Source organism: Bos mutus, chromosome 4 (genome assembly GCF_027580195.1).
Source record: "Bos mutus isolate GX-2022 chromosome 4, NWIPB_WYAK_1.1, whole genome shotgun sequence".
In the NCBI taxonomy this organism is placed as follows: domain Eukaryota; kingdom Metazoa; phylum Chordata; class Mammalia; order Artiodactyla; family Bovidae; genus Bos; species Bos mutus.
In genome coordinates this window covers 25,553,334-26,130,049 of record NC_091620.1, presented here as the reverse complement: position 1 = coordinate 26,130,049, position 576,716 = coordinate 25,553,334, and the positions used below count along the sequence as shown (strand labels likewise).

General features: G+C 41.8%; 6 protein-coding genes and 2 pseudogenes across 29 annotated transcripts; all 8 read left to right on the top strand.

Annotated features, from left to right (window-relative positions):
* Positions 1-59,746: 59,746 nt before the first annotated feature.
* Positions 59,747-79,453, top strand: TSPAN33 (tetraspanin 33). The gene is made up of 8 exons (XM_005905265.3): positions 59,747-59,988; positions 73,271-73,328; positions 73,998-74,125; positions 74,440-74,514; positions 75,925-76,020; positions 77,550-77,678; positions 78,079-78,240; positions 78,428-79,453. Exons 1-8 carry the CDS (start codon positions 59,887-59,889, stop codon positions 78,527-78,529), a joined length of 852 nt encoding a protein of 283 aa, XP_005905327.3. The 5' UTR covers positions 59,747-59,886; the 3' UTR covers positions 78,530-79,453.
* A 19,451-nt stretch (positions 79,454-98,904) lies between these two features.
* Positions 98,905-123,699, top strand: SMO (smoothened, frizzled class receptor). 2 transcript variants are annotated; one of them, XM_005905266.3, is made up of 12 exons: positions 98,905-99,777; positions 115,093-115,298; positions 115,975-116,184; positions 116,427-116,599; positions 116,935-117,154; positions 117,250-117,373; positions 118,804-118,896; positions 119,550-119,658; positions 120,587-120,772; positions 121,188-121,336; positions 121,844-121,978; positions 122,196-123,699. In XM_005905266.3, the coding sequence occupies exons 1-12, from the start codon at positions 99,453-99,455 to the stop codon at positions 122,606-122,608; spliced, it is 2,343 nt and encodes a 780-aa protein (XP_005905328.3). In that variant the 5' UTR covers positions 98,905-99,452; the 3' UTR covers positions 122,609-123,699. The 2 variants fall into 2 exon arrangements, with proteins under 2 accessions (XP_005905328.3, XP_070225350.1); XM_070369249.1 differs by lacking the exon at positions 98,905-99,777 and adding an exon at positions 114,306-114,410.
* Positions 123,700-133,121: 9,422 nt separating this feature from the next.
* Positions 133,122-323,680, top strand: AHCYL2 (adenosylhomocysteinase like 2). Of its 5 annotated transcripts, XM_070369251.1 has the most exons (18): positions 133,122-133,241; positions 133,487-133,837; positions 274,003-274,114; positions 282,493-282,636; positions 283,069-283,169; positions 291,330-291,432; positions 297,529-297,623; positions 300,192-300,298; positions 303,181-303,297; positions 305,256-305,319; positions 305,799-305,887; positions 308,906-308,976; positions 311,082-311,176; positions 316,373-316,471; positions 318,398-318,466; positions 318,587-318,665; positions 320,075-320,195; positions 320,593-323,680. In XM_070369251.1, the coding sequence occupies exons 2-18, from the start codon at positions 133,595-133,597 to the stop codon at positions 320,597-320,599; spliced, it is 1,716 nt and encodes a 571-aa protein (XP_070225352.1). In that variant the 5' UTR covers positions 133,122-133,241; positions 133,487-133,594; the 3' UTR covers positions 320,600-323,680. The 5 variants fall into 5 exon arrangements, with proteins under 5 accessions (XP_070225352.1, XP_005905329.2, XP_070225351.1 ...); XM_005905267.2 differs by lacking the exon at positions 133,122-133,241 and having other exon boundaries at positions 133,425-133,837; XM_070369250.1 differs by lacking the exon at positions 133,122-133,241 and having other exon boundaries at positions 133,426-133,837; positions 274,006-274,114.
* LOC138987650 (heterogeneous nuclear ribonucleoproteins A2/B1 pseudogene) lies at positions 177,286-181,224 on the top strand (annotated as a pseudogene).
* On the top strand, positions 292,744-294,608 carry LOC102267170 (zinc finger protein 512-like; annotated as a pseudogene).
* Positions 323,681-328,819: 5,139 nt separating the features above from the next.
* Positions 328,820-377,669, top strand: STRIP2 (striatin interacting protein 2). Of its 8 annotated transcripts, none has more exons than XM_070369243.1 (21): positions 328,823-329,008; positions 334,030-334,099; positions 337,431-337,505; positions 338,434-338,698; positions 340,070-340,190; positions 341,164-341,226; positions 341,424-341,530; positions 342,218-342,345; positions 343,230-343,433; positions 344,770-345,005; positions 345,258-345,323; positions 345,999-346,062; positions 346,863-346,934; positions 350,267-350,341; positions 351,000-351,097; positions 351,531-351,657; positions 354,139-354,239; positions 357,984-358,050; positions 371,435-371,539; positions 372,365-372,569; positions 375,213-377,669. In XM_070369243.1, the coding sequence occupies exons 1-21, from the start codon at positions 328,923-328,925 to the stop codon at positions 375,461-375,463; spliced, it is 2,586 nt and encodes an 861-aa protein (XP_070225344.1). In that variant the 5' UTR covers positions 328,823-328,922; the 3' UTR covers positions 375,464-377,669. The 8 variants fall into 8 exon arrangements, 7 of the variants coding, with proteins under 7 accessions (XP_070225348.1, XP_070225347.1, XP_070225346.1 ...); XM_070369242.1 differs by having other exon boundaries at positions 341,158-341,226; XM_005905270.3 differs by having other exon boundaries at positions 328,825-329,008; positions 338,564-338,698; positions 341,158-341,226.
* A 6,412-nt stretch (positions 377,670-384,081) lies between these two features.
* SMKR1 (small lysine rich protein 1) lies at positions 384,082-391,063 on the top strand. Of its 6 annotated transcripts, none has more exons than XR_011463957.1 (4): positions 384,082-384,341; positions 384,709-384,760; positions 386,471-386,677; positions 390,375-390,504. XR_011463957.1 is itself a non-coding variant. In XM_070369239.1 (3 exons), exons 2-3 carry the CDS (start codon positions 384,758-384,760, stop codon positions 390,567-390,569), a joined length of 198 nt encoding a protein of 65 aa, XP_070225340.1. In that variant the 5' UTR covers positions 384,102-384,341; positions 384,709-384,757; the 3' UTR covers positions 390,570-391,063. The 6 variants fall into 6 exon arrangements, 2 of the variants coding, with proteins under 2 accessions (XP_070225340.1, XP_070225341.1); XR_011463958.1 differs by lacking the exon at positions 384,082-384,341 and adding an exon at positions 384,615-384,633; XM_070369239.1 differs by lacking the exon at positions 386,471-386,677 and having other exon boundaries at positions 384,102-384,341; positions 390,375-391,063.
* A 49,174-nt stretch (positions 391,064-440,237) lies between these two features.
* Positions 440,238-571,024, top strand: NRF1 (nuclear respiratory factor 1). 7 transcript variants are annotated; one of them, XM_070369237.1, is made up of 13 exons: positions 440,353-440,383; positions 476,563-476,639; positions 485,500-485,731; positions 493,038-493,152; positions 499,182-499,308; positions 511,523-511,663; positions 524,724-524,882; positions 525,914-526,111; positions 527,831-527,932; positions 533,776-533,933; positions 540,762-540,886; positions 563,774-563,815; positions 566,084-571,024. In XM_070369237.1, the coding sequence occupies exons 3-13, from the start codon at positions 485,509-485,511 to the stop codon at positions 566,245-566,247; spliced, it is 1,554 nt and encodes a 517-aa protein (XP_070225338.1). In that variant the 5' UTR covers positions 440,353-440,383; positions 476,563-476,639; positions 485,500-485,508; the 3' UTR covers positions 566,248-571,024. The 7 variants fall into 7 exon arrangements, 6 of the variants coding, with proteins under 6 accessions (XP_070225336.1, XP_070225338.1, XP_070225337.1 ...); XM_070369236.1 differs by lacking the exon at positions 440,353-440,383 and adding an exon at positions 469,005-469,067; XR_011463954.1 differs by lacking the exons at positions 440,353-440,383; positions 476,563-476,639 and adding exons at positions 479,841-479,861; positions 551,315-551,418 and having other exon boundaries at positions 566,084-566,158.
* Positions 571,025-576,716: the final 5,692 nt, after the last annotated feature.

Genomic DNA, 576,716 nt, shown 5'->3' with positions numbered 1-576,716 from the left:
AGCATCCCCTTAAAACACTGTTTTTTTGGGCCCCACCCCTAGAGTTTGTGATACAGTCGGTCTCCTCAGTGGTCCAAGGGTCTGCTTTTCCAAGGGTTTCCAGGTGGTGTTAATGCTTCAAATTAGGAATTTTGTGAGGACCCTTCCTCTGGGCCAGTTTCAGCATTGATCGATTTTTTTTTTGGCCAAGCTGAAGCACAGAGCCTTAACCACTGGATGGCCAGGGAATTCCCAAGTAATTCCCAAGTCTATATCTGATCAATTCCCCCCCTTCTTTTTCTCAAACTTTGAGGGCTCAACAGGCTCAGCCCCACCCTAGTGGTACATGGGTTACATGAGTCTGTACTTTTTTTAAAAATCCTGGTTCCTGGGACTTGGGTGCTATCCCCAGATCTTCTAATTTAATTGGTCTGGCACGTGGCTCAAGTCTCTGGATTGATTGACTCATTATTTTTGGCTGAGCTGCTAGGCATGTGAGATCTTAGTTCCCCCACCAGGGATCAAACCTGTGCCTCCTGCAGTGGATGCATGAAGCCTTAACCACTGGACTGCCAGGGAAGTCCCAAGTCTGTATCTTTCTAATAAACTCCTCCTCTTCTTTTTCTCAAATAGCTTTCAGTTCAGTTCAGTTCAGTCGCTCAGTCGTGTCTGACTCTTTGCAACCCCATGAATCGCAGCACGCCAGGCCTCCCTGTCCATCACCAACTCCCGGAGTTCACTCAGACTCAACGTCCATCGAGTCAGTGATGCCATCCAGCCATCTCATCCTCTGTCGTCCCCTTCTCCTCCTGCCCGCAATCCCTCCCAGCATCAGAGTCTTTTCCAATGAGTCAACTCTTCACATGAGGTGGCCAAAGTACTGGAGTTTCAGCTTTAGCATCATTCCTTCCAAAGAAATCCCAGGGCTGATCTCCTTTAGAATGGACTGGTTGGAGCTCCTTGCAGTCCAAGGGACTCTCAAGAGTCTTCTCCAACACCACAGTTCAAAAGCATCAATTCTTTGGCGCTCAGCCTTCTTCACAGTCCAACTCTCACATCCATACATGACCACAGGAAAAACCATAGCCTTGACTAGATGGACATTTGTTGGCAAAGCAATGTCTCTGCTTTAGAATATGCTATCTAGGTTGGTCATAACTTTCCTTCCAAGGAGTAAGCGTCTTTTAATTTCATGGCTGCAGTCACCATCTGCAGTGATTTTGGAGCCCAAAACAATAAAGTCTGACACTGTTTCCACTGTTTCCCCATCTATTTCCCATTAAGTGATGGGACCAGATGCCATGATCTTTGTTTTCTGAATGTTGAGCTTTAAGCCAACTTTTTCCCTCTCCTCTTTCACTTTCATCAAGAGGCTTTTTAGTTCCTCTTCACTTTCTGCCATAAGGGTGGTGTCATCTGCATATCTGAGGTTACTGATATTTCTCCTGGCAATCTTGATTCCAGCTTGTGCTTCTTCCAGTCCAGCGTTTCTCATGATGTACTCTGCATATAAGTTAAACAAGCAGGGTGACAGTATACAGCCTTGATGTACTCCTTTTCCTATTTGGAACCAGTCTGTTGTTCCATGTCCAGTTCTTACTGTTGCTTCCTGACCTGTATACAGATTTCTCAAGAGGCAGGTCAGGTGGTCTGGTATTCCCATCTCTTTCAGAATTTTCCACAGTTTGTTGTGATCCACACAGTCAAAGGCTTTGGCATAGTCAATAAAGCAGAAATAGATGTTTTTCTGGAACTCTCTTACTTTTTTGATGATCCAGCAGATGTTGGAAATTTGATCTCTAGTTCCTCTGCCTTTTCTAAAACCAGCTTGAACATCTGGAAGTTCACGGTTCACATATTGCTGAAGCCTGGCTTGGAGAATTTTGAGCATTACTTTACTAGCATGTGAGATGAGTGCAATTGTGCTGTAGTTTGAGCATTCTTTGGCATTGCCTTTCTTTGGGATTGGAATGAAAACTGACATTTTCCAGTCCTGTGGCCACTGCTGAGTTTTCCAAATTTGCTGGCATATTGAGTGTAGCACTTTCACAGCATCATCTTTCAGGATTTGAAATAGCTCAACTGGAATTCCATCACCTCCACTAACTTTGTTTGTAGTGATGCTTCCTAAGGCCCACTTGACTTCACATTCCAGGATGTCTGGTTCTAGGTCAGTGATCACATCATTGTGATTATCTGGGTCATGAAGATCTTTTTTGTACAGTTCTTCTGTGTATTGTTGCCACCTCTTCTTAATATCTTCTGCTTCTGTTAGGTCCATACCATTTCTGTCCTTTATCGAGCCCATCTTTGCATGAAATGTTCCCTTAGTATCTCTAATTTTCTTGAAGAGATCTCTAGTCTTTCCCATTTTGTTGTTTTCCTCTTTCTTTGCATTGATCGCTGAGGAAGGCTTTCTTATCTCTTTTGCTATTCTTTGGAACTCTACATTCAGATGCTTATATCTTTCCTTTTCTCCTTTGCATTTCGCTTCTCTTCTTTTCACAGCTATTTGTAAGGCCTCCCCAGACAGCCATTTTGCTTTTTTGCATTTCTTTGCTTTTTTGCATTTCTTCATAAATAGCTTTATGGAGATATAATTCATATATGGTACAATTCCCCCACTTAAAAGTTCCAATTCAATGATTTTTAATAGATTCACAGATACGATACGTACAACTGTCACCAATTTTAGAACAATTTTCATCACCTCAAAAGAATCCTCATCCCCTTTAGCTATCATTCCTCTCCCCAAGCCCTCTTCTCCCCACCCCAGCCCTCAGCAACCACTAACCTATGTTATCTATATGGAGATTTCCCTATTGCGCAGATTTCATGTGAATGGAATTATGTATTTATGTAGCCTTTTTTGACTGGTTTCTTTCACTTGGCCTGAGGTTTTCAAGATTTATCTGCACTATAGCATGGGTCAATAATACTTCATTCCCATTCAGAGCCTTTGCTCATTTTAAATTGGGTTATCTTTTTCTTTCTTTCTTTCTTCTTTTTTTATTTTTAGGGTTATCTTTTTTATTACTGAGTTATAACAGTTCTTTATATATACTGGATACAAGTCTGTCTTTTTTAAAAATCTTTTTATTTTGTGTTGGGGTATAGCCTGTTAAAAATGCTGTGATAGTTTCAGGTGAACAGCAAAGGGACTCAGCCGTCCATATACATGGATACAAGTCTCTTATCCCATATGATTTGCAAATATTTTCTTCCACTCTGTAGATCATCTTTCACTTTCTTGATAGTGCATGCTGAATATTTGCACCACTCAAAACTCATATGTTGAAATCATAATGTTCATTGTGATGGTATTAGAATGTGGGGCCATTGGAAAATGCTCAGGTCAGGAGACTGCAGCCCTCGTGAATGGCATTATGCTCTTATAAAACAGACCCCCCAGCTCCCTAGTCCCTTCTGCCATGTGAGATCCCAACAGGAAGTCTGCGACCCATAGAAGGGCCCTCTCCCAACCATGCTGGCACCCTGATCTCAGACTTTCAGCCTGCAAAACAGTGAGGATTTCTGTTTTTTTTTTAATAAGCTGTTCAGTTTGTGATAGTTTGTTATAGCAGTTTGAATGGACTAAGCCAGTGTCCTTTGAAGCGCAAAACTTTTAAATTTTTATCAAAGTCCAATTTGTCTACTTGTTGCTTTTGCTCTTTATGTTTTTTGGTGTCATTTCTAGGAATCTTTTGCCAAATCCAAGGTCATAAAGATTTACCCCATGTTTTCTTCTAGGAATTTAATAGTTTTATATTTTACATCTTATAAAGGAAATCAGTCCTGAATATTCATTGGAGGGACTGATGCAGAAGCTGAAGCTCCAATACTTTGGCCACCTGATGTGAAGAACTGACTCATTAGAAAAGGCGCTGATGCTGGGAAAGATTGAAGGCAAGAGGAGAAGGGGACAACAGAGGATGAGATGGTTAGATTGTATCCCCAACTCAATGGACATGAGTTTGAGCAAGACTGGGAGTTGGTGATGGACAGGGAACCCTAGCATCCTGCAATCCATGGGGTCGAAAAGAGTCGAACATGGCTGAGCGACTGAACTGAACTATATAAGTTGGCCAGCCCCAATGATTGTTCTCTTGCTCCCTGTTCATCCCATGCTTGACCAGTCCCCGCCTCACCTACACCTTACTCAACTGAGTGACTTTCCCTCTTAATCACAGAGCCTAATCAGTAAATACTTATATTGTCACCCTGCTTATTTAACTTATATGCAGAGTACACCATGAGAAATGCTGGGCTGGATGAAGCATAAGCTGGAATCAAGATTGCTGGGAGAAATATAAAAAACCTCAGATATGCAGATGACATCACCCTTATGGCAGAAAGAGAAGAAGAACTAAAGAGCCTTTTGATGAAAGTGAAAGAGGAGAGCAAAAAAGTTGGCTTAAAACTCAACATTCAGAAAACTATGATCATGGCATCCGGTTCCATCCCTTCATGGCAAATGGATGGAGAAACAATGGAAACAGTGACAGACTTTATTTTGGAGGGCTCCAAAATCACTGCAGATGGTGACTGCAGCCATGAAATTAAAAGACACTTGCTCCTTAGAAGAAAAGCTATGACCAACCTAGACAGCATATTAAAAAGCAGAGACATTACTTTGCCAACAAAGGACTGTCTAGTCAAAGCTATGGTTTTTCCCATAGTCATGTATAGACGTGAGAGCTGGACTATAAAGAAAGCTGAGCCCCGAAGAATTGATGCTTTTGAACTGTGGTGTTGGAGAAGACTCTTGAGAGTCCCTTGGACTGCAAGGAGATCCAGCCAGTCCATCCTAAAGGAAATCAGTCCTGAATATTCACTGGAGGGACTGATGCTGAAGCTGAAACTCCAACACCCGGAGTTTGGCCATCTAATGTGAAGAACTGACTCACTGGAAAAGCCCCTGATGCTTAGAAAGATTGAAGACAGGAAAAGAAGGGGATCACAGAGGATGAGATGATTGATTGGCATCACCAACTCTATGGACATGAGTTTGAGTAAGCTCTGGGAGTTGGTGATGGACAGGGAGGCCTGGCACGCTGCAGTCCATGGGGTCAGAAAAAGTTGGACACCACTGAGTAAATGAACTGAACTGAACTCCCCTTGGCCCCAGCTAGTGATCGTCCTAATCTTTAGATCAGAACTATCTCCACTATGATAGTTTCCTTGGCAATTGATGAGCCAAACTGATATCAATTCCCCCACAACTGGAAAACTCCCTCTTCCTGTGGTAGTGAAGACTACTCCCTTATCCTGCCTGCTATCTGCTGCCTGTGGTGGGGTGTCACTTGAGCTCCCTCATCCATTAAACTCCTGATGTCTCTGTCACCGATTCCTGGATCTTTTTTCTGATCTTGAAGTTGGGCAAGTACAGGCCTTGCAGGCCAGTGGGATGCAGCCCAACACATCCATTTTGAGCTAATTTTTGTATGTCCTATGAGAACTTCATTCTTTTGCATGTGATTTTTTTTTTCACAATAAGAATGGAAGGCTTTACCATATGAGCCAACAATTTCATTTTTTGCCCCCCCCAAAAAAAAACTGAAAACAGGAACCTAAAAACTTATTTGTATACCCATGTTCTATTCTTAACAGCCAAGGGATGGAAGCAATCCAAATGTCCATTAACAGATAAATGGGTAAACAAATGTGGTATACACATACAGTGGAATATTATCCAGCCTTAAAGAGGAATTCTGACACATGCTACAACATGGATGAATTTTGAGGACACTGAGCTAAGTAAATTAAGCCAGTCACAAAAGATAAATACAGTGTGATTCCACTTATGGGAGTAACTAGGATAGTCAAATTCATAAAAACAGAAAGTAAAATGATGGTTGCCAGGAGCTGGGAAGAATGTGGAGTTGCTTAATGAATACAGAGTTTCAGTTTTGCAAGATGAAAAATTTCTGGAGATTGGTTGCACAATGATGTAAATATAGTTAATGGTACTGTTCTGTACCCTTAAAAATGGTTAGGATTTTATGTCATACATTTTTTTTTTACCACAATAAAAATAATTTAGAAATGTTTAAAAGTTTTAGAAGAAGACCTCAGAATTTGGTCAAAGGAAGCCAATTAGTGTCGAGATTTAGCTAGAGCTAAGTACACGTCCTAGGTTTAATTTCTGAAAATGTTTTTATTACCTTTTAATTATCCTGTAGGGACCTCTCTGCTCAGAGAATCATCCTGGTCTCCAGGCCAACAGTAAACAGTAAGTGAGACAAAGGAACAGACCGCAGGACTCTCAGTGTGTTTCTGTCATGCCATGGGAGCTCTTCCGGGTCATCACCTGCTGTGTTCCAGGATTTAGAGTGCATTCTAAAATACCACTCAGCACTGGTGATGGATTAAGCTTTACTAGGGAAAGAGAACTCTTTCAAGGCTGGGGCAACAAGCAAAGGGAAAGCAGAGAGGTGAGCTGGGGTAGCGTGCTCTGATGGATATAGAGTTCTACCTTGTTTTCACAGGGCTGATGGACTATGATGGAGTGAGTTAACAAATTTCTGACCAAAAAAGATGGCTGGAAAAACAGTTTTTGGAGTGTACCATTCCCTGCTGCTGCTGCTGCTGCTGCTGCTTAGTCATTTCAGTTGTGTCCGATCCCATGGACTGTAGCCTGCCAGGCTCCTCTGTCCCTGGAATTCTCCAGGCGAGAATACTGGAGTGGGTTGCCATGCCCTTATCCAGGGCATCTTCCCGACCCAGGGATCAAAGCTGGGTCTCCTGCATCGCAGGCAGATTCTTTACCACTGAGCCACCAGGAAAGCCCATACTATTCCCTGACCCGGGTTCATATAACAACAAATGTTGAAAGGCTCAGAGCATATTTCAGTTCATTTTCAGTTCAGTGTGATAATCTTGTTCCTGTGCTACCGTTTCACCTCCTTTTAGTAACAGGTTCACCATGCCCTCAATGTTTACCATGGAGGGAAAAACACAACAAACAAAAATCACCAATCAGAATTTTTAACAAGAGAAGGGCCAGCAGCAATAGACTCTATCACAAAGAGAAAACAATGATGAAGCTATTTCCCAAACAGCCTGAAAGTTTTTTCTCTCCCAGAAATAGCAGCCTAAACAATTTTTGGCAAATCTCCAAGTTTGGCAAATCTCATTCCAAGAATAAATAATGGCAAAAAATTGCCTATGCTTGCATGCGTGAGTGCTCAGTCACATCAACTGTGTCCGACTCTTTGTGACCCCGTGGACAATAGCCCGCCAGGCTCCTCTGTCCTTGGAATTCTCCAAGCAAGGATACTAGAGAGGGTTGTCATGCCCTCCCAGGGGATCTTCCCAACCCAGGGATCAAACCTGGGTCTCCTGCATTGTAGGCAGATTCTTTACCACTGAGCCACCAGGGAAGCCCTACCTGTGTTTACCATGTGCCGAGAACTTATCTAAGAATCTTACATACGTTACCTCATTTAATCATCACACCAACCCTACAAGGTGAGCACTCATTTTATGCCCCTTTTATATCGGAGGAAACTAAGAAGAGGTGGCAAGAATACACAGAAGAACTGTACAAAAAAGATCTTCATGACCCAGATAATCACGATGGTGTGACCACTCACCTAGAGCCAGACATCCTGGAATGTGAAGTCAAGTGGGCCTTAGGAAGCATCACTACAAAGTTAGTGGAGGTGATGGAATTCCAGTTGAGCTATTTCAGATCCTGAAAGATGATGCTGTGAAAGTGCTGCACTCAATATGCCAGCAAATTTGGAAAACTCAGCAGTGGCCACAGGACTGGAAAAGGTCAGTTTTCATTCCAATCCCAAAGAAAGGCAATTCCAAAGAGTGCTCAAACTACCACGTAATTGCACTCATCTCACATGCTAGTAAAGTAATGCTCAAAATTCTCTAAGCTAGGCTTCAGCAATACATGAACCGTGAACTTCCAGATGTTCAAGCTGGTTTTAGAAAAGGCAGAGGAACTAGAGATCAAATTGCCAACATCTGCTGGATCATCGAAAAAGTAAGAGAGTTCCAGAAAAACATCTATTTCTGCTTTATTGACTATGCCAAAGCCTTTGACTGTGTGGATCACAATGAACTGTGGAAAATTCTGAAAGAGATGGAAATACCAGACCACCTGACCTGCCTCTTGAGAAACCTGTATGCAGGTCAGGAAGCAACAGTTAGAACTGGACATGGAAGAACAGTCTGGTTCCAAATAGGAAAAGGAGTACATAAAGGCTGTATATTGTCACCCTGCTTATTTAACTTATATGCAGAGTACATCATGAGAAACGCTGGGCTAGAGGAAGTACAAGCTGGAATCAAGATTGTGGGGAGAAATCTCAATAACCTCAGATATGCAGATGACACCACCCTTATGGCAGAAAGTGAAGAGGAACTAAAAAGCCTCTTGATGAAAGTGAAAGTGGAGAGTGAAAAAGTTGGCTTAAAGCTCAACATTCAGAAAACAAAGATCATGGCATCTGGTCCCATCACTTCATGGCAAATGGATGGGGAAACATTGGAAACAGTGGCTGACTTTATTTTGGGGGGCTCCAAAATCACTGCATATGGTGACTGCAACCATGAAATTAAAAGACGCTTACTTCTTGAAGTAAAGTTATGACCAACCTAGAGAGCATATTAAAAAGCAGAGACATTACTTTGCCAACAAATGTCAGTCTAGTCAAGGCTATGGTTTTTCCAGTGGTCATGTATGGATGTGAGAGTTGGACTATAAAGAAAGCTGAGCACCAAAGAATTGATGCTTTTGAACTATGGTGTTGGAGAAGACTCTTGAGAGTCCCTTGGACTGCAAGGAGATCCAACCAGACCATTCTACAGGAGATCAGTCCTGGGTGTTCATTGGAAGGACTGATGTTGAAGCTGAAGCTCCAATACTTTGGCCACCTGATGCGAAGAGCTGACTCATTTGAAAAGACCCTGATGTTGGGAAAGATTGAGGGCAGGAGGAGAAGGGGATGACAGAGGATGAGATGGTTGGATGGCATCACTGACTCAATGGATCTGGGTTTGGGTGAACTCCGGGAGTTGGTGATGGACAGGGAGGCCTGGCGTGCTGTGGTTCATGGGGTCACAAAGAGTCGGACAGGACTGAGTGACTGAACTGAACTGAACTGAAGACATAAAGGGCTTCCCCCGTGGCTCAGTGGTAAAGAATCCACTTGCAATAGAGGAGTTGCAGGAGACTCTCCTGGGTCTGGAAGATCCCCTGGAGGAGGACACGGCAACACACTCCAGTATTCTTGCCTGGAGAATCTCATTGGCAAAGGAGCCTGGCGGGCTGCAGTCCATAGGGTCGCAGAGTTGAACACAACCTAAGCAACTTAGCGCACACAAGGTCCCGATAGGAAAACCAGGATTGGAACCCAAGCTGTCTGTCTCAGAGTGTGTGCTTTTAACTATCACATTAAACAGAACTGAAACACTGGGCTGAATTCTGCAAGCGCCTCAAGTGTGCACTGTCCTAGGACCTGGGAAGAAGTAGGGAGAGAAGCACCAATAAACGTGGCAGGAGACAAGGTGTGTACTGTGATAGAGTCAAGTGGGACAGGAGATGTTGGAGAACACAGTGAGGGTAGAAGAGCAAGATAAATGGGGAAGGGGTGTGGAGTCCAGTTGGGAGGGAGCTTTCAGGGTGAAGAAACAGTGACGTGACAAAATGAAGCAACAGAGAACTGTATAGTCCCTTGGATTCTTTTAAAATAGCTTTGAAAAGTTACTGAAAATCGCTTAGTTGTGTCAGACTCTTGGCGACCCCATGGACTATGCAGTCCATGGAATTCTCCAGGCCAGAATACTGGAGTGGGTAGCTGTCCCCTTCTCCAGAGAGATCTTCCCAACCCAGGGAATGAACCCAGGTCTCCTGTTTTGATGTAAAGAATTGCATGCAGATTCTTTACCGTCTGAGCCACCAGGGAAGCCCAGTAAACTGTACATATTTAAAGCATATAATTTGATAAGTTTTGATTTACATATATACTCATGAAACCATCACCACAGTGAAGATAACAAAAATAAACATCATCCCCAAGTTTCTTTGTACCAAATTTGTAAACCCTCCCTTTCTGTACCTCACCCTAGACTCTCCCTGCTTTCTGTAACTATAGATTATTTCACATTTTCTAGAATTTTACATAGTCTACAGTATTTACTGTTTGGTCTAGTTTCTTTCCCTTTTCACTTGGTGCAATTATCTTGAAACTCATCTGAATTGTTGTGTATGTTAATCATTTATTCCTCTGATAAGGGACTATATCTACACTATGTAAAGAACTCTTAAAACTCAATAATAAAAGACAATCCAATTTTTTAAATGAGCAAAGGATCTAAATAGACATTTCTCCCAAGAAAATACACAAATGTATATAGAAGATGCTTAACATCATTAGTAATCAGGGAAATGCAAATCAAAACCACAATGAGATACCACTTCTCACTCACTAGGATGGCTATAGTTAAAGTCAGATAATAGGAAGTATAAGTGAGTATGCAGAGAAATTGTAACTCATATACATTGCTGGTGGGAATGTAAAATGCTTCCCTGGTGGCTCAGCTGGTAAAGAATCTGCCTGCAATGTGGGAGACCTGGGTTCGATCCCTGGGTTGGGAAGATCCTCTGGAGAAGGGAACAGCTACCCACTCCAGTATTCTGGCCTGGAGAATTCCATGGACTATTAGTCCATGGGGTCACAAAGAGTTGGACACAACTGAGTGACTCTAAAATGGTGCAACTACTTTGGAAAACAGTCTGGTGGTTCCTCAAAAAGTTAAACAGGGACTTAGGATTTGACCCAACAATTCCACTTCTACATTTATACCCCCCGCCAAAATGAAATATGTGCATATGTCTTTTACACAAATGTTCATGGCAGCATTATTCATAATGAAAGTGAAAGTCACACAGTTGTGTTTGACACTTTGTGATCCCGTGGACTATATCCTGCCCTGCTCTCCTGTCCATGGAATTCTCCAGGCAAGAGTATTGGAGTGGTTTGCCATTCCCTTCTCCAAGGGATCTTCCCAACCTGTTGATTGAACCCAGGTCTCCCATTGCAGGCAGATTCTTTACCAACTGAGCCACTAGGGAAGCCTATTATTCATAATAGCCAGTATATGGAAACAACCCAAATGTCCACCATATGATGAATGGATTAATCAAATGTGATATATTCATACGATGAAATATTGTTCCGCCATAAAAGGAATAAAGTACTGGTACATGCTACAACATGGTTGAACCTGGACACATTATGCCAAGTGGAAGAAAGACACGTACACACAAAAACAATATTACATGATTCCATCTCTTAACGAAATGTTCTGAATTGGCAAAGACATATATAGAGAAAGTAAATTAGTGATTGCCTGGACCTGCAGGCAAAAGTTGAGGGGAAATTGAAGGTGTACAGCTTTTCTTTGTGGGGTGATAAAATGTTCTCAAGTTGATCATGGTGATGGTGGCACAACTCTGTGAACAGAGTCAAAAAACTTTTGACTTTTATACATTAAATGGGTGAATTTTAAGGTATGTGAATTACCTCTCTCTCAAGCTGTTACCAATTTTTTTTTTACTTTTTATTGATGATTAATATTCCATTATATGAATATACTGAGGTTTTCTAATCAGTTTACCTGTTGATGGACTTCTGAGTTGTTTACAATTTTTCGCTCTTAAAAATAAAAGTGCTATGTACATTCACACGCTTTGTGTGGACACATACTTTCTTTCCCCCTAGGTTAATGGATAGGAGTGAAATGGCTAGATCGTATGGTAGGTGTGCCTAACTTTTTAAGAGACTACCAAACTGTTTTCTAAAGTGATTGTACCATTTTATACTCCCATTAACAATTTATGAGAGTTCCGGTTCCTCCACAGCCTTGTCAACTCTTGGTATGATCAGCCTTTTTAATTGGGCATTCTAATAAGTATATAGCAATATCTCTTTGTATTTTTTCTCTTTCTGATTTCAATTTGCATTTCTTTAATGACTAATGATGTTTAGCATCTTTTCATGTGCTTATTTGCCATCTTTATATCTTCTTGAAAATATCTGTTCAAAATTTTTTGCCCACTGAAAAAAATTGAGTTGTCTATTCTTATTATTGAATTTTCAAAGCTCTTTATATTTCAGACATTAATCCTTCATCAGATATGTGTTTTGGAAATATTTTCTCCCAGTCTGCAGCTTATCTTTTCATTTTTCTCACAGTGTCTTTTCAAGAACAGAAGTTTTAAATTTTGATGAAATCCAATTTATCAAAATTTTATTGATTGTGTTTTTAGTGTCTTATTTACAAAATACTTGTCTAATGAAAGGTCACAAAGATTTTCTCCTATGTTTTCTACTAGTAGCTTTGTAGTTTTAGATTTTACATTTAGGTCTATGATGTATTTTGACTTAATTTTTGGTATGAGGTATAGATGAAAATTTATTGTCCAGTCTCATTCATTGAAACAACATCATTTCTCCATTAAATTGTGTCTTTGGATATTTTTCAAAAATCAGTTCCACATATACACAACACATCTACATATAATTTTATAAGAAGTCTTAAAATTCAGTAGTCCTCCAACTCTATTCTCTTTCAAAGTCATTTTGGCTATTCTAGGTCTTTTGTATTTCCATAAGAATTTTAAACAGCTTGTCAATTTCTACCATTGCTTTTTCTGTAGAGCAGAGACAGAATATGGCATATTAATGAAAAACCCAGGGCTCTGCAGTCAGTCTGCATAGGTTTAAGACCCAGACTTACCTCTTCTTAGCTGCTTGACTTTGGGCATGTTACCCAACTTCTTTGCAACTCCACTTCTCATTCATAAAGCTGAAGTAAGAATATTAACAATCTCATGGGATTGTGATGGGGCTTAAATGAAACACTGCAAATATTGCAGGGATGGAAAATACAGGCAGACAATGGGCAGATCATGTATCTGACCCACAGCAATCACTCCAGGAAGCCAAACCACAGCCTCTGCAAGAACTGACCCAGAACAGTCAGGATTTGGTCAAGTCATGACTGCAAACGTCTCTCATATTTGCCCTGGCTTCAACTCAGGACCAATCAGAGAAAGCCACATTTGCTCTCCAAACCAATCACATAAGATACCCCATTGTTAGCCCACCTCCAGCCTTCCTAAGCCAACAACCTCCTCTCAGGGTTTCCCTGAAGCCTTCCCCATTCTGACTACACATTTTTTCCACTCCCCTGCCTGCCTTTGACTCTGCCAAATGCACCTGATGGTGGTTGACGCCCTGGCTATAGCAAAGCTCTGAGTAAATAGCTTCTTCTGCTTCTCATTTGGGTGATGGTCGGGAAGATCCCCTGGAGAAGAAAATGGCAACCCACTCCAGTGTTCTTGCCTGGAGAATCCAGTGGACAGAGGAGCCTGGTGGGCTACAGTCCATGGGGTCACAAAGAGTCGGACACGACTGAGCGACTTCACTTCACTTCTTCACTTCATTTATTTTTACAGTGCTTAACATTGTGTTCACAGAGCTTAATCAGTGCCCACTAAATTTCATATAAGCAGCAGAATTGTTTTGTCAAATGAAGTTTTACACAGAATCCAAATATATATAAAACAGGAAAAAAAAAAAGTTTATTTTATTTAAGCCAGTCAGTAACAGTGGGACTTTGTGGTGATTAAATGGGGATAAAGGATGACAATTGCTGACATGGTATTTAAACACACACACACACAAACACCCTGATTCACACTCTTAGTTAGTTAGTGCTAGTTGCTCAGTCGTGCCCGACTGTTTGTGACCCCATGGACTGTAGCCCTCCAGGCTCCTCTGTCCATGGGGTTCTCCAGGCAAGAATACTGGAGTGGGTTGCCATTCCTTTCTCCAGGAGATCTTTCTGACCCAGGGTCTCGCGCATTGCAGGCAGATTCTGTATTGTCTGAGCTACCAGGGAAGCCCCCAGTTCTCACTAAAAGAAGTTGCAAATGATAACAGGTTTTTTTTTTTTTTTTTTACTTTTAAGCAGGTCACTTTACAATCAAACATTTGTAGAACTCCCACAGCACTTCAAAACTCTAGGGCTCTCAGAAAAATGAAGGCTACTAGTGTGAGCTCAGGGTTCAGGGTCTTAAATTACAAGGATGATGCAAACCAGCTGGGTAATCTTGGGCAAGTCAACTGAAGTTCGTCTGTTTTGTTTGCTGCTGCTGTTAAGTCGCTTCAGTCGCGACCCCATAGATGGCCTCCCACCAGGCTCCTCCGTCTCTGGGATTCTCCAGGCAAGAACACTGGAGTGGGTTGCCATTTCCTTCTGTTTTGTTTCTTTCACCGTAAATTGAGGAGGCTGAACTAAACAAGAACTCAGCATTCAGTGTCTACCATTATCTTCATGTAGTGCAGGGGACTCTGTGTGTGTGCCTGTTTAAAAAAATTCAGGTATCTGGCCCAACCAGTGGATCTAACTCAATAAATCTGGGGTAGGGTCCTGTCTACATTTTAAACAAGCACCTAACTGATGATGGTTATGCTAGTGATCCTTGTGCATAATTTGAGACACAAATGAATAAGTGATCTTTTAGGTTCCTTCTGGCTCTGCTTTGTGTGATTTATATGGAGTTGGAGGGGAGAAGTCACAGAGCTAGATCATGGGGAAGGGGGAAAAGAGGGAAAGAGGAGGGGAAGATTGCTCAACAGTTAGGGAAAATGTTGATGGGAAGTCTTTTCAAAAAAACCTATCGTAACAATATTCTTCTTTTGAAAGTCCCCATGAAGCCGGTCCATAGAGACTTGGACTCTGCAAGGAGTTGCTGCAAAGACTGTCCTCCACTAAAATGCAGGAAAAAGCACTCCTGAACTTCCCAGCCCTGTGCCCTACGTTTGAATACACCAGAGAGTAATTACAACGTGAAAAAAATGCTTCTTTGCCCTCCAACTCCTCAGCTTCCTGATAGCTCGCTTGGGGCAGGGCGGGCCAAAGCAGAATTTGCCCATTTGGGTGCCTCAAAACCAGGTTAAATCCAGGCCATTTCGCCAGAGCTCAGAGCAAAAATCCTCTCCATTCTCCAGTTGAGACCCCAGCTCAGTGTAGCAACACCGCCCTCTTGCGGCGGAGAACGGGACTCCGCCTGTTGAGGAGAACAAATGCCAGGGGCGATACCGCCCGAGAAGGCCCAAAGTTCTCCTGGGTCAGAGGGAGCAGGTAAGAGAAGGAAGAAAATAAAGATATTACCGTTTTTCCTCATTGTCTCTTTCTACTTTACAATTCCTTTCTGCCTCCCCAAACCAGTCCTCCCACTAACTCTAGTATTATTTGCTCAGTCGTGTCTATTTGTGACCCCATGGACATGTGTGTCTGCCCTGCCAGCTTCCTCTGTCCATGGGATTCTCCAGGCAAGAATACTGGAGTGGGTTGCCACGCCCTCCTCCAGGGGATCTTCCTGACCCAGGGATTGAACCTGGGTCTCCTGAATTGCAGGTAGATTCTCCTTGCCCTCTATTAATAATTTATTTTCCTAATGCTTTGCAGTATACAAGGTGTTTTCACAAACATCTCGTGTGGTCCATTCTCACTTCCTTTCACATCATCCGCCCACCTAATTCCAGAATGAGAAGGGAAAACTGAAAACTAACAACCTATGTAAACGCTCTTCTTGTATTTTGCGTAAGGGTGAACCTGACCTCCCCTTATTCTTGAATTGCCGGACCTTGTATCGGACTTTGGCCCCTCTAAGAGCCCACTGAGCGACTGAACTGAACTGAACTGAACTGAAGAGCCCATTAACTTTTTCCTGCTGTGTGGTCACAAACGGAGCCTTAAACATGCCAGGACTTTTCTCCACAAGGAGATAAAACAAATCATATGACCAAAGCAGCACAAGCCTAAGTACACAACTATTTTTTAATTTCAGCACTCTTTAAAATTAGTCAAATTAAAATGGATATAGAAAAATGCACAAATCATAAGTGTATGTGTGCTAAGTGGCTCAGTTATGTCCGACTCTTTTTGACCCATAGACTGTAGCCTGTGGGTCTGCCATTTCCTCCTCCAGGGGATCTTTCCAACCCAGGGATCAAACCTGCGTCTCCTGTGGCTTCTGTATTGGTAGGCGGATTCTTTACCTCTGAGCCACCTGGGAAGCCCTATATATATAGGAGGGAAAATATATATATATATATATATATATATATATATGTAGGAAAATGGCAACCCACTCCAGTATTCTTGCCTGGGAAATCCCATGGAGAGAGGAGCCTGGTAGGGTACCGTCCATGTGGTCACAAAGAGTTAGACATGACTGAGGGGACTTAACACACACACACACATATAAACTTATAAGTATGTATGTATAACTGAATCACTTTGCCATTTACCAGAAATTAACACAACATTATAAATAAACTATACTGTAATTAAAAAAAAAAAAGAATGCTTCTGTGAACATTCTTCTACATAGCTTCCACATAGCTTTTGGGAAATAAAAGTCCACATTTCTGTTGGCTTTATAACTAAAAGTGGAATTGCCTGGTCGTGGGATTGCTTTCATTGACACTGCCAAACAGATTTTCAAAGTGTTGTAGGTGCTAATTTACATTCCCACCAGCAATGTTTGAGAGCTTCTGTTGCTTCATGTTCTCGGCAACGTTGGTATGTTGCTTTTCATGTTAGTCATCCTAGTAGGGGGGTGATGGTATTGCCTTATAATTTAATTTACATTTCCCTGATGACTAATGAAGTTGAGCACCTTTTCACGAGCCTATCAGCCATTTGATTTGGCTATCTTCTTTGGTCAAGTGGCCTATTCAATGCTTTTAGGCAAACAATTTAAAGCCGAAATGTCCTTGTACTGACTGAGAAGAGCACTGTTCAATAGTATTTCATCCCCCCAAAGCATGTACTGTCCATGGGCTACACTGAAAGATGGTCCTTACCTTTGTGTGGTATTTACATGATGTCATTTGGTTAGTACAAGCTCTCTGAAGAGTAGAAGGTTGTGCTCGTTTTACAGAAGAGAATGTTGTGCTTGTTTTACAGAAGAGGAAGCAGTTTCTGGGAGACTGTGAATTGCTCAAAATAAGTGGTAGGATCAAGATCCTTGACCAAGGTTTTGCTGTTTCCTGGTCAAGTGCTCATTCTACTACAATAGTTTAATCTCCCCACCTGTTTTAACAAATACTTTGTATTACTGCCCCTTTTTACCATGATGAAATTAAATCTATGTATAATTTCAAATGATAATCAGTATGCTACTCCCGTGGTATAAAGGAGAAATAAATGAATAATGGTTTATAGTAAATAATTGCTATTAATATAATTACAAATAAAAATAACAATCTAATCATAGTATAATTGCAAATGAAATGCTTGAGTAAAACTATACTAGAACATGTAATGAAATAATAGATGCTTAAAGATTAGCTATAAATTCGAACAGCCACAAATAGGGATAAACACAAGTGGCTGTAGTGACAACTCTAATTCACGTGTTGCTGTCCCTGACATGGTTTTCCATATGGGTGAACAACTTGAGACAAAATTCTGAACAAAACAAAGTACAATCAACCCTTAACTCACATAGTTGTCGTATTCCTGAGAAATTCACTGTATTTTTAAACCATGTAAAAAATATTTTTTGCTTCAGTGCAAAAGAGAGTTAGGTGTTAGACTCAGATAATTATGGACAGCCGGATGAATATTGATTCATTCAGAAGTTGGACAAGATGCAGGACACATCTTCATTCTGCAGGACTGTCACATTCATTGCAGGATAACGTAGCAGGCCTAGCCATTCCCTCTAAATGGCAGTTGTTGCTGCTGCTGCTGCTAAGTCGCTTCGGTCGTGTCCGACTCTGTGCAACCCCATAGACGGCAGCCCACCAGGCTCCCCCGTCCCTGGGATTCTCCAGGCAAGAACACTGGAGTGGGTTGCCATTTCCTTCTCCACTAAATGGCAGTAGAGTCACTCAATCATGGTGACAACACGAAACTCCTTGGAGTGGTACTGCTCCTACTGAGAACAGTACACCACATGTTCTGTACCGCACAGGCCCAGCCTGAAATATGGAATGTGACCCCAAAGCTGGGCTTTAGGCTGCTGAAGACCTGAGTTCAGCAGAGAGCTATTCATTCTGTAAGACCCTGAGCCAGTCACATAACATCTGTGAGCCTCTTACCTCCAGCAATGGGGCCGGCCTCTGCCTGCCACAGCAGTGACAGCAGTTGCTATGTCTCCTGTGAACTTGCGGCAGGCTATATGGAGACGGCCTCCATCCCTCACACCCCATCACTCAGCCCTCCAGTCCACCATCCACCTCGCTTTGCACAGTTAACCAGTTACACCCACTCCAATATTCTTGGGGCTTCCCTAGTGGCTCAGATGTTAAAGAATCTACCTGCAATGTGAGAGACCTGGGTTTGAACCCTGGGTCAGGAGGATCCCTTGAAGAAGGGAATGGTAACCCCCTCCAGTATTCTTGCCTGGAGAATTCCATGGACAGAGGAGCCTGGCGGGCTACAGCCCATGGGGTCGCAAAGAGTCGGACACGACTGAGTGACTTAATGCTTTCACTTTCTGCATGTAGTGCTTTTTTTGTTTTTGGCTATGCTCTGTGGCTTTTAGGATCTTAGGGCAGAGTCCTGACCACCAGGGAGTTCCCATGCATGTAGTGCTTTTTAAAATTTAATATTCATTTATTTGGCTGCACTGGGTCTTAATTGTGGCAGCAGAGATCTTCGATTTTTGTTGCAGCATTTGGGATTTTTTTCCCCTCTTTTTTAAGCTGTGGCATGAGAATTCTTACTTGCAGCATGTGGGTCCTAGTTCCTGATTAGAGATCGAACCTGGGCCCCCTGCATTGGGAGCATGGAGTCTTAGCCACTGGACCACCAGGGAACTCCCCACATAGTGCCTTTGATCTTTCCAGTCCTGTTGATAAATACATTCAACAGTAGATGGTATGGAAAATATTAGCATATCTTTCAAAAAGAAGTATCAAAATACAGGTCTCTTGCCTCAGTAGAAAATACTCCTCATAGCCTTAGCTATGCGAAAATACACTAGTTGACACTTTCTCAAGTCTAAATGAATTACCTCATCCTGGCCAAAATCTTGGTAAAAGTAACACCTTTCCATTGAGATTCCCAACTGCAGGCCTTGCTAACACATGCCTTTTTGAAATTGGTGATAATTGGCCTGCTTGAAAAATAGAAATCAAACTACTGAGGGATATCACAGTGGATTCAAAAGTATTACTGGAGCTTAAATTCAAAGCCACCGGGTACAGCATACAAACATAATGTAAATATATAAATTATACTGGCGTAGAGATTGTTTGGGCTTTTCTTGCAACTCAGTGGTAAACAACCCACATACCAGTGCAGGAAACGTGGGTTCAGTCCCTGGGATGGGAAGACTCCTGGAGAAGGAAATGGCAACCCGCTCCAGTATTCTTGCTGGGAAATCTCATGGACAGAGGGACCTGGCAGGCTATAGTCCTTGGGGTCACAAAAGAGTCTGGTATGGCTTATCAATTAAACAACAACAACAATAGATTGTTTAAAAATTAACATAAGCTTATGCAAATATAAAATTAACACATCAAAGGTTTTATTGAACTTATGATTAATGAAAAAACCAATAGGATGTTAAAATTCAAATGAGAATTTAATACTCTAGACACTGTGTTTTTTACAGTTCTATGAACAGAATCATTTGCATAACTGTGGACAGGAAGTATTTGTATTTCTCTCAATTTTCTACAATTTAACTTCTACCTCTACAGTTCATAGAGTCGGTAAATGTTATGAAAACAAACGCAAACAACAACAAAAGCCAAACCTGGTATTAGTTTTCTCCTGTTGCTATAACAAATTACCAAAAACTTGGTAGCTTAAAACAACACAAATTGATTATCTTACAGTTTAGTTGGAGTATCTTACAGTTGGAGGGAAGAAGTCCAAAATGGTTTTCACTTGGTTAAAAGGTATCAGCAAAGCTGTGCTCTTTTGGAAGATTCTAGTGGGGAGTCCGTTTCTTTGCTTTCTTCACCTTCTAGAGGCCATCCCCACCCTTTGGCTCCTGGTCCCCTTCCTTTATCTTCAAGGCAGTAATGGTGGGTTGAGTCTTTTTCATCCTGCAGCACTCCGAGTTCTCAGACTACATTGTCACATCTTCTCTGACTCTCCTGTCTCCCTCTTTCACTATTTATTTATTTATTGGTTGTGCTGGGTCTTTGTTGCTGCACATGGGCTTTCTCTGTTTGTGGCGAGCAGGGGCCACTCTCTAGTTGCAGTGCTCAGGCTTCTCATTGCAGTGGTTTCTCTTGCTGCAGAGCATCGACTGTAGGGTAAGCAAGTGTCAGTAACTGGCGAGTGAGGTTAATTGTTCCATGGCATGTGGTATCTACCTGGACCAGGGATCAAACTTGTGTCCTCTGCATTGCAAGGCAGATTCTTAACCACTGTACCACCAGGGAAGCCCTCCCTCTTTCACTTTTAAAGACCCTGGGGATTATCCTAGGCCCCCCCTGGATACTACAGGATTGTCTCCCCATCCCAAGATCCATCGAAGGTACAAACTCCTAGGACAGTCAAATGATCCCTGAAGAGTCCACAAGAGACCACACCCTGTGGTCCACTGAAAGGATGCCAGATAATCTCTTTTGCCCTTTCTCTAGTCGTGGAAAATCTTTCCTGATGATGCCAAGGCTCATAACCAAGGTGACTATGCAAAACACAAAATCAGGCAGCCCTGGATCACGTCCCTGAGCAGGGAAGCAGCCACCCCTTCGATCAGGCCGCAGTCACTGTCCTTGCCCAGTTGCTTTGTCTTGTTTCCCTTGGCCTCTGCTAGCACTTGAATTTTCCAATCCTGGTTATTGATCAGATTCCCTTTCCTCCACCCTGGAAGAATAGGAACAGAGCAGAAACATTTAGTCTACAAACTGGGAAAAAGTTAGATGGTGGCAAAAAGAGACAAGAGGCATATATTAATACGAAGCTGAACCTTAAACACTTTATGGTTTTGTGACAACAGGCCTTGTCCCAAGGCTGGGGCAGAGAGTGGGTGTGTTAAAGAGTGGAGTTGTCTCTCCTCACTGCCTTCCTCTTCCCACCCATTTGGCCCTTATGGAATAAGGTAGAGCCAAGGATTCTTCTGTCATTAAGTCCAAGGTGGCCTCATGCTATTCATTAAATGGTCACAGTAAAATAGGAAGTAACCAGCCATTCTTGATCAATCCAACAATTCTCAAATTACTCCTGCTCAAACTCCTGTTTAACACTGAATTTTCACATTGCCCAGTTAGTTACTCATCTCCTCTCTCCTAAGAAAATCCTCTTCAATAAATGACAGTCAACCAAGAGGGAATAAGAAACTGTCTGATGGAGGCCAGAAGGTCACTTCAGTCAAAGCCAAAGTAACTCGTTCCTTCCCTGAGCAAAAGCCACCTGAGCCTTTCTTGAGTGCAAAGCCCCAGGTCAGGCTCTGCTGGGAGTACGAATAAGTCCTGTCTTCAAGGAATGTCCAATCTGGGAGAGGGAGAGGTAAAGTTGAAGTCACATGTCCAAAAGCAAAGAAGGAAAGGATTCCAGGCTAAGGGGACGGCCACAGGGTAAATACAATGATGTTGCCACGGAGGGTGCATTCTTGACTGGGAACTTCAAGTAGAAAGAAGTTCAACCTGTTTGCTCAAGCTCGGGAGGAATGGAAAAATGCCATGAGAGATGAGACTGAAACAGGGGAGGAGGATCAGGTGAATGCTTGTATGCCTTCAGTCATGGGTTGAGTCCTTCATTCAAGAATTTTATCTGTTACTTTCTGTGCACCTAATGCCAAGTCAAACACTTCTAATGGCTTTACCTTCAGTAAGCCGCAGTCTTGGGAGGAGAAAGGCCTATGCAAATACTCTCAAAAAAGTGTTGTTGTTTTTGTTGTTTAGTCATGTCCAACTCTTTGCAACCCCATGGACTGTAACCTGCCAGGCTCCTCTGTCCATGGAATTCTCCAGGCAAGAATATTGGAGTAGGTTACCATTTCCTTCTCCAGGGGATCTTCCCCACCCAGGGATCGAACCTACATCTCCTGCATTGGCAGGCAGATTCTTTACCACCAAGCCACCTGGGAAATTCCCTCAGAAGAGAGATACATGCAAAAAGAGGTGTACTTTAAGCGCTGAGCAAGAGACACACAAACTCTGCCCACAGGAGTGAGAAGGAGAAGGAAGCCCATTCAGAAGATTTTGCAAAGGTTGTATAATTATTAACATAATTCCTGGGTAGCAAGCAGGAGATGAGGAGCAATGGAGTGACAGCTCACAGACAGCTGGTAAGCAGCTCACAGTCTGCTTCATGCTCAGAGTTGCTCTAAAGGCACAAAAAGCACATTCAGTCTAATCAGGTCCTTAATGGCTCTGTTCCCACTGCACCAAGACAGTCCAAAGCCGGGTTTAAATCCCACACAAATTCACTTCTCTCCTGCTCCATTTACCTGCCTCCTGCATCACATTCCTTGAATGTTTCTCTCTGCCCTGTAGCTCTACAGTCTAGCTCAGGATTTTGACCTTGGATTCACAGTCTGGCTGCAGCTCTTTAAATTGCTGATTCCATGAAAAACCTTAGGGTCACATCAACTGGCTCTCTACTGGTTACTCAGTAGCTAACTTGCAAACTCTGAGATTACCGGTCAGTCAAGAAGAAAGAGCTCCCGGGCACATGGCATTCGGTCAGCTTGGCTAACTCAGCATTGCAAAGAAAGTTTTTCCTTCCAGAGGTGAATTCCAGCTTGCACAACCAGTGGAGCCCACAGCTGGGAGCCCATAAGCACCATTGCCATCCTCCCCCAGTGCTGGGCAAGTCCACAGTGTTTTTCCCCTCACCTTCCCAACTACACCGAAGACCACGCAGTTTCGTGGCATCCTGCTGCAGCTGCCTAATTTTTGACCCTCCAGGCCCCAAAGATAATCGGTGATTTCTGTTTTCCTGCCTTACTGAGAAGCTCTGAAGTGGCCTGTGCCCCTTGTGCGGCCAGAAAGACCCTGTACAGATTCTTCACAGGATCATTTAGAATAAAAAAGACCCTAGCAGGCACTGGCTGATGACCACTGCAGCCAATGAAAAGATTAGAGAGCCTGTGTTTCGTGGAACCTGTTTCCTGGCTCTGGATTTGCTCAATCACTAGATCGTGTCTGACTCTTTGCGACCCCATTGACTGTAGCTCACCAGACTCTTCTGTCCATGGGATTCTCCAGGTAAGAATACTGGAGTGGGTTGCCATTTCCTTCTCCAGGGGACCTTCCCAGCCCTGGATTTCTTGTTGTTGCTTAGTCGCTCAGTTGTGTCCGACCCTTTGCGACCCCATGGACTTCAGCACGCCAGGCTTCCCTGTCCTTCACTATCTCCCAGAGTTTGCTCAAATTCATGTCCCTTGAGTCGATGATGCCATCCAACCATCTCATCCTCTGTTGCCCCATTCTCTTCCTGCCCTCAATCTTTCCCAGCATCAGGGTCTTTTCCACTGGTCTGAATTTGACCTGTGTGCAAATTTCCAGGAGGGGCTGAACATAATGATGCTATAAACCAGCTTGGATGCTGAAGGCGGTGGCCTTACAGGAATGGTGGTCCTGAAGGTAAGGCCCAGAAAGGCAAGCTGGCTAACCACCTACACCTGTTCACCAGTCTGGGCAAGCCTGGAATTTGGCTGGGGCCTGTCCAGAGCACAGAGCTCTGGGTGGATGACTGTAATTGTGTGCCTATGACCATAGAAACAGGTGTCATTGACACAAGTTTCTAAGTACTGAGTTGGGCTTCCCTGATGGTTCAGACAGTAAAGAATCTGCCTGCGATGCAGGAGACCCGGGTTTAATCCCTGGGTGGGAAAGATTCCCTGGAAAAGGGAGTGGCTACCCATTCCAGTATTTTTGCCTGGAGAATTCCATGGACAGAGGAGTTTGGCGGGCTAGAGTGCACAGGGTCACAAAGAGTTGAATACAACTGAGTGACTCTCTCTCTCTCTCTCACACACACACACACACACACAAAGGAATAGAGTCACCTTATCAAACAGGGCCAGTCCATAGGGTCCAAATTCCCTCACACCCAGACTTACCTGTTTTAACATGCTAGGGTCATGCCCTGAGACCTCAGGTGGCAGCCACTTCTTAACTACCTGCTGCTTGTCAGCACTGCTTACAGGCTTTGTGGTCTATAATTTACATGTAATTTACATTTAATTTACAGTAACAAGACCAGGCTCCCAGTCCCCCCTCACTTCCTGCTCCCTGCTCTCATCTAACCCCTCCCAGACTGCTGGCCAAACACCTGAGGAGTAAATAACACCTCATGGGGACAGTGGCTGTCTGTGTCATCACCTTTATGCCCACTGCTACTGATATTTGTATACACTGACCAGCACAGGAAAAGCACTGTGTATGCTCTTTATGGGCTTCCCTGGTAGCTCATAGTAGTAAAGAATCTGCCTGCAATGCAGGAGACCCAGGTTTGATCCCTGGTTCGGGAAGATCCCCTGGAAAAGGGAATGGCTACCCACTCCAGTATTCTTGCCTGAAAAATCCCATGGACAGAGGAGTCTGGCAGGCTACATACAGTACATGGGGTTGCAAAGAGTTGGACGCAACCGAGTGACTAACAACGTAATAACAGGCTCTTTATAAAAACTATTTTCATTACTGTTACGCTATATAGTGATCCCTAAATAGATAGTTTTTCAATTCTGGGACCATCTTTCTTCTAATTGTCAGTCGAACATCCCTCGTGTTTTGCCACGACTTCAAATTCAGCACAATTAACAAATCCCCTCCAAATCAGGTGTTTCCTTCCAACCACTCTACTTCTGTTACCATTCTCTCAGTCTTTGGTATTAAAACCCTGAGTCCCCCCTCCAATCCTTCCCAACAATCACAGCTCACATTTTATCTGTTCCCTGATACCTCAGATTCTTTTTGAATGCTTCCCTAACCCAGCAGTTCTCGCCCTGGTTGTACATTAGAATTATTAGAGGAACAATTTTAAAATTACAGACGTGGGCCTGGGGTGGCCTGGGGTCACCTCTCTCATGTGGTTGTGCAGATCATTCAGTGTAGCAGCGGGAGTGGGTGGTCGAGCCAGTTCATGTTCTGCCGCCTAAGCCAGCGGCGCTGGCGTGAAGTTACGTTTGATGAGAGGAAGGGGAGCCTTTGAGTCCACTCAAAGGTGCAATACAGACCGAGAAAGCCCTGGCCATCCTCTGAAATTCTGGCTCAGCAGACCTAGAGGTTTATATTTTAAATAGTTCCAGTGAAATAAAGACTTCATTCCTAAATAACTGCATCCACACTCTCTCTCTTTTTTGTGCTTTTATTGTCTTATATATTACATCTATGTATATTATAAACCCAGGAATACATTGCTATAATTATTACCTAAAGGGGCTTAGAGAAGGAGAGCAAGTATATACTACAGAGCTGTTATATTAACCTTCTGTTTCGCTCTTCTTGTTTCTCTTTATTTCTTCCTATGGATTTGAGTTTCTATCCGGGGTCATTTCCTCACTCCAATACAGCTCTGCTCCCACCTGCTTCCTTCATGCTGTTATTGTCAAATATGTTACACTTTTACATGTTCCAGCCCCAGCAATACAATCCTATATAAATAATTTTATGTCACTGCTTTTTAAAACAATATATAACTCAATACCATAAAATTCACCCTCTGATGACTATTAATGACTAGTGCTTGTTGGCCATTTCTGTATCTTCTGGGGTGAAATGTCGATTCAGATCCTTTGCCCATTGAGTTATTCCTCTTTTTATTATTGAGTTGTAGAATATTCTAGATACAAGTCTCATATCAAACACATGGTTTACAAATATTTTCTCCCATCCTGTAGATTATCTTTTCACTTTCTTCATGGTGTTCTTTAAAGCACAAAAAGTTTTTAATTAAAAAAAGCTTGAAATTTTGATGATTACAAGTTATCTACTTTTTTTCTTTCATTGCTTGTGCTTTGGTGTCATATGTAAGAAATGGTTTCTATTTCAGTTTATGTCTTTCCTCTTGCATTTGGTTATGAGCTATAAAGGGAAATCGGGTCATGCCTTGGATATGTCAACTAGTGCTTTGCATAAAGTTTGGAGTTTTCCAATATTTCTTTGAATATTCTTTTCTATCTCTTTCTCCCCTCTTCCTGGTACTACAGTTACGCATATGCTCGTATGCTTGATGATGTCCCACACTTCTCCAAGGCTCTGTTCACTGTTATTCATCCTTGTTTCTCTTTGTTCTTATGATTGCATAATCTCTATTGATCTATCTTCAACTTCACTGATTCTTACTTCTGACAGATCAAATCTACTGTTGAGCCCCTCTAGTTAATTTTTCATTTTGGTTACTGTACTTTTTGACTCCAGAATTTCAATTTGAATCTTGTAGTTTTTATCCTTTTACTGATATTCTCTGTTTAATGAGACGTTGTCATCATAAATCCTCTAAATCTTTAGGTATGGTTTGCTTTAGTTCTTTGAACATATTTATAATGGCCTTAGGAAGCATCACTACGAACTAGACTAGTGGAGGTGATGGAATTCCAGCTGAGCTATGTTAAATCCTAAAATATGATGCTATTAAAGTGCTGCACTCAGTATGTCAGCAAATTTGGAAAACTCAGCAGTGGCCACAGGACTAGAAAAATCAGTTTTCATTCCAATCCCAAAGAAGGGCAATGCCAAAGAATGTTCAGACTACCTCACAATTGCATTCATTTCACATGCTTGCAGGAGAAGGAAATGGCAACCCACTCCAGTATTCTTGTCTGCAGAATCCTGTGGACAGAGGAGCCTGGTGGGCTGCTGTCTATGGGGTCGCACAGAGACGGACATGACTGAAGTGACTTAGCAGCAGCAGCACATGCTAGCAAAGTAATGCTCAAAATTCTCCAAGCCAGGCTTCAACATTATGTTAACCAAGAATTTCCAAATGCTCAAATTGGATTTAGAAAAGGCAGAGGACCAGAGATCAAATTGCCAATATCTGTTGGATTATGGAAAAAGCAACAGAATTTCATCTACTTCTGCCTCATTGACTATGCTAAAACCTTTGTGTGGCTCACAACAAACTGTGGAAATTCTTAAAGAGGTGGGAATACCAGACCACCTGACCTGTCTCCTAAGAAATCTGTATGCAGGTCAGGAAGCCACAGTTAGAACTGGGCATGGAACAATGGACTGGTTCCAATTTGGGAAAGGAGTACGTCAAGGCTGTATATTGCCATCCTGCTTATTTAACTTAAATGCAGAGTATATCATGTGAAATGTGAGTTGGATAAACACAGCTGAAACCAAGATTGCTGGGAGAAATATCAGTAACCTCAGATAGGCAGATGACACCCATCCTTATGGCAGAAAGTAAAGAGGAATTAAAGAGCCTTTTCATGAAAGTGAACGAAGAGAGTGAAAAAGTTGGCTTAAAACGCCAACATTCAAAAAACTAAGATCATGGCATCTGGTCCTATCACTTCATGGCATGTAGATGGGAAAACTACGGAAACAGTGACAGCCTTTATTTTCTTGGGCTCCAAAATCACTGCAGATGGTCACTGAAGCCATAAAATTAAAAGAGGCTTGCTCCCTGAAAAAAAAGCTGTGACAAACCTAGATAGCATTTTAAAAGGCAGAGACATTACTTTGCCAACCAAGATCCGTATAGTCAAAGCTGTGGTTTCCCTGGTGGCTCAGACAGTAAAGAATCTGCCTGCAATGCAGGAGACCTGGGTTTGATCCCTGGGTTGGGAAGATCCCCTGGAGGAGGACATGGCAACCCACTCAAGTATTCTTGCCTGGAGGTTTCCCATGGACAGAGGAGCCTGGCAGGTTAGAGTCCATGGGGTCGCAAAGAGTCGGACATGACTGAGTGACTAAGCAGAGTACAGCACATGGTTTTTCTAGCAGTCATGTATGGATGTGAGAGCTGGACAATAAAGAAGGCTGAATGCTGAAAAATTGATGCTTTTGAAGTGAGATGTTAGAGAAGACTTGAGAGTCCCTTGGACTGCAAGGAGATCAAACCAGTCAATCTTCAAGGAAACCAATCCTGCATATTCATTAGAAGGATTGATGCTGAAGCTGAAGCTCCAATACTTTGGCCACGTAATGTGAAGAGCCTGCTCATTAGAAAAGACCCCAGTGCTGGGAAAGATTGAAGGCAGGAGGAGAAGGGAACAACAGAAGATGAGATGATTGGGTGGCATCACTTACTCAATGGACATTAGTTTGAACAAGCTCCAGGAGATGAAAAAGGACATTGAAGCCTGGTGTGCTAAAGTCCATGGGGTCGCAAAGAGTCAGACACAACAAGTGACTGAACAGAAACAACAAATAATGCTTTGGAGTCCTCATCTGCTAAGTGCACCATCCAGGTCCTTCAGGGCAGATTCCACTTTCTGATTTTTTCGCCTGTGGATGGGTCACACTTTTCTGTTTCTTTGTATGTCTCATAATTTTTTATTGAAAAGTGGACATTTTGGATAATAGATTGTAGGAACAATGGATGCTGATTTCCCATCCCAGAGAGTTGTAGCTCTTGTTGTTTGCTTCATCATCATTTGCTTGTTTAATGGCTTGACTGATGCATTGTTTAATGTTGCAAAGTTTACTACCCCTCTGATGTGCAGCCTCTGATGTTCCTGCTCAGTTTCCCCTTGTTTTTATCTTTTAGCCTGGCTAACTGAGGTCACCCTGGATTGGCCTCAGCTACTTACTGGCCGCAGGTTGCACTTGAAGCTCCTTAGCCAGTTATATGTTTACCCTTTATCATTGGATGTGTGTTTGGCTTGGAGGTTACTGTCACATTAAGGGAGTTTACTTTTTTGCCCCATGTTTGTCCAGATATAGCTTAGATATATCACTCTGATCAGATATCACTCTGATCACTCCTGATATGGTGCAGCCTTGGGCATGCCCATAGTCATCCCGACTGCCAGGTGTGAGTGTGATTTGACTTTTCTTAAAAAAATTATTTACACATTTATGGCTGCACTGGGTGTTCGTTGCTGCTCGAGGGCTTTCTCTAGTTGTGGTGAACTGGGACTGCTCTTCATTGCGGTGCACAGGCTACTCATTGAGGTGGCTTCTCTTGTTATGGAGCACCGGCTCTAGGCTTGGAGCCTCAGGGGTTGTGGCACACAGGCTTAGCCGTCCCAGAGGCATGTGGGATCTTCCCAGACCAGGGATTGAACCCGTGTCCTCTGCATGGGCGGGGAGATTCTTAACCACTGGACCACCAGGAAAGCCCTGATTTTGTTTTTAAGACTACCTTCCCAGGCGCTGTCCCTGGTCAGAGCAGCTTATTGTTCTGTCAGTGTCTGGTCAGAAGTTGTATTCGCGCCCCTTGTGTCATAAGGAGCCCTGTGTTAACAGCCAGTGTGTGTCTTGGGGAAGTTTTCAAGTCGGCTCCATGCCCTGTCCCGAGTGCCCCTGAGTGGGAACAGCCAGGCATGTGTGCTCAGCCTGTCTGATCCCTAGAGTTAAACAGGCTTCCATGAGGGCGCCCTTGGCTTCTTTCTCTTTCCCTGGTTCTCTATTAAATTTCTAGCCACAATGCTATTTTGCTTATATCATGGAGCTACCAGCTCCTCTTAATTGTTCTACGTCAAGACTCTGTTGTTTTCCACAACACCATTAGGCAGAATTCTCCAGGCTCTGTTCCAACACCGTCTTAAGCAGACTTCTGAAGCTCTTTGTCCTCAAGGGTTGCCTTCCTCCTTGGCAGAACCCACAGCATCAGAGCTGGGGGTGGGGCCCCTTTTTTCCTGAAGCAACATCCTGCTTTTCCAGTGGGTGGGGGTGGGGGTGGAAGCTACTGATCTTCTCTGCCTGCTCCTTCTGGTGTAGAACCCCCACTCTACGATGGGATTGGGAGAGGGGCATAAGACTGGGGGCCCCAGTATTCTCAGCCTGCCATGCCTATAACAGAGAACTAAGGGATGGAAATTCTGACAGTCTACTTCTCACAGGGTGAAATTAGCCACAGACTGGGAGCTGGGATGAATCTTCTTGTTAAAAGGAGAGCTCTCTGGGAGAGTTTCTATAACAAAAAGCTGGAAAAGGAAGGCTAAGAGAATAATGGGTCATGGCTCAAATGCTGTAGACTCTCATCATTCTTCCTAAAATGTGGGTTTCTTGTACAGTAAGTCCCCTACATAGGAAAAAGTTCCATTCCAAGAGCGTGTTCATAAGCCCAGTTTGTTCATAAGTCCAAAAAAGTTAGCCTAGGTACCCACTAACACAATTGGCCATAGAGTACTGTACTGTCATAGGTTTATAATACTTTTCATACAAATAATACATTAAAAAAACAAACACAAAAATAAAGAAAACATTTTTAATCAAACATACAGTTCCTTGAAAAGTACAGTAGTACAGTACAACAGCTGGCATACAGGGGCTGGCATCAAGTGAACAGGCAAGAAGAGCTGCTGACTGAAGGAGGGAGGGGAGGTGGGAGATGGTAGAGCTGAAGGATCGTCAGCAACAGGAGAGGGAGGGCAAGCTGCAATCTCACTCAACGCCTGAATGCACATTCACACCTTTGAAAGTTCGCAACTTAAGGGTTCAAATGAAGGGATTTAGTGTATATTTTTCTGTTTGCTCTATGCTCTTGGAGCAATTTTGAGTGATTTTTAATGATAGTGTGTGCTTTGTTTTACAGTTTTTACCAGTTAAGTTGTTTTGCTGGGGAGAGGATCCGCCTAACTCCTTCCTCTGCCATCTAAAAATTTCACTCTCCATGTATTGTATTTAGAACAGTGTAGATGGTGATTGCAGCCATGAAATTAAAAGACGCTTACTCCTTGGAAGGAAAGTTATGACCAACCTAGATAGCATATTCAAAAGCAGAGACATTACTTTGCCAACAAAGGTTCGTCTAGTCAAGGCTGTGGTTTTTCCTGTGGTCATGTATGGATGTGAGAGTTGGACTGTGAAGAAGGCTGAGGACCGAAGAATTGATGCTTTTGAACTGTGGTGTTGGAGAAGACTCTTGAGAGTCTCATGGACTGCAAGGAGATCCAACCAGTCCATTCTGAAGGAAATCAGCCCTGGGATTTCTTTGGAAGGAATGATGCTAAAGCTGAAACTCCAGTACTTTGGCCACCTCATGCGAAGAGTTGACTCATTGGAAAAGACTCTGATGCTGGGAGGGATTGCGGGTAGGAGGAGAAGGGGACGACAGAGGATGAGATGGCTGGATAGCATCAGTGACTCGATGGACGTGAGTCTGGGTGAACTCCGGGAGTTGGTGATGGACAGGGAGGCCTGGCGTGCTGCGATTCATGGGGTCGCAAAGAGTCGGACACGACTGAGCAACTGAACTGAACTGAACTGCATCAGAGGAAGTGCTTGACAAATGGTAACTGAAATATTTTGTTTCTTGCCATTTATCCTTCAAGATTCAGTGTTTTCCATCTTTAGTGAAGCCTTTCTTTGAGTGCAAAGCCTGTGACAGAAAGCCTGCCTCTGAACCCAGTGTGTGCATGTGTGCTAAGGGGCTTCAGTCGTGTCTGACCCTTTGTGACCCTGTGGACTGCAGCCTGTCCATGCTTCTCTGTCCATGGGATTCTCCAGGCAAGAACACTGGTGCGGGTTGCCATGCCCACCTCCAGGAGATCTTCCTGACTCAGGGATCGAATTTGTGTCTCTTGTGGCTCCTGCATTGCAGGCAGATTCTTTACCACTGAGCCACTGGGGAAGCCTCTGAACCCAGTAGCATTTATTATGTTCTGTTTTGCCCAATTACTTACCTTCTGTGGATGAGTGCTGCCTCCTTGGCTGGAGCGTGAGATGTTCTGCATTTTTATATTCCCGACACATCTGATGCTCAGTAAACATTTGTTAAGTGATATGAAACACAGAGTAGTATAAATTATAGAGGAACAGTTTGTACCTGACAACAATGTAAGTAATCCCATTGACACGTCCACTCAGTAGGCTATTTTTTTTAAATAATGGTTTTATTATAATTCTTACATCATATAATTCAACCATTTAAAGTGTCCAAGTTAATGGTTTTTAGTATATTCACAGAGTTTCACAACCATCAGCGCAGTTTTAGAACATTTTCATTACTCTCACTAGCAGGCATTCCCCATTTCCCTTCAATCTCCCACCCTTGGGCAAATCTACTCTCTCCACGGGTTCGCCTAGTCTAGACTCTTCATGCAAACAGAAGCACCGTATGTGACCCTTCTTTTCTGGCTTCTTTCACTCAGTGTAGTCAGGGTTCATCCAGTTTGTAGTGTTTCGGTACTTTGTTTCTTTTTATTCCTATAAGCAGTAGTTTGTACTACTTCACTGTATTGATATATCATATTTTGTTTATTCGTTCATCAGCTGATGGACATTTGAGTTGTTTCTGTCTTTTAGCTATTATGAACGGTGCTGCTTGTGTGCATGTGCAAGTGTGTGGACATGTTCTCATTTTTCTTGGGTATATACTGAGGAATGGAATTGCTGGGTCATATGTAACTCCATGTTCAAACTTTTGGGGAACTGCCATATGGTTTTCCCAAGCAACTTGTACCACTTTTCCCACCAGCAGTATACCAGGCTTCTCATTATTGTCTTTTTGATACAGCCATCCTAGTGAGTGTGAACTGGTGTCTTGTGGTTTTGATTTGCATTGCCCTGTTGAGCATCTTTTCATGTGCTTATTGGCCATTTGTATGCCTCTTTTGGAAAAATGTCTATTCAAATCTTCTGCTCATTTTAAATTGAGTGGTTTGTCTTTTTTATTATTATTTGTGAGAGTTTTAAGTTAATCCTAGATACAAGTCCCTTATCACATATGTGATTTGCAAAAAATGTCTCTCTCATTCTGTGGATTATCTTTTCACTTTCTTGATGATGTCCTTTGAAACACAAAAGTTATTAATTTTAATAGTATCTAATTTACCTCTTTTTTCTTTTTGTTGCTTGCTGTTATTGTTTATCCTTAAAAATTGTGGACACAATTTAATATTTTTTCATATGTCTCTACTCAGGCAAGGGAAACAGAAGCAAAAATAAATAAACAGAATACAACAAACTAAAAAGTTTTTTCACAGTGAAGGAAACTATCAACAAATTAAAAGGCCAGCTACTGAATAGGAGAAGATATTTGCAAACAACATATCCAATAAGGGGTTAATATCCAAAACTGACAAAGAACTCATACAAATCCACATCAAAAAATTAAACCATCTGATTAAAAAAATGAGCAGATCTAAATAGACATTTTTTCAAAGAAGACCTACAGATAGCCAACAGGTACATGAAAAGATGCTTAACATTACTAAACAGAGAATGATTAATGCAAATCAAAACCACAATGAGGTATCACTTTATACCTGTCAGAATCACTGGTATCAAAAGACAGCAAATAACACAGTGATGATGTGGAGAAAAAAGAACCCTTGTGCACTGTTGGTGGGAATGTAAATTGGTGCAACCATGACAGAAAACATTATGGCTATTCCTCAAAAAATCAAAAATAGAATTACCATTTAGTGCAATAAATCCAGCAATTGCACTTCTGGGTATTTATTCAAAGAAAATGAAAACACTAGTTATGAAAAGATATATGCACTTCTATGTCTGTTGAAGCACTATTTACAATAATCAAGTATGAAAGCAACTTAAGTGCCCATGAAAGGATAAAGAAGATTGTGTGTGTGTGTATACACATATATATTAATATATTCATATACACATTGGAATATTATTCAGCCATAAAAATGAATTAAATCATGCCCTTTACAAAAACATGGATTGACTTAGAGGATCTTAAATTAACTCAAATAAGTCAGAGAAAGACAAACCCTGTATGAGTTCACTCTTGTGTGGAATCTAATAAACAAAACAAACATAATAAAACAGAAATGAGGTTATAGATACAGAGAACAAAATGTGGTTGCTGGACTTCCCTGGTGGCCCAGTGGTTAAGAACCCACCTGCCAATGCAGGGGACATGAGTCCCACATGTTGCAGAGCAACTAAGCTCCTGCACCACAGCTGCTGAGCCTACACATCCTAGAGCCTGTGCTGTGCAACAAGAGAAGCCATTGCGATGAGAAGCCCATGCAATGCAAAGAAGAGTAGACCCCACGCACTGCAACTAGAGAAAAAGCTCGCACAGCAATGAAGACCTAGTGCAACCAAAAATAAAATTAATAAATTAAAAGAAAAAGTGGTTGCCAGAGGGGAGGGAAGCGGTGGTAGAAAATAAATAGATGAGAGAGATTAAGAGGTACAAACTACAGGTGCAAAATAAATGAGTAGGAAATATTTATTTATTTTGTAAAAATAATTGGGTATGAAAATACTGTGTGTGGAATATAGTCATTAACTATGTAATATCTTTGTATGGTGACATATTGTAACTAGACTTATCATAGTGATCTTGTTGAAATGTATAGAAATATGGAATCACTATGTTATGTAAAAGAAAGTGAAATCACTCAGTTGTGTCCAACTCTTTGTGACCCCGTGGACTGTAACTTACCAGGCTCCTCCGTCCATGGGGTTCTCCAGGCAAGAACACTGGAGTGGGTTGCCATTTCCTTCTCCAGGGGATCTTCCTGACCCAGAGATTGAACCCGGGTCTCCCGCCTTGCAGGCAGACGCTTTAACTTCTGAGCCACCAGGGAAGCCCCATGTTATGTAATAGGAACTAACATAGTGTTACAGGTCAATTTTACTTCAAAGAAAAACTCATAGAAAAGAGATCAGATTTGTAGTTAACAGAGGTGGGGAGTGGAAGGGGAGGGGGGAACTGGATGAAGGCAGTCAAAAGGTACAGTCAGCTCGCTGTACAGTTGTGTCCAAGTCTTTGCAACCCCAAGGACTGCAGCACGCCAAGCCTCCCTAACCATACCCAACTCCAGGAGTTTACTCAAACTCATGTCCATCAAGTTGGTGATGCCATTCAACCATCTCATCCTCTGTCATCCCCTTCTCCTCCCACCTTCGATCTTTCCCAGCATCAGGGTTTTTCCCAATGAGTCAGTTCTTCACTTTAGGGGGCCAAAGTATTGGAGTTTCAGCTTCAGCATCAGTCCTTCCAATGAATATTAAGGACTGATTTCCTTTAGGATGGACTAGTTGGATCTCCTTGCTGTCCAAGGGACTCTCAAGAATCTTCTCCAGCACCACAGTTCAAAAGCATCAATTCTTCGGCGCTCAGCTTTCTTTATAGACCAACTCTCACACCCATACACGACTACTGGAAAAACCATAGCTTTAACTAGATGGAACTTTGTTGGCAAAGTAATGTTTCTGCTTTTTAACATGCTGTCTAGGTTGGTTATAACTTTTCTTCCGAGGAGGAAGTGTATTTTAATTTCATGGCTGCAGTCACCATCTGCAGTGTTTTGAAGCCCCCCAAAATAAAGTCTGTCACTGTCTCCCCATCTATTTGCCATGAAGTGATGGGACCAGATGCCATGATCTTAGTTTTCTGAATGTTGAGTTTTAAGCCAAATTTTTCACTCTCCTCTTTCACTTTCATCAAGAGCCTCTTTAGTTCGTCTTCGCTTTCTGCCACGGGGTGATGTCATCTGCATACCTGAGGTTACTGATATTTTTCCCGGCAATCTTGATACCAGCTTGTGCTTCATCCAGCCCAGCATTTTGCATGATGTAGTCTGCATAAAAGTTAAATAAGCAGGGTGACAATATACAGCCTTGGCATACTCCTTTTCAAGTTCGGTACCAGTCTGTTGTTCCATGTCCAGTTCTAACTATTGCTTCCTGACCTGCATACAGATTTCTCAAGAGGCAGGTCAGCTGGTCTGGTATTCCCATCTCTTGAAGAATTTTCCAGTTTGTTGTGAGCCACACAGTCAAAGGCTTTGGCATAGTCAATAAAGCAGAAGTAGATGTTTTTCTGGAACTCTCTTGCTTTTTCCATGATCCAATGGAGGCTGACAATTTGATCTTTGGTTTCTCTGTCTTTTCTAAATCCAGCTTGAACATCTGGAAGTTCACAGTTCACGTACTGTTGAAGCCTGGCTTGGAGACTTTTCAGCATTCCTTTACTACGATGTGCTGCTGCTGCTGCTGCTAAATCACTTCAGTCGTGTCCGACTCTGTGCGACCCCATAGACGGCAGCCCACCAGGCTCCCCCATCCCTGGGATTCTCCAGGCAAGAACACTGGAGTGGGTTGCCATTGTGAGATGAGCGAAATTGTGTGGTAGTTTGAACATTCTTTGGCATTGCCTTTCTTTGGGATTGGAATGAAAATTCACCTTTTCCAGTCCTATGGCCGCTGCTGAGTTTTTCAAATTTGCTGGCATATTGAGTGCAGCACTTTCACAGCATCATCTTTCAGGATTTGAAATAGCTCAACTGGAATTCCATCACCTCCACTGGCTTTGTTCGTAGTGATGCTTCCTAAGGCCCACTTGACTTCACATTCCAGGATGTCTGGCTCTAGGTCAGTGATCACACCACTGTGGTTATCTGGGTCATGAACTTTTTTGTACAGTTCTTCTGTGTATTCTTGCCACCTCTTCTTAATATCTTCTGCATCTGTTAGTTCTATACCATTTTTTTGTCCTTTATTGAGCCCATCTTTGCATGAAATGTTCCCTTGGTATCTCTAATTTTCTTGAAGAGATCTCTAGTCTTTCCTATTCTATTGTTTTCCTCTATTTCTTTGCACTTTCTTACCTCTCCTTGCTATTCTTTGGAACTCTACATTCAAATGGGTATAACTTTCCTTTTCTCCTTTGCCTTTCACTTCTCTTCTTTTCACAGCTATTTGTAAGGCCTCCTCAGACAACCATTTTGCCTTTTTGCATTTCTTTTTCTTGGGGATGGTCTTGATCCCTGTCTCCTGTACAATGTCATGAACCTCCATCCATAGTTCATCAGGCACTCTGTCTATCAGATCTAATCCCTTGAATCTATTTGTCACTTCCACTGTATAATCATAAGGGATTTAAGTCATACGTAAATGGTCTAGTGGTTTTCCCTACTTTCTTTAAGTCTGAGTTTGGCAATAAGGAGTTTACAATCTGAGCCACAGTCAGCTCCTGGTCTTGTTTTTGCTGGCTGTATAGTGCTTCTTCATCTTTGGCTGCAAAGAATATAATCAGTCTGATTTTGGTGTTGACCATCTGGTGATGTCCATGTGTAGAGTCTTCTCTTGTGTTGTTGGAAGAGGGTGTTTGCTATGACCAGTGCGTTCTTTTGGCAAAACTCTGTTAGCCTTGCCCTGCTTCATTCCGTACTCCAAGGTCAAATTTGTCTGTTCCTCCAGGTATTTCTTGACTTCCTACTTTTCCATTCCAGTCCCTTATAATGAAAAGGACATCTTTTTGGTGTGTTAGTTCTAGAAGGTCTTGTAGGTCTTCATAGAACCATTCAACTTCAGCTTCTTCAGCATTACTGGTTGGGGCATAGACTTGGATTACTGTGATATTGAATGGTTTGCCCTGGAAACCAATAGAGATCATTCTGTAGTTTTTGAGATTGCATCCAAGTACTGCGTTTTGGACTCTTTTGTTGACTACAATGGTTACTCCATTTCTTCTAAGGGATTCTTGCCCACAGTAGTAGTTATAAAATAAATAAGGACCAGGAATGTAATGTACAATATGATATTAAATATAATTAACACTGCTGTTAATGTTAATTATAATGTTATATATGAAAATTGTTAACAGAGTAAATCCTAAGAGTTCTCATCACAAGGAAAACATATTTTTCCTGTTTCTTTAATCTTGTATTTATATGAGATGATGGGTATTTATTAAACCTGCTTTGATCATCATTTCATGATTATGTAAGGCAAATTATTGTGTTGTGCACCTTATACAGTGCTGTATGTCAGTTATATCTCAATGAAAATGGAAGAAAATTACAGACAGGAAGATTGTACAGAGAAAAACATGCTTAGGATGAATGTGCTAATTTTTTTTTACATAAGACATCTACCCAATTCAAATACATTTCAGCAGACAGGAAATTCATTGATCGTGAACTTTAAGAAAGGTCAAACAATTAAATTATAGAATGGCTAGGGTCATGGATCAACCTCAGAATGAGCTAGATCCAGAATTTCTAATAGCACCAGGGCTCTCTCTACAGCTCTTTTGTCATTTATTTTAGTAACATATCCAGATACACCATCCCTGGCAGCTCCCAAATTTTGCACTTGCTGTTCTAACACTAAGGAGGTGCTGCTCATATTTTAGGCATCCATACCCCAAACAGCATCAAATCTACCACTTGCCCAATCTCTCACAACACATGCCAACCCAGCCATGCACCCTATATCAAAAGCTATTTCCTGAAAAGATGTATAAGAGTTGACAGTGGTCACTGGGGATAAAGCTAGAGGAGAGAGACTGTTACCTTTTATTTCACACTTTTATCATGTACTTCAATTACTTTTCTTTTCAGATTTAATATAAAACAACCCTCTAATGCTTAGAAGGGGAAAATATGTATAGGAGAAAAGATGGGAAAGAAAATCTCTAAATACCAGCATGTGATAGATGCATTAAGAGGATGGAGTCATGTAGGAGTATTTCCTTTCTTTGGTTGTTTTTCCCAAGTCTTTTATAAAATGATTATACTATTTTATACCAAAGATGATCTTTAAAAAAAAATAGAACCACACAGGGAACTATATTCAATATCTTGTGATAAATCATAATGGAAAAGAATATGAAAAATAACATATATATGTATAACTTTGCTGTACAGAAGAAATTAACATAACATTGTAAGTCAACTATACTTCAATAAAATATAACATCGATACATAGTCACCTCCCAAATTAATCATTTCAGGGAAAAAAATCCAGATTTCTATATTTTATTTTTGCATGAAGCAAAGCTAACCCAGAGTCACTCTGCTCTTTCAGTGCTCGCGGTCATGACTGTTGCTGGCTAGTATGTGAGTCAGAGAACTGAAAGAAGAATCTTTTCCATGGTCTGTATTATCTCAAGACTGGTTCTGGGATAATAAACTAGGGGAAAGTGGTGAGGTTTTAGAAGCCTAGAGATGATGATAAAGCTTCTTTCATATAAAATAAGTGGGGTTTGGCTGTTCCAGTTTTATTGCTGGGCAAGGTCTGCATGGACCCACCCAGGTGCAAGAGTCCACTCAACCACAGACACGGCTGCAGAGATTACCTTGGACTGCAGTTGGCTGATAGATTTCCTTCAGCCTCAGCCCTAGTCTTCCCTCTTTCTCCTTCTTTCCAGTCATATCTCTTTTTGTATGGACCCCTTAAGTTTCCTTGCCACTAATCATTAGTAAGGCTAATCACTGATCTCTACATTGTAACCCAACAAATTTCTGTGGTGCTGCTCCTCTCCAGAGGGCTCACCATGGATTTTACTGCGTTGTCCATCAAATTGTCAGCAGGAAATGCAGAGGACAAGATGAGTGGACAGGAGAGGCCTGAAGTGACCACAGTTATAATCAGCGTGTTTAGGCATGGACCTCGCAGCTCCAAGCAGGATGAATCAGCAATTGGAAGAGTGCTGGCTCTTTCCCATTTCTTTAGCTCCTGGACTCACCATCCAGGCTGTGGAAGTAAGAAAGGACAGTGGACGGAGTGGTATTGGTTTTCCCTTGGATCTCTGGGCTAGTTTAGAATTCCAAACTTACAAGACACTTTTAGCTTTTAACCTTCCTTATATTTGTTTATTTGCTTTATTACTTCTCTTGGCCACCATATTTTATATGTCAGTGCAAACACCTTCATAGTTTGCCTATGTTTGTGTATTAACACCAATATAGGCCAACAAAACTCAGAGCATCTGATCACTTAAGGTTGTCCCCTAGTTGGGTCTGATTCTTCTAAACCTTCCCCTCAAAGAATCAAGCTGACTTCCAAGTGGAGGGATCTGGCCATCTCCTGTCCACAGGGACATTCTCAGCCTTGTGGGGAGTGGGTGGGACAAGGAGAGTGGCAGAGGGTACTGGCCTAGAACCCAAACTCAAGAATCCACAAGCAACTGGGATAGACGGTTGCTCCTTTGTAATGAAGAACTGGAAGCTCTGGCAACTCAGCTGGTCTCCTGAGATTAATTCAAATTTGGTTTTACTTAATGGAATTATGATCCCTTTCTCTGGTCCTGTTTTAAGGTCAGGCCATGGTGTCCTGGGATTAGGGAAGGGGGAGAATCTGTAATAGGCGTAGGATTGGTGTGTGGAGGGGCACAGGGCAGACAAATCTGAGGGGTTCCCAGGGGATGCCAATGTTCCACATCCCAGTATTAAGTTGTACAGCCCATATAGAGCCAGGGGCATCTGAGGCTGGGCCAGGATTTAAGGAGAAAGACAAAAGATCCCAGAAACAACAGAATAACTTTGTGAAATACAGAGAGGCTGACAAATGCAATGTGGCAGATCTTGTTCTGGGTATTAAAATTGCAGGTCTGATTATGAATAGGATGATTCATAAGACAGATTCTGCTGTCTCTGGGCAAGTCCTGGTTGGCCAGGCTGCCCTCCAACAGCTCTGACCTCACAGGACCCAGCCTCCTTTCCGTAACTGGAGGGACCAAAATGGCCCTTCCTTAAGGACAAAAATATTTCCCATCATAGGACTGATTTTGGACCCTGAAAACAAGTTTGTTCCTTTAATGGGAGTGTTTCTGCCAAATTGAATCCAATATTCCTGTTAAGACGCAAATACATATTTGGAGCAGTGACAAGGAGTGGTCAGTAATAAGCCTTAGCAGCTATCGGTACTTCAGCATACATTAGTTTAGGAACAAAGAAAAATACCCTGAGGACAAGTTACCGATCGGGATGGTTAGGGGGTTTTGCTGTGTTAGTGGTGGTATTAGTTGGTTGTTTTGTTTTATTGATGGGGAGGAGGCAACTTGAAGGAAGGCTCAGAGCCAAAACAGTGCTGATTAATGTAAGAGGCACTCTGATATATCATAGTCCTTGATCTCAAAGGAGACATCATTCAGGCACTAGGGAGATAAACCACTGATATTCTATTGTCTCAAAGTAGTCATTGGAAAAGGAAGGATGAGCCAGGATATATTGGAAAGTAGAGTCCTACAGATCCCTGTCCTGTTGCTTCATGGCAGATAGAAGGGGGAAAAGTGGAAGCGGTGACAGATTTTCTTTTCTCGGGCTCCAAAATCACTGCAGACAGTGACTGCAGACATGAAATTAAAAGATACCTGCTTCTTGGAAGGAAAACTATGACAAACACACTAGATAGCATATTAAAAAGCAGAGACAACACTTTGCCAACAAAGGTCCATATAGTCAAAGCTATGGTCTTTCCGATAGTCCTGTGCGGATGTGAGAGTTGGACCATAAAGAAGGCTGAGCATTGAAGAATTGATGCTTTTGAATTGTGGTGCTGGAATAGACTGTTGAGAGTCCCTTGGATAGCAAGAAGATCAAACCAGTCAATCCTAAAGGAAATCAACCCTGAATATTCATTGGAAGGACTGAGTCTGAAGCTCCAATACTTTGGCAACTTGGATGCAAAGAGCCAACTCTTTGGAAAAGATCCTCATGCTGAGAAAGATTGAGGGCGAGAGGAGAACGGGGCAACAGAGAATGAGATTGTTGGATGACATCACTGACTCAATGGACATGAGTTTGACCAAACTCTAGGAGATAGTGAAGGAACAGGGAAGCCTGGTGTGCTGCTGCTGCTGCTAAGTCACTTCAGTTGTGTCTGACTCTGTGCGACCCCATAGACGGCAGCCCACCAGGCTCCCGCGTCCCTGGGATTCTCCAGGCAAGAACACTGGAGTGGGTTGCCATTTCCTTCTCCAATGCATGAAAGTGAAAAGTGAAAGTGAAGTCGCTCAGTCGTGTCTGACTCTTAGCGACCCCGTGGACTGCAGCCCACCAGGCTCCTCTGTCCATGGGATTTTCCAGGCAAGAGTGCTGGAGCAGGGTGCCATTAGCAAAGAGTCGGACATGTCTTAGCGACTGAACAACAGTCTTACAGAAGGGGTCTGTGGAGGTGAGGGATCCATTTACCTCCCCACTGGGCAGAGTGTTTGCTGGAGGAAAGGAGGAAAGGGTTGTAGAGAGAATGTTGACTCCACAAGAAAAATTCTTGGGTTGGTCTGTTTTTGCTAAGTAGGGCCCACTACTCTGGCCTGCCAAGCCCTACACAGGCCATGCCTTCAGAAAAATGACAGGGTTCTACTTCCCTCTGTTCTAAGAACTATACTGACATTTGTGGCTCCACAGGCCACAGAGTTTTCTGATCAATCAGGAGGCCGGCACTTTGTGATAGGTGCTTATCCTTCATTTAACCAAATAACCACCACCAACCAACCACTACCCTCAGAGGCTGTCCTGAGGGAGGCTCTTGAGTCTCTGAAGAATCAGCCCTACTAGCTCTATGCCATACTGTGCCACGAATCCTGGCACCCTGGATAGGGGCTCCCCTCTGCACACCCCAGAATAGCAGCTGGCCTTATTAAAATGTGCCAACTTGCTTATAAATCAGTCCCTTTAGGCTCTTCTATCCCCCAAGCCGTATACACTCAGAGCCTTCAGGAAGTATCAAGGCCAACCTCCCCAGGAAATCTCAATGACACCATTTTACAAGCAAGAAATGGAAGCCCAGAGAGATTAAGGGGCTTAAGTCACACACCTACTTAGCGCAGATATAGAGCTAGAACCCAGGTTTCAACTCCCACTCAGGGCTCTTTCCTCTAGAATCTAGCCTCTGCCCTCTTCTTATGTTTGACATAAGAGAAAAGGATTATCTGTGGATCTCAGGAAAGCTTCACTCTTGGATTGAATTCTGATTTTTCTCCTCTCAAGGCTCATTGAAAGCCACATACAAAATTTCTCTGCTGGATATGAGTTTTGTTTTTTTTTAATGGCCCTGAAAGAAAAAAATAGCAAATCTGGTTTCCTAATGAGATAATGAATGCACAAGTACTTTGAAAAAGGTACAGCACTTCAATGCCTTTCCAATGTAAGGTATTATTATGCTCTTGAAAGAAATACATAGCCCTCACTAGTGTGGGGGTGGGGTGGTGGGGGCCTGGTAGAAACAGTGAATCATAGACTGTTTTCTCCAGAAAGCTGACTCATTTCTCGGTTGTCCCAAACTCAGAGAGTCAAACATCTTGGGGTTATTTCCCACCTCAGTAAGGAATTGGTGGTGGGTTTTTTCCTGGGGTCCAGCAACTGCAGGAAAAGCTGCCCACAGTACAGGGGTGAGTCATCTGCCTCTCCACTGCCCAGGCCTGCTTTGGTTACTGCAGTTAAATCATTAGCTGTTAGCATAATCAGCCTTCAGGACCCACCTTTTAAACAGCCCTGCTGTGTGCTTCTCTCTGCTGGAGCTGCTGAAAGGAGGTCATCAGGCAATTGTGCAAAGTCAATGTCTAAGCTATAAAGACAAACATCCTAGACCTGGCTACATCATGGGGATCTTGCATATGGGATGGATTCCTAAGAAAAGGCGAATATTGATAATATCTGCGAAACACAACAGAGTGGAATATCGGGCCACTCAGTCCTTGTCTTAGTCGGTTTGGCTGCTATAACAAACTACCGCAGACTAGACAGCTTATAAACAACAGACATTTCTTTCTTACAGGGGAAACCAAGGTTAGGGAGCCTAACAGATTTGGCGTCCGACGAGAATCTGCTTCCAGGTTCGGAGAAGGCTGTCTTCTCTCTGTTTTCTCCGATGGCTGAAGCAAAGGGCTTAGCTCTCTGGCTAATGGTACCAGCCTCATTACCTAATCACCTCACCAAGACCCCATCTCCTATTACCATTGCACTAGGCACTGGGTTTCAACATATGAACTGGGATTGGGGGAAGGGGCACAAATATTCATTCTAAAGCAATTCTTTCTCAATTGCAAGCTATTGGAAATCCCTTTGAACCTGACTTAAGCAAAACCAACTAATTTATTGACTCACCTAACTGAAAAGACTAAGGAGAGGCCTAATTTCAGGCACGATTGGATATAGGAACTCAAACAGGGTTACCAGGGCTTAGTTTCACCCCATCTCTCAGTCCTGTCTCCCCTCGATGTTAACTTCAATCTGTGCATGGCCCTCAGTGGCAGCTGTTCACCTGTAGTGCTAGGGGTCCTAGCAAAAAAGAGAGGCAATCTCTTTCAGTCATATTCCTCTCCTTTACCACATTCATTCTGAACTTGAATCACTCGCATCCATGTGTTCTGATTGGCCAGAACAGAGTCATATGCTCAACTCCAGGTCCCAAGAGTAGATGTTCCCCTTAGATACTTAGCCTGAGACAGAAGGTAGGGTAATTTCCCAGAGGGAATCTAGAATACTGGTTCCAGCAGGGGGAATGGGTGCTGGGCTTGGAAAAATAATGGACAAGGATTTAGTTCTACTCACACAAGCGTTTGAAACATTTTCTCCCTTCAAATCAGCTATGATCAAATTTCAAATTCCAGGGATTCTGTCTGAGCTTGATCATACTTTGATTTCTGGATGGTTGAATAGAAAGAAGGTATACAGAATAAATGTTTTCCAAAATGTATGACGTCTATGGTATGAAGTGTAGATATTGGGCTGGGTGTCCCTCCCGGGAATATTTGTTTTTAATAAATGAATAAACACCTTAATTTACAGCAGGATTAGATTATGATCAGATTAGAAAGCAGTTGGAATTTCAGGCAAGCTGGTAAGAGTGAGAAACAGAGGAAGGGAATCTATCAACTGACACAAAAATGAACAGTGCTCTATCCTTATACCACAGTGAGGCTGCTTCTGAAAGGAAATGTCTCTTTCCCCCAGTTTGCAGTCCACAGCTCAGTCCCAACTCCAGAATCACTACGTCCCCCTCAAGGTCACCCCTAGGTCAACCAGTTACCTCCATAGCCAGACCGTCTTCTACAGACAAAGGCCAGCTCCCTCTGATGTGCTGGTTAGGTTCTCCTGACCTCCCCCTGACCCAAATCCAGAGCTGCTGTTCTGACCTCTCACACCTACTCTAGCTCTAGGTTCAGATACCCTGCAGACAATATCTCCAAGGTCTCCAGGGCTCCAGATTCCAAACCTTATTTGTTTCTTGCTCACACAACCTGCAATCTTCAGCCCATCTTTTGAAAACCTCATAATCAGCCCTGGGGCTTCCCCAGTGGCTCAGTGGTAAAGAGATGCAGTGCAGGAGATGCAGGAAACACCAGTTCGATCCCTGGGTCAGGAAGATCCCCTGGAGGAGGGAATGGCAACCCACTCCAGTATTCTTGCCTGGAGAATCCCATGGACAGAGGAGCCTGGCGGGCTATAGTCCATGGAATCTCACAGAGTCCAACACGACTGCAGTGACAGCACGCACACACATATACTCAGCCCCAAACTTCTTTCTTGCTATTCCTCAATACAATCTGTTCTGGTTTTTTAAGGTCTCCCTAGGTCTCTGGGTCTTCCTTACTCCTAAGGCACACACAGTCTCACCTCTTCACCTTGGACTGGAGGCTCGACCTGCTGCCTCACTGAGTTCTGGGTTGTCACTCCTCCATCCTCTGTGATCTGGAAGGATGACTGTCAGTGGAAGTTGAGTACACCTGGAATTTTTCACTGGATTCTAACAGACCTCGGTGCTTTTGACTTCTTGAGAGAGCACAGGTGAGACTTCTCCTTTCATTGGCTGGTTTACAGTCCTGCTTCAGAAAGAACTACAAAGTCTCCCAGGATCTTTTGACAATTCACATGTTCATTGGGATCATCTTTTTGTCATTGCTACAACATGTTGCTTCCCTCGTAGCTCAAATGGTAAAGAATCTGCTTGCAACACAGGAGACCCCGGTTTGATCCCTGGGTTGGGAAGATCCCCTGGAGGCAGGCATGGCAACCTACCCCAGTATTCTTTTTTTTCCACTTCAGTATTCCTGTCTAGAGAATTCCAAGGACAGACATGGGGTCACAAAGAGTTGGACACGACTGAGGGGCTAACACAACATGTTAGATTTTTAGATTCCCCTACAACATGTTCCTGACCTGTGAACCTTGCCTCTATCCCGTTATTGACATGCCTTTAACTCTTTGAATCATTCTTTGTTGACTACTCGTTGGCTGTTTTACTCCAGCAGTACAAATTCTCTCCTTCACTTTGTCTCTGTCTCTCTCTCCAAGGGCTAGAGAGGAAGTACAGTTTTTGAAGCTGGCTGAATATATACTTAGGAATGGTGGAGACTGTGGCTAACTGGAGAGGGTAAGCCCAAGCTAAAGGCATTCAAATTAAAAAAAAAAAATTTAAGACACTGTGGGACAAGGAAAACTCACCTATTTTCCAAAGAAGCTAATGTGCAAACCACTGTTTAGACTTGCCTGGAAGTTTTTCTGTTTTGCAGGACTATTCCTGAGCAGGGCATTTCCTTCTCATCTGGTGGAGTTAGAACATACTGTTTAAAACTCTCATGGGAAATGGCAGTTGTTGGAAATGGAGATTGAGGAGGGGGTTGATACAAATCTTAGAATATAATCTCTTTACCACTTTTCATTAGCATTACATTAGTAATCATGAGTGAGCTATATGAAGACTTCAGTACATCCTGGAAACAATACTACTTATTTAATATCGGCCTCCTTTCCCTTCCTTAGAATCAGACTCTGGATCTTACATGGACCCAGACAGTTCCAAGTCACTGCTTCTTCAGATACTTTTTCTGTAAGAGGCAGTAAGGTTCAATGGTTATGAGCATAGTTCCAGAGCGAGTCTAGGTGGGTTTAAACCCAGACTCTACAGTTTCCTGGCTGTGTCTGTGTCTATAACCTTGGACAAGTTAGGCAACTTCTTTTGGCTTCAGTTTCTTTATTTGTTAAATAAGGACAATAGCACCTATTTCATGTCATCATTGAAAGGACTAACTGAATTAATATTTGTAAAACATAAAGTATATGGAAAATCGAGAAACAGAAAAAATTTGTTTTTAAACATTGTATTAAATTTTCAAATAACATCATCAATATCTTTTTTCAACTCTGGGACAACCCCAATTTAAAGCAATAGGTTCAATTTTAGTCTCTAAAAATACAATACACTAAAGCATGTCCAAAAATTCTAGAAATATAGGGAAAATTATATACAAAGTACCCTGGAGTGGGTTATCATGCCCTCCTCCAGGGGATCTTCCCAACCTAGGGATTGAACCCAGGTCTCCCACATTGTAGGCAGATTCTTTATTATCTGAGCCACCAGAGAAGCCCATGTGTGTGTGTGTGCACACGCATGTGTGTTTAACAGGCACGACTGTTATTGAGCGACCATTAGTGGTCCCTCTCAGCCATTGGTTGGCATCACAGTGGGCCCTTCTCCCCAAGAAAGCAACACTTAGTTAGTGATTGTTAGTGAGCAACTGATGGTGAGCAATTGTTAGCAGTACTGTTCAGCCATTGGTTGGCATCCTACTGGGCCCTTCCCCTTCCCCTTCTTGTATATAAAAGGACACTGAATTTGGACTGAGGGAATAATTTTTTTTTTTGAAACATTAGTTTGCCATCTTCTTGGTCTGTTAACTTTCTGATGAAAGTCATCATTCCTTGCTCCAACAACTTGTCTCCCAATTTATTGGCTTGTCATGAGACAAACAGAGCAAGCTTGGGCTTGGTAACATATACATATTTGAAAGAAACATTTTTTTTACATTAATAAATGTATCCATTGCTTCAGACTTAGAGATATTTCCCGGAAAAGATGACTTGAAAATTTTAAAAACTAAACATATTATTTGAAAAGCTAAATAACATACAATTTAAAAATCAATGTATCCTGTGTTTCCTAACTTTTCAGACATGCTGCACTTAGAACAGTGATTGGCACATTCTAAGTTAAAAATGTCATTTTCTCTTGGTTAAGTCTCATTACTTTTGCCGGAAGGGTTCCCTCCTCATGCTGAACCATTCTGGTCCTACATCCCCACTTTGGAAACTCTTGACGTAGCATGCCTCCAGAGAGCTTGGCCTGCCTACACTATTCCTTGCTGTTCTTGGAGGGTGGAGTGATACGTATAGAAAGAATATTATACAAAAAGAGTAAGTGAGCAAGTGATACTAGAAACCACTAATTTTATAAATAACCGGGAAGCTTAAGTATAGCAGATGCTGACCACTTTTTTTCCCAATAACTTACTATATTTATTTTATACATAGGAAATACAGTCACACGATTCATAGTCAAAAGAATGTGCAGTGAAAACTCTCCCTTCCACCCCCGCCCTCCAGCTGTTTTCTTTCTTGTGTGTGGATGGGGGAGGGGAGATGGGGGTAGGTTGAGAGGAGGAAGGGGAGGAGTAGTTTTGACTCACTCTTGTGTCTATTTCTGGAGATAGTTTATACACTCTCAGGTCCACAGGCCTTCATCCCAAATCCTTAGGGACAAATAGGTCCAGAATTCAAAACTTTTCAGATTTCAGACTGTAATAAGGTGTTTACAGCATTGATTCTGTTCCATTCCAGGGCTTCCCAGGTGACTCAGTGGTAAAGAATCCACCTGCCAATGCAGGAGATGCAAGAGACTTGGGTTCAGTTCCTGGGTCAGGAAGATCCCCTGGAGAAGGAAATGGCAACCCACTTCAGTATTCTTGCCTGAAAAATGCCATGAACAGAGGAGCCTGGTGGGCCACAGTCCATGGGTCACAAAAGGGTCAGACATGACTGAGCACAGCGCAGCACAGTCCTGATTTTAGCACTAAATCTCATACCTTGGGAATCCCCTTGGCCTCAGGCAAAACTGACCACTTTTTAATTTTTAACCAAGTGTTTCTTTGCCTTTGCTGCTTCTTAGGATAAACTCAAGATTGCTTTAAGGTCACTTTTTCCCTTTTCTGTTGATTTTTAGATTTCACCTCTCTTTCAAATCACTAGGCAAAATGTTCTGACAAACATCAAGATCTACATCAAGGTGAACACTCGTAAACAATTTTAGCACTTACTAAGAATTAACCTCAAAATAGCTACCTAAGTAAAATTAGCAGGATTACCAGGGGCTGGTTCAAAAAGTAATTACAGAACTCTTTCTCTTGTTCTTTAGAAATTCTAGATACTCTCCATGATGCTGCCTAGGTCTGTGGAAAACATTAAATATTAGACTTATTCCTGTGAAAAAATATCTATTTGTGTTTGTGCATTCATATGCCCAGAGAAAATCCTGGAAGACAGTGGGCTTACAGATGATTTTTATTTTCTTCCTTTTTATTGTTTGGATTTTTTGTAATGAATGTTTCTTAATTGCGTAGCAGTTTGAAGTGTTTTTTATTTGGAAGGAAGTGCTGGGATGTTATTTCCAGAATTATCTTGATTCTTTTCAAATTTCCTTTCTGTATTTATTAGTAAAACAGAGACAAATTCTGTTTCAAATCTGAACAATTTAGCTGAGCTTGCAGCTAGATTGTGCTTCTAAATGTTTGCCTAAGGCCGTATCTTTTCATATTTGTACCCCAGCATTCAGCACAATACTCAATGTATGAGTGCTCACAGCATGCTTGCTATACTGTGTTTGAACACTCCTATAAGCATAACTTCATTCTGGATGTAAGGATGCAAATTCTTTTCACAGGTTCAATAATTTAAACCTAATATCACAGATTTTTATCCATGGTGAGTACCTTTGTGATGCCATGGTCTGTAGCCTGCCAGGCTCCTCTGTCCATGGAATTTCCCAGGCAAGAATACTGGAGTAGGTTGCCATTTCCTACTCCAGCAGATTTTCCCAACTCAGGGATCGAACTCACGTCTCTTGGGTGTCTTGCATTGGCATGTGGATTCTGAGCCACATGGGAAGTCCTGTACCCTATTATACATACATATTACACACACATCACCTTGAAAAGGTGAGTCACAACTCTACTTTCAAGGTGACAGAAAATCTAAGATTAAGAGTAGTCAGAACTGCCAGTAGTGATCTCTACCCTAGCACCTGCTGTCACAGATACGTGGATTTCAAAATAGAATGAATATAGTCTATGAAATCCAATTTATATCCAAGCTCTCTTTTAAAAAATAAATAAGTTCCATCTGTTTTAATGTAATGAAATCTTATCTGAAAGAAAGGATAATACTTGAAATGCAAAGTTCAATTATACTTCAATATTTTAATTTATTTTTTTTTTTTTTTTTTTAATTTATTTTTTCTATACCATTACATTAAGAACTTGCTACAGACTCCCCTTGCTTGAAGAACTCATAATGGCCTTTACCTTGCAAGTGAGTGCAGGTCCTCCTAAGAACCCACTCCCATTACTTCTCGTTGCTTGTAGACCTATAAGATTTAGGTTACAGCATGTCCCAGAGGATGAGGTACAGAGACTAACCTGTGAAGAAGTGAGATATGTACTAAAGGATTATATTAACTTACCAATTTACATCAACTAATTCCCAAACTGGAAAAAGTTCACAGACTCTAAGCCTCTTGAGTAAATTTACCACTTTGTATCAACACAAGAAATATATATAGGAATAAATCCCAAGAGTATGAGATCAGGATGAAAGAAATATAAAGTTGAAGCAGGCCAAACTTCTTGATATGAGCTCCCAAAGTAGAGATTCTGATTTAATATGTTAGCTCAAGTTGCTAGAAATGGCTCTTAGAGTTTTTTTGGTTACTTAACTGAAATACAGAACTTAAGATGGCCCAGGACTGAAGTTCCTGAATGGACTGACTGAATTTTCCCTTGTGAACTATAGAGCAGGGCTTCTCCACCTTGGCGGTATTAACATTTTGGGCTGAGTGATTCTGTTTTGTGGAGGGCTGCCCGGTACATAGTAGGATTTCTAACAGCAAAGCCAAGACCGGGGTGAAGTGAGAGAGCAACTAGTTTTGGGCCCTGGGACCATTATTCACCCCCTCCTAGTACTGGCCCTGTTTAGGAGTATTTCTGGTCCCTATCCACTAGATACCAGTACATTTTGTGACAACCAAAATTGTCTCCAGATATTGCCAGATGTCTCACGGGGGCAAAACTGCCCTCAGTTGAGAACCACGGCTGTAGAGGAAAGGTCCCTAAAGGCTTAGGGAAAATTGGAAGGCTAAAGTAGATTTATTATGCAAGGTGTGCTCACCTACCCGTGACTATGTCCCCTAGGACAATGAGAAATGTATTTGTTTGGAGAGGTCCAGCTTCCTTAAATAACTCTATGGGTGGCTCTTCTCTGGAGGCCAGGTTATCACTAAACTGGGTTCCCTGAATTTGGTGGGCATAATGGGATCCTCAGGGTGGCAAGAAACAATTGGTAGCACCTAGTTATCAAAGATAATGTGGTTACTGTAATGGTCAGCAGAACCAAAGTAATATTCAGAATGGTCTGACCCACAGAGACAGTTGGCGCTGGCCAGTTGATCACAGTGTTCCTAGAACTGAAACTGATGGGCAGCCTACCAGTCTACTTTATTTGTGTAAGGGGGAAGCTTAGGATCTGGTGAACAGGATTCTGGCATGAAATTACCACAGTGGAAAATCTTAGCCCTTCAACCAATTCCCAGACAAACAAATTCATAGACCCAGAACCCTTGGCATGAAGGGGCGTCCAGGCCCCTTTGAAGAAGGAACCCATCACACAATCACAACTTTTATACTGTAAATCTTCCTAGCCTTCTCTAATTGGAACTGCCGCCATTTTCCTGGATGACTGTGCATTGTTGCATGTGTGCTCAGTCGCTTCAGTCTGGTCCAACTCTGCAACTCTATGGACTATAGCCTGCCAGGCTCCTCTGTCCATGGGATTCTCCAGGCAAGAAAACAAGAATGGGTTGCCATGCCCTCCTGCAGAGGTTCTTCCTGACCCAGGGATCAAACCTCCATCTCCTGTAGCTCCTGCATTCCTGACAGATTCTTTTACTGCTGAGACACTGGGGCATTGGTAAAGGGGAAATATACGGCTTAAGGAAAACTGGACACTGGCTCTGAAGTAATTCCTAAAGACCCAAAGTGTCCAAGCAGTCTAAAGGTCAGAATAGAGGTTTATGGTTTTCAAGTGATTAATAGGGTTCTGCCTCTGGTTTATCTCTCAGTGGGCCTGGTGGGTTCCCACAACTACCTTCTGGTTATTTTCCCAGTTCTCTAATGGAAAGTTGGCACAAGCATCCTCAGCAACTTGGCGGAATCACCACATTGGTTTCTTAATTCATGGACTAAGGGCTAATTATGGTAGGAAAGGCCAAGTGGAAGCCTTTTGAATGGCTTCTACCTACCAATACAGTAAAAAAAAAGCAACACCACATCTCTGAAATTGAAAGTGTAAAAGTGTTAGTTGCTCAGTTGTGATGACTCTTTTTGATGCCATGAACTGTAGTCTGCCAGGCTCCTCTGTCCATGGAATTCTCCAGGCAAAGAAACTGGAATGGGTACCCATTCCCTTCTCCAGGGGATCTTCCCAACCCAGGGATTCAACCCACATCTCTTATGTCTCCCGCATTGGCAGACAGGTTCTTTACCACTAGCGCCACCTGGGAAGCCTCATTAAGTATGTATTAGTGTCCTAATACATCCCCATTCAATTTGCTTATTTGGCCTATGAAGACACGTGAAAAAGCATGGAAGCAGTTTCATGTAAACTTAATCATATGGTGACTTTAACTGTGGCAGCTGTTCCAGCTGTGGTTTTTTTTTTTTGCTGGAGCTAATCAACCTGTCCCCTGGCACCTGGTAGGTAGCAACTGGGCTGCTGAATCCCTTTTTCTCTATTAAAGGCCATCAGAAGTCATGTGCTATCAAGCACTGACTAGTATACACCTTCACTGTTCTGCATCTGGGCTGTATCAGCTGTCCAGCACAATGTCATGATCTATATTCAGGGACCTTGATCACCTTTTCATGCCACAGAACATTGTTCAAGTCCATTACATTAATGATATCATGTTAATTGGAACCAATGGGCAGGAAGTAATAACTATGTAGACATATTGTTAATATACATGTGTGCCAAAGGGTCGAAAATAAGTTCCACTGAAATTCAGGAGCTCTCCAAAGTAAAATGTCTGGGGGTTCAGTGGTTTGGAACATTTGAATTAACCCTTTCACGATAATGAACAGTTTGTCCACCTGGTCTCTCCTGTCTCTGAGAGTGACACAGTGCCTAGCGGACCGCCTTAGATTTTGGAGGCAACATATACCTCATCTAAGATTGTTACTTTGGCCCATTTATTGAGTGACCTAAAAAACTGCTAGTTTTGAGTGGGACTTAGAATTAGAGAAGGTTCTGCAGTCAGTCCAGGCTGCCATGCAAGCTGCTCTGCTCCATGTCATAAGACCTAGCAACTATGATGGTGTTGGAAGTGTCTATGGGCAGATAGAAATACTGCATGGAGCCTTTGGCAGATTTCTATAGGCAAAACATAGCATAGACCTTTAGGATTTTGGAGCAAAGCTGTGCAATCCTCTGTAGATAACTACTCTCCTCTGATTTGCTACCGGGCCTTAGTAAAGATTGAATTCTTGGTCATGATCCACCTGATCTGTCCTGAGCTGTCCATTCATTGCATCCTATAGTTTTCTGGTGTATTAATAAGGATTATTTGGTTGAAACAAAGGGTAGCTTAAACTAGCTTAATAAAGGGAATTCTCTGGTGGCTCAGCGGTTAGGACTCAGTGCTTTCATTTCTGGGGCCCAGGTTCAATCCTTGTTTGTGGAACTAAGATCCCCACAAGCCTCACTGCACAGCCAAAAAATTTTAAAGATCACAGATTTTAAAAACTAGCTTAATAGCAGATCCTTTACCAACTGAGCTATTGGAAAGCCCTAATAGAATGTAGATTTGAAAGATAACAAAGTAACCCCTGGGACCCAAGGGCAAGCAGGCAACTGGGCCTGAGAAAGGGACTCATCCGGGAAGTGGAAAGACTCTTCTCTCCAATTATCTCTCTGCTCTTGTCTGAAGATGATTCATTCACCTGCTGAAGATCAATTCTCTTTTGCTCCCTGGTCCTTATGGTAAAAACATGGCTGTCCCTCAGCTACTGAATTTATCTGTTAGAGGCTTAACCACACAAAGAGAGAGTGATCATCTCTCTGTTTTGAGGGGGAAGGAACTAGTTGACCCAGCTTTGATGTCAGGAGCGTCTGGGTGGAGTGGATGGTGGGTAGGCAAGATCACATGGTACAAAATGGCTGCCACCATGTGATGAGATGGAGCGCTTAAGGGTAAGTGGGGACAGGGTAGATGGTCCAAAGGTTCCATTTAGAGTTACATACGTGCCTGATTCTCCAGCTAGATCATGAGCTCCTCAAGGACAGTAATAGTGGCTCATTCATCTTCACATGCTTTTTATGCCAAGAAGCGAATATTTATTGGATGAATTTATAACCAGTTCTGTTGACCTTAACTCACACATTAGGCTCACACAAGCATCCAAATTAATACACATAGACATATTCCAATAGACACTCTAACGTACAATAAACACTGGTGACAGATATTTTTCTAGCTTTCTTCCCATATCCTTTCTCCCCTTCTTTCTTTTTCTTTTTTTAGCCATGCCACATCACTTGCAGGATCTTAGTTCCCCAACCAGGGTTTGAAACCGAGTCATAGCAGTGAAAGCGCCAAGTCCTAACCACTGGCCCGCCAGAGAACTCCCTCCCCTTCTTTCTTAAAAATAGAGCTTCATTTCCCCCCAACCCCTTGGGGGAAGTAGTACATTAGTTAATAGTACTATTTTCCCAGACCCTTTGCAGCTAAGGCGGCAATGTGACCCATTTCTGGCCAATAGATACTAGTAGATGTTACTGGGAGACCCTCTGAGTGAAAGGGACAGGTATATCTGGGTTCTACATTAACTTGAATGTGTAATCAAAGACGGTCCAACCTCCTGAAGGGGAGGTAAATTGTCAGGCTTCAATAAGAGTATACAATTTTCTATGTGGTCTTCAGCAAACGTTCTGCTTTCTTTTTTTTTTTCCTGCTTTATCCATTAAGTTTGTTTTAACTAAAATTGCTAACATTGCCAATCATATTCCCACTTCATATATGCAGCTATACTCAGTCATATTTCAATTGTCTAATAAATTTAAAAGGAACGTAATCCAATATAAGTCTGATTTAATATTCCCTTCATTTAGGCATTCTTGAGTTATTAATTCTTCTTAGGCTCGGAATAATCTTATCCAATTTTGTCCTTCTTATTGTCCTAAAAGTTCTTCTTATATTAAAAAAACATAGATAGACACAATTTTTAAAACCCCAAATCTTGAGTTCAAGTATGACCTGAGGTCATTTACTATGTATCAACAGATATCTGATCAATTTTAGACCCCCTAAAACGTTCCTGACCCTATCTTTTGGAATCTCGCTTCTTAAAGCACCCCAAACTACAACCTCCTTAGTAGTCATCATGGTATCAACTCATTCCTGACTCCTCATCTTTGCTTATGCTGTTTCTCCCTCTAGCTTAGCCAAGCCCTAAGCACCTTTATAAAGCTTTCTTCAATTCCTCCAACTCACTCATCTAGCCCTCTTTAAATTCTTATTCTTCTCACCATTATTATCAACCTAGTTTCTAAGTCTTCCCAAAGGAGATTTTAGCATATTAGTATCCAATCAAAAGTCCTTCAATAAAACCATGTTTCGAACAATGAATACGTTCTAAGCATCCCACAAGGAACGTTCTGGTATGTGTCGGGGAAACACAGCCACTGTCCTATAGGCATTATGGGCTGATGGGTTATTCACATCTGGGACTCACTAGAATTCTCAAGTGCTCTACAAAGTGGACTGTAAACAACTTCAAGGCACTCCATGATCTGTCTAAAATTTCATTTTATTAATTCTATCCCCCATTATTCATTTTCTTTTGGCTAAAATAAATTAGGCTACTTGCCCAGTCTGTACTAAAACTGATCTCTGGGTGATCATCTAATAAAAACATTCAGCAGCTTGGTCTTTTTCTCAGCCCTCACCCATCTAACATCTGAAAATGGGTATCCACGCTTCACTCACCCATTTAATCTTTAACATCTTATAAAATGGCTTCCAACCATACCACCCCCTTCATACTGAAACTGATTTCCAAGTGGTCACCTTAACCTGTTAATGGCCAGTCTCCCAGTAATCGGGCCTTGGCTCACTTCTTTGACTCCTAGCCCTGATTCTCCTATCATCCCCATACTCCAACCAAAGAGATTCTCTTTTCCCTGTGTCTTCACTTCTATCCTTTCCTATCAGTTCCGTACATTACCCCTAAATCAGATCCTAATTTCTGACTGTGCGTGTGTGTTAGTTGCTCAGTCATCTCTGACTTTTTGTGACCCCATAAACTGTAGCCCGCCAGGCTCCTCTGCCCATAGAATTCTCCAGGCAAGAATACTGGAGTGGGTAGCGATTCCCTTCTCCAGGGGATCTTCCCGACCCAGGGATCAAACTTGAGTCTCCTGCATTGCAGGCGGATTCTTTACTGTCTGAGCCACCAGGAAAGCCCCAAGTTTCTGATTATCTAGACTATTGCAACTGATCTTCTAACAAACATTCCTCTCTTCAGTCTCTTTCCCATTCTAACTGAAAGGAAAAAAAAAAAAAAAGCAGGTCTTAAGTTATTTCCTTCTTCCAAACTCTTATTCCTAAATCAATTAAACACTAACTCCCCACTCTGATGTTCAAGTATTTCTAAGATTTTAACTCAGTTCAGCATGAATTAGCATCAGTCAGTGTAACCTTACACTGCTATACTCAGCATACTCTATGCTCCAGCCAAACCAGTCGGCTTATTTTTCACTAAACACACAGTGCTTGTGCTCTCCAGGCTCTGGTTCACCTTTTATTCACCTGGATTATCCTTTCCCCCTCATCTCTGCCTTCTAAATCTTGTGTTGTGTGTGCTTAGTCACTCAGTTTTGTCCTACTCTTTGCTACCCGTGGCCTGCAGCCTGCCAGGCTCCTCTGTCCATGGAATTCTCCAGTCAAGAATACTGGAGTGGGGTGCCATGCCCTCCTCCAGGGAATCTTCCCAACCCAGGAACTGAACCCAGGTCTCCTGCATTGTGTGTGGATTCTTTATCATCTGAGCCACCAGGAAAGCCCCAAATCTTATCCTCCCCTAATTTCACTTGCCATGATATCTTTACTAACTCTCTACCAAATTTGTGTAGTTATCATACTTCCTGACTGGATTCTAAACTCTGCTCAAACAAAATACTGCATTCAGTGAACCCATCTATGTGCCAACTTGTGCTAAGTGACTTGCATGCGTTATCTCATCTAATCCTCACATCAATGTTGTTAGGCCAGCACTCTCCCCATTTAACACCAAAGAAAATGAGGCTCAAGGAGATTAAGCATAGTTTGCCCAACTCATACAGATAACAAGGTTGAAGTCATTGTTTTAGTCTATTTGGGCTGCTATAACATAAATGCCATAAACCGAGTAGCTAACAACAGAAATGTATTTCTCACAGTTCTGAAAGCTGAGAAGTCAAAAACCAAGGCACCCTCAGTTCAGTGTTTGGTGAGTTCTCACTTTCTAGTTCATAGGCAGCTATCTTTTCACTGTTCTCACAGGGCAGGCAGGGTGAGGGAGCTCTCTGGGGTCTTTTTTACAAGGATACTTATGCCATGCATGCGAAACAGCAAAATGGTTGTCTGCGGAGGCCTTACAAATAGCTGTGAAAAGAAGAGAAGCGAAAAGCAAAGGAGAAAAGGAAAGATAAGCATCTGAATGCAGAGCTTCCCTGGTGGCTCAGAGGTTAAAGCGTCTGCCTCCAATGCGGGAGACCCTGGTTCAATCCCTGGGTCAGGAAGATCCCCTGGAGAAGGAAATGGTAACCCACTCCAGTATTCTTCCCTGGAGAATCCCATGGAGAAACCTGGTAGGCTACAGTACACGGGGTCGCACTGACACAACTGAGTGACTTCACTTACTTACACTTAAAGAATAGCAAGGAGAGATAAGACAGCCTTCCTCAGCAATCAATGCAAAGAAATAAAGGAAAACAACAGAATGGGAAAGACTAGAGATCTAGGCTGTATATTGTCATTTTGCTTATTTAACTTATATGCAGAGTACATCATGAGAAACGCTGGGCTGGAAGAAGCACAAGCTGGAATCAAGATTGCCGAGAGAAATATCAATAACCTCAGATATGCAGATGACACCACCCTTATGGCAGAAAGTGAAGAGGAACTAAAAAGCCTCTTGATGAAGGTGAAAGAGGAGGGTGAAAAAGTTGGCCTAAAGCTCAACATTCAGAAAACAAAGATCATGGCATCTGGTCCCATTACTTCATGGGAAATAGATGAGGAAACAGTGGAAACAGTGTCAAACTTATTTTTTGGGGCTCCAAAATCACTGCAGATGGTGATTGCAGCCATGAAATTAAAAGACACTCTTTGGAAGGAAAGTTATGACCAACCTAGATAGCATATTCAAAAGCAGAGACATTACTTTGCCAACAAAGGTCCGTCTAGTCAAGGCTATGGTTTTTCCAGTGGTCATGTATGGATATGAGAGTTGGACTGTGAAGAAGGCTGAGCGCCGAAGAATTGATGCTTTTGAACTGTGGTGTTGGAGAAGACTCTTGAGAGTCCCTTGGACTGCAAGGAGATCCAACCAGTCCATTCTGAAGATCAGCCCTGGGATTTCTTTGGTAGGAATGATGCTAAAGCTGAAACTCCAGTACTTTGGCCACCTCATGCAAAGAGTTGACTCATTGGAAAAGACCCTGATGCTGGGACGGATTGGGGCAGGAGGAGAAGGGGATGACAGAGGATGAGATGGCTGGATGGCATCACCGACTTGATGGACGTGAGTCTGAGTGAACTCCGGGAGTTGGTGGTGGACAGGGAGGCCTGGCGTGCTGCAGTTCATGGGGTCGCAAAGAGTCGGACATGACTGAGCGACTGAACTGAACTGAACTGAACTGAAAGGCTCCATTCTTATGACCTAAGCACCTCCCAAAGTCTCCATTTCCTAACGCTATAATCATAGGGGTTAGGATTTCAGCATATGAATTTGGGGATAAAATCGATTCAAATGTTCAGTCGACAGCATTCACGTGTGCGTTAGGTAGCCAGCCCAGTGTCTGTCACCTGTGCTGCACTGGTATGTGTCAGATCAGTGTGTTAAAAACGATGTCTGCTCGAGGATCTAGACTTAAATAGTGAAATGGGAATTGAAAGAGTAATGAATTAGGATGGCAGGATTGTTGGTGATGTTTCCAAATTTCCACTATTGGATTATAGTGTTTTTTGAAATAAGCATTTAAAATATATAGTTATTAAACAGGATAGCAGCTCCTCTTAAACAATCTTAATTGTCATGTGTAGGTTAGTTTTGTCTCTCTGATTTTATTGTCATCAGCCCCCTACCCCGGGGTAGGGGGTGGATTTCTTCTACTCTCTTGTATTCCCACGGCTTTCAACGCATTGCTTAACATATGGTGTATGTACTTGTTGATTTTAATGTATGTGTGTTTGCATATATGCACAGCAACTGGGTAGAGGACGTGGGTGTGTGATGGCAGTGTGCATTCCTTCTCATCTTTTTTTCCCTTGAGTAGCTGAAGCCTGGATGCTTTCCAACTCGAGGGAGGAGGCGGAACGGCTGACCCTTTAACAAGTTGTCCCTCACTGAACAGGTGTCTCCCCCGCCTCTCGGAAAAGAGGGATGGTTGGATACTTACTGACATCAGAGATCGACCAATGAGAAGTCAGGCTTCGGCAGACGAGCCAATGGGCGGTCGAGGGCGGGCCCGGTTTCCTGGGAGCCCGGCGCGCCAGGCTGGTCCTCCGGCCGCAGCGGAGTCTCCGCCGCTCACGCTGCCAGCGGCAGCTCCCGCGACTCCCGGCGGCTCCAGTGGCGGCGCCGTTCCCTTGCCCGCGCTTCTCCCGGACGCACGGCGCGGGCACCTCCCGCCGCAGCGCAGTTCCCCCGCCGCTTAGGCTCCGGCGGTGGTGCAGCTCATGCCTCCCGGCGCGGAGCGCGCAGGTGGGCCGGCCGCCGTGTGGAGATAGGCCCCCGGGGGCAGCGGCGGCTGGACCATGGCCCGGAGACCCGGGGCGCCGGCCGCCTATGGGGAGGACTTCTCCTTCGTCAGCCCGCTGGTGAAATACCTGCTCTTCTTCTTCAACATGCTCTTCTGGGTGAGTCTTGGGGTTATAGGGGCACCTGGGCTGCAGGGCACTCCCTGGAGGGTTGAGTGGGCTGCCATCGCTGAGGAGGGGTCGTTCCCGGATGCCCGGTTCAAGGCGAACGTGGTGAGCGGCACTGTCTAGTTTTCTGGAAAAATCGCACTTTGGGGTAATTTATCCTAGGCAGGGACACCCCAGTGGCGCCTTGACTGCAGAGGGTGTTGGGGTGGAGGGAATGCAAGAGATTCTGTAAAGCTTTATGGGTATTCTCTCGGCTTCGGATGAGGGTCTGTGTCAGGCTAAAAAGGTGGGTTTGAGCGGGAGGAGCGGGTTTTCCTGTTGGCCCAAGCAGACCCTTAATACATTCACGATTGGGGGATTTTTCAGGCCTGAGGGCTGGGAGGCCCTGCTGGCAAAGAAAAAAAGAGGAAGCGGGAACCCAGACCTTTCCTCTCCCTTCCCTCAGAGAGAATGGGTTCAGGGGCTTTCGTCTCTTCCTTTTGCAGGCCTCTGCCGCCCTCCCTCTTCCCCTTCCCTCCAAAGGCTGAGAAAGGACAGGAATGGCCTCCAGGTGTGGGTGTTTTTCCCAGAACTCTCCCAAACTTTGCCCACCTTTCTCAGGACCAGGCTCCATCCTCTGGAGTTTGATATTATTTCGCTTCTTTAAATAGACCCCATGTTGGACTGGGGGAAGTCCAGGGTCCTTTCAGAATCTTCTGATTGGAGCTGAAAAAGTAGAAAATGTCGGTCTGGGGCTGCCTCGATTCCCACCCCCAGTCTGCCTTCAATTGTTGACTTGAGTAACCTGGACAATATGTTCACCTCTTTGGGCCTCAGTCTCCTCCTCCATAAAAATCAAACCCAGCATGATCAAGGATGCTGGAAATTCTCTGCTGGAGCTGAGAATGCAGCTGGGCCAGATCATGAAATGCTAGCTCAGTCCTGTTTCATGTCTCGAGAGTCCCTGAGCCTCTCTGGGTTTGAGAATATGGGGAGATCCATCTCCACCCCCGTCACATTCCCCAGTTTCTCTTCCAGCACCAATGACACCAGAGCTGCTGCTGCTCTAGGAGTCCATTATACTTGCCCACCTCTGCTTGAGACCTAAAGTTCAGACTTGCAGGAGGGAGGAGTCTACGTTTCCTAGGAGAAGGAGCAGACTAGGCAGCTAAGCTAGTTGCTGGAAAGGTTTCACGGGGGCCATGGTGTGAACAGACACAAAGTACATAAGTGCCAGCCCGTTGGGAAAAATGAGAGAAATCCCAGAGGGTGGTGATGACAGCTCACTCTCAGCCATTGTACTGGGAAAAATGAAGTTTGAACTCCTAACAAATTCTCAGTTCGGCAACTGGAAAAAAAAAACTAGAAGACATCTTGTCTAGAACTCTGCGTTTTATATATAAGAAAGCCAAACCATAGAGATGGTCTTTTATCCTATGTCAAAAAGGGGGTTAGTGGGCTTGACCTGGTGATTTCTCTACTGAACCACAGGGGAAGTCCTTGGTTGCCGCTGTCGCTGGGGTGTTAGCAGTATTGGTAGTTAACTAGTCAACGCCAGTTTCAGCTGGTGGCCAGGGAAGAAAATCTCACCACCACTCTGTCAGGCTGGGGGATGTCCTAAGGGGAAGCCCCACACCGAAGGGCAAATTCCAGAGAACCCTCTTACATGCCCACTGAGCATGCCAGGCCAATGACACGCCATCTTTAGAGCCAGCACTAGCATCCCAGGGAACTCAGGTCCTTGTTCTAACTTCCTCTGTCAATCATGACTTTGTGTGAAACTCCGTTGAAGCCTTCGGCGCTTCACCCTTATCTGTGCACCCTAGCAACAACAGCTGGGTGCATCTGTTACACTTGCCTTCATGGTCATTTTCCTGGACTTCCCCCACTCTATCCTTTTTACCAGATAAGTGACTTTGGGAGGTCACAGCAAGGGAGAGAGTTTGGCTCCATAGACCCGTTTTTCTTGGTTCCAATGCTTCATTCAAGGTCAGAGGACCTGGCTAACCAAGCTGGAACCATCCCAAATTAGAGAAGCGCCCCTTCTTGGCCCTACTTGAGACTTATAAAAAGTCAGAGGCACTAGAAATAGCACACCGAAGGACAAGAGGCCCAATTTCTTTCTGGCACCAACTTACTGTGTGACCCCAAGCCAATATATGTGTGTCTCTGTCCTTAAGCTTTCTCCTCTAAAGGAGAAATGTTTTTCTGCCTCTGTGAACTATTTAAAGAGGAATGTCACTCTGGGGACTGTTTTCTTTCTTCAAGACCTGGGGCTAGCTCTAAGGATGCATCTTTCTTGTGTCCTGGGACCCTTGGGACATCGACCTTCGCAGGGGACAGTTTTTTTTTGGCATTACTGAATGCCACTTCTCCCCCAGGTCTGGACCCATAGAGTTAATCCCACATATGGTCAACTGGAGATGAAGAGCTGTTTCCCCAGATCAGGGGTCATTTTTCTTCCCATCCCCCTTTAGGGACTGATTATGGTGATTTCTTTTTTTAGGTTTCTCCACCATCTTAATCGGAGAAGGCAATGGCACCCCACTCCAGTACTCTTGCCTGACAAATCCCATGGACCGAGGAGCCTGGTGGGCTGCAGTTCATGGGGTTGCTAAGAGTCGGACATGACTGAGTGACTTCCCTTTCGCTTTTCACTTTCATGCATTGGAGAAGGAAATGGCAACCCACTCCAGTGTTCTTGCCTGGAGAATCCCAGGGACGGGGGAGCTTGATGGGTCCCACAGAGTCGGACATGACTGAAGTGACTTAGCAGCAACCATCTTAATCAAATTCCCCTTTCGTACTCAGGAGGCACCCATGGTTGGGATTGTCAGCCAACTCCTATTCCAGGCAGAGAGTGTTCTGGCCAGGCGCCGGGGAGGTGTGGATGGATGGTGTTTGCATCTGTGCCTGGGTCACATTGGGAAGGCATCGCCTGGACTCATATGCAGTGGTGATAGTGGTGACCGTGGTGGCAGTGGTTATCCGTGCTGCTTCTCTAGGAGCCCTGACCCTTGGGGCATTTGGAGTCTGACTCAGAAGGCTCCTGGCTCCTATGGGACCAGGACCTGTTCCTTCTGTTCATGCTTCAAATCTCAATTCCTCTTTTGCCTAGGACTTCTGGTTTTCTTCCCAGAATTGTGCAACTGGGTTACTGATTGTTAGGATTCCATGGCTTGGAGAATTGCCCCAGGATCACAGAAGTTATACTTTAGTCTTTCCATTAAGAAGTAGCTGACTTTCCTTACCTCCTTGTATTAGACAGCTCTGTGCAGAGGGAATGAGGGCTTTTCTAGTGGCTCAGTTGGTAAAGAATCCGCCTGCGGTGTAGGAGACTGCTTGCAATATAGGAGACCCGGGTTTGATCTCTGGGTCAGGAAGATCCCCTGGAGAAGGAAATGGCAACCCACTCCAGTATTCTTACCTGGAGAATCCCATGGACAGAGGAGCCTGGTGGGCTACAGTCCATAGGGTCACAAAGAGTTGGACATGACTGAACACAACCTTCTGTCTGTCTGTGCAAAGGGAAGACAGTGGGCTGATACACCACGCTTTGTCAGCTTGGGCATACGTTGGCAGGAGCATTTTCAGTGCTGCCCACAGCAACCATCTCCCTCCTTGCTGATCCTTTTCCCACCCAGGGCAGCAGTTGGCGTAACTTCTGAGTCAGGCAAAGCCTAGAAGCTCAGCTCTCCTGCCCCTGTGTCTCAGCTGAGCCTTCCTTAGAGGTGATGCCTCAGGACTCCCCCCGGGTACCTTGGGCACGTTTTGATCGTCAAATCTTTTTTTTTTTTAACCTGTGCCCCAATTTTGCATTTCTTTATGTCTTCCCCTCTAGGCTCCTGAGGGTAGAGACTGGCTTATTTACTTCTGGATTCTCAGCGCCCAAGCTGTGTTTGGCAGAGAGTGGGTACTTATTGAATGTTTATTGAGTGGTGAACGAGGGATCAGAGCCTATGGGGTGGAATCAGGATGCCCTTCCTCCCTTCTTATGGACACTAGTCTGTCAGGATGCAGCACAACCTTAAGTCCTCAAGCATCCTTAATTCTTAATTGGGGTTGCATCCTGTATTCTCTTCTGCAGTGGGCCTGGCACCCTTCCCTCAAGCTGGGTCAGAAAAAATGGCAGCCATGCCCTCCATCATCTCCCTCGGGGCCATGCCTGATGACTGCCCACAGCACACATGGGCCCATCCAGGTCTTCCCTGGGCTGATTCAGGGTTCTGATGAGGTATCTGATGAGTGAATCAAGAAATTCACTTTCCCGCCTACTTCCACTGTATTGGAATCCCCAGGGGATTCAGAATGCTCCCCTAAACCACCTTCAGCACTATCTGTTGTAGTCTGGCTCAGAAGCCACAAGGAAATGATCAGGCATTGAGCCTGGCAAAAGCCCCTCCTGAGTGCCCAGGTCCCTTCCTGCCCACGCCACCCCCACCTTTACCACCATGCAAGCGTGGGCACACAGGCACACACACACACACACACAACTACCTACACATGTTAGGAGATAGAGCCCATTTCCTCCCCCATTTTTTCCCTCCTTTCCCTATAGACTAGGCAGGCTGCAATAAACGAATTATCACATTATTTTTTATAAAACAACACCACCACCACCAAGAATGAAGACAGAACCACACTGTTTGTTGTCAGGTCACACACATGCCTTCTTAACTCCCTAAATAGCTCTGTTTGCCTTGTACCAAGTAGAAAATCATAGACTTCAAGCAGCTTTTAAAAAGGATAAAAGAGAAGCATCTCTTAGAGTTTCGATAGCAAGCTATGTGTCAGGCTGGCGACTCCAGGCTGTGAGTCTGAGTGTTTATACCACTATGAGCCCTTGTGAACTTCCCTTCCTCATTTATAACCTTGGAGAACCAAAACCAGCCATGGCCTAAAAGGAGCTAAAGGGTTGGCCCAGACATTGGAGAGGAAAGAGCTCTGTGGACTCCACTCCAGCCGAGGAAAGAGCCCTAGGGACTCCACTCCAGCTGGACAATTCCATCCTATCCAGCGGGAGAGAGCCAACAGTCAGTCCCACATGGAGAGTTGCCACCTTAGAAATCCCAGAACAGTGGTGCCAGGATGCCTGCTGAAGGACTGGTGTGTGCAGATCCCAGGTAGTGAGAGAGGGGGCCCTGCTTTAGGGCTTGCAAGCTATGATTTTTTTGACTTCATCCACAAATAAGGACAGAAAGGACTGAGAAGTGGGAGGTGCAGACCCCTCCCTCCCAACATCCTTCTGGCAGTGGGTGGAGGGGACAGTGGTTTGAGCCCCACGCAGGGAATCACTCTACTCCCAGCTGTCTCCCACTGCCACCATCAAGAAAAGAGGGGGAAAGATTCATTCCAAAGAAAAGGTGAGACAGATCCACCCAGTTCATGCAGACTAGGCTTTTTATTTTAATTTTTTAAATTTTTTTCAAGATTTTATGTGGGCCATTTTTTACTAATAAAAGTCTTTATTGAATTTGTAACATTATAATATCTGTTACGTTTTGGTTTTTTGGCCATGAGACATGTGGGATCTTAGCTCCCTGACCAGGGATTGGACCCACGCTCCTTGCATTGGAAGGCAAAGTCTTAACCATTGGACCACCAGGGAAGTCCCTAGATTGGACTTCAGAACGTGGAAGGTGGACAGGCCAGGCTTCCTCTCAGGGGCTGGTGGGCCCTAGTGGTGATGCCCCATTGGCCCCTTTCAGGCATGGCTCCAGGACTTCCCTCTGGGTCCTGCAGGGCCCTCCTGATGCTATTTTACTTCCCCGGCCTGAGCCCCGCCATTTGGAGATGACCAGCTGCTCACCCAAGACAACTGCAGGCAGCTCCTTCCCACCTCACACAAGGCCCTGAAGTGAACGCACACGCCCTGGAGCTGCTGTGAGGCAAAGCGGGAGGCAGCCATGTGACCAAGGTCATGAGGCTCTGGAGCCATATGGACATACCTTCCAGTCCCACTTTAGCCACTCACTATCTGAGTAAATTCTCCCAACATCAATTCTATAAACTGGAGATCCTACCACCCTCTTGGGCTTGTGGTCATAGTGTGTATACAACGCTTAGTCCAGTGCCTGGCCCTTTAGCCCTCGAAGAAAGGTAGCTATTACCATCGTTGTTAGAATTGGCTCGTCAAGGTCACCTATTGGGGGAGGACTTGGAGAGCTAGGATGAGTGCTCCTCCTGACAAGTGACAGGTGTGTGGGGACTCAGCCTAGGCCAGGGCCAACCTTGAACCTGACTTCCTTCAGCCTCAGATGCCCCTGCTCACATTCCTGCTGTTAGCCAGAAGGTGGTGATGATTAATGGTGTCGTTATATTTTAAGGTTTACAGAGATGTTTCCTATATATCATAGGAACAGAGATTCCACTGTTGTCCGAGGACCTTCCCCAGGTCCACTTCTCAGAGCTTTTCACATTGCATTGGTTTTAATCCAATGGAAACAGACTCAAGAGCTAATCTGCCTGTAATTATGGACATTCGAGCCAGTAGATCTCTTGTCCAGTACCTTACCTGGGGGCCCTTCCCACTTGGTGCTGATGGCTGTGAATTAGTGTGCCAGGGGCTGGAATAAGGCTTTTCCTTACAAACATCAGTTCATGACTGTCTTTTCCTGATTTACAGGGGGAAAAAAAGGTCAAATAATGGAGTGACTTTTCTCTGTTTTCTGTTATCTCCCATCTTCTCTCCAAGACCACAGCTGCTTATCTGCTGTCAAGGGCACAGGGAAGAGGACACGTTACCAGCAAGCCTTCTGGAAAACTAGGAAACTATTTAGAGTATTGCCATACTATTTTATGAGACGCTGAGACATGTGGCTAACAATCAAATCATCTGTTAGTAAAATTGTTCCTTATTTCTAGGGTAGAAATTAGTATGTCGTTTCCTCTCGTGACATACTGAAAAGGACACATTATCTATGTTAATACTCCTGTCAAAAATACATCATCTGGATCAGATTGGGAAGAAGCAATCCAACATCCAAACTGAGGGATGTTAAGCCAAACCACTGGCCTGGACTTATGGGGAAAAAAAAAAAAAGTCAGTATCAAAAGGAAAAATATCAGAACATGCATTGGCAATGATGTGGAAAAATTGGAATCCCGTACATTGCTGGTGGGAATGTGAAATGGTGCAGCTACTGTGGAAAAAGCTTGGTAGCACCTCAAAAAATTAAATATAGAATTACCCTACGACCTGGCAATTCCACTCCAGGGTCTATACCCAAGAGAACAGCAAACAGGATGTACTCAAACAAAAACCTGTACATGGATATTCATGGCAACACTATTCACAGTAGCCCAAAGGTGGAAACAACCCACATGTCCATCAGCAGATGAATGGAAAAACCAATTGGGTTCTATCCATACAGTGGGATATTACTAGGCCTTAAAAGGTAATGAAGTCCTGATACATGCTACAACACTGATGAACCTTGGAAAGGTTAGAAGATTGACACCAAGAGCCACATATTATATGATTCCATTTATAGAAAATGTGCAGAATAGGCAAAACCATAGAGACAGCAGGTCTGTGGTTGCCAAGGGTTGGAGGAGTGGAGGGAGTTGGGAGTGACCATTTAATGGGTACAAGAATTGTATTTGGGGTGAAGAAACTGTCCTGGAGCCTGATAATGGTGGTGGTTGCCCAGCAATATGAATGTACTTATGGCCACTGAACTGCACCCTTTAAAATGGTTAATTTCGTGGTGTATGTACTTTACCACAATTTTTTTAAAGTCAGTGTTTTAAGAAACCAAATACAAAGAAAAGAAAAAAAGCTGTGAAACTGTTCCAAGCTAAAGGAGACTTGATGCGTGGATCACTAACTACATGATCGTTGACTGGAAGCTGAATCAGAGAAAAAGGGGGGGAAAGCAGTTATAAAGGACATTATTGGGATAATTGGGCAAAGTTAAATATGAATATAAAGTAGATTGCATTCGGTATACCAAGAGAGCACTGCAGCTTCTCAGTGTCCTGTCCCCTGAACATTTTTAAGTTCTACTGCCATTTTTTGGTGTAAGGAGAAAACACCCTGATAAAGGTTGTAAAACCATAGGCAAGTGAATCCCAGTTTAAGAAAATATGATATTACAAACTGTGGATTTACACGACTAACAAATTGAGGGTAACTTTTTAAAAAATAGATTTCATTTTCTAGAACAGTGTTAGTTTTACAGGAACTTTGAGAAGATGGTACAGAGAGTTCCCATATACCCCACATCCAGTGTCTCTTGTTTATTAACATCTTACATGAGTATGATGCTGCTTCCCAGGTGGCACAGTGGTAAAGAATCTGCCTGCCAACACAGGAGACTCAAGAGACACAGGTTCGATCCCTGGGTCAGGAAGATCTCCCGGAGTAGGAAATGACAACCCATTCCAATGTTCTTGCCTAGAAAATTCCATGGACAGAGGAACCTGGTCAGCTACAGTCCATGGGGTTGGTCTCAAAGAGTCAGACACAATTGAGCACGCTCAGGAAAAATCTGGAATGAACTTTTCAGCCAACCCGAAACATTTATTACATTAACTTCCATGCTTTATTCAGCTTCCCTTAGTTTTTACTTAATGCCCTTTTTGTGTTCTAGGATCCCATCCAGGATACCAAATTTCATTTAGTTGTTATGTCTCCTTAGGTTTTTGTTGGCTGTGGCAGTGTCTCAGAATTTCCTTGTTTTTGAAGCCTTTGACAGTTTGGAAGAGTACTGATCATCTTGTCCCTCCACTGGAACTTGCCTGATGTTTTCTTATAATTATACTGGGGTTATGGGTTTGGGGAAGGAAGACCACGGAAGGGAAGTGCCATTTCACATAATCTCATATATCAATGACCTGTGCTGATGTTGACGTCGATCACCTGGCTGAGGGAGCCAGGCCTCTCCACTGTAAAGTTAGTCTTTCCCCCACCCTTTTGCAGTCTGTTCTCTTCGGAAAGAAGTTACTGTGTGCAGCCCACACTTGGAAGTGGGGAACTGTGTCCCACCTCCCTGACACTGCAGTGAGTGATAGTCGCTCAGTCATATCCGACTCTGTGTGGCCCCGTGAACTGCAGCCCGCCAGGCTCCTCTGTCCATGGGATTTCCCAGGCAAGGATACTGGAGTGGGTTGCCATGACCTTCTCCAGACGCTGCAGTACCTCCGTAAAATATTTGGAATTCTGTGTGAGAGATTTGTCTTTTCTCTCCCATTTATTAAGTCATTTATATCAGTATAGACTCACGGATATTTATTTTATATTTGGGGTAACAATTCCATACTCTTTTGATATCTCTTTGGCATGGCCACACCAATGTGGGGTTTTGTTTTTTTTATTTTTGAGCCTTTCCTTACCTTCTGGCACCACAAGATGCTCCAGACTTACCTATTTCCTGCCCCAGTCCTAGGATCAGCCATTTCTCCAAGGAGCCCAGAGGATGGCTATTTTCATTATAAGGTAGTTACTCACCTTACATAAGGATAAAGGTACTGGTGCGGGCAAATTATTTTATATAATTTGATGGACAACTCTTCAGGAACATGCCTTTGGCTGGACTCAGCTATTTTAAAAACTGTGTCTAGCGTTTGAAAGTTTCCAGTGAGGCTTCATTCTAGCCAGAATATGAAAAGCTATTCTAGGAAGAGAAGTGTCTTTATCTCCATTCTCATCATGAAAGGAGGTCACTGGTGATATTGTGGGATGTCACAAGGATTCTGCAGCAAAGACTGATGTGGTGTAGACGGTTCCCAACTGAGATCAGAAATGAGGTTTAGTCCAGATGATGCCACTGCACCCGTGTACACTTCGTCAAATATCACTTTGCTCTTTTGGCCTCATCTATTAAAAAGTGAGTGGTCGGGCTCATTCCTAAGTTTCTATTCAGCTCTCAAATGCTAAGCTAATAACAGCAGTACTCACTTTGGAATGGCAGCAGCTCTGAGGAATTCAGGGTGGGAGATGTGGTCAGGAATATAAGTGTGAAAGAGCAAGCTGTGACTCCAGGATAAAGGGGCAGATCAATGACAGAAATGCAGAATTTCAGAGGTAGCTAGTGAGCTTCCAAGTAAGCAGGATCATTAATGATATTAAATATTCATGATCATATTAATGTCTTAACTTTCTTTTTCACATAACCAGCACCTGCTGCTCTAGATCCCTGGCGAGTGTGCTTGAGGCTGGTGGGTCTTGAACTTGGCTGCATGTTGGAATCACTTGGAATGCATTCAGGAACACTGTGACCTGGGTTCCAATGCCAGAGATTCTGACATACTTGGTTTGGGGTGTAGCAGAGGCATCAGGAATTTTGAAGTTCTCCTCTACGCCGCCCCCCGCCCCCAGTCTAATGGCAGCCAACATCAAAAAGCACCGCCTTAGGCTATAGACGCTCTTGCCCCCTCCCACATAACAGATATGTCTCCTAAAGGGCAGGGACCACATCTTGCTCATCTTTGCAGTCTTCAGAGTATCTCCTACATAACAGCTGATGAATTGGATTTGGAGAGTGTATTTGTTTCCTGTTACTGTTGTTAACAAATTGCCACAAACTGAATGGTTTAATATAACACAAATTAGTTTTCTTATAGTTCTGGAGATCAGAAGTCCAAAACAGGTCTCATTGAGCTGAAATCAAGACGTCAGCAAGCATGATTCCCTCTGGAGGCTTTAAGGAAGAATCTAGTTCCTTGCCTTCTCCAGCTTTTAGAGGCTGTTCATGGTCCTCGGTTTACAGCACACACTTCAGGCCCTGCTTCCGTTCTCATACACATCTCTTCCTCTACTCTGACCCTCTTGCCTCCTTCTTATAAGGTCCCTTGTGATTATATTGGGCCAACTGGGATAATCTCCCCATCATAAGGTCCTTACGCAAATCACATTTGCACAGCCCCACCAGCCATGTAAGGTAACGTTTTCACGGGTTCTGGGAATTAAGACAGGATATCTCTGGGGGGGACACTGTTCTACCTACCGCAGATAGAGACAGAACAGCTGCTGTAATTACAGCCCACCCATGGAAGGAACTTACCCTGGGACACATGGCATCTCTTTACTTTCCCTTTCTTGTTTTAGCTGTGTGGGGATTTAATCAGAGACTGTCTCTGTGAAAAGTTATACACCCCAGTGAAAATTTAACGTGAAAAAACAGCGAGGAGCCTGTTTAAATAAAGAGCAGATACATATTTTTAAATGACTCAGTAAAGTGATGTTCAGAACCAGAATTGGCTGTGGCGAGTTTTAAAGGGCAGACAGAGATGCCTGATCGCTCTGGCAAAGGGCTTATGTCTCTGGGCCGGCGGGATGACTGGGATCTCTGTTGTGGGTTTTCCTCACCTCCCACCCACTGCCCCTTGCTCCCTGAGCCTGGCTGTGCTGTGGGACAAGAAGCCAGCTGGCACCTCCAGCCCCTCTCACAACTCTCTGCAAGCAGCTCCCTCGCTCCTGGACACAGAGTGTGAGGGCCAGCACATAACGCATGGGGCCCCGAGGCAGAGGTGATGTCAAACGACTGGGGACCAAGGAGAAGGGTCCTAAAAGACATGGTTTTAGACAAGGTTTTCCCATTTCCTGCTGAATGCACTAGCTGGTAGAGTTCACTAAAGAAAATCTCTCTCTCCTGAGGACTAGTCTGACCTGTTGTCCTGCTATAGGGGCTCAATTCCCTTCTCCCACCAAAGCCCCAAGATGTTTCTTCCCAACTGCTCTCTGTCTTGCAGGACAGCGGAGTCCAGCCAGCCCTGTCCTTCCCCACTGAACTGGTCAAGTTCCTGCTGAGAACTCCCTCCAGCCAGAGCGTGGCCCCAGCTATTGCCATGGTGACAGCCAGCTGCTGCTTAGCACCAGCCTGGGAACTGGGCACAAAGGAAGGGTGTGCACATGGGGTCACCCTGCACTCCTGGAGGCCTGCGGCAAGGGCACAGAGAAGGCCCCTTTAGGGAGCCCTGCTGGTCTTTGATGAGTTTGTTTTCTCAGAGAGAAGCCAGGAAGTTTGAAAGGTCTAAACTTCTCTGTTTCCGCACCCTGAAATCAGACTTTTATAAAGTTTCCTTTGTAAGGTAGTTCTGCTATTTTACACCAACGCGTTCATGTGCAAGCATTTTTTCATTCTGGTTGCACTTTCATTCTTACATTTGACACCACATCGACCTCCAAGAGGGTTAGAGATCTGGGAGCATCTACTCAGGCCTGCGTCAGCTTGAAGACCTTCCCTTTGAAGTAGCTGGATTCAAATTCAGAACTTCACAGTTTCTATGTGACCCTGAGCAAGTTAACCATTAGTAATGTTTTGTTGTTAGTTGCTGTTGTGTCTGACTCTTTTGTGACCCCATGGACTGCAGCCCACCAGGCTCCTCTGTCCATGGAATTTCTTAGGCAAGAATACTGGAGTGGGTTGCCATTTCCTTCTCCAAGGGATCTTTCCCAGCACAAGGATCAAACCCTCACATCTCCTGCTTGGCAGGCAGATTCTTCACCACTGAGCCACCTGGGAAGCCCCAATTAGTAATGATAGATAATATTTATTACTAGGCATTTTGTTAAATGCTTTTCATGCATTCTTTTATTTCATCTTCACAGTAATCTTATTAGGTATAGTTGTTTTAAATCCCCATCTTCAGGGACTTCCCTGATGGTCCAGTGGTTAAGAATCCACCTGCCAGTGTAGAGGACATGGGTTTGATCCCTGGTCCAGGAATATTCCACATGCTTCGGGGCAACTAAGCCTATGTGCCACAACTACTTAGCCCTCACTCTAGAGCCTGAGAGCCGCAACTACTGAGCCTGTGCGCCTAGAGCCTGTGCTGTGCAACAGAAAAGCCACTGCAGTGAGAAGCCCGAGCACCACAACAAAGAGTAGCCTCCGCTCACTGCAGCTAGAGAAAAGCCCACACAGCAACAAAGACCCAACACAGCCAAAAAGAACAATGACAACAAAAAACAAATTCCCAGATACAGAAACTGAAGTTCAGAGAGTTGTCCAGCGTGGGCTCAGATTCACCTCACTCTGAAGCCCATGTTCCTAACTGCTGTTCTGTATTAACCTTGCATTGCCTTAACTTCCTCATCTGTAAGATGGGAAGAATAGCTGCCTCACCAGATAACTGTGTTGTGAGAATTAAATGTGATCATCCTGATACAGGCTTTTCATGGAGGTAATGCTGTGCTGGATTCTATCAACAGTATCACTGGGGAGGAAAAAGATGCTCATTTCTGGTCCAGGAAGAGTCATCATCCTCCTGTCCTCCAAGGTTACTCATGGCTCTCAGGGCTCCCCGGTTTCCAAAACCTCAGAGTGTGGCTCCTTCCCTGTCTCCACAGGTGATTTCCATGGTGATGGTGGCTGTGGGCGTCTACGCTCGGCTGATGAAGCATGCAGGTGAGCTACAGTTCCTGTCCATCTCCCCATGACTCTTGCCTGCCCCTTTCTCCTCTGCCTCTTTCAGCCCTGGCCCTTCAGCCCTCCTCCTCACAGAAGCTATGGAGCTATAGGGGGCAGCCACCCTCTAGCCAAATCCTGGCGGCTTACTCCGCTGGCCACCCAAGCCAGTCCTCCTGGATTCCCCCGAGCTCCCGTGAATCTTCTGAGATCTGCCTGCATTTTAGGCTTAGGGCATATCTAGGGAAGAAGGTAGGCTTCTGAGTGCAAAGACTAACGAGAGGCTTCAGCCCTCCCTTCACTATGTTCCAGAGAAACTCAACCTCCATTCCTATTCCTCTACACGAAGTCTCCAGGAAACAGAATATGCAAAAGCCAGCAAGCCTAATGCCATTCTAATTCTTTTCTGGGGCGAAAGTGGTTCCTCCTCTCTCAAGCCTGGGAATAAAGGCTCTTACTTTGTTAGTTCCTCAAATTAAAGGCCACAGACTGTTCTGGGCCCTTGGTGTTCTCCCCGTGGGAGGGCAGTACTGCTGCCTGTAACCTTTACCTAGCCACACTGGAGAGTCCCCCACCAGGGGAGGAGGATAGTTCTGGGGGCACCCCACCCCACCCCTGGCACCCTGCTCAGTGGGCACCAGCTCAGACTGAGAGCCCCCTCCCCCCCAGAGGCGGCACTGGCCTGCCTGGCTGTGGACCCGGCCATCCTGCTGATCGTGGTGGGCATCCTCATGTTCCTGCTCACCTTCTGCGGCTGCATCGGATCTCTCCGCGAGAACATCTGCCTCCTGCAGACGGTGAGTGGTCAGGGGCGACCCCCTGGGAAGGCCCAGGCCCCTCTTCCCTGTGCTTCTTCCTGAAACCTTTCAGTTTGTTTTGTCCCTTGCTGCCCCCTGGTCTGTGCTGGCCACTCCTCCCTGTGGAGCTCAGCCCAGGTAACCCAGCAAGGGCGAGCACCCCCAGGACAGCGTCCCAGAGGCAGCTGGCCCACACTGTGGGGTGGGGGGTGTCCGGGAGAAGTGGCCTGTGGTCCCCAGGCGTCCCTGTGGCCCTGGGAAACCCCTGCCCAGCGCGGTAACAGACTGCCTCCTCTTGCCATGCTCCCCCACAGTTCTCTCTCTGTCTCACCGTCGTGTTCCTGCTACAGCTGGCAGCTGGCATCCTGGGCTTCGTCTTCTCAGACAAGGTAACTCGGAGTCACAGGCCTACTCAGATGTGAACCAGAGGAAGGAAGGGAAGGTTCCTGCCTGTGCTCAGCCTGACTAATTAACCACAGTGGTCCTTCCCCTGAGGAGCATTAGCCTTTGAAAGATTGTCCTTAGGGATGAATGAATGCCCTTTAAAGTCACCATATTTAAAGAGGATTTCAAGATTGTAAGGTGTTTTCCTCTGACAGTCTGAGAGGCCAACAGGGAAATAAATTCTATGAACCCAAAGTTAAAATAGTCTTTAATGGCAAATGATTGAGTAAAATTCAGTTATCAAGTGGGTCACGGACAACATGAAGAGCCTTTTATTTCTTTAAAAAATTATTGGGATAAACAAAAGTAAGAAATGGGGGAAGTAAACAAGACTTTGAACAGCTCTCACCATATCTGGAAGTGGTCTGCCATTCAGTGGCAGCCCTTTTAATTAAAAACTAGAATTTCTTTCCAAAAGGGCAGATGATTGCCAGGGGCAAGTATAGGACTATGGATAAGAAATTTTGAGAAAAGTAATGAAGCAGGAAGGAAGAGAGCATGCTTAAACTATGAAATTGAGAGCCACTGAGTCGATTCAGAGTGTCCTAGTAAAATCCTAAAAATGATACAGAGAAAAGATCTGTACTCAAAAACGTTGGAGAAGACTTTTGAGGGTCCCTTGGACTTCAAGGCGATCCAACCAGTCCATCCTAAAGGAGATCAGTCCTGGGTGTTCATTGGAAGGAATGATGTTGAAGCTGAAACTCCAATACTTTGGCCACCTGATGTGAAGAGCTGACTCATTTGAAAAGACCCTGATGCTGGGAAAGATTGAGGGCAGGAGGAGAAGGGGACAACAAAGGATAAGATGGTTGGATGGCATCACCGACTTAATGGACATGAGTTTGGGTAAACTCCGGGAGCTGGTGATGGACAGGGAGGACTGGTGTGCTGTGGTCCATGAGATCGAAAAGAGTTGGACACGACTGAGCGACTGAACTGAACTGAAAGAGATGCAATTCTTTTATGTCCACTAGAGGTCAGTGTCTTAGCTCAGTAAGTCCTTTCTACTAAAAAACAATCCACCCCCTCGACACACACACAAACTAGTTTCACTGCTTTACATCAGTCAAGTATTTTGTGTAATAGTACTCAGAAATAGATAAATATTGGCTTATCTTGGAATGCGGCTCTGAGACATGGCAACAGCAGATCAGCATTTTTCTTGCCCACAGGTACCAGGGAGCCCAGGGATGCATGGGCTTCGGAACTGGCCCTCTTCCCTGCTAGGACTTGGTTCTGACTTCAAGGTTGACTTAAAGAAAGAAAGATGAGCACCGTCTATTGCTGTTTCTGCAGGGGAGCAGGTTAGGGGCTAGTCCTGTGTTCTGATTCCCTCCTCATGTTCCTGGCAGGTGCGGGGCAAAGTGAGTGAGATTATCAATAATGCCATCGTGCACTACCGAGATGACTTGGACCTTCAGAACCTCATAGATTTTGGCCAGAAGGAGGTACGGGTTGAGGAGGAGGGTCGTCGTCTAGTGGTCTGGGAAGCTATGGGTAAACGTTAATGCTATCCCAAGAGACAACTCACCCTCAAGGTCTGTGGGCTTTTTCATTACCTGATAGGTAATGGATTCTGGGAAAGGGTTTGGCAAAAAAGCCACATATAGCTTTAAAAGTTATTTTACTGGCACAGAACAGTATATATAGTAATTTACCAATTGTGTAAAAGAGGAAAGAATGTGTATTCATATTTACAAAAGGAATATGGAAGGATATAAAAGAAACCATTATAAGTGGTTACTCATGGGGGAACTGGCAGATTTTTTTAATATCACCAATTAGAAAGTTACATTTTTAAAATTGTGGTAAAATATACATAATATCAAATTTACCATTTTAAGTGTACAGATCTGTAGCACTAAGTACATTCACACTGTTGTATAGCCATCATCACTATCCATCTCCAAAATTTTCTTCCCAAACTGAAACTCCATACCCATTAAACACTAACTCTCCATTTCCCCACTCCCCCTAAAAACCACCATTCTATTTTCTGTCTCTGTGAAATTCTGTCTCAATGAATACTGTTTGTCTTTTTGTGACTGGCTTGTTTCGCTTAGCATGTCTTCAGCATTCATCTATGTTGTGGGTTGTGCCAAAATTTCCTTTATAAGGCTGAATAATATTCCATCATATGTATATATCACATTTTGTTAATCCATTTGTCTTTTGGTGCACACTTTGGGTCACTTCTGTATTTTGGCTCTTGTGAATAATGCTGCTGTGAGTCAGAAATTATATTTGAAACAGAGGTGCTTTTGAGACCAGTGCTGAGTTCCCCTTCACTTGGTGTAACACCCTTAACTTGGATCCTGTTTGCTTTCATGGTGTAACTATGGGCCAACAACATTGAAAAGTCCCCTCCTGTGCTTTCTCTACATTAAGACAAATGTTTGTAGCACTGATCCTTTAATTATTTCAGCCAGTATTTTGGGAACATATCCTTTTGCCAGGCTCTATGCTTCCCTGCTGACTCAGTAGTAAAGAATCCGCCTGCCAATGCAGGAGACATGGGTTCAATTCCTGGGTCGGGAAGATCCCCTGAAGAAGGAAATGGCAACCCACTCTGGTATTCTTGCCTGGAAAATCCCATGGATGGATGAGCCTGGCGGGCTGCAGTCCATGGGGTCACAAAGAGTCAGACACAACTTAGCAACTAAACAGCAAATGCTATGCAAGAGTGCAAAACCAGAAACTGCCCTCAAGGAGCTTATAGTTGAGTGTGTAAAACAAAATATATACACAAGAAGTTATTAAAAAAAACATATAAAGTAATAGAAATTAAGAAGAGATAACTTCTTCAGGTGAAGGTCACTGAAAAGCTTGAGTTCAAAGTTTCAAGGCTGTGTTTACACACAACTTGAACTTACAAGTAGAAGCTTGCCATAGACTTCTGGTTGCTTTGAGAGTTCCCTGTGTCACCTCAGTGTAAGGGGTGGGGGATTTTTAACCCCTGTGATGGGCTCTGTTGCAGTTCAGCTGCTGTGGAGGGATTTCCTACAAGGACTGGTCCCTGAACATGTATTTCAACTGTTCAGAAGACAACCCCAGCCGTGAGCGCTGTTCAGTGCCTTACTCCTGTTGCTTGCCTACCCCCAACCAGGTGAGCACACCTCCCGCCTCATTTCCTCCCACAGTGATCTGAGTTACTTTCTGATTAGAGCAGCTGCCATCGGGAATCTCCATCCCCTAGGTCAGCCAGTCAGTTCTGCAGAAGAGCGGTCAGATGTTTTTCTTCACTCCAGTCTGATGGCTTTGTCAGTCTTTCACTTCTATAGCCCACTTGGCGGCCCAGAAGGCCCAGGTCTCTAAAGCAAGGAAAACTGAACTCAGACCGCCAGAGGAAGGGAAGTCTGCATTTAGCAACTTCCAACCTAGCATCCTCCACATATATTCTCTAACAATTTAGGAGTTTAGGAAGGGTGGGAGGCCCATCAGCTAGGGCCCCAGAGAAAAAGTTTTAGGAATGGGAGTCCCACTTGGCTTTTGAACTCTCTCCCCAGGCAGTGATCAACACCATGTGTGGCCAAGGTATGCAGGCCCTTGACTACCTGGAAGCTAGTAAAGTCATCTACACCAACGGCTGTATTGACAGATTGGTCAATTGGATACATAGCAACCTCTTCGTACTTGGTGGTGTGGCACTGGGCCTGGCCATCCCCCAGGTAACTTACCCTGTAAAACTGCGGTTCCACAATTCTGTAAAGACTCCTTTAGTTTGGGGGAGGGCACCTGGGACTCAGGCACTAACACTGCTGAAGGGCAGGTGCTGACTGCACTGGGAAGACTGAGTCAGAGAAAACAAGGCCATCACTCATGGCTGAGGTCTCAATTCCTTCTTACCTTTTCCAGCTGGTGGGAATCCTGCTGTCCATGATCCTCGTGAGTCAGATCAAAGATCAGATCAAACTACAGCTCTACAATCAGCAGCACCGGGCGGACCCATGGTACTGAAGATCCATCCTGCACCTCCTCTGTAGGGCAGCAGGCGAGCCTCATCAACCGATGGCAGTGGTTACAGCTGCCAGCACCCAGCGGAGATTGGATTCCAGCCCTGCAAGCCACAGCCCAGCGGGAGGAAGCAAACTCCAGGCAGCAGAAGGCAGGGTGCACAGGTGGCTCTAGTCTGAGAAGGATGTGCCTCCTCTCCTCATCCCAGCTCTCAGCATTGTTATTTTGTATTCTCTCTAACCTCAATCATTTGGGTTTTTGTTTTGTCTGAGACAGATGCTTGAGCAACAGCAGTTGCACAGAGTTGTGGGGGCACTGAGCTTTTCACCAAGCCATGACAACTGACGGCCCTACTAGGGCTGCTACTGAGCTTGACCAACATACTCAGATTCTTACTGTTGCCAGCAAGCCCTGCCTGGAGTCCAGTTGGCATGATACCAGCTCCAGAAGGGACTGGGGCGGAGCAGGCAGTGAGCCTGGGGGTCGACTGGGGACAGCAGTCTGTATTGGGTAGGAGTGGAAGGCGATGTGTTTACTAACTGCCTGTCCTGCCACCCTCCCAGGTAGTCAGAGTGAGCTACATCCTGCCCCTCCCTCATTTCCATGGAAACGTGGCAGCAAGGGCAAGGGGTACAACAGCAACCAAATTCATCTCTTCTCCTTTCCCTTAAAAAATGTTTGGAACCATAGTCTATATTCTGCAGCCAGCAGAGGTGGGACTGAGCCATAGGCGCCCTTGAATCCCACCCTGTATGGCCCTCCCTGCCCAGTAAGTGGATTTTCTTTTTAAACATTGGCAGTGTGCAGAGAAAGAGAAGTTAACACCCGCCCACCACCGCCATTCCTCTGCAGCAGAGCCCAGTGTAAGCAGGGATCTTGCTGGGGCTGGGGGAGCCAGAAATGGCAATAAAAGTTTGTTGACCTGGACTAGGCTGGACTCTGTGAATTTTCCATTCTGGCAACTAGAAGTTGGGGGGGTGCGGTAGAAGGACCCAGCCGTAGCGGGGGTGGGGTGCGGGGGGAGAAGAGGGAGGCCTCCCTCCAGGAGGGGACGCGACAGTCTCCTAAACGCTACTGTACTTCGCCCGTCCCATCACCCACCCCGCCTCCCTCCAGCAGATGCGTTACTTCCCTTCCACAACTTCGTCCTCTCCAGTTTAAATTAGATGGAGAGATTCCCAATTCGGATATGGGAACAGCGTAATTTTATCCCCAAACACGACGTTAATTTTTTTTTCCGAACGAAAATAAATTAATTTGCTACCCAAAACTTTCCAGATGGGTTAGGTCGATAAATCCCAGTCCAGCCCTCTCGCTGGGAAGGGAGGGGCGGGAGAATGAGGAGCAAGAAGGCCATCTCTTCACTACCAGTCTAGACCCTCTAGCCCTCTCTTCCATCTTTATCTGAAGGAGCTGGGTACCGCGGCCCATCCAGCTTTAGGGAAAACCCAGAAAAAAAAAAAATCTTCCATCCGGGCGTGGGGTTTCCTCGCGCGGAGAGGAGCTTGCGAGCCAGGCGGGCAGGGAGGCCGGGCTGGAGCGTCGCGGGGCGGGGTCGGGGCGGGGCCGCGCGGCGCCGTGGGTGGTCCCCGCCCCCGCGGCGGCTAGGCGGGCGCCTCCGCCCCCAGGCCTGGAGGAAAGTGTAGGGCTGCGAGGGAGGGCTTGGGGGTGGGGCTGCGTGACCCCACTACCCGGTGAGTGTCCCCCAAGTCTCCTCGCCACGCTCTGCGGTCGGGGGGCTTACGCTAGGGCCTTGGCCTGGCTGGGAAAGATGGGAGAAGCCGTCCCGCGCTGGGCAGCATCGCGAGCTGTCTCCCCGCCCCCAGTTTCCCCTAAGCCAGCCTTCTGCTCCTGGGAGGGCGCCTTTCCAGCCGCCGCCTGGGGCCCCAGCCAGTGTTTAGCTCCAGCTAGTAACAGAACGGAAAGAAAAAATAAAATCTTTCTTTTTTTTTTTTTTTTTTAAGTAAGAGCCTTTTATTCTGGGAGAGAAGAGTAAAAGCACGCTGTGATAGAGCCAGAGCGAGGCATTTTTTTGCTCTTTAACTTGATGATGCGGACCCAGAAGTCCGCGTTAGGAGCTGGGGTGACGCACCTTCCTGGTTCACAGACTTTGAGGAGCTACCTGGTTGGAGGCCGTTTGTAGCCTCTTGGAGGAAAACACCAGGAACGCTGGTCTGCAGAACCAGGATTCAAATCCAGATTTCTTGAACCCGAACTACTTAAGTCTTTACTGTCTCTCATTATCTAGCCTTCAGGCTTGTACAAAAGGAGTAAGGAATTTCCGACCAAGTACCAGGGCTTATAACACCCTGAGCATTAAATGTGCAGGAGCTTATAGTGCAATTCAGTATTTCTACCTAGATACCTTTCTCAGTGTCTTTTTAGCTTTCTTTCTCTTTGGTCTGATGCTGGGAGAGAAAATGCCTCAGTTTTTTAAAGGTTTCTCATCATTATTTCACATTTCAATTTAATTTGCTCCGTGAATTTCTATCAGTTTAATAACCCTAGTCTCAAGCATGTGGGGTTAACACGACTGTCTAATTGTTGTTCAGTGGCTAAATCTTGTCCAACTCTTTGCCACCCCCAGGGACTGCAGCACACCAGGCTCCTCCGTCCTCCACTGTCTCCAAGAGTTTGCTCACATTCATGTCCATTGAGTCAGTGATGCTGTTTAACTCATCCTCTGCCTCTCCCTCCTCCTTTGGCCTTCAATCTTTCCCAGCATCAGAGCCTTTCCAATGAGTCACATCAGGTGGCAGAAGTATTGGAGCTTCAGCATCAGTCCTTTCAATATTCAAGGTTGATTTCCTTTAGAATTGACTGGTTTGATCTTCTTGCAGTCCAAGGGACTCTCAAGATTATTTCTAGCACCACAATTCAAAAGCATCAATTCTTCGGCTCTCAGCCTTTCTTATGGTCCAGCTCTCACATCTGTACATTAGTGCTGGAAAAACCATAGGTTTCACTATATGGACCTTTGTTGGCAAAGTGATATCTGTGCTTTTGTAACATGCTGTCTGGTTTGTTATAGTTTGAATAGCTAGCAAAGCTAGGCTTCAAAGGTGAGTGAATGGAAGAAGATTGTTGGAGCGATGGAAATCCGGCTGGATGGGCAGAAGTGGAGAGAAAGACCCATCCAAATTATCCAGATCATCTCTCATCTTAAGATTCTTAATTTAACCATATCTATGCTGCTGCTGCTAAGTCGCATCAGTCATGTCCGACTCTGTGCGACCCCATAGATGGCAGCCCACCAGGCTCCCCCGTCCCTGGGATTCTCCAGGCAAGAACACTGGAGTGGGTTGCCATTTCCTTCTCCAATGCGGGAAAGTGAAAAGTGAAAGTGAAGTCACTCAGTCATGTCCGACCCTCAGCCACCCCATGGACTGCAGCCTACCAGGCTCCTCCGCCCATGGGATTTTCTAGGCAAGAGTACTGGAGTGGGATGCCATTGCCTTCTCCGAACCATATCTATAAAGTCCCTTTTACCATTACATATACAGATGTTCCAGAGAAGGCAATGGCACCCCACTCCAGTACTCTTGCCTGGAAAATCCCATGGACGGAGGAGCCTGGTAGGCTGCAGTCCATGGGGTCGCTGAGGGTCGGACATGACTGAGCGACTTCACTTTCACTTTTCACTTTCACGCATTGGAGAAGGAAATGGCAACCCACTCCAGTGTTCTTGCCTGGAGAATCCCAGGGACGGGGGAGCCTGGTGGGCTGCTGTCTATGGGGTCACACAGAGTCGGACATGACTGAAGTGACTTAGCAGCAGCAGCATACAGACGTTCTTGGGATTAGGCATGGACATTTTGGGGTGGCCATTATTCAATTTGTCACATCCCCTTCCCACTACATGCATGATTTAAAGATGGAGGAAATGTAGGAATGAACTGTTGTTGAATATTGGCAAGAGTTTGACATAGGTGTTGTCTGGCCTTCACCTAATTGTTACCTAACATTCATTGTGTACTTGCTATGTGTCAGGTACATATTTATTACAAAATTTGATGGGTGAATCCTTAACTGTTTTCTAACTTGTTCCCATTCCAAAGACCAGATTTTTTAACAGGGCCAAGGGCCAGTTTCAAAAAAGGGCAACAGCACATCTGTTCAGAGAGAGTTCTTCTGGTTCGTTATTCTAAAAAAGGTCAAGAACATTTTGTAAACCTATGCCCCCCCACCCATTCCCCCCAAAACATTAAGAGTAATTAGATATTTCCAAATTGCCATAGATAAAACACTCAGACAGGGGTAACCACACTGTAGAACTGAGGTTGGAAGTCAAGCTCTCTAGTGTCTCCTTACTACCATACCAGGAACTTGGTCAATCACATGAATGGAATAGCATAGAGATTCCAGAAATGGTTTTAATCTTCCGTACTCACTGACTAATCAACAAGAAGCCACACAATGATGAGAGGAAGGGGTCATCACTAATAAAAGTTGTCAGGACACATGGATTACATTATGGAAGAGAAGTCACTTCGATTCATATCTCACATCATACACTGCAATTCATTCCAGAGGGTAAAAGAATATTTTAAAGCAAAACAAACAATGAGAATGAAAATCAGAATGTCCTTATGTGTTCTAGCAGTCGAGAACTAGAGTAGACAGCTTTTTGTGCCTCTGCCCAGCTCACAAGGATTCTTCCCTCTTTGGAAACTGGCCCCCCTAACCCCCAAGCCATAGGGGTGAGTCTTGAGAAGCTGTGTTTGTACTGTAAGATTTGGTCTCCTGGACAGAATTGACTGGATCAAGCTTGGGCACTGTGTTAGTATCCTAGGACTGCTGTAACAAAGTATAGTTGACCCTTGAACAATGTAGGGTTGGGGCACCAACATCCTTTATAGTTGAAAATCCCCAGAGAACTTTATGGTCAGCCTTCTGGATCCACAGTTCCACATCTATGAATTCAATCAACCCTGATCATATGGTACTGTAGGAAGTATCTATTGAACAAAATCCATATATAAGTGGACCAGTGCAGTTCAAACCCATGTTGTTCAAGAGTCAACTCTACCACAAACTAGGTAGCTTACAGCAGAACTTATTGTCTCATAGTTCTGAGAGCCAGAGTTCTGAGTCCCCGTTGGCAGGGTCGTGCTCCCTCTGGCCTCTAGGAGAGGATTCTTCCTCACTTGCTTCTTCCAACTGCTGATAGCCCTAGGCATTCCTTGGCTTGTGGCAGCATAACTGCAACCCCTGCCTCATCTTTACATGGTGCTCTTCCTTCTGAGTCTGTGTTCCAATTTCTTCTTCTTATAAAGACACCAGTTATATTGGGATAAGGGCCCACCCGACTCCAGTATGACCTCATCTTAATTACCTCTGCAGCCACCCTATATCCAAATAAGGCCACATTCTGCACTACTGAAGGGGTAAGGATCCAGCATATCTTTTGAGGGGAACACAATTTGACTCATAACAGGCCTCTAGCCTAAACTGTGCCAGAGTTCCCTCCGTGGGACTTTGGAACTGAAAATGAGATTCTGGTCACAGCCTGGGCTGACTGGTCTAGTGGAGAAAGAGGAGACAAAAAGAATCTGAGACTCAGCTTCTCAACACCGTATGGACTGAATAACAGAGAAAGTCTGTTTGCAGAAAGCAGAATGAGACAGATTGGGGGTGGGGCAGAGGAAGGATGCTCCTGGAAGCAGTTTTCACTGTGGTCCTGCCATGTTTCTGCAGCTCCACGGCTGTCCTGTCTTGGATTCCCGGAGACACTCTGTGTACTCACAGAAAAGCCCGCTTTATTTGCTTAAGGAAGTTCAACTGGATTTCTGTTGCTTACAAGCAAAGCTAATAGAAAAGCTATAATCACAGTAAGATGCTGTATCAGTTTTTGATTGGTGCTATATAACAACTCTCCCCAAATGTAGTGCATAAAACAACACATGCTTATTACCATACAGTTCTGTAGGTCAGAATCTGGTATGGGTCTCCCCAGGCTAAAATCAAGGTGCTGGCAAGGGCTGCATTTCTTCTGGAGGTTCCAAGCGAGAATCTCTTTCCTTGCCTTTTCCAGCTTCTCTAAGTCCACTTCTTCCATTGTCAAAGCCAGTAACAGCAAATCAAGTCATTCTCACCACTCTCTCTTGTTTTCTGTAGCTGGGAAAGGTTCTCTGCTTTTAAGAACCTATGAGAATAGATTGGATCCACCTGCATGATCCAGGCTTCTCTCCCCATCTCAAAACCCTTAATCACATCCTTCTGCCAAATCCCTTTAGAGGCATCATATTCACAGGTTCTGAGAATTGGGTTGTGGACGTCTTTAGGACTTTCCAGGTGGCCCTAGTGGTAAAGAACCCACCTGCCAATGCAGGTAGACATAAGAGACAGGGGTTTGATCCCTGGGTAGGGAAGATCTCCAGGAGGAGGAAATTACACCTCACTCCAATATTCTTGCCTGAGAAATTCCATGGGTAGAGAAGACTGGTGGGCTACAGTCCATAGGGCCACAAAAAGTTGAACATGACTGAGCACACATCTTTAGGACACATTATTTTGTCTACCACATATGCACAATAAAATATATTATGACCATTTGTAACAAGATAGATGGCTGAGACCTTAATGATCGTTCTTTGCACATTTTTTTTCTTATAAAATTTCTTCATTTTACATATTTGAACAACTTGGTCTGAAGCCTTGACCTCCTAAAACTTTTTATGAGGAACACAGGGTCAATGCCGTTCAGATTCAAAGACCTTTATTTAGCTGAAGTTCTTCCCATAGCTGAAGATTTAACTATCCCAGAAAGACACTAAATGAAGACATATTCCCAGAGGGCCCAATTGGCGAAGGGAAGGAATGAACAGAATGGGATCAAATGCTTATTTCCCACTAGAGAATTGCATATATTAAAATGTTGGGAAAAAGGCAATTGAAATTCCTCTAAGTGTAGAGTCTGAGGTGAATACCTGGATAAACATGTTTTATGGCAGGAGACTGTAAGGGCCAGTTTATGTATAGACACAGGAAATGAAATATACACCTCTAGGAAAGTCGGTAAACACACGCATTCATTCAACAAAGATAACGTGCCAGGTGTCATTTCAGCAATGGGTGTGCAATGGAGAATAAATAAATTCCTGTCTTCCTAAGTCTACTGGAAAGGACAGATTTATACAAAGTATGTTATATCTTAGTGGTAAAGAACCCACCTGCCAATGCATAAGACATGACATGCGGGTCCGATCTCTGGCTCAGGAAGATCCCCTGGAGGAGGGCATGGCAACCCATTCCAGTACTCTTTCCTAGAGAATCCCATGGATAGAGGAACCTGGCAGGCTGCAGTCCATGGGGTCTCACAGAGTTGGACATGACTGAAGGGACTTAGCATGCATATATATAACATATGCTGTGATGTCAGATAGCAATATAGGCTAGGGAAAAAAAGCAAGCTCTGAGAGTAGAGCCTGATGGAAGAAGTGCTATTTTGGATGAGGCAGTTTAAAATGCCTTCATTTTTCGGCAGCCTAGCCACGTGGCTTGCGGGATCTTAGTTCCCTGACCAGGGATTGAACCCTGGGCCTCCAGCAGTGAAAGCATAGTGCCCTACCACTGGATCACCAGGGAACTCCCCAAAATGGCCTCGATTTTTAAAAATGATTTGATTCTAAACTATAATAGACTTATAGAACTTTGCAAGGAAATGTACAGGGAAGCCCCAAGCACTTTTCCCTAACCTCACCAAATTTGACATCTCATCCAATTATAGTATGATATCAGAACCAAGGAACTGACATTAGTGCAGCCCATAGAGCTAATTCAGATTTCACCAGTCACACATGCACCATAGTGAAGTGAAAGTGAAGTCACTCAGTCATGTCCGACTCTTTGCGACCCCACGGACTGTAGCCTATCAGGCTCCTCCGTCCACGGGATTTTCCAGGCAAGAGTGCTAGAGTGGACTGCCATTTCCTTCTCCAGAACATGCACCATAGATCTATGTAATTTTATCTTAAGCGTAGCCTTGAGTAATCAACACAATCAAGGTACCAAAATGCACATATAAATTATGTCTCAATAAAACTGCTACAAAAAAAATACTCAATTGTGCCATCATCACAAGACACATCATTGGTATTACATCTGCATAACCACCTGTGTGCTTGGTCACCTCAGTGGTGTCTCTTTGCCATGCTACGAACTGTAGCCTGCCAGGCTCCTCTGTCCATGACATTCTCCGGGCAAGAATACTGGAGTGGCTTGCTATTTCCTCCTCCAGGGGATCTTCCTGACCCAGGGATTGAATCCATGTCTCTTATGTCTCCTGCATTGGCAGGCGGGTTCTTTACCACTAGCACTAGCCATAGCCACACCCACTCCCCAACCCCTTCAGTTCAGTTCAGTTCAGTTGCTCAGTCGTGTCCGACTCTTTGCAACCCCATGAATCACAGCATGCCAGGCCTCCCTGTCCATCACCAACTCCCGGAATCTACTCACACTCATGTCCATCGAGTCCGTGATGCCATCCAGCCATTTCATCTTCTGTCATCCCCTTCTCCTCCTGCCCCCAATCCCTCCCAGCATCAGGGTCTTTTCCAATGAGTCAACTCTTCACATGAGGTGGTCAAAGTATTGGAGTTTCAGCTTTAGCATCAGTCCTTCCAATGAACACCCAGGACTGATCTCCTTTAGAATGGACTGGTTGGATCTCCTTGCAGTCCAAGGGACTCTCAAGAGTCTTCTCCAACACCACAGTTCAAAAGCATCAATTCTTCTGTGCTCAACTTTCTTCACACTCCAACTCTCACATCCATACATGACCACAGGAAAAACCATAGCCTTGACTAGGCGAACCTTTGTTGACAAAATAATGTCTCTGCTTTTTAATATACTATCTAGGTTGGTCATAACTTTTCTTACAAGGAGTAAGCGTCTTTTAATTTCATGGCTGAAATCACCATCTGCAGTGATTTTGGAGTCCCCAAAATAAAGTCAACCACTGTTTCCCCATCTATTTCCCATGAAGTGATGGGACCAGATGCCATGATCTTAGTTTTCTGAATATTGAGCTTTAGGCTCTTTAGTTCTTCTTCACTTTCTGCCATAAGGGTGGTGTCATCTGCATATCTGAGGTTATTGATATTTCTCCAGGCAGTCTTGATTCCAGTTTGTGCTTCTCCCTAACCCCTGGCAACCACTAATTCATTCTCCATCTCTATAATTATATTATTTCATGAATGTTACATATGAAATCATGCAGTACATATCCTTTGAGATTGTTTTTTTCTTTCAGTAAAAAGGTCAGTTTTCATTCCAATCCCAAAGAAGGGCAATGCCAAAGAATGCTCAAACTACCATACAATTGTGCTCACGACTGAATCGATTTAGCAGCAGCAGCAGCACATACTAGCAAGGTAATGCTCAAAATCTTTCCAGCTAGACTTTAACAGTATGTGAACCGAGAAACTACAGATTATTTTACAGATTATGAGCTGGATTTAGAAAAGGTAGATGAACCAGAGATCAAATTACCAACATCTTTTGTCATAGAAAAAGCAAGGGAATTCCAGAAAAACATCTACCTGTTCTTTTGACCAAGAGAAAGCTTTTTACTGTATCAGTTCAGTTCAGTTCAGTCGCTCAGTCGTGTCCAGCTCTTTGCAACCCCATGAATCACAGCACGCCAGGCCTCCCTGTCCATCACCAACTCCCGGAGTTCACTCAGACTCACGTTCATCAAGTCGGTGATGCCATCCAGCCATCTCATCCTCTGTCGTCCCCTTCTCCTCCTGCCCCCAATCCCTCCCAGCATCAGAGTCTTTTCCAATGAGTCAACTCTTTGCATGAGGTGGCCAAAGTACTGGAGTTTCAGCTTTAGCATCATTCCTTCCAAAGAAATCCCAGGGCTGATCTCCTTCAGAATGGACTGGTTGGATCTCCTTGCAGTCCAAGGGACTCTCAAGAGTCTTCTCCAACACCACAGTTCAAAAGCATCAGTTCTTCGGCGCTCAGCCTTCTTCACAGTCCAACTCTCACATCCATACATGACCACAGGAAAAACCATAGCCTTGACTAGGCGAACCTTTGTTGGCAAAGTAATGTCTCTGCTTTTGAATATACTATCTAGGTTGGTCATAACTTTTCTTACAAGGAGTAAGCATATTTTAATTTCATGGCTGCAGTCACCATCTGCAGTGATTTTGGAGCCCCCAAAATAAAGTCTGACACTGTTTCCACTGTTTCCCCATCTATTTCCCATGAAGTGATGGGACCAGATGCCATGATCTTTGTTTTCTGAATGTTGAGCCTTAAGCCAATTTTTTCACTCTCCACTTTCACTTTCATCAAGAGACTTTTGAGTTCCTCTTCACTTTCTGCCATAAGGGTGGTGTCATCTGCATATCTGAGGTTATTGAGATTTCTCCCGGCAATCTTGATTCCAGCTTGTGCTTCTTCCAGTCCAGCATTTCTCATGATGTACTCTGCATATAAGTTAAATAAGCAGGGTGACAATATACAGCCTTGACATACTCCTTTTCCTATTTGGAACCAGTCTGTTGTTCCATGTCCAGTTCTAACTGTTGCTTCTTGACCTGCATACAGATTTCTCAAGAGGCAGATCAGGTGGTCTGGTATTCCCATCTCTTTCAGAATTTTCCAGAGTTTATTGTGATCCACACAGTCAAAGGCTTTGGAATAGTCAATAAAGCAGAAATAGATGTTTTTCTGGAATTCTCTTGCTTTGTCGATGATCCAGCGGATGTTGGCAATTTGATCTCTGTTTCCTCTGCCTTTTCTAAAACCAGCTTGAACATCTAGAAGTTCATGGTTCACGTATTGCTGAAGCCTGGCTTGGAGAATTTTGAGCATTACTTTACTAGCATGTGAGATGAGTGCAATTGTGCGTTAGTTTGAACATTCTTTGGCATTGCCTTTCTTTGGGATTGGAGTGAAAACTGACCTTTTCCAGTCCTGCGCCCACTGCTGAGTTTTCCAAATTTGCTGGCATATTGAGTGCAGCACTTTCACAGCATCATCTTCCAGGATTTGAAATAGCTCTACTGGAATTCCATCACCTCCACTAACTTTGTTCGTAGTGATGCTTTCTAAGGCCCACTTGACTTCACATTCCAGGATGTCTGGCTCTAGGTCAGTGATCACACCATTGTGATTATCTGGGTCGTGAAGATCTTTTTTGTACAGTTCTTCTGTGTATTTTTGCCACCTCTTCTTAATATCTTCTGCTAGGTCCATACCATTTCTGTCCTTTGTCGAGCCCATCTTTGCATGAAATGTTCCCTTGGTGTCTCTAATTTTTGGTGTCTAATTTTTTACTGTATGGAAACTGTGGAAAATTCTTAAAGAGATGGGAATATCAGCTCATTTTACCTGCCTCCTGAGAAACCTGTATGCAGATAGAGAAGCAAAAGTTAAACCAGACATGGACCAATGGACTGGTTCAAAATTGGGAAAGCAGTACGTCAAGGCTGTACATTTTCACCCTGCTTATTTAACTTCTATGCAGAGTGCAAAATGCTAGGCTGGATGAAGCACAAACTGGAATCAAGACTGCCGAGAGTGAAGAGGAACTAAAGAGCCTCTTGATGAAGTTCTCAAGAGGAGAGTGATAAAGCTGGCTTAAAACTCAACATTCAAAAGATGGAGATCATAACATCTGGTTCACTTCATGAAACAATGGAAACAGTGGCAGACTGTATTTTCTTGAGTTCCAAAATCACTGTGGATGGTGACTGTGGCATGAAATTAAAAGACACTTGCTGCTTGAAAGAAAAACTATGACAAACCTAGACAGCATATTAAAAAGCAGAGACATCTCTTTGCCAACGAAGGTCCGTATAGTGAAACTTATGGGTTTTCCAGTAGTCATGTACAAATGTGAGAGTTGAACTATAAAAAAGGCTGAGTGCCAAAGAATTGATGCTTTCAAACTGTGGTGTTGGAGAAGACTCTTGAGAGTTCCTTGGACTGCAAGGAGATCAAACCAGTCAATCCTTAGGAAATCAACCCTGAGTGTTCTTTGGAAGGACTGATGCTGAAGCTCCAATACTTTAGTCACCTGATATGAAGAAATGACTCATTGGAAAATATCCTGATCCTGGGAAAGATTAAAGGGAGGAGAAGAAGGGGGCGACAGAGGACAAGATGGTTGGATGGCACTACTGACTCAATGGACATGAGTTTGAGCAAGCCCTAGGAGATGGTGAAGGACAGCAAAGTCTGGCGTGCTGCATGCAGTCCAAGGGGTCACGAAGAGTCAGACACTACTCAGTGACTGAACAATGACAACATAAATCCCTTGAGATCTGTCCAAGTCGTTACATATATCATTCCTTTTTATTGCTGACTACTGTTCTATGGTGGGCTTCCCAGATTGTGCAGTGGTAAAGAATCCGCCTGCAATGCAGGACACGTGAGTTTGATCCCTGGGTCAGGAAGTTCCCCTGCAGAAAGAAATGGCAGCCCACTCCAGGATTCTTGCCTGGGAAATCCCACGGACAGAAAAGCCTGGCGGGCTACAGTCCATAGGGTGGCACAATCGTCAGGCACGACTTAGTGACTAAACAGCAGCAGCGGCAGTGTCCATTGTATGGATGTACCACAGTTTGTTTAACCATTCAGCCATTAAAAGACATTTGGTTAGTTTTTCAGTTTTGAGATATTACAGATAAAACTGCTATGAACACTGATGTACAAGTTCCTGCGTGGAAATAAGCCTTTGTTTCTTTTGGCTAAATGCCCAGAAGTGTGATTGTTTGGGTTGTATGGTAAGTGTATGTATGCTTTTTTCAGAGGGGCTGGTTTCCAGAGGGACTGTATCGATTTTCATTGCCCAGCCATGTGTGAGTGATCCAGTTTGTCCCCAGCCTTGCCAACATTTGGTGTTAATCATGTTTTTCACTTTAGCCATTTTGATAAGTATTCCTGATTATCTCCTTGTAGTTTAATTTGCATTTCTCTAATGACTAATGATGTTGAATATCTTTTGATGGACTATTTGCCACCTATATATTCTCTTCTGTGAGACTATGTTTTGCCCATTTTCTGATGAAATTGTTTGTTTTTTTAATGTTGAGTCTTGAGAGTTCTTTATATATTCCAGATTCTACATCTTTGTCAGATATGTGATTTGCAAATATTTTCTCCCAGTCTATAATGTCTTTTCATTCTCTTAACAGTATGTTTTGCAGAGCTAACATTTTAAGAATTCTGATAAGGTCCAATTTATTTTTTTTCTTATGGGTCATTCTTTTGATATCAAGTCTAAGAACTCTTTGCTGAATCATAAGTCTTTAAAATTTTCGCCTATGTTTTTTCCCTAGAAATTTTATTGCTTTATATTTGCATGATTAATGAATTAATTAATGGCTGCACTGGGTCTTGGTTACTGTGTGTGGACTTTCTGTAGTTGCAGCAAGCAAGGGATACTCTCTTGTTGCAGAGCACAAGCTCGAGGGTGCACAGGCTCCGTTGCCCTGTGGCCTTTGGGATCTTCCTGGACCAGGGATTGAACCAGTGTCCCCTGCATTGCAAAGAGGACAACTTAACCACTGCACCACAAGGGAAGCCCTACAAGATAATTTTGAGTTAATTTTTGTATAAGCTGTAAAGTTTAGGTTGTTTCATAGTTTTGCTTATGATGTCTAATTTCTCCTGCACCATTTATTGAAAAGATTACCCCTCTTCCATTGAATTTCTTTTGCTACTTTGTCAAAAATTAATTGTGCGTATTTGGGGGCATACTTACGACTTCTCTATTCTATTCCATTGATCGATATATCTTTCTGTCAGTGCCACATTGTCTTGGTCACTGTAGCTTTATAGTAAGCTTTAGAATCAAATTATTCCTCCCACTTTATTCTTCTTTTCCAAAAACTGTTTTGGCTACACTAGAGTCTTTCACTTTCTATATAAATTTTAGAATAAGCTTGTCTATGTCTGCAGAGAAACTTGCTGAGATTTCAGTAGGAATTGTGTTAGAGATTTAGGGAAAATTGACATCTTTACTACGTTGAATCTTCCAATCTATAAACAAGTGTGTCTCTCCAAGGATTTAAATTGTCTCTCATTCCTTTCATGAGCATTGAATAATTTTCTTTATACAGGTCTTACACATATTTTTGGTAGATACATATAAAAGTATTTCATTTTCTTTGGAGCAATTATAAAGAATGCCTTCTTGAGGAGAAACAGTTGAAAGAGGCCTGAGAGAAGGGAGAAGATGAAAGTGAATGGGAGTCAAAGGTTCTGAGGCAGGTGTTTGCTTGGTGTGTGAAAGGACCAGCAAAAAGAACATGTTTAGATAGAGTGAGTTAGAAAAAGAGTGGGGCTTCCCTATTGGCTCAGACAGTAAAGAATCTGCCTGCAGTGTGGGAGACTAGGGTTTGATCCCTGGGTGGGGAAGATTTCTTGGAGAAGGGCATGGCAATCCACTCCAGTATTCTTGCCTGAAGAATTCCATGGAAGAGGAGCCTAGAGGGCTACAGTCCATGGGGTCACTAAGAGTCAGACATGACTGAGTGACTAACACATACACACAGAGAAAAAGAGTAGCGGCAAATGAGATCCAGGAGGTTGCCAAGAGTCAACAGCATGATAAGATCTCGGAATTTACCTTGAATGTGGTGAGATGCCATTAGAGAGTTCTGAGCACAGGGATGATATGATCCGACTTACATTTTAAAAGGATCACCCTGGCACCTGGCTGGAGTGTATAAGGGTATACATTGGACTGTAGGCTGGACTGTAGGAGGGTATAAGGAAACAGAGTGCTCTGTTAGGAAGCTCCTGGAGTGGCCCAGGAGACAGATGATGGGAGCTCCAGCCAGGCTGACAGTTGTGGAGGTAAGAAGGAGTAATTTGAGTCTAGACATATTTCGAATGTGTAGCTGACAGGATACACTGATGGATTGACTGTGGGATGTAACTCAAAGAGAAGAGTCAAGGATGAGTCAAAGGTTCTTGCCTTGGGTGCAACTGGGTAAATGGTGGTGCCATTTATTGAGAAGAGGAAAACTACATTCTCTTTTTTTTTAGCTTTGTTTTTCTTTTTTTTTTTTTTAAAGAAAGTATAGTTTAGTTATTAATAATTTAAATGTTGAATTAATTTCTGCTGTACAGCAAAGTGATTCAGTATATACATATATATATGTGTATATATATATATATATATATATATACATTCTTCTTTATGCACGTTCTTTTTTATATCTTCTTTTCCATTATGGTTTATCATAGAATATTGAATATTGAATCTGTGCTATACAGTAGGACCTTGTTGTTTATCCATTCTATATATAAAAGCTTACATCTGTTAATCCTAACCTCCCACTCGATGTCTCCCCCAACCTCCTCCCCCTTGGCAACAAGTCTGTTCTCTATGTCCATGATTCTGAAAAACTATACTCTTTAGTATAAAAACAGAACTGTCACTGCACAGAAAAGCCTAAAACCTGAAATACCATGTGCAGTCAGACTGAAATGAGTAAGATTACTCTTTCCCAAACCAGGCCCATTTCTACACTGTTAACTACCAGTTGGACTTCCAGCAATTACTGAAATGGCACAAAAGTCCTTAATTTTGATGAAGTGCCATTTGTCTATATTTTCTTTTATTGCCTATAATTCGGGTGTAATATCCTTGAAATCATTGCCAAATTCAACGTCATGTAGATTTTCCCCATTTTCTTCTAAGATTTTTGTAGTTTTAGCTTTTAAATGTAAGTTTTTGGTCCATTTCAACTTTATGTTTATTGTGAAAGGTATGCATATAAATATCCAATTTCCCCCAATACTTCTTGTTGAAAAGACTATCATTATCCTATTGGATAGTCTTGGTACCTTCTAGAAAATTAATTGGTCATATAAGTAAGAGTTAATTTTCAGGCTGTCTATTCCATTCTATTGGCCTATATGTCTATCCTTATGCCAATATCAGGGACTTCCCTGGTGGCACTAGTGGTAAAGAACCTGCCTGTCAATGCAGGAGATGTAAGAGATGCTGGTTTGATTCCTGGTTGGGAAGATCCCCTGGAGGAGGACATGGCAACCCACTCCAGTATTCTTGCGTGGAGAATCCCATGGACAGCGGAGCCTGGTGGGCTACAGTCCAAGGGTCACAAAGAGTCAAACACGACTAGAGAGACTTAGCAAAGCACATGCCAGTATCATCATGTTTTAATTGTTGGAGATTTGTAGTAAGTTTTAAAACTGGGAAATGTAAGTCCTCTCATTTTAATAATCATTTCTCAAGATTGTTTTGTCTTTTCAGGGCCCCTTGTAATTCTATAAGTATTTGAGGATCAAACTATTTGTCCATTTCTGTGAAAAAGGCTGTTGGAATTTTGATAGGGATTGTGTTAAATCTACAGATTGCTTTTGTAGTATTAACATCTTAACATTGTTAAGTCTTCCTATCCATGAACACAGAATGTCTTTCCATTTATTTAGATATTCTTTAATTTCTTTCAGCAACATTTTGTAGTTTTCAGTGTACAAGTTTTGCACCTTCTAGGTTAAATTTATTCCTAAGTATTTAATTCTTTTAGATGCTTTGTAGGAGAAGGCAATGGCACCCCACTCTAGTACTCTTGCCTGGAAAACCCCATGGACGGAGGAGCCTGGTAGGCTGCAGTCCATGGGGTCGTGAAGAGTCGGACACGACTGAGCAACTTCACTTTCACTTTTCACTTTCATGCACTGGAGAAGGAAATGGCAATCCACTCCAGTGTTCTTGCCTGGAGAATCCCAGGGATGGGGGAGCCTGGTGGGCTGCTGTCTATGGGGTTGCACAGATTAGGACACAACTGAAGCAACTTAGCAGCAGCAGCAGCAGCAGAGGCTTTGTAAATGGAATTGCTATCTTAATTTTCTTTTCAGAACATTCATTTCTGATGTACTGAAACACAACTGATAATATCTCATCTTTATAAGAAATGCAAATGGAACTTAGACTAAGTTGTTCAAAGGTCCTTGGCTAATTAGGTCACTTAACTCCAAATTGATTGTGCTCCTTCTCTGAGAAGGTAGTTTATCTAGTCCCTTTCCCATTTTATCCTTTCCATCTAAAATGATGCTCTTACTTGTTAAATAAGAAACACAATAAAGAAAGGGCTTCCCTGGTGGCTCAGTCAGTAAAGAGTCTGCCTGTAATAAAGGAGACCCGGGTTCAATTCCTGGGTCAGGAAGATCCCCTGGAGAAGGGAATGGCAAACCCACTCCAGTATTCTTGCCTGGAGAATCCATGGACAGAGGAGTCTGGTAGGCTACAGCACATGGAGTCACATAGAGTTGGACACGACTGAGTGACTAACACTTTCACAGAATAAAGAAAGAAGTGGAGCACTGCAACAGTTATGCTTCAGATTCTATCCAGTGTGACAACGGAACTGTAAGGAAGCAACCAAAGCCTCAAGGATACCCATGGATAGCCCATACATACTTTCATGTTCATTCTGTTCAAGTGGAGGGCCCAGAGGCAAAGAGAGAGTCAACATTGAATGCGTGACCTCAAAATGCCAAAATATTTGGTGAGAATGACTCAGAAATCAAGAAGCTACTTGTAGCAAATTGAGTACTGTAATACACTGTCACACAGGAGAGCTTCTCTTGGACCTGATAGAAGGACTGTGTTATGACATGTAAACGGGGTTAAGACTCTGGAGGAACTGGGTGGAGGGTGGCTCAGGTTCAGGAGAGGAGGAGCAGTTCTCACTCCACCACCATGAAGTTGGAGACCAGGAGTGTGTCAAATCACTCAGAAGTCTCTAGAAGACACTGTTGATCCTGCCCTGCCTGAAGGAGGGGATGGATGAGCTTTCTCCAAGACCTTGAATACCACTCAAGAACCACCAGGAACAGGAGTTTACTGTGGGTCCAGTGGCTAAAAATCCTTGCAGTGCAGGGACTGGGGAACTAACATCCCACATGCCATGGCGCAGTTAAGCCCGTGGGCCATAACTACTGAGCCCATGTGCTGTGGAGCCTGCTTTGGAGCTCCAACATGACGCAACTGAGACCTATAGCCAAATAAACAAATATATATATATGTATGTTTTTGTTTTTTTTTAAAGAACCAGCAGGAAATCTCTTCCCCAGTCCTCACCGAACATTCTCCATCCCGTCCTGAAACTGCTGTCTGACAGGACCTAGAATTTTGACTTCCTGGGGTGTGAGCCTCGAGGAGTTGAGAAATGAGCACATCCTCTCCCTCCTTCTAAAGGGAAGAACATTTTGGATGGAAGACAGCACTCTAGAATTGTCTCAATTCATCCTCTTCAATCTCTTGCATAAAGGTTTTATCTTACATTGATGTGATTCTTCCTCAAAAGATGATGGGATTCTTCTTCCTTCCCAGAAATTCAAGACTAGGGATGGTGTAGCTTTCATTCTTGAAGAATTGCTAACAGTTTTAGGCAGAGAGGTCAGGGGCTGCATGAGCATTTGCATAGGTTTCTCCCTGATGGTGGAATACTGAGAAAATCCCTCAGGGATCCAGTGCTGTCACAGTAACAACAAGATAGAAAATAAGAGGAGAAAGTTCCCAAAGCAAAGCAACGGTATGGTGTTATGCAACCTGCTCTGTGCCTCAAACTTCAGACATAACAGCCACTTCATTTATATCACAGAAAAAAATAACTGCGGTAGGTCATAAGGTTTTAAATTCTTTTTCCAGTAGGAATATTACACCCCGATGACATAGACTATTTCCACTTCTTCCATAAATCACCAGCACTTCCCTCAAAATGGTCCGTTGTCTCTGGACTCTCACCCTTCATACCATCCTCACATTGACAGATTAATGTTCTTACATGTATCACTCCTCTGATCAAAATTTTCCACTGCTTCCTATCACAGACAGAATGAAACCTGAATTCCTCTGTATGCCATTTGTAGTTTCTTACCAATCAGCTTCCCTGCTTACCCACTACTATGTCCTGATGGCCAGGCTGGTCATGCTCTGAGTTATCGTCATAGTTTCCTCCCCTTGTAATGCCAGCTGGGCTCCTCTCTACTTTTCTAACTCCTCCTACTCACACTTCAGGGCTAGATTCAAATCCCCACTTCTCCACTTCTACCCATGCTGACCTTTCCCTGCTATAAATTCTTAGGGAGCACTTACTGTATCCTTCATTTTGGCACCTTATTTATCCAGTGATTAGCATGCATATCTAACTGCACTGGATACTCTGTGGGTAGAGAGAAAGGTCCTTGGCTTAGAGGAGGAGACTTTGCTGCTTTGTCATAATATATTACTGTTCCTTGAGGGCAAGCCTTGTCTCCATGGTAAAAATCCAAGATCTCAAGTTCTTCAAGTATGTCATGCCTATCATGGTGCCACACACACCCTAAGATTTCAGAAAAAAACTTGTTAAATTGAATTAAATCCTCTCGGGCTTATGCACTACTTGAGGATGGTAGCTGAAGTACAATAGCTAATCTGCTCTAAAATGGCCAAGCCTAACAAGACTAGTCCACCTGGGCTAGGCTGAAGGGGTAGGGGTCCTGGTGAGAAAGGAAAAGCCACCTTAGTGTGCTGCCCCATGAGCAACAGGAAGAATTGCTCACTGCAAGTCCACTCCCCTGGCTGGACCACTGGTTATTTAGAGGTGGAAACCACTACAGGGTGAAATCAAATTCCATGACTGACAAGAAAAAGAGTGAGAAAATGTGAAGAATGGCAGAGTAGGGAAGGAGAGCAGCTTAAACTTCCTGGGCCAGCCTATGAGTAGCCTATGAGCAGCAAAGGGCCATCAGAGAGGGACTGGCCTCCTTCAGCCATAACCAAAGACACACCAGGGCCAGCCATTGGCAACCACAGTTCAGAGTTTCACACATTTGTAGCAATAAAACTTGATGCCCACACTTTTGGTTTCCAGACACATGCTCTCTGAATGCTCTCTGAAGGCAGCGGAGGCTGCCTGGAGTGACTCTGAGGTCATCTCTCGCACAGGTCCCTAGCTGGAAGGACTTGGACAAATGGTGGTCTTCTCCATGGAGCTCTGGAACAAGCTGAAAGATCTAACCAAAAGCAGAAAAGACTGGCAGACTGGGGAGCAGGGCGGGATCTTCTAGATGCAGTAGAAGGTTCAGCTGACTTCAGGCATCCCTTGTCTCTCCCACATAAACCAGAAGAGTCCACTCTCTGCAGACGGCCAAGTTGAACGATCCTCAGGCCAGTCAAGATGCCCGCTGAGTCTGTGGCAATTACTGGCCACGATTTCCGATTTCCACCCATCTTGTGCCCCGAGGCAGCGGCGAGGTCACCGGAGCCCCCTGGCCTGGGCCTCTCCAGGCTCCCGGGACACTGAAGCTCCAGCTCCTCCTTTCTCGCATCCCTCCCCTCTTCTTCCCTCCCTCGGCCAGTCCCTCCCCCAGCCGTGTGGTGGAGGGGGCGGGCGGGCTTGGCTCGGCGAGGCCCGTGCATTCCAGAGAGCCAAGCGAGCTAGAGCAACAAAGGAGCCGGGTAGTTGGCGGGGAGAAGTCGGGGGTCTGAGGCGCGGTAACGCGAAGGGGGCGTCTGGGAGGCGGGCTGGCGCGGGGGCGGAGCCGGGGACCCAGTCCGGCACCCCCGGCCCGCGCCTGGCCTCCATCGCGGGGCCAGGAGGTGGTTTTAATGGTGGGAGAAGGAATGGGGCTGGAGATTGGGGGCCCAGAGGGCTCCCGGGGGTGAAGATAACTTGGATTGCTAGGAAGGGGTAGAGAGTTGTGCATCCCGGCCCGGGCCTCCGCCGCCCAACATGGGCCCCGGGTTCCAAAGTTTGCGAAGTTGGGTGCCGAGGGCCCGAGGCGCGCGGGGCGTCCGGGGGGACCCGGCACCGGACTCTCGGGGCGCACAGGACGCCTGAGCTGCGTCTGCGGTCCCCAGGGTGGCGCGTGTGGCCGGGGGGGTGGGCTCCGGAGAGCGGGCGGGGGCGCCGGGGCTTCTGCTGAGTTGGCGGGTTTGGCCATGGCCGCTGCCCGCCTCGCACGGGGGCCGGAGCTCCTGCTCCTGGGGCTGCTGCTGCTGCTAGGGGGCCCGGGCCGGGGGGCGGCCTTGAGCGGGAACGCGACCCGGCCGGGGCCCTGGAGCGCGGGCGGGAGCGCGAGAAGGAGCGCAGCCGTAACCGGCCCTCCGCCGCTGCTGAGCCAGTGCGGCCGGGCCGCCCCCTGCGAGCCGCTGCGCTACAACGTGTGCCTCGGCTCGGCGCTGCCCTACGGGGCCACCTCCACGCTGCTGGCCGGGGACTCAGACTCCCAGGAGGAGGCGCACGGCAAGCTCGTGCTCTGGTCGGGTAAGCGCGCGGGAGCCGGAGCCCGGGTCGGGGGCCGTGGCGGTGGGTTGCGGGGACTCTCCGAAAGAATAGGCTTGGGCCTGAGCTTGTGAGAGGTGGGAGCAGCACCCGGGAGAGTTGGAGGAACAGAGTCTGAAACTTGGGAGGCAGGCTTGAGACCCTGGGCTGATGAAGAGGGAGGACGAGGAAGTTGAGGGAGTGGGTCACAAAGGGCCTGAGCAGGGTAGGAAGCAAAGGATGGGGGGGAATGAAGGCCCCCGGAGCGAGAGGGTGGGGGCTCTGAGCCACAAGAAAGGACTTCTCCTTTTTTTTTTTTATTTAAGAAGAGATGCTCCACGTAGGTACCACTCTGGAAGCAGGGTCCTCGGGAATGCAAGGTGTTTAGACCTTGGAGCAGAGACCAGGAAATCGAATTGGAGAGGGAAAAGGGAAAGATGGGGGTAGAAGATTTAGGCATTGAGGGAAGATGGGCAGAAAAAATTGAGTGAAATTTGTGAAAGGTAAGAAACCCCTGGTAATGACTAATTAAAAGGTAATCAGAAAGCTCCAGAAACCTTGTTTTGGGAGCCAGAAGTCCAGAGGATTGTGATCTTGTCCTGCTTTTGACAGGAGATTTCGGTTTCCTCATCTGAAAAATGGGGACTCCGTTCCCTGTCCGAAATTGTGAAGGAATGAGACTCGTCTAACCATCATTTGTGTGTTCTTGGGAAGTTTGGGTTCTCAGACTGGTCTGCGTTGAGGAAGGACACTTAAGGCTGGAGTGTCCAGGCCCTTGGATACTTACATGGTGGCCTGAAGTCCCAGAAGCCTCACCTCAAGCTGGGATTATGACCTGATCTGAAAAACTGCAGACTAAACCCAAGAAGGTCCTTCTTTAGCAGTGTGGAGTGGATTAGCTCCCCGCTTGTCACTCTTCCGGTCTGGGGACTTAAAGATAAGGGAAGGGAACTTGCCTCGCCACCCCTTGCTTGTAGCTAGTGTGGTTCCAAAATTGTCCTTGAAGAAACAGAAACTAAAATCAAAAGCCAGGAGCAGACATGGGAACCTCCTTCTTTTGATAGGTCTTGGATGTCCCACATGTCCATTCTGCCCCAGCATCTTGATAGAGAAGTGTTTGTAGGCTGCCTGTCATTGTCACATTGACCGCTGGAGTTCTGAGTCTTTGCTGGATGTTGAACAAAGCCATGTCATTCCTCGCTTGGTACAGATGTCAGAGGAAGAACTTGGAGGATGGTACCCATAGTGGAGCCACATCCTTTGTGGGTATTGGATTCGAAAGTCAACATGTAGGCAGAAACCATGTGTAATCAACAGTAACTTTGAAAACAATCACAAATGGCCACAATGTCAGGTCTCTGTGACTTTGTGTTCATATCCTCTTTGATGGTAATATGTTTGTATGCGTGTGCAACATATAGTAATGCACAGTATGTAAGAAGGGGCATACATAGAAAATATAATTTTAGTTTTTAAAATTACATAAATGCAGAAGTGATAAAATTAAAAAAAAACACACACACAAAAGAAAGGTATCAACAAGATTTCTTTGAGTTTGCTAAGTTGCTTCAGTCGTGTCCGACTCTTTGCAACCCCATGGACTATAGCCTGCCAGTCTCCTCTGTCCATGGGATTCTCCAGGCAAGAGTACTGGAGTGGGTTGCCATTTCCTTCTCCACCTTTGAGTTTAGGAGCCAATTGTATGGAAAATCTAAATGTCTCCAAACTAGAATCTCACCCAGTTCTGAGCTGCTCACACTATGAAAGGATATGTTCCTCCCATCTCTTCTTATTTATTTAACAGGGGCTTATGGTTGAATTCCCCCAACTTAAATGCATGTGTGATGCTGCCCTTCTGTAGTTATCATCAAATCAAGGTGGAAGGATATGAACCTCTCTCCAGCCCAAGCTCCTGAAAGCAGTTGCTGGGCAGAAGTGGTTTTGGCAGAAAAGTTTAGGAGTTAGAACCATCTGCTGGCTGCATAGGTTTGAACCTCACTAGCTGTGACTCTGGTGGGACACAGTCCTACAGGGGTTCCGGCACTGAGCCCTGGTCCTTATTTAACTGAGTTCTCTGCCCTCATCCTTCATCCCTCAGCTCAGTCCCATTCCCATATGCTTTCTGGATGTTCCTTTTCTATGTCTAGTCTTTCTGCTAGATGTTTCATGTGAAGTAGAGCCAGAAGCAGGTATAGGTATGGGCTGGGTCAGTAAGTGGGTAGAGTGAACCAGAGCCAAAAGTGAGAATCACAGACAAGCCTTCAGCTAATAGTTCTGGCTAGTGATTTGTCCTGTCCTGAGCTAGTAGACTTGATTTGGCTTAAGATGTAGTCAGTGTCATCTGGCTCTTGGAGGTGTTTTTGTAGGTAGAAATAATTTAGGGTGTCTGTAAACTTGAAAGTAGAGACTTGTTCTTTCCTTTTTTTTTTTTTAATCTGAGTTCTGAGTACATAGCTTTCTACTCATTCATTCAGTTAGATGTTTGGATGCTGGCTACAAGTCATCCTGGATCAGTTTCTGGGGCAGATAAAGATGGAGAATACAGACAGGATCCCTGCCGTCAAGGGAAGACAGACAATTAAACCAGGCTTTAGCAACACCTCTACGAGGTATTGTGACCTGGTAGGATGATGAAGGAACACAGAGGACTTTGGGGAACAATGAGAGACCCCTGGAGGAACTGACATTTAACCCACAACCTGAGAAATAAGTAGGAGTTTCTGGGGCCAAGGATGATTTGGGTGGGAAGGGATAGGAAGAGGATATAGATGTACAAAGGTGTAGAGGCTAGAGGGCTTGATACTTTTAAGGAAGTATAAGAATTTCAGTAGAACTGAATCAAAGCATGTGAGGGATAGGATTCTGAGAGATAAGACCTAGAGAATTAGAAAATAAAGGGATTCATATCCCATATTGGAAAGTTTGGATGTTTGCCGGAAAATAAGAAGGGGGCACTGAAGTCTTTTAATGAAGAGAGATGGAATCATATTTGCATTTCAGACCGATCTCCTTGAGTACTGTGTGAAGAAGCCATGGGAGGAAGGGAAGCCTGAAGCTGGTTTGCTTGTTGAAGGGATGGTTGAAGTAGAGATGATGGTGGTCAGTACTGGGGTGACAGCCTGGAAGAAATGGACAGATCCTGGGATTTCAGAAGTAGAACCAATGGGACTTGCTGATGAGTGAGCAGGAGAACCCAGGTTTCAGGCTTGGATGGAAGGTGGTATCATTCCCTCTCACTAAGCTGGAGAATGCTAGAGGAGGAGGAGGTTTAGGAAGAAAGTACGAGTTCGTTTTGGTCATGTGAATTAGAGGGGCTTATTGGACATCTGTGTGGAAAGTGAAAGTCGCTCAATCGTGTCTGACTCTTTACCACCCCATGTACTATAAAGTCCATGGAATTCTCCAGGCCAGAATACTGGAGTGGGTAGCCGCGGCTTCTTTACCAGTTGAGTCACCAGGGAAGACATCTGTGTGGAGAGTCCCAGCAAACCTAGAATTGTTTTGCCGCTCAGTTGTGTCTGATTCTTTGCGACCCCATGAATTGCAGCATGCAATTGTCCTTCACCATCTCCCAGAGTTTGTTCAGAATCATGTCCATTAAGTTGGTGATGCTATCCAATCATCTCATCCTCTGTCACCCACTTCTCCTTCTGCCCTCAATCTTTCCCACCATCAGGATCTTTTCAAATGTGTCGGCTCTTCGCATCAGGTGGCCAAAGTATTGGAGCTTCAGCTTCAGCTTCATTATCAGTCCTTCCAATGAATATTCAGGACTGATTTCCTTTTGGATTGACTGGTTTGAGCTCCTTGAAGTCCCAGGGATTCTGAAGAGTCTTCTCTAACACCACAGTTCAAAAGCATCAATTCTTTGATGCTCAGCCAAACCTAGAATAGGAGTTGCTGAAGAGAGGTAGCCACTATGAGCTTCCTCAGCCTAGACTGCTGAGCCTTTGGAAGTGAGGAATATCTCAGGTTGGGCCAATTTGTAAGTTTATATAGAACTCAGGTCTGTCTCTCCTATATCTTTCAACTCTCTAGACTTGGGCTTCTTCAGGCACTCAGCATCTTACCCCAGGATAGTTTGAAATGTCTCCTCGCAGGCTTTCCAAGCTGACCAGACAAACATACTTATCCAGGCTATGGCTCACATTTGGCCAGACCTGGTTGGTTTGGTAAGTGGGGTAAGAAAGAAGAGAGACCTGTGGCTGGCAGGGGAAATAGGTCCCTGAGAACCAGCACGTAGCCTCTTTGACCACTGCTGTGCTCTGTGTGTGCACAGGGGTGTGCAGCCCTGGGTCCCAGCTGGGGGCAGCTGGTAGGGAAGAGCTGGAGAAGCTGGGAGGAATTTCTCATTTGCTACTCAGACATCTAGCTGAGAGATTGAGAGGAGGTCTGTTATTTGCAAAGGCAGACCAGAAAGAATTTCCTTAGAGCTGTTCCCAAACCTGGCTGATGATCAGAATCATTTTTAAAATATATATTTTTGGAAAGTATAAAAATACAGAGAAACGCCCATGGGCTCAAGTTTTCATTTTTGCTTCAGATTTTTACCTTTTGAATTGTGAAATGTAGCCTGTATACAGAAGGTGCATATGACACAGAGGTACTAAATAATAAATAAATATAAAATGACACCTGAGTCAAGTGATGGTGGGCCACCCGGGAGCTCCCTCTGTCTTTTCCAATCACATCTCCTTCCCTCCTCTTCTAGAAGTAACCACTACCCGGATGTTTTTGATGATCATTCCCTCTTTCCTCCATAGTTTTACCATCTAGTTTTGGAATCCCTGAACGGTGTATCAGTTTTGCATGTTTTTTACCTCTAAACAGATGGAACTGAGCTGTGTGTATTCTTTTATGTCTTATTTCTTTTGCTGTATGTTATTTTGTAAAATTCATCCATGTTGTTGCAGCTTATTTTTCATTGCTGAATAGTACTCCATTGTACAATATACCATAATTTATCTATTTTATTGTTCTTTTTTGTTTGTTTGTTTTTGTTTTTGGCTGTGCTGGGTCTTTGTTACTGCTCGAAGGCTTTCTCTAGTTGCAGTGAGCAGGAGCTACTCTTCGTTGAGATGCACAGGCTTCTCTTGTTGCATTACATGTGCTCTAGGGCGTGCGAGCTTCAGTACTTGTATCACGTGGGCTCAGTAATTGTGGTGCACAGGCTTAGTTGCTCCTTGGCATGTGGGGTCCTCTCAGACCAGGGATCAAGTCCATGTCCCCTCATTGGCAGGTAGATTCTTAACCACTGGATCACCAGGAAAGTCCCCTTTTGGTTGTTCTTAAACATTTAAGTTATCTCTGTTTTTGGCTACTATGAATAACATTGCTATGAATATTCTTTTGTATATATCCTGGTGCCCCTAGGTCAAATTTCTCTAGGTACATACTGAGAGAAATGGAATTGCTAGGTAAGAGGGCATGCATATCAGCTTTGCTAGATAATGCCAGTTTTTCAAAATGATTGTACCAACTTCTACATTCACTATTCCTGTAGAAGAGTCACCGTGGCTCCATGTTATTTCTGACACTTGGTACTGTCGGTGTTTTAAATTTTTGCCAATCTAGAAGATCTGAGTAGACATTTCTCTGAAGAGGGCATATAGATGTCTCATGAAAAGATGTTCAACATTGTTAGTTATTAGAAAAATGCAAATCAAAACTACAATGAGATATTACTTCATACTGGTCAGAATGGCTATCATCAAAAAATCCGCAAACAAATGCTGGATGAGGAGAAGGTAACCCTTCTACACCGTTGGTGTAAATGTAAATTGGTATAGCCACTCTGGAGAACAGTATGGTGGTCCCTTAAAAAATTAAAAATAGAGCTACCATGTGACCCTGCAATCCCACTCCTGGGCATATATCTGGAGAAAAACATGATCCGAAAGGATACATGCACTCCAGTGTTCATTGCTGCACTGTTTACAATAGCCAAGATGTGGAAGCAACCTAAATGTCGATCAACAGAGGAATGGATGAAGAAGATATGGTACTTATATACAATGAAATATTATTTAGCCGTTAAAAGAAAATTGATATTGAGGAACCTATTTTCAGGGAAGGAAGGGAGATGCAGGTGTAAAGAATGGACTTGTGGACACAATGAGAGAGGGAGAGAGCGGGATGAATGGAGAAATAGCGTCACCGTATATACCCTATCAGCTGTAAGCTGGCGGTAAACTGCTGTGGAGCATAGGGAGCCCAGTCAGGTGCTCTGTGATGGCCTGGAGGGTTGGGGTCAGAGAGGAGAGGGAGGCTCGAGAGGAAGGGGATGTAGTATAATTATGGCTGATTTGCATTGTTGTATGGCAGAAACCAACACAACGCTGCAAATTTTTTTTTTAATTTAAATAAGCAATTATCACACACAAAAAAGAATGAAATAATGTCATTTTCAGTAACATGGATGGACCTAGAGAGTGTCACACTGAGTGAACTAAGTCAGACAGAGGAGAAACATTGTATGGCATCCCTTATACGTGGAATCTAAAAAGAAATTTTACAAATGAACTTACAAAACAGAAAGAGACACAGATTTAGAAAACACACTTATGGTTGCTGAGGAGAAGGGATAGTTAGGGAGTTTGGGAAGGTCATGTACACACTGCTGTTCTCAAAGTGGATGACCCACGAGGACCTACTGTATAGCACATGGAACTCTGCTCAGTGTTATGTGCCAAGCTGGATGGGAGGGAGGCTTGGAGGAGAATGGATACATGTGTATGTGTGGCTGAGTCCCTTTCTGCTCACCTGAAACTACTACATTGTTACTTGGCTACACCCCAGGACAAAATAAAAAATTTAAAGTTTGAAAGAAAATTTTTTTTTGCCAGTCTAGTCTAGTGGCTGCATGGTTGTATGTATTTGTGCTTTTAATTTGTATTTCCCTGATTGCTAGTGAGGTTAAGCGCCATTTCAGATGTTCCTTCACTGGCCATTTAGATTTCTTCTTTTGTGAAACCTCTGCTCAGATCTTTGGCCCATTTTTCTGTCAGACTATCTGTCACATTTGTAAGATTTGTAGTTCTTTATATACGCTATATATGAGTCCTTTATTGGTTGTAAGTATTGAAAATACTTTCTATTCTGCAGCTTGCCTTTTCATTCTCTCAGTGTCTTAAGTTCTGAACTTTAAGGTAGTCATTTATCAAACTTTTTATGATTAGTGCTTATTGTGTCTTACTTTTAAGTCCTTTCATACCACAGAGTCAAGAATTCATTCTGTTACCTTCTTTCCTTTCATTTTAGGTACATAATTCACCTGGAATTGATTATTTTAGAACTCCAGTTTCATATATATTGTCTCAACATCATTTATTTAAAAAAAAATTCTTTTCTATACTGGTCTGCCATAAATCAAGTGTTCAAATATGTTTTTGTTTCTGGGATCTTTATTCCATTCCATACGTCTATTTGTCTATCTCTTATCATACCATCTTAATTATAATACCTTTTTTTTTAAAACCATGCCTCTGGGCATGCAGGATCTCAGTTCCCCAACCATAGATCAAACCCATGTCCCCTGATTTGGGAACTTGGAGTCTTAACCACTGGACCACCAAGGAATTCCCTTTAATTATCATATCTTTATAGCATGGTCCTTTTTTTAAATTTTATTTTTAATTGGAGGATAATTGCTTTACAATGTTGCATTGGTTTCTGCTATACAACAACATGAATCAGCCATAAGTATACATATATTCCTTCCTTCTTGAACCTCCCTTCCACCCCAGCCCCCATCCCACCCCATACGTTGTCACAGAGCACCGGGCTGAACTCCCTGTGTTGTATAGCAACTTCCCACTAGCTATCTGTTTTACGTATGGTAGTGTATATGTTTGGAGAAGGAAATGGCAACCCACTCCAGTGTTCTTGCCTGGAGAATCCCAGGGGCGGGGAAGTCTGGTGGGCTGCCGTCTCTGGAGTCGCACAGAGTCGGACACGACTGAAGCGACTTAGCAGTAGCAGCAGCAATGTATATGTTTCAAAACCTATGGGCCCCTTCTCAGTATAATATTTTTATTTCATAAAGTAGAACCCATAGGATTGAAAAGCATATAGGATTACAAAAGAAATGAATTATATTGAAATATAGTTATCAAGTGTTAAACAAGTTTGCAATCTAATGTATGTGTGCTTCTTTATTAGTACACTAGATAAGATTTAGTGTGGGTTTAATAAGCACTGTAATGTCAAGGTAGTGATGAGCAGTAAAAATATTTTGAGGTGTTTCCAACAAAAGTATCTAATTTCCATTTGTGACAGAGCCACAGGTACTGCTATCATTTCTGTGGTTTGATGCTCATATTCATAATTGGGAAAGACTAAATTCCAGTTAGATATAATTTTTTCCCATCTAGGTTCATGGACCCCTAAATTATCTTTGTGACCTGCAGGCTAAGAACCTCTGCTTTAGAGGATGGCACTATTTAATAGACGGTGTGGTCTATTCTTAACCCTTTGTATTTTCATGTAAAAGTATTTGTTGGTGGTTTTGACTGGAATTACATTGAGTATATAGATTAATTTGATGACATCTTTATAATATTGTGTCTTCTAATCATTTCATTAAGTATTCTATGTAGATCTTTAGTTTTCTCAGTATTTCTTGCAGTTTTCTGCACAAAGTTCTAAATACCATTTTAGATTTATTCCTAGGTACTTGACATTTTAATGCTGTTATAAATTGTGCTTTTACATTTCGTTTGTTGCATAGAGATACAATTAATTTTAAATACAGTAAACTAACTAAATTTATATACATACAAAGTTATCTCATTTGTGAATAATGAGTTTTGTTTCTCCTTTTTCAAGCTATATGTCCTATATTCTTTATTGCCTTACTGCACTACTTAAGACCTCCAGTACATGGTTAAATAGAAGTGATAATAGTAGCAGCAGTCTTCATTCTTGACTTTTTCTTCATTCTAAAGAGAAAGCTTTTATACCTTTCACCATTAAATGTGATATTTGGTATAGGAATCTTGTAGTTATATTTAATCAGATTAAGGAAATTTTCTTATATTCCTAATTTGCCAATTATTATTTTTATCATGGATGGATGTTGAACTTTATCAACCACTTCCTCTGTTGAGATGATCATATGATTTTTTTCTGTCAGTGTGGTAAATTGCATTGATGAAATTTTCTAATGCTGAACCATCCTTAGCACAATGGTTTTCAACTCGATTGATCATCAGAATCACCCAAATTCTTTTTTAAAGTTTCAGTTCGGTTCAGTTCAGTTCAGTCGCTCAGTTGTGTCCGACTCTGTGACGCAGCACGCCAGGCCTCCCTGTCCATCACCAACTCCCGAGTTCACTCAGACTCACATCCATTGAGTCAGTGATGCCATCCAGCCATCTCATCCTCTGTCGTCCCCTTCTCCTCCTGCCCCCAGTCCCTCCCAGCATCAGAGTCTTTTCCAATGAGTCAACTCTTCACATGAGGTGGCCAAAGTACTGGAGTTTCAGCTTTAGCATCATTCCTTCCAAAGAAATCCCAGGGCTGATCTCCTTCAGAATGGACTGGTTGGATCTCCTTGCAGTCCAAGGGACTCTCAAGAGTCTTCTCCAACACCATAGTTCAAAAGCATCGTTCTTCACTGCTCAGCTTTCTTTATAGTCCAACTCTCACATCCATACATGACCACAGGAAAAACCATAGCCTTGACTAGATGGATCTTTGTTGGCAGAGTAATGTCTCTGCTTTTCAATATGCTATCTATGTTGGTCGAACTTTCCTTCCAAGGAGTAAGCGTCTTTTAATTTCATGGCTGCAGTCACCATCTGCAGTGATTTTGGAGCCCCACAAGATAAAGTCTGACACTGTTTCCACTGTTTCCCCATCTATTTCCCATGAAGTGATGGGACCAGATGCCATGATCTTAGTTTTCTGAATTTTGAGCTTTAAGCCAACTTTTTCCCTCTTCTCTTTTCACTTTCATCAAGAGGCTTTTTAGTTCCTCTTCACTTTCTGCCATAAGGGTGGTGTCATCTGCATATCTGAGGTAAAATTGTGTCAAATATTATTTTTAAAGTACATAAATATAGAAAAAGTGAAGAAACTATTATAACACCTATGTTCATATTTTTTCTTTTTATTTCGTATTTTATTAAGGAAATAAAACAAGGGAATTCCCTGGCAGTCCAGTGGTTAAGTCTCACAGCCAGAAAAAAAGAAAAAAAAATAGATAAAATCGATGTCCCCTTTCTTCTTGTTTCCAGTTGCATTTCCTTCTGTTCTCTGGGAAGCTTCCCCCATCCCAGTAATTTGCATATTTATTTTTTAAGCTAAATTACTTTAATAAAATAGGTAGTACAAAATTGAAAAGTAACCAAAGTTAAACCCTTCCATTTCTGCTGCCTGCTCCCCATTTCCCCTCCCAGAGGCAACCGCCAACACTAATTTGTGTGTCTTTTTGTAGAATCTAACGTGTACAGATGTATGTGTGTTCTTATTTTCCCTCCCATAACCAGTAGTGGTTCTGCAGGCTCAGTTGAGTGTCCTCTACTCAACTGCACCCGTTTAACAGGACACGGTGGAGGTTGTTTCAGTTCATCACAAATGGTTCAAGCCTCGATAGTGTTCTATTATATTGATGTGTGACATTTTATTTAGTAGGTCTCCTATTGATGGATATATATTAAGGATGTTTCTACTCTTTTGCTATTACAAACAATATTACAATAAATAATCTTATATACGATTTTTGTGAACATATAAAGTGGAATTGTGAGTATATTTGACAGCTGGTATCAGATAGTCTCCATAAGTATTTAATAATTTTTATTCCTACTAAAAATGTACAAAACTGCCAGTTTCCCGTACGCTCTTGCCAATGTAGCATTTTCAAATGTTTTGACCTTTATCCTTCTAAAGATTAAAAAATATGTCATTATAGTTCTATTTCACATTTATTGAGTGAGACTGAACATCTCTTTATGTTTTTAAAGGCCATTTGTATTTTCTGTGTGTGATCTCTTGTTTATCTTTTGCCTATTTTTTTATAGGATTATGAATTTCTTATTGATTTAGAAGAGCTTTATGCACATAAAGAAAGTAATTCTTTCTTTACCTGTGATGTTTATTGGAAATATATTTTCTCAGTGTGTTGCTTTTCTCATGATCTTGTTTTTTACCCTGCTGAATTTATCTATTTTTCTGCACTGGCAGGCAGCTTCATTCTTTACCACCAGCACCACCTGGGCAGCCACTGTCTATTTTTCTGAAGTCTTTTCTTCAAATCTTTTATTTCACAATTTCTAGTTTTGTGTCATACTTCAAAAGGCCTTTTCCACTCTAGGATTTTCAAAAAACATTTTCCACTTTTTCTTCTAGTAGTCTAATTTTTTAAAAATAATGTAGTTATTTTGATTTATCTGGAATTTATTTTTTATGGAAGAAATGGGGTAAAGATCCAACTTAGTTTTTCCCTGAGCTGCCTCATCAGTTGTCTTTCTTTTTTTTAAGCAGTTTGATTTTTTAGCTTTTCTTCAGTGAGTTTTTACTTTTAAAATTAACTTTTATTTTATATTTAAAATTAGTTTTATTACATTTTATTGTTTTATTACTTAAAATTAATTTACAATGCTGTGTTAGTTTCTGCTGTATAGCAAGGTGAATCATTATACATATACATATGTCCACTCTTTTTCAGATTCTCTTCCCTGTAGATCATTACAGTGTATTGAATAGAGTGCCCTGTGCTATGCAGTAGGTTTGTTTTTTCTTTTTCTCTTTTTTTTCTGGCTGCACTGCATGGCATGGGGGATCTTAGTTCCCTGACCAGGGGATCAAATGCGAGTCCGCTGCATTGAAGTTTGGGGTCTTAACCAGTGGACTGCCAGGGAAGTTCCCTCAATTGTCTTTCAAGATTTATTTAATAATCTATGTTTTCCTTGAGGATTTTATTTTTAAAGTACAAAACAATATTTAAAATGAAAAAAAAAAAAAAGAAAAGTTGCACACTTTAAAAAGCTGATAATTGGGACCTCCCTGGTGATCCAGTGGCTAAGACTTTGAGCTCCCAATGCAGGGGGCCTCAGTCCAACCCCTGGTCAGGAAACTAGATCCCACATGCTGCAACTAAGATCCCGGTGCAGCCAAATATGTAAACAAATTACATATATATATATATACACACACACATATATATATACATACACACATACATATATTCAAAGCTGATAATTACCACAAATATCACAAAATCCAGAAAGATAAAGGATATGTATGTGTGTGTGCATGTGTTCTATTAATAGTTATTCATTGTTATATTACAAAGCATTCCAAAACCTGGTGGCTTAAAACAAGAACCATTCCTTTTGCTCATGAGTCTACAATCTGGGCAGCACGCAGCAGGGATGGGTTGTTTCTGTTCCCAGATGTCTGTGGCCTTCACTGGGATATCTGGAAAAGTTAGGAACTTGAAAAACGCAGCATCTCTTTCTCTTTCAAGGAGAAGGGGACAACAGAGGATGAGATGGTTGGATGGCATCACTGATGCGATGGACATGAGTTTGAGTAGGCTCCAGGAGTTGGTGATGGACAGGGAGGCCTGGTGTGCTGCAGTCCGTGGGGTCACAAAGAGTCGGACACGACTGAGCCACTGAACTGAACTGAACTGAACTGAACTTTCCCTTCTTTTGGCCCCAGGGTCTGTCTATACAGTCTCTCCACCAGGCCTCTTCAGCAGGACAGCCTTGGGATAGTTAATCTGATTACATGGCAACTGGGCTCCAAGAACAAGGGTTCCAAGAGACCCAGGCAAAAACCGAATGGCTTCTTATTATGATCTAGGCTTGAGAGTCTGAGAACATCACTGCCACCACATTTTATTGGTGGAACAAGTCACTAAGACCAGCCCATATTCCACAGTATCTTTATTCAACGTCTATCTGTTTCTCCTCTAAAACATTTTACTCTAGGGAGCTCCTCCCTATTTAAAATGTATTGTTTAATAAACATCCAGTAAAATTCACTTTCTTTGTTGTCACAGTTCTATGAGTTTAGACAAAGGCATAGCCTGGATGCAGCCACTGCATTCGAGATGGAGAACAGCCCCATCACCCCCAAATGTTCCCTCGTGCTGTCCCTTGGTAGGCAAAGTCATCTCCTACTCCATCCCCTGGCAACCACTGCTGTATCCTCCACCCATACCCAGGCAGTCAGAATTTTGGAGACTGGGTTCTCCATCTAGAGGGATAAAGGTCCCCCAGGTGATTCTGATTTGAGTCAGGTCTGAGAACTGTTGTTGGGGACATGTCTTCTTTTAAAATATCAGTTCAGTTCAGTTGCTTAATTGTATCCGACTCTATGGCACCCCACTCCAGTGCTCTTGCCTGGAGAATCCCATGGATGGAGGAGCCTGGTGGACTGTAGTCCATGGGGTCGCTAAGAGTCGGACACGACTGAGCGACTTCCCTTTCACTTTTCACTTTCATGCTTTGGAGAGGGAAATGGCAACCCACTCCAGTGTTCTTGCCTGGAGAGTCCCAGGGACGGGGGAGCCTGGTGGGCTGCCGTCTATGGGGTCGCACAGAGTCGGACACGACTGAAGTGACTTAGCAGCAGCAGCAGCTATAGCCCCATGGATTGCAGCACGCCAGGCTTCCAAGGAGCAAGCATCTTAATTTCATGGCTGCAGTCACTTTCATCACTGCAGTCATCTGCAGTGATTTTGGAGCCCAAGAAAATAAAGTCTGTCACTTAAAAAAAACTTTATATATATATATATATAATTTTGCTGCATTGGGTCTTAGTTGCTGCATGTGGATCTTTAGTTGCAGCATGCTGCACCTTTTAGTTGCAGCATGTGGGATCTAGTCCCCGATCAGGGATCAAACCTGGGCAGAGTCTTAGCCGCTGAACCACCAGGGAAGTCCCCCAAGAACACTGCCTATTAAGCAATAGGAATTTGCTTTGCATCCTTAGAATAGGCTTTGCTAGTGAGAGCTATGAGTGGTCAGAGGCCTCAGATAAGTAACAGTAACAGCTAATATCTCTTGAGTGCTTAGTATATGACAGGTACTGGGCTATGTACATTTGGTACATTATCTCACTCTGCACCACAGTTCCACTAAATCTTTTATCCCCATTTCACAGATGAGGAAATTAAGGCTCAAGATTAAGTAATTTGTCCAAGATCACACAGCCAGGAAATGGTAGAGCCACAATTTGGACTCAGGCAGGCCAAATTTCGAGGTCCATGCTCCTTATCCCTCCCTTCCCCAAAAGAGAAGTTACCTGCCCCCACCAGCTCCAGCCTGGGCAGTTCCCCATGTTGGCTCTCACTTCCTCAGAAGCTTCTCCTAATACAACGTCTTGTTTGGGAAATAGGTGTTCCTGCAGGAGGGATGATTCAGGAGGAATAGAGGGATGGAATGCTGAAGTGAGCTTAGCCACGGGGGAGCAGGGTAGAGGCCTGGGCTGGGGCGGGGGTGCTGGGAGACCTCCACCTGCGTGCGTCTTGCTGACAAGACCTTTCCTCCCCCTGCACTGGATACAGCCTCCTCTGTTTCTCTCCATCTGATTTCCTGTTTCCTCTTCCGGCTTTGGAGTACCTGGCTCCCCTGACTACCTCTTCCTAAACTCCTACCTGTTCTCTGTCCCACCTCAGCTTGGTAAGAGGAACAAGGGTCCGGGGGTCTGGGCAAGGGGAAACACCTCCTGGATCTGGTGCACGGGCCCTGTGGGGGTGGGTGCCACAGCCCTCCTTCCGCATGGACTGTAGAAGGTTTAAGAATGCCCCTGAAAAAGTAAAAGATAAATTGATTTTGGGTTCTCAGCCAGAGGTGCCAACATTCCTTTAGTGGGTCATTTTGAAATGGGGGCTTTTTAAAAACTTTAATTGAACTGCAATATATTAATACATGGAGAAAAGGGCACAGATTGATTTTCACAAGGTAAATATACCCATGTAACTGGTACCAGATCAAGAAATAGAATACTACCAATGTCCCAGAAGTCCTCTTCAAGCCTCTTCCAGTCCCAACCCTGGAGTGGGAGGGGTGGGGAGCATTTTTTTGGTTGTCACTAGGACTTAGGGTTTCTGTTGGCATTTAGTGGGCACGGTCTAGGGATGCCAAATGTCCTGCAGTACATGGGACAGTTCTGCACAAAGAACAGTCCCGCCCAAATGCTCGGCTGAGAAATGCTGTGCCTGACGGTGCTGAGCAATCATGGCCTGCAGCATGGCCAAGAGAGATGCCTTAGGCCCAGGGAACAGGGATGCAGCTGGGTCTGTGGGTCAGAGTGAGGAGGGGTCTTCACTGCAATGTATCCACACTGTGGCTACACCCGCAGGCCTCCGGAATGCCCCCCGCTGCTGGGCAGTGATCCAGCCCCTACTGTGTGCTGTGTACATGCCTAAGTGTGAGAACGACCGGGTGGAGCTGCCCAGCCGCACCCTCTGCCAGGCCACCCGCGGCCCCTGTGCCATCGTGGAGAGGGAGCGGGGCTGGCCTGACTTCCTGCGCTGCACCCCCGACCACTTCCCCGAGGGCTGCCCGGTGAGTCCTCTGCAGGGCCAGGGCTGAGCTGGGCATGGGGACAGGGCCCAGCAGGGGCAGGGAAGCTCAGAGCCTACTGTGCTGAAAGATCCCAAGTCATGGGCTCAGCGAGCCACAGACCCAAACCAAAACTGGGCCAGTCCATCAGGGATTATCTTATCTAGCTATGAAACATTTTTGAGCACCCACTCTGTTACTTACTGGGGAGTTACAGGAGTCATGAGTGACAAACCTATTCTCAGAAAGTTTATTGTCTGTTTAGGGAGTCAGGGCTTGGGCTTGCACGTGTAAAACGCGAGAGACACCAAGACAGGGATGGGATCTAGTTCTGGGGTGAGGGAGAGCACATTAATAATAATAGTAATCATTATTTATTACTGTCCAAATACATTTTAAACATCTTACATTTATTCATTTAACCCTTAGATCACACCATGAAGTAAGTACTGCTGTCCTATAGATCAGGAAACGGAGCTAACAGGGAGGTCACGTAACTTGCCCTAGGCTATGTGGTCCCTGAGCGGCAAGGCTGGGATTCAGATGCTGGAAGGTTGTCTACAGCACCTGCGCTTTCAGCCTCTCTGCCGTGCTAACCCTGCACCTCTTATTAAACCAAAGGTCACCTCGAGCCTGCTGCTTTCCGTTGTATTGTCTTCTCCCCTTCTCTCCTTGCCAGAATGAGGTGCAGAACATCAAGTTCAACAGTTCCGGCCAATGCGAGGCTCCCTTGGTTCGGACCGACAACCCCAAGAGCTGGTATGAGGATGTGGAGGGCTGTGGGATCCAGTGTCAGAACCCGCTCTTCACCGAGGCCGAGCACCAGGACATGCACAGCTACATCGCGGCCTTCGGGGCTGTCACGGGCCTCTGCACACTCTTCACCCTGGTCAGCGGAGGGCAGGCCCCGGGTGGAGGGCAGAGGGAGAGGCGGGGGCCCGGGACCCTCAGGCTGCCTGTAAAGTAGGAAGGGAGCCAGTTGTCCGTGGGAGGCTGGGCTCTGGGAATCGGGGGGAGGAGAACTTGACAGGGGTCTTCAGGGAAGGGTGGTGATTAGAGGGGTGGGGAGTTCCAATAAGAGTGGCAGAACAGCCCTAACCCCGTGGAACGGGCCCCTCTTCTCTCTTCTAGGCCACATTTGTGGCTGACTGGCGGAACTCCAATCGCTACCCTGCCGTCATTCTCTTCTATGTCAATGCATGTTTCTTCGTGGGCAGCATTGGCTGGCTGGCCCAGTTCATGGATGGGGCCCGCCGGGAGATCGTCTGCCGTGCTGATGGCACCATGAGGCTCGGGGAGCCCACGTAGGTGTCCTGGGTTCCCAGAGGCGAGGGCGAGGGGAAGAGGCTGATGCCCATTTTCCACAAAAGGGGCAGGTTGGACTGGAAATGGAGACTTCAGCGTGGGATTCAGCTCTGCCTTGTTGCACCCAAGGTCTTCAGCACTAGAGCCTGGACCGTTCACATCTTCTGTATCCTCTTCACTTCTGACCCAAGCCCGGTCTCCAAGCCCTGACTCCTAGAAGAACCTTCAGACCTTAGAAGCCAGGAGTCTGGGGACCACAGGGCCAGAGGGGGGGAGACTTGGTAGATGGAATACAGAATGAGCACCCCAAGTGACACCCCACTTGTCTGCACAGCTCCAATGAGACCCTGTCCTGCGTCATCATCTTTGTCATCGTGTACTACGCCCTGATGGCCGGCGTTGTCTGGTTTGTGGTCCTCACCTACGCCTGGCACACCTCCTTCAAAGCCCTGGGGACCACCTACCAGCCTCTCTCCGGCAAGACTTCTTACTTCCACCTGCTCACGTGGTCACTCCCCTTTGTCCTCACTGTGGCAATCCTCGCCGTGGCCCAGGTCTAGTGACTGGTACAGGGTGGGGACCTGTGTGGGGCGAACGTGGGTGCGGGAGAAAGTGACCCCCTCTGTCCCCCTACCCCTTCCTCCTGCAGGTGGACGGGGACTCTGTGAGCGGCATCTGTTTTGTGGGCTATAAGAACTACCGATACCGCGCTGGCTTCGTGCTGGCCCCCATTGGCCTGGTGCTCATTGTGGGAGGTTACTTCCTCATCCGAGGTGAGTGAGGACTGGGCTGAGCACCTACTCTGTGTAAGCAGGAGCCAGGAGCTGCCAGCTCTGCTGCTTTTGAGGCAGGACCTCAGCTGGCTCACTGGGGCCTTGGGGTAAAGGGGAAGGACAGACACAGCACCACAGACAGACACAGCACCACAGACAGACACAGCACCACGACACTTAGGGTGGGGCAGCACCTTTGTTCGGCTAGAAAAATGCTGCCCTCAATCCAGCCTTGTTTGAAGGCTAACGGCTTGCTGAGTGGAGCTTGGGCTGGGTCCCTACCCCTGCTCAGCTCTGACCAGATGCCCTTGTGTGATAAACACCTTGAGTGACCTATCTCATCCATGTGGGCCAGCTGGGGGCCTTCCATCGTGTGTGTGCCCTGAATTCATATACACGCTCAGTCTCTGGAACTTGGTTTCTCAGCTCCTTTCTGCCCACGGTGCACACACACGCAGAGTTTTCACAACACACACAGATTCTCTGTTTCCTCATTTCCCTGTCTCAATCTGCCGCCTCCACAATGAGCCTCCGTGTCTGAGCTCATTTTTGTTGAGCGTTCTCTGTAAACTTCAGTTTCCTCCCCCAGCTCCTGTTCAGCCCACCTTGTTTCCGTCTCCTTGGCAGTGGCTGGGCCTCTGATGTGTTTTGTATCTGTGTGTTCCTGTGCGGTAGCCACCAGCCACGTGTGTTGAAACTAGTCCAGGTTGAGACATCTCATAGCATAAAATACAAACTGCACTTCAAAGACTCAAGCACACACAGAAGTAAACAGTCTCATTAACAGCTTGTTATATGGATTACACGTTGAAATAATAATGTCGTAGACAATGATTTATTGTTTTTAAGGTGTATTGAAGTTAATTTCATTTGTGTCCTTTTACTTTTTGAAGGTGGCTTCTAAAAAATTTGAGATTATGAGTTGTTATTCAGCTGCGCAGTCATGTCTGACTCTTTGTGGCCCCATGGACTGCAGCATGCCAGGCTTCCTTGTCCTTCACTGTCTCCCAGAGTTTGCCCAGACTCGTGTCCATTGAGTTGATGATGCCATCCAGCCATCTCTGGAAAATTTGACATTATGAGTGTGGCTCACATTATATTTCTCTTGGACAGCAGTGTCCTGGGGTCTCTTCTTTGGCCTTTTTCATCATAATAACTTTGACCCACTGCCTTTCTTAGGGAGGCTGGACCAGGAGTGAGGCGTCTTTGGTCTCCACTGTCTGCCTGCCCTGCTCCAGTCTTTCCTGTCTGTAGCATGTCTGCCACCAGCTGCACTCCAGTGTCTCCAGTTCCTCCAGCTTTAAATCAGCACAAGAGTCATCAGACCTGGGATTCCAGGACCATAGGACCCTCCTGGGATGCCACACACCCATGCCTCCCAGAAGAGTGGTCTGGCCCCCACTAATGTCTGCCATTTCCCTTATGTTCAGGAGTCATGACCCTGTTCTCCATCAAGAGCAACCACCCTGGGCTGCTGAGCGAAAAGGCAGCCAGCAAGATCAACGAGACCATGCTGCGTCTGGGTGAGTGGGTCTGTCCATCATCACGCCCAATGGGGAAGGGTATTGGAGGCTGAAGTTAGCAGTTAGCAGCCAGGGGGCAAGACTAGGCTCTGTGTGTGTGTGTTGGCGGTGATGCTGGTAGTAGCAGATCAAAAGGGAAGGTACCTTCCTTCTCAGTTGGAAGAATTCAAGTTCATGTCAACACTTGAGGCCTATTTAGAACCCTTAAGTGCCTCTAATTTCTTATCTTATTTTGGAGAAAACAATTCTTCGGTATGTTTTATTGACGTGTACTTAAATCACAATGTTAATTTCTAGTGTATAGAACAGTGACTCAGATATATATATCTACAGATAGATAATTTTTCATATTCTTTTCATTATGGTTTATGACAGGATATTGAATATAGTTCCCTATGGTATATAATAGGACCTTGTTTATCTATTTTATATAGAGTAGTTTCTCTCTGCTAATCCCAAACTCCTGATTTATCCGTGCCCCACTTCCCCCACCTCGGTAACCATAAGTTTGTAGAGAAAACAGTTCTTAAACCGAGCCCAGCACAAAGTCACCCCAGAGTTTTTCAGGCCCGTGTGGGGCGAACACCTCCTCCCTACCGCCGCTCCCACACCTGGGATGGGTGACGCCCTGCCCCACCCCTGACCCTCCACAGGCATTTTTGGCTTCCTGGCCTTTGGCTTTGTGCTCATCACCTTCAGCTGCCACTTCTATGACTTCTTCAACCAGGCTGAGTGGGAGCGCAGCTTCCGGGACTACGTGTTGTGAGTAGGGGACTGGGGGCCTGCAGTGGTGGGCACTGGAGACCCCTCTCTGCGATCCAGCAGGGGTCTGTTAGGTTCCAACCTCAGAGGGCGAGAGAAACTGCCTGTCTTGCTTTGGGTGCTCACACTGTTAGTTGCTCCGTAATTTGCAGACATGGCCAACAGCCCTGGGGTCCCTGCCCAGCTCCGCCCTTCCCTCTCATCCCCAAGGCTGCCTGGCTGGTGCGTTTGTAACTGTTAAGCCATTGTATGTTTTGGCTTCTCCCCACCTCTTGTGTTGGCCACAGATCTTGATTTCTATTTCTCATGGACTCTTTACAGAGCATATTGCAAATCCCTGCACAGCAATAGTTATCGTTCTACAACAGGTTAACAACCCATTAATGCTTTCTGGGTTTGCCTGTGCTTTTTTTGTGTCACATGATGATAAATCTGCGAGGGTAAGGCACCTCAGCTACTTCAAAAAGTGCAGTCCGTACTGATACGAGGAATAGGAGTTAAAATGCTCATTGGGACTTCCATGGTGGTCCAGTGGCTAAGACCCTATGCTCCCAATGAAGGGGCCTGGGTGTGATCCTTAGTCAGGGAACTGACTGCAACATGCTGACTCCCACATGCTGCAACTAAGACCCTTCGAAGTCAAATAAATAAATAAATACATTTTAAAAATCCTAAGTGCTTCAGACTCGTCCTTAAAGGCTCCAGCTTCCAGTGTGTGCCTGGGTCCCTCCCCCAGAAATTTGATTTCATTGAATGGGGTGTGGCCCAAACATCAAGAGTCATTAAAAGCTCCCAGGTGACTCTAATGATCACCTAGGATTGCAAATCATTGATGTGGGCTTCACTTTTTCTAGTGTTGGGATTGATTGTCTGGGCAACCACCAGGGAGACTCAGAAAGCTTCACCCGTCTACTACCCCTTGCCACAGATGCCAGGCCAATGTGACCATCGGGCTGCCCACCAAGAAGCCCATCCCTGACTGTGAGATCAAGAATCGCCCCAGCCTCCTGGTGGAGAAGATCAACCTATTTGCCATGTTTGGAACTGGCATTTCCATGAGCACCTGGGTCTGGACCAAGGCCACACTGCTCATCTGGAGGCGCACCTGGTGCAGGTGGGGTCAGCAGCAGCCCGTCCTGACCTGGCTGCCTCGTTCTCTCAGTCTCAGCATCCTGTAGGCTCGGTCAGGTCTCACAAGTCCCAGCGCAGCCTTGACCAGGTGTGATTTCTGAGGGGCCGAGCGGCCGAAAGCGGCCTTTCCTGTGGCTCACCACTGCCCCCTGGTGACACCTTGTGTCCTTGCGAGGATGGGCCAAAGACTGTGCCTTCGTGTCTTCTAAGAGAGGAGTGATTCGAGAGCTGGGCACAGGAGCCCTGCATTCTGGCCTCCCTTTTTGGCAGAGAAGGCCTCTACTCTTCAGAGCTCTGGAGGCTCCTTTCCTGGAGGGAATGGATTTACTGGTCTTTTGCAAGATTTGAGGGGAAGCGGTTGCTCCTCCATGCCCCCTGCCCCATCTTTTTGCCCTCAGGTTGACGGGGCAGAGTGATGATGAACCCAAACGGATCAAGAAGAGCAAGATGATCGCCAAGGCCTTCTCCAAGCGGCGGGAGCTACTGCAGAACCCAGGCCAGGAGCTCTCCTTCAGCATGCACACCGTCTCCCACGACGGGCCTGTGGGTGAGCTGCTACTCTGTTTTCCTCTGGAGCCCATTCCCAGTTCCCTTCCAGGCTGGTGTGGCTTCATGGTCTGTTTGCAAGGCTGTGAGGAATGGCGCTCCTTCTTCTGTCTACATACTCCTTCTTCTCCAACCCCCCACCCCCATCCCCCCACCACTCCATCCCAGGCTACTCTCCCCTCTGTTTCTGCCCCTGGGTCTGCTTGCTGGTGATTTGGTTCTAAAGGACTCATCTCCCTCACCTTCAACCGTCTTCTTCCCCTGTTCTCCCTGGGCTACAGGAAGTCAGGTTTCGGGCACTGGGTTTCTGGCGTCTCCTCAGGCCCCCATGCCCTTCAAACTGGGGATGGGTAGAGATCTGGCTGTGCCCACCAGGGTGGGCTTTGTGTGCTAAGTTGAGTGGGAGCCAAGGGCTGGGGGAAGGTGAATGGTACTGAATATGGAAGGAGCAGTCACGGTGAGGGCCTGGGCAGTCATGGCACCTTGCCCTTTCCTTCCATCTCCACAGCGGGCTTGGCCTTTGACCTCAATGAGCCCTCAGCCGACGTGTCCTCTGCTTGGGCCCAGCACGTCACCAAGATGGTGGCCCGGAGAGGTGCCATACTGCCCCAGGATGTGTCTGTCACCCCGGTGGCAACGCCAGGTATGGATTTCCACTCCTGTAGGAAGGTGGGGGATGTTGAGGCTGGAATAAAGTCCTGGAGTGGAGTGACAGGAGCTGCCGGCAGGGGAGAGGGAGGGGAAGGCCTTGGAGAACTATAGCATGGGTTCCCGGCTCCAAGAGAAGGGGCCCGGGGAGAGAAGGTGCCACGCGCACAGAGCTTAGAGTCCCAGGCTCCCGTTCTCTCTCCCACCGTCAGTGCCCCCGGAGGAAAAAGCCAACCTGTGGCTGGTTGAGGCAGAGATCTCCCCGGAGCTGGAGAAGCGCCTGGGCCGGAAGAAGAAGCGGAGGAAGAGGAAGAAGGAGGTGTGCCCACTGGTGCCACCCCCGGAGCTTCACCTCCCCGCCCTGGGCCCTGCCTCCGCCCCTAGTGCGGTCCCTCGGCTGCCACAGCTGCCCCGACAGAAGTGCCTGGTGGCCGCGGGCGCCTGGGGACCTGGGGAGTCCTGCCGACCTGGAGCCTGGACTCTGGTCTCCAACCCCTTCTGCCCAGAGCCCAGCGCCCCAGCCCCTGTGGCCTGGGCGCAGGGCCGCCGGCAGGGACTGGGGCCCATTCACTCCCGCACCAACCTGATGGAGGCGGAACTCATGGATGCAGACTCCGACTTCTGAGCCTGGAGAGTAGGACCTGCAACAAGAAGGAGGAACAAATACTGTTCCGAGGCTTTTCTTCCTCCCTGAGAGTGCTTCTGTCCAGGATCTCATCTTCGCGAGCACCTGAGGGCCCAGTTCCTTCCCGGGAGAGTTCAGTGTGGACGGCTCATGGCACCAGGACTGCAGGAAGGAGCCCTGACATCTCCACAGCTAGGCCTCATCGGGGCAGGGCCCTGGAGGTTAGGGTCCTTGATTCTGCCCCACCTGGCTGGCAGCGTCAGTCTCTAGCGGTGTCATGGGTAGCAGAGCTCCTAGTGTGGCGGTAAAGGTGCGAGCAAGGCTGCGTGGGCTTGCATGCATACTTGCATGGGCTGTGGTGGCCAGCCCCTGTCTGGCAGATGAGGGCTGGCTGCCCTTGTTTGTGCCAATGGGTGCCCTTCCCTGGCACTCTCAGACCAAAAGTGTTTATTGGGTCATTATCCCTTTGTCCACCTGAGGACAGAGCTCCTTTCTCCCCTTTCTGGTTGGTTGTGGGGCTGGGAGTACTTACTCCCATAGGGGCTATAACCTCTCTTAAAAGTGTCCAGCTGGCTCCACCGTAGGCCAGTAACCCACCCTGGGTGTTGTGGCACCCTCCTTTCCCCTTTCCCCTTTCGGTTCAACCAGGCCAGCCTCTTCCTGTTTCCTGTTTGTTGATTAGGACCCAGAGTTGCAGCATTTTCCACCCTGCCCCCACGCCCTACCCCTTTGCTGCTGGGCTCCATCTCCAGGTGAGAGGTTGGTTCAGCCATAGAGCCTGGCATGGTGGAGAAGCTGCGAGTGATGGGAAGCCTCTGGGCCTCAGAGAGATGCATGCTATCTCTCAGGGGATGGATCCTCTGACTGAGGAACTACCCTTAGGAAGCTGCTGACACTTCAGCCAGGCAGGAATGCTTCCTTCAACTTCCATAGTCGGTGGGTGAAGAGGTTCCCACCTCTCATTACCCCCATCCAAGGCCCCAGCGTCAAGAACCAGACAGCAGGGAGCTTTAGCAGCTGGCTGGGTTCCAGATCAGAGGGTAGGGATAAGGAAACAAAATATAAACAGTAAATAAAAGGTTTTTGTATAATCTATTGATGTGCTTCTTTCCAGAGGCCCCGTCTTGACCCACTTACCTGGTCGTAATCTCGTTTTGTCCTTCACTTCCTCTGCAAACTATTCTGCAAGGCCAAGAGCTCAGTTCTAATGAGGTCACCACTGACAGATGTCGGGCCGATGTCAGCTTAATGTGCTGGCTGTCCTTCCTGGCCAGTTGGTTCTATATATGGACAAAGGCTCTGGCCACAGCTGCCTCACTGCGCATTGATCATGAGATGAATGAGCAAGGACGTGCAGCTTGTCCCTGCAGTGATGACACTTGCAGAAAGCAAGTGTCCCCTGCTGGGGAGTATATGTGGGCATGGATCCTCATGGCAATCCCAGGCCCCCTCTGGGAACCTCTTGCCTCTACAAGGGATATCTGTGGGACCAGGTGCATTCGAATCCACAGCTTCCTCCCCTTGGGCTGTCAGAGAAATTCAGGCTTCTCTGAGGGAAGCCTGCTAGTCCCACTTCCTCCAGAAAGATGTCAGTAGAAAACTGGGAACTGGACTCAAGATCCTGTGGAAAGGAAGAGTGGGTGGAGGAAAGGGGGTGTTACCCACAGATGACTCAGAGGGTATTGTGCAGTATTAAGTGTGCCTGTTTATGCGTGTTGCTCAAGTGATGGGGACACAAGCAATTTGCCCAGAGCCAAATTCCAAAGGAAGAGGAAAGGGAACTAACACTGATTATCTACTATGTACTTTACATGTGTATAAGGATAATGATGATAACAGTAAGAGCTAATTCTTATTAAATGCTTGCTAGCTCTAAGCACTTCGTATCTATTAACCTGTTGAATCTCACAACAGACCTCAGAGGCACTGTTAACACCCCCAAGACACTCAGGTACAAGAAAAGTTCAAAAGTTTGCCTGAGAGAAAGTGATAATGCTGGCGTTCCATCAGAGCCGTCTGGCTCCAGAGTCACCAGGTTCTTGGCCTCTGCACTCTGAGTGTTGTGCTTGTGCTTAGTCATGCAATCGTGTCTGACTCTTTGCAACCCCATGGACTACCAAGCCAGACTCCTCTGTCCATGGGATTCTCCAGGCAAGAAGACTGGAGTGGGTTGCCATGCCTTCCTCCAGGGGATCTTCCCAACCCAGGGCCTGAACCCAGATCTCTCATATTGCAAGCGGATTCTTTACCGTCTGAGCCATCAGGGAAGTTCCTGCACTCTGCTGCCTCTCCTTTAATTCGGAAGAGGCAGAGGAACTATTTTTCTGTAGCAACAAACTTCAGAGAAGTAAAATGACTTGCCCACAGACCTCATAGCTAGTAAGTAACACACTGGGCCCAGGGCCTTCCTGACTCTGCAGTCCAGACTCTTTCTACTCTTAGGTCTGACTTTTGGTTTTTCCTCCTATCCAGATTGCCCATGCTGTGTTCCCTCTGGCCTCCCCATATCCCCTTGTGCTTGCCCACCGTGCTCATTCTTGCCATCACTGCTCTTCTCAACAGTAGTAGAGCTAATTTCTATTTTTTTTTTTAATTGAAGAATAGTTGATTTACAATGTTGTGTTAGTTTCAGGTGTACAGCAAAATGATTCAGTTACATATACATTTTTCAGATTATTTTCCATTATAGATTATTATAAGATATTGAATATAGTTCTCTGTGCTACACAGTAGGTCCTTGTTGTTTATATTTAATAGTGGATTTTATATATAATCCCAAACTCCTAATTTATCCTTCCCTGCGTTTCCCCTTTGGTAATCATAAATTTGTTTGTCTGTGAGTCTATTTCTGTTTTGTAAGTAAGTTCATTTGTATCATTTTTTTTAAATTCCACAAGTGATATCATATGATATTTGTCTTTCTCTGACTTACTTAGTATGATAATCTCTAGGTCTATCCAGGTAGCTGCAAATGGCATTGTTTCATTCTTTTTCATGGCTGAGTTATATATATATATATATATATATACACACACACCCCATCCTTTTTATCCGTTCATCTGTTGATGGACATTTAGGTTGCTTCCATGTCTGGCTATTGTAAATAGACCTGCTATGAACAGTGGGATGCATGTATCTTTTCAAATTAGGGTTTTCATCGTTTACAGATATATGCCCAGGAATGGGATTGCTGGATCATACGTTATTTTTAGTTTTTTAAGGAACCTCCATACTGTTTTCCACAGTGACTACACCACCTCACATTCCCACCAACTGTATAGGAGGGTTCCCTTTTCTTCACATTCTCCAGCATCTATTATTTGTAGACTTTTTTTTTTTTTTTTTTTTTTTTGGCCACAGCCACGGCTTGCAGGCTCTTAGATCCCCTATCAGGGATCCAACCTGGGCTCCAGCAGTGAAAACGCCAAGTCCTAACCACTGATCTGCCAGGGAATTCCCTATTTGTAAGGTTTGTGTGTGTGTGTGATGACTGGTGTGAGGTGATACTTCATTGTAGTTTTTATGTTCATTTCTCTAATAATTAGCAGTGTTGAGCATCTTATGTTTTCATCTTGGCCATCTGTATGTCTTCAGTAGTAGAGCTATTTGTAAACCTTATCCATGCATGCATGCACAAAGTTGCATCAGTTGTGTCCGACTCTGTGCGACCCTATGGAGAGCAGCCCACCAGGCTCTCCTGTCCACGGGATTCTCCAGGCAAGAATACAGGAGTGGGTTGCCATTTCCTTCTCCCAAAGCAGTATTCAAAACAATAAAAGTGATCAGTGTTGTCTAATGATCCTTTTTGAAACAAGGGGAAGTATTAAATGACTTTCTTTCTATCTCCATGTACATCCCCTCCATCTCTTCTTTCTTTAGTTGTATTATAATGGTGTGTTGGAGGAGCTTATTCTGGGGTTTTAAAAAGCTGAGACATGTTACCTGTTGAGGCTGATAGACTCTGTGACCACTAGAGGACATCGTGAGCCTACCTTTTGTGAACGCTGGCCAGGCAGCTGTTGGAAATCTGAAATTTTGTGGACACTCCCACAGACCAATTGTATATTTTAGTATTTTTATAGGAGTGAAAAATCTTGTGACTGAGAGCCACAGTGGCCACTTTCTTACCAAAACTCTTGAGTTAGACTCCTGAAAGAAACTCCTCAGGGTCCAAGAGGAACTTGGTTTGGGGGACTCCCTGTGGCTGTCCTGTTGTCCTGAGGTCAACTTCACCCCTCAAGTTGGCTCTGCCCTCAACAGCTCAACTGGGCCCCCCTTACCCCTCTCAAACTCAGTCATCCAACTGCCCAGTTTGTAAGACCTGCCTCTGTTGGTCCCAGATTCTTGTAAGCAGTATGTCCACTGCTCCAACCCTTCCTCTGCCTGTGTATGACTTTTTGTTTTTAATCTGAAAAACTAAAAAGATACAGAAAAGCACAAGGAACAACCTAATAAACACCCATATTCCCACTACTCAAATAAACTTTAAAATGTTAAAAAAAAAAAACTTAAAAAAATGTTAACATATTTTCTTCCAACCTACATTCATGAAGAAATAAAGTAAAACAGATTTAGCTAAGTCCTCTTTGACCAACACCCCTATTCCATTTTTCCTCCCACTTTCCCTTTCCTCAACCAAAAAACAACTGTCTGCATTTAGTGCGTTTTCTTTCAGTCCATTTTTATATTTTCATATGTGCAAATGAAGCTATGCATTCATAAACTATGTACTGCTTTTGACAGCTTTTTAATTTTTTAAATTATATTTTTTATTGAAGTATAGTTGATTTACAGTATTATATTGATTTCCGGTGTCCAGCACTACTGGAGTGGGTTGACATTTCCTTCTCCAGGGAAACTTCCTGACCCAGGATAAAACCCAGGTGTCCTGTATTGCAGGTGGATTCCTTACCAACTGAGCCACCAGGGAAACCCCACAATGATTCGTATTTTTATAGATTACACTCCATTTAAAGTTATTACAAAATAATGTCTATAATTACCTGTTCTGTACAATAGAGTTTTGCCTGCTTTTAAAGTTTGACTGTTCATCTCAGTTATATGCATGATATAGTTTGAAAAGTCAAATAGTTCTACATCTTTCCAATATGGAGGATAAGGACTTAGCTCTTTTTCACTCTACCTACTAGGAGGAAAGAAGAGGTGGAGTGGGGAGGAGTCAGTAGTGACAGTTTTGAAAGCTGGAAAGCAAATGAGTGATACTTAATTTGACAGACTTGAAAAACTAAAAGTTTTAACCACCAATAGGGAAAACTTACATTGCAGCACCCCTAAAAGCTTCTGAATTGGAGGCAGCAGCTACTTCAGAAGGTAGAAATGAAAGCAGGAGGATTGGTCTCTGACCCCCTGTCTAACTGAACATTCTGATGACTGCCCTTCCCAAATCTGGATGTTGTCAGTTCATTCTCTAGAGAAGGCAAATAGAGGGTCTGTAGCACTTGAAGGCAGTATCTTCTGGCTTCCTGAAGTTCATTTTAAGAAGTTCACTATCTTTCTTACTATTGAGTTTTTGTAAAAATGCTCCTTGACCCACTCCAGACATTTGAAGGATTGTCTCTTTGTCCCCAGAATTTTGAAATTTAACAGTGATGTATATGGGGACTTCCTTGACAGTCCAGTGGTTAACACTCCCACTGTAGAGGGTGTGGGTTTGATCCCTGGTCAGGGATCCTTCACATCACATGGCCCAGCCCCGCCCCCCCCCCCCAAAAAAATCAAAAACAAAACCAACCGAACAAAAAAATAATGATGTATATTAATGTAGGTCTATTTTCATCCATTGGGTTGGGCACCTAGTGGCCCCTTTCATTATGGAAATTCTCATTTTTCAGCTTTGGGAAAATTTTTGAGTTATTTCTTCGATGAATCTTCCCTCCCCACCTCTAGTTTTCTGTTACCTTTCTGGCACTCGTATTATTTGGTCTTCTTGGACTGATCCTCTAATTCATTTTCTTTTCTATTTTTTTGAATTAGATAAAAAAATGTATTGAAGATCTGAAAAACAATTCATAAGAAATTGACTTTTCCAGAAAACTGCGCCTACGAAATCCATTGAACCTATCGTGTTAAAATGTGCATTAGACACAACTAACACAAAATTGTAAATCAACTATACTTCAAAAACAGAAAAAAGAAAGAAGCCACCATTATTCAACAATCTGAGAAAGATAAACTGCATCTTTCCTATTTTTAATTTTTTCTTTTTTTTTGGGGGGGGTCAGTGCAGCTTGTGGGATCTTAGTTCCTCAATCAGGGATTGAATTAGGGTCCTCAGCAGTGAAAGTACAGAGTCCTAACCAGTAGACCACCAAGGAATTCCTAATTTCTCCCTCTTTTTATTTATTTTTAAATATTTTCTGTTAGTATGCTTTCATTTTAAAGGTCTCATGTTTGTTTTCTGAATGTTCACTTCTTGAAACAGCATGTTCTTTCACAAATACAATATCTTAAGTCTCTGAGGATATTAATGAGTTTTGAGGGGGTCATGATTTCTTCTTGAGGCATAGCCTCTGTTTTCTCCCAGTTGTTTTTTTCTGTTTGCTTATGTTGGTCTCTGTCTTCCATATTAAAGGTTTTCTTTTTGTTTCTGGTGACTTTATCTGCTCATACTGAGAGTGTGGCACTAAGTAGTTCTCTGGAAACTCTGCGAACGTAGGTGTGGTCTTCACTAAGGGTGATCTGGCCAGCCTATTTCCTTGGGGAACTCTTGATGTTTATCTTCAAGTTTTCTCTATGGGACTGGTCAGATACCTTAGAGAAGTTCTTCCAGTCTCCTGCATGGAAGATACATTTCTGCCTGTCAGGGTCTGGAAGCTGAATGAGCCAGGTTCACCTGGAAGAAGTTCTGTAGGCTAATTAGCTCAAGTCAGTTCAGTTGCTTAGTCACGTCCAACTCGTTGCGACCCCATGGACTGCAGCTCGCCAGGCTTTCCTGTCCATCACCAACTCCTGGAGCTTGCTAAAACTCATGTCCATTGAGTCGGTGATGCCATCCAACCATCTCATCTTCTGTCATCCCCTTCTCGTACCTTTAATCTTTCCTAGCATCAAGGTCTTTTCCAATGAGTCGGTTCTTCCCATCAGGTGGCCAAAGTATTGGAGTTTCAGCTTCAACATCAGTCCTTACAGTGAATATTCAGGACTGATTTCTTTTAGGATGGACTGGTTTGATCTCCTTATAGTCCAAGGGGTTCTCAAGAGTCTTCTCCAACACCACAGTTCAAAAGCATCAATTCTTCGGCGCTCAGCTTTCTTTATAGTCCAACTTTCACATCTGTACATGACTACTGGAAAAACCATAGCTTTGACTAGACGGACCACTGTTGGCAAAGTAATGTCTCTGCTTTGTAATATGCTGACTAGGTTGTGTCATAGCTTTTCTTCCAAGGAGCAAGTGCCTTTTAATTTCATGGGTGCAGTTACCATCTGCAGTGATTTTCAAGCCCCCAAAAATAAAGTCTGTCACTGTTTCCATTGTTTCCCCATGTATTTGCCATGAAGTGATGGGACCAGATGCCATGATCTTAGTTTTCTGAAAGTTGAGTTTTAAGCCAACTTTTTTACTCTCCTCTTTCAGTTTCAAGAGGCTCTTTAGTTCTTCTTTGCTTTCTGCCATAAGGGACGTGTCATTTGCATATCTGAGGTTTTTTATATTTCTCCCAGCAATCTTGATTCCAGCTTGTGCTTCATCCAACCTGGCATTTCTCATGATGTACTCTGCATATAAGTTAAATAAGCAGGGTGACAATATACAGCTTTGATGTACTCCTTATCATAAACTAAATAGTTCATAAACCTGTGCTTAGTCATCCTGTTTTCATTATGGTATTTCCACCTTCAGCTGTGCCTACTGTCCCTCAGTAATAAGATGGAGGAAGCAGGTGTGTAGGATGAAATTGAGAATGGGTGAGGAATGTACCCTTATGTGTGGCCTCAAGCAGAGGATGGTGCCTGGATAAAGAAAGGATGAATATCAGTTTCTTTCCAGTGCTCCAACTTCTTATGTTTTGTAACCACATCCCATTGAAAAATTAGTTCATTCCCTCAGTAATCAAGTCTAGTGGCCCTCCAGGTAGGCAGCTGCTGCCTAAGAACTTCAACACACGCCAGGTGGTTGTACCACAGCTCCCTTGTGCATTAGGGGCAAGAAAGAAAGCAGTTACAGAGCTGCTAATCTCTTCTCCGACAGCTGGGGGATGAAGCTCTGAGCTGGTTCTTTATAACAGGAAGGAAATTATGAAAGCCAGTGTGTGAAGAGAAAGCTTAAGAAGCCCTTGTATCTGGTGGCTTGTGGGCTTTGTGGAAATGGCAGTGCTCAAATGCCTTCTAACTCAGTGTTACATACAAAGTTTGAAGGTCAGGATACAAAAGATTCAATTCAGGGTAGAACAACTCCACAAATGAACAGATTTCCAAGATAGTAGTAGCACTGGGAAGGAGATCAGGGCAGGTGATTTCTCCCTCTCTTTTTGTCAGGGAAAAAAGAATCACTCCAAATCTAGATGTCCAATGGCCTTCTGGGGTTGTCAGGGCTATCAGTTACTCTCTGAACAACCATAAATCATAAGATCCCCTGTGCTTCAATTTCTCTGAGAATAGAGAAGAAATGACCTACCCTATAATCTGTCAGAGTTAACTGTATTTTAATTTTTTTCAAGTATTCTTTACATAGTTAAAATCTAATAGAACATGCAATTTGTCTCCTGCTTTTTAACTTATTTTATTACAAGCATTTATTTCCCTTTATCATTAAAAAAAAAAGTTCTTGGCCAACTTAATTTTTTAAAGATTATAACCATTCTCCTGGGCTCCCTCCCAGGTAGCTCAGTGGTAAAGAATCTGCCTGTCAAGATAGGAGATACAGGTGCAAACCCTGGGTTAGGAATATCCCCTGGAGTAGGAAATGGCAACCCACTCCACTATTCTTGCCTAGGAAATCCCATGGACAGAGGAACCTGATGGCCTACAATCCATAGGGTTGCAAAAGAGTTGGGACATGACTTAGAGACTAAATAACAACCATTCCCCTATTGTTGGACATTAGTTTCAGATACCTTGTCATTATTAAAAGTGAAACTGCCATAAATGCCTTTACATTTACACCTTTTAAAATAAATTTTAAATTTAAAAATACAGAAAAATACAAAGTAAAGAAACCAAAAAAACTCACCCCAAATCCCATCACTTAAGGAAATCACTATTCGTATTTTAGTTAGTATTACTCTTTGCTGATATATTTATCTGAATTTTACATTATATCCCTGAAACCGAGCAAGACTCTGTGGGACCCTCTTTGGGACAAAAGCTCTTCCGTGTCCTCTGTTTCTTGTTTGTAATTAAAAAAAAAAAAAAGACTTTAATCTTTTAGGTATTCCCCAAATTCCAAACAGCAGGCTCAAGCATTTAATAGGACAATAGAGTCACAGGACTCACAGTTCCTCCTGAAGAGATACAGATAATAATCTGATACTTATCTCTGAGCTCCTCTACAGAACCTATGATGGTGACCACATGCATGTGACCACAAGTATGTGTACCCTAGACACGTTGGAACCAGAAGGTTGAGATTCCCCAGACATCCAGACATCATCCAACCAATCAGAATAGTCACACATTGTCAGCCCTCACCCCAAATTTTGTTTGACATCTGGGTTTGGGTTTTCTTGAGCACTAGCTCCCTCTTGTGCCTGGTACTCTGTAATAAACCTTTCTGTGCTCCAAACCCTGACATTTTGGTTTACCTCTTTGTGCCACTGGCATGCAAACTTAGGTTGGACATCTATGTGAATTCACAGAATGGAAATTCCCTGGTGGTTGGGTGGTTAGGACTCACTACTTTCACTGCTGAAGGCCCCGGGTTCAATTCCTGAACTCAGATCCCACAAGCTGAATGGAGGGGCAAAGAGAAAAAGGAGAAGAAAGAAAAAGAGAAGTAACAGGGCAAAAGAATTAAGCTTAAGGCAACGTGTAATTCTTTCGTCATTGTTGTTGAGTCGCTAAGTGGTGTCTGACTTTAGCCTTAAACTTTGCTATCTAGTAATATCGAACTTCTATTTTTTTGGACTGATAGTAAACTCTAAGCCCAGAATGTTCTAGAAATCACAGCACGTAAAGTCTTATCTTATTCTTTCTAAAAACAAAGCCATTAAAGTTCAGAAAGGTGTTACGGTTCCCTTTCACTGAGGCAGAAAAATCAAGTCACTTTAAGCCTGAGGCCTGCGCTCTCCCACGTGATGCCTCTTTTCCTTTACATGCCTGCTTACGTGATCTTAGACTAGCACACGGGGAGGAAACGTACACTGTCAGGGTAGAGAGCCCTTTCTTCCACCACCTTCCCAGGCGGAGGGTTTCTAGCGTTGTCTCCCCGGAAGCCCCAGTTCCTCTGGAGACTCTTTCTCATGTCCTTTGTCGTGTCACCCGTTCTCACTCCGTTCCGTTAGTCGCCTGGACTAGAGCTCCTCTGCTACTACAGAATCCCGCTAGCCGGAAGGCGACAGGGACTACAATTCCCAGGGGGCATCACGGCCCCGTCCTCGGCAGCGCGCAGTGGTGGTCGGGGGCTGAGGTCCCACGGTGTTTTCGCCGCGTGCGGCCCTGAGCAAGCGCACTACAGGTTCCGTGGCACCACGCGCGCGAGCTTGCCGGGTCGGGAGGGGCGGGGCGGGGTGGGGAGGGAGAGGCCGGGGCTGGCTGGAGAGTTGGCGGGCGGGCGGGCAGAGGAAGGGGGTGGGAGCGGAGGCGATGGAGGGGAGGAGTGGGGGAATGGGGGAGGGAAGGGGAAGGGAGGCGGGAGGCGGGGCCGAGCCGGAGCTAGAGTCTGAGCCGGCGGTTGCAGTGGGGGCGGTGATGTCGGTGCAGGTCGTGTCAGCAGCTGCTGCCGCGAAGGTGCCTGAGGTGGAGCTGAAGGACCTGAGCCCCTCCGAGGCGGAGCCGCAGCTGGGACTGAGCACAGCGGCCGTGAGCGCCATGGCCCCCCCAGCGGGTGGTGGGGACCCTGAAGCTCCAGCTCCGGCCGCGGAGCGGCCCCCAGCCCCCGGTCCGGGATCGGGCCCCGCAGCGGCTCTCAGCCCGGCCGCTGGGAAAGTGCCTCAGGCGTCGGCCATGAAGCGGAGCGACCCTCACCACCAGCATCAGAGGCACCGGGACGGCGGCGAAGCCCTGGTCAGCCCCGACGGCACCGTCACCGAGGCGCCGCGCACAGTCAAGAAGGTATTGGGGCCGGGCTGCCTCTTTCGGAGAGGGAGGGTGGTGGGGAACCGCAGATCCTCTCGGCGCGGCGGCACCACTCTCCACGCCCTCCCTTCTGATGCTGGAAGTAGAGACATCTCTTTTCCCCTTAAACCGGCTCTCTTAGAGATGCCCCGACCCGGGCCCCAGTGCTGGGGGGCGAAGACTCCAGGTGGTACGGCCGTACTTCGCTGGGAATAACATGGAGGTAGCGCCCTCCCTTACTACTTGGAATAGGCTGGGAGAGGAGAGGCACCTCGTATTACACCTTTCTGTACTCCTAACCTACTCCCGTGTGTATTTTCCAGACTGTCGGGGAGAAGACCCCGATGGTGTAGAAAAGCCTTACTGCTTCTGAGAGTTCACCCAGTAATAAGGGTTGAAAGAGCTTTGCCGTTTGGACATCTTTTCTGTAAGGAGTAGTTACCTCGCGTTGAGATCCTCAGTTGTCTGGTTTCTGTACAGCAGATGACTCTCTGCCTTTCTGTGGCCAGGCGCTTCCATCTAGCAGTACTGATGCCGTGCCCTTCATTCCACATACTGCAAGATCCTTAGGTTTTCTCTGAAAGTAGAAGGGTAATAGGGTAATGGAGAGATTCACTTCACTCTTCTCTTCAGAGGTTTGTCCTCTCAGCTCAGTAGTTGGTCACCAGGATTGTTAGACTGTGTATGAAGAGAATGATTGTTTTTATTGGTTCTTTTATTATAGTCCGTAAGTATTAGGAAGAAATGCTTCTACTTTTGGGAAAGGCGATCACTGTCAGATTTTGTCTCAGCTGCCAGCTTCTTTCAGATAGTTATGAAGAGGCAGTAGTCTCAGAACACCAAGGAGTAGATGTGCCTGAATGTTTGATATTCTCAGTATTACCCTTGCAATGACTATCTGTAGTGTCTGTCCTCTCAGAAGGCAAATCAGTACAGAGAAAAATGGCAGATATTGCAAAAACAGGTTGTGGATTATCGCTGTAATTTCTGAGGTATTATGCGAACATAGTGATATACTGGGTTTTTCGTTTTGTGAATGATTTATCAGAACAGCAAGAAAGTGATGTGAAATCTGCATTGGTTTCACTGTGCAGGACTCAGCTGAGTTGAAACCTTGTAACGAGCCTAACTTTGATTGTAATAGCCTCATTGTTAAGGTGTAAATCAGAGAACTCTTGCATTCTAATTACTAAAATATAGTGATAATGTCAGAAGCAAGACTAAAGGAATTTGTTTAATGATGCTTTAGGAGAGTGTCTTTCTCATTTGCATTATGAAACTCCTCTGGGCAGAATTATTGGGGGAAAGAGAGGCAGCATGGACACCATGGCGTCCCTTGTGGCTCAGCTGGTAAAGAACCTGCCTGTAATGCGGGAGACCCGGGTACGATTCCTGGGTTGGGAAGATACCCTGGAGAAGGGATAGGCTTCCCACTCCAGTATTCTTGGGTTTCCCTGGTGGCTTAGCTGGTAAAGGATACACCTGCGATGCGGGAGACTTGGGTTCGATCCCTGGATTGGGAAGATCCCCCACAGAGGGAAACAGCTACCCACCCCAATATTCTGGCCTGGAGAATTCCATGGACTGTATAGTCCATGGGGTCTCAAAGAGTTGGACATGACTGAGTGACTTTCACACATTCAAACACCACATGAGCATCAAAGCTGGTAGTACCTAGATATGAGTCTGGAAATCTGAAACATTTGTAATTTGTTGAGTTGTTTTATAACTTTGGCCAAATTCTGTGATTAAGGGTCTTTTTGTGTAAAATGTACAGATTAAATCTCAAGCGTAATAGTGTTCAGCAAATTGCCTTTATTTATTTGACCTTGCCATGCAGCTTGTGGGATCTTTAGTTTACCAGGAATTGAATGCTGGGTCCTACCAGTGAAAGCTCAGAGTTCTAACCACTGGACTGCCAAGGAGTTCCCCAACAAATGGCCTCTAGAACATGGGATTTACAATGCAGCAGACCTGGGTTTGAATCCTAGTACCCCTACGAGCTAGCTTTTGGGTAATTTCTAAATTCTCTGAGTCTTAGTTGTCTCTTTTACAAAATGAGGTTACTGATATGATTGAAGGTTAGAAATATTTGTAGAGGACTTAGTGTTGAACTTGGCACATATAATAAGGGCTTAAGAAATTATAGCCATTGTTAAGAGTTGATTTTATTTTTTTCTTCCTCCAATCATGGCTTAAGTGCACCACCATGGCTTCCTTTAAAAGGTGTATACAATTCAATGGCTTCTATGTAAAGCAGTCAACAACACGACAGGCCAGCATATCAGCCTGTTTTTCCTAATTCTAGATGTATTTCTTGACCATTTTCCTTGTTGCTGAACCACCTTCTTCCTGTTTTTCCAGCATTAAAATGTGGGTCCCATGATTCTAGATTTACTCAGCAGCCTCAAGGCTATGAAAGACAGGGCTGAGCTTGCCTTACAATGTTAATTGCAACCGAAAAACAGCTTCTCCACTGGAAGTTAAACAGGCGAAGCTCTGGGCGAGGATGCAGCCCTGCGACACAACTGCAGGCATTTCTGAGCGGCTTTTAGGGGGTAGAACCTTCAACTTTCTTGACATTGAAGTAGCTCAACTAAAACAAGTGCGCGAGACTGACCTTTCTTAAAGTTGAAAGTCACCTCTCCAAGGGACTGCAGTGTGATTTTGATTTGTTGAACCTTTCTGGATTGTTTTTTTAGTTTATTTAAATAATCATTCTGACCTTCACTCCCTTCTGCTTTTATTTAATGTAGGGAGGGACTGGAGGTATTAAGGATTGAAATAGCTGCCTTTGACCATGTAATTGATGACTGTTGCTCTCCTTTTTAAACTGTCACATACAAGCTTATTTATCTTAAGCTTATTTCCCTCCACTGATGGTTTCCCTTACTCTACTTGTGTATCTGTCATTAGTTTTCTTAGTACCATTACTCTGTTCGGTCACATGAGGGAAATAAACTTTTTTATAAGAGTCAGAATTCCCAAGTGCAGCATTTAATAAGAGTGAACATATGGTGTGCAGCTTATTCAGTCCTGTCTTATCTTTGGCATCTACCTCCATCCTGTAACTTGTGGTGCTCTGGGGACAGATCTTGTCACCATGGCTATCATATATTTGTATATAATGTCTTTCTTTGTAAGTGAACTCAACAAACCAAAAATCTCTGTAAGAAGTGATCTGTGAAATAGGATGATACGGTCCACTGTGAATGCAATAGAAATATTTGAGAGGATTTCTTTCCCGTGTTCTTGAAAGTGGGCTAATAGGAATGTCATACCACAGTAGAGAAAGCAATGTGAGAGAGAATTTATTTCAGAAAAGGTAAAACTTTCTGATGATAAATCTGTGAGCTTAAGAACCACAACTAGTTTGTGCTTACATCAATATCAGTAATGACCATGTTCAAGCAGATTCTTTTTTTTTTTGGCAAGGGAATCTACCTTGTGCTGGCTTTGTTGCTGTCAGCAGAGAATGAGTTCAGCCATGCTAGCGCCTTCTTGTCCTGAATTCTTTAAGCTCTTTATTTGGTTAATTATGGATTACTAAAATGGAATCTTTTGGATATAGTCATGGGAATGCAAGAGCAGTTTTGTTCCTTTTGCCAGTTAGGAAAATACAGCCTTGCAGAATGTTCAGTAAGGCAGTTGGCAGATTGACCCTAATAACAGTTACCATTAATTGGCCCTTTCTTTTTTTTTTTTTCAATTGGCCCTTTCTATGCCAGGAATTGTTATCAGCATTTTTCTAATCCTGACAGCTACACAATGAGATATAAGTGGCATTATCTCCATTTCACAGATAAGGAAATGAGGTCCAGAGAAGGCAAAGTGCCTTGACCAAGGTTATACATCTAGAGGCGGGCAGAGGTAGGACTTGAAATCCCTGTTTTAAGCCTTTGTTTCCAAAGCCCATTTCTTTTTATTATGCCACACTGACTCTAACTTCTTAGTTGCTGGGTTCTGGCTTTCTCTCAGAAGTCTTTCAAAATACTCAGTGAACTCTAAGGTATGTCTCTCTGATTTAAGACTTTCAGTTCAGTTCAGTTCAGTTCAGTTGCTCAATCGTGTCTGACTGTTTGCGACCCCATGAATGGCAGCACGCCAGGCCTCCCTGTCCATCACCAGCTCCCAGAGTTTACCCAAACTCATGTCCATCGAGTTGGTGATGCCATCCAGCCACCTCATCCTCTGTCGTCCCCTTCTCCTCCTGCCCCCAATCCCTCCCAGCATCAGGGTCTTTTCCAATGAGTCAACTCTTCGCATGAGGTGGCCAAAGTATTGGAATTTCAGCTTTAGCATCAGTCCTTCCAATGAACACCCAGGACTGATCTCCTTTAGAATGGACTGGTTGGATCTCCTTGCAGTCCAAGAGACTCTCAACAGTCTTCTCCAACACCACAGTTCAAATGCATCAATTCTTCGGCGCTCAGCTTTCTTCACAGTCCAACTCTCACATCCATACATGACCACTGGAAAAACCATAGCCTTGACGAGACGGACCTTTGTTGGCAAATAATGTCTCTGCTTTAGAATATGCTATCTAGGTTGGTCATAACTTTCCTTCCAAGGAGTAAGCATATTTTAATTTCATGGCTGCAGTCACCATCTGCAGTGATTTTGGAGCCCCCAAAAATAAAATCTGACACTGTTTCCACTGTTTCCCCATCTATTTGCCATGAAGTGATGGGACCGGATGCCATGATCTTAGTTTTCTGAATGTTGAGCTTTGAGCCAACTTTTTCACTCTCCTCTTTCACTTTCATCAAGAGGCTTTTTAGTTCCTCTTCACTTTCTGCCATTAGATTAGTGTCATCTGCATATCTGAGGTTATTGATATTTTTCCCAGCAATCTTGATTCCAGCTTGTGCTTCTTCCAGCCCAGCATTTTTCATGATGTACTCTGCATATAAGTTAAATAAGCAGGGTGACAATATGCAGCCTTGACGTACTCCTTTTCCTATTTGTAACCAGTCTGTTGTTCCACGTCCAGTTCTAACTGTTGCTTCCTCCCCTGCATATAGCTTTCTCAAGAGGCTGGTCAGGTGGTCTGGTCCCATCTCTTTCAGAATTTTCCAGAGTTTATTGTGATCCACACAGTCAAAGGTTTTGGCATAGTCAATAAAGCAGAAATAGATGTTTTTCTGGAACTCTCTTGCTTTTTCCTTGATCCAGCGGATGTTGGCAATTTGATCTCTGGTTCCTCTGCCTTTTCTAAAACCAGCTTGAACATCTGGAAGTTCACAGTTCATGTATTGCTGAAACCTGGCTTAGATCATCCTAAGTAAAGAGTAAAACCAAAGTAAAGAGGATCTGAGTCAGGACTTTACGAAGAGTATGGTAAAAAATTGTACAAATGTAGAATCTCAAACAATTATAAAATTATGAGAGTGGGAGAAGAGGATCTTATATGTGTGTATAGAAAAGTGTTTCAAGATCAATGATGCATTTTCACGTTAGTAATTGACTGATAATTAGAGATGTATTCTTATTTTTAAAGTTATGAATAAATCAGAAGTGCTAGAGGACTATGCTCCTCTTCCCTGTCCAGCTAACGTTTTCCTTGTTCTTTAAGACTCATCTTCTTTATGAATTGATCTGTAATGAAACATTTTGAAAATTAAAAGGGGAAGCATACTGTTATGTATTCCTGCTGTGTCCCAGGCATTGTATTAGAGCTTTACACATAATATTTTATTTAAGCCTTTTAAGAACTGTCAGAAATAGGTTGTATTATCCTTGTTTTATTGAAGAAACTGAGGGTTGAAGAGATTTTGTGTCAAGGTTATACATTTAGTAACTGATATGAGCCAACAGAACTCTAATCTGTTTAACTCTCATGCCCAAACTCCATTGCTTTTCAGTTGAAGTATTTCTCTGTTTAAAGCTTAGACCGCACTTTTAAATCTTAGTTAATCTGTATATTTTTGTGAATTTTCTGTTATTTCACTAATGGACCTTTCTTTTTATTTACTGAGTTTGTTTAATGATCTATCATATATCTATGTCAACATTTATGAATTTTCTGACAAGGCAGCCTATATTTTGTATTAGTATAATTTCTGAAGTCTACTTTTCCTGGGAAAGGTTGAACATTAAGAGCTGTTACAGGAGGTTGTTCAGAACTGAAGTTGCAGTTGTGTATTTAATGTCTTGAGGGAGACGACTTAGGTCCTAGCGTCCAGTTAATAGAAGAAATGGAGAGTTCCTTGAAAAGGGAGAGTTAGTCTTTGTCATTTCCTTGAAAGTGTTCCCCTTCCCCACAGTAAAAGAAAAAAAGAAAGGGAGAGATTTGTTGGGATTTTCATTCAGATTTTGTTCTTTCTTGGTAGTCCTGGGTAGTCCTTGTTTAAATAATTCAGAGAGGGACAGCTGACGTGGATGGGAGAATAGTATATCTTGGCGTCTGCCCCGGTCCACCCCGCCGCCACTCTGTTCAGGAGCTGAGATTCCACTCCCCCAATAAGAGGTTTAGTTAGCTTCATCAGGTTTCTATAGGAGCTTTTTACAGTCTGAATGACCTATGGCCCCAGATTTGATGAGAGCTGAGCAGAGGAGAAGGCAGTGGACTTCTATAATAATTGTAAGTAAAACTACTTTGATTAAATTAAATCACTGAAGCCAAATGACGTGTATGATTTTCAGTCATACACTTCCGGAACTGTATTCTGCCGCAGTTGAGGTAGCCATTTTCCCTCTTGGATACTGCGTTAATAGCTGGTGATTTCCTATTCTTTCTTTTTTTCCCCCCAGGAGTCTTATCAATAGAAATGGGTTGGTTTAAAGCACCTGATTCTTCTTAGCTTAGAACTTAAATTAAGGAAGGGTATAAACTTAAAATAAGGAAGTGTATAGACGTCCTTGATTGGCTAGTTGAGTTTCTCTGAGTACAAATCAGGCTTTTCCTTAAAGCCATTCTGGATACTACAAAGCTTTCATTGAAAGTTAAGTACTCTGACACTTAAACTGGCTTCATCTTCCCTATAGATTTATCTCCTACTGTGCTCCAATGTGTATCCTTCTATTCATTCTAAAAGATTTGATTTGATATTGTTGACTACCTTTTCTTGGAAACTTTTATCAGCTTCAGTTATAACTCATTTACAGCTACCATTTACTGAATATTTACTCTCTTCCAGGTATCTCTCTATCTCATCTCATTTAATCCTCATAATGACCATCAGATGAATATTATTAGAAAATAATATTATTATTTTACAGATTAGAAAATGCAGGCTCAAAGAGAGTGATTAACTTGCCCAGGGCTTTGCCAGTCCTTGATGCCTTTGGGATTAGTGAGATGAAGCACTGCCCACAGCAGTAGTGGGAGGCTTTGCCACTCTGCCAGCCCCTTACTTTTCTGATTAAACTCCCAGTGAAACCTGCTTAAGTTACTCCACCTGGGCTGCTGAGATTACTCTGCAACCATCTGGACTCCAGGATCTAGCCTTCTCCAAGGGGAAGCCTCATTTCCTGTTTATTTTAGGCACTACCCGATGCCCACCTCAGTCACTATCTGGTGCCCACCTCAGTCACTACCTGATGCCCAGTCAGCCATTGTCTTCCTAATACTCATTCCCTTATCACTCCCTTAATCCTCTCAGTCAGCCCAGTCTTCCTAACCTTTCCACTATGTTCTGAACAACTTGCCCATCTATTATCAGCATATCTTCTTGTAGCATCAGCCTTTAGCAACAGGATCAAGTTACAGGGGCAAACGTGGCAACTGGCACCCTGAACTATAATTGTGCAGCCCAAGCTGCAGCAGCTCCTGCTTGGCCTAAAACAAACATGACGTGTTTCCTAAGCCCATTCTGTGGTGGTGTTTTTAGCTGTGTTGCCCTGGAGCAGGTTCTCTGCTCTTAAAGCTACCTCATGTCCTTCCTATACATTCTTTTTCTGTCCAGTTCAGCCAGAGTTGACTTCTGCTCTTTATGGAACTTTGAGAGGTACACTGGTTGAACCTAACCATCTGCCTTTTTAGCTGTCTGTATCTATGGAGCTGAGTGTTTGCTAGAGAAAATCAGAGAACCAGGCAGATCGATGTCACTATAAATTCATAATCATTAGCTTCATATGCTTGATCAGCATTGCCTAGTAACATCATACATTCTCTAGTAAGTTCACTTTAAGCCTCACTGCAAATAATTATTTAATATGGTATCTATTTACTTCTAATTTCAACTGTTTTAAAAACAGTGATATACCCTCTACTTGTTATAAAAACAGAAGCCATCAAAAGAGAATTCCTTCATCTTTGTACCTCCCAAATCTGCAAACCTGCCTGCATTTGGGGTTCATCTTTTTCTCCTCTCATGTTATGATAGCGGAAGACATGTCTTTCATTTTGTCAAAGAGCAGTCCCTCCACAAGAGCTCTAATCACATTCTTAGGTCTTCTTAAAGAACTTCTTTTGGTTATTTCCTCTTTCTACCAGAGCCTTTCCTACAGATTTCCTTGCTGTAATCTCACCCATTTTGAAAACCCTGTCCTTTGACCCCTGTATCTACTTTCTGTTACTGACCTATCTTTCTGTTCTGTTACCCAGCTGAGTTTCTTAAAGAAGTTTTCAATGTATCCTGTATACACTTTTTTCCTTTCCAAAGACTTTTTTAAAATTAATATTTTGGAGGGTGGGCTGTGCGTGTCTTCATTTCTGCTCACAGACTTTCTCTCGTTGCGACAAGCGGGCGCTGCTTCTTGTTGCAATGCATGTTCTCTTTGTTCTCAGTGCAGTGGCTTCTCTGGTTGTGGAGCACAGGTTCTAGAGCACCTGCTCGGTTGTTGCGGCTCACAGGCTTAGTTTCCCCGAGGCACGTGGAATCTTCCTGGACCAGGGATTGAATCCATGTCCCCAGATTCTTAACCACTGGACCCCCAGAGAAGCCCCTAAAGGCTTTTAAAAAAATATATCTATGTATTTGGCTGAGCCAGATCTTATTTGCAGTACATGGACTGTCAATCATCATTGAACTTGAGAGATCTTTAGTTGTGGCATATGGGACCTAGTTCCCTGATCAGGGGTGGAACTTGCACCCTCTGCATTGGAAGTGCAGAGTCTTAGCCACTGGACCACCAGGAAGTCCATTCACAGACTCTAACTCACTCCTACTTGAATACCCTGACTCACACAATGCCCTCTTGCTAAAGTTGCTAATGTCCATCAGGTTGAGAAGCATGGCCATCTGTTTATTTCATCCCTCATCATAACAGACTTCTTGGCAGCATTTGACAACAACTTCTTATTAAAACACTCTCTTCTGTTGTCTTCCATGACCCTCCTCTTTACAAGTTTTCCTTTTATTTATCCAGCTGCTCCTTCTCAGTCTTGATGGGCACTTTCTCCTTGGTCCCAGGCCCTCTGCTCTTTCCATTGTGTTTTTTCCCTGTCATCCATGGTATTCCTGTGCCTTTAAGTATCATCTATATACCAACAACTCCCCAAATTATTTCTTTAAGTCAGGATCCCTCTTCAGAATGCCAATCTTGTGTGTGTGTGTGTGTGTGTGTGTGTGTACAACTGCCTACTTGCAGTTGAGCCACAGAACTAATGTCAAAGATGGAACTTTATCTCCTGTCTGATCCTTATAATGTGTTCTTCCTGTTTTCTTCATATCAGTAAAATGATATTTACATTATTTTTCACCTTTTTAAAAAAAGTTTTTAATTACACAAGTAATGCTTGAATATATTCTTGTAAAATAATTCAGTCTAATGAAGCAGACTGCTTCCTTGGCTGTCAAACAGTCTTTTCCCCTCCCCAGAGACTTTTGCTGTCAATTTATCAGATTTTCATTCATATTGTACATAGAGAAATTGGTAGTTTTATAATAAGTTGTACATAGATAAAAGCACATTATGTATATATGTTGTGTTACAGGTTGCTTTTCCACTTAACAGGATGTCTTGGAGCTTTTTATATATCAGTACATGTATATGAATCTCATACTTTTTGACTGCTGAATTGATTTCCAAGGTCTATAGCTTTGTTGTTTAGTAAACTTTTTTGTTGATGCACATTTACTATAATTTTTATATGCTGTAGTAACTATCTGTATGCATTCTCTCTGTGTAAATCTGTTAGTGTTTCTCTAGGATAGACGCCTTAAAGTAGAATTTTGGAGTTAAAAGATATCCACATTTTAAAGTTAATCCATAATATTATGTTGCCTTCCAAATCATAGTACCATTTTACACATCAATTATATAGAAACCCTTTTACTATACCTTTACGAATACTGGATATTTTTACATCTTCTATGAGAAAAGTTAAAGTACTTAGTTGTGTCCAACTCTTTGTGACTCATGGACTACAGAGTCCTTGGAATTCTCCAGGCCAGAATATGAGAGTGGGTAGCCTTTCCTTTCTCCAGGGGATCTTCCAAACCCAGGGATCGAATCCAGGTCTCCCTCATTGCAGGCGGATTCTTTACCAGCTGAGCCACTAGGGAAGCCCAAGAATACTGGAATGGGTAGTCTATCCCTTCTCCAGGGGATCTTCCAACTGGGGTCTCCTGCATTACAGGTGAATTCTTACCAACTGAGCTATCAGGGAAGCCCAACAGGAAGTTTCTATGACAAAAGTCTTTTACTATTGTTTTTATTAGTATTTTTCTGCTTACAGTGAGGCTGAAAATATTTTCATGAATATATTAGTAATTTATATTTTTTTCTTATAATTGTCTATTCATATTCATTTGTTAACAGATATTTATTGAGGACTTCTGTGTGCCAAGTACTGGGGATTCAGCAAAATAGATAAAGATTTCCGTGCTGTGAACTTGTCTTTTTCATGTTGTCATATAGGAATCTTTACATTTTCTGAATATATTTTTTCTGGCCTCACAGCGTGTAGGATCTTAGTTCTCCCCACTAGGGATCTAACCCGCACCTGCTGCAGTGGAAGCATGGACTCTTAACCAAGTCCTAAGGGCTGGGTGGCCAGGGAAGTCTCTGGATATTAATTCTTTATATATATGTTGCAAATGTTTTTTCCTACTCTGTTTCTTGTTGACTTGTAACTTTGTTTATATTAAATATTTTCATGTAGTCAGATTGGTGAGTTTTTTTTTTCAGACTTTAAACTTTTAATTTTGTATTGGAGTATAGCTGATTAACCGGAGAAGGCAATGGCACCCCACTCCAATACTCTTGCCTGGAGAATCCCAGGGACCGGGAGCCTGGTGGGCTGCCGTCCATGGGGTCGCACAGAGTCGGACACGAGTGGAGGGACTTAGCAGCAGCAGCAGCAGAGCTGATTAACAATGTCATGGCGATTTCAGGTGACAGTGAAGGGGTCCGGCCATGTGTATATACATGCATCCACTCTCTGCCAGTCCCCCAAGCCCCATTTTTTCGTCTATGGTTTACATATTTGTGTCTTAGAATGGCCTTTCCTACCCCAGATTTATTAACAAGTTATTTTATGTTTTCTAAAGCTGTTTTCATGGTTGTGTTTATTATTATCTTTTGGTCTTCAGTCCATCTAGAATTTATTTTTGTTTGTAATGTAAGGTAGGGCCTATTTGGAGTGTAAAAGGTGAAAGTGAAAGTTATATCGCTCAGTCCTGTCTGACTCTTTGCGACCCCATGGACTGTAGCCTACCAGGATCCTCTGTCCATGGGATTTTCCAGGCAAGAGTACTGGAGTGGGTTGCCATTTCCTTCTGCAGGGGATCCTCGCGACCCAGGAATTGAACCTGGGTTTCCCTCATTGTAGGCAGATGCTTTACCGTCTGAGTGTAAGATCGCTGTATTTGTCCCCAAATAAAATTCAATATTTTACTTACTCGGGTTTGTTCTCTCTCCTCCCCGCCCCCCCATTTAACTTGTCCTTCCTAACAGTTTTTTTTTCTTAACATTTAGTAGGAAGTGTAGAAGTAACTTTGTAAGTGAAAACTCTTTTTAACTCAAGAATGACAGACACTAAAATTGCCATCCTGGTAGGACCAGCTTTTCCAAAATGACACCTGATTTTTTTTAAGGCATTGCCAGGAATTGAGTATGTCACTCCAGTACTCTTGCCTGGAAAATCCCATGGACGGAGGAGCCTCGCAGGCTGCAGTGCATGGGGTCGATAAGAGTCGGACACGACTGAACAACTTCACTTTCACTCTTCACTTTCATGCATTGGAGAAGGAAATGGCAACCCACTTCAGTGTTCCTGCCTGGAGAATCCCAGGGACGGGGGAGCCTGGTGGGCTGCCGTCTATGGGGTCGCACAGAGTAGGACACGATTGAAGTGACTTAGCAGCAGCAGCAGCAATGTAACTGTAGGAAGAGCATTTTTTTTTTTTTTTGCCTCAGGTATATACTTGTGTGCATCTGCCTTTCAAAGTTGACATTACCTGCTTCAGGTTAAAGAAAGACTTCTTTTCCTGACAGTTATAAAATGTCTTCTTCAACAAAGCTTTTGTTGGGTAAACCTTGACTGATTCTACTCTTGGATCACTCTGCTTTGGGAGGCAAGTAGAACAGAAATTTTTACTACATTCATGTCTATTGTTTCTGTGAAAGAGAAAAAGTGACTGGTCTAATGCCAGTTCCTTTTTAGGGCCTTCTACTGTATTGTAGAATTAGAGAAGCAATGTTACTGCTTTCGGATATTTGTCTAATAATCTCCCCCAGTACATTTTGAGCATCTTTTGTGTAAAAACCACCTATATGTTATGTTCTAACCACTGCTAAGTAGTAGGGTTATTAAGTCAAAATACTATTCTTGGCCTCAAGGAGAGGGTAGGGACTGTAGATAGGAAAATACATACAGTCTAGTTTAGTATGAGCACTACTAGAAGCGGGAATGTTTGCAGTTTGCAGAGGTCAGCATTGAAACTGAGGTCTATCACATTAGAAAAGGAGTTTGATGTCCACCCAGGAAGCTTCACAATGTAGCAGAACCTTTGTGAGGTTTCCATGTTCCAGCTTTACAAATTTAGAAATTCATATTTTTAGTACACTTCACCTCTTAGGACTGGTTCATTCAAACCACACTCATCAGAGACTCATTTAAAACAAAATAACTTCTAATTTTTGGTCAGAAGATAGCATTCAAGCTAATCTGAAATACATGTCAATTATAGGAGACTCTGGAACATCTACATGGGAAGTCTAATCATAGTTAAAGGCAGTTTATTAAGTTTGGAATCTTTTAGGTCCTTGCTACTCAAACCCATCTATGACCAGAATCATTGACATCACTTAGGAGTTGTTAGAAATGAACAGTCTCAGGCAGTTTGGTTCATGCTAGTGTGTACCCACCAGAACCTTAGTTTTTTTTACTCATTGTTGAATAAGTTTGGCTTAGCAGTTGGCTTATTTCTTTTTCTCTTTTATGCAGTCTCAGAGTAGAGAGGCAAGAAAATCATTTTTGAGTTTTGTGGTAGGGTGGAAATTTATAATGAAACATTGTAAGACTTGCAATATTTAATAAACAGAGACAGAAGCTTAGATGGGCACTGATACACAAAGACAGACACACACAGAGATTCCCCTACATACATAGAACCCCTCAAGACCCCTCCACTCAGACACCCCTGCCCAGACACACACACACACACACACACACGGGGGTCTCCATAAAGTCCCAAACTTAGACCCACAGAGATACCCTGAAGCCTGCCCCAGCACAGAGAGAGATGCACACACTCCCAATAGGTAATGTGTGAAACTCAGATTTTTGAAGGACTTAAGTAGTGTTCTCCATAGTTATTTTGAAGAGATGGGATGAGTATACGGTCTAAGGTACTTTTAACTGAGCCAGAAAAATAAAGCAAAAATAGATTGGCTGCCACTGGGTCTACAGAACAGTGGGTGCTAAAGCCAGTTTTATTTGGATTCTTGTTTTTGGAACTGCTTGTTCCTGGGCATCATTTGCAGCCTGATGTACTTACCATGCTTAGATGGAAAGTCATTCTGTTTCCCTCAGGAGCTTGCATGCTAGATTGCTGGTTGAGCAGGGTTACATGCTCAGTGCCCTGGATGCTGTCTGAGTCACCTAAGTTTGCCCAGGATGGGAAGATCCAGAAACACTGCGCCTATGTAGAAGGCTGTGAGTCTCTGTGGGTGTGTGGGACTGCAGAATATAGGGTGGAGAGGGAAGATTATGTTAAAAGTAGAAAGAGGTGTCATTTGGGAGTTTATAACCTGTTGGATCATTCATGGTATAGGTTTGCATAAAGATCTGTGATTAAGCCTAATGACAAGAATGACTCAGGGGAATAATTTAGTTGTAAGTTGTTCAGTCACTAAATCGTGTCCAACTCTTTGTGACCCCATGGACTGCAGCATGCCAGGTTTCCCTATCCTTCACCGTTTCCCCTGGAGTTTGCTCAAAGTCACGTCCAGTGAGTTAGTGATGCCATCCAACCATCTCATCCTTTGTTGCCCCCTTCTCCTCCTGCCCTCAATCTTTCCCAGCATCAGTGTCTTTTCCAGTGAGTCAGCTTTTCACATCGGGTGGCCAAAGTATTGGAGCTTCAGCTTCAGCATCAGTTGTAAGTTAAAAGGTTTTAAAACTGTACAGATGTGGGCTGGAGTTTGCACACTGTGTTGGTTGATAGATCATTGGTATCCACGTCACCAGGGATTTGGCTTGGGTAGCACCTTGTTAGGTAAAAAGAGATTCAGTAGTACAATGTGTTTATGCCTAAACACTTAAAAGTTTCTATCACAGTGAGACAGTAAAGCACCAGAGAGACATTAGTAGAACAGTTTTACAAATGTGGGTTCCAAAAGGAGATATTTTTCCCCTGCTGCCTGATACATGTGTATATATTCATTTGACCAAAAAACTCATTTTTTTTTCCCCAAGCATATGGAAGAGTACTGAGAAAATTGTAGTCACTGCCCAATTTAACAAATGTTAGCATTTTGCAAAATTTTCTGTAGATGTTCTTTTAAAGATGTAAAACATTGTAGATAAAATGAAAGACCCCCTTGTACTCTTCTCTGTTCCTTTCCTTTCTTCCTTCTTTTCTCCCAACTCAGAGGTAACTGCTGTTCAAACTTTGCTGTTTATAATTCTCCTTCACATTTTAATACTTTTGCTTCATTTTGTTTATTAGTATAAATTGTATATCAATAAAGGACACGACTGAACTGACTTAGCAGCAGCAGCAAAGGATATATAGCATTGTTTTGTGTGTCTATAAATTTAATGTGGTGATATTATAGATCAGATATTTTTATGTAACCTACTTTTTTTCTCTCAACTTTGAGTTTTAACCAGTCTGGAACATGTAGATTTTCCAGGTGATTAATTTTAACTACTGTATAGTACTTTACTGTATGAAAATACCACTTTTTACCCATTCCTCTTTAGTGTTCCCTTTTTCTTCTTGCTGAGGTTTGAGCATTTGTAACTGTGTTAGGCACACCTCTTTATGAGCATTTCTCTAGGGTGTATACATATATGCAAAATGCTTAAGGTATATCTTAAATTGCTTTCTAAATTAGTTTTATTAATTCCTGTTTTCTGAATCCTTACTAATAAGTACAATTATCAAACACTGAACTTCTCTTCAGCTGATCTACCAATGTCTGGTAGTTGTGAAATGGAATCTTTGTTTGTTTTAATTTGCATTTCTTGGATATAAATGAGATTGGCATCTTTTAATATGTTTATAGGCCATTTGGATATCCTTTTTTGTAAGTTATGGTCTGTATTTGTATATTTTCTGATTTTTTTTTTTTTTTGAGATCTCTTTGGCTTTTTTTATTGATTTGTAAAAGTTTTTTATATGTATTCATTCTAATCCTTTATTTTATCAGATATATGTGTTGCAGATATCTTCCAGTCTGTGTCTTACTTTTTTTTTTCTTTAACTTAGGACTTTTATACAGAAGTTAAATTTTTTAATGTAAAGTTGACCAGCTTTTTTTTTTCCCCTCTGTGAAGTTTGTCCTTTTTGAGTTTTGTTTTAGAAACTTCTCCATATTTCACATACTCTTCTCTATAAGTGTTCTAACATGTTTAGTTTTAATTTTTCACGATTTAGTCTATCTGGAATTTATTTTTTGTTTATAGTGTGAGATAGTGATTTTTTTCATTTATTTTTCCATATAGATAGCCAGTTGTCCCAGCCCTGTTTGCTGATTAAGTCACTATATTGAATATAGTTCCCTGTGCTGTACAGGGATATGTATAGCACAGGGAATAAGACCTGAATACGACCTTGTTCTACATCCTAACACATGGCATTATCAGTCTTTTTTCGTTGTAGTCATTTTAGTGGTTGTGTAGTGCTATTTTGTTGTGGTTTAAGTTTGCATTTCCCCATGACTAGTGACATTGAGCATCTTTTCATGTCCGTATTAATCATTTATATATCTGCATTGATGAAATGTCTATTCAGATTGTTTGGCTTTTTTTTTTTTTTTTTAAACTTTCTGGCTACACCACATGCATGTGGGATCTTAGTTTCCCCACTAGAGATCAAACCCGTGCCCCGTGAAGTGGAAACATGGAGTCTTAACTGCTGGACCAGCAGGGAAGTCCTGTCCATTTTTGAATTGGTTTGTTTTCTTATTAAGTTGTAATAAGCTGTAAGAATTCTTTCAGTATTCTGAATGTAAATCCTTTATCAGGTACATGGTTTGCAAATATTTTCTCCAAGGCTGTGAGTTGTCTTTTCATTTTCCTAATGCTGTATTTTGAAGAGCTAATATTGTAAATTTTGATGAAGTCCAGTGTAATACTTTTTAAAGAGATTATGCTTTTGGTGTTACAGCTAAGAAATTAGTAACTCAGGATCACAAAAATATTGTTTCCTTCTAGTAGTTTTGTAGTTTTAGATTTGTTATTTAGTTCTGTGACCAATTCTGATGCGAAGAACTGACTCATTTGAAAAAACCCTGATGCTGGGAAAGATTGAAGGTGGGAGGAGAAGGGGATGACAGAGGATGAGATGTTTGGATGGCATCACCGACTCAATTGACATGAGTTTGAGTAAGCTCTGGGAATTGGTGATGTACAGGGAAGCCTGTGGCGTGCTGCAGTCCATGGGGTCACAAAGAGTCAGACATGACTGAGCAACTGACCTGAACTGAACTGTGACCCATTCTGAGTTGACTTTATTGTATGGGGTGAGTTATGGGCCTGATCTTTTTTCCTTCATATGGATATACAGTTATCTCAGTGCCATTTGTTGAAAAGACTATTCTTTCCCTGTTGAATTGTCTTGACACCATTGTTGAAAATTAGTCGTTTATAGATGTGTGGGTTTATTTCTGGATTTTGGATTCTGTTCCAATGATTTACTTATTTATGCTGATGCCAATACTATACTTTGTTGATTACTGTAGCTTTATAGTAAGTACTGGAATTGGGTACTATTTTATTCATCTTTTTCAACATTATTTTGGTTTTTGTAGGTCCTTTAAATTTTCATATAAATTTAGGATAAGCTTGTCACTTTCTGTGAAAAAGCTTGCTAGAATTTCTATAGGGATTGTGTTGAATCTATAGGTCATTTTTGGAGAATTCCCACTGTAATGATATTGTGACTTCCAACCCATGAAGTGAAACAACTCTCCATTTTTTTAGCTGCTGTTTACTAATTGCTCTTGGCAGTGTTTTGTACTTTACAGTGTACAAGCTTGGTACTACTTTTATTAAATTTTTTTCTACGTTTAATTTTTTTTTGGATGTTATTATGAGTGGAATCGTTTTCTTAATTTTATTTTCAGATTTTTTATTACTAGTATATAAAAATATAATTGATTTTTTTTACTGTGGTAAAATATATCATTTTAACCAGTTTATTTTTAATTTTTATTTGTTTGTTTGTTTATTTTTGGGTACGCAGAGGGGCTTGTGGGATTATAGTTCCCTGACCAAGAGTTGAACCCAGACGTGGCAATGAAACCACCAGGACTTAATCACTGGAGTGCCATAACAATTTTAAAGTATGTAGTTCATTGACATTAAGTACAGCCACAATGTTCTAGAACTATTATCACTATCTATACCCCAAACTTTAGCATTCCCAACAAAAATTCTGTACCTCATTAAACAATAACTCCCCTTTCACTCCTCTTCCTAGCCCCTGTCTCTATGAATTTGCCTTTGGGTACCTCATATAAGTAGAATCATACAATATTTATCCTTGTGTATGTAACTTATTTTACTTAGTATAATGATTTTCAGATCCATCCATGTTGTAGCATATAGCTAGATTTCATTCCTTTTTTTTTTTTTTAACATTGTTGTTCTTTTTTTCGAAAAATAAAAATTTTTGGCTGCACCACGTGGCTTGTAGTATCTTAGTTCCCAGAACAGGAATTGAACCCCTGCCCTTGGCAGTGAAAGCATGGTGTCCTAACCACTGGACCACCAGAGAATTCCCTTCATTCTTTTTTAATGCTAAATAGTATTCCATTGTATCTGTATACTTTTTTTTTTAGCCTTTCCTCTGTTGATGGGCATTTGTGTTGTTTCTCCCTTTTGACTGTTATAATACTGCTATGAACATGGGTATATAAATATCTATTTGAATCCCTGTTTTCAATTTGATATATATTTAATTGAATTTTGTACTCTACAGCCTTGCTAAACTTACTACTCTATTCGTTTTACTATTACTCATATTACTCTACTAGATTTTTAAAATTTTTCTACATACAGACTTCTGTCATCTACAAATGACTTCTTTACTTCTTGTTTTCCAATGTTAATACCTTTTATTTCTTGTTCTTGCCAAATTGCACTTCCTAGAGCCTCCTGTACATATTGAAATAGAAATGGTGACAGCTGACATATTTGCCTTGTTCCCAATCTTAAAGGAAAAGTATTCATTCTTTTGGGCTTCCCAAGTGGTCCTCAGCTGGAATTCCATCACCTCCACTAGCTTTGTAGTGACGCTTCCTAAAGCCTACTTGACTTCACACTCCAGGATGTCTGGCTGTAGGTGAGTCATCACACCATCGTGGTTATCCAGGTCATTGAGATTTTTTTTGTATAGGTCAGTTTTGATTCTAATCCCAAAGAAGGGCAATGCCGAAGAATGTTCAAACTACTGCGCAATTGCACTCATTTCACATGCTAGCAAAGTAATGCTCAAAATCCTTCAAGCTAGGTTTCAACAGTATGTGAACCGAGAACTTCCAGATGTACAAGCTGGATTTAAAAAAGGCAGAGGAACCAGAGATCAATGCCAACATCTGTTAGACCACAGAAAAAGCAAGAGAATTCCAGAAAAACATTTACTTCTGCTTCATTGACTACGCTAAAGCCTTTGACTGTGTAGATCACAATAAACTGTGGAAAATTCTTAAAGAGGTGGGAATACCAGATCACCTTACCTGCCTCCTGAGAAACCTGTATGCAGGTCAAGAAGCGGTAGTTAGAACAGGACATGGAACAATGGACTGTTTCAGAATTAGGAAAGGAGTACGTCAAGGCTGAATATTGTCACCCTGCTTATTTAACTTATATGCAAAGTACATCATGTGAAATGCCAGGCTGGATGATGGTATCAAGCTTGCCAGGAGAAATATCAGTAACCTCAGATGCAGATGACATTACCTGTATGGCAGAGAGTAAAGAGGAACTAAAGAGCCTCTTGATGAAGCTGAAAGAGGAGAGTGAAAAAGCTGGCTTGAAACTCAGTATTCAGAAAACTAATATCATGTCATCTGGTCCCATCACTTCATGGCAAATGGATAGAGAAACAATGGAAACAGTGACAGACTTTATTTTCTTGGGCTCCAAAATCATTGTGGACAGTGGCTGCAGCCATGAAATTAAAAGACACTGCTCCTTAGAAGAAAAGCAATGACAAACCTAGACAGTCTATTAAAAAGCAGAAACATTACTTAACCAACACAGGTCCATCTAGTCAAAGCTATGGTTTTTCCAGTAGTCATGTATGGATGCGAGAGCTGGACTATAAAGAAAGCTGAGCACCGAAGATTTGATGCTTTTGAACTGTGATGTTGGAGAAGACTCTTGGGAGGCCATTGGACAGCAAGGAGATCAAACCAGTCAATCCTAAAGAAAATCAACCCTGAATGCAAAGAAGTGACTCATTGGAAAAGACCCTGATGCTGGGAAAGATTGAAGGCAGGAGGAGAAGGGGAAAACAGAGTATGAGATGGTTGGAAGGCATCACTTACTCAATGGACATTAGTTTGAACAAGCTCCAGGAGATGGTGAAGGACAGGGAAGCCTGGCGTGATGCAGTCCATGGGGTTGCAAAGAGTCAGACACGACTGAGGGACTGAACAACAAGTGGCCCTAGTGGTAAAGAACCCACCTGCCAATACAGGAGACATAGGAGACACTGGTTTGCTCCCTTGCTTGGGAAGATCCCCTCAAGTAGGAAATGGCAACCCACTCCAGTATTCTTACCAGGAAAATCCCATGGATAGAGGAGCATGGCGGGCTATAATCCATGGAATTGCAAAGAGCTGGGCACAACTGAGTGACTGAGCACAGCATGATGACAACATTTAGCTTTTTACTATTAAGTGTGATGTTAGCTGGTAGTTGGTAGGTTCTTGGGTTGACTAAGAAAAATTGCACAACCTAATAGTTGAAGATTTTATGAGGATGATTTGCCCAGAAGACAGTCTCTCAGATAGCTCTGAGGGATTGCTCTGAAGAAGAGGTAAGGGAGAAGCCAGGATACACAGTAAATCCCCTACATAGGAACAAATTCTGCTCTCAGAATGCATTTTTAAATCCAGTTTGTTAATCCAAGAAAGTTAGCCTATGTACCTAAGTTACACAGTTGGTTATATATTGTACTGTAATAGGTTTATAATACTTTTTACACAAATAATACATAAAAAACAAACACAAAAAATGAAGGAGACATTTTTAATCTTACAGTATAGTACCTTGAAAAGTGCAGTAGGAGAGTATAGCAGCTGGCATACAGGGGCTGGCATCGAGCAAACAGGCAAGAGGAGTTACTGACTGAAGGAGGTAGAGCTGACGGATCCTCAGCTATAGCAGTCTGAGGACAAGCTGCAATTTCACTCGGGCCTCACATTGATGGAATGCATGTTCGCACCTTTGAAAGTTGTAGGGGGCTTGCTGTATTAGGAATTTTTGCAACAAAGACCAGGTAGTGAAACATCAAAAAATTGCCATCAATTAAAGAAAGCCAGTTATCTCAAGTTAATGAATTTAGCAGTTTTCTACTTATAGATAGATAAATACAAGAGTCTGGGCTCATTGAAATCATTCCTTTGATATGCCATTTAGCGATCTAGGGCCAGCATCTTGTTCTTTCTCATCCTGAGCCCCTTCAGAATGCACCATTAGGGGTGGCTTTGGTGGTTACAGGCTTGGAAAGAAAGAAAGTATGGGTCCCTCAGTCATGTCTGACACTTTGCCACCCCATGAACTCTAGTCCAGCAGGCTCCTCTGTCCTTGGAATTTTCCAGGCAAGAATACTGGAGTAGGTTGCCATTCGCTTCTGCAGGGGATCTTTCTAACCCAGGGATCGAACCTGGGTCTCCTGCATTGCAGGCTGACTCTTAACCAGCTGAGCCACCAGGGAAGCACTGGAGTTCTCTCAGGGCTCACTGTGGGGTGCTGCAACATCCTTTGTTTACTGATTTGGCAGGCAACATTTTTCATTCACAAGGGCCTGGCTGGAAGTGATCTTCCTTATTTACCTGTGAGCCTGGAAACTCTGTTTGCCAGGTACAGGCTGGTTTCTCCAAGAAGGCTTTGTGAGTATTGGCACCAAAAAATCAACCTTAGTTCCATAAAACTGTCTAACTGTATCTGATACTATGCATCTTATGACCTGTTACAAGGAGAACAGGTTCTTATTTAACGTATTAACACAACTATGTGCTAAGTCGCTTCAGTAGTATCCAACACTTTGAGAATCTATGGACCATAGCCCCCAGGCTCCTCTGTCCATGGGATTCTCCAGGCAAGAATACTGGAGTGGGTTGCCATGCCCTCCTCCAGGGGAGGAACCTGTGTCTGACCAAGGGATCGAACCTGTGTCTCTTATGTCTTCTGTATTGGTGGGTTCTTTATCACTGGCACTACCTGGAAAGCCCATAAATAGCTATATTGCCATGAAAATAAGAACACTTAAAAGTGTTCCAAATTCTAGAGGAATCACATAGGAGAAAATACAACTGTTACATTTTTGTTTACCAAGGTATAATTATTAAGCTGCTGTTATAGATAGCTTAAGAGAAAAGGGAAAGGAGTTCCTTATGTCTGAAGAGCGGAACATTAAAGAGCCAACAAAATTTCAAACAAGAAGGCCATAAAAAGTCATAATTCTTCATCAGTTCCTTCAGTCCCATGTGATTTATTCTTGTTCTGCTTGATCTTGAATTAGCAGTTTCAAACATTTTCAGAGAAGAATCTGAGTAAAACAAAAACTGTCTGCATAACAAAACATTTTGAGGTTAAGATTTGATGAGAGTTCATTTGATAAGGAAATTTGGATATTTCTATACTATACAACATTTTGGCATAAGAATAAGACAATGAAGGTATTGACAGATTTCTATGAACTCCATGCAGTTTCTGGAATACCTACACTATTAACCTGCGTGCGTGCTCAGTCACTCAGTCATGGCTAACTCTTTGTGAGAGCATGGACTATAGCCTGCCAGGCTCCTCTGTTCATGGTTACCCATAAAAATATAACTTAGGGAAGCTGAAGCATCCCTTTTTATTTGACAGCATTTTGACAGTATGCAACTTAATGTATCAAATAAAGGAAATTATTATTTTTTAACATTTGTTTTAAAAGAACAAATCTTTTTTTTTTTTTTTCCTAGTAGCCCTCCATGTGTCCACTTCAGGGGACACAGGTTCAGTCCCTGGTCAGAGAAGTTGCATATGCCGCATGTTGTGGCCAAAAAAAAGAAAAGACTTCGTTTAGAATTTGATTTTAGGAAGTTTGTCACAAATCTTGAAAAGTTTGAACATTTGATTATATAGGGTCAGGTCACTATAAAAGAATACTTAGTTGTCCTTTTAACCAAAGTGATAATAAAAGATTTTAAAGGCAAATATGAGAAGTAATATATCTGTAAAAGAAAAGAAAAAAAACTTTAACTTGTTCAGTATTGTGAAGACTTTTTTTTTAAGTGATCAAAAACATGATAAAGATGACATGAAATATAGGATACTATTTTGATAAGATGTAAAGCTTGTTTCTAGCAGATTGCTTAAAAAGTAAAGAAAAACCATACAGTTCCTTAATAAGAACAGTCAGTAATCCATTAAAACATTGTCATTCTAGTTTTGCATTAATACACTTTTGATTGCAAGGCTCATCTTTTTTTTTTTTTAACTGATGAATAAATCCTTTCAATCTTAGCAGTTTGAGCACGGAAATTTCTTTTCCACAAATGTTCTGCATGTGATAAAGCACATGTTTACATTTTAAAATGTCTGTTTAGTTTTCTGGTTCATCTTTCTTATTCTGGAACAACCAGTTGTTCTAGTTTGAGACAAAACTCTCTTTTTCCCTAATAAAAACACATCTTTCATACCTTTCCTTATCAAAAACACATCTTACTTTCCTTACATGTTTTACGTACAGAGTTTTTTAAAACTCTTCATCCTAGTAGTCTCATTTCTGCATATTCATTAGTAACCTTTTACTAATGGTTAAGTAATCATTAGTTATTTGGTTACATAATCATTAGTTATTTGGCAGAAAGAGAAGAGGAACTAAAGAGGCTTTTAATGAAGGTGAAAAAGGAGAGTGAAAAAGCTGGCTTAAAACTCAACATTCAGAAAACTAATATCGTGGCATCCGGTCCCATCATTTCATGGCAAATAGATGAAGTGAAGGGGAAACAATGGAAACAGTGACAGACTTTATTTTCTTGGGCTCCAAAATCACTGCAGATGGTGACTGCAGCCATGAATTAAAACACACTTGTTCCTTGCAAGAAAACCTATGACAAACCTAGACAGCATATTAAAAAGCAGAAACATTACTTAGCCGACAAAGGTCCGTCTAGTCAAAGTTATGGTTTTTCCAGTAGTCATGTTTGGATGTGAGAGCTGGACCATAAAGAAAGCTGAGTGCTGAAGAATTCATGCTTTTGAACTGTGGTGTTGAAGAAGACTCTTGAGAGTCCCTTGGACTGCCAGCAGATCCTACCAGTCCATCCTAAAGGAAATCAGTCCTGGGTGTTCATTGGAAGGACTGATGCTGAAGCTGAAACTCCAATACTTTGGCCCCCTGATGCGAAGAACTGACTCATTTGAAAAGACCCTGATGCTGGGAAAGATTGAAGGCGGGAGGAGAAGGGGACGACAGAGGATGAGATGGTTGGATGGCATCATCAACTCAATGGACATGAGCAAGCTCTGTGAGTTGGTGATGGACAGGGAAGCCTGGCGTGCTGTAGTCCATGGGGTTGCAAAGAGTCGGACATGACAGCAACTGAACTGAACTGACATATATCAAGAAATTCACTTTTATTGTACATTTTGTTCTTAGTTTGGGTTTATAGTTTTATAACCCTAAATATCTGATAGGGATAATATAAGCTTCTTGACTAGTAGAACTGGGTAGGAAAAACTGTCATCTATCTATATTTTAATACTGACAACTCTGGAGATATATTTTTATTAAACCCCAATTTTTAAATTAGCCTTATTTACTAGAGATTATCCCAGATCATATGAATTTGAAAAGAGCATTTTTTTTTTTTTTTTGTAGAATCTCAAAAATTGTACATAATTTTTGAGTGTTTTGAAATAATTTATAGAAGCACTCATTTATTTCTAGGCCAATTTGAATAGAACTCCTTTGGATTTTATAAATGAGTAATGCCATCGGGAGGTAGAAAAATATGTATGCATAACACACATACACACATATAAACATATAAAAACATGTAGACAGATGTAAACAGAGGTCTTGTAACTTTCATTCTATAGCTTAGCCAAGAGTTTTATATATAGATATATAAATACACAATTCACTAATTTATTTGAGTTGATTCTCATCTTTATTAGTTTTTTCTAATCCAAGTATGTTTCTAGAAGATGTAACAAGTTAGGTTACCTGCTTAATGACTGATAGAACTTATTTTTTAAATCAATACTTATGAAGAAGACTTTTAGAATCTTCCTTGATAAATAATCTTATGGAGGCTGTTGACTAAATTTTGGGCACAGGAGAATGTGAAAACAAATAAGTAGTAGTTTGTTTCCATAAAGCCTTCTTAAGTTTTACCTCTCAATCCAAAGGCAGAAAAAAAAAAATTATTCCTTTGGAAGTTGCATTTCAAGGAGATGGCTCTCAAATGGGGGGGAAAAAAAACCAGCACCAAATTGTACCTTTTGGGACTTCCCTGATGGCCTGGGGATTAAGACTGCATGCTTCCTTGCAGAAGGTGAGGGTTTGATCCCTGGTTCAGGAACTAAGATCCCCCACTCTATGCTGTACTACAAAAAGAGAAAAAGTCATCAAGGAGATGGCTCTTAGGTCCCAGAGAAGATAAGGTAGAAAATTTACATCTTAAAGGCATAGAGAAAGGATATAAATTTTCTCTAAAAGGATTTCAGGGGCATATTTGCTTATTGTCGGAATTCTGGGATAATTATTTTTTTTTTTTTTCTTAAAAAAAAAAAAATGTTCAATGAATTCTTTGCAGTAGGACTCCAAAATATATTTGCAATGGGCTTAGCATGACAAGGCTTATACATTCTCTGGGCCTTTGCCCAAACTATTTCCTGGCTGTCAGTGTTAACTTAAATCTCAGGCTTGGTCTAAGTCTGACCTTGTCAAGGGAATTTTTTTCCCCCTTCAGACCAGCCAAGGCATTCTCTGGTCTATTTTCTTTTTTCTTTTCTTTCTTTTTTGAAATCTGATCTTTCCATAGGTACCATTAAGGCTTTTGTTTAGGATGAATGCTCTCTAAAAATCCTTTTAGATAGAAAAATCCAAATTGTTAATGGTATACCTATTTCAATGTGATTCAAAGCCTATAAGCCTTTTTATAGCTTAACTATGGATTTAAAAGGCATCCCCAAAGAGGGTGCCAACATCAAATTGCCAATATCTGTCGGATTATCGAAAAAGCAAGAGAATTCCAGAAAAACATCTATTTCTGCTTTATTGACTATGCCAAAACCTTTGACTGTGTGGATCACTACAAACTGGAAAATTCTTAAAGAGATGGGAATACCAGACCACCTGACCTGCCTCTTGAGAAATTTGTATGCAGTTCGGGAAGCAACAGTTAGAACTGGACATGGAACAACAGACTGGTTCCAAATAGGGAAAGGAGTACGTGAAGACTGTATATTGTCACCCTGCTTATTTAACTTATATGCAGAGTACATCATGAGAAATGCTGGGCTGGAAGAAGCACAAGCTGGAATCAAGATTGCTGGGAGAAATATCAATAACCTCACATATGCAGATGACACCACCCTTATGGCAGAAAGCAAAGAACTAAAGAGCCTCTTGATGAAAGTGAAAGAGGAGAGTGAAAAAGTTGGCTTAAAACTCAGCATTCAGAAAACTAAGATCATAGCATCCGGTCCCATCACTTCATGGGAAATAGATGGGGAAACAGTGGAAACAGTGACAGAATTTTATTTTCTTGGGCTCCAAAATCACTGCAGATGGTGACTGCAGCCATGAAATTAAAAGATGCTTACTCCTTGGAAGGAAAGTTATGACCAACCTAGACAGCATATTAAAAAGCAGAGACATTACTTTGCCAACAAAGGTCCATCTAGTCAAGGTTATGGTTTTTCCAGTAGTCATGTATGGATGTGAGAGTTGGACTATAAAGAAAGCTGAGCACCGAAAAATTGATGCTTTTGAACTGTGGTGTTGGAGAAGACTCTTGAGAGTCCCTTGGACTGCAAGGAGATCCAACCAGTCCATCCTAAAGAAAATCAGTCCTGAATATTCATTGGAAGGCTGATGCTGAAGCTGAAGCTCCAATACTTTGGCCCCCTTATGTGAAGAACTGACTCATTTGAAAAGACGCTGATGCTGGGAAAGATTGAAGGCGGGAGGAGAAGGGGACAACAGAGGATGAGATGGTTGGATGGCATCACCGACTCAATGGAGATGAGTTTGAGTAAACTCCAGGCGTTGGTGATAGACAAGGAGGCCTGGTGTGCTGCAGTCCATGGGGTCGCAAAGAGTTGGCCATGACTGAGCAACTGAACTAAGCTGAAAGAGGGTGCAAAAGATGCATACCCCTTCTCCCCCACACCCCAAGATCCAGAGTTACTCCCAAAGATAGTCTAGGAGAGTAGACTTGTTATAGTTGCAGGTGGGATGAAGAACCTCCTATGACAAAGGACACAAAAGACAGAGACATGGGAAAACAATGACTGTTTCTGGGATCTATAACCAATGAGTATGCAAATCCAAATTCACAAGAGTTACAATCCAAAAAATTAATTCTTAGAAATGCTTTTTTCCTGCTTGTCTGACAAGGAGAAGTTTACCTTCTTTTGACCAACACTGTGGATAGAAATCTGGGAGGCTAATTTTGGTTAAGAATTCTTAACCTTTTGTCAGCCGTCCCAGGTTTTTAGCTGTATCCTCTGTGGTGAGTGGGGTGTCCTGGCCCTCCCTTTATGGTCTTAGACAGGCTAACAAGAGAAAAGCATATGAAGCTATTTAGTATGTTTTACATGAGACGAGAGCCTTCATTAGAAAATGAAAAGCCCAAGAAGTGGTTAAACTTGAATGTTTTAATATTAGTTTTGATGAAAAAAGCAGAACATGATAGGAGCTAACGGTAGTAAACCAGGGGAAAGTTAGTGAGACCCTCAGTATTCAAGGTGCCATATTTTGAGGTAACATGTTCTGAACCCCATCAGTAATGATAACTCAAATAGCTTGACAATGGTGATATCCAAAAATAATTATTTCCATTATTTGAACATACCCATTAATTAACCTAGCTAATCCTAAATTATTTTTCTGCCACTGTCTTTTGAGTTATCATCAGTTCAGTTCAGTTGCTCAGTCGTGTCCGACTCTTTGCAACCCCATGTACTTCAGCACGCCAGGCTTCCCTGTCCATCACCAACTCCTGGAGCTTGCTCAAAGTGAAGTCCATCAAGTCAGTGATGCCTTCCAGCTACCTCATCCTCTGTCGTCCCCTTCTCTTCCTGCCTTCAATCTTTCCTAGCATCAGGATCTTTTCCAATGAGTCAGTTCTTCACATCAGGTGGCCAGAGTATTGGAGTTTCAGCTTTAGCATCAGTCCTTCAAAAGAACACCCAGGACTGATCTCCTTTAGGATGGACTGGTTGGATCTCCTTGCAGTCCAAGGGACTCTCAAGAGTCTTCTCCAACACCACAGTTCAAAAGCATCAATTCTTTGGCACTCTGCTTTCTTTATGGTCCAAAGACCATATGGTCTCTCTTTATGTGAGACCATGTATGGTCTCACATTCATACATTATTACTGGAAAACCACAGCGTTGACCAGATGGACCTTTGTCAGCAAAGTAATGTCTCTGCTTTTTAATATGCTGTCTAGATTGGTCATAGCTTTTCTTCCAAGGAGTAAGCATGTTTTAATTTCATGGCTGCAGTCACCATCTGCAGTGATTTTGGAGCCCAAGAAAACAAAGTCTGTCACTGTTTCCATTGTTTCCCCCATCTATTTGTCGTGAAGTGATGGGACTGGATGCCACGATCTTAGTTTTCTGAATGTTGAGTTTTAAGCCAGCTTTTTCACTCTCCTTTTTCATTTTCATCAAGAGACTCTTCAGTTCCTCTACACTATCTGCCATAAGGGTGGTGTCATCTGCGTATCTGAGGTTATTGATATTTTTCCTGGCAATCTTGAGTTGTCATGCTGCTGCTGCTGGTAAGTCGCTTCAGTCATGTCCGACTCTGTGCCACCCCATAGACAGCAGCCCACCAGGCTCCCCCATCCCTGGGATTTTCCAGGCAAGAACACTGGAGTGGGTTGCCATTTCCTTCCCCAATGCATGAAAGTGAAAAGTGAAAGTGAAGTTGCTCAGTCGTGTCCGACTCTTAGCGACCCCATGGACTGCAGCCTACCAGGCTCCCCCATCCCTGGGATTCTCCAGGCAAGAACACTGGAGTGGGTTGCCATTTCCTTCCCCAATGCATGAAAGTGAAAAGTGAAAGTGAAGTCGCTCAGTCGTGTCCGACTCTTAGCGACCCCATGGACTGCAGCCTACCAGGCTCCTCTGCCCTTGAGATTTTCCAGGCAAGAGTACTGGAGTGGGGTGCCATTGCCTAGTAGCTTATACATTTTATGGTCTTTAGGATCTTTAGAATATCTCAGAAATCACTGAGTCTTTTTCCCTTACCTTGGGGTAGTATGTTTGTGGACTTCCCAGGTGGCACTAGTGGTAAAGAACCTACCCACCCACCAGTGAAGGATGCAAGAGATGCAGGTTCAATCTGGGTTGGGAAGATCCCCTGGTCTCTTCTATTTAGCTTTTTTAAAAAAAAAAAAAACATTTTTATTGGAGTATAGTTGCTTTACAATATTGTGTTAGTTTTAATTGATCTGCTTTTTGTTCGTTAGTATTTGTCTTGCTATTGGTCAGTTTTTCACAATTTAATGCTAACATATGTGCCATGCTGTTGCTTCAGTCATGTCTGATTCTGTGCGACCCTATGGACTGTAGCCTTCCAGGCTCTTCTGTCCATTGCCTTCTCCAGGCCAGAATACTGCAGAGGGTTGCGATGCCCTCCTTCAGGGGATCTTCCCGACCCAGGGATCGAACCCACATCTCCTAAGTCTCCTTCGTTGGCAGGTGGGTTCTTTACCACTGCTTCTGCTGCTGCTAAGTCGCTTCAGTCGTGTCCAACTCTGTGCGACCCCATAGACGGCAGCGCACCAGGCTTCCCCGTCCCTGGGATTCTCCAGGCAAGAATACTGGAGTGGATTGCCATTTCTTTACCACTAGCCCCACTTGGATAGTGCTAGTTTCACCTTCTAACGTATAATAGGTACTTAATAAATGTTTGTGATTGTAGGGCTGAGCCCCAGTCATGAACTATTGATTTATAACATTTCTCCCCTTACAGTTTGTTGCTTGTGTGTCCCTTAAGTGAATTTAACCCCACACACTGTCATACACGTGAAAGGTTCAGTATTGACTTTTCAGCTCATCTGTGTAATATTCTTAGTTAGATTCTCTGTCAGATGGCACTGATAATTAACCCTTTAGGAAGAGCCCAAGGTTTTTCAGACTCTCTGGCTAGATGATAACAAAAACAGTGTGTAGTATACATGGACGTGATGATACTTAATGATTCTAAAACAACACTGGTTTTATTCAGGAGCATCATATTAAACCAGTTAAAGACTCGTTTGGCTTAAAACCTACTTTTCAGATCTCACATTTTATCTACTCTTTTTCTGCAAAACTGTCTTTTAAATATGTAGCAGAGATCATGGCACATATGTATTTCCATTTGAAGAGTGAGGGACTCAGCAGGAGGTCTGTCACTTTAAAGAAAGCAAAGGTGATGGATATTTGGGGATTCACAGTTAGACTCCTGAAGCCCCCTGTAACCCAGTCTTGGGAAGAAAAGGAAGAGCACCCCAGAAGGTTTGGGTCCTTGCCAAGATGTAGCAGAGTATCAAAGAATACTCTCTTTAGAGCACTTATAAATATGGATTAGTTCTTATAGTAGCTCTTTGGCAAGCAATTATAGTTTACTAATTGGAAGGCCAAATAAAATAAAATAAATGTTTAATGCCATTAAGCACTCTACTTAGTGCTTGTCCAAGGCTCCAGAGCAGACAGCTATAAATGCAAAAAACAAATGCTGCATTTTGCCAAGATAGAATCTCAGTTTCTATTAATATATCTGTAAATATAAATAATTCCAGAGTTATAAGATAATAAATATTCTTGAGAAGAAATTAGAATGTTTCAGAACACAGTTGTTTAGGTTTTTATGTTTCATCAATTTCAGACGGTTAAAAAGTCAGAAAAACAAGAAACAAACTTATAGTTGTATCTTTTCTGCTTAAATATTATGATTTAGTCAAGTCAAATACAATATAAAAAAATGTATTCTATAATACTTCAACCAAATGCTTATTTGACTAAATTATGAGTACTTAGTTAAAGCACTACAGAATAAAAACTCAAGTTCAGCTTTTTACTTTGTGCTTGAAATATTAGTATAAGCTCCAAATGAAAATGTATTATAGATGGCTAGAACGGATTCAGAGTGGAAATAGAAGGAAGAGAGTCAAAAAGATAGTTTTGGAAGTTACCATAAAGGTCCTTATCATATTGTTAGCTATATGTAGAAGGATTGTAGGGAGGATAAAGATGGCTAATGAGAGAACCTTGGGTACAAAGCACTATTAAATGAACAAGAAATAGTAGTATTGGCAAAATTTATATAGTTTCTTATACCTTTTAATCCAGTTAAATCCATAATTTTACTTGATACTAAAAGTTTGAAATAAACAATGTAACATGCTAATTTCAGGGCAGTTATTTTTTTTTCTAAAAGCTATGATTAAAAACTAGATATTTTACATTGAATTGTTTTGTACTTGATGATATATTGTTACTATTTTTCAAAGGAGTATCATTTTATTGAAACTAGAGCCCAGGAGTCTCAATTTTCCACCTCAGCCTCTTTGTTGTACTGTACTGCTATAAAACCATCAGTGTTCATTAAGCCCCTGAGTCACTTTTTATTTAACCTGATCAAAACAATGCTATCTGGAAACTTTATTTCAAAGAAGATTAAATTTTATAAATAAATCTAAAGGGGCAAGACTGTAGCTGTCCTTTTATTTTATTCTGAGGCTCATTGATAGGCTGAGGAATGGAGAAGGAAAAGGACTAAGTTTGACTAAAATGGTGAAATTTTGAAATACTTTTCTTGTGGAATATGAGCAAGTGAATTCATCTGAAATGTAGCAGGATTAATTTACTACATTAATCTGAAATTCAAAGTATAGTCGCATTAAATTTTCTGGTAGCCACATTAATAAAAGTAAAAAAAAAAAGTGATTTTTAATAATATATTGTATTTAATCTTATAAATCCATATATTACAATTTCAGCATGTAATCCATATTAAAATTGAGATATTTTACTTTTTCATATTAAGTCTGATATCTGGTATGTATTATGTTTTGACAGCACATTTAAATTTGGACTGGCCACATTTAATGTGTTCACTAGCATCATATGGCTAGTCACTATCTATTGAACAACACAATTCTTAAGTCATTGAAAGTAAATACATTTTGGGGGGATTCCCTGGCAGTCCAATGGTTAGGAGTCAGTGCTTTTACTGCATGAGGGCTTAGGTTCAGTCCCTGGCTGGGGAACTAAGATCCTGAAGGCAGTGTGACTTGGTCAAACGACAAAAAAAGGAAATACATTTTGAGCTTCATAGACACCACTATCTGTTATCTATATGGACATATTATTTCTTTCTAGCAGTTCTTAGGGACAGGGCAATTCATTTGATAGACTTGTCTTTATGAACTCAAGGAAAGTTGATATGAATAAAAAATAAGGTGAGATCCAGTTAGAAGGAACTTCTAAAGGAGATGGCAGTGCCAAGACTAAATATAATACTCTCATACTGTATAGACACATGCACCTTGTCTAATGAAAGCTGCCTTCTTGATACCCTTCAGTTACTTTATTTCTCTGATTATTTGCAAGAAATAACTGTTGGATTGTAAGTCAGATGTTAAAATCAGAATGTGAGGGCTTGAAGAATCTTTAGAAGATAATGTAGGTTGTTAGAGTGATAAATTAAAATTTGTAATAGATTAGACATGTAATGGGCTTCCCTGGTGGCTCAGCTGGTAAAGAATCTGCCTGCAATGTGGGAGACCTGGGTTCGATCCCTGGGTTGAGAAGAGGCCCTGGAGAAGGGAAAAGCTACCCACTCCAGTACTCTGGCCTGGAGAATTCCATGGACTGTATAGTCCCTGGGGTTGCAAAGAGTTGGACATGACTGAGTGACTTTCACTTTCACTTTTCATACATGTAATGGTGTAAAATTCAAAAGATATAAAATAAAGCACTTGTCCTCTAGCCACTTAACTGGCCTTTTTAGAGGCAGCCAGAATGTTGAGTTTTTTAAGTGTCTTTCAGGAGCTGTTTTCAATATATTTTGCCTTGACAAATGAAGCTATAATGAATATACTTGTATGTATGTGGACAGATATGTGAATGTCTATAGAAAAATTCTTACAAGTGAAATTTCTAATTCAAAGGAATGTATATTTTTTATTTTGTGAATATTGCCAAATACAGTAGAGGTTATACCAGTTAATACTCCCAACTAGTTATGTGTGAATAAATCTTTTTCTTATTGAACCAATTTTCCAGACTGAATCTAAAGAGGAAACAAAATTTATAGGTTAAAAATTTTTTTATTGTGCTCTTCTAATTGAAGAGGCATAGGTAACCCTGTTTTGTCTTGACATGATCATCTTGAGTCCTCAGTTCCAGAGTTTAGATTGAAAACACTGATTGTAATCCAGCTCTCCCCTTATTTTATGTATGAAGAGTTCCAAATAAATGGTGCTGTTTCTCCAAGTACTCCCTAAAAAGGGAAAGAAAATGCACTATAGAATGGTCTAAAATGTAGATAAAGAAATTTCTTGGTGTTCAGTATAATGGGCAGACTTCAATTAATGACTTTTTTAAACTTGTTAAAATAACATTGGCTATTTGATTGTGTTTCGTAAGTTTCATGGTTAGTGGAAGCCTTGGCAGCCCAGGGCATCATTGAAGTAGAATAGGGAACTTGATGGTCAGGGAGAAGCAAGGGAGGAAACCCTTACGTTCATAGTTCTGACGTGGTGACTGCTGATGTGAAAAGCAAAGGGGCAAAGACTAGCTCAAGAGGATGAGGTTTATAGTAGAAAAAGGACCTGGAGTGTCTCGCCCGGTGCTTGGTAAACAGTGGCTGCACAGGTACCCTAGTTCCTCGTTGGTAGAAGTGTCCGTTCAGTCGCTTATTCCTATCTGACTCTTTGTGACCCCATGGACCACAGCACTCTAGGCCTTCCTGTCCGTCACCAACTCCCGGAGTTTACTCAAACTCATGTCTATTGAATCTGTGATGCCATCCAGCCATCTCATCCTCGTTCGTCCCCTTCTTCTCCCGCCTTCAGTCTTTCCCAGCATTAAGGTCTTTTCTAATGAGTCAGTTCTTCGCATCAGATGGCTCAGGTATTGCAGTTCCAGCTTCAGCATCAGTCCTTCCAATGAATATTCAGGACTGATTTCCTTTAGGATAGACTGGTTGGATCTCCTTGCAGTTCAAAAGCATCAATTCTTCAGCACTCAGCTTTCTTTATAGTCCAACTCTCACATCCATACATGACTACTGGAAAAACCATAGCTTTGACTAGATAGACCTCTGTTGGCAAAGTAATGTCTCTGCTTTGTAATATGTTGTCTACGTTGGTCATAACCTTCCTTCCAAGGAGTCAGCGTCTTTTAATTTCATGGCTGCAATCACCATCTGCAGTGACTTGGGAGCCCCCAAAAAAATAAATTCTGTCACTGTTTCCCCATCTATTTGCCATGAAGTGATGGGACCAGATGCCATGATCTTAGTTTTCTGAATGTTGAGTTTTAAGCCAACTTTTTCACTCTTCCCTTTCACTTTGATCAAGAGACTCTTCATAGTAGTATAGACTTGTCTAACTATTTTGAAAGGCTGTACTTACCCAGATACAGTGTGATCCAACAGTTCTTTTCGTAGCTGTATACCTGAAAGAAATTCTCACAGAGGTCCATAAGTGGTTGGTCATTCATCGCTTGTTATTTGTGCTTATGGAAAACAATCTTATTGTCCATACTCTTTGCCCAATGTTGAGTAAATCATGATAGATTTATTCCACAGGGTACTATCTAGCAGTTTGAAGCGGTGAACTAGATGTATGCACGGAAACATGATGGACCTTAAATGTATGTGTGCATGCCAAGTCACTTCAGTCATGTCTGACTCTGTGCAGCCCTAAGGACTGCAGCCCACCAAGCTCCTCTGTCCATAGGATTCTCCAGGCAAGAATACTGGAGTGGGTTGCCGTGCCCTCTGCCAGGGGATCTTCCCGACCCAGGGATCGAATCTGCTTCTCTTATGTCTCCTGCATTGGCAGGCCAGTTCTTTACCACTAGCGCCACCTGGGAAGCCCTCTTAAAAGCATCAGTTCAGTTCAGTTCAGTTCAGTCGCTCAATCGTGTCCGACTCTTTGCGACCCCATGAATCGCAGCACGCCAGGCCTCCCTGTCTATCACCAACTCCCAGAGTTTACTCAAACTCATGTCCATCGAGTCGGTGATGCCATCCAGCTATCTCATCCTCTGTCGTTCCCTTCTCCTCCTGCCCCCAATCCCTCCCAGCATCAGAGTCTTTTCCAATGAGTCAGCTCTTCGCACGAGGTGGCCAAACTATTGGAGTTTCAGCTTTAGCATCAGTCCTTCAAAAGAACACCCAGGACTGATCTCCTTTAGAATGGACTGGTTGGATCTCCTTGCAGTCCAAGGGACTCTCAAGAGTCTTCTCCAACACCACAGTTCAAAAGCATTAATTCTTCGGCGCTCAGCTTTCTTCACAGTCCAACTCTCACATCGATACTTGACCACTGGAAAAACCATAGCCTTGACTAGACAGACCTTTGTTGGCAAAATAATGTCTCTGCTTTTGAATATGCTATCTAGGTTGGTCATAACTTTTCTTCCAAGGAGTAAGCGTCTTTTAATTTCATGGCTGCAAGCACCATCTGCAGTGATTTTGGAGCCCCCCAAAATAAAGTCTGACACTGTTTCCCCATCTATTTCCCATGAAGTGATGGGACCAGATGCCATGATCTTAGTTTTCTGAATGTTGAGCTTTAAGCCAACTTTCACTCTCTTTCACTTTCATCAAGAGGCTTTTTAGTTCCTCTTCACTTTCTGCCATAAGGGTGGTGTCATCTGCATATCTGAGGTTATTGATATTTCTCCCAGCAATCTTGATTCTAGCTTGTGCTTCCTCCAGCCCAGCGTTTCTCATGATGTACTCTGCATATAAGTTAAATAAGCAGGGTGACAATATACAGCCTTGATGTACTCCTTTTCCTATTTGGAACCAGTCTGTTGTTCCATGTCCAGTTCTAACTGTTGCTTCCTGACCTGCGTATAGGTTTCTCAAGAGGCAGGTCAGGTGGTCTGGTATTCCCATCTCTTTCAGAATTTTCCACAGTTTATTGTGATCCGCACCATCAGAGGCTTTGGCATAGTCAATAAAGCAGAAATAGATGTTTTTCTGGAACTCTCTTGCTTTTTTGATGATCCAGCGGATGTTGTCAATTTGATCTCTAGTTCCTCTGCCTTTTCTAAAACCAGCTTGAACATCTGGAAGTTCATGGTTCACGTATTGCTGAAGCCTGGCCTGGTGGTAATTAAAAACAGATTGAGATATTTAACAAAAGCATCTATATAAATTTTTAAAAGGTATGTAAGTAAAACACATTACACAGTTTACTAGAAAACATCTAAACACATTAAGTACATTACAGTGTTTGCTTAAGTTGAGAGGATGATGAGAATGGGGATACAAGAATAAACAATAAAAATATAGAAATGTGAAACTTCACTTTTCCCGTGGGTGGTCTTTGAAGCCTCTGATGGCTGACTAGGTGGGTATCTACAGACCACTACCTATGTGTCTGTCATTATTGCTATCTTTGAGAGTAATGTTTCTCATTATCATTGGAACATTTTTTTGTTGTTGTTGTTGTTAAATTAACTGTACTTAAAGTGATTATTTGGAGTTCATGGTTCTGAAATCTTGCTCTTTTTTTGTTCTTCACTTCCCCTTTCTTTCCTTTTTCTGTTACTGTATGTTCTGTTTGGTTATTGCTTTAATGCAGAATATACTGACCTCATTGTTTATATCTGGTTTAGGTACTGCTTGTAGAGCCAGTACTATATGTTGTTGTTCTTAGAAGATAGTAGTTAGTAGGACTTCCCTGCTGATTGGTTCAGTGACTAAGACGCCACGCTCCCAGTGGCGGGGGCATGGGTTCAGTCCCTGATCTGGGAACTAGGTTTCACATGCTGCAACTAAAAATAAAATCCCACACACTGCAACTAAAGATCCCACATGCCACAGTGAAGATCGAAGGTCTTACATGCCGCAACTAACACCTGGTGCAGCCAGGTAAATAAATATTTTTTTTAGAAAGATAATAATGATGAGTCATGTGAGAGACTTTTCAATGTCTTTTTAATAATGGTCTTTTTTTGATTAAAGCAAGGGGGAAAGATACTGGTAATATAGGAATCACAGCTTTGATCCATTACTCTTTATGAAATTCATGTTATTTGTTTTGCTTTTCCTTTAAGAATATCTGGTTAGGGCCAATAAAAATATTGACTCCTAGAGAGTTCCCCTAAGGTAGCAGTAAGATCTTGAATAGAAAAAATACAGGAAACAAAGAGCCCTGCCTTTTGGCAATTTTTGTTAGTAGAACTCTCCCTCTGTAGGTCATGAACTTTTGAGTATCCTGAATTTTGAGTTTGCTTCAGTTGAGGTTTCTGATTGAGAACGGCTACCACCCAGGCTGGAGCTCCAGTTTAGCAACTGGAGAAAGGAGCTGTGATGGAATTAAAGTAACCGTAGCAACCATTATAATGTAAATAAGTCTCCTTGGGAAGTAAATTGAGAGCGTCCTCACTTGTTAGGGCATTCCTTTAGAGATTTTACTACTAGAGCTGACCACCAGTTTGCTATTAAAAACCCGGTGTAACTCCTCCTTGAACACTATCAAGTCCTGTGCCTCTCCAGCTTTCTTTAATAGCTTTTTGACAAGCTAGCCCCATGCATAGAAAACACAATGAATCTTTCATGTGCTTATCTTCTTCGTACACATGAACACTTCTTCTTCCTCTACTGAAGTTAAAATTTTTCTCACTGTCTTCTGTTACTAACTTTGCTGCAGCTCTGTAATGCCCAAAGGAAGCCACTTAGGTTCCCAGAAAAACAACGTGGTGTGTGCTTAGCAGACCCTGTTGGCCAAGATTTGCTTATGGTAGAACCGGTGGTGCCATGGCTACTCCTTAAGCAACATGAAAGAGATAAATCTTTGGTTTCAAATCTCATTACTTTTTTGTTTTAGCATTAAGCTCTAAGAAATAAAAATTTCTAAATGTTGTATAGTTTTAATGCAGGCTTACTTTGTGGGTTTAGAGACTGGATGGCTGGCTGCTGCTAAGTCGCTTCACTCGTGTCCGACTCTGTGCGACCCCATAGACGGCAGCCCACCAGGCTCAGGCATCCCTGGGGTTCTTCAGGCAAGAGTACTGGAGTGGGATGCCATTGCCTTCTCCGTTGGATGGCTGGAGGAAGTAATAAAAGTGAAGCCAGAGTATTACCAAATTGGAGTTGGGTTAATAAGTGTAATACTATACTTGTTTACTGTGTCCCTAATGAGTCTAGTGGGCTTCCCTTGTGGCTAAGCTGGTAAAGAATTCGCTGCAATGTGGGAGACCTGGGTTGGGAATATCCCGTGGCAAAGGGAAAGGCTACCCACTCCAGTATTCTGGCCTGGAGAATTCTATGGACTGTACAGTCCATGGGGTCGCAAGGACTAGACCGAGCGACTTTCACTTTCTAACGAGTCTAGCAGTTTTAACAAAGAGGTTGTGAGTAAAAAACTTAGAGTTCTAATTCAAGTTTAACCACTGTCATGTGGTTTGGTGCCAAGTAAATAGCTTCTCTCAACCTCAGCTTTATGTTTGTAAAAGAAGAATGAAAAAATGACTTTGTATTGTAGAAATATTTATTAATACAAGAGGAACTGAAATATAAGTAGTGGCAAGACCTGCCTCTTGAGAAACCTGTATACAGCTCAGGAAGCAACAGTTAGAACTAGACATGGAACAACAGACTGGTTCGAAATAGGAAAAGGAGTACGTCAAGGCTGCATATTGTCACCCTGCTTATTTAACTTATATGCAGAGTACATCATGAGAAACGCTGGGCTGGAAGAAGCACAAGCTGGAATCAAGATTGCCAGGAGAAATATCAATAACCTTAGATATGCAGATGACACTAATCTAATGGCAGAAAGTGAAGAGGAACTAAAAAGCCTCTTGATGAAAGTGAAAGAGAGTGAAAGTTGGCTTAAAGCTCAACATTCAGAAAACTAAGATCATGGCATCTGGTCCCATCACTTCATGACAAATAGATGGGGAAACAGTGGAAACAGTGTCAGATTTTATTTTGAGGGGCTCCAAAATCATTGGAGATGGTGATTGCAGCCATGAAATTAAAAGACTCTTACTCCTTGGAAGGAAAGTTATGATCAACCTAGATAGCATATTCAAAAGCAGAGACGTTATTTTGCCAACAAAGGTCAATCTAGTCAAGGCTGTGGTTTTTCCAGTGGTCATGTATGGATGTGAGAGTTGGACTGTGAAGAAAGCTGAGCGCCGAAGAATTGATGCTTTTGAGCTGTGGTGTTGGAGAAGACTCTTGAGAGTCCCTTGGACTGCAAGGAGATCCAACCAGTCCATTCTAAAGGAGATCAGTCCTGGGTGTTCTTTTGAAGGACTGATGCTAAAGCTCAAACTCCAATAGTTTGGCCACCTCGTGCGAAGAGTTGACTCATTGGAAAAGACTCTGATGCTGGGAGGGATTGGGGGCAGGAGGAGAAGGGGACAACAGAGGATGAGATAGCTGGATGGCATCACCGACTTGATGGACATGAGTTTGAGTAAGCTCTGGGAGTTGGTGATGGACAGGGAGGCCTGGCGTGCTACGATTCATGGGGCCACAAAGAGTCGGACATGACTGAGCGACTGAACGAACTGATGATCAAGAACATCATCTGATAGAAGACAGAAATTCTAACTTTCAGGGTAATATTCCTTACATAGCCTATGTGCTTGCTTCAGTTAAGGCTTTCTACTTTGGTTTTTAAGTTTTTTCCTCCAGCTTTATCCTTTTGTTGAGTTGTCATTGAGATCACATTAGTTACTCCTGTGTAACAAATCTTTGTTGGCTTAGCCATCAACAGCTGAGTTGATTTTTGAACTTCAAATTCTTGAGCATTTATTACATGTCAGGTTAGGGCTTCCCAGGTGGTGCAGTGGTAAAGAATCTGCCTGCCAATGCAGGAGACATGGGTTCGATCCCTGGGTCAGGAAGATCCCATGGAGAAGGAAATGGCAACCCGCTCCAGTGTTCTTGTCTGGAGAATCCCATGGACAGAGAAGCATGGACAGGCCGCAGTCCATGGGGTTGCAAAGAGTTGGGCATGGCTGAGCATGCACTCACACACACATACACATTTGGAACTGTGTACATGGGAAATAAGTACAAAATGTATAAAACATAATTTGTGCCATGCAATATAACAGTCATTCAAAGAACTGGGAAACAGCTCTGATGTTACTTTTACTATCTCAGATCTCATCTCTGTGGATATCATTCCTGATTCTCTCAGGTCTTTCTTTCATTTGGTTTAGTTTCCAGCCCCAGTACTACCATCCTGGTTATCCTCTTCTGAATCTGTTATAAGTGGTAAGTTATCACTTTATTTTTTAATTAATTTCTTTTTATTCAAGGATAATGCTTTACCAAATTCTGTTTTCTGTCAAACCTCAACGTGAATCAGCCACAGGTATACATGTATCCCCTCCCTTTGAACTTCCCTCCCGTCTCCTTCCCCATCCCACCCCTCTAGGTTGATACAGAGCCCCTGTTTGAGTTTCCTGAGCCATACAGCAAATTCCCATTGGCTATCTATTTTACGTACAGTAAGTTTCCATGTTACTCTTTCCATACATCTCACCCTCTCCTCCCTTCTCCCCATGGCCACAAGTCTATTTTCTATGTCTGTTTCTCCATTGCTGCCCTGAAAATAAATTCTTCAGTGCCATTTTTCTAGATTTCGTATATGTGTGTTAGAATATGATATTTATCTTTCTCTGACTTACTTCACTGTATACAATAGGTTCTATGTTCGTCCACCTCATTAGAACTGATTCAAAGGTGTTCCTTTTTAAGTATTCCATTGTGTCTATGTACCACAACTTCTTTATCCTTTCATTTGTTGATGGACATCTAGCTTGCTTCCATGTTCTAGCTGTTGTAAATAGTGCTGCGATGAACAGTGGGATACATGTGTCTTTTTCAATTTTGGTTTCCTCAGGGTATATGCCTAGGATGGGATTGCTGGGTCATATGCTGGTTTTATTCCTAGTTTTTTAAGGAATCTCCATACTGTCTTCCATAGTGGCTATATCAGTTTACGTTCCCACCAACAGTGCAGGAGCATTCCCTTTTCTCCACACCCTCTCCAGCATTTATTATTTGTAGGCTTTTTGATGATGACCATTCTGACCGGTGTGAGGTGATATCTCATTGTGGTTTTGATTTGCATTTCTGTAATTATGAGTGATGTTGAGCATATTTTCATGTGTTTGTTAGCCATCTGTGTGTCTTCTTTGGAGAAATGTCTGTTTAGGTCTTTTTTCCACTTTTTGATCAGGTTGTTTGTTTTTCTGGTATTGAATTGTATGAGCTGCTTGTGTATTTTGGAAATTAATCCTTTGTCAGTTGTTTCATTTGCTATTATTTTCTCCCATTCTGAGGGTTGTCTTTTCACCTTGCTTAGTGTTTCCTTTGCTGTGCAAAAGCTTTTAAGTTTAATCAGGTCCTACTTGTTTACTTTTGTTTTTGTTTCCATTGTTCTAGAAGATGAGTCATAGAAGATCTCGCTTTGATTTATGTCATCGAGTGGTCTGCCTATGTTTTCCTCTAAGAGTTTTATAGTTTCTGGGCTTACATTTAGGTTTTTAATCCATTTTGAGTTTATCTTTGTGTATGGTGTTAGGAAATGTCCTAATTTCATTCTTTTACATGTAGCTGTCCACTTTTCCCAGCACCATTTATTGAAGAGGCTGTCTTTGACACATTGTATATTCTTGCTTCCTTTGTCAAAAATAAGGTACCCATATGTGCATGAGTTTATTTCTGGGCTTTTTATCTTGTTCCATTGGTTTATAATTCTGTTTTTGTGCCAGTACCATACTGTCTTGATGACTGTAGCTTTGTAGTATAATCTGAAGTCAGGAAGCTTTATTCCTCCAGCTCCATCCTTCTTTCTCAAGATTGCTTTGGCTATTCCGGGTCTTTTGTGTTTCCATATGAATTGTGAAATTTTTTGTTCTAGTTCTGTGAAAAATGTCATTGGTAATTTGATAGGGATCACACTGAATCTGTAGATTGTGTTTGGTAGTATAGTCATTTTCACAATAGTGATTCTTCCTACCCAGGAACATGGAATATCTCTCCATCTGTTTATGTCATCTTTGATTTCTTTCATTAGTCTCATAATTTTCTGTGTACAGTTCTTTTGTCTCCTTAGGTAAGTTTATTCTTAGAAATTTAATTATTTTTGTTGCAGTGGTGAATGGGATTGATTCCTTAACTTCTCTTTCTGATTTTTCATTGTTAGTAAGTTACCACTTTTAAGAGGTTATATTCTAATTACAATTCTCAGAAAGTTGCCTGACCTGTAGTGATTTCCTTCTCTGTTCAGTCACTAGTGGTGGTGGTTTAGTCATTAAGTTATGTCTGACTCTTGTGATCTCATGGACTGTGTGTAGCCTGCCAGGCTTCTCTGTCCATGGGATTCTCCAGGCAAGAATACTAGAGTAGGTTGCCATTTCCTTCTCCCATCAGTCACTAGACTGTTATTTTATTAACTGAATTTGTGTAAAGTTTTTAAGCTGACACTACACATCAAAGCTTCATCTTTAGCTTACGGTCAAATAAACTCTCAACTAATTATCAACTGATATTAAAATTGATTCCTTGGGAATTCTCTTGTGATACAGTGGTTAGGGCTCTGCAGGCTCACTGCTAAGGGCCTGAGTTTGATTCCCTGGTCATGGAGCTGAGACTCCACAAGCCACTTGGTGCAGCCAAAAAAATGAAAATACTAGAATATTTTAAATTACTTACGTAACTTGCAATAAATTTTTAAAAATTGATTTCTTACTAGTCGCATACTTTTGTTTAGATAAATGAATTTACATGTATCCTTGATAAATTCCATTTTGCATTTTCAGCCCATTGTTTCGACCTATCTGTTCAGATATTTTTGATTTTCAATTATGACTTTCATGGTATTACCTAACCTTCCCATGTTTTATATCACTAGGAAAATTTATAAGCTACCACTTGAATCTTCAAGGTCGTTGATAAACACTGAAAAAAGTAAGGTCAAATACAGAGCCCTGAGATAACCTGAGAGCCTTTCATCCAGACTGATACTGTTGAAAAAAATTTGTACAATATGAGAATTGGGAATTAAGTTTTATTTGGGTCAAATGAGGCCTGCAGACAGCTTTCAGATAGCTCTGAAAGTGCTCCAAGGGATGAGGGGAGGAGCTAGGATATGTAGGAGTTGTGCTACAAAGGGCAGGTAATCTGGAAAGTCACAAGATTACTGGTAAACCAGAAATGTCAAGGTAAGGAATTTAGCGCTTTTCTGTGTATGGGAAAATGCAGAAGTCTGGCCTCACTGGAAACATTTCTTTGATATGCATCTTCCTATCTGGGGACAGTGTCCTATGTTTTCACAACCTAAGTTTGCTCAGGGGTCATGGGGAGTGGCTGCAGTCTGATGGCTGCTAGATGACATGTATTCTTTCCTTCCTGAGTTCCCGCAGGGCTCACTAGCTTGATCATCCTTGGTGGCTGCAGTTGCTTGTGACTGTGACATCCTTGTTTTCTGATATGGCAGGAAATTATTCCATTTCTCAGTATCAAGCCACTGATGAATAATCTGAGATGGTTCAGCTTATTCTCAATCCATCACCTAACGAACATAAGAAACTTTACTTTGATCTCAACGAGATGTATTTGACCTACTCTGTGTTATTTCTCTGATCTCTCAATCTAGTAGTTTTTAAATTAGGTTAATATGTTTTTTTTCTTATTGAACCCATTCTGGCTTCTAGAGCTTTCTTTGCTGCTGCTGCTGCTAAGTCGCTTCAGTCGTGTCTGACTCTGTGCGACCCCATAGACGGCAGCCTACCAGGCTCCTCCATCCCTGGGATTCTCCAGGCAAGAACACTGGAGTGGGTTGCCATTTCCTTCTCCAATGCATGAAAGTGAAAAGTGAAAGGGAAGTCGCTCAGTCGGGTCCAACCCTCACTGACCCCATGGACTGCAGCCTCCCAGGCTCCTCCGTCCATGGGATTTTCCAGGCAAGAGTACTGGAGTGGGGTGCCATTGCCTTCTCCGGAGCTTTCTTTACCTCTTCCCTATTCTGTCATAGGCTGACAGAATATTGCTGGAAATCCTTGTGAAACTTTTTTTTCCCTTTCTAGTTTTATATGGATATAATTGATATATACCATATGTTTAAGGTGTACAGCATAGTGATTTGACTTACATACCTCATGAAATGATTATCACAGTAAGTTAGTGAATATCCAGCACCTCATATGGATACAAAATTAAAGAAATAGAAAAAAATTCTCTTTTGTGAAGAGAACTCTTAGAACTTTTTCTCTTGACAACTTTTATATATAATATTTAGTAATGTTAATTATTTTTATCATGTTGTACATTACATCCCTAGTATTTAGTTATCTTAGTTTGTGCTTTTTGCCTGTCTTCATCAAATTCCCCCTCTTCAGTCCTTGCCTGTGGTAAGTACAAATCTGATCTCTTCTTCTATGAGTTAGTTAATTTGTTAGTTTTGTGTATATGTTTGAAGTATAATTGACCCACAACACTATGTTATTTCTTGGTACACAGCATAATGATTTGCTGTTTTTATACATTTCAAAGTGATCATCATGTCAAGTCTAGTTACTGTCTGTCCTCATCATACAAAGACAAAACATGATTATTGACTATATTCCCCACACAAATACATTTGACTTATTTCTTTTGTTACTGAAAATCTGTCTCTCTCAATCTCCCTCACCTAATTTCTCTCTTTCCCCCATCGCCTGTGCTCTGGCAGCCATCTGTTTGTTCTCTGTATCTGTGACTATTTTCATTTAGTTATTAGTGTTTACTTGTTTTGTTTTTTATATTTCACATAAAAGTGAAATGCAGTATTTGTGTTTCTCTGACTTGTTTCACTTAGTGTAGTTCTTTCTAGATCCATCTTTGTTGTCACAGATGGCAAGATTTCATTCTTTTTTAAGGATAAAAAATATTTCATTGTGTGTGTGTATATATATATATACACATATATACACACGCACACACATGTGTATCTCTCTCTCTCCTCTCTCTCTCTCTCTCCTTTTCCATTCATCTGTTGAGACACTTAGGTTGCTCCCATATCTTGGCTATTGTAAATAATGTTGCAATGAACATGGGGGTACATGTATGTTTTTGAAATAGTGTTTTGTTTTCTTTGGATAAATACATAGGCATGCAATTGATAGATCATATGGTAGTTCTGTTTTTAATTTTTTGAGCTATCTCCATACTGTTTTTCATAATGGTTGCACCAGTTTACTTTTCCACAGTACAGAGGGTTCTCTTTTCTCTGCATCCTCACCAGCACGTATTATTTGTCTTCTATGTTGTCCTTCTGACAGGTATGAGATAGTATCTCATTGTGATTTAGATTTGCATTTCCCTCATGATTGGTGATGTTGAAGCATCTTTTCATGTACCTGTTAGCTATCTGTATGTTATCTTTGTAAAAATGTCTTTCACGTCCTCTGCCTGAATTTTAATTTGGTGTTTTTTTTTTGCTAATGACTTGTATGAGTTCTTTATGTATTTTGGATATTAATCCCTTATCGGATATATTTTTTTGCACATATCTTCTCTCATTCAATAAGCGGTCTTTTTGTTCTATCGCTAGTTTCCTCTCTGTACAAAAACTTGAGCTACTGGATGCTCTCTTATTATCTTTTTTTCTGTCTCAGGCTTCAATTTTCACTTAACCATATGTATACCATTCTGTTTTACAATCTGGAAGATTATTCTTAATAAAGAAAGTGGAGATCAAGAGGATTTGGTTTTGTGACTTTTTCTTCCATGGCTGAAGTTGATGCTGCCATGGCTGCAAGACCTCATTCAATTGATGGGAGAGTGGTTGAGCCAAAACGTGCTGTTGCAAGAGAGGAATCTGGAAAGCCGGGGGCTCATGTAACTGTGAAGAAGCTGTTTGTTGGTGGAATTAAGAAAGATACTGAGGAACATCATCTTAGAGATTACTTTGAGGAATATGGAAAAATTGATACCATTGAGATTATTACTGACAGGCAGTCTGGAAAGAAAAGAGGCTTTGGATTTGTTACTTTTGATGACCATGATCCTGTGGATAAGATTGTGTTGCAAAAATACCATACTATCAATGTTCATAATGCAGAAGTAAGAAAGGCTTTGTCTAGACAAGAAATGCAGGAAGTCCAAAGTTCTAGAAGTGGAAGAGGAGGCAACTTTGGTTTTGGAGATTCTCGTGGTGGTGGTGGAAATTTTGGACCAGGACCAGGAAGTAACTTTAGAGGAGGATCTGGTGGATATGGAAGTGGCCGTGGATTTGGGGATGGCTATAATGGGTATGGAGGAGGACCTGGAGGTGGCAATTTTGGAGGTAGCCCTGGTTATGGAGGACGAAGAGGAGGATATGGTGGTGGAGGACCTGGATATGGCAACCAGGGTGGGGGCTACGGAGGTGGTTATGACAACTGTGGAGGAGGAAATTACGGGAGTGGAAATTACAATGATTTTGGAAATTATAACCAACAACCTTCTAACTATGGTCCAATGAAGAGTGGAAATTTTGGTGGTAGCAGGAACATGGGGGGACCATATGGTAGAGGAAACTATGGTCCAGGAGGCAGTGGAGGAAGTGGGGGTTATGGAGGGAGAAGCAGATAGTGAGCTTCTTCCTATTTGCCATGGGCTTCACTGTATAAATAGGAGAGGATGAGAGCCCAGAGGTAACAGAACAGCTTCAGGTTATCGAAATAACAATGTTAAGGAAAATCTTATCTCAGTCATGCATAAATATGCAGTGATATGGCAGAAGACACCAGAGCAGATGCAGAGAGCCATTTTGTGAATGGATTGGATTATTTAATAACATTACCTTACTATGGAGGAAGGATTGTTAAAAAAAAACTGCCTTTGAGACAGTTTCTTAGCTTTTTAATTGTTGTTTCTTTCTAGTGGTCTTTGTAAGAGTGTAGAAGCATTCCTTCTTTGATAATGTTAAATTTGTAAGTTTCAGGTGACATGTGAAACCTTTTTTAAGATTTTTCTCAAAGTTTTGAAAAGCTATTAGCCAGGATCATGGTGTAATAAGACATAACGTTTTTCCTTTAAAAAAATTTAAGTGCGTGTGTAGAGTTAAGAAGCTGTTGTACATTTATGATTTAATAAAATAATTCTAAAGGAAAAAAAAAAAAGAGTGGAAACAAAATAAGAGTAGAATAGGTCAGGTGTTTATCTTTTAGCATGGTGAAAGGGCCTGTCTCCTCTTTTTGTCTCCAACTTTGCTGGAAAAAGACTATGTGTTAGCACTTTTCGTAAACTTATATTGATCCTGTATTATGTGCCGAACACTGCATTAGATCTGGACTCCAAAGATGAATAAAAGGAAGTCTTTTCTTTCAAGGAAGTCACAGTGTAGTTGGAAAGATAAATATAAATTTTTATAGCATAGGAAAGTAAGGACTGCTGGAGGATGTTCAGAATCCTGTGATGGTACTCAGGAAAGAGCAACCAGTTGTGTTTAATGGAGCTGTTGATGTGAGCCTTCACAGAGGAAATTCTGTTTAAGTGGATTCTTAAAGGAAGTATAGTTTTGGGTTGATTGGGGTGGGATAAGTTAAAGGCCAACATCATGTGTCAAGAAATCTTAAAATAGGCCATTATGATTAGAATATAGAATATAAAGGGGAGTCTCAGGAAATGAGACTAGAGAGACAAGCAGGACCATATCGGAAAGGGCCTTGATAACTAGGCTGGAATTTTGACTCTGGTAGGCACATGAGTGTCCTTAAAGGGTTTTAAGCACAGTATATCTTCAAAACCAGGTCAGAGTCCTTTCTTGTGATATAGTATATAGTATGCTGCTGCTAAGTCATGTCAGTTATGTCCGACTCTGTGCGACCCCATAAACGGCAGCCCACCGGGCTCCCCTGTCCCTGGGATTCTCCAGGCAAGAACACTGGAGTGGGTTGCCATTTCCTTCTCCAGTGAATGAAAGTGAAAAGTGAAAGTGAAGTTGCTCAGTCGTGTCTGACTCCTCGCGACCCCATGGACTGTAGCCTACCAGGCTCCTCAGTCCATGGGATTTCCCAGGCGAGAGTACTGGAGTGGGTTGCCATTGCCTTCTCCGAGTATATTTAGTATAGTATACTATATAAATCAGTTTAGGCTAGGTTAGGTTGTGGCAACAAATAATTCCCCACTCAGTGGCTTATAATAGCAAGAGATTATTATTTGCTCACATTGCATATCTGTCATGTGGCTCTGTTCCAGAACCAAGGCTAGAGATACAGCTCTTATCTGAGATGTTGCCCTTGTGGTGGAGGAAAATGAGACTTGATAGAACCATGCATTTCTCTGAAAGCTTCTGTTCAGAAGTAGAATGTATCATTTACTCAGTGATAATGAGTGATATATCTAGATAGAGTTACCCTAATAAAAAATATGTCCATTATGTTATCTGGGTGGCTTCACAGGTGTCTCAGTGGGTAAAGAATCCACCCACTATTCAGGAGACGCAGGAAACACCAGTTCGATTCCTGGGTCAGGCAGATCCCTTGGAGAAGGGCATGACAACCCACTCCAGTATTCTTGCCTGGAGAATCCCATGGACAGAGGAGCCTGGTGGTCCATGGGTTGCATAGAGTTGGACATGACTGAAGTGACTGAGCATGCAAACATGCACAGCATGAATATATTATTTATGTTGTGAAGATATGGTAAAATATGGTATGTGCTTAGTTGCTCAGTCATGTCTTGCTCTTTGAGACCCCATGGAATGTAGCCTGCTACACTCCTCTGTCCATGGGTTTCTCCAGACAAGAATACTGGAGTGGGTAGCCATTCCCTTTTCCAGAGGATCTTCCCAACCCAGGTATCGAACCCAAGTTTCCTGCATTGGAGGCGAATTCTTTACTATCTGAGCCTGTGTAATAATATTCAGCCAACAGAAACTGTGAACAAGCTTACTTAATAAGAAAGGGAAATGATCATTAAGTTTTAAGTGGAAAAAAAAATGGGTTATATAGTAACATGAACAGAAAATATCAATTTAATTTAAAATATCAATTTAGTTTAGAGGGAAGGAAGGAGGGATGGAGAGAGAGAGTGTGTGTGTATGTGTGTGCGCCCTCCAGTTTGGTTCACTTTAGCCTTATTAGATTTGAATGGTAGTAGATAATACATTGGAGAAGGCAATGGCACCCCACTCCAGTACTCTTGCCTGGAAAATCCCATGGACGGAGGAGCCTGGTGGGCTGCAGTTCATGGGGTTGCTGAGGGTCGGACACAACTGAGCGACTTCCCTTTCACTTTTCCCTTTCATGCATTGGAGAAGGAAATGGCAACCCACTCCAGTGTTCTTGCCTGGAGAATCCCAGGGACGGGGGAGCCTGGTGGGATGCTGTCTATGGGGTCGCACAGTCGGACATGACTGAAGCAACTTAGCAGCAGCAGCAGCATGCTATCTTGAGGATCTTTTTACATCAGCTTGACCCTAAAGAAATTCAGCTTGACCAGAGTATTTATGATATAACCACGTAGAAAGATCTATATATTAAAAAACTGTAACTTTAGGGACTTCCCAGGCAGTCCAGTGGGTAAGATTCTGTACTTACACTGCATGGGGTTCAGGTTGGGAAGTTCTTCATGCTAAAGGAGGGAAAATGGTATAATTTTGAAGGAGGCATTAGGGAGTTTTGGTAGAATTTATGCTTCTTTAGAGACAACGTTAATGCTGGGCTTCAGTCTTTCATTTGTTTAAATAGAACAAACATAAAAAAGAGCTTGAATATTGCTTCATGTTCTGAGTTTCTCTTTTAGTAGGATGTTCTAGCTTTTGGGATATAAATAGACCCCTCCTTTTTAATAACTTTATTGAAGTAAAATTTTATACTATGAAGTTCATTCACTTAAAGTATACAGCTGAGTGGTTTTGTATATTTACAGAGTTGTGTGACCAATCACCATAGTCTACTTTTAGAACATTTTCTGTATCCCCAAAAGAAACCTCATAGTAGTTATTCCCTGCTCCTCCCAGTACACCACCATGCCATCTCCAGGCAACCATTAATCTATTTTCTACGTCTATAGATTTTTCAGTTCTGGACATTTCATATAAGTGAAATACTTACAATGTGTAGTATACTTACAGTATTTGTGTCCCATATTCAGTTCAGTTCAGTCGCTCAGTCGTGTCCGACTCTTTGCGACCCCATGAATCACAGCACACCAGGCCTCCCTGTCCATCACCAACTCCCAGAGTTCACTTAAACTCACGTCCATCGAGTCAGTGATGCCATCCAGCCATCTCATCCTCTGTCGTCCCCTCCTCCTGCCCCCAATCCCTCCCAGCATCAGAGTCTTTTCCAATGAGTCAACTCTTCGCACGAGGTGGCCAAAGTACTGGAGTTTCAGCTTTAGCATCATTCCTTCCAAAGAACACCCAGGGCTGATCTCCGTTAGAATGGACTGGTTGGATCTCCTTGCAGTCCAAGGGACTCTCAAGAATCTTCTCCAACACCACAGTTCAAAAGCATCAGTTCTTCAGTGCTCAGCTTTCTTCACAATCCAACTCTCACATCCATACATGACCACTGGAAAAACCATAGCCTTGACTAGACAGACCTTTGTTGGCAAAGTAATGTCTCTGCTTTTTAATATGCTATCTAGGTTGGTCATTAGAGGTCACTTTAAAGTTTATGATATTTATAGCTCTATCTTGTGTGATAAATTGACTTGATTCTTAATTTATATTTGTATTCTGTCATTTAATACAATGCTTTGTACATTGTATATAGCAAATAAATAATTTGTAGATTACATGGATTTTTTAATGGATATTAAAAGATATATTTTGTGGATAATTGTCCTGGTGTCTGAATTTCATTTACTGTTGCTTACTTCCATTTTCTCCCCTGACTATTCACTTTCTAGCTGAATAGTGTTTTTACTCATACTACTGATGAAAAGTGTTTTACTCAGGTCCTCTTTATTCCTGCAGAATAAATTATACAGTACTTGGTAGAAGTCAGTAGTTTACTGAAAAAAAGATGAAGCTCATTAGGAGACTGCTAGGTATATCTTAACAGTTCATTTTTCATTTCCCTTAGACCTTTCCTCAGTGTATAATCTGGATTACCCTGATTAAAGGATTTTGCCTTCCAAATGTAATGTCAGTTGTGTCTAGAACTGCCTTGGTATGCCTGCTTGAATGGTATCCTCTTCCATTAACCACTAGAGCACAAAGAGATTCGGATAGGGTAGTATGTACATACATTCCTTTATTTTTTTATATATTCCTTTAGTTAGAATCTTCTTAGTGCAAATAATCTTGGATCTGTGAATGCTCTGTCCTGTTTGTGATAAAAGGCAGATTTTTTTTTCTTTTTTATCTTTTTGAATTTTGCTTCCTGTTGCCTTTGTTTTTGTTTTCCCTGTCATATGTTTTACATTTGACAGAAGACAAAAAGAATAGTAAAGATTCCTAGTCAAGTGTCAGATTGAATTTAATAAATGTTATTTTAAATCCAGTAGCTGAGGTTGTAAAAAAAAAGAAAGAAAGAAAGAAAATCCTCAGTGGGAAAAGTGAAGAGGGCATTTAAAACCAAAGTTGTAGGTACATATGCTAAAGTTATGGCTGCCGTAGGTAAATAAAAGGTTTCAGTTTTAACGGCCATACAGGAAAAAGGGACTTTGCTACTTCCCTCCGTAAAGCTAGTTCCTCAAAAGTTTGCTATATTGTTGAAAAGTTGATATAGAAAAAAAACATCTTCTCCAGTGATATAGATGTCAAGGAAGTTCATCCACACTGTGTGAGCTCTGAGAATTAGTTACCATGAACTTCTGTTGTAACCTTGGTTTAGGGTGTCCCTTTTTCTCTACAGTTTGGGGAACCCAAAGCTGAGAAATTAATGTATAAAGTAGTCCTAAATTAGTGATGGTCCCATATATCAGGATGAAGCAAATATAAAACTTCTTTATAGGAATATCTTCAGTGTAGGCCACACAGGATTCCCATAGCTAAAGGTGTCCTACAGATTTTTTTTTTTTTTTTTTTTTGAAAAGTGGAACTTTAAAAAATACAGTTGTTGAAATTTAAAACTCAATGGACAATGTTAGTGGTAGAATGGATAGATTGTATATTCATGCAATGGAATACTGTAAAGCAATGGAAATGAATAAATTGCTGGCATGTATAAGATCATGTTTGAATAATGATAATGCTGAATGAGGGAAGGCAGACAAAGAGTACATACTGTATGATTTTAATCATATACAGCTAAAAACCCTAACGTATATTAGAAGTCATGAATCAGTCTTTGAGGAAGAGGGAGGGGTTAGTGATTAGGGAGGGGGCAAGAGGGAGGTTTCTGGAGTGCCAATAACATTACATTTCTTGACCTTGTGGTTGTTACGTGATTGTCTCACTTGTGATAATTTATTGAGCTTATGATTTATTTATACACTTGTTCAATCTAAAAGAAAGCAGGAATCAAAAATGTAATAAATATCATAGAAAAGATAGGATAAATTAAAAGCACAGTAAAAGGTGGTAGAAATAAGTTCAAATGCATCAGTAATCATACTAAAGTATATGAATTACACTTACCCGTTAAAAGACAGATTGTCTGTTCTATCATGTTTCCAAGATGGTTGACATGTGTCCCATCCTCCCACCTACAGGTCGAGTTTTTTCCTCCATTCATCTTGAATCTGGGCTGGCTTTTGTAATTTGCTTAAGCAATAGAATATGCCAGAAGTGACATCCTGGGACTTTCAGGGCTAGGGCCTGAGAAATTTTGCTGCTTCTATCTAGCCTTTTTGGACATTCTTTTTTTGAGTGTTCTCCCATGGAATATTCATTCTGGGGACCTAGCTGTCGTGCTGTGAGAAGCCCAAGCCAGATGGAGAGGCCCAACTGAGTTCCCAGCCAACTGCCAGCATCAACTACTAGCCATGTGAGTGAGTTAAGGAATCATCTTGGATATTCTAGACCCAGCAGACATCCTATGGAGAAAAACCCGGATGCCAGGCATATGGACCTAGTCTATTCATCATCGTCAGCCATTAGAGTCACCGTACCTGAGGTCCCAGAGGTCACAGAGCAGACATAAGCCCTTCCTACTGTACCTTGTCTGAATTCCTGACCCTCAGAATTATGAACATAATAAAATGGTTGTAGTTCTATGCCAGTAGACTTTGGGGTAGTTTGTTTATAACAATAGATAATTGAAATAGAATTCAGTACCTAGAAGTGAAGTGCTGTTATAATCTAAAATATGGATTGGCTTTGGGACTTGGCAGTGGGCAGAGGCTGGAGGGACCTTGAGGAGACTATTGGTGAAGTTTTGAAAAACAAAAAAGTATTACTAGAGGCTGGATAAAAAGGAAACTTTGTTATGTGGTGATGGTGGTACAAGGTTTATTAACACTGACACGTGTGGGCACATGAAAGATAGAAAATGTATTTAATATATTCATTTTATCTAAGAAGTTTTCTAGATAGAAGGTTGAAAAGTGTTACCTAACTTCTCATGATAAGGTGAAAATACAGAGATGAATGAGCTAAAAAATGAACTATTCAGTTTTCAAGCAGAATTTAGAGGGAAAATATTTCTAACCCAAGCTCTGTTATATTAGGAAATAAAACTTTTTCTTATCCCTAGTTGCTCCAGATAGCCAATGATTTCTAAGGAAATGGCTTCAGAGCAAAGATTAAATTAAACAATGTGCCAATAAAACATCACCTCAAAGTAAAGATCTCAAGGATGCAACTGTAAATCCCTTTGTTAATAAGACTTCTGAAAGATTTAAAGCAGTGCCTCATAGAACTTTTCAGTTACCAAAAAAAAAAAAAAGTCTAAAGATCTAAAGGGAATACATCCTAGATTCTCTTTATTAAACAATAGGGCTTCTAAGAATTTTAAGGGTATTTTCTTACAGTAGTCTCACATAAAAATTAAAATAGAGAAAATGAGTATAGCTCTGTCTGTTGAAGTGAAATCCCTATAAGAATCATAGGAAATCTGCAAGGGTTTTTAATAGACTGTGTGTACTGATTATAGCAACTTCAGCATGAAGTAAAAGGAGCAGAGACAATAAAAAATGAAAATAGGTCTTTGAACTTCCCAGCCATCTGCAGGCAGGAAGCAGGCTAAGAAGGCTACTCCACTGCAGATATTAACCATCTCTTATGTAAAAGGAAGGATGACTCAGGGTGGAGCCAAATTTTGAAGAATCGCTCTCAGGGAATAAGACTGGGCTGTAACCAAGAAACTGGTGATATTTGATTAAATTTCACAATTGCTGTGGAAAAAAAATAACTGCTATATATCTCCTGTTCCTTCTTCATATTTTGAATGAGAGTGTCTGTTGTGGTTTTCCTAAGTCAGTCTCACTATTGTGCGATTATATGTTGGGTGTGTGGGAGCAGATAATTTGTCTCTTTATTCAGATCAAGAGGAATAATACTCCAGTAGCTGTACCTGAGGAACTGCATCTGAGGAACCTCAATCACACCTGGACCTGAATTAGATATCAAGATTCTGGACATCAAGCTGATGCCATAATCAGATGAGACTTTTGGAGGTCTTAGGAGAGGGTGAGTGTATTTTGCATGTGGGAGGGATTTGTTGGGGCCAGAGGGTGGTTTGTGGTAACTTTGTCTCCAAAGTGGCTGTCATCAATCTCTTCCCTTCTTGCCATTCAGAGGTGAAGTCTATTTCTCTCCTCCTCTTCAATCTGGGATGGCCTTAGTGGTTTGTGTGACCAATTGAATGGGACTTCCAAGACTAGGTCATAAGAAGGTGAGCAGCTTCTGCCTTTGTATGCCTCTTGGAATGCTTGCTCTCAGAACCAGCCACCATGCTATGAGAAGCCCAGGTCAAGTGGAGAGGACATGTGTAGGCACTGGTTCATAGCCCCAATGAGCTACCAGCAAACAACCAGCATCAACTAACTGTCAGTCGTGTGAGTGTGTGAAGGAATCATATTGGACAGTCCAGTCCTAGCAAACATCACCTGGAGAGAAGAACTGAGGTCCCAGTCAAATAGCTCCTCTTGAGATATCCCAGCCATCTTCATCCATTCAAATCATCCATCCCATCTGAGGTTCCAGGCATTGTGGATCAGAGACACTTTGTCTCTGCTGTGCCCTACTAGAATTTCTGGCCTACAGAATCATAATAAATAATCATCATTTACCATTGTTTGGGAGAAGTTTTCTTTTTTTTTAATGCAGTAATAGATGATTTAAACATTGTCAGATTAAATAGAAAATAATCCATCTCTATGCAGTTTATAGGAGGCATGCTTAATAAAATATAAGGAATCAGAAAGATTGGAAGTAAAGGTATAGAAAAACATTTTCTAAAAGAAAGCTAATACAGCAGGGTAATAGTAGGCAAAATTAACTTGAAGGTAAAAATTATTATTATAGTTAAAAATCATCATAAAATATTACAAGGAGGCTATTCTAACTCCAAATTAGTATGCATTCAATAGTATGGCCTCAAAATTTATATAGGTAGAATAGAGATAGAATATTAAATATATAGAAAGAATGAATATAGGAAGAAAATTACAGAAATTATAAGAAAAATATGGATCTATAAAGAACATCTTTTTCAATAATTGGTCAAACTGACAAATTTGAGAAGAGTTGAAAAACAATAAGTTAGATTTGGTGGGCCTCTGCAGAGCCCTGCATCTAATACATGAAAATATACTTTCTTTTTAAGTAACTTTAAAAAAAACTGAACACATACTGAATTTGTAAAGTAAGTCTCAACAAAACCAGTGAATGATATTATGCAGACTATGGTCTCTTACTCCAGTTGCTATTGAAATTAAACCAAAAGATGATCAAAGTAATTTTATTTGGAAATTTAAATGCATGCCTTGAATAACTCATATCAAAGAAGAAATAATAATAGAAATTAGAAATAAAACTAACTTACCAAAACTGACTCTGGAAGAAATAAAAACCTGAATAAATCTATATTCATTAGACATATTGAATTATAAATAAATATCTACCTACTAGAAAAGAGACACATATGAAATTTTTTTATAGTTTTATAGAAGTATAATTGACAAACAATACTGAACATACTTAAAAAGTATACAGCTTGGAAAGTTTTGACATTGGTATTCAACCATGAAACTGTTATCACAATTAAGTTAAAGAATATATTAAGTTAAAGAATATATCACTTCTCAAGTCACTCCTTCCTACTACCTCACCTCATCTCTAGGCAATCAGTGATCTGCTTTATGTTATAATAGATAAGTTTGCATTTTCTAGAATTTTATTAAATGTAACCATACAATCTTTTGTGAGGGTGGGGGATATTATACTTCATTCTCTTAGCATTATTGTTTTGGAATTTATTCATACTGTTAGTGGTCAGAAGCTCGTTCCTTTTTATTGCCTAGTAGTATTCCATTGTATCGCTAGAAAAGCTTTAGCTTTGTTTTTCATTTGTTGACAGACACTTGGGATAGTTCCAGCTTGGGGTGATTATAAATATGCTTCTGTGAACATCTGTGTAGAAGTATTTGTAGACATATGCTTTCATTCCTCTTTGTTAAATATCTAGGAGTGTAATAGTTGGATCATATTAATGTATGATTAAGAAACTGCGAAGTGGCTTTGCCATTTTATAGTTTCACTGGCAGTGTTTTGAGTTCCTCCACATTCTTGTCAACATTTGGTATCAGAAGTCTTTATTTTTAGCCATTCTAAGTGTATGTGGGGCTTCCCTGGTAGCTCAGCTGGTAAAGAATACACCTGCAATGCAGGAGACCCCAGCTCGATTCCTGGGTCAGAAAATCCCCTGGAGAAGGGATAGGCTTTCCACTCCAGTATTCTTGCCTGGAGAATCCCCGTGGACAAAGTAGCCTGGCAGACTACAGTCTATGGGGTCGCAAAGAGTCGGACACATCTGAGTGACTAAGCACAGTAAGTGTATATAGCATACAGTTGGATTTGCTTTAATTAATTTGACAGTCTGTTTTTTTGGCTTTTTTTTTAAGCTTTTTATTTTGTACTGGGGTACAGCTGATTAACAATGCTGTGATAGTTTCAGATGAACAACAAAGGGGCTCAGCCGTCCATATACATTTATCCAGGCAGTCTGTTTTTCAGTTGACTGTTTTGAACCACTTATGTTTAAACTCATTTTGATATGGTTAGATTTAAATCTACTATCTTGCTGTTTGTTTTCTATATGTCTCATCTGTTCTAGTTCCATTTTTTTCTTTCTGTCGTATTTTGCATTAATTAATTATTTTCAGGAAGCAACAGTTAGAACTGGACATGGAACAACAGACTGGTTCCAAATAGGAAAAGGCTGTATACTGTCACCCTGCTTATTTAACTTATATGCAGAGTACATCATGAGAAATGTTGAACTGGAAGAAACACAAGCTGGAATCAAGATTGCCAGGAGAAATATCAATAACCTCAGATATGCAGATGACACCACCCTTATGGCAGAAAGTGAAGAGGAACTAAAAAGCCTCTTAATGAAAGTGAAAGAGGAGAGTGAAAAAGTTGGCTTAAAGCTCAACATTCAGAAAACGAAGATCATGGCATCCAGTTCCATCACTTCATGGGAAATAGATGGGGAAACAGTGGAAACAGTGTCAGACTTTATTTTGGGGGGCTCCAAAATCACTGCAGATGGTGACTGCAGCCATGAAATTAAAAGATGCTTACTCCTTGGAAGGAAAGTTATGTCCAACCTAGATAGCATATTCAAAAGCAGAGACATTACTTTGCCAACAAAGGTCCGTCTAGTCAAGGCTATGGTTTTTCCTGTGGTCATGTATGGATGTGAGAGTTGGACTGTGAAGAAGGCTGAGCGCCGAAGAATTGATGCTTTTGAACTGTGGTGTTGGAGAAGACTCTTGAGAGTCCCTTGGACTGCAAGGAGATCCAACCAGTCCATTCTGAAGGAGATCAGCCCTGGGATTTCTTTGGAAGGAATGATGCTAAAGCTGAAACTCCAGTACTTTGGCCACCTCATGCGAAGAGTTGACTCATTGGAAAAGACTCTGATGCTGGGAGGGATTGGGGCAGGAGGAGAAGGGGATGACAGAGGATGAGATGGCTGGATGGCATCACTGACTCGATGGACGTGAGTTTGAGTGAACTCCAGGAGTTGGAGTTGGAGTTGGGAGATGGACAGGGAGGCCTGGCGTGCTGTGATTCATGGGGTCGCAAAGAGTCGGACACAACTGAGTAACTGAACTGAACTGAATTATTTTTTATCATTCTTTTTTTGTTCTAATAGTTGTTTAAAATTTGACTTACGGTATACGTCTTCATCTTATCACAGTTTGCCTTTAAATGATGTTTTCCTTGTGTTCTCCCCTACAGTATAAAAAGTTTACAACAAACTAAAAAAGTTAAAGTTTACAATGGTTCTTATACAATAGAAGATAAACTCCCTTTCTTCCCTCTCAGCCTTTATGCAATTTTTGTCATAGATTTTCTCCTTATGAACTCCATGCCGTCTTAAGATTATTTTTCTATCAATAACAAACTATCTTAGAAAGAGATCTAAATAATAATAAAAAATTTCATAAAATATCCATGTGTTATTCTTTCTGATACCCTTCATTTCTTTGTGCAGATTGAAATTTTCACCTGGTATAGTCTTTCTACTTAAAGGGTATGTTTTACCATTTCTTCTAGTGTGCCCTACTGTTAAGTAATTCTTTTGTGTATCAGAAAATGTTTTTATTTCACCATTTTTGAAAGATATTTTTTGCTGACTGTGGAATTGAAGGTTGACAGTTTTCTTTTTTTCTTTAAAGCTGTTTCTTCACTATTGACTTGCACTGTTTCTGATGAGAAATCTTTTGCCATCCTTGTCTTTGTTTCTCTCTTTTTCTGACTGCTTTTTAAGATTGGTTTTTTACCAGTGGTTTGGACAATTTGATTAATATGTTACTGATTTAGTTGTCCTTGTGTTCTCATTCTTGGGGTCCATTGAGCATCTTGGACCTATAGATATATTGTTTTTATCAAATTTGAAAACTTTGGCCATTATTATTTTAAAAAGATTTTTCTGTCCTTTTTCCATCTCCTTCAGGGAATTCAAATTACATGTATAGTAAGCTGCTTAAAGGGTTATACTCACTGATGGTCTTTTTCACCCTTTTTTCCTCTCCGGTTCATTTGGATAGTTTCTTTTGTTGTGCCTTCAAGTTCACACATCTCTTAATTTGGTTTTGTCACATCTTTGGTTAATTCTATCCTGTGAGTTTTTCATCGCATAGTTTATATCACTGGAAGTTTGATGTAGACCTTTAAAAAATCTCTCTCATATTTCTACATAGTTTTTTTGAGTATAGAATACAGGTATAATAACTGTTTTAATCCCCTTGTCTGCTATTAATAATTCTAACATTTGTGTCACTTCTGTGCTGGTTTCAGCTGATTGATTTTTCTCCTTTTTTTTTTTTTTTTTTTTTTTTTGCATTCAGGGATCTTAGTTCCTAGACCAGGGATTGAACTCACACCCCCTTCAGTGGAAATGCAGAGTCTTAACCATTGAACTGCAAAGGAAATTCCAATTTTTCTCATTTTATAGGTCATATCTTCCTGATTCTTTACATGTCTGGTAAGCTTCCTTAGCCCTGGAGAAGGAAATGGCAACCTACTCCAGTATTGCCTGGAAATCCCATAGACAGAGGAGTCTGGCGGGTTATAGCATGGGGTCGCAAGAGTTGGATATGACTTAGCAACTAAACCACCACCACCAAACTTGCTCAGGTTCTACTATGCTGTGCTCAGTTGTGTCTGACTTTTTGTGACCCCATGGACTGTAGCCCATCAAGGTCCTCTGCCCATGGGATTTTCCCAGCAAGAATATTAGAGTGGGTTGCCATTTTCTCTTCCAGGGATCTTCCCAGCAAGAATATTGAGTGGGTTGCCATTTTCTCTTCCAGGGATCTTCCCAGCCCAGGTTTCAAACCCTAGTCTCTTGTGTCTCTTCCATTGGCAACCAGATTCTTTTCTTTACCACTAGCGCCACCTGGGAAGCCCCCTCTTATGTTTCAAACATGTGAATTTTACCTTGTTGAGTACTGAGTCTTTATCTTTGTTTTGTATCACAGTCATTGATAGTTTGATCCTTTCTGGTCTTGCTTTTAAGATTTGTTAGGTAGAGCCAGAGCAGTTTTCCCTCTAGGGTAATTATTCTCTACCCAGTACTCTATAAATTATGGGGTTTTCCACTCATCTGAATACGTAAGGAGATTCTGAACACTTGTCTCCAGAGTATTCTCTGTCTACAGCCCTCTCTTTTCCAGCACTCTGTCCTGCTAAGTCTCAACTTCATCTCCTCAACTAAGTTATTCTGCTGGGCTCCCTGACTAGGACCTGAAAATAGTCTCAAGGAAGTAAGTTGAGGCATTCCTAGAACTCACCTTGCTTGTCTCTCAGGCATCACTGTCCTTTGTTCATTGTGTGATGAGCAGTGTCTTTAAAACATTTCGTGGTATATTTTTGTTCTTTTGTTTGTTCTTTGAGGCAGATAGGTCAGTCCTTTACATGTTACCCCATATTGGCAGGAAATAGAAGTCCCCTATTTTTTATAGCTCAATATACTTAAAATGTATTGTGATAAATATATAAGCCAAACAAGTATATTTGTCAGAGGTAAGGTAGTGATTAGAGACTGCCAGACTTGGGTTAAACTTTAATTTATCAAACATTTCGGGAGACTAAAGCTTTATATTTTGGGTGTTCTTCAGGTAATTCCTTTTGCTTTGATTCTACTAGCATTCACTGGTTATTTTTATTTTATTTTTTTTAAATATAAATTTATTTATTTTAATTGGAGACTAATTACTTTACAATACTGTATTGGTTTTGCCATACATCAACATGAATCTGCCACGGGTGTACACGTGTTCCCTATCCTGAACCCCCCTCCCACCTCCCTCCCTGTACTATCCCTCTGGGTTATCCCAGTGCACCAGCCCCGAGCATCCTGTATCATGCATCGAACCTGGACTGGCGATTCGTCATTTATTTCTATGGTTTTATGAATAGAGCAGTACTTGTGTACTACAGGCCTTGAGGCCTGAACTCATATCACTATCTTGTTTCATATTAGCTTCCAAATAGCACCAGGTGGTCATTTTTTACTTTGAAACCAGTTTACTAATCTGGTCTGATTTGATCTTGTGACCTTAGAAAAGAAACCTCCCAGGAAAAGAATAAAAAGACATCCTGAGGCTTTAAAAAACAAAATGGAGATCCAAATATTCAAGCTGTTTAAATATGTTTAAACTTTTCTACAATGGAGTAATTCAGCCTGGTTAATGAATTATTTAATTTGGATTATTGTTTTACTGTGAATAATTTATTTTCAAGATTTCCTGTTTTCTAGTGGACCTAATGAAAGAAAAACAAGGGCTGGAGTTGATTTTGAGTAGAGAGTGATTCTGAAGTTGAGATGAGAGAGCTGGCCAGTCTTCTCAGAGAGGAAGTAGGGTCATCTGACAAAAGTGAGGAATAGGAAAATTCAGCTTCTAGTTGGGATAGAAAAAGCTTAGAATGTCTCTTTGGGTGGTTGTTCTGGAGCAGCGTGAGTCTCACCTTTCTAGGGGTGAGGAATTCTCTTCTAGGTTACCACTTTAACTCTTGCTTCCCCCCACACCCCATATTGAATATGCAACTGTTGATTAATTGACAAGGAGTAGGAATGGAAATTTTTTTTTAAATAAATTTTTGCCATAGCAGTAAAGTATATCAAGAAATAGACATTTCGGGGAATTCCCTAGCAGTCCAGTGTTTAGGACTCAGCACTTTTACTGCTGAGGGCTTGGGTTCAGTCCCTTGTCGGGGGACTGAGATCCCACAAGAAGCTGCGTGGCATGGACAAAAAAAAAAAAAAAAAGAAAATTCACATCGTTAGTTTCTGAAGGTTTGTTTGTTTGTTTGTTTGTTTTGCAAACAGGAGTAGTGCAGTTTTTATTGTATCAATTTATATAATTATAGCTCTAGGAAGGTGGACAAGTTTCTTTTTCTTTCACAATTTTCTTTTTTTTTAGCTGTGCTGGGTCTTTGCTGCTTCACAGGCTTTTCTCTAGTTGTGGCAAGTGGGGGCTGCTCTCTAGTTGTGGTGTGTGGGCTTCTCATTGTGGGGCTCGGGCTCTAGGGCGCACAGGCTTCCATAGCTGTGGCACACGGCCTCAGTAGTGTGGCTCCTGGGCTCTAGTGCACACGCTCAGTAGTTGTGCTGCAGGAGCTTAGTTGCTCCATGGCATGTGGGATCTTCCCAGATCAGGGATCGAAACCATGTCTCCTGCTTTGACAGGCAAACTCTTTACCACTAAGGATACCAGGGAAGCCCTGCAATATTTTTATAAAGAATGCCTAGGAGTATCAAAGATTAGAAGACATGTTATCGAGGAGTCCAGTGCTGCTTAAGGGTGAATGAGAGGGTGGGACAGCCAGCTCTAGGTGTTTGCATTTATATGTATTTATAGCCAGCATTAGCTGTTTCTGGCTATAGTCTTCCCTTTCTTTCCTGTCTGTGTCCTCCTTGATACATTTATGTACACAGCCTTTCTTATGATGTATTATAAGTATATATGTATGTATTATACAGCTACCATCAGCTGTGTTTAAGGTTGCGTTCTTTTCTTTCTCTCCCATCTGCGGTTTCTTTGAGTCATTCCTTCAGGAGCTCACCCAGGTTTGTTTAACTGAATTAAATTTTGTTAGGATTAGGCAGAGTTCACTGCTTAGAGATGCCTAATGGAGAATTCATTGGGTAAAGAAATGAACAGTTCTCTGTGTCCTGAGATGACCAGCTTTCCTATCCTGACCAGGAAGGATTATTTTGCCAAAGTCTTCCCATGGTGTCAGGGAACTGGGATTGAGGACTCTAACTTTGGCAAGTCTTAATGGAAAGGAAAAAAAATTACAAAGGAAAGAATTTAGATCCTTGGACTAAGTGCTAATCTCCCTCCAAAGGGAAATGTTCTTCTTGACCTTGTAGAGTCCATGTGATTAAAATTCTTCATTTCTTTTTATAATTGTGAGCAGTAATCCTCTCTCTTTAAACTAGGATACCCTCTCCCATGAATTTTAAATTTTAGGTATATTAAACGAACTAATTTTAGAGCAGTGTTCTTTTAGGATACAAATGAAAGAATTGAGCTTATGCAACATAAAATGTTGAACTGTGAACTTCCAGATGTTCTAGCTGGATTTAGAAAAGGCAGAGGGACCAGAGATCAAATTGCCAACATCCGCTGGATCATAGAAAAAGCAAGAGAATTCCAGAAAAACATCTACTTCTGCTTTATTGATTACACCAAAGCCTTTGACTGTGTAGATCACAACAAACTGGAAAATACTTCAAGAGATGGGAATACCAGACCATCTTACCTGCCTCCTGAGAAATCTGTATGCAGGTCAAGAAGCAACATTTAGAACTGCACATGAAACAACAGACTGGTTCCAAATTGGAAAAGGAGTATGTCAAGGCTGTATATTGTCACCCTGCTTATTTAATTTATATGCAGAGTACATCATGCGAAATGCCGGGCTGGATGAAGCACAAGCTGGAATCAAGATTGCCAGGAGAAATATCAGTAACCTCAGATACACGGATGATACCACCCTTATGGCAGAAAGTGAAGAGGAACTACAGAACCTCTTGATGTTGGTGAAAGAGGAGAGTGAAAAAGTCAGCTTAAAACTCAACATTCAGAAAACTAAGATCATTGCATTTGGTCCCATCACTTCATGGCAAATACAAGGGGAAACAGTGGAAGCAGTGACAGACTTAATTTTCATGGGCTCCAAAGTCACTGCAGATGGTGACTGTAGCCATGAAATTAAAAGGCACTTGGCTCCTTGGAAGGAAAGTTATGACCAACCTAGACAGCATATTAAAAAGCAGAGACATTACTTTGCCTACAAAGGTCCATCTAATCAAAGCTATGGTTTTTCCAGTAGTCACGTATGGATGTGAGAGAGTTGGACTATAAAAAAAGCTGAGTGGTGAAGAATTGATGCTTTTGAACTGTGGTGTTGGAGAAGACTCTTGAGAGTCCCTTGGACTGCAAGGAGATCCACCCAGTCCATCCTAAAGAAAATCAGTCCTGAATATTCATTGGAAGGACTGATGCTGAAGCTGAAACTCCAGTCCTTTGGCCACCTGATGTGAAGAGCTGACTCATTTGAAAAGACCCTGATGCTGGGAAAGATTGAAGGTGGGAGGAGAAGGGGACGACAGAGGATGAGGTGATTGGATGGCATCACCAACTCTATGGACATGAGTTTGAGCAAGCTCTGGGAGTTGGTGAAAGACAGGGAAGCCTGGTGTGCTGCAGTCCATGGGGTTGCAAAGAGTCAGACATGACTGAGTGACTGAACTGAACTGAACATAAAATGTAATGTAAGATGGCATAGTTATAGTCATGATCAGAGTTCTGTGTGTTCTAGTTCAGTAGTTCTCAAACTTCTTGGTCTCAGGACCCCTGTATGCTCTTAAAACATGGGGATCCCAAAGAGCTTTTATGTAACTTTTTATATCTATCAGTATGTACTGTGTTAGGAATTAAAACTGAGAATTTAAATTTGTTTTATTTATTTAATATAGTAATAATAAATATATCATGTTACTATGTATTTAAAACTGAGAAATTTAAACACTTTTACATATTTTATTTTAGAAATAATCAGTCCATTACATGTTAGCATAATTAACATTTTCATGCAAAATGATTATATTTTCCAAAACAGGCAAACGTTTAGTGGGAAGAAAGGCACTGTTTAATATTTTTGCAAATCTCTTTGATATCTGACTTCATTAAAAATAACTTGAATTTTATATCTGCTTTTGCATTTGATCTGGTATGTTTCCACATGTTGTGTATCATCTGGAAAATTCCACTAAAAAAGGGAAATATCATCTTAGTATTATCACCACAATACTTTTGATCTCAGGCACCTCCTGAAAGTGCCTTGCTATCTCCAGCAGGTTCCAAACCACTCTTACCAGACTGTTTGTAGGAAAATAGAAGCACAGAAGTTATCACCATTGGATAAAGCAAAATTTCCATGTTTTTAGTCAGAACTGGCTGTTTAACCTACTAATTAAGCAGTATAACATCCAGACTCTAGAACTTAAGTGGGTGGTATAGCCAAAACCCCCAAGCACTGAACTGGGAATCAGTCCCAGTTCATGTGCTTTTTAAAAGTTGTTATTGTTCAGTGTTTTTGTGTGCTATTGTTAACCAATGGGAGAAGAAAATTGAGCCATATCCCTGGGGATGCACCGAAGAATTTGAGAGATAAGAATGAGCTTTGAAAATAATCTAGTCATAGAATTTTAAACTTTCAGAATTGAAAAGTACCCAAGAGGTCATCTAATCCAATCCTTGAGCATTGTAATAATTACAAGTAGTACTTGTGATGTACAGACCAAGTGCTTTACATACAGTTTCTCTCTCTCGTTATTTTGATCTTTACTGTTTCTTTAAAAAATTTTTTTATAGTGGACAATGTCAACTATGTACCGTATCACTCACTTAGTACTATCTCTATCCACTCTACTCTCCTACCTAGGTTATTGGACGCAATTCTAGACATTTTATAATATCATCTCTAAACATTTCCACATACATATACTTCTAAAAGATAAAGGCTTTGAATAAATAACCATAATTCCATTATCACACTTAAACATTTAACAATATTTCTTTAATAGCATCAGAACCCAGTGAGTGTTTTGCATTTCCATGATTGTATCATATATACATACTCTTTCCCCGGTGTGTTTGAATTGAGATGCAAATAAATTTGTACAGTACAGTAGTTGATTCATCTTTTTAAGACTGTCTGTTTCTTTCTCTTTTCTTTCATAATTTTTACTCTTTTCTTTCATAATTTTTACTTGTTGAAAAACAAGAGTTTTCTGAGTCATATGTCTTGTAGAGTTTCCTTGAGTCTGAATTTTGCTGATTGCATCTCTGTGGTACTTTTAGCATGTTCCTTTCCCCTCTGCATTTCCTGTAAATTGGTACTTAAATTTAGAACTTTGCTCAGACTTGTTCATGAGTGGTTAAGAACTTCCATCGGAGGTACTATCTCTCTTTTTGTGATGTCAGTAGCTATTAATGATCTTTGCTTAGATCCATTAAATCGTTAATAGCTTCAAAATGGTGATATTCTAATCTGTTATTCTGTATTTATTGGATGGAATACTTCTAGAACAAGAAACTTTCCCTTATCTACTATTTGATTACCCAGGGGTCTATATAGTTCATGTAAGAAAGTCAGGATGAATGCTTGATTCTTTCTTTTATTCATCTATTTTCAGAATAAGAAATTGGTTCACTAGCATATGCCAGATGTGACCAGTTAGTTTTGGTTTGGTTTTGTTTGGTTTTGGTATCATTATGAATGCCTGGATTTAAAGTTTTTAAAAATATATTTCAATCCATTGCTGTCATAATTACACATTATTCCTTTTCTAGTAATTTTACATATTTGCTCTAATAGACTAAACTTGAAGATGAGGACATTTCTTAGTTATCCTTGTGACCCTGGTACCTAGCACATGGCTTTCAGTAAATGTTTAAATGAATGAATGAATGTTCTGAGCAGCATTTTAAAATAGGAGTTCATTTTAGAGACATGACTGAGGACAGTGTCAAATATGGTTTCTCTGCTTGATCTGAGAAAAGCTAATATAACAGTGAAAAATATTCTGGGTGAATGTAAAAGAAAAAGGCATTTTTAAAAAAGTAAATGCTATTTAATTGCTGATTGTTAGAAGACATTGAATTGTTTACTCCATTATTTCCATTGAGTCTTTTCATTGAGTTTTTGTCCAAAGGAATAAATCATAATTTTTCACTGCTCTTGCTATAAGATAAATAACATTTAAAAAGCACCCTCCCCACCCCTGCCCCATCCATTCTTTCTTCCCTTAATATAAATGGCAAAGATATACATCCTCATCAAGCACACGTTCCCCATGGGTTTATCCTTTTATTTTACAAAACTCTATAAAAAAATATTTCTGGACAGTAATGCAAAACTAAGTACCGACCATTTGCTAGGCACTTGTTTGAGCGTTTTTGCGTAGAATATGTATAATTTATTCTTGTTGTTGTACAGTCGCTAAGTTGTGTCCAACTCTGCGACTCCAAGGACTGCAGCACACCAGGCTTCTCTGGCCTTTACTGTTCTTACCAAAACCATATTAAGTAGATAGGATTATTATCATCCTCTCCATTTTTAGATGAAGTAATAGAAGAATAGAAATTAAGTAACTTGCCCAGGGTTATACAACTAGTGAATATTAGAGCCAGGATTCAAATTGTGTATTCTTTCTCCAGAGCTTGGGCTGTTCAATTCCCTCTAGTGACTTAACTGCAGACTATTGCAGAATGGGAGGATGTTCATAAAAGAATTTTATGGTCATAAGGTAAAATTATTTAGTGTAACAAATCTCTCATTTTATAATGATAAGTAATTATGGCTAAACCAGTTTTTTTTTTTTTTTTTTTTAACATAACTTTATTCTTAGAAAGTGAAAGTGAAAGTCATTCAGTCGTGGCCTACTCTTTGTGACCCCATGGACTTTATATTCCATGGAATTCTTCAGGCCAGAATTGTGGAATGGGTAGTCTTTCCCTTCTCCAGAGGACCTTCCCAACCCAGGGATCGAACCCATGTCTCCTGCATTGCAGGCGGATTCTTTACCAGCTGAGCCACAAGGGAAGCCCAGGAATACTGAAGTGGGTAGCCTATCCCTTCTCCAACAGATGTTCCTGATCTAGGAATCAAACCGGAGTCTTGTGCATTGCAGGCAGATTCTTTACCAACTGAGCAAAGTCAGTCTTAATTTTTTCCCCAAGTCGTCGTTTCATTTACTTTATATTAAAGCAAATAAGCATGAACAAGTTCTTATTATTCTCTATTTATAAGAAGTTAGATTTATGGAATTTGGAAATCTCAAACATTTTTAGGGATAACAGTACTTATAACATTTGTTTGCCCTCACTTTCCATTTGCTCAGGTAATTATAACTTGTTTTATTACTTACAAGTTCATAGCATTCAACCTATGGCACCCCACTCCAGTACTCTTGTCTGGAAAATCCCATGGATAGAGGAGCCTGGTAGGCTGTAGTCCATGGGGTTGCTAAGAGTTGGACACGACTGAGCGACTTCCCTTTCACTTTTCACGTTCTTGCATTGGAGAAGGAAATGGCAACCCACTCCAGTGTTCTTGCCTGGAGAATCCCAGGGACAGGGGAGCCTGGTGGGCTGCTGTCTATGGGGTCGCACAGAGTCGGACACAATGAAGTGACTTAGCAGCAGCAGCAGCATTCTACCTGAGCCCTGAAGAGGCAGTTGTCTTAGTTCCTTCATCTCTCTTTGCTTCTATCATACTATTAATATGAATTTATACATGAGAAAAAGAAGATAACTCAAAGGGACTGTAATAATCAGCAGTTTTATAGCTAAGGCTATAATATATATAATAGAGTCTGTTGGTTGTGCAAAATTCCTTACTGACTGGTGATATGTTACTCCTTTCTCTCCCTCTCAGTAAAATTGAATGTGGTATGAGAATGAAAGTGCCATTAATAGAGAAAACTTTGAATATAATTTATTTATAAAAAGATGTTAAGTATTATTATGAATAGGTTGTCTGGGACACAGCTTTACAACTTGACTTCTAGTTTGAGAAACATTACCTTGTTTTTTCATTGTGTATGACCTTTTTAATGTGTTGTTGAATTTGGTTTGCTAATATTTTGTTGAGGATTTTTATATCTATGCTCATCAATGATATTGGCCTGAGATTTTATTTTTTGTGTGTGATATCTTTGGTTTTGGTATCAAGGTATGCTGATCTTGTAGAAAGAGTTCAGAAGCATTCTTTGCTCTACAATTATTGGGAATAGTTTGAGAAGGACAGTGTTAACTATTTCTAAATGTTTAGTAGAATTTACCTATGAAGTTGTTTGGTCCTGGATTTTTGTTAGTTGTGAATTTGTTTTCTTTTTAATTACCAATTCAGTATCATTACTGGTAATTAGTTTGTTCATATTTTCTGTTTCTTCCTTGATTCAGTTTTGAGAGATTGTATATTTCTAGAAATTTGTCCATTTCTTCTAGGTTGTCCATTTTGTTGGTGTATAATTATTCATAGTAATCCCTCATGGTCTTTTGTATTTCTGTGTGTTGGTTGTAACTTCTTTTTCACTTCAGGCTTTATTTGGACTTTCTATTTTTCTTGATCAGTCTCACTAAAGGTTTATCAGTTTGTTTATCTTTTCAAGAACCAACTCTTAGTTTCACTGATCTTTTCTATTGGTTTTCTTAGTCTCATTTCATTTATTTCAGCTCTGACTTTTGTACTTCTTTCCTTCTACTAACTTTGGGTTTTGTTTCTTTTTCTCTTTTTCTATATGGCTTATAGGATCTGTTTCCCCAATTAGGGATTGAACCTAGCGCCATATCACCGAAAGTCTGGAATCCTAACCGCTAGACCACCACTGTTTTTATTTCTCTAGTTCTTTTAGGTGGAAAGTTAAGGTTGTTTATTTGAGATTTTTCTTATTTCCTGAGTTAGGTTTTTATTGCTATAAACTTCCCTCTTAGAACTTATTTTTCTGAGTCTTATAGATTTTGAATTTTTTTCATTTGCCTCATTTGTGTTTGTTTTTTAATTTTTCCTTTGATTTCTCCAATGACCAACTGGTTTGTTTAGAAGCATATTGTTTAGTCTCCACATTATCTGTGTTTTCTGAAGCTTTTTTTTTTTTTGTATTTGATTTGTAGTCTCAGAGCATCAGAAGGATGCTTGACATTTCAGTCCTTTTAGATTTTCTGAGACTTGCTTTGGGGCTTAGCATGTGATCTGTCCCGGTGAGTGTTCCATGTGTACTTGAAAAGATTGTGTATTCTGCTATTTTTGGATGGAATGTTCTATGTATATCTGTTAAGTCCATCTGATCTAATGTGTTGGAGAAACATTACCCATGAAGCATATTGCTTAACCACTTTTCTTCAAACTGATATAGCAGAGACCTCTAGTAGCATTCTTTTCTTTCTGTTTTTGAAACTTTTGTTTTGGGGAAGCTCAGTTTTAATGGTTGAAGAAAAGGAAGTTTTAGAAAAGGAAACCAAGAAGTAAAATGCTAAATTTATTTTAATAAGTAATATGTTACTTATTTCCAATGTCTGAGAGATGAAAAATATTCTGCAGCATATAAAAGTTATTTACAAATATATGTATGCCCTTCAACTAATATCAGTGTCTGAAAATAGCCTTGAAAATGTTCTAGTTGAAATCATGAATTGATTATGACCACAGAATAAAATTCATCTGAGGGAACCCAACACATATCCAACTTTCTTCAAACAAAAATAATGAAGATAGTAACAACAAATATTAGCTTTTATGTGTGAGGGACTTAACATGTTGAAGTCACTGAAATATTTACTGGAGTTTTTTTTTTAACCTTTATTTTTATTTTTCTTATTTTTATTGTTTTTAACTTTTTATTTTATTATTAGAATATAGCTGATTAACAATGTTGTGATAGTTTAACTGTTTTTCCAAATATAGTAATCCAGGGAGAGAAATGGCTTACTATGAAGTTATATATGTTATTGAGAATAAGACTCAGATGTGATTTATCCTAAACTAAGAAATTCATTTGAGAGACTGTTAATTCACTTTTAGGAACTTATTACATAGTCAATTCAATTATTGGTTGTGAAAAGTGCTTCATCCTCTTTGGCTTATTTGGTCATAGCGGAGAAGGAGTATTTAGATTAATGTTCATATTATATCTTTTTGTATGGATCTAACCAGTTAGTTGTAGTTGAAGTAACATTAATTTAGCTCTTCTGTATTGGATGGCTGAATGATGTATTCTAGCTGCCATTCAAGTATATTTTTAGTTGGTAGAACAATTACTTTGTGTACCCATGATAAATGTTATTTATTTGACACATTTGCCTTTTCCTATTATTTTCTTAATTGGTTTGACTACATCTCTAAAAGCTGTTCATTAGATTGACAGCCAAAAAACCCCACATGTCTGAGGGAAGTGCCAGGAAAGTGTTAACATTCCAGTTTCCCTAATCCCCATCTCTTTTAGAGGTTGCTGAAATCCGATGAGTTAGACTCTCTCAAGGGCCGGTGATCTGTTTAGAACTGTTACAAGGAAAGGAATTAACATTTAAGTGCTTTTTATGTATCAGGCACTTAACATGTGTTAACTCATTTAATTCTTAAAGTTTTGTGAAGTAGATAGTATGCTGATTTTACAGGTAAAGAAATTAAGGCTAGCTATCAATTTACCCTGAATCTTACACCTTAAGTGCTAAGACTTTGAACCTATCTTAGTTTCCAAAAACCACTTTTTCTACTGCATGACACGCATCTGTATGTACTAACACGACTGAACATGCTATCTTCTGTTGGTAAATGTTTCAATAAGTTGGAGCAGATAATAAAATTAATAAGACATACTAAAGAGATTGCAAAGATACATAATGTGTACGAAATCGTAGGACTCTAGGAGAATGACATACTTGATCCAACACCTAACGCTGGACAAGTGATATATTGTCTTTGTTGCATTTTCCCAGTGTTTAAAATGAGGATAATATCTGTTCTACATTTCCAGGAGGGTGTGGAGAAAGAGAAAGTGTGTGTTTGTGTGTGTGGGTGTGTATAAGCTTGAAAATTGTAAAACTTTTACAAATGTAAAGTATTATGTATTATGATAATGGGGAATTGTGTAGCTTGGCGGATTGGTATCATTCTTTTAACTAAGGAACAATTAGTTGATCTTGGCAGTAGGCCATTGGAACTCAAAGAAATAGCATCTGTCAATCACAGTCATTTCTTGGAAGGAAGGATTGAAAATAGCACAGCAGTTATTCTCCTTGACCTCTTTCTCTGAAAGGTAATTTGATTAGGCAAGCTGGTTTCATAATAGAGTAGAGCCTGTCCCTTCTCTCTAGGGAATTGAATCTGGCAGCCAGACTTTCTGTGAAGCTAGAGCAATCTGGTTTTAAAGGATTTAACCAAATTTATTGTGATTAAGGTTTTATGAGGGATGTCCACCATAGAGCAGCAGCTTTAAAAATGTTACATATGAATTAGTCTGTGTCCCTAGGTTGAGAACAGTAAACTGAAGCTAGTTTAGGCTTAGGGAACAGTCCTCAATAGCATACTGAAAATAAGCCTAGATTTTGAAAGCAGAAGAATAGACAGTAGGGGGCCCAATTGTAGGGACTGTAGAATTGAGTACCCATCTAAGTGTTATTTGGTATTTCTCCAGACCTTTGTTAGTGAGCTGATTCATGGACTTTTCCGTTATATAAATAAGAAAATAAAGACACAACATTCAACACAGAGTAGGCACATAATAAGTAAATGCTTGAATGTTTTCATAAAAACAATTATAGAATTATGCTTAATTATTATCCTAAGATGAGGTCAGTGAATGGCCGTGCATTCCAGAAACAACAGGCATCCCTGGAAGGTTGCTCAATCTTTTATTCTCTCAGCAGTTGCTGGCATTGCTGGGGGTATATATGAACATTGGTTTGGGTAATTTGGTCAAAGTCAGGATCAGTTCAGTTCAGTCACTCAGTCGGGCTCAACCTTTTGCGACCCCATGGACCACGGCACGCCAGGCCTCCCTGTCTATCACCAACTCCTGGAGTTTACTCAAACTCAAATCCATTGAGTCAGTGATGCTATCCAACCATCTCATCCTCTGTCGTCCCCTTCTCCTCCTGCCCCCAATCCCTCCCAGCATCAGGGTCTTTTCAAATGAGTCAGCTCTTCACATCAGGTGGCCAAAGGATTGGAGTTTCAGCTTCAGTATCAGTCCTTCCAGTGAACACTCAGGACTGATCTCCTTTAGTAAGGACTGGTTGGATCTCCTTGCAGTCCAAGGGACTTTCAAGAGTCTTCTCCAACACCACAGTTCAAAAGCATCAATTCTTCGGCATTCAGCTTTCTTTATAGTCCAACTCTCACATCCATACATGACTACTGGAAAAACCATAGCTTTGACTAGACGAACCTTTGTAGACAAAATAATGTCTCTGCTTTTTAATATGCTGTCTAGGTTGGTCATAACTTTGCTTCCAAGGAGTAAGCATCTTTTAATTTCATGGCTTCAGTCACCATCTGCAGTGATTTTGGAGCCCCCCAAAATAAAGTCAGCCACTGTTTCCCCATGTATTTCCCATGAAGTGATGGGACCCAATGCCATGATCTTCGTTTTCTGAATGTTGAGTTTTAAGCCAACTTTTTCAGTCTCCTCTTTCACCTTCATCAAGAGGCTCTTTAGTTCTTTTTTTCTTTGAGGCTCTTTAGTTCTTCTTCACTTTCTGCCATAAGCGTGGTGTCATCTGCATATCTGAGGTTATTGATATGTCTCTTGGCAATCTTGATTCCAGCTTGTGCTTCATCCAGCCCAGCATTTCTCATGATGTACTCTGCATATAAGTTAAATAAGCACGGTGACAGTATGCAACCTTGATGTACTCTTCTCCCTATTTGGAACCAGTTTGCTGTTCCATGTCCAGTTCTAACTGCTGCTTCTTGACCTGCATACAGATTTTTCAAGAGGCAGGTCAGTGGTCTGGTATTCCATCTCTTTCAGAATTTTCCACAGTTTATTGTGATCCACACAGTCAAAGGCTTTGGCACAGTCAATAAAGCAGAAATACATGTTTTTCTGGAACTCTCTTGCTTTTTCCATGATCCAGCGGATGTTGGCAATTTGATCTCTGGTTCCTCTGCCTTTTCTAAAACCAGCCTGAACATCTGGAAGTTCACAGTTCACCTATTGCTAAAGCCTGGCTTGCAGAATTTTGAGCATTACTTTACTAGCGCGTGAGATGAGTGCAATTGTGCGGTAGTTTGAACATTCTTTGGCATTGCCTTTCTTTGGGATTGGAGTGAAAACTGATCTTTTCCAGTCCTGTGCCCACTGCTGAGTTTTCCAAATTTGCTGGCATATTGAGTGTAGCACTTTCACAGCATCATCTTTTAGGATTTGAAATAGCTCAACTGGAATTCCATCACCTCCACTAGCTTTGTTCTTAGTGATGCTTCCTAAGGCCCACTTAATTTCACATTCCAGGATGTCTGGCTCTACGTGAGTGATCACACCATCGTGATTATCTGGGTCGTGAAGATCTTTTTTGTACAGTTCTTCTGTGTATTCTTGCCACCTCTTCTTAATATCTTCTGCTTCTGTTAGGTCCATACCATTTCTGTCCTTTATTGAGCCCATCTTTGCATGAAATGTTCCCTTGGTATCTCTAATTTTCTTGAAGAGATCTCTAGTCTTTCCCATTCTATTGCTTTCCTTTATTTGTTTGCACTGATCACTGAGGAAGGCTTTCTTATCCCTCCTTGCTATTCTTTGGAACTCTGCATAAAGACAGGATAGAAGTAGATTAGTCAGTTTTTCTAAAGGTTCTCTACACTCACACTGTTGCTTTTATTTACTAAACACATTTTGGATAAATATAACTAATTTTAGACCCAGGGTTCTTAGTAACTTATGACAGCTGCTTGGCTCTGTTTCTCCCATCTTTACTTCCAGACACATCAAGGAACTGATTGGAGACTTGGAAATGTGGTTACAAGATTCTCATTTTGGGGGAATCATGTAAGATACTCAAAATAGACATCTGCTTTAAACAAGGAACTAATAGGAGGAGCAGAGGAGAGTCTATATAAAGGACACAATGAAGAACCATTGAACCCCTTAATATTACCATCAACCACAGTTTTCCTTCCAATTAGATACTTGATCAAAAGATCAGAAACATCTACGGAAGAAAGACAAAATTATTTTCAGGTGCCATGTTGTCTTTTACATATTGGACTTAAACATTTTGGGTTCCTAGGGTGATACATGAAACTGATGGAGAGCAAATGCCTGGAGTTTGTTAAAATGGAAAGGTTAAGGTGCTTATTTAAGAGTCACTTGCCTGGAAAATCCCACGGACGGAGGAGCCTGGGAGGCTGCAGTCCATGGGGTCGCTAAGAGTCAGACACGACTGAGCGACTTCACTTTCACTTTTCACTTTCATGCATTGGAGAAGGAAATGGCAACCCACTCCAGTGTTCTTGCCTGGAGAATCCCAGGGACAGGGGAGCCTGGTGGGCTGCTGTCTCTGGGGTTGCACAGGGTCAGACACGACTGAAGCGACTTAGCAGCTTAGTAGTGGACTACAGGGAGATCAGTCTAGTCATTCCTAAAGGAAATCAACCCTGAATATTCACTGGAAGGACTGATGCTGAAACAGAAGCTCCAATACTTTGGCCACCTGGTGGGATGAGCCACTGGAAAAGACCCTGTAGCTGGGAAACTGCTGCTGCTGCTGCTGCTAAGTCGCGTCAGTCGTGTTTGACTCTGTGTGACCCCACCAGGCTCCGCCGTCCCTGGGATTCTCCAGGCAAGAACACTGGAGTGGGTTGCCTTTTCCTTCTCCAATGCGTCAAAGTGAAGTCGCTCAGTCGTGTCCGACTCGTAATGACCCCATGGACTGCAGCCCACCAGGCTCCTCCATCCATGGGATTTTCCAGGCAAGAGTACTGGAGTGGGGTGCCATTGCCTTCTCTATAGCTGGGAAAGATTAAAGGTAAAAGGAGAAGAGGGTGGCAGAGGAGGAGATGATTAGATAGCATCACCAACTCATTAGACATGAATTTGAGCAAATTCTGGGAGACAGTGAAGGACAGGGAAGCCTGGCATGCTGCAGTCCATGGGGCACAAAGAGTCGGATACTTCTTAGCAACTGAACAACAACAGCAACCTATATTTCACATAACCTGAAAGGTAAAATAAAAATGTCAGAACCTGCTGGTACTAGGTGGTTTAGAGCTGATACTAGGTACTGAGTGCCTGGGGTTAGAATGCTTTTGCCTGGGGCCTGATAGAAACAGCTTCCTTCTCCTGCCTGCTGCTAGAAATATTGCCTTATGGCTCTGGACTGTGCTGTGGTATTAGTCGCTCAGTCATGTCTGACTCTTTGCAACCCCATGGACTGCAGTCCGCCAGGCTCCTCTGTCCTTGGGGATTCTCCAGGCAAGAATAATAATGTGGGTTGCCATGCCCTCCTCCAGGGGATGTTCCCAACCCAAGGATCAAACCCAAGTCTACTGCATTGCAGGCATACCTTTACCAGCTGAGCTACCAGGGAAGCCACATGGCTCTGGACTAGTGGCCCAATAATTAGGATCACAATTCTGTTCCTTTCCTTTTAGTATACAGGTGAAACTTTTTTTTGCTTATAAATTGAGAGAAATCTTTGAGAAGACTATTTTTTTAGTTAGTGAAGGTGAATAGTACTTGATAAGGTGATTTGGAGTGCTTATCAAAATTGTTATCTGTTGCATAGCCAATTATTCTCAGTTTATGTAAACAAGTAGCTTGAGAGTAGTACAAAAGGAGGCCTGAAGTTTGATTTGAGAGGAAAGATGCTAACCTGATTGAGAGTAAATGATTGGAAAATGTTCCTTTTTTATTGGCGAGAGAAAAAAAATTGGATTCTAGCCGATTAGAGTAGATTCATATTCTACAGGGATCAGAGTGTTCAACATCCAGTCTTTCTACTTCTGATCCCTTAGTGAAATCTGACTTAAGAAATAGAAAGTCGCTTGATTTTCCTGCTGAACTAGGAAAAAAAATCACTTTGTCCTATCTAATTAACTAAATATTTCAAGGTAACAATCTACAGATAGTATTTTAAATTTCCACTGCAACTTGATATCAAATTTTGCTACTCTAGTTTGGTTAAAAACTGTCTCCATCTACTGGCCGTAATTCACTTGACATTTAATGATGACACAGTTTTGTCTTGTTTTCCTGAAACGCATGGAAGTACGACAGCTACACAAGTTACCTAGGTAGGGTTGCAGTGACAAAATACTATATGTGGCTTTCCCTCAGACTCCTAGAGGAGATTTGGAGAGTTCCTATAAAAGGGCAATAATTGAAGAGAAACAGGATAACAGCTTATGAGAACTAAACTGAAGAGATTAATTCTTGTAAGTGGCACATTTGCAATAGTATGTTAGGTACCTGTCATTCTACCAACTTAATTAGGACTAATTAACTTACTCAACTATTTAATTTTTGTTAATTCTAATTGACTAAGATTATCATTTTCCAGATTGCTGTTGGTTTAAGCTCTTGTGCCCGTCTGGAAATAATTGTCATTGTCACCACCAAATTATATAATAAAATAAGACTTTTTTGGGGGGAGGCAGGTTATATGTCAGCAAACTTTTCTTGTAAGGTGTCAGATAGTAGGGATTTTAGGCTTCTCAGGCCACACATTGTTGCTGCAACTACTTAGCTCTTCTGTTGTAGCACAAAAGCCCGTGGACAACATGTAAACACATGAGCGTGACTATGTTCCAATAAAACTGTCTTTCTGAAAACTGAAGTTTGAATTTCATGTAATTTCCATGTGCCATGGTATATGATTTGTCTTAAGGTTTTAAAAGATTATTTCAGAATGTAGAAACCATTCTTAGTGAGCTATATAGGCAGTGTGCGAAATCTGTTCTGTGGGCCATAGTTTGCTGACCCCTGCTTTATATTCAAACGCATTTTTAAAAAATCCACCAGTAAGTTCTCATATCCCATGGAGGTTATCGTCTAGATGAGAATTTCCCAACTTTTAGGAGTATTTTCATGCTCTCACCAGGTGAATGTTTTACCTATTCACCATACAGCATAGAGGTTCACAATTTTGTATACATAGAAGATGATTGTTTATCCACAAGAATGGGATCTGATCTGTTCTGGTTTTATTGTATTTCTACAGTTAAGATAATTTAAATCCAAAACACCAGAAAGGTTTTCCTGAAGGATGTTTTAGCATGTAATTGTGTATACAGAAGATTCTTTATGTGAGTTTAAAAGTTGGAAACATTCACATAATGAAATTATTCTAAAGTGATTTTAAAAAAATCATTATTATAATGAGGAATAATTTGCTGTGGTAAGGGGCATGTGGTATTGGTGCCAGAGCACATGGACCACATAATGTGGGCAGGCTAATAGTGTGGAACACCACTGACATTACATTTTGGGACATAAGTATTTTAGAGCATTGAATTATACATTTCAATTAGTCACCTGTAAATACCTTCAACTCGCTTGACTTTTATCGTCTACTAGTCCACAAATTCCTATATGTAGTTTGCTTTCTCTGTTCCTTTCTGTGCTTATGCAACTGGTGCTATGAAGTTATAGATGGATTGTTGCCTCTCTAAATTCATGTCTCTAAATTCCAGTCTCCGTCTTTGCTAACAGGCAAAAGCTAACAGATTGTGACAGTAAGAAAAGGTCAAGTTTCCAGAAGTGTAGTTGAGGTCAAAGAGATATAATGGAAAACATAAGAGTGAGAGACTGATGAAAGATTAGCAGGTGCCATCAGAGTTAAGATACCATAATTAATTGATTTTAGGATTTTTTTTTTCATCTTATTATCTCTGAAGTTGAGATGTTAGTTTAATTGGCAGTGCTTTTTCTTACTGGTATGTAAAATAATGAGTCTTCCAATTTATAGCATCTTAGATATGATGAGGAGAAGGAAATGGCACCCCACTCCAGTACTGTTGCCCGGAAAATCCCATGGATGGAGGAGCCTGGTAGGCTGCAGTCCATGGGGTCGCTAAGAGTCAGACACGACTGAGTGACTTTACTTTCCACTTTCATGCATTGGAGAAGGAAAAGGCAACCCACTCCAGTGTTCTTGCCTGGAGAATCCCATGGACGGAGAAGCCTGGTGGGCTGCAGTCCATGGGGTCACACAGAGTCGGACACGACTGAAGCAACTTAGCAGCAGCAGCAGCAGATATGATAAAATGTGGTATTTAAATTTTAGATTCCAAACATGTAGAAGTTACAGGTACTGACAGGTTTATCAGAGTCTGGCTGTTGGAGAAGATAAAAAGGAATCAGAGGTCAAGCCTCTGATAAGATACATTGTGCCATGAATTTTGAAGACCTAGAGTCATGAGTTAGTTGTAAGAATTTCCAGCATTGAGATGCAGTGACTAGAAGTAACAGTACAGAGAGGTAGAGGATAACAACTTCACCTTCAGGTCATCCTTTTTAGTCAGTCTTCCTTTAGGTCTTAAATGTCACTTGCTCAGGAGTTGTTGTTGACCTTCCTTTATATCTCCTTCTCTCAAGTCTAAATTAAGTTCCCCTCTTAGACTGTCTCATGGGCTTCCATGCTGACTCAGCAGTAAAGAATCTGCCTGCCAATGCAGGAGGCGCAGATTTGATCCCTCAGTGGAAAAGATGCCCTGGAGAAGGAAAATGGCAACCTACTGCAGTAGTCTTGCCTGGGAAATCCCATGGACAGAGGAGCCTGGTGGGCTACAGTCCATGGGGTCGAAAAAGAGTCAGACATGACTTAGTGTCTAAACAACAGCAACTTACACTGTCTCAAAATATCCTATACCTTTTTATGATTCTTTAGTAGTTTCTCGATGTTATTATGTGATTATATGTCTCTCTCCTATCTGGTTGTAAACTCATTGTAGTGTGATGTTGTGCTAACACATTCTAAGTACTAGTTTTTATCTGCTTAGTAAATGAATTAAAATTGAGAAAATAAGGCTGTCTGTGACTAGATTAAAGTTATGCTCTGAAATAGTGTTCTAGAAGCCATGTTGATCATACAGAGGACATTTTATTAAATTTGACTCTCTTTGATGGTTGGTTTATTTGTTGCATTTTTGAACTTTGTTTTCTCTGAGTCAGGTCCCTTATATATTGGATAAAGATGCTAGTATCTACCTGACAGAGTTATGGTAACCATTAAATGGGATAAAATACCAGAATCTTATAATACAGCACTTTCCACATAATTGATGCTCAGTAAGTGACAAGAAGATCCAACCAGTCCATCCTAAAGGAGATCAGTCCTGAATATTCACTGGAAGGACTGGTGTTGAAGCTGAAACTCCAATCCTTTGGCCACCTGATGCGAAGAGCTGACTCATTTGAAAAGACCCTGATGCTGGGAAAGATTGAAGGCAGGAGGAGAAGGGGACGACAGAGGATGAGATGGTTGGATGGCATCACCGACTCAATGGACATGGGTTTGGGTAAACTCCGGGAGTTGGTGATGGACAGGGAGGCCTGGCATGCTGCGTTTCATGGGGTTGCAAAGAGTCGGACACAACTGAGCAACTAAACTGAACTGAAGTGTTAAGCTGATAATAACCATCTTGATTTTTTTCTTTCTGAAAATTTTCAGATTTAAAGCCCTTTCATCTCACGTGGACTATTGCAGTTAACAGTTGACAGATTTTCTTGCCTCTGTACCCACTCCTTCCATTCTCTTCTCTGCACTTGAGATTCTTCTAAAATATTGGTCATGTATCCTCCTTTTTTTTATATTTCTTTAACCTCTGCTCATTGCTTGCATTGTTAAGTCCAAACTCCTTAGCTTGAGCTTCAAGGTGCTTCAGGGCACCTCTTCTAATTCCCCTCTTATGTCTCCTGTCATTTTCCCCTTGCCCACCCTTCATGCTCCAGTGTAACACCATTATTACTTGTTTCCCAAGCATTCCACACTATTCAACATTCTTTGCCTTTGCTTTGGAATTTCTAACTGGAGTGTCCTCTCCTTTCGGGTCTGATGGATTCCTGTTCGTTTTAAAGTTAGCACTTTTCCTGACCTTTGTACTTTGTATCAGTCAGTTCAATTCAGTCACTCAGTCATGTCTGATTCTTTGTGACCCCATGGACTGCAGCGCACCAGGCCTTCCTGTCCAGAAGGCCATCGCCAACTCCCGGAGTTTATTCAAACTCATGTCCATTGAGTCGATGATGCCATCCAACCATCCCATCCTCTGTCATCCCCCTTCTCCTCCTGCTTTCAGTCTTTCCCAGCATCAAGGTCTTTTCCAATGAGTCAGTTCTTTGCATCAGGTGGCCAAAGGATTGGAGTTTCAGCTTCAGCATCAGTCCTTCCAATGAATATTCAGGACTGATTTCCTTTAGGATGGACTGGTTAGATCTCCTTGCAGTCCAAGGGACTCTCAAGAGTCTTCTCCAACACCACAGTTCAAAAGCATCAGTTCGTTGGCACTCAGCTTTCTTTATAGTCCAACTCTCACATCCATACATGACTACTGGAAAAACCACAGCTTTGACTAGACGGTCCTTTGTTGGCAAAGTAATTATCTGCTTTTTAATATGCTGTCTAGGTTGATCATAACTTTTCTTCCAAGGAGCAAGTGGCTGCAGTCACCATCTGCAGTGATTTTGGAGCCCCCAAAAATAAAGTCTGCCACTGTTTCCCCGTCTGTTTGCCATGAAGTGATGGGACCGGATGCCATGATCTTAGTTTTCTGAATGTTGAGCTTTAAGCCAACTTTTTCACTCTCTTCTTTCACTTTCAAGAGGCTCTTTAGTTTGTATAATCTTCCATTATTGTGTTATGCTGTTTTATAAATATAGATACATGTGTCTTTCAAATAAGACTGTGAACTGTTTGAGGGCAAAAGTGATATATTCATCCTTATTCACAACTCCTGCATCTACTAGATGCTTAGTTAAAGTGTATTGAATTAAATGAACTGTGGAGAATATACAGTCTGTTTTGTTTTACCTAAAATAGTTACTAGAAGGAGGGTGTAGATTTAAGTGAAGATTTAACAAAGGAAGATCTTTAGTGGGAATCCAACAGGGAGGAAAACTAAGTTATGAACATTATCAGTAAGCAGTTTCTAGTACCAGTAGGCCAAAATATGGATAATAGTCATTTGGGAAATTAGCATTAGGGCACAATTCTACTCTTGTTACAGAGGCTGAAGAGGAGATACAAGTAATCTGACAGGGGAAAAAAAAGAGAGAAAGAAACCCCAGAGAGCAAGAGAGTCTTGACAGTAATGGCAGATAACAAACTTGGTTTCTGCTTGAAATGTGATCTGGCAGTCAAAGGAAAACTCATGCTATTCTAGGCAGTGGACAAAGAAGAATTGCGCCACAGCACAGGGAGTTGGCAAGAGCCCACTGGGAGTATTACATTTAGCACAATGTCAGCATGATAGAAGCAGAAAGTGGTGAATTCTGAGAGCAACTGTAGTGCATAGATGAATTTACAAAGATCATTTAAAAATTTAAGCAGGCAGAGTTGACTAAAATCTGGCAACTGTGAGATCCAGGAGAGATACACTCCCAAATATCTGAAGGTTATTAACATTAGAGCAAGAGAGGAATTATTTAGCCTGGACTAGGAAACTTTGTAAGAAGGTGATACTAAGGGCAGGAGAATTTATATGTTTCTAAAAGTAATGTCCTGGTATAGTTTTGGGGTAATGGTGTCACCTTCATCCCTCAGAACTTTTATAGTATGAAGCTATAAGGCCAAAATGTAAGATTTAAGAAGCTTTTTCCCTTGAGAAATTGCTATATTTTGATCTTATGGTTAAAGAGAGTTTTGTCCTATGAGGCAGATTACAGAGGACTGGTTTAGCGTTTATTAGTCATGCCTCGTATATCAAGCACTATACACAATAAGGCAACATGATTCTTGAAGTTCTAAAGTAAAACCACTGGTCATTATAGCCTTTATGCATTCTCAATTTGTTTCGATAATTTAGAAACTTTGGCAGATTTCGTTAAGAAATAGAACTGAATGATGGTAGAAGTAAGCCAAATGTAAATGTCAAAAAAAAAGAAAAAGAAACATGAAATCCTATTTGAATGAGTGCTCTGTCACAATATGGCACAATATGTGTCCTTGGGGTGAGATTTTAGAGTTTCCTTAGGGATGGGGATGATAACATATTTGTTGTTCATAACTTCTTAAATGCCAGAGAGTGGTGTAGTTCCGTTTTGTGCTGGCCAGATCTCTGAGTTATTTCTAAGTTCAAGACAGGACAAGGAAAAATGTGGTGATTCACTTAGAGATACCTTGTTTCCAGAGGCAGATATATTTGAGTGTCCAGTTGAAATAGTTAAAAGAACCCACAGTATACTGAGATTCAAAAGAACTTGTTTCTCTTTCCTCATATTTGGGCTCCGTGGCTTTTAACTGCTTATCTAGAGAAGCCATCCATGTTGCAATTTTAAACATAACATTGGGTATGAAGAATGTGGAGTTAGGACCCATTAAATTATCTTATATTGCCTATATCATCAGTCTGGCTCTTCCACGAAGCAGATGTCAGGATAGTTTAGAGGTACAGGATTTCTTGGAGGAAATACCTGTGAACTAGAGAGGGAAGGGAGCCAGGAGAGTCCGGGAGAGCTTTCAGAATGTGATCCAAGTCTAACAGCTTGTGAAGGAAGACAGGGAAGGAAGGATTGGGTGGGAAGAACTTCAGACCACAGCACAATTGAGAAAAATCTCAGTCAGGCAGATGTGGAATCCCCCAGAAAAAGTTGCCTATTAGGGCAATTCTATATGAGGAGGAATTATACTCCAGATTATTCTACTTTGAGAAATTCACCCAAGAAAAATGGAAGCATATGTACATACAAAGACTTGTATGTAATGCTTTCCTGTACCTATTGATTTATGAAGGTTTTTTTAGTTTATTAATATGATAAATTACATCAATTGATTTTCATATGCCAAGCCAGCCTTCTATCATGGGATAAACTCCACTTGGTTATGATGTATTATTATTTTTATATATTGTTGGAATTGATTTTCTATAAATTTGTTAAGGATATTTGAATCTATGTTAATGTTTGACAGAAAACAACATTCTGTAAAGCAATTATCTTTCGATTAAAAAATAAATAAAGTAAAAAAAATATTTGAATCTGTTAGAAAAATTAGTTTCTAGTTGTTTTCCCTTACTATGTCTTTGTAGAGTTTGTTTAGAATTTGTATTACTTTTTCTTTAAATATTTGGTGAAATTAACCAGTTAGGCCACCTGAGCCTGTTTTTTTGTATGTGAGGAGGAAGGTTTTTAACCACAAATTCATTTTTTTCTAATAGATATAGGTCTATTCAGATTTATTTGTTTCTTCTTGAGTGGGCTTAGTGTCTTTCAAGAAATTGATTGGGCCAGGCGTCCTCGTGTGAGTGACATCGTCTTTAAACCCTGCGTGGCAATCCCTGACGCACCGCCGTGATGCCCAGGGAAGACAGGAAAAAAAAAAAAAAAAAAAGAAATTGATTGATTTTGTTAGAAAAAAAATTTACTCATATTTTCTTTTTTTTTTCATAATATTTTAATATTGTCTTTGTAATGATGTCACCTGTCTCATTCCTAATATTGTTAATTTGGACCTTCTGTCTCTCTTTTTTTTTTTTTCTCTCTCATCAAACTGATTAAAGATTTATCTGTTTCATTCATCTAAAATACTCGCTTTTGGTTTCAATGATCTTCTCTGTTTTGTATTTCTAGTTTGTATTTTATTGATTTCTATTCTGATCTTTATTATTCCTTTCTTCTGTTTATTTTGGGTTTTATTAGCTTTTTTGTTTCCAGCTTTTTTAGGCAGAAACTGAGGTTTTTGACTTGAGACCTTTTCTGTTTTTTTTGTAATAAAAGTGTTTAGTGCTATATATTTCTAAGTGCTGTTTAGCTGTATCCTGCAAATTTTGATATGCTATGTTTTCAGTTAGCTTAAAATATATTTTAATTTCCTTATTTTTTTCTTTTAATTTTCAAATGTTTAGAGGATTTAGCAGATATCTTTCTGTTTCTGTTTTCTAGTTTAATTTTATTGTTGTCAGCAAATGTACATTGTTGGCTTGAATTCTTTTAAATTTATTTAAACTTGTCTTAAAGTTGTCTTAAAACCCACAATGAGTTTTATCTTGTTAAATGTGCACTTGAAAAGAATGTATTTTCTGCTGTTCTTGTGTTGAGTGACAAATGTCAGTTAGGTTAAGTTGGTTGAGAAAGTGTTAAGTCTTTATTGAAAAGAATGTATTTTCTGCTGTTCTTGTGTTGAGTGACAAATGTCAGTTAGGTTAAGTTGGTTGAGAAAGTGTTAAGTCTTTATAATCCTTCCTGGTCAGCTGTTCTATCAATTAAGGAAAGGGTATTGAAATCTCTGGCTAGAATTGTGGATTTCTCTGTTTCTCTTGGCATTCTATCAGTTTTTGTTTCATGTATCTTGAAGCTTAGTTATCAGATATAGAACCACTTGGAATTATGTCCTCTTGATGCACTGACCACTTTATGATTAAGAAATGATATCCTTTGTTCCTGGGAATAGTCTTTGCTCTGAAATATACTTTGCTTGATAGGAACATAGCCTTTTCAGCTTTTTTTTTTTTTTTTAATTTTAAAAACTATATTTTAATTAAAAAAATATGCACACACTTAAAAGTCACAAGATTGTATTTTGAAATAATCATTTGGTTCAATTTACTGAGGGAGTTCTAGTTTCTGTATTTCATGAAAGAAGGTTAAAATATCTAGGCTTATAAAAAGAATTTACAACTCTGAGATATTTACCCCCAAGAATAATTGCCTCAAGAAAGTGGGGGACGCAGTGCATGGATGTCTTTTTTTTGCTTAAGTTTGCTGTTTTCAGGAATTATGCAACACTAGCATGTGAGGCTGAGAGGCATCCATTTATATGGTAGGTTTAAATGTTGGTAAATCATAAACAAGATATATAATTTATATATCTTGAGTAAAGTGTGCAGAAAATCTGCTTAAATGGGGCATATAATTTTTAATGACTCAGACCTTTAATCCTCAGAAATGCATTAGGCATGATTAATAAAATGGAAGCTGGTAAATATTGAGTGTCTCATCATCACACAATCAGGTTTGAAATCACTGAAGAATGTGTATAAAAGGTAGTCATTTCAGCTTTCTTTTGGTTAGTATTAGCACATATATTTTTTGTACTCTTTTTCTTTTAGTGTGCTTGTATCTTTATATTTATTTGTATTTCTTGTAGGCAGCACAGATTGATCTTGTTTTTATCCAGTCTGTCCATCTCTGCCTTTCAATTAGAGGCTTAGATTATTGACCTTTGATGTGATTGTTACTATGCATGCATGCTAAGTTCTGTCCAACTCTTTGAGACCCTACGGACTGTAGCCCGCCAGGCTCCTCTGTCCATGGGATTCTCCAGCCAAAACTACTGGAGTGGGTTGCCATGCCCTCTTCTAGGGTACCTTCCCAACCCAGGGATCAAACTTGTGTCTCTTACATCTCCTGCATTGGCAGGCAGGTTCTATACCACTAGCACCACCTGGATTGTTAATATATGTGTGTGGTAGTCACTCAGTTGTGTCCAACTCTTTATGACCTCATGAATTATAACCCACCAGACTACTCTGCCCATGGGGATTCTGCAAGCAAGAATACTAGAGTGGATTTTCATACCTCCTCCAGGGACTCTTCCCTACCCAGGGATTGAACCCAGGTCTCCCACATTGCAGGCAGTTTCTTTACCATCTGAGCCATCAGGGAATTGTTAACGTGGTTGAGTGTATATCTGCCATCATGCTATATGTTTTCTGTTTTTCCCATTTACCCTTTGTTCCCCTTCTCCTATTTCTTTTGTAGTAATTAATTTAGTTTTATCACCCAGCTGGTTTATTAGCTATAATTCTTTATTTTCTCTTCTTTAGTTGTTGTTTTGGGCACATTTTTAACTTACTAGAGATTGCATTCGTGTGATGTAATGAGACTTTCACATATAGCAGCGGTCCCCAACATTTTTGGCAACAGGGACCAGTTTCATGGAAGGCAGTTTTTCCACAGACCAGGGGACGGAGAGAGGAAGGTTTCAGGATGATTCAAGTGCATTACATTTATTATGCACTTTATTTCTATTGTTACTACATCAACTTCATCTCAGATCATAAGGCATTAGATCCTGGAGGTTGGGAACCCCTGACATAGAGTTTTAATCTTATAATAGTGTAATATAGTGTAATATAATCTCCTTACCCATCCTTTGTATTTCTGCATATAACTCAACTGCTGCTGCTGCTGCTGCTAAGTTGCTTCAGTCGTGTCCGACTCTGTACGACCCCATAGACGGCAGCCCACCAGGCTCCCCCGTCTCCAGGCAAGAACACTGGAGTGGGTTGCCATTTCCTTCTCCAATGCATGAAAGTGAAAAGTGAAAGGGAAGTCACTCAGTCATGTCTGACTCTTAGCGACCCTATGGACTGCAGCCTACCAGGCTCCTCCATCCATGGGATTTTCCAGACAAGAGTACTGGAGTGGGGTGCCATTGCCTTCTCCGTATAGCTCAACAATACCTTTTAATTAACTATTTGTTATAAACTTTTTTCTTAGAAACATCTTTATTAAATTTTTTTTAATTGCTATGTGTTTGATATATGACATTATATAAGTTTAAGGTATGTGACATGTCAGTTTGATACATATTGCAATGTGATTGCCATTCTAATATTAGATCCTCTATCATGATCATCAAAAAAGCAAGAGAGTTCCAGAAAAACATCTATTTCTGCTTTATTGACTGTGCCAAAGCCTTTGACTGTGTGGATCACAATAAACTGTGGAAAATTCTGAAACAGATGGGAATACCAGACCACCTGACCTACCTCTTGAGAAACCTATATGCAGGTGAGGAAGCAACAGTTAGAACTGGACATGGAACAACAGACTGGTTCCAAATAGGGAAAGGAGTACATCAAGACTGTGTATTGTCACTGTGCTTATTTAACTTATATGCAGAGTACATCATGAGGAATGCTGGGCTGGATGAAGCACAAGCTGAAATCAAGAATGCCAGGAGAAATATCAATAACCTCAGATATGCAGATGACACCACCCTTATGGCAGAAAGTGAAGAACTAAAGAGCCTCTTGATGAAAGTGAAAGAGGAGAGGGAAAAGTTGGCTTAAAGCTCAACACTCAGAAAACTAAGATCATGGCATCTGGTCTCATCACTTCATGGCAAATAGATGGGGAAACAGTGGAAACAGTAGCTGACTTTATTTTTGGGGGCTCCAAAATCACTGCAGATGGTGACTGGAGCCATGAAATTAAAAGATGCTTACTCCTTGGAAGGAAAGTTATGACCAACCTAGACAGCATATTAAAAAGCAGAGACATTACTTTGCCAACAAAGGACCGTCTAGTCAAAGCTATGGTTTTTCCAGTAGTCATGTCTGGATGTGAGAGTTGGACTATAAAGAAAGCTGAGTGCTGAAGAATTGATGCTTTTGAACTGTGGTGTTGGAGAAAACTCTTGACAGTCCATTGGACTGCAAGATCCAACTGGTCCATCCTAAAGGAGATCAGTCCTGAGTGTTCATTGGAAGGACTGATGTTGAAGCTGAAACTGCAATCCTTTGGCCACCTGATGCAAAGAGCTGAATCATTTGAAAAGACCCTGATGCTGGGAAAGATTGAAGGCAGGAGCAGAAGGGGACGACAGAGAATGAGATGGTTGGATGGCTTCACCGACTCAATAGAGATAAGTTTGAGTAAACTCCGGGAGTTGGTGATGGACAGGAAGGCCTGGCATGCTGCAGTCCGTGGGGTCGCAAAGAGTCAGACATGACAAGCAACTGAACTGAACTGAACTGAATCATGTCACGTAATTGTCATTTTTTTGTGTGGTCGAAGAAATTAAGATGTAGCCTCTTAGCAAGTGTGATGTTTATAATGTTATTGCTTATAATCACTGTGTTGTATATTAGGTCTCCAGGTCTTATTTTTCTACTAGTTATAATCTTTTTTTTTTTTTTTTTTTTACTAGTTATAATCTTATACCATTAAACAACCTCTCTCATATTCCCCTACCTCCCAGCCCCTAGGAGCCACCATTTACTCTCTGATTCAATGAGTTTGGCTTGTTAAGATTCCGCATATAAGTTACATCATTCAATATTTGTTTTTCTTTGTCTCACTTAGCATAATGTCCTCAAGTTTCATTCATGTTGTCACAAATGGTAGGATTTCTTTCTTTCTCGTGGCTAGATAATATTCTATTGTATATACATATATATCACATCTTTATTATCCATTCATTTGTTGATGGGCACTTAAGTTTTTTCAATTATCTTGGCTATTGTGAATAATGCTGGATTATTTGTGTGGGATTGCATATTGCATACTGATACCTTTTTTCAGTTCTTTTGGTATATACTCAAAAGTGGAATTACTGGATCATATATAGCTCTATTTTTCATTTTTTGAGGAACCTCCATCTTGTTTTCCATATTGGCTGGACCAATTTATATTCCCATCAATAGTGTACAAGAGTTCATTGAAACAAGACACAAACAGATGGAAAGATATCCCATATTCATGGGTCAGAAAGAATGAATGCTGTTGAAATGTCCATACTACTCTAAGTCATCTATAGATTCAACACAATCTCTATCAAAATTTCAATGGTATTTTCCACAGAATTAAAAAATTCTTGGGCTTCCCTGGTGGCTCAGTGGTAAAGAATCCACTTGCCAATTCAGAGGAGACAAGTTTGATCCCTGGCGCAGGAAGATCCCACATGCCATGGGGCAACTAAGTGTGGGCCACAACTACTGAGTGTGTGTTCTAGAGCTTGGTAGCTGCAACCGTAGAGCCCACGTGCTGCAACTACTGAAGCCCACCACCCTAGAGCCTGTGCTCCACAAAAGAAGCCACCACAATGAGAAGCCCATGCACCGCAACTAGAGACTGGCTCCTACTCACTGCAACTAGAGAAAGCCCGTGCACAACAATGAAGACCTAGCACAGCCAAGATAAAAAAAAAAATTCTAAAATCTGTATAGAACTACAAAAGACCCTAAATAGTCAAAGCCGTCATGAGAAAGAAGAACAGAGCCAGAGGCATCACACTTTCTGATTTCAAACCATAGAGCAAAGGTATAGTAATTAAAAACTGAATGATACTTCCGTAAAAATAGATGTATAGGCCAGTGAGACAGAATAGAGAGCCCAGAATAAGCCCTTTCATATACCATCAACGAATACTCAACAAGCAAGCCGAGAACACCAGTGGAGAAAAGATTGTACTTTTCAATAGTACTCTTCAGCAAATGGTACTGAGAAAACTGCATAAAGACATGGAGAGAAAAGAAATTATATTCTTATAGCATTCACAGAAGTTAACTCAAAATGGACTGAAGACTTAAACATAGACCTAATACCATAAAAATCCAAGAAGAAAATATAGGGACGGATCTCCTCAGCATAGATCTTGGTGATGATTTTTTAGCTATGACACCAAAAGCACAGACAGTGAAAGCAAAGCTCGACAAGTGGGACTATATAAAACTTAAAAGCTGTTGACAGCAAAAGAAACAAGCAGGGACTTCCCTGGTGGTCTAGTGGTTAAGACTCTGTGTTCCCAGTGCAGGGGACCTGGGTTTGATCCCTGGTCAGGCAACTAGATCCCACATGCCACGAGTGAAAATCCCACGGGCCACAACTAAGACCCAGTGCAGCCAAATAAATAAATAGATAAATATTTTTTAAAAAGAAACAGTCAACAAAATAAAAAGGCATCTTACAGAATGGGAGAAAATATTTGCAAATTGTATATTGGATAAGTGGTTAATAGCCAGTATAAAGTCATACACTCAATAACAAAAAGGAAAACCAAATAATTTGATTTAAAAATGAGCAGAGGAACTAAATGAGCGTCCTGGTGGCTCAGCCATAAAGAACCCACTGCCAATGCAGGAAACTCGACTTCAGTCTGTGGGTCAGGAATATCCCCTGGCAAAGGAAATGGCAACCCACTACAGTATTCTTACCTGGGAAATCCCATGGACACAGGAGCCAGGCAGACTATAGTCCATGGGGTCAGAAAGAATTAGACACGACTTAGTGACTGAGCACACAGCACAGAGGAACTCAAGCAACATTTTTCCAAAGAAGACATCCAAATGGCCAACATGTATGAAAAGATACTCAACAACACTAATCATCAGGAAAATGGAAATCAAGAGCACAATGAAATATCACCTTACATCTGTTAGAATGGCTGTCATCAAGAAGACAAGAAAGGGACTTCCCTGGTGGTCCAGTGAAGACTCCACACTCCCTGTGCAGGGGTGCCAGAAGAATTTCTACACCCTCTTTGGAAGGTACTTTGGTAGTAGCTATTAGAAATGCTCATTCTCTGATTCAAGAGATTGGAATCAAGATTACCAGGAGAAATATCAATAAGCTCATATACTCAGATGACACCACTCTTATGGCAGAAGGCAAAGAGGAACTAAAGAGCCTCTTGATGAAAGTGAAAGAGGAGAGTGAAAAAGCTGGCTTAAAACTCAACATTCAAAAACTAAGATCATGGCATCTGGTCCCATCACTTCACGACAAATAGGTGGGGAAATGATGGAAACAATAATAGGCTTTATTTTCTTGGGCTCCAAAATCACTGCAGATGGTGACTGCAGCCATGAAATTAAAAGACACTTGCTACTTGAAAGAAAAGCTATGACAAACCTAGACAGCATATTAAAAAGCAGAGACATTACTTTACTGACAAGGTCCATCTAGTCCAAGCTATGGTTTTTCCAGTAGTCATGTATGAGTGTGAGAGTTGGACCATAAAGAAAGGTGAGTGCTGAAGAATTGATGCTTTTGAACTGTGGTGTTGGAGAAGACTCTTGAGAATCCCTTGGACTGCAAGGAGATCAAACCTTATCGTCAATCGTAAAGGAAATCAGTCCTGAATATTCTTTGGAAGGACTGATGCTGAAGCTTCAATACTTTGGCCCCCTGATGCAAAGAGCGGACTCATTTGAAAAGACCCTGATGTCAGGTAACTTTGAAGGGAGGAGGAGAAGGGGATGACAGAGGATGAGATGGTTGGATGGCATCACTGACTCAATGGACATGAGTTTGAGCAAGCTCTGGGAATTGGTGAAGGACAGAGAAGCCTGGTATGCTGCAGTCCATGGGGTCACAAAGAGTCAGATACAACTGACTGAACTGAGCTGAACTGAACTGATTCTGTGACTCACCAATTGTGTTCTTTAGTATTTTTCCTAGAGAAATATTCACATAATCCACAAGGGCACTGGTATAAGAATTTTTTTATTGCAGCATTGTTTACAATAGGGAAAAACTGGAAACAGAGTAATAGAGGAATGATTAAGTGAGAATAGTACCCTGATTCAAGGGAATATTATCCAGTGTTTAAAAAGAATGATGTTGATCTATATATTCAGTCATAGAAAGCCCTCCAGGGTACTCAGGTAACTTAAAAAAAAAAGTCAGCAAGCCAGTTTTTGGGGTGTGATGATATATGACCATATTTATATTAAACAAAAATAAACTGAATTATCTGCCTGTAAATTCACAGGTAAAGATCTGTGATTGTTAAAGGATGAACTTTAATCATCACAGTCACTGCTGGGAAAGAGTGAGGGTGAATTTCACTTTTCATTCTTCATATTTATGTATTATTTGAATTTTTAATGAACATATTCATGAGTTACTTCTATATTTTAAGCACACATAAATAAAAATGAGATTATAAAGATACTGAAAGAAGCTATCAGTGGTTATTTTCTAAATATGACATAAAATCTAGAATTTGTAAGTGAAAGTCGCTTAGTCATGTCCAACTCTTTGCTACCCTATGGACTTTACATTCCAAGGAATTCTCTAGGCCAGAATACTGGAGCGGGTAGCCTTTTCTTTCTCCAGGGGATCTTCTCAACCCAGGGATCGAACCCAGGTCTCCCACATTGCAGGCAGATTCTTTACCAGCTGAGCCACAAGGGAAGCCCAAGAATACTGGCATGAGTAGCCTATCCCTTCTCTAGCAGATCTTCCTGACCCAGGAATCGAACAGGGCTCTTCTGCACTGCAAGTGGATTCTTTACCAACTGAGCTATCAGGGAAGCCCTAGAATTCGTAAGAGCAGATTATAAAAAGATATGTGTGGTATTTTTAAAATATTTTAAAATCTCTGTGGATGGAGGAGTGAAAACTTTTATATATGCAGATGGAATTATAAAGTAGTACAACTTCTCTGGAGGCACTTTGGTAATAAAGAACATGTTATTCCCTTTGATTTGTAATTTTACTTCTAGGAATTTAAAGAAAAAAATCATAGACATGTAAAGATTTAGATTTAGTGTTTGTTGCATTGTTATTTATAATATTATATATTTAGAAACAACTTTATTTGGACAATGCTTCCTTGATAGCTCAGTTGGTAAAGAATCCACTTGCAGTGCAGGAGACCCCTGTTTGATTCCTAGGTCAGGAAGATCTGCTGGAGAAGGGATAGGCTACCCACTCCAGTATTCTTGGGCTTCCCTTGTGGCTCAGCTGGTAAAGAATCTGCCTGTGATGCGGGAAACCTGGGTTCAGTCCCTGGGTTGGGAGGATCCCCTGGAGAAGGAAAAGGCTACTCATGCCAGTATTCTGGCCTGGAGAATTCCATGGACTGTTTAGTCCCTGGGGTCACAAAGAGTCAGAGACGACTGAGTGACTTTCACTTATTTTGACAATAGGGGGTTTTTAATAAGCTAGGATACATTTAATAGAATGTTGTAAAAGTACAAAATGTATGCAGCATATGTTATGTTGCTGAGTGCTTACTATGTACTGGATTTATTCTTTCTCTTATTATTTAATAATAGATAAAAAATTTTACACAGGATAAACCTGTGAGGTATAAACAGTTTCTAATAACTTACATGAAATCACTCAGTAAGTAAGAGAGGTGGGACCCAGTTATTTGTCTGACTTCAAAATCCACACTCTCAGTTACAGTATTTAATGATTTTATAGACATAAATACATAATAATATATTACATGAAAAGAGGTTATAACATCTCATTTTTTGCTTACAAAAATTTACCAGAAGGATGCATTTTAACATGTCAGCAATGATAATAGTTGAGTGTTAGAACTATGATTGATTTTTGTCTCTTGTTATTGTTTTCCACTATGAACGTAAATAACTTTTATAATTGAAGCTTTTAAAGGGATATTCATTTCATGGCTTAGCGGTGGGGTGGGTTAAAAAAATAATCGTCCCTTCTTCCCTTCTGTTTCTGAAGAGTTATATTTCTGAGTTTGGGTGTATCCACATTTGATGTTGCCTGTAATTTTCTCTTGGCTCTAGTTTATAAAAACTGGAAGGTTGCAAGGGCAGTGTTATTCTGAGATCCACAAGATGTGAACAGATGAAAGGTCTTTAAATAATAACATTATAACCATTGCTCAGTTTGATCCCTAGATCTGGGACCATGGCCATTAGAAACAGGATTCAGAAACCATAAGTACAGTGCCTAGAAGTTTACAATTAGTAATTCTCCAGACCCCTGTCTTTAGCTTTTTACCAGAAAAATTCTTCATTTCTCCTTTCTTACAATTTTTGTTGTTGTTAGTTTATGGGTCTTTTTGCCTGGTTGAAAAGGATTTGAACCAATCAAAAATGAATAGCTCTCTTTTGGGCCTGATTTATTGTGTGTTTCTGTTGCCATGTATCAATAAATCAAATAAAGTTGTGCTCAGTCGCTCAACTGACTTAGTTGCTCAGTTGTGTACAACTCTTTGCTCCTTTGTCCATGGGGATTCTCCAGGCAACAATACTGGAACGGGTTGCCATGCCCTCCTTCAAGGAATTTTCACAACCCAGGGATCGAACCCAGGTCTCCCCTATTGCAGGCAGATTTTTTACTGTCTGAGCCACCAGGGAGCTGCTGCTGCTGCTGCTGCTGCTGCTGCTAAGTCGCTTCAGTCGTGTCCGACTCTGTGCGACCCCATAGCCCACCAGGCTCCCCCTTTCCTGGGATTCTCCAGGCAAGAACACTGGAGTGGGTCACCATTTCCTTCTCCAGTGCATGAAAGTGAAAAGGGAAAGTGAAGTTGCTCAGTTGTGTCCAACTCTTCACGACCCCATGGACTGCAGCCCACCAGGCTCCTCGGTCCATGGGGTTTTCCAGGCAAGAGTACTAGAGTGGGTTGCCGTTGAGCTAGCTGTGAATAAACCAGCTGCTGCCTGAGCCTCCCTCCCTAGAGGAATGGAAAGCGTGGGGAAGGTAATTGGGAAGGATTTGAAGGAAGGGTAGAAATTGAGGAAAGAGAGTTATTGTGTTTACATTCTTGTTCTTGATTCTCTCTTTGTCTCTAAGATTAGAATGTGCTCCCTATAGCTGTTTGTATGGCCTTTAATCACGTTTTCCAGAGGCTGAGAGATGTAGCTAGTAACTTTTTCTTCGTTTGTACCTTGGAAACTGTCATTATTGCTGTCTTTCAGGAATGCAAAACCTAGGAAAAAGTTTTTGGCGTGACATAATGTTTAGTATTTTGGGCTATATAAGAGTTATATTTGGGGAACTGGCATAAAAACATGGTTCCAGGGTGTCTAATAAAACATGCACTGGAGGCACTATGCAAAGATACATGGAGCTAGCTGGTCAGTAACTGATAAGCATTTACAGTTACAATTGGAAGGATAGTAACAGCAGAAGCGTAAGACACTTGGCCAGAAATTAGGTAAGAACTTAGTAAGATATTATTAATAAACTGAATATTGATTAGGGGTTAGTGGAGGTAAACATGGGGTGATACATTATTGTGGAAAGGGAAAGAATGAATGTGGCAGTTATCCATTTAATCCAGACATGGGGGAAAAGTCGTATTTTATGTACTCTGAGGAGACTGGAAATCGATCTGCATCAGGCCCTATTGTGCCTAAAGTTAAACATTCTCATCCAGTTCATCCTTAAGTTAGAAAGAGCAAAAGTTAAATAAGAAGTGTCATTATTTTGATATTAAGTCTCTATCTAGGCAGCAAGGTTGCTAATGAACTTACATGTAAATAGCCAAAACCTTTTTTTCATGGTCTAGTCATCATTTCTTATTGTTTCCTTATGCAAATATAAGTAATACATTTATTCATTGTTCTCCCCCTTTCTTACAGCAAGGGTCACATAATAAGAACCTTCCATATAAGTACAAAAAAGCTTCTTTTTAAACAGATACATAACATTCCATTGTTTGAGCGTACCTTAGTTTGTGTAATCAAAACTCGACTGATAGACATTTGAGTGGTTTCAAATAGTTTTAAGCTGAAATTTTTAGTAAATAAATTTAGTAAATTTTAATAAAAGTCCAACTTATTAGCAATCTTACTTTGAGACCAGGCTACAAAAATTAATACATAGAAACCAGTTGACTATAAATGAAAAACTGCAAATCTAGCTCTAGTTCTAATCTGGGCTAGGTGAAGATGTCTGCATAGCTTCATAGTTACATTCCCTTCATGCAACCTCACCCTACTTTGTTTTTCTTTTATTATCATCTGTTTTTCTGGTGCCGATTAGTTTATTTTCTGTTTTAAAATTTTCTTTTCTTGGTTCCTTCCTGATCTATCTAATATGCCAGCTTCTCTAACTGCTACTTAGACCTTTGTTAGGAAATTGTCAGATTTGCAGGTAACTTGCACAATTTACAGTTGCCAAAAGAGAGCAGTTCTCAGTCCAGGTGAGGTTGAGATTCACTGTGTGTTACTTTGCTGGAAGTTTTGTAAGTCTTATTACCCAGATAATGCCCTTCTGTCATTGTTCCCTTGTTACCCAGGCACACTAAGTAGCAAGTTTGCATTCTGTTGGTGATAATCCATACAGATTTATCACCTGGTCCAGGAAGCTGGCACCATACATTGCTAGAGGCTCAACAAGATTAGAGACAGGCAGAACTGGGAAATGCTCTTTTCTTTTCTTTTTAAATTTTTATTGGGATATAGTTGATTTAAAATGTTGTGTTAGTTGGGAAATGCTATTTAAATCTTCGAATTGGAAATAGGTCTGGGTTTTTTGGAGGGAAGCATAAAAAGCTGGTTGATTGACATTATTTTGGCTGCCCTTCTGCCACGAGGAAAAAGAGTGGAATAAAGAAAAGAAAGACAAGGTACAAAAACATTTTGGTTACGAACAAAAAACACTGCATTGAGGATTAAGAAGCATGGATTTGATCTATGTTCTACTACGAATTTGATCTGTAATTTGTTCTGTGATTTCACTTCTTTGGGCCTAAGTTTCCTTACCTATGAGTGGTTTGGAATTTTAACAAAAATATCTCTGAAGTTCTAAGGCAAGAAAAAATAGAAAAGAAAAAAGAAGAAGTGAAGCAGAATGTCTTCAAGATTCTATATTGACTTCAAATAATATAGAGAGCTTGTCTACTATTGTACTGTGTAATATCATAGTTAGTACTGTTGCATAACAAATTGCTGCCAGAATTTGGAGGTTTGAGATAAACATTTTGCTTTGCTGATAGTTTTGTGGGTCAGGACTATGTAAATGGCTCAGCTGGACTGTTTGCACTTGGGAGTCTCTATCTTAGCACTGCCAGTTCATAACTTTTTGCCAACCAAGCAATTTATTTAAGTAGGTGTTTGTATTTTATATTTAGTTGTTTCCAGTGGGAGGATAATTCTGTATATTTAATACTTCATGTTGTGTTCAGTCGCTGAGTCATGTCCAACTCTTTGTGACCCTGTGGACTGCAGCGTTCCAGGCTTTCCTGTCCTTCACTATCTCCTGGAGTTTGCTGAAACTTGTGTCTATTGAGTTGATGACACCATGCAATCATCTTATCCTCTGTCACCCCTTTCTCCTTCTGCCCTTTTTCCCAGCATCAGGGTCTTTTCTAGTGAGTCAGCTCGTCCTATCAGGTGGCCAAAGTATTGGAGCTTCAGTTTCAGCATCAGTGCTTCCAATGAGTATTCAAGATTGATTTCCTTTAGGATTGACTTGTGTGATCTCCTTGCTGTCCAAGGGGCTCTCAAGAGTCTTCTCCAGCACCACAGTTCAAAAACATCAATTCTTCAGGGCAAAGCCTTCTTTATGGTCCAACTCTCACATCTGTGGGCTTCCCTGGTGGCTCAGCTGGTGAAGAATCCTCCTGCAGTTCGGGAGACGTGGGTTTGATCCTTGGGTTGGGAAGATCCCTTGGAGAAGGGCATGGCTATCCACTCCAGTGTTCTGGCCTGGAGAATTCCGTGGACTGTATATTCCATGGGGTTGCAAAGAGTCAGACACTACTGAGTGACTTTTACTTTTTACTCATGTCTATACGTGACTACTAGAAAAACTATAGCTTTGACTGTATGGATGTTTGTCAGCAAAGTGATATCTCTGCTTTTTTAACACCCTGTCTAGGTTTGTCATAGCTTTTCTTCGAAGGAGCAAGCATCTTTTAATTTCATGGCTGCAGTCACCATTTGCAGTGATTTTGGAGTCCAAGAAAATAAAATCTGTCACTGTTTCCATTTTTTCCCCATATATTTGCCATGAAGTGATGGGACCCGATGCCATGATCTTAGTTTTCTGAATGTTGAGTTTCAAGCCAGCTTTTTCACTCTCCTCTTTCACCTTCATCAAGAGGCTCTTTAGTTCCTCTTCCCTTTCTGCCATTAGATTAGTGTCATCTGCATATCTGAGGTTGTTGATATTTCTCCCAGCAATCTTGATTCCAGCTTGTGCTTCATCCAGCCCAGCATTTTTGCATGATGTACTCTGCATAGAAGTTAAAGAAGCAGGGTGACAATATACAGCCTTGTCTGACTCCTTTCCCAACTTTGAAACAGTTCATTTTTTCATTTTTCCATGTCTAGTTCTAACTGTTGCTTTTTGACCTGTGTACAGGTTTCTCAGAAGGCAGATAAGGGGGTCTGGTATTCCCATCTCTTTAAGAATTTTCCATAGTTTGTTGTGAGCTACACAGTCAAAGGCTTTAGAGTAGTCAATGAAGCAGAAGTAGATGTTTTTCTGGAATTCTCTTGCTTTTTCTATGATCCAACAGATGTTGGCAATTTGATCTCTGGTTCCTCTGCCTTTTCCAAATCCAGCTTGTACATCTGGAAGTTCTCTGTTCATGTACTGCTGAAGCCCAGTTTGGTGGATTTTGAGCATTACCTTGCTAGCAAGAGATAGGAGTGCAATTGTGCAGTAGTTTGAACAATCTTTGGCATTGCCCTTCTTTGGGATTGAAATAAAAACAGACCTTTTCCAGTACTTCATACTGTTGGAAATACAAGTCACTTTTCCAAGTTAACCTTACAGAAAGAGGGGTTTCCCAGGTGGCTCAGACAGTAAAGAATCTGCCTGCAATGAAGGAGACCTGGATTCAATCCCTGGGTTGGGAAGATCTCCTGGAGAAGGGCATGGCAGCCCACCCCAGTATTCTTGCCTGGAGAATTCCATGGACAGAGGAGCCTGGTAGGCTACAGTCCATGGGGTCACAAAGAGTCAGACACGACTGAGTGACTAATACGTTCACTTTCACTTTCAGAAAGAATTAACTGAAAGCATAGCTTATAATTCTTTAGTACCATTTACCAGAGAGAGAGAGAGAAGAGATATAGGAAGGAAGGGAGGGAGCAGTTGTGGGGGAGAGTGGTGGGGCCCCCCTGGGGAGGAAGTGGAGGACTGAGTGTGTAGAATTCTATGAAATTCTAGGGTGGGATGGCACACATATGAGTATCATTTAAATATATATTTGGGGCAAGATAGTGGAAATAAGAAATATGAAATCTGTTTATACGCTTGAGAATTTAACAGTTGGAATGCTTTGGCAAGTACTTAAAGGGAAGAATGTCAGTGTAAAGGAGCCATGTGTTACAAGCCAGTTAAGTAGTATGGGCTGTAATTAAAACAGAAATTTAGAAGAAAAAATCATCTCCAAGGATATAAAGGTAGAGCTTCAGATAAAAAGCACATTCACTTTGGCATTAAAAGAAAAGTAGGGAAGGAGGATAGGAAGTAAATAGAGTATATATGAAGGAAACAGAGAAGGCATCTTAGACTGAGGAAATTAAAAAGGTACAGGGAGGGCCTTATAGGTATTTCTGGTCCTTGTTTCCATCTTTCAGCTGGTAGCAGAGTGGCAGAAACCTGAGAATCTTCTCCCTGTTGAGTTCACTTAAAGGTAATATCAAGAAGAGGAGAGGAAGAGTAATGACTCAACTTTTGACCTACATGACTAATAATAGCGATTAAAAAAAAAATTTAACAGATTAAAAATGTAAAAGTGACAATAAGGAGGTATTTTGAAAGGAGAGATGAGGAGAAAGACCTTTTTCTTTAAAAACAGGATGGAAGGAGAAAAAAGTAGGTGAATATACCAAAAATTTTGATTAAGTATAAGGCTCATTGGCTCAGTGAGGCTGGGGTTCCTCAGAGGTGGAGGTTTATGTAGAATTAGCAAAAGACTTTGAGGCTCAGCTGGAAATTCTTCAAGACCTAATGGGAAACTAAGATATACTATTTGGAAAAATGACTTTAGAGCTAATAGGAGCACAAGAATCTGCCCAAGAATGAATTAGGCAGAGAACAGATATTTTGAATTTCCTCCTTCAGATCCTGGAGATGTTGTGAGGAAATGGAAATATTTAAAGGATTAAATTCTTGGGCAAAATTGATATTGAAAAGTACTTTTAATTTATTGTTTCTCTACTTTTGCATGTTTGAGAATATTGGAGGTTAATGTAGCTATGGTACTCTGTGGGACCTAACAAGAGTTGGTTACTTATAACCAACTGTTAGAACTATTCTCAACAAAGTATCTCTTGCCACCTATTTGGAGGGACTCCTGTGTAAGTATGTAGAATTCTGTTTCACTGTTTCAAAATGATTGACCTACATTTTTAAAAGTGTATTTAAAGTATGCTGCTGCTGCTGCTAAGTCACTTCAGTCCTGTCCTACTCTGTGTGACCCCGTAGACGGCAGCCCACCAGGCACCGCTGTCCCTGGGATTCTCCAGGCAAGAACACTGGAGTGGGTTGCCATTTATATAAATGTATAAATCCTTTTCTCCTTGCTCCCCCAATTCCTGCACTTCCTGTGCTCCATTCCAGAAAACAATACCATACATTATTATGTTACATTGTATACAAGTATACATTAGCATATATCATGACAGTGTATTTAAACTACATATCTTGAAACTGTTTAGTTTACATCCTTGCTCAGTTATGTAAAATCCTTTCTCTTTTCCTCTAACTTCTGGTCCACATTTTCTTTGTATAGGAAAATATACTGTGAGAATACAGATTTCAAACATCCATTTTGTTTATTCAAACCAGTTTTTTATTTCACTGCATGCACATTGGATTAAAATTGCAAAACATTTCCCTTTTTACGTAAAAATTTTTTTTGTTTTGGAGGGAGTAAGGAAAATAAATGAAATAGTAATCACATTTGTCAGTATTCGGTATTCCATTTCTGTAACATTTCTTAGTTTGTTATAGCCTTCCAGTTTCTCCCCACTAGAGGGCACCAGAATATTGTTTGTTTTTAGTGGACTGTTTATAGTGAATTTAGAATTTAAATTTATGTATTTTTCTTATTTTTCTACATTTAATATGCATAAAATCATCATCCTGAGGTCAAACTATGTTTGATGTATACCTTTTGGGGCTTCCCAGGTGGCTCAGTGGTAAAGAATCCAACTGCCAATGGAGACGTGGGTTCGATCCCTGGGTCGGGAAGATCCCCTGGATTAGGAAATGGCACTCCACTCCAGTATTCTTGCCTGGAGAATTCCATGGACAGAGGAGCCTGGTGGGCTAGTCCATGGGGTCACAGAGAGTTGGACATAACTGAGCACACACTCACACGTAGTACCGTTTGTGCTAGCAGTTTTGACTTGGAAGACTATTTTGTGCGAAATGTTTAAAGAAGAAAAAGAAAAGGAGGACTTGGAGAGACAGGAAAGAATTTGGAACTTTTGGGACTCCAATTATTACCTTTTCTTACTCTACAAAAGGTACTGACACTAAAGGGAAAAGGATGGGTACGTACATGTAGGTCAGCGCAACAGAAGAGGGAGTCCAGAAATAGACACATATAGACAGTGAATTAAGTCTTGACAAAGAAGCCAAAGTAAATCAGTGGGGAAAGGACATTTAAAAAAAAATCAAATGATGCCGGAATATCACTTCTCTCCATTTTGGAGAGAAGTGAACTTACCTTTATTTCGTTTCATATATAAGATTTAACTCAAAATGGATCATTGACTGTAGAAGAACTCAAAGGAAAAAAAATCTTCATAACCTTGGGGCAAGCAAAAATTTCCTATTTCAAAACACATAGTTAAATAAATAAAAAGGCAAGCCACAGAATCAGAGAGAATATTCACAATACATATACTAGACAAAGGACTGGTATCTAGAATACATCAAGAACTCTTACAACTCAGTAATGATATACACAGTTCAGTTTTTAAATGGAGAAATGATTTGAACAGACATGCCTCAATAGATGCTATGCAAATGCCAGTAAGCACGTAAGTTGCTCAACATGATGAGTCATTAGGGAAATGTGAATTAAAACCACAATGAGATACTGGAAGCCCACCAAAATGGCTAAAAGACTGACAATACCTAATATTGATGTGACTATGGATCAGTTGGGATGGTCATGCATTACTGGTAACAACATGTGTTGTTATGAATTTAATTTATACTTAACCAAATGACTCAGCAGTTCTACCCCTGCTTTTGTCTTTACCCAGGAAAATGAAATCCTGTGTTCACAAAACCTAGTATGCTGATGTTGATAAAAGTTTAATTTATAATGGCTCGAAACTGGAAAAACACCAAAATCCATCAACAATTAAATGGATATAGTACACCTATATAAAAGAGTGCTACTTAGGAATAAAAAAGAATGATTCATATGGATAAAGGTCTCAAATATGCTAAGGGAAATAAACTAGACACAAAAGAGTATTTTTTATGATTCCATTTATATGACATTCTGTAAAAGGCGAGTCTCTCTAGAGTAACAAGAAGCAGATCAGTGGTTGCCACAGGCCATCAGGGGTGGTGAGTCAACTGCACAGATGTAGACAAAATAAGCAACTGAGTTAACAAAAAAAAATTGCAAATTATGAAGCAAAGAAGGCATAGTAAACATGTACAAAGGCCTTGAACTGGAAAAAAAGGTTGGTTTTCTGTGGAGTGTTTTTAAGCAGAGGGTAAATGATGGGAGATGGAGTTGGAGAGATAAGGGTTAGATCATGTGGAAAGAGTTAAGTCCTCAATTGAGATGGAATGGATGGTAAGCACAAAGTGAGACCCTTATTTCAGTAAAAGGGAGGAAGAAGGTGAAGTGTGGCAAATGAGGTAGGCCTGGTGCTGGGAATGTAAGTTTATATCAGATATTTTCCCCTTCTATTTAATCTCTTTTATTTCTGTAAGGTAAGGCTGTCACTTGAAAGTAAGGGTGTAAGTTTGAGCGGACAAACATGAACTATTCTTCCTGGGAAGGGACAGAGGGAGTGTGTACCACTAAAGAAACTTTGTAAAATGACTGAGGCACTATTGATACGCATTTGAGTTTTGGGAAGATGAATTCAAAGTGAAACCTGTCAGCTTGGTCATGTGGTTTATCTCTTGCAAAATTTAGCAGCTTGGGCCCAAAGATGAAGTAGATAGATTAGTAGGTTTTGAATGAAAGGAGAGAGGGAATGAAGTTATTCATGAGTTACTTTCAAGATGGATCAGGAAATCTAGACTAGACAGAGAGGGAAGTAACTAAAAAAGGGGTTGACAGATTGTGAGAAAATGATGTCATTGGAGAAAGGACAGAATTTTATGAATTGGGGCTACTTCCGCATGAAACGGCTGGTTAAAAGGAAGTGATCTGAGGGTGACTTTGAGGTTTCTGAAATAGAAGTCCATTTATTGAATGAATTTGGGAGGAAATACAGGTTTGGTTTGCTCAGTTTTGAACAGACTATGTTTGAGGAACTACAGAGTATATGAGTGGAGATGTCCAAAGGCATTTGGATATACAAATCTGAGAGATCTAGGCTTTATTTATTTATTTTTTTTAGATCTAGGCTTTAAATAAAAATTTAGGGGACTTCTCTGGCAGTCCAGTGTTTAAGACTCTGTGCTCCCAAGGCAGGGGCACAGGTTCAATCCCTGATCAGGGAACTAAGATCCTGAATGCCATGTGGTGCATCCCAAAATGAAATAAATAAATAGAGATTTAGGAGTTGTTAGCATGTAGATGATAACTGAAACATGGTGATAGAAGAGATTATCAGAGGGAGTTTGATAAGAGAAGGGGAGGGAGTGTGCGGTTTCCTTTTTTCACAACCAGAATGGTTGTGGTGGTGGTGGTTGGTGTTTTGTTTTGTTTTCCTTCAGTATTCTGTCTCCTTTTCCAAGTAAGCCCTAGCAAACATAAAATGGTGATAAGACCAGGATTTAGGGCCTGGCTTTGCCATTGCCTTCTGTATGCCTTTAGCAGATAAATTTCTGAGCCTCAATTTTCTGATTTGTTGAAAATAACTGTATCAAGAGAATAAGAAGACAAACCACAGACTGGAAAAGAATGTTTGCAAAAGACCTATCTGATAAAGGACTGTTACTCAAAATATGCAAAGGATTCAACAATGAGAAAACAAACAATCCAATTAAAAAATGGACAAAAATAACCTTAACAAAACCTTACCAAAGAAAATAAAGTGAAAGTCACTCAGTCGTGTCTGACTCTTTGTGACCCCATACACTATACAGTCCATGGAATTCTCCATGCCAGATTACTGGAGTGGGTAGCCTTTCCCTTCTCCAGGGGATCTTCCCAATCCAGGGATTGAACCCAGGTCTCCCACATTGCAGGCAGATTCTTTACCAGCTGAGCCACAAGTGAAGCCCAAAGAAGATAATATGGATGGCAAATAAGCATATAAAAAGATGTCCCACATCATGTGTATCAGGGAAATGCAAATTAAAACAATGAAATGCCACTACACACCTATTAGTATGGCCAAAATCAAGAACGCTGACAATACCAGATGGTAAGAATATAGAATAAATATAGGAACTCTCATTCATTGCTGGCAGGAGTGCAAAATGGGACAGCCAGTTTGGGAGACAGTTTGGCAATTTGTTACAAAACTAAATATACCATATAATCCAGCAGTTGTGCTCCTTGGTATTTATCCAAATGAGTTGAAAACTTATGTCCACTCACTGATGTTTATAGAAGTTTTATTCATAATTGCAAAAACTTGGAAGCAACCAGGATGTCCTTCAATAAGTGAATGGATAAGTTATAGTGGAATCTAGATCTAGACAGTGGAATATACATCTTGACAATGGAATATTATTCAGCACGAAGAGGAAATGAGTCATCCAGCCATGAAAAGACACGGAAGAACCTTAAGTGCATATTACCAAGTGAAAGAAGCCAATCTGAAAAGGCTATGTACTTTTTGATTCTAACTATATGATATTCCGTAAAAGGCAAAGCTATGGAGGCACTTAAAAGATCAGTGGTTGCCAGGAGTGGAGGGTGGAAGAGATGAATAGGCAGAGCATAGAAGAGTTTTAGGCCAGTGAAAATATTCTGTATGATAGTATTTGCTGTTGTTCAGTTGCGACCCCATGAACTATAGCATGCCAAGCTTCTCTGTCCTTTGCTATCTCCCTGAGTTTGCTCAAACTCATGTCCGTTGAATCGATGATGCCATCCAACTATCTCATCCTCTGTCATCCCCTTCTCCTCTTGCCCTCAACCTTTCCCAGCATCATGGTCTTTTCCAATGAGTTGGCTCTTTGCATCAGGTGGCCAAAGTATTGAAGTTTCAGCTTCAGCATCAGTCCTTCCAATGAATATTCAGGGTTGGTTTCCTTTAGGATTGACTAGTTTGATCTCCTTGCTGTCCAAGGGACTGTCAAGAGTCTTCTCTAACAGCATAGTTCAAAAGCATCAATTCTTTGGCGCTCAGCCTACTTTATGGTCCAGCTCTCACATCCACACATAATTACTGGAATTAATTAGCTTTGACACAACTTTGACTATACTAATCTTGTTGGTAAAGTGATATCCCTGCTTTTTAATAGCTGTCTAGGTTTGTCATAGCTTTTCTTTTAAGCAGGAAGTGTCTTTTAATTTCATGACTGCCATCACTGTCCACATTGATTTTGGAGCTCAAGAAAATGAAATATAATGGTGGTAAATACATGTCATTTTGCATTTGTCAAATCCATAGAATACATAACCCCAAGAATGAACCCTAATGTAAAGTTTGGACTTTGGGTGATAATGATTTGTCAGCATTGGTTCATCCATAGTGACAAACGTACCACTCTGGGGCTAGATGCTGATAGTAGAGGAGGCTGTGTGTGCTAGAGGGGAGGGGTTCCATGAGAGCTGTGCATTCAGCTCTGTACATTCAGAGTCTGTGCATTCAGTTTTTCTGTGAACCTGAAATTGCTCTAAAAAATAAAGTCTGTCTAACTCAGGACTACTGGTCTGAACTTCAAATCACTTGGTAAATACTGTAGGATCCCTTGATCTTTATTTTCAGTTGTTTGCTTAAGGGGAGGGTTTTGCTTCCCTTCCTCAACTTCACCACTTCCATCAAGTTTTTTTACAGTGGTAGTGAATAAAATTACACCCCTTGAAAAGATCTAGCTTAATGAACGTATAGATATTAGTGTCTGGATTTTTACATCTAAGTACTATTTCCTGCTTGAAATCTTTTCAGATAGATACTACACATTAATCTTATATGAGTACCAGGGCCTGCTTCCCTCTGTGAGTTCCAAAACAATTTCTGAAAAGATGGAAAAGGGGTATTACTGAGTTCATATATACAAGGAAGCCTGTAAAACTAAGGTGAAGTAATTGGCTGGTAGACACACTCCCCTCCTTTCTTATTGCATCCAGAGTTTGGGAATGGGTTGGAATGGCAAAAGTCTTTTTTTTTTTTCCATAAAAGAGAATAATTACTACTTCCAGACATTTATCTGATAGGTGTTCTCACACATGTATGAAATATCCTATGTAGATGAATATTCATTATAGTTTTGAGCCAATTACTTCACCTATTTGCTTATATGCAAAAGATATCTCTAGAAGAATGTGCAAGAACTGGAATTTTCCTTTTAGAGAGGATAATCTGGTGTGGAAGGAAATAGAAAGAGAGACTTACCTTTTACGCTTTATGTCTCTTGAACTTTGTGCCATGAACCTTTGTTACCTAGTTTAAAACAAAAGAACAAATAAAAAAATAAAATCCAGATTTTAAAAACCTATTTTTAGGGTTGTCCTGAGGATTAAATGCATATAATCATTTATATAATGTATATAATCTCTTGCAGTACTGCCTGTCATATAGTAAATATAAATGATCACCTTTGTTCTTGTTTTTTCCCCTTCCAATTGCATAATTACTCTTTGTAGGATTTATTGCTTCACCTAGACTTAAGTGAATTCAGATTATCAGTCTAAATAGATCTATGAACTCCTTGAAATTGTGTTTCAAATTTTGTATAAGCAGACACCAAACTCTCTAGATTCTAGAGAGGGTCTGTGATTTTCATCATATTTTCCAAGGAGGGTCTCATGGCCCTAAAAAAATTAAGACGTTAATCTAAGCCATTTTGCTATTTTACATTAACACCAAAAAATACTCCGCTGTCATTTCTCTTTATGTTAATAGCCTGTCTCCTTTTTTCATGCTGTTGCTATAAAAAACATGAAGATGTAAAGCGCTGTGACAATTTGGAGACTTACAGAGTTAGGTATTATTTCATCAAGTCCCGAATCTAATATTATTTCCCCAGTGAGGCCTTACTAGATCTCACTGGTGTTGAACTGTGTTCCTGCAGCTCTTTGATTGTTATTGTCTTCTCTCTTGCTACTGCACTTTAGACCTTCCAAGGTGGAGGCCATATACTAAATTCCAGAAAGAGAAAACAAAGATAGATAGTGATAATAAGGTGGTGGTTCAGAGGCAGGGCCTGGGAGCAGGGCCAGATAGGATGAGCAGGGAAGGCCTTGAAGAGATGACATTTGAGTTGAGACCTAAAAGATGAACTTGGATTATGTATAAAATATTTTCTACAACTCCATTCACTTAGAGTATTGATTGTGTTCTTGATCGTTTTCTTCAGGTTACCTTAGACTGGTAATTGCTGAATTTAGTTTACATTCGCATTCTATACTTACAGCTGCAACAATAGCTCTTCTGCTTTCCCTCTCTCCCCTTAAGAGTGAGATTTTGAACTGACTTTTTTGAACCTAAGGAGAATTTCATTCTTTGTCGATGTTTTAATTTGATACCCAGGATTTTATAAACAAAATATTACCATCCCTAGACATTCCTCTTGGGTGTATGTGCTGTGCATTTCTTCATTTCACCCTCTCAGAAGTGGTATGTTTGAAGCAAGCCTCACTGTAAGTACTAAGAATATGTTAGTCACGATAATAGATTATCTGAGAGTTCTAAACAGTAGTCAGTTCAGAGATTTCCCACGTATTTTGAAAAAAGTAGGAACTTTTACCAGAGAATTTAGTCCCCCCAAAGTTAGGTTGCAGCTGGAAAAATGTCATGCTCTCTGTTTGCCCTCTGTTTGGTGGCACAGTGATGACCTCACACCACTCTTCTTTTGAGAGCTAACATGATCTTATTATCCCACAGTCAGAATATCCTTGATAATGTTAATGACTACCTCAAGAAATAGCCCTTGCTGTAGTGGTTAGTCAGAGAGGCAGGATTCAGTTTCTTGAATTAAAGGGTCTCATTAGATGGGTGGGTCAGAGTACATTTTTCTGTGAGCAAACTAAGTTCCCTGGATTCCACATTGAGCTGTAGAACAAGTAGATATGTGGGCCTCCCTAGTGGCTCAGATGGTAAAGAATCCACCTGCAATACAGGAGACCTGGGTTGGAGACCTGGGTTCGAATCATGGGTTGAGAAGATCCCCTGGAGAAGGGAATGGCTACCCACTCCAGTATTCTGGCCTGAAGAATTCCATGGACAGAGGAACGTGGCAAGCTACAGATAAGTAGTCAAACAGAATCGTTAACTATCAGAATTAAGAACCAGTTCTCTCCTAATATGACTTTGTTGCATAAATACTTTAGCAAGGATCTGTTTCTGAATGCCCAGGCCTCTATTGTTTTCTTGACCCCCCAAAAAAGAGGGAAAAAAAAAAGGCAGAGCAGCTCAGAATCAGGATTCAGTCATTGGATCTCTGGGCTTTCAGATTGCAGTGGTTCTGGGATTTCCACCATGAAGGTCACGTAAATTTTTTTTTCTTTCTCTTCTTGTCAGGTACCTAGCTGAATCAGAATTAAAGAAAATTCTTATTTTTAGAAGAACAGCATACCCCAATACTGTCTACTAATTATTTCCACAAAACATGTAACTCCTAAGTAGATTCTACCTCTAATCCTATAGGTTTATCTTTCTGTTTTATTCAGGTTTTTCATCTGTGGTTTTTCTGGAAGAGTTCAAGATGACTCATTTAAGTGGTGATTTGGGGTCATTTTATCTTTGTATTGAGTCAGTCTTTATGCTGTGTGACACAAAGAGCTCATTTTATTTCCACTGAAAGTATTCAATTCCTTTTTTTTTTCAAAAGAGGAATTGAAATGATTGGTCTCAAAATGATACTATAACTTAATTGGCACCATTGTTATTATTGTTCAGTTGCTAAGTTGTGTCTGACTCTGCGACCCCGTGGACGCCAGCACGCCAGGCTTCCCTGTCCTTCAGCATCTCCCAGAGCTTGCTCAAACTCATGTCCATTGAGTCAGTGATGCCATCTAACCATCTCATCCTCTGTCATCCCTATCTCCCCCTGCCTTCAATCTTTCCCATCATCAGGGTCTTTTCTAATGAGTCAGTTCTTTGCATCAGCTGGCCAAAGTACTGGTGCTTCAGCTTCAGCATCAGTCCTTCTAATGAATATTCAGGATTGATTTCCTTTAGGATTGACTGGTTTGATCTCCATGCAGTCCAGGGACCCTCCAGAGTTTTCTCCAACACCACAATTCAAAAGCATCAATTCTTTGTCATGCAGCCTTTTTTATGGTCCAACTCTCACATCCATACGTGACTACTGGAAAAACCATAATTTGGACTATACAGACCTTTGTTGGCAAAGTAATACTTCTGCTTTTTAATACGCTGTCTAGGTTTGTCGTAGCTTTTCTTCCAAGGAGCAAGCGTCTTTTAATTTCATGGCTGCAGTCACCATCTGCAGTGATTTTGGAACCCAAGAAAATAAAGTCTGTCACTATTTCCATTGTTTCCCATCTATTTGCCATGAAGTAATGGGACCGAATGCCATGATCCTAGTTTTTTGAATGTTGAGTTTTAAGCCAACTTTTTCACTCTCCTCTTTCACTTTCATCAAAAGGCTCTTTGCTTTCTGCCATAAGGGTGGCGTCATCTGCATATCTGAGGTTATTGATATTTCTCCCAGCAGTCTTGACTTCAGCTTATGCTTCATCCAGCCTGGCATTTCACATAATCTACTCTGCAAAGAAGTTAAATAAGCAGGGTGACAATATACAGTCTAGACCTACTCCTTTCCCAATTTTGTACCAGTCCGTTGTTCCATGTCCAGTTCTAACTGTTGCTTCTTGACTTGCATACAGGTTTCTCAGGAGACAGGCAAGGTGGTCTGGTATTCTCGTCTCTTTAACTGGCACCATAATGCTATTCAAAAATATTCTGTTGGATAAAGCAAAATAAAGTAACTTATTATCAACAAATCTAAGGGAAATACAGATTTCATTGTATTTTTATTTCCAAAATTTCTCAGGTTCTTTGAGGATGGATTCTTCTCTTTCATGAGTCAGAGAACTCTGATATGTTAGTTTCATCTTTTTCAGTATTACATATATTAATTATTTTAGAATCTGCCTGCAATGCAGGAGACCCAGGTTCAATCCCTGGGTCAGAAAGATCTCCTGGAGAAGGGAATGGCTACTCACTTCAGTATTTTTGCCTGAAGAATTCCAGGAGAGGAGCCTGGGAGGCTACCCTCCATGAGGTCACAAAGAGTTCGATATGACTGGGCAGCTAACACTTTGACTTTCACATCTATAGGTTGAAAACAAGAAGTTTTCTAATCTCCTTTTTTAAAGCAAACAATTCATGTTGTTGTTATTGTTTAGTCACTAAGTTGTGTGAGGACTGTTTTTCGACCCCATAGACTGTAGCCCACTAGGCTCCTCTGTCCATGGGATTTCCCAGACAAGAATACTGGAGTGGGTTGCCATATCCTTCTCCAGGAGATCTTCCCAACCCAGGGACTGAAGCTACATCTCTTTCATTGGCAGGCAGATTCTTTACCACTGAGCCACCAGGGAAGCCCCAAACAATTCATACTTGAGTATAAAAAAATTTATAAATACTTTTCCTCTATTTCAGAATATTGTTAAAAATTTATTGGGTGATAATGAAATTGCAGAGATTATAGCCAGTGTAACAAGATAGACAGTAGGAGCACAGTAGAAGCAATGAGTTGAAAACAATTTATGTATACCCTAAACCAAACTCCTTGGTAAATTAAAAAAAAAAACAAAAATACAGAAGCACACATTTTATTAGACAGCACAGTGATGACAAGACATCATACAGACAAAAGTAAAAAAGGCAAATACCATCTTAGTAGTATTATGAAAATAGTTTTGATCCTGAAGGCCCTTTGAATAAAATAGGCGGGAGGTAAAAAGAAGAAAATCCTCACTGTTACTGGTAGAGATTATGGAAGTTTGTAAGAAAAAGACTTTTCTGAGGCACCCTTAGCAGGTAAAAAAAATTCATGTTGCCATCTTACAATAAGCCTTTGTTCATCTCCCACTGGTCTCCCAGCACCTCTTATGCAGTGGTTCTCAAAATGTGGTCTGTGGATTTCTGGGAGTCCCTGCTACGCTTTCACAGGGTCTGTGAGGTCAAAACTATTTTCATAATAATATTAGCATGTTATTTACCATTTTCATTGTGTTGGATATTTGTACTAATGGTACATTAGCAACGGTTGATAAAACTGCCAGTGCCTTTCCATGAGTCAAGACAGTGGCACCGGACTATTAGTTGTCATTGTATTCTGCATTGCCATACACTCGTAGTTTAAAGGTTTCTTTCTAGCTTCAATTAAGAATGTTCTTGAAGCAGTTGAAGTTTTTATTTTATTAAATATAAACCTTAGAGTACAGTTCTCTCTCTTATTTTTATTTCTCATTGTCTTTAATGAAATGGGAAGCACACCTAAAGCACTTCTGCTGCATGCTGGAGTGTGATGGTTCTCTTGAGGTAAAGCACTCATGTTTTTGAGTTGCAAGCTGAACTAGCTTTTTCTTCTTTGTGGCATACCACTTTTGCTTGAAAGAACCAACTGACGGACAAACCACAGTTATTCAGACACTGGATATTTTTTGGAAAATGAACAAAGTGGATCTGTCACTTCAAGGAAAATAGACTATTTGTTTCAGTGATAACACTGAAGCTTTCAAATGAAAATTAGAATTTCAGAAAATTCAAATCTGTTCCCATAAGCTTGACGACTTCCAGTCAAGCTGCCTCCAGTGTAGACCTCTTACTTGAGCTCCAGATTCTCATATCTACTTACTGCTTTATGTATCCATGTAAATGTTTCACAGATGTTCCACTTAACCTGTCCACAGTGGACATTGATTTCTTCCATAAAACTTTATCTCTTTTACCCCACCCAGGTTTTTCTCATCTTGATAAATCACCTTCAACCCAGTTGTTCAAACTAGAATTGGGAGTTATTCTTTATTTCTTTTTTTCTCACCTCCTGCCTCTCCATTAGCAAGTCATATGAGTTCTGCCTTTGAAATTACTTCAAGCCTGTCTGCTTTTCTTCATGTTTATTGCTATCAGCCTACTCCAGCTTACCAGTGTCTTTCATTTGACCTACTTCAACTTTCTAATTACTCTCCCCTTCTTGCCTGTCCATAATCCATTTTCTATACAGCAGCAAATGTAAATATGAATTGGTTCATGTCATTATATTGCTTAAAATCCTTTAGTGACATCCAGTGTACTTAGAATAAAATCTAAAATCTTTACCTTGGTTTATAAAACCCTTCGTGATTGGGCCTTTGACTTTCTTTGCAACCTCATTCTTCTTATCATTCATGAAATTCCTGCTGTACAGATTGTCTTTCTTTCTATTCCTTAAACATACCAAGGTTTTACAATTTGCTTCTGTTTTACAATTTTGCTCTCTTACAATTACTATTTGCTTCTGTTCGAAGAACAAGCTTTCTCTCATCATTCTGGTCTTACCTTAAGTGTTACCACCTATACAAGGCCTTTCTTGACTATTCTATTGAAGATAGTTTCTTCCTTTTATATTTTAGGCTCTTTCTCATTTCCTTTCACTTACCATAAATTTAACTGTTTCATCTATTTATTTTTTATATCCCTTGGAAGAAGTGAATGAATAATTTTAGATATGTTGAGTTGGATGTGCCTATGGGAGCATCAGACTAAATAGACCCAATAGTCATTGTCCACAGAGAACTAAAGCTCAGAGAGGTGTTAGAGTTTTAGAAGTTACCTGTACATTAAAAGTACATAAAGCCATGAATATGGATAAAGAATGTTTTGAGTGAAGATCACAACAGAGATTAGAATCTTTTAAGAACTCCTACATTTAAAGGGCCAGAAGTTCAAAAAAAAAAAAAAAGCTACAAAGGAAACTGAGAAGGAAGTTATCTTGGAGATCAAAGAAAAGATAGATATAATATTAGAAAAGCCAAGGGGAGAGAGTCTTTCAAGGAAAAGGTGTTAACAGTGTCACAATCGTGTGAAGTAAAGTAAGCTGAAAAGTCTCATTAGGTTTAGCAACAGAAAGCTGTTGGGCACAAATAGTTGCAGTGGACTGTCAGGAGCTCGACTGTAGTAAATTGAGGAGTGAATAAAAAGTGAAAAATTGGGGATACAGCAAGCATAGGAAGCAAGAGGTTTTGCTCTGAAATTAAGTACAGAGAGCAGTAGCTAAAAGAAGAAGATGAAAGATTTATTTATTTTGGGAATAGGAGAAACCTGAACATACTCTGTCCTGGTGGGAAGAAGTCAGTGGAGGGTAAACACTGAAGAACCATGTGTGAGAGGGGCTAATTGACAGAGAGCAGTCCCTAAAAGGGAACAGAGAACTTGATCCAGATGGTTAGAGGGATTAGATTGATTGATTTTTGGCCGATCTTAGCTCCCTGACCAGCCCCACGGCGGCCTGACCACTGGACTGCCAGGGCAGTCCCTGGAGGGGTTATATTTAGGTGGTGTAATAGTCTACTCAGACTACCGTAACAAAATACCACCGACTGGGTGGCTTTCAGCAATACAGTTATATTCTCATGATTCTGGAGGCTGAAAGTCGGGGTTGGTTTCTGGTGAGGCCTCTCTTTCTGGTTTATAGATGGCTGCCTTCTCCCTGGTCCTCACATCCATTCCTCTGTGTGCTATATAGAGAGAGTGCTTTCTAGTGTCTCTTCTTTTTAGAAGGACAATAATCCCATCCAAGCAAACCTGCCTTGGAATCAAGCAAACACACCAGCATAGTTGATGCCCATTATTTTTGGATTCTGTATTTGCAAGTTTGCCTACTTGGTAAAATTTATTTGTAACCCCACCAAATTTGAGTCACCTAACATGTATGTTCCCAGTTGAGGTCAAACAAGGCAGTGCTCTGCCTCCTTATTAAAGCTCTCATGTTCTCATCCAGGTGTCCTTTACATGGTCTACTTAGTGCCACATTTTTGTACTTTTTTTCTTGTTGAGTTCATTGTTTAAAATGTCTCCTAAATGTAGTGCTAAAGTGCCTGGTTGGGAAGATCCCTAGAGGAGGGCATGGCAGCCCACTCCAGTATCCTTGCCTGGAGAATCCCATGAACAGAGGAGCCTGTGGGCTACAGTCCATGGGGTTGCCTTTAAAAGAGTTGGACACAACTGAAGCAACTTAGCAAAGTGCTGTGTAGTGTCCCTAAGCACAAAAATGGCTGTGCTGTGCTTTATAGAGAAAAATGTATGTTAGATTAGCTTCATTTAGCCATGAGTTGTAGTGCTGTTTGTTGGCTGTGAGTTCAGTGTTCATGAATCAAAATACATGTTAAATAATGTGTCTAAACAGAACATATAAAACAGGGTTATCTGTTGATCATTTGACAAAAATGTGATGAAGAGACTTATGGAAGTCTATCCCTGTATTTTCCATAGGACCAGAGCTTCAGTGTTGATTAAGTCAGTGTTCATTTTGACTTTATTACAATATTATTGTTCAGTTACTAAGTTGTGTCTGACTCTGCGACCCCATAGACTGCAGCATGCCAGGCTTTCCTGTCCTCCACTATCATCTGGAGTTTGCTCAAGCTTGTGTCCATTGAGTCAGTGATGCTCTCCAACCATCTCATCCTTTGCCGCCCCCTTCTTCTCCTGCCTTCAATCTTTCCCAGCATCAGGGTCTTTTCCAGTGAGTCATCTCTTCACATCAGGTAGTCAAAGTATAGGAGCTTCAGCTTCACATGAGTCCTTACAATGAAGATTCAGCGTTGACCATGAATAGTGAGAATCTGCTGCATTTTATATATTCTTTCCTTCAAAAACTTTAGAGTATCTTAAAGACATTGGCCCAGTCATGAACACAACTTTTAAAAATCGCTGCTAGACAGTAATTTATTTTGTTATATGGAGGATGTTGAGGGGGAGCAATCCACTTATCAGGTTTTCTTTAATGTTCAGATTCTAGGACAATTTTTGTTTCTTGTAAGGAATCTCTTAAATATATCTTGCTATTGGATGTAAAAAGAGCTGTTTCCTTAAAGTTATGCATCATTGATTTGCTTCGAAACTCATCAAAATATTTCCTATTTGACTTTCATGAGGAAAGGTGAAAAGAGAAAAAATTTTGGAAGGCAGTTAGAACTTTCTGACAGAAAATCGGCAGGTGAGGAAAAATAGTCATAGTGGTTATTATCATAAACATAAAAGCAGTAATGGTGTAAGTTGCTGAGTGCATGGTTTTTGAATGTACTGTGTTGAAAATGGCTTTCTATAGATATATTTTTATGACATAATAGGAACATCTCTCCCCTTCAATTCTGCATCCAGATCTTTGTCAACATCTTGCTAGTTCTAGTTTTATGTAATTTCTCAAATTTGTCCTTTATTTTTCATTCACATAGTAGTAATCTGGAAATCCAGACTTTAACCATCTTCAAGGTTGACCTTAAAGTTGTTCTCATTTCCTTCAGCCACATTCTCCCTTGAATGCATCTTACTTTAGTGTATTTTTATCATGTCATTCTGCAGAGATATTACTGCCCTACTTAGAAACTTTCAGTGGCTGCTAGTTGTCTGTTTTTAAATTATTATAAACCAGTTGTCTTTGGGGTTTCCCAGGTGGTTCAGTGGTAAGAATCCACCTGCCATGCAGGAGATGCGGGTTTGATCTCTGGGTCAGAAAGATCACCTGGAGAAGGAAATGACTTTCTCAGACAAGTCTTAATTTTGATTTGCCCCCAAGGTTGTTAAACTTGGCAAAAAACAGCAACACAATACACAGTTAAATTTGAAATTTGGATAACTATAAATAGTTTTTAGTATAAGCATGTCCCATGCAATATTTGGGACACATTTATGCTGAAAAATTATGTGTGGTGTATCTGAAATTCAAAAATAACTGGGTGTCCTAAATTTTATCCAGCAACCCTGTGTACCCCTCTCTTTATTTACACTTCTAAATGCACACACATTCACATACATACACACAGATGCACACATTTTTATCTTCCACCCTCTATTTCTTTCAGAGTTCAGTCAAGATTTAGTAACTGTCTTGTGAACAAAGACCTTCTCTCTCTCTCTCACAGACACACACACACACACACACAAGTCCCTTTGGCTTGTAATCTCTCTTTGGTTATTTCCATATCTCAGCCCAGTTTTTCAAAAGACTTGTCTGTTCAAACTGTTTCTGCTTCTTAACCTCTCAGTCATCCCTCAGTTTTCCCTAATCCTGTTTTACCCACATTACTCCCTCAAGTCATCAAAACTTCCATGTTGCCAAGTCCTACGAACTATTTTCAGCTGTCATTTTGTTAAACTTCTCAGCAGTATTTATCTTGTCAGTATTTAGTGAGTATTTAGTGAGTCAGTAATAGCTGAGTATTTAGTGGTCAGTAATAGCTGACCACTCTTTCCTTCTTGAAGGAATCTCCTTTCTTGACTTCTTTGAATTTTTCCTCTTACTTTTCTGGTGGCTGCTTCTTAAATTTCAGTTGCTGGTTTTTCTTCTTCTTCTACCCTGTGTGGTATATCATGGATCAGAGCTCAGACTTGAATTCTGTTTGTTTCTTTGCTTTTTTTCTGCTCTCTAGGCAATTTTTATCCATTCCCAAGAATTTTTATATCTGTGTATACATGGGATTTAAATTACAGAGATGGATGAAATCTTAACTCTTTTATTTCAGCCTAGGCTTTCCTCTGAGCTCCAGACTGTATTCAGTTGCTATTTTGATTGCATTAGCATATCTTATAGACGTTTCAAACTTAACAGGGTCAAAATTGAAGTCTTGGTATCCTTCCCACATCTATTTTTCCCCTGTTCTTCCACATTTTAACCAGTGTCACCCCCTATTTAACCAGTTGCTAAAGCGAGGAAAAGGATGGTCATTACTTTAAAAAAAAAAAATAACTTATTTGGCTGCACCGGCTCTTGGTTGTGGCATGCAGGAATCCTTCACTGTGGCATATGGGCTCTCTAATTGTGGCACACAGGCTGAGTTGCTCTGTGTCATGTGAAATCTTAGTTCCTTGGCCAGGGTTCAAAACTTCATCCCCTGTACTGCAAGGTGGATTCTTAACCATGAGACCACCAGGGAAGTCCCCACTGATGCTCATTCTTGACACCTTCCTTACCCTTTACATTGTCTGTTAACTAGGTCCAGCTGAGTCAACCACCAACATATTTGTCCTAAATCCATTTACTGCTGTCATTGTTGAGGTTACCATCATCTAGCATGTATTTTAATGACCTCCTAACTATTCTTCTCATTTCCATTCATGGTTGTTTAGTTTTTCTCTTTTTATGGAGCCATGGTAATCTTTTAAAAACATAAATCTCTAGTGGCTTCCTATTATTCTTTGAGTAAAATTAAAACTGTTCTGTGACCTGTAAACCCTACATGGTCAGTCAAGCCCTGTCTACCTCTCCAGTCACATTTAACCCTCTCTCTCATTGACAGTGTTCTTATACAAATAAGGATTTGGTAAAAATGGAATCCTATTCCCAAGCACTTTTAAAAATATTAGTCACTGTAATGTGCAGAATTTTAGCATTTATGAAAATATTGCCAGCCAAACTGAGCATTCATGAGTAGTTAGTTGCAAATGAGATATTTAAGACCGAAGAGCTAATCTCTCCCTCTCCCCCTTAAAATTTCAGAGCCCTTATGTGTTAATTTTCTATAGCTTAAAATAATACAAGTGTATTTAATTATAATTCTTGGAGTCAGAAGTCCAACATTGGTCTCAGTGGACTAAAATCAAAATGCCAACAGGGCTGTATTCCATCTAGAGTAGAATCTACTTCCTTGCATTTTCCAGCTTCTAGAAGCAGCCAGGATTCCTTGGCCCCTTCCTCCATCCTCAAAGCCAGCATGATAGCATCTTTAAATCTCTCTCTGGCTCTCATTCTTCTGCCTCCTTCTTCCAAGTATAAGGAAGCTTTTGATTATATTGGGCTTTTGTTGTTTGGTCACTAAGTCCGACTCTTTGTGACCCTATGGACTGTAGCCCACCAGGCTCCTCTGTCCATGGGATTCTCCAGGCAAGAATATTTGGGTGGGTTGCCATATCCTCCCTCCAGGGATCTTCCCAACCCAGGAATTGAACCCACATCTCTCATGCCTCCTGCATTAGCAGGCAAGTTCTTTACCACTAGCGCCACTGGGAAGCCCCTATCTCAGTAAAACTGGGGAGGGGACTAAAAATTTAATAAAAAATGTTGAACCATTGTTTTGTTTTAAATCCAATCAATGCATAGCTTTATTTCAGGATTTAGCCAACTGCTATTGTCAGGGTCATGAAAGACTGAGGAACTATCATAGATTGGAAGAGACTATGGAGACAGGACAACTGAATGTGATGTGGATCCTGGAACTGAAAAAGGACATTTGGAGAAACTTTTGAAATCTAAATAAAGCCTGTAATTTAGTTAATAGTATTGTACCAATGTTAATTCATTAGTTTTGATAATTACTGTGGTTTTATCTGTTAACATTAGAGGAAGTGTATATGGAATGTGGGTGAAGTGTATATGAAAAAAAAAGTCTTGCACTATTTTTACAAATTGTTTTTCTAAGTCCATAATTATTTCAAAACAAAACAAACAAATTTTTAAAAAGACAACGTAAGGCGTGTAAGCCACAGAGTGGAAGATGTTTGCAAAGGACTCAGAATCTGTAAATGACTTATACAGATTAACAAGGGAAAGATCCACAATCTGTTAAAAAAACAGGTAGAATACTTGAAAGGCCTCTTCATATAAGAGGATATCCAAATGGCCAATAAGCATAAAGATATGCTTGGCAGTACATGAGAGTTCCAGCTTCTCCAAGTTGGAACCCTTGTGCATTTCTGATGGGTCATAAAAAAATGTGCTCAGTTGTGGTTGTGGTAGTAGTGCTGGTGATAAGATACAGATGAAAAATCACAGGGTGACACCATTACTTAGAATGCCTAAAATGTAGAAGATCGACCATACTAAGCACTGGCAAGGATATGAAGCAACTGGAGCATGGATATCCTGCTGGTAGGACTACAAAATAGTACTGGTACTTTGGAAAGTTGCTTGATATTATCTACCTAGCTGGACATATGCATACCCTTTAACCTAAGCAGTTCCTCTCCTACATACATACCTGTGTCCTACAGAAATATTTTCATGTGAGTACCACATGACATATACAAGAACAATCACAGCAACATTATTTTTAAGGTCCCCAAACTGAAACCAACTTTCAACAGGAGACTGGATTCAATAAATTACAAATATTCATGCAATGGGGGTATTTTAGGCTTCCCTGGTGGCTCATTGGTAAAGAACCTACCTGCAGTGCAGGAGACCAGGGTTCGATCTCTGGGTTGGGAAGATCCCCTGGAGAAGGAAATGCTTTCCACTCCAGTATTCTTGCCTAGAGAATGTCACAGACAGAGGAGCCTGGCAGGCTACAGTCCACAGGGTTGCAAAGAGTCAGACATGACTGAGCGACTAACACTCACTTTTTCACTTCACAAATAAATGAACTCCTGCTAAATCAACAGACTTAGATAACTCTTAGAAATATATTGAGCAGGAAAAAAAGTGCATCTTTTATGGTATTTATATCAGGTTCAAATATAGGCAAAATTGATACGTTGTGATAGGAATCAGAGATTATCTTTAGGGAGGAGTGATGACTGAGAGGGGACAGGCAGAAGACTCTAGGGTGCTGGTAATGTTCTGTTTCCTTATCTGAATAGTGGTTACAGAACTGTGTTGACTTTTGGAATTTTATCAAACTAACTTTTGACCTATGTACTTTTCTGTAGGTGTTATGCCTCAATTTAAAGTATCTTTAAAAAATAATGTAGTAAGAAAAAAATTTGTAAAAAAATAATGTAGTGAGGGGTCTACATTCCACATTTATTTAATGGCATTGTGCTTCATTATGTTATCCTACACCCTTCCTACCCTCCTCCTACTTTCCACTCTGTGAGAGAATTCAGAGCCCTAAGTTCACATCCCTGTCTGCTCTGATTCTCCATGTTTTCATGTTTAAGAAGAAGCTTTCAAGTTTAAGCTTGACTTCTTTTTGAGGACAGTTTTAGCTCAAGGTGCTAACCACGCAGCAAACTGAACTCTGACCTAAGTGGAACCCTAGGAGCTGTGTCATAGAGGTTGAGGATTTAAGTCCACACTCCACTCCCAGATTCTAGGGGACTTAACAGTCTAGGGGAAAGACAGCATGCACCATTTAGTGTACTGTAGTCTCTGAATTGCTTAATTGTAACAGTGACTGGATTAGTCAGCAGTAAGGAGATTTGGAGTACTTAGGCATAATTTTTGGAGAAGGCAATGGCACCCCACTCCAGTACTCTTGCCTGGAAAATCCCATGTACGGAGGAGCCTGGTAGGCTGCAGTCCATGGGGTCACTAAGAGTCGGACATGACTGAATGACTTCACTTTGACTTTTCACTTTCATGCATTGGAGAAGGAAATGGCAACCCACTCCAGTGTTCTTGCCTGGAGAATCCCAGGGACGGGGGAGCCTGATGGGCTGCTGTCTATGGGATCGCACAGAGTCGGACACAACTGAAGCGACTTAGCAGCAGCAGGCATAATTTTGTTATGATGTTGTTTATGGCTTTGTCCATTCTTACACCTGTATCCCTTTTCCTTCCTTTTACCCTTCAGATGACTGTCACATGTTTTATTCATCTGGGGCTTTAGGCTACCCATTCTTTGAGTAAGTTCACTTTTTTTAAAAAAATTCAGCACATATTCACTGGTATTTGCTATGTGCTTAGAATACAGAAATGAGACACATAATCTCTTCCTTCAAATTATAGTTCTAGTGTGGAAATAGATAAACGTTTAGTTATAGTATCAGCACTGATATGTGCAGTAATCGAGATCAGTTTGGGTGATTACTCAATAACTCATTGAATTGATTCTTTTTTTTTTTTATGGTCATGTCACGCAGTTTGTGGAATCTTAATTCCCCAACCAGAAATTGAACCCAGATGCCCGGCAGTGAGAATACAGAGTCCTAACCACTGACCACCAGGGAATTCCCTAGAATTGATTGTTAACCTAGACCTGGAGCTGGTAATACATGCTGAAGGAAGTTAGAGTGTGTGTGTTCAGAGTAGGGATCAAGGGAATTCAGAGAGCTGAGGGCTGAGGCTCAGGGATTTGCAGAGGCTAAATCATGGCTTACTCCTTGGAAGGAAAGTTATGACCAACCTAGATAGCATATTCAAAAGCAGAGACATTACTTTGCCAACAAAGGTCCGTCTAGTCAAGGCTATGGTTTTTCCTGTGGTCATGTATGGATGTGAGAGTTGGACTGTGAAGAAGACTGAGCGCCAAAGAACTGATGCTTTTGAACTGTGGTGTTGGAGAAGACTCTTGAGAGTCCCTTGGACTGCAAGAAGATCCAACCAGTCCATTCTGAAGGAGATCAGCCCTGGGATTTCTTTGGAAGGAATGATGCTAAAGCTGAAACTCCAGTACTTTGGCCACCTCATGCGAAGAGTTGACTCATTGGAAAAGACTGTGATGCTGGGAGGGATTGGGGGCAGGAGGAGAAGGGGACGACAGAGGATGAGATGGCTGGATGGCATCACTGACTCGATGGACGTGAGTCTGAGTGAACTCCAGGAGTTGGTGATGGACAGGGAGGCCTGGCGTGCTGCAATTCATGGGGTCGCAAAGAGTCGAACACGACTGAGCGACTCAACTGAACTGAACTGAAATCATGAAGGGTCTTGTATGTCATGCTAAGGAGTTTGGATTGTATTTGGAAGATAGTGGGGATCTATTAAGGCATTATAAGTGAGGAAATTATGTGATCAGACTTTAAAATAATTGTGCTGATGATAATCATGGATGAGTAAGTTAATTTAATGAATTGAAGTAGAGTGTTACAGGAATGGAGTTACCTAGGCCCTGTTGTGTAGTCCCAGCAGTGTTGGCATCATCTGAGAACTGTTAAAAATGTAGAAGCTTGGACCTATTCCATATTGACTAAATCAGAATTGGCATTTTTAACAAGATCTCCAAACAATTTGTAGGCACGTTCAAGTTTAAGAAGCACTGATTTAGATGGATAGGATGATGGTCAGGCTTTAGACAGCTGGTGTGAAGACCACAGGACAGACTGCAGGGGAGTATGTGGAGAAGATGCTCTTCTATGTGGAATTGCACTCACCCTCCCACCAAAGGCACGCCAGGTACCCCTCCTCATCCATTACCTTTCAGCTTAAACAGAGCTTCTCTGATGTGACACTCCCAGTAGGCATAATTGGTACCCTTACCATATTCTCCCGTTGCCGGGGACCAGCCCCGGCTGATCCAGGGAATTCGAAGCAGAGACGGCGTTGGCGAGGATCAGGAAACAACTGCTTAATTAAACATTTATTAAGGATATAAAGAGTGGTGAAATAAGGATAGCTCAGCGAAGAAATTCAGTGAAGAAAAGAGGCTGAATAAAATTCCAAAGCAGGGAATATACGTCACCTACGAAGGCCGCAGGCGTCCTCCCGTTCTCCCGAAGGAGAGGAGACACTAAGGCCTCCCCGGTCAGATCTTAGAAGCCCAGGCAAAATTAGTAGGCTTGACGAGCTTCCCTGCCTCAGAGGAAAAGTTCAGTTAGAAGGTGAAAGAAAGAACGACATGGGGAGACCAAATTCCGGTGAACAAGGCCCGCACTTTTTTCCAAAGTAGTTTTTATACCTTAAGTTATGCATAGAGGATAATGGGGGAAGGGGTAGAGTCGTGCAGTAAGCCAGGCTTTCTTCCTGCAAACTTATCATATGCAAAAGTTTAGGTGATTTGCATCATCTTCTGGCCCGGAGGCCTTTTTCTCTAAAGGTGATTATTCTAAAGTCAGGCGCCAGCCTCCAAAAAGCATTAGATAAAGTTGCATTCCTACAGAGCAAAGGTGTGGTGGGCTATAACAAGAAAAAGAATTAACTCAAGGGTCCCAGGTTACAAACATTAAAGCTACTACTTACACCAATTATATTAATCAATACACTGCCAGGGACACAGCAGGTAAGGGATATGGAGACTTAGCAGCAAATATTGGCCCAACAAGTGAAAATCCCTTCACCAATACAATTTCTAATCAATCTTTTGACTGCTCAAAGGAATCTGTATTTAGACAGTTTAGAACATCTCATGCCTCTCACAGTTTGGAGGCTCTGAACAATCACATGTGGCCGGAAAAACCTATTCAGGCAGGCTAGAGGACTTCCAAGGGAGTTTGTAGGTTGAAACACTGTCACACCCAGGAATTATTAACTGGAGCTGTAAGCTAACTCTTTTTTCAGAGAGGTAGTAGGGGACAGCCCCCCGTAAAGTCAGAGGTGTAGGTGAAAGCACAAAGGAGAAAGTAGGCAGACTCTGGTTTGGGGGGTAGATTGCTCGAGAATTTCCAGGGAGACTCCTGAGGCTTGATCCCGCCTCTGCGTATGCCAAGCCTCCTTCCTCATGACCTTTGCCAGGGGCGGAGCTCGCTCCCCGTATCCTGTAACAATTTTACTTTATCCCTTTTCACACTTTATTTTTGGTAATTATTTAATTGCCTGTCTCTCTCCTGCACCATGAAGGCAGGGACTGTCTTTCTATGCTGCTTGGTGCATGACAGGCACCCAGTAAATACCTGTGGTTCCGTTGAAAGATTTTACTGTGTATAAGAAGAAAATATGTATTTGAGTGTGTTGGGGGAATGTAATTGTTATATGTATTAATAATAATAGTAAATGTTAAATAGCACTGATGAGTTCCAGGCACTGTTCTATGTGTTTTATATATGTTAATTTATTTGATATTATTAGCAATCCTATAAGAAGAGATTCTTAATGTCCCTATTTTAAAGATGAGAAAACAGAGGCACAAGGCATAAGTAATATGCCTAAGGTTACACAGTAGGTAACTGATGAATCAAGATTCAAATTCACCTGGTACTACTCTGCTGTGCCTAGTTTCGGACAAAATAGTTCCCTGGCACTATGCTGAGTGCTGTGTATTATATGTATTGCATAGGTGTGTGCTAAATCGCTTCAGTCATGTCCTTTGCGACCATATGGACCATGGCCCACCAGGCTCCTCTGTCCATGGAGTTCTCCAGGAACAAACACTGGAGTGGGAAGCTGCCACATCCTCCTCCAGGGGAATCTTCCTGAGCCAGGGATTGAACCCACGTCTCATATTTCCAGCATTAGCAGATGGGTTCTTTACCACTGATGCCACCTGGGAAGCCCATTACATGTATTATTTAATCTATATAACATCAATGTGCAGATGACACCACTCTTATGGCAGAAAGTGAAGAAGAACTAAAGAGTCTTTGATGAAAGTGAAAGAGGAGAGTGAAAAAGTTGGCTTAAAATTCAACATTCAGAAAACTAAGATCATGGCATCTGGTCCCATCACTTCATGGCAAATAGATGGGGAAACAGTGGCTGACTTTATTTTGGGGGGCTCCAAAATCATTGCAGACGGTGATTGCAGCCATGAAATTAAAAGATGCTTGCTCCTTGGAAGAAAAGTTATGACCAACCTAGACAGCATATTAAAAAGCAGAGACATTACTTTGCCAACAAAGGTCCATCTAGTCAAGGCTATGGTTTTTCCAGTAGTCATGTATGGATGTGAAAGTTGGACTATAAAGAAAGCTCAGCACTGAAGAATTGATGCTTTTGAACTGTGGTGTTGGAGAAGACTCTTGAGAGTCCCTTGGACTGCAAGGAGATCCAGCCAGTCCATCCTAAAGAAAATCAGTCCTGAATATTCATTGGAAGAACTGATGCTGAAGCTGAAACTCCAATACTTTGGCCACCTTATAGGAAGAGCTAACTCAATGGAAAAGACCCTGATGCTGGGAAAGATTGAAGGGAGGAGGAGAAGGGGACGACAGAGGATGAGATGGTCGGATGGCATCACGGACTCAATGGACAAGAGTTTGAGTAAACTCCAGGAGTTGGTGATGGACAAGGAGGCCTGGCTTGCTTCAGTCCATGGGCATCACAAAGAGTCAGACATGACTGAGTAACTGAACTGAACATCAGTGTGAGGAGAGTTTTATTACATGTTTTATGGATGAGGAAGCAAAGGCTCAAAAAGTTATACAGGTTACCAAAGATAGATACACTGCTTTTAAGTAGTGGAGCCAGTGTTTAAACCCAAGGGTTGACAGAGGATGAGATGGTTAGATAGCATCACTGACTCAATGGACATGGGTTTGAGTAAACTCTGGGAGATAGTGAAGGACTGGGAAGCCTGGCATACTGCAGTCTATGGAGTTATAAAAGTCAGACATGACTTAGCGACTGAACAACAACAATCCAACTCTTAAAGCCTGTGGTCTTTAAGACCACGTCTGGAATATAAAAATACCTGTGGGATATGAGTCTTAAGATCACTGAGGAACCGAGAGATGGAATGTCTGACATTTAAGTTGGGGGTGTGAGAACTTAACAACTCCAGTTGCTCAGGTTACGTGGGCATTTCAAGTTTGAAGGTGCAAAGGAGATTTAAAAGTCTAGCAATTTCAGCCAGCCTCATAATTGACCAGATGGAACTTTGGACTCTGATGGTTAGGAACCTTAACGTCTACAATAAGCTGTAACTTAGGTGACTAAGGAGTAGTTATTGCCTTTTCTTATGACCTTGAGACGGAGAAAGCGATGGCACCCCACTCCAGTACTCTTGCCTGGAAAATCCCATGGACGGAGGAGCCTGGTGGGCTGCAGTCCATGGGGTCGCTAAGAGCTGGACATGACTGAGCGACTTCACTTTCACTTTTCAGTTTCATTCATTGGAGAAGGAAATGGCAACCCACTCCAGTGTTCTTGCCTGGAGAATCCCAGGGATGGGGAAGCCTGGTGGGCTGCCGTCTATGGGGTTGCACAGAGTCGGACATGACTGAGCGACTGAACTGACTAACTGACTGACTGATGACCTTGAGAAACCAGATGGATTAGAAATACTGAATGTCAGAACTGGAAGGAACCAGTTCTCACCTTCCACAGTGCTCTCTTACCTACCTCCCTCTTATTTTGTAATAAGGAAACTGAAGAAGAGAGTACTTTAGGTGACTTGCCAAAACCTAATAAAACTGTTAGTGACAAGCCAAGAATAGAGGGCAGGGTCACATTCCTGTATTCTTTGCCCTGTGCCTTACGACTCTCTGGGCTTCAGATTTATTGCCCGCTGTCTAAAACTCTTCTGCCATCGTAGTTGCTTCTTCACCACATTGTAGTTACTTCTGGTTCTTTTTGACTTTGGGCCCTGGACATATTAACTTTTTGTCCTTTCCTCTCCAGCCTCAAGCATATACTCTCTCCAGCAAGTTGTCTGATTAATTTCATGATGATACTAGTGTCAAGGTAGGAACACCCCTGGCACATAGAACTTCAGGTTGATCTTCTTCTTAGAATGAAAATGAGATTCCTTTGAGCTGTTGACACAGTCAATTTCTGTAAAACTTGAAGGCCACAGGAGCAGGTGCAGTTTGTGTATCCTTTTGAAGTTGCAAACTCCTAAATGTTAAGGCTGGTTATTATAATCACATGCAGGGGTCTCACTCCTGCTCTAGCTATAGGTATATCTTTTAAGGCACTTTATAGTAAAATTAAATTAGAATGAAAACAACTTTACAACTATTCATAGTACTTAAACCTACACCCTGTGCCTAATACAGTCCTACTCAGTTAATAGACTTTCAGTTCTCAATTGTAATAGGTACTGTTTTATTTTTGTTTCAAAGTCATTACAGAAAGAAGGTTTTAAGTATAAGGTATAAGAAGGTTGTAGTTTTCAAATGAAGTCTATTTTAGTTAAAACCTTACACTAAAAGAATGGTCTTCCTTTTAATCCACTTTATCAAATCTGACACTCTGATCACAGATGGCCTTATCAAAACTGAAACCATGACCTCAGATCATGCCTTCATTTCATTGACTTTCTTTATCTTGCTTTCATTCATTGCTTCACTCCATAGCTGCTCCGTGACCACAACTTCCTTTACTTCCACCCTTGCTATTTTCTCTTCTTATTGCACCTGCTCTCCACCTGCCATGTGATCTCTAATCCTTTGACACCTCTGCATTCACCTGGTCCAGTGGCCCCCTTCTGTTTTCAATTGCCTTTTTCTCTAGTCTGGACCTCCAGGTCAGTCATTTGAATTCTGCCCTTTCTGACATTTCTTCCCTAGAAGTTTGCTTCCTGTCCTTCATTCTGTATCTAAAGGACCATTCTCCTAACCAGGAAAGACCCTAAAGGGCAATGAGCCTATAATCCTAATCACAATATTATGACTGTCAACTCCAGAGAAATTATCTCTGCAGTGGGACTTAACACTGTAAAGAGTCCCGGGTTCTTAAAGGGGACCAAATGAAATCTGTGGTACTCTCATTGGATAATATACTTTAGGAGTTAATTAAGAAGGTAAAATAGAAGGGACTTACCAGGTGGCACAGTGGTAAAGAATCCACCTGCCAGTGCTAGAGACATGAGAGATGCAGATTTGATCCCTGGGTTGGGAAGATCCCCTGGAGGAGGGCATGGCAACCCACTCCAGGATTCTTGCCTGGAGAATCCCATGGACAGAGAAACCTGGTGTGTTACAGTCCATGGGGTCGCAAAGAGTTGGATATGACTGACCACACACAGAAAAAAGATTAGGTCACGTTTTTTCTAGTTTTGTCTTATTTCTAAATTTCTGAAGTGTGTAGGGAGGAGGGAACTAGTATGGGGTCATGAGGAGGAAGCAGCTTCTGAGGTCCTAAAGACTACTGTGTTGGCATCCTGTTTCAGAAACCAGACCTGTGAATAAAAAACAGCATTGAATAGGGGCTTATAGGCGGCACTAATCTTTTTTAAAAATTGAAATATAGGGCATTCCCTGGTGATTCAATGGCTAGAACTCCTGCTCTCACTGCCAAGGGCCTTGGTCAGGGAACTAAGTCACCACAAGTCATGTGGTGTGGCAAAAAAAAAAAAAAAAAAAAAAGAAGTGTAGTTGATTTACAATATTATATTAGTTTCGGGTGTACAACATAGTGATTTAATATTTTTATAGATTATACTCCACTGAAAGTTATTTTACAGTATTGGCTATATTCCTGTATGTGCAATGTGTGTGTGCTCAGTCATGTCCAATTCTGTGAGACCCCATGAACTGTAGCCCGCCAGGCTCCTCTGTCCATGGGATTTCCCAGGCAAGGATACTGGAGTGGGTTGCCATTTTCTTCTCCAGGGGATCTTCCTGACCCAGGGATCAAACCCACATCTCCTGCAGCTCCTGTATTGGCAGGTGGATTCTTTACCACTAGCGCCACCTGGGAAGTCCCTGTAGTGGTTCAGTTCAGTTCAGTCACTCAGTCGTGTTTGACTCTTTGAAACCCCATGAACTGCAGCACTCTAGGCCTCCCTGTCCAACACCAGCTCCTGGAGCCCACCCAAACTCATGTCCATTGAGTTGGTGATGCCATCCAACTATCATCCTCTGTCGTCCCCTTCTCCTCCTGCCCTCAATCTTTCCCAGAATCAGGGTCTTTTCAAATGAGTCAGCTCTTCACATCAGGTGGCCAAAGTATTGGAGTTTCAGCTTCAACATCAGACCTTCCAATGAACACCCAGGACTGATCTCCTTTAGGATGGACTGGCTGGATCTCTTTGCAGTCCAAGGGACTCTCAAGAGTCTTCTCCAGAACCACAGTTCAAAAGCATCAATTCTTCAGCGCTGAGCTTTCTTTATAGTCCAACTCTCACATCCATACATGACCACTGGAATAACCATAGCCTTGACTAGATGGACCTTTGTTGGCAAAGTAATGTCTCTGCTTTTTAATATGCTGTCTAGGTTGGTCATAACTTTTCTTCCAAGGAGGAAGTCTTTTAATTTCATGGCTGCAATCACCATCTGCAGTGATTTTGGAGCCCCCAAAAATAAAGTCAGCCACTGTTTCCACTGTTTCCCCATCTATTTGCCATGAAGTGATGGGACTGGTTACCAGTGAGGAAAGTGAAAGAGGGATAGGGGATTTGGAGGCATAAACTCCTGTGCATAAAATAAAGAGACAGCACTAGTCTGACTTGGAAGTGCTGGTTTCCCCTAAACCTACCTACTCTTGGTAGCTCCTGACTAGCCTCAGGGAAGCAGGTAATTTATAGTGGGCATCTTTATCTCTGTAGCTAAAGGCCCTTAGACTTCCATGTGCATAGCACAGCAAGCCAGCAGAGGGAGCCGTGGTCCTAGAACTTTCTTTAGAGCGTCTAAGTTTTGATTTTGCCAGAGATCCTCTCCAGCTCCATCCGAATCTCCTGTGCAGTAAGAATTTAACTTGAGATATGCCTGGGTTTGGTGCCAGACCCCTGGTGTGAGCAGATGGGGAGCTTCTGCATAACAGTTTAAACTTGAAAGCCATAAGGAACTCGATTTCAAGGAAACGCCTGTTTACCATGCAGATCCAAATCAAGCAACTCTCCAGAAATGGGTGTGCCTTCTTGACCTCGATCCTTATTGATCTTGGTATCAGCACCTCCAGTGACGCATCCTGAGGGGCGGGAGAAAGTTAACAAGTGCCTTATACACAGGGAAAAAGAGGAAGCCTGACTGCTGCTACAGAAAGTCCCCACCGGGGAGGAGGGGATACTGTTTGGGTAGCATTAAATAGTGAGTGCTCCATGGAAAGTTCAGTGCCTGGGTGTAGAACCTTATATCTGCTCTGATTTTGAATCAGAAGCAGAAGGTTTGCAGCTGGCCAGTCAAGGGGCTTGTCAGGCAGTTGACTAATGATCTTGATTTTAATAGGAAGCCTTTTAAAGGGGATGCAGCTTCTGCTAGTTACTGTGAACTCCTGAATCACTAGATTTGGCTCTGCTTTTTGGACACTCAGAATCTAACTCGGGCGTTTCCAAGCCAGCTTTCCCATTTGCTTCAGGACATAGATTACCCAAGCCTGCACTATGGAGAATGGGGACGGTAATGAGGGCGCCTCAGCTTTTCACGTGCCTGAGTGGATGGTGAGTTCTTTGGTCACTTTGCTTTTCCCTCTGTTTCTTGATAATGACAAGAATAGGGATCGTTGTGAGAAGTCCCTCCCAAGAGCTGTGATTGGGAAAACAGTTATTACTGTAATTTCTGATTAATTCCTGGGTCACTCCTGCTGCTTTCTTTCCTTTTTCTTTTTTAAAAATTATTTTTAAATTATGAGTGAGCTGGAAGGGCCTGTTGCCTGATTGTCTGGGCTGGGCTGGAGCTTCCCCACTGCTCCTGGTATACTGCATGGATTGTGTTACACTGTGATTGCTTTGCATTCTGTTTACAAGTAGATGCTTAGTTTATTTCTCATGGGGGTAAAGAAAAAGAATAGAGAGAGGGGAAAAAAACAAAAACAACTTGTGGAAATGATGTGCTCTCTGTCTCTCAAGTCTGAAAAGATTTAAGTAGTTTATCCCCTGTCTGCCTAGTTTTCTCCTGCCGGTCAAAACATTTCCCCAAGTATTCTTGTACATGTCTTTCTAAAAGGCAGGAACTATAAAACTGTCTTTAAATTAATTTATTTTTTGGCTATGCTGGGCACGTGGGATCTTAGTTCCTCAACCAGGGATCAAACCCATGCCCCCTGCAGTGGATGCACCGAGTCTTAACAACTGGACTGCTGGGAAGTCCCTATATAGCTCTTTTGGTACTATTCTTTAAAATACTTTATTTGCTTGATGAATGTTTTTAATGAGTTATTTGTTGATAAGAACCAGCACATAAAACCTAGTATTTTTGATCCAACTTTAGTTTTTTATATAAAAATAGCGATCACCCTTATGTTCCTAACTGCTTTCTTCCAGGTTTAGCCTGATTTCTTACAGTCTATATACCAATTTGTAGTTTATATATATATGTGTATGTGTGTATAAAATATGTATGTGTGCATGCCAAGTTGCTTCAGTCGTATCCAACTCTTTGCAACCCCATGGACTTTAGCCCGCCAGCCTCCTCTGTCCATGGAATTCTCCAGGCAAGAATACTGGAGTGGGTTACCATGCCCTCCTCCAGGGAATCTTCCCAACCCAGGGATCAAATCCATGTCTCTTGCATCTCCTGCATTGGCAGGTGGATTCTTTACCACTAGCGCCACCTGGGAAGCCCCATAAAATATGTATAATGTATATATATTTCCCTATTGAAAACTGCATAGACTATATTCAACACATTCCAAGTTCTTTTCAATGTTTATGGAATCGTGGACTTACATAAGTGACCACCAATAATGAGTCTGAGTATATAGTAGACCTAACCGAGGCCCAACTGATAAGCCCACATTTCGATTCATATACCAACTGTTATTATTTCTGTTAGGGTTATTCCTGTTGTTGTTCTTAGTGTTGTTCCAGAACCTTGTACTCAGTTTTAAAACATTTGATCTAAAGAAATCCTACCCATCCACAAGCTTATTTCAAATAGTATAGTGTTTTCGAATAACGGGAAAAAATTCAAATAATAATTCTAGTTGAATTTCTTTATGAATACACATTTTTATTCATTTGGCTACTCTGGGTCTTTAGTTGTGCCGTGTGGGGTCTAGTTCCCTGTGCAGGGATTGAACCCAGGCCCCCTGCATTGGGAACACAGAGTCCTAGCCACTGGGCCACCAGGGAAGTCCCTCTAGTTGGATTTTTAAGTTTGCTTTTGAATTTCCAGCCATTCACTGATATCAAGAAGGGGAAATAGGAATTCTGGTTTTCTTAAGTGAGAGCCCACATGAAGATATTAACCTTTGTTACTTCTATAAGAGAATATTACAGAAGAATTTCACAGAACCCTAGTATGTCAACTCAGTCAACACAAGTTTTACAGTAACTCTTATTCTCATAAATAATATACCTCGCTGTCTTACCTGCCAAGCACATCTTCTCAAGAGGAGCTCCCACTAGACTTTCACCTCCTCACCTTCTCTTAATTTACCTGAACAGGATAACTATCCTAAAGGAGTTATTGTGACTACTGCTCAAGAGATACGACCTAAGAATTCTCAGCTTTTAGAAAATTTTCTTTAATAAAGTACAACTCTGCTTTGTTTTCAACATGGCACCTCTTTTATTTAGCAATTTCCTGGTCTCTGTCTCTCAAAAATCAGGAAAATATCTTTGATCAGTTTTTTTTTTTTTTTTAGCAATGATGAGACAAAGTTGGGAGGGGCTTGGCGTCAATAACTCAGTTTTATCCTCTGAATTATTCCCTTGCCAGAGATTAACCTCTTGAGGCTTGCTTTCAGATATCACAGTTGTTCATTTCTGACCTGGTCTGGAAGTGCTTCTTTTAGGCTGCCACCAGTATCTACTTAGTCACCAAAATGAGCCACTGAGCATTCTCTAGCGTACTGCCTATAGATTTCCAGACCTTACCTGTGACATGTTGGAGTACCTTTTAATCCCCAAGAGGAAACCCTGGTGCCAGTTCTCACATTGGGTCAAAATTTTGATCGAAGAAAGCTTTTCACAAATGACTCATGTTCCAGTTTACATATTAACGTAATGAACTTTCTGCTGAGGACTATCCTTGCCCCCGAAGGAAATATGACAAGGCTCTCAAACTTTCTTTCAGGGGGAAAATTTAGCAGAAAAGGTGGATTATAATACCTCCCTTCTTATAAATGATCTGTAGCAAAAAGGGACTGGCATATCCCTCAGAAGAGAGGACTCAAGACCACAAACAGCAGCTGATAGTACTCACATCTCTGACTCCTAGCAGGGAATAAGCCAGGACGAAATCTGAAGAACATTCTTGAGACTTGACAAGTAGACCTTCGAGTTACTATTCCATCAGTCACTGGAAAACTTCTGCTAGAGCCTCTGCTCCCCAGCTATTTTCATATAGCTTGTTCAGGCAGTTTAACTGCTAAAAGATTGGGAAACTCATCCTTTTAAAGATTGTCCTTATTAATATATTTTCACTTCCCCTGAGAAATTTTTAGTCCCTAGTGGTAGGTGAAAATACCTCCTCTCTTATGAGCATGGAGATCAGCAGTAACCTTTTTTTAAGTTTCTACATCTTAATTTTTCCTCCTCCCACTTAAGCTCTTCGTAGTACCTAGTACTTTTCCGTAGGAAATCTGATTCTCTTTCTTGATTGAGTACCCAGCCAGCTGGTTACCTGATTTTCTTTTGGCTAGAAGTAATCCCTTTTATAGTTGAAGAATTTGTTCCAACAGCTCATTTGGCTTGGAAGGGAGCAATGTCTCTAAGAATGCTTGAACCATATCTACTTGGAAGTGGGACGAAAACCTTTAAGGTATCTGCTAAATGATAGTAGAGGTAGTTTCACTGTAATTCTGGATCAAAATTGACACTTAAAGCAGAGACCCACTTGAGAAACTGATGAAAACTGTGGACCCACTCCCCAGGAAAATAGACACACAAACTTTTCATATTCTGTTTTAGAGCATCTGGACATCCATGGACTCTAGGTGAAGAGTCCATGGATTTTAGAACATTTCTAAAAAAAATAGAAATGTTAATATGTTATATTTGTGTACCAGTGTGTCACCTCCAAAACCTTTTCACATACGTTATTTTATTTTCACAGCACACACTTGAGACAGACAAAGTAGGTATTATTGTTCTTATTTTACAAATCAGGGTTACTGATGTTCAGTACTGGAAATGTTAAGAAATGGAGATACAGAGAGAGAACCACTGATCACCATTCGTTGTAGTACTACTTTATGTATTTGAAAAGGAATTAATTTGTTTCTCTTGATGTGCTCCTCTGTAGGGTAAATAAATCTTCTATCCTCCCCATGAGTCCTGATTTTTTTTAATGCATTACTCATCTATTCTTAGACTTAATTTGTGGAAATCGGAATTAGATCCAGTTCTCTTTATGTCCTATGTTGTATATAAAGAAAGGATCACCTCATTCCTTTCTCTGATCTTTGAAATAACATTTTTTGCCTATGAATATGCTCCATGGTTACAGCCATAGGTAGGATAACATGGTTGGTTAAGGAGAGAGTTAAGAATTACGGTGACTTTAATCATGCTTGGAGTGTTCCAGCAGTGGTTCTTAAAGTGTGGTCCCCAGGCCAGTAGCATCAGCATCACCTGGAAATTTGTTAGAAATGTAAAATCTTGGGCCCTACCCAGATTCACTAAATCAGAAGCTCTGGAGCAGGGCCTAGCAATGTGTTTTAATAAACCCTCTAGGTGATTTTGATGTATCTAAAATTTGAGAATTACTTTGGTAAATAAACTTGTTAAGTGGTAAGGCTTTTCCTGTCAGTAATAGTAATCTAAAATGTCTTCTGGTTGTGTTTGGTGTAGATCTGCAGCTCCCTTTGCTCAGGCCCAGGAACTTAAGGCATTAGACCAGGAGTTCCTTTTCATCTGAGTGAGGAACCAGCTGAGTGTACTAGGGTGCATATCCTTGGTTAGGAGGAGCAGATTAGAAACTCATCAAGCAAGCAGAAAAATACTGGTGTGTCTCATTTCCTGAAATTGTGAATAAGAGACCAAGATTGTTGTGGATGACAGTGAATAGCTGTATTTGAGTTCATTTAATTTCCATTTCAATTTTTGGTAGTGACATTGGACAAAGTTGCTAATTAAAAGGCTGCTAGATTTCAGATCCTTATATGATTTAGCCATTTCAGAACTGTGGTTTGATCAGAGCCTCAAGATAATCTGGGATGATATCCTTTCTAAAACCTAATCCAATAAGAAAGTAAATTTAAGGAGTAATTTTAAATAAATCTAAGATAAATTAGGGCTTCCTTGGTGGCTCAGCTGATCAAGAATCTGCCTGCAATGTGGGAGTTGTGGGTTCAATCCTTGGGTTGTAAAGATCTCCTGGAGGAGGGCATGGCAACCCATTCCATTATTGTTGCCTGGAGGGTCCCCACGGACAGAGGAGCCTGGCAGGCTACAGTACATGGATTTGCAGAGTCGGACACAGCTGAACAACTAAGCACAACACAGCAAGATAAATTAAGAGGAATGAGGTGGGGCTGAGTACACCCTGAATTAGGACCAGGGAAGTTTTTGATCTTCAGATCAGTATCACAGGGTTTGGTGTAGTAGAGCGAGCTTCGGCTCTGACATAAACACAGGCTCACTTTCTAGTCCTCCTTGCTTGCTGTGAGACTTCAAGCAAATCATTTGTTCTCTCAGTACATTTGTATTTTCCTAATTTGTCAATGGGGATAATGACAAAAAAAAGGCAAGCAGATCACCGGACACTTAATCAGCAACACTCCTCAAATGGGACTAGAAACGAGATGTCAAAACCTGCATAAAAAGGTGCACAGTTAAGAGTAAAGCACTGGTCTGTGGAAGCTGATTTTCCTGGTAACAGACCTGAAACCAGTGTCCCCACTCTGACCAACAGAAGGCTACAGAGTGTAGGTTAGGGCCTGCCTGAGTACTTGGCTCCATTTTTTTTTCTTACCGTTTTTATAAATTCCTCACTGCTTTTAGTGCCTCTGTTAATTTTTTTCTAATGAGACTAGGTTAACTAAAGTCATCTGACTTGGAAAAGGAGGAGGTAAGGTTAAAAAGGAACCTAATTAGCAAGTTAATTATAGCAGGCAAAAGAAAAGTACACCAGTTATATAAATAAGCTATTGTTACGCGCGTGCAAGTTGGGCCTTGTCAAGGGACTTGTTAAGGTTTAGAGGTCAGAGGATCCATGTAATTAGGTGTTTAGGGGAAAAAAAATAATAAAAGCAAAACAGCCACCAGAATTAGGAATGGCTGATGAACCACTAACAGAAATGCCTTATTAAATTGGGCTCTACTGCTGGAGGGGTTGTTGGAGCTGCTTCAGGGTTTCCAGGGAAGGCAAACCCCCCCTCACCACCACCACCACGCACGCACACACATACAGAACTAGCTGGAACCAGAGCCAACAGAATTGCTGATGAGGAAAGTTTAAAGGCCTAGCCACAAGGGTCCCTGGACTGGAGAGGTGGCTGTAGGGCTGATAATGTCATTATGCTGAGCAGCAAGAAGAAATACATTGTCAATGGCAACTCTGGGATTAAAGCCCAGGTGAGGCTAAGTTCTTATTTACAGTCTTGCTGCCGCTATAGCCACTATTGTAAAAGGCCAGTTGCTTTTCCCCTTCTTTCCTGCTTTCGTCCCTTCTTCTGGCACAAGGTGAGCTGCTCCTCTACAACCTCTTTCCCTTCCTTGCCTTGAAGCCTGTTGGAATGAGTCAGTCTTCTCTGAAACAGATAAGGAGGGGTCCCGTAAAGGACTTTTTGATTTCAGTTAAGATAGAAGAGTTAGGGGTAGAATCTACCAGGGTACCCCAGCTAGGGTAGGGAGATTACTGTATTACAAGTAAGAGTGAAAAATGTAATGGCACTCTAACTATTGATGGGAGGTGGGCACCAGGGATGATGGGTTGTCTGTAAAAGATAAACATTTATTTCTTGGGGAAATTATATAGCTTATTTTATATAAGTGGTTAGCCTCTTTCTAATGTTCTTCTGTCTTAAAGAAACTTGAGGTCAGTGTCTGACGAGTAACAAGATTTAGACCCCTATGTCTCTGAGTGGAGAAAGCCTACACAGCCTGATGTTTAGTGCCCAAAATAACCTGAACTCAAGAATTCTCTGGTGGGCTAGTGGGGGCCAGGGGTTAGAGCTCCGCACTTGCATTTCAGGGGGCACAGTTTCCATCACTGATCAGGGAATTAAGATCCCATGCAAGGTGTGGCCAAAAAAAAAAAAAAGCCGAAATGTGACCTAGGTGGGAGGAAGTACTGTAAGTAGTGAGGAGCTTAATAGAGGAGAGAACTCAATTTAAGGAAACTGGTTTAAGATAATGGTGCAGCTAGATGGCTATGTTGTTGGGGTAAATGAGTATGTGGCTTCTCTGAAGGCTCTGCGGTAAAGACTCTGCCTGCCAGTGCTCGAGACACAAGAGACTGGGATTCGATCCCTGGGTCAGGAAGATCCCCTGGAATAGGAAATGGCAACCTTCTCCAGTATTCTTGCCTGGGAAATCCCATGGATGGAGGAGCCTGGCAGGCTACAGTCCACAGGGTCACAAAGAGTTGAACATTGCTTAGTGACTAAACAACAAATGGATGTGTGCCCACCCTCTGCAATCCTACAAATCTAGAGAAGTAGAGTGGCCCCCACTGGTGGTGTGTGAATGGGAGGGGGTGGTATATATCTAAGGCAGGGTCTGGTCTGTCTGTTCTACTTTTTTAAAAGTAGGCTCTGCTGAAATTAATGACTCATCGTAGCCTTTGGAAAGTCAATGACGACTCATTTTACTTGATGGGCTTCTAAAAAAGAAAAAGATATATCATTGTCTTGAACAAGGTTGGTGAAATGGAAGCCAGGGTTTTGAGTTTGACTGCTACTCCCCTCCTCATCTTCTTACGTTCCTCCCCTTCCTGACTTTTGTTTTCCCCTTAATTCTTTTAACTTTAGATTTGATTTATGGTTACTTAATATTCAGTCAAGTACAGACTGTGAAGATAGGGTAAGGTTCATTGTTTTGACACAAGGTTGACTGTTATGTCAGGGGTTTGTGTCTGAGGATATAAGGACGAGTAATATACATAGCTCCTGCCTTTATGGAGCCTAGTTTGTACAATGATAGAAGTAGATGGGAGTTCATGTACATTACATGGGAGTGCATAGAAAGAGCACTTTCTCTTTTTGGAATAAATTGCTATTTTAGTAAAATAATTAATTTCGCTATTTTTCATTTTGGGAAATGCTTCTAACCTAGTGAATTTTCCTGTTGCTGTAAACAATTTGCAAACTCTAAAGTACTATGCCAGCTTTATTGGTTGTTAAAGCTATGAACAGCTTCCAGAGATAGTGAAGGACAGGGAAGCCTGGCGTGCTGCAGTCCAAAGAGTCAAACATGACTGAGCAACTGAACAACAATAGCTATGACAGTGCTATGAATTCCCCTAGAAGGCATACTAGTTGATTTGGCCTTGGTCTGAATACTCAAATGACTCAATAGTTACCTCTAAATGCAGGAAATGTAGCCAATAGTTGTTGCTTTCATGTAAGCAACCATCTTTTTTACCAGGAAAGGCAGAATCAGTTGGCAGATCTTTGATTTTCCCCACCTCCATGCCAGTTGGATCCAGAATAATGTAAGCAGTTATGCAAACATTCAATTAGGGAAATAGAAAAAGAAAAGATATTTGCTTAATGATACAAACTTTGACTTGTAAAGTGTTATAAAGTATCAGCTGGAACTTCCAACAGTAGGAGAAAAAGATAAAATTGCAAGAAAGTCATTATTAGATATTGTTCAAAATGCAACCTCTGGAGTATTGAGGTTTATACATATTCAGTCTAGTTATCTACTCCTACATCTGTTATAGTTAATAAGTTATCAACTTTGTAGCTTTTAGTTTATTGTGATACCAAACATTAAAAATAATAAATTAATGTTTACTTATTAGTACTGAAAAGCTAATTGATGCATTTTAGAAAGCCTTTGAAAAGTTAAAATGACTACCTGCAGTAGTTACGAGAACAGAAGATTTGTAGGGGTGGGAGTTGGGGAGCCAGGGATGAATTGAATCTCCTGCTGAGTTTCACAGTTTACATACATTATTTTGTATAACCCTCTCTAAAACTTTCGAAATACTTTCATCTTTGTTGTATTTATGAGAAGAATGGGGGTCACAAAACATCCTGATGAACATTATACAGCTAATGAGTGGCATAACCAGGGTTTGAATGCAGTTCCAGAAAGGTCTGTATGAATAGAAAGCTTTTTTTTTTTCTTTATACCATACTGTTTCCTGAGAATCTTAAGGCACGTCACTCTACCTTTCTTAATCTTATAGTTTCATATCTTAAAAGGTTGGAATGTGTATGTCTGTGCTCAGTAGCTTCAGTTGTGTCCAACTCTTTGCAGCCCATGGACTGTAGTCCACCAGCCTCCTGTGTCCATGGAATTCTCCAGGCAAGAATACTGGAGTGGACTGCCATTTCCTACTCCAGGGGATCTTCCCTACCCAGGGATTGAACCCAAGTCAATGGCATCTCCTGCTTGGCAGGTGGATTCTATCTGCTGAGCCACCTGGGAAGCCTGAAGATTGTAATAGGTAGTCTCAATGATTCTTTCCAGCTTTAATTTTCAGTGAAACTATAGAAAGGATTGCTGAGTATGACTCAGCTTTCTAACCATTTATTTTAATCAGAATATCCCATTCTCCCTTTTATCGCAAAAGATACATAGTCAGAGAGTGGTTCAAGGATTTAAACTTGATAGAAACAGAGAAGAATGAAAAATCATTTTCTCCAACGAGTCTCTTAAGATTCCATATGTGGGTCAATACAAACAGATCAGCTGTGAGGGAAGGTAAGATCCTATAATGCAAGCATTGATTTGGTATCTCAAAATGGATGTTCTTTTCCTTTACGTAACTAGAGTTCTTTCTCTTAGCAGATCCAATTTGCTGATCAGAAGCAAGAATTCAATAAACGTCCCACCAAAATTGGACGTCGCTCTCTGTCTCGTTCGATTTCCCAGTCATCGACTGACAGCTACAGCTCAGGTGAGGACTGAACGGCTCTGGACCCACCTGTGGAGGCTAATTAAGTATGATCAATGGACCCTCCTGTCTATCTAAGGCTAATTAAGCACAATCAAAGCCTGTGCTCTGGCATAAACACTTTCATTCTCAGTTGAAATTTAGACCAAAATTCTAGGTGAAATCTTTAGGTTTCTCTTGGGGATTCAGAGTGGAGCTTAATAGAGGCATGCTCTTCCAGTTAATACAGAAGAAGGTGATTAAGGAAACTGAGTCTGATTTATTCAGAGGGTGAGGATATGTTGCTCACCCTTGACCTTCACTGAGCAGCATGTGTGAACACTTGTGTTTTTTCTACTCTTTGAAAATGAAAGAGGGCTTCTTCATCCTTCCAACTGGGAAATCTTAAATGCCCTGAGAAACAGTGAAATCACTGCAGCTAGTGAAGAGCCCTTCACTTTCTCTTCTAAGCCGGAACATTGTATTGTTTGTTACTCCTTCCTTCCTTGGCAGTGAGTTAAGTCCAATACATGGATCCTAGGCCTGAGTTGCCATTTAATGTCAGATGAGTATTAATTTGTGAATCACTTGTCAACAGTAACCATTTATGCAGCAGTGCCAAGTATGTGTCTGATCTAATCTGGAGCCATTTTATTTTGCTCTTATGTAGGAATGTGGTAGGAAGCTGAATGTTTGCCCTAATTACCTCTTACATTATAAATAGTAATATTCGTTAGAAAATTTTCATCGTGACCTAAAATTTTGTTTTTCACACAAATAGGAAAGTAGTATTTGTAAAGTTGAAGAAAGCTTGTTTGAGACACTGTAACTTTTAGGTTGCGTGAATTGTTATTTACACTCTTAATATTAGCATTTCTTTTTTTATGTTTCTCCCCACATAACTGAATAATATAAAGCACAGAATGTAAATCCCTAGGGATTACTGAATTTTGTAACTATCTTATTCTGCTGAAAGAGCCAGCAGAATGATAAATAAATAAATTAAATAATTTTTAATAGCTGTTGAAAATTCATGAACCAGGTAATAAACCTCTGGAAATTGTAATAATTGTGAAAATGTAAATTATAAAAAAGAGTATGTACAATTTAAACACTTGAGTTTGTTCATGTTATCTAAAAATTGAAATTAAACAGTAACAGTACTCAATTTAACTCCAGCTCAATCTCTTCCCTACGCACTGGATCTGTATTTCCAACTATGCTCCTGCAGAGAAAACCTTCTCACAGAAGCCCCATATGCAGGGAAGATAATTACAAAGTGTCTATGTACGTAGGGATAGGTAGGTAGTTTCAGTTGAAGCTGAAACTCCAATACTTTGGCCACCTGATGTGAAAAGCTGACTCATTTGAAAAGACCCTGATGCTGGGAAAGATTGAGGGCAGGAGGAGAAGGGGATGACAGAGGAGGAGATGGTTGGATGGCACCACTGACTCAATGGACATGAGTTTGGGTAAACTCCAGGATTTGGTGAAGGACAGGGAGGCCTGGCATGCTGCAGTCTATGGGGTCGCAAAGAGTCGGACACAACTGAGCTACTGAACTGAACTGAACTGATGTACGTAGGGAAGAGTGAGTTTGACGCCCTTAGTTTCTAAGTGAACATATAGTTGCCTGGTATTGCTCATTGGTGAGTGATACTGGCTCATGTCAGCCTGGGAAAGTCAGACCTTTTAGATTGAACTATGTGACATTGCCATTTCTGTAGTAAAACCTTATGTATTCCTTTAAGGATACTAAGTTCAGGAGCATGGAGTCAAACCATCCTGGAACTTGGAAAATAAAGATCAGTTATTCACTTCCCACTGAATGCGGGAATTGCCTTGGTGGCGTCCCTGACAAATGGCTATCCGGCCTCCTTGGGAGCATTTTAGATTATAGGGTGATCCTTTCTTAATCTAATAGTTTTGCTCACAATAAGTTCTTATACAGCCTCTGAGATTTAAAGGTTTTACTTAGAAATAAAAATCCTCATTTTTCGTTGTCTGAGTTGGGGGGCATCCCACTGTCCTGGTTAACCTCATCTGGTTATATTCCAGACTAAGTGTCCTTTTAAAAATATATGCCTATGAATATAATATTCTAGGTATAGTCCAAAATAATCTATGCTGCTGCCGCTGCTAGGTCGCTTCAGTCGTATCAGACTCTGTGCGACCCCATAGACGGCAGCCCACCAGGCTTCCCGTCCCTGGGATTCTCCAGGCAAGAACATTGGAGTGTGTTGCCGTTTCCTTCTCCAATGCGTGAAAGTGAAAAGTGAAAGTGAAGTCACTCAGTAATGTCTGACTCTAGCGACCCCATGGACTGCAGCCTGCCAGGCTCCTCCGTCCATGGGATTTTCTAGGCAAGAGTACTGGAGTGGGGTGCCATTGCCTTCTCTGTAAAATAGGTGTTATTTCCATAAACTCAGTGCTTTTAGAATGAAACCTAAGATTATGTTTCCCTTTTTTTTGCAGCTGTGTCACACACACACACTGTTACCTTGTCTTATTTCCACATGAGCAGTTGTCAAACCCTTTTAAACAAACTATGGATGGGGCTGCCTATTGCCTTGAGTCTTGGACTGGGAGTTAGGACAGACCTAGTTTCTAGGCTTTGATCAATGTGTGATTTGTTGTGTGATCCGGGAAAACTCTTGACGCCTGCAATGCTTGTAGCAGAGGCAGTGGGAAAGTTAAATGAGGTGATACAGAAAAAGCTTCATACTCATCAGATGAAAAGCAGGAATAACAGAATTACTCACAGCTTTCTAAATATGAGAAGATACGCAAGTGCATGTCAATAAGAACTTGGAACCCATTCTCAGCATATGTTATACTTTAGCAATGTTAGTTTCTATAGTCAATTAAAGCCCCAAAGATTGATTGATTAGACTTCTTCCCTTCTCTGTTTATCTCTTCTCAGGTGAACTCATTCAGACTCATAGTTTTAAATACCACATATTGGTGTTTGATTTTCAAATTTTATCTCTAGCCCAAATCTCTTCTCTGCACACTAGCCCCAGATATTCAAATGCCTGTTCAGGCCTTTCACTTGGATGTTTTACAGATATCTCAACCCTCCCATGTCCTAAAAACTGAATTGCTGAGTTCCAGCCTTTGCCCCTCTTCAGTCTGTTCTCAATGCTGCAGCCAGATTCATTTTTTTTTAAAATAAGTCAGGTCATGTCACTTCTTAGCTCAAAACTTTCCAATGGCTTTCCAGTCTCACTCTTAAGTAAAGGGCTAAAGTTCTTACAGTGGCCTACAAGGCCTTATACCATCCACCCTCACGTTATATTTCTAATCACATCTCTAATTTTCCAAATTTCCCTCCTCCCTCAGCTGTTTTTTCACTCCAGTTGTGCTGTCCTTCTGTTATTTTGAAACTGTTATTTTGTTATGCCGGGCACTCTCCTGCCTTAAGTCCTTTGCACTTACTATTTTCTCTGCCTGGAATGCTCTAAAATACCCTCACTGTGTATCTTGCCTCCTTCATTTCAGTTCTTAATCAAAGATCATCTTCTCATTGAGGCCTATCCTGGATACTCTTTTAAAATTGTATAGTCACCCCACCCAATACTCCCTGTCATCAAATTTTCCTTCTCTGTTTTTCTCCATAGCACTTATTATCATATAACATGTAATTTATTGTGTCTTTCTTCCCTTACTTGAATATGAGATCCATGAGGGCAGAGATTTTTATCTCTTTTGTGTTGTTCTCTTCCCAGCACTTAGAACTGTGTTTGACACATGAGAGGTGCTCAACAAATAAACACTGGGGAAGGGTGTCCAGAGACGTTCTTATTATACTACTTGACATCCCTGTGAAGGAAATAGACCTCTGGTAAACTCTATGTATGTGAAAAGTTAGAAGAAGTTTTATGACATTTCAAAAAAAGGTACCTTCCTATCCAAAGTGCTTGTTTTGCTGAAGATACTTAAAGTCTTACTAAGGTTGTGGCCAATTCTCCCTTCCTAATGATCCTAATATTAAGTTTTATTTAGGAACGCCTTCCAGCCTTTTCAACTGGGTTCCTCCTGTGAAGTGCAGAACATAGAAAAGGATGGTTCATAACTAGTTCCTATCTAGATGTATAGGAGAGAAGTTTATTCATATATTCAATGGATGCTTCAAGACAGTAGGGCTTAATTCTAGTGGAACCCATGTTGAAAAGGGCTGTATTAGTCCTTGAAATTATTTTATAAAAAAATGACTTCTAAAAACTTTCTGTAAGTGAAAAACCCTTGTAAAAAAAATGAATAGAAGCGACTTTTCTGGAAAGTCAAATGATTCTCGGTGATATATTTCTGAAAAAGCTGTCTTTGCAGTAAGTTAATTGGTTAAGGATAAGGAAAGAGGACTAAAGTCCCTTAGTTCATAGTAACTGGTTTTTCTAAAGCTTGAAGTATTTTCAGATTTTTTCCAAATAACAAAGTTTTGTTGCTCTGTATTTTGGCTGCTAACCTGGCTTTTCAAATATTTCCAAAGTTATTCATCAGTGAAATCTGCAGCACGTTGACACACAGGTCATTACTATTATTCAGTTACCAAGTGACTAGACTGGGCCCAGGAGGAACTGCCTGATTTAAAATAGTGTAATAGGACCAATTTGACCAGGAGTCTCTTCTTCTCTTGGCAGTAACCCACAATATCACAGCTGCTGGGGGGAAAGGCTTCATCAGCCTGAGCCATAGAACATATATATGCATGTTCCATGGGGTCAGTTGTGGATGAGTGATTCACCAAATTATGTTTTGGTCCTAAGATATCATGAAACAGAACATCTCATGATAAAGTTATTTTGTACTTTGTATTACTTTTCCATCTAGAAACTGAACCCTTCTTTTGTGATTATCTCATTTATTCATAAGATTCTTCTGATGGGAATTAGGGGAAAGGGAGAGCATGGGAGAGAGAGGATGTGTTATACCTCCTATTTTGTGGTTGGATAAATTGAAAATGGGTCACTTAACCAATTAGAAGTGAAGTAAAAGCTTAGGTCTCAGACCTATACTTCACTAGGTTATTATCTTATCAGTTGTTCATTTTTTAATTAAATTATGACCCTGGGCTTCAGAGTGTACTGACAATTACAAATGCTTTAGAAGCTGTTTAAGGATATGTGTACATGTGTGTTGAATTTCTCTAAATTTTCCTAGGAAGAATTTTGAATGCTATCTCAACTATTTTCATGAATATGCTATTAAATATACTGACAGAAATGAGTTATAAATTCAAAAAATAAATGTTGTGCTAGTTCAGGAATAATCTTTCCTCTGTGTTTGCAAAAATAACCCTCTCTAAGTCCAGGTTTGTCGGCCATTTTGCTTGCATTCACATATTAGTACAGTCTAGACAACAAAGATCTGTATGAAGGGCTCTTTGAAAACAAATCCATTTTGGTTCAAAGAAAAACAGTGGTTGAACTATAACCGGTTGACAACTGTTAAGAAAATACCATTTTTTTTTCTTTTAGAAAAGGAAATGGTATAATAATTTTTTTCTTTGAGTTGGAAAAATTTTGAGTACTTCTCTGAAAGAAGAATTTTGGAGGTTTTGTTGCTGTTTGGTTGACTTTTCCCACCTGGCTCATCCTTAAAAGCCAAAGAAGCATAGGAGAGGAGAGCTATTCTAGATAGAGTAGGACTGCACTCTCAACCTTTATTATCCCTGCCAGCCAACCACCTGCTGCTTGGGTAAAACTGATAGATGATGGAGGTAGAAAAAAAGAAACTGCTGAATAATATTGTATGTATGTCATTCCTTTCCCATTCAAAATCCTAAAGCTAAGTAAGGACCCTGAAAGATTTTATATTTGTAGGCAATGGCACCCCACTCCAGTACTTTTGCCTAGAAAATCCCATGGACGGAGGAGCCTGGTAGGCTGCAGTCCATGGGGTCGCTAGAGTCGGACACAACTGAGCGACTTCACTTTCACTTTTCACTTTCATGCATTGGAGAAGGAAATGGCAACCCACTCCAGTGTTCTTGCCTGGAGAATCCCAGGGATGGGAAGCCTGGTGGGCTGCCGTCTATGGGGTCGCACAGAGTCGGACACAACTGAAGCGACTTGGCAGCAGCAGCAGCAGTGAAGAAAAGCATAAAGAAGCCACCTGCCAGTGCAGGAGACACAAGATATGCAAGTTTGATCTCTGGGTCAGGAAGATCCCTGGAGTAGGAAATGGCAACCCACTCAGTATTCTTGCCTGGAAAATTCCATGGACAGAGGAGCCTGGCAGGCAACAGTCCATGGGATTTCAAAGAGTCAGACACAACTGATCATGCATGCACTAGAAAACTAGTGCTTTAAAAATATGTACAAAACCTAGTGATAATATCAAGTATCATTGACTGCATGCTGAATTACTTTATGCCAAGTATTGCAGTAGGCACTTTACTTACATTATTTTATTTAATCTTCTCAACAACTTGACTCTGACAAATCATGTCTGCCTTTTATATAGTCTTTTTCATAGCACATATTGCAACCACATGGAAAGAAGAATTCTAAATAAATAATTCTGTAATTAGTTATTTCATGTCTGACTCACCTACTAGACTGAAAACCCTGTGAAAGCAAAGACAATCCATATCCATTTTGTATCTCCAGCACGTAGACTGTGGAGACACAGTAGATGCACAATAAAAATTGATTGAGTGCGTGACTGAAAACATGAATGAATTAGCCACCAGATCCTGTTTTCACCTCCGCTTTATATACCCAGAACCAGAGCAAAGTTTCTCTGACTCCAGAACAAATAAAGAGCATAAAAATCATCATGGCTCTGGAAAAGGATTTGACATTTCAGGGTATTATGAATGTGAACACTTTCTTTCAAAAGCAACTTTTCTATACACTTGGATCAGGATTAGGATGGCTATATTTATCTTTCTTCTCTCAGAGGGCAGAAGCTTGGTTCCCTTAAGCTTCTAACTCATAAGCCATTTCTGAGTATTGATTGGTGAAACAGATGACTGCCCAGGGAACTATCTCTGGGCTCTGTTGCCAAAGGTACTTTGAGCTCTTACTCCCTAGGAGGGAGAACCATAAACTTTTTGTACAGATTAGCTCCTTTCAAGAACAAAAATCCCTTTGGGGATTTACTAATTCTCTCACCTCCCCTGGTGCCCATGTTCATTCTTGTTGCTTTGTGTTAGGACTTTGCTCTAGGGCAGTTTTCCAGCTCCAAGAGAGACACGTCGTTCCCTGCTGCCCAAACATTCTGTAGCACCATGCTTGATTAACTGGGCAAGGTCAGACTTGCCTTTTCCAGCCCTCCCAGAGATAGACCCTTTGCTAAGAAATCCTAGAAATGCCATAATCTCTGGATATAAGCAGATCAGGCAACCCTAGGAGCTCTGAACTTTTGCAGCTTTCTTCCCATAAAAGTGAAAGTACTTCTTATCTCACTGAGAAATGTGTAATGCTTTATATTATATAGACAGTGCTTTATGTCCCCCCACCCCAAAACCTTGAGGACTACTTAGAAAGAAACAATCCTCAGGAACTTAAATGTAAATCAAAGAAAGAAATTACTTCAAATCATCCAGCCAATGATTAGTAACTACAGAATTCTATGAAGACTGAAAAGACCTCAAACGTGGGAAGAGCAACAGCTGCCTGTTAGCCACAGTCAGAAGTCTTAGACCTTCCACCCTCTAGTGTATATTGCTAAATCGCTTAGTCATTAGAGCATTTAATTACACTGAAGGAGGATTTATCTGCTTCTTTGGGAATCTCAGATGCCTAATGCTGGACCCACTAAGGCCAGCAAGAAGGGAGAGCATACTGAATATTTCATTGTCAATGTCTAATTGGGTCTACAGGCACAGTTCAGCCTCATCAGAGCCAGTCTTGAAAAAGAAGGCTCTGTTTTGTCAGCCAAGCACTTTTTGTGTGGTTCTTAATTATTTTCTCATGGGTTCCTTGTTTTCTAGGTCTTATCTGTTCAGCTACTGTACTAAAACACAAATTACATCAGTGTTTAGGCAGCAAACAGAGAAGGGTAGCTAGGATCCCATAAACCTATAGGTTAATCACCATCATCCTGAATTAAGACTTTGAAGCTATTGCTACCATGGAATAGCCTCTTTCTTCGTTTTCAAGAACCTGTGCATGTTCTGAAGATAAAGTTAGCCGCAGTTTAAGTTAATGCTACCCAGGGGGAATATCTTTGGCAACCTCTCTCAGCTTCCTTTTCTGACCTGTGGATAGCACTTTCCACAGGTGATGACTGTGGATAGGTGATGACTGAGACAGTTCCTCAGTGCCACTTAAGTGCTTCCTAAACGTGTACATTTACAAGGTGCTGATTGCCAAAGAGCCTCAGTTCACTCCATGGTTTGGGGTTAGGGAGGAAGCCATTTTTTCCCCTGAAGGTATTTTATTCTGTCTTTCCAGCGGCTTCATATACAGATAGCTCTGATGATGAGACCTCTCCTAGAGACAAACAGCAAAAGAACTCTAAGGGGAACAGTGACTTCTGTGTCAAGAACATCAAACAGGCAGAGTTTGGACGAAGAGAAATTGAAATTGCTGAGCAAGGTAATGAAAGCAACCGCCTTTTTCTTCTTGAGTTGCCTATGTCTTTTTGTCTATGTTAATTCCCTTTTACATCCTGGGGTCTAGTAGTTTGTGAAATGTCAGTGTAATTTTGAAGGAAACTTATAACAAAAGAGATACGAGTTCAGAAAACACTGTAGAGAGGGAGTAAACTCTAGTGGGTCTAGAAGGAACCCCCGTACAAAGAAGAGGGGAGAGACACTAGATGAGGGGACTGAGATACATGAATCAAACACTGGAGTATTTACCTCTGAAAATCCCTTATAACAGAAAAATCAGCATCTTGATCCTTTGAGAGACCCAAAACTAGTATAACAGAGAACCTGATCGGGAAGGGTCTTATCTTAAGAGAATTATTCTTTGCCTCTCATCCCCCTTCTCTAATATTGCTGTGTATGTATTGGGTCTTTTCAGAAATGCCAGCACTGATGGCTTTGCGGAAGAGAGCTCAAGGAGAGAAACCTTTGGCCGGCGCCAAGATTGTGGGTTGCACACACATCACTGCCCAGACTGCTGTGAGTCCTTTTCCTTTCTCCAAGTAACAGTAGTTAATAATAGCCACCAGCTATTGAGGGCTTGCACCGTGCCAAGCATTAGGTTAAAAGCTTAACGAGTGTTAGTTCATTAACCCTCATAATGGCCTTCTAAAAACACATATTCCTGTTTCCATTTTATAAATGAGGAAGCTGAGGCTCAGGGAGTTGAAGTTTACTAGCTGTATAACATTTGTCCAATGTTATACAGCTAGTAAACCACAGAATCAAGATTTAAACTTCAACATATCTGATTCCCATACTTTTTCTTTCTCCATTGTTCTCTACTGCTTGCCCCTGCCTTCCCTTTCAGTGTCATTTCTAGACGGCATCTCTGTGTAGGCTCCTTTCAGCTGCAAATAAGAGAAAACCTGATTCAACCTGGATTATGCATAAAGGAACTCATTACATTACATAGCTAGAAGTCCAGAGGCAAGGTGGGCTTCAGGAGAAGGCTCTCAGGGCTCCAGTTTCACCTGTCTGTGATTCTTCTGGAGCTGCCTTCTCTCTGTGCTCACTTTATCCTCAGGCTGATAACAAGATGGTGACAGCTCTATAAGCCATCCCAGATGGACATGAAGAGGAAGAAGGACCGTTTCTTCCTCTCTCCCAAGAGCAAGGAAACCTCTCCCAGAGGTCCTCCAGAACACTCTGTCATGTCATTGAGCAGAACTGGATCACATGCTCATGCCCCACCAGTCCTGGAAGGGAACTGGGGTTACCATGATGGGTTTAGATCCATAATTTTTACCTTTATCAGATTAAATGAACCCCTTTTCATTAAAAAATAGCTTGCAGTGCCCCTGTATTTTTTGAAATGAAATTCAGACATAACATAGCTAAGTACATGTAATAGTAAAAAATAAATGTAAGGTTTTACATTTATTTTTTACTATTAAAAGGAAAGTAACTTATAATAAAATAACATATTTCAGTATGTAAGTGCTTGGGTACAAGTATAGTCAGATAATTGTACTTATAGCATTGTTTGAATGAGTGATATAAATGTATATAATAGAAATGTGTTACTGGTTCCAGAGTATCAGAGCAATATTGCCAGATTATATAATTTTATGAAATTATAAACAACTTTTTGTATAATTTCTGAATAACAACAACAATATAAAGTATGTGTTTTCTCTTGATTTATACATTTGTTGCATTCTTGGGAAAACTCTTGCATTCTTTTTTTTTTTTTTTCCTTGCATTCTTATATTAAAACTACAGCCATATTTGTGTTGATATGTAAAGTGGAATAAAGTTCTAAATTCAGATCAGTATAAATAAGTTTCTCACTCATGCGAACTTTTCATTGGCATATTTGAAAGTCATACCAGATATGGCATGGGTTTTGTTGTTGTTGTTGTTGTTGTTGTTTTTTTTCTCTAGGAGACTGTCCTATACTTTCTTTTTCTTTTTAAAAATATTTATTTATTTATTTGATTGCAAGGCGTCTTAGTTATGGCATGTGGGATCTTTAGTTGTAGCCTGTGGAATCTAGTTCCTTGACCAGGGATCGAACCCTGGCCGCCTGCATCAGGAGCATGGAGTCTTAGACACTGGAACACCAGGGAAGTCCCTGTTCTACACTTTCAAAATGTCAAGATCCTTGGCCATACCCACTAAATGCCAGTAACACGCCCCTACCAATTATTGTGGCAACCAAAAATGCCCCCATAGTCTACCAAAGTTGCTTTGTTGAGAACCACTGACTTAGAGTCATCATCAAAGCTGTAATAATACATATTAAGTTGCCTACCCTAATGAGACCTCTACAGGAAATTAGTGTATTGAGAAGTTGTCTGGAATCTTTTATAGGATTTATAAGATCCAGATCACTTGTATGGCTAGATTAACTTCTGAAAGATTGTCTCCTAAGTGCAACACTTACATATTCACATTGCTTATTAAGAACAGCAGAGATTCCTCAAGACACAGACAGCTGCTGTTAGCATCTTCCCTATGAGACTTTTCTGGGTTACATGTTCTCTGAGGAAGAGTACCTTGGCGACCCAAAATTAGTATAATAAATTGAAAAGCTACTCTTTTTGGAACTGTAGACTGATAAATGAAGGCAGAAACCATCTTGGAACCTTTTTTGGGCTTCCCCGGTCAGGGACATGAGACTTCAGTGTGGTGACTTAAAATAGTAAGTGCTTCTGTCCTGTCTCATGTTGCTAAATTACAACTAGTTTCTTTTTTACCCCCTGGCTCACTGAATATTACCACTCTTCAAGGTTATTTTTTTTTTCCTGAAAGGAGTAATGAAAATTAGTTTACCAATTTTATTATTTTCTTGTTCCCTCACCACATTTTTCTTTATCCTTTAAAAAACAATTACAGTGGAATTTTGCTTTGTTTTATTTCTAATCTCTTTATTTTTTCTGATTACTAAGGTAGTTCATGTTCATTTTACAATATTCAAGCATTGTATGTGTGTTAAGTCGCTTCTGTCATGTCCAACTCTTCATGACCCTATGGACTGTTGCCCACCAGGCTCCTCGTCCATGGGGATTCTCCAGGTGAGAATACTGGAGAGGGTTGCCATGCCTTTCTCCAGGGGATCTTCCCCACCCTGAATTGCAGGTGGATTCTTTACCATTGAGCCACTGGGGAAGCCCATTCAAGCATTACCACAGTCTATAATGTAGAAAGACAGTCTCTTATAATCCTGTGCTCCAGAAATAACTATCATAGTTAACAGTTTCCTGTCCATGTTTCATTAAGACTTGGATCTACTTATATTTTTTAGGTGTGTTTCCATAGTTCTTTCCAATCATATTTCTTAGCTACTCTTTCTAAACAGTAATGATTTAAAATCAAGTTGAACCAGCTTTTACCCTCTGTCCCCCTCTCACTTCCACCTGCCTGTACTTCTGCTTGAGCCCTGATAGCCAGCAAGCAGTCTTGACTCATAGTTCTTTAAATAGTTCTTGTATTCTTGGCCCCAGTCACTTTTCTAGATTATTTTTATTGCTTTGTAGGTATGTTTCAGTATGATTCTTTTGTTTGACACACTCAGAAATCCTAGTTATAGGAATTCAGAAATTCTTTAAGGTGAAAAGCAAAACAGGAGAGAAAAAAATGGGATCAGATATTGAAAGGTAAGGAAATTAAGACAGTAGAGTAGTTCTGCTGTTAACTTACTATATGACCTTAGATAAATTATGTGAGGATGTTCGCCTACATTAGTGGAGCTGTTTGCAAGTGTTCTTTTTTAAGTAGAGCATATTTCTAATTAGAGTTTTAATTTAGTATATAAATATTAGAAAATACAAATTTTTTAAAATGAAAATTATCAATACCCAAAGTTAACTACCATCAGGAAATTTTAAAACTTTTTCACCAAACCTTTGTCCTTGTTGAAATAACTCTTAGTCAAAATAGTGGGGTGGTACACTACCTTCTTAAAAAGAAGCCTGTCTGCCTGTCTCCATCTTACAGATTGAAGTGAAGGTAAGTCAGGATTAAATCAGTGGATTAAATTTATTATAATAATTTTTTAAATTGGAAATAAACATACTTATAGAAAAGTTGCAAATATAGTACCAGATAACTTTTTATTTTCTGAACCATTTGAGAGTAAGTTGCCAACCTGATGGTGCTTCCACAAAGACTTTAGTGTGTATTTTCTATAAACAAGGATATTCTCCTATACAACGAATACAACCATTCAAAATTAGGAAATTAACACTGATTCATAATTGCTGTCTAATCCTTAGGTCCCATTTGAGCTTCACTAATTGTCCAAATACTTTTTATAACCAAAGGATCTCATCCCTAGTTATATGTCTCATTTAATTGTCATCTCTCTTTAGTCTTCTTCAGTGCTGGCAGTTGATCAGTCTTTGACTTTCATGACCTTGACACTTTGAAGATTATAGACAAGTTATTCTGCAGTATGTCCTTAATTCAGACTTTTATGATGCTTCTTCATTATTAGATTCAGGTTATGTACCTTTGGTAGGAAATGGTGCTGCCTTTTTTTTTTTTTTCCCACTTAATCCTATCAGTTGGCACTTGATCTCAATTTGTCCCATAACTGAACTTCATTTTGATCCCTTCAATGGAGGTGGTATCTGTCAGACTTTCTATTGTAAAAGTTATTTTTCCCCCTTTGTAATAATAAGTATTTTGTGAGGTAGATATAAGAAACTGTGTGAATATCCCATTCTTCATCAAGCTTTCCATTTATTTATTCAGGTTTTTTTTTTTTTGGTATGGAGTCATTGTTTCCTATTTTATTTAATGGATTATAATCCATTACTATCATTATTTATTATGATAAAAATTATTGAAATTTTGGCCAGAAGGAACCCCTTAAATCTTGCTTCTGTGCCTTGCCTTTTGACATATCCCTTTCATTCTTTGAGCACTTCCTTGCTTCTGGTACAAGAGGCTCTAAGCTCATCTTGTACGTTCCCTGTCCTATCCCTGGAATAAGCCTCTTCTCCATGGAGTGCTGGTTCCTTTTCCTTTAGTGGATCTGTACACTACTGTGCTCTTTGCTACTGGAGTGTTAATAGTATTGTTCCTGGATCCTCTTTCATTAATTTTCAAAAATAATTGCCCATTCAGTTTAATTCAGTTCAGTCGCTCCGTCGTGTCCGACTCTTTGTGACCCCATGAATCGCAGTGCTGCACGCCTCCATGTCCGTCACCAACTCCTGGAGTTCACCCAAACTCATGTGCATCGAGTTGGTGATGCCATCCAGCCATCTCATCCTCTGTCATCCCCTTTTCCTCCTGCCCCCAATCCCTCCCAGCATCGGGGTCTTTTCCAGTGAGTCAACTCTTCGCATCAGGTGGCCAAAGTACTGGAGTTTCAGCCTCAGCATCAGTCCTTCCAATGAACACCCAGGACTCATCTCCTTTAGGATGGACTGGTTGGATCTCCTTGCAGTCCAAGGGATTCGCAAGAGTCCTCTCCAGAACCACAGTTCAAAAGCATCAATTCTTCGGCGCTCAGCCTTCTTCACAGTCCAACTCTCACATCCATACATGACCACTGGAAAAACCATAGCCTTGACTAGACGGACCTTTGTTGGCAAAATAATGTCTCTGCTTTTGAATATGTTATCTAGGTTGGTCATAACTTTTCTTCCAAGGAGTAAGCGTCTTTTAATTTCATGGCTGCAATCACCATCTGCAGTGATTTTGGAGCCCAAAAAAATAAAGTCTGACACTGTTCCCACTGTTTCCCCATCTATTTCCCATGAAGTAATGGGACCAGATGCCATGATCTTTGTTTTCTGAATGTTGAGCTTCAAGCCAGCTTTTTCACTCTCCTCTTTCACTTTCATTAGGAGGCTCTTTAGTTCTTCTTCACTTTCTGCCATAAGGGTGGTGTCATCTGCATATCTGAGATTACTGATATTTCTCCCGGCAATCTTGATTCCAGCTTGTGCTTCTTCCAGCCCAGGGTTTCTCATGATGTACTCTGCATATAAGTTAAATAAGCAGGGTGACAATATACAGCCTTGACGTACTCCTTTTCTTATTTGGAACCAGTCTGTTGTCTCATGTCCAGTTCTAACTGTTGCTTCCTGACCTGCATATAGGTTTCTCAAGAGACAGGTCAGGTGGTCTGGTATTCCCATCTCTTTCAGAATTTTCCACCGTTTATTGTGATCCACACAGTCAAAGGCTTTGGCATAGTCAATAAAGCAGAAATAGATGTTTTTCTGGAACTCTCTTGCTTTTTCGATGATCCAGCAGATATTGGCAATTTGATCTCTAACTCTTCATATATATCTTTTGCCCTCTTCTCTCCTCCTCCCAGAACTCCAGTTATATGTAAATTAGACCATTGATGGTATCCCATAGATCTTAGATACTCTCTTCTGATTTTTCTCCGACTGTTTTTTTCTTTCTCTATTTCAGTTTGCGGATTTCTATCGATCTATCTTCAAGCTCACTGATTCTATCCTTAGATATGCCCAGTTTGGTATGATAAGTCTAATGAAAGAATTCTTAAATCTGATACCTTAAAAAAAATTCTAATGTTTCTATTTCACTTGTTTTTTACAGTTTCCATTTCTTTGCTGAAATTCTCTATCTGTTCATGGATGTCGATCTGTTTCTCTCGACTGCTTCAACATAAATATGATAATCATATTTAAAGTTCCTGTCTGATCAAACATTAGCTTATCTCAGAGTCTGGTTCTCTTGAATACTTTCTTTCCTGACTGTGGGTTGGGTTTTTCACTTTTTTGGTGTGTCTTGAACTTTTATATTGAATGGTAGTATGTTAGTTCCCATTATTGTCATGAACTGGTCTGGATTTCAATTCTGTTCCGTACCGAAGGCTACAGATTCCTCCAAGCCAGAGGGCTCTCAGTATTTCTGCTCCACCCTCAGGCTGTCAACTACTTCTGCACATGCTTGCCACAGGGGGGCTCTCTCTTCAAGTGCATGTCCCCCCACAGCAGAAGACTGCTTGTTTTCTGGACCTAGGCTCATAGTGAGAGCAATTGGGCTTCTTAAATTTTTCTGGTCCAATCTCAGTCTTAGGCCAGCCTCCGTGAAAATGGGACTTTCTCAGTGTTCCTGCCACTTCTGTCAAATTTTTTCTTGTATCTGTGGTAGTTCTATAATCAAATACCACTGTCCTTCAAAGTCAGATTCCCTGGAGATTACCAGTCCCTTTGCCGGATCCCCACATTGGGAAATCTGGTGTGGCACCTAAAACCTTTACAACAGTGTGAGAACTTATTGGTATTATTGTTCTCCAGTTTGTGGGTCGCCCACCTGATGGGTATGGGATTTTATTATTATTATTTTTAATATAAATTTATTTATTTTAATTGGAGGCTAATTACTTTACAGTATTGTATTGGTTTTGCCATACATCAACATGAATCTGCCATGGGTGTACACGTGTTCCCCATCCTGAACCCCACTCCCACCTCCTTCCCCAAACCATCCCTCTGGGTCATGGGATTTGATTTTAATGTGATTGTGCCCTTCCTACTGTCTCATTGTGGCTTCTCCTTTGTCCTTGGACTGGGGTATCTTTTTTTAGTGGGTTCCAGTGTTCTCCTGTGGTAGGTCTTGAGCAGAGATATTTTCCTGTCCCTCCTGGAGAGGCAGTGATTTTTACTTTGTATCAGCATACCTAGTCCTGGGCCCAAGATGGTTTTCAGCTACTCCCCAAGGAGCAGAGAGTTTTTACTTCTACCCTCCGCCAGAAGCAATGGGTCTTTGTCTTGTCCCTCATGGCAGGCATAATTCCCGCTCTTCTTGCTACAGTTTAGGACTTTTGTTTCCTCTGAGAGAAGACTGGGGAAGTGCCCAGATTTCATGCTTATTGTCGAGCACAGGCAATCAGCTCCCTGCCCCCAGTCTCCTTTGTGAGCTCTGGTTGGAAGCCCCTAGAAAAGCCCTTTCACATGAGTATGAAATCTCATTGTGGCTCAGGCCACCAGAAGTTCCAAACTGACATATTGATACTTTCCCACACTCAGTCTTTACTAATTCATTAACATTTTAGTTAATTTTTTCTTACTCTATTGTATGACAGCCACCTCTTCCTCCTGCACTCTGACAAGAATAAAACTGTGTTCCCTCTCTCCCTAAAGGGATTTGGCGCTCTCTGGAGTTCATTGGCTGCATTATGACCTCGGCTGTTTGATAGGCTCAAGAAACGTTACAGTATGGTAGATTATGCAGCTTTTTCTTGTTTTTAGAGTGGAAGCTTCTCTTTCGGCTTTCTACATCGTAAAGAGAAGCAGAATCATAAATTGGTGGTTTTTGAAAAGATGTATGGCTCTGAAATCCTTGGTTTAATTGAATCTTATAGGGAGGACCAGTAGGTTAAATGAGTAAAAGCATACAGCTCAGTGGGAGCCTTCCTCATGCCTACCCTCAACCCCTGCCCCATTCTCAAAGTGCTGAAGTTTCTGCAAAGCACATGTTGAAAATCATTGGTGTACTTTCTCATTGTCAAATATATAAACTTAATTCCTTGACCAGCTGTTTGGCCCCTGCTTGCTCATCTCCTGCTTTCTCTTTAATACAGGTGCTTATGGAAACTCTGGGAGCTTCCATAATGTACTTTCTCATTGTCAAATATATAAACTTAATTCCTTGACCAGCTGTTTGGCCCGTGCTTGCTCATCTCCTGCTTTCTCTTTAATACAGGTGCTTATGGAAACTCTGGGAGCTCTGGGAGCACAGTGCCGATGGGCTGCCTGCAACATCTATTCCACCCTCAACGAAGTGGCTGCTGCTCTAGCAGAAAGTGGTAAGACCTTTTGCACATTCTTTGTCTCTGGCTAAAGGTTTCAAAAAGTTCCATTGTTTTGATGTAAATCTGTAAGGAAAGTTGACATTTAAAGTTGTCTTGGAAGAAATATTCATTTTTTTTAAATGAAGTATAGTTGATTTACAATATTGTATTAGTTTCAGGTATACAGTAAAGTGTGTGTACACACATATGTACGCATATATATTCTTTTTTCAGTTCTTTTTCACTATAGGTTATTATGAGACGCTGAATGTGTTTTCTTATGCCATATAGTAAATCCTTGTTGTTTATCTAATATATATATATGGTAGTGTGTATCTGTTAATCCCATACTCCTAATTTGTCTGTCTTGCACCTTCCCCTTTGGTAGCCATAAGTTGTGTTCTATGTCTGTGAGTCTTTCCATTTGGTAAATAAGTTCATGTATACTGTTTTTTAGATTCCACATATAAGTGATATTATTTAATATTTTAATTTACTTAGTATGATAATCTCAAGGTCCATCCATGTTGCTGCAAATGGCATTATTTCATTCTTTTTCAAGGCTCAGTAATATTCTATTATATATATATACACACACATACACACACACACACCCCCCACATCTTCTTTATCCCTTCATCTGTTGATGAACACTTAGACTGTCTCCATGTTTTGGTGGGTCCCTATTCTTGATGAGGTTTCTCTCTTTCTGAACTTCTTTTTGTTAAATATGATCAAGGTAACTGTATTGCTTTACAGCCACAAATATCTTCTTATGTCTGATATTCCATTATTAGTTAATGCTTTGCCTTGCCTTGCTAATATTAGAGCACCAGTGAACACATTCACTGTCTAAGGTCATATGGGGTTTCCCTTGTGGCTCAGCTGGTAAAGTATCTGCCTGCAATGCAGGAGACCTGGGTTTGATCCCTGGGTTGGGAAGATCCCCTGGAGAAAGGAACAGCTACCCATTCCAATATTCTGGCCTAGAAAATTCCATGGACTGTATAGTCCATGGGGTTGCAAAGACTCGGACACGACTGAGCGACTTTCACTTTCCAGGTCATATGGATTAGAAAAGAAAATGCTTCAGATATAATTTTGTGGTCCTACTGGTTTTTCAGCAGTGTGCTCTGATTTAATGTTTGGTACTTCTGCTTTAGCACTAAACAGGACTTGACCTGGCAGACTAATATTTGAACACAACAGCCACTGACACTTGAAGGACAAAAGAAACAGAGAGGGTTCGCGGCCCCGACTCCACATCTGGGAGTGGAGAGGAGAGCGGAAGTGGCATTGTCTGGCTGGAGCCGTTGGGTCAATTTGTTAGGCGAGGAGAGGGAGTGATGTCTTCCAGACTCTGTGCAGTGCCCGCTACCCCGGGACCCACACCCTTTAAGCAGCAGAGAAGCACGAGGATCATGGAAGCTAAGAATAGCAGAACCCAATCCTCCATAAAGGATAAGAGTTTCCAGTACACTATCCCTCATGATGACTCCTTAAGCGGTTCATCATCTGCTTCGTGAACCAGGGAGTGATTTTCTAGCATCCTTCCGAAAATCTACCTACAGGGTGAAGATGAGAAGGATCAAGTCAGCTGCTGCTTCCCATGTAGAAGGGTCAGATGGAATATCAACCAAAGGAAAAAGGAAACACAGGCAGGAAGAAGATGAAGACTATCAGAGAATTTCCACAGAAGAAGCATAAGCTTTATGGGAGGAAGCAGCAGCCTAAAGCTCAGCCTAATCCCAAAGCCCAGACTCACCGTATTTGGAAGGAACCACCGGCTTATGCAGCAGGCAGTTTAGAGGAACAGTGGTACTTAGAAATTGTGGATGAAGGCAGTGTCTCCTGTCCTACCTGCCAGGCAGTAGGGAGACCATAGAGGGCTTAAAGAAACACAGGGAAACTGTAAATAGGAAATGTTTACCTGTCGTCATTGTGGGAAACAGCTTCTTTCACTAGCAGAGATGAAGTATCATGTCATGGCAAATCATAATAGCTTCCCCATTTTAAGGCTGGAGATGAAATAGATGAGCCAAGTGAGAGGGAACGTCTCTGAACAGTTCTCAAGAAACTGGGAAAGCTGAGATGCATGCATGAGAGTTGCTCTAGTAGCTTCACCAGCATCGTGGGATATCTGTACCATGTGAGAAAATGAGCAAAGGGGCTGCTGAGCTGGAGAAGATGACCTGAAATGTCACCACTGTGGAAAGCTGTATAGATTGAAGACTGGACTCGTATATCACTTGTATATAAGAGCATAGTACTGTATTCTTCTTTCCAGAGTCAGGACAGCCAGAGTGCTTGAAGGACATGAGCTTGGAGTCAAAGAGTGGAGACCGAGTTCAGAGGCAGATAGCTGTGTACCACCTGCAGGAACTGGCTTCTGATGAACTGGCCAAGGAATGGCCTGAGAGAAAGGTGCTTCAGGATCTGGTACCTGATGATTGGAAGTTAAAATATACTTGTCCTGGGCTACTGACCTTCAGCCAAGAAGTACTACACAAATAGAAGTCAGAAGTATCATCGCATTCAGTGTCCTAACCAGGGTTGTGAGGCTGTCAACAGTAGTGCATCTGGTCTTAAAGCTCACCTGGGCTCTTGTACTTTGGGAACGTTTGTGGCTGGAAAATACAAGTGTCTTCTGTCAGAAAATGGAAATGGCAACCCACTGCAGTACTCTTGCCTGGAAAATCCCATGGACAGAGAAGCCTGGTAGACTACAGTCCATGGGATCGCAAAGAGTCGGACACGACTGAGCGACTTCACTTCACTTCACTTCACTTCACTTCACTTCTCTGTCAGAAAGAATTTGTGTCAGAGAGTGGTGTCACGTATCACGTCAACTCTGTCCACTCTGAGGATTGGTTTGTTGTCAACCCAACAACAACCGAAAGCTTTGAGAAGCTGGTGAAGATAAAACAGCAACAGCAAGAAGAAGAGAAGTGGATGTGGTAGCCCAGGAGCCGATGGTTTCTAAGGTGGCGGCAGCAGCCCGGCATTGAGCTTCCTGAGACAGAGCCGAGTCTTAGAGTAGGGAAGGATCAGAGGAGGAATCATGAGGTACTGCTAGTGGCGACACCCTGTAGAGATGTACATACTGTAGACAACCAGAACAGAAGCCAGTGCCAACACAGTTCCAGAAAATCAAGTCCCCAAAGACGAGTCATAAATGAGGAAGGAAATAGGCGGTCAGTGTGAAAGCACTCCTGGGAGAGTAGATGGAAGGCTGTTGTCACAGGGACCTGTGTGGAGAGGCCTGAGTCACGGGAGCCGAGTAAAGAGAAGTTTACTATTTCAGCTGTTTGTGTAAGGCTGTGACAGTCTCAGGTCCTTGCTCCTGTGTAAATTTCACTGTTTCTTCTACTGATTCTTGTGAACCCTCCACTACCCCCACCCCCATCTTCTTCTTGGTAGATTTTCCTGATATTCTCACTGGAGCCCCCCTATTTTCTCTCCTCTTGCCCAAAGAGCTCCCCCTTAAGGTCCACTGTAGGCCCTCTTGCCCTGTACAAGACTAAGAAACTTGTTCGATTAGCCTTTCCATACTGGGCTATAGAATGTTCTTGGAAGTGCCATTGATTCCGTAGTTATTCCATCATCTATCTTATAAAATGATTCCAAACTAACTTTTTTTTTTTCACTTTTCCAGTTGAGCTTTATTCCAGAATGGTTTTACAAAGCTGATTTTAAATCCAGTACATCTCCACATATGAATAGCTCCATCCCTCAGCCACAGACCAAAGAACCTAAGCAACTGTTCAGCTTTGAGTGTGGTGTCAGCTAGGCTTTTAGTAGTGTTAGTCACTCAGTCCTGTCCGACTCTTTGCAACCCCATGGACTGTAGTCTGCCAGGCTCCTCTGTCCATGGGATTCTCCAGGCAAGAATACTGGAGTGGATTGCCATTCCCTTCTCCACAAACTAACTTTTCAAAACCATACCAACTGATGATTTTGTATTTGTGATATAACAAGCCTAGAACCTAGAATTGTTGTCACTCCTTTAATAAGGTTCCCCTGTCTGCCTGGGTGACAGAATTTATGGAGGCTGTTGTCTCATTATGGTTTTAGGATTGAAAGTGAGAAAATACTTAGAATAATAAAGCTAGACCCGCTGGACACAAGTTTTCCTGGGAAATACTTTGTCCCAGGTGGCAGTTGGTAACCAGACCCACAGGCATGATGTGCAGCCTTAGGAGAAATATGTCTCACATAAAATGACTGGAAAGAAGAAAGCAGCACAAATAAATACCACCTCAGATCAACTTTCCTGCAGTTTATCTTGTTCCTACAGTTTTGAGGATTGAGGAGTAATACCCTTTTGCCTCTGATATTTGACAGAGAACCCTAATATTGCTGGTAGTGCCATGAAGATTGGTAGCCAAGTGTACATTCCTTCTCCCCTGGACTTGACCTGATTGTTAGTCAGCCCTCTTAAGTTCTCGTATCTCCCTTTAGCCAAGGTCTGTCTGTCTGCATTTTCTGAGAATGTTGTCCTCTACCCTCTTTTTTAGACATTGTGTTTTGTCCTCTTTATAACCTGACACTTTGACACCAAGTGTAGATATTTATCTGGAGTTGGAAAGAAGAGTTCTTTTTCTGAACCTCTTGCCTAGCCTATAGTATCTGTTAGGCTGTTTCTCCTTCAGGATGGCTTTTCCTGGAGCATTGATTAGAGCAGTTCTGTTGTATTTCTGAATTCTCTTCCCCTTTTCCGTAAATATTGGTCTTCTATATTATTGCCAATTTTTGTGGCTTACACCACATTAAAAGCCAGAGACCCTTTAACCCTGATGTGGACTAATACTGCCTTTTCAAAATCTACAAGGCTATTACCACTATTAACTTTTCTCTGTGCTCCTCCATATAGCCTTAAAATGTGGGCTTTTGTGAAGACCACTTTGAAACACAGGAGCGTTGAAACCTGGTTGGGATACTGCCAGAATGGGTAGTTTTGAAACAAAGGAAGGACATGGTCTATCCACTCGACATTGTTACTGGCAGTTGCTCCCTTAAAGCCCTTTCCATTCATAAGGATTGTCAGGGAGGAAAATGGAGACGCTCTGTTAATTTCTGGTGAGTAAGATTTGGGGAGTGTTTGCCAATGGCAAGAAGAATAAATGACTGTGTCAGAAAAAAAGAAATAGAGAAGTGTGGACTTTGCCGGTTTCTTGCACTCCCTCTCTGACAGCACAACACAGATCAGGGTACAAAAATTTGCATCAGAGCTCATGAGAAATTCTGGGAAAGTTCTATAGTGCATGTATCTCTCCTTTTGCAAACACTGTCAACATTTTATTTGTTCTTTCATTTACATTAATTTGTAAGATTTTTATTAATGTGTAAATTATGTATAGAAAGTGCACATATATAAATATGTAGTTCAATTAATTGTACATATACATTCATTTTTTTTCCAACAAATGCTTATTGACTGACTCTAAGGGCAAATAAGAGAGTCTTTGCACTGAGAACCTTATATTGTAGTTGAGGAGAAAAGACACATTTACAAACAATGATAATACAAGGACATATATGATAATGCCACAACAGATCATACGTCCACATTCAGTGTACCAGCAAGGGGCTAATAAAAGATCAGATTCCATGAGAGATCACTTACAGCTGAGTTAATAAGGCTTCATTAGGAACATGCCACTTAACTGGCCAGTGAAGTGTAGCAACATTTGAACAGAAGAAGAAGAGTGTAAGAGTTTTCCTGATGAAGAAGGTGGAATGACTAAGGTAGAGAAGCAAAGAAAGATCAAAATGTAGTTGGGAAATGGTGGGAATTCTAGTTGGACTAGATGAAAAAGTACATATTTCTAGTTTCCTCTTTTTTGCCTTTAGTCATATTTTTAGCATCCCTCATACTCTTGGCCCTTTTGTTTGTCCTCTTTGGTCTAACAAGAATAAAACGACCATCAAAGACGAAGGAATGGATAAAGGGGGCTGAAGACAATATTTAATCAGTGAAGAACATCAGCCTACGAAGTACGGCAAAACAAGTTTGGAACTGGGAAAAACTAGCATCTCATCTTCTTGCCAAAACTGAGGGTCAGCCCTTTTTTCAGGCTTTAATGGTTTCTCTTTGTTCTTGTTTCTCAGGATTTCCTGTGTTTGCCTGGAAAGGAGAGTCAGAAGATGACTTCTGGTGGTGCATTGACAGATGTGTGAATGTGGAGGGCTGGCAGCCAAACATGGTGTGTTAGGTTTCTGTTAGCATAGTTCATTGGGACCTGGGGGTACAGGGAGGGAGGATGTAGCCTGGGAGAGGGTTTCCCAACAGGAAGGAAGATGTTTCCTTTTTCATCTGATGCACCTGGGCTTCCAGCAGAACTAGATGCTTATGCTTAGGACATCCCAAGAATATTAAACCTCTTTATAGCCTCAAAGTGCTTATAATTGTCAGTGCTGATCTTAGAAGTGCTCATATTCATCAGCAGCGTTAAAATACTACTCTGGGTTCACACATGACTGGTTAAAAAGTAAGATGAATGAGTTACTATCCCCTAACACTGCTCACCAGCACCTCCCCCAACACACACAGCTCCAGTGGTACATAGCTTTCTCTCTAGAATCACATGCTAAATTTATAGTAAACCTGAAGGGATCCAAGTTCAAATTTCTTCTTTATTCATTTCTCACCTTAGGAAGTTGGGGCTTTTAATTTTTGCTTAGTTTTTATTTTTGTTTCACTTTTTTTAAAAGTGCTTGAAGTCTGATAGCATATTAGATTCATAAGGGGAAGCACAAAGCTGCACAAGTACAATGTACTCCTACTTTGCAAACCTTTCTGGATAGGAGTGAGAGGAGAAATTAAGGAAATCAACTAAAAACAAGAATCCTTGAAGCTCTAGTCCAACTATTACTTGCTGCTAAAGACTGCAGAGCAGGCTTTACCTGGGAGACAGAAGGAGAAGCAGCCTGTCTTTCTAGATTCTGTGATGCAGGTCATAATGCACCAAGAGTTGATTTGAGGAAAGCTGGGTTAAAACCTTTGTATCCTCAAAGGGAGGGAGGAGTTGGCTGCATGATGAGTCAGCTCATTCCAGCACACAGAGTGTGACTGACAGAGGTTCTACTGGGAATAAAATATTAATGGTATAGTCACGAACATAGGGAGGACAGGGCATTGTACATAGCAAGCATTTACAGATTGTAGATCAGCACAAACTGCTGGAAAGGTTGACAAAGTGAGTAAGACAAGAATAAGAACTGTGACCCCAGAAAACAGTACCCATAATCTTTTTGGATCCTGTAAAGATCTAGTACTTTTACTTGCTCGCTAACCTCAGGAAGATTCCTGAGTGACAAGAATTTTCTGCAGTAGAATGACAGACTGATAATTATAGGCTTTATTCATTAAATAAATATTAGGGATAGCAACCACCTGCCTGTATTCAAAATCTTTGTTAAGAGGAAAAAGTGGATGAGAATAGTTATTCTAAGATACTGTCTTTCCTGTATAGCATGTTTTGTATGCTAGGGATCAGAGGCTGCAAGGAAAAATGCCATGAGGGATTTCATACATGTAAAAAGGGAGAGAGAAATGCAGAGGACCCTTTCTGTTCCTTAGGGACTCTGTTCTGAGGGTTTCTACCACAAGAAAAATGGAGCACTGACTTACAGTATGGAGCAAGTGTAAGAGTGAGTCCAGCCTTGGATCTCTACTCCCAAATAAGGTTTGGTGGAATCAGAGAAAATAGATTAACAGCAGGAGCAGAATTGGGAATTCCCTGGCGGTCCAGTGGTTAGGACTCCATGTTCTCACTGCCAAGGGCCTGGGTTCAGTCCCTGATCAGGAAACTAGGATTCCATAAGCTAAGTGGTGCTGCCCAAAACAAAACAAAAAAACAAGGGCAGAAGCAAAAAAGAGGTCAGGTATTAGACACAAGATCGGAGATTGTGTGTAGGCAGGGATCCAGGATGGCGCCTTTGACACTTGTGGAGTTAACTGATGGAACTGCAAAATGGGCACGTGCCAGCAGAGGGCAGCTCAGTCGTGTGGGTCTTTCTGGGAGAGTGGATGTGACAATTTGGAAAGTCCTGCCAAGCATTTCTGACAGCTAGGTAAAGGGCTGAAATGCCACAGCCTACTGCCTAATCGTATTCTAAGCTGATCTTTCTTTAGCTTATTTATAATTCAGAAACTTTCCTCTGCTGATGAAAGCTCCAGTGGGCACAGCTTTGTGTTTGTCTTTAATCCCAACCTGAAATAGTGATGAGCTGTTCAGAGGCATGCTTGCACACCTACATGCTGCACAGTTCCCTAGTTATTTTTAATTTGGTTTATAGAGAGTGTGAGGTTGTGCTAGGCAAAACCCTACAGTGCTGCCTGAGCATTTTGGGTAGGAGAATGCCTGTGCTTTGGGAGAAGTAAAGGATTAACAAATACAGTTTTATAAGCCATTGTTCTGGGAGAGAGACTAATTATCTGGTTTTACTAAGCTTTCACTGATTATATTCAAAGTCCTGAATTTAACTACTATAAATATGCTATTAGGTTTAAGCTTTCTGACTATAGTACAGTCAGGAGCTAGTGGTCTAGATGATCACTTAAGCTATTAGTCCATAAGAAAATCCTCATGGCATTGCTGTATAGTTTGATCCTCGTAGGTATGTCATTTGGGAAGTTCACTTGGCTGTGAGAATTACAGTTGACCTTTCATCTCACTGTCGTTTTCTTCTGTATAATGACCACTGTAAATTACTTTGTTTAACCATTTACAAAATTTTAAATATGACATTATTGATGCTTATTATTCCAGATCTTGGATGATGGAGGGGATCTTACTCACTGGATTTATAAGAAGTATCCCAACATGTTTAAGAAAATCAAGGGCATAGTGGAGGAGAGTGTTACCGGAGTTCATAGGTAAGATTTGACATAGGCATGCTGGCTTTATACAGCCTGGACATATGTTCATGTAATCACATACTTACAGAATTGTTGTTGCTGTTTATTTGCTAAGTCATGTTCAACTCTTTGCAAGTCCATGGATGGTAGCCCACCAGGCTTCTCTGTCCATGGGGTTTTCCCAGGAAGAATAGTGGAGTGGGTTGCCGTTTCCTTCTCTAGGGGATCTTCCCGACCCAGGGATCAAACCCAAGTCTCCTGCATTGGCAGGTGGATTCTTTACCACTGAGCCACCAGAGAAGCCCACTTATAGACTACATTATGTTAAAAATTAGAATGATGCTCTGAAATGATGAGATCTGAATCCACATACTTGTGTTTTAAATTAACAACACAAATAACAAACTTAAATAGTGAGGAGTGGATAGCGGAACAGTGTGGGCCTCATGTTTTCTAGCACTGTAATACAATGACTGCTTGTCTTTTTTGGACAAATTCACTTATTGAACTTCTGCATTGAACCAATAACTGCTCTAAAAACCATGCTAGGGATCTTGCAGTGGGGAAAAAAATTCTGGTCCCTCAGAGAGCTTACATTCATACACAGAGAGCAAGTATTTAGGGTTCTGTTTCTCAAATGAGTCTTAATTCCCTGAATACAATTTAACCATTTCTGTTTCCTATTATTTACCCAGAAAGAGCTAAAGTAAGAAAGTTTTAGGGAAATAAATTCTGAATAAGCCACTATCACTGCTTTCATTATATTGTGATCTTTTTGAATGTATAAAACTATGAATTGTCCCAAATTTTCAAACTTTTAGAAAGAGGTGAGTTTTGAATAAAACATCTGGTTCTAACTTTTAGTTGACTGAATTTAAAAAAATAAATAACCCTACATATGGATATATGGACTTCCCAGGTGGTGCTAGTGGTAAAGAACCCACCCACCAATGCAGGAGGTGTGGATTTGATCCCTGGGTCAGGAAGATCCTCTGGAGAAGGGAATGGCAGTCCACTCCAGTATTCTTGCCTGGAGAATCCATGGACAGAAGAGCCTGGTGGGCTACAGTCCATAGGGTTGCACAGAGTCAGACATGACTGAAGCGACTTAGTATGCGTGTAGATATACATATTTAGCAAATTTGGAAAACTCAGCAGTGGCCACAGGACTGGAAAAGGTCAGTTTTCATTCCAATCCCAAAGAAAGGCAATGCCAAAGAATGCTCAAACTACCGCACAATTGCACTCATCTCACACGCTAGTAAAGTAATGCTCAAAATTCTCCAAGCCAGGCTTCAGCAGTACATGAACCATGAACTTCCAGATGTTCAAGCTGGTTTTAGAAAAGGCAGAGGAACCAGAGATCAAACTGCCAACATCCGCTGGATCATGGAAAAAGCAAGAGAGTTCCAGAAAACCACCTATTTCTGCTTTATTGACTATGCCAAAGCCTTTGAGTATGTGGATCACAATAAATGGTGGAAAATTCTGAAAGAGATGGGAATACCAGACCACCTGACCTGCCTCTTGAGAAACCTATATGCAGGTCAGGAAGCAACAGTTAGAACTGGACATGGAACAACAGACTGGTTCCAAATAGGAAAAGGAGTTTGTCAAGGCTGTATATTGTCACCCTGTTTATTCAACTTATATGCAGAGTACATCATGAGAAACGCTGGACTGGAAGAAACACAAGCTGGAATCAAGGTTGCCGGGAGAAATCTCAATAACCTCAGATATGCAGATGACACCACCCTTATGGCAGAAAGTGAAGAGGAACTCAAAAGCCTCTTGATGAAAGTGAAAGAGGAGAGTGAAAAAGTTGACTTAAAGCTCAACATTCAGAAAATGAAGATCATGGCATCTGGTCCCATCACTTCATGGGAAATAGATGGGGAAACAGTGGAAACAGTGTCAGACTTTATTTTTCTGGGCTCCAGAATCACTGCAGATGGTGACTGCAGCCATGAAATTAAAAGACGCTTACTCCTTGGAAGGAAAGTTATGAACAACCTAGATAGCATGTTCAAAAGCAGAGACATTACTTTGCCAACAAAGGTCCGTCTAGTCAAGGCTATGGTTTTTCCTGTGGTCATGTATGGATCTGAGAGTTGGACTGTGAAGAAGGCTGAGCGCCAAAGAATTGATGGTTTTGAACTGTGGTGTTGGAGAAGACTCCTGAGAGTCCCTTGGACTGCAAGGAGATCCAACCAGTCCATTCTGAAGGAGATCAGCCCTGGGATTTCTATGGAAGGAATGATGCTAAAGCTGAAACTCCAGTACTTTGGCCACCTCATGCGAAGAGTTGACTCATTGGAAAAGACTCTGATGCTGGGAGGGATTCGGGGCAGGAGGAGAAGGGGACGACAGAGGATGAGATGGCTGGATGGCATCACTGACTTGATGGACGTGAGTCTCAGGGAACTCCGGGAGTTGGTGATAGACAGGCGTGCTGCGATTCATGGGGTCGCATAGAGTCAGACACAACTGAGCGACTGATCTGATCTGATCTGATACTGAAATTATGAAATTAAGACTATTTGAAAGTTAAAATTGTTGCTTTAGAGTAGTGGGATTAAAACAGTACTTAAAAGTTTCTCATAATTAAAAAGAGATAAAACTAATAAGCAATTTAAAGTTTTACATTTTAATCCTTAAAATTTAGAGGTGGGTTAAAGATTTTCCCCATGTGCCTTTTGATTAAGATCTTTATTTCTAAGCTGTATATAGACTCTGGAAAAAGTATTCTCTATTTCTGTATATATACTTTATAGGATGAAACTAGTTGTGTCTCAGGCTCTCATGCCTACTCAATTAACTTATTTGTAAAATTTGATATGAAACTGATGGATTGTAATATCTCATTATTTTATGTTCTTTTTTATTTCCTTTTTCCTTAGGCTCTACCAGCTATCCAAAGCTGGGAAGCTGTGTGTTCCAGCCATGAATGTCAATGACTCAGTCACGAAACAGAAATTTGACAACCTCTACTGTTGCCGTGAATCAATTCTTGATGGGTAATGGATTATCTTTGGAGTGAACTTCAGTTGTTGAATTGAGGTTCTAAATTTTTTGGTTTTGGTTGTTTCTGGAAATGATTTGTGTAGCACCTCTAAGCTGTATACAGACTCTGAAAATGTATTCTTTGTTTCTATATATATACCTTATAGGATGAAACTAGTTGTATCTTAGACATAATATTTTATAACACATATCATACTCAATATTTTATAACCCAAAGATACCTTTGCTATCACTATTACATCATACTCAATACTCAGTATTTTATGACATAGAGTTACCATTGCTATCGCTATTGCAAGTGAATCTATTTTACTTAAAAAATCAGACCAACTCCTGTCTTTTGGTGACAGTTTTTACTTTGTCATCCTATCAAGACTGGAAGTCAGTAACTAAAGTCAGTATAAGTAAGTATCTTTGGTGATTTAGGAAAAGGTTCCTGGTATTTCTCTTCCAGGTCATGTTGTCATGACTTAAGTTACAACCATCATAACAGTTCTTTGGCCATCTGGAAAATCATGGTGAGCAAAGGGTCATTTCCCAGAGGCAAATCTGTGAGGACTACAAGTCTGAAAAAAAATCTACTTAGATATAATATACCAAAAACTGTGTTCTTCCAGAACCCAGTTGCTGTCTGCACTTGTGTCCTGACATTTCTTCTTTCTTGCTAAGATGACTCAATAATTCTATGTATGAAAGCATTAAGTTGGTTTAGAATACTGCCAAACCAAATGGTTTCCATCATATATAGGTTAATGGAAAAGTGAAGAAAGGGCCTGTGGGCCACATTACCAGACTGAACATCAGGCAGATTGGAACACCACAGGCACTAGTGATTTCCTTGCTGGTGCTGAGCCAGTCCAGGACCATTCTAAGCCATGACTGTTGAATACGGTTGTCGCCAACCAGACTTACCCTCATCACTTGACAGAAATTGCCTCTGCACTTAATTGATAGTTACTGAGTCTTATCAGGGTTCATGGAGTTACACTAGTTCCTAGTGAGTGGAGTTGTCAAGTCATTAAAAAGATAGATTTCTACTTTCCCTTGGGGCATTTTTAGACTCTTTTCAACAGGAGAGGTTAACCAGATAGATGAGTAGAAAGACCCACAGACATTTGTCAGAACTGTCTCAGAATGGCAGATTTTAGTTGAAAAGTTTCTTCTGCCTAGCCAGGGCTTCCTAGAGAAGGGAGATCAACCAGACCTAAAGAGAAACCAGAAACTGCTCCTACAACTTCTTCCAAGAGAGCCTGAAAACAGTAAGGACCTTTATTCTAGCCTCATAGAGACTCAGAGACAAAGAAGTAGAACATGTCTGCAAAGGACTCAGCCCAGAAAACTCACTGCTTATGCAGTCAATGTTGGCATGTTTCATGGCTCTTCTCCACCTTGTTGCCTATTACCCTACCTGAATTAATGTGGGACCTATTGGCCATTGTGATACTACTAAATATAAGACTCATTTATCAATATTATATTTTATGTATCTCATTCAATAAGCTAGAAAGTTTACATTAAGCCAGAGCTCTGTCACCTCCTAAATAAAATTACATTATTTTTATTTACTTTTTATCTTTATTTCCAAATATTATATATTCTAAATGTTATATAATAAATATATATTGCTTTTATGTTTAAAAGTTACTTTGTGGTCTATAACTTCTTCCCTTTTGCACTACTCCCAGGACAAGGGGAAAAAAAAGAAAAAACCCTCACATATAGATGGAATTGATTGGATAGCATGGAGTCAGAAAATGCATATTTTATTGAGCTTTTCTTTCTAGTCATTAAATAGTTTCTTTAGAATAGAAACCAGGCTTACTTTCAACATTCAAAACAAAGACCCAAAACCAAAAAAAAAAAAAAACCCACCATGAAAACAAAGGGACTCAATCTAATCTTAAGGGAGAAACTAGAGATTTTTTCTGATTGAATTTTTCTTCCCCTGTAGACTTAAAAGAACAACAGACATGATGTTTGGTGGGAAGCAGGTGGTAGTCTGTGGCTATGGAGAGGTAAGATTTAATCTTTCAGTTATTAGGAATTTAAAATGTATTTTGCAGAAATATACTAGAACTTTTCACTTCTGTGGACATCAAACTACATTCATTTACCATTTTAAATGGGGAAAAAGTAACTTCAGAAGCCCTCTGGTTAAAGTACAATCTTTCTTTTTCCCTTTGCATTTTTGCTATTTTTTCCTTAAGTTGATTTTCTGACTGTTCCAATGCGCTGTTTGCGATGTTCTTTTAGCTTGTGTTTTGATTATAAATCGTGAGTGTGGGTGTACTTGTGCACATGCATGTGCTAAGCAGGGCTGAAGAGTTTGTTTATGAAATGCATTCATTTATTTTTTTTCCTATTTCCCCCAAGCATGAATCTATTCAGTGAAATTCCCTTTGGGGGCGGAAAGGAGGGTACACTTCTCCAGAAGCTTTGAGGAGCTGTTTTCTTCGTGACTTTCCTTATCATGCGTTCTTTCTCCTCTCTCCAGGTCGGGAAGGGGTGCTGTGCTGCCTTGAAAGCTATGGGCTCCATTGTGTATGTGACTGAGATCGACCCCATCTGCGCTCTTCAAGCCTGGTAAGCATGCACAAGGAGATCTGCTTTTTCCTTTGCAGCACTGTCTAATGTGATCTTGTAACTGCCTCCAAAGAATGGCCTTTTAACGTAACATTTTCTCTTGGAGGGGCCTGGATCCTGAGAGGCTGGTATTAACTGTAAGCACCCGTCTTTCAAAGACCTAGGAGCTCTGCTCTGGGAGAACAGAGATTATCAGAGAAGCTAGAATTTGCAACTCCTGTGCAAGCAGTAACAGGGGACACCTTGAGTCAGAAAACAGGTAGCCCCTTCCCAGCTCCACATGCCATCCCTCTCCCTTTGAAAACAATGATCAAAAAAGAAATAGGCTGGCGTCAGATCCTTTCCAAAGTGATGCACCTAAAAGAGCACTTCTGTCACATGCCTCCCCCAGATGCGTCACCTCAGTGTGATCAGGAAGAAATGTCAGACAAACCAAGTGACGAGTAAAATCTACTAACTCTGATTGAAGGATACACAGGAGTTGTTTGTACTGTGCTTATAATTCTTAAGCTTGAAATGATTCCAAAGTTAAAATTTAAAAAATAGTTCCTCTCATCTGTAAATTGTGTGTAATCTTATCTACCTCAATTATGAAAGTTCAGAAAATAATTATATAATTATTATGATAATGCTCCCCTGGTGGCTCAGATGGTAAAGAATCTGCCTGCAGTGCAGGAGACCCAGGTTCAATCCCTGGGTCGAGAAGATCCCCTGGAGAAAGAAATGGCTACCCACTCCAGTATTCTTACCTGGAGAATCCCATGGACAGAGGAGCCTGGTGGGCTACAGTCCATGGTGTTGCAAAGAGTTGAACATGACTGAATGACTAACACATACATTATAATAAATATATAACTATGCACAGTGTAGAGGGGCTGTCACATAGTACATGCCCACTAAGTGGTAACTTATTAAAATTGTCTCTTGCCACCCTCAACAGGATAGAAATATTGGATAAAATCTTACAGAAAAATGAAATGAACTTTTTGGCCAACTTAGTACCACTGTCCCTGAAAACAACCACACAGTCCCCGTGTCTGTAGCCTGAATAACCCACTCAGTCTTTACCATTAACCCGCCCAAGGAAGGCACCCACGATAGATGAGGCATGACATTTCCCCTGGCCTACCACTCCTCACACATGCCAGCCATCAACCCACAGTTTTCTCCAACAGAGGTGTTGACTTTGTCTAAGTCAAGGCCCAGCACACAAGGGGAACTGTCACCATTCTAGCACTTTCAGGGTTTATTAGAAAAACCTAAACATGCTTTAATACTGATTGAGATACTGATTCAAACTACCTTATAAACGTGAATTGAGCACTTATTCTATGTTAGGTACTCTGCTCTGTGGTGAGAATGAATAGGATGAGTGGAAGAATGAAACAAATTCCTGCTTTTAGAAGCACACAGACAAATAACCGCCATGCAGTGTAATAAGGGCAATGATAGAGATAAATAGCACATGCTTCTGTGGGGGCACTAAGGAGGAATATCTAACTAAAGAGCAGGAGATTTAAAAACTTCCAATTAAAAAAAAATGACCATTAAACATAAATAAAAGATAGAGCAAGGCGGGGTAGGGTAGAAAGAGGTGTCAATAGAGCTGAGTCTTGAAACTTGTTTAAGTGACTTCTTAGTTTGAAAGTAAGTTCCAGGTACAGGGAACATTTTCAAGGGTCTCCTAGGAAGGAGAGAGCATAACGTTTATATTTAAGAAGCTGGAAGTAATCTTAATGGAGCTGCCCACATATATCAACTTAAGTCTTCCTGTCTTATCTTGATACTAAGCAATCTCACTGAAGTATTAATATTTTAAGCAGGCAAGTGACCTGATCCAGACTGCATTTCAGGAAATCACTCTGAAAAATGAATTAGATATAAACTTAGAGGCAATGAGATTGGGCCAGAGTCTACCATAGCAAGGAATAATACAATCTGAATGTCAGGCCTACATGTGTAAAGAAGAGGGACTAGATTGTTGTTTAGTCACTAAGTCATTTCTGACTCTTTGTGACCTCATGGACTGCAGTGCACTAGGCTTCCCTGTCCTTCACTATCTCCTGGAGTTTGTTCAAACTCTATTGAGTCGGTATAGATTAAAGAGGTTTTAAGGAATTAAGGAAAAAGAATCAACTGAATTTGGTGACAGTTTTAACTAGAGAGAGGCAGTAGGCTAGGACATTATAGTTTGACTTTTAGAGTTGGGCGAACAGCAGTGTTGTTGGTTAAGACACAAAATATAGAAGAAGAGATAGATAGGGTTGGTAGAAAACATAGAAGAGACAGATAGGCATGGTGGAGTGGGGAAGATAATAAGTTTGAGGTCTTTGTGGGACATGAGGAGGGGCTATCCAGTGGATAATTTGATCCATGGCTCTGACGCTTTGGAGAGATCTAAGCTAAAGATATCAATGTGAAAATAAGCCGCCTGTGAGGCATCATTTATATCCAAGGGGCAAGAATGGATAAATGCTGAAAAAAGAGAGGAAAAGAACACCCCACAGGGTACCAACATGTAAGGATTGACTGAGATCCAGAAGGAGCAATCAGAAAATTAGGAAAACCAAGAGAAAACAGCATCATGGACTCCAGGACAATAGAGTTTTAAAAAGGCAAATAATGTTTATGTAACAGAGGAAATCAAGTAATATTAGAGTCTCAAGAAAAATTTGCTTTTGGCATCCAGGAGATCATTGATGATCTTGGGGAGAGCAGTTTCAGTGGGGCACTAGGCTCAGGTAGAATGACACTTCCTGGAAGTTGATTGGGGTTTCACAGTTAACCCTGTCTCTCTATTATCAAGAAGAATGAGGTCCCGGTGGTAGAAAGAACCTTTTATTTCTGTCCTATGTGAACTAAGGAAGCAGTTTGAATTTTTCACTGCTAAGAATAGTCCAGCCATACCAAAAAGTGACATAGGTACCAAAGCAACTTGGGTACTAGCTTTTGAGGTTATGTGGCAGAAGGCTTCCCAGCTGCCTATTTAGGTTAACTGATCGTACTTTATTTCTACAGTATGGATGGATTTCGACTGGTGAAATTAAATGAGGTCATCCGACAAGTGGATATTGTTATTACCTGTACAGGTATGATTGTGACACAGACAGTGGGATGGCATTTGGGAACACTTGGCATGGAACAAGTGAAAAATGACTGGAAATGCTCTAAACAAAACCAAACTCTGAAAGCCAGAGATAGTAGTCCACAAAACCAATCTTTCCTGTTCTTCCCACCTCTTTAGAGATCTGACCAGAAGTGTACCATTAGGTCATCCCTAGAGGAAAAGTTTCTCTCTAGCCCTTTTAACTGCTTTATATCTCTGTCCATCCTCAGTTACCTAGCAGATGGCTACCAATGGGTTTTATTTGGGAAGCCAGATCTTAAATTTGTACATTTAAAAAAAATTTTTACTTCCAAAAGTGATGTGTATTTCTTTCTAGTCCCTATAACTAAAGCAAGGCTAGAGCAAAATTTCTCATGGTTGGAGAAAGTGGGCAAGGTAGCGACGTTAATTCCCAAAGAGGTAGGTTTTGAGTTTTAGAGAGTAATATGAGATACGGCTACTTTCCTTATACTGAGATACATACTATTATCTTTCCATTGGAATATTGCATTTCTTTTATAACTATTTTAAAGGAGGAAAATCAGAATATTTAAGAATAAAACTATTATTTATAGCCTAAAGGGGGTGCTGGGGGCAAAGAGGGACCATAAGAAACTGTTCTTGTTTCACATCAACCCCTCAATCTCTTTTCTTTGTAAGTAACTTTATTGACGTGTAATTCATTTACCATACATTTCTGTTTTCTAGCAAATTCATGAGGTCATACAACCATCAGAATCTAATTTTTTTTATTGAGATGTAATTTACATACCGTAAAAATCACCTTTTAAAGTATATAGTTCAGTGATTTTTACTAACGTTGTACAACATCCCATTATCTAATTCCACAACATTTTTTATCATCCCCCAAAGAAGTCTTACATCATTAGCAGTCACTCCTCTTTCTACCCTCCACTTTTCCCCAGCCCTAGGCTACGATTAAATTTTCTGTCTCTATAGATTTGCCTATTCTGGGTAATTTAATATAACCATACATTATGTTTTTCTTTTGTGACTGGCATTTTATACCTAGCTTAATATTTTCATCTTTCATGCATGTTGTAGCATGTATTTCATTCCTTTTGATTGCTGAATAACATTCCATTTTAAGATTATATCACATTTCAGTGATGTCCATTCTTCAGTTGATGGACACTTGGGTTGTTTTTACTTTTTGGCTGTTATGAGCAATGCTGCTGTGAACACTGTATGCAAGTTTTATGTGAACGTGTCCTTAGTTCTTTTGGATGTATACCTACAAGTGGATCATATGATAACTCTACTTGTAACATTTCAAGGAAATGCCAAACCTTCCAAAGTAACTACGTTATTTTACATCCGGCCAACAATGCATGAGTTACAATTTCTCTACATCCTTGTCAACACTTGTTACTTTCTGATTTTTCGATTATAGCCATCCTAGTATGTGTGAAGTACTGTGTCATTGTGGTATTGATTTGCATCTTTGCATGTGCATGTCAACACATTTTTGTACATCTTCTTTTGAAAATGTTAATTCAGATCCTTTACTCATTTTTAAAATGAGTTGTCTTTGGGACTTCCCCAATGGTCCAGTGTTGAAGATTCTGTGCTCCCAATACAGGGGAGCTCCCAGCACAGGCAGGGTTTGAGCCTTGGTTGGGGAACTAAGATCCTGCATGCCACATGGTGCAGCCAAAAACTTTCTTTAAAAAATGAGTTGTTGTTTTATTTTTGAGTTGTAAGAGTTCTGTAGAAATTTTATTATTGATCTGTAAGAATTTTTATCATATATATGATTTGCAAGTATTTTGTCCCTTTGTATAGGTTGTCAGTTCGTTTTCTTATTGGTATCATTTGCAGCACATGATTTAATTTCAATGTAGTCAGTTTATTTTTTCCTTTGGTTGCTTGTGCTTTAGGTATTATTATCTAAGAAACCATTGTCTAACCCAGGTCACAAAGATTTATTCCCATGCTTTGCTTGGAGTTTTATAGTTTTAATTCTTACATTTCGGTCTCTGACCCATTTTAAGTTCAGTTTACATATAGTATGAGAAAGAGTCGAACTTCATTCCTTTTCATGTGGATATCTCTTCTGTTTTTAAGGTAATAAGAATGTGGTAACCAGAGAGCATTTAGATCGTATGAAGAATAGCTGCATTGTTTGTAACATGGGACATTCCAACACGGAGATTGATGTGGTAAGATCAAGAGACTTATCACTGGGGGCTTTTATTTTTTCCCTCTTTCCCAAGAAACATAAACTAGAAGAAGAAGCAGGGTCACCAGCCATCCTAAACATGGCTGTACTGGCAGAGCTGTTCACAGTCTGTTCACTCACTAGCCTTTTGGCCTTTGTGTATGGATTCTACAAAGCTTCTTCATCTCAACTTAATCATTTCAAATGATTGTTTTTCCACCTAAGCTTGATGCCTACTTGTACTGTAAGCCATTTCATCTTTGTGTTTAGGATTAAGAGCAAAAAGGGACATAATAAATGTGAATCAGTATCCTAGTCAGTATTTGGGGGATATTTGAATTTGCTATAAAAGTGAAACAAGTAGGTTGGTCTAAGGAAACAAGTCAAGGCAGAGAAATCTATAGGCTGGAATGAGAATACTGCTTAAGATTGACTGTGTCTATCAAATATTGTGGTTTCTTTTCTTTATCTCCCTCTTTCATGGTGCTAACTCTTCCCTTAATGTATTTTCCAAACTATAGTGTTGGATCTCCAGGTGTCACAATCAGTTCAGTAGCATGTGTTCCTCAACCCTGGAAAATCTATCGCCTTGATTCTCTAGTTTTATTATAGTCATCAAAAATTTTCCAATCCAACAGAACACTTGATCCTACCAAGTTGCCCAAGTAATAGTTAATAGAAGTGCTGTTTATTAGACTTACCAAAGTATCTCTCAGTGTGACTTTGCCTCTGGTTTTACATTTTTCTGGCACTTTTCTGGAACAGCTATATTTCTCTCTGGGTAAATGGCTCAAGCAAAGCATGCTTTCATCTCCACTGAGGGCTGCTCTGATTGAGCTTCAGCGTTGCCAGGTAAGGATCAGTGGATATACTGGGAGCTTGTTGGACATCTATTTTAAATGGTTTCTCTTTTTAACTCTGTGTTCTATTCTTCTGTTATTAAAAATAGCTGGGAAAAAAACAACCTACCAGAGCCTCTTTCTACCCTTGAGGTTTTTGAGTGGCATGACTCCATTACTTTGTCTTACCATGATATTTTGCTTATAATGAGTAATTTGTTTAGTTTTTATTTTTGAGGTTTGTGGGGGATTTTTTGGTTTTGGGTTTTTTTTTGTTTTTGGTTAAGTTTTACTTTTGTGTGATACTGCCCCTTTATTAAGTGGTCAAAGATATTAATATTTCTAAACTGTCCAGCCTATGATTGAATCACTTTGGAAAAGTTTACTCTGTCTTCAATGGTAGTGTCACAGGGCACATAAATGAAATTTAAGGAAATAGCAAACTCAAGTAATCGTGGATTCCAGAATGTTCGTTCACTCCTTAGCAAATTTGTGTTGAGTTCTTGCTCTGCTCCGTGCTTAGTACTAACTGGCTGAAGAAGTAGCAGTGGACAATATGCCTCCTTTCTTAGAGCTTGTATTCTAGTGTGGGAAACAGTGACTAAACAGACAGTTATGTCAGTTAGTGCCTAATACTGAAGTAAAACAGAAAGATGAGTGCATTGAGGATGCTGCTTAGGTAGGGCAGTCAAAGAAGGCTCTTTGAGGAGATAACATTTGCACAAAGCTTGAATGACTATTCGGAGAAGGCAATGGCACCCCACTCCAGTACTCTTGCCTGGAAAATCCCATGGATGGAGGAGCCTGGTAGGCTGTAGTCCATGGGGTCGCTAAGAGTCGGACACAACTGAGCGACTTCACTTTCACTTTTCACTTTCATGCACTGGAGAAGGAAATGGCAACCCACTCCAGTGTTCTTGCCTGGAGAATCCCAGGGACAGGGGAGCCTGGTGGGCTGCTGTCTATGGCGTCGCACAGAGTCGGACACAACTGAAGCAACTTAGCATGGCATAGCGTGAATGACTATTCAGAGAGGCTGATGAGTAAAGAACATGAGGTAGAAACATGCTTGATGTGTTTGAGGAACAGAAGAGATGCCATTGTGGCAAGAACAAAATGGATAAGGGGATGAGGATAAGAGGCAGGCAGCAAGGAGGTAGGAGGTTATGTAGTGCTTTTAGGCCGTGGCTCGGACTTTAGATTTTATTCTTTGTACTAGAGAAGCCATTGGAAGGTTTTGAGCATATGACTAATGAAATCTGACTTATGTTTTAAAAGAGTACCCTGGCTGTTACATGATGAAATACTTACGGAGCTTGAGTAGTGATAGAGATGATAGAAGACTCTTTTCAGTATTTCCAGCAACAGTAGGCAGTAGCTTGGGTTAGATGGATGGATAAACAATGGAGGTGGTTAGAAGTGATGTGAAGGTAGCAGTATATTGTGAAGAAGTGATATATTGTGTAGCAATGGGATTTGCTACATGGACTGGATGCAGAGTGTGATAAAAAGAGAGGAGAGTCACTATAAGTTAACTCAGCAAAACTGCAAAGGAGAATGGTTTGGTAAATTTTTATCCAGATTTTTTAGTGACAAAAAATGTAAGGGTCTTTTTTTTGTGAAAGAATTTACAGTTAACCTAACCTTGAAACGTTGACTGCTGCATTTTTAAGATGGAATCGCCCATGGAAAGAGTTGGAAACCTATGTTATTTTCTGAAAAATAAGACCATGAATACTCAGGGAACCTGTGATGGAGATTGTACTCTCAGCTGCCTTTTGGCCAAGTCTTTCTTTCACATACTTCCTTTCTCTTGAAAAGAGACCTGCTTACCCATATGTGTCGCACAGACAACCTGTATGATTGTAAGCTTCACAGTTCAAGTAGCTAAACCATTATGTGCACATTCTTTGAAAATTTTTGCCAACCACAGACTTCCCACCTGAGACTTGCTACCGACTCCATGCTTCACAGGACTAGAACCACAGTTGTTCTTGGCTTTACAGTGGGATGTACCCTTTGGGAAGGGAGTGAGCATAGAGAATCTTTTTCATTGTAGATTGCTTAGTGACTATAAATTCACAGAAAAGGCATTGGATGTCTCTAGGTGAAATTCTTGTAAAATTGCTAGCCATAGGAAATCTTCTCTCAAGGAGTGTGAATGGCAAATACACTTCAGTAGATTATTGGAGTCGCCTGGGCAGTGCCAGGGGTCACTTAACCAAGTTTCCTTTCAAACCCCATTTGAAACCCTCAGGTCTTTTGCTTGCATCATAGCCATCCCAGTTCTGTCATAAGTCACCTCTACTAAACATGGATTATTTTATGATGTTCCTAAGAAGTTCCCTTTTCTTGATTCTACTATATCTTTTTTTTCAGGGAATACTTCCTAAAACAAGAGACTTTTATTGTGTTTTTGTTGGTTTTTTTTTTTTTTTTTGAGACTTTTATTGTTATTGTGTCGGCTCTTTACTTCCAATCACAAGGATTGCTTGTCCCGTGGAAGATTAGGGATATAAAACACCAAGAACTTGAAATACTTTAAGTCCCATTATCTCAATGAAAAAGTTGCTAGTGTTACCAAGGATTATCTCTTGTCTCTACATGATTATTGTCCTCCATGGTAATATTTCTGAAAGCTAAGGAATTACTTTGTATATCCTTAACTTCCCAAAATGGCCTATTTGTTGAAATTCTTTTAAAATTCTATTTACAGTGTTTATTTATAAAATTTCTCTTTAAAATTCTAATTTTAAAGTAATGCTTGCTTAATTTAAAATTCAAGCAATATATTGATAAATATATCTTAAAGGAGTAAAAACTTTACAAAATTGAGATTATAGTATATTATTTCTACAACTAGATTTTTTCACTTAACAATAATGTGTAGTTTTCTTGTTAACAAATACAGATCTACTAATATTTTTTAAGAATTACATTATATTCCATTGTATGGAATTATCCTAATTTACTTAGCCATTCCCATGTTGATATACATTTTTTGCTATTACAAATAATGTTGGGCTAAACATTCTTGGGCACTTATATTTCTGAACTTGAACAAGTATTTCTATAAGATAGAGCCCTAAAAGTGAATTTGATTGGGCAAAGTGATTTGATTAGGTAAAATAAATAATTTTGTTAGCTACTGCCAAACTGCCCTCTAGAAAAGTTGAACTAATTTATGAAACTTGACATCTCAACAGATTTTATATTTCCCATTTACCTAATAAAGAACTGGTCCAGACCATTAATAAAGTCCTAAATATACTGAATATAATTATAATTATATGTCTTTCTTTCCCACTGGATTAGTAAAGAAAAGATACAGTCTCTGTCAATAAACAGCTCATAGTCCAGTAGGGGAGTCCACAGTCTTATCTATAATAGTGTTCTTTGCTAAAATGCCTAGAATATAGTATATACTCTAGTAAATGATTGTTGTATAACTAGTGTTTCTCTTTCTTTGTCTGAAAACTACTATTTGGCAGAACTTCTCAGTGTTACCAACTTGAGCCAATGAGTCTTAGAGTACAGACTCCCTTTCTATTTTAGGCATTGCCTCTTGGAGGAGGGAAGTTGTGGTCTTAAGTCTAAACCCTGTGACTGTTATTTGATTGCTGCCGTTAATAAACTTAACATTTCTTCTCTTGTTCTCGGAATATACACTATACAGAAATGGAAGGAGGGTGAGCCACTGGGAGCTTTACTCTACCATGAAGCATTGCTCTAAAGGCTACCTCACATTTGCACCTAGGTCACAAAGCTTCTGTAACCTTAGGGTGAACCACCCTCATTGAGAAGGTGGAACCTGGGACGTTGGAACATGAGGGCAGAACCCTGGGCCCCCGCATGCTCTTTGTAGGGCATTCAGCCTTCTCTAACTAATCTCACTCAGCTTTGACCCTCCTTTTCCTGTGTCTCTTCAGCACTTACGTGTTCAGTTTGCACTGTATTAATTTGCACTGTTTGCATGTTGCTTCATAAGTATTAAAGGCATTTATCCCCTCACAAATGTATTGTTTTGTGTCCCGAAACAAAGTACAAGCTTGTTGAAGGCAGAAACCATGTCTTTGGTTTCTTTTGTATTTCCCATAGCACCTTTTACTGTGCTCAGCAGAGAGTGGGCGCACAATATATGTTGTGGAATGACATCCTGAGTGATCCCTCCCCTGGCTGGGCCTAAGATTAAATCCCCTGAAATGGAACAGTCCTAATCAACCCAGGACAGGTATTCTCCATCTGGCATGTTGGTTGCTTCTTTCAACTTGCTATTTGAAATGGCTCCCTTCAACATCTTTCCATCCAAAAAGTGGGACTTGGCACAGCTGATGATGTGCTTGCTGTATGTGTTCCAGGCAAGTCTGCGGACACCAGAACTGACGTGGGAGCGAGTGAGATCCCAAGTTGATCATGTAATATGGCCTGACGGCAAGAGGATAGTATTGTTGGCAGAGGTAAGATCTGTAGCTGGTAGAGCGATTCTCCCCTGGCAGGAGAAACTGCAGTACCCAGGTCTCCTCTCCCTCACGTTCTCTCATGCTTTCAACTCCTCTTAAGAAGAGGCTTAACTACTTTACCAAATGGATTTTATATCTAATTGTGAAAGGTCTTTTCATTCAGCAATTAAGAAAACTATTTTGGTTCCCCACTTTTCACCAATTATCCTGTCTCCATGTCACTCTGCAGGTTGAGTCAGACAATGACATTACTGTAAAAGGAATTAATGGGTAGAACCATTGACACTTTGAGTGATGCTTACAAAGAGATAATGTCATTTGTGGGATGGTTTAATCAGTAGGCACAAAGTAGATATTCCTGACTGTAACTAAGACAGTCTTAGGCAAACTCTGGGAAGGTCCTGTCTTTGCTAATAGGTTCCTTGTTTCTGAGTGTCCATTCCCCTAAGTTGAGCCAGCCAGTTATGTATTGGTCGTGTGACTGATAATTCCCTATGACTTCTTCTGGGCTTCCCTTGTGGTTCAGCTGGTAAAGAATCCGCCTGCAATGCGGGAAGACCTGGGTTCGATCCCTGGGTTGGGAAGATCCCCTGGAGAAGGGAAAGGCTACCCACTCCAGTATTCTGACATGACTGAATGGCTTTCACTTTCACGTTCATGACTTCTAGTTCAGCTTTCCTTTTGACTTCAATTCCACTTTTTTTTCTGGCCACACCTCATGGCGTGTGGGATCTTAGTTCCCCAACCAGGGATCAAACCTGCAACCCTTGCATTGTAAGTGTAGTCTTAACCATTGGGCCACCAGGGAAGTCTGCCTTTTCATTCCACTTAGACTTCCATGTCAGTGTTTGGCCACATTCCCTTTCTTGACAGCTTCTCTTCCCTATCCTAGATTTCTGACAGCGGTAACAATGCCCTGTTTTTACCTTGACACTTTTCCCTTCTTCAGGGAAAGATACCAAGGTTACAAGGAGAATACTAATACTTTCCTTAGTTTTGATCTTCAGTCTTATTTCTTAATTAAAGAAACAATATAAAAATGTAAAACATATGCTGTATTCACCTAAGGACCTTTAAATTTTGGAGTATTCTGCCTATTCTCTTCACCTTTTCTCACCTTCTCAAATACTTTAGGGCATCTATAACATATGTACAAGAGTACGTACAGGGAGAGGATGGGCAGATTGTTAAATATTCACTGACTGCTTTAAAGTCAGCCCACTGTCTGGTGACTTATTTCTAGTTGCCCTGAGAGGTCCCATCTAGTAATTTTGGTGACAAAAGCTAGCACCACAGTTGTTTTTGGCTACTATGGTTGAGCAAAAACTGTGGTCAAGCTTCCTAGGAAATAAAGTAGTAAAGGATGGCATTGGGGTAAGGTTCTAGTCCTTCTAACTCTCTGAATCACCCACTGGAAATACATGACTGCCCTTGAATTCAGGAGAAGCAGGCTGAAGAAGAAGCACAGAAACTATCGCAGCCTCCTAAAGCAAAAAATATCTCCCATCACAACCTGGAGAGATTGCCCTTGAATTTGACCAGATCGTTGTTTAGGACATTTTTTCAAAGCAATAGCAATGCCCCAGAAGGAAGATATTCTGTAATAGAAAGTAAAAATTCAAGGGAAATATAGCCTTCCTTGGCATAAGCCTCTGTGTCAAGTGACCACCTCTATTTTTTTTCCATTCTTTTTTACATAAACCTAGAGATCTTTTATCTTGTTACCTTCATCAGATTTTCCAGAACTTTTTAACATTTCACTCAAAGGTCAACCAGTTCATTTCCATTGATTGAACAACTGCTTTTTGTCCAGCATGTTAGTTGAGAAGTGTTTGGAAAATGGCAATCATGTTCTTCTCACATTGCACCAAGTCAGAGACTCTGTCTAACCAACCCCTATGTGTATTAACCCTTGCACTCTAGGGCCGTCTGCTGAACCTAAGCTGCTCCACAGTGCCTACATTTGTGCTCTCAATCACTGCTACAACTCAGGTAAGGCCTCCAGAGTGGGAAAGCAGTGGGCTGGAGAAGGGCACTAGCCTATGAAGGTTTCACTTGAAACAAGGTAGGTTGCTGTGAGTGGCCTGTCAGCATCCATCTCTGCTTTTCTAGGCTCTAGCCTTGATAGAGCTCTACAATGCTCCCGAGGGTCGCTATAAGCAAGATGTCTACCTGTTGCCCAAGAAAATGGGTAAGCATGAGCTTTTTTATCCTCTTCCCTACCAAGTAGCTCAGAGTCAGAGACTAAGTGAAGTTGGGGGACATTATATTTCTTAGGAGTAAAAAAAGGATATTTGCATCTTGTAAAGTAGGAGCTAGACTTCCTATACTCCATCCCCAGTTGATTTATCACATTTTCCAAATAGGTTGCCCTGATGAAGTCAGGACATTTTGCTGTGATTTAGTTTACCTGTCTATGAATTTTTAGGACTTTCTCAAAGTATCTATTATACAAAAAGAGAATCTCAAAGGAAAAAAAAAAGTCTTCCCCCCAAAAGAGAGGAAAACCCTGTGGCATCTGACTTGCTCCAGTCCTGGGCTGCTGAATGGCCCCTACCAAACTTTTCTGTTCCCGCCTCCTAACTCTGACCCTGTTATTTCAGGCCAAAGGAAAGACTCTGAACAGCTTCTGTTAAGAGTTTAATTATGTGGCTGTTTCATATAAGAGAAACATTAAACTGCCTTAAATTTTTAAAGAATACTGTCACAAGCGCCTGAACTGAGAGTCTGTTTATAAACTCCCAAACCAAAAATCGGGGGAGTAAATGAGCTTCTGGTTTTGTTTTGCTTCAGCATTAGATGCACAGCAACTGTGAGCAGTCAATATATTCTCCCTTTAGTAGACACTTTGGATGAATATAAAGAAGTCTAATAGTCCATAACTGAATGTATGATGAAGTTAGGGAGACCAAACCAATACATAGGAAGTGACACAAAATTCTGAATATAACTAAAAACCCCTAAGAACTAGGGGGACTGAAAACAAAGCCAATAGTGTAGGGTGGTCCTCGCTCACTCTTTTCAGAGCTCCACAGGTGTTAGTTTTCCTGAGTGACCCAGAGTATCAAGTTTAGGGCAGAACTAACACAGGAGCTTCCTGTTTTTTAGTCCCTCCACTCTCCCATCCTTTCTTTTGCATTCTCAGGCTGATTTGCTGCTTTCATTTCTCGCTCACTTTTCTGTGGAGAAGGAAAGGTTCCAGGCTGAAATAGCTTGTAAGGAAGAAATGTTATGCTTTTGAAAAGCACTGGGCTTAAGCCCAAGCAACCATTCCTTAGAATTGGGGTCCAGTGAGCAAAAGTTGAGCTCCAAGAATTAGAAGGTGTCTTGGGACATTCTCTGGCTCAGATGGTAAAGAATCTTCCTGCAATGCAGGAGGCCCAGATTCAATCCCTGGGTTGGGAAGATCTCCTGGAGAAGGGAATGACAATCCACTCCAGAGAATCCCCTGGACAGAGGGGCCTGACGGGCTATAGTCCAAGGGGTCTCAAAGAGCCAGACACGACTGAGTGACTGACACTTTCCACTTTTTAAGGCTGGAGAGAACAGCCAGACAAGAGGCATGAATGCTTATACCGGGTCTTGTGTGATCTGTTTCAGATGAGTATGTGGCCAGCCTACACCTGCCCACCTTTGATGCCCACCTGACTGAGCTGACAGATGAACAGGCCAAGTATCTAGGGCTCAACAAGAATGGGCCCTTCAAGCCCAATTACTACAGGTACCTTGAACTCCCTAAAAATGGGGAAGCCTGGGTAATCATGAGCTTCCTGCACTGGAGTTGGTCTTGGCATCCATCACCATATTTCCATGAACTCAGAAAAATAAACCCACTTTCCCCATTGCCACCCCCAAAGGATTCTTTGAAGCCATGTCCAAACATTAAATAGTGTTCCCTTTCTTGATTTGTCATTTCATCTTCTTGATATGATGTTTATCCCTGTCTAGAGAAAATCTGACCTTTTTCATTGATATGAAAAAGCACTGCATTTATCTACCCTCACCACGCACTCCAGAAAAGTGCCTGCCTCCTCATTACACCTTTAGGCAGTCTCTTCATGTCCCAGCATCCCCACAAGCTGATAACATCACAGTCTCATCTTTCTTTTTCCCTATAGGTATTAAGTTCCTGTAACTCAAGCCAGAAGTTTTAAGGAATACAACTCCAAGTCTTTTCTCCACTCCTATACAGGAAAGAACCCAGCAAACTGCTTCTCCAATAAGCTGCCCGCCGTGCTCACCCTCTATGTTAGGTTATTTATTTATTAAAATCTAGAATCCTGTGCCTGTCTCCTCGGCCCAGAGTGTGGTTGCTGTCCCAAGGGCTGTGAGAGCCACAGGGGACAGGCTGAGGAAGGAAAGAAATGGGGTTCCCGGTGCATCTTTTGCATCATTCCCCACTGACTCAGAATCCTCAGCACTGGTCATCGTTCTGTAGTCCAGGCTCAGGAGTTCATCTGTGGATTTCAGACTCCTTGTTTTCTGGGGTTTTCTGGAATAAATTTTTAGCAGCTGCCTTTCTTAGCTTTGGCCCTTCCCCAGGTGAGGCCTTTTGGAAGCCATTGAGTTAACACGGCCTGGGTTCCCAGCCTTGACCCTCACTATCACTGCCTTCTTTATAAAATGGCTGGGAAGGAAGGAGTGTTGTGTCTTTGGCAAACTGCACCGAGATCTCAGCTGTGCCTGTGCTTCCTGGGAGTCTCCTTCCTTACCCAGGACTCCTTTTTTTCCCCTTGAATATTTATGTCCATTTTAACACTTTCAGGTTCCAAGAGGAATGTGCCTCTACTATTTCCTCAGCAGCTCTGATGTTTGTCAGACATTTGTTTTGCCATCTTTCTAACCCACCTAGCCTCTGCTCAGGAAATGAGGGCCAGCCCCACTGGGGCCCATAATTTTACTTCCTTGTCATTTAACTGGATAGTTTCCCAGGAGGCCCCCTCCAGATTGGCACTATCTCAGAAAAAAGGAGGCTTGTTGTGAAACACTGCTTCCAGAAACTTCCTTCAATTGCCTAAAACTCCTTCTAAAGCTGAGCAGGAAGTGGCTTACTTTCCAAGGGACCCGGGAGATCAGGGCTTCAGAAATGCAGCCCACAGCTCAGCACCCTAAAGAAGCAGAATATATTTATTTGTCTCCTGGGAAGGGCTTTGAAGCTTAACTGGCTAAGCTATATAGGGAAGACACTGTAAACTGAATCTATGTGATCACAGCTAGGTTGACTAATTTGAACCTCATCAAATATTCATCCCTTTGGCCATTGCCATTGATGAAACTGAGATCTAATGTCTCTGCAATTTGGTCTGTGGTCTTTCTTCTCTGCTGGGATATCACTTTATGTTCTGCCCTTTTCTATCTTGGGATTCTGTGTTTTGGAGGTAGTTTCTTAAGTAAACTCTGAAATTACAAAAAAAAATGTAATATGAGCAGCCTGAAATGTTGTGTCCCACCTAAGAGCTGAATTCCTTTTGGAGACTGACCTGTTAGTCTCAAGGGTTCCATTGGGACCGGATTGGTTCCAAGAGGTAAAGTCTGGAGTGGCCCTAGGTATCTGGAATGAAATCAGTCCTTTTCCCCTCTGCCAATCCTGTTTAACACTGTTTGTTTTTCTGTTTTTTCTCTTATCCTGGTCTGCCTCAAAGTCTCAAGACTAGGGTGACTCAAGGAAACAACAGAGCACCCAGAATCACCATAACCTTCCCAACCTAATTCTGCCCTCCGATTTCTACCTTCTCTAACTTCTCCTGCTCTTCACATATACCCACAGAGCTAATCTGGAAATGACCTTCCTTTTGGAGGTAGGAAGGTAGACCTTAGGTAAATGGCTATTTGCCTCATTAAATAGTACAGTCTCAACTCATAGAATCTGGTTCCTCAGAGGCCATATATCTTAGCAAGTACTGGAAAAATGCCATATACGTGGCTATATTTTTTCATGGAGAAGATCATAAATGTTGAAAATTCCACTAGGCCATTCAGTTCTTCCTTTTGCCTACCCAGTTCTGGCTTTTGTATTCATTAACTGGATTAATTGCAGAAGATTCAAAAGATGAGATTTGTATCTCATCTTATATCCAGAGATGATTCTATTAGGCAGATATCTGGGCCCTAACCTATTATGTTCCTAAGCCAAAAGTCATAACCTGTTGTTTCTCAGCAAAGCCTGGCAGCTGCCTGTGGAACCCACAAGCATGTGCTGATCCTGTCAGCGCATACTCCGCCTTGCCATAGTGAAGAGACCATTCCACATGAAGAAGGAGCCACACTGGGCTGCTAGGTTAGGTTGCCCATGTTGCTGCCCATGGTGAGGTGTTTGCCTGAGTTTCAGGTGACCACTCGTCCTTTCTTTCTGGGGACTCTGTGTCATGACCATTAATGAGAAGGGGGTCCAGGCCTCCTAAGTATATGGGTTCTACTTTGGTGTTGGAATTCGGTCATTATTCTTTCTGCCCAGGTAATCAGAACAAAAGTGTCTTCTTCCCTCACTTAGATGCATCCTGGGTATCTGGATGCATCTTAAGCTCTCACCTTAAATGCATTTCTAGGTATCTGGAAGCCTGGGAAAGAAGACTAATGATCTCTTTTTATGTGGCCCTGGCCTGTAAGGTCTTACCATTTTCTCTGCAATGAATTGTGCTCATTTTCAAGGATTTTTTTTTGCCTTCTTAATAGAAATATTTTCTCTTTCTCATTAAAAAAAAAAAAAAAAAAAAAATTGGTATATGGTCTACTTTCCCTCTGCCCTCCTGGCTTCTAATCCTTCCCTCCTATATGAGCACGGCTCCCCATGGCCACGGCTCCCCATGGCCACATGCTCCTACGAAGCTTTTCTGCTGCTTGGCTTTTCTCTGAACAGATCTGAAACTGCTGCTCCTGTGGTTTTCGCCAAATTAACTTTGTCATGGTTTTAAAAAAAAAGAAATCAAAATGCATTGTTGCATTAAGCTTTTTTAATAAAGGAAAATTACAGAAAAAAATAGGCAACACCAGCAAATTATATGTGGACAAGTTCTAAACTATATATACATACATATATATATAAATAATCATCTAGTTCTCATTGTCATCTTACTGAAAGGAAATAAAACCTCTAATGATTGCCATTTCTGAGAGGCTCTTGGAAATCTTTATGTCTAAGTGATTGTATTAGATCAGCAATAATGAATATGTAATCTCAAAAGATAAATAAAATATTCTTAAAATGGATTCTGGTACTGAGAGTATTCCTTGCTTCAGTAAACTAGGAATTCAGAGATGAGAGAGGTTTCTGGGCAACGGGCTAGAGAGCCCGCTGTAGCGCAAGGATATGAAAAGCTGAAGCACTTACCAATAGGCGGCCTTAGCCTTGAGTCCCTTATCCCGTGGTGGATCAATCCAGTCATAAATGTCACCCTCCCCCCACTTCCCACCCTGTTATGTGTATAAAGAACCTGCTTTCTTGGAGCCACCCCTCTGGGGAGTTGAGACATATAGGCTTAAGGCAGAGAAACTAAATAAAGCCTGGTTCTTGGTTCCCCAAGCCTCTCTGTGCTGCCCTTAGCTGGAGAGCACAGAAAGGCAGCATCCTATGGTTTGGGCCCAAAAGATCCTGACTAGAGGGTCTGACTACTACCTCTAACCAGAGAAGAAAGGAATCTAGCAGAAGATTGTCTCTAAGTCAGGTTTTGCCTGACTAAATCATAACCAAAGGATCAGTCCAGCTATTTGTTCTTTCTCATTTTGAGAAATCGCCACTAAAGATAGCCACTTTCTTTACTTGACAACCTAAACTAGTTCTACATCCTGTATGCAAGATGGTTTCTTCCCTGTTGGAATCTCACACCTCTGTGACCTCTGTATCTAAACTAAGGGCCATGGGGCTGGATAAACCATCTTGGTACTCTACTGGGAGTTGAGAAAGAACAAGCAGTTGGATTCATCCCCTTATTATGATTTAGTCAGGTAAAACCTGCCTTAGAGACAATTCTCTGCCACATTCCTTTCTTCTCCTTGGCTAGATATAGTAGTAAGGTAATTGGTAATGGCTCAAAGCTGGCCCTTTCTCAAAGCAGATGCAGCAGCCAGCAATGGAGCCTGTGAGCCAGCTATAGGGTTTGCTCCACTGCAGCAAGGTTTGACTCTTTTGTGAAAGATGGAAACTTGAGTGCCTCGGTCTGTTTTAGGTTCACAGGGTCCTTCCAGGCCACCCACTGCAGTGCAGTTTCTCTATCTTGTGGTATTGTGGAAAGAGCTTGGGGTCAGGCTGACTTGACCAACTCTACCATTTACAAGTTGTGTGGCTCAGCCAAATTATTTGACCACTCAGAGCCTCAGTTTTCTTGTTTGTCAAATGGATAATGTTTATCTCCTAAAGATTTAATGACCTGATTTCATTTTTAAAATACTGCTTAAAGACCCAGCAGACACTCAGACACCTAATTGGTATAAATACCAATTCCTTATCTCAATCTAGGGCCCTACAGCCTCAATTGCCTTATTACAGCCACATGTGTTCTTGATGGAGCGAGGAGGGTATTCTATCCTTTTCCTACTATTTTATCCTGACTTCCCAATATCTTCAAAGCTACGTATTTTAAGATTTCCTGCAGTCTTATTTTTAAGCTTTTTCAGTACTGGGTGTTATCTATTTAATCATAAATCTGACCCTTTGGATTAAAGTGGAGTGCTTATGGGGGAAATGGGCATGTTTGGTCCTTGTAACTATACCTATTTATACCTTTCTCTAGCCCTCTGCCAGCAGCTCACAATACCTAAGTTTTGGGACAGGGAAAGTGGTAATGTAGTTTTAAAAATAACTAGCACAGGAGCCATCTCTGCAAGATGTACACCAGCCCCTAATTAGCTCCAAGGTATATTTATGGGCACCTCTGTGATCAATGATGTTGATGGCTACCACTCCTTTGTTGACAAATAAGCTAAAAGAAATACAGTGTGTACCAATTCCGTGGCCTACAGTTTCCGTTTTAAGTTAATCTGTGGTTCCTTGTTACTTCTTCCAGTAGTTGTTTCCAGATATCTTCCTCTTTATGATAAGCTCTCTTTTTTTTTTTTTTTTATTTATTTTTTTTTTTTTATGATAAGCTCTCAGAGTCTGGGCCTCTAATGATCAGATAGATGTCTGATCTTCACTGTCTCCCATTCGACTAGTGTGGAAAAGATACTGGAGTGAGGTCTCTCCCCATGTTGATTCTTTGTAATCTCCATAGCACCACTTTTTAAAACCCCATCTCCCAAAGTGAAGCCAGATGGAGCTCTAGGCTCAGCAAATGGCTTTACAGACAGGCCAGAGGGGACCTGACTGCTGTCCTCAATTCTATTCCCAGTTGAAGATGACTCTGCTCCCTTCACTCTCAAGATAGGATGGAAAAGGAACAAAGACTCCAAAGGGGCCACTCGTGTCTGCCATCACTGTTAGGGATCCTGCTGATTGACTAGACTCAAAAGAATATGAAGTTCTGGGCTTGTCAATCCTAGAGCTCTGACTGCTTAGGAGGAGAGGTACAGGGAAGAGGGAAGGTAGAAAAATTAATTCTTTCATTAAGAAGCCCCAATAGGCTATGCTGTGGCAGGCCTACCACATTGAAGCAGTGATGAGCTAGGCGTGGGTTGTGAATTTTAAAGCAGAGTATGAATCTTTAAGAGCTTAACAAAATTTTACCCTGAAAAAAAAATTTCCAGAATCAAGTAGTTTAGGCCTTGAGCCAGAGACTTTCTTGGAAATTCATATCAATTCAATTCTGTTTAAACCAGTGGGTCTCAAGCACAGATTTTGCCCCTCAGGGGACATCTTGCAGTATCTGGAGACATTTTTGGTTGTCGCAAGTAGGGGGAGGGTCCTGCTGGCATCTTGTAAAGAGAGGCCAGGGATTGTGCTAAGCATTCTACAATGCACAGGACAGCCCCCCACAAGATATTGTTCAGTCGACAGTACAGAGGAAAGCCTGTGTTAAACACAGAAACAAGCAAACACAAATGAACAAAAGCTACTCTCAAAGAGCTTATATCCAGGTTGAGGTGGGTGGGAGGTGGGGAGAGGAAAGGAAAATTATGAGTGGGAAGAGTAAGGAGATATTGGAGACCAGGGAGAGAAAGGAACTCAGAAAGCTCCAAGGAGTGCTCTCTCTCAACTCTGCCTGGATCTGTCACTTACTAATTAGCAGAAGAAAGTGTGAAAGATAGAAATGATCCAAGAAGGGGGATAATTCCTTTCGGCCCCTTACTTTGGGGATATAGTAGAAAATATGAGGATTGTGGATCCAGCCAGACTTGACTGACACTAGCACAGCCTGAGTGGGTTGAGGGTCAAAAGATAGACTCTCTGGAAGAGGAGGTGATGACTAAATAGAATTTTTAAGCAAGAAGTTAGCCAAGAGAAGAGCAGAGTTTCCTCCAGTGAGAGACACTGAAACAAGATAGAATATGATAGCTTGGGAACTACATTGTGCTTAGTCTCTCAGTTGTGTCCAACTCTTTGTGACCCCATGAACTGTAGCCCACCAGGCTCCTCTGTCCATGGGATTCTCCAGGCAAGAATACTGGAGTGGGTTGCCATGCCCTCCTCCAGGGCATCTTCCCAACCCAAGGATCAAACCCAGGTCTCCTGCATTACAGGTGGATTCTTTACCATCTGAGCCACTAGGGAAGCCTGAGAATACTGGAGTGGGTAGCCTATCCCTTTTCCACGGGATCTTCCTGACCCAGGGATCAAACCAGGGTCTCCTGCATTTCAGGCGGATTCTTTACAATCTCAGGTCGCAGCTGAGCTTGCGAGCTGCAAGCAAGGAGTAATTAGTCTCTGAGAGTCCTTGTTTCTTTATCAGTAGTATTGGATTAATGAAAACCTGTCAGAGAGATATGATAGATCTGCGAAGAGTCAAGTTCGATGTCTGGAACACAGTGGCAGTTCAACAACCCCCCTCCCCCAATTCTACCCATTCCCCTCTGGCTGCTCATTTGGTGCTTCCGCTTACTCCTTGGAAGGAAAGTTATGACCAACCTAGATAGCATATTCAAAAGCAGAGACATTACTTTGCCAACAAAGATTCATCTAGTCAAGGCTATGGTTTTTCCTGTGGTCATGTATGGATCTGAGAGTTGGACTGTGAAGAAAGCTGAGCACCGAAGAACTGATGCTTTTGAACTGTGGTGTTGGAGAAGACTCTTGAGAGTCCCTTGGACTGCAAGGAGATCCAACCAGTCCATTCTAAAGGAGATCAGCCCTGGGTGTTCTTTGGAAGGAATGATGCTAAAGCTGAAACTCCAGTACTTTGGCCACCTCATGCGAAGAGTTGACTCATTGGAAAAGACTCTGATGCTGGGAGGGATTGGGGGCAGGAGGAGAAGGGGACAACGGAGGATGAGATGGCTGGATGGCATCACTGACTCGATGGACGTGAGTCTGAGTGAACTCCAGGAGTTGGTGATGGACAGGGAGGCCTGGCGTGCTGCGATTCATGGGGTCGCAAAGAGTCGGACACGACTGAGCGACTGATATGATCTGATCACCATCCCAGATTGTATACATATTTACAATAAGATTCTTTTTAGTTAAATTCTAGAGTGGGCAAACCACACAGCCTCATCTGCCCCAGGTAACAGCCCTTAGGAAGGATCCTAGAGTGAAGGAAAGGACTGGGGAACAGGTTGGGGTAGGGGCTTGCTCTCCAATCAACATTTACTCCCTAGTTCACACCAGAAGAAAGATACCCCCTTCAGCTGAGAAAGGCAGATGGCCAGGAACAACTCGGTAAGGCACCAGAAATTTCTGTAAAGTGAAAACGCCCCACCCCATCCCTCAACCTCCAGTCTCCCAGTCAAGTCCTCACTCCAAATGGAATGAGTTTGCCTGAAAGAGAGTCCCTGGTTTCCTGCAGTATCCTTGACTAACCATTGGTGCCATCCCTCCCCTTAGACTGAAGCGGGATTTGGGACGTATTCAGGAACCAGGATTTGGGGGGCAGAGGTCTGTGATACTGGGGAAACTGACACTGCAGTGGAGCAGGAAGCGGAGACTAGAGCTCCCCGAAAAAATCTCTATTTGGGAGGGGGTGGGGGCTGAGGGACACCAAGTGAGAAGTAGAGCTAACCTGCTAAAGCTCAAGGCCCAGGATTTGGGAGGTGGAGCTGGGAACAGACCCAGGAGTGTCAGGCTTACCAGTAACGCCGCAGGACTGAGGAAAAAAGGTGAGGGGGAGAAAAATCCCTTGAACGAGCCCCCCACCACCTCCAAGTCCCGCTCGGCCAAGTGTAACAGCCAATCGCGCTGTGGGGCGGAGCTGCGGATGACGGTCGCAGCCAGTCGTTGTGGAGGGGGCGGGGCCGGGCTCCCAGCGCGGGGCGGCGGCGGCGGGGTCGCCCCGGGCAGGGAGCACAGAGAGGCAAAGCGGGGCTGCAGACTGGAGCGGCATGGAGGACCCCGCGGCGCCGGGGGCTGGGAACCCGCCAACCAATGGCAACGGCAACGGCGGCGGGAAAGGGAAGCCGGCGGCGCCTAAGGGCCGGGAAGCATTCAGAAGCCAACGGCGGGAGTCGGAGGTGAGGAGCCCGGAGGGCTTTCAGTTAGGGCCGGGAGACACCCGGGGCGGGAAGCGGTGGCTAAGGTGCTTCGGCCGCGTCCCCCGGCGCGCCCTGAGCCGCTCCGCAAAGCGGGCACCTGCGGGGCCAACCGCAGCCTGAATTCCCGGCTTTGCAGCCCCTGACCCTCTCCGCCCGTCTCCTCGTGCGGGTCGGGGGCTTCCCGGCCCTCTAGCCTTCCCTTTGGGGGCGCGAAGATAGAGCGTGATATCCAGTGTCCCAGATACTTTCAGTTATTTATCTCGCTTCATCGCTGTAGCCCCGTGAAGTGGGAATTCGTCAAGCTGGTTTACAGCGGAGGGAACAGGCGCGGGGTGGTGAAGGGACTGGCCTGAGGGGTGGGAAGCCCGATCCCCGCCGCAGTGAAGAGGGGCTGGTGTGGTGGGGGGGCCGCCACCCTCCCACTCCGAGGCTACCCGCGCCGATCAGAGGAGCCGCGGGACTTCGGCCCTTCCCGTTACCCCCGTGTGCTGGCTGGCCCTGGAAGGAGCGCTTTCCATGGGATCAGTGCCCCTTCCTCGTAAGGGTTATAATGAGACAGGAGTCAGGCGGGTCAGTTCCAGAGCGAGTGAGTGGACCTACTCCAGGATACAGACCAATAGATAGGGGTGTAAATGTTCTCTGTTCTTAAATCCTAACTAGGAGGATGAAAGGAGTGAATTAACATCACCTCTCCAACCCCCTTCATCCAGCCAGTTTCCATCAAGTAGCCAAGAGTAGAACTGGATCTGAGCCGGGAGTCGGAACAGACCACAAGATGTCAGACGTCAAAGGGTCTGTAGAAACCAGACCCAGGCCTGGTTTCAGCCCTGGCTTTTACAGAAGTGGGAGACAGTAGCAGCTTGCCCAAGATCATACATACGGCACAGTGGCCAGGAGTACCAGGCTTTGGGGTCAGTCAGACCAGGTTTTTGAGGGTTTGAATCCCAGCCCTGCCATCTACTCTCCATTTGACTTCTGTCAAATTGCCAACCTCTGAGCTCCAGTTTCCTCTTCTGTAAAATGAGGTTAATACTACCTACCTCAGAAGGTTATGATAAAGTCAAAATGAGATAAATGGATGTGAAATGTTTAATTTAGTGCAGGCACAGTGCATGTAGTTGGTTAGCACATAGTAGCCCTTAGTACTATGTTTTCATCATCAAGGGACAGCCTGGTCTTAGGCATCCCAGTCAACGGTTTACCATTTGAATTATATTTCAGTTCCAACGGGATTTCACAAATGCTTTCTATTTCGATACTGACAAGCATCTATTTTTTAGAAGAGAGAAGTGGAATTGGTAGAAAGACTGGCCCGAAGTCACACCACCTTTCAGAGGCAGAGCTCAGCCATCCTGCCATACTAGATCAAGGTTTTATGCATCGTGTGGTCTCCCTCCCTGCCTCAGCATGAATCTGGTCTTTAGGGTACCCTGTGCCTCCTTCCCCTACAGAGACCTTGTTCTTGTTCAGATGGCTTTTTGGAGGTGAGGTGAGGCGAGGCATGGGGAGGTGAGTCTTTTATTAATTCAACAATTATTGAGTCCTCTCTATATGCCCAGCACCGTTTTAGGTGCTAGAGGTACAGCAATATACAAGATAAGGTCTTTGCCCTGTGGAGCTAACATTTCTTGTGGAGGCAGAGAGACAGACAATGTGGGAGTGAGTAAAACATTTTCAGAATGATATGTTCTATGATGAATTAAAATTCCTCTTGAACCAGGAGGCCCTTCCCTACTTATCAAGTCTTCCTTCTGGAAAAGGCTCTGATAGTACTTTACTCTTGCCGGGGTGTTCAGTTTCCAGAGCCTCAGCTTTCCACCTGCACTGCTGTTTGCCTCCTGATTGTCTGCAGGTGCACTTTTCATGTGGTGGTCAATAACTAGTGATCCTCTCCATCCTAGCTCATTGCCTCCCCAAAGGCTGGCCGGAAATATGAGCTTTCCTTCACCTCCCGCTGCAGCAGAAGAGCCGCGCTTACCTGTCAGTGTATCCCCTGTAGCCGCAAAACCCGGGGACCACACTCTGCTTGACTCTCAGAAAGAATGACCATCTGCTTCTCCTTCCTTCCCTCCTTTCGCATACCTGTGGAAGACAGTCCTGGGGAAGATGATTTTCTTTACTCTCTACAGCTTTAAGAATTACCTGAAGAGAATTACTGTTGGCACAAGAGAGCCTCGTACATCACTGTGTTTATAGGGGCACCATTGACCTACCCTTTCCCAGTGGCTTAGTGTATAGATATCCTAACCTTAAAAGGAAGCTAGAGAATGATTGTTTGCTTCATAAAAAGATTCTTAACCTAACCAAAGGATTCACTTCAGGCCTTTTACAACCAGATTCCTTGGTTTAATTGGGTCCCAAAGACCTTGACAAAGTTTAACTGGTTTGTAGAAAAATGAGGAAAATTCAAGACACTGAAGTAAGTTTTCCATAAAATGTAATTCAATACATTAAATTTAAAGATGCATGTAATTTAAAACGATGTTTTTTTCAAACTGTAAGGAGTTGAGACCTGTGAGTTGAGACCAATTTTTTTTTTTAAAGAAATAGATAAATAGGAAATACTAGTGTATCACATATAGTAGTGGTAAATATTTTGTTAATTTTTGTTCCAGTTTTGTGTGTTTTGAGACGTGATGTAAAATTTACTTCTGCTTTGACGTATAGTCAAAAAAGCTTGAAAACATTGCTTTTAATGACACGTGCTGATATTTTGACCTTTCCATTTTGGGGGTATTAAACTTTTTTAAAAAATACATATATGTATTTTAAGAGATTTTTTAAAGTTTCTGCTTAGCAAAATAAAACATCAAAAATTTTATGTCATTCCCCACTGTCTACCTTTTTTTTTTTCTTATTGGTCTCTGTAATACAGAAGCTTGGAACTCTTTGCTATAGCAGATTTAAACACAAATCGCCTTGTTAGAAGTGTAAGTTGACAAAGTGATTTTGGAAAACAACTTGACATGTACAAAGAACCATACAAATATTAAGAAAGTTTGATGCATTAATTCCCTTTATAAGAATCTATCCTTAGAGAAGATCATAAATATGAAAAAATGTATGCATGTATTACAGTTACATGTAAAGAAAAATAAAAACAAATGTTCAACAATAGAGGATTGATTAAGTAAGCCAGTAGAAATCTGTCCACTTAACTGCTTATTTATTTATTTTTAATTAATTCCTTTTGATTTTTAGCCGTGCCATGTGGCTTGCAGGATCTCAGTTCCCTGACCAGGAATTGAACCTGAATGGTGACAATGAAAGTGCTGAATCCTAACCACTAGGCTATCAGGAAACTCCTCAGTTTTCTGTTTAAAGGGAAAGTTATAATAATATGAGAAAAATGCCTTTATAATATTAAAATTGTAAGCAGAATAAGTAAAATTCTAAGTAGAGTAGCCATCTACATAGTGCTACCAAGTTCTGGCTGGTGTGCTAACTGCTTTTCCTGTATTAATTCATTTTAGTTCTTACAATAACCCTATGAATTATCCTTGTTTTACAGATGAGAAAACTAAATGTCATTTTCCAACAATTGCCTGATACCAATTCAGTTCTGACAGTAACTGTAGTTAGCACAGAGCCCACACGTTAAGGGGTCAAATGGGGATCCCACAGTGGGATCCCCAAACCACCTGCACTTCTCCTTCAGTTCAGTTCAGTTCAGTCGCTCAGTCATGTCCGACTCTGTGCAGCCCCATGGACTGCAGCCTACCAGGCTCCTCCGTCCATGGGATTTTCCAGGCAAGAGTACTTCAGGGGTCACCATGACTGTCCCTCTCAGGTTGCTAAAGCAACTCACAGAACTCAGAAAAGTGCTATGTTTATGCCTACAATTTTATTATAAAGGGTACAACTCAGGAACAATGTAATGAAGAGAGGCATAGGATAAGGTGTGGAGGTGGACTGGTATGGAATTTCCATGCCCTCTCTGGTGCATTACCCTCCTAGCACACTGGTGTGCCCAAATCACATTGTTTCAGGGTTTTTATATGAAGTTTGGTTACCTAGGCCAAGGTTAAGCCTTGGCCACTTAATTAAACTCAGTCTCCAGTCTTTTCCCCTCTTTGGAGCCCCTTTTTTGAAACTCTCACTGTGAGTCACCTCGTTAGTATAAACTCAAGTGTGGTTGACAGGGATGAATAATAGACACTCCCATCACTCAAAAAATTCCAAAGGTTTTAGGAGCTCTGTACCAGGGAGTAGGGTGAGGGGGCAAAGATCAAGGATATCTTTATACCACACTGAGGTACAAAGAGCTTAAGTAACTTGTTCAAGATCACATAATATATAACAGTGTATGTGACAAGAGGTGAGATTCAACGTTTTAAAAATTCATGTCTGTTAATATATTGGTAGGCAATACCCCGAAATGTTTAAAGAGATTAGGAGGGAGGATTATATTAAAAATACTTTTTAAATGGGACTATAGATTTATACATATGTCATAGGCAATCTAGCCTTTAATACAGTTTGAAGTAGAAATGCTACCTTATTTGACAATCCTAAAATTGCAGAATATTGGAGCCGAAGGAACTCTTTTTATAGATGAGGAACTGTGATCCAGAGAATGATCTCAAAATCATACAATGGGTTAATGACAGAGAGCTGAAGTCAGAATCCAATTTACCTCTTTGGTTTTCATCTGTCTTGTCTTTCTAGAGATCAGCTAGATGTTCTTCAGTTCTGTGTTTATGTAGATCAGATATGGGCACAGATTGTAGCTTTCATATCTGTTCATGATCCTGGGCCTTTGCCCAGAGTTTCTGATTCTGTATAGGAATCTTCAGCCCAACCCTGCACTGAGTGAGCTTTTGCTTTAGCTTGGGGTGGGGGTGGGGGTTATTTCCTGGCTGAAAGGCCCAGATGGGGCTCTTCTAGTTGTCTTCTTGATCTAACCTTGGCCTCCAAGAGAGGAAGAAGATGAAATGAGGGTATAAGCTCCTTTTGGTCAACCCTGTTCCCAAGTTACCACAAAGATTTCTCCATTACAGGGCTCTGTGGACTGCCCCACCCTGGAATTTGAGTATGGAGATGCAGATGGGCACGCAGCAGAGTTGTCAGGTAGGAGGTAGATGGGTCTCTGTAGAGTGGAGGGGTGGCCAGGAGGAGAGCAAAGATGCCTGTGACGTCCCCTGGCAGCTTGTCTGTTCTCAGCAAGTGGCTGTAGAACAAAGTCTGTTCTCCACATTCCCATTTCTCTCCAGCCTCCAGTGGTAAATCTCTCTTTGTTTGCTTTCACATTTCTTTCTGTGAGTGCTTCTTGGCTGTGTATGGTATTCTCCATTCTTCATTCTGTCACTCTTTTCTGCTCACCCTTCTTTATTTTCTTTTGGTACACTTTCAAATCTGTTTTCTCTCCACTGTCTCCACATTTCTCCTTTCTTTGTCTTCCTGTGCTCACCCCGTCTCTGTGTGCCCCCTTCTTTCTGCCACCCTCTCCATTTCTTTCCCTTTCCATCTCTTTGTCCTTTTCTACCTCCATCTCGCCCCCTTCGTCTAATACCTGCCTCTTACTAAAGTCTCAGCAATGTCTAAAGAAAATCTCTATAGACAACTGGCCAGCGGAGCAAGGCTGGACATGTCACCTGTATCCATCATAGTGGAGTTCTGGTTTGATGTTTCTGAGCTGGAGTGAAGTGATCACATTCTTCTTTCAATGCTGGGCTGCTTCTCTCTGCCTGGATTTTTAGCTTAAGCTAAACGTGATCTCCTTGCGTTCAGGGCCTCCATGTTACACATGCTATAAATGCCAGTTATTAATAAACAAGCTTTGTGTAGAAATGGTGTGAATGTTAAATATTCTGTCACATGGAAGTGACACTTTAAGACATGCTTTTTCAGAGAAAAGAGACTTTCAAAAAGTTCTTATGAATAAGCATAGGGAACAAATTTTGTGATGAGTGACAGAAATAGAGAGCTAAGTTTAATAACCAACAACATCAAAGGATTAGAATCCAGAATATGAATGCACAGAGAGAGAGAGAAATCCAATAGAGACAATAGATAAATGGTCAAAGAATATGAATAGGAATTCACAGAATAGAAAACCATATGGTCAAATAAATACATGAAAAGATACTCAGTTATGTTAGGAAATAGGGAAAAGCAAAATGATGAGGTATTATTCAGCAATCATCAGGGACTTCCCTGGTGGTCCGGTGACTAAGACTCCGAGTTCCCAATGCAGGGGACCCAGGTTTGCTCCCTGGTCAGGGAACTAGATCCCACATGCCACAATTAAGACTTGGCACAGCAAAAAAAAATAAAATAATAATCAGATGCAAAATTTAAAAGTCTGGGGATGGTGAGGTGCAGAGAAGTGACTACTTTTTATACATTTTATACATTGCTTGGCTTGCAGGAACAGAGTATAAAATTGGAAAGCAGTTTTGGTCATATCTAGCAAAGTTGAATTCACACATATTATGACCCAACAACTCTGGTACACTTTAAAAGAAACTCTTGAGCCCAAGAAAACACTTAAAGGGCTGTTTATTGTCATCATTGGGAACAACTGAAAACAACTTAGGGGAATGGGTAAACTGTAGTGTATCAATATATTAGCTACTGTATAGTCATTAAAATAATTGATCTGTATTAGTATGCTTCAGTGTCAAAAAATATTAGAAATATGTTGAGGGGTAGAAGAAACAGTGGCAAAATAATTTATACATGCATCCAAAATACTGCTTAAATACCAATGCTGATCCATGTTGATATTTGGCAAAAACCATCACAATATTGTAAAGTAATTATCCTTTAGCTTAAAAAGAAAGCATTCTTATGAGAGTAAACAACTAGAAACAAGGGGGAAAAAACTGCTTAAACACCCAAGTCTAAAGATGTTTCTAGACGTCTGCTTGCACACTTGATTGAGAACCGTGTCAGTTAAATGAAGGGATCTGTTCATCACACTGCTTTTCATGGAAAATCTTGAAAAACTTAATAAAAAATACTAAGGAAAAATAAAAACACTCCTAAGTAAAAATAATTCATACTATATGATACCACTTGGATAAAAGCTTTAAAAACAGAACAATGTCATGTGTTGTTGACAGGCATGTACACATATCCTAAAAGTATAAAAATAGGCATGTGAAGCATACACACCAGTTTCGTCATAGTGGTTATCTCTAGAGAGGGAAATAAGACCAGGGAGGAAGAAGGGGCTTTAGATGTCTGAAACAGATATGACAAGTTTTAACACTTGTTTAATCTGAAAAGATAAACACAGCGTCTCTTATGCATTCTATATTTACCTGTAGTGTACGAAAGTTCATGATCTGAAATTTAAAAATAAGACAAAAGCAAAGGTCAGTACCTAAGAGCCTTTCTCCCTTTTTTTGAGTGGGTTTGTGCCCTACTTAAAAATATAAATCTACACTACTCACTAATGACTGAAGAATTTCACAATCAGAGCTGAGATTTGCTTCTGGTCACTCTAGGACTCTGGAACTCAGAATGCAAAAGCCCTGGCTCCCAGACAAGGTATTTCTTGACCAGTAAGACAGCCGGCTGGAACATAAGTGAATGTCTCTTGCTTTGTGAATTATCTGTGACCTAGTTAAATTTCCAGCCAGATCTTAGGGAACAGAGTTTTGAGGAAGCACCTTTTGACTTAATCACTACTACTTCATCCTCTGTAAGACAAGAGTACTGATGAAATATTCTGATGTAAACGTGTATAGGTAGGAAAGGGTGTTTTTCTTTTTTTCTCAAAAGCTCTCTGCATTTTGTATTGAGAGGCTATTGTCAGCAAAGATTTTCACTAGATTTTCCTGGGCACAGGCGGCCCTTTGACAATTAAAGCTGCTTGTACAAGGTTTGATGCTGTTTCTGCCCAGGTGGCCGTGGGCAGGAATGTAAACTTCTATACCTTTCAAGGAAACTCCACAGGGAGAGAATGAACTGGCTCCAACCCCAAAGAGCCCTCTAATATTTTCATCCTCTCCAGCCCTCACCCTGGCTCCTTGAATAGCACAAGGATCTGGCATCTAAATTTCAGGAGTTGTATTGTCTGCTTTTTCCCTAGAGACAAGATAGTTCCAGTCTAGCTTGACAAGCAGAAAAGGATGCAGCCCTAAGAAACAGGAATGATGACTTTAAACCTTCTCTGTCCCAGCTCTCCTCCTGGCCCTCAGCAAATGTCGAAGGCTGCCTTCTCTGCCGTAGCAGCCAGCTGGCAGGAGGAGGACAGGTTTGATGCTTTAATCACCCAGGGACACAAGTGGCTATTTTTAACCTCCGAAAAGGAGGAAGCTGGCTCTGGATTGAATTGGACACAGGAACGTGTTGGAAGCTTTAGCTCTTTCATGCCACTGTCTCCATCCCAGGCCCCTTCTGTAAAGATCTGCTAAATGTTTATAATTCTGTCCTATCTTTCCTGCCACAGAATTGTACAGCTACACCGAAAACCCAGAATTTACCACTAACAGGAGGTGCTTTGAAGAGGATTTCAAGACCCAAGGTGATCCCAGATCCTTATTCATTGAGATCTGCTTTTTCTGTATGTGAAATCCCAGGCTGATCTAGAAAAAGCCTAAAATAAAGTATGATCCTTCTTTCTCCTCTCCACAACCATATAATTTCTCTATTCCTTCTTGCATATGGGTTTTCTGTATCAAGTAGAGAAGTCACAGAGTGGAAGCAAGAGAAGCCTGAGCTGGGGCCTTTCCTGATGTCAAAGGGGTGAGGAGGTGGGGCTGGACTGCTATCCTGTTACCTGGTAACCCTGTGCCCGGCCTGGCCTTTGACCTTAGCGTTCAACCCATCTCCACTCTGCCTCACTCTCAATACCATCAGGAGTAATAATTTCATGTGCTCACACTGTGCCCCACTCAGGCTAGTAACCCTGTGCCCAGCCTGGCCTTTGACCTTAGCGTTCAACCCATCTCCACTCTGCCTCACTCCCAACACCATCAGGAGTAATAATTTCATGTGCCCACACTGTGACCCACTCAGACCTCCATTTCCTTACTTGGTCAGTGTCAGTTCAGTGTTCAGCTCAGCACATGTGTGGTGAGTATCCAGTTTGTGCCAGAGATGCAGGAGGCAGGGGTAGAGGTAAATTTACAGTATCTTCAAAGAAATTATAGTTAGATAGCAGAGGGGAAATGTATACATCATAAAACTAGCTGAGGCCAAGAGGAAAATGAGTAGTGTCATTAGAAAAGTAAAAAGTATCATGGGCAAAGCTTCTGGCTGGAGCATTAGTGGAAAAGAAGTGATTCTGTACTGAACTTGTAACGATGTATAGGAATTGGATATGTAGGGAGACAGAGGGAAGTCCTTGAGGAAAGACAGAAAGATAGAGGGGGTGTGGAGGAAGATGAGGCTATAGAGTGGGTTCAGGCAAGAACATTTGGTTTCTTTTTCCATTCCTTATTCTTTGTCAGCTCAGTAAAGCTTTTGAAGAGAAGAATTTGTTGAAGGGGCCTGGCATCAGAGGTGCACACACTCTCAGAAGCCTTTCCAAGAAGGAGAGGCAACAGCTGACACTGCATCTGTATGGCCTTCTGTCCTCAGTGCAGGGTGAGGAGTGGCTGGAGTTGGAGGAAGATGCCCAGAAGGCCTATGTGATGGGACTCCTAGACCGGCTGGAGGTGGTCAGTAGGGAACGGAGACTGAAGGTGGCCCGAGCTGTCCTCTACCTGGCCCAAGGTGAGCAGCCATCTTTGCCAACTTGAGAGGGGTGGAGACTTGGGAGAGAGATGGTGTCATCAGGGCTAGGAGGACGCAAATCATGCTGGGAAAGCCAGGTCCCTGCCTCTCGAGGACAGTCGTGTCGTGTGCTAGGAGCAGACTTGTACTTACGTGAAGAGGAGATAGTGGTAGATCCTGCTCTGGATCCCTTGGAATCAACCTTTTTCTTTGCAGGCATGCCAGGATTTCTTACAGCGTTCTTTTTTTCCTTAACACAGGCTCTAATCATTTATAGAGAGGGTCATTGTGGTCAGAGCTGACAGTGTACCACCACCCGCTGAGCTTTCTTTCTCCAGGTGCGGCCTGGCTCTGAGGCGGGATGCCGCCAATTTACACATTGTTTCTCACTGGCGTTTACATGGTCCAAGCCAACACAACAGCAGGAGAGGATGCTGTGAGTGATTTGTCACTGAGATGATCAGAGCTCGGTGAGATTAATTGATGAAAGCTTCCCAGAAGGCACCTGTGAGCCAGGTGCTGGAAAGAGAAATGAGATAGCTTAGCTGAAGTAGTAAAAGAAAGCCCTGAGATCATAAATAACAGGGCTGTTGGCAGAACCAACTATTTAGAAGCTTTAAAAAAAAAAAACTGGAGGAGGGTTCAGGATGGGGAGCATGTGTATATCTGAAATTAAAAAAAAAAAAAAAACTGTAAAAAAAAAAAATCGTAACTGGAGAGGAAAGAAAGGTATCTGGCGAAGGAAAAACTGTAGCAAACAAGGCAGTGCCCAGCCCTCTGTCTTGGGTCTGGTGCCTTGGCCACGTTCCAGCTGCCAGTCGCTTCATCTTTTTGCCCGAGGGCTTTCCATGCAGCCCACAGAAGTACTGGGGGACTCATGTGCTCCCCTTATCCAGTGCATTCCTCAGCACCTGCCAGGAGTTAGTGGGGGAACAGCCCGACTGCCTCAGCCCTCTTGGGTGGGATGATTCCAAGTTGTTTGTTTTATACTGTTCTCCAGAGCTTCTCCTCACTTGGGATTGAGTTCTTGCTGCCTTCTCTTCCCTATGTCACTCCCCCACTTCTCTACTGATAACTCCTGGGATCAACTCCCAAATAAACTACTTGCACCTGAATCCTTGTCTCTGGACTTCCTTCTCAGGGAACTCACTTAAGACAGCCCAGCTGTGAGCACATTGGACCTCACCCTGCAGACTGCTTCTCCTCTCCCCTGCCTCATTCTGGGAAGTTCTGGGCAGCTCCTGCCCTACCTTTGTCCACCTAATTGTTGGGTAGAGTGTTAGAAGACAGTCTCAAGATTATGGGGCAAGGTGGAAAGAACAGGGATAACGCCCTCCCCCTCACCCTCTGTGGCCCTGTCTGGTCCTTTAGGCACTTTTGGGGAATGTGACTCAGAGGTCGATGTGCTCCACTGGTCCAGGTACAACTGCTTCCTGCTCTATCAGATGGGGACCTTCTCGGCCTTCCTGGAGCTACTCCACATGGAAATCGAGTGAGAAGCCTTCGGGGAGGGCTGGCCACCCCCTTCCTTGAAGGTTGCCTCATGTCCTCAGCAGGTTCCGTCAGTGTAGAGCCTTCTTTTTTCACATTTCAGTCCAGAGCCCACTGACAGTTCCCCTCCACCAGCCCTGCCCTCTGGTAGTCTGTCCTCCTCCCTGAGGTTGGGCTCATCAGCAGCTTCTACCCTGTGTACAGCTTCAGTACTGGGCTTCAGGGGCCTGTCCTGTGTTGCTTTTTCATTCAGACACCTTCTCAGCTCAGCCTCCCTCCGGAATCCATGAAGAAAACTGTTCTCCCTGAGAACATGACACAGAGGGACGGGACCAGTTCCTATGGCTGTGCCCAGTTCTTTCCCCCATGGTTATAGCTTCAAAGGTGGCCTTATCTACTGCTCCCACTCTAGTGACCCCCTCATGTTGACTCCCTGGTGGCTCAGACAGTAAAAATAAAATCCACCTACAATGCAGGAGACCCAGGTTAGATCCCTGGGTCAGGAAGACCCCTGGAGAAGGAAATGGGCCTGCTCCAGTGTTCTTGCCTGGGAAATCTCATGGACAGAGGAGTCTGGTGGGCTACAGTCCATTGGGTCGCAAAGAGTCAGACATGACTGAGCAACTAAGACTTCATATTTGTCTCACCCTATCACTCAGATGTTTTAGATGGGGTTAATTCTGTTTATTATTCACCAAGCGTTGTTTTGTGTGTAGCACAGTGCTAGACACGGTGGGGATTTTAAGACAAGTGAATATCATAGACCCTACCCTTTCTCGTCTTCACTGTAGATAAGGATTTGCTGAGATAGCAGGAAGAATTCTATGGGCTTCTCTACCTTAAACCAATTTCTTTAGCTACATGGACAGGGAATGGCAGGTACTTATGTTTGTGCATGTGGTAAGAGCGGAATACAGGGAGTAAAGAGGCCTAATAGGTCCCTGTTTTCTCCCTCGTCCCTGTGGCAGCAACAGCCAGGCCTGTAGCAGTGCTCTTCGGAAGCCAGCCATCTCCATTGCTGACAGCACAGAACTCAGGTGAGTAGGGCTGCCCACGGGATTGGAACAGGGGATCATTAGCAATGGGTAACCTTTGCCCAGATTTCAGATGCTCCCAGACCGCTAGAAGTTCCTAATTCCGCTGGACTGGACCCCCACAGAAACCATGCCTGAGGTCTCAGACCACAGATTGGAAACTGCCATGGGAACCTCTTGTGACCCTTCTGTAACCTCAGGGTGCTGCTGAGTGTCCTGTACCTAATGGTGGAAAATATCCGCCTGGAGCGAGAGACAGACTCCTGTGGGTGGAGGACAGCCCGGGAGACCTTCCGCACTGAATTGAGTAAGAAGTGGCACGCAAGGAGCCTAGGGCGGACGGGAAGCATAGCATCTGCTCACGACGGACAGACAAGTTTTCTTTTGTTGTCTTCTTCTTTTTAAGAATTAACATCCCTTCTTTTAGGACAGAGATTCTATGTGGCAGGTGTGACGGCCTGGCTTGAATGCCTCTCTGTCTGTGAGCTAGGCCCACTCATATATCTTCTCTGTATTTTGGTTTTCTTTATTCCTATAAGTGGGAATTCATCCCTCTCCCCTTCCATTACAAATCCCACATGAAAAAATGAGGTGCCTTACCTTGAAAATATAAGTTGGTGTTGCCCTCAGTCAGGGATGAGATATGAAGGCCTTTGAGATTTTAAAAAATACATTTATTGATGTGGGAAGGTGAATTGTGATCTACAAAATGTTTGAGTTCCTCAGCCAGAAAGCATCTTTATTACTGTTAACTTCTAGTTTGACATCCACCCCCAAGCATTTTACCTCCACGACCTCTCTTATCCTGCCCTTGGCAGGGGAGGGCGGGGATTCCCCAAAGGGGCTCTCTAAGTCTCCTTCTAAGAACCAAGTCCTCAAATTCTTTGCAAGGAGGTGAGTGCCTTCCTCAATGTGTCCAGAAGCAGAGTTACAGGAACTGGATTTCAGCGGCTTCATCTTCATTTTCTCACTTGCCTCTCTCCATACTTCCCAGGCTTCTCCACGCATAATCAGGAGCCTTTTGCCCTTCTGCTTTTCTCTATGGTCACCAAGTTCTGCAGTGGCCTGGCTCCCCACTTCCCCATAAAGAAGGTCCTGCTTCTGCTCTGGAAAGTAGTCATGGTGAGTGGCTGATTCTCTCCCTCTCCCGTCTCATCAGACAGGCAGTGCCTTCTGCCACCACAGTTTTTTCTGGTCTGATTCCAGGAGGCTGGAGCTAGGCAGAATAACAGGGCAGCTGTTAGCCAGTGGAGGGGCAATAGGGCTGTCCTGGAGAAATCAGAGGTTCTGTTTCAGGGCAGGTTACCTTTTTCTATTGGACTGATGGGAGATGCCACTTTTCGAGGTAGGGTGTTATTGCGCCTCTCCCTGATAGAGCTAATGTTTTGTGGAAAGAACACTGGCTGAGAGGTGGGAGATCTGACCTCTGTTGATATTGAGGAACCTTGGGCAATGCTCTGTGTCTCAGTTTCTCTAGCTATAAAATATAGGGTTTAGTGCCTGCTCTCCGTCCAGATAGAGGATTTGCTTTCATAAAAGGAAGTCCTTGTAAGTGTCTGGTTGCAGTTTTGTTACTAATTATTCAACCCGGTTCCTCCTCTTTGGCTCCCACCCCACAGAACTGGCTGAACAACCTACCCTCCAGGGCAGGCCTTGAGTGATTCTAGGGGTGTATAGTATCTAGATGTATTCCTTAAAGGGGGGTACATTTTCCTGTTTTTATCCCCCAGTGGAGGCCTTCAGTAGTCCCTTTCCTAATTTCTGGGGATGTTTCCAGCCCTGGGTCAGTAAATAATACTTTATCCTGACCCCTGAGCTCTAAGGGATAGTAGCCACCTCTGAGACTGGGCCCAGTCACCACATTCTTTTTGCCTTCTCCTATTGTATTAATTCCTAATTGAGGGGGTCTTGGGAACTGGAGGTTGTGACTCTTCTCTCTGTCCACACTTCCCTGACCTTGCTTTCTGACTTCCTTCCTCTCTGCCCCTTTCCTGTTCAAATCTCAGTTTACCCTCGGTGGATTTGAGCATCTGCAGGCTCTCAAAGTACAGAAGCGGGCAGAACTGGGCCTGCCTCCACTGGCGGAGGACAGTATCCAGGTGGTGAAGAGCATGCGGGCTGCCTCCCCGCCCTCCTACACCCTCGACCTGGGGGAGTCTCAGCTGGCACCTCCACCCTCCAAACTGCGAGGCCGCCGTGGTTCTCGAAGGGTATGGACTAAAGCAGACAGTGGTGTTGTGATACTGGCTGGCCAAAAGTTGAGATTCTAAGCAGCTCTGGATATGTTAGGAAAGAGCAGCAAATGACTCTGCTGTCCTACCCCTGACCAGCCCTGTGACCAACCTGAAATCATGGAGACTATAATTTGGCTTCTGTCCCCAAGCCCTGATGGGGCCCTGGCTGTCAGTATGTCACACTGTGATATCACTCATAGATTCACGTCTTACTAAGGATCATTGACCTAGACCTCAGTGCCTGGGGAAGGCAATGGCACCCCACTCCAGTACTCTTGCCTGGAGAATCCCAGGGACTGGGGAGTCTGGTGGGCTGCTGTCTATGGGGTCACACAGAGTCGGACACGACTGAAGTGACTTAGCAGCAGCAGCAGCCTGGAGTTCCCTAGTGTGCCAAACAACAGTTGGGGTATAATCCTGGCCATAGGTACCTGGTAGAGGCACTTTATCATTTTCTTCTCAGTAAGAAGTTTTACTCTGAGCCAGCCAGAGGCTTACATTTAAAGATGACTGGTTAGGGTTCTAGATAGTCTGCGTCCCTAGAAGGGTCACAGGTACAACTTGCACTGAGACCTGACCATGCTCCCAAGAACCCGCCTGCCTGATCTACCTGACTTCACCAACTACAGCTGACGGGTCCAGACAGTCACACTCAGTAATCTAGTCTACATTATCTGCAGTGTGATATTTTTTTAACCTTTATTTTTTGTTTTACAAAGTAATGCTTACTCATTATAGAAAATTTAGAACAAATATAAAAATGTGAAAAGGGAGGGAAAAAAAGTCACCCACAATCTTAACAACCAGAAGCAGTCACTGTTAACTTTTTGGCCTATTTCTGTCCAGTCTTTTTTGTCTTTCTGTGACAAGATTTAAAATTCCAAACTCAATTCCCTCTGCCTAGCAGCAAGCTCCCATTCTCCTCTTCCTCAGTCAGCCAGCTGGTGTATGCTCACAGAAGGCAAATTAATTGAATGTTCACCTAAGTAGAGCATAATTAGGAAGGAAAGTGCAGGCAAAAAAAAAAGCATCAGTGCTTTCTGAAACCTAAGTGTGACTCTGGGATTATCTGTGCTCTGCCTCCCAGCCATTTGTGTGCTTGCTTGAGAGAGCTGCCTGTCCTGGAATTGGGCCTGGTGGGGACAGTAGGGTTGAGATGGGAAGAGAAAGTTCTCACTAGGGGTGGGTTCTTACTCCATGTTCCCTGAAGTCAGCGGCCTGGGGGTAGTGGGTAGCCTCAGACAAGGATGCCCAGACTGAGATTTCTGGACACCTTCCCTCTCTCCTTCTACCCACCCTCCTCGCCCCCCAGCAACTCCTTACTAAGCAGGACAGCTTGGACATCTACAACGAAAGAGATCTTTTTAAGACTGAGGAACCAGCCACAGAGGAGGAAGAGGAATCTGCCAGCGATGGAGAACGCACTTTGGATGGAGAGTTAGACCTGCTAGAGCAGGACCCTCTAGTACCCCCTCCACCCTCACAGGCACCCCTCTCTGCTGAACGGGTGGCCTTTCCCAAGGGCCTACCCTGGGCCCCAAAGGTCAGGTAGGTTTGATAACACCAGGGACCCTGGGCTTCAGGGTTCTAGTCACTGGAGGCTGAGGGCGGAGTGGTCTGTGTACTCAAGGCTCAGTAAGCTGGGCTGTGAGTTAGAACTCCTGGGTGGGGAGTTCCTTTATTGGCTTCCCTTCCTGTTCTAGTTTTCCATCTGGAGGGGTGGGAGCCCAGTAAGGTTCTCTCTCTCAAGGTTTGCTATTCTTCCCTTCTCTGGGATTTGTCTGTCCACCATCCTCTCAGACAGAAGGACATTGAGCACTTCTTGGAGATGAGTAGGAACAAGTTCATCGGATTCACTCTGGGGCAGTAAGTGACTGGATGGTCAGAACTGGCTATATAGAGGGGTTCTTAGGGGCCAGAGGAGTGGGTGGCTTAGAATGAGAAATGTTGCCTAATCATGGTGATACAACCCAGAGCCTTGGGCAGCTCCCAGTGACTGCTTTGGGTTCTTGCCATCTAGTTTTTTCCTTCCAGTTTCCTAGAACTTTTATGTTCTCAGCCAGGTATAGGATGTTGATCGAGTCATTTCCCTATGGGAATCAATTTCCTCATCAGAGTGTTATGAGATGGTCCCTACAGGCTCTTTCCTAGAGAATTCTGTGAAGAAGCAACGTGGTGGGAACAGATCCAATCTTTCCCCATCTCCCTACCCTTGTGAATCTCCACTGGTCACTACAAAACCTCAGAACCCATTCTTACTGCTGTTTTGCTGTCAAAAGTGTTGTTGGGCAACATGCCCTTTTAAATAGGAACCTACTCCCAGACAAAGTGAGTCCCCACTAGACTGTACAGAAACCCTAAGTTACAGAGACTCTTCTCTGTACCATTGTTCTTTTTGTGTCCTGAAGCAATAATGAGGGACCTGGTAACTTGCAGAGAAAGATCCAGGCAACCAGATGGTGAAAGTGGCCTGGTCCACGTGACTCCAGGAGTATCGGTAGTTCTCTGTACTTCTGACCTTTATGTATCTTGTGTTCACAGGGATACAGATACTTTGGTTGGATTACCTAGGCCCATCCACGAGAGTGTGAAGACCCTCAAGCAGGTGAGCAGGTTGGGCTGTCAGTCTTCAGAGATAGGGACCCATCAGTACAAATTAGATGACCCCCAGTAGGGTCCTGGGTCCTGGGTAGGGCTCTTCCACTAGACATGTTCTGAACTTGTTATTCTGTATTTCCTCTGCAAGGGTTTTGGCCAAACAGATTTAAAAAAAATCAGGTCTCTCCCTACCTATTCAGTGTCCTACATTTAGATGGATGAAAAAGTTATCCTTTCTTCTCTCATTGCTTTTCCCTCCTCCCACCCTACTCTCCCTCTTCCCACTTATCACTTCCTTTCCTCTCACTTCTCACTCCTTAGAGGCTCAGTAGCTTCCGCAGGCCCAGGATCAAGTAGCAGTCTGCTTTGTATCCGGAGAGTGTGTGAGGACGAGGAAGAGTAGTGTATTCCCTGCACAGACCTTGAGCCCAGCCTCACCTCTCCATCATCACTCCGTTCACACATGCACACACATACAGGCATCTGCAGCAGAGCTCTCAGAGCAGTGGTCCTAGGCCTGGGCTTGTTCTTTTCTTCCCCTTGCACTTTGGTTGAAGGTAGATGCTAAAGTATTTGCTGCCCATCCAATGTGGAAATATGAAATAAATAAAAATACTGTATTAAAGAACTGTGCTGATGTTCATGATGCAAAGGTGAGTAAGACTCCTGCCTTCAAAGAGTGCATGGTTTATTTGAGGTGACAGACCCATAAATAGGGCACTTCCTCGTCATTGGGGAGGTTAAGCAAGAGGCTGGTACACATGTGATCAAGGCCCTCAGCCCCTTGTTGACATCTTGTGTTCCCAGCACAAGTACGTCTCCATCGCAGATGTTCAGATCAAGAATGAGGAGGAGCTGGAGAAGTGCCCGATGTCTTTGGTAAGTCCAGGGAAAGCCTGCACAGGGGCAAGTCTCGGCAGTGCTGTCAGAGAACTTGTGTGCTTGCTGTGGGACTCTTACTGCATGCTAGGCAAGCACGGTCTCTACTTTCACAATAAGGTTGGAGAAAACAATAGTAATTAAGAAACAAAGATTTTCAGAGAAGGCAATGGCAACCCACTCCAGTACTCTTGCCTGGAAAATCCCATGGACGGAAGAGCCTGGTGGGCTGCAGTCCATGGGGTCGCTAAGAGTCGGGCACGACTGAGTGACTTCACTTTGACTTTTCACTTTCATGCATTGGAGAAGGAAATGGCAACCCACTCCAGTGTTCTTGCCTGGAGAATCCCAGGGACAGTGAGCCTGGTGGGCTGCCGTCTATGGGGTCGCACAGAGTCAGACACGACTGAATCGACTTAGCAGCAGCAGCAGATACAGTTAAGAAAATTAACATAGAATCACATACCATGTAGTAGACTACTTTAGCTTGGGCAGTCAGGGTATGTAGACCTCTGAGAAGTGACAGTTATCCAAGATCTGAGGTGCAAGAAGGAGCTGGCCATAAGAACATCAAGGCGAAAAGCATTCCAAGCAGAGAGAACAGCCTTATTAACAAGGTGAGAGCAAGCTAAGTGTTAGAAGTAGTGAATGAAGACTGTTATGGATGGAGCACGGGAATGAGGGTTGTATGAGACAGAGTCAGAGAGGTGGTCTGGGGCCACTTTACACAGGACATTTAAGCAAAGATAGGGAGCTTGAAGTTGATTGACATGACAAAGGGAAGCCTTCAGAGATTTTAAACAGGAGTGACATGATCTGATTTATCTTTTTAAAAAATCTTTGGCTACTTTGTAAAGGCTTGACGAGGAAAGAGTTGAAGCAGGGAGTTTTGGAAACTAAAAATGATCAAGATGAGAGATGATGGTGTTTTAGACCAAGGTAGTAATTGTGGTACATGCTGCAGTCCATGGGGTCGCAAAGAGTCTGACGCGACTTAACGTCTGAACAACAACAAATTGTGGAGATAGAAGGGGATGAATTGGGGTTATATTTTGGAGGTATAGCTGACAAGAGTTGCAGTTCCATTGGATGTGGATACAGAGACATAAAGGGCAATCAAGAATAAGTACTTGATTATTTGGACTTCTCTGGTGGTCCAGTGGTTAAGACTCCACGCTTCCACTGCAGAGGGCACAGGTTCAATCCCAGCTGGGGAAGTTCTGCATGTTGCCTCAGTGCAGCCAAAAAAAATAAGAGTAACTACAGTTTGTCAAGATGAGGAGTTCTGTTTTCTTTTTTTAAAATGTGTTTTCCCCTATTTTTCTTTTATTTTTCCAACACTGCATGGGTTTCAGGATCTTGGTTCCCCAACCAGGGATTGAACCCAGGCCCATAGCAGTGAAAGTACAAGAGTACTAACCACTGGATTGCCAGGGAATTCCCAGGAGTTCTGTTTTATCAACGGTTCTATTTGGGTTGTACTGAGTTTTAGATGTCTACCCATGTAGAGCAGCCAAGCAATTAGATATATAGGCCTAGAGTTCTAGGAGAGAGGACTGACTAAGAGAAATAAATTTGGAAACTGTTTGCTCATGGACGGTGTTAAAAGCTTGGAACTTGCTGAGGTAACCTGAGGAGGAAGGAGAGAGAGAAGAGGATGGGACCCAGCACCAAGCGCTGGGGCACACCAGTGTGTTGAGGATGGGATGAGCCAGGAAAGGAGCCAGGAAAGAGGAGTAAGAAAAACACCCAGTGAGAGGGTAGGAAATCCAGGAGAGTATGATGCCACAGAAGCTAAGAAAAGAAAGCCTTTCAAGAAGAAGGAGGTGATCAGCTGTGTCAAATGCTGCTGACAAATGGAGCTTGATAAGACTTGAGGTACCCATTGGCTTTGGCAACGTAGAAATGACTGGTGACCTTGATAAGAGCAATCTCAAGGGAAGTGGTGGGACTGGAAGCCAAGTTGGAGTGTATTGAAAAAGGAATGTAAAGAAAGGAGGTGGGCTTAGTCAACATAGACAAACCACATAGAAATTTTGTTGTGAAAAGGAAGGTAGAAATGGGGTGGTAGCTGAAGGAGAATGTGGGGTCAGGGGAATGTTTTATAGTGTTATTGGAGGAGATACTGGAGTATGTTTATGTCCTAAGAGGGATGGTCCAGGAGAAAGACAATTACAGAACCGAAGCACTCAACAAAATGAAAGTGTGTGAGCACCAGTGGCAGATGGCCTTTGATAGGAGTACCCGGTTCATCCTTCATGGCACATGGGAAGGTAGAGACTCTGGTAGATTTGGTGTTGAGAAGATGAGGCTGTGCCTATCTGATTGCTTCTGTTTTGTCCGTTAACTTAGAAGTAGGGTCAGCAACTGTTGAGGGGCTGTGGGTTGAGGGTGTTGGTTGGAAGAGAGGGGAGAATGTATGAAATAGGCCTTTTAGAAAGCAGAATATAAACATGCAGGGTCGCCAGGACGTTAAGACTTGTGTACATTTAAGCAGCAGCAGCGTTGTGTGGGATAGAAGGGGTCTGGCTATCCCTCTACCTCAGGGTCTCATGGTGGTGACCCTTGTCCCGTCACCCTGTGACGGGAGGAAGACGGACTGCACTGGCCAAAGGTGACAGTGGCCTGAGTAGCCTCTTGAGCACTAGAGGCCCCTGTCTCCCCACTCTGATAAAGGACTTAAATGGGGTCATCACAAGGACAAAGTTGTGCGTAAGGGGCTGGTCCGAAAGCAGGGCTGTCGTAGAGGGTAATGGAGAAGGAAAGAAAGTAGCGTCCACCTAAACTCTTCCCTGCTCACTGTTTCTGCAGGCCTTTATTAACCCTTTCTGTGCAGTCATCCACCTCTCCTCCCTGGCTTCAGAGCCTCCCCAAGCTTTCAGATGGCCTCAGATTGACACCAGAGGAAGTGCCTCTGTGTGGGGTGTCAGTTCCAGTGTCCCAGGCATACCTGTGGCCTGAGTTAAGCCCATTATGTACAGCAAAGCAGTAATATGAGCCAAATCCTCGGTGGGAGTTCTGACTCTGACCTGGAAAGCGATATAGAAAGAACTCTAGATAGATTCCAGATAACGAGACAGCTAAAATCATAGGTTCTCAGGGCTGGAAGAGTGCTCCAAGGTCATCCAGACTAGCTCTCTGATCCTTGAAAGAGGAGATTAGGTCTCAGAGAGGGAAAGGAACTGACCCAAGGTCCTGCAGTGACTCATGAATGCAGCTCGGGTACGAAGCTGACTCCCAGCTCTTGTCCTGCCATCCTCCACAGCCAAGGAAAGATAGATTTTGGTCAACTGGAAAATGGTCTGGGCAAACTGTGTGTTTTCTTGCTGTAGGGGGAAGAGGTGGTACCAGAGACGCCATGTGAAATCCTCTACCAGGGCATGCTGTATAGCCTCCCCCAGTACATGGTAAGGAGACGGCCGGGTCCGGGCTGTGAGAGCTTCTCAGCTGCGAAGAAGAGATGGCGGAGAGCCCTTTTAAGCTGAGCCCTCTGTCACTTGAGTTTGCTTCCTGAGCCTTCAGAATTCTGATCTCCCCTTGGGGCTCCTCCAGAGGAAGGAGGACTTGTCTCTACCTCCAAGTCCTTGTTTGGGAGAGGTGGGGAATGGGGTAGGCTCCATGCAGGATGCACCAGGGGCCTCTCCTGAGTAAGCACCTTAGTCCCTCCGAGGTCCAGGGTGGCCTCTGGTGTCCTAATTGGCCTCAGTCTTCCAGGGGAGAATGCTGATGGTCTGAGGGAGAGGAAGGAAGAGGGTGAGGGGGGTGGATCTTGCCTTTCCCTCCCACCTAATTTCTAGGCATTGCCCCCACTCTCTGCTCCTTCTCTCATTCTCTTTGGAAAGAGCAGTCTTGACGCAGAACAGTCTGTAAGCACATCTCTTCAGGCTCCTTAGCCTCCCAGGCCCGTCAGGACTGGGCACCAGTTTGCCCTTCCGGAAGTAGGGAGCTTTGGTTATTGAGTGAGGAACTTGGAGCAAGGATTTCAAACACTTCTCTTGGAGCTGTTGAGTTGTGGAAGGATAGCCTTGTTGAATGGGGTAGATTTCCTCGTTTTCTGCTTCCTAGATTGCTCTGCTTAAGATTCTACTGGCTGCAGCCCCCACCTCCAAGGCTAAGACAGACTCTATCAATATCCTGGCAGACGTCCTGCCTGAGGAGATGCCGTAAGTGCTTCAGTGGGAGCAGCTGCTGAACACTCACTGTCTTGTCTGCAGTCTCTCTCATCCCTGCCTCACCTCGTTAACACTTACGGGGATTGTCTCCAAGGAGATCTCCTCTCTGCCACCAGTGGCCCCTTTCCACTGCAGTGCTCTCTCAAGCCCAGAACTGAGGGTCTGGAGGGCCACATCATTGCCAGTGACTGGCTGCATGTGTATGTGGGTGGACATTGCTAAGGGACAAGCTTGCCAAAGGCGAGAGAGAGACAAACCTCCAGACAGACTCACAAGTGGGAACTCTGGAGGTTTCCCTAGCACAGCCCAGGTTTCTCAGGTTCTGGCTCACTGGTGTGTACTGTATGTGTCCCAAACACCTGGGTCCTTGTAGGCCTCTCTCGAAGGCCACCTTCTGCACTGACTCTTCCTTTCCCCGTTGCAGCATCACTGTTCTCCAAAGCATGAAGCTGGGCATCGATGTGAACAGGCACAAGGAGATCATTGTAAAGAGCATCTCTGCCCTGCTCCTGCTGCTCCTCAAACACTTCAAACTGAACCACATCTACCAGGTGAGCAGCTCAGAGCACTTCTCCACACCCCTCAGGTGTCCTCCAGGTCCTGCCGCCCAGAGGAAGAACACAAGGGCCTTGGAGTCCAGCAGAGCATCGTTCTCTGTCTTACGGAATCCAGATACGTGTTGCACAAGCTTGGGGCACAAGGTGGGGAATTGTCCTAGAAAGTTGCAAACATCTGTGTCCTTTGAACATTATCCAGGGGTCGTAGGTAGGAATCCCTAGCTTCTTGGGAATATGCCCAGCCAGCTTTGAAGCAATGGAACACAGGACTCAAGCATGCCGCCAAAAGGGGAGCGGGGGGGTGCCAAGCATACTTTTCTGTATGTGAAGCATTCTTCTAACATTTGAGATAGAATTCTATATAAGGCATTCTCTAGCTCATAAGGGCTTTGAAGTTTTATAAAGGATACAGATGTAAAGCAGGCAATTATGGAGTGATAAGTGCTGTGTTACAGGTAAGCATTAGCTGCTATGAAAACACCTAATCCAGCCTGAGGTGGAGAAGCTGTGACTCCTAACCTGAGTCCTACAGAAAACTTGTTAGCCAGGGTGCAGGAGTTGTCAGGGAATGATGGCAGGAAGCATTTAAAGCAGAAAAGCTGATTTGTGAAACTCCTGAGGGCAGAGGGCAAAGTACCTTTGGAAACTAATCAAATGTTTCTGGAGTTCTGCATGGGGTAGAGGGAGACGGGGAGGTCTAGTGGTAACGTGAAGCTGGAGAGGACGGTGGGGAGCAGACAGCAATACCTGTGCTAGCACACGGTTAGTGGGTACTTACACTGTGGCCGGCACTCTAATCGGTTCATCTGGGATCTCATTAAATTCTCTCAACGCTGCGAGGTGGGTCTTATTTTATTCCACTGAGGCTAAAAGAGGTTAAGAACCTGCTTCCGCATAAGAGCAATGTTTGCCATGCCACGGAGTTTGGACTTGGTGCTGTGGGTGTTGCCAAGACATAGGAGAAGATGGGGGCAGTGAGTGAGTGTTCTCTGTGGTGAGACATGGAGAGGAGGCGGAGCTTCTCATTCTTGCACAGAGGCTCTGCCCTCCTGAGAAGTCAGAACCGAGCTTGCTGCTAAAACAGCAGGAGCTCAGTGCAGGGAGGCCCTGCAGAGTCTGTGTCCATGGCAGGTTCAACTGTACAACCTGGATATGTATCCACTTTAGTGCATTCAGAGACATCTTGTAGTGTGTTAGGGTACCCCGAGGACACACACTTCTTCTACCAATATTTGCAGAGCAGCAGCAGGGCTGGGAGGAATAGGGAGGGATGAGTGAGAAATAGTGTTCCTAGTAGAAAGAGATCTGCGTGTGTGTGCTTCTGTCTGCTTCTCTTGGTGGGGAGTATGTGGATCCACAGCCAGACGGGTGGGTGGCCTGATGGGCCTTGCCAGTACATGTCAGTGTGTCCTGACAAGGCTACAGACATGTCTCAAACTGAAAGATGTTTCCCATCACTTGACAGTAGGTTTGTATTGGCTCCTGCACCTGAGGCTTTGCAAAATACCCTGATTCAGCTGCCAGGGAGAAGATATTTGAGCAGAAGAGAGAACTGGGCAACACAAGCTGACTCCTCACTTCTAACCACACACCTCGGGAGAGGGCAGCTGAGTGTGCTGCCATGGCTATTTTTTGGTGATCAGGAATCAATAAGAGCTAAGGGATTTAAAACACTGCAGTTCTGTGCTTTTTCAACCAGTTTCTACACTTAGAGTAGTTTAGATTCTGGAGACAAACTGTGTGTGATGCTGTTCAGTGTATCATGGGCAAAAGCCGGATGACACTGCCCCAGGAGGTCTTCCTGGAAGCAAACCCCATCCAAATTCAAGAGAGTGAAGTGGAGCGCTATGTTCTATTGTTTAACCCATCAAAAAGATCTTGGGCTTATTCTTAGTGCATTATTTGTTGACTGAAGGACTCCTGTTGATTCATTAAAATACTGATATTCTAAGTATAGGGGCTAGTCCAGTGAACCAGACCCACCCTGGAGCCCACGCTCCAGTGGTTCATTTGGTTACCACGCACCGTATCCATCCTGACTGAGTGATGCCAACAGTTGCTGGGCTGCACCTGTTCCTGGCATATCCATCACAGTTGAAACTCTGTGAGCCAGAGCTTTGGTATGGGAGGCAACTCCCTTGGGGAGCCTTCCTTTTGCTGTAGAGCTTAGGAACAAATCTCACAGCAATTCCTTCTGTTTATCTGGAGTGGGATTTTCTTTCTGGCTTGTGTACATTTTGTGCTTTTGGTGAGGCGCTTGCAACATACACGCACTGCAGACTGTCCCCTTCTATGTTGGCTAGGCTGGCTGAAGAGGGCTCTCCCCACATCCCAGACAGGAAGACTGTTAACACAAGTGGACAGTGGACATTCTTAGGAATGGGTATCAGAATTGTACTTGCCTCTTTATTTTTCATATAGACCTTCTATTCTCCCCAAGATAAACTTCCTTTCTGCTTTGATTTTTTACTTCAGTTTGAATATGTATCACAACATTTGGTATTTGCCAACTGCATCCCATTGATCCTGAAGTTCTTCAATCAAAATATCTTGTCCTACATCACTGCCAAAAATGGGTAAGGACTCTGGACAGGTTTATTTCAAAAGGTGTTTGGGGATTGAGAAATTATTTTGTCTCTGAGCCACCTTTCCATTCTCCCTGGTCCTTTCTGTCTTAGAGCTATCACTGTCAAATTTCGTTTTCTTGAGGTATTACTGGTGGGGTGTATGATTTGGCCTCTTCACAAAGATATTTGTAACTTAATAGTTTTGAAAACTGTAATGCCATAACTCAAAATAAGCTTCACCGATAAATAAATAAACCTACTGTCAAGTGATGGGAAACATCTTTCAGTTTGAGACATGTCTGTAGCCTTGTCAGGACACACTGACATGTACTGGCAAGGCCCATCAGGCCACCAACCCGTCTGGCTGTGGATCCACATACTCCCCACCAAGTTGAATGTTATTTTGTGAAGCAGCTGGCTTGTCTGGCCAGCCCTGATTTTAATATAAATCATAAATTGAATTAAATTTGTAAAGGGTTATACAGAATTTGTAATTTAAGGTAAACAATAGACCCTTACTTCGATAGATCAATCTGTAGTTTAAAAACTGCAGTATTTTCACATCCATTATTTCATTTAATCTCCTCATCAGTGCTAAGACATATCACAACAAGTTTTATTCCCATTTCTTCAGTTAGGAAACAAATTCAGAAAGGTTGACTGACTTATAAGGATAGCACACCAGAGAGACCCTTTAAGTAAGCAGAAGAGGCAGGGTTAAAACACAGTTGCTATGGCTTGCTCCAGCCAAGTGGGGACTTGGAGGGTTAACAGAGTAGGCCCTTGTTCCTCAGTTTGCTGCTTACACAAAAACCGGAAGCGTGTTAATCAGTAAAGTTGACCAGAAGTGCTTTACCAGAGGCAAGGTTCCTAAAATAGAAGAAGGCTGACGTGACACTTGAGGTGGCTGGAGAGGGGCTAGGAGATGTTGGCCCCACAGTCTGTCAGCACTGCCAGAAACTCCACCCTGGAGAGACAGCCTACTTCTGTGTAGCTTAAAACACACACAGAACCCAAAGTCACAGGACCTGGATTCCTGACCTGGATCTGCCACTTGCTAGCTGTGTCATTTCAAGTGTAAGACACTGTGTTTCTCTGAGCCACAGTATCTTCATCTTTAAAGTGAGAATAATACCTACTCTGACTCTATCATAGACTTTTATAAGCATTAGTTAGGATAAACATACATGAGAGCGCTTTACTTTTCCTGTTTGGAGGAAGCACTAGAGAATGGGTTTATCCTCACTACAAAGAGATTTCTGCCCTTTAAAAATGGCACTTAAGACGTGCTAGTTGCTCACCAGGGAAAACTGAAAGTGTCTGTGAGGCTGGGGAAGGGCCACAGCTTCATGAAGGCACCTGTGTGTGTCAGCTCACACAGAATGGGGATTTGTTAGGAGGAAATGAAGAACCTCAGACAGAGGTGCAGCTCTGGGCCTCAAGGTCAGCCTGTAGCACACAGAACCCAGGGGGCCATGTGCCTCCAATCTGTGGCCACTCGGCCTCTGCACCTCTGCTCCAACTTTTCCTCTCTCACTGACAAATAGTTTTGTCTGCTTCCTAAACCAGAATTTGCCTGCAATGCAGGACACCCAGGTTCAATCCCTGCTTGGGTCGGGACGATGCCCTGGAGAAAGGAATGGCCACCCACTCTAGTATTCTTGCCTGGAAAATCCCATGGACAGAGGAGCCTGGCAAGCCACCTATAGTCCATGGGGTCACAAGAGAGTTGGACACAACTGAGCGACTAAGTGAAATATGTCTAAGCCACTTAGTGAAAATATGCCTGCCTGAGCTAAACATGCTCCTGTACCACTTCAGAGACTGAATTGGCTCTTGATCCCTGTTCCACATGCCCAGGGTTCGAGGTCCACCCTTGGATCAATAACTGTGGCTGAGGAGTGGGGTTCAGGAGCTTGGTGCCCCCGCACTGTGGGCTTAGAAGTAGGGGGCAGACAATCCAATAGGTGCCCTTCGGGTTCCATTTGGAGCTGGAAGAGTGGTAGTACCAAACTGCGCTGTTTGCTGAGGTCAGCCTGGGTACAGGGTTCCTCTTATGCGTTACCTATGAGCTTTACTGTTGCATAATCTCAAGAACTTGAGCGCCTTCTGCTTGCTACTGCAGTTTCGTCATAGCTCTTACAATCTAGATATACTAGAAACCTGGAACTTTATGCCCCCTTAGGGTAGAATTTGGGCTCTGGTAGAATTTAATACAATGAGATTGAAACAAATCCATCTTGGATTCCCCACCCTTATTTCCCGGTTGCCAGTACCTACTTTGCCATGGGGCTTTGTCAGTAGAAAGTGGGTAGATAAGTAGATGAGCCAGCCAGGAATCTTTATCCTAATGGAGCAGTGTGAAACTGGCAACCCTGGAGAACCTAGTAGGTACATCCACAGCCCTCTCCTCTCCTGCCCTGATTCCCTTAGGTTATCTTTGGGGGTTTCTTGGACAAAGGTCAACATTTCTAGTCAAATAAATTGTTGCCTTTTGCTTGGATAGAAGTTTTGACTTTGAAATATAGAAGAGGTCCAAGGAGCCCCATATTCCTATTTATATCCTATGCTTTGCCAACGTCGTTTATCCATGTCCAGTTATTCTAACTGGAGTGGTTTGGTGTTTAAAACCTCATGGGAGTAAACTAATTAGCCTTCAATTAAAATAAATAAATTAAAAAAAAAAAAGAACCTCATGAGAGGAAAAAAAAAGGAACTTCCCTGGTGGTTCAGTGATTAGGACTCCACGCTTCCACTGCAGGGGGCACAGGTTTGATCCCTGGGTCAGGGAACTAAGATCCCACATGCCCCTCAGCCTGGCCAAAAAAGTTTTTTTTCTTTTAAAGACAAACCTCATGGAATGTCAGAAGCAGAAAGAGCATTAGAGATTAGATTAGCTAGTCTAAATGCTGCATTGTACCCATGAAAAAGGGAGGAGGAAAGAGCTGTCAGCTGGAGTGGCCGGGGCCCCGTCATCATGCGGTGGTTCCTTCCCCTGCTGACTCATGCCTGTCTCCCTGGGCTCACCGCAGAGCCTCCAGCTCCCTTGCGGTCAGCCAGGGTCTCTTTTGGGAGCAGATGCGGTTACCATCCTTGAGCTACTAGATGGGCCCAGCTGCAGGAAGCTGCCTCTGTCTCAGGCTTCCTCTTGGAGTGGCTTCTGTGGTTTTTCCCCAGAGGTCCTGGCTTTCCGAAACATCTGGTAAGACACAGGAGAGGTCTTCATTCTCACAGGTTGTTATTAACTTACTGACCAGAGACACATTAATACATCTTTTTGTTACCTTAACGTTACTGACTGGAGATGTTTCACTTCACTTTCATAACAAATCGCCAGCCACAGGCATTAGTTTCTGCAAAACTCCTTCAGTCAATAATGTGTAAAGTGGGATGAGTTTGGGCAACATCTTTGGGCGCACAATTATATACACACAAATATACACTTAAACACAGAAACACAAATGTATACGACCTTATGTATTTCTTTAAAGAACAGAAGAGAACTGTGGCTATGCCGAGGCGCTTTCTCTTGCCTCTGAAAGAACTCTGTCAGTCCTTCTCATGGCTATGAGGAGAGGAGACTGGATCTGGAGGTGCCTGGCACCAGAACCCTCAGTTTCAGCTGAAGTCACTAAGCAATTCTGGAAATAGATGGGGCTAGCTGAAGAGAAATAACCTCCTGCCCTTTCGGATGTAGCCGTTTGCTGCCTTTGCCATTTACCTAAAGCCTGTTCTTATCTCTGCATCTTGCAGCATCTCGGTCCTGGATTACCCATGCTGTACCATCCAGGATTTGCCGGAGCTTACTACGGAGAGCCTGGTAAGCAAGTAGGGATTTGGTAGCCTTTGAAATTGCCATGTGGCAGAGGTTGGCATTTGCTCTTCCTTTTCTTTTCTAGCCCCCTCATGCCCTGGTTTGGGAGTCTTAGATGAATAAAAGCATATTGGCAAGAGCACAGAGGTAGTAGGGGCTTAGATCTGCTGACCCAGTCGAGAAAGATTTGGAAAAGCTGAGCATAGCATTTTGTAGAGAAAAGGGTCAGTGAAAAACACTGAAGAGGAGAGGGAATTTAGAAAGATAATGGGGCTGAAACTGAGTGTAAACAGCTGTTCTGAATGGCAGGTGCATCTCTGCTGCTCTAGCCTAATTGTCTTCTTTCTTCTGTGTCACAGGCTTGTCTCATTTTCATAAGGTTATATAAACCCTGGGGTGTGTACTTCAGAAAATACTTGCCTGGGTCTTTCTGAGGCAAAATTCAATATGGCCACAGAAGGATGACCCAGAAAGTTCCTCATGCCAGAAGCAGTTCCAGGCAAATCAGAAAAGTCCCTCAGTCCTTCTGAATCCCATGAAACTGACTGATAGGCAGCACGTTGAAATCAAGTATCTACCTCCTCATGTATTATTGCTGCAGCTCCTTCGGTGTACCTAAGCCCATCCCCGTACGCTGTTGCACTGGAATTGCTTATCTGTATCTGTTTTTCCATTTGACTGAAAACTCCCTGAAGGAAGAGATAGTATCATCTTTCTGTTATATCCCGAGTCTAGCACCATGTTCAGTACATGAAAGGAGCTTAATAAATGATCAGATGATGGCACCTGTGTGTGCCCCAACCCCTTGTCCCCAACTTTTAATACCTGCACAATGTCACATCAGAAAACTTCATTGTGCAAAAAGTACCTGTACCTTGTGTGGCACAGGTTTTACAGAACTGTAAGGTTTGTGACTGGAGGGGACCTGAGAAGCATTTGGCCCAACCCCATATTTCAAAGATGAGAAACCTGAGGGTTGAAGTGACTTGTCAGGTCCACTCCTCATAGCCGACAGACCTTGAATGAGAGGAAGAGCCATGTCCTAAGACACCAAGTCTAGCTCCTTTTTAAGCACCAGAGCAGAGATTCCCTGACTTTTTTAGATATGGCCTCAGCAGAGAAGCAAGCTGGGAGCTTCTTACCTCTGCAGAGAGAGGTAATGAGTTGTCTAATCCTGTTTATGATGTTATTCAATCTTTAAAACAACTGTATGAGGTTGTCATCGGTGCTTTATAGGTGGAGAAGTTAAAAGTAGTTGAAAGTAAAGAGCCAGGGTGGAGACATGCAGCCCCACCAATCAGACTGAAATGAGGACCGCCCTTTCGAACAGAAACAGCGGTGCACGGATAGCATTAAAGCTCTACTGTGAATAGGGTATTTCAAAACACAGTCATCTTCTCAATCCCATAACTAGGGATTGATGGAAACTATACTTTTGTATCGGAGAAGGCGATACCACCCCACTCCAGTACTCTTGCCTGGAAAATCCCATGGATGGAGGAGCCTGATAGGCTGCAGTCCATGGGGTGGCTAAGAGTCGGACACGACTGAGTGACTTTACTTTCCCTTTTCACTTTCATGCATTGGAGGAAATGGCAACCCACTCCAGTGTTCTTGCCTGGAGAATCCCAGGGACGGGGGAGGCTGCGTCTACGGGGTTGCACAACTGAAGCGACTTGAGCAGCAGCATACTTTTATATATCTTCCGATTAACCTTTTGGGATATGAACATAAAATTATTGAAATAATTGTTATGCCTCTGAGAAGACTGTTGTTATCTAAGAGGGGGTGAAAGCACATACCTTTTCATAATGAAAAACAGATTTCATGCTAGGTGTTCTTATTCTTTCTGTGAAGCTACAGTGGCACCTGGTGGTTTCATTTGGTAACCACAGATTTTTTATTTTTTAGAAGTACTTCCCTGAGCCCAGTCATGGACTTAACTAGCTAATTTACTCCACATAGATCCTCAATACAGTGGTTTGTTTGTCTAAACTAATGGCTTCTGTCCTTAGAGAGGACTAGTGTTTATATGAGTAAGATTTATCTCTTTTTTTCAGGCTCAGTGAATTAATTGTAAGCACAGCATACTGGCGTTTTAAGTACATAGTATTTTCTTTAAATAACATTTCAAGTCCCCCCTCCCCATGACTTTAAAATCGATATATATTGAAGAAAATTGAGGAAATACAGAAAAATACGGGAAAGAAAATAAAAATACCCTTAGTAAACTATTTGCATCTGTGCATGCTTGTGCGCATGCTCATTTGCTCAGTCGTGTCCGACTCTTTGCGACCCTATGGACCGTAGCCGGCCAGGCTCCTCTGTCCATGGGATTCCCCCAGGCAAGAATACTGGAGTGGATTGCCATGCTCTCCTCTAGGGAATTTTCCCGACCCAGGGATCGAACCCATGTCGCTTACATCTCCTGCATTGGCAGGTGGGTTCTTTACCACTAGCACCGCCTGGGAAGCCCAAACTACTTGTATATAACCAATGTTAATATTTGGTTGCAATTAACCATATATCTGGAGAAGGCAATGGCACCCCACTCCAGTACTCTTGCCTGGAAAATCCCATGGACAGAGGAGCCTGGTGGGCTGCAGTCCATGGGGTCGCTGAGGGTCAGACACGACTGAGCGACTTCACTTTCATTTTTCACTTTCATGCATTGGAGAAGGAAATGGCGACCCACTCCAGTGTTCTTGCCTGGAGAATCCCAGGGACGGGGGAGCCTGGTGGGCTGCCGTGTCTGGGGTCGCACAGAGTCCGACATGACTGAAGTGACGCAGCAGCAGCAGCAGCAACCATGTATCAGAGGGTAAAGCGTCTGCCTACAATGCGGGAGACCCGGGTTCAATCCCTGGGTTGGGAAGATCCCCTGGAGAAGGAAATGGCAACCCACTCCAGTACACTTGCCTGGAAAATCCCATGGACTGAGAAGCCTGGTAGGCTACAGTCCATAGGGTTGCAAAGAGTCCGACACGACGGAGCAACTTCACTTTCACTTTCATATATATATATATATATATATTCACTCACACACACACATATTTAAGAAAATAAGGACTTTACATGTTTCCATTCACATAGCTGCACATAATATTCCACTAGTTAATTTTTTAAAAAAACGATTGTTTCATACTATTATTGGGCATTTATTACAGTGTTCTTCCTATAACTCCAAAATGAACATCCTTGCACATGAATCTTTGACCTTATCTCTGATTACTTCCTTAAGATAGATTTCTAGAAGTGGAGTTACTTGGCTAAGGTAGTCTTGATTCATATTTTTTCAGTTTTCTGAGTTTGAACTGAGTTCAACCTCATTTGGAACTCTAACTATGTATATGCTACTGCTAAGTCGCTTTAGTTGTGTCCGACTGTGTGACTCCATGGACGGCAGCCCACCAAGCTCCGCTGTCCCTGGGGTTCTCCAGGCAAGAACACTGGAGTGGGTTGCCATTTCCTTCTCCAAACTACGTATATAATGGACATGAAATAAAGGCAAAGTTAGTGGCACATTAATTTCTAAATTCTCATTTTGTAAAAATATCTAGCTCTGCAATAGGCCATCTTTACCTATGTAATGAACAGTTTCCTCACCCCCTGGCACAGGAAGGCTTACAGTTTCTAAATTTCCAAAAGTCTATGTTCAAATTCAATCCACTAAACTAGGAAAAAATTAAAATTAAATCCCAAATATAAGAGAAGGATGATGTACATATGACTGTATGGAAGTTAGGTGTGATCTTTGGAAGGAGGTTGCTAGCAAAGGCAGGGGGTATGGCCTCAACAAGTATTGTAGGATGTTCAGCATCTGGGTGGTTGTTTTGAGCAATGGTATGAAAAATAGGTATGTAACATGATGCTTTAGGAGTGAAATATATTAGATCTTTTATATTTATTAATATCCTTTTAACTTTATGTGTACTTTATAACATATCATGTTATTACGATAATACATTTTTGTGTGTGTATGTGTTTCAATGATGGAAACTTTTTTTTTTTACCTTTTTTTTTAAATTTTATTTTATTTTTAAACTTTACATAATTGTATTAGTTTTGCCAAATATCAAAATGAATCCGCCACAGGTATACATGTGTCCCAATGTTCATCGCAGCACTGTTTATAATAGCCAGGACATGGAAGCAACCTAGATGTCCATCAGCAGATGAATGGATAAGAAAGCTATGGTACATATACACAATGGAGTATTACTCAGCCATTAAAAAGAATACATTTGAATCAGTTCTAATGAGGTGGATGAAACTGGAGCCTATTATACAGAGTGAAGTAAGCCAGAAAGAAAAACACCAATACAGTATACGATAATACATTTATAATTTCTAAATAAACATACATTATATTTTGAAGTCAATGAGTATCAGAGCTAGAAGTTTCTTAGTATTTTGCCCAGTCTTACCCTCTGCTCATAAAGAAACAGGTGGAGTGGTGAAGTGTTATCCAAAGCAGAGGGTCAGAATGTACATGACCTGGCCATTTGCAAAGAAATATTTGACATTTCGTTTTAGATCAAGCAAGTGAAATTATTAAGTTCTTTTGAAAAAAAAATTATTTATTTTAGGCTGCGCTGGGGCTTTCTTTAGTTTTGGCGAGTTGGAACTACTCTCTGGTTGTGGTGTGCAGGCTTCTCATTGCAGTGGCTTCTCTAGTTGCAGAGCACAGGCTCCAGACCTTCGGCTCAGTAGTTGCAGCTCCCAAGCTCTAGAGCACAGGCTCAGTAATTGTGGTGCACTGGCTTAATTGTCCCCTGGCATGTGGGATCTTTCCAGACAAGGGATTAAACCTGTGTCCCCTGCATTGGCAGGCAATTGCTTAACCACTGGACCACCAAGGAAGGCCTAAGTTAATTCTTAAAAGGTACTTCATCACAAAATTCCTCAAATTTGGGTTTGATTTATATTCAGAAATACCTATACAAATATGTTCATATCACTTAAATTTATATGCTTGATCCTTTCATCTATCTCTATTATTTTCTCTCTTTTTCTGTATTAGTTTCTAACCCAGATATTTACAGATATTCCAGAAGATTTTTGTGTTATTGTTTTCATTTTTGTTTTATTTATGTTCAGGTATTAAGGTCTCTGGAGAAGGTAATGGCACCCCACTGCAGTACTCTTGCCTGGAAAATCCCATGGACGGAGGAGCCGTCCATGCAATTGCATTGCTAATAATGCAATTAGCATTATTGTTTCTCTATTCTAGATCAAATGTGAACATATCATAAGGTATACATCCATTTTCCATGAGGTATTTATACAAAAGAAGGACCATGGATAAATGGTGGGTTGTTTTTTTGTTTTTGCATTTTTTTCAATTTTCCTGGTTGTCACCCTTTCTGTAATGAGTGCTAGGTGTTTTTTTTTTTTTTTTTTTTAACTCACATTCCCAGATCCCTCCTCAAAGCACAAATAGTTTGCTAAAGCTTCCCAGATGACTTTGAATTTTCTTTTCTTTTCCTCCATACCTCCTCACATCACTTTTAAGAATAATAACTCTTATTATACCTAGATCTAGGTCCTTAATCTAGCAGGAACTTAATTGTCAGAAATTCATATAAGAAAGTTATTCTAAAACAATGTGGGAAAAGAAGATGTAAGCTAATAATAGGATTTCATTTTCAGTTATGTGAACCATAATAAATTAAAAGAATCATTTACCAAGAAATGACTATTATTGTGAATTTTCAATCACTAAGTATTATAACTTCACAAATATTTTTGCAAATAGGTTCAAATAACTGCAGGACTGACATGGCATGAAAAACCCGAGTTTGTAATATAGAAAAGGCAGACAGTGGGCTTTGCCACTACAGCTTTAAGTGATCTTGAGCAAGTTTCCTGTAGGCTGTAGGAGTTTCATCTATAAAAGAAAGAGAGGTTAGAATTAGATGAGCATCAGCTTTCCTTAGGCTATAGAATTCTAGATTCATTATAAAACAGATAAGTTACTATTAATAATTTCAATTTCTTGCCTGAGGGAAGACAAAGACACAGAGAACTGCCCCTTTATAAAGGATTTAAATTTCCCAAAGGTGCAACTCTCTTTCTATGAGCTCACCCATGAGCCTTTCCACATGTATTTTTCCTTTCAGTAAACTTTTTACTCTTTAAAAAAATGAACAATTTCAGTTTCTCAATGAAGAGCTGGTTTTCAATTTGAAAGTAGTGTCATCACTTCGGGACTTTAATAAGCTGTTAAGGATCTTCCCTGGTGATCCAGTGACTAAGACTCCCAATGCAGGGGGCCTGGGTTTGATCCCTGGTCAGGGAACTAGATCCCACATGCTGCAACTAAAGATCCTGAGTGCTGTAACTAGACCCAGCAGAGCAAATACATAAATATTTTTAAAAAAAAAAAAAAAACCTGTTGAGAAGGTTTGAGTTAGATTATATTTAACACTTTGCAGCATTTCTTTAAAGGCTCAGTCACTCCCCTTTAAGGCAGGAAACTTCAATGTTTTGTTGTTGTTGGTTTTGCTTGTTTGAAGTAAGAATTACAGTAGGACATAAGAAAGAGCTCTACCATTAGGTCTGAAAGACCCTGAGAAAGAATGAGGTCAAACCATATTTTCTTTTAGTAATTATGTCTGGAATTCCTTAAGTGCGATCAGAAGATGAATAGTAACTAAAGACAGAGTGTTAGAATTCAGTGAGTACTGGAAATCTAGGTTTAAGCCCTGGTTTGGGCGCTTACCATGTGACCTTAGTCAAACTGCCTTCCTCCTTCTGGGTCTCAGGCTTTGCTTCTATGGATAACAGACTGGGACCAGAACAGTTGAGTCTCTTTCAGCGCTCAGATTCTTACCAATCTGATCTCAGTACGAAAGGAAGAAACACTCTGTTCTTCCTTTCCTCATGAGTTAATTATCCACTTAATTGGCGTAAGCCTGGGTTTTTGTTTGGCTTGGCTCACTCAGCAGAGCTGTGGATGGATCTTTGAGAACAGAACCCTTGTGCCTTAGAAATGCTCTGAAAGGGTAGGATGTGATTGCTGAACTGAATCTTCAGACCAAAGGTGTATGCAAATATTTATTTGTGAGAGTGGAACATGGGCAAATACTTTTTTTTAATTTTAGCTGGCTGAAAGTGAGTTAAGCTCTTGCTTTGAATACTGTTAAGTACCAGGAACAGGAGAATATAGCCAGCCAAGTGCTGCTGTTCACAAAATATATCCCCCAACAGAAGTTTGCATCTTACTTAATATGCTGAGTTCTTAAAGAAAGAAAGAAAGGTGACCTGCTTTAAACGAACATTAAAAAATCTTCAAGACCAGCAAATCTAGAGATTTCCCTGGTGGTCCAGTGGTTAAGACTCTGCCCTTAAACTGCAGGGGGTGTGGGTTCCATCCTTGGTCAGGAAAATAAGACCCCACATGCCATGCTGTGCATCCAGAAAATAAATAGAATCAGTTCAGTTCAGTCGCTGAGTCGTGTCTGACTCTTTGCGACCCCATGAATCACAGGACACCAGGCCTCCCTGTCCATCACCAACTCCCGGAGTTCACTCAGACTCACGTCCATCAAGTCAGTGATGCATCCTCTGTCGTCCCCTTCTCCTCCTGCCCCGAATCCCTCCCAGCATCAGAGTCTTTTCCAATGAGTCAACTCTTCGCATGAGGTGGCCAAAGTACTGGAGTTTCAGCTTTAGCATCATTCCTTCCAAAGAAATCCCAGGGCCGATCTCCTTCAGAATGGACGGGTTGGATCTCCTTGCAGTCCAAGGGACTCTCAAGAGTCTTCTCCAACACCACAGTTCAAAAGCGTCAATTCTTCGGTGCTCAGCTTTCTTCACAGTCCAACTCTCACATCCATACATGACCACTGGAAAAACCATAGCCTTGACTAGACGGACCTTTGTTGGCAAAGTAATGTCTCTGCTTTTCAATATGCTATCTAGGTTGGTCATAACTAAGTGCGGCTTAAAAAAAAAGGACAGACAGACTGGCAAATCCAAATAAGTACTCACAGACCTAAAGGCTTTCTGGAAAAAATAATAATTTGTTGGGTTGGAAGAAGGGAGAAGGCTTGGGCAAGGCTCTGACAAAGCAGACAAGCCTGGGCGAGCCACTGACCAGTATGTGTGCTTTCGATGCCTGCTCCACGATGCCAGAAGTGGGCCTACTTACAGACATCAGGGAAGCGTCATTAGAAGGAAAGCAGAGCAAGGCCCTGGGCAGGTGAGACTGCCTTCAGGGGGAACTAGCGCAGCTCGTAGGACTCCTGAGACTCAGCTCTCAGGAAAAGGCAGCCACAGTCAACATTCTGTCACTCAAAGCTTTTTAACTTTTACACCAACTGGAGAAGGTAAGCCACAGAATTATTGAATGGTCAGAGCTAAAATGATCTTAAAGGTTATCTTAGTTCAACCTCTTATAGGAAACAGGGAAATTACTTGCCTGAGATGATACAGCCGGGGTCAAAGCCATGACCCAGGTGTCCTGGTGCCTATTCCAGGGCTGCTTCTACAAGACCAGGCCGCTATTTCCGTACTCCATAAGGAACGCAAGGCTTTTATGCATATTGGAAGTCAGGATAAAGGAAGCCCACAATGGAAATATAGTTACTTCTCCCATATGTTTTTTTGTTTCACTGCTTCTTATTTTAAAAAATAAACATATAAAAGTCTGTCTCCTCTGTTAGCCACACAAGATGTAACATCTATAAAACCTGATCTGTGTTTTGGGCAAGCAGGATTAGCTAATGCACCTGAGTGGAAACTCCCACGGAAGTTTCTTTTAGAACAAAACAGGTGGTTTTCATGGGACCGGTTCTAAACACAATATTGAACATTTGCTAGAGGAAAGAAATTGTTATTATTTTGATCACTGCATGTGGCTTGCATGACCTTGGTTCCCGGACCCAAGATCGAACCTGGGCCCCTGTAGTAAACATGTCAAGTCCTAACCACTGGACCACCAGGGACCATCCTGGGAGAACATTATTTCTAAACAATATTTCTGAAAAGCTTCCCTGCAACTTCTTGATCCTCAGTATTATTTATTTTTAGGAGAGCCTAATATCCTTACAGGTGTTGGCTGTTCATCTCACAGTTGACGTATGTCTACCTTGCTTGCTTCAGATTCATTTGTGTGTGTTGGGGGGTAATCTCCCACTCACCAGAAAGCAGTTGACTTCTGCTCATTCCTCACTTCCACATTCTCCTCTCACACTGAAGACTTGAGGAACTTCCAAGGTGTTAGTTTGACCACCATATGTGTTAACTGATTCATGTAGCTTCTGATACCAATATATATTTACGAACCCCAGAATCCATAAAGACTCTTATTTTTGTCCCTGAAAGATGTTGCTGTGAGTAATTACCTGTTTCTGATCTGACATCCATCTGTTTGGGTGCTCACAAGCTATTAAGAAACAGTCAAGAGAAACACCTGGTTCAAATTAACCATCTGCCATTTTTCCAACCATGCTAGAGAATTAAGTAATTTACTGCAATATGGTTTGATAAAGGAGGGCAGAGGTTGATTTTTTTTTTAATTAACTGTAATGAATATCAGATCCATCCAATACTGTTTGAAATCTGCTGGAATAATTCTTGGCAATTACCAACATAGCTTACATAAATGCAAAGTATATGGGGGTAAAATTCTGTCATCTCTTTTCTGATCCTAAAGCAGAAAGCTACACGAGAAATCTTGCTCAAATGATATTCCTATGTTCATATATCATCTTTCTAACCAGTACTTGCTCTCGGTACAGAATCTTCCAGGATCGTGTCTTCCAGCTGTGTGTTTTCAGAGGAAGGATACTGCATGCCTTGAGGAGAAGGGAGGATGTGAGAAGTGGGATGGAAAGGAGATAGCATTTCATATGGAAGGCTTCACTTGAACTGACCAACCGTGACTTCCAGATTCTGGGAAGGAAAGCCTTGTAGGTGTTGAGATAATGATTGTTGTTGTTCAATCACTAAGTCCTATTCAGCTGTTTGCAACCCCAAGGATACCAGGCTTCCCTGTTCTTCACTGTCTCCCAGAGTTTGCTCAAATTCATGTCCATTGAGTCAGTTATGCTATCCAACCATCTCATCTTCTGCACCCTCTTCTTTTGCCTTCAGTCTTTCCCAGCATCAGAGTCTTTTCCAGTGAGTTGATTCTTCGTATCAGGTGGCCAAAGTAAGTATTGGAGCTTCAGCTTCAACATCAGTCTTTCCAATGAATATTCATGGTTGATTTCCTTTAGGATTGACTGGTTTGATCTCCTTGCCATCCAATGGACTCTCAAGAGTCTTCTCTAGCACTACAATTCAATAGCATCAGTTTTTTGGCACTCAGCCTTCTTTATGGTCCAGTTCTCACATCTGTACATGACTAGGGGAAAAACCTTAGCTTTAACTATATGGATCTTTGTTGGCAAAGTGATGTCTCTGCTTCTTTAATAAGCTAAGTTTGTCATAGCTTTTCATCCAAGGAGCAAGCATCTTTCAATTTCATGGCCTCAGTCACTGTCAGCGGTGATTTTGGAGCCCAAGAAAATAGTCTGTCACTGTTCCCACTTTTCCCCCTTCTATTTGTCAAGAAGTGATGGGACTGGATGCCATGATCTTAGTTTTTTGAATGTTGAGTTTCAAGCCAGCTTTTCATCCTCCTCTTTCACCCTCATCAAGAGGCTTTTTGGTTCCTCTTCACTTTCTGCCATTAGAGTGGTATCATCTGCGTATCTGATGATACCAGCCTGTGATTCATCCTGGCAATCTTGATTCCAGCCTATGATTCATCCAGCCCAGCATTTCACATGATGTACTGTTCATATAAATTAAATAAACAAGATGACAATTACAGCCTTGTCATACTCTTTTCCTGGTTTTCAACTAGTCAGTTTTTCCATGTGTGGTTCTAACTGTTCCTTCTTGATCTTCATACAGGTTTCTCAGGAGACAGGTAAGGTGGTTTGGTATTCCCATCTTTTTAAGAACTTTCCACAATTTGTTGTGATCCACACAGTCAAAGGATTTAGCATAATCAATGAAGCAGAAGTAGATGTTTTTCTGGAATTCCCTTGCTTTTTCTGTGTTGCAGTGGATGTTGGCAATTTGAGCTCTGGTATCTGCCTTTTCTAAACCCAGTTTGTACGTCTAGACATTCTGGTTCACATACTGCTTAAGCCTAGCTTGAAGGATTTTGAGCATAACCTTACTGCATTCAAAATGAAAGCAATTGTACGATAGTTTAAACATTTTTTGGCATTGCCCTTCTTTAGGATTGGAATGAAAACTGACCTTTTCCAGTCTTGTGATCATTGACGAGTTTTCCAAATTTGCTGACATATTGAGTGCAGCACTTTAACAGCATCATCTTTAGGATTTGAAATAGCCCAGGTGGAATTCTATCACCTCCACTTACTTTGTTCGTACTAATGCTTCCTAAGGCCCACTTGACTTTACACTCCAGGATGTCTGGCTCTAGGCACACCATTGTGGTTATCCAAGTAATTAAGACCTTTTTTGTGTAGTTCTTCTGTGTTTTTTGACCACCTCTTCTTAATTCCTTTTGCTTCTGTTAGGTCCTTACCATTTATTTCCTTTTATCGTGCTCATCCTTGCATGAAATGTTCCCTTGATAGCTTAAGTTTTCTTGAAGAGCCCTCTAGTCTTTCCCATTCTGTTGTTTTCCTCTACGTCTTTGCATTATTCATTTAAGAAGGTCTTCTTATCTCTCCTTGCTAGTCTCTGGAACTCTGCATTCAGATAGGTATATCTTTCCCTTTCTCCCTTGCTTTTTGCTTCTCTTCTTTCTTCAGCTATTTGTAAAGCCCCTCAGACAACCACTTTGCCTTCTTGAATTTCTTTTTCTTTGGGATAGTTTTGGTCACTGCCTCCTGTACAATGTTACGAACCTCTCTCTATAGCTCTTCAGGCACTTTTTCTACCAGATCCAACCCCTAAATCTATTCATCACCTCTACTGTATAATCACAAGGGATTTGATTTAGATCATACCTGAATGGCCCATCGGTTTTTCCCTAGTTTCTTCAGTTTAAGCCTGAATTTTGCAGTAAGGAGCTGATGATCTGAGCCACAGTCAGTTCAAGGTCTTGTTTTTGCTTACTGTATAGAGCTTCTCCATCTTCAGCTGTGAAGAATATAATCAATCTCATTTCTGTGTTGACCATCTGGTGATGTCCATTGTAGAGTCATCTCTTGTGTTGTTGGAAGAGGATATTTGCTATGGCCAGTGTGTTCTCTTGACAAAACTGTATTAGCCTTTGCTCTGCTTCATTTTGTACTCCAAGGCCAAAAATCTTGCCTATTACTCCAGATACTGCTTGACTTCCTACTTTTGCATTCCAATCCCCTGTGATGAAAAGGACATCTTTTTTTTGGTACTAGTTCTAGAAGGTCTTGTAGGTCTTCACAGAACCATTCAACTTCAGCTTCTTCAGCATTAGTGGTTGTGGCATAGACTTAGATTACTGTGATGTTGAATGGTTTACCTTGGAAACGAACCAAGATCATTCTGTCATTTTTGAGATTGCACCCAAGTACTGCATTTTGGACTCTTTTGTTGACTATGAGGACTACTCTATTTCTTTTAAGGGATTCTCGCCCACAGTAGTAGATGTAATGGTCATCCAAATTAAATTCGTCCATTCCTGTCCATTTTAGTTCACTGATTCCTAAAATGTTGATGTTCACTCTCGCCATCTCCTGCTTGACCATATCCAATTTACCTTGATTCATGGACCTAACGTTCCAGGTTCCTATGCAATATTGTTCTTTACAGCATCAGACTTTACTTTTGCCACCAGACATATCCACAACTAAGGGTCGTTTCCATGTTGGCCCAGATGCTTCATTCTTTCTGGAGCTATTAGTAATTGCCCTCCGCTCTTCCCTTTAACATGTTGGACACCTTCTAACCTGGGGAGGCTCATCTTCCCAGGTCTCATATCTTTTTGCCTTTTCATACTGTTCATGGGATTCTCACCACAAGAATACTGGAGTGGCTTGCCATTCCCTTCTCCATTGGACCACATTTTGTCAGAACTCTCCACTGTGACCCGTTTGTCTTGGGTGGCCCTGCATGGGCATGGCTCATAGCTTCATTGAGTTACGCAAGCCCCTTCGCCACAACAAGGCTATGATCCGTGAAGGGTTGAGATAATGCTCTCTCAGTCTTAGTTGCTCAGTTGTGTTTGACTTTACAACCCCATGAACTGTAGCCTGCCAGGCTCCTCTGTCCATGAATTCTCCAGGCAAGAATATTGGAGTGGGTTGTCATTCCCTTCTCCAGGGGATCTTCCCGACCTAGGGAGTGAACCTGGATCTCCTGCATTGCAGGCAGATTCTTTACCATCTGAGCCACCAGGGAAGCCCCATGAGATAATGATGGACATGCCCTATTACAGGAAGCTGGAGACAACAACCAGTTCTGCTGGAGAAACCTCTTTTCCTGCATCAATCTCCTGAGGCTGCTCAATAAACTGACCAAATGGAAGCATTCGAGAACCATGGTGAGTAGGACTTCAGATCATGGTGTCCACTAACTGGATTTTTTAAATTTTTAATAAATATGGACTTCCTGCTTTGTGAGCTCTATAGACAGACACTGAATGCTCCATAAGACTTGGAACCTCCTAATTCTAGGCACTTATTTTATAATTATTTCCCAATCCATTTCTTTTCGGGGAACAGAATATGGACCCTCCCTCAGGGCAGCTCTGGTAAGGAAGTTAGCATTGTTTTTTGGATTATAGTCATGCATTATAATCATGATACAAGTCTAAGATTACTCACTGCAGCATTATTTGTAATCATCAAAGATTGGAAGCAACATAAATGTTCATTAATACCAACTGGTTAAATAATTTATGGTACATCATTACAGTAGAATGTAAATACAACCATTAAAAAGAATGAGACAGTTCTATACTGCTTTGGAATAATTTTCAAGTTATATTGTTAAGTAAAAATCAAGGTATGGAACAGTGTGAAAGGGTATGTATTTGCTATCATTTTTGTTAATAAAAGTAATGCACACATATATACAATTACCTCCAGAACATACACTGGTAACTGTAAAAATGGCATGTGTGGCTGACAAAATTTTTTGACACTTTGCATATTAGATATTTTGAATTGTGAAATGTAAATGGAGTGCTTCCTTTCTTTTCTTAAAGACTAAGTCTAAATGGAGCCTGGACTATAGATTTCCCAAAGCTCCCCACGGTAGTCTGAGGTTAGCCAGGTTTGGCTTAATTTATCTGTGAGTTGGAAATTCCAGGAAACATTAGATCCTTATCTATCTTCTTCATCCTTATCCCTCTTTAAATGGACAGATGCTGGTAGTATTTAAATCTGCTCCAATCTTAAAGCGGGCCCTCAAGGTCAAACAGGCCATGCTGCAACTTTATGTGCTGAAGCTGCTGAAAATACAGACCAAGTACCTGGGGCGCCAGTGGAGGAAAAGCAACATGAAAACCATGTCAGCCATTTATCAGAAAGTACGCCACCGCATGAATGATGACTGGGCTTACGGGAATGGTGAGTATTCTCAGAGCTTTTGGCCTCTGGGAGTGGCCCAGGGTTTAAACAAAGCTAATTAGACCTCTCTACTCTTTTGGTATGAACTGTTAACATATTTTAGATGAGAAAATATGTGACTATAGTCAGGTGCTGCTATAACAAACAGTAAGGCACTGCCATGTACCCTATTCCATGTAAGCTATGGTAATTCATTATTATAAAACAAGTCACTTGAGGGATAATTACCCTTTTTCAAAATGTTCCTTTAAGTGACAGGTTTCTCTGAGAGGTTTTTAAGATTAAAAAACTCTTTGCGACCCCATGCACTGTAGCCCACCAGGCTCCTCTATCCATGGAATTCTCCAGGCAAGAATACTGGAGTGAGTTGCCATTTCCTTCTCCAGGGGATCTTCCTGACCCAGGGATTGAACGTGGGTCTCGTACATTGCATGTCTGACCCACCAGGGAAGCCATAAAATTAAAATAACCTTTAATTATTACAAAGCAGTTAGAAAATACAAGGAAGCAAACACTTTACTGTATTATCATATTTATGCCACATTTGTACCACCCAAAGATTGAAACAGAAATCTTATCATATATTCTTACAGACTTTTTCTTCTACATATATGTATAGGTTTTATTTAAATGAAAGCAAATTGTATATGCTATTTTATAATCTTCTCTTTTTAGTTAACATTATCTCTTTCCATATCAATATATGTTCATTTTATCTAATAATCAAGTCCATGTTCAGAATTTCCCAGTTGCCCCAAAATGTTCTTTAAAGCCTTTTTTTTCCAAGTCATAATCTAGCCCAGGACCACAAGTTTCATCTGATTGTTATGTCCGTTTATTTGTTTTGAATCTAGCAGGGTTTTTTTTTTTTTTTTCCATAACACTGACAAAGAAGAACTAGACCAGCTCTTCTACAGAATGTCCACCTTCTGGACTTGTCTGCTTGCTTCTTTGTGGTTTCATTTACCTTGTTTCTCTATCTCTGGCATTATCTGTAGGCTAAAAGGTAGATCTAAAGGTTTGATTAATTCAACTTAAATCTTTTTAGCTATAGTACAGTCTAGGTAATGTGTTATACTATAGTGAACTGCATATTATATCACATATCACATATTGTATCAGGAGACATTATATTTCTGATTGACCTACCAAGATATTATAGGCTTACCAGAGTTGGAAGAATTTATTTTGAAGAGCTGTAGTGGGATTTGGCCATCATTTGCATAATTGTGTTTAAGAGTTATTGGTTAGATGACTAATGATTTGTCTTTGCTGGGATTTGTCACCTGCCTGAAGATAGAGGATGGGGCTTCCCTGGTGGCTTAGATGGTAAAGTGTCTGCCTGCATTGTGGGAGACCCAGGTTTGATCCCTGAGTTGGGAAGATCCCCTGGAGAAGGAAATGGCAACCCACTCCAGTACTCTTGCCTGGAAAATTCCATGGATGGAGGACCCTGGTAGGCTACAGTCCATGGGGTCACAAAGAGTCGACACGACTGAGCAACTTCACTTTCTTTTGACTATAGAGGATGCTGCTGTAAATAGAGTGCAGAGAACTAAGGGAACCATATGATTAGCAGATAATAAGCCAGTATGCAACTTCTCTAAGACCTAAAGCACAATTAACTGTTCAAGTTCTTGTGAGGTGAAAGAAAGTAAAAGTGAAGTCGCTCAGTCATGTCTGACTCTTTGAGACCCCATAGACTGTAGCCTGCCAGGTTCCGCTGTCCATGGGGATCCTGCGGGCAGGAATACTGGAGTGGGGTGCCATTTCCTTCTCCAAGGGATCTTCCCAACCCAGGGATTGAACCCGGGTCTCCTGCATTGCAGGCAGACTCTTTACCCAGGGAAGCCTAACGCCTAAGTTCTTCTAGGTTTTTAAAACATGGGCATGTTTTATCTTACAAATGGCAATCTGTCACTGCTGCCATCATGAGCCCAAACCCAAGCTGCACCTGTTGAGTGCGAGACGTTAAAAAATCTGGGAAATACATACCTCTGGCCCCGAAATAAACGTCTAAATGGGGTAAACAGAAGCAAAGCAGATTGTTTTCTGTTTTAACTTTCTTGGAAGACTTCACCTCATAATATTAACATAAGCTGCATATGGATTTATCATGCACAGGGTTGGGGGAGGTGGATCCAGGGAGTCAGGAAAGTCTTTAGTAGTTAGTCCATGCTGATTCTCCTTGTTCCCCTTCCTGCCTCTTACCATTCCTTGAAAACTGTGATTTCTTTCAAATGGGTAACTTCCATTCCCAAGGAAAGTTCAGTAGAGGGAATTGAGTTGCTATTTTGGGAAAATATATATAATTAGTAACAGAATGAAATAATGAAAAGGAAATACAATAAAAAGAAGTTTATTTCCCTCAGGGCCCTCATTTCCCTGTCAGTGGTTATCACTGTTAGCCAGTTTCTAGATGCTTCCAAAAATAGTCTCTACACATATAAGCATATGTACATGGGCATGTATTTCTTAAACCTGACCAGCAGCATGTTATGTACTGACTTTGTACATTGCTCTTTGCAAAAAAGGGAACTCTGAGCTGTTCCATTGTTGGTGTCCCATAGACCATGCTCTGTGCTAAGATGAGGAGTGTCCTGAGTTGTGTACATCTTTTTCTTTCTAATCTTCCCAACACAGACATCGATGCCAGGCCATGGGACTTCCAAGCGGAAGAATGCACCTTGAGGGCCAACATTGAAGCTTTTAACAGCCGCCGGTATGACAGACCCCAGGACTCTGAGTTTTCACCTGTGGATAACTGCTTGCAGAGTGTGCTGGGGCAGAGGTTGGATCTGCCTGAGGATTTCCACTATTCCTATGAGCTCTGGCTGGAGAGAGAGGTGTTTTCACAGCCCATCTGTTGGGAGGAGCTGCTCCAGAATCACTGACTGAGCTCTTGTCAACAAGCATCTGATAGGTGGGGGTTGGCTCCAATAAATGGTGCTCTGCCAACCCTGCCCACTCAGCCTTTGTTTCCAGCCCTGGGAGTGCTTGTTCAGGGTAGAGCTGGCCTAGACTTAGGACACCCAGCGTGGTTCAGGACTGTTCTGGGGACAGTTAGGCCTGGAGATAGTAGAAGGCTGGGATCCTGGGTGATTAAAAAAAAAATTGATTTCCTTGCCCTGGGGTCACTTGGGTGCCCAGCTGGCCTTGAAATCTCCTACTGGATCAGTCCTGGCCAGGCTCTTATGTGGGACCGCTCCCTTCTTTAGTCTTGCCTAGAACCAGGCTAGCCTCTACTGGCCCCAAGAGTAGGAATAAGTTTATTATGGCATTTGACTTATAGCATTCATCATAGGTAATAGGAACTGCAGGTCATAAAATAGAGAGGACATTTTCTTCTTGCTCACCCTGGATTACCGGAGGGTTTGCAAACCTAACATTAAAATTAAGTCTGTATTTTAAAAGTTAACATTTTGACACCTCTTTCTAAAATTTGCTCTAAGATGATCTTTAGAGCACCTGCATCTTCTCTGGGAAGGATGATGGTTTACTGTTACATAAATACTGCATGTTAGAGAAAAGTATATCATTTAAAGTATTTTTTCTTTATTCCTTAAGAGATCTATGTTCAATGTGAAATTTCCTCGTGTAGTCTATGTACAGCATGGAGTGATCTGCCACAAACCGATATGAAACAGTCAGGCCTCCTCCAAGGATGTTTCATGTGTTTCTGAAACCACTTCAGTCTTAAAATGACTGAGTACATTGCAGAAAATTATCCTTTTCACCCAGTTAATTTTTAAATGACAAGTTAACTATAGGAGTTTTTATTTATTGAGATGACACATCCATTAGTGCTCAAGATCAATTTATTTTTTAATGAAATAGAACACCAAGAGCATCACAGCTTACCATTTTTCTTTTTCTCCTATTTTGATTGGTGATTTTGTCCCCCCCTCTTTTTACTGCTAGCAGTAAAAAGTGTCCTGTGGATATTTAGCAATTCTGTTTCTACCTAAAAGTATTACACATTTCTTTGAAAATGTAAGGGTTCATGTACCAACCTCTTTAAACTTCTCTCTCAGTTGGGAATCACATGCTTCCCAACTGAAACAGTTTTTAGGGAAGTTTCTGATTCAGTCAGGATAATCTTATTTCTCATCTGTCCTCAAAGTTATGGCATCTGTAGTTTCAAGCTTTTTTACTTTAAATGCCCCCTCCCTGCAATAAGGACTCTACTGAATCTTTTTAGTGATAGCACCAGGCCTCTCTTATGGTGCCAGGAGGTCTAGTCAAAATCAGCTTATTTACTCCCCCCTTGTCAACCAGAGTCTCTCTTGGAAGTCATGTTAGAGTTGCTAATAATTCCCAAAGAAACTAAACCAAAACTCTGATCATAGCTTGGATTTTACCTCCTTGTGCTGTAGAGTAGCAGGATTTCTTTTTGTTTGTTTTTTTCTGGTGAGATCATGAAGAATGTTAAGTCTGTAATGGATGAAACTTAAAATAGTCTGTAAATTTTGCCTGAGTAGCACAGCAGTCTTCATTGCAATTAAAATTTACTGAGTATATCATTATTAATCTCTATTTTATGATTTTAATGTGATTTAAGTGAAAAGACAACTTTTAAGGAAAGAGCAATCATCTATTTATTTTGAATACACAGTATATAGTATTTAATTTAGTCAAGAACAGAGGTTACTCTTAAAAATACGCACATGAATGCTTTCTAAGGCATAGATGTATACTAAACTTTAACATTTCGTACTGTCTTTAAATAAATCGTCTCTAAGGGAAGATTAATTCTCAGTGCAGATGGGAAAACTGAGGCACCAAGGATATTTGATTAGTTTCAAATCACATCATTTTTCTACTGACTTGCTGGGATTAGCATTCAGGTACTGAAAGCCAGTCCCATACGTTACAGTAATTGATTTGAATCACCCTATTTGAGAATACATGTGTGTGGTTAGGAATAAATTCAGAGTAATCAATCAATGATGATTACTGTTACAACATGGAAGAACATTATTTCAGTGATTTATAAAGTAGAAGATTTTTATTTGTGAATGTTTCAGTAAAGTTTGTGTTGATTGTTCGTAACACTATATATCTACTGAAGCACTTTAATAAAAAGAGAATTGAACTGGAGTTAGAAATTGGTCTTTGACTTCTTCAACACAAGGGAATCTTAAAGACATTAGATCTAGAAAGGAAAGTTAAAATTAAAGGGATGCCTGGGGGTAGACTAATATAAACAACTGCAAAATCTCAGTGACTTCTGACAAAGCTTTTTCTCTCATTATTGGTCCTGGCAGGTAGCTGCTACTCTGCTCAACTCAGGTTAAATTTCTGGATTAGCTCTACTCCAGATGCTGTCTTATTCAGGCACTAGGCTGATGGAATAGTCCCTACCTGGAACATGGTGTTCTTATAGTTAAGGACAGAGCAAAAGACCGAACCATACCATGCAAGCACATTTAAAGCTCCTGCTTGGGTGTGGCACAGGTCAAATTGCCCATAGTGAAAGTGTTAGTCATTCAGTCGTGTCTGACTCTCTGCAACCCCATGGACTGTAGCCCGCCAGTCTCCTCTGTCCATGGAATTCTCCAAGCAAGACTACTGGAGTGGATTGCCATTCCCTCCTGCATGGGATCTTCCCAACCCAGGGATCAAACTTGGGTCTCCTGCATGGCAGGCAGATTCTTTACCATCTGAGCCACCAGAGAAGCCCAGATTGCTCATATTCTACTGACAAAAAGCAGTTGACGTGGATGAGCGTACTACCTATAGGGAGGCAGTTGCAACCAGACATACGGGTAGACAGTGAGTCACAGCAGCTTCCCAGGTTGCCCTTGAGATTGGTGGTGGGACTTTCTGAGATGCTTTTTTTTTAATGACTGCGCTGTTTGTCTTGCAGGATCTCAGTTCCCCAACCAGGGATTGAACCCAGGCCATGGAAGTGAAAGCCAGGAGTTGTAACCACTAGGCAACCAGGGAACTCCCTAGAGATTCTTCTTGAGGATATCAACAGCTTTCCAATGAATATTTCAAACCACCCATTTCAGTGTTTTTTGCTGATATGTTCAGTGTAGCTTTCTTGACCTTCCTTGTCCATAGATCCCCGGCTCTTCCACCTGAAAAGTATTAATCATTGTCATATAAAGACCAGTGTTCCGTGCTTTCTGTTTTCCCTCCAAGTAGAATTCTTTTTTCTCTAGTCCTTCTTGAGATGACCCGTATTTACAATAAAAATAGCTGAGATTAAGAATGTCCTTGTGACAAATTCCCTGGCAGTCCACTGGTTAAGACTCGATGCTTTCACTGCCAGGGCCTGGGTTCAATCCCTGGTCAGGGAACTAAGATCCCACAAGATGCATGGCACAGCCAAAAAAAAAAAAGAATGCACCTGTGATTTTGGGACAAAAATGACACTGGTTTATACAATCAAACTCATGACTTTGCTCTCATTGGATGCTATAGTTGATGAGCTCTGTAGCCACCTAAATATCCTTACTTACATCTTTGCCATATTCACAGTTTCCAGGAATGAAGACATGGACATAGCTTTTAGAGGGTCACCATTCAACCCACTGAAACTCATCAGACACTAACAAATAGCAATGTTGGTTCATTCACTCTATCAGTATTAGAGGTATAATGCAAGAAAATACTTGCAGCTATTGATGCAGCCAAAAGAGATTCAAGTAAAGAAAATTTTAGCCTTGGGTAGAGGATATGACATGAGGGAACATGTGTAAAACTGAAGAATACATTTATGTGTTGGTATTTTTATTAAGAAGGTACGTGTAAAAAATTCAAATAATTTTCAGAGTACACAGTGGAAAATGTAATCTCTCAACCCAGATCTCATCTTGTTCCCCAGAATTAATCACTGTCAGTGTTTTTTTCTATTTTTTATTCTTTCAGAAAATTCCCATATCCATCTCTTTGTCATCGACTTTTTTTTTTTTTTTTTTTTTACAGATAGGAGCACAATGTACTGTTCTATTCTTTCTTTTATTTATCCTGTAGATCTCTTTTTCTATATCAGTATTCTCTTGTATGGTTAAATTTAATATATCAAATAATTAAATAATTCTTCCTTAACTCTGCTTTCCAGCATTTTCCAGCTAAGAAATGTTAGGGCCAATGCTTAAGACTCCAAGCTTGCATTACAGGGAACACAGGTTCAACCTCTGTCACTAAGATCCCATATGTGGTGCAGCCAAAAAGAAAAGAGGTTAACTTTAAAAAGAAATGTTAGAAGAAAAGGTATAGACGGGAAGGACAGGGTGTGTGCATGTGTGTATGTTGTGTTGGGGATGAGGTTAAGAGATTCACTCAGTTCTCACAGCAATAGGCCAAAGCTAGAGAGAAGGCAATGGCACCCCACTCCAGTACTCTTGCCTGGAAAATCCCATGGATGGAGGAGCCTGGAAGGCTGCAGTCCATGGGGTCGCTGAGGGTCGGACATGACTGAGTGACTTCACTTTGACTTTTCACTTTCATGCATTGGAGAAGGAAACGGCAACCCACTCCAGTGTTCTTGCCTGGAGAATCCCAGGGACGGGGGAGCCTGGTGGGCTGCCGTCTATGGGGTCTCACAGAGTCGGACACGACTGAAGTGACTCAGCAGCAGCTGAAATACAATTTGCTACCAGCAGTTCTTCTGGCCATTCAGACTCTCAGCTCCTGTAAGCTGAATGAGATTGTGTCTGAGTGGGCTGTGGGGGATGCATAGCCTGTTTGCTCCTTTAGTAATTAGTCAGACTTAAATTTCAAAAAGCAAGATTTAAAATTTTTACTTTTATTTTATGGAAAAGAAAATAACCAAAGCCTTTCAAAGGAACTGCAAGAGTACAAAAGTCATCCCACCTCTGCCCAAACACCTTTGGTGACAGTGACTTTCTTACTAAATAAGACAGCACCATCTGTCCCCTTGCCTCCAAATGGAAACATTACTTTGAATATTCTGTAACTTTTTGTTCAAATGCTTAATGGAGCTAGCAGGACAAAGATCCTCCATGTGGATGCCTATGAAAATCTGTCTTTGCTGCAAGATGTGAGATAATTTACCCAGAAAGGCCATACAGCATAAGGGCTCAGATTGACGGTACAGCACCCAACTTGGTGAGTTGGCATATCCAGGCTCTGCCCCCATGAGCTGTATGGTAAATGACAAGTTATTTCATCTCTCTATGCCTCAGATTAGTAGTAGTGTTAGTCGCTCAGTCAGGTCCAACTCTTTGTGACCCCGTGGACTGTAGCGTGCCAGGCTCCTCTGTCCACGGAGTTCTCCAAGCAAGAATACTGAAGTGGATTGCCATTTCCTTCTCCAATGCCTCAGATTCCCCATCTATAAATGGGGGTAATAATACTACCGACTTTCACCAGAATTATAAGGATTCAGTTCAGTTCAGTCACTCAGTTGTATTTGATTCTTTATGACCCCATGAGCTGCAGCACGCCAGACCTCCCTGTCCAACACCTCCCGGAGCCTACCCAAACTCATGTCCATTGAGTCAGTGATGCCATCCAACCATCTCATCCTCTGTCGTCCCCTTCTCCTTCTGCCCTCAATCTTTCCCAGTGTCAGAGTCTTTTCAAACGAGTCAGCTCTTTGCATCAGGTGGCCAAAGGATTGGAGTTTCAGCTTCAACATCAGCCCTTCCAATGAACACCCAGGACCGATCTCCTTTAGAATGGACTGGTTGGATCTCCTTGCAGTCCAAGGGACTCTCAAGAGTCTTCTCCAACACCACAGTTCAAAAGCATCAATTCTTCAGCGCTCAGCCTTCTTCACAGTCCAACTCTCACATCCATACATGACCACTGGAAAAACCATAGCCTTGACTAGATGGACCTTTGTCAGCAAAGTAATGTCTCTGCTTTTTAATATGCTGTCTAGGTTGGTCATAACTTTCCTTTATAAGGATTAAATGCATCAATATAGTAGTGCTTAGAATAATGCTTGTTAAACATGAGTATTCAATAATTACTGGTTATTCCCACCCTATTAAAGAATCCTCCAGCAGGAATAACATTTAAATTTAAATTCTCTAGCTCAGGGGTTAGCAAACTATAGCCCAAATTTGGCCCACCGGCAGTTTTATACAACCTGTGAGCTAAGAATGGTTTTTACATTCTTAAATGCTTAGGTGGTGGGGTGGGGGGGATCCATAGAAGAAAAATATGTCACATGAAAATTATGGGACATTAAATTTTAGTTTCCATAATAATTGTATTGGAACACAGTCACGCTCATTTGTTCATGTGTTGTCTATAAATGCTTTCATTCTATAGCAGCAGAGTTGAGTAGTTGGAAAAAGAGGATACAAGGCCTGAAAAGCCTAAAACATTTACTTTCTGAGTTTGCCAGCCCCAGCCCTAGATAATTTCCTGAGTCTGCCCCACCTGGTCTTACTGCACTCCAAGGTTCTCACTGTTGGGCCCCTAGTGCTTGAGATTATCTACAAAGAATTTTATTTTTTCTACAACTTCCTCTTCAAAATTCAGGCTACAATGGATGAAGTGAATGCAGTGCTATACTGTTGAACTTAATGAGATAAAAAAAAAAAAAAAGAGGGAAGGAAGGAAGGGGAGGAGGGAGGGAGGAAGGAAGAAACCACCAGAGTAAAAAGGAAGAAATAGGAATTTTTAAATGTAACTTCTAAGAAAGATAGTGACAGAATATTCTAAGTTTGAATATTCTAAGAATGCACACTTTATTTCTGGCAATTTTTTTTAAGAACAGCACAGTTAATGTTACTATTTATAAAGAAGACATAAGGATGTGTACTCATAAACAGATAAAATTAACTAGTGCTTTTCTAATGTGAGTTTAAATAGTTGTCTAAATTTAACATCATCTTCCAGTTTACACAGGAAGATTTGTTCAGTTCTTGTAGAACAAATGGATCTTAAGTCCTGAACATTAAGTGATTCTTAAGTGGACTGGTATTTAAGAAAAATGCTTATGTTGTCGATGACAGTTTCCTTTGACTCTGACAGCAACCTGTGCTCTTTGTTGTAAGGAAGTCTGCCTTTCAGCCCCACACCTCAGCAGCCCTCCTCACCTCCTGCAGGTCAGTGCTAAGGCTTTCTCCAGTGCAAAGACTGATGACTCTTTCGGTCAGTGGAAAATGGTGCTGCCATTGAGGTTGTACCAGTTGTCACTAGACATCCATTTTATGTTCCACCTGTCCACTTTCACGCTTTCTTGTGCTTTATGTTTGTTTGTTTTTTTTTCAGACCTCCAATCTGGAACTCAGGAAAAGCAGGACTAGAACAGATCTGAAACTAAGCCAGGTAGACATTAACCTGAGAAAGTTGTGATGACCCATTGACTGTAAGCAAAGAGTATGAGCTGCCCCAACCCAGGGATTAAGAGAGGGGCCAGCAGAGGAGAAAGCACAGGTCTCCTAAAAGTAGCTGGAACTTGGGTTTGCTTTGCTGATGAAGGATTAGAGAAAGGAAATATATGAGAACTTGGTGCACAAATACCCCGCCTTTGGAAGCCAGTTCATCAAACATATGAAGGAAAACAAAAACACACCTGACCTTGGTTGCAGAGCCTTTCAGGACCCCGCCCCTGCATCTGAGTCCAGTCTCCTCCTCCTGCCCTGGGCTTGCAATGTCCTGTCCCCTGACCTTGACATAGCTGACTCATCGTCCAAATCTCAGCTAAACCTCAGAGAGACCTTCCCCATCCACCAGTCTAAGAATTGTCAGCCATCATCACATCAATTTAATAAACTCAATGTAATACATCCTGTTGCACCTATCATTTTTATGTCTGCCATGCCCCCCACATGATTCCCTGTCCCTCACCCAAAGAAAAAAGGAACTTTGTTGCATTTACGGCTGAATTCCTGGGCCCAAAACTGAGTGTCAGGCACATGATAGATGCCTGATAACTTGAATAAAAAGAAAGGAGATGAGTCATTAAAATGAATGAGGTTCCTGGTCCAAAACTGTATTCTCCCTCCGCAGGGAGGATGTCAGGATGAGCTGACGGTTGGAAGCACAACTCCCTCTACTGGGTCCTTTCTTGCTTTATCCCACAACCGGTATAAGAACTTTTTTCAGGCTCTTTTAAAAACCATTTTGTAGGACTTCAAACCTGCTCCTCCAGCGGTTAAGAATCCGCCTGCCAATGCAGGGGACATGGATTCCATCTCTGATCCGGGAAGATTCCACATCTCAGTGGGGCAATTACGCCCGTGTGCCACGATTACTGAAGCCCAAGTGCCGAGAGCCTGTGTTTTGCAACGAGAGAAGCCACCACAATGGGAAGCCAGAGCACTGCAACTAGAGAGTAGCCCTCACTTGCCACAACTAGAGAAAGCCTGCGCACAGCACAGCCAAAATAAATCATGAAAAAATTTTTTAATTTTGTAATGTTTCTATTATTACAGGCTCTTTTAAGACATTTCCGCATGTTGTTTTCACTTCAACCCTCAAAGGCTTTTATCTCATTTCCCAAAAAAGGTACTGGAGTCTTGGCTAACTTCTCCAAGGTCAGTCAGTGAGTGGCAGAGCTCACACTCACAGCTGAATCCGCCCATTCCAAGGCCAAGACGGTACCCCCGCCCCGTCCGGCCGGGTGTGGCCCGGAGCCAGCCGCCGCTGCGCCGAGCCTGAGTTCCACGCGCGCGCAACCTTAGCCAGAGTCGCTCGAGGGACAGTGGCCCGGCCAACGCGGCGTATCCGGGAGGGCTGGCGGCGTCTGTCAGGAAGGCGGGCAGGGCTCCGCGGACGGGGTGGGCGGGTCGGACTCTGCCAACGGCCGGGCGCCAGGCCCGGGTGTCCAGGCAACAGGTAGACACTGCGCGGCCCCGCCCCCGCGGCGCGCGCCTCCCGACGTTTGTGCGCGCGGCTCTCCAGCGCCCGAGAGGCGCACTTGTCGCAGACGAGCATCCCGGAACATCCGTGCGGCGGGTGCGCAGTCCGGCGTGGCGGCCGCTCGGTGGCTGACGGCCCCCTTGCCCCGCCGGGCTCCCCTGAGCGCCTCGGCCTCCTTGCGCCGCTCCGCGGGAGCCGGTCCCAGACAAACGGGGCGAGGTCCCGGGACCGGCAGCGGTTCGCTGGCGAGTGCAGAGGCGGCAGCCCGGTGAGCGGCAGGAATGGGCGCGGGGGCGCCGCCCCCAGGCGATGCGGAGAACTCGGGTCTCTGTCTTTCTTTCAGGATTGGGAACCCTTGCCATACTCACCGGCTCAACTGAGAACGCATTACCATGGTAATACACTCTACTTACGTCTAAGAGGTTCCGAGGCACTTTTTAAATTGGTTTAAGTACCGTTTGTCTTGTAGAGGCACGCTTTACTAAGCTTTGTTGCCCGGGCCAAGAGATTGGCGCCTTCATCTCCAAGGGTCGTGGGGTGGCGGTGTCCAGCCCAGTGATCTGAGCGCTCTGGGTAAAGATGAGGGGGGAGAGGGGTTTTCTTGGTGGTCTGCGCCTGCCGAAGGGGACTGTAACCGCAGAATCAGGCCCTCTTTTTGTGAGTTGGTTGGTTGAAGTCCTTTGGTTGTGCGGAGCAATTTTCACACCGAGAAAATGCCCAGGGCGCCAGTACATACCAAGAGCGACTAGTCAGGCACCTGGCTTCTGCTGCCCTGTCTAGGGTCCCAAGTGGGATTCTTTCTGTGGACTGTTGTTATTGTTCAGTCCCTTAGCCGTTTCTAACTTTGCGACCCCCATGGACTGCAGCACATCAGACTTCCCTCTCCTTCGCTATCTCCTGGAGTTAGCTCAAACTCATGTCCATTGAGTCTATGATGCCATCCAACCATCTCATCCTCTGTCGCCCCATTCTCCCCCTTCTCCTGCCCTCAGTCTTTCCCAGCATCAAGGTCTTTTCCGGTTTGTGGGCACTTCACATCAGATGGCCAAGTATTGGAGCTTCACTTCAGCATCAGTACCTTCCAATGAATATTGAGGGTTGATTTCCTTTAGGATTTACTGCCTAGATCTTCTTGCTGTCCAAGGGACTCTCAAAAGTCTTCTCCAGCACCACAGCTCAAAAGCGTCACTTCTTCAGCCCTTAGCCTTCTTTATCCCTACATGAATACTGGAAAAACCAGAGCTTTGACTATACAGACCTTTGTTGACCAAGTTAAAAAGTGACTGCTTTTTAATATGCTGTCTAGGTTTAGCATAGCTTTTCTTCCTAGGAGCAGGAGTCTTCTAATTTCATGGCTGTAGTCACCATCCACAGTGATTTTGGAGAAAATAAAATCTGTCACTGTTTCCACTTTTCTCCCATCTACTTGCTATGAAGTGATGGTACCGGATGCCATGATCTTGGTTTTTTGAATGTTGAATTTTAAGCCAGATTTTTCACTCTTCTCTTTCATCCTCATTAAGAGGCTCTTTAGTTCCTCTTCACTTTCTGCCATGACGGTGGTAATATCTGCATATCTGAGGTTGTTGATGTTTCTCCTGGCAGTCTTGATTCCAGCTTGTGATTCATCCAGCCTGGCATTTCACATTATGTTCTCTGCATATAAGGTAAGCCAGGTGACAATATACAGCCTTGATGTACTCCTTTCCCTATTTGGAACCAGTCTTTTGTTCCATGTAACGTTCTAATTGTTGCTTCTTGACCTGCAAACGATTTCTCAGGAGGCAGGTAAGGTGATCTGGTATTCCCATCTCTTTAAGAACTTTCCACAGTTTCTTGTGATCCACACAGTCAAAGGCTTTAGCATAGTCAATGAAGCAGATGTTTTTCTGGAATTCCCCTGGTTTTTCTATGATTCAGCAGATGTTGGCTATTTGATCTCTGGTACCTCTGCCTTTTCTAAATCCAGCTTGTACATCTGGAAGTTCTTGATTCATTTACTGTTGAAGCCTAGCTTGAAAGATTTTGAGCATTATCTTGCTGGCATGTAAAATGAGTGCAATTGTACGGTAGTTTGAACATTTTTTGGCGTTGCCCTTCCTTAGGATTGGAATGAAAATTGACCTTTTCCACTCCTGTGGCCATTGATGAGTCTTCCAAATTTGTTGGCATATTGAGTGCAGCACTTCAACAGCATCCTCTTTTAGGATTTGAGATAACTCAGCTGGAATCCCATCACCTCCACTAGCTTTATTCGTACTCATGCTCCCGAAGGCCCACTTGACTTCACACTCCAGGATGTCTGGCTCTAGGTGAGTGACCACACCATTATGTATATCCAGGTCATTAAGACTTTTTTGTATCACTCTTCTGGATTCTTGCCACCTCTTCTTAATCTCTTCTGCTTCTGTTAGGTCCTTGCCATTTCTGTCCTTTATTGTGCAACCCTTGCATGAAATGCTCCCTTGGTATCTTCAGTTTGCTTGAAGATCTCTCTAGTCTTTCCCATTCTGTTGTTTTCCTCTGTGCCTTTGCATTGTTCATTTAAGACAACTTTCTTATCTCTCCTTGCTGTTCTCTGGAATTCTACGTTCAGTTGCCTGTATTGGTCCCTTTCTCCTTTGCCTTTCCTTCTCTTCTTTTCTCAGCTGTTTGTCTTGCATCTGAGTTGCATTTTATTCACTCACCATATTTTATTCATCCCTGCAGTGTTCCAGACATTGTTGTAGGTCCTGGGGAATTAAGCGAACTCATAGATAAAACCTCTGGGTAGGGAAACATACAATAAATATATAAACAAAAAGTATTATTAAATAGTAAAGAGTGCTTGGGGCAAGGAGATAGGAAGTGACAGTGCTGGGAGGGTTATTGGGAGGCCATTTGTACTTCCTCCCTCTTTGCCTGGGACAGTCCCAGTTAATGCTTGTTGCAGTGTGTTGGTTTGGGCAATGAATTATATGGTCACCTTAGTAGTAGAAAGAATACAGGCATGGTGTCTGGGAGGTTTTTCTGAAGAGGTAATATTTGAGCAAAGGCTAGCACAAAGATAAGAAACAAATTAGGCCCGCTGTGGAGATCTGCAGGAAGAGGAGGGAGCAGGGAGGATCTTGGCGCATTTGGGTACTAGAAGGAAGGCAAGTGTGGCTTGAAGCTAAAATGGTCTTCATTAAAGATTTCAGAGAGTTTTAAGTCGAGAGCTCTGTGTTCTGAGACCAGAATAGCCAAGAGCCATGGGGTTGTAGTCAACCAACCCAACCAGCTCAGAACTGAAAATTTTCATTCCTTTATAGTAATTTTCTAACAGATTTATTGAGCTAGAGTTGATACACAATAGATTGTACATATATAAAATGTACAGTTTGATAAGTTTGGCATAGGTGTACAGACATTAGGCCATCACCACATTCAAGACATACGATTTGCAAGTATTTCCTCCCAGTCTGTGGCTTTGCTTTGCATTCTCCTTTCAGTATCTTTTGAAGAGCGTAAATTTTCATTTTGATGGTGAATTTACCCATTTGTTCTTTTACAGACATCAAAGTGGATATCATATCTAGGAAATTTTTGCCTAATCCGAGGTCACAAAGTATTTTCTCTGTATTTTCTTTTGTAAGTTTTATAATTTTGAGCCATTAGGTCTGTGAACCATTCTGAGTTAATTTTTGCATATGGAACATATATGGATTAAAGTTCATTCTTTTGCACATGGATATTCATTGTTCCAGCAGCATTTATAGAAATGATTATCCTATCCTTGTTCCACTGAACTGCTTTGGTACTTCTGTTGAAAATCAGTTGAATCAGTTATTTGAATCAGTTATCTAAATATACATGTGGGTCTAGTTTGCACTTTATTAATCTATTTGTCTATCTTAACACTAATACCATCTGACTACTATAGCTTTATAATTCTAGAAATAAGGTAGTATTAGTCCTTCAACTTTGTTCTTCTTTTTTAAAACTCTTAGCATTTCCCTATGAACTTTAGAATCTTCCACAAAGAGATGAGAACTTTGAATAAAAATGTCAAACCTCTGTCTTATATCCTTTGCATTTCCATATGAATTTTAGAATCAGTTTGCCAATTTCTACAGAAAGATGAGAACCTTGAATAAAAATGTCAAACTCTGTGTGAATCTTAGTTCTCAAACCATTTTAGAGATTAAAACACACTTTTTTTTTTTTTTGGCAGTTATTCCAGGTAAGTCAAGTGTGTTTGACATGCAAAAGAGTATAAAATCATAAAGGAAGCCAAGACTCAGAATCCTTAAGAGCTTATGGCAGTGTACATCCGATACCCCACCAGGATGCTTTATCGGGAGATGCAGTTATCATATGGGCTCCATATTGTCTCTCTTCATTTGGATTTCCTCACAGAAGCCAGGCCACTGTGTTGTAACATAATGTCTCATCTTCATTCCTGCATTTCATATCTAGGAACATCCTCCATTTCACTTAACAAAAATGTATTTTAGTATTTTTAACACATTGACTATGTTTCTCTTTGTTTAAGTGAGGACATTTTTAAAGTGAAGTGCTATGAACAGGACGTCTGTTTTATACAAACATTTAGCCCTTGCAGGCATCCTTGATAATGTACACACTCCTCCTTTCCCTTGCCTAGAAGAGACACCTTTTCTGTAGTATACTCCCATCTGTTACTTTCTGTATGGGTGGGTCATAGGAATAGAGAATTCCTCGCAGCCTCGTGTGGCTGTAGCAAAACTTGGGGAATCATTTGTTCCCAGGTTAGGATGGTATCCATTCCTTTGCCCACAGGGCCTTAACCAGGCAGTGTGATTGTGGCAAGAGCACTGCTCCCGAGCCTGGTGAATGCTGGTTTGCACTGTGACCTTGCCGAGCCTCTGCTTTTCCATTTTTAAGATACGAATATACCTCCCTCCCTTGAAACTCATGAGGATTAGCGATGATAAAAGTGATGGCAACGCCCTTTATTAAGTGCTTAGTGTCAGATACTTGCTATGTGCCTGAGATTCGTGTCTCCCTTAATCCTCATGACTGCTTAATGAGGTTGAGAGTATCACATAACAAATGCCAAAATATGTATTTGATCCTAATTAGCCAATACATTTTAATTTAATCATTATTAGGAAAATTCTGAAACATGCACAAAAAGAGAATAGTAAAATGAATCACTATATAGTCGTATCTCAGATTCAGAAATTGTAAGCATTTTGCCACCTTGGCTTCATCTGTTTTATTGGTCGGGTGGGGGTGGGCAAGGTGCAGTATTTTAAAGGAAAATCTCAGGCTTCATTTCATGCCTACAGATTTTAGTATGCATGTCTGGAACGTGTGAACATTTTCTTCCATGACCCAAAGCCACTCTCAGACCTAACTGAATTAATAATTACTTGATATTGTCATTTTCTCAATTGCTTTTTTTTTTTTTTTTTAATGCCTTTTTATGGTTTGTTCTAATCAAACTGCAAACAAGACCCACATACTAATTGCCATAGGTTGGGGCTTTTATTTTAGTTTTTTGTGTTTTTTGGAGTTTTTTTGTTCTGTTTTAACAAAAGTAAAGAGGAGAAGGCCGCTTCTCTTCTTGGGAGGGCATCTTTGGGGAGGCGCTGGGGAAGCCTGGAACACAGCCTTCCCCTCCCCCTACACGCATTCCCCTCTGGCCCTTGACCTTCTCTCTCCCGCCCCGGTTTATCTCCCTGTACTTCACCCTCTCATGGAATGACACAGCCCGCAATGTATAGGTCTTGTGCCTCAGTTTCTCCGCCTTGCTCTCCCAGTCTCTGGGCGCTTAAATCACGTTGGGTCTCGGGACGGTGCCTGATAAGCAGTCGCTGCATCGGGATGCATATGACTTCTCTTACCGCTTTATACAAACGTTTTTTGTTGTCAGTTTTTTTTCCCTGTAGGAACTTTTTTCCCCTTAAGTTCGGTGGGAAATGTTATATTTTCAACATATTTCAACATATTTTCAAGGTTATAAGAACTAACTTTTGCCCCGTTGTATATACTTGTCTTTGAAAGCCAGCTAAAGGGAAGAAGAAAGGCCGGGGCAAGTCGCGTGGGAAGAAGCAGAAGAAGCCGGAAGTGGACATCCTCAGCCCCGCCGCCATGCTGAACCTCTACTACATCGCACACAACGTGGCCGACTGCCTGCAGCTGCGCGGCTTCCGCTGGCCAGGCGCTGCCAAGACAAAGAAGGGGAAAGGCAAGACTTAAGCGAGAGCATTTCCCAGCCCCTCTATCCTGCAGAGAACAGAACCTGGGGAAGAAAAAGCAGGATTATGCCACCGTTGCAAGCAAAATAGACTTTATTGAAGACAATCTTGAGATGCAAACTGAGTGTGCTTTTTCTGTGGTAGATAATGATAAACGCATTTTACTTCCTCAGCTAAACCCAGATATGAGTGAGTGAGCCAGTTTGGTTTTTCAGAAGTTAAGGGGTGGGGGGGAGAAAGTGTGCGGTAATTCCCACACAATGTGGTGGAATTGATAGAACTTTTAAAAGTTATTATAAATCTGGGTTAGAATTGAACCTCGCTGTCCAAGGGCAGTTCTAGCTTTCACGAGTTTTCTTTTGCCCAAAGGGGTTTTGTTTTTTAAAGTAGACATGACAAAAAGCATTGCATTTGCTCATGGGTCCCTCTTTCGACCACAGTTTCCTTCCCTCATCTTTTTCTAGAAAAATAATAAATATTTTTTTGTTACTACCATTTTCTTCTCAGCAGCCTGACTCTTGTCTGACTTGAATTACCCGCAGACACCGATGGAGACCGGGGTGGTCAGCCCTGCTCTGACCTCGCTAGGCCTCGGGAACAGTAGCTCAAAGGAAGGACAGGTGGGTGGTCCAGGTGCAGGGTGCTCATGCTTAGTCCCTAAGTCATTTCCGACTCTTTGACCCCACGGACTGTAGCCCACCAGCTCCTCTGTCCATGGCATTTACAGGGAGAAAGAGAGAAATTAGCCCTTGTCCCTCTCTCTCTTTGACCAAACTCTTCATCCTCTTTTTCTCCACACTTATATCTTCCCACCTTCTGCAGCCCTTTCTTTTAAGCCTGGCTGACCCTGACTCTTGGAGTCACTACTGGAAATGTGCCTTTTGCCTTCTACTGATATTCTGGGATCTCCCCAGCCTGTGTGAAGATACTTAAGAGAGAAAACCGCAATTGGTTCTGCTTGGCCCCCAAAGACCTAAAAGCCCCAAATATGTAACATGGAAGGAAAGGCGCCTTTAAGTATAAGCACCATCTTTGAATCCCATAGCTATCAGAGATTTTGTAAATATCAGAGAAGAAAAGCAAGTATGTGAATCTTTGTACCAGAGAAGGGGGATTTTGCTCAGAATCCGCAAGCTGGGGGTGACACTTGTCTGGCTGTGTCGTCTGTGTGGACTTAGTGTGAGCCCTTGGCTGGCTGTCAGGGGAACCCTGACTCAGGTCAGGTGAAAGATGGTGCTCCTCTTAACCTGAAAGGACCCTGTCTGTTCCTGAGAAACGGGGCAACCTTCCCACTCTGCTGACACTGCAGTGCTGTATCCGAGCAGTTTCTGTGGACACACCAGCTCTAGTCCAGTCCTTCTCAAACCTGGGTGTGCACCATGGTCACCAGAAGACTCCCAAAAGCTCAGGTTGCTGGGCCCTACCCAGCAGGAAGGGTGGGGTTCAAGAATTTGTGTTTCCACTAAACTCCCAGGTTGCACTGCTGCAGGACCCTTGGAGAAGCCCCACTCTAGTTCTTGCTGCCTCACCAGCTGCTGAAAAACCTGACGGATCTCTGACCTTGTAGGATGTCTGAGGCCCTACTCTGCCTCTCTTGGGCTTCAGGAGCTCATGTCTGAGCCGTTGTGTTTATCTGAACATTAGGGAGGTGGCAACTGTGTTGCTGCTTTCTGATCTCCACAGCAGGAGAACGTGGCTGAAGGGGGGACAGACGTGCCAGTCACAGACTTCTGTGGGCTGAGTGGATCATGGAGGTGGTGATGTCTTCCTCTTTTGAGATGGTTAAATGATCAGCATGCAGAAAGGACTGGAAGCATTTGAACAGGGGCTTGGATGGGGTGCTGTGTACTCGGAGTCTCCACCCAGGTTTTAGCAGAGTGGCTATTTAGTATTGTGCTCATTGCAGTGCTGGGGTTCTGAGAAGCCCTTAGGAGTTCTGAATTGAATAGCTGTGGCGGTGGTATAGTGGGTGTATGACATGAACTATCACACACAAGCCATATAAAAGTTGTGGCACATTTTACTTCAAACAAAATTTTTTTTGGTGAAACACTCTAAAATTTTCTTCAATAAAATTATCTCATTTTGACAATTTCTTGAGTATCTTCTATACTTGATACTAGGAAGGTAAGACAGGGTCCCTACCCTTCAGGTGCTCCCAGCCTGGTTAAGGGGGCTGATGCCCAGGTTCCATTGTGGTGGCAGCTGCATTTCTATTTCCACTTGGATAAAGCACATTCATCGTCTGGTTTATGCAGGTGATTAAGAAGAGGGTGAGACTAGCCTTTATAGGACACCTGGGGGGCCTCTGATGATAAAATAGGTCCTCGAACCCTGCGGTTTTTATTTCTCCTAAACCCAACTCAACCAGGATCCTGATCCTTCCTATGGATGAGAATTCAAAGGGGAGCCTGTGAAAGGAGCCGTGACGGGAAAGTCCAGACACAGGCCACACGTGGGCTTTTGGGAGGCAAGCCTCCTTGCTGTGAGGCTACTGGAGCCGTTTGTGAAGGAAGCGCTGTTCCAGTGTGAGGGAGGAGGCAGGGCCCATGGCCAGAAACTCCAAGAACATGCAAAATGTCCATGGAAGGGGAAGGAAGATGTGGCAATGCATGTGGAGAGAGGATATGTATATTTATTTTGGCCGCTGTTGAGGGCCCTCAACAGTGAAAGACCTAAAAGCTGGATTGCTAGGGAATTCCCGAGAGAGGACATTTTTTAGAAAGGAAGTACCCCTTGCAAAGTTGATGACAATTAAAAAATCCCTGGTGGCTCAGACCATAAAGAATCGTGCAAAGCAGGAGACCTGGGTTCGATCCTTGGGTTGGGAAGATCCCCTGGAGGAGAGCATAGCAACCCACCCCAGTATTCTTGCCTGGAGAATCCCCATGGACAGAGGAGCCTGGTGGGCTACAGTCTGTGGGGTCGGAAAGAGTCAGACACGACTGAGCAACTAAGGACTGCACACAGTACAGAAAGGACAATAAGAGTTGTTTGTTTTTTTTTAATTTCAAGCTTACCAAAAGAGTAAGAGGAAGTGCAATGACACCTAGGCCTTTTACCTAAATCACAGTTCTCAGCTTGGCTCTATTCACATTTGGGGCTGAATCACTGGTTGTCCTGAGAGCCTGTCCTGTGCACTGTGGGATATTCAGCATCACCCCTGGTCTCCACCTACCAGATGCTGGTAGCACCAGTTCAACTGAGAAGGACACGGATACCTCCAGACATCATCATATCTGGGAGGCAAAGTCATTCCAAGTTGAAACCATTGCCCTAGCATTTTGTCACATTTGCACACCTACACACGTATAATACAAATATATAGGTAAACATTTGTATACTACATATATTTCTTATATACACATAATCAGAGTATGTATATGTACACATGTGTATATATTATATACATATATAATATAAATACAAACATACATGTATATCTATATATATATTTCTTATATACTGATAATCAGAGTAAGTGGCAGCTATTAAATTGTGAATCTTTGTATAAAACATACGCAGGGCTTCCCTGGTGGTCCAGAGGTGAAGAATCCGCCCACCAATGCAGGGAATATGGGTTTGATCCCTGGTCCAGGAAGACCCCACATGCAGCGGGGCAACTAAGTCATGTACCTTTGAGCGCTGCTCTGAAACGAGAGAAGTCATCACAACGAGAAGCCTGTGCACCACAACAAAGAGTAGCCCCCCACTCACTGCAGCTAGAGAAAACCAGCATGCAGCATGGAAGACCCAGTGCAACCATAAATAAATTTATTTATTTTTAATATGCATATTATACATATAATGTATATGTGGCATATATACATCTATGTAGGTCTTACATACATGGAAAGCAAATGTAGCAAAATGTTAAAATATGTAAAAGGGTATATATATACACACATACATACACACACACACACACACACACATATATATACACACACGCACATTTTTCTTTTCTGAACTATTTTAAAGTAAGTTGTGTTCATCATTAATCTTCATTCCTAAATACTTAGCTCCTGATAATAGGACTTTCTCATTTATAACAACAGTAGGATTTTTATGGTCAAGAAATTGACATCAAAACAATATTAATCTGTATTGCTTTTTTAAACTACCCCAGTTGTTGCTTACTTGCTAAGTCCTGTCTGACTCTTTTGTGACCCCATGGACTATAGTCTGCCAGGCTCCTCTGTCCATGGAATTTCCCAGGCAAGAATACTGGAGTGGGTTGCCATTTCCTTCTCCAGGGATCTTCCTGACCCAGGGATCAAACCAACATCTCTTGCATTGGCAGGCAGCTTCTTTACCACTGAACCATCAGGGATTTTTTAATTGTCATCAATTTTGCCAAATTATCCCAGTTAGTTGGATTGATCAGAGATCTAATCAAGGATCACACATGGTGTTTAGCTATCATGTCTCTGTGGTCTCTGTTAATCTGAAACAGTTTCCTCCTTTTTTGGCAGGGAATCATTTATGATACTTATTTTTGGGGGGAGGTGGGTGACTGTGCTGCTGGCTTTCAGGATCTGATTCCCCAACCTGAGACTGAACCCCAGGCGGTGGCAGTGAAAGCCCAGAACCCTAATCACAGGGCCACCCAGGGAGCTCTCTGATGTTGACATTTTTGGTCTCAGTCAGTTCAGTCAGTCACTCAGTCCTGTCAGACTTTGTGCAACCCCATGGAGTGCAGCACTCCAGGCTTCCTTGTCCATCACCAACTCCCGAAGCTTGTTCAAACTCATGTCCATTGAGTCCGTAATGCCATCCAACCATGTGACCCGCTGTCGTCCCCTTCTCCTCCCACCTTTAATCTTTCCCAGCATCAGGGTCTTCTAATGAGTCAGTTCTTTCCATCAGGTGGCCAAAGTATTGGAGTTTCAGTTTCAGCATCAGTCCTTCCAATGAATATTCAGGACTGATTTCCTATAGGATTGACTGGTTTGATCTCCTTCAACTATGGAAAAATCATAGCTTTGATTATAAGGACCTTCGTCGGTAAAGTGAAAAAGTGAAGTCATTCAGTTGTGTCTGACTCTTTGCGACATCTCTTTAATATGCTGTCTAGGTTTGTCATAGCTTTTCTTCCAAGGAGCAAGCATCTAGACCCAGTTGTTTCATGAAATGTCCTCTTCTCAACTTGTTACAGTCAGACTCCTGCCTCTGCTGCTCCAGCAAAATTGCTTGATAAACGTCATTGTTCCATTAATTCTAAAATTCCAAGGACTGCAAACCATACCATCATTTTCTGTACCACTAAGATATGCAGAGTACATCATGAGAAATGCTGGACTGGATGAAGCACAAGTTGGAATCAAGATCACTGGGAGAAACATCAGTAACCTCAGATACACAGATGATACCACCCTTATAGCAGAAAGTGAAGAAGAGCTAAAGAGCCTCTTGATGAAAGTGAAAGAGGAAAGTGAAAAAGTTGGCTTAAAACTCAACATTTAGAAAACTAAGATCATGGCATCTGGTCCCATCACTTCATGGCAAATAGATGGGGAAACAGTGGCTGACTTTATTTTGGGGGGCTCCAAAATCACTGCAGAGGGTAACTGCAGTCATGAAATTAAGACACTTGCTCCTTGGAAGGAAAGTTATGACCACCCTAGATAGCATATTAAAAAGCAGAGACATTACTTTGCTGACAAAGGTCCATCTAGTCAAGGCTATGGTTTTTCCAGTAGTCATATATGGATGTGAGAGTTGGACTATAAAGAGAGCTGAGCGCTGAAGAATTGATGCTTTTGAACTGTGGTGTTGGAGAAGACTCTTGAGAGTCCCTTGGACTGCAAGGGGATCCAACCAGTCCATCCTAAAGGAGATCAGTCCTGGGTGTTCATTGGAAGGACTGATGCTGAAGCTGAAGCTCCAATACTTTGGCCACCTGATGGGAAGAACTGACTCATTTGAAAAGACCCTGATGCTGAGAAAGATTGAAGGTGGGAGAAGAAGGGGCAACAGAGGATGAGATGGTTGGGTGGCATCACGGACTCAATGGACATGAGCTTACATGACTAAACATGAGTAAACTCCGGGGCTGAGTTGGTGATGGACAGGGAGGCCTGGCGAGCTGCAGTCCATGGGGTCGCAAAGAGTCGGACACCACTGAGCAACTGAACTGTACTGAACTGAGTACCCTGTTTCTGTCCACTCCCTTCTTCTCAAGACTCTTCCGTCTGGACTTCTTTGACACAGTCCCTCCTGGCTCCCCTACCTCTACCTGTACTTCTACATCTGTTTTACTTCTGTGGACTCTATTTCTATGCTAATTCTTCCCTTGCCGTTCCACACTGGCTGTGCTCTCTATGGCTTCTGCCTCCTTCCCACTTTCTGCCGCCCACCTAACTGTAAAACCTGAACTACATGAATCAGACCTTCTCCCTAAGGGCCCTGAGGTGGCACGGAAACTCAGGGAGATGCCCTACAGGCACTCAGGATTTGGGGACCAGGGCTCAGGACAGAGTTGTTGGCCAGGTGTGTAGGTTTAGACAGACTTAACTTCAGCACAAGCGCACATGGGACCGACCGCCTATCAGCATAGTGCTGAGATGAGAAAGGGGCAGCAAGTTAGAAATCTGGCAGACAACCTCCTTAGATTTAGGAGCAGGAGTCAGAGAAGAAGAGGAAACCTGGAAAAAAGGGAATCTGTGGGGCTGCACGCGGCAGAGATGTCAGGGAGGGTGGGGAACGGGAACAGGGACCGTGATCTGCTAGACAAGGGGTCCTCTTGTTCTCAGGCTCCTCTATAAAACAGGAGATGAAGGTAAATGTAGAAGGGAGGGACCGGGGCTTCCGTGGGCGCACAAACCAAAACCTGCAGGTGTCAGAATTCCCGTCTGCGCCAGCCCCGCAGGCCGTAGCCCACGTCTCCTCGTCGCCCCCTGGTGGTGGGAGGATGGAGCATGTGTCCCTGAGCCGCGACCGCCAGCTTGCAACAGGATCGCTCAGTGTAGCCTGGGCTCCCGGAGGCTGAGCCCGCATGCTGTGTTTAGAGGCTGCGTCTGTGTTTGGTCTTGAGGGTCCGGGCCACCCAGGGATCGATTTTCTCCCCACCTGACGTTTCTTGCTGCTGCTGCTAAGTCGCTTCAGTCGTGTCCGACTCTGTGTGACCCCATAGACTACCAGGCTCCCCGTCCCTGGGATTCTCCAGGCAAGAACACTGGAGTGGGATGCCATTGCCTTCTCCGTGACGTTTCTTAACCCCACACAAATACTGTGTTAGCCGCTGCTCTTTAAAAATACAGCAGAAAACAAAATTCTGTAAAGCAATTATCCTTCAGTTAAAAAAAATTTTTTTTAAGAAATATTTACCAAAAAAAAAAAAATACAGTTATCACATGATAATTCTGCTTTGAATATTCTCGTGGCTACCCCATCGCTCTTGGGATAAGACCAAGCTTCCCACCATGGCCCAAAGCTCCTGAGTGGTCAGGTCCCTACCTCTGGCCTCCCAGCACTTCGCTGCCCTGTTCTGAGCATCCCTGATGCTCAAGCTCCCTTCTGCCTCAGGGATTTTGCTCCCGCTGTTCCCTCTGCCTGGAACACTGTCCTTTCTTCCACCCAGGTGACTTCAGTTAGCCGCTAGAGCCCCTCCTTCTATCCTCCCAAAAGAAGGCTCCCTGAACCCGCACCAAACTAGGTCATTTGCTGTTCACACTCTTCAGGGCCCTGTGCTCCTCCACACATTTTACAGTGAAATAGTTAATTGTATGATTCACTATTTAGTAGTTATCGTTCCTGCTAGGAGTTGGCTGTCTGTTAAGAGGGGCTTGGTGGCTTATTAATGGCTTTCTTGGTCCCAGCTGCACTGACAGCACCTTGGCACATAAATATTCATTGAAGGATTTTGCTAACAAGCCACCTATGCCATGATAATAAACTCCAGATCTCAGTGGCTTTAAACAACGCATGGTTTATTGCTTATTAAGGCTGCAGTTCATGGAGGACTGTCTGGAAGTTTTCTTTCTCCTTCAGGCTGTGTGTCCACTGAGGGTGAGCTGGGGGCCTGTTCCCATTCTCCTCACTCAGGGACTCAGGTTTACTCAGCAGCCACCACGAGGGATGTCACAGGCTGCCCCAGGCACCAGGAAGGAAAGAAAGAAGTGGAAATTGCACACCAGCCCTTAAAGTTCCCACCTTGAATGACCCAGGTTGCATCTCTCATTTTATTGGTTAAGGTAAGTCACAGTGGCCACACCTACCTTTAAAGGAGTTCAGTTCGGTTCAGTTCAGCCGCTCAGTGGTGTCTGACTCTTTGCGACCCCATGAATCGCAGCATGCCAGGCCTCCCTGTCCATCACCAACTCCCGGAGTTCACTCAAACTCATGTCCATCAAGTCAGTGATGGCATCCAGCCATCTCATCCTCTGTCGTCCCCTTCTCCTCCTGCCCCCAATCCCTCCCAGCATCAGGGTCTTTTCCAATGAGTCAACTCTTCGCATGAGATGGCCAAAGTATTGGAGTTTCAACTTCAGCATCAGTCCTTCCAATGAACAACCAGGACTGATCTCCTTTAGAATGGATTGGTTGGATCTCCTTGCAGACCAAGGGACTCTCAAGAGTCTTCTCCAACACCACAGTTCAAAAGCATCAATTCTTCTGCAGTCAGCTTTCTTCACAGTCCAACTCTCACATCTATACATGACCACTGGAAAAACCATAGCCTTGACTAGATGGACCTTTGTCGGCAAAGTAATGTCTCTGCTTTTTAATATGCTATCTAAGTTGGTCATAACTTTCCTTCCAAGGAGTAAACGTCTTTTAATTTCATGGCTGCAGTCACCATCTGCAGTGATTTTGGAGCCCAAATAAATAAAGTCTGACACCACAATACCCAACATGCCCCAGAGGAAAACCAGAAATATTTGCTGGACTGCACTATTAGTAACTATTAGCACTAGTAACTATTGTATTAGTGCATTACTTTTGTAAGAAATAGGACTCAGAAAACATTAAAATGGAAATAAAGCTAAGGGACAAGTGGTACTGGGTATCTAGTTAAAGAAATGTGTCCTCAAGATGCTGCATCTATACACCCAGTGGTTTTTTTTTTTAATATATTTATTTATTAGGATGCACCAGGTCTTAGTCACAGCATACAGGATCTTTAGTTGTGGCATGCAGAACTTTTTTTTTTTTAGTTGTGACATGTAGAACCTAGTTCCCTGACCAGGGATTGAACCCATGCCCTTGGTGGTGAAAATTTGGGTGTCTGAACTACTTGGAAGTCAACCACTTTTCTTGACATGACCCCTCTTGGTCGCCCTCTCCTACTTGTTACCAGTTCTCCATTGCCCCCATTGTTAAGATGGGCACCCACATTTCCCAGCACAGTGAGACTATGCCTTTCTGGACATTGGCTCATCCTTCCAGGACAGGACATTAGACATGAGGCTTTTGGGATAGATTCATCCTTCATTTAAATAGCTCAAGGCGTGGTTTAGTCACTGTGGGAAAATTTGGCGGTTCCTCAAAAAGTTAAACATAGAATTACCATATGATCCAGCAATTCCACTTCTAGGTACATACCCAAAAGAATTGAAAGCAGGGGGCCAGACAGATGCCTGCACACCCGTGTTCATAGCATTATTCACAATAACCAAAAGATGGCAAGAATCTAAATGTCCATCAACAGATGAGTGGATCAAAAAAAGTGGTCTATACATACAATGAAATATTAGCCTGGAAAAGGAATGAAATTCTGACACATGCTACAGTGTGGATGAACGTTGAAGACGTTACACAAAGTGAAATAAGCCAGAGACACAAGGACAAATATTGTAGACTCACTTACATGAGTTATCTAGAATAGGTAAATTTATACTGACAGTGACGGACTTTATTTTCTTGGGCTCCAAAATCACTGCAGACTGCAGCCGTGAAATTAAAAGACACTTGTTCCTTGGAAGAAAAGTTATGACAAACTAGACAGTGTATTAAAAAGCAGAGACATTACTTTGCCGACATAGGTCCATATAGTCAAAGCTATGGTTTTTCCAGTAGTCATGTATGGATGTGAGAGTCAGACCACAAAGAAAGCTGAGTGCCAAAAAATTGATAGTTTTGAGTTGTGGTGCTGGAGAAGACTCTTGAGAGTCCCTTGGACTGCAAGGAGATCAAGCCAGTCCATCCTAAAGGAAATCAATCCTGAATATTCATTGGAAGGACTGATGCTGAAGCTGAAGCTCCAATACTATGGCCCTCTGATTCGAAGAGCTGACTCATTGGAAAAGACCCTGATGCTGGGAAAGATTGAAGGCAGGAGGAGAAGGGGACAACAGAGGATGAGATGGTTGGATGGCATCACCGACTCAATGGACATGAGCAAGCTCCAGGAGATGGTGAAGGACAGGGAAGCCTGGTGTGCTGCAGTCCATGGGGTCGCAAGAGTCGGACATATCTGAGCGACTGAACAACAGCAACAATACTGATGGAAGGTAGAATAGTGGTTACCAGGGGCTGAGGGGAGGGCAGAATGGGCAGCTGTTGTCTGAGGGGTATGGAGTTTCTGTTTGGGATGATAAAGAATGGATAGCGGTGATTGTAAATGTATTTATCCATAAATTTATTTTGGCCACACTGCGTGATATCCTAGTTCACTGACTAAAGATCGAACCCGTGCCTCCTGCAGTGGAAGCATGGAGTTCTCACCATTGGACTGGCAGGGAATTCCTGAGAATGTATTTTATGCCACTAAGTGTAGACTTAGCAGCAGTTAAAATGGTACATGTATTTTACCACAATTTTTTTTTTAAATGAAGGATTTTCCTTTTTTGTTGTAGATCTCTGGTAGAGGTGGGAGGGGAAGGCATATGCAGGGCAGACCTCCCACAGAAGGCTTTCTCTCTCCAGCTGGAGGTGACAGGGGCAGGTATGATCCCCTCCAGGACCTCCCCTGGCTCCCTCCCCTGGCACATGGCAGCCAGAGTGCACGTGTCTCCTCTGTGCTGTAGAGAGAACAGTGCCTCTCTGTCCTCCCGCAGGGCTCACCCTCCAGGCCCCGAAGCACACCACCTGCCGCCAGCCCTCCCTCCCCTTGCTCTGTGAACGGCCTCCTCCAGTTATTTCAGCCCTGTGTTTTCTCTCCCTGCTTAGCATGTGAAGTGAGTTAATGATAAGCAAGGCAGAGATGCTGTGAATGAGAGGCCAGGCTTGCTGCAGTGTCAGCGCAAGGAGAGTGCAGACTGAGGGCTACTGCCCCCACGGGAAAGGGGGGTCCCTCAGACCGCATCTTCTTGGGCTGCCTGGTCTCTGGCTTCTGGAGCACCAGTCACCATCGTACTTGTCACGAAAGGTCAGCAGGAGAGCTAGAAACAGCACCGTCCACCCTTCTGAGTCCGCCCTTTGACTGTGGAAACTGAACAGGCAAGAATCACTTGATCTCTTCTCAGGCTCCCTGTGCCCTCCACCTTGACCTCTTCAGCAGCCTGTGGGCTTCTGTTCTGTAAGATTGTTGAGCTCAGCAGCACAGCTGCAGTCAACCTCCCAGAACCCACAAGGCGACAAAGGCAGCCTGTTGCTGCAGTACAGCAGGCTGTGTGTGTGTTGTGTACCACCACCACATGGGCATAGATGGAAATCACTGTCTATTCAGGACCGATATGGAGTGTGAAGGTGTGGCTGCTTATTGACCTTGAGAATCAATTGAGAGACAATGAAAGGAGGGAAAAGAGTTATCATGGGGGCAATAGTGGGTTGAAGAACCTCTTTGCCCAGCTTTGCTTTGTTTGATGGATCAGCTTAAGTTCCCCTGCTGGTTTTGGCCTCCAGTCCAAATGAAGTGGCTTACTGACTAGCCCTTTCCTTGGATTATGAGTCTGGCTTACCACCGTGCCCCGTCAGAGCCACCAGGTGTGGTAGAAGTCTGGCCGTCCTCCCCACTGCCCCGGGTCTTTGCCTCTTCCCCAGATCCCTCTATTCGCTGGTCCTACTGGAGGGTGCTGCTGTCTCCTAAGAGCCCCTAAGTTGACCTCAGTCCCTTGCAGGCTCCATGGATGAACAAGGGATGTCAAAATGCCTGTCCAGTCTCTCCATGGGACTTGCCACCATCACCGCTGGGGTCAGCCTCGCCCAGAATGGTCTCCAGCTGCTATCAGATACAGAAAACTCTTTTGGGCATTAACTGCTTGTTACGGACTGACTGTGTCCCCTGCCCCCCAGTTCATATGTTGAAGCCCTAACCCCCAACGTGGCGTATTTGGATATAGGAACTTTGCAAAGTAATTAGGGTTAAGTGAGGTCATGAAGGTGAGGTCCCGGTACAGTAAGATTGGTATCCTTATAAGAAGAGACACCAAGGAATTCCCTGGCAGTCCAGTGGTTAGGACTTTACCAGGGCCAGGGCTTAATCCTTGGTCAGGGAACTAAGATCCTACAAGCTGCATAGGGTGGCCAAAAAAAAAAAAACCCAGAGACACCAGAAAACAGTATGGAGAGTCCTCAGAAAATTAATAATAGAACTATCCTAGGATCCAGTAAGCCCACTTCCTTGCTGGCACCTTTGTCTTGGACTTCCCAGCCTCCAGGACTGGGAGAAATAAATTTCTGTTGTTTAAACCACCCATTTATTTATTTATTGGCTGCATCACACAGTATGTGGGATCTTAGCTCCCTGACCAGGGATCAAACTTGTGTCTCCTGCGTTAGAAGGAAGAGTCTTAACCACTGGACCACCGGGGAAATCCCCAACCACCATTTTCTTATGGCCCCCCCAAGCAGGCTGATACACTGCTCAACCTCCAATCCAGAAGACTCTAAGCACACTGCCTTTTAAAAATTGTATTAACATTATTATAACAGTATTACATTAATTATAAGGGAAGAAAAATTAGTAACCTGATTCTCCCATACTGATATAGCAGTTTAGATTCAACCAAAAATATTGATTAGCTCATGTGTGTTAGGCACCAGCTAGGTATTGGGATACCAAGATGAATCAGGCTTGACGCCTATTCTTTTTGCATATTTTTCCCTGTCTTTCCAGGCTCTTTGCAGAGCCAATTCATTGTTTACACAATTTTAATTACAGAATATATTTTATTAAATATATTAAAATATTTTAATTTTTAAATATATTGAAAACATTTTATATTCTGCTTTTCACTAATCATAAACATTTTAAAAAGATAAAACATTGCCATAGTCTTAGGTGAAGGTTAATTTTCAGCAGCTGAACTGAGTATATGTGTTGAATTACAAAATTTTAACTGGTGGTTTCATCTTCATAGCTGTCTGTTAATGGCTGTGTGATATTATGTTTCATTGGTGTACTATAATTTACCTGAAGATCCAGTACAGTGGGACACTGATGTTGCTTCCAACGTTTGCTATGATATATAATGCTGAATGAATGCCTTTTTGTGTCTAGGTTCATTTTGAATAATTTTCTTAGACTAAGTTCCAATGAATGAGCGTATTGCGTCAAAAATTGAAGTCCTTTTATGGAGCCCCTTGCTGTTTTAGGGACCAGCTTGTTTCCCAGAGGACCAGGAATTGATTCAAGGGGCAATGAATTCTGCCAGGGCAGGAGTGGCAAAGTGGTAAGGCAGGAAAGCCAGAACACAGGGAATGGCCAGTTTCTACAGGGTCTCCATGCTGCCATCTGCTGCTGAGTTTGCACAGCTGAACAAGGGACCTTGGTCTGAGGATGTCTTTGTAGCACAGGTTTTCTTGGCCTGGTGAGCAAGTGCATGGGTTGTGGAGCAAGACACTCGAAATCAAATTCCAGCTCCACTGGGTAGTTAGTGTGTGACTTGGGTCAAGTTGTCTAATATCTGTGGCTCTGTTTTCTCTTTCATAAAACGAAAGATTAAAAACAACTTACATAAAAATGGGTGCTTAGTTGTGACAATACACAAAAGAGACCCAGAAGGACAAACGGTGAACTGCCTGTGGTTATGAACGACTTTGGTGTTTGCTTCTTGTGTTTTTTGGTTTCCTATTATGCACATGTTAACTTCTAAGAAATAAACATTATTTTAAAAACCTTAAAAACAGTGTACGTCATAGGGTATTATGAAGATTAAATGAGATAATATGTGTCACGTGTTTCGCCATGTGCCCAGCACGTGGTAAGCACGCAATACATGTTCATTATGGGAATAGGACTAATTAAAGAATGTGTCACAGCCTGCTGTTCAGACTGTGGGGTTGGTATCTGCCTTCAGGTTTGTTCCCACACACAGATCCTCTGAAATGACTTAAAATTCTCAGCTGAAACTTAATTCCATCAGAATGGAAAGCTTATAAGTCAAGTCAATTAACAGATAGGACTGTGCAGAGAATTCTGAAGATTCAAGAGTTATGTCCTTGAACTCAGAGGGCTTACATTTTCCAAACATTCAACTAGGAAAGAAAGGATAAATGCACAGACCTTGGGTCTGAACTAGCCCCTGAAATAGCACTGCCTGGTCACCCGTGAGTCTCCGGGTCAGGCTGGAGTAGAGTGAAGCATGGCTCGGGGCACGAGGACAATTGTGGGGCAGGAGTGACAAATTTGTCTTCAAGGCTGAGGGTTGGAACATGCATTTGAAACTAATCTACTTACCAAAAAGTGACAATGAATAGAGCAAGTGCATCTTAAAAAAAAAATACACCTTTTCTTTAAAATACAATTCAGAGGACAAATAAAGTGACCCTCTAGTGGTCTCTAGGATCCACTGACTGAGGACCGCATCCTTCCATTGGTCAACTATCTGAGCTCTGCTGAAGCTGTCCCTGTGGACGTGGGTTTTGCTTTTTACAAGGCACAAATAGAAGCACCACAAGACTGGCTGTGTTTGAAATCATTCCTGTTCTCATGGTAACTAATGGTCCATCAGCGCTGAAATATATAAAAGGCCGCGGGGCAGCGTGAAGATGTTACTGCGACAACTGGAATGTAGAGTATACATTTTTAAAGGAGTGTGGGAGGGTATAATTTCACTTCACTTTCTTCAAGAAAGCCTGGGTAGGATGAGTCAGGCATTTCAGAAAGCAGGGGTTCCCTGGGGCCCCAAGTCTGAGTTCGCTCCATCACAGCTGGGAGATGGGAGACGAGAGAGGGTCGACTCCAGGATTCTGTGAAACCACCTCAGAGAAACGCAGCTCTCTCATCAGAAATCCCACAAAGATATCCTTGTGTTGGGGAACAGGCAGGATTAAGGACTGTTAGAGGTGAGCTCTAGAGTTTCAGCCTTCTTGGAATTTGTTGAGAAAAGATGACCAGGGAAAAATGAGCTTATGTTTTTAAATGTCCATTCTTAAAGAAATAAATAAGTAAATGGTCCATTCTCCACAGTTTGGAATGTACAGGTGCTACCAGGAACTTGAAAAGGATGTGATATTTCCCTTTCCCTCTCAGAATGTGGCTTTATTTCTCATCCTGGGCCTAACAGAGCTGTACATGGGTCCTGGTCCTGTGTTCAGCGAACACGTGTGGCTTCAGTCTCTGGACCCAGCCGAGGTGCGCCGGCCTCCTGTGTGCGGCAGAGCGTCTCACAGTCTGTGTCCTGGGGCCTCAGAGTCCACTTGCAGCCTAAGCCATGAGGCTCACTCAGTCTGGCCAGGTCTCCGCTCAGCTGGAGTGACCTGGCTTTGCCTCAGTGTCTCCCTGCTGTTCCCTGAAATGTCTCCTTCGCACAGTCCCTTCTGGTCTGGTCATCCCTGTACCACGTGTTGAGCATCGCACAGGCACCGGCCATAAGAACATCTGGGTGGAGCCAGGAAAGCTGTGTTTTGTTGCTGGAGCCGTCTCTGGGTGGTGGAACACACAGAGCCAGAAGCTAGAGTAGAGAAGCTTCTATAACAGGATGCTCTTGGGCACAGAGCGGGGAAGTAATTTACCCGTGGTCACACAGCAGTACCCGAGGACCAGGTGTAACTCAAGTCAGATCTGTCTGATGCCAAAGCTCTAGTCCATCCCCTACTCCATCCTGTAGAACAGGGGGAAAGGCAGGTCTCCCCCAGTTTAGGCTAAATGTGGGGACCTGGCTGGGCACACCCTACTTTCACATCCCCATCTTGGCTCACGTGCTCTACCCCATTGGGTGGGGAACTTGGAAAGGGTACAGTCCCTGCAAAGACACACAGATGCTCTGGCATGTTCCGACATTCTGCTTTTTAAAAAAATAATAATTTTGTTTTGGCTGTGCTGGGTCTTCATTGCTGCTTGGGCTACTCTCTAGCTGTGGTGGGTGGGCTTCTCACTGTGGTGGTTCCTCTTGTTATGGAACACGGGCTCCAGGGTGTGGGGTCTTCAGTAGATCCGGTGCGTGGGTTCAGTAGTTGCCCTCGGTTCACGGGCTCTAGAGCACAGCCTTGATAGTTGTGGTGCAAGGCATGTGAGACCTTCCCAGACCTGGGGTCGAACACATATCTCCTGCATTGGCACAGAGTCACCAGGGAAGCCATTGCTTTTTTTTTTTTTTAATATTTATTTATTTGGCTTTATCAGGTCTTAATTGTGACTTGTGGGATCTAGGTCTCTTATCAGGATTCGAACGCGGGCTCTCTGCTTTGGGAACTCAGAGCAAATATGTGTCCCCCATATGTCAGAGTCTTAGACACTGGACCACCAGGGAAGTCCCTGATATTCTGCTGTTTCTGTTCTGTATTTTATAATGCTGTGACCTCTTGGGGCCTTGTACACCTGTGGTGGGATGGGGACTGCCCTTCCCAAGGTTACCAACATTCTAGAAATAGTGAACAGCTTGCCTCTGAGTGTGGCGTGCCTCTCCTCTTGGGAACTGTGGGCAGCAACTTTTCATCAATGGCAGTCGTCTCCTGATCTGTCAGCCTCACCACAACTGAGTAAAAGCAAAATCCTGGTTCGTTTTTAAATGGAGGGAAGAGGAGGGCCACTTCACGGCAGCGCCCTCTCTCCCACTCAGGGGAGAAAATTCATCCTCCTACGACCAGCCTCAGCCTCTCCTCTCTGGTCTTCCTCTGGTTCCTGCCTCCCCCGCCCCCTGAAGCCTACAGGCCAGGTCTGGGTTTAGAGAAAAGCCAGGCTGGGCCCCGATCAGGACCAACCTTGACTTTATTTCCCCTGTTTTCCTTTTTTCTCACACCAGCTCCTGCTGAATCTACCCCAGGCTCTAGGGGAGGTGGGGGGACACCTATTTGCTCCAGAATGTTTTCTGGCCACAGGGTGTGAAAACTCCTCCATGTGAGGTTGGTTCTCTTGACATTGTGCATTTGGCAGGCTCGGTGTGAGGCAGCAGGAGAAGGGGTTGCCTGGGCAGGGACGAGGCCAGGAATATGGGAGGCTGTTTTGCTCTCACTGTTGTTGTTCAGTCACCAACCCGTGTCCGACTCTTCGCAACCCCATAGATGGCAGCGCACCAGGCCTCCCTGTCCCCCACCATCTCCTGGAGTTTGCCCATATTCATCTCCATTGCATCGGTGATGCCATCCAATCATCTCTCATTACCCACTGGCTTCTAAGCTCTCCAGGCCCTGGCAGGATGGGCAGGCAGCTTTCTAACCCCAGGGCACTCAGGCCAGTGACCTTAGAGGCTCTTGAGGACCATCCATGTGATATTTACATGAACAGTGTTGAGAAGAAGCCTTGGACACAGTAGCCTCTCTGCCCTTCTTCAGTGCAAGACTGATGGGCGGTTTACTCCCACACATCACACTCTGCAAGAAGACCATGGCAGGATAGGCAAAACTCCCCCAAAATGAAACTAGCGTTACTTTCTAGGATAAATATTAAGAATTAAAAATGTGACTGAAGACATCGACCAACTAGAGAAAGCAAATAACACAAGGCATTTGCCATAAGGAGTGACTGAAAAATCAGGGCCACCCACAGAGCGGTGGATGTGGCCAGACCAGATGCTCAGGGAGGTGCCGGATGAGCCTGCCCCAGAACGTGGGAAATGTGAGTTTCTTCTCTTTTCTGGGCAGGTGCATCTCTTCTGTGTGGCCACACCCGGCTACAAGGGGGCCCGGGAGAGTGAGTATCTGGGCTTGCAGCATCTGCACTGACAGGCAGGCTCTGAAACCCCAAGGATGAGGAATGGCCGGCCCAGCCCAGAGGAAAGGTTTTCAGGAGCCCAAGAGGAATGACAGGTGCCCAGCAGAACCCACGTCCCTGACTGCTTGGCAGCAAGGTAATTCATTCTCCCAATTCTTACACTTCGAAAGTGAAAATGCTTTGCACGGACACAGTGACACTACCCCTTGTTTAATTAAGAGTGTGTGCATTCCTCCCATCCCCCAGAAAGGGAAGCAACCCAGAGTCTTGTCAGTGCCCACTTCTGCCTCTGGACCAGGATTTTTGGGTGGTGCCACCGTCCACTACATCCTGCGATAGATCCTCTAACCCAGTGGTCTCAACCTTCTTCCACCCCAAGGCCTCTTTGTAAAGCAAATACTTCGTAGCATCCCTTTTACTACCCTGAAAATGAAATTCAGAAGTAAGTATCCTAACTATAACCAGAATTTTTAAGAATATACATATACATGTATTCCTAACTGTGTAGTAAAGGGAAAATAAAGCTATATTTTATTAAAAAGAAAGTTGTTGTTGTTGTTGTTCAGTCACTAAGTCATGTCAGACTCTTCAGGAACCCATGGACTGCAGCATGCCAGGCTTCCCTGTCCTTCACTATCTCCCGGAGTTTGCTCAAGCTCATGTCTGTTAGTTGATGATGCCATCCAACCATCTCATCCTCTGCCGTCCCCATCTCCTCCTGCCTTCAATCTTCCCCAGCATCAGGGTCTTTTCCAATGAGTCAGCTCTTAGCATCAGGTGGCCAAAGTACTGGAGCTTCAGCATCAGTCCTTCCAATGAATATTCAGTTGGTTTCCTTTAGGATTGACTGGTTGAATCTCCATGCAGTCCAAGGGGCTCTCAAGGGTCTTCTCCAGCACCACAACTTGAAAGCACCAATTCTCTGGTGATCAGCCTTTATTATGGTCCAACCCTTATATCCTACATGACTACTGGAAAAGCCATAGCTTTGACTATATGAACTTTGACTACACAAAAAATAAAATATATTTAAATAAACAAATGCTGGGAATTCCCTGGTGGTCCAGTGATTAGGACTGTGTGCTTCCACTGCAAGGGGTACAAGTTTGATCCCTGGTTGGGAAACTAAGGCTGTGCCACGTGGCATGGCTAAATAAATAGTAATCACAACTCTAGATGTCATAATAAAGATGTCAGACACTAGCAGCTACATGAATGTAGTCAACCTGCCACCAGGTAGCTGGCTTCCACCTTCTATCCCTCACTCAACGAATATGTCAGAACAATACATTCAAATGTGGATTGTGTTGCCTCTAAGAGACACAGATTCAGCAAGTGGAAGTGCCACAGAGGACGAAAGCCACTGAGCTAAGAAAGGATGCTGGTGTTTCCCTCTCTGATATAGTTCAAGACACAGATACAGTGTCTTGCTACTCAGGCCGGTCTGCACCAACAGCATTAGCATCACTCGGGAGCTTGTTAGAAATACAGATTCTAACCTGTAAAGACCCTACCTCACTCCTACTGATTTCAAATCTACATTTAACAAGCTCCCCAGGTTATATGTATGTAAAGTGAAAGCTGAGACGCTTTGGGCACCCCTGAGGGACACGGTAAGGGAGCGCGTAAGCCAGTGGTACATAATACCTCTTCTTCGATTTTCTCATCTCGGGATTCTCTTTACAGGGGCAAACCTAGACCGAGAAGGTATTAGCTCAGCATCTAAGCAGGACCACAGAAATCACTTTTAAAGTACTTTCAATAGAGAGAATTTAATAGTAGGGAATTGATTACACATGTGATAGAAGGATTGCGAAGCCAAACAAGGAGTGTGAATTCAAACGAGCCAGAGGCAACAACAGGAAGTCACCTCTGCCCCTATGCTGAGGGGGACAGAGAGGAAGTGGGGTCACTGGAGACCAAGAGTACCTGGCCGTTGTCATGGAGGAAACTCATTTGCTGGCAGAGACATCACCAGCAGAGGGTGGAGGAGAAACACCCCGGCTTCTCCCTGCTTCCTGTCTTCCCATCTCCTGACGCTGCCGCCTTCCACTGGCTAAGAGCAGTCAGAATCCAGCTGATAAAAGGAAGCCTGGAACCAGCTTCATGGGGCAGCCCTGATTTACGTGTGGTGTGGAGAAGAAGAGCAGCAAAGGCATCCGGTGCTAACAGGCCTAGAACGGGGATGTAAACCAAGAGCTCTTTACCAAAAGGAGAGAGATTACTTGTAGAAAGAGAGGTCCTTTCCTCCAGAATCTTAGATCGCTGGGTTTCAGGAGGAATCCCAGACAGTCTCGGAGCCGTGCTTCCAGAATCATGGGATCCACAGGGGCATAGGGGTCAGATGACAGAGCTGCTTTCCCCTGCAGCCACCGCCACCCCACCTCCGCGCCGTGTCGCTGCAGCATCCTGGCCAGTCTCTGGGAACCACACACGCTCCCTCAGCTGGTGTGGCGCCTGCCTTCCATCCACTCAGCTGTTGAATGCAGACACTATGAAAGCCACAGTGGTCCCCCAATTCCTAGGAGAGACCGTCACTGACTTCCAGGATCAGAAACCTTCCCTCGGGGATCTGGTGCTCTCATCTTCACAAGCTCATTCTGGCCCCATTTCTGAGTCTCACCCTCTTTGCTGGGAGACTCTATCTTCTTTGGGTATCTCCTTCTCCCTCTTGAAATTTCATCAGAAAAGCAGAATGGAGAAAACCCATCTTTTTCTGCTTATCCATCCCCTTGCAATTAGGAAGTTTTCCTTAGGTGGCTGGCGATCTTAGATCACCACGCCACCCAGCGTGGGTAGCAGCTGCTTGTGTTTTACAACCTGCCATGCACCTTTGGCAGACCTGCTTAATTTTTTTTCTATAAAAATATTAGAGCATATTTAGAAAGTATAGAAAGGTAAAGAAATATATATATTATATACCATCTCTAATCCTGCCACCCAGAGGCAGTCCCTATTAATATTTTGATATATTTCCTTCCTGGATTTTACATGCATTTTTCTGTAGCTGAGATCATACAGTATATATAATTTCATGCTCTAATTTTTTTCACTTGTTACAATGTTTTCCCATATCATTAAAAATTGGTTGAGAATATTGAAAATTTTCCATATTATTTTTTAATTACAAAAGTAATACATACTCACTGTAAAGAATTAAAACAATTTGGAAATATAAAAAGGAAAAAGGAGACTGTTCCCTCACTTCTCCTTTCCCTGGTATGCCTCAGAGGTAAACCACTTCTAACAGTGTAGTTTTTATCCTTACAGACTTTTCTATGTATTCATGCAAAACAGCTTTTTAAAAATGTTCCTACAACTGGCTTTTTCATGTCTTCAAGACATTTCCTTATCAGAACATAGGAAAATCCACTGCATTTTAAGAAAGCTGCCACATGGTTCATCTATAAATGTGGCAAAATTTATTTTGCTACTTCCCAGTTAATGGACATTGACAATGTTTCCAACCACTTGTACAACTGTCTTTATGCAACTTCTCCTCGATGGTAGTGGAATTGTGTGACAAATGGTATGTGCAGCTTAACATTCGGATAGATGCCACAAAAGTGCCTTCTTTTTAGAAGCTTCCAGGAGTTGGTGATGGACAGGGAGACCTGGCGTGCTGTGATTCATAGGGTCTCAAAGAGTCGGACATGACTGAGCGACTGAACTGAACCATTAGTAGTCCCACCTATAGTGTGCCTGACTATGAAACTTACCACACTTGTGTGATAGTGGGCTGTCTGGTAACCTAGTGGTTGACAGTTGGTCATAGGACCCAGCAGTCTTGGGTTCAGATCCCACCTCTGCTATTAACTAGATATGTGGTCTTTGGTGAGTGGCTGAATGTCTCTATGCCCCAGTTTTCTTGTCTAGAAAATGAAAATGGTGATAATTATAGTCCTCTTCTGTTGGGACATTTTGAGCACTTAAGAAGAAGTGAATAATACATGTGTGTATGTGAGTCTCTTCGTCATGACCAACTCTTTGTGACCAGATGGACTGTAGCCCACCAGGCCCCTCTGTCCATGGGATTCTTCTGGCAAGAATACTGGAGTGGGCTGCCATTCCCTTTTCCAGGGGATCTTCCCAACCCAGGGATCAAACACAGATCTCCTGCATTTCAGGTGGATTCTTTTACCATCTGAGCCATCAAAGAAGCCCTAAATAAAGCATATAAAACACTTAGACTAGTTCCTAACACAGAGTAAAGGGTACAGTAAGCCGTTACTCATTATGTTTATTTAATTGCTATGTTTACTTAATTGCTCCCCTATTGTTGGACAGTTAATTGGCTGAAATTCTTTTAGTTTTCTTCAAAGGGTTTTATTAGTTTTTGCCTTTAACTGGACAGTTTTTTAAAGTTTAACTGTTTGTTTAATATTAAATGACTTAATAAACAACATCCAGGACCCTTGTCATCTCAATACAACACTTATCACTAAGTCCTCCCCCTCAATGTACATCCACACATATACACAGTTTTTATGGTAATATGTACCACCTACACTTGTATATCGGTTGCTTTAGGCACAAGTAACAGGTATATGGGGGCAAAGATGGGGAAAGTATGACAGTTATATCACAGAACAGTCCCATGGCCACACAGAATTCGAGAAAGAAATATTCATCTGACCTCACGCTGTACTGCTTCTCTGCATTTCCAGGAAGTGAATCTAAAGTCTAGGATCTAACACTGATTTCCATCACATTCAGAGCTCCCTGATGATTTTCTAAATGGACTGTCTCCTGGGCTTCACCTCAGAGGAGCTGAGAAAATGCTAACATCTCCACTTACACAAGTCGGGGTACACAAGGGGTGTCCTGCACCTTGGAGCCCCTTTATGGAGTCAGGATTCCGCCCAGGGGGGCAGAGCTGGAAACAGAGTCAGCCCTGGCATTCAGCTGGCCCATAATGAGGACGAAATGGTTTGCCAAAGCCACACATGCAAAAATTAAACACGTTTACAATCACCTGGGTAGCCTGGCCTCTGACTTCTGAACACACCTTGCCTCAGGCATGTGAATTATAGGAAACGCGCACAGATGCTCGGCAGCTGAGCCAGGGCTTCTGGAGTTTACAGGAGGAAAGAGGGAAGCCCTCATGTCCAGAAAACATGTAATATGGAGCTGGGCCAGAGGCTCCACTCAAACATAAGACTCAAAAAACGCAAAAGGCCTCAGTTCTCCTTGTCACTCCATTCAGCCTGAGGCCTCCTGACCTACTGGTCTGTGGCTGGTCCAAGCCTTGCTAAGATGCCCACGGATTCTGTGGCCAACAGAGCAAGTTGCTGGGAGCTTCTTACCAGATGTTCTTTCCTTAGTGGAACAACAAAAATTTCCCTTGAATCTTTCCCGGAGAATCCCAAGGACAGCAGAGCCTGGCGGGCTACAGTCCATAGGGTCGCAAAGAGTCAGACAGGACTGTAACGACTTACCACGCACACAGCATACAATATACCATAAGCACCGCTGAATATATGTCACTCTGTATATTGGATTGGCCAAAACGTTCATTCAGGTTTTTCCATAAGATGTTGAAACACAGGAACTTTTTGGCCAACCCAATACAATACAATATACCATTTCTACAACTCTGTGTATCCACAGAATCCAGCATGGCTCCAGGAGTTATGAGATGCTCAAAAATGCCTTTCCAAACCTGAAAGATGCTCAAAAATGCCTTCTTTTAAATAATTTAATGTTATCGCCCTCACAGGAAGCATTCATGTTTTTATGGGTTGTTCAAGTAAACCGGAGGGGATTTGAGGACATCTGTACGAGGCTTGATGGAAAAAATAATTATGTTTTCTTTATATTAAAGAATTATAAAAATAAATATAAAGTAACCAGAGAACATATTACATACTGAATTCATATAAAATATTTTCCAAATAAAATATTTTCAAATTTTACTGAGAAACTTGAGCTTGCTTCTATGAACATAACATTAAAAAATTTATGACATAGTTTAACTTATGGCCACAATGTTATGATTTCAGCATGTCATCAATATAAAAATTATGAATGAGGCACTTTACATTCTTGTTTTCTTACTAGGTCTTTGAGTCCAGTGCGTATTTTTCACTTACAGAACATCTCCATTTGGGCCAGCCACAATTAAGTGCTCAGTGGCCCCGTGTGGCTTCCTGATTGGACCACACTGCCCTGCAGTGAGGATGGTAAATATAGCATGAACATAACTCTTTCAAACATTCTTTTCTTTTTTCCCTATTTTCTGGCTACACCCTGTGGCATGCGGGATCTTATCCCTCTGACCAAGGATTGAACCTGTGCCCACTGGACCTCCAGAGAAGTCCTCCATTATCCTTTTTTATATGCTTGCAATAGCAATAAATAATTGCCAATGAAGATTTTTGAATGGTGATTCATTCAAGTCCTTAGCAATCAGTAAGAAATTTTGCCCAGGCAGGCGATAAAAAAATGGAAAGGCTTTTTACCATCCTTCAAAGTTCTAAGGAATTTAAAATTATCTTTACAGAGTTTAACAGCTCTTATGGAAATTTCTTGTGATAAGGCAATGGATTTCAAACTCATCAAACTTTCCCCACTAACTGTTTCAAGATAATGCTGCCAGTCTGCTTAGCAGCACATGCATGTGTCCTTAGAGTAAAACCCACATAGCCGGCATGGATCCACAGCTGGGAGTGCACATTGGCACAGAAGGACAGGTTCCAGCAAGGGTGAAGACAGAGATTTGCAAGCCAGCCTAGGGTTGCAGAAGCCCCTCTCTCTATCGACTCCGTGGGATGCCAGGCTCCCAGGGGCCTGCAACAGAAACCCCCTGCTGCTGCACCTCCTCCGGCCCCTACTCCATCTCATGTGTGGCCCGATCCAAGCAGCTACTGATGAAGCCCTCCACCCAGTGACGCACTTTTGGCAGGGGGCTTCCTGCGATAATGTCACTCATTTTTCTCACTCCCATTCTTACAGCTCCCTCCCCACCCCCACACCGCTAGGGCCTCTCTCTGAGGAGTCCAGAGGCTGCTGCTCACAGCTAGGACTGCCCAGAGAGCTTGCCCAACCCAGAGCCCCTACTCAGGCTGTCAGGGACACTGAGCACTGCAGCATGTGCCGCCCGCTGGCAGGAGGTTCTAGCGTAGCAGGCACTGCAAGCCTCCACCGCCTATTTCTTTCTTACTGACAGTATCCAGCCACTTTGTAACTCTGTGATCCTGGGCGTTATCTAACCTATATGGACTGTAGTTCTCTCTTTTTAAAAAAAGTTTTGAGGGACATCCTGGTGGTCCAGTGGCTAAGACTCAGCACTCCCAATGCATGGGACCCTGGTTCCATCCCTGGTCAGGGAACTAGATCTCACATGGCAACTAAGACCTGGCTCAGCCAAAGAAATATATATTTTTTAAAAAATAAACTTTAATAAACTTCTGCACCATTTGGTCATCACTAGATCTCATATACCTAGGCTGGGCAAAGTATCTAATAAAAGCTCTGTATTTTTCATTTAAATAAATAATAAACAAAGCATTGAAGAAGCATCCACATGCCAAGAAAGTACAGTTCAATGGCTTTTAGGATAGTCACAAAAAATGTGAAGACTTCTGTTTCTTGTCTGTAAAACAGAATAATTGTATATAACTTCATCAGACTGTTGCGAGAAAGAAATGAGACGGTGAATAGGAAGTGTTTGGTACATCGCTTGGCACGTGGTGAACTCTCCTTAAGTGGTCATTGTTCTTTTGATGACGATGATGACAAGGATGACGGATGACGAGAGCTGCCACGATTCCTGCCTCCGAGGGACACTGAGAGGGAGCCACCGCCTGGGAGCTTGTTGCATGGCAACAAATCTGTGGAATTTGGGCAACCCCAGTTCTTCCGGTGCCTCCCACACTGGACACCAAGCCAACAGCCTTCCCATTAGGTGCTCACAGCCACCTCTGTGTTGGAACAGAATGTGACAGCTGGTCAACAGCTGCTCAGGCTGCAGTGCAATTTAAGGCAGGAAGTGGAGAGAAATGCCGTTTCTTACAGAAAACTGATGGAGAGAGAAATTCAAGTCGGCAGCAAGAAAAGTCACTTCCTTGGCTTAAATTTGATCAATGGCTACCTGGTTTCATTTGACTAGGACTTTTTTCCCCCCAAACATTAATTTTTTAGTATAATTGCCTCTCCAGAGACAGTCTGTGTTAAAAGTTTGGACTGGATATTTTTAGACTGTATGTCTACATTTTAATATATTAAATACAAAATTAAATACAAAAACGGAGTAATGAGATAATTTTGCAGCTTGCTTTTTCACCTAAGAACATATCTAGAATACCACTCCATGTCAGTAAATGGGCTGAGTTTTTAACAACTGCATAGTATTCTTTGGTATGACTGTACCATTACTGATTTATCAAATCCCCAATAGATAGGCATTTAGATTGTTTTCTACTTAAAAAAAATTTTGGGGACTTCCCTGCTGGTCCAGTGGTTAACACTTCACCTTCCAATGCAGAGGGTACAGGTTCGATCCCTGGTCTGGGAGCTAAGATCCCATATGCCCTATGGCCAAGAAACCAGGACATAAACAACATAAGCAATATTGTAACAAATTCAATAAAGACTTAATTAAAAAAAATTTTTTTTATTACTGCAATGTCCACCATTCATATGGTCCTTTCAGGAGCTGGGAGCTCCTTTCCCCGGGGTACTGGGAATTTGTCTGCTGTGTCCCCATCTAGACCAGTCCTCTGCTGAGGGAACTGTCTGACACAGTGACTGGCTGCCAATATGCATGTGGAGATGGGAGCACAAAGGCCTGGCCCTCTAGTCTCAGCGCTATGACTCCAAAGGGATATTCCAGTTCCAGAACTTTCTTCAAGATTGGCAGAGGACTCTTACTGCAACTGCATCGAAGCTCAACTTCCCCCAGTGTTCAGTCTTGCTTTTCTCACGGGGTTGTTCCCAGGAGCACATCCCAATAAATCTCCTGCACTCGGATGATCTCAACAGTTTTCGTTGTTGTTATTGTTGTTATTTTGGTTTTTAACCTGTCATTTTTTGGTCATAGTTGTTATTAAAACTCCTCTTCAGAAAGGAGGTGTCTTCTGAGGAAAAGACCCTTGCTGAGTCTCCCAGGGATCTGGTGTGACTTGTGGGAATGGAGTTAGCAGGGAGAGGAGGGGAAGTGGTTTGCAAGAGGCCGGGGGAAATTACTGGCTTTGCTCCTGAACAGGGAGAAAGTGAAAGTGAAAGTCGCTCAGTTGTGTCCAACTCTTTGCTAATTCTCCAGGCCAGTGGGTAGCCTTTCCCTTCTCCAGGGGATCTTCCCAACCCAGGGATCGAACCCAGGTCTCCCACATTGCAGGCAAATTCTTTACCAGCTGAGTCACAAGGGAAGCCAAAGAATACTGGAGTGGGTAGACTATGCCTTCTCCAGGAGATCTTCCCAACCCAGGAATCGAACCAGAGTCTCCTGCATTGCAGGTGGATTCTTTACCAACTGAGCTATCAGAAGCTGCCTGAACAGGGAGCTGCTGCTGCTGCTAAGTCACTTCAGTCGGGTCCGACTCCGTGTGGTGAAAGGAGAGATGAGGGAGGGGGTAGGCAGAAGACAGGTAGAGGAGCCAGAGAGGTGGCCAGAAGCCGGCACAGGTGAGAAAGGCCAAAGACTGTGGAGAAAGGTGACGACAGCGTGTGGTTGCGACATGAACCTCTCTGGTCTGCTCTCTTGAAATCGTCAGGAAATTCAGCTACACGAACAGAAGCTCTGGGGGAGTGGTCTGTGGAAGTCAAGGAAGAGCCAGCTTTCAGCCCTGAGACACCCTGGGCCACTGGTGGTATGTATGAGGACGTGGGTGCCCATGGCAGAGAGGGGGCTTGTAAATGGAGTCCTGGGCTCCCAGAAGGCTTGGGATTCAACTGAAGCGTGGCCCAGAGACACCTGGGCCACTGTCATCTGCTCCAAGCAGGGGTAACTTCAGCACAGAGCTGTCAGCGCAGGTCTGCAGGTCCCAGGGGAATCAGGAAAGGAAAAGTCCTATATCGTGCCATCTCTCTCGCTTTGGTGCCTCGGACATGAAGGCCCAGATGCTCAAAGTGGGACAGAGCATAGTGACTATGTAAGGGGAACTGTTAACCATGAGAGCAGAGAAGAGAATACCCTGTTCAGGGATTCTTTTAACAACTGTATTTAGAAAGAACAACTTCTACTCATTTCACTCAAATGACCGCCTTACTGAATTCACATACTATGGTCACTGCTGGCATTTTCCCACAGCCTCAGGTTCTGTGTGATTGTAATCCTGGTGAATAACAGTTTTGTGCAACACTTTTGACCTTCCAGTCTTCAGAGGCAGGACAATGTCGTATGTAAGAGCTTGAGTCCTGAAGTTAGATGAGGCTGAGTTTCAGATCTACTCCAGTGAACCTTCTAAGGCTTCTGAGCCTGTCTGCATACCTGTAAAATGGACTCCTACAGGGACCTCCCTTAAAGGGTTGTTTAAAGATGAAAGGAGGTAATGTATGTATCACAAGCACTTAGGAAATAATGTTATTATTAATCCTTTTTGTCTGCATAAATTCCATGGCTTTAATACTCCCTGTTATCAGACCTTTAGGCAGTTTCTATCAATAGTTGTACATGTGCGTGTTAGTCTCTCAGTCATGTCCGACTCTTTTCAACCCCATGGACTGTAGCCACCAGCCTCCTCTGTCCATGGAATTCTCCAGGCAGGAATACTGGAGTGGGTAGCCATTTCCTTCTCCAGGGGATCTTCCCGATCCAGGGATTAAACCCAGGTCTCCTGCTTTGCAGACGAACTCTTTACCATCTCAGCCACTAGGAAAGCCCCCTATCAATACTTATTTCTCCCACTTTCTTAGGTGGAAATTTGCATATAGGATAATTCAATGTTTTGTAAACTGTTATGCATGCATACTAAGTCACTTCTGCTGCTGCTGCTGCTAAGTCACTTCAGTCGTGTCCGACTCTGTGTGACCCCATAGACAGCAGCCCACCAGGCTCCCCCGTCCCTGGGATTCTCCAGGCAAGAACACTGGAGTGGGTTGCCATTTCCTTCTCCAATGTGTGAAAGTGAAAAGTGAAAGTAAAGTCGCTCAGTCGTGTCCGACTCCTAGCCTACCAGGCTCCTCTGTCCATGGATTTTCCAGGCAAGAGTACTGGAGTGGGGTGCCATTGCCTTCTCCCTAAGTCACTTCAGTCCTGTCCAACTCTGTGCAACACTATGGACTGTAGCCTGCCAGGCTCCTTTGTCCATGGAATTCTCCAGGCAATACTGGAGAAGGTTGCCATGCCCTCCTCCAGGGGATCTTCCTGACCCAGGGATTGAACCCACATCTCTTATGTCTCCTTCATTGGCAGGGGTTCTTTTTCACCTGGGGAGGCCTATAAACTGTGTACTCTTTAGCTAACTGATAATAACCCCATAGCATGGTCATGAGAATTAAATGAATTAATACATATAAAGTGCTTAGAAGAGTGTCTGCAAATGGCTTGCTTTATAAAAGTGTTTGATGGCATTATTATTGTAATTATTCTTCCCACCTTCACCTGTCCTCCTTAAGCCTTCCCTCTCCCAACCCCCACTCTCCCAACTGGATTTTAATGATATGCTGATGCTCTCTTTGCCCTCTGTCAAGTACTTGTCATTTCCTCCAGCTCCAGCGGGGAAAGAATTGGATTTGCATCATCTAAAAATTCAGCTAATTTGGAACCTGAAATCAAGCGAAAGGAGCCTCCCGCAGAGTAGCTGAGAAGTCTCAGAGATGCGCATTCCCCTGCCGCAGACTGGGCCGCCTTTCGTGGACGTGGCCTTCATGTGTGAGAGACAGACTGATAGAACCCCCCTTCCCAGAGCTGCTGAGTGTGGGGGAATGGGAATTAATGAGCCTCACTTCGCATTTGTTCACATCTACAGGGAGGAGTGCCAGGCTGGCAGCGGGCAAAACTGAGAGACACTGGAGAAAGACCATGAACCCCTCTTGGGGCTGACTCCTTCTGTTTCCCTTGGCATTTACTTTATCTCCTGAGATCTCCCAGAGGGCAGAAAGTCACTGGCTTTGAAGCCTGACACAGGCAGCTCCTTTGCCTCCCAGGTGGCGCCAGTGGTAAAGAACCTGCCTGCCAGTGCAGGAGATGTAAAAGATGAGGTTCGATCCTTGGGTAGAGAAGATCCTCTGGAGGAGGGCATGGCAACCCACTCCGTATTCTTGCCTGGAGAATCCCATGGATAGAGGAGCCTGGCGGGCTATGGTCCATAGGTTCACAAAGAGTCAGACACGACTGAAGCGACTCTACACATACACATACCCCTGGCTCAAACAGCTACTGGCTGGGTAGTTTGAACAAGTTGCTTAATTTCATTCTTTTAAAATAGTTTTTATTGAAGTATAGTTGATTTACAAGTGCTCAATTTCTTGGGTCTCTGTTTCCTCTTTTGAAAAATGGGGACAATGCTTTCCACACAACGTTTTTTTTTGTTGTTTTTTTTTTTTTAAATTTTGGTAAGATACACATAACAAAATTACCATCTTAACCATTTTTTGTTTTTATTTTAAAAAATTTCATACAGTTTTGAAAGGTTACATTCCCATTTACAGTTATTACAAAAATATTGGCCATATCCCCTGTGTTATACAACACATCCATCTGAACCATTTTTAAATCTACAATTCAGTGGTATTGAACACATAGGGTTGTTTCTGAGGCTTAAATGAAAATAACATATGTAAAGCCTCTGGCTTTTAAAACTAAAGCGTAGTGAATGTTCAGTGAACGTAAGTTCTCTTCCCTCATAACTTCTCCCTCTGAACACGGCCCAGCCTGGTGAAACCGGGTAGGAATGCCTCGGTGGGTTGGGTTTTAAGTTCAAACTCTGTCCTGTCCCTTATCTTAGCCCCCAGACTGCCCATCTGGGCTGCTGCTTATCACTGAGTTGAGTTGGTTCTGTGAGGAAACCTTGTCTTGGGAGGAAGAGATGAAACAGCTGGACCGTCCTAGAGGATCTTCTGAGAGACCTGCTTCACGGAGAGGAGGGGGCAGTCTTCTCAGCTCTTTCCAAACAGCTGCACTAGGCCAATGGGTGGCAGTTACAGGGGCCAGACTTCCCCTCAAGACAAGAAGATCACCCCTTCGTTGCCTGTGCAACTAGGACATGAGAGGTCACGTTGGTTTTTCGGTGGTTTTTTTTCTTGTTTTGTTTTTTAATCTTGTCAGAGTGATATGGTTTATGCTTTTAAAAATTACACCATACTAAAAGCCTTACAATAATAAACAATGGCCTCCTTTCCCACTCCCTTGCCATCCAGCCTAGTTCCTCCCTGGTGGCAATCACTATCAACTCTTTTAGCTGTTTCTTCTAGTATTTATCTCTGTATTTCCAAATAATATGCTAATTCTTCATATTGCGGGATTTCTAGATGTTATCTATTGACTTTCTGTTGTAGTAAATGAGGATTTGACATTTTGGACAATCTCCATCTCTTCTCATGAGTTTTAGTTACATCAGTATTCACTGCATACTTTATCCTGCTAATGAATCATTCAAGTCTGTGCCACATCCTGCAAAGCACTATAGGATCTGCCTCCCTCTTCTTCCTGCTGTTTCTCTCTCCATGACTTCTCCCCAGCACCAGTGGCCTCTGTGATTCCTCAAACCTATGACCACACTGAGCTGTGACCACACTGAGTGCCCTTGAGTCTCGGGGTCTTTGCACTTGCTCTTCCCTCTATCAGAAGACACCTGTCCCTGATGTTTGTCTGACCTGCTTTCTTATTTCAGTCATGAATCTTCTCAAATATCACCTGACTAGAGAAGTCTTTCCAGACTATGTTAACTAAAATGACACTCCCCTCCTCCATCTTTTTTTTCAGCTTTACTTTTCTTTACAAGCTTAATCACACATACACCCTGACATTATTTTACATACATACTGATTTAAATATTGACTATATATTTGTTGAAGGAAGGGATTCTGCTTACCACTGTGTCCCCCAGGCCTAGGAATATGCCTGGCATGTAGAAGGCTATCTGTAAATATCTGGAATGAATGAATACTGAGCCTGCTGATTTTCTGTGCTTTGGTTTCATTGTTTGTACAATCTCCCCTCTCCACACACACCCTCTAAGTTAATATTTACCTTGATTTTTCATTTAATTTGTTTTCTAGGAAGCACACCCTCTAATAGTCTTTCGGTTGAATTTCTCATACAAACATATCAGATAATCTGCAGTGTTTACAATCTCCCTCTTAGGGAAATTCAGGCTGCTATAACAGAATACCATAGACTGAGTGGTTTATAAGCCTCAGAAATTTGTTTATTACAATTCAGAAGGCTGAGAAGTTTGAGATCAAGGTGCCAGCAGATTTGGTGTCTGGTGAGAGCTTACTTCCTCATTCATAGATGCTGTGCCCTCACATGGCAGAAGGGGTGAGGGGGCTCTCTGGAGTCTCTTTATAAGGGCACTAATTCTATTCAGGAGGCCCCCCCATTATTATTCTTATGGCCTTATCACTGTCCAAAGGCCCTGCTTTTTAATACCATCACATTGGGGGTTAGTTTTTAACATATGAATTTGGGGGGCAAGGGGAGACACAGATATATTCAGCCTATAGCACCCTCTGAGTGTAGAAGCAATGCAGAAATAGAGATAAAATATCAACATTATCAGATAAAAGGGATTGGAGAACAGGACTTAAATCTGTAGTCACATACTTCCTGCTGGGTCTCTCCCTCATATTAGAGTCACCATGTAGAACAGAACTGCCCTCTGCAGGGACAGAGCATACTCTGGAGCTGACCACGTGGAGGCCTGCATCCTAGCACCCAGAGGATAACCTCTCTAAAAGGTTCTGTTCTAGGATTACCAATTGATGAGTGTCACCTTCTTCCCTGAGGAAGAGGGAGGGAGTGGAGAATTCTTAGGCAGTTTTGAATGTTAGAACATCATAGATAGTCCCTGATAGCTCAGTTGGTAGAGAATCTGCCTGCAGTGCAGGAAACCCCAGTTTGACTCCTGGGTCGGGAAGATCCGCTGGAGAAGGGCTAGGCTACCCACTCCGGTATTCTTGGGCTTCCCTTGTGGCTCAGCTGGTAAAGAATCCGCCTGCAATGCTAGAGACCTGGGTTTGATCTCTGGGGTGAAAAGATCCCCTGGAGAAAGGAAAGGCTACCCACCGCAGTATTCTGGCCTGGAGAATTTCATGGACTGCATAGTTCGTGGGGTTGCAAAGAGTCAGATATGACTGAGCAACTTGCACTTCAGCCCATCATAATACATATTCTTTGTTCAAATCAAGATTGAAATACACAATGAGAAAAAAAAATTTAAACAGACATCAGGGGAAAATGAACACTGATAGGATATTCAATGATATTAAGAAATTATTGTCATTTTTTTAGGGTAGGATAATCCTAGTGTGGTTCTACCCATATATTTTAAAGATCCACCTGGAAATATTTTTAGAGAAATGATATGAAGTACGAGATTTGCTTTGAAATAATCCTGAGTAGGGAAGATGTGGATAAGATCTGCTATGAATTGAGTTGAAGCTGGGTAATGGGAGAATAATTTTTATATAACAAAAAAATTTTAAGGCTTATTATGCTATTAAAGTGATAAATATTATTTCTAAAATAGATAAAACACTTGTCAGAATTATTTTGGGCCATGGGGAAGTAAAGAATCATCCATTTGAAAAGAAAGGAAAAATGGAGCACAAAGAGCTTAAGATTTGAGGTAGGCAGTGTATTCCACTTATGATAAAGTTTTCATTTTTTGCAATAAGTGGCCATAAAAATCTTTTTTAAAAATGGTAATGTGTAATGTGATTACATATATTTGATTGTTTTACTATTCTGCATTATTCCAGGCAAATAAGCAAGCATGAAAGGGTAGGTTGGAACAATCTCTAAGAGTATCTGTTAGTACCTGGTCAAGAAAACTATTTAACTTAATAATTCCACTTCTAGGGATGCATCTCGGAGAAGGCAATGGCACCCCACTCCAGTACTCTTGTCTGGAAAATCCCATGGACGGAGGAGTCTGGTAGGCTGCAGTCCATGGGGTCGCTAAGAGTCGGACACAACTGAGCGACTTCACTTTCACTTTTCACTTTCATGCATTGGAGAAGAAAATGACAACCCACTCCAGTGGTCTTGCCTGGAGAATCCCAGGGACGGGGAAGCCTGGTGGGCTGCCGTCTATGGGGTTGCACAGAGTCGGACACAACTGAAGCGACTTAGCAGCAGCAGCAGCAGGGATGTATCTTACAGTTATACTCCCTCCCAGGTAAAGTGCCATTCAGACAAAGTTATTCATTGTAGCATTACTTATAACAGCAAAAGACAAAAACTAAATGTCCATCACCAGGGTAATTAAATTATGATACACATATAATACATGTATAACAGAACACTATGCAGCTACGTAGACGAATGAAGACTCTTTTTGTATTATTATGGAAAAATCTTTATATGTTGTCATTGTTTTTTAAAAAAACAAGGTACAGAAGAGTGTATAGAGCATACTATTATTGTGGAAAATGTATTTTCCTGGTAGCTTATATATGTATTAAAAATATCCGGAAGAAAAAGAAGAAAGCACTAGCAGTACTTATCTCTTGGGGTGCATGGAAAATATGCACCCCAAGAGATAAGATCGAGGTGGAAAGAGACTTTTAATTGTATGCCTTTATATACATTTTAATGTTTGAACCACAAGTAATATATTCAAAAACTTAAATAAAATTTAAAAATTAAGTGGCTGATACTTTTCTGCAAACACACAAACCAAAGTTGAATTCATTTTACATCCAAGTATGTTTAAACTATGAAATGTATGCTCCTACTGTTGTTGAAGTTTAAAAATTATTTGAAGTTTAAAAATTATTTGAAGTTTAAAAATAAAATGCTTTTTAGATAAACAAGTCTCTAATAAAACATGTAATCTTTGTTGAAATAATTTTGAAAGATCATACTCAAAGCTCAGTGCCTTAAGCAGTTGACACAGTGCTCCAGTGGAGAATCATTCTGAGGTTTGCTCTGTTTGATCTCATCGCCTCTACATCTGAAATTGTCTATAAAAGTGGTCCCCAACTGTTTTGGCACCAGGGGTCAGTTTCCTGGAAGACAATTTTTCCATGAAAGACAATTTTTCCATGAACCAGGGTGGGGGTGGAGTGGTTTCAGGATACTGTGTACTTTATTTCTATTATTATGACATCAGCGCCACCTCAGAGCATCAGGCATCACATCCCTGAGGTGGGGACTCCTGGTCTATACAACTGAAAACAAAAATTAAGTGGTTGGCAGTTTCTGTTGCAGTTTGGGTTTTTATTTTATTTTAGTCACATTTTGGCTGGCTGGGTCTTCGCTGTGGCACGGGCTTTCTCTAGTTGTGGTCAGCGGGGGCTACTCTCTAGCTGCGGCACGCAGGTTTCTCAAAGCAGTGGCTTCTTTTGTTATGGAACGCAGGCTCTAGAGTAGTTGTGGAGCACCAGCTTAGGTGTTGCCCTGTGGCATGCGGGATCTCCCTGGATCAGAGACTGAGACTGTGGCTCCTGCACTGGCAGGGAATTCTTTACCACTGAACCACCAGGGAAGCCCTTGTTTAGCAATTTATTCGATTGTTTTCATTAGGCAATATATCTGAATGGTTTAAGATTCAAAAGGTTCAATGATGAACACTCTACTACTGACCCTAGCCACCCATTTCCACTCTCAGAGGCCACTAATGCTATAAGGTTTGTGTGAATTCCTTTAAGGATATCTACATATATTTTGCATATGTAAGCAAATAGGCTTATTTAGCTATTTTCCTCTTTTAAAAATACCACTGGTAAACTATCATATACACAGTTCTACCCCTTGCATTTTTCATATACATATCTTGGACACTGTTTTCATCAAATGCTTTTTCATGCTTTGTTAATGGTATTTTTGATTTCTCTCTTCCCTTGTCTCCAACACTCCATCAACTGCCAAGTTATATTGATTGTACATTGTTTTTCCTACAGTCTGTCCATTCCCAGTGCCAATTTGTTTAGACTTTCACCTTTCTGCCTGGATTAACACAATAGCCTCCACTATTTGCCCAGACTTTAGCCCTTCCTTTAGTTCATGCTATTCTGTTCAACTAATATTCTTTTTTTAATACTCAAAGGACAGAAAGAAAAAAATAATATTTGTATTTCATTTTTAAATAATTACAATGCTCTGCACAACCTTTCAGGCATTGGAATCAGGTTGGAAACAATACCATAACCCTTATTTCCCACTTCACATTGATTTTCACAAGAAACAGTGTTAAAAGAACAAAAATCACATAACTGTAAAAATATGTCATCCAAAGGAATGTGGTGCAATCTAACATGGAAAGGACGCTACCTTAAGCTAGTAGTTTGCGTGGACTCAAACAGTTATTGCTCTGAGAAAAATCTAGAATATCTGTAGCATCCTGCTTGATGAGCTTCTTGACGAGGGTGAAAGAGGAGAGTGAAAAAGCTGGCTTGAAATACCTTAGTATTAAAAAGTACTAAGATCAAGACGTCCGGTTCCATCACTTCTTGGCAAATAGAAGGGGGAAAGTAGAAGCAGTCACAGATTTTATTTTCTTGGAAAATCACTGCAGATGGTGACCTCAGCCATGGAGAGAACACTGTGACAAACCTAGACAGCATATTAAAAAGCACAGACATCACTTTACCAACAAAGGTCAGTCATATAGTCAAAGCTATGGTTTTTCCAGTAGTCATATATGAATGTGAGAGTTGGACTATAAGGAAGGCTGAGTGCCAAAGCATTGATGCTTTTGAATTGTGGTGCTAGAGAAGACTCTTGAGAGTCCCTTGGACAGCAATGAGATCAAACCAGTCAATCCTAAAAGAAGTCAACCCTTATTGGAAGGACTGACACTGAAGCTCCAATATTTTGGCCACCTGATGCGAAGAGCCAATTCATTGCAAAAGACCCTGATGCTATCATTGAAGACTGAAGGCAAAGGAAGAAGGGGGTGGCAGAGAATGAGGTGGTTAGATAGCATTACTGACTCAATGAACATGAATTTGAGCAAACTCTGGGAGATACTGGAGGACAGAACAGTCTGGTATTCCACAGTCCATGAGGTAACAGAGAATTGGACACAACTTGGCAATTGAACAACAAGAACAAACTCTGATTAAGTAATTTCTCAGCTTAATAGTCATCACAATTTTTTTGGTGCCTGCAGAATGTGACTCTATGATCCCTCCTTTTTTTCTTACTCTCCCCACTTCCTTCATGCTTTGAACACTTAAGTCATCCTGAAGAGTCTGATAACCCTAGAGCAGCTCTTGTGATTTCTCACGGAAGTATTTTCTATTCTGTTACTTTACCTTGAGGTGTATGACTTTGACACCAAAACCAAATCCTCCCTGCCCCTAGGTTAGCTCAGATACTAATTCTTCTATGAAGTTCTCTTGACCCTCACTATAAGTCTGGGGTGCAAAATTTAAGGACATACTCACTCTCAGGGTGGGGCAAGTGTTAAACCATTCTAAATCCCCAAAGAGCTTGCTTCATACATGTCTAGTGGGCTTTTTCTTCCTACCTGTAAAGTAGTTATTGATAACAGAGTTTATATTCTCCCCAGTGTTCAAAGTTCCTTGAGTATAGAACCAAGCCTGATCCATGTTGATCCCTGGTGCCATGCCCAGAGCCTCATACACAGATGTATATTCATTAGAACTCAAGGTTGGAGTGTCTACCCATTAAAAAATCTACTCAAAGTGCTTTAAGCCAAAAAAAAAAAAGAAGAAAAAAAGGGAATTGATTAGAAGGATGGATACTCAAGAACTTACAGATCTCCAGGACAGAGACCCTGTGGGTTCTAGGAAGAGAACCAGAGATAAGAGCATGCTGGTGACCCCAGGAAGTACTATCTCATACTGGCTTCTCTGCTTGTGTCTGCCCCACTTTTCTCTCACTACTGTTTGTTTCCAGTTCATTCGGTGGAAAATGCCCTCTGTCTCCGGGGCTTCCCAGGTGGCGCTAGTGGTAAAGAACCTGCCTGCCAATGCAGGAGATGCCAGTTCATCTGTGAGAGTGTGTGGCAACCCACTCCAGTATTCTTGCCTGGAGAATCCCATGGACAGAGGAGCCTGGTGGGCTACAATCCATGGATCACAAAGAGTCGGATACAACTGAAGCAACTTAGCATGCACAAGGGGCCCCTGTCTCCAGTTCCCAACCTTAATATCAAGAAGAGAGAGAAAGAGAGAAGGGATGGGGGAAAAAGAGCAGGGGAGAGAGAGAGATCACAACATCAGTGTCAATAGCTTCACGAAGGGATGTGATTAGTCTAGCTTTAGTCTGGTACCTGCTTCTGGGCTAATCACCAGTGGCCAGAAGGCACGATAGGAAGCCTGCCGCCTCGAGGGCCTCAGTGGCGTTCATGGGCTTTTCATCTGTAACTCCGTCCCTTGTGACCAGCGTGCTTCCAGTCTCTGTGTCTCTTAGGCAAACGGGCTAAATTTCTAAAGTTGGCACAGCATGGGTCAGATGATTTTATGCCTGCCTTGCTCACTAATGTGGGGTGGGGCAGGTGTTTCTGAAGTGCAGTCCTGACTTCTGGGGACCACTCTGTAAATAGCAGCAGTTTCCAGAGAAGGGGGAAATCTGTTGAGCTCGTCCAAGCCAAAGTCGCACTCAAAGGTGACTGTTACAAGATATTTGTGGAATAAATAAATGAGTAAAGAATCCCTTGAAAAAGAGCAACTGTCCGAAGCTACTAGGTAAGTCTTAGGGAGTTATTGGATAACTCACTCACTCGTCACTCTCAAAATCTAATCAGTCTCCAAGACCTGATTAAGCTTTCTTCCCTGTCTCTCAAATCCTCCCCTCCCTCCTATTTCGCTGCGCCTCCACACACAAATTTTCGCTCAAAGCCTGATTGCTCCACCTCAGCCTCCTTGCCTTCATTCCACGTTGCTGGCTGCGCCCACAGTAACCTTCCCACTACACATGAATTCCCTGTTGCCACTCAGTCTGCCTGAAACCAAACACAGCCTCTTTCCATCTAAATTGGCTATCCCTTTAGAGGACTGTGGAGAAGGAAATGGCAACCCACTCCAGTATTCACGCCTGGAAAATCCCATGGATCGAGGAGCCTGGTGGGCTACAATCCACAGGGTCACAAAGAGTCGGACACGACTGAGTGACTTCTGTGTGTGTGTGTGTTTAGAGGACTATCAATAACACCACCCTCTTTCCATCATTTAATTTTTTTGGCGTATGAAGTGTGGTAGTATCCCAGCTTGAGCTGTTTAATTATCCCAATAGTCACATATCCCTGACTAATGCATCTTTATCTCACTCATCTAAAATGCTACCTAAATTTGTGTATAAACATATTCATTTTAAACTCTTTTGTTCCATATATCTATTTTTCTTAAGCTTCAAATGGTTTTAATTATTATTTTCATGTACATTAAAATTTTTTTTTAATTTTGGCTCTGCTGGGTCTTCATTTTCTCTAGTCGTGGAGAGCAGGGGTGACTCTTGAGTTGCCGTATGAGGGCTTCTCACTTTGGTGGCTTTTCCTGTTGTGGCTCCTGGGCTCTAGAGTACAGGCTCAACAGTTGTGACACACAGGCACGTGGATCTTTCTGGAGCAGGGACTGAACCTTATGCTCTTCATTGGCAGGGAGATTCTTTACCCTAGAGCCACTATGGAAGCCCTCCATCATTTAATTCTTAAAACTTTGGGATAAGTTCTGACCTTTGCCCTCCTAGTCCTTCAATATCTTATCAGTTATCAAGCAGTGTTGAATTTTCCTTAATTTCCCTCACTGATCTTTTTATTTTCATTTTTTTTTTTTTTAGCCATCTCCAATGGAATTCTGGCCTGTTCAGCTTATCTTTCATGGACTGATATTAAGAGAATAAGGAGAAGATATTTGGTTGGGGATCTGGGAATGCCTGAATCCTGCCTTGGCCAGGCACCTCCTCTTTGTGAGGTCCTGGGGAGGACATATATGTACAGGGAACAATAACACAACCAGGCAAAAGAGAACTTACTTTATTATTAGCTGTGTGAGTGAGTGAGTGTGAAAGTCCCTCAACTGTGTCCAACTCTTTGAGAACCCATGGACAGTATAGTCCTTGGAATTCTCCAGGCCAGAATTGGGTATCCAGAGTTGGTAGCTGTTCCCTTCTCCAGGGGATCTTCCCAACCCAGGGATCAAACCCAGGTCTCCTGCATTCTTTACCAGCTGAGCCACAAGGGAATCCCATTGGCTGGGTATTTGGCCTTAAATCACAATACGGAAGTCAAGAAAGACAGGCGGGACCCTGGTCATCTCTGTCTATTCTCCTCTGTCAATACTCAAATTTGAGTCTTAGAATCTTACTGCCTAGTGGGACAAAAAGCCACTCTCAACAGAGAAAATGAGGAGAAAGACAAATCCGAAGTCTCTTGGCTCAAAGGCTTGGGCTGTCCCAAGCCTTCATAACTGGGCCTGCTAGGCTTGTAGAAGAGGAAAAGAAAGGATGCTGGCTGGGGTGCTTCCGAATACAGAAGTCATGTCTGACTCTTTGCAACCCCATGGACTGTAGCCTGCCAGGCTCCTCTGTCCATGGGGATTCTCCAGACAAGAATACTGAAGTGAGTTGCCATGCCCTCTTCCAGGGGATCTTCCCAACCCAGGGATCGAACCTAGGTTTCCCACATTGCAGGAGGATTGTTTAGGATCTGAGCCACCAGGCAAGTCCATGAATACTGGAGTGGGCAGCGTATCCCTTCTTCAGGGGATCTTCCTGACCCAGGAATTGAACTGGGGTCTCCTGCATTGCAAGCAGATTCTTTACCAGCTGAGCTAGTAGGGCAAGGGTAGCCCTTGTTACCACTGAGGATGTGTTGAAGATGGGAGACTGCATCCACTCATGCTGAACCTTTAACCTTTTAACGACTCTACGCCTGGAAAACATAACTTAGTCCATATTCTCCAATTTTAGCAAGGTTTTCTTCTTTTATGGGGGTGGGGTAGGGTGGGATGAAAATTCTTGCTCAACTCCCCGACATCACGCTAAAGAGGGTGAAGAAGGGGAGAGTCTTGAGTGCCCTCTAGGGACCAGTGGCTCAACTCATATTTGAATTCTAGAGAACCTACACTGTCTTCCCAGGTGGCACAGTGGTAAAGAATCCATCTGCTGGTGTAAGAGATGTAGGTTTGATCCCTGGATCAGGAAGAACCCCATGGAGAAGGAAATGGCAACCCACTCCAGTATTCTTGCCTGGGAACTCCCATGGACAGGGGAGCCTGGTGGGCTGCAGTCTATGGGATCGCAGAGTTAGGCACGACTGAGCATGCATGTACAAGTCTACACTATTGTGATCTTGTTAGTGCTTTGCTCAAAACTGTCTAAAGCTATCTGTTGTCTTTTGAGTTAAGAATCAGTTCTTAAGGCAGCTATTAGGACCCTCTATGGTCTCAACCTACCTTTTTTTTTTTTTTTTGTCGTTAGAATGATGGTGGCTCAGTGGTAAAGAATCTGCCTGCCAATGCAGGGGCCTTCCCAAGTGGCACTAGTGGTAAAGAATTTACCTACCAATGCAGGAGACGTAAGAGACATGGGTTCAATCCCTGGGGCAGGAAGATCCCCTGGAGGAAGGCATGGCAATCCATTCCAATGTTCTTGCCCGGAGAATCCCAGGGACAGCAGAGTCTGGCAGGCTACAGTCCCCAGGGTCCCGAAGAGTTGGACACTACTGAAGCGACTGAGCACCTGAGCACAGGATTATGGCATACAGGGCAAGAATAGAAAATAACACAAACATAATCACCCAATGAAGAGGTTAGCTGGATCTAATCAAGAAGGGAGAGAACTTGGGTGGTTACTAGATGTTTTTAGGAATCATAACCTAATCAATAGGTCCAGAAAAACTAAGTAAAGCATCTTGGGAATCTAATTAGTGTGGTAGGGTCTGAAAATACCCTGTTGACCTAGCATCACATAGAAGGGACTTGGCGTGTTCACAGTGGTGGCAGAAGAATCTCATCTCTCTGACACGTCTTGGTTAAAAAGCAACCTCAGGCTGCTGAGACAGGACTTCCCATTCTCCAGCAAAGGTAAGTCCAGGAGGCTTGAGGAAGTAACCTGAATGTGCTCCGGATGGTAAATGTTGTTTAATCCTAAGACAGTTCAGAATTAAATATGAGAACGATGAAATACACCAAATCCACAGTATTCATATTTTCACGTTAACTTTAGTAGTATTCTATGTAATTTGGCATTTCGAATGTTTGTAGGATTTAGATAATGTATTAATTTGAGAATATGACAAATGAGCCTTGTGATTCCATTATAAGATACATAATTAAATAACTGATTTTAGACTCATACTAGAGATTTTAATGGTGTGCAAATAATACTGAAAGATAATCTGACGTTCTTTATATTTACAAGTTTATTAGATTTATAAGAGTATTCAATTAATAACTATTTGCTAGATATCTGATTATCGAACAAGCAACTTGAACTATTTGCCTTGGTTTTCTCACCTATGAGTATAATAATAATACCAGTTTGTTGCATGAGAATGAACGAATTCATACAAGAGCTTGTGATACTGTTTGACTTTTAATGAATCCTCAGAGAAGTTAGTTATTCTTGTTATTAAGTATATGAAAAGTGAAAGTGTTAATCATTCAGTCATGTCCAACTCTTTGCGACCCCATGGACAGTAGCCTGCCAAGCTCCTCTGTCCATGGAATTCTCCAGGCAATACTGTATCGGTTGCCATCCCCTTCTCCAGAGGATCTTCTTGACCCAGGGATCGAACCTGGGTCTCCTGCATTGGCAGGCATGTTCTTTACTGTCTGAACCATCACGGAAGCCCAATTAAGTATATGAGAAGGGTTCTTTTTTTTGGTTAAATCATGCATTTAATTATTTAAATAGTATTTAATGTAGTATTTAAAAGGCAAAGTGAGGGACTTCCCTGGTGGTCCAGTGGTTAAGACTCCATGCTCCCAATGCAGGGGGCATGCATGGGTTTGATCCCTGGTTGGGGAATTAAGAGCCTGAGTGCCATGGGCATGGCAGAAAAAAAAAGCAAGTCATTATATTATGTATGTAAATGATGTTTAAAATGTTTAGGGGATTTTATTAATAATGTTGTAAATGAGTGAGTGAAGTTGCTCAGTTGTGTCCAACTCTTTGCAACCCCATGGACTGTACCCCATGGACTGTACCCCACTAGGCTCCTCCGTCCATGGGATTCTCCAGGCAAGAATACTGGAGTGGGTTGCCATTTTCTTCTCTAGGGGATTTTCCTGACCCAGGGATCGAACCCAGGTCTCCTGCACTGCAGGCAGATGCTTTAACCTCTGAGCTACCAGGGAAGCCCTGGTGTAAGTGAAGGAGTTATCAAAGGGAGCTTAGCGTATTTAGCTGAGTTGAAGGAGCATTAATCAGCCTCCTCTCAAGGACAAGGTCCATGTTTCCCACTATAACCCCAGCACTAAGGCAATTGGTACCTAACAGGTGCCCAATAAATATGTGTTAAACTGAACTGAGAAGTTGTGTAAAAAAGATTTTAAGATGTTATAACCCATTTGTTGTTGTTTAGTCTTTAAGTTTGCGTCTGACTCTTTTGTGAGGCTCCTCCACCCATGGGATTCTCCAAGCAAGAATTCTGGAGTGGGTTGCCATTTCCTACACTAGGAGATCTTCCTAACCCAGGGATCAAACCCATGTCTCTTGCACTGGCAAGTGGATTCTTTACCGCTGAGCCACCAGAGAAGCCCGTTACAACCCATAGACACTGTGAATTGAGACAAGGACCACAAGAGGAGGAGGAGCTTTGAGGGAGGATAAAGAGGGCAGGCTTTTTCCCTTTAACCAGAGAAGTCCCTCACCTTGCTTTTTAAATACTATAATTAAATGCATGATCTAACAAAAAAAAAAAACCCTCCTCATATATACCTCCTCAAAAAAACCCTCTTAATAATAACAATAACTAAGCATTCATTAAAAGTCAAACAGTATTGCAAGCTCTTGTATGAATTTGTTCATTCCCAAGACGCCTAAACGTATGGCGTCTGTAAGACATGAGCTCAGTTTGAAGTCTCACACAGGGCAGACGCCCAGGGAAAGAGTTTGGAACGGGAGATACATATTTCAGGGGATCATCAGCAGAGCTTGGGTTCAGTGAGAGGAGGGCCCTTGAAAATGATTGTTAAAATTCCCTAGATATATAAACAGATGAGATTAGTGAATTAAACTTAAAGGTGTAAAGAAAGACTGGTTTTAAAAGCTGTTACCTTAATATAGCAAATATTAATAAAAAAAAAATAATGGGACTTCCCTGGGGGTCCAATGGTTGGGACTCTGTGCTTCCACTGCAGGGGATGTGGGTTTGAGCCCTGGTCAGGGAACATGCTGAGCCCACATGCTGTGCAGCATGGTCAAAATGGTCAAAAAATAAGTAACAATAAATAGTCTTTTCCATCCCCTCTCTCAAAAATCACCTTATGAGTATAAAAGAACTCATCTTGACATATCTAAGCTTGTTACACTGTTCCCTTACACAAGTCCCTCGTCTTGGCACTCCTTGAATATCCTTCCTAACTTTTTTGGGGTGTACCCAGGGATAGTGACATGTGCTCACGAACACTCATTCATCATTATCATCACAGTAGCCACCACCTATCATATCTGTATTTTGTACTGGGACTTCCCAGGTGATTCAGCAGTAAAGAATCTGCCTGCAATGCAGGAGACTCGGGTCTGATCCCTGTGTCAGGAAGATCCCCTGGAGAAGGAAATGGCAACCCACTCCAGTATTCTTGCCTGGGAAATCCCAGGGACAGAGGAACCTGGTGGGTTACAGTCCATGGGGGTCACAAAAGGATAGAACACGATTTAGTGACTAAAGAATATTTTGTACTAAGCAACTGACATAATTAGTGGTAATTGGAAAGAGGTAATAATACCCAGCACTTACTATGTGCTTCCTGGGCACCAGGCACTGTCCTGAGTCCTTTGTGAGTATTATCTCCTCACCTCCATGTCATGGGTGAAGAAAACGAAGTTTAAACTGTTAAGCCACTTGCCAAAGTCTTACAGGTAGGAAGTGGTATGTCCAGGCTTTGAACTGGGAATTTGACTCCAGCACTCATGCTGACTGCGGCCAGCACTCTCTAGTAATGCAGACCCTTCTTGGGCCAGCCCTTGAAGTTCCCAAAGAGGCAAAACTCCTTGAAGTTGCTTCCATAGTGCCAAGGTCCCATCCATCCTTGTAGGGCTGGAGTTGTGCACATTCCTAACTAGAGATGGGGCAGCTGCTACTGCTCTTGGAGCTCCACGCAGTTTATCAGTGGGTCCTGAAGAGTCCCCTGTGAAAACAGTTGCTCTGGCTCATCTCTCTTTGTTTCTACCTCCCCCTAGTTCTCACATAGCTTCATTTTGATTACCATTTGTATCCCTACTCACTTGGTACTTAGCACACAGTACAATTTTTTATAGGTAATGAGTCAATCAAATGAGCATTCCAACTTTGTTGGTATCTAGTTCCTTCTTTAAGAACCAACTTTGTTGGTATCTCAGTTCAGTTCAGTCACTTAGTTGTGTCCATCTCTTTGCGACCCCATGGACTGCAGCATGCCAGGCCTCCCTGTCTATCACCAACTCTCAGAGCCTACTCAAACTCATGTCCATTGTGTCAGTGATGCCATCCAACCATCTCATCCTCCGTCATCCCCTTCTCCTGCCTTCAATCTTTTCCAGCATCAGGGTCTTTTCAAATGAGTCAGTGCTTCACATTAGGTGGCCAAAGTATTAGACTTTCAGCTTCAGCATCAGTCCTTCCAATGAAAATTCAGGACTGATTTCCTTTAGAATGGACTGGTTTGATGTCCATGCAATCCAAGGGACTCTCAGGAGTCTTCTCCAACACCACGGTCCAAAAGCATCAGTTCTTCAGTGTTCAGCTTTCTTTGTAGTCCAACTCTCACATCCATACATGACTACTGGAAAAACCATAGCTTTGACTAGATGGACCTTTGTTGGTAAAGTAATGTCTCTGCTTTTTAATATGCTGTCTAGGTTGGTCACAGCTTTTCTTCCAAGGAGCAAGTGTCTTCTAATTTCATGGCTGCAGTCACCATCTGCAGTGGTTTTGAAGCCCCCCAAAATAAAGTATCCCACTGTTTTCATTGTCTCCCCATCCATTTGCCATGAAGTGATGGGACTGGATGCCATGTCTTAGTTTTCTGAATGTTGAGCTTTAAGTCAACTTTTTTACTCTCCTCTTTCATCAAGAGGCTCTTTAGCTCTTCTTCAATTTCTGCTGTAAGTGTGGTGTCATCTGCATATCTGAGGTTTTTTGTATTTCTCCCAGCAATCTTGATTCCAGCTTGTGCTTCATCCAGCCCGGCATTTTGCATGATGTACTCTGCATATAAATTAAATAAGCAGGGTGACAATATACAGCCTTGACGTACTGCTTTCCTAATCTTGAACTATTCTGTTGTTCCATGTCCAGTTCTAACTGTTGCTTCTTGTCCTGCCTACCGATTTTTCAGAAGGCAGGTCAGGTGGTCTGGTATTCCCATATCTTAAAGAATTTTCCACAGTTTGTTGTGATCCACACAGTCAAAGGTTTTGTTGTAGTCAATAAAGAAAATCTTCTTTAATCTCTTACAGTAGATTTTTCCATATTTTTTCTGAGACTGATTCTAGAATCTCAGGTTCTGTTGAGCCTTTTGGTCAGAGCAATTGGAGTTCCCAGGCTCACTTGTTTTGGAAAGTTCAATGGCCTTCTGTACCCACAGGTTCCTCATGTGTGGATTCAACCAATGGTAGATCAAAAATACTCGGAAAAAAAAAATACTTGGAGAAAAATTGCAGAAAATTCCAAAAAGCAAAACTTGAATTTGTTATGCACTGGCAACTATTTACATCACATTTACATTGTATTTACAATTATTTACATAGCATTTACATTTTATTAGGTATTATAAGTAATTTAGAGATGATTTAAAGTATATGAGGATGGGAAGATGTGAGTGGGTTCTATGCAAATACTAGCATGTATGCCATTTTATATAAGGGACTTGAATAGCTTGGGATTTTGTTATCTGTTAGCGTCCTAAAACTACAACTCCTCTGATACTGAGAGCCACAGGCCAACTGTAATTTGTATTATTTTTCTATTTTTCTGAGTTGGGTAGATACAGATCTTTCATCATGTTTATTGAAGATCTATTGGGACTTCCTTGGTTGTCAAGTGGTTAAGACTCCATGCCATCAATGTAGGGAGCACGGGTTTGATCCTTAGTTGGGGAACTAAGATCCTGCATACCCTATAAACAAAATCCCTACCCTCATGCAACTTCTGAATTGTGGAAGATACATGGTTGGAGAAGTACTGTATAGAAAGTATAATCCAGTGCTTTCAAACTTTTTTGCAACTGTAAGCCAAGAAGAAATGTATTTTATAGCATGATCTAGCACAAACATACACACATATGTACATACATTTATACACCTGAAATGAGTTTCATAGAATAAGAGTCTGACTGGGTTTGATGTCCTCTGATATTTTCTATTTCTTTTATGGAATGTTGTTCATGACTCACTAAGTTAATTTTGGTGGCTCTCAATCTACAGTCTGAAAAAAGCTGGTAATGGTTACGATGGCTTTCAGACCTGGCTCCATCTTTTACTCTCTGGGTTTGAGCAAGCAATCTCTTACTAATCTTGCTTCTTCATCACCAAAATGAGATAATAATAATACTGGTATCTACCTCATAGACTCCACTTGAGAAGTAAGAAAGGAGGTAATGTGTATAAGGAATGTAAAATAAGGCTCAGTAAACATAGGTGTTAAATACCAGGTGTGATGATGGAAGGAGGAAAGGAGGGAATGTTTCCTGGAGGAGACCTTAAAGAGGTACTAGGAATTATTCAGGGGCACTTTTAAGCAGATACATAGAAGAGAGAGCAGCTCTGTGCAGAGAGCAGTCCTTGCAATGTTGAGAGACAGGAGAACTTCCTCTGTCCTATAACCAGAGAGCTTCCCAGTTTGGTTGTAGTCTGAGGGAGAAGTCTGTGGCAGATGAGGTTAGAGGTGGCAGCTCGGGGTCACATCCTTGTCATGGCGAAGAGGCAAACCACTCCAGTATTCTTGCTGGGAACCCATGAACAGTATGAAAAGGCAAAAAGGTATGATACCGGAAGATAACCCCCAGGTCCCAGGATGTCCAGTATGCTACTGAGAAGGGCAATTACTAATAGCTCCAGAAAGAATGGAGCGGCTAGGCTAAAGCAGAAACTAAGGGCCCTGAGGGCACCTCAAAGAGTTTTAAACTTTAACTTATGTGTAATGGGATCTTATTAAGCCTGTTAAGTAGAGAAATGACATGATTTACTTTTTTGAAATACCATTCAAACTGGAGGGTGGAGAATGGATTGGAGAAGGCAATTCCTGCAACAGGGAGACCATGAAGGATCTACTGCAGTATCTTGATGAGAGATGCGAGTCACCTGGACCAAGGAAAAAATGAGATGGAACAACTGTTTCTAAAGATCTAACTGGATAATGGCATTTGAGGGAGAAAGGAGTAATGGATCTTTCCTAGGTTTCTGGCTTGAACACCTAGGTGGTAGGTGGTGACACTCACTCTATTAGAAATGCTGGATAAAAAAGACATTTCGTTTTTAGTTACCGTTGCATTTTGAGATTAATGGAATCTTGCTGAAAATTAAAAGTATCCGGATTTTGTGAAACTGTTTCCTGATACCCTTTGGGATGTTTATTAAGTCCCTAAAACAACTGGTTCTTAAACTATGGTGCTTGACAACCATGTGTATTTACGGGTGGGGGAGGAATGGAGAGGGGTGTTAGAAGTGTGGGTTCCTGGGCTAAGAAGCTAAGATTCTGGAGAAACCATTTGGACCCCAGAATTTAAATAATTAGCCTGAATGACCCCGATGCAGGTAGTCTCCAGACCACAATTTAAAAAACAAAGAACACTCTCCGGTGTCCCTAACATTAGTTTTTCTACTCTTGAGCTCTCTCTACTTGCTTGGGGGGGTCCCTATTGCTTCTGACTGCCTCCACTCATCGATTATGTTGCTAACAGTGCGGACTTCCTTTATCCTAACAAGTAAATACATCTTCAGGGCGCCCAGAAAAATATTTGGCAACGAACAGGCCCTCTAGAAATGTTTGCCAAACGAATGAATGGGCGAAAACATTTATAGATTGCTTGGTACAAAAACTTTAGCTTTTAAATAGTTCGGCAGGGTTTGAATAGAGAAGCAAAGGTCATTCCAAAGGCAGGGTGAGGATGCGACGGGCAAGGCAGCGGGGAGGAAAAGGCGGGGGAAGCCCCATGCCGGTGATCGAGGCACACTCGGGAGGTCCTAATTCCCGGGACTCGGGGGGCGAAAAATGTGACTATTTACGGATTAGCAACCATCTTGGGTTGCCTGCCTTACTTTCCCCGGGCGTCCACATTTGACTTTACTACTGTTGCCTCTGCGATTCCGGCCCGATCCAAAACTCTGAAGGGAAATGTGAACGCAGGGAGACTCGGGGGGCTGCGGAGGCCCGAGCCCAAGCCCCCTCCGGGATGCCCCGCCGAAGTAGCGCCGACCTCCCCATCATGGCGGCGGCCGGGCGGGGAAGCCGAGCCCGTGCGTCGCGTGCGTGCCTCCTCTCCCTCCCCTCCCCCTCCTCGGCGGCGGCGGCGGCTTAGGCGGCAGCGCTCGCCATTGCCGCTGGTGGCAGGAGGCTGCGAGGAGCCGGCGCGGTCGCAGTCTCCACGGCGCAGGCCCACGGTAGCGCAGCCGCTCTGAGGTGAGTGCCCTACCGCGCAATCTCCAGCTATTTCAGCCCCGGCGCAGCCGCAACACGCCGCCCGCCCGCCGGCCGGCCGGCCCGCCCCGCAGCCAGCACCCTGCCGCCCCCGGCTCCAGGCCTGGGCCCCCGCCGGATTCGGCCCGCCTCGGGCGGGGGGCCCCGGCCCGGCCCAGTCAAACCGCCACCCCGAGGATGCGCAGGCCGCACTAGGCCCCAGGCGTCCTGGCGGGCTCGGGAGGGAGGCGCTGCCCTCCCGAGAGCCCCAGGGTTCCGGCCTGCCCTGCCGCTTAAGGCTCTCGGGGCCGCGGCCTCGTCTCCGTCGTGGAACCCGGGGCCCCGGCCCTGCCTTCCCGTGGGTTCGGGAGCTGGTGGCCCGGGAGAGCGCGCTGGCCTGGGAGTGGGAGGTGGGCGGGCTGCGCGGGACCGGAGCGGCGGCTCCCAGCTTGCCTCCTCGGCCCTTCCCGGCTCTGGTCCGCGGGCGGCGCGGCGCGGCGCGGCGCGGCGGGCTGGGCCGGGGCGCGGGAGCCGCTGTCTCCTGCGGGAGAGGAGGCTGGCTCTTCGGGCAACCTCCGAAGCTTCCCTCCCGCCGGGGTGGCGTGGGCTTGTTACCCAGGTAGACTGGGGGACGCTGGAATATGGCGCTTTGCCCACCTTCTTGCAAGTTAGGAGGCGGCAGCGGCGGCAGTTCAAGGAGGAGGGCGCGGAGTCCTTTTGTACGCAGAAATAAGGAGCGACATTGTGTTTTCTTCCCTAGCTAAGATGCTGCGGGTGGAGGGGCCTGGGTTCTTTCTGTGCTTGGGGTGTTGGTCCCCAGGGGGAGGGATAGGGGGAGTGGCGCGACCCGGGAAGGGACCAAACCTATGACACTGGGAAGACAGGAGCTCTGGATGGCCTTGTGCATGGGTATTATCCCACAACCCCAGCCTTTCGGGGAACTCAAGGGTTTGCCCTTGCATGTTAGCCACTTAACTGGGCCATGATGTCCACCTCCTCTCTCACCTGTTGTGCCATTGCTGTTGGTTCTAAACTTTCGACGGTCCATCTGACTGTGCCCATCAAAACTTGAAGTTGTTAAAAAATTGTAATATTTTTAAGGCTTCAAATGATAACTGGTCTAGCCAGTTGTCCAGCGGTTGCCTGGTCTCCATCCCTTTTTAAGCATTAGATTAGAATATATTAATTGCTTGTTTTAGAGCTGATGTCAGTTGTGCTTAACTCTTTCTGTGGTCAGAGTAAAATTCACATTTTCTTAAGTGTGTAGAAACAGGGTATTGGAAACTCTTACCGTGAAAGGTAGTGTGAGTGAGACTGTCAGCTTGGACAGTGCTCTGCAAGAGAATGGGTATGCACATCTCACACCTTTTGTTGCAGGATATCATCTGCTGTCACAGTGATCCTTTCCCCATTTCACCTTCCCCCAGTTTAAAAAAAAAATTCCTTTTCCTTTGGCCTTGAACAGTAAGTTACTGGATTGTTCCTCACTCAAGGGAGGTGGGGACGAGGGCTGGGAGATGCTAGGATTTTTTTCTTCCCATAAGTTAGTAGTAGCCTGACTCCCTAGAATTGTGTTTGAAAGTTCTTGATGTGTTATTTCATAGTGAAAATGTGACTAACCCTTATCTGTGCATCCAAGTGAGATTTCCATATTTTATGAGCGCTGAAGCAAACATGCAGTTATCAAATGTAATGTAGTATATTTAACCTTAACTTGGGTCCAAAACTGCATGCCGAATTTTTTTGCAGGACCTTTTTTCCCCCTTCGGCAGGAGTTAGATGTGCCTTTCAACGGGGTCCATCAAGATAAGAATTACTGTTTACTCTCTTTTGGTTCATCGTTATTTGAAATCCTTTGATTTCAGTGCACGCTTTCCTCCTCCCCCCATCTCAGACTCAGCATACATGAAGAAAAGGATTTTTTGCTTGGAAGTTGTAATCATATTCTCATTTAGGGAGAAAGAAGATTTCTTATTCCCAAGCCAGGAGTTTTCTTAACCATGTTTTAAGCAAATTCAGCTCCTGGATTTAGGGAAATATCTCTAAGTGTAGGAGATAATGAGGGCCCTTGTCTAGATGTAGAGGGAATTAAAGGAGAAGGAATTTCAGGTTTCCCTCCCAATTCTTGTGTATTCCAATGGAACCCAAAATTGTAGGTTTTTTTTTTTAAATTAAATCGCAATTAATGTATCCATCTCTAATTTTGTTAGGTAGCTGAAGACCAAATTCCTAGGATATGAGTTTGCATTGCATCATAGGTTCAAGCAGACTTTCTTCAAGAAGTATTTTATGTGAAATGATAGGAAGTGGGTGACTTTTAAGGGAAATTAAGCTCCTTGTAGTCTGGGGTTAAATTTTTTATACCTCTTTCCTTATATGTAATAAGGCATTCAATCAGTGTTAGTTGGGGAATGATGATAATATGAGGAGCATAATGATTGAAATTAAATTTTTTTCCACAAGTATTTGAACAGGCATGTTGGTTTCTTGAAGGACTAAACTGCCAGCCTTTAGAAGCACACCCCCCAGTCTCTGGAGAACCGGAAGTTATTGCATACATTCAGCTTCTGTCAGATATCTTTAGGCAAGCTCAGTCCTTCATGTTGCAGTGGGCTCTTTCATCCACTCAGTGCCCCTTTGTAAAGGTGGAGGGTAGAGGGGGAGCTCTTTGGGTTGTTGAGTCACAGAAGTGTCTAATCTCAAGAGTTTCCGCGTACTCTCTGTAGGGCTGTAATTAATCCAAGAAATTCGATATTTGAATTTAGATGTTTATATGTGACCAAGTGTGATGTTTATTAATATGTTTGTGTGTGTGTGTATATATATATATAGTATTTGGAAAATCATTCTTACCGAAGAATACCAATCTTTGGTTTTATACAAAGCATTTCAGAAAATGCTTTATACTGAAGTACATTTTCTCTGTGCTCTTTCTTATTTTCCTTGAGAGCTGAAGCCAGTGTTTTCAGCCTGAGCTTACCCAGATATAATTTTTCATGAATACTTAGTAAAACAGCAATGGAAAAGAAACCCACTTGTTAAGTTTATTTTAGAAACATTTTATTTAGACCAAGTCCAATCAGTATTTTTTTAGGCTCTGGATACATGTTAACTTTTGAGCATTATGTATCATATAGTTTCTTCCTTATTAACTCCCTGGTGGATTATCTACTTTCTTGGCTTTTCAGGTAGTACTTTTATCTATCAGTATTTTATTAAGGAGGTCAGGCTGGAAGAGAAAGAGTAAAGGAGGTGAAACAAATCAATTTCAGGTGTTTCCGGACGATTATAACCACATTGAGCTACTGGAAACTTTTAATCCTGGAGCAACAAGAATGCTTTGTCTGAAGTTATTTTGATGTAATATGGAGAAAACTTAAACAATGAACAGAATTTATGATTGCTAAGTGGATTATATATACCTTGGAGTATATATACGGGCTTCCCTGGTAGCTCAGAGGTTAAAGCGTCTGCCTGCAATGTGGGAGACCTGGGTTCAATCCCTGGGTTGGGAGGATCCCCTGGAGAAGGAAATGGCAACCCACTCCAGTATTCTTGCCTGGAGAATCCCATGGACGGAGGAGCCTGGCGGGCTACAGTCCATGCGGTCCCAAAGAGTCAGACACAACTGAGCGACTTCACTTGGAGTGTATATGTATGTTTTTTTTTTTTTCCCCTGCAGTGTGGTTCATAATTAAGCTAAAATGTTTCAATCCTGCTCAGAGCGGTTTAATTACTGAACCTTCAAAAATGTTTCATCACGTGGTCTTTAGTCCTAAAATGTGAACATTTATATGAACTGAAGAAAAGTCAGAAATACAACTTCATAAAGATATTCTAGTATATTTTTAAAAGACTGCCCCTCCCCCATTAAAAAGGTAAAACAAAACCAGGGGGCATTGAAGGCAGGCTACTACATTGTGATCCTTTGAGGTCAGTCTGTACTTTATCAACAGCAGTCACTTAGAAAATAAACCGACCATAAGGAATCTTCTCCAGAATTCCAACTTGATAACCTTCCTTATCAAACTGTTTCTGAGCCATTAGATAATTTCTGAGGAAGCCATGCCTAGTAAGGGAGGAGTGTGTGTGTGTGTTGGGGGAGAGAGGGTAGGGAGGAGAGGGGAAAAGGTAGATGAAACTGGTAATCTGCTTTTATTCATTGGATGATCACTGAAATTTTGGAGATGTAGTTTTAAAAGAAGCTAAAAGAGCTACTTCTGTATGGGTCATTTTGATGATATACATGATTTGGTGTCTGCTGTTTGCAGTGTATTATTTAGTATATCAGCTTCCCTGGTAGTTCAGACAGTAAACTATATCAGTATAGTATTCACATTTGTTCATGTATGCTGATCTCTGTGGTTACAAATGTGAAAAGTTTGGCTGACAGTTTAAGTGGAAATTTTCATCAGAACTTTTCAGTGGTGCCTGTTGGATAAACTATGCCAAGCCTTTTTCAGAATCATGAAGAATGAACTTTGTGTGCTTAAATGTTAAGACCATTTTTTAAAAGAGATTGTATTTACTGTTGGTAATTGTAAAGTCTTAGCTTTTTAGAACTTGGAGAGTCTGTTTCATTGCTGCCACTGAATGTTAATGTGGTTAGGCTGACAGCTAAATCTACAAAAGACAAGAGGAAATGAAGAAATATCCCCATGAAACATTGCTTAAAAACTAAGCGGTGGACTTGAAGTAGAGAGCTAAGGACTCAGTTCAGTCGCTCAGTCATGTCCGACTCTTAGTGACCCCATGGACTGCAGCATGCCAGGCTTCTGTGTCCATCACCAACTCCTGGAGCCTACTCAAACTCATGTCCATCGCATCGGTTTGCCATCCAACCATCTCATCCTCTGTCTTCCCCTCCTCCTTCCACTTTCAATCTTTCCCAGCATCAGGGTCTTCTAATGAGTCAGCTCTTCACATCAGGTGGCCAAAGTATTGGAGTGTCAGCTTCAGCATCAGTCCTTCCAGTGAATATTCAGGACTGATTTTCTTTAGGATTGACTGGTGGCTAGGGGCTAGGGGACTTAATTTGATTTATGTTCAAAAGAGAATGAGGCATCGTTTCCACTGGGAAATAACCTTAAGTGTGTCCTCACTCTGGAGTTTTGCCATTCATTCACCAGGTAGCATTTAAATATATACTATATTCTGGACATGTTCTAGATGCAAGAGGAACAAATAAATCATGGGCTTTGTCTATAGGGAAGAAAGATAAGGGTTCAACTAACTATAATACAACTTGTTGAGCACTAAAATGAAGAAAGAGTGGTGTGGGATTATAGAAGAAGGGATGGAATTCTGGGGGAAGGGATGAGTGTGATGCAGGGAGATTAAGCGAGGTTAGGGAAGACTTTTCATGTAGTGGGTGTTTTAAGTATTGGCTTAGCCAAAAAGTTGGTTTGGGCTTCTCTATACCATCTTAAAGACCTGAATGAACTTCCTGGCCAACCCATTAGGACTTTGAAGGATGAGTAGCTGCTTTACTGATGAGAAAGAAGAGTCTAGAGGAAGGGCATTGATGGTCTGATTTGAGAAACACCAAGTAGATTTTGCTGTACTTGGGGAAGTACTGGGAAATGAAGCTGGTGAGATTGTGGCCTGATTAGGAAGAACATGGAGTTAAAGATTATAGTTGGTTAATGGATAATGATGATGCCTTTAATAAAGTAAGGAATGTATAGGGAGAACAGAGCTTGAGGAGGAAGGTAAATAGGATATGATGTATGATGCTAGGGAGTATATAATGCTGAATAGGTAAAGTTAGGTACCTAATGATTTGGACTTTAGATCAAGGGAAAATGGGGATGGAGGGGTCTGTTAGGATCTTTGTATTTTGGGCATAATGTGATGTAAAAACTGCCAAAGAGTATAATATCAAGAGTGAGGAAGGAACTGAGGGCAGCCTGGGTAGCATCTATATAAAGGTCAAGTGGAAGAACAGAGGCCTGTAAGGGAAGTTGAAAACCAATGCCTGAAGAGAGAGGGTAAACGGTATAGTGTTGAAGAGGATAGGGATTAAGGGAATTTTAACAGGGTATAGCAACGTGGGGAATCCTGCAGAGCTCCTTGAGGCAAAAACTGGATTTTATCAGAATATGTTTATGTGTATGTATGTATGTATTATTTTGTCATGAATCATGATAATTAAACAGATTTACAGAGTCTTATTGAATATAGAGGTAGAGCCTTAAAACACAAGTTAATATTAATGGATGACGAGTGTTTAGAAATAGGTCTTGCTATTCAGGAGAATTACAGCATTAAAAACTTGGGGAGATGACTTAAATTTTAACAATTAGAGTTTATGTCTTTGAGTATATATAGTGTAGCATTTTTGAGCTTATCATCTCTTAAAACAGAAATTCCTTTTGAAGGGTTTCAAGGTTTTATATTTATATGATACAGACAGGGGTTTTTAACTTGGGTTTTATAATTCTGGGGTTCATGGATATATTTTGGCTATGAGATTCTGGGTCTTGAAATTGTTTGAAAAATACTGTGTGGGCCTATGTGATTTTTCTGCGAAGAGGGTCCTTTTATAAGATTCTCAAGGGGTTCTTGACACAGAAAAGTTAAGGGCCGTTTTGGCCCTTGGTAATGTAAATGTTGGCTATGTTAGTTGGCTGAAATCAGTTATCCTGACTGGGCTAGATCAAGCAAGGGAAAGAAATTTTGAGTAGGTGTTTGGGGTGAGGAACTTGGGAAGATGGAAGGTACCTTTCGGAGAGAAGAGTAGGAGCGCCAGAAGGAAGGTGGGAGGAATGCCAAAGCAAAGCTTAACCAGCTTTAGAATTTTGTCAAGTCATCTGAATTCCTTGCTTTTTTATATTCCAGAATTTATACTTGTACTGTATATGACTATTCATGCACTCTATACAATAGGCTTTGTGGGAGGATCAAATTACTATTGTTTTAAAGAGAAAGTGAGTTTTGAAAGAAAGCTAAATAGTTCATTAGGTTACAATCAAACTCACTTTTTAAATTTTAATTTTTATTTTACATTGGAGTAGTTGATCTATAACGTTGTGTTAGTCTCAGGCATACAGCAAAGTCAAATTCATTTGTAAGGTTGCTTATATGCACTTTAGAAAACTTCTAAAGTACACATATAAATATATTCTTTACTATCTGAGCCACCAGGGAAGTCCATAGAAAACTTCTACAATGTACACGTATCAATCTGGTGATCTGGGACAAGACATTTATTCTCTGCTTGCTTAATTTTTCTAACTGTGAAATGAAAATACCATTGGCTTGTTTTATAGAGTCTGTATAAAATATGACAATTTAGGAATGTTTTAAGATCTAAGATACAATGGTAACAAATTGCTAGTGTCCATGTTTCTTAAATCATTGATAAAATGCAGAAATTTAAGCAGATTATTTAATAATGTTTCATACTAGAACTTTACTTGACTCCCAAAATATTTAATTCTGAATTTTAGATAATTGATCATTTTTACTTTCTTCTTCTAATCTTTGGATCCTAATTAGATTAGGGGGCAATTTTGTCAGCTAGGCCCTGGATTCTAGTCAGTGATCTCTAACTTTTGTTGTCACCCTTACAAGTAAGTTTTGAGCACGCATTCTGAAAAACATTTATTTATAGATGGTATTCCTGTTATTGTACTAATATATTTATGTGCATTATAAAATATGTAGAAGGTAAACATTTTAAAAGAATCAGGTAAAAATTGACTTGCTAATGATGGTTCAGTAATTTGTGAGCTTGATTTGCTTGTTTTTGTAAATATATTTGCTTATAATTCATGTTTTTTTCTGTAATTAATGCCAGCTGGCAGTTGTATAGGATACCCTGTAAAAATATTGGTAAATGTAAGAATTACATGAGTAAACATGTTGGATAATCTTAAGAAAATTTGTGTTATGCAGCTTGCAGTTGGGCTTGTGTTTGTGGATTGTCTTTGAAAGTGAAAGTCGCTCAAGTTGTGTCCGACTCTTTGTCCCGTAGTCCATGGAATTCTCCAGGTCAGAATACTGGAGTGAGTAGCCTTTCCCTTCTTCAGGGGATCTTCCCAACCCAGGGATCAGACCCAGGTCTCCCACATTGCAGGTGGATTCTTTACCAGCTGAGGCACCAGGGAAGCCCAAGAATACTGGAGTGGGTAGCCTATCCCTTCTCTAGCAGATCTTCCCGACCCAGGAATTGAGCTGGGGTCTCCTGCATTGCAGGTGGATTCTTTACCAACTGAACTATCAGGGAAGCCCTTTGTCTCATTAAACAATTGTTAAATAAAATTTTCAGTAGTAGATCTTTCACATAATCACAAATGAAAGAGTCAGTTTGCTCCATACAAACACCATCATGTGTGTGTTACTCCCTCAGTCGTGTCCAGCTCTCTGCAACCCCATGGACTGTAGCCTGACATGTTCCTCTGTCCATGAAATTCTCCAGGCAAGAATACCAGAGCGGGGTTGCCATTTCCTTCTCCATGGGATCTTCCCGACCCAGGGATTAAACCTGGGTCTCCTGCATTGCAGGCAGGTGCTTTACCATCTGAGCTACCCTTAAGGTCTTTTGACCCTAAACTGAATTTAGAAACTAAATTTGAAGAAATAATTCCAGTATCACCAATTATGTGATTGATTGTTAACATTTTTGTCTTCCTTAATTTTTAATCTATTTTGAAAGTTTCTCTACATTGAAAATGTATAATTTTTGTAGTGAAAATTTTTAGAAAAGAAATGAAGCAGCCAAATCAGTGGTTATCTTTGGTTTATGAGCATATATGCTCATAATGAAAATGCATTCATTTTTATAATTAGAAAAAATAAAAAGTATGATTATGGCCATAATGTAATTACCGCCGTAGGGAGTCGCTAACAGATTTTGGGCGCGCAAGTCAATTATTCTCACTAGGCCTATTTCCCCATTTGAAAAATGAAGAGTACAGAAATGGTAAAGTTTCTTACTAAATAAAAAGTTCCTTCTAAAATTATTTCTGAGTTGTGTTACGATGTGTTAATAAATATATTTTCTTCTTGTAAAATGTGTAAATATGTTCATTGTAGCAAAGAAAAAATTTTAAAATTGTAAATAAACAGTTTACAATTGTTTACATAGATATTTAACAGTGTTTTTAATTATTTGGTTTAGGTATTCTCTAAGTATACATGTATGTTGCATGTGCACTCACACTGCTTGTATGTACTGTATGATAATATGAAATAGGACTCTGTATACTGTCTTGAACCAGAAATGTCTAAGGATGTTTGATTTGTTGATTTTGCCTTGGGACATTCTTAATGGAACAGTTATTAAATCCATTTCAATGAAATATGAAAGACATTGAAAGTTTCTGTCAAAATACACATTTGTCCAGGAATGCTTACTGCCTGTTTCATGCTCTGTATGGTTTTGCTGAGGTAAGGGTAACTTGGAGTAAGAATGGAAGGGCTTGCCTGTGAAAGCTTACTTAATGAAGAATGAAAGGTAAATCCTGGGTTAACCTCAATTTCATTCACATATTAACTTGCTTTTTCTCCACTCTGTCCTCACAGTTCCTGAGCCAGGATTCCTATTTATAGGATAGTTTCTGGTTTGTGTCAATGTTGCTAGTCTTTTGTTTTGTCCTGAGACCTTCTAAATTGTTATATTCCCGTTGAGAATAAGTTGATATTAGTAGCAGCAATCATTTAAAACAGAAGTGTTAAATGCTTATTTTTTCAAAAAAGCGTTATCTGTGGAAGGTTCAAAAGATTTTATGTACGTAAAATACAAATATCTGTGTTTATAAAATGCTGTGTAGTCTAATCCATGCTCTGTCTCAAATAAGTATGTGATGTATATAATTCTAGTTTCATGTAAATAATACTGGCTTTTTCTCACCTTTCTTAAAGATTTTGTGCAGTGGATTCTCTTTAGAAAAGTTAGTAATATAACCCAATTTTCTTGCCTACTCCTGTTAGTTCTGCTTTAGTCTTTCTGGAAGATGGTTTGTTTGTCCTTTGTGTTTATTCCTTAGTTATCACAATTAATACCTAAAGTTGTCTAGTCAGTTTTCATCGAAGTATAGTGTAAAGCCTATGGAAGTATATGCTGGAAGGAAAAAAGTCTGATTTGTTCATTCTTTTCCCTTCTACTTTGAAAATTAGAAACTTCTAGGAGAAAAACTTTATCATTTATACTTGACAATTTAGATGGTTAAATCAGTATCTTTCAGACATAGGAGTAGGTGGACAATCTGGGAATAAGTAAGACTTTTTGCCTCAAACTTTTTTTTTTCTGGTGTTTGTGTCCGAAAGATGTGAGAGTAGCAGCTAATTCTAGCTTGGGAATCCACTGAGATGTGTTGTTTTCATGCCAAAGAGATCCATTTTGTAGCTAGATGAGTGGTATATATCCAGTGTACTTTAAATAGGTAATCTTTGCTGCTGCTACTGCTGCTGCTAAGTCGATTCAGTCGTGTCCGACCCTGTGCGATCCACAGACGGCAGCCCACCAGGCTGTCCCGTCCCTGGGATTCTCCAGGCAAGAACACTCCAGGCAAGAACACTGGAGCGGGTTGCCATTTCCTTCTCCAATGCATGAAAGTGAAAGTGAAGTCGCTCAGTCGTGTCCGACTCTTCGAGACCCCATGGATTGCAGCCTACCAGGCTCCTCCGTCCATGGGATTTTCCAGGCAAGAGAACTGGAGTGGGTTGCCATTGCCTTCTCCCAGGTAATCTTTGGCTAGTATTAATTTAGGGCCTTTGGTAAGGTAGTGGTTCTTATCTTTTAGGCTAGCACAGTTTTGAAATTCTATTTCTTAAAGAATAGTGATTATTTTATGACAATAATTGTTTTCCCTAAAAGATAAAATAATATGCAACTGTTCCATATAAATATGTATGCTCAGATTTGGCCTACCCGCAGAGTGTAAGAACTCTATATCCAGTGGCCTAATTGACATCTCTTGGGTACCTCAGATGCACTTCATCCCAAAATGAGATGCCCTTTTCAAACTTGGCCCTGTTCCATTCTTACTTACCTCAGTGAAGGGTATCACTATTTCATTTATTTTCTCAGAACAGAAACCTGGTCTTTTCATATTGTCAGATCGTGTTTAATTTTCTAAATAAGCTCAAATTGTCCTCTTCATTTCTACCATTACCACTTCCATTTGAGTAGTTTCTTTTCTGGACTGTTGCGATAACCTATAACTTAACTATAAGTTAACCTATAACTTAACCTATAACCTGTAACTTAACATTGCATCCACACTGGCTGAAAACTAGTCCATTCTCCTCATTGCAGATAGAGTTAATCGAACTTTTCCGAATACACAAGTTTGGTCATGTCCCCATTTAGGATGAAGATGGACCTCCTTGCCGGGGCTGTGCCGCCTTTTGAGCTCATGTCATGTCAGACGTGCTGCCCTCCCCATTAGGCCTTCCCATTGCTCTTCCTTCTGCCTGGAAACCTTTTTCCTTTCTTCTCTCTGGTAAAATCTTAAAAATTTTATTCATTTCCTCAGGGAAGTTTTACACATTTCCCTTATTTTGTACTTTTTCTTCACCATGTATGTCTGTATATGTCATTTTACATTTGTTGGTTTATTACTTGGTATATGTCTGTCCCTCCCACCAGATTGTAAGCTTTATGAAAATAGACATCATGTTGGTGTTCACCACCAAGCACAGTGCCTGACACAACTAATATGTTTTTGAATGCCATGTTTTGTATTTTCATCCTCAGCAGCCCAAGTGTAGGATTTCTAGATTTTTTTTTTCTTTTTCTTTTCTATACCCTATTGTTGAGAAGCAGGAGACTAGATTCTGCAGCTTCCCATCACTGATTTGATTGTGTGGGATGCATTTCCAAGTGTGTTGTATATTATATAGTTCTTTGTGAAAGAATTCTCTCTATAGGCTAAGTTTATACCAGGGAAGTAAAACCAGTTTTAATTCAGGCCACTTACTTAGAAAATGATTAAAGAAAAGCTCATCAATTCAAATTGGTTTAACATATTATCTTGGTAGTGCTTGAGGCCTTTTCATGCTTGCTAAATGAATTACTTATTTTTATTATATTGACAGCAGGGTGAAATTATTTCAGGAGCCAGGTAGATAGTATAGGTCTAGTTGAGAGCTGGAAAATTCCAAAATAGAAGGGTTGTGGTAGCTGTAGTAGTCTACCTTGAGTTATTACCTATGGGTTTTTTCCCTCTTGTTACAGTGTAAGTCACTGTGAGCCTTTTTTTTTTTTTTAATGTTGGAGTATAGTCGATTTACAATGCTGTATTCATCTCATGTATAGCAAAGTGGTTTATTTATACATATATCTCTTCTTTTTAAGATTCTTTTCCCATATAGGTTATTACAGAGTATTGAGTACTATTTTATATTCAGTGTGTGTGTATGTCAATCCCAAGCTTTTAATTCATCCTCTCCCCCACCTTTCCCATTTGGTAACCATAATTTTGTTTTCTAAGCCTGTGAGTCTGTTTTGTGAGTGAGTTCAGTTGTGTCATTTTTCAGATTCCACATACAATCAATATCATATGATATTTGTCTAACTTACTTCACGTGGCACAGTAATCTATAGGTCCATGCATATTGCTGCAGATGGTATTATTTCATTCTTTATTATGGCTGAGCAGTACTCCATTAAATAACACCACATCTTTATCCATTCATCTGTTGGACATTCTACCTTGGTTTATTGTACTTGGGGTTTTTTCCCCTCCCTTTTTTGTTACAGTGTAAGCCAGTGGTTCTTAGTAGTCATTGAGAACTCAAGAGCTTTTGTTTATATGGGTTGTAACTTATGATACTTATTATATTAGAAATTAAAACATGTTTATTAATTTAAAAATAATAACATACCCAATACATGTTAAAATAAGTGAAACATTGTAATTAAAAAAACCATATTTTCCAAAACAGAAATTTAGTGAGAAGAATATTTTACAGTTTTTGCAAATCTCTTTTCTGTCTGGCTGGATAGAAGACCTCTGGATACTCCTGTCTACTTTCACATTCAGTCTGCTGCAGTATGTTACAACTTCTGTTAAAGTAGAAGAAGATCTAGCCTCATACTAAATATGTAGTTGGAAAAGGGGAAAGTATTTTAAGAGCATTTTCAGATTATTGTAGATGATACTCTTTGATATTATACTAAAATTCAGCAATGTTAATTTCTTCAAGGTTAATTGCAATGCAGAATCTGAAAGCACATCTATCTATGCTTTGTTACATTAAAATATATTGGTTGTCATGCACTTTGGATCTTTTAACCCATGCATGGTTTTTACGCAGATCTTCCGAATGTTGGCATAAAAGTCACATTCATGAACCCTGCCACTGATCTCATCAGAAAAGGCTTTTAAGTAATGGGAAATCATCCCTGTGGTGGATACAAGTTTTCCAAAGTTCTGATTATCACTTGAAATACCCAGTTTTATCATTGACAACAAATGCTCTCAGTTGCTTGAAGTGATGGGCTCACTTTGTTCATTTTTGGAAAAATGTCTGTCAGTTACCCAGGTCTGAATAGCCACATAGTTTGTTAGCCACTCTTTCAAGTAAAAATGGTATTCCTTGGCAAAAAAAGCCTAAAAATTTTTGAAATAACCATCATACTTCTGAATACAGAAGTACTCTGTATACTTTTTGATTATCAGTTCCATTCAGTTGCTCAGTCATGTCCGGCCCCATGGACTGCAGCACGCTTGGCTTCCCTGTCCATCACCAACTCCCCGAGCTTGCTCAAACTCATATCCATCAAGTTGGTGATGCTATCCAACCATCTCATCCTCTGTCATCCCATTCTCTTCCTGCCCTCAGTCTTTGCCAGCATCAGGGTCTTTTCCAGTGAGTCAGTTCTTCATATCAGGTGGCCAAAGTATTGGTGCTTCAGCTTCAGCATCTTCCAATGAATATTCAGGACTGATTTCCTTTAGGATGGACTGGTTGAATCTCCTTGCAGTCCAAGGGACTCTCAAAAGTCTTCTCCAACACCATAGTTCAAAAACATCAGTTCTTCAGTGCTCAGCTTTCTTTATAGTCCAACTCTCACATCCATACATGACTATTGAAAAAAGCATAGCTTTGACTAGATGGACCTTTGTTGGTAAAGTAATGTCTCTGCTTTTTAATATTCTGTCTAGGTTTGTCGTAGCTTCTTTTCCAAGGAGCAAGCGTCTTAATTTCATGTATGAAAGTGAAAGTTGCTCAGTTGTGTCTGACTCTTTGTGACCCCATGGACTGTACAGTCCGTGGAATTCTCCAGGCCAGAATACTGGAGTGGGTAGCCTTTCCCTTCTCCAGGGGATCTTCCCAACCCAGAGATTGAACCGGAGTCTCCTGCATTGCAGGCAGATTCTTTACCAATTGAGCTATCAGGGAAGCCTTTTTAATTTCATGTATAATTTTGATTATACAGAATAGTAAAAAGACATGAATTCAAGGGTGAAGATTTAATAAAATAATTTTTACTCCTTCATGAAGACATTCTTAAATAGTGAAGTTGATTCTTTTATCAAGAGTACATGAGGGTGAAGAATATAATGACAACCAGTACCGTTCAGTGCCACTGCCTTAAATTGTGCTGAGATTGCGAGTAGTTTTACCCTACCATTGCTTTTGCATTCTAAGTGCAAATATAAGCACAGTGAGAAAAGACAAAGAATGTCTTGGCTATTATGAAAATAGTTTGACCCAGGGATCCCCAGGTTTCTAAGGTTCACTTTGAGAACTGCTGCTGTAAGCTATTTCAAGGTTGAACCAATCATCCCACACGTCCCCCTTCAGTTTCTGGTCCAGGATTTTACACAGAAAAGGTGCTCAAAAGATATTTGTTTAATGAATGTGATTTGATGACATTTAAACAGGACAAAACTTGATGAGTAAATTTATGTAGCTGCCTCTATCCATCCAAGCAGGCTTGATCAGGCAGCTTTCCCATAGACATTGGTGAGAACAGGGTGAACAAATGGAATGTGGATGATAATATACTTGGTAAATGCAAATGATGAAATACCTGAATATAAGGTGATGTTGAAATTAGAATTAACTGATTTCAGGAATGCACAGGAAAGGATACACATGTACAAGTTCCTACAAAGCCAACTTTGAGCCTTATTAGGTATCTATTAAAGTCTTCTACTTTTTGAGTCTTTAAATTTGTCGTGGTCTAAGAAAGGATCCTCAAGATGGATCTGATCTGACAAGCAAACATCTCATTTAAATTTCAATAGGTCACAGCTTGTGCTTGATCTAGTAAAGTCTTCAAAAAGAGTTATTGAAGGTGAATGTTAAAAACAAATCACTTTTTATGAAGAATAGTGACTAAAAATCCGTGGTCTAAATAAACTGCGTACCCCGGTAGTCATTTTCCTCTCTAAGGAAATATGTCCAATGAATACCCTACTGTGTATTTTGGGGCAAGAAATTGGGTGATAAGACGGTGTGATATAGCCTTTTTTATACCCTCTTTTAAGTGTAGAAGCTTAAGTTCATCTAGCTAAGTTTTGATAATCTCAAAATTTGTTAAATAGTACTTCTCTTGTTTTGAAGTGATTAGTTTGTTACAGGTTTTCTGGTTTAGGGCTAGGATATAGGAATGGGCAGTAAATTGGGATTTGAAATGGGAAGGAACAGTGTTAGTTCTAAACCATCCCAGGTCTTTCTCTGCTCCCACCCCCAATCCCTACTTTTAAAAAACTTCTCACTCCTAGTTCAAATAAAGATTATAAGAGGTAAGGCATTTCTAACCATCAAAACCACACACTTTTTTGTTTCATGTTAAAAGTTCCTGAGTCTCCTTTAAACATATTGTAAGTTTTTGTCCTTTAGTCTTTGGAAAGTCATTACTTCTGTTTAGAGTGAATACTACCAAAAAGTTGGATAAGGTAGGCACTAGCTAAACTTTGGTCATCATCATGCCTATTTAACAGTAAGAGAGGATTCAGCTAATACAGGGGTGAGTTACTATTTGAGAGTCATTTATGTGTGCTTCTTGTCGTAGGTGCCATGTCCTGGTTAGAAACCATTTAAAATCACCAAACTGGAAACTACCAGTCACCTTTTAAGGCTGTCATAAAAATAAGATTAACTTTATTTTTATGACATCCTTGAAAGACCAAATTCTGTTTTAAAACTAACCAAAGTAAAAAGTCTGTTTTCAGAGTTGTAAGTGGAAATGTAAAATAAAGTCAAATTAAAAATAATCCATGTATTACAAATTAAAGATAATTTATGTATTACATTTCCTGAACAGATTTAATTTTGAGCTCTGTGTGCAAGGCACCAATGGGAGTGGTTGCTATAGATCTTTTATGGAATACAGGTTTCAGATTGTTATTTGCCTGTAAATATACACATTAAAACCTACTTTTAGGACTCCTACTTTAAATTTTCCAGAGAATTTTCTCACTTATAAAAGATGCATTTGTAACTCTTATTCCTGTAGTACCATATCCCAGTTAAGTAGTTTGCAATGAAGGTTAAGTACTACTTACTACTTTGATATGACTTCTGTAGCTACCACCTTTAAATTTTTTAAAATACTAAAGGCATAAATAAGGATGTAGAACAATATAATGAATACCATATATCTTCTATCCAGCTTAAAAAATAAAATATCTCAGATGATATTGAAGCCTCCTGGCCATTCTTTCCCCATTCTTTCCCTTTCCATCTGTGACTGTTATTCTGAATTTGATGTTTATCATCCCCCTTCATTAAAAAAAAACAACAACAACTTTACCTTTATGTGTTTTATCCATAGGAAAGATAATATTGTTTTGTATGTTTTTAAACTTACATGAGATTGATGCAAGTAGTTATAGGTTACTCATTTTACATGCTGTATAGTATTTGATTCAGTGACATATAAAAGTAGTATATAATCTTTGAAGAGAATTTTGAAAATAAAATATAAAGATGAAAATTTTGTAGCCCTGTTATCCAGAGATACCACAGTTCCCTTTGATTACCCTGCTTCCCACTTACATTTATGCATTTTCTGGGTACATTTTAATATGAATGGGATACAGTTTTATGGATTACATAAAACTGCAAAATAGCCACATAAGGGCTGTAATCCTTTTTTAGTTGAAAAAGAAAACGAGCTTTCCATATTAGATGTTCCACATAGACCAGGTATTCCACATACGCCTAGTAAATTTGCTATCTATATCAATTATTGATGGTGTATTTCTTAGTGTGGAAACACTGTATAAGTTGCATCTGGGAAGAGTTGGATAGTATTAACATCTTTTCAAAATTTAAAACTCTGAAATTTTTGTAGTAAACTTAGCAGATAAATGATACCTCTTTAAATATTAAGTACTTTTCTGGTTTTAACTTATTGATTAAAATGAAAATGAAATATGTAGGTATGCATCTAATATATGTTCAAGATCTATATGAGGAAAACTACAAAGCTGTAATGAAAGAAGAGCTAAAATAGGTATTAATGGATAGGAAGGCTCAATAGTGTTAAGATGTCAGTTCTTCCCCTCTTAATCTGTAGATTCAGTGCAGTCCCAATTAAGATCCCAGCAAGTTATTTTATGGATATCAACAAACTGATTCTAAAGTTTATATGGAGAGGCAAAAGACCCAGAACAGCTAATACATTGTTAAAGAAGAACCAAGTTAGAGGACCAACACTGCCTGACTTCAAGACCCACTATGTTGCTGCTGCTGCTAAGTCGCTTCAGTCGTGTCCGACTCTGCGACCCCATAGATGGCAGCCCACCAGGCTCCCCCGTCCCTGGGATTCTCCAGGCAAGAACACTGGATCGGGTTGCCATTTCCTTCTCCAATGCATGAAAGTGAAAAGTGAAAGTGAAGTCGCTCAGTCATGTCCGACTCCTAGCGACCCCATGGACTGCAGCCCACCAGGCTCCTCCGTCCATGGGAGTTTCCAGGCAGGAGTACTGGAGTGGGGTGCCATTGCCTTCTCCGAAGACCCACTGTAAAGTGTAGTAAACAAGGCAATGCAGTATTGGTGAAACAACAGACAAATAGATTATGAAACAGAACAGAGGGCCCCAAAATAGATTCCTATAAATATAGTCAACTGATCTTTGACAAAGGAGCAAAGGCAATACAATGGAGCAAAGGTTGTCTCTTCAACAAATGGTGCTGGAACACCTGGATATCTACCAGCCAAAAAATGAATGTAGACACAGACTTCATACTCTTTATGCAAATTAACTCAAAATGCATCATAGACCTAAGTGTGAAACACAAAACTATGAAACTCCTGGAAGATAACATCAGAGAAATTTAGATGACCTTGAGTATGGTGATGACTTTTTAGATACACCAAAGGCACGACCCATGAAAGAAAGAATTGATAACGGGTACCTCCATGCAGTTGGATATTATTTAGCACTAAAAAGGAATGAGTCAAAGCCAAGAAAGACATGAGTGTGTGCTAAGTCGCTTCAGTCATGTCCGACTCTTTGTGACCCTATGGACTGTAGCCCGCCAGGTTCCTCTTCTGTCCATGGGATTTTCTAGGCGAAAATACTGGAATGGGTTGCCATGCCCTCCTACAGAGGATCTTCCTACCTAGGGACCAGACCCTAGTCTCTTGCATTGCAGGCAGATTCTTTACCTGCTGAACCACCAGGGAAGCCCCACTGTTAGAGTTCTTAAAGAGGACCAGACCTCTAGTTAAAGATCTATATAACGATATAATTCTGTTTGTGTGTACATTTGTACATTCCCCAAACTGCAGCAGAATTGTGTATCGATAGGACTATATCAGATCTTATCTGGGTATGTATCCAGTTCACCTGAGACAGTCTTCCTAATACACATTTTGGACCTCATGATTGAAAATCTCCTGGTGCAGAATCTTGGAGTTGTTTTGGTTTGCTCCTTACTTTCTGCATGCTAGTTTGTTAGGATAGGTGCAAACCACCTCTCCAGTGCCCCCCAGTGGTTGTCCTTGCTTTGCAGGAGGATGCCTGTTGATGGGAGAGCTCATTGCTTCCTAGCAACAACCAGCTCTGTCTTCACACCCCTGTTAGAAGAATGGTCTGTTTGCAGGAATTCTGCCTTACCTACCTTAACTTCTTGCCAATTTGTTCTTATTGAGGTCACGTAATATTTATAATTCCTCTTAATAATTCTTTAATATTAAATGAGAGGTCATTTTCGGTAAAGCCCTTTCTTTTCTAGGTTTAGACCTCTCCATTTTTTTCAGTATTCCTTTCCTTATAATAATTGACTTTTTCACAGTCCCAATGTACTTTAATTTTTAACATCTTTAAAAAGTAAAGTGCTCACAGTACAATGACAATGGGAAATGTCCAGTTCTGAAATTTGATCTTGAGGTGATAAAAATGCTCCCAAAATGACAATTTAAAAACATAATCCCCCCCCAAAAAATATGATTCCTGACTTTAGAGACAGTTGTGAATATTGAGTGGTAAGGGAAGGGAGGGTGACGTGCAGGTAGAATATCCTTTCACACCTACCTTAAAATTACTGTTCATTTTCTTCTAATCAAAGTATAAGAATAAAAATATGTTTTCCTAAAAAAAAGTGCCCAGCACTAAATACAAGTGTGATCAAGCTGATGCAGAAAGCACCTTTCGTTATCCATAGTCTGCATATGATGCTTGTCATGATTCTTATTTCCATACTAAATTTAGTGTGAATCAGCACTCCCTTGAGTTTCTTTGTTTTGTTTTTTTCTGTGATGATGACACAAGTATTCATCATCCTGTGTTCTTCTGCAATGGGGTTTTTTAAGCCAAAGTTCAGAATATTATGTTTATGCTTGTTAATTTATCCTGTGAGATTTTACTCATTCGTTTAGGCTGTTTGAGTTTTTTGGAATTTGATTTTACCCTTCAAGTGCAGACTTTCCTATTTCTTGCATCTCTAGTTATCCACTTATTTGATTAACATATCTTTTCTGTTTCTTTTCAGTTTCCAAAACAATTGTTGCCTTTTTTCCCCTACTTGTCTTTCTCAGTTTCACATGCCATCTTGTGTTTCTTTGATGAATATGTATAGCTAAACATGAACCTCAAACAATAGAAAGACATAAACATTTGCAGAGCCCCTAGGAAACTGTAGTGTGCCTGAATCATGTTGAACATTAAGAAGCTTTATAGCTATTTTTCTTTGACGTTTATTAATTTCGATTATTCATTCTTTTGGTATTTTGAAGCCAATTCTTCTGTGTTTTCAGCTTTCTCTAAACTTTTCTGTGTGCGTTTGAAAAGCTTGCAAGTCCCAAGGACTGTGGCTATCGTGCCTAGTATATAACATGACCCTGGGGCCAATCCCTAAGGCAGAGGTCTTAACAGGAGGCTGATTTTTGGGTCTTAGTTTCCCAACTGCATGATGGGAGATTTGAATAATCAGGGAGTGTTCACTTGTCCTCTGTGGAGTCCTAAGGAGCCTCAGAGGGTACTGCAGGAGGTGAGGGGGATGAATACCTATGTTGTCAGCATTCCCCAGCTCCTTCTCAATAGGAAGTGTTCTACTTTTGTCTTACATTTTGAAGTTCTACATTGGATTCTGTTTAAAGAAAGTTCTCAGAGGACATTGGGCAGTTTTGATGGTCTATATATGAGTCTCTCTGATTCCATGAGCTTAGGGGTCACCTTCAGATTTTTCATTCACTGAAGGGGGAGAGGGGCTTATCATGCTGTTTGTCTTTTCTGTCCCAGATCTGGGATTAACTCCCCACTCACCATCCCCCCATTGTAAAAGTAACTACATAAAAGGAGAAAAAAATCTGTAAAAAGTCTTCATGGTTCCATTGTGCACAGCGGAAAAGCGTTCTTGACAGCTTCAATGTACCTTTCTAGATTCTTTTGTTTTTCCATAATCATATCTGTAACTTTTGTTTTTCAAATGAGACCACATTCATTCTGCAGATTTTTTACCCTGGTTTTTTTGTTTTTGTTGTCCGTTTGTTTTGTTTATTTGTTTTTCCAGTTTACAGCAGTTTATTGTGGACATTTTTCTGTGTCAGTGCCTGTCAGTCTACTTCAATCCTTTAATACTTCTGTAATATTTCTCTGACCAGTGATCTGTAACTAAACTAAGTCAGAGGAATATTCCTTGTTGCACAACATGTGGAATCTGTTCTAAAGTATGAACCTACTTTTGTTTACATCTTATTACTGGTATACTCATTTTTTTCAGCAGTTAACTCTTTATTAACTCTTTTTGGGGATTGTGATATTTATTTTTTTCCAGTTGCTTCTCTTTCCTCTGGTTAGATTATACATCATAACCTCAGAAGTATTATCCCAGTGAAGCTATAGATACAGATAACCCTTTTGTTTTAGGCAATAGCTCTAATTTAGTGTCCCCTTTAATAGTTACAAGACTGTTCTTAAGAACAGAATCTTGGCAGACAGAATTATACTTTTATTCCAGTATATTACTACTGATGAGAAAAGCAGTTAGTTGAATTGTTTTGACCCAAGTGAGCTTAGTTCTAAGCGCCTAGGAAGGTGGGTGACAAGCAGCTTTTGGTGGTTTGACAGGCAGCTGCAGGGTGTCTATTGTGGCCAGGACTAAGCGGTTGCTAATAAATGTATCTGGTAAATTACATGTGATGGTCCCTTCCCCCTTTCGTTTCTTAAAATTTTATCAAAGATCACGTTGAGAAATTGGTAGTGAGAAAAATATTTATTTTTTTATTCTTATAGGATGGTTATTACTTTTTTTGTACAGTGTTCTGTCATTTTTCAAATAACTTCTTCTAAACAGATGCAACATTTCTGTAGTCATGGAAAAATTTGGTGATTTTTTTTTGAGCAGGAAATATAGTGTAAATGTTTTTTAAGTAGCTTGTATTTCTTTAGAAACTTAGGATAGCATTTCTCCCTCGTCTTTTAACTTTAGGCATATCTTGTACAGGTTAAACAAATTCTAAAATGGAAATGTTATTCCCAGTTTGAAGTGAAGTCATTTTAATTTTATATTCAACCACTTTGCAAATTTTATTCTTGAAACATATGTGCTTTTTTACTTTTCTCTTTCTTTCCTCATCTAGGATTCTAAGATTTTAAAACTTTGATTATATGCTATTCTGGTTTTAATTTTGGAAGGAATTCAATATATAATTTGTTTTAATGGATTATGTAAATATGGAGATTTTTATTTTTGAATAGATACTATTTAGATTTAGATGTCTGACACTGAAGTGTTTATGGTAGGGACCATTATTTTGCTCTTTAGAAAGGTTTCTTTATTGTTATTTATTTATATAAAACCTCTTGAGTATTCTTTATCTTTGTCTTAAAATGTATTTCATATGTTATTGTCCAATTTAGGAGGTTCTGATTTCTCATTCATTCAGTAAACAAATTTGAGTAATTGTTGGGAGCCTTGAACAGTTTTAGGTGCTGGGGATAACACTGAATGAATAAAACAGAAAAATCTTTGCCCCCATGAGTTTACTTTCTAATGGGTTGAATAAAAAGATAAATATTCCGAGGGGAAAATTGTGTCAGCTTGAGATTGTCCCCATATCTTTCAGACAGTTAATCCTCAAACATACCAAGGCTGCAGGGGAAACCTGGGCTGGATATATAACGGACTTCTGACTGACTATAATCATTGATTGCAATTTGAATGTAAATACAGGCATCCAGTTGCAAGAGTCGGGCACAATTTAGTGACTCAACCACTAGGGTCATATTTACTGTCTGTTCCCTTTCATACCACTTTCATTTTCACAACTGTGTTAATTCTTAGTGAGGATCTATTTATTGCTGCTTAAAAATGATACCTTCCCTAGTGCTTGACAGTTAAAAATATTTTCACATTTCATTTTTTAAAGTGGCTATAGCATAATAATTTTGGTTGAACCATATGAAATTGCTGATGTTTTGGATCTTGAAGCAGTTTCACATTGTTCTGTCTCATGCTGTGTTGTGTGTGTGCTTAGTCGTGTCTGACTTTGTGGCCCCACGGACTGTAGCCTGGCAGCCATGCTCCTCTGTCCGTGGAATTTTCCAGGCAGGAACACTGGAGTGGGTTGCCATTCCCTTCTCCAGGGGAATCTTCCTGACCCCAGATCAAACCAGCGTCTCCTGCCTCTCCTACATTGCAGATGGATTCTTCATTGCTGAGCCACTGGCAAAGCCCAATACTGTGTTATACCTACCTTTAAAAACAAGATATGAACATGTTTTATTAATCGTAAAGCACTATTATGCACACTGACAAACCTTGAATTTTGTTTCTATCATTTACTATTTGCTTTAGAACAATTACTTAACCTCATTGTGCCTCACTTCATCATGACAGTGATCCTAGGGTCATGAGGATTATATAATACATTATAATGTCATTATATATGTAAAAAAAAGTCCTTAGAAAAGTACCTAGCATATAGTTAAGGCCTCAGTAAGTGTTAGCTATTATTACCGTTACTACCCTATGAGGTAGGCATCATCCTTGTCAGTTTTGCAGATGATCAAACAGAAGCTCATAGAGATTTTAGGATTTGATTCCAAGGTTATGCAGCTAGAAATCAAACCAGGCATTACTGATTCCAAGTTCTGGCTTCTCTTTGCTTACACTACAGCTATCAGGGAAAGAAAGAAAAAAAAGAAGAAGAAAGAAAGACTATTCATATAGTAATTTGTAGAGTATATCCTTGAATCTCTCCAACATTGTTACTTATCCTGTTTTGATAGACTGTTTTGACATCCATAAAGAAAACTATTTGACAGAAATCTGATACGATAAGTAATTGTGACCTAGTGTTATATTGTTACCTTAGAAAGGGTAATAGTGGCACTTTTATAGCCGATTTGTCCAGAAATGAATGAACCCAAATAATAAATGTTTACCTCAGTATTTTTAAGAATGCAAGTGCAGTTCTTAATTATATTCTTCCAAAAAGGAGCAAAAATAAATGTTAAAGAACATTTAAAAGCACCTAAAAGCAGTTTAAAAAATAGCACACTTAAGCCTCCAGTTCACAACATGCCACTCCACAGTTTCCTGTGGATATATAATGAACATCTCAGTTGTTCCTCTGACATTCATTCCCATCTCAGTAAATAGCTATTAAGTTCTTCCGGTTGCTCAAACCAAAAACCTTGGGATCATTTTTTTTAGACTACCCTCTTTTACTCTACCCTGCATCCCAGTTGTCAGGAAATCCTGACAGCTGTATCCTCAAAACATGCAGAATCTAACTACTTCTTATTACCTCTGATGCTGCTATCCTGGTCCAAGCCATGCTCATCTTGCAGAAACCTTATAATTGGTCTTCCTGGTTCCACCCTTTCCTCCCTTCAGTCTACTTTCAAATACCAGCCCAGAAAATCAGTTTACATCTTTACCCTTGCTCAAAACCTTTAAACATTTCCCATCTCATTCAGAGTAAAATCCAAAGATCTTATGTAGCCTTCAAGGTCCCACAAGCCTGACCCTGGCTAATCTCACTGCTGCTTCTCCCCTAGCTTAGGATACTTAAGGTTTATGGGCCATTTTGCTGTTTCTTGATCACATCAAACATGCTCCTATCTCAGCGTCTTTGCATTTGCTGTTCTTGCTGCCTTGTATACTTTCCCCCCACATGTTTCATGCTGTCTCCTTTACTTCCTACAGATCTGAGCTCAGATATGGTCAGAATGGCATTTCTTGGCCTGCAGCCTCTCTCGTCCCCACCTCTCCACTCCCTAAAATATTGTGTATATACTTGTTTAGTTTATCTCCTTCTGGTAGGATGTAAAATCCAAGAAGGCGAGGACTTTTAAAAAAATTCATGGCTCTTTCCTCTGTGTCTTCATCAATGCTTGACACACAGTAGGTGATTTTTATGCATATGTTGATTGAATGATTTGAATTTCTTGACAAGTCATCTCAGTTCTTCTTCCACTGCATTTGATATTATTGACTTCTCTCATTTGCCCTCCATGATACTTGCTATCTCCTGATTCTGTTTTTTTCCTTCCAGCTTATTTGTCTTCACCTGTTGTTTTTTTCCTTCCTCAATACGTTCCTTTGAATAGTCTCCTTTGCTTCTTTTATCACTTACTTTACATTAATTATTCCTGGTCAGTTTTGTTCATGCTCTGTGCTTTCATTACCATCTCATTTTTGATGAGTCTCAAATTACACCTGCATCAGAGGCATCTGTGCATCACAGCTCCAGATCTGGGTATCTCTTTGGACAGTGCCTGTAAATATTGTCATGCACTGTCTTCCTCTGCAAATCTGCTCTTTTACTCTTCTACCTTGGTTAATAAGCCACTCTTTAACCCAGGCCAGAACACTGGCGTCATCCTGGATTTAGCTTTTCTTCACTGTTCTCATCAAGTTGTTCACTAAATCCTTTACATTTTCACCCCCTAAATATTTCACACATGTTCTCCATCTCCATTTTCTTAATTCAGGGCCCCATTAACCCTCCCTCATTGACCATTAGTTACCTGACCGGTTTGACTGCCTGTAGCCTCAGTCCTCTCCAAGTGATTCTTCACACGCCTGGGAGGACTGTTTGCTCCTTACCACCTTTAGTAATGCTTCATTCTGTAGTCTAGAACCCTAAGGGTGACTGGGAGTTACTGCAGTGGGCTTTCATGACTTGTGGTTATTCCTAGACTGAACTGATAAATACTCTCTCTCTCGAAAGTATTGCTTACATTTGTGTTTTCAAATAAACTACCTGATTCATGGGTTTCCCTGGTGGCTCAGCTGGTAAAGAAGCTGCCTGCAATGCAGTAGACCTGGGTTTGATCCCTGGGTTGGGAAGATCCTCTGGAGAAGGGAAAGGCTACCCACTCCAGTATTCTGGCCTGGAGAATTCCATGAACTGTATAGTCCATAGGGTCACAAAGAGTCAGACCCGACTGGGCAACTTTCACTTTCAAGTGATTTATAGTATACTCTTTTCATAATTTGTTCCCCCCACCCCACCCCCCGCTTCCCTCTCAGACCATCCCTCCCTTCCTTCCTTTGGTTGTTATAAATGGATCTTCCATAATATTGAGTACCACTGAGCTATAAGATGAACTACAAATTATTTTGCACAGTAGATAAGGCCCCCACCATCTGGCTTCCCCCCAGCTGAACCTCTGGTATACTGCAGCTTGGTCATGCTCCATATGTTACACTGTTTCCTCTGCTCTGAATACTTCCACCCCAGCCTCCTTCCTGCTCCCAGTGACACCTCTCAAATAGCTACTTCTGTAACATCTTTCCTGATCAGAATAAAATCCAAACTCCTTTCCAAGGCTTATAAAGGCCTTACTTGATTTTTTCCAATTTTATCTCCCTCTACTGTTTGCCTTTTCACCAAACTCTTCCTCTGACTGCCTCCTTACCCATTCAGGTCACAAATCAAATGTGCCTTATCAGAGACCACCCCCCTCCGCAGCCATTTTCTTATCATATTGCCTTATTTTATCCTCTGCATAGCAGAAATTCTTATTTTTTCCTTTATGTCTTTATTGTCATGGCTCCTTCCTCTGGAATGTAAGTTCTTTGAGATGAGACTCTGCCTTCTTGCTTATCACTGTGTCTCTTTCCTAGAACCTGGTTCCCAGTAAATTAAAAAAAATTTTTTTGTTAGAGTATAGTTGATTTACAATGTTGTGTTAGTTTCAGATGTACAGCAAAGTAAACCAGTTACATATATATACATGTATCCACTCTTTGTCTCTCCCATATAGGTTGAGAAATGGAGTATTCCTGCCATATCAGTAAACAAGGATGTCACAGTTATCAGCAATTTCGACCCTCCAAATGTGAATTTCTGAGCCCTAAGGGGCACCAGGAAGCAAAATAATACCTGTGATCTAGCAGCCATGAGGCTGCAGCCACTCCCTACAGTGAGCACTGAGGAAAAACACAGGATACTGGCCCAAATAGCTGAGATGCATATGAAAGGAATGATTTCAATGAGCCCAGACTCTTGCATCTTCCCATACATAGAAAAGGGAAAAGTGCCAAATACCCGGTTTTCTTTAATTCACAAAAATACTTCAGACTACCTGCCTTTTGTTTCAGACTTCTATGTAATCTGACTCTCTGTGCCCCCACCTCCCCCCACTTCCTTGGAGCAGTTCTCTCAGGGTTATTTGAGATGCTGTCTCCTGGGCTTGAAGTCCTAAAAATTCCTGCTGAGTAAAACAGAACTCTCAACTTTAAGATTGTGACTGTTTTTTAAGTCGACAGGCTCATTATTGAGTAGAGTTCCCTGTGCTGTACAGTAGATCCTTATTTATTATTTTATATATAGTATGGCAGCCCACTCCAGTACTCTTGCCTGGAAAATCCCATGGACAGAGGAGCCTGGTAGGCTGCAGTCCATGGGGTTGCTCAGAGTCAGACACGACTGAGCGACTTCACTTTCACTTTTCACTTTCATACATTGGAGAAGGCAATGGCAACCCACTCCAGTGTTCTTGCCTGGAGAATCCCAGGGACGGGGGAGTCTGGTGGGCTGCCGTCTATGGGGTCGAACAGAGTCGGACACGACTGAAGTGACTTAGCAGCAGCAGCAGCAGTGTGTATATGTCAATCCCAGTCTCCCAATTTATTCTCCCCCCTTACCCCTTGGTAATCGTAAGTTTGTTGCCTACGTCTATAACCATTTCTGTTTTGTAGATAAGTTCATTTGTACCCCCTTTTTGTTGTTCAGTGGCTAAGTTGTGTCCAACTCTTTGCGACAGGATACTGGCCCAGATAGCTGAGATGTATATGAAAGGAATGATTTCAGTGAGCCCAGACTGCATGACTGCAGCATGCCAGGCTTCCCTGCCCTCCACTGTCTCCTGGAGTTTGCTCAGATTCATGTCCATTGAGTCAGTTATGCCATCCAACCGTCTCATCCTCTGTCGCCCCTTCTCCTCCTGCCCTCAGTCTTCCCCAGCATCAGGGTCTATTTCAATGAATCGTCTCTTTGCATCAGGTGGCCACAGTATGGAGCTTCAGCTTCAGCATCAGTCCTTGCAATGATTTACTGCTTTGGTCTCCTTGCTGTCCAAGGGACTCTCAAGAGTCTTCTCCAGCATCTCCTTTTTAGTTTCCACATATCAGCAATATAGTATGATATTTGTCTTTCCCTGTCTAACTTGATTCTCTCAGTGTGAAATTCTCTAGGTCCATCCATGTTGCTGCACGTGTCATTATTTTGTTCTTTTTTATGGCTGAGTAATATTCCGTTGTATAGATGTACCACATCTTCTTTATCCATTCGTCTGTCGACGGGCATTTAGGTTGCTTCCATGTCCTGTATATTGTAAATAGTGCTGCAATGAACATTGGGGTGCATTTATCTTTTAAATTATGGTTTCCTCTAGATGTATGCCCAGGAGTGGGATTAATGGATCATATGGTAGCTCTGTTTTTAATTTTTTGAGGAACCTCTATGCTGGTCTCCATTCTACATTTCCACCAACAGTGTAGGAGAGTTCCCTTTTTCCCATACCCTCTCCAGCATTTATTGTTTGTAGATTTTTTTAAATGATTGCCATTCTGATCGGTGTGAAGTGATACCTCACTGTAGTTTTGATTTGCACTTCTCTGATGCTTAGGGATGTTGAGCACATTTTCATGTGTTAGCGATCTATATGTCTTCTTAAATATTTGTTGATTGATTGGATTATCTACCCTCTCCTCTTTATACATTGCATTGTTGAATTTGCAATCTCCAGTGCTGGAACGAGCGGGCATTGTGAATGGTCAAGGCAGTCCAGGAATGGACATCTTGAAGATCTTGTTGGTAAGAGCATCTTCTTCTCCCTCCACTTAGTCAGTTGTTGCCAGTTTGAAATGATAATAAAAATTAGCATTTAAAGGAGGTGGAGGGCACTCTTCCAAGTCCTTAATTACTTCATTTCATTTAATCCTGACATTAACACTATGAGGAAGGTATTAATACATGATTACCAGTTTATAAATAGGGTAACTGCTGTACATGGAGAGGTTAAGTGTAACCGCTCTAGCAAATGACAGAACTGACTCTCCAGCCCAAGCTGTAACACAGTACTGCTTACTGGCTTACCCAGATTGTCCTGATTTTTTAGGAAAAGTCAGAAATCTGGAACTTTTATTTTGTTTCTCTATTTTAAAATGTTGGCAATTCATTCACACTAAAAAAACAAACAAAAAACAGTGCAAACCAAATAAAACACGTATGAGGGGCTGCTTTGGTTTATGTGGTTTCTCTCTGAATAGAACTGGAACTGCTTATGATCCTACCCTTACGATCCTGGTACTCCAGTGCTGGATGGATGGTTGTAAGGATGATGGCAACAGTCATTTCCGATTCTGCTTCATTTTCTTGCTCCACAATAAAATAAAGCAAAATAATGCCTTACGTTTCTGTAGCATATTGCAGTTATAAGGTGTTATTGTTGACTTTTTAAATTTCAACTGATGCTGCCACCATCAAACTGTATGTATGTGTCCCTTAGTCTTTAGTTTCACAGTGGATCAGAGGAAGTAAAATGCAGGAAGTAAACCAGGAAATGATGAGTGTTAGGCTCACTGCTTAGCCTGCTTTTCAATATTAATCAGTATTGCTGTTGCCCCACTGATTTCATTATGTGCAACTCCATGTGTGAGAAAGCATGCTTTAAGTGTTATTTAATTTAAATTAAGGAGACAATACAGTATCCATAAATTATGCACAATTTCTGGAAAATTCATTCAGTACTGGGGTTTTGGTTTTTAGATTTTGACCCTTCTGCATATACTTAATTTCTAGTGACTAATCTGGTTCCCATTTTTACATGTTTTTTTTTAAATTTCTAAATTTACATAAATAATAATCTATGCAAATAATAATTTATATAAATAGTAGGGACTTTCATACCATTTAAAATTCAATTTAAAATATTTTTTATAAAATGGTATAATGATTACAAGCATTAAAATGTGAGCTCAGTTCTTCATTTTTTCCCCCCAAAAGTCAGTCCCTTGTCCTCTTTTTTAAAACAAAACAGCAACAATTTTGTTCTCTTCCCACTTTTTGGAAGTGGGAGTGGGTAGTTGGCTAAATAAGTCATTTAATACAAATGAAGAAAAACATGAAACCAATTGACCACCCTGGTGTTCACGGAAGACAGTGGCTTTGAAAGACATTGCTTTGGCAGCTTATGAGTTAACATTCATTCCTGTAGCAGGGAAGAATGCTGTCAGGTCTTTCAGTTTGTAGAAACTATTCTTTCACTATGGTGGAGAACCTGTCTGCCAGTGCAGGAGACATAGAGATGTGGGTTCGATCCCTGGGTCGAGAAGATCCCAGATCGGGAAGTGGGGCACAGCAGCCCACTCCAGTATTCTTGCCTAGAGAATTTTGTGGACAGAGGAGTCTGGCTTGCTACAGTCCATACGGTTGCAAAGTTTGAGACGTGACTGAAGCAGCTGAGCACGCACACTAAGGCAGTGATGGTGGGCGTTGAAGGGTGAGGGGACTGGAAGGCATGTTAGAGGGACTGGGATGAGTGACTGCAGATGCAGTTTGAAAATCAATTCGATGTGCATATTTTATAATGCAAATTCACTGGTCTCTCGGTTCAGTTCAGTTCAGTTGCTCAGTCCTGTCCAACTTTTGCGATCCCATTGACTGCAGCATGCCAGGCCTCCCTGTCCATGACCAACTTCCAGAGTTTATTCAAACTTGTGTCCATTGAGTCGGTGATGCCATCCAACCATCTCATCCTCTGTCGTCCCCTTCTCCTGCCTTCAATCTTTCCCAGCATCAGGGTCTTTTCTAGTGAGTCAGTTCTCATCAGGTGGCCAAAGTATTGGAGTTTCAGCTTCAGCATCAGTCCATCCAGTGAATATTCAGGACTGCTTTCCTTTAGGATGAACTGGTTGGGTCTCCTTGCAGTTCAAGGGACTCTCAAGAGTCTTCTCCAACACCACGGTTCAAAAGCATCAATTCTTTGGCACTCAGCTTTCTTTATAGCCAAAATCATAGTTTTGACTAGATGGACCTTTGTTGGTAAAGTAATGTCTCTGCTTTTTTTTTTTTAATCAGTGTCTCTTTTGCTGTCTCGTATACAGGGTTATCGTTACCATCTTTCTAAATTCCATATATATGCGTTAGTATACTGTATACCACCCTGAACGCGCCCGATCTCGTCTGTCTCTGCTTTTTAATATGCTGTCTAGGTTGATCATAGCTTTTCTTCCAGGGGCAAGTGTCTTTTAATTTCATGGCTGCAGTCACCCGCTGCAGTGATTTTGAAGCCCCCCAAAATAGAGTCTGTCACTGTTTCCATTGTTTCCCCATCTGTTTGCCATGAAGTGATGGGACCAGATGCCATGATTTTAGTTTTCTGAATGTTGAGTTTTAAGCCAACTTTTTCCCTCTCCTCTTTGACTTTTCATCAAGGCTCTTTAGTTCTTCTTCACTTTCTGCCATAAGGGTGGTGTCATCTGCATATCTGAGGTTATTGATATTTCTCCCAGAAATCTTGATTCCAGCTTATGCTTCATCCAGTCCAGCGTTTCTCATGATGTACTCTGCATATAAGTTAGATAAGCAGGGTGACAATATACAGCCTTGACACACTCCTTTCCGAATTTGGAAACAGTCTGTTGTTCTATGTCTGGTTCTAACTGTTGCTTCGTGACCTACATACAGATTTCTTAGGAGCCAGGTCGGTGGTCTGGTATTCCCATCTCTTTCAGAATTTTCCACAGTTTATTGTGATCCACACAGTCAAAGGCTTTGGCATAGTCAATAAAGCAGAAGTAGATGTTTTTCTGGAACTCTCTGGCTTTTTCCATGATCCAACGGATGTTGGCAATTTGGTCTCTGATTCCTTAGCCTTTTCTAAATCCAGCTTGAACATCTGGAAGTTCATGGTTTGCGTACTGTTGAAGCCTGGCTTGGAGAATTTTGAGCATTACTTTGCTAGCATGTGAGATGAGTGCAATTGTGCAGTAGGTTGAGCATTCTTTGGCATTGCCTTTCTTTGGGCTTTGAATGAAAACTGACCTTTTCCAGTCCTGTGGCCACTGCTGAGTTTTCCAAATTTGCTGGCATCTTGAGTGCAGCACTTTCACAGCATCATCTTTTAGGATTTGAAAGAGCTCAACTGGAATTCCATCACCTCCACTAGCTTTGTTCATAGTGATGCTTGCTAAGGCCCACTTGACTTCGCATTCCAGGATGTCTGGCTCTAGGTGAGTGATCACACCATCGTGATTATCTGGGTCATGAAGATCTTTTTTGTACAGTTCTTCTGTGTATTCTTGCCACCTCTTGTTACTATCTTCTGCTTCTGTTAGGTCCATACCATTTCTGTCCTTTATGGAGCCCATCTTTGCATGAAATGTTCCCTTGGTATCTCTGATTTTCTTGAAGAGATCTCTAGTCTTGTTTTCCTCTATTTTTTTGCATTGATCACTGAGGAAGGCTTTCTTTCTTATCTCTCCTTGCTATTCTTTGGAACTCTGCATTCAAATGGATATATCTTTCCTTTTCTTCTTTGCCTTTCACTTCTCGTCTTTTCACAGCTATTTATAAGGGCTCCTCAGGCAACCATTTTGCCTTTTTGCATTTCTTTTTCTTGGGGATGGTCTTGATCTCTGACTCCTGTACAATGTCACGAACCTCGATCCATAGTTCTTCAGGCACTCTATCAGATCTAAACCCTTGAATCTATTTCTCATTTCCACTGTATAATTGTAAGGGATTTGATTTAGGTCATACCTAAATGGTCTAGTGGTTTTCCCTACTTTCTTCAATTTCAATCTGAACTTGGCAATAAGGAGGTCATGATCTGAGCCAGTCAGCTCCCAGTCTTGTTCTTGCTGACTGTATAGAGCTTCTCCATCTTTGGCTACAAAGAATATAAATCTGTTACCAGAATTGACCATCTGCTAATGTCCATGTGTGGAGTCTTCTCTTGTGTTGTTAGAAGAGGGTGTTTGCTATGGTCAGTGCGTTCTCTTGGCAAAACTCTATTAGCCTTTGCCCTGCTTTCTTCTGTACTCCAAGGCCAAATTTGCCTGTTACTCCAGGTATTTCTTGACTTTCTACTTTTGCATTCCAGTCCCCTATAATGCAAAGGACATCTTTTTTGGGTGTTAGTTCTAGAAAGTCTTATAGGTCTTCATAGAACCGTTCAACTTCAGCTTCTTCAGCATTACTGGTTGGGGCACAGACTTGGATTACTGTGATATTGAATGGTTTGCCTTGGAAATGAACGCAGAGCATTCTGTCGTTTTTGAGATTGCATCCAAGTACTGCATTTCAGACTCTTTTGTTGACCATGATGGCTACTCCATTTCTTCTAAGGGATTCTTGCCCACAGTTGTAGATATAATGGTCATCTGAATTAAATTCACCCATTCCAGTCATTTTAGTTCACTGATTCCTAAAAGGTCTATGTTCACTCTTGCAATCTCCTATTTGACCACTTCCGATTTGCCTTGATTCATAGACCTAACATTCCAGGTTCCTATGCAATACTACTCTTTATAGGATTGGACTTTACTTCCATCACCAGTCACATCCACAACTGGGTGTTGTTTTTGCTTTCACTCCATCTCTTCATTCTTTCTGGAGTTATTTCTCCACTGATCTCCAGTAGCATATTGGGCACTTACCAACCTGAGGAGTTCATCTTTCAGTGTCTTATCCTTTTGCCTTTTCATACTGTTCATGGGGTTCTCCAGGCAAGAATACTGAAGTGATTTGCCATTCCCTTCCTCCAGTGGACCACGTTTTGTCAGAACTCTCCACCATGACCTGTCTGTCTTGAATGGCCTTAGACAAGGCTGTGGTCCATATGATCAGATTGGTTAGTTTTCTGACCAATCGGTAAGATCCAAATCTTGGGTTGAAGATATACACAGGATAGTGTGGGATAGAGTTAACATGCCCAAGCATGTTATGGTCAGATACTGTGCTCTGGGACAAAGTAGGGAGCTTTGATGGAGCACTTGATTAGAAGGCCGGAGATGTGGGTTCAAGTTTTAGTTTTGCTGCAAAGTGGAGCTGTGACTTTGGGTCTTAGCCTTTCTGCATCTCAGTCTGTAAAATGAGAAAATCAGACTAGTTGGCCTCCAAGGTCTTAGGCATCTGGTTAAAGATAACTCTTTGTGAGCATCTAGGTCTGACTGATTATCAAGATAAAGAAGACATATATAGTTAGGGGATCCAAAGTGAATAATTACAGGTTTTCAGCCAATTATATAGGGTATTCTTTGTACTTACTAACAAATTAAATAGCAGAGGAAAATTTATGATTGAAAAAAACACATGAGTCTCCTGCCTTTTCTCTCCTTCCCACCCCATAGCCCTATGGTCCAGAGACAACTTTTAAAAATGATTTCACTGTTTGTTTTTAGCTTCTCTTAGAATTACTTCCATGAGGCTTAATAATATGTGTAAACTTCTGTTTCTTGAATTACCAACCTTAGACCATATCTGTGGACTTTTTTAGTATGAAAATAAGAATTTAAGTCACTTTTTCTATTTCCTCCTTTCTCCAGCCCCCATTTTTTGATAGTTATATTTTTGAAAGTATTTTATTAATTATAGTTTCAAATTGATAGACTTATTTTTTGATCCATCAACTTTCAGTCCACCAACTTGCCATTTTGTAGAATGGCATTATAAGTGCCCCATGCACTAACCCTCTTTCTAGTATTCCAGGTTCTGGGAGCCATACTTGACTGTTACATCATTATGGTTAATATTTTTAGTTTGTCCTCCATCCCCCAAGTATTATGTGCTTATCTTTATGTTTAGATTACTGTTTTTACCACATTACATTTCTTTGCCTTCTTTAATGGCCATGTCCAGAATCATAACTGTATGAATACTCAAAAGTTTTATGTCTCTTAAGAGCTAAGGAAGTAATTGGGTATGTACTTAAAGACTTAACTTAGTAAACCATTCATTTACACATTTATTCAACAGATATTTATTGAATATCAGACTTGTCATCACAATTGAATTTAAAATAGTGAAAAATTGGAAACAACCTAAACGACTTCAGGGAGTTAGTAAAATCTCTGCTATGCATTTTTATAGGGAATGCCCTTTAAACATTAAAAAAAAATGATGTTAAATGTTAATAACATAAAAAATTCTGTTCTATAGTAAGTTTTAAAATATTTCTAAAACAATATATACACTATAGCCTCACTTTTGTCTTAAAAAAAAAAAGAAAACACAAAGCAACCGTGTAAGAAACTCAGGGGAAAATGCTAGAAGCATGAATTGTTGTTTATTCGTTTGGTGATATCTGACAATTGGGACCCATGGACTGTAGCCCGGCTGGCTTCTCTGTCTGTGGGATTTCTCAGACAAGAATACTGGCGTGGGTAGCCGTTTCCTTCTCTAGGGGATCTTCCTGATCCAGGGACTGAACCTGCATATCCTGCCCTGGCGAGTGGATTCTTAACCCCTAACCCACCAGGGAAGCCCAGAGGCAGGCATGCCGAATTGTTAATTTGGTAATGTGGCACCTCAGGTGGTGCTGATTTCTGTTTCTTCCTTTTTTTTCTGACTTGTATTTTTTCAGTTACCCAAAAAGAACATGTGTTTTTAAGCTAAAGATTAAAAAATTAGAGTTGCCAGTTTTTCTTGAAATAGTGTATTAAAATAATCTAGGAGTACCCAATAAGGTTCAGTAAATATTTGTGAAGTGGATGAGAGAATAGTTGATTCCAGAGGTTTCTGGATCCCCACTGACACTTATACATTCACAGTTTTATCCAGAAGCAAGTCCTAGTTATCTCAAAAGAAAAATCATGCATTGAAAAATCTAAGAAATGGCTTTAACTGAACGTTGGTTGTGTAATGGCAAATCCAGCAGACTCGAGGCCCACTACAGAAGCGGCCAGGCAACAGTGCTATATTTCACAGTAAGCAGGATCTGAATAAAAGTGTCCTTTGTGCTTTGAGACTGAGGGGTGGGACTTGGGGCCATTCATGTTATTTCTCCTTAATGGAAATTGAGGCAGCCTCTAATCCTGCTGTCACATGACAGCTACTTATTTGATTTTTTGGCAATTTGGGGAGCAGCTGTGGACACATGATTTTTCTGCAAAAAGGAGCCAGCTGCATTCTTACCCGTTTGAAAATGCCTGAGTATACTAAGCTTCCTATCCACCATGTTTCTGATCCAGCGATAGCTTCAGCAACTCACTTCCTTTTAACTGATATTTGTAGCTGTTGATAAGCATCTGAATATTTGAGAATGCATTTTCTAATCCTTTTTATCATTGTCATCAACATTGCTTAGGTACCTTCTCACTCAGGGCACTGTGACAGACACAGGGTTGTAAGCTGTAATGTGGAGACGACTTTCCTCTTTGACAGGTGGGTCAGCATTATCCTTAGAATCATTTTGTTTTTAGCAGGTTAAATTACAATGTAAAGAAAGAATCTGGTGTGAAAGCAGCTGAAAGCTCCGTACCTTTGGTCCCCAGACTCCTGAGTCTGCCGTCTGGATATTCACTCCTGTCCTCTTCTTTGCCACGTCCTTCACAAGCCGTTGCCTCAGCCTGTAGCCAGCCCCCTTCCTTCATTCTGGCACCCGACAGACTCCTGGCTGAAGACTGTCCTCCCTTCACGATACCTACTCAGTGCCCTTGTGGTCCTCTCTTCTCAGTGCTCCCGTAGCCTTTGGTGATGATTATCACTAGAATATGATTTTTTCTTTTTTAAGGAAAAAGTTTTTATTTATTAAAAAAAAATATCTTTTGAGGAGCAGCCTGTGGGATCTTAGTTCCCTGACCAGGGTTCGAATCTGTGTTCCCTGCATTGGAAGCACAGAGTCTTAACCACCAGACCTCTAGGAAAGTCCTGGAAAAAGGCTTTTTTAAAGGCAAAAAGCCTTCTAAGTTAATTTTATCAATTTGTACTTATTTTTAAGCTCTTTTAACCAAGGGTCCAAGAAATACAGTCAAGGAATTGGGTAGGCAAAATTTCTATAATGAGTAAAAGAAAGCTTTGCTTTTGATTTTGAACACCTTTAGGGTGAGGGAGTGACACAGACAGTCGCTTTTCCTATCTTTGCAGCGTTGAATTACCACAAGGGATGGATTTGCTTGAAATATGTATGAACCTATTTTATTAGAAATTTCTCTAACAATGATTAGAAGCAAGTCATTTCAAAACTTAAAAATAGAATGTAGAAGAACTGTACTGTTCATCATGGCAGTCACAGCCACTTGTAGCTAATTATATTAAAATTATTTAAAACTAATTGTCACGTTTCATGTGGTCAGTAGGCGCATCTGGTTAGTTAACCACATGCGGTTAGTAACTGTTATTATTTTGGACAGTGTAAATTGAGAACATTTCCATCATTGCAGAAATTCCTATTGGACAATTCATCAACTCTTCTGTAGGTTCTAAAGCAGTACTGTCCAGAACCTATAGAAGAATTGATGTATTTTGAAGCACTTGGTGGAGTAGATTCACCTATTTAATACAGAAGGATGTTTATTCCAGTTGAAGAATTTTAATTTCAAGCACAGCTTGAAATTCCCTGTGCTTTCCTTACATTTTTCCTTGGTTGTGGCACCCTCTAGTGTTTCAGCTTTGTTTAGATCATAAACTCCCAATTTGTGATTTATAAGCACCTTTTCTCCCAATGTAAAAATAAATCCTGTAACTTTCCCTTTGACATTTCTATGCTTTATCTGTCTTTATGTGGAATAGTAATACTAGTAATAAAAGGTTACACTTAACTAGCATTTATTATATACCACGTTCCATTTTAAGCCCTTTTATAAAAGTTGGTCCAAAACCTCATTTTGTCCTTACAATAATTCTATGAAGTAGTTTCTATTAATCTCCCCAACTGAAAGACTGTAAAACTAAGGTGTAGAAGTCAAGTGGAACTTGTCTAAGGTGGTAGAGAGTGGCAGAGCAAGGACTTGAACTCAGTACTCTGGCTCCAGAGTTTGTAATCTCAACCACTCTGCTGTGGAAGTGAGGATGAGCTTTCAAGGAGGAATGGGGTGGAATGGAGAGGACAACACCTTGCATACTCTTGGCATGCTCTTGTACTAAATTCCTTGGGGCTAGTTGTATAATAAGAAAACGAAACTCTCAATCTCTGCAAGCCACACTGGAAATTATAGTTAGTCCGTCCTATTATTTTCAGCAGATATACATAGATCTAGCTGTACAGTCAGTCTGCCCAAGAAGTTAGAGTGGTAGATAATGGTCACAGCTGCCACTACTACCACATTTTCATCTGTTTGTCCAGACACTGGACCCAGTGTATTTATTGAATAATGTAACAGATCTTTTTGTGATTGTCACTATTATTTCCATATATGCCATAAAAAGGCATTTATTATTGTGATGTTGATTTTGAGGTTTACTGGAATGTTAGACTTATTAAGTACTTTATTAAAAGAGCAGGTAAGATAGACTCATAAACAGATAAAAGTTTGTGTGTTTGTATAACTCTTCTCTTCCTGTCTGTACCCCCTTCTCATGTCTGTGTCCCATTTTTCTCTTCCTGTCTGTACCCCCTTCTCACTTCTATGTCCCATTTTTCTCTTCCTGAGGCATTTTATACTCTTAACTTCAGTTCAGTCGCTCAGTCATGTCTGACTCTTTGCGACCCCATGAATCACAGCACGCCAGGCCTCCTTGTCCATCACCAACTCCCGGAGTTCACTCAGACTCACGTCCATCGAGTTGGTGATGCCATCCAGCCATCTCATCCTCTGTTGTCCCCTTCTCCTCCTGCTCCCAATCCCTCCCAGCATCAGAGTCTTTTCCAATGAGTCAACTCTTCACATGAGGTGGCCAAAGTACTGGAGTTTCAGCTTTAGCATCATTCCTTCCAAAGAACACCCAGGGCTGATCTCCTTTAGAATGGACTGGTTGGATCTCCTTGCAGTCCAAGGGACTCTCAAGAGTCTTCTCCAACACCACAGTTCAAAAGCATCAATTCTTCGGTGCTCAGCCTTCTTCACAGTCCAACTCTCACATCCATACATGACCACTAGAAAAACCATAGCCTTAACTAGATGACTGATACAAAGGGAAGAAAATATGTACCTTTGTGGAAATTACTCACAAGTGTCAATAAGAAGCAAAATTTTATATTGATTTAAGTCAATACAATAAAATGTATTGGCATTTTTATACTATCAATGAAGTGATTGAGGGACATTTTTATAAGGACACCACTATGGTTTGTTTCCATATGCCGATGAAAGTTGAATACAAAATCATAGCCTCTTTTTAATGATTAATCAAACTCAAGATTTTGTATTCAACTTCCATCGGCATATGGAAACAAACCATAGTAGTGTCCTTATAAAAATGTCCCTCAATCACTTCAATGATAGTATAAAAATATCAATACATTTTATTGTATTGACTTAAATCAAAATAAAATTTTGCTACTTATTCACACTTTTCAGTAATTTCCACAAAGGTACATATTTTCTTCCCTTTGTATCAGTCAGGACCTGTAAACCATGTGAGGTATTTCAGTGAATTTAATTCTGGAATTGGTTACACAGGTGTTGGAAGACCAGAAGAGCAAAAGCAGACACTGAGTTAATCCAGGTAACACGGGAAGCAGCTACTCCCGCTCCCCTTGGGCTGAGGGAACAGAATAGAGGAACCTAAGAGTTCAGAGGGGCCCCCACACAGCTGGTAATCTCACTTCCGAGTGGGATGTCATGCAGCTGGTGCTCAGCCAACGGAGAGAGGGGCACAGCTGGAGTTGGGAGATGAGGCTGTCCTTGGTCATTGGAGCAACTCTATTAGAAATGAAAACTGCAAGGCAATCCCTTCTCTCCACTTCTTCCCATCTTACCCTGTTGTCTCTCCTTGGTAACACCTAATATGAAGCTGGTGAATAAAGTTTGCCGACCCAGCCCAGAATTGGCTAGAGAGCATTTCAGTACAAGTATAGAATAGAGGGCTTGGAAGTTGAGAGAAGAGATGAATGGCTAGCACAGTATTATAGGAGAACTAATGGAAACTGTAATTGCCTGGCTGTAGCTTTACTAATTATAATGTGCAACCAGTTACCCACAAGCATTTATTAGGGAACAAATTATGATGGCTGCTATTCATAGAGACTTTAGTACCCAGGCCCTGCCTGCCATGAACTTATAATATTGTTTTCACAAAACCATCCACTCACCCTGAAGTCATTATGAAGTTGTGTGTTAAAGCTTGTTTTTTTCACATATGTATAAAAGTAGTATGTGAACTCTTTGGTTGTTACTAATGAATATTTACAAATTTTATCCACATTGGAATGAAAAATATGTGATTCCAGTCATAAATTAGGCAGTTAGCCTTACTCAAGGTAAGACAATTTCTAAACTTGAACTGTGCTGTTCTCTTGATCTGAGCATGAGAAAGGGTCTTGATTTTTCTAGTGATGGTTTGCTCTAGCATGTTTAATTTTTAAAGTTTCAAAATGATCAGTTTGGAAGGCTATATTGTGGTTATTTGGTTTTAAGGTTCATTTTTCAAAGTAATACATTCCTATAAGAAAAGTTCAAATAGAAGGATTTATAATAAAAAATCAGTGGCCTTTTGCCACACTCTTCACCTGCACCTAGTCCCACTGTTCAGAGACAAGTTACTTTAACTGTTTCTGTTTATAGTTTTAACTATTTTGTTAATAGTATTATCAAACAGTATTACCTCCATAACTTTAGAAAACATACCTGTACTACTTTTTCTTGATTTATCAAGCTTGGGGCATTTTACCTCGCTGTACTTCCTTTCCACTCTGTTTCTGAGTTGCATTGTGATACTGAGATCTCTCTGCTCTTGGTCTGATTCCCTCACTGTGTGAAGATAGGATGTTACACTCCCAGCCATTCTCCAACCTCTCTACCGTCTCCTGCCTCCTTACCTCTCTCAGCCTGATCTTTGCCTTCATATTGCCAGGGTTCATAACTTTTACATTCTACTTTGTGTTATATTTAATCTGCTGGATTTTTAAGTATAGTTGGAGTCTGAAAACGGAAAGCAAGAAGCTGCATCATGACTATGGCTTGTTCTTTTTTTCTGTAGACCTCAGTGATATGAGGATTGTGTGTATGTGTGTTTTCTTCTTCCTCTGCAAGTCCTATAACACCCTTGGGCTGTTTGAAAGAGAATATTCTTAGGAAGGTCAAATGGATTCCTTTTTTCTTAAGCTCCATTTATTACTCAGAATTAAACCACATTTTACCTTGTTTCTATTTTCACTTTGACTCTCTTGTTGCAGTTGTTTTAAAGTTTTTCCTGGTGTGGTACAATTTTGATCCATTACCCTGTGTCCCTCAAGAATCAAATTATTGTCTTTGGCTTTAGGCTTTTTTGGGAAAGGCTGTTTTGTTTAGTAAAATTTCTATCCCAGTCATGAAATTTAGATTCTGGACATGTCTATGAATTAAATCGAACCTCTCTGCTTTTCTGTCCCCGGTTTTGTCTGTGGACATTGTCTTGCTCTGAGAATTTCCCCCAGGCTGTTCTTACAGCTTTTCCTTTGATGTGATAATTCTATTGGTGAGTCTAAGGCTTTCTCTTACTTTTATTTATACCTTGATTGGATTTCTCAGCCTGCTCTTCCACTTTGTTTTTTTTTTTTTTTTTTAATACTCTACACTTAATCTCATTATGTGTGGATTAGACTAAATTTAACTGCCCTTGGACATTTCATCCAAATTCCAGTAGCTCCTTACATACTGTTGACTACAACTAACAGGATGCTTCTGAACAGAAAATCTGTTTTTCTGAGTTCTCTCCCATTATCTTTAGTCCCATGCCTACTGGTCCACAGTGGCAAAAATAGGAACTCCTCTGTCTAAAATTCCCGTTCTCCAATCCCTTATGCATGTGTGCTTAGTCAATAAGTCTGTCTGACTCTTTACAACCCCCTGGACTGTAGCCTGCCAGGCCCCTCTGTCCATGGGATTTCCCAGGCAAGATACCGGAGTGGGTTGCCATTTCCTTCTCCAGGGGATCTTCCTGACCCAGGGATTGAACCCATGTGTTCTGCACAGGGAAGTTCCCCATTCCCTTATAGATTATATGTTAAAGAAGAACCTTCAGATGAAGTATATGTTGCACCACAGGTAATGATCTAGGCTAAGAAACAGGCTTTAATAAAATTGCTACCAAGTTGTGTTATTTTAGGGGGGAATGCTTTTTTAAAAATGGAGTGTGACTAATCTGCTGAACATCACTGGTTCCAGGTAATAGACATGCCTTTTTATTTGGATGTAATGTTTAGAATCACACTTACCTGTTGTCTGTCCTTTCATCTTGCTTTTCATATCTATTCAGAGGAATCACTATCGGGTCTATTCTCTGTTTTGTGCATTCTCATGAAATTATGTTAGAGGTGTTCCCTATAATTTCCTTATGTTAATGTTTTGGAGTCTAGTATTTGAGTCGCTGAAGTTAATGTAATAAAGTCTTTTTAGATGCTTGACTCAAAATCTTGTGCATGCAGTTAAGAAAGCCATGGGGCTTCCCTGGTGGCTCAGTAGTAAAGAATCTGCATGCAGTGTAGGAGACTCAGGTTCATCCCTGGATTGGGAAGATCCAGTGGAGGAGGGCGTGGCAACCCACTCTTGCCTAGAGAATCCCATGGACAGAGGAGCCAGGCAGGCTGCAGTCCATAGGGTCGCACAGAGTCAGAAATGACTGAAGCGACAAAGCAGCAGCAGCAGCAAGAAAGCTATATCCTCAGAGATGGATGCATAGCTTAAAGATGAGGTAATTGAGGCCCAGTCCTTGAGAGACAAGTCAGGTAATGTGTCAAGAAGGATAGAATCATGAAGACATAGGAATTCTGGCATCATAATAATTAATGTTGAGCTTTTATGTGTTCTTCACCGTATCTGGAAAGTTTCCTTTAACCCCCTTCCTTTTGAGGAAAGGTACTACTTTTTTTTTCTTTATCATTAAAAAAAAAAAGGTTGAAATTGAGGCTTACAGGTTAAGTAACTTGTCAAGGAGTTCTGAATGTCTGGTAATAGCCTGTGCTATTTTTAAATTTTCATATTATCTAATGTTTTTATCTATCAGAAGTTCCTATCATTTTTGCTCTCCAGAGAATCTGACTTTTTGAGGATGAAAGCTGGAATTCGTCACTAAAAATGACTTAAGTGGGATGGGGTGTGACAATTGCCTGTAGTATGTGTATGCCAGTCATATCCGGCTTTAGACAACCTGTTTTGCTTACTAAATTATGAAACCATTTAAAGCATCCTTTACAAGTATCCCACTCTGGTTCAAAGAAGTCTGAAATGATCTTGCCTTTGCTTTTTACAGAGTGTCAGCAGACAGGTTAGTGAGGCTGAAGGATGGCCTGGGGAAAGACCTAGAAAGAGATGAGGCTCTGGGTAGGAGTGACAAGCCTGTGAAACAGACATCCCTATTGATTTATTCTGTGCACTGCTGTTCTGGAGAAAAGAACTGAAATCCATTATGCCAAGTGCATAGCGTACAAATCCTTTTGAAAAGGATTTAGATGCCATCTAATCCCAAATCATTTAAAAACAATTTTGGAGTACCCAGAATTCTAAAATGCCCTAGGCAGTTTGTCTCAGACTAGAACAGTGAAATGGATGGAAAAATAGTATTTTAATGGTATCTTCCTTTCATATATTGTGTTTAATTGCATGACTTAAATGGTGCATTAAATTTCCTTTTTAGATATGTACGAATCTGGGGGTATCTCGAATCTTCAAAATTCTATCTAGTTTCTCACCATTAAGCATGATGTTAGTAGTTAGTTAGTAGTTAGTTAGTTAGTTAGATTATTTTTTTTTATCAAGTTGAAAAAGATGCCCTCTATTCATAGTTTGCATTTCTTCCTTTTTAAGACTAACATTCCACTGTTCTTGTGTCCACTTTTTTTTAAGGTTCAAATTCATTTTATTTTTTAATTAGTTTTGTAAATTTATTTTTAATTGGAGGTTTGTCCACATTTTGTTACCCATTCATCTATTGGTGGATAGTTAGTTGCTTCCACCTTTTGGCCATTGTGAATAATGCTGCTGTGAACATCAGTGTACAAAAAGCCTTTTCAGACCCTCCTTTCAGTTCTCCCAGCATATATAGTACCCAGAAGTGTGGAATTGCTGGATCATATGGTAATTCTTCTGAAAGTTTTTTGAGAAACTGATATGCATAGTTTGATATAAAAGGAAGTTCACTTCACTGATGTTTATAGTAGCAAAAATATGGAAGCTGCCTTCCTATATATCATGGCTTCCCAGGTGGCTCGGATGCTAAATCTCCCTGGGAGACCTGGATTCTTTTCCTGGGTCAGGAAAATCCCCTGGAGAAGGGAATGGCAACCCACTCCAGTGTTCTTGCCTGGAGAATCCCACGGACAGAGGAGCTGGCGGGCTACAGTCCATGGGGTCGCAAAGAGCCAGATACAACTGGGTGACTAATGCTTTCACTTTCCTATGTATCAGTAGGTGATTGATTGCATAATTATGGCACATCAATAATCAATCAAGTGAAGTATTCTTCAGCTATATAGAAAGGTGTGTGTCTGTTTTGACATGTCAAAATGTCCAGATATCTTGTCACAGAATAATGTACGTATTGTGAACCTATTTTTATTTTAAATCATACATATGTATGTATGCTTCAAAAGATTGTTAAGGATAATGTACCTCTCTGTATGTTAGGGCAGGGGGAAGAGAGAACAGAGCATTAAGTGCTGTCTGTAGGAGAGCATACCTTAGTCCTGTTACTGTGTCATTTCAGGGTGTATAAGAAACACAGTGTTACAAGCAGAAAAACCAATTTGAATGATCACAGTTTGGGAAAAAAATGTTTAGCTCCTATATGTGTTTAAATTACAAAGGAACTGTTAAGTACTTTACTTACCGTTTTTATGTGCACAGTGTCAAATGCAAGTCACCAGGACCTTTTAAATATCTTTTTTATCATTAGGGATAATACCAAAGATATTTATTGTTTTGTGACTTTAAATATAAAATTAACGCAGTGAATTTCCATCAGAATAGTTTCATGCAAGGAAAATGTTCTACCATTTTTATGTCATACGGTAATGATGCTGCCCATTTCCTATGATTTGGTGTGGTGAGGTATATAGTAAAATGAAAGGCTTGTCGAAGTTCCTCTTCCCTTGAGGAAAGTCTTTCTTAGTTTAAGTATTAACCTGTATTACATACTGAATCCTGTTCTTTACCTTTTTTTCCAATAGTGGATCTTCATGGAGGAACACGGAGTGACCCAAACTGAGCACATGGCTACCATAGAAGCTCACGCAGTGGCCCAACAAGTTCAGCAGGTCCATGTGGCCACCTACACCGAACACAGTATGTTGAGTGCTGATGAAGACTCACCCTCTTCTCCTGAGGACACCTCGTATGACGATTCAGACATACTTAACTCCACAGCGGCTGATGAGGTAACAGCCCATCTGGCTGCTGCAGGTAATGTTTGGATTGGAATCTCTTCATTTTTGGCTTAACTCTGGTACTGTGCTTATCTGAAAGAGCCAAGGATACAGGCATTCAGATATCTTCATATCGTATCTTCATGATTTTTTTAAAGCCTTGTATTTTCAACTTGTACCTGTATTACACTGAGACTTAGGTTCCAGACTCATATACTGTGACATATATACTTTGGTTCTTGTGTGAAAAGCCTTGCATTTTAGGTTCTTGTGTGAAAAGCCTTGCATTTTCAACTTGTACCTGTATTACACTGAGACTTAGGTTCTAGACTTATATACTTGTGACATATATACTTAGATCCATGTACTTAGGTTCTAGACTCATATACTGTAACATGAACATGAACATGTCATATATAATGACATGAACTTTGGTTTTGCCTTTTCATCCATTCCAGTACTCTTTACTTTTAACTCAACAGCTCAGTCATATGCGACTCTTTGTGACCCCTTGGACTGTAGCCCACCAGGCTATTCTGTCCGTGGGATTTCCCAGGTAAGAATACTGGAGTGGGTTTTCATTTCCTTCTCCAGGGGATCTTCCCCATCTAGGGATCCAACCCGGGTCTCTTGCATTGGAGGCAGATTCTTTACCATCTTAGCCACCAAGGAAGCCCTACTTTTAACTCATTTAGTCGATTTACGTTAAATGTAATCACTGATATATTTGGGTTTAAATTTATCATGTTTACTATATGCTTTCTCATTGTCCTGTTTACTTTCCTTTCGATTTTCTTTTGGAGTGATTAAAAGGTGTTTTTGTTTTTTATTTTTTCATTTTTTTTCTTGTTAGTTTAGAAGTTAGATGTACTTGTGCTATTATTTTTGTTTCATACATACTTAATATTAATTTTCCCTCTTATATCCAGCTTGCTTTATGTTGGTTTTTCTCCTCATGTTCTGGTTCTATTTGGATGAATGCTGGATGTGTGTGTGTTTAGGAAACTATTTTTAGAATAATTTGGGATCTAGAATAATATTATTGTCTTCTAGCGAGGATTTTTGTTTGCTTCTGCCAGTGCCTGGGCACTAGCAATCCTGGATGATCTTAATCCAGTTTAAGGTTTTGAGATTTTCTGGGCCCCTAAATGACTTAAAGCTGGGTGATATTTTGTATCATTCTCTTTACAGTTTACACTGTATGTAAGTGTAAACTTACATATCTGGATGGATCTAATATTGTATAAGGAACACTGCTTTTGAAGATACTTAGGAAAAGATGGACAAGAAATCAATGATTAGAAATAGCCAAAGTACTACATTTTTTTAAAATGTATATGCTGTATTTAAGTGAAAGAAGACAGTTACAATGAAAATAAACTTTTGCTGTCTGTTGTTACCCACTGTATTTTTCTGAAATAGTGAATTTAAAAATAAGATTTAGTGGCAAAATACATAAAACATGTTTGTGAGATATATTTTGAAATTTTTATACTTCCCAGAAGAGGGCATCCTAACATAATGAATCAAAGTCAACTTCTTTCCTAGGAAGGAAGGTGTTTTTGAGACATAGTTTTGCTATAATACAGTACTGCATTGTCATAGTGTTAAGATTAGCAAAGAACTTTAACCCTCTTATGTGGCAGATGTGGAAACTGAGGCCCAACTGATAGAAATGATTTAATCATTCAACAGTGATTGAGAAATTATTACATACTTTATATTAGTATACATAGACACTATAAACAAGACAGGCAAGAACTTGATCCTAAAGGACCTTACAGACCAGTGATAGGAAGAAGGGTACATATAACCAAGTTAAATAATTTCAAAACCACTGAGTTCTCTGAGGAATATAATGAACTTTAAATGGAGAGGGAAGGGTAGCTGGTTACCCTCTTTTTCTATTCCTGTTTCCTTGTCTCCCTCTGCTGAAGTAACCACTATTCTGAATTTGATCATCATCATTCTCTTGGATTTCTTTCATATTTTTTTGTGTGTATCAGTAAACAATATTTAGCATTGTTTTTGCATGTTTTTGGCTTCCCTTGAGGCTCTGCTGGTAAAAAATCCGCCTGCAATGCGGGAGACCTGGGTTCGATCCCTGGGTCAGGAAGATTCCCCTGGAGAAGGGATACCCACTCCAGTATTCTGGCCTGGAGAATTCCATGGACTGTATGGTCCATGGGGTCACAAAGAGTCAGACTGAGTGACCTTCACTTTCACTTGCATGTTTTAAATTATATATAAATGGTATCACTCTGGTATTGTTTGTCTAAAAGTGTTTATTTCATGCAGTATTATTTTTCTGAGATTTATTTATGTTGATAATATGGCTGGATAATTTTCATTTTAACTGTTATTTAGTATCCATTCATTATCTGAATGTGTCATATATTGGGAGAACACTTAGGTTGTCTATAATCTTTTACTATTTACAGTTGCTACAAATAAAAATTATTTTGTATGTTTTCTTGTACATATTGAGAGAGAGCTCTTGGCTTTGGTTTTCAAACTTCTTTTGACAGTGTGCCACAGTAATACATTGTGATCTAGAATAAATACGCACATATAATTGAAATAACAATTTCTCATGAAGTGATACTTAACTTCTACTGCAAGTAACACACTCTTTGATATGTTCTGATATCTTTCACTTTATTCCATGTTATTAAAACAAAGAAAAAACTACTCATAGTTTGAAAAACGCTGCTTCAGGGTATACTCAGGAGGGCAAAGATAGGCACATTTTCAACTTTACTGGGTATCCCAAATGTCTTTCCAAATACTTTTATTTGTTTGCATTCCCACCAGCAGTGTACTCAAGCGCCTTTTGCTTCTCATCCTCGCCACGTTTGGTATTGTCAATTGTTTTTATTTTTGCCAGTCTGATGGGTATGAAATAGTATCTCAGTGTTGGTTTAATATGCTTGTTTGAGCAAGAGATTCCAGCCAGTGCAGGAAAATAAAATAGAGTATTATCTCAGAACTTTATTGACTATTCTTATTTTGCATATTTTCCTTTGTCCATTTTCCCAGGTTTTTTTTTGAGTTACTGATTTTTTCTTAGCACTAATCTTTTCTTGGTGAATATTTATTGTAATTATCTTCTTCTCTTAGTTGTCCACTCCCCGCCCAATTTTTTGTTATTTCTTTTTGTTCATAGTGGTTTGGATTTATATCATTGTGCAGTTACTGGTGTTTTATCCTTTTGGAGTTTTGTTTAAGCAGTTCTTCTTAACCCTGTGTTTGTAAATACTTTCCAGTAGTTTATTGTAGAAGTTACATAGTTTGTTGTTATTTTATTGATGTTTTTGTTTAACATTTAAGCCTTTAAGCTACCTGGAATTTATTTTCTTGTATAGTATGATGTATCGATCTACTTTGACTATTTTTGCATGCAGACAGTCAGTTGCTCCGACACCAGATCTTTAATCATCCATCCTTTTCCCACCTCTGTCTTTTGACACAGCAAGGTGTTTGTGAACTCTCGAGTAAGTTATGTTGATTTATTTGTCTATCTTTTCAGTCAGTTCTACACTGTCATAAGGGATTGTAGCCTTATAGTAACTATTGGTACTTGGTAGGATGAGTGCCCCTGCTTCCTTTTTAAAATCTTCAGAAATTGCTTTGGCTGTTTTTAGCCCTTTGCATTTCCATTTAAATTTTAGAATCAGGTCTTCCCTGTTGGTCCAGAGGCTAAAGCTCTGCCCTCCCAATCCTGGGGACCCAGATTTGATCTCTGGTCAGGGAACTAGATCCCACATGCTACAACTAAGAGTTTGCATGCCACCACAACAAAGATCGAATGTGCTGCAACCAAGACCTGGTGCAGCCAGATAAATAAATAAATAGGGTTTATTTCCTAGGAAAGAGGGAATAGGTTGTTCTTGATAGGATTTATTAAGTTAAACATTTCAAAATAAACATTCATATAAAAAGGTATTTAAAAATAAAATTTAGAATTAATAAATATTATTTATTTTTATATAAATATGGACATGAATTTGAGCAAACTCCGGGAGTTGGTGATCGACAGGGAGGTCTGATGTGCTGCAGTCCATGGGGTCACAAAGAGTCAGACACGACTGAGCAATTTCACTTTCACTTTTCACTTTCATTCATTGGAGAAGGAAATGGCAACCCACTCCAGTGTTCTTGCCTGGAGAATCCCAGGGACGGGGGAGCCTGGTGGGCTGCCGTCAATGGCATCGCACAGAGTTGGACACGACTGAGCGACTTCACTTTCACTTTTCACTTTCATTCATTGGAGAAGGAAATGGCGACCCACTTCAGTGTTCTTGCCTGGAGAATCCCAGGGACGGTGGAGCCTGGTGGGCTGCCGTCTATGGGGTCGCACAGAGTCAGACACGACTGAAGCGACTTAGCAGCTGTAGCAACAGCAGAATAGGCAAAATTAATGTAGGGTGAAACAAACAAGAATTGTGTCCTTATGGTGGGAAGTACAGAGAAGAACTGATGGGAAGGTACAGGAGAGAACTATTTGTAGTGATGATGTTACATATCTTAGTAGGGGTTTGGGTTTCATAGTTGTATGTTTTTAAAAAAATTTATTGAATGATTTGTACATTTTGTTATATGTAGATTTTATCTCAAAAGAAAAAACTTACAAATATTGAACTCTAGCTAATGATACTTCTACTGAAGTATATAGTGGGATCATACTGTAGTTTACTTTGAAATGTATTTTAAAAAACCCAACATGGGTTGATGAATGGGTAGGAAGGTGGATAGATCCATATAGTAAAATATTAGTAGAATCTAGTTGGTAGATAGGTGAATGTTCACTATAAAATTCTTTCAACTTTGCTATGTATTTTAAAGTTTTTAAAAAATATATTTGAAACTTCTAATATAATAATAATAATAAAAATGTTGGACTCACACAACTCAGTAACATAATGGCAACCTGATTAAAAAATGGACAAAAGACTTGAGTAGACATCTTCCTAAAGAAGGCATACAAATGGTCAATAAGTGTATGAAAAGATGCTCAGCATCACTAATCATCAGGGAAATGCAAATCAAAACCATGATGAGATACTGCCTCACGCCTGTTAACATGGCTGTTACCAGAAAACAAAAAAATAAGTGTTGGCATGGATATGGAGAAATGGGAACCCTTATATGTTGTTGGTAGAAATGTAAAATGATACAGCCCCTATGAAAAACAGTATGAAAGTCCTCCCCCAAAATTAAAGATAGAATTACCATATGATCCAGTTCTTCCTATGGATGTTTATTCAAAAGAATTGACATCAGGATCTCATGGAGGTATTGGCACTGCTGTGTTCACTGAAGCATTATTCACAGTAGTCAAGATGTGGAAACAATCTAAATTTCCATTGACAGATGAATGTGTGTTAGTCACTCAGTCATGTGTGACTCTTTGTGGCCCCATGGACTGTAGCCCAACAGGCTTCCCTGTCCATAGAATTCTCCAGGCAAGAACACTGGAGTGGGTTGCCAGTCCCTTCTCCAGATGAATAGATAAAGAAAATGTGGTATGTATGTATGGAATATTATTTAGCTTTTTTTTTTTTTTTTTTTTAAAAAGGAGGAAATCCTACCATATATGACAACATGGATGAACCTTGAGGGCATTATGTTAAGTAACATATACCAGGTTAAAAGGACAGGTACTGCATGATTTACTTACATGAAGTATCATATTCAAACTCTTATTCTCCTCTGCATATAGTAGAATGGGGTTGGCCGGGGCTGGGGTGTGGAAATGGGGAGTTGCCATTAAAGAACATAAAGTTTCAGTCATCTTCAGTCACGATGAATAGTTCTAGAGATCTGCTCTACAACATTGTGTCTGTAGTTAACAGACTTAAAGTTTGTTGAGACGGTGGATCTCATATGTTGTGTCATTACCACAGTTTAAACAATTAAATGTTAGAAAAAAATGCATCAGTAATATTTTTTCTTCTACCAGCTGTTTGTTTATAATGGAAAGGAAGGTAAAAGGCATTACCTTATTTCTTGCTTATTTTGGGGCTCTTTGAGTTCAGTTCAGTCGCTCAGTCGTGTCCGACTCTTTGCGACCCCATGAATTGCAGCATGCCAGGCCTCCCTGTCCATCACCAACTCCCGGAGTTCACCCAAACTCATGTCCATCGAGTCGGTGATGCCATCCAGCCATCTCATCCTCTGTCGTCCCCTTCTCCTCCTGCCCTCAATCCCTCCCAGCATCAGGGTCTTTTCCAGTGAGTCAACTCTTCACATGAGGTGGCCAAAGTACTGGAGTTTCAGCTTTAGCATCAGTCCTTCCAATGAACACCCAGGACTGATCTCCTTTAGAATGGACTGGTTGGATCTCCTTGCAGTCCAAGGGACTCTCAAGAGTCTTCTTTAGAGAGGTTTTATTTAAGTCAGACTGAGTATACTACTAAATAACATGTAGAGAGGCTCATCTAGATTTTCAGGGAGGCCTATTGTAATTGAGCCATTTATAGAACATAATATGCCAGGATAAATGTGAGCACTTAAACCTGATTTTCATTTAAACCTTTTAGGGGGTTCACAAATAAAGATGGTTTGTCTGTTTTAAAAAATAAAAGGAATGCCACTGATATGTTGAGATTGGGTGAATCAGAGACTAATAATTCCTTAAGGCCTACCCTTTGTTTTAGTCATTAGTTTCAGGGCAAACCAGACCAAATCTTATTAACATTTTCCCCTTAGAGTACGACAGTTTTTATTACTTTCCTTCCGGGATGCTTTCATCAACATGACCTTGTGGTTAACAGTTCCATTTAGGGCATAATTCTCAGATATATAACAAAAAATTTTCCACTTAAGACGGTATTCTTCTAGATAGTCCTCTTAATATGTGGTGGTGGTGGTAGGGTTGGGGTTCCAAATATGAGTGATTATCTCTGACTTTCTAACTTGTCAGTGCCTTGTAACGGAAAGAGGGGCCCAGGAATGGAAATGAAATTTGAAATCTGTAACTTTTTTTGTCTTGGCAAGCTCTTCCTCTCTGGTGCTATTTCATCTAGCACCTTTGAGAATATTGCCTTAACAGTACGGATATGCTGATAAAACAAAAAACATTATATAAAATTCAAGCTAGTATGTGGTGGGGAGGTGTAAGTCATTAACTTTTTAAAAATCTTCATTGTAAGTTTTAATGGTAAATTAAAATATGATCCATGTTGAATAGGAGTGAAGTATATTGTTGGTTATCAGTAATATTCTATACTTATTGATAATATACTAGGAAATAAATGCTACTTTTTTGTACATCTAATTGTTTTCTGCTTGGTGCAGTTAACAGACTCTGCCTGGTCTCAGCACATATGTTATTGTTTCAGGTCCTGTGGGAATGGCTGCTGCTGCTGCTGTGGCAACAGGAAAGAAACGGAAACGTCCTCATGTGTTTGAATCTAATCCATCTATCCGGAAGAGACAGCAAACACGTTTGCTTAGGTGAGGGCTTCCTTATCCATATTGTTGCTGTTCCTCAAATACTTTATGGTATGGATGACAGAATATACCTTATTAGGTTCATCAGGGGATGTGGTGTGCTGTGCTTAGTCGCTCAGTCATGTCCGACTTTGTGACTCCATGGACCGTAGCCCACCAGGCTCCTCTGTCCATGGGGATTGTCCAGGCAAAAACACTGGAGTGGGTTGCCATGCCCTCCTCCAGGGGCTCTTTCCAACCCGGGATCAAACCCAGGTCTCTCACATTGCAGGTGGATTCTTTACTGTCTTAGCCACCGGGGAAGCCTAAGAATACTGGAAAGGATAGCCTACCCCTTCTCCAGGGGATCCTCCCAACCCAGGAATTGAACCCAGCAGGCAGGTTCTTCACAAGCTGAGCTACCAGGGAAGCCCTTCATCAAGGGATACCAAATTAAATTCTTTCATGACAGAATTAGACTTTAAGGTACTCTAAACAAAAATAAATGAAACTGTAACTATGATTAACAGATGTATGTTGTTGTTTAGTTGCTGGGTCTTATTAGCCTCTTTTGTGACTCCGTAATCTGCAGCCCACCAGGCTCTTCTGTCCATGGGATTTCCTTAGGCGGGAATACTGGAGTAGGTTGCCATTTCCTTCTCTAGCGTATCTTCCTGACCCAGGAATTGAACCCATGTCTCCTGCATTGGAAGATGCTTTACCACTGAGCCACCAGGGAAGCCCTAACTTCCCTGTATAGATGTATAGAATTATATTATTTCATTCAGAGAAAATTTATTAATATATGCCTGCCATGTGCCAGCTATTGTTCTGGGCCTTGGGAACCTAACAGCTAACAAGATAAATTAAAGAGCTTATATTCTAGTGGAGGGAATAAGAAATATATGATACATCAGATGATGAAAAGTAAAAAAAAAAAAAAAAAAGGCAAAATAAAATAGAAAGGTTAGAGGATTGGGAGGGATATGGTAGTTTTTATTTTTCTATAGAAATGATCTTTGTTAAGGCAACCTTTGAACAGAGACCTGAAGTAATTTTAAGGGAAACCATGTTGATATCTACAGGAAGAACTTTTGGGGCTGATGGGTAGTAAAAGCAAAGGTTCTGAAGTGGGAAGGCATGTCTTAGGTATGTTTGAGGAGCAGCTAGAGAAAGAATGAGAAGAGGTGTGGTCATAATAGTAGTGGAAAGCCACGCCATGGCGTCTTCTGGACCAGTCTAAGGGCTTTGACTCTTACTCTAAGTGACATAGGAAGTCAATGAAGACTTTTGATTAAAACAATGATATAATCTAACTTATATTTTAAAAGTATCACCCAGGCTACTGTGTTGAGAATAGACTGAGGGTACAAGAATGAAAGCAAGGCTGAAGATAGAAGCACATACATAGCATTTGAAGCAGACTAGGAATGAGTGATCCACACAGTCAAAGGCTTTGGCATAGTCAAGAAAGCAGAAATAGATGTTTTTCTGGAACTCTCTTGCTTTTTTGATGATCCAGTGGATGCTGGCAATTTGATCTCTGGTTCCTCTGCCTCTTCTAAAACCAGCTTGAACATCTGGAAATTCACAGTTCACGTATTGCTGAAGCCTGGCTTGGAGAATTTTTGAGAATTACTTTGCTAGCGTGTGACATGAGTGCAATTGTGCGGTAGTTGGAACATTCTTTCGGATTGCCTTTCTTTGGGCTTGGAATGAAAACTGACCTTTTCCAGTCCTGTGGCCACTGCTGAGTTTTCCAAATTTGCTGGCATACTGAGTGCAGCACTTTCATAGCATCATTTTTCACTATTTGAAATAGCTCAACTGGAATTCCATCACCTCCACTAACTTTGTTCATAGTGATGCTTTCTAAGGCCCACTTGACTTCACATTCCAGGATGTCTGGCTCTAGGTGAGTGATCACACCATCATGATTGTCTGGGTCATGAAGCTCTTTTTTGTACAGTTCTTGTAAGTATTGTTGCCACCTCTTCTTAATATCTTCTGCTTCTGTTAGGTCCATACCATTTCTTTCCTTTATTGAGCCCATCTTTCCATGAAATGTTCCCTTGGTATCTTTAATTTTTTTGACAAGATCTCTAGTCTTTCCCATTCTGTTGTTTTCCCCTATTTCTTTGCACTGATCACTGAGGAAGGCTTTCTTACCTCTCCTTGCTATTCTTTGGAACTCTGCATTCAAATGGGTATATCTTTCCTTTTCTCCTTTGCTTTTCGCTTCTCTTCTTTTCACAGCTATTTGTAAGGCCTCCTCAGACAGCCATTTTGCTTTTTGCATTTCTTTTCCATGGGGATGGTCTTGATCTCTGTCTCCTGTACAATGTCACGAACTTCCGTCCATAATTCATCAGGCACTCTGTCTATCAGATCTAGTCCCTTAAATCTATTTCTCGCTTCCACTGTATAATCATAAAGGATTTGATTTAGGTCATACCTGAATGGTCTAGTGGTTTTCTCCACTGTCTTTAATTTCAGTCTGAATTTGGCAATAAGGAGTTCATGATCTGAGTCACAGTCAGCTCCTGGTCTTGTTTTTGCTGACTGTATAGAGCTTCTCCATCTTTGGCTGCAAAGAATATAATCATTCTGATTTCGGTGTTGACCATCTGGTGATGTCCACGTGTAGAGTCTTCTCTTGTGTTGTTGAAAGAGGGTGTTTGCTATGTCCAGTGCGTTCTGTTGGCAAAACTCTATTAGCCTTTGCCCTGCTTCATTCCGTACTCCAAAGCCAAATTTGCTTGTTACTCCAGGTGTTTGTTGACTTCCTACTTTTGCATTCCAGTCCCCTATAATGAAAAGGACATCTTTTTTGGGTGTTAGTTCTAGGTCTTATAGGTCTTCATAGAACCATTCAACTTCAGCTTCTTCAGTGTTACTGGTTGGACCATAGGCTTGGATTACCGTGGTATTGAATGGTTTGCCTTGGAAATGAACAGAGATCATTCTGTCATTTTTGAGATTGCATCCAAGTACTGCATTTCAGACTCTTTTGTTGACCATGATGGCTACTCCATTTCTTTTAAGGGAGCCTCTTGAGAAACCTATATGCAGCTCAGGAAGCAACATTTAGAACTGAACATGGAACATCAGACTGGTTCCAAATAGGAAAAAGAGTATATCAAGGCTGAATGTTGTCACTCTGCTTATTTAACTTATATGCAGAGTACATCATGAGAAATGCTGGACTGGAAGAAGCACAAGCTGGAATCAAGATTGCCAGGAGAAATATCAATAACCTCAGATATGCAGATGACACCACCCTTATGGCAGAAAGTGAAGAGGAACTAAAAAGCCTCTTGATGAAAGTGAAAGAGGAGAGTGAAAAAGTTGGCTTAAAGCTCAACATTCAGAAAACGAAGATCATGGCATCTGGTCCCATCACTTCATGGGAAATAGATGGGGAAACAGTGGAAATAGTGTCAGACTTTATTTTTGGGGGCTCCAAAATCACTGCAGATGGTGATTGCAGCCATGAAATTAAAAGATGCTTACTCCTTGGAAGAAAAGTTATGACCAACCTAGATAGCATATTGAAAAGCAGAGACATCACTTTGCCAACAAAAGTCCATCTAGTCAAGGCTATGGTTTTTCCAGTGGTCATGTATGGATGTGAGAGTTCGACTGTGAAGAAAGCTGAGCACCGAAGAATTGATGCTTTTGAACTGTGGTGTTGGAGAAGACTCTTGAGAGTCCCTTGGACTGCAAGGAGATCCAACCAGTCCATCCTAAAGGAGATCAGTCCTGGGTGTTCATTGGAAGGACTGATACTAAAGCTGAAACTCCAATACTTTGGCCACCTCGTGCGAAGAGTTGACTCATTGGAAAAGACCCTGATGCTGGGAGGGATTAGGGGCAGGAGGAAAAGGGGACGACAGAGGATGAGAAGGTTGGATGGCATCACCGACTTGATGGACATGAATTTGAATGAACTCCAGGAGTTGGTGATGGACAGGGAGGCCTGGTGTGCTGAGATTCATGGGGTTGCAAAGAGTCGGACACAACTGAGCAACTGAACTGAACTGAGGGAATGAGTGTGCACTGAAGGGGTTAAAGAAAGGAAAGGAACTATCAAAGAGTCTAAGAAGTGACCAGTGAGTCAGGAGGAAACCAGGAGAATGGTGTCTTGGAAACCAAGTGCAAAAATTGTTTCAAGAAGGAGGACTTGTGATCAGCACTATCAGATGGTGCTGACAGGTTGACTAAGATGCAAATTGACCATTAAATTTAGCAACATGGAGATCATGATTGAACTTGATAATGTGTTTTCAGAGGAGCAGTAAGGATGAAAGGATTAAAGGGTCTTCAAGAGAGAATGGGAAGAGAGGAATTGGAGACAGTGAATGTGTTTTCTTATCATTGTTTCAAGGAATGCCACTGGATTTCTTGTTTGCTATGTGGTCCTTTACTTGGCTTCCCTGGTGGCTCAGATGGTAAAGCATCTGCCTGCAAACCGGGAGACTTAGGTTCAATCCCTGGGTTGGGAAGATCCCTTGGAGGAGGAAATGGCAATCCACTCTAGTACTCTTGCCTGGAAAATCCCATGGATGGAGAAGCCTGGTAGGCTACAGTCCATGTGGTCACAAAGAGTTGGACATGACTGAGCGACTTCACTATCACTTCCTCCACTTGTTTTTATTTCTTCTGAAGAGTTTGTAGATTGCAAAGAAAGATTATTACACATCTGCGTTTCACGGAGGACTTCATATTTTGACAGGCTGCTCAACATGCATTCATGTATAATAAAAAATTTAGTCTATAAAATGTTTCAGTAGTTTCTTCTTGTAGTATTTTATATATCCAAATTGTTAAGATGTTTATTGGAATGTTGAATCCAAATGGAGTACCAGCACTTGTAAATGATATGGGGCCAAAGTTAGAAAATATAGTCTATATTAAGAACGTAAGATTATAAGAAACTGAAGGGAAAATCCAGAAAATACTTAATGGTAGTTTTTAACACAGAGGTTATATACCACTAGATGGGCAAAAAAATTTCCTTTCCTTTAATGATAAATCTTACTACCTTTAATGATAGTACAGGCAGGAGGAATTGAATATATTTTTTATAGAGCCATCTTTTCTAAAAGGGGCATAGACAGTGCTTTTGGAGAAAGATGGAAAACTTTCTTGTGATTTGTTGGCTTTGCTTCATTTGAAATGACATGACTCACCAGTCCCTTGACAGGGTAGACTGTGTTCACAGAAGAATTATGGAATGTAGAACTTTAAAATAATCTCCCATAACTTCCAGGAGAGGACAGTGTTTCTGTTTAATACAGTGCTGATGTATTTGAAAAAGCTCTTTTACTCCATCCTCATTTGTAAAATACTTCAGGACTAAGAATTATTGTTTATATCACAGTGAAAATCTGGAAATGACAACATTTTGAAGTAGTAAGATATAAATAGGCTTCCCAGGTGCTCAGTGGTAAAGAATCAGCCTCCTAATGCAGGAGACGCAAGAGATGCAGGTTCAATCCCTGGGTCAGGGAGATTGCCTGAAGGAGGAAATGGCACCCCACTCCAGTTTTCTTGCTGAGAGAATCCCATGGACTGAGGAGCCTGGTAGGCTATAGTCCATAGGGTCGCAAAGAGTTGGACGTGACTGAGCATCGGAGCAAGACATAAACAATGATTATATCAGTCAAAGAAATCAGAAGCAGTTCATTTTAGGCCCCTTCAGTAAGCATGGAGATGATATAGTAAAGTCTATAGGAGGACATCTCAGTATTAATCTTTATTATTATAAGCAGCACACTTTTGGTGCTGAGATCAGGAAGTATGATACTGTCTGTATTCAACATTGTGTCACGGCTGTGTCCTGGGGTAGACTCTCATGTCAGTGGGCTAGTCACGGGTCTTTAGTACAAAGGGATGTACATATTTCTGCTGAACAGGATATTAAACCTCACACACACCCTTTTCACAATTCAGGTAAAAGAAGACATACCTAATTAGAATAAATTGTCTCAAGTCAAAGGAAATCTTGTGTCTGTGTCACATAATTTCTGTCTTTTCGTTCTCTAATTCAGGAAACTTCGAGCCACACTAGATGAATATACTACTCGAGTGGGACAGCAAGCCATTGTCCTTTGTATCTCTCCCTCCAAACCCAACCCTGTCTTTAAAGTGTTCGGCGCAGCTCCTTTGGAGAATGTGGTAAGAAAACTGTGTGTGTTCTCAGATACCCTTTGCTTTCTGTGAGTTGTTGTTCGCATTCTTTTGATCCTTTGTCTAGCACAATAGTTATTTTATCTTCCCTTCATCCAGGGGTGGGAATTGAGACTGGTTTTCAAACTCCTTTATGCAGATCAAAGTAAAATGGATCATTTCTGTTTCTCCTTTTCATAGCAAGCTATTTTACCTCATCAGATGCAATGGGAAAAAATGATATTGTATTCCTTAAGAAACCAGTGCAAGATTTTGTAGGAAAATTGCTGAAACAAAATGGTATTTTCTCAAGATGTGAACTTCCTGAGGCATTTTACTGATCACTGATATCTGAATTGCGTATTTTAAATCCTTTTTATTTCTTCAAATAATTGATTTAATCCTTCAGTGTTGAAATATAGTTGAATATTTTGATTATATCCCTATCTATAGCTAACTTTATAAAAATAATATTTTACTCTTGGATACTTTTACTATGTGAATTGTTCTTTCTTTGGATAAAGTAACTTTAAATCATTAATAGAATAATGATCTGTCCAGAATTAAATTGCATTTTATTTTTACTAGGATAAAATTTCTGAGCTTAAAATTAATTTATTAGATTTTCCCCATACTGAACATAGATATTTCAAGAGTTCAGAATTAGTAATCAGTTGAGATTTTGTTTATTGTATTTTTTTCCCCATATACAGATGTTGTGATTCTTTCTAAACATTTTTGAGTTTGAGTTTTTCCTCAGATTCCTGAGTCCCTAGAATAGGACGCATATTAAGACCTTTCCTGAGAGGAGTGTGGTAGATGGCTTTCTAGTTCAAAATTATACCTGACTAACAAAGTAATGGAAGTGAAACCAGTTAATTCTGTTATAAACCATAATATAAATATTATAATTATATTATTGTTAAAGATTTTATTTTAGATTGGAGCAGAAACAATCCACATCAAACCCCAATTCTATTCAATTTATGTGACATACTTACAGTGACTCACAAGTGTTTAAAGTAGCTGCAAATGATACCATCAAGAAAGTGAAAAGACAGTCTACAGAATGGGAAAGAAAAAAATATTGGCAAAATATATCTGATAGAAATTTGTATCCAGAATATATAAGGAACCCTTATAACTCAGCAGTGACAAGACAGTTAATCCAGGAATGCCCTGGTGTTCAGTGGAGAGGACTTCGTGCTTATACTGCAGCAGGCATAGGTTCAGTCTCTGGTCAGGAAACGATGACCCGGCAAGCCGTGCAGCATGGCCAAAAACAGAAAAAAGACAATTAACAGAATTTAAAATGGCAAAGAATCTGTATAAATATTTTTCCAAAGAAAATATAGAAATGACCAGCAAGCACATGAGCACTTGATAAATAACTTAATCATTAGGGAAATGAAAAGCAGAACTACAGAGAGATACTTCATGCCCACTATGATGAATATAATTTAAAAGATGGACAATAATAAATGTTGATGGGGATGTGAAGAAATTGGAACCCCCATACATTGCAGTTAGAGATGTAAAATGATGCAGCTGATTTGGAAAACAATTTGGTAATTTCTCAAAATATCAAAAGAACAGTTACTATATAACCCAACAATTCTACTCCTACATTTACACAAAAGAGCTGAGAATAAAGCTTATACATACAGTGTTCATAGCAACAAAACTTATATATAAAAACCAGTGCACTATATTTGTAGAAGCATTATTCATAATAGCTACAAAGTGGAAATAACCCAAATGTTCATCTGCTGATGAATGGATAAAAAAAGTTGTATTATCCATCCGGTATAGTATTACTTAGCAATGAAAAGGAATGAAGTACTGATAAATGTTACAATATGGATGAACCTTGAAAGCATTGTGCTAAGTGGAAGAATCCATTCATAAAAGGCCACACAGTGTATGATTTCACTTATGGGCAGTATCTGGAGTAGTCAAATCTCAAGAGACAGAAAGTAGGTTAGTGGTTGCCAGATTTGAAAGGGGGGGGGAATGGAGGAATAGAAAGTGACAGCTAGTGAGTTTGGAGTTTCTTTCATGGGGGATAGATTATAATGATGCTTACGTGACCGTGCAAATATTTAAAAGAGTAAATTATACACTTCAAATGGGTGAATTGTATGGTATTGTATGGTAGGTTGAATAATGAATGGCCCCCAAAGATACACAGATCCAAATCTTTATATGACATAAAAGATTTTGCAGGTGTGGTTAAGTTAAAGATTTTTGAGATAATCCAGATCACCCTGGATTATCCAGGTAGGCCCTAAATCTAATCACAGTGTCTTTATGTAAGAGGGAGCCAAAAGGAGATTGATACAGAAGGTGGAGATGTGTCAGCGGAAGCAAGAGGTTGGGTGCAAGGAACGGGTCAGAAGCAAAGCAGTATGTGCTCAACAGCAGCTAGGCAGGATGAGAAAATGGTACCTCCCCTAGAGCTTCCAGAACAACCAGCCCTGCCAACAACTTGGGCCTATGAAACTAACAGAATGAATTTCTGTTGATAGAAGCCACCAAGTTTGTAATACTTTGTGGCAACCATAGGAAGCTAATATGTACGGCATATTAATTATATTTCAATAAAGCTGTTAATTTTTTTTTTGTTTTTTTTTTTTAATATTACTTTCATCTTTTTTTTTTTAATATCGATGCATGATACAGGATGTTCGGGGCTGGTGAACTGGGATGTTTAAATTTTAAAAGCAAAACAATAAGCAAAGCAAATGTCAGACAAATCCCTACAAAAATAAATCATGGATCACAGCATTAATATCAGACAAAGCCAAATTCTCAAGACAAATGAGTCTTAACTGAGGACCATAGGTCCTTTAGTATTGATAAGCAGTATAAATTTATAATGAACCTTTTATGTCTCAACATTAAAGCAAAGAATATAGATCAAAAATTAGTAATGGGAGGAAAAAAATAGAAACCACAGTGGTAGTAGGAGTCTTTAATATCTTTGTCACTCAAGGAAGAAAAGTATAAATAAGAATATAGATATCTGAAGAATAGAATTAATAAGGTTAATATAAAAGGTTAACATATTTAACATTGATACCATACTAAGGGAGAATATACCATATTTGAAAAATTACATGAATGGATTATAAGAATTGACTCTGTGTTATTATTAGGTCCCAAAGTAAATCTTAATAAATTGTAAAGATAGAAAATTACACAGGTCATATTTTTTATTAAAGAATGGAAAATTTAGAAGTTAATATAAGAAAGATTGACAGAAATTTTCAGCCACATGGAAATTTAAAAATACCTTTTACTGTAGTAGTTTTACAATGTTGTGTTAGTTTCTGCTGCTGCTGCTGCTAAGTCGCTTCAGTCATGTCCGACTCTGTGCGACCCCATAGATGGCAGCCCACCAGGCTACCCCGTCCCTGGGATTCTCCAGGCAAGAATACTGGAGTGGGTTGCCATTTCCTTCTCCAGTGCATGAAAGTGAAAAGTGAAAGTGAAGTTGCTCAGTCGTGTCTGACTCAGTGACCCCACAGACTGCAGCCCACTAGGCTCCTCCGTCTATGGGATTTTCCAGGCAAGAGTACTGGAGTGGGTTGCCATTGCCTTCTCCGGTGTTAGTTTCTGCTATACAGCAAAGCCAATCACTTATATGTATACAAAAACACTTAAGAGAAAAACTTAATCTGTGAACTATTTAAAAACAAATTTTAAATAGCCTTAAAAATTATGATCTAAACAGATGCTCCAAAGCATGTTTATTGCCTTTATTTTTTTTCTATGTATACAAGAAAGAAAGAAAAGAAACTTCATCTGAGAAAGATATACAGTAAGTAAACATGTAGAAGGAATTAATGATTTTGTAAACAGAATTGTTATTTAAGAAATGGTACTATGAAAAAGTTCTATGAAGAAATGGTACTATGAACAGTTCTATGAAGACCTGCAAGACCTTCTAGAACTAACACCCAAAAAAGATGTCCTTTTCATTATAGGGGACTGGAATGCAAAAGTAGGAAGTCAAGAAACACCTGGAGTAACAAGCAAATTTGGCCTTGGAGTACAGAATGAATCAGGGCAAAGGCTAATAGAGTTCTGCCAAGAGAACGCACTGGTCATAGCAAACACCCTCTTCCAACAACACAAGAGAAGACTCTACACATGGACATCACTAGATGGTCGACACCAAAATCAGATTGATTATATTCTTTGCAGCCAAAGATGGAGAAGCTCTATACAGTCAGCAAAAACAAGACCAGGAGCTGACTGTGGCTCAGATCATGAACTCCTTATTGGCAAATTCAGACTGAAATTAAAGACAGTGGAGAAAACCACTAGACCATTCAGGTATGACCTAAATCAAATCCCTTATGACTATACAGTGGAAGTGAGAAATAGATTTAAGGGGCTAGATCTGATAGACAGAGTGCCTAATGAATTATGGACGGAGGTTCGTGACATTGTACAGGAGACAGAGATCAAGACCATCCCCATGGAAAAGAAATGCAAAAAAGCAAAATGGCTGTCTGAGGAGGCCTTACAAATAGCTATGAAAAGAAGAGAAGCGAAAAGCAAAGGAGAAAAGGAAAGATATACCCATTTGAATGCAGAGTTCCAAAGAATAGCAAGGAGAGATAAGAAAGCCTTCCTCAGCAATCAGTGCAAAGAAATAGAGGAAAACAATAGAATAGGAAAGACTAGAGATCTCTTCAAGAAGATTAGAGATACCAAGGGAACATTTCATGGAAAGATGGGCTCAGTAAAGGACAGAAATGGTATGGACCTAATAGAAGCAGAAGATACTAAGAAGAGGTGGCAAGAATACACAGAAGAACTGTACCAAAGAGATCTTCACAACTCAGATAATCACGATGGTGTGACCACTCACCTAGAGCCAGACATCCTGGAATGTGAAGTCAAGTGGGCCTTAGGAAGCATTACTATGAACAAAGCTAGTGGAGGTGATGGAATTCCAGTTGAGCTATTTCAAATCGTGAAAGATGATGCTATGAAAGTGCTGCACTCAGTATGCCAGCAAATTTGGAAAACTCAGCAGTGGCCACAGAACTGAAAAGGTCAGTTTTCATTCCAATCCCAAAGAAAGGCAATGCCAAAGAATGCTCAAACTACCACACAATTGCACTCATCTCACACGCTAGTAAAGTGATCCTTAAAATTCTTCAAGCCAGGCTTCAGCAATACGTGAACCATCAACTTCCAGATGTTCAAGCTGGCTTTAGAAAAGGCAGAGGAACCAGAGATCAAATTGCCAGCATCCTCTGGATCATGGAAAAAGCAAGAGAGTTCCAGTAAAACATCTATTTCTGCTTTCTTGACTATGCCAAAGCCTTTGACTGTGTGGATCACAATAAACTGTGGAAAATTATGAAAGAGATGGGAATACCAGACCACCTGATCTGCCTCTTGAGAAATCTGTATGCAGGTCAGGAAGCAACAGTTAGAACTGGACATGGAACAACAGACGGGTTCCAAACAGGAAAAGGAGTACATGAAGGCTATATGTTGTCACCCTACTTATTTAACTTATATGTAAGGTACATCATGAGAAACGCTGGACTGGAGGAAGCACAGGCTGGAATCAAGATTGCTGGGAGAAATATCAATAACCTCAGATTTGCAGATGACACCACCTTTATGGCAGAAAGTGAAGAAGAACTAAAGAGCATCTTGATGAAGGTGAAAGAGGAGAGTGAAAAAGTTGGCTTAGAGCTCAACATTCAGAAAACGAAGATCATGGCATCCGGTCCCATCATTTCATGGGAAATAGATGGGGAAACAGTGGAAACAGTGTCAGACTTTATTTTTTTGGAGCTCCAAAATCACTGCAGATGGTGATTGCAGCCATGAAATTAAAAGATGCTTACTCCTTGGAGAAAAGTTATGACCAATCTAGATAGCATATTCAAAAGCAGAGACATTACTTTGCCAAAAAAGGTCCGTCTAGTCAAGGCTATGGTTTTTCCAGTGGTCACGTATGGATGTGAGAGTCGGACTGTGAAGAAAGCTGAGCGCCGAAGAATTGATGCTTTTGAACTGTGGTGTTGGAGAAGACTCTTGAGAGTCCCTTGGACTGCAAGGAGATCCAACCAGTCCATTCTAAAGGAGATCAGTCTTGGGTGCTCATTGGAAGGACTGATGCTAAAGCTGAAACTCCAATACTTTGGCCACCTGATGCGAAGAGCTGACTCATTGGAAAAGACCCTGATGCTGGGAAAGATTGAGGGCAGTAGGAGAAGGGGACGACAGAGGATGAGATGGTTGGATGGCATCACCGACTCAATGGACATGGCTTTGGGTGGGCTCCGGGAGTTGCTGATGGACATGGAGGCCTGGTGTGCGGCGGTACATGGGGTTGCAAAGAGTCGGACACGACTGAGCGACTGAACTGAACTATGAAAATCTAATGAAATAGATAAACGAGCATACTAATTGAGAAAAAGGATGAAGAAAACAAATACACAGTCTTAGAAGTGAGATGAGTTATAGTTGCAGATAAAAAATAGATTGAACATTGTAAGGAAATGCTATGCATTAATTCTCTTCTTTAAAAAACCTCAACCAAGTGGATAATTTAATAAAAAAATAACCAAATATATCCAAACCAGTAAGACAATAAACACATACAAAATTGAAAAAGTAATTAAACCATATCTCTCAAAGGGATACTACACTCCTGATTATTTCGAGTGACTTCCGTTAAACCTTCAAAGTATAGAATATTCCTTAATCTTATATATATATTGATATACAGGGTGGTATTAAAGAATCAGAGCTCATATTTACTGTAATCAGTTATACAGTATACTCTGCATAATCTCATATTAGTAACAGTAAAAGAAATTATTTGGATTTTATAATAATGTCTAACATTTACTGAATGCTATGTTCTAGGTTATAAGTTATAAGCAGTTTTCATGTATTATCTCATTAAATAATATTAAAACTCTGGTATTTGCATTTTGTCCTCCTGCCTGAAGCCATCATTAACCTTTCTTCTTGCTCTTTTTTCTGGAGGCTGCTGGGAACTCTGGAAGTTTTAAATTCCATAGGGCTGTTCATCTTTGGAATATGGATTTCAGACTCAAAATTATCAGTTTTTTACAAATTTGTCAAAGGAGAATTGAAAATTTTACTGGGCCCTCTAATAGATGGTATTGAAGCTTTTCTTATGGTTTCCAGGTTTTCATTTATTTCTCTATGCTGTGTTCTGCCCATATTACATCCTTGCCCACAATTGGATTGTAAGTTTTAGACAAGTTAATTGAATCATGCACATAGGTTGGTGTTAATGTATATAGCTAAAAACTTCACTTTGGTGAAAACTGTGTTTAAGTTTTGATTTTGTGAGTGATTTCCCACACTGATTTTTCCTTTATGTGACTCAGTGCCCTCATGTGTGAAATAAAGATAATAGCAACCTCACTGGGGAGAAATAGAAATTAAAGTTTATTATCTTTCTCCTATATGTAGTCTTTATGAAGAACTGACATGAAAGGAATTGAACCTTGAAATCTCAAAAGACTTGGATGGAATTCTTATCTCATACTTTGTATTTAATGGGAATTGGTAAATGGTAGATTTTAACGTTGTTGAGTCGTAAGAACACTCTCTTTATGACTTACTGCTATATCACATATTTCCTTGAAATCATCCTTCTGCCTTCGTTTAATTCCACCTTCCCAGTAGATAAGTTGACTCTGGAGTTGGTCATGATTTCTTCTTCTAAGACATTCACTTATTTAGGTAAGTTTTTAAAAGATGGCTTCAGGTTGCTTAAAACGTGGAAGCATATTTAAAAAGTAATAAAGTAAGGGACTTCCCTGATGGTCCAGTGGTTAAGAATCCGAGCTCCCAATGCAGAAGGCATGGGTTAGATCCTTGGTTGGGGAACTAAGATCCCATATGCCACATGACACAGGCAATAATAATAATAATATAAAAAATAAAGTAAAAGCCCTGTTGCTTGTTTATTAAGTTATGCAACAAATGGCTAAGACTGTTAGATATAAAGTATGAGGTAAGAATTCCATCCAGGTCTTTTGAGATTTCAAGATTCAGAACAAGGGATCCAAGGGGTTGGGGAAAAAGAGATCTGGACTGAGGCAGGAGAGGAAAGAGGCTGACATTGGGACTGGAGAGAGAAGAGGATGAAGCCAGCAGATTCTGTGGGCCACAGCTTGTGGCCTGGCTCTGTGCCAAGTGTACTTCAGGATCCCTGATCTGAAGGCAGCCCTGTGCTTGGGCATCTCTTTGTTAGATTCATCAGATGACAGTGTATTTTTAATCACAGAGGAGCTCATAGGTAAAAAATAATTTTAAAAATCTTTTTTGAGACCTTCCTGAAGATTCTTCTTTTATCCAGAAAAGCAAATGTGCAGAAGGATTTTGATATCTTGTCTGAGATTATTTTTGCAACCTCAGTAAAGGCCCATTGACCTTATGGTTGTAGCAACCAGTTCCTAATCCTCAACAAGCTCATTCTGTGCCCAGAACTCTTAAGTCTCCTATAAATACCCTAAACTCGGCATCGCTGGTAGTTATGAGAATGTTTTATCTGTACAAGTCTGAATATGTGAAATGTTTCGTAATGTATGTTAAAAGGTCTGGTTCCTGTGCTCAGTGATGTCATAACACTGGTTGTGTGCAACATAGACCAGCATAAGTGACACACGATTGTTTGAGTCTGTTGGCATTTAAAAGAGTAAAAGAATTAGGGCAAGAACACTTGGGAAGTTTTCTCAGAGAAAGTGGGAATTGAGTTGGTCTTGAATAATGGATAGTATTTGAATTAGAAACAGAATTAAAGACCCAGAGATAGAAAGTGTGTTAGTCGCTCAAGTCATGTCCAACTCTTTGCAACCCCGTGTACTGAAACATGCCAGGCTCCTCTGTCCATGGGAATTCTCCAGGCAAGAATACTGGTGTGGATTGCCATTTCCTTCTCCATAGAGATAGAAAAGAACTTGCTATATGCAAAAGTTAGTGAGGAGGCTGGCCGGCTAAAGAGGAAGGATGGTGAACAAAATTGCCTAGTAGGACTCTGGCTTATACATGGGGAACTCAAGAGGGTGCTTATTCTCATAATCTACAGGGCTGAGCATGCACGGCTGTAGTTGGTGGCCTTGGCAGAGAGTATTGGGAAAGCAAGGAATGATCAGAATGGTTGAAATGCAATCCTGTAAGAAGTGGGGCACTGTAGGACTATTTTTGAGAAAAAAAGATAAACGATCGGAAGTGGCTGAACATACAGGCTTTGGAACTACTTAAAAATTAATTTGACTTTCTGCTATATTCCTATATGATTTGGGAATGTTACTTAACCCGAATTTTCTTATCTGCAAAATGGATATAATGGTAGTTTCTTTATAAAACTGTGTGAGAATTAACTGAATGTATGCAGTGCTTGACACACAGCAAGTATTCAATAAATGGTATTTTATTATATCAATCTTTCAGAAATTTTAAATGGCAGTAGTAGAGAGAATGAATTGAAGGAGGAGAGCTTGGTAGGCAGACCAACTGAATTTGTTTTTAAGTGGTTTTTAACTTTAATTGTGAAACCAGTTAGTTGTCAGTGACATATTGGTATGAAATAACAAAGGCTTTAGCTGTGGATTTTGGAATAGAAAGTAGAAGTTTCTAAAACAAACCTGTATTTCATCATATCTGTGATACCATGAGTTGTAGGATGCACCATTATTTATGTGCCACAAAGAAAGAAAAAACACTGATAAACTTTGACATAGCGCTTACTATCACTTAGAATTTTTATTTTATACTTATTGAAAGAGCTTTTTCAGGCTCACTTAGACAGCTTTTGATCATACTGCTTTTGTAAATATGTAAAAAGGAAAATTTAAGTGAAATAAATTTCCAATTTCTGAAATTGTTTTTAACTAGTCCTAAAACTTTTTCACATTCAGAGTCCAATTCTGAATTACTTCCTGTTTCAGAGTCATCATTGTCTGCATGGTTGCATGTAATATATTGTCTTCCTTACCATCAGGAGCATGGGTGATGCTGCATTTCTGTAAAAAGAGCTCTGCTATTGTCTCTGAGACTTTTTCTCAGCTGTGACAAGTTTGATGCTGGTGCTTTTTGGTCTTACGGAAAGATCACTGGTAAAGTTATCAGACAACACCCAAGGTTCACATTCCGTTCTGAAATGGTGCTAAATGGTTTGCTGATTGAAAAGGCCTGGGGGTTGCAGTTGTGCCTCCATAGCAACCATGTTCACTTATGTGCAGGCCATGACTGCTGTGCCCCATACCACTTTGTCTATAGCAATTTTAAGAGGTATCTGAGTTTCCAGAGGAATGATAAATGGTGGGGGGTGGGAGGGAGATTATCTCAGGATTGATAAATTAGGTAGAATTGAATGCTAGCTTTATAACTCTGGGAAAGTTAGTTAACTTTACTAAGCAAACTTAGAAATACTGTGGTCACAACCTGAAGTTGTAAATTACTCTGAAGGATGTTCTCCCAGCATTTTTTTTAAAATCAAGATATAATGGATAAATTTAGCAAAATGCCTGGATCTGAATTTCTGGAATTCTACTGACCCATAAAACGGCTGAAATTGTTTGAAACTAGCTATTAATGTAATAATAGTAATAAGCTAATGATTTTTTATCTTTGAATGCAAGATGTTTCTGCACAATGAAAGTTTTTTTTACTATTTTCATTTACTCTTACTATGAGCATATATACTGATGTAATGGTTTAACCTAATACATTAAAGTTCAAAGACTATAACCTAGGCTTACTCAGTTTTTCTGTGGGTCGGTAGTGTAAGAACTCTACTTATGATGTAGAAACCTAGAAATCAGAAAATATATATCCTTGAAGATGTCATGGCAACACAGCTATTTACAGTAAATACATTGGCAATAATTTTTGAAACTTTCTTTTTAGAAACCAGGATAAAACTGAATCTCTAGAGTAATAATGATTCTATAAGTTTGCACTATTTTTCTTTCATCACCTTTGTTGTTGATCTGTTGGAAATTTCTATAAAAGTTTTACATCGTAGCCAATAATTTTTACTTTTCCATATGTTTAAGGTGGAGTATGGGGATTTTTCTCTTCTAATCTTTATAATGAGATATTTCTAGGGAAGTATATGGTGACTGAGAGTTCAGTCCAGGACTATAACATTGTTACAACTTCTGAGTAAACCTCATATTCTCTTACCTTTTTTTCTATGATGATGGCCTGAGCCCTGAAAGCAAGTTAATTTCCTATCCCATCTTGTTACATTTTTATAACTCCATGGCTTCCTTTACTATCCCTAAAGTATCCTCATCCCCCCTGATCTATTTCTTATAAGTAAGTGAACCCATTATTGATGGTGGTAGAATCCAGTGAACTCTCTACATTCTATAGAAGAATGTGTACATGTGCAACTTGCTGCTGTTCTGTTTTTTGTGAGACTTTCACTAATAGTGGAAGGAATGGAGTCAGAGCAAAAGTATCTGGTTCAGACATGGCCTTGTCAGAGTTACAGAGGCCTCATGGTTTTAAAGTCCACCTCTGTCTCCAGGGAGTCCCTGACAGAAAGGAAGAGGACTTGACCTGTGGTGCTCTCTCTGGCCCCAGGCCTTACTGATGGTGGCGCCTGTGACACCCAGCTGCACTGTGACACCCAGTATACACGTCTTGTTTTTTTTCTCTGATGCCTTTTAGTCCAGCCTCTTGTACAGCTGATCTCCTGTTTGGTAATCTAGCTTTGTAGGAAAACAGCGGGCATAGCAAAGTTTCAAAGAGGGTGCTTAGAGTTTTAGAGACATAAATCCTCAGTGATCTTGGAAATGACTTTCGTAATTAACTGCCTCAGCTGGGTTTTATCAGATGGCCTGGGAAATGCAGAATATGAATACCATTCCTGTTAGATCTGGAACAGGTAATGGGGCCAGCATTTACTGAGAAAATGTGATTTTTAACTGAGGAGCAGTATTTCTAGAAAACTCTTTCCTCTTGCTTCTTTATCCCATTGTTACCTGTAATTTCGTCATCTTTTCATTTAATTCTGTACGATGTGATGTCTTTGGGGCCAGCGGGTATTTTTACCTGCTAGTTGTAGACATGTTTGTTCTTAGGGCTCTGCAGTGGCTAAGGGAGTCCAGCCCCACCCACTCTCTGGTTGCTTGGCATCAACCCTCCCTGGTTGTTGGGCATCTTGTTTACTTCTGCCCTTAATTCCCTGCAGGTGCGTAAGTACAAGAGCATGATCCTGGAAGACCTGGAGTCCGCCCTGGCAGAGCACGCCCCTGCACCACAGGAGGTTAACTCAGAGCTGCCGCCTCTCACGATAGATGGAATCCCAGTCTCTGTAGACAAAATGACCCAGGTAAGTAAGGGGCGGGGAGTGAGGAGGAGAAGCAAGTGACTCAGGTGTGGGCGGGCCTCACATCGCCTTTTAGTTTTGTCCTCAGTGATCCACCATCAGAGGAAGATGCAGGCTGGAGTCTGACAGTGAAACAGTAGCAACCTTGGGAAAGAAAATGTAGGCCAGAAGAATGCCCCCAGCCCAGGGCATGGATGTGGTCTTCTCTTCCTGTTGGCAGTTTTTTCCTTTCAGTTGGGCCCTTGGGTTACTTTTAGCTGGAATTGGTTTGGACAGGAGACTGTTAGAACTTTGATGAATCACAATCAAATGGGGCAAGAGACCTGCAGTCTCTTTTGAGCTGAGCTGGTCCTCTTTCCATATAAATTCTGAATTCTACCACACTGATGCCACAGGGGCCTCCCCTCTCCAGGGAATAAGAACACCCTCCTGGGTCATTGCTTCCCTGCTCTCCCTTAGAGAGGGAAAGTCAAAATGTGCTAATCCTGGTAAATCAACATAACCTCAGGGGTTTTGCTGAGACTGTTCCTTTTGTTTTTTTAGCTCTAAAAGTGATAGCTTGATCAAGATCAAATGCCTTTTTTAATAACATATCTTCCTACCTTTTTTCTTTATTAATACTTCTAGCTTTAAATCCAGTTGTGAGTTTTCTTTTCTTATCTTTGTTGTTGGTTTTTGTTTTTTTCTGGCCGTGGCACATGGCATGCGGGATCTTAGTTCCCTGACCAGGTATTGAACCTGCATCCCCTGCAGTGGAAGCACAGACTCTTAATCACTGGACCGCCAGCGAAGTCCCTTCTTTCTTTATCTTGTTCGACTTCAGCAGCATTTATCATACTCCTTCCTTCTCAGAACTTTCTTCTTCAGTTTCTGTACCCAACACTCTCCTGAATATCCTCCTGCCATTCTGCGTGCTCCCTCTCAGCTCTTCTGCTAGCTCCGCTTCCTCTTCTCACTTGACCAGTATTGGTGTGTCCCAGGGCTCTGTCTGTAGTTTTTCTTAAAGTAATCTCATCCTGTCAGATGGCCTTTATATCCCATCTGTGTGTGGTCTGTACTCCAGCTTATATTACTAGTAGATTTTCAGTACCAGACAGGCCCAAAACAGAACTTTAATTGCCTCCACTCCCTGCTCCAAATCTGTTCCTCCCCCTAGTACCCTCTCATCAGCTAACGGCTGCACAGTCCATCTGGTTGCTCAAGTCCCCGCATAGGAGTAATCCTTGGTTTCCTGTTTTGCCCTCACTACCCACCAACCACATTTAGTTTTTCAGCAAGTCATGTCATTTCACCTCTGAACATACTCTGAGTCTGACCATTCGTCTCGGTCCCCTTCGCCACCCTTGCCCAAACCTTTAGCTTCTTGCATGGACTCTTTCCATTGATCAGTTCTGTTAATCTCCTTTCTGTTGCAGTCCATGCTCTACAGAGACACCAGAGATTGTTTAAAAAACTTAAATCAGGTAATATCACTCTTGTGTCAGCCCTTTAATGGCTTTCCACTCTTCCTAGAATCAAATTCAGACACTGCCAAGGCCTCTGAGGCCCTATATAACCAGGCCTCTACCTCATTTCTCATTCTCCCCCTTAGTCACTGTGTTCTGGCCATGCTCGTCCTCCTTTCTGTCAAACACCCCAAACTCTTTCTTTCGCTTTTGCTATTTCCCCTACCTGAAACATTGTTCTCCCAGACTGTTGCATGATTGACCTTACCTTATTCAAAGTCTAGCTTAGATATCACCTCCTGAGACAAGCCTTTCTTGATTATCCCATCTAATGAAGCTTTCTCTTCACCACCAAGTCACAGATTAATACAGCCCCATTTTACTGTCTTTGCAAGACTTATCACTACCTGAAACTGTCTTATTTGTTAAATTTCTACTTGTGTATGATCTGTTTCTTCAGCTAGAATTGAGAGCAAGGGCTTAGTTTCTTTCCATTCTTCACCATGTCCAGTATAGCTGCCTGGCATCAGATAATATCTGTATTCTAAATATGGTTGACCCTGTGTATCTGTGATTTCTGCATCTGTGGATTCAACTGGGAAAAAATTGCAGAAAGTTCCAAAGAGCAAAATTTGAATTTGCAGCACTGGCACCTGTTGACATAGCATGTACGTTGTATTAGGTATTACAGGTAATACAGAGACAGTTCAAAGTGCACAGCAGGATGTGTGTAGGTTATGTGCAGATCCTGTGCCAGTTTACGGAAGGGACTGGAGCATCCTCTAATTTTGGCTACCTATGGTGGGCTTCTGCAACCAATGCCCCGAAGATACCAAGGGACTGCTCTAGTGATAGTATCTGTTCATTAGATGACCTGAAGGTCAGAACAGAAATGAGTCCAGTATCATGGGTAACTGGATCGCGAGGCTCCTGAGTAGGCATTCATGCAGTCCAGACGTTGATGCTGCAGCTCAAGGGGTGGCGCCTGGTTTTTTTCCCCCTAAGTCTGAGCCAGTCTAAACTAGCAACTTGGTCTGAAGTAATGCAGTATTTTATAAATATAAAGCTAAATTGTAATCTTTTGATTGTTGGATTCATAGATCTTTCTGTGGATACTTGAAGCATCTCTAGATAGTGGTTCAAAGAGGAAAACATTACCTAAACTTTTTTCCTGTCACTTCATACCTGCTATTATTAATACGTTGGGCTATTCTGACTGGTTAAAGAAAACATAAGGTGAATTTTACCTGACTAATGTAAAGAATCTACTCTGTCTCAGATATAAAGTACATCTAAAGCTGACTAAGCTTCTGATTAAGAGGCTTACTTAATCATTAAGAAGAAGGAATGTACATGTTTAAGAAACTCTTCTCCTGCCATGGGAGTGTTTTGCTTCTTTGTCACATTTGGTGTGTTTAGTTGAAATAATCTGAGATTTTTATTATATTAAATCATGACTACTGATAATTAGGAAAGTTTGCTGATGATCATAGAAGTCAGAGCAAACAGTTTAATTATCATGTTGGGGGTAAAACATTTGAAACTGTTTTTTCATTTTTGTGAAATATGCATTCAGTAGAGCTTGGTGCAGTGGTGCATCCAAGGGAAGCTGGTACCAAGTCATGAGTCAGTCTCAGAAGTGCTTTGTTGGAAGCTACGTCTTCTTTATGGTTGTACATTCCCTCTGTACCCTTCTCACCACAGATGACAAGTGAAAAATAACACGTAGCAAACAAAACAAATGTGAGGAGGAGTGAGCAGAACGATGAAAAACCCAGCTCCCAGCTGAATGGAAATTTCTGAGTATTCCAATCCTGGGGGTGGCCCCCCCACAGTTGTTTTTTATTTAGTTGTATTTTATTTTGTTTTCCTCAAATAATTTCTTAATGTGAGACAAATACCTCCCTTTAAAAAAGTTTTTTTAACCTATTGATCCTAAAACTATTAAGGGTAGTAAAAGCAGAGTTTAATTTCAAACCAAACCTAGATAGGCAAGGTGATGGGAATATAAAGCATCAGCAATCGAATGTACATTGGTAAAATTTTTCCAGAGGGCAGGTTGGCAAAATTTTCAATGTACATGTCATGCCCTCCAAATAAGCAAAGATACATGCTCATGGCATTGTTTACAAAAGGAAAATCTGAGAATAATGTGACTGAATAAATTATAGTAGTGGTGTTTACCTGGAAAGAAGAGCAGCTTAGCCCAGAAGAGACTGGAAGTGAATATGCAGTGAGATATTGGATGCTAGAAATGATGATTATCTCTCTATCACAGTAGAATAATACTGTGGTATATTAAATTAAAAACTGATTATAAAATAGCATTTCTTATGTACCGTATAATTTGAGGAGTTTAGGGCTTTATTTCTGTTTGTTTGTTTCTACTAGGGGGCTAGATTTTTCCATTCAGGGAATACAGAATTAATGATCTCATTTGTTTAAAACATGCACACAAAACTTGAGCTTGTGTGTGTGAAATTTTAAAGGTGTATACACCAATATTAACAGTGATTATCACTGTGTGGTGGCATTATGGGTGATTTTCATTGTCTCTGTGTAATAAGCATGAATTACTTTTATAACCATAGAAACCCAAAATTGAATTTTTTAAAGTGCAAGTTTTATGATGTTTCTGCTTTGTTTTGTCCAACAATTTTTTTTTTTTAGTGTTCTGGTGAAGATGTCAACTGTTTTTTTTTTTTTTTAATTCTCTTCTGTAGCTACTGTGTGTTGGAAGGCACAATACTAACTCTTTACAGGAGTATCTCATTTAATCCTTGCTGTCCAGTGTGAGAGTGTTTATGTATGTATATAATTTCTATTTTATAATCAAGGAAGAAGAGCTCAGATATGATCTGTAACAATAAAGGACAAAGTGGATACCAATTTTGGATACTAAATTAAGTTTAAGTGTATACCAATTCTAGAGACCATGATTTCCTTGAAGTGATAAAATTCCAGATTTATAAAAGTGCACTAGAATAGAGATGGACTTGGGTTAACCAGACAGCTCAACTAATCATCTTATCTGCACTGAATGCTATGGAGATGACTACTTTAGAAATATAATTCGATATACGACTGAAAATGAGTTCTGAATCATCCAAAGAGAGTAAGTTGCATTCAGTATTGTTTCAATGTTCAGTTCAGTTCAGTCGCTCAGTCGTGTCCGACTCTTTGTGACCCCATGAATTGCAGCACGCCAGGCCTCCCTGTCCATCACCAACTCCCGGAGTTCACTCAGACTCACGTCCATCGAGTCGGTGATGCCATCCAGCCATCTCATCCTCTGTCGTCCCCTTCTCCTCCTGCCCCCAATCCCTCCCAGCATCAGAGTCTTTTCCAATGAGTCAGCTCTTCACATGAGGTGGCCAAAGTACTGGAGTTTCAGCTTTAGCATCATTCCTTCCAAAGAAATCCCAGGGCTGATCTCCTTCAGAATGGACTGGTTGGATCTCCTTGCAGTCCAAGGCACTCTCAAGAGTCTTCTCCAACACCACAGTTCAAAAGCATCAATTCTTCGGTGCTCAGCCTTCTTCACAGTCCAACTCTCACATCCATACATGACCACTGGAAAAACCATAGCCTTGACTAGACGAACCTTTGTTGGCAAAGTAATGTCTCTGCTTTTGAATATGCTATCTAAGTTGGTCATAACTTTCCTTCTGGGAGTAAGTGTCTTAATTTCATGGCTGCAGTCACCATCTGCATTGATTTTGGAGCCCCAAAAAATAAAGTCTGACACTGTTTGCACTGTTTCCCCATCTATTTCCCATGAAGTGATGGGACCAGATGCCATGATCTTCGTTTTCTGAATGTTGAGCTTTAACCCACTTTTTCACTCTCCACTTTCACTTTCATCAAGAGGCTTTTTAGTTCCTCTTCACTTTCTGCCATAAGGGTGGTGTCATCTGCATATCTGAGGTTATTGATATTTCTCCCAGCAATCTTGATTCCAGCTTGTGCTTCTTCCAGCCCAGGGTTTCTCATGATGTACTCTGCATATAAGTTAAATAAGCAGGGTGAGAATATACAGCCTTGATGTACTCCTTTTCCTATTTGGAACCAGTCTGTTGTTCCATGTCCAGTTCTAACTGTTGCTTCTTGACCTGCATACAAATTTCTCAAGAGGCAGGTCAGGTGGTCTGGTATTCCCATCTCTTTCAGAATTTTCCACAGTTTATTGTGATCCACACAGTCAAAGGCTTTGGCATAGTCAGTAAAGCAGAAATAGATGTTTTTCTGGAACTCTCTTGTGTTTCTTTATTTTGATTCTTTAAAAATTAGAAAGTTAGCATAGTTAGTTAAAGTCAGAAGATCTAGTCTTTAAGTCCCAGCTCTACTGCACAGTAGCCCTGGTTCCTAGTTTCATCTAATGAAAGTGAGAAAACATGCCTTCCTACCTTATGGAGCTGGAGGTAGAAAAAATGAGGTGTTATATTGAAAAGTACTTTGAAAACTAAGGAATCACACAAAGTATTACTACTAATTAGAAATGCTAGATATATATGTTACCTATATTGAATAACCTGAACATAACATTTCTCACTCATTTTTTAACTTAGAGAAACTTAATGAACTTAGAATTTTGATTTTGCTCAGCAGTGAAGTACAACAGTACAGTTCACAGGGTATTAAAGAATTGAGGCATAAAGAGAGAAAACAACCTAGGGACTGAAGCAAGCTAGTGACAAACGAATAGAACTTAGACTGGAGTCCATACTGCCAGTGCTTGCTTCTCCCTCTCTGTCTCTCCCCCGACTCCTGTTACTCTCTCTCTTCTTTTTTTGTGTAAAACTATATTGGGATCATCACTCAGATTGAGCGTTTCAGGTCATCTACACTGAACAGTTACTGTTATAAAACAATTTCTTGATTTTCTCTAACAATCATCAAAATTGCCTTCTACAACAGATTGAAATTAAGATACTAATAACATAGTATCTTAAATTCTGTGTGAACTGAATGCCCTGATTCTTTTAGGAATCAGCTTATTAGTTTCGGTTTTTTTTTTATGTTTTGCTTATTTTTGGTAAAAGTATAATTCTATATGAATAAATAGATTGTTTACCTGAAAAGCTTCTGTTTTTAGTGTTATAAATATATCTTGATTCTGATATTTTTATGTTTATCCGGCAAAAACCACACAGCTCTGTAGTATTTTTAGTGAAAAAATGAAAACGTGAATTTCTAGGCTCCTTTAAGAACAGTTGCTAGACTTTATCCCATTTCTGTCTGCCTCTTTGCATAAGAATTGAAGGAGGTTGAGAAAAGGCTTAGGAGAAGAAATCATTAATTTAATATAGATTCTGCAACCTTGTTTACAATGAAATAATTAAATCATCTTTTTCAGAGGTTTTGAAAGCCAGTTTAGCAAAATTTTCTAGGATATTTCACACCAGAGACCAGAGGATGGCCTAATTGTGCTTTTCAAACTTCAGTGTACAAAGAAATCACCTGAGAGTCTTGTTTGTTTAAATGTAGATTATAGATCAGGTCTGGAGTGGGACCTGAGATTCTGCTTTCTATCTTCTAGGTGATGCCAGTGCTGTTGGCTCTCAGACTGTACTTTGAGTTTAAGGACTTAAATCATTTCTTGTAGAGTCTTTAATAATTACGATTTCGCTGGTGGAAAATCAGTTATGTTCTTTACCACATTTGAGTTCTATAGGAGTCTTCTTGTTCTTGGGAGGTTGTTAATCTTTTTAGAATTTGTGTTAGAAAATATCCAGGCAAAGAATTATAGAATAAATACTTCTGGAAAGAACAGCCCAGTATTATTGGTTAAAATCCACTCCTTTTCACCTCTCCCTTTCTTCTCCTTCCTTGAACTTATTGCCCTCCTCTTACTCTCACTGGGGCAGTCTTTGTTGCTTTAATATCCCCTTGGAGTAATGATGCAACAGGATAGTAATTCTTCACCAGTTTTCAGGGGAATCTTCAGAAACATTCAGCAAAGTGTGATTACTTCTTTGAAAGAAATTATTCACAGGGATTAATAGGTTTTACTCAGAAAACATTCATCAGTTATCAAGTTAAGTTTTTTTGAGTATTGCTTTGCTTTGTTTTAAAAAAGCATATATTTTCCCTTTTCTCCTCAAAGGCTAGGAAATTATGCTAAGTGAAATATGCCAAACACGAAGGACAAATATTGTGTGATTCTACTTACATGAGGTATCTAGAATGGGCAAATACATAAAGACGGAAAGTAGAATAGAGGTTACCAGGGGTTGGGGGAATAGAAATGGGAAAGTATTGTTTAATGGATAGAGAGTTTCTGTTTGATGGTGAATGGGCTCTGGAAATAGCGGTGATGATTGCACAACATTGCAAATGTACTTAGTGCCACTGAACTGTATATTTTAAAATGATAAATCTCAGGTATATTTTACTACAATTTAAAAAATTTTTAAATAAGGTCGGATAAGAAGTAATTAGTTCAGTGGTCCTCAAACTTGGCTGCACAGTAGAACCACAATGGGAACTTAAAATCCTAGTGCCCAGGTCATGCTCTAGACCAATTGGACCAGAATATTTGGGGATGAGATTTAGGCTTCTGCAGTGTTTAAACTCCCCAGGCAGTTCCATTGTGCAGTCAACTTTGAGAACCACTGTTATGGATCACAGGTCCTGACTGCTTCTCCTACTGTCATGTCAGAATCTCTGTGCAGAGTAGGCTTTTCTTACTGTCTAAAATGATCAAAAAGTATTGATGTATCTGATTCCATTACATATCTTGTAGATGTTAGGTAGGCAGGATGCAATCAAGAGAAAAGAAAAATAACAAAAACATTGGCTGTGTTCTTATATAGAGCACAGCCTGTTTTGAGTAGAGTAAAATAATTCAGGGTATATTCAGGAATACTAAGGGAAGGGAACATGCATTTATATTCCATATTCAGGACAGAACTAGATTAGAGAAAAATAATTGTGTACTGTATGGCAAAGAATATCTAGAGCAGATGACTGTTTCTTTCAAATTAGTGAAAAGATAATTAGAAAAATAAAGTCTTAAAAATTGTAAAGAAAAATAATCAGTACACATATAAGTCTCAGCCTCACTAGTAATGATAATGAAAATAAATCATTTCTCCCATATCCAACGAGCCAAAATAAAAAAGAATAATTAGAAAATGTGAAGGCAGCTCAGGAGGCTACATGTGAAGTCCCGTTCCCCCCACGCTCTCGAGGCAGCTGGCAGGCAGGAGCCAGGACCTGTCTCAGCCCAGCAGCTTTGGACAGTGCACAGGTGCTGGAGCTATGCGCTTCTTCCCTTTTGGAAGCAAAACAAAGGAAAAATGTGAAAAGTGAAGGGAGGTTTTGAAATACTGGGTTTTGTTCTGCACCTTTGGTGGGAATAAGATTGACAAAATCTTTTAGGACTATAGTCATGCAGTATCTGAAAATGTTAAATGCATATACCCTTTAACCAGCAATTCTTTTCTGCTAGAGAAATACTCACAGGTGTGCTCAAAGAAGCATGTCCAGGCAACTTTGTGTTGTGTTAGTGTTAGTCGCTCAGTCATGTCTGACTTTTTGCAACCCCAATGGACTGCAGCCCACCAGGCTCCTCTGTCCATGAAATTTTCCAGGCAAGGATACTGGAGTGGGTTGCCATTTCCTTCTCCAGGGGATCTTCCCAACCCAGGGATCGAACCAGGGTCTCCTGCACTGCAGGCAGATTCTTTACTGACTGAGCTACAACGTAAATGTTTATCAATAGGAAAATGGTTAAGTAAATTGGAAAAAATCTGTCCTATGGATACTAGGCAACTACTTTTTTTTTGAAAATGAGATTATTCTAGTTGTACCGCCACAAGCAGATCTCTATGGCAAAATGTTGAGTAGAAAAAGTGAATTATACTAACATATGTGTTTTTTTCATCATATAAAACTGTGCCTTTCCAGCATGTATCTGTGCAAATGCATAGAATTTGACCTGTAAGAAAGGATGTTCATCAAATTAATGTCTCTGGACAGGTAACTAGATTAGGGAAGGGTGGATCAAGAAGAGGGTTTTGACCTTATCTTATCCGTGTTATTTAGATTTTTATACAGAAGAGCACAGTTAGGATAAGGTAGCAGAAACTGACCAGTCTGAGACTCCTTCAAAGAGAAGGTAGAATTTTAAGAATGTTTTGATTAATGGGAGAGAGACAGTGTAATGGGTTGATGTTGTATGGAGACAGAGGCAGAAGTGTTGGCTTGAGAGAGGAATGTCTTCATTGGCTGTCCCTTGAATTCTCTGATTTTATCTTTCCTTCCAAACTTGTTCTTCCTGTGTTTCCATGAAAGTGTGTTTTATGGGAAAATGAGATGAAGAGAAACCAGTGTTTCTGCTGGCCCTCCTGGGGAATGTGGGGACGTAGGATTGGTGTTTCTAGTAGGGAAAACCACTTTCATTACCTCTGTGAACAGAGGTCAGGGGTACAAATAATTCCCAATAATGAGCAAAAAATCATTTTGCTTTTATTTTCTAATGCCCTTTAAATATCCATCTGAGTATGATAGGGACTGTCAACTGGAAGTTCACAATTTTAAATTAAAATAATGAAGCCACAGTTTGAAAGTTCTTCAGTTTTCCTTCTCTGCTCTGTTGGCTGTTTTCCTGTTTGATGTAGAAAACATTATCTTTTAATGTGGCTTGATTTTAGCTGTTCTCTCTTGAAATATGTTGCATATTCTCCAAACTCTTCAGTAGATATGGGGTTGGCAAACATTTTATTTTGAAAGGCCTTTTCTTGGTAACTGAACCTAAGTGGACACCTGAAGCCTCAAAATTCTTCATCTCGGGTACATGCAGAGCAAAGAGAGAGGGAATGAGAAGAGTAGTTGGGAATATATAAGGCTGATGTATTGTTGGACCACAAAGAGTGGCTGAATTTACAAGTGGAAAATTTATAGCATAAGAAGATGTATTGTTTCATTTTGGCCAGATTAAAACTTTAAGAGTTAGAAAAATCTTCTTAAAAACTACCTGTGGTTTCTATATAATCTTTATTTTTGATTGCCACTGGCACAAATGTAACATATTTTTTCTTTGCTGAATGTGCCCTGGAAGGAGTGGTGTTTTCTATTCTCTGCTGATTTGAGGTGGGCTTACTAACCAAGCTGGACACTTGAAGCCCATCTTGAGCCCTAAATCAGAATGAGAGGCCAGGAAAGCTTGTTGCAGCCCAATTAAAGGACAGCCGGAGAGGATAGGCTTTACCTTTGCTCATCCTGTTGATTGTCTCCCCTGCGGATTAAAGACAAACCTTCCTTAACAAGCACATTGAGTAGCTTGGGTTTCCAAAACTCTCCAGGACCAGTAATTAATCCAACTGGTAATGAGAGCACAGTGTTGAATTCTGGAAAGAAATCATTTAACTCTTTCTATACTAGATAGCTCATTTCCCTTTATTAATATCCCTTTGTGAACACTCATTATGTGGAACAGTATAAAAATAGTGTGGTGGAAAATTGCCTTTATCACGTTATCTCTGTGCATTTAAATGCAAAAATTGTCCTTCATCCCTAAACTGTACATACTTGTAAAGTTAACTTTTCTGGTAGAAAGTGCTTTTTGCCTTTTATTTTGATATAGAGGCAAATTTTGTACAGTTGATGGTACTTTAAAAAGTTAAGATCTGACTCTGTATTGAAATTTGTTAATTTCACTCTGGGTCCATTTTTTAACTTAATGGGATTTTCTTTTTTTTTGTCTGTGGAAGTCACCTTTCCTTTGTGCTGCTTCTGTTTCTGCTGCCTCTCATTAGCCTCTACTATCTTCTTCCTAGGGCTTTGAAATATTTCCCATCTAGAAGTTCTAGCAAATAAAACATCTTTTCAGACTTTTATGAAAACTTTGTTTTTTTGTTAATTTAGAGATATTTGGTCTTCTTGTTTCATTATCTCCTCATTCTATGGATATAAAGAACTCTCCTTTTGAAGACTGTTAATGGAATTAAAAGAAAGGGGAGACGTAAAAATTTGTGATACGAGTCTATTTTGTTTACGCATCTGAGAAAGCTATTGTTTTTCTGTATGAAGAAATGTAAATATTGTGAGGATTGAAACTTTTCCTTCTCTATATAACTGAGGCTAGAAAAAGACACACTCCTAGGAAGCCAGGATAAAGGGAAAAATGACTTTGAGATGCACTTTCTTAAAATAACTGAAGAAGTGACCTCATGAGCCAGCTGATAGCCTGGGTTTGCAAATGGATACATTTCTATTAGCCTGCTGCTTGATGCCACAGAGCCAAATATATAACAGAGTGTATTATATCATATCCTGCAGGCTGGAGACTGTCTGGGAGACAAGGGGGGCTTAGAAAGAGAGGTGAAATAGCAGGCTTGGGACACGAATTAGCAATGTAAATACTGTCAACCAAAACTTTTTATTAGTTGAACATTACCGATTTGGGTTTGTGATTCCATATTTTTCTATCATCTTTCAATTAAATAATATTTAAATGAGAAAGCTTGATATTTAAGTAGGTTCTTCAATACAAGGGTTGCTGTACTCATTCTCTCAATAAGACTTAAGTATTCCCATTTCTGTTTTTTTTCTTTCTCTACAAGCTACAAGTCCATGTCCTTGGGTCTGACTCATGCTAAAATTGTTCTCATTTTGGTCATAAGAGGCAATGTAAGTGTGTCCTTAGATGGAAGATGTTGCTTATGTCTGGAGTACTGTAGACCCTCAGGTTCAGAGGAAAGCAGGAGGTCTGAGGGGGAAGACTGTAACTTGATAAACTGATTCTCTTGCCAAAAATCATTGTTAGCAATTAAGAATATTCACAAAGTAGCCTCCCCTTCTCCCCCAGCATACAAGCCCATCGTGGTAACCATGCCAGAAAACAAAGAATGGTAGTTGTCTCTGTGGTTAACTGTTTGGTCTGGATTTGATTTGTAAAATAATTTGGGTGAAATCCATAATATGTTTAAGGTCAACACAGGTGTCATTATGTTTATCTATATGTCAGACTCATAGACATTGGACTACCTTACTAAAAACTTTGTAGAAGAGTTTTAGAGTTATTTTCCCTTTTTATTAAGTAAATCCCATTTTTTTCCATATATTTTCATATAGTCAGTCGTGTTACTGAATTCTCTTATTGTTTATAGTGGTTTTTCATTTTATTCTCTAGGGATTTCCAGATACACAATCATACTATTTACAAATAACAGTGATTTTCATCTGTTCCTCACCTCTTAGTTCACTCATCTTATTGTTCTGATTACTGTCTCCAGAACAACACATTTGTTTTTTTTCTGAAAACATGTTGACTTTGTTTGACACCTTATATGCATAGATGTTCTAGAAGGGAGATGAGCTATAGCATCAATAGAACCTTAGGGGGTAGAAATCAAACACAGGACTAGATATTCTTATAGGAACAAGTCTATGACATGCAGCTTAAGGTGCACTTTATCAACGTACGTATAATTCTCTATCACTCATGGAGCTCTAGTAACCTGTGGGAAGCAGTCAGTTCTAACATCACATTTTGGAACTCTCTAGGACCCTCCAGGAAGGCTCTTTATTTTATAATCTTAGAATTTGTGGGAGACACAAACACATCCCAGATGAATTTTATGACTGCTGATGACTGTGCTCTTGTTTTCCAGGCCCAGCTTCGGGCATTTATCCCAGAGATGCTGAAGTACTCTACAGGTCGGGGGAAACCAGGCTGGGGCAAAGAAAGCTGCAAGCCCATATGGTGGCCTGAAGATATCCCATGGGCAAACGTTCGGAGTGATGTGCGCACGGAAGAGCAGAAGCAAAGGGTGAGGTTTCTCTAGCCTGAGTTTCCTATTGCTTTTTTATTCTGAATCAACCAGCTCATTTTTGTTGTTCTACTTCTTAGGCTATAAAAAGTCTAAAAATATGTGTAGTAGTCAAACCTATCCTCGAAAAGAAGTTTGATATCCACTGATTCCCGTTTATCAGTCCATCACCATAAAGACTTGGGATAGGTCTATTAATTTATATTCCTCTCTGCAGTTGCCTTTTGGACTATTGTAATTTTATAAGGTGCTTGGAAAACTAAAGAAACTCGAAGTAAAAGTATTAACCACTTTGCATATTAAGTCGCTTCAGTTGTGTGCAACTCTTTGCGACCTTATGGATGGAGCCCTCCAAGCTCTTCTGTTCATGGGTTTCTCCAGGCAAGAATACTGGAGTGGGTGGCCATGCCCTCCTCCAGGGGATCTTCCCGACCCAGGGATTGAACCCATGTCTCTTAAGTCTCCTGCATTGACAGGCAGCTTCTTTGCCACTAGTGCTACCTGGAAAGCCCCATTAATCACTTTGAAGACTCAGAAATGTCCTTATTTCTGGTTAGCAAGAATCACTGTTGAAAATACATATAGAGAGATGTGAAACTAGTCAAGTCTGATGATAATGAAACATTTTAAAAAAGAAGAAAGACTAAACCAGATATCCTCCCTTACTTGTTCTGCATATTTGTTTTTTGGTTAGCTTTTAAATTTTACTAAGAATCTCATATAAAATTCTTGACAAAAGAGTAACCTTCTTTTATGAGAGGTTTACGAGTTGACCTCAGGTTAGAGTAGGGTATAAAACCCAAAAGCTAATCCAGACCTTGATCAGGAAGGAAACCAGTGTGAAATCTCTGGTACTTGGTGCTGAATTTCCCTGTGTTCAAAAGGGTCTGTGAGAAGTATCCTGAAGAGAGTTACCCCATCCCAGTTTGATTTGGTTTGTTTGATAACTAACCAGCTGCTTATTCCCCAGTGGAACTAAATAACCAGCGTTCTTTGTGACTTTATGTGCTTTTCTGGTCTTTTGATGACAGGTTTCATGGACCCAAGCACTACGGACCATAGTTAAAAACTGTTATAAACAGCATGGGCGGGAGGACCTTTTGTATGCTTTTGAAGATCAACAAACACAAACACAGGCCACAACCACACATAGTATAGCCCACCTGGTACCATCACAGACTGTAGTCCAGACTTTTAGTAACCCTGATGGCACTGTCTCGCTTATCCAGGTGAGTAAACCTTACGGTGAGTAAATCAGATTGTGATTTCTGAAGCAGGTCAGACTAGAGAGTTTTATTTACATAAATTCTTATATGAACTTTATACAGCTCCCTAAGATTTTACTACCTGAACTTGATTTTTTAAATAATATTTTAAATTGCTTGTATTTTGCTAAATACAGAGCTATAGATAGCTTTTCTGTGTATTTCCAAATCAAAGCTCTGTTAAAAAAAAAAAAAGGTTTTCATTTTTTGTTATTTTACTCTGTTAGTGGCCAGGAAATAGTCCTTCTGAATTACCTCTTCTGTGGTAAAACACAATTTGTTGGTAGATCAGTTCAGTTCAGTTCAGTCGCTCTGTCGTGTCCGACTCTGCGACCCCATGAACCGCAGCATTCCAGGCCTCCCTGTCCATCACCAACTCCCGGAGTCCACCCAAACCCATGTCCATTGAGTTGGTGATGCCATTCAACCATCTCATCCTCTGTCATCCCCTTCTCCTCCTGCCCTCAATCTTTCCCAGCATCAGGGTCTTTTCAAATCAGTCAGCTCTTCACATCAGGTGGCCAAAGATGGAGTTTCAGCTTCAACATCAGTCCTTCCAATGAATATTCAGGACTGATTTCCTTTAGGATGGACTGGTTGGATCTCCTTGCAGTCCAAGGGACTCTTCAAGAGACTTCTCCAACACCGCAGTTCAAAAGCATCAATTCTTTCTTTATAGGCACTCAGCTTTCTTTATAGTCCAACTCTCACATCCATACATGACCACTGGAAAAACCATAGCCTTGACTAGACGGACCTTTATTGGCAAAGTAATGTCTCTGTTTTTCGGTAGGCTTTCTAGGTTTGTCACAACTTTCCTTCCAAGGAGTAAGCGTCTTTTAATTTCATGGCTGCAATCACCATCTGCAGTGATTTTGGAGCCCCCAAAAATAAAGTCAGCCACTGTTTCCACTGTTTCCCCATCTATTTGCCATGAAGTGATGGGACCGGATGCCATGATCTTAGTTTTCTGAATGTTGAGTTTTAAGCCAACTTTTTCACTCTCCTCTTTTACCTTCATCAAGAGGCTCTTTAGTTCTTCTTCACTTTCTGCCATGAGGGTAGTATCATCTGCATATCTGAGGTTATTGATATTTCTCCTGGCAATCTTGATTCCCTCCTGTGCTTCCTCCAGCCCAGCGTTTCTCATGATGTAGTCTGCATGTAAGTTAAATAAGCAGGGTGACAACATACAGCCTTGACGTACTCCTTTTCCTATTTGGAACCAGTCTGTTGTTCCATGTCCAGTTCTAACTGTTGCTTCCTGACCTACATATAGGTTTCTCAAGAGGCAGATCAGGTGGTCTGGTATCCCCATCTCTTTCATAATTTTCCACAGTTTATTGTGATCCACACAGTCAAAGGCTTTGGCATAGTCAATAAAGCAGAAACAGATAGGGAACCTCTAAAATTCAGATTGGGGTGAGAAGAGAAAGTTGGTTAGCTAACATAAGGCACCAGTGATGAAACATGATGGCTTCTAATATTGACTTATTTGATTGAAGTAAAACTCTGAAGCTCATGTTAGTGTCTGATGTATTATTTTAATCATTGATTTCATATTTCAATGCGTATTAATCATTACCTCTGCTGAATTTGGGATTGAATGAATCTTTACTTCTGAGCAAAGGAGAGGTTGAAGAAACCATTAATCGACACTTATTACTTCAATTTTTTGTTTAGGTTGGTACAGGGGCAACAGTAGCCACATTGGCTGATGCTTCAGAATTGCCAACCACAGTCACTGTCGCCCAGGTGAATTATTCGGCGGTGGCTGATGGAGAGGTAAGAAAGAGGATTCGGTCTGTTTTCACTTGATGCTTGAATGTATAGGTGGAAGAGAAGGGAGGGGCCAGAATATGAAGAGACTGTAAGTAGCCTAGACATCTATAGCATTGTCTTATATAAACCTTCTAAAAATATCATTCCATGCCAGTTTTGCAAATAGCATACTCAGTGTATGACAGTTGAAATTAATGGATCTTTATGATTCAGACGTAACTGTCAGGAACTTAAAATTTTACATTTGCAACATAGCATTTTATATCCATTAAATACTTTTATGCTGTGAATCCCAAAGAATTTAATCTTTAGACTTTATTTTTTAAAATTAGATCATTAAAACAAGCTGACTAAAACATTCTTTGAAGGGATATATATATGTATATATATTTGTAAATCAGTAGACATGATTTATTGCATTGTAAATGAGCCTTTGAAAATACTTCACAGGAAAATCCTTCCTTGGGAATTCCCAGGCAGTCCAGTGGTCAGGACTCGGCACTTTCACAGCATGGTCCAAGTTCAGGCCCTGGTTGAAGAAGTAATATCCCACAAGCTGTGTGACACAGTCAAGAAAACCCTCAAAGAAGCAAAAATAAAAAAAGCAAGAAAATTCTTCCATATCAAAACTGATCTAATTATGAGATATAAACTTAAAGGTAGTTAACCTTTATTGAGCACTCAGTCAACTAAGCACTTCTCAGCTCTAGAAGTATAGGTTCTGTTATCATCTTCGCTTTTTACACGATAAAAAGGGGAAAGGTTAGTGACTTGTCTAAAGGTACAGAGTAACCTAAGTGTGCAAGCTGGGTAACACATTTAGAAAAATGTTGTCTAAGCTCTGAGCCATCAGTGAAGTTCAGGAAAGGGTTTGTTAAGTGACCGTAGGCTTTTCCCCTAAAGGTTGTACTCCTGAAGTTTGAAAACTAGCCAACAGATGTCAAAGAGCCATTTCAGAAATGAAACTAAAAATACCATCTCCTCTTTGCTCAAAACCATAGACTGAGAACATCACAAAATCACTATAATTTGTGCATCTCAGGAAAGATAAAGAACTGCTGCATTTCATGGCTAGTGAGGTGAAGAGAATTACAGCAGGCTCCCGCCAGCCAGTGTGTGGTGAGCCCCTGCCATGCTGCAGTTCAGATGTTAGATGTATGGAGCTGAATTACACAGGAACCCTGCTCTCAGAGAGGGGTCTGTGTGAATGAACTGTAGTCCTGGCTGTAAGAGATGCTACAAAGTGGTACCTTCAGGATAGAATGTTTCTGGTAACCGAGACTGGGAGGATTTGGGGCAGGAGATGGCCTTTGGTTTCCCAGTATAGAAAGGTAAAAGTCAACAGGAAATTGACTTATCAATTTCCATATGATATGGAAGAATGGACTAGCTGAGGGGGAAAGTTGTCAGTCCCCAAACACTAAGACTAAAGGACAGACACTCCCTGAAGTGTGAAGGAGGTAGTGAAGACACAGGTTGGTACGTCTGTGGGATTGGTTACTTTTTGAAGTTATTTACCACATCTCCCGGAAAAGGCAATGGCAACCCACTCCAGTACTCTTGCCTGGAAAATCCCACGGATGGAGGAATCTGGTAGGCTGCAGTCCATGGGGTCGCTCAGGGTTGGACACGACTGGGCAACTTCACTTTCACTTTAATGCATTGCAGGAGGAAATGGCAACCCACTCCAGTTCTTGCATGGAGAATCCCAGGGACGGTGGGGCCTGGTGGGCTGCCGTCTATGGGGTCGCACAGAGTCGGACACGACTGAAGCGACTTAGCAGCAGCAGTAGCAGCAACCATATCTCCCTACTGAACGTTTCCTAGGTTTAAAGAAAGTAACTTTGAGTTTCTATTTAAACCTAAACACTTCTCTAGAGATGAGTTTTTTGAAACCTGTTTTACAAAATAACTACACGTAATCAACACTTTCAAAAGTTCATGGAAAATATGAAGGAAAAAACATCTTAGTCATGTGTCTGTGGCTTTTCTAACAGACTAACATCATTTTAAGTCATTTTTATGGAAGTGTGTGAATGACATACACAAATAACCTGTTGGTAAATATCCAAATTCAGTCAGATTTTAAAAATTCTCACCCTTCCTATATTTCCAATAAAACAAAAAGCATATGAAGAAAAGAAGCATATATTGTCTCAAAAAGTGGCAAAATGTTTTAGATTTTATGGTTCGCTTCTGTTTGCCTTCTGATTTCTCTTAGATGTTGACATGATTGTTAAGCATCTTAGTTTTGAGCCATGAGTGCTGTGATTAGTCAGACTATCTCACAGGCTTGGAAAGGTAAGACCACATGAAGCCAACAAAGCATTGCATCAGATGACTCAGGAGAAACATCCTTCTGCCTGTATTTAGCATAGTTTCTTCCCAGGAACAGAAAGTACTTTACAGAAATAGACAGTACTTATACTTTTAGAAGTTGTATGGTCATTGTGTTATCCTAGCCTTGCCAGTAAGAGCTCTTAGATTAAATCATACTGCATTCAACATCCAGTTAGTTGCATCACTATGATATCTGATAATAGTGGTACACATGATTCCGTTGAAGAAGCAGCAGAAGAGCTGAACTATGGACACATTAGAGATGTGAACTTTAAACTGAACCATCAACACATGTTAACAGTTTTGAAGTTGCATAGCCTATTTTAGGTGGGCTTTTTATGAATATCAATTTATTTGAAGTATGGGCACACTGAAGAACAAGCAGGGAAATATGAATAATGGAACATGTTCTTCATCTGGCCGTTAAGTAAATGCTTTCTGAGTTCTGTGCCAGGCACTATATATACCAGAAGTGAGCAACTTCACTCTCACTTTTCACTTTCATGCATTGGAGAAGGAAATGGCAACCCTCTCCAGTGTTCTTGCCAGGAGAATCCCAGGAACGGGGGAGCCTGGTGGGCTGCCGTCTGTGGGGTTGCACAGAGTCGGACACGACTGAAGCGACTTAGCAGCAGCAGCAGCAGAGGAAAATAAAGACCTTCCTTGCTCTTAAAGAGCCCACAGGTAGCTGGTAGAGAAAAACACATCAGAGAAAATGGCAATGAGATAAGGATCTAGTAGAAGCCAGCCGAGGATGTGGTGGGACACAAGATGAGAGGTCCTGAGCCTTGGGCTGGCTGTAGGGAGTTGTCTTCAAGCGGAGCTGTCCCAGCTCTCATCTCACCTGGTCTCAGATTGGAGGGGTAAATAGGAAGCAACGGCAGGAAGGACGGGAGCTGTGTTCCTGTCAAAGGGAGCAGCACACGCAGCACATCACAGTGTGACAGTGGGGGAGAGCCACAGGTGGTTCATGGTGGCCAGAGCGACAAGGTCGCCACGGTTTGAAAGGCCTCACTGTAGTGGCTCTGTCTCAGAAAAGCACAGAAGCTGACCATACGTCCTCTGAATATCTTTCCCTTCTAGAGTGTGTGGCCCTTTCTCTGGGACATGGTGACGCCCAGGCATAGATAACCATAGAGTGGTTCCCAAAAGATGGCAAGGGAGTCAGCAAGAGCCCAAGCAAGCACAACCAAAGCACTGAGACTCAAGAATAGGAAATTCCAGAGAAACGTTAACACCTAAGCTGGTTGATGTATTGCCTATCAATACTCTGAATAAAAATCTCTTCATGTACTTCTTATTCCTACTTCTTCTCTACCCTTCACCACAATCCATTAATCTGTGCCATAAATTCAACTTCCTTAACGTATACTGTATATGGCAACATTCTAATACCATTTCCACTGCAAATAATAGCTGTAACTAAATGCATGTGTATGAAGTTGCTGCTGCGAGTTGAGCCTGAGTACTTGGGAGAGCTGCACAGGGCCACACTCTGCAGCAGGGTGGGCAGAAGTATAGTGGGGCAGATCTGGAAAGAGGAAATGCTACAGGGCTGGCCAGCTTCAGCTGATTTTCAGAATAGAATCATCGGCCATCTAGAAATTGGGAATGTAATTCATCATCTCAAATGATGTTGTTTTCTGTGATGCTCATTGGGGTAATAAGATCAAAGCGATAATATCTTAAGAAGCAAGAGTTTTGTGAATTCCTGAGTGGGCACCTTTGCAGCTTTAAAGGAAAGAAGTAGGATGTCTCTGGCTCTTAGAGCATGGAAGGCTTGCAGCCACAACCCACTGCCCATAAGAACTCAGGGCACATACTAAGGTAGCTCAGAGGGGTGTCTCATTCTCTGGGGGGCCTTTGACAAACATTTGGAGAAGCACTGTGATAATCAAAGTATAGCAATAGAACCAAAGAGGGAGGCATTTTAAGGATCTGTTCTCTTAGAGCTTGTGATACTTTCTTTGGGACACGGTAATGTCCCAGCACAAGTGAACTAGCACTGGGCCCCCGTGGGAGCTCCAGTAAGAAGAGCTAGCATCCTAAGACCTGAATCTGTAGAAATACTATACCTGAGCTGCTTGGCTTATCACCTGCCATGTTTTAGAACTGAAATGGCTTTCATTGCCCCTGCTGCTTTTTGGGTTTTGGTGGTGGTGGATGGGAGAGATACTCAACAGTATTTATTGAACAAAATGGACTGAAGTAGCTAGATTCAGGTATCCAGAACTGGGGGATGGGGGGATGGAATCTCTTAATGCAAAGCATTATACTGAAGTCAGTCATTGTCAGCCAGATACACCCCTATGCCCATCAGAGAGGACATTTGGCAGTGTCTGGAGATATTTTTGATTCTCATGACTGGGGAGGATGCTGTTAAATTTCCTACAATGCACAGGACAGAACTCAAAGAATTGTTTAACCTAAAATGTCAATAGTGCCAAGGCTGAGAAACCCTGTGCTAGATCTAAAAAAGCTGAATTTTGATCTACTCGAATAACCAGATAGTATGGTTTTTTGTTTTGTTTTGTTGGTTGTTTTGTTTCTTCATAATTCCTCACCAGTAAAAAAAAAACAGTTTTTGCTACATTAAAAAAATTTATTTATTAAATTTGGCAGTTTCCATCAAAAATAAAAATAAGTAATTTTGATATATAATTCTACCTCTAGGAATTTACTGAATAAGTAGACTCACATAAACTATACAAAGTACTATATATCATCCAGTACTGTTTGTAATAGCAAAGCATTGGAAGCTACTTAAATGCCCTTTAAAAAAATGACTGGTTAAATAAATCATGTGTATCTATGTAATGCTATGCAGCCATTATTATGAATCATGAACGTGTGAAGTAGTTTGATACATTCCAAGTTAGAATCATTTCAGAGCTGTATTGTTTGTGAAAAAAGCAGGGTATAAGAATATATGTAGCATATGCTGCAGTTTTTCTTCAGAGTGTGTGTGTGTGTCTAAATACGCTCATATATCAGAGAATATCCCTGCAGAGAAATGCAGGAGAAATGGAGAAACAGGTGATGGTAGTGGCCTTTGGCAAAGAGTCTGGAATACTGGCACTGTATCCCCTTTGGTCCAGGTTGAATGTTTTTTTAGAAGTATACTTATGGTTTGTTCAAAAACTCAGATATTTTGAAAATTATTTGAAAGGATACAGTGGAAAATCTTGCTTTCTGTTTTCTATCCAACCTATTCCCACATCTCCACACACACTAAGGAAAATATTTTCATTGGTTTCTTTTGTGTCCTTCCAGAATTTCTTTGTGCAAACGTAAGCAAATTCAAATATATATTCTAATACCTCCTTTTTAACCCAAAAAATATCATGCTAAAAACCCTGTCCTATACATTGTAAGTCATGTTAATTTATAGTTTGTATGTATTTGGCTGAGCACATGGCAATTTTTTAGAAATATGACTTTTGAAATCATAATCCCCATCCTCTTGTGACTGATTTTTTTAACTAGCCTGTCCTTTTCTGCCTCAGGTGGAACAAAACTGGGCCACGTTACAGGGGGGTGAGATGACCATCCAGACAACGCAAGCGTCAGAGGCCACCCAGGCGGTAGCATCATTGGCAGAGGCCGCAGTTGCAGCTTCTCAGGAGATGCAACAGGGAGCTACGGTCACCATGGCACTCAACAGGTGGAGGCAGGGGTGGGCAATAAAAGAGGAGGGTGACTCTGTCCCTGTATACAGATGTAAAGAGAAACGTCGTACCTCACTTTGTCACAACTGGCATTTGAAACTTAATACTCTTAACCCATAAGATATTGTAAAGTTGTCTTGTAATCAGCCCTCACCCACCCTATTCCCATTCCACTCCACCCCCAGCAACCAGTTCAGCCTTTCTGACTTCCTGCTAAAACCTGCTGGTCAGGGATATGGGTCCCTTTTGCTGTATCCTGTTCTGTGATCATTAACAGACCAAAAGCAACAGCAAGGTGTACCTTGTGTTTTTAAAGGGACCAAAGGATGTAATAATAAAAAAAAAAAAAAATCAAGAAGCTTTGGGATTGATTTTCCTTTTACCCTACAAAGAAACTGCTTTTTGTTATGGATATTAATCCGTGTTTTAGCTGATCAGGAGCTAACTTTACTGACTTTTCAAGAAATTTGTTCTTTGCTTATCAGTGCCTTTGAAATAAAATAAGTTTTGGATTATTGGGGAAAAACTGAACCTTTTTTCTTCAGATATACTTAGGAAGGATACTGTGAATGGAATACTCTAGTAAGAAGTAGTTCCCAAAACGAAATTGTATTGTTTTCCATGTTGTTCCTTCTATTGATTGTTGACAGAAAAAAATCATCCCCATATTATTATTCTTCTTGTTCATTGCTAACACAATTTTATTTTCAATGGACCCAGATACTTTAAATAATGGTTAAGAGGGTGTGCTTTGAGGCCAGGTTACCTGGGTTTGAATCCCATCTCTGTCCCTTACTAGCTGTTTGACTTGGGCAGTTTACTTGACCTCAATGCCCAGGCTTTCCTCTGTGTAAAACGGGGGTAAAGACAGTACCTACTGTGAGAACTAGAGTGAGAGTTGGAAAAGCCAGTGCATATGAGAGCCTCAGATTAGTGTCCAGCGTATGGTAAGGCTGCTGTTATCATTATGTGCAGCAGCTGTTAGTCTCAAATGGTCGCTGAATTCTTGTGACATGCCAGCACTCTACTAGGTAAGATTGTATATAACGAGTGCTCTAAAATACAATGTCTGCCATTAAAGAAATAATAATGTGGTTGGTAGATTGATTTCAGTAAAACACTTAGCAAACATATTAGTTAGAGTGTAATTCACTGTATAATTGTATAGTGTAGACTATGAACATAGGGGGAATTCAGAAGGGGATCACCTCCTTCAAAATATAAGCATCAGATAAAGTTTAGATTGGCTGTGATGGACAGTAGAAGGCCTTGATAGGCTTAGTTAGGTACAGGTTTCCATGAGGCTGTATAGTACAGTTGCTGAGACCATTTCTGAGGTCATATTGGTTCAGGTTTGAATCCTTCCTCTGCCATATAGTTGTCATACTGTCTTGAGAAATTTCACCCCTGAGCATTGGTCTCATCAAATAAGGATAATTTTCATCATGTAGAACCGTAAAGATTCATTGAAATGATGGATATAAGTCTCATCAAACTGGCTGGCCTGTAGTCAGCATTTCAGGATTTATATTTATTATCATTTAACTTAGATTTTAAGATTCATCTATTCAGAATTGCTTATAGTAAGAAGAGATTAGAAATGGAAGTCCACTTGAGAAGAGGTGGTCCACTTGTGACTTGTCAAAGGCTTGGAAACTACTAGTAAGAGTGGAGATAAAGTGACTGGATTTTGAAGGAAGTATGGCCAGGACTTGGTGATTGAACTGAAACATATACATGCTTATCCTTCCAGAATTACCAGTGAGTCCCTGAGAGACCTGGAACAGAAACTTTTTTCTTAGCCCATTGAACCGTATCATTTTTCACTGACATGAAAGTCTTATTTGGTCTCCTGCACTGTGACTCAAGCCCACTCGTACCTTTGAGAGAAGACACAGATAAACTTCCTGAAAACCAAGACCAGAGTGAGACACTCCTTCCTTTTGGTTTGGTAACCCCTCACTGATGGACGGGGCCTTAACAGGCCACCATTGAAGGCCAGAAAAATTTCATGTCATTGAGCCAGCACCTTGGACGGTCCAGTGAAGTATGTGTCCTGAGAACCCTGTATGCTGGAAAATATGAGGCACATTTCTGGCTCCCTTTAGTGTGAGGACCAGGGCTTTTTTCCAAAGACAAGGAGGGTAATGGTTTCCCCTGGGGGCTTGTTAACAAACTCAGAGGCAGCTGAGGCAGCTACAGTGTTTACTCCAAAGGAAGGAGAATATGGTTCACCGTGGCATGAAGGAGGAGTAAAGAGATGTTGAAATCTGTTTGCAATCATGGCCCCAGTGAGTGTTGGGGGATGGTGTGTTGCAGCCTCTGCTGGAGGTGAAGTAACCAAGCCTGGCAGTGATGACTAGACATTGCAGGCTGTTAGGGGAACATCATGGGCTCCTAATTCCAGGAGCTGTTATCACTGTCTAATGTCAGGAGGGTTGGGCTTGAAACACAAGCCCTTGGTGTTTGCTTCTCTGTGGTTGGTGAAAAATACTGTGAATCTGGGCTTTGTTCCTGTGGTAACACGATTTCATAGAGCTGCTCTCTTCCAGCCATCTCTTTCGGGTGCAGGTGGAACAGGCCTGGTTCTCTTAACAGTCACCTGCACCTTTGCTGCACTGTAAGCAGCAGGTGTGGGCACAGACTAAAGAGAGAGAGGCTGGCCACGTGGAACGGCAGGTGGGCACAAGACAGAGGGCGCCCTCAGCTGCTAATGGGAAAGGCGGTCGGGCAGGTGCAGAACAGGCCTTCTTTTTTCCAGCCATGCTGTTAGCAGTTTTGTATAGCAAGTTAGACTGAGGGCCCTGGGGTCACAACCTGTCGCCCACCCCGGCTTTACAATAACCGAAAAGGGGTATGGAGAAATCGTCATTGAATACCTTGGAAACTTGTTAATTTTAATTATTTTCAAAATACAGAATCAATCAGTACTTCTAGGAAGGAGATAGAGAGTCAAAATGAACAAATGAAAAGCAGAGCATCACAACTCAAAAAAAAAACAAAAAAAACTGTTCACCCTGAACAGGCCAACGTGAAAGCAAGTGAAATCACAATTTGCTAGTTGCAGTACAGTGATTCAAGTTTCAGTCTGTTGGTTTAAGTCATCCTAGACTTACATTCTAGGTCCTGCAGAGTCAGTACAGTCTTTGTACATAAGGATGCATGATAAATATGGGTAGACTGAATCGATGTTTGCCCTCCTATAAATGTGTGCTGTGTTGTTGACAGGGAGATGGTTTTTACTGCGTCTCTACTGTGTATGGTGCTGTGACTCAGTGCTGTGGGGAGAGAAATGCCCCAGGAAGTTAGAGTTGCTGTTCTTTTGCAGTGAAGAGGCTTGGCTTTAAAAAAGGAAGTGAATCCTATTTTTAAAGAAAAATTTACTCTTACCGTTTTTTAAAGGAAAATATTGGCTTAAAATTAGAGGTATTATTAAAACAAAGCATGGCTTTAATATATAGATTTGTATTTATTTGTCCACTAACGTGGGATGGACAACCTAGTTCAGAAATCTTATCTGGAAATGGAGGGCAGAGAATGCAGCTGCCTCTTTTTCCTGTAGATGAAGGTTAGACACTTGCAGATAAAAAGTTGATGGAAAAAAAGGGAGAGGGGGGAGTTGATGGAAATTTCTCATTGTAATTCTGGTTTGGAAATGACTTGTTAAAAAATTGTAGAGTAGTGGCTTAGTGACATTTTGATCCTGATTCACCTTTTAAGTAAAGGTAATCTTTTTCTAGCAGCATATCATTTGATCATTTCCCATGAAGTCTAGTGTAAGTGGTTAGAGTAGATTTGGAAATAATTGTCTGCTGACCACTGGTGGCACCATTGTCTTCATGCTCCAGGTGAAAGATTCATCCGTCACTGCTTTGCCCCTGACTCCTGACGGGGCATGCAGTAAGTAACCTCACCAACGTGCAGACCTGTCACCCCATCAGACCGCTCATCCCTGGCTCCCCAGGTTGCCTTAGTCGTTGCTGGTTCACAGCTTTTCTCCTCGCATAACATACTTTAGAAAGGTATCAAAGAAAATGACTTCAAATATTTAGATTTTCAGGCATCATAAAATGGGTGTGACTGGATACAGGGACTCTTCCAGGTCAGGGCTTGGGTAACTGTTCCCCTCTTGGAGCCTGGGAAACCCCATGCTGGAAGCATGCATCCGAGAGCGGCAGGGCAGCACCTCTGATGGTCGTAGAAATAAGATTATTGTAGATTGTGATTAAAAAAAAACTGTGGGGAATGAGCAGTCGTGAGGCGACCTGTAAACAAAGCTCCTATTTCCATATAAACAATTCTCAAAAACCAGCTTTCTTCTTCAGAGTACCACATAGTTGAAGCCTTTTCAACTTTTTGGCTTTCCGTGAAGTCTCAGGTCAGAGTGTTAAATATTTTTATCATTAATAAGTGATAGCTGAACACTGTTGAATTGTCTGGTAGTATTTGATACAAGTTTCTCAGAAAAATATGCAAAGTTATGGGTCTTAGGCACTAAATAATCATTTGTTTTACCATCTCTAATAAATAGTTATGATGGACCCTAAAATTAAAATCTACCTTGTAAAATGTAAAGAGTAGCCTTAGTAGTAATTCCAGGTCAAGGGTCCACTTTGCCTCTGAATTCATGTTACAGGTACTGTGGAATGACTGGCTGTTGATATCAGATCTGAAGTACATTTTAGCGTAGAGATTGATCTTGACTTTTAAAGGGGCTGTATGGAAGCTCTGATTTTGTCCAGCTTTTTTGCTCAACCTCAATTCCATCCCCAAATTTTTTTATAAAGGAAGTAAAAAAATTGAAATGTATAATATCTTGGACTAAGTCAGACAAAGAAGGCTGGAAATTAAAAACATCCACAGCTGAGCAACTAGGAAAGTGGGGAAAATCAGCAATTTTGCTCTTATTATTTTGAACAAATGTCAAAGAATATTTACATGGGGAAATACAAAGTTAGGTAAGAAAAGCAGGCGATAAAACTGTAATACAGTATGATCTTGACTATCTGGTTAAAGTGTTTAAGATTATTAGGAAAGTAACTCGAAGTTTTAAAATTTTCTTTTATACTTAATGAAATTTTTATGAGTTTCTCCATGCATTTTATTATCAGAGAAAAATAACTTTTTAAACACACATAATTTAAAAAGCAAAGCAAGTTAGCAAGAGGGGAGAGTTTTCTATTTAATGAGACTTTTTTGTCCATTGGACTTCTCAGACTTCTTCCAGAATCCTTATAGTGTTAAAGAAGTCTTCCCCAGAAGAACGATTATGTCAGTTGCTTTACTTGTTTGTTGACTTTCTCAGGTGGACATGACACTGTTGAGTTTGGTACATGTTGCTCTGCCCGCAGTCATGGCACGTTTGCCCTCAGCAGTCCACAGCCCTTTGCCCTTCAAGATGACTGCCGTAGTTACGGCAGAGTCTGCAGCTATAGTGAAGCTGAATCCACTGGCTTAGGCAGTGTCTGACCCAGAACTTCGTCCACCTCTGATAAGCTAAGTGACGCCACCTTCTCTCCTCCAGGCCCACTTTTGATATTCCCTCAGTACCTTTGCAAAGTGGTACCTGATACTTTCCCAGGAGAGGTGCTGAATTTATCTAGTATTTCGTCACTTGCTCTCCCCCAGCACCCGATATTTTAACATCTCTGAAGTTTGGATGGTAAACTATAATCTTATGATTACAATTGTCAGGAACTTTTTTTTTGGCCACACCACGTGGCTTGGGGATCTTAGTTCTCTGACCAGGGGAACCACCAGGGAATTCACAGGAACTTTTCTTTTTTATTGGCACATAAAACAGTAATAATACATTTTATAGTTTGTATCATCACAGAATCAGTAAAAATGAATATTTATGTATATAGTAAAGAAAAGAAAAATGAGATACAAACTGTTAGAATAGCGTGTAAAGAGATGGCTAATATCTTTCTGTTCTACAAAGTGTTTGCTTTGCAGTGAAGGAAGATTTATTTATTAAGTTTTGAATCAAGGAGTTTGGGCTTATAATGATAATTTAAACTTTTAAGTGTTAATTTAGTGTTGCCTACATATACATGAGGCAAAAGGAAGGGGTGAACTTTGCAAGATACCAGTCAACCATTACTCTGTATTTGGAATCATAGATGTAAATCAAGTTGTTATTATTTAATATATTTTTATGAATATTTTAATTTTTTTGTTTTATATTGAGTATAATTGATTTACAATGTTGTGTTAATTTCAGGTGTACAGCAAAATGATTTAGTTACACATATACCTATTCTTTTTTAGATTCTTTTCTCATATATGTTACTATAGAGTATTGAACAGTTGTTATTTAATATTAATTGAATTAAAAAAACCAGGTTTCTGACTCCTCATATTATCATCCATGCTTGGCCATAAAAGGGCAGTTTCAGATGGTCCTCCTTGTGTAAGAGAAAAGAGAAAAAGAAAACCTTGTGATCCACAACCAAAATGGCTTTTGCATTGTGACTTTGTATCAGAGCTCCCACTATGACTTGCAAGCACTCTGTTGATACTGATAAAAAAGAGACTGGGAAGGAGTGCCGTCTGTCCTCAAACACCCATTTGCTAGGTTTAAAGAAAAGCCTCACTCTAGCTGTATAAGTATGAAAGACTTGGCATTTCTCTAGCTATTTACTATTATCATTTAAAAATTGCTCTGGTTCTCTCAGTAACACTGGAATCCCTTGTTTGCTGGGAGGCTCTCAAACATGGAGTCAGGGAGCCATCCTAGGAAGGGTTGGAAGTTGGTTTGTCTTGCTGCAGCACTGTTCTCCTTCGCCTCACACATCCCCCTCCTGTTCCTGTACCCACAGCGAAGCTGCCGCCCATGCTGTCGCCACCCTGGCCGAGGCCACCTTGCAAGGGGGGGGACAGATCGTCCTGTCTGGGGAAACCGCAGCAGCTGTCGGAGCACTTACTGGAGTCCAAGATGCTAATGGTAAGACAGCATGAATATTTTATCGAACTTCTTCCCTGTTTCCACCGAAACCTTCATGACATGACTGACAAGCCCTTCAGAATGAAGATGAACTTTGAGTTTATATTGGTAGGCAGTTGATACCTAGAAAAATTCTAGGAGCCTCTGATTGCTTTCCCTAGTAGGAGACTTTGGGTTTCCTGTGGGGGAGGAAGGAGTCAAAATAGTGGCTACCTAACTGAATGGCTTATTTGAGAAGTAACTGTTTGCTGTGACAGGACTTGCTGAGAAGGATTTAAAATTTTTCTGTGAGGTGCATTTTATCCTTTTTCTCCCATGGTGTAGAGGAGTGTCCTTTAGTAGAGCAGAGACTCTCTTGTGGGCGAGTGCATTGGGGTAACAAAGAGTGTTCTGACCATCTTGAGAAAGGTAGCACCATCTCATATCAAGGTCAGCCAGCAGGCTGTGATAAAGGCGCTTTTCTGGTTGATGCTATGCGTTCTGCTTCTTGTTCAGTGCGGCCTCACCAAAGACCTCTGGACTGAGCCAATAACATGCCACTACTCTGCCCTTCTTTCCCAGCTCTTTGATTTTCTGGATATTGGTGCTATCCTGAATAAACAAAAGAGATAAAGTTCATAGAAATACGTTGACAGGGATTTCCAGCTCCAGTGCAGCTCTCTGAATCCATTTCAGCAGGCTTTGGGAGTCAGTTATCAAAACTGGGCTGCCTGGGAAAGTGCCTCAGAAGTCTGGTCAACAGGAGGACCAGCCTTGCTCTGTGAGACTCTGTGCAACTGTTTATTGAGCGTTTAAAATGTACATATAATGTTTAAGTAGGACAAATTAACTACTCTATGGTTTTTGGAGATCTGTAGTTTAAAGTCCTAGAAAGAGGATAATAATAACATACTTTTATTTAGGCAGACAATTCCTTAGTGGCATGAGTGGCTAAAAGAAAAGCCCTTGGCACTTTTTGAAGGATAGATTCCTAAGAACAGAATAATATGTTAGTGGAAAAGTCTTTGAAGAAAGACAAAATGCTGCATCATTCTTCAAAAGTGGGGAGAAGAAAGCACTTCGGTCTTCCAGAGAACAATAGGAAATGTAAAGAACCGTGTGGCTTCTGAGCATCATTTTCTTCATACAGACAAACAAACAAACATATTACAATGACAGCCTGCTTTTTCTGTAGGGCTAGGGGCTTTTGTGAACTAACCCAAATAGAGATAGAGTTGATCTTGACCAGAGCACTGCAAAGTAAAGGGCATCTTACAGCCATGTATATTCAGGATGAAATGAACCATAGTTTGAATTAAGGAAATCTTCCCTCTTTAGCTAGAATCCTACTCTTGTTTTCTTTTCTTTTTCTGTTCCATATCTGAGTCTTCATCTACCTTAAATGGAGAAGGATGGGATATCTGATTATGTCACATTCTGAATTGCAATTACTGTTACTCACTATGCGTGCATGCATGCTAAGTCGCGTCCAACTCTTTGTGACCCTATGGACTATATCTCACCAGGCTCCTCTGTCCATGGGATTCTCCAGACAAGAATACTGGAGTGGGTTGCCATTTCCTGTAGGGGATCTTCCTAACCCAGGGATCAAACCCACATCACTTACATCTGCATTGTCAGGCGAGCTCTTTACCACTAGTACCACCTGGGAACTATCCCTTTTCACTATGAAACTGCTGAAAATACTTCCCAGTGTGGATTTGATGGGAGACTTTGTTATCCCTTCTAATGGTCTTGACCTGTCTGAGCAAGAAGAGACTGCTTTGTAGTTCTGTCTCCTCCCTAGGCTCACCTTTTCAGATAGAGGAGTTAATAGGTAAGTGTAAGAACTCTCTGGGTCTCCCGCCAAGTAGATATGTCTACTCAGCCATCAAATCAGACCATTGAGTTGTGCCACATCCTACTAATATTAGACAAAGGCTCACATCATGCCATCTATACCTTGGCAATTCAGAAGATGAATCAAATGTTGGATATGACCCAAGTAATTCTGATACACCTTCTTCTGTCTTCTAACATTTTTACCCAGAGTGCTGTAGGATTTACTCTGGGACTTGGAACCAAATTATTCTCATTTAACCAACTAATTTGTCTGTCTGGACTTTTAAGGGTTCTTTTTTCATCATTATTTCAGATTGTGTCATGTTGGCATTGTTTGTCACTTCTGTGATGACAAGCTTATGGTATCTGCCAGTAGACCCAATTTATTATCAAGAATTGTTACCAGGAAGAACCAGATGATAGCAGAACAAGTTGCTATTTGGTAACAGACATAACTGGGGAGAAAAAAAATACATCCCAGATTCCAGAGCATGACTTAAATAAAAATCCTACTAGCAGATGACTCTTATAAGAACAGTGTGGATATTGGCCTGTTCAGGCCTGAAGCAAGAATTTCAGCGTCTTCTAGGATGGAACCACCAGGGATGGAGGACCACTGCGTATGAAACTTGCTAGAGCACAGTAACCAGTGCGAGACAGCCAGGGCAGTGTAGGTCAGTGGCATCAAGGCAGACCTGACAAAGACCTTGTACCTGAAGCCTTCTCCTTTTTTCTGGATCCTGTCCCACCCCAACACTAAAGGGACTACTCAAGCACTAGCATTACTCTATTTCATTTGTGTTCTCTCATTTTAAATAGTTATAAATGAGTCTTTTGTCTTTTATGATGGTGTTTCATGATTTGGTGCAGTTAAAAGGTTTTCACAGGTGCCTTTCTCTTCAAAATGTGTAAGGCTGGGAAAGGGCTCTGGTTGAGTTCTTTCCTTGCCTTTTTCTTTTCTTTCTTTTTAACAGTTATCCCTTGCTTTACCCCCACAGCGCACCTTAAGAGGTTGTACAATTTTGAATTGCCCATTGGTTTCCTTTCTCTCTACCATCCTCTGTACCCTAGAACCCCCTTTGCTAATAATAATGGACTTCAGGACCACTTCAGATCTTTTATCTTCCTCCCTGTTTCAACAACAACAACAAAATGACAAAAATCTAGATGGGGGAAAAAACAAAACAAATAACTGAAGTTCATCGTTAATCAATAATGGTAATGGGAATCATCTGCTTCAACTATTGTCCATCAAGCTTCTTACCAGAGTTGCTTAGAAAGGATCAGTGTTTTCTAAAATAGTTGGCACTTTTCTAATAATATCACAGGAAAAAAGGGGAGCATAGCATTTTCTTGCGGGGGGTGGGGGGGTTGATTTGGTCCTGATTATAAAGCTCATCTATGATCACGCTACACAGAATGTTTTTTGAGGGTTTGTTTTGTTTTTGTTTTTGTTGAGTTTTTTAAAATATAGCCTCCCCCACCCCATTCATAACTTTTTAAATCTAATTAGGATCATGTTGTACTATTTTATAACTTGTTTTGAAATATCTTAACCACTTTCATCTGGCTAAATGTTTTTTGAAAAGATCACTTTAATACTTGCTAATATATCATCATATTATCCATCATAATAATCAGTCCTCTATTGTCAATAATTTAGGTTATTGGTAATTTTTTACAACATGAATAATAGTGTTCATCTTGGTACAAAATCTTGCCCACACCTATGAATCTTTGCTCTCTACATAGCTTATCCTTCCTAATACTTCCAACAGAACTGTTTAGAACCCACTTAGTTACTCCTCACCAACATTAGATATTAGCATAATTTACTTTGTATGTGTATACCTATTTGGTAGGCAATAAGTTGAATTTTATTTAATTTGCATTTTTTTAATATTAGTGAAAGATATTTTTACTCTTTTCTCCATGTTTTTATCTACACATATATATTTTAGTATTTGTCTATTTGTGTTCTTCACCCATTTTTCTACTGAGGTCTTTAATATATAAAGAGTTTCTCCAAATCAGTAGGAGAAAGATATAATCCCTTTATTGTGTGTGTTGCAAGCTTTTCCCAGTTTATTTTTATTTCACTTCTGTTACTTTTAGTTTTGTTTCCTTGTTTCTCTTTGACCCAAATCAGATCAATATCTAATTACATTCCAGTTCTATGGATTCAATTTTTATTTTAAATACTATAAAATATCTTGAATTTATTTTGGTGTATGGCATTATGTAAGAATGTGAATCTTAGCTCCCTGACCAGGGAGCAAACCTGGGCCCAGCAGTGAACGCTCAGGGTCCTAACCTCTGGACCACCAGGGGATTCCTGGGTGGGTGCTGTTTAGAATGAGGGGAGCTTGTTTAGGGAGACAGAGATCATGGTCAGGAGGAAGTAAACTCAGGTGAAGAGTTGTTTCCTCAGAATCCTCTGCCCAAGCCCTCCTGCTGCCCTTCAGTATGTGCCCGGGCTCTTTCAGTCTCCCCACCTGTCTCCAGGGAAACAGAGACCAAGGTGGTACGGTTGGGGAATGTGGGAAAGAGCTTGGGGGGGTGTACATTTCTGCCTGGAGCAAGTTGACTGGCCCACTGCTTCCCCTCCTGCTCACTGCAGCCTTCCCTTTGGCTCTGCGTCCAGCCCTTGATTTCATTCCCCAAAGTGTTCATAAAATACATCTCTACTATCCGGCACCCAGAGACTGTCCCCTGCCTGTGCTGTCCTTCCTGAGACAGCTGCCTTCCCCATGCCCTGAAGTGGGGCATGGAGAAGTAGGCTGGAGGGCTGGTCTTCTGAACACTGAAGCTGGTTGTTACAAGGCATTTACATTACACACAGAGGAGCAGCCCTTCTCATTTCTCTTCAGTACCACATGCCCCTCTTTGTTCTGGCCTGGCCCTGGCAACAGCCTTGCTAATGTTGACTCTTGCCCCAGATTCATCAACATAGTTTCCTACAACCTGAAGACCCCGCTCAGTCTTGCTGCACTATAAACAAATGTACATTCTACTATCCATTCCAACTGCCAGATCACACTAAATCAGTTTTCAAATTCTTTGAGGAAAAAACCTTGATCTTCCTTTCACATTGACCATGTCATCACTTTTTCACCTCCTTGTTTTTCTTTAGCCTTTTTAAAAACTTTTAAAAATATGCATGTGTTTTCCCAGTTGAATTTAATCTCAACCGTGATCACTGGAATACTTTTTTTTTAATTGGTGTTTTTAGCAAAGGGGATAAAAGAGTAGATGGATGAGGACAGTAACATAGAGTTCAGATAAGGGAGAGCAGGACTTTTGAGTGGGGTCCTTGCATGAGAGATTAGAACACACATTCCTATCCAGCAGGGCCTCCCACGTGAGACAGGATGGCTGAAAGGTCCATCCTGTACTTACTATAAAGAGATCAGCCCAGCTGGACCTGCAGCAGGCAACATGTGTGTGTTAACTTTCTGTAGAAACCTGCTTTATGTGTATTATAGAAACCTTTAGGGTATTCTTAACTTGGATCTGTGGATCGCGAAAAATTCTGCACAAAAGTTTTAGATTTATCTGGAATCTGCAGCTTTGATCAGAAGTGCAAGTAGATCAGAGAGAGCTCCCATTGCCCCACCCCCCACCGAGATGAAGAACCTCTACCGTAGAAACTGTGGCTAGGGTCACGGAGGGTATCTGGTGTGGCATGGAGAATGAAAGGAAGGGCGGGGAGGTGGGAGGACCTTCAGGTCTAGATGGGTCCTCTGAAAGCTGTACCACTGCCGAGCTCTGTGCTCTCAGGCAAGTTCCTTAAGCCTTAGCTATATAGTTAGGAGGATAATACTACCATGAGGTAGTCGGGAGCATTAAATAAACAAAGAGATTCCTGTGAAGTACTTAGCATAGTGCTTGGCACATAGATCCATCATTCATAAATGTGAAATTATTATTAGCTGCCAGCATCAGTTTCTTCTCAAGCATCCCCCCAAATACATTAAGTGGTACAGAGCGCACAGTACTGTTCAGTAGACCCAGCTTTCCTGTCTGTAGGACAGGTCCCAGTGCTTACCTTACACAGTTGAAGGATTTATGGTCCAGAGTTGAATACTGTAAAAATGGGAATATATGGGAGTATTTTTATAACCTTGAGTGAAGGAAATTGAAGGTGACGTTGTTTAATGGCTCCTGCGGTCGGTTATATCACCTTCCTTGGTCCAGGGCTGCTGTTCTCTTCCAGCAGCATTTCAGCTTCCATCACAAAGGGTGACTTTTTTTTCTCACTTTTTCTGTATTATCACCACCACCATCATCCATTATTATTTGCAGCGTGTCCTTTTGTTCCAGCTCATCTTTAAGAGTAAGAGATAAAGTGCCAGTGCTCATCTTGATAAACTATAGAATACATCTCACCTTCTCCCTTTTCCTATGGTCCTCGTTTTCTGGACCCATTAATATATGGACTTGTTCCCAGAAGAGTCAGTGAAGATGTAAGTATTAATTAACTTAGGAAATATGTCAATGTTGCAGCCTCCAAAAGATGCGGATATGCTATTCTTGTGTGCACTAAATCACTCTTTGCCTCAATATTTTAAACTTTAAATAAGTAAACTGTATTAAGTAAAGTTTTACTGTAAATGTGCATATTCAGTCACCATAAAGCGTGATAATAGCTTTAAAATAACTGTTGTTACTTTGACACTGTGAGACTGTCTGTACCTTTAATGAAAAAGTGGGGAGTTCAGTGCCTCCTAGATTGGAAGCAGTGAGCCCCTGAGCCCCAGGGTTGTGTGTGTGAGGAGAGAGCCTCAGGCTGCAAGCCCCCTGAGAGCAGGAGCTGTGGGTTTTCAGGCCACCATCCTGTAAAGTAAATGGCCCTCTTTTCCACTGACAGGGAGACCTGAGGGGAAGCTAAGATGTTAGGATGGTGTCAGTCAGACCAAGCCAAGGCATTACCTGTTCTGTGAGAAAAAGTACAGGAAGATTCATCTGTCATACAGCTGTTTTCCCCTTCAGAATCACAAGTCTTTCTTTAAATGGAGGGGGTGTGGGACATACTCAGAGACCCGGGACGATCACTTCTTAGGACAGATAAGGAGAGCTCTGAGCTGTGGCTCAGAAAGAACGGTGAGGCTGAGCCCATGAACTGGGGCTGCCTGGGAAGCTGGTGCCACACCGGGGAATGCGGCAGCCAGGGCAGAGCTCAGAGTGGGACCCTGCGCAGTGTCCTCCAAGGGCCACCCTGAGAAACACTGTCTGCAGAGAGGGGCTTCCCCATTTAAGTCAGCTAACATTTCTCTGTCTAGTCAAGGCTATGGTTTTTCCAGTGGTCATGTATGGATGTGAGAGTTGGACTGTGAAGAAAGCTGAGTGCTGAAGAATTGATGCTTTTGAACTGTGGTGTTGGAGAAGATTCTTTGAGTCCCTTGGACTGCAAGGAGGTCCAACCAGTCCATCCTAAAGGAGATCAGTCCTGGGTGTTCTTTGGAAGGACTCATGCTAAAGCTGAAACTCTAATACTTTGGCCACCTCATGTGAAGAGTTGACTCATTGGAAAAGACTCTGATGCTGGGAGGGATTGGGGGCAGGAGGAGAAGGGGACAACAGAGGATGAGATGGCTGGATGGCATCACTGACTCGATGGACCTGAGTCTGAGTGAACTCCAGGGGTTGGTGATGGACAGGGAGGCCTGGCATGCTGCGATTCATGGGGTCGCAAAGAATCAGACACAACTGAGTGACTGAACTGAACGTTTCTCCTAAGATGATTCATCTTCATTCTGGGAAACATGTTGGTAGATGTCATACTAGGAGAATAACTATTTCAGTTTCACTCCTTATTTGCCTTTTGACAGTGTGCATTAAACATTATTATTTAGGGCCTTCATCTTTTTCTTTTCTTCCTACCTTCTTTCCTTTTCTTTTTTTTTTTTAATCAACACTCCTACTACTAGCCCTACCACTGCACCTTGCAGTTGACTAAGTAAGTACTCTACACTGACCTCCCTTCACCCAGGAAGGTGGGTAGAACAGAGCTTATAGCTTGTTTTGTAGAGGCAGCTACACTAGGACTTGCCCAGGGTCACTCAGCTGCTGAACGGTGAAACCAAACCCAGATCTCCAGGACTCTGTACTGCCTCTGTGGGCTCCTTTCGCCCCACTTCACTCCATTTTGCCAATCCACTCAACCAAGAAACTAAAGACGGTATAAAACAGATGAAAATCATCATCTTTACTGTATCTGATCAAACTGTTACTTGGTGTGGCTCACGTTTTTCAGACTTGTTTTGAGGGATGGTCATAGCCATGTGTTGCTCACTTTAGAAATCAGTGTCATGATGAGTCTTAACAGAAGCAAACAAGTAAATGGAGTCAAAATCCAAGATCTAACGTTATATCCTGGGAATTCCCTGGCGATCCAGTGGTTAGGACTCGACCTGTCATTGCCAGTGCCCAGACTGAATCCCTGGTCAGGGAACTAAGATCCCTCAAGCTGCATGGTGCAGCCAAAAATTTGTTAAAATAAAGTGCCCCGTACGGTAGCTACTAGCTATATGTGGCTGTTTGAATTTAAATGGAAGTTGAATAAAATTAAAAATTCAGTTATTCAGTCACACTAGCCACAAAGTGCTCAGTTAGCCATATGTGACCTGAGGTACTAGTTTTTTTATTTAATTTTAATTTATTCACATTCAAGTTTAAATCGCCACATGCAACTAGTGACTACTAAAGGACACAGATACGCAGCATCCCCACCACTGCTGGACAGTGCTGCTCTGAAGACCGCAGCAAAAGCACTGTGGCCTTCTGGCAGGTTGTGCCACCCTGCACAGGGGAGGGCGGCAGAAGTGCATCATAAGCCTCCTCCAGCGACCTTCTCAGCTCAGAGACAGCAGAGCTTTGCTAAAAAAAACCTGCCACGTGACTCCAGTAATCCGCAGCCAGTAAACAGCTGGGCAGAGGGTGGCAAGAAGAGCTGGCCTATTTTTGTGCACTGCAGAGTCCTGAGCAGGAAAATCGGAGACAGGAAGCAGTGGCGACACCTAGACTCACTTTCTGGTCCCTGTATTCACAACCAAGGCCACTTGCCCATTTCCACTTGGATGATCCACAAGTGCAAATTCCTCTTCTCAGCTGCAGCCGTCTTCAACGCAGGTATGCTAATGGACTTATCATGGCCCCCAAAAGGATGAAATATCCAGAGCCTTGTGGGTTACAGTCTGAAAGAAGCCATTAGCATTGGATGAATTCCAGATTTCACAGTGAAACGTGGCTGCTTCTGAGAAATGGGAACGTGGAGATGTGTGATGGCGCTCTTGATTCTAGAATCCAAAGAGGGTTACAGTTCTCTGTCTCATGTATGTTACTCATCCAGCCCTTTTGTACCATAGAGGTTTGTCCTCCTTCCCCACCCGCTTCATTATGATCTGAGGTCCAAAATGCCTTCCAGAATAGCTCTCAGAGGGAAGTAGCAGTTTTTTTGACACCCTGATCTCCACCCCCTCCATTCCCCCAAGATATACATTGATGGCACTAATTTGGGGGGCATTGTGAGCATACAATAACTGTTTACTACTACTACTATTACTGTTATTAAACACTCACATTGAATGGGAAGGGATTTAGTCTTCAGAGGGTTCACTCGTAACATCTCTGGGATGCATTCTTAGGATCTGGTACAGTGAGCTGGAAGAAGGAAGTGAATCTCACACTGAGAATCCTTGCTTCAGAAAGCCTCTGGCACTAATAGACAAAGATTGTATTCCTGAGGCATGCTGGGGCAGACAAAACTGAGACCCAGTTCTCCAGAAGTACCAAGTCTTTTCTGTCACTCATCAGACATTGCCTATACAGCTCAAGGAGTTTTTAGTTTTGGTGTTCTTTGGTACCTTTGTCTCCTGCAAAGATGCTGACCTGTGGATACATTCCGAAGGAGCAGAACTGCCTCTTGAAAGTGTCACTGTGGGGAATTCCCTGCTGGTCCAGTGGTTAGCACTCAGTGCTCTCACTGCCGAGGGCCTGCGTTCAATCCCTGGTCAGGGAACTAAAATCCCACAAGCTACATGGCACAACCAAAGAAAAAGAAAGTATCATTGTGATGTTTAGAGTCCTCTTTCTCCTTGCAGAGTCTGCAAGTTCAAAGGGGATGTGTCATCTCCTCTACACCATCATAAACTGGAGTGGCCTCAGGCATTCATCATTTTACACAAGGAATTGCTACTAATTGAGGCCCTTCAGAGAAAGGTAGGGCCTTTACAATGAAATGACCCCTATACATTGGTCTTGATCCTTAGTACTCATCTGAGCCATGGCCAGGTCCTTCAGATGCTTTGAGGTGTTTTTCACATTGAAAGCTGAATGTCTTCAGAGTTGGCTCCTTGGGACCCCAGAGGGAATTAGCACACGTGTGAAGCCAGGTTGGTCTGTGTCTGGTATTCTCAGCTTGGGGAAACTTGACAAGTTAGGGGCGTTCTGGGCAGAGGACTCTCAGGTCAGGGCTTCAGGGCAGAGATTGCCGAGAAGGTACCCGCCATCTGGCAGACAGACACCACTGACCACGGCATCCTCTCCACCTCCAGCGTCCTCAAGGCCAAGTTACATGTTTCGTTATTTCATTCTCCTTCCCTTTAGGTCCCCAGATCTTTCTGAGTCTTTGTATTCGAAAGACAGATTCTGGTCTTAGATGATTCCAGCTCCTTGTAACCAAGACAGAATCTTGGTGCCTGTCATTGCAGGTAATATTCTGTAAAGGGTTTTTGTTTTTTTTTTGCATACCAAATCTAGAGCCATAATTGGACAAGTTTAATTGGAATCATTACTATTCAATATGTGGATGAAAAAGCAGTTTTAATTAAGCATGTAAGAGGGGGATTAATCACTGTTCACACAAGAACTAGATTATCATAACAGGAGAAATTCTTATAAAGTTTTTAAGGTTCTTGGTTAAGTGTACTTTTCTCTTTTTATTTGTGCTTGCATTAAGATTTTGAAGGAATGTCAGCACACTGTTTCTAACTCTGATAGCCTGCACATCACAGCCACTATGGTTTTGGGGCCCTTCTGGCTCTCAGATTACCTGTGTAAATACAGGGATTCACTTCTCAGCTCTACCATTTGCTTAATAAAGAGCGAATGTGCAGAACCTAGCAGCAGCAGCAGCAGCCTAGCAGAGCAGTAATCTGAACAGGATAAACATGCTTCCTCTTTGTGTGATGCTCTTTCCCCATCCTCCTGCCAAGAGCAGGATATCAAATGAAAGGAAGGTTGTGGTTGGAGTCAGTAAAGTGAATGTCTAAGTGGCACCTGCTTCATTCACCAGATCTGCTTTCCCGGGGCCTCCCACTGTACATCTGCTCCTGACAAAGCCTCTTTTCTCCTCCTGTTGGTCAGAGTTGAGAGCAAAGGCCCAGCGAGGAGACATACTGGTTTTGCTTTGTCAGCACGATTGCCTGTGACATTATAATTATACCAAATCTTCATTATTAGAAAGGCCCCAATTTAGAGGTTTTCAGAGCCTAAATGGGGTTTTCAAAAGTAAAATTGATAGAAACATCTTTTCTGTTGTAAAGCTAGCAAATGGATCTGAGAATCATTGAAGGGGTCTCAATATGGAAGCTGAGACACTGCTGTGAGTGAGACTACAAAGACCTGCTATCAGATTGGCTCACCAAGGCGGCCAGCAGTTCTCTGACTGTGCCCAACCCAGCCTCCCCTGCTGCTTGTAGTGCCCTAATGTATAGCTCCACTGCAGTACTCTCCAGTGCTGGCAGAGTTTCTCACCTGGGCACCCAGGAGGCAGGATATGTTAAAATAAGTTGATGGGGTCGGGCAGTAAAGAAAAAAGCTATAATGTAAATAAGGGAAATGCCAGGAAAATATATTTTAGGTGAATGCAGAGTGTCTAATTTCAGATTGAGTTTCCATCTAAACAAAAGTAACTCTTAGCATGTTCTGCAGTGTGTATGCAGTTGAAGCACGCTTAAGGTGTGGAGTTGGCTCACTGAAAGCTCTGGGAAGGTTTTAGAGCCTTGCTCTAGCCCTTTATAAACTGAAATTAATTAAAATCAAATAAAATTAAAGACTCAGCTCCTCAATTACACTAGCCACGTGTCAGGTGCTCACAGGTACGCTGTGCCCTGCTTCACAGTGAGTTCTCATGGACAGGACTGTTGTAGAGATTGGTCTGAACCTCCTGAAATGTCTTGACTGCTTAAGTGAGCCTTGGACTTAAGGAAAAAACCTGAACAAACTTTTTGGCCACCCCAATATTTCAGCCTTGCTGGAAGGAGAAAAGGAAACTTGCCTGATTATTTTTGGATCAGCTTCCAATGGTGTTTCTTAACTATGATCTTTGTCTTTTCACCTTAAAATTATTTTTCCTCCAAGAATCTTGTGTCCTTTCCTCAGCCCCTCCAACTTCTCACAAAATAGTAATAATAGTGATACTAAAAATGTATTGCAACTATGAGAAAAGACTTTAATGTTTGGAATGTCTACTTATAGCTGACCTGCTCCCTGGCCTTCCCTTCCTTCAGCTTTCACAGCCCCACTGTTTGCCTGAAGAATTCTTTTCTCATTAAACAGAGCTTCTCATTGACAAGAGGGCATGTGAACACTTGGGGGCCAAGAGTGTGTATATGGATTGTTCATTTGGTGTACAATGTGGAGTGTGGACAATATTCCTGAGGGTTGAGCACTGAGCTGGTGGCATCTTCGATTTTCAGCAAGTCTGGGGAGTAAGGGCAGACCTTTAAGCTTGTTTCTTCCATATGTCCGTCTCTGTTAGCTACTACATGGTGGCTTTGACTCCTGGGAGAAAACCTTTATGAAATAACGATGTGTATGTATGTTAGTCACTCAGTCGTGTCTGACTCTTTGCGACTCCATGGCCTGTAGCCCACCAGGCTCCTTTGTCCATGGAATTCTCCAGACAAGAGTGCTGGAGTGGATTGCTATTCCCTTCTCTAGGGGATCTTCCCAACCCAGGGATCGAACCCAGGTCTCCTGTATTGTGGGCAGATTCTTCACCATGTGAGCCACCCATACTACCTCAAATTTAGACAATATCTCTTTTCTCAAGAATTTAAATTATTTAAATATAATGTTACTTATCCTCATAGCAGCCCTATGAAACAGAAATGGCCCTGTTGGTTTTATAAATGTAAATATAGTCAATTCTTAGTTGCCATACACCGAATATCTGTCATGCAAATCACTCATGGCACATTTTAAATCCTTGGACAGTGTCTCTAAGCAAGCCAGGGTAAAGCCTGAACCATCTCCTCCACCCCCTGCCCAGCTGCTGCATACTTAAGAAATACAAATTAGTTTTCATGTTAGCTTAAAGAAGACATGATTAGAAAATAAGTGTGACAAGAAAAGCACATCATGAAATCAGAGTTTAGCGGGGGCACTGTGGAGGAAATGACCCATCCTTCCTTTGGTTCAACTAAGAGGTGACTATAAAGATCTACCTTTATATCATGAGCATCATTAGCACTCAGTGTGCTGGCACGTTTCCCAAAGGAATTTGTAAACCCCATGGGTAGATGTCAAAGACACCTCTGTACCCCAGGCACAGGTGTGCATGGGAAGCAGACTTCCTGCTGCTGCCCTTTCTGGTGGCCCTTTTTGCCCAATGCTTTTGAAAATTCTGTGTCATTGTCAGGCCTCTGTATAGCAAATTGCCTGTTGCGAATGGATGCTGAACAGGCCACAGGGGCTTCATCTTTGTGGAAAGAAGGAAGTGGCTGGAGGGTAGACTTAAGAGGCTACCCTTCCAGGCACTGCAGCCTGCATGGGTGGTGGCATTTCTTTATTCTACAGTCCTCATCACCCGGTCACCTAATGGTTTTGAGCCACCAGGGAAGCCCAAAAACACTGGAGTGGGTAGCTTATCTCTTCTCCAGGGGATCTTCCTAACCCAGAAATTGAACCGGGGTCTCCTGCATTGCAGGCGGATTCCTTACTAGGTGAGTTATCAGGGAAGCCCCAGTGGCTTTAGTAACCATTAATGATATTATGTAGATCCATTATTTCACTAGAAGTTTCAAACTAGTGATTTCTCTAGTGTTATCATTCCTCTGCCTTTATTAGCTGGAATTCTTTTATAAAGAACTTGTCCCCATTAACAGCTTGGTTATGCTAACTACAGTCCAGAGGAAAGATGGAATAATACTCAATTTAAATGAAGTTTATAAGATAGATTTCTTTCTTTGTGATTGTCAGACCCCTTAACTGTTTATTTCCACCTCTAATCTACTGTCTTTAGGTGTCTGACTGTGTCTAAAGCAAATTTTGCTGAGGCACTCAGTCATGTCTGACTCTGCGACCCCATGGACTATAGCCCACCAGGCTCCTTTGTTCATGAAATTCTCCAGGCAGGAATACTGAAGTAGGTAGCCATTCCCTTCTCCAGGGGATCTTCCTGACCGAGGGATCAAGCCTGGGTCTCCTGCAAGTGGATTCTTTACCATCTGAGCCATCAGGGAAACCCCTAAATGATGCTCTAAGATTGGGCTAAGTGAGGCATTGAAAAATCAGGAGAGCACCTTCGGCAGATTTTTGCCTCAGTCTGTCCTTGTTCAGATGGAGGAGGCAAGGGCTGGGTGGTAGGCACAGAGGGTGGGAGTCCTTACACTAGTCTCTCTCCTTTTGTGCCTATTTGAAATTTTCTGTAATAAAAATTTTGAACATAATAACAGAAAAATAAATCTCCATTCTTAACTCTAGGTAAGAAGACCTATTGGTCTTCTGATTGGTCCATTTCTACACCCGACTATTGCAAACTCTTGGTAAACAGCTTGGTAACTTTCTCCTAAGGTTTCTGTCAGATGGGCTGCATTTAATGTTTAAAAATACCAACTCTTTGCGTATTGTTCACACCTTGTCTGCTACACAGACCTTGGAGATGTGGAGTGTTTCCCCACCCCTCCCAGTGATCTCTGGAGCTTTACTGGATTGCTCCCGCCCTTCTCCGTACATCTCTGGTCAGACATCCTCCTGAGTACCTACATGTCCTGCAAGCTTTCAACACTTTTCTCTCCTGCCATTTTTGGTTTAAAGCCCTCTTGGTCAGAACAGCATGGATCGGAGTTAGTTTGTTCAGTCTTCCATTGGGATTTCAGTCTCCAGGATGTAGCCCATGGTGATTCTGAACACTAAAGGACAAAACCCTGATTTCGTTCGTGTTCCTGGGGACTCTAGTAATTTCAAGAGGGAATGGTAAAATTATATCTACAAATTATGTTTTGAAATACATTCACTAATAAAGTAAAAGTGAATTCACTCTTAACGTTTGGCTTGTGGGATGCAGGCAAGACAATTTTCTTGTGGTCTGCAAAATCAAGATTAAGGACACAGTGAAACTGCCCTACCCAGAAAAGGCCACTGCTATGGAAGTTATTCCAGAAAGTGGTTTTTCCAAGAGCAGGTTGAGATTGTCTGGTCAGAGGAGAGAAATCTTGGGTGCTGAGAAGTGCCTGTTACACCAGGGTACCTCTGAGTCTGCTATTGGCTTCATGAGAATATTCAGTACTTGCCAGATGTAATACATATTTTAATCCATAAATCCCTCAAATGCCCTCAAAAGCCATGGACTTTAAAAACACGGAAAAGGAAGATTAAATGTCCCAGGAGCAGCTAATATAGCAGAAACAGAACCACTGAGAGAGAAATGCTTTTTCTATTTCTCCCTTGTCTTACTATTATGAGGGTTACCTGGCTCTCCTTTTCATTTGATATCATTGTTCTTTTCATGACCTTCATTTTCTTGCCCTCATCTGTCCTCTTTCCATGTGGTCCTTGTTTGTGTTTCTCGGCCTCTTTATCTGCCTGCTGCCTGCCTACTAGCTTCTTTACCTGGTTTTCCATCATGTTCTCCCATCTCTATGCCAGGACACACCATGCCTATTTTTCTTCATATAATAGTGGCTTTCCTTAGATGTCAGGCACTGATGTAACTTCTTTCCAGGCCTGGAGATAAGATTTTTTAAAGGACTTCCCTCCTTCCTGTCCTCCCTAAGGACACTTATAGATATTTTTGATGGCTCTTTAAAAACTGTAGAAGTAACTTAGGTAATAACAATAGATGATTTCACTTTCTTATTTATTCCTCTCCTTTCCAGTCACAGTCACAGGTTCCCCATTTAAGCCAGCATTTTCCTAATACATACAGTTCACTTTCTTATGCATAAACCACAGAAAGTATTACATGGTGAATTTTTCCTTTCAGCTTTAAGAATTATTGCTCTTTCACCAACTGTTACGTTTACTTGATAATTTATTTGTTTAGCTACTTTTCTCTCACAACCATCAATATTTTTTCCCAAACTAAAAGATATTTCCATGACCAACTAGGAAGGCCTTTGGGCTGAAAGGTTCAGTTACAGCAAACAACAATTCCCAAAGGTTTCCCAGATTGTGAGAGCAAATGAAAGGCCCATTCTTCCTCAGGCTGTCTGTCCGCTCTGTCTTGTCGTGGTGTGGGGTGCGGGGAGGGCAGCCTGTGGTTCTGGGTGACCCTGACTAGGCTTGCAACTCTGAGCTCTGCTGGGCTCCAGCGTGTGCCGTTAGTTTTGGGGTTTAGAAGTTTATCGGCATGGTGACATCATATCATACTGACCCTGATCTTAATACTGATTAGTGGTTTAGCCTAGGTTGTGTCTTTACTGCTATACCGAATCAGCAGCTATTGCATACATGTCATCATGTGGTTCCAGTGCCTGTGCTGACCATCGCTGCATTCAGAAAGGAAGCAGCCCTCCAGTCCATCTGCCCTGATTTCATGGCTTTTATCTCTAATCTTTACATCTTTGAAGGCCTTTGGCGAATGATGTGCTTCCTGGCAGGAGCAAATCGCAGCTGAAAGGAGATCTGCACTGTCTCTGCTTTCCTTTCTGCTTCCTGAGAGCTGTAGTCTAACATCTGTGACCCCAGCCAGGCTTTATCAGACCTCTCATTCCAAGTCATCTGGGAAAGCAGCTGACAGTGTTCACCTACTGTGCACCAGGCACTGTGCCAGACTCTACCCACGTCAGCACATCTAGTTCTCAAAAACCCTGAGAATATTAGGAATTACCATTTCATGTAGGAGGAAAGTGAGACTTCATAAGCCTGTAAGTGGCAGAGCCAGGATTCTTTCTGACTGGGAAGCTAATGGAAATACAAGCGCCTGTTCCACCTTCACATCAAATGCACTGAACTGCCATACAGCACTCGGCTGCTGCCTTAAGAGTGTTGTGGGGACAACAGTACTCATTCCAAAGCGGAGTAAAAGGCTTCGGGCCAGAGACCACAGCTAAGGGGAATGTAATCAAGTTTCTGAAAATCATGAAGAATGTGATCAATTGTCATATTCAGGTATTAACGTCTACTGTGTTCAAGTTGCTCACTGTTCAAGAACATCGTCCTGCCAAGATCTAAGTAAGCAGTGTTTGTATAGAGAAAAACAGTACCTATTTGGGAACAGGTTAGCACAGATCTGGTGCCAAATGAGTGGTGAAGCAATAAAATCCCCAGAAGGAGAGAACCCGGTAGGCTGTTAGGTCTGGAGGAACCCCTGAAAGACAGGGAAAGAACAGGACGTAGGTTGGCAGGGGTAATTCTAGGCAGAGAGACCTGCCTGAGTAAATACATGTGGTGGCTAGGGTATACTGAGGAGACAGGTACAGTTGTGATGAAGGCATAAGGTAGAGTATTTGTGGGAAAGGCTGATATAATCCCTCATCTATTGGCTATTTGGACTTTATTTTCCCTTAGTAGGGAGCCACTAAAAAGGCGGGGGGAGTTGGAGTAGCTGTTGTCAAACAGTATCTCAAGATTTAGCTAACTGTGATGTATAGACTTATTCATCAGATCTCAAAACGCTGCTGCTGCTGCTAAGTCGCTTAAGTCATGTCCGATTCTGTGCTGCCCCGTAGACGGCAGCCCACCAGGCTCCCCCGTCCTTGGGATTCTCCAGGCAAGAATACTGGAGTGGGTTGCCATTTCCTTTTCCAATGCACAAAAGTGAAGAGTGAAAGTGAAGTCGCTCAGTCGTGTCCAACTCTTATCAACCCCATCGACTGCAGCCTACCAGGCTTCTCCGTCCATGGGATTTTCCAGGCAAGAGTACTAGAGTGGGGTGCCATAAATGAATTCCCGTCAGTAAATAAATTCCAGTTATATGCATGTGTGTGTGTGAGAGAGAGACTCATCATGTGGTAGGTTAGTGATGGCATTCATTACCTCAGAAGAGGCCAGGAATAGAGTAGATCAGCTCAGGAATGATGAATCCAGAGTGTCAGGGCAGTGACCCTAACCTTGAAGTCACTCTCGCTGGCGCCCGTGGTCTACCACAAAGCCTCCCCTGGTGACACGTTCAGAGACAGAGCACTGCGGAACCCGTTTTGCAGAAACCAAGGAAAAGCAAATATCTGAATTTTCAGAATGTGTGTCCCCATGTCCATCGTGTGGAAGTTTTAGAAGATCCCTCTGGCTTCTGTCTGGGGAGCAGAGAGTGCATTGGAGCCAGGGCTGACGCAGGGCAATGTGGAGGGAAGCTAACACGTAGTCCAGGCAAGAGAGGATAGGAGTTCACCCAGGGGATCAGCGGCCAATGGCGGCTGTGTTCTGGGTTTATCTTTGAAACGAGAAAATTTGCTGATGAATTGCGTGAGAATGGCCTGACTTCCAAGTTTTGGGCCTGAGCAACTAAAAGAATGTAATTGCCATTTGTTAAGATGGGAGGAGCGTGTTTGACCATTTGGGCTCAAGAATGATACCCAACTGGTAGAAAAATAGAGCAGGGTCAGGACTCCTCTTTCTGTTCTGGGGCCAGCAGTTCCTCCAGGATTTGGGGGCTGACTGCTATTGGCCAAGGAAATCCTTGCACTGGGACCTGAAGTTCCCAAGTCTCTTTTGGCCTCTTTTTCCATTTTTGCCAATTCTGTAAACCTTACCAAGAAGCCTGAGAGGAGAGGCAGCAGTGAGCCCAAAAGGGACTGTCCTCTCCCTTCCAGGTCCCTACTGGCTGTAGTGGTCAATGGTAAAGGCTTGCCGGTACCTGCAGAGACTCCCAGCTGCCTTGCCTTACCACCGGCTTAGTCACTCAGTCTCCCTCAGTCCACGTTTTGTTTTGTTTAAATCAACTTTTTACCCATATGCTTTGGAATTTAAAGAAAAGGGGGGATTAGATTTTCTAAACTGAAGAACTCTATGGTTTCTTACAGCTTTGAAAGATGAGGTACTAGAGATTGGGGTACTAAAAGCTCCAGGTTTTTATAAGTGTGTGCTTTTATGGTAAGTCCATGGTTCTCCCAACAGTACTTGCCTATCATTTGTGAAAGGGAAGAATACCTGCCCTGCCTGCTGCTCCAGAGTCTCAGCAGGAAGCGAGTGCTGTGCAGTGGGGGTGAGAAGACTTTGAAAAGCACTGTACAAATGCCAGGAGAGCTTTCTTACTAGGGTTGTGCAGGGTCTCTGTGAAAAACAAAAAGGAGAACTTCAAGTCCCTAATGTAGAATGGGAAAGGCTTCCTGTTGCTTAATCAGTCGAAATGACCTAGAATACAAGCTGAGATTAACATACGCCTTCTAGATTAGGGCTAATCAGGGGCAGGCTGAGCAGATGCAGGGACAATCCTGGCCTGATTACTGAACCTCAACATTTAATCATCTCTCTTGCAAGGGCAGCCAGCCGATTTAGTGCGCGCTGGGTTTCCAAGCCTCTAGCCCCCTCCCCCTTTCCTTGCCATGGACATAAAGGCTGCTAGGTCAGAGACACTGAGACGATTTAATCTAATCTCATGTCAAAATGGCTGTGTGTGTGAGATTCTAAAACTCTCACAGTGGGATGGTAATGCACTTATTTAAGGTGGAGGCAGACTGAAACTGTGTGTAGAGAGTAACGCCTTGGATTTCAAGGCATCCGAGGTTATGAAATGCCCTGTATATGGGATTTCTCCAAGAAGCTTTTTAGATATGAAGTCGCTGTCACTAGTCATTCACTCTCGAGACGGCTTTGTATGGGAGTCATCACCCAGTTGTTTAAGGCCAAATTTACTCCTTCCCAAGCTGTGAAGTACAGAATATGAGGTCTTTTAAAATGGTTTTATTTGGATGAGCTTTGAATGGAGTTGTTTCTGTGTTGCTTTTTCTGGAAACTTCCTAATCACCTGAAGGCTCACCCATGTCAATCATTCTGTCCTGGGGTTGGGGGGAAGGTAGACACCTGTGCAATCTCAGAAGGCAGGTTTCATTCAACTGTGTAGAAAACACCTGCTCATTGCTAGGGACTCAAATACGGAGATTCCATCTCTCCCTTAAGGAATTTACAGTTTCCCTGGAGATAAGACAAGTAACCAGTGATAAAGTATATGACCATCACCTCCTCCATGGAGACCAGTGCAAAGTGCTGTGGACCCTTGGGAGAAGAGGAGCTCAGACAGGAGAAGGAGAGACTGCAGCTGAAGGAAGAATAGAAGCCCATTCAAGGAACAAGCCAACAGTCATTCCAGGCAGAAGTCAGAAAGTGTGCACACCATGGAGGCAGGTGTGGAAAGAGCCTCAATCAAGTCGTTCACCTTCCTGGAATTCACGTATCACCAGGCTGAACTAACTGAGCGACAGGGGCTGATGTGAAAGGCTGAAATACCTCCAAAGGGATTTGGACTTTATATTCCATGGGCCATTGGAAACCAGTGAAGAATTGTAAAAGAGGAGAACAAAATCAGTTTGTGTTCAAAAGATTATTCCGGTTATAGCAGTGTCAGCTAGTTTGAATTTCTGCATTTGAACCCTTTTCCATTTTATTTTAGGGCAAATCTTCCATGATACTAAAAAGTGTTTCAACAACAGTGTGGGACATGGACCCACATCATAGGTAACCCAAACACATCATAAACCAGTAAGAAAGAGATTTAATTCTAACAGTTCTTCCAGTTTCTCTCCATCCCAGCACTGACCCAGGACCGTTGCTCGTAGTCAGTAAGAAGGTCCCACAGTATTCAGTGTATTTGTAAAGTTTGTAACTTGTTATCCCAGCTTAGAGCTTTTGAACTGAATCAGTCTCAGAAGCAAGAACAGTGAAATAAGACTGATATTTGCTTCTGGTTTTGGTTGCTGTTTGCTAGCAGTACTCTTGCCTGGAGAATCCCATGGACAGAGGAGCCTGGTAGGCTACAGTCCATGGGGTCGCTCAGAGTCAGACACGACTGAGTGACTTCACTTTCACTTTTCACTTTCATACATTGGAGAAGGAAATGGCAACCCACTCCAGTGTTCTTGCCTGGAGAATCCCAGGGACGGGGGAGCCTGGTGGGCTGCCATCTATGGGGTCACACAGAGTGGGACATGACTGAAGCGACTTAGCAGCAGCAGCAGTGTGAGGGTTCTTTGGAGGTGTCCTGGTTTTGCCACAGGGCATTTGGCAAAAAATGTTACTTTATTAACTTTGTCTGTTTTGACCAGAAGACAGGATGAAAGTGATGATGGAGATCCACTAGGATGATGGAAGGGGGTCTTGGTCTTCACATATACTCAGGCCCATTCCTACAGTCTGGATGCCAGGGACTAGAGCCCAGCCACACGTTGGTTAGGGCCCGCAATAAAATCCCTTGACCTGCTGCCCTTGAGGCTGTGCTGATGCCAGTATTTGGCATACCTTGTACCTCATACTAAACATGAGCCAGAGCCAGGCCTGACCTTGAAGGAGCCCTCAATCTAGGGCTCAATCTAGGTAGATGGGGAAGACCTAGCTACATGCATTAGCCAGACCTACCAGATTATATCCTACTGTCCAATGCTTACTGAGAATCCCAAGGAGGCTGCTCTCAGTATTGACTAGAGCTGGGATAGGCTTCCAAGCGGAGGGTTTTAAAAGGGAAGGGGTGGGCAGTAAGGGAATTCCAGGTAGCAAACAGCTTGAGCAAAGGCCCAGAGAAAGGAAGGTTACCAATGTGTTGGAGAATTGAGAATAGTCCAGGGTGATGCCCAGAGCACAGGGAATCAAGGCTGTAAGGGAAGTAAGGCTGGACAAATCACAAGAGTCCTGAATGCCAGGCCCAACATTTGAACTTTACTATAGGCTTTGGGAACCTTTTAACTAGCATCAGGGAATTTGAAAAGTTTGAGCTTGGGAAATGACATGTTACAGAAAGATAACTTGGGCGGCAGAAAGGAGTGAATGGAAAAAGGAACTGACTAGAGAGATGTGAAAGCTGTTTGCAAAGGTCTAGGTGAAAAACATTGAAGCCAACAGCCTTCTGAAGCTGATGTATGGGCTGGCCCCCTCCTTCCCCTTTCAGGCCCCAGCATCTCAGTGTGAGGACTGTGGGCCATGCCTTCCATTCTCATTAACACATAGCAGGGTAAGCCTGGAATCCTAAAAACGCTACAAAACAGAACATTTAGCCTCATTTCAGGTTGCATCATAAAATGTTACGGTGTTGTATTGTGTTTGTCGCTCAGTCGTGTCCAACTTTTTGACCCCACGGACTGTAGCCCTCCAGGCTCCTCTGTCCATGGGATTCTCCAGGCCAGAATACTGGAGTGGGTAGCCATTCCCTTCTCCAGGGGATCTTCTCAACCCAAAGATCAAACCCAGGTCTTCTACATTGGTCTGAGCCACCAGGGAAGCATCAACAAATACTTGTTTCCAAACTGTCAACAGTTATCCCTGGAAAACAATTAGATACAATTTAACATTGTAAAATTGACATGTTATTTTATGTTTGATACTTCTTTTGGCATTAGGAAGTATGCTGGTAAAACATCCCTTTTTATAATTAATTTTTATTTTCATCAAAGTAATACACAGTTTTAAATGACAAAAAGAACTAAAAGGCCTTTAAAAAAAATAGATATATATATATATATATTTATATGTACCCCAGAGGCAACACTCCATGTTCTTTTTTCTGGTATGTATGTGTATTATTCTAAATAATAGTCATATTAATTATTTCTTGAGACATTATCACAATTTTCAATAACTCAGTTTCTATGTTTATATTGTTATAAACATAAAATTTTTATAAAGGTAAAACTTGTTCACTGCCACGACGAGTGGGTATGGTTAATCCTTGCTTTTTTTTTTCTTCTACTTTTTAAGGAGTAATCACCGGTTCTACCCAATTCTGGAAGACCCCTCGAGGTACTCTATCCCACAAGCTCATGCCACATCCCCTGTGTCCTCCAGACGTACTGCACAGCCCCCGTCCTGGGCCCTCCTCCTGTCCCCAAGATCCCTACAGTGGGTTCTCTGTCTCCTGGACCCCACAGCCACTTATTTCTTAAGTTTTCCTGTCTCATTTCTTTGGGGAACAACCTTCAGAGCTTCCAAAGAAAGTGTGCACGGGTAGCCGGCTTTTGCAGCCCTTACAAGTCTGAAGAGGTGTTTATTCTGTCCCCACACTTAATTGGCGTGGGTGTCATTTCATGGGCTGGAGAGAGAATTCTAGGCTGAAAGCATTTTCTCTCAGAGGTTTGAAGCTACTGCTCCATCATCATCTAGCCTCCAGGCTTGCTTTTGAGAAATCCAATAATGATTTCCAGTTCTTTGTATGTGACTTTTTTTTTTACCCTTTCTCAAATCCTTTGGGACCTCTGCTTTATCCTTAGTGTTCTGAAATTTTACAAAGCTGTGTCTTAGCATCCAGATCTTTTTTCTTCTGTTCTGCTGGGTATCTAAGGGGCCTTTTCAATCTGAAACTCATGTTTTTCAGTTCTAGGGATTTACTTGCAATGTGTCTGATAATTTCCTACCTTGTGTTTTTTCTAGTCTCTAGAAATCTTTTTTATCAGAGATTGGACCTCTTAAGGTCTCCTACTTTCCATCTTTTAATCTCTTCTGCTCTCTGGAAGATTTCCTTGACTTTACCGTCTCATCTTTCTGTGGAATGTATTTCATCTATTTGATTTCTTTAACACATTTTCTCTCATTTTAATAAAAGTATCCGTTTGTATGATACAAATCTTTTCTGTCTCTGAAGATATTAGAGTTTAGGGCCATTTGTTTTTGTTTCTGCTCCCCACATTGTCTGTCGCCTCTGGGTTCCTTAAGAGTGAGGCACTGAAACACAGCTGCTGGGCTGTGCAGGGCAGAGCGGGCGGCCTGCAGGGCTCGGGGTGGTGAGTATCAGGACTGTGTGGCAGATCTTTCATTGTCTCCACACCCCCGACCCCTCCCCTGCCCACCCACCAGATACCTCATAGATCTTTCCTGGGGCTTCTCCAGGTCAGCTTCTCAATACAGTGGATGAACTTCAGGTGTCTGGTCAACAAAGGCCTGGGTGTTGGGATTGGTAGGACCTGCTGGTCCAGTCAGTTGAATACAAACTGTCAGCTAACTCCTGTCTTTCACTTCTTCCTCTCAGTCTGCAGTGGCCCTGAGAACTCCAGGACACAGGACTTGCAGCTTCCCCTTCTTTAATGTCAGAACCACTTTATGTATGCTTTGCATCTTCCAGAAATATACTGGGTTGGCCCAAAAGTTTGTGTTTTCCCTAAGATGCTATTTAAAAACCCAAGTCAGCTTTTTGGCCAACCCAATATATTGCCATCTCTCATTCATATCTTTTTTTTTCTCCTTCACTATAATTTTTGTTTTATGAGGAAGAAGAATTTTATATGTGCATTTATTCTGTCTTATTTAACTGGAAATTCTTTTTTTTTTTAATATGTCATATAAAATTGTCAGTTTTCCTTTCTTTGGAAGGACTGCCCTTTTCTGAAATTATTCACTTCCTCCTCTCTTTCTACTAAACACTTCTTTTTACTGTGAAATAATAGTGATATTAGGAGGTAGTTGGGATTTTTTTTTTTTAAGTTGACCCCAGAATGTATTTAAATTTATACTGGTCTATGAAATCTAAAATCAGAAAACTAATGACCTAGGCTTTAGAAAAATAAAAAAGCTGACCCAGAGGAGAGGGACAATGGCCAGAAGGCAGGCTAAGTTTAAGGGAGAAGTTTTTTCAAGCTGAGAGAAATTTGAGCATAGGCAGAAAGAGGGTTGAAGAAGTCAGTGTAGCAGAATATCCAAGAACATGAGTGGTGGCCCCTTCTAGAGAGGAAGGCAGTCAGAAGAGACAGGCTTGTTGGGAGGAGAATTCGTCCCTGAGGGGTCTGTGCGAGCCTTCTAAAGTTGGAGAGAGGCAGGCAAGTGGGGTCATCTCTTGGCACATTGGGGAGGCCCTGTTCTGAGGCATGTTTCTACAACTTCTCCACATTCTCTTTCCTGATAGTCTGTTTTAAAGAATTAAAACGGGGTGGGGAAAGGGATGTATTTGTGCCTGGACAGTGGGTATGCAGTTACCTGCGGCTGCAGACAGTGGTACCCCAAGGGCTGGAGCCGATTGCCCTGTCCAGCCATCATCTGGGAACCCATGCGCGGCACTAACGGCCTCCCCTTTCTCCCCAGGACTGGTCCAGATCCCTGTGAGCATGTACCAGACTGTGGTGACCAGCCTCGCCCAGGGGAACGGGCCGGTGCAGGTGGCCATGGCCCCTGTGGCCACCAGGATATCGGACAGCGCAGTCACTGTGGACGGCCAGGCTGTGGAGGTGGTGACACTGGAGCAGTGACATGCAGCCATACCGTGGCATCATTTTCTAGTCTACTTCAAAATTTTTTACACGTTTGCAGAGGTGCAATCAAATGGAATTAAGTCTCTCGACTTTGGAAGAAAAGTTTTGTTAACCTTTTTTTTAAAAAGGAAGAAAGGCAGTGGATTTTGGAATTGCATTTTTTAAAAAGCACCACTCTTGATTTTCTGGGATTGGTGGAATAAGATACTGTGTTGTCAATTTCACAGTCCCGAAAAAGCCAAATTGTGGCAGGACTTCTTTCTGCGGAAACGTGTGTATACTTCGGTGTGTGTATGTGTGAGTGTGAATATATGTATATGTGTACATATGAATATACACATTTACATATATATATATAAAGTATATATATATATATGTGTATGTATATATATATATATATATATAAAAGAAACCCGCATGGAATTATCTGTATGAAATCAAGGTGAGCTGTGGAAAAATAATTCACCCAGTTTAGTGGGTGTAGGGTACGTGGCCAGACAGCCACCTGGTTTTGTTCATACCAGGGTCATGCGTTGAGCTACTGACAAACTCAGGCAGAGGTGACCATGCCCTTCACCAAAGCTGCCTCCCAGTGGCCACCCAGAACTCTCCCTGCTGGGCTCACCTGAGAACGGAGGTTCTGGATTGGGGTGAGGTCCAGAAACTGTGCTTGCAAGATCCAGGGGCCACGTGGTCTGGCAGCTGAGACGCTCCTCGGGCTGGCCCAGATGCTGACCTTGCCACAGGCAAATGAAATGTCTTTAAAGCTCCCAGGCAGGACCGAGAGGGTTTTCTTCAGCCTCCCATCTCCTCCCCTCCCCAGGAAACCTTCTCGGTCTCACAGCTATTAACCCGTCGCTTTGGTTTTAAGGTCAGTCCTGAATTGGTCATGTATATGAACTGAGGGTGACAGAAGTATTAAGGGTTTGAGGAGTGCGTGCGCGCTGCGTGTGCTTGTGGGTGTGTGCATTGTGGAGAGAGAATGAGGCGGTGGGAGGAGTTGGAAGGGGAAAGGAAGGAGGGAGAGAAAAATCTTTTGAAGACCAGGGTGCACCAATGGGAGCAACCTTTTTCCCTTCCTGTGACTTCCTTTAGCTTAACAGAGGAGACAAGAACTGACAGGGGCTCCTGGCTCGAGGAAGGCTGGTCACCGGACTGAGGGGCATTGGGGAGAAGAGGGCTGAGGGTGCGTCCTGTGCCCCTGGATCAGGCCCGATCTCAGAAGGGACCCTGCAGCTGTCCCAAGGTGCATCATGCTAGGCCCGGGCCCCACAGCTTTCTTCTCACGGCTGTTAATTGGTCTGGGTGTTCTTTGTAACGAAATTCTGTGATTTCTCAGCCACAAGCCCTGAGTCTCCAGGGGTTAAATTCACCTGACTTTTTGACAGGCCAAATCTCTGCTCCTTGAGTACAGGGACGACTCTTCCTCCCTCTTCCTGGGCCCCCCGCCCCCACTCCCATGTGTGACTGTGTATTTAATGTTTGTTTTTTTTTTTAACGCGACATTAAAAAGATTCTTCACGTCTTGCTCAGCCTTTGAGAAAAGTTTCAGATTCTTGTATTTGCTTGTTTTATATAAAACTATCCAGTGTTCTTTGTATTTTTTTTTTCCTGTACGTAATGGGGGGAGGGAAGGGAAATTTACATAAAACAGTCCTAGTTCTACAATTTGTTATTTTTTTAATTATTATTTTTTATCATCGTTGTGAAACTGTCCAGGGGCTTTAAAGTCCGTGTTCCTTTGTGGTGAAATACCCTCCTGATAGTTTGAGAAATGCCAAGAAGAAGAAGAAAAGCAGAACCCCAGTAGCAGAGCATGGATTCTGTGTCGTTTTCCATTCTGTCTATTACTGCCTCATTCAATAAATAGTTAACAATGTGGCAACAGGAAGTGGAGCTGTTCGTCTGTGTAGGAGCACTTAGCCTCTTAGGAGCTCTCTTTTGGGGTGGCTTATTCTGCTTTGTAAAAGGAATAGGTGCTTCTATTCAAGCTCCGTGATCTTTGAACCGTGTTCCTTGGCGTTATGGAGCCCTGTAAGGGGAGTGCAGAAGGGGAAGGGGTGGTTCCTGCCTGTGTTCCCTCACCAGAACAGCTCTGTTGAATCAGTTTTACAGAATGCTGTCCAGGGGGGTTATGGCGGGGGGCATCTAGTTTAAAAATTCCTAAAGATGGTTAGAAAACCTCTTCTCTGGAGTTCCTTTTTTAGGGGTTAATTGCATTCCACATTAAAATCAGGGTGGGTGGTGGTACTTGTCCATCTGTGTCCTCCCCACATGAGTGGTGTTCAGTATTGCAGTGGGTTTTCCTTCTTGAAGTGGGGGCCCCATGCCTTTGTTCCCTTAAGGCCGCCCTCCTTGGCTTCCTTCACAGCTCACTGCTTTAATGTGGCAGCTGTCATTCTGTCCCTACCTCCTGCCACACCCCCAGCTTCGGGCCCTTCCTAAAGCTCCAGTGGCTTTGCACTCCCATGCTTGTGCCCGCTGCTTTCCTCAGCTCAAAACGATGCTCTCCTTGCCACCTCCATCACCCTTCTTTCCTTTTGTTAGGTGTTTGGGTCTGTTTCCTGGTAATAATGATTACAATAGTTGAATGCGGGAGGCCAGAGATGTTTTCCTTGCTGACTGACGGTGGCTCCATAAAGCCAGTGCCACCCTTCTCCCTTCTTCTTGCCCAAATGGCACATCATCATCTATTGTCACCAGAGAGGGTGAGCCAGAGAAAGGACTGGTGGCAGCCAGATGAAGCAGACATCATTGCCATTGGGCACCCCTGCAACAGCTGGCTGTCTAGAGTCCCTCTGTGGGGATGGTGTCTCTCCATAGGCACAGTAATTCTGTTTGCCTGGCAAGACCCAGATGCTGCCTGTTAAACAAGCGTGTGTTGAAACTCTCTTTGGTGGGGCTGATGGAGAACTTCACTTCTCTTACTGCCCAAATCACAGCAGGAGCTGCTGACTCAGCTGCCTGCAGGGCCCCGGCAGGTGGAGTCAGTGAGTAAAGCGGAAGCCGTTCCATTGTGAGAGGGGAAGGAGTGATGGAGATGGGCAGAGTGGAGAGCATCTCTAAAGAGAGTGGCCTCTCCTGAGTGCTAGTGGACTGTCTCCAAGCAGGAGGAACATGGGCCCTACAGTCCTGACTTCTAAATTTTCCAGAGAAACTGAGGAGTCCAGATTTGTGCATGAATCTCCTGATTTCAACAATAAATCAAAAGTCTTTTACATACTCTGCCAACAAAAGAAAACCCACCTGTAGACCAGCTCTGGCCCCAGGCGTCAATTTTGCTTTAGTGAATGCCTACCATGTGCCAGGTGAATGAAGCATAGCAGTTGCCCAAGAAACAGGATGAGACGAGATGTTTTTGTGTGAACAAACCACGGCAGCCCAGCGTGATAAGGTGCCATCTGGACAGCGTGATGTGGCAGAAGGGGTTCTGTTATCTCATTTTATCTGCTGAAGGGTCCTCTGCAATAAGTAGTTTATCATCTAGGCTCCAGACAAGGATCTGGTGCTCACCGAAACCAACACCTCGGGCTCGGAATTCTTGCCTTTAAGTCCTACATCTGAGAAGATCCATTGGCGATGCTGGTGACCACTGGAGCCATCTGAACTGAGATGAGTGAGCCGAGGAGAACCAGAAGGGCAGGGAAGAGAAGGGACTACTCACCCTGTAAGAAGAGCCCCAGCTGCCAGTGTGCCCTGGGCCTCACTCAGACCCAGACAAGGCTCATTTCCAGCCACTTCTCACATCGAAGAGGGCCTGCTTCTGCATTCGCCTTCCTTCCTATCCGCTGCTGTTCCTCTTCTCTCCTCTATCAGCACCCTCCCAGCCCCCTGCAAAGCATCAGCTGTGGATGGAGTAGCTCTGGGCCTGTGGTAGGCCTTTTTGGTATCGGGGGGAACGTCGAAGCTTATCTGGAGCAGAAGCTTCGTGGGCTGAGGAAGACAAGCCTACATTTCCTCTCGCACCTCCATCTCAGTGGGCTGTGGGCCGCCCAGGTCCTCAGACCAGGCCAGCCTGTGGCCTCCGCACAGCTCGTGCTCAGATGCTAGCATCAAGGACACCCATCAGTGCATCCCATCTGGCCTCTGCTGTTTGCTCCAGATTGGCAGCTCTTGGAGAAGATCCACCCGGGACAGTGGAGACAGCCCAGAGGAAGGAGGCGCACAGAGCGGGGAGATAACGGCATTAGGACTGGACTCTGAAATAGCTGGAGAATTCTGCTCCTGCTGCTGCTGGGTCCCTGAATGAGTCCCCAACCCACTCTGAATTTGAGTTTCTCCCTCCTGAGAAACCAGTGGGCTGTTAGCGGATGTTTGTTGAGTACTGGAGTGTATTTCTGCAAAGAGTTGGAGATGGGAGGGCAAAGGTACCAGGATAATACTCATCTGCAGAGCAGGGCCAGGACCCCCAAAACCCAGGTCTTCCAGAGCCACCTTGTACGGTAAGGACAGGCCTGCGCCCTAGCCCTGTACAAAAGCCTTCGTAGCTCTAGTTTATGAGAACCATGGCCTATCTGCAATTCAGAGTGTTGATATGGTAGCAGTTAAAATAGTGAGCACTTGTACAGCTCTTACAGTGTGCCTTGTTCTAAGAGAGTTACTATACGTTGTTATTTATTAGTCTTTGCAAAAGCTCTGTTACTCCCTACTTTACAGATGAGCAAACTGAACCACAAAGAGGTTAAGAGGTAGCTTATTTAATACTTGGGGAGGGGAGCTAGAAATATTCCCCAAACTTAATGCGCTTGTCAATAAAATTGTTGGTGTAACTTAACTGGGTCTCAACTCAAATTTCTTCTGAATTTATTTACCCTTTAAGAAACTAATAATTGTCAGTTATTAAATGGCTGCTCTGCACAAGACACTATGCAAAATACTTTCTTTATTTCTAATCCTTTCCACAACCTCAGATGGAGGTTAGATTCCATTTTACAGGTGTGGGAACTAAGACTCGGCCAATTCCGAGAACTAGTAAAGGAGAGCTGGGGTCAGACTAATAAGCCTCCCTCCAGAAGCTCAGCTCTTTGTGCCAAGCTCTCAGGGGACAGGTGACATAAAATGAGCTGCACATCTGGATTCCCATGTTTTATATATAGAACTTATGGCTGTGCTGGGTCTTCATTGCCTTGTAGGCTTTCCTCTAGTTGCAGCAAGAGGGGATAGTGTACGGTTGGCAAACTCCAGTTGCAGTGTACAGGCTTTTCATTGCATTGGTGTCTCTTGTTGATGAGCAGGGGCTCTGACACGCGGGCCTTCAACAGTTGTGGCCCACGGTCTTGCGGCTCCCAGGCTCAAGAGCACAGGCTCGATAGTTGTGGCGCACTGGCCTAGTTGCTCCGCAGCACACGGGATCTTCCCGGATCAGTGATTGAACCCAGGTCTCCTGCATTGGCAGACAGATTGTTTACTACTGAGCCACCAGGGAAGCCCCTAGATTCTCATTTTTAAAGGAACCTCCGGCTGAGTCCTGAGCTCAGCCCATATGCAGCCTCTCCCAGTGGTCAGTGTGTTCTGAGCAGGAGCTAATGGTCCTTAACCCGAGCGTGCCATACCAGGAGCATCCTCACAGTGGCTGGGCTTTTTCATCACATGCACACACCCATGCACGCACGCACACGCACCCGAACACACACAGGAACTTGTATACAGGCAAGCAACCACTACATCCCACTGAATGAGAGACCTTAGTTTCCCGGGGGTTCCTTATTCAATCAGAAAATCCACAGAACCCCAAAAACATCCATTCCCACATTCTCATTACTTCCAAATAGTTCTGCAAAAATCCAATGTTAACTTTGTTAAATGTAAAAATAATGTTTGATGTAAAAATGTTGATTTTATTGCTAAGAAAAATCAGCCCTGTGAGATTGTGCCAAGGGTGGAGGGTAGTGAAGTTGCTGGTGCTAGAACATTCTTGAGTATGAACAGTCATGTTACGTTTTTTTTTTTTGTCTGCACTGCATGGCATGCAGATCTTAGTTCCCAGACCAGAGATCAAACCTGTGCCCCCCTGCAGCTGAAGCTCAGAGTCCTAACCACTGGACCACCAGGGATGTCCCACGTTATGCTTTCTTTAAAAACACCAGGGGGCACTTCCCTGGCATCTGAGTGGTTAAGGCTCCAAGCTTCTACTGCAGGGGGCACAGGTTTAACCTCTGATCAAGGAACTAAGACTCCACATGCCAGGAAGTGTGGCCAGAAAATTTAAAAACTAAGTTAAAAAAAATAAAACCAAAAGCCCCAGGGCCCAAAGTCAGAGAGAGATCAGTTAATATTAAAACCAAGGAAGCTCTGGGCAAGGAAGCCAGGCCAAATCTTGGCAAAGCTGGGTTGTGATGTCTTCAGTTAAGCCTAAACCTCAACCAGTCTTTGGGCTCCCCTGACCCTTGTGTGCAAGAGACCTCTAAAGCTGGGAGGGACATTAGCCGTCACCCATCATTTAGGCCATGAAGTTTAAGCTTACAGGCACGGAGAAGCCCAGGGCCCCGTGACTGGTGGCATTGTTCCCAGACTTCTGACAGTGGAAGTCATCCGTACCCCCACGGCCCTCTGCTCCCTGAGTGCCTTCTCTGGCTTTTCCATTCAGACTCTCAAAACCCGAAATATTTTCTAGTTCCCTTACCAGAGCTATTTTTATAGAGAGCTTTTTCTTTTTTTAATTCACAAGAGTAAACTTAAGAGAGACGAAAGACAGAATAGGATTCTTCATCCTAACCCACAGTTCTCATCGGTACAAAACACTGGTTAAACTCCATGGACAACAGACGTTTCTGGAGATCTATATCACCAACAGTGTGGAGTCGCTTGCCTCTCCCAATGAAGTGGCTGAGTCGGGTGTCACTCCTGTTCCGCAAATGAGCCAGGGGAGCTGGCTTGGTCTAGGCCGAGCATCCTGACTGTGAGTCCTGACATGCCCCGGCATTGCCCGGCCCACCTGCACAGACTGAATGAGACACTGAAAGCTCCTGGGGTCCACTGGTGATCAAAACCGCTCTGGATGTGAACAGCAGAAATCCGGAGGTGCCTGACAAAGACGAACCGGTGTCCTCGGAACCCAAGTTCGCACTCCCCAACAGGGAGGGGTGGTATCGGGGAGGACACAGCTGATTGGCCCGCTGAAGTCACGTGTGTCTCCGGACTAATCAGCCTTGGGGCCGGGTAGCCGAACCCAGCTGCGGGGCTGGCCCTCGCACAGGTAGAGCAGCCCTTGCAGGGGCTGGGATATGGATCCACCGCATGGCAGTTGCCATCATTCCCACCGAACCTGCATCAGCCAGGGAACAGTGAAGCTGGGATCCCTAACAGCTTCCGCACTGCCCTTCATTGCCTCTACGAAGATCCTCCTGAGTCTGTGAATGTCTTAAGTCAGAAAATTAGGAGTCATTGGATAATCAATAGTGTGTCCTGTCTCTCTGCTCCCACCACCCCCAATAACCTCAAGGTTTTTTAAAAGTTGTAATGATTCGTAATTTACATTCTATTAGGTGCATTCATTTTAAGGGCATAAGTCAAGGGGCTTCAGTGTATTTACAATGTGTAACCACTACACAACATTTTCGAATTTCACATTTTCATCATCCCCAAAAGAAAAGGTTTTTTGGTTTTTTAAACATTTTTCTCGAAAAATAATTTGAAGCAGGTTATATAAAGGATGTGTGCAATGAGATTTTAAAAAAAGGAACTCAAGACCAAATAAAAGGAGGTCACACGTTTGCCACCTGTGGGGTCAAAATAGTGATATGATGAAGGTTCCTGTTTCGCTCCCAGTAATGGGGTTCCTGTAACTAGAAGAAAGGAACAAGTCATCAGTTATTCAAAAAGCACCAAAAAAAAAAATTCTTTTTTAAGTTTAATGCTAACTACATTCAGCATCTTCCACGTTTTTTCAACCATTGAGCATTACTTTAAAGTAATGCTCTGCCATAAGTGTTGGCTGAAGCTTGATCTGAACCTTCCAGGAATGGAAGTCTCCCCCTGCACTGGCTCCACTGGGGCTTCTCAGGGTGAGAGGCTGGCTAGAAAACGAGGCCGCAGGCTTGGGGAGGGCAGTGGAGGCCAAAGAAAGGCTCCTTCTTCCCAGCCTGGGCACTCAGCCTAGCTCCATCAACAGAGGCACTTCAGGAGGGTCTTATGTGTGTGCTTTCAATTTTGAAATTATTCTGGGAGAGGCTGTAGGTAGTTATTTGCAGATCGCTAAGGAAAGGGAGGAGGAGAGACCAGCATGATGAGCAGCTGACCACTCTGAGTCATGTGAAACGGTGCAGCTGGAGGCTGCTCGGGGCTCACCCATTCCCTGGTCATTGGGAAACACAGCTGAGGACATTCAAACCCCTACGTTCTCTAGAAAACCACCAATCATAGGAGCCACTCCTCCACCAGGGCTTCTTGTTTAGTCACTGAGTTGTGTCCGACTCTTTTGCAACCCCATGGACTGTATAGCCCACCAGGCTCCTCTGTTCATGGAATTTCCCAGGTAAGAATACTGGAGTGGGTTGCCATTTCCTTCTCCAGGGGATCTTCCCAACCCAGAATCCAGGTGGATTCTTTACCACTGAACCACCAGGGCTTACTAAGAGGCAAAACAAGCCCAGCTGCCTCCAGGCACCACTCCAGCTGATCCCTCCCCAATTTGTATAAGACCTGCAAGGAACTGGAGAGGCGCGATTGGGGTCCTTGGAATTGAGAAAAGTGCTTATAACTAACAGGATTTCTGCAAAACCATGCTCCACCCCCCATTCTAGAGGCTCTGGACCACACCCTCATCCCCAAATACTGCAGGTCCTGCCTTCCCTCCAAGCACGGAAGAGGGTGAAGTTGAAGTCAGTATTGAGACTGAAGCTTCACGTGGTCTGGGCCTAATGATGCACCATATTTACAAAGCTATGGAATTCACTCAAAACCTCATTAAGGAATTAAAAGGGAAAGTCAGCAGAACGTGGCAAAGGCAGTGACTGCGGAAAGTAAAACCCACCTTGTGTTTAAACCCACCAAGATACCTTTGGTTTCATAAAAGACACCTCAGACTTGGGGGTTCATCAGTGGCAATGAAGGGTTCTGTTTCCACACAAGGGGGTGCCTCTTCGGGCATCTCACCTCCCCTGATAATCTTCAGAGGAAGTTGTCCTTGTTCTGGTCCAAAAGGCTTCCAGCCCCCGCCCTTCCCCCATGCCACCTTCCCAGGAGAGCTGAGAAGGCAGAAGTCTGGCTCCCAGAAGAGAGAGACCTCCAGGGCAGGGCAGATATCAGGGGATGGGGAGCACACACATTAGACCCTCCAGAAGTGTCTCTGTTAATGGAGCTCAGCTGGGGGCCCAGGCTGAGAAGAGGGAAGCTTCATTGCCACCTCCATCACCCTCCCCAAGCCAGCTGTCTCCTTTTCCAATGGGCCTCTTACCCTGAGAAGCCCCAATGGAGCCAGTGCAGGGGATGACTGCCAGTCCTGGAAGGTTCAGGTCAGCCATCGGAACACTTAGGGCAGAGCTTTGAGAACCCTTATATGAGACTAACCCACCATCAAAAACCCACAGCCCACCAGCCCTTCCACTGCAGCAACTGGCTTTCCAGTGTCTGGTGTTTGAGAAGAGAGAGACACATCTGCCATGCATGCAAAACTCGTGCATTAATTTGCAGTTTGTTCACCACAACAGCACTTGCAAACATTTAAAAAGCTGTGTGTGACGGGCTTCCCTGGAGGTCCAGTGGTTAATAATCTGGCTTGAAATGCGGGGCCCTGGGTTTGATCCCTGGTCAGGGAACTAAGATACCACAAGCTACAGGGCGACTAAGCCCAAATGCCTTAACTAAAGAGTCCGTGCACCACAACAATCCCATATGATGGAATGAAGGTCCAGCGTGCCGCAACCAAGACCCGATGCAGCCAAATAAATAAATATTAAAAATGAAACTGTGAGCTAACACCTAGATTGTGGTCAGGGAGCTTAAGGAGATGCAAGAGACCCCCTTCCCACCTTGGCTGAGGAACCAGCCCAAGTCTAAACCTGACATGTCACAGAGATATCTGGTCTAGCCCCCATCTAAGGCTGCCATCCCCCACAGCACCCCAACACCAGGGTGCAACATCTCCAGAGACGGAGAGTTAACCCATCTTAAGTCACAGCCTGACCTGACCTGGAAGTTCTGTGAGACAAACAGAATCTGCTTCTCTGTAAAGTCTTTCTATTGTGTCTGGGGCCACAAAGAACTGTGAAGGTCTCCATGCCTTCAAATACTTGAAAACAGCTTTCACATTCCCACCCTTTTTCATGGCTAAAATCTCCAGTTCCAACATTTCCTAGAGAGTGGTGAGCTGTTTCTAATTACAAAGTGGACTAGATGTCCTGAATGACCCTCCCAGGGAAAACCAAAAGAGCTGCATTTTAAAAATATTTTTAAAAACACATCTTTAAATGTATTACCGAGCTAGCAATAATCAATCTGCAAATGGGAAGCTTGCTCCCCAGACTGTC

Excerpts from the sequence above, each read along its gene's own strand:
- TSPAN33 (XM_005905265.3), top strand. The coding sequence starts at position 59,887 with ATGGCCCGGAGACCCGGGGCGCCGGCCGCCTATGGGGAGGACTTCTCC. Across the intron at positions 59,989-73,270 it reads TCTTCAACATGCTCTTCTGG|GTGATTTCCATGGTGATGGT; the intron begins GTGAGTCTTGGG and ends CTGTCTCCACAG. Across the intron at positions 74,515-75,924 it reads GCTTCGTCTTCTCAGACAAG|GTGCGGGGCAAAGTGAGTGA; the intron begins GTAACTCGGAGT and ends TGTTCCTGGCAG.
- SMO (XM_005905266.3), top strand. The coding sequence starts at position 99,453 with ATGGCCGCTGCCCGCCTCGCACGGGGGCCGGAGCTCCTGCTCCTGGGG. Across the intron at positions 116,185-116,426 it reads TCTGCACACTCTTCACCCTG|GCCACATTTGTGGCTGACTG; the intron begins GTCAGCGGAGGG and ends TCTCTCTTCTAG. Across the intron at positions 121,979-122,195 it reads CACCCCGGTGGCAACGCCAG|TGCCCCCGGAGGAAAAAGCC; the intron begins GTATGGATTTCC and ends TCCCACCGTCAG.
- AHCYL2 (XM_005905267.2), top strand. The coding sequence starts at position 133,475 with ATGTCGGTGCAGGTCGTGTCAGCAGCTGCTGCCGCGAAGGTGCCTGAG. Across the intron at positions 305,888-308,905 it reads ATCTGCGCTCTTCAAGCCTG|TATGGATGGATTTCGACTGG; the intron begins GTAAGCATGCAC and ends TTATTTCTACAG. Across the intron at positions 318,467-318,586 it reads CAATCACTGCTACAACTCAG|GCTCTAGCCTTGATAGAGCT; the intron begins GTAAGGCCTCCA and ends CTGCTTTTCTAG.
- STRIP2 (XM_070369242.1), top strand. The coding sequence starts at position 328,923 with ATGGCAACGGCAACGGCGGCGGGAAAGGGAAGCCGGCGGCGCCTAAGG. Across the intron at positions 337,506-338,433 it reads AGAGGATTTCAAGACCCAAG|CTCAGTAAAGCTTTTGAAGA; the intron begins GTGATCCCAGAT and ends ATTCTTTGTCAG. Across the intron at positions 345,006-345,257 it reads CCCTGGGCCCCAAAGGTCAG|ACAGAAGGACATTGAGCACT; the intron begins GTAGGTTTGATA and ends CCATCCTCTCAG.
- NRF1 (XM_070369235.1), top strand. The coding sequence starts at position 485,509 with ATGGAGGAACACGGAGTGACCCAAACTGAGCACATGGCTACCATAGAA. Across the intron at positions 493,153-499,181 it reads CAGCAAACACGTTTGCTTAG|GAAACTTCGAGCCACACTAG; the intron begins GTGAGGGCTTCC and ends TCTCTAATTCAG. Across the intron at positions 527,933-533,775 it reads CGGCGGTGGCTGATGGAGAG|GTGGAACAAAACTGGGCCAC; the intron begins GTAAGAAAGAGG and ends TTTCTGCCTCAG.